The 575,304-nt window shown below is 38.9% G+C and overlaps 13 protein-coding genes and 1 pseudogene across 35 annotated transcripts; 7 read left to right on the top strand and 7 right to left on the bottom strand.

The window, feature by feature from the left end:
- The first annotated feature begins 14,839 nt into the window (after positions 1 to 14,839).
- LOC121902029 (mucin-2) lies at positions 14,840 to 31,982 on the top strand. Its single transcript, XM_042419196.1, has 4 exons — positions 14,840 to 14,904; positions 18,635 to 19,894; positions 24,222 to 26,305; positions 28,264 to 31,982. Exons 2-4 carry the CDS (start codon positions 19,726 to 19,728, stop codon positions 29,575 to 29,577), a joined length of 3,567 nt encoding a protein of 1,188 aa, XP_042275130.1. The 5' UTR covers positions 14,840 to 14,904; positions 18,635 to 19,725; the 3' UTR covers positions 29,578 to 31,982.
- Positions 31,983 to 33,683: 1,701 nt separating this feature from the next.
- On the top strand, positions 33,684 to 52,624 carry tspan17 (tetraspanin 17). Its single transcript, XM_042418975.1, has 8 exons — positions 33,684 to 34,307; positions 42,193 to 42,243; positions 43,916 to 44,062; positions 44,784 to 44,954; positions 45,490 to 45,615; positions 45,895 to 45,942; positions 47,622 to 47,738; positions 47,994 to 52,624. The coding sequence occupies exons 1-8, from the start codon at positions 34,221 to 34,223 to the stop codon at positions 48,057 to 48,059; spliced, it is 813 nt and encodes a 270-aa protein (XP_042274909.1). The 5' UTR covers positions 33,684 to 34,220; the 3' UTR covers positions 48,060 to 52,624.
- Positions 52,625 to 78,329: 25,705 nt separating this feature from the next.
- On the bottom strand, positions 78,330 to 82,987 carry LOC121902345 (melanin-concentrating hormone receptor 2). The gene is made up of 2 exons (XM_042419606.1): positions 82,366 to 82,987; positions 78,330 to 78,979 (listed from the first exon to the last, which is right to left on the bottom strand). The coding sequence occupies exons 1-2, from the start codon at positions 82,767 to 82,769 to the stop codon at positions 78,340 to 78,342; spliced, it is 1,044 nt and encodes a 347-aa protein (XP_042275540.1). The 5' UTR covers positions 82,770 to 82,987; the 3' UTR covers positions 78,330 to 78,339.
- A 30,086-nt stretch (positions 82,988 to 113,073) lies between these two features.
- On the top strand, positions 113,074 to 199,850 carry ctnna1 (catenin (cadherin-associated protein), alpha 1). 2 transcript variants are annotated; one of them, XM_042418313.1, is made up of 18 exons: positions 113,074 to 113,172; positions 115,615 to 115,732; positions 116,152 to 116,347; positions 124,817 to 124,983; positions 125,582 to 125,701; positions 127,036 to 127,305; positions 132,559 to 132,762; positions 157,551 to 157,631; positions 157,940 to 158,092; positions 165,556 to 165,648; positions 167,389 to 167,545; positions 168,767 to 168,967; positions 171,190 to 171,341; positions 175,742 to 175,852; positions 177,962 to 178,143; positions 184,612 to 184,717; positions 196,621 to 196,755; positions 197,840 to 199,850. In XM_042418313.1, the coding sequence occupies exons 2-18, from the start codon at positions 115,628 to 115,630 to the stop codon at positions 198,128 to 198,130; spliced, it is 2,724 nt and encodes a 907-aa protein (XP_042274247.1). In that variant the 5' UTR covers positions 113,074 to 113,172; positions 115,615 to 115,627; the 3' UTR covers positions 198,131 to 199,850. The 2 variants fall into 2 exon arrangements, with proteins under 2 accessions (XP_042274247.1, XP_042274246.1); XM_042418312.1 differs by having other exon boundaries at positions 113,127 to 113,390.
- On the bottom strand, positions 151,940 to 154,251 carry lrrtm2 (leucine rich repeat transmembrane neuronal 2). The gene is made up of 2 exons (XM_042418531.1): positions 154,248 to 154,251; positions 151,940 to 153,582 (listed from the first exon to the last, which is right to left on the bottom strand). Exons 1-2 carry the CDS (start codon positions 154,249 to 154,251, stop codon positions 151,940 to 151,942), a joined length of 1,647 nt encoding a protein of 548 aa, XP_042274465.1.
- Positions 199,851 to 202,162: 2,312 nt separating the features above from the next.
- Positions 202,163 to 451,239, top strand: sncb (synuclein, beta). 10 transcript variants are annotated; one of them, XM_042418163.1, is made up of 10 exons: positions 253,383 to 253,533; positions 286,190 to 286,287; positions 378,237 to 378,368; positions 426,032 to 426,114; positions 426,346 to 426,472; positions 439,349 to 439,482; positions 444,906 to 444,935; positions 445,211 to 445,296; positions 448,997 to 449,083; positions 450,628 to 451,239. In XM_042418163.1, exons 6-10 carry the CDS (start codon positions 439,362 to 439,364, stop codon positions 450,655 to 450,657), a joined length of 354 nt encoding a protein of 117 aa, XP_042274097.1. In that variant the 5' UTR covers positions 253,383 to 253,533; positions 286,190 to 286,287; positions 378,237 to 378,368; positions 426,032 to 426,114; positions 426,346 to 426,472; positions 439,349 to 439,361; the 3' UTR covers positions 450,658 to 451,239. The 10 variants fall into 10 exon arrangements, with proteins under 10 accessions (XP_042274102.1, XP_042274103.1, XP_042274097.1 ...); XM_042418162.1 differs by having other exon boundaries at positions 378,234 to 378,368; XM_042418164.1 differs by lacking the exon at positions 286,190 to 286,287.
- A 7,232-nt stretch (positions 451,240 to 458,471) lies between these two features.
- On the bottom strand, positions 458,472 to 472,228 carry cdhr2 (cadherin related family member 2). Of its 2 annotated transcripts, XM_042418899.1 has the most exons (32): positions 472,150 to 472,228; positions 471,849 to 472,041; positions 469,573 to 469,629; positions 469,428 to 469,487; positions 469,181 to 469,320; positions 469,037 to 469,087; positions 468,859 to 468,948; positions 468,489 to 468,578; positions 468,273 to 468,395; positions 466,757 to 466,903; positions 466,484 to 466,559; positions 466,279 to 466,388; positions 465,854 to 466,075; positions 465,597 to 465,746; positions 465,329 to 465,490; positions 465,180 to 465,241; positions 464,854 to 465,097; positions 464,325 to 464,564; positions 464,176 to 464,245; positions 463,507 to 464,094; positions 463,292 to 463,363; positions 462,597 to 462,646; positions 462,337 to 462,488; positions 462,115 to 462,211; positions 461,937 to 462,025; positions 461,715 to 461,786; positions 461,297 to 461,429; positions 460,451 to 460,572; positions 460,181 to 460,294; positions 460,011 to 460,094; positions 459,661 to 459,718; positions 458,472 to 459,574 (listed from the first exon to the last, which is right to left on the bottom strand). In XM_042418899.1, exons 3-32 carry the CDS (start codon positions 469,625 to 469,627, stop codon positions 459,425 to 459,427), a joined length of 3,873 nt encoding a protein of 1,290 aa, XP_042274833.1. In that variant the 5' UTR covers positions 469,628 to 469,629; positions 471,849 to 472,041; positions 472,150 to 472,228; the 3' UTR covers positions 458,472 to 459,424. The 2 variants fall into 2 exon arrangements, with proteins under 2 accessions (XP_042274833.1, XP_042274832.1); XM_042418898.1 differs by having other exon boundaries at positions 471,849 to 472,220.
- Positions 472,229 to 475,708: 3,480 nt separating this feature from the next.
- Positions 475,709 to 489,759, top strand: rnf44 (ring finger protein 44). Of its 6 annotated transcripts, XR_006097341.1 has the most exons (12): positions 478,123 to 478,549; positions 480,085 to 480,277; positions 481,031 to 481,253; positions 481,466 to 481,633; positions 482,102 to 482,275; positions 482,403 to 482,564; positions 483,498 to 483,613; positions 484,034 to 484,121; positions 485,311 to 485,432; positions 485,518 to 485,617; positions 485,710 to 486,640; positions 486,932 to 489,759. XR_006097341.1 is itself a non-coding variant. In XM_042418526.1 (11 exons), exons 2-11 carry the CDS (start codon positions 480,171 to 480,173, stop codon positions 485,770 to 485,772), a joined length of 1,323 nt encoding a protein of 440 aa, XP_042274460.1. In that variant the 5' UTR covers positions 475,709 to 475,812; positions 480,085 to 480,170; the 3' UTR covers positions 485,773 to 489,759. The 6 variants fall into 6 exon arrangements, 5 of the variants coding, with proteins under 5 accessions (XP_042274460.1, XP_042274458.1, XP_042274457.1 ...); XM_042418526.1 differs by lacking the exon at positions 478,123 to 478,549 and adding an exon at positions 475,709 to 475,812 and having other exon boundaries at positions 485,710 to 489,759; XM_042418524.1 differs by having other exon boundaries at positions 478,123 to 478,418; positions 485,710 to 489,759.
- Positions 489,760 to 489,924: 165 nt separating this feature from the next.
- On the bottom strand, positions 489,925 to 500,569 carry faf2 (Fas associated factor family member 2). Its single transcript, XM_042418522.1, has 11 exons — positions 500,463 to 500,569; positions 499,499 to 499,567; positions 499,167 to 499,301; positions 498,808 to 498,884; positions 498,589 to 498,727; positions 493,966 to 494,051; positions 493,682 to 493,773; positions 492,774 to 492,951; positions 491,761 to 491,932; positions 491,509 to 491,652; positions 489,925 to 491,244 (listed from the first exon to the last, which is right to left on the bottom strand). Exons 1-11 carry the CDS (start codon positions 500,523 to 500,525, stop codon positions 491,062 to 491,064), a joined length of 1,338 nt encoding a protein of 445 aa, XP_042274456.1. The 5' UTR covers positions 500,526 to 500,569; the 3' UTR covers positions 489,925 to 491,061.
- Positions 500,570 to 502,539: 1,970 nt separating this feature from the next.
- Positions 502,540 to 506,496, bottom strand: pin4 (protein (peptidylprolyl cis/trans isomerase) NIMA-interacting, 4 (parvulin)). The gene is made up of 4 exons (XM_042419105.1): positions 506,335 to 506,496; positions 506,043 to 506,110; positions 503,499 to 503,618; positions 502,540 to 502,718 (listed from the first exon to the last, which is right to left on the bottom strand). Exons 1-4 carry the CDS (start codon positions 506,369 to 506,371, stop codon positions 502,560 to 502,562), a joined length of 384 nt encoding a protein of 127 aa, XP_042275039.1. The 5' UTR covers positions 506,372 to 506,496; the 3' UTR covers positions 502,540 to 502,559.
- Positions 506,497 to 509,230: 2,734 nt separating this feature from the next.
- Positions 509,231 to 512,303, top strand: LOC121902290 (annotated as a pseudogene).
- An 11,268-nt stretch (positions 512,304 to 523,571) lies between these two features.
- drd1a (dopamine receptor D1a) lies at positions 523,572 to 527,166 on the top strand. Its single transcript, XM_042419624.1, has 2 exons — positions 523,572 to 524,294; positions 524,626 to 527,166. The coding sequence occupies exon 2, from the start codon at positions 524,973 to 524,975 to the stop codon at positions 526,092 to 526,094; it is 1,122 nt and encodes a 373-aa protein (XP_042275558.1). The 5' UTR covers positions 523,572 to 524,294; positions 524,626 to 524,972; the 3' UTR covers positions 526,095 to 527,166.
- Positions 527,167 to 544,410: 17,244 nt separating this feature from the next.
- On the bottom strand, positions 544,411 to 552,947 carry LOC121902338 (homeobox protein MSX-2-like). Of its 2 annotated transcripts, none has more exons than XM_042419601.1 (4): positions 552,423 to 552,947; positions 547,479 to 547,571; positions 546,235 to 546,827; positions 544,411 to 545,498 (listed from the first exon to the last, which is right to left on the bottom strand). In XM_042419601.1, the coding sequence occupies exons 3-4, from the start codon at positions 546,533 to 546,535 to the stop codon at positions 545,053 to 545,055; spliced, it is 747 nt and encodes a 248-aa protein (XP_042275535.1). In that variant the 5' UTR covers positions 546,536 to 546,827; positions 547,479 to 547,571; positions 552,423 to 552,947; the 3' UTR covers positions 544,411 to 545,052. The 2 variants fall into 2 exon arrangements, with proteins under 2 accessions (XP_042275535.1, XP_042275534.1); XM_042419600.1 differs by lacking the exon at positions 552,423 to 552,947 and adding an exon at positions 547,724 to 552,414 and having other exon boundaries at positions 547,479 to 547,579.
- Positions 552,948 to 561,945: 8,998 nt separating this feature from the next.
- LOC121901890 (cytoplasmic polyadenylation element-binding protein 4-like) lies at positions 561,946 to 573,198 on the bottom strand. Of its 6 annotated transcripts, XM_042418966.1 has the most exons (13): positions 573,067 to 573,198; positions 571,015 to 572,134; positions 570,788 to 570,886; positions 569,834 to 569,927; positions 567,882 to 567,932; positions 567,039 to 567,062; positions 566,523 to 566,699; positions 566,178 to 566,267; positions 565,939 to 566,057; positions 565,371 to 565,485; positions 565,096 to 565,277; positions 564,710 to 564,938; positions 561,946 to 564,275 (listed from the first exon to the last, which is right to left on the bottom strand). In XM_042418966.1, exons 2-12 carry the CDS (start codon positions 572,077 to 572,079, stop codon positions 564,711 to 564,713), a joined length of 2,244 nt encoding a protein of 747 aa, XP_042274900.1. In that variant the 5' UTR covers positions 572,080 to 572,134; positions 573,067 to 573,198; the 3' UTR covers positions 561,946 to 564,275; position 564,710. The 6 variants fall into 6 exon arrangements, with proteins under 6 accessions (XP_042274900.1, XP_042274901.1, XP_042274899.1 ...); XM_042418967.1 differs by having other exon boundaries at positions 561,946 to 564,938; positions 569,834 to 569,924; XM_042418965.1 differs by lacking the exon at positions 573,067 to 573,198 and adding an exon at positions 572,617 to 573,031 and having other exon boundaries at positions 561,946 to 564,938.
- Positions 573,199 to 575,304: the final 2,106 nt, after the last annotated feature.

The raw sequence follows: 575,304 nt of genomic DNA, 5'->3' as shown, positions 1-575,304 counted from the left end.
CTTTTAGTAAAATAATTATTTGCTACTTCAGTTCATGGATCTCTGATCGGCATGATTGTACAGTAGTACAGTCTAGGAGCCTTCAGCTTCTAATATGTTCATGATGTGCAGTGTCTCTCGAAGTTTGCATTTGGCCTTGATCAGACCAAAAGAAAAGTGATTCAAAGGGGGGGTGTGGGGGGGAGCTGGATGTGGATTACACCATGACGTCCCCCTAACTCATTTTCTTGACTGGAAAAGGAAACAAAGGGGCATTCACATGGCAACACATACTGCTGACATCTGTTTCTGCATCATGTTGAATCCATCTTTTTGTATTCTTCTTCCATGACATAATCTAGATGTACTGCCCGTCATCAAAGTCAACTTCGCCTGTCTGCTTTGATGTCTTCGATATCATTTTTGGCATAATGGTTGCTATGACTTGTCTGATCGCAGAGATGTTACATTCTTCCAGATTTTTCAGTGGTTTGCTTGATGGCAAAAGCATGACAATCGCTCATGAGTGATCTTGGGGGAAAGTCGAGTCAAAAGAAATTACATTCTTCATCTGACACTCCTTTGCTTCTGGAGAGCATCGGGACAGAAACCAAGAAAGACAACATCGCAGCTGATAAGACACTTGGCTGCCTGCCTTGTATACAACAAACAAATGTAAGACTCAGATATCCTCACATCTAAATTTTGCCATATCAGTCTTGGAAATACCCACCGGGCAGGCACTGTCTGAATTTATTGTGTGTGTATGTTGGTTAGCTGTGAGCTTGCTCTGCGGAGAGACAGGAAGCAGATGCAAAGGATTCATCAGGCTTTTGTTGAAAGGCAGATTTAGCGCCCTGCATCCAGTTAGTCAGCCATCCCAGCCTGGGCCTGCTCCATGCCCACTTTCTCCACACATCTGTAAAAGCTTAAAACTCAGTGGGCTGGATCAAAGAGACAGAGCTGGGCTTTGTCAGACCTCAGATTCACTGCCAGGACTCGACCTAAATGGATAAGAGACTCTGTCAGAGAGCACTAGGGGAGGACTGAATTCACTGCCCCCAACCAGCAGCCCCAGTTCCCTCAGTTCATCAGAGCACTGGTCTGCACAGTACCAGCAACTGGGGACTGCTCTCCATCACACTTAAGGGGTTTTCTTTGAGAGCACTGGAGAGTAGAGGCGGTGCAGTCAGCGAAGTCATGGGTATGAGAACATTACAAAAGACTAAACAAATGCTGAGAGGGTGGTCGAAATAGACTACACAAATGCCTCTCTTCATTTGGTGACTTTTGCTTTTCAGCAGTAACAGCCTACCCTGGTATTTTCTTTCGTTATGCCTCCTCCTCTGTTTTTCTTTCTGTCACCTTCCCTCTCCTTTCTCCTTTTTTTTTTCGTCTCCAAGCCTCTCACTCGGCTGCCATATAATGGCATGTGTTTTGATTGGAGCAGCAAGGGGAAGTGGGCTATTGTCTGGACAGGATCTAGGCTGAGATCAGCAGATAGATCTGGTGGTGGTTTAGGGCAGTGCTCGAGCTACCAACGTCATCTCTGTTTGACTTGGACCTTGCAAACACTTAGCTAATCCTAGAAAAGTGCCAGACATTCAGGAAATAGGAATTTATGAAAACAAGCAACCAAGCCGGTATTATTATGATGTCGAACTCATTCATTAGAAACTATTGATTATGTGTCCAGATGTTATCAGACATCTTGTTTTCATTGCGAGTACACTGACATGAAATCTAATCAATAAAAGGGTGGATAGCGATATATGAAATCAGCAGAAATTATATTTGTTTTCACTGCCTTATATTTTCACATTATTTCCCATCCATTTTATTTAACTTGCTCTGAATGGTGTGAAGGTTTTGAACTTCACCTTTACCTCCCTGGTATCTGTTGTCTGATTATCCTGAACGGCTGATTTCACGGTTGATAGCCTACCCCAGTGTTTAAAATGGATAATTGTCAAGAGTGCAAAGGCCTCTCACTGTGCAAAAGGGGACCGACTCTGAAAGGATGTAGACAACTGATTTATGTTTTATGGCAAAAAAGCAGACAATTAATTCCTGGCGAGGGGCTCAAATTACAACATGCTTGGGTTGTTGTGGCAGGGGTGCTTGACCTGAAATAGCTGGTCTGTCAGTGCTGTGAATCTGCTATGATATAGTGGGGTTGGTAGCCAATATGAAACAGGGCGTGAATGGTAATACATCCCATATGGTGTTCCACACTTTGATCAATCCAGAGGGAAGTCAAAATGTTTCAATCTGTTCAGATTTGTTAAACGTACTGCTTGTGTCAAGAAGAAACATAGATTAATCTCAGGCTCGTGTGATGCATACACATCATCACACATATACACATTTAGAGGCTAGGGCAGTAGCCACAATTTAAAAAATACGTCCATGTCCCCCAAAAAGAAAGTCTCTAAGATGACCTAACTTTCCCCTCAGCAGGTCAAAGTTTTCACTTATCCAGTCAAATATCTCAGCATCTTTTGGATGAAGTGGCAAAAACCTTAATGCAGACATTCATGATTTCCAGGCGATGACTCTCACTGACTTTAATCATTTAACCTCTAGTGTCACCATGAGGTTGACATTTTGGCTTTTTAGTAAAATATCTTGACAACTATTGTATTAATTGTTATTGAATTTGTTACAGCTATTCATGGTGAGGATGAATCCTCCTGAATAACTTGATCTTCTGACATTTCATCTAGTGACACCATGAGGTTCACATTAATAGTTTTAGTTTAATGTCTTGACGACTATTGGATGGATTCCTATGATATTTGGCACATGAATGTTCCCCTCAGGATTAATTGTAGTAACTTTGACCGTAGTCAAAGCGGCGCCTTTAGCTGAATGCTAACATCATCATATTAACATGTTCACAACACAATGCTGACATGCTAATCCCAACCAGGTACCATCTTAGTTTAGCATGTTACCATGCTAACATTTTCGAATTAGCACTAAATACAAAGTACATCTGAAGCTGATGGAAATGTATTTAGTCATAAACCAAAGTACTGGACAAACTTTGATATGATGATGGCGCCAGATGAAAAGTAAAGGAATCCCAGAAGTGATTACGGTTCATCCTGAGAGGAACATGAATGTGTTTATTCCATGGCAATCAATCCAATAGTTGTGGAGACATTTCACTTAAAACCACAAATGTTAACCTCATGGCGGTGCTATAATCATTAAAGTCATTATATTAATAGTCATTAATAAAATTTCATGGAAATCCATCCAATAGCTGTTCAAATATTTCAGTGTGGACCAAAGTGGTGGACTGACAGACACAACCAACCGGCACTGCCACCCTTAGATCCATGATCAAGGCTCATACTGTATTGGTTCAGAGTACAGACACAGAGGAGGAAGGTGCAGACTCAACATGTTGATTGTTGTCTCGTCTTAGTCCATCAGAATTCAGCTTGTGTACTTCTCGCTGTACTGCTGTCAGAATGACAAGCTGGCCAGAAGGGATACAGGTATCAGAATATGTGCCGACTGTGAAATAATTTCCTTTCCTTCAGGGTGGATTCACATCGCCTGATGTTCTGTGGGATTCAAAGTGCCTCTGAGGCTTTCCATAGTGTGTCATTTCCTCCCTGGAATCCATGGATTAGTCATATCACTTCCTATTGTCCTTGCCAAGCAGTGGCCCACTTGGCCGCAGAGCCTCTCTGTCCATGGCTGCTTTTATGGACTGACGGTTATGCCACGGTCAGCACATGTCAAGTACAGTCAAAAACACATTTTCTTTGCTTTTCTTTTTCTTTCCCTATATAACTGTTGGAAAAATTAGATTGTGAAACTTGAGTGCAATGGAACTGTCATCCATTTTAACATAATTCCCAGGCTTTGAACAGCATTTGGCGGAGGACTTTATTGTGTGGCCAAAGGCAGACAGCTCTTATCCAACAATCTTTCAAAACCATACTCATGTATGGTGTTGGTTAAATCATTAAAGAAACATTTGCTCAATTGACGGTAAGTTCAATTTTGGTTGATAAAAGCCTGGAGTGTGTCATTAAAATTGGAATGTGTTAATGAGAAAACAGTTGCTCCGACACTTAATTCCAGCACCCTAAACCTTCGCTGTCAGGCAGATACAGCTCTCTTTGCTGAGAGCTAAAGCTGGCTTCGGTTGGTTGAAAAAAAGAAAAGGATCAGGGGGAAGATGAAAAAAAACAAAAAACTTTTCCATCCAGCTCTGAAGGAACCCCTGGACCTGCATGTGGAAGTTTTAATGGGAGTCAGATGTGCTCCTAATCAAAGGAATATGGCGGGAAATGTTACTGAGCCCAAGCAAAGAGAAATGGGACCACAGGAACTGTGATAAGACTTCAATGACAGTAACAAATTACACTTCTTGTCTTCAGAGCCAACTAACAAATTCACTGTAGGCGAAGAGTTGATTTTACCTCCACTGGGAACATGGTCATGGAGTGGTGTTAAATGCCATTTATGAGGTGCTGCACATTATGGGAGTAAAGACAAAACAGCTCATAAACCAGGGACAGGTTGTGGATTTTTTTGTAGTAGTTGCTATATAAGTGTTCATAAATGTTAATAGTGCAAATTAATTTTCTTGATGCAACTTTGCATGTAAAATGATTATAATCAATATTTTTTATAACAATAGATTAAATGACTATGTGTAATGTGAAGAAGGTTACTCACAGTGATGAATCCACAGATAATTATCACCTGACTCTGCAGTTCTTCTCAGCTCTATGTCTTTCAGACTATTATTTTGATTTTCCGGCCGGCAACTTTACTGTTCTGGTTCATTCTCAACGGTCTCATTGTGGCATTTTGGCTGCAGCAAGAAGCTGTTTGTCACAAATTAAACCTTTTCGCCTCATCTATTAGAAAAGAACATCTAGCAAACTAATTATTACCACGGCAAATTACTTTCTGTACTCTGGAAAGCAATAACACAAGACTGCAGTGGTGGCCATTTTAAATTTTGGCTGAAATTAATCAGTCAGCTGCATTTTCATAAATTGCTTCTGTCCAAATGTGTGTTATGATTTCAATATAATGATTTTCTCTCCACAAAAGGCACTGTTAACTGCTGCTCAGCATATTTTTGCGCTGATGTTGCACATGTAGTTAACACTCTGGTAATGCCACAAAGTAGCTTGCTCTATCCAGTGACAATGGCATACCGCCTATCTAATCACCCACTGCGCCCGACCTCGCTCTGTCTCTGTTTTCCAATCATGCATCCTTCTTATTATATATCGGAGTGCCTGAGCATGCCCAGAGCGCATTGACCACCAGCCAGCTAACAGCATGAAAATGGAAGTGATGATGACATGTGCTGATACACGTTCACAGAGAGGAACAAACTCGGCTATCCGTCTTTGTCAAACCACTAGCTCCTTTCCAATGCCTGTAGACTAAACACACTCGCACACAGACAGGCACGCATTGTATGCATGAGTGCTTGTGAGTGCACACAATCAAATCCCACCACACACACAGAGAGACATAAAAAACACACTGTACACATATGTACCGGCAGACACGCAGACTGACGGACGTGCACAAACTATGCAGCATGCCAAACATCCACTAGACAGCACTGTATAACTAATTTGTCACTCATCTGCCAGTCCGTGGGGTCCCTCTCTTGTGAGGTGACGTTAACAGTTTCTGAAGCTTTGTTTGCAGCCCTCTGACTCTCACAGACAGACAAACCGCAGATCTCTGACAGCTGTGACTTTAACTCCCATTAATGTAAAAATCACCATGGGTCATGCACAGAAAGCTCTGGGAAAGTAGCGCAGAGTCTTCTAACCCCTCTAACTGCTCAACCCTTGGCTCGATTATAAAAGGACATTTTCATTGCACTCCATTTTCTGAACCAAACTGGCTTGGTTCACAGAGAATATCTGTGGTCTTAAAAGTACTAATAAAGCGGGTGGAGTTGGAAAAAACCAAGAAAGGAGTCAAAATAGAGTGAAACGGAGAGAGAAGTAAAAGAAAGAAGCTGTCGCAAAAATAGAAGACCATGTAGAAAGCCTGTAGAAGCATGTTTCGTCTATTTACAACACACTCATTGCTGCTGTCTGGAATGCCTACATTTGACTGGAAGAGCAGTAATCAAGAGAGCTGCAGGCTATGGCATCCACACAAGCTCACTCTACTCACATGAACTATACTCTTCCTTCAGTCCTGCCAGTGCATCGCGCAAAAGCTTAAAAACAAGCTTGTGGGATGCCTAAAAAAAGAGCCTCTGGTGTCTGTTTTTATTTAGCACGCTGCATTTCTAAGCACGGAAGGGCCACAGTGCTATCATCCAGGTGGGTGGCTGATAGTGGATGAGGGGTTTTCTTGAGGCGTAGATAGGTTTTCCATTACAAATTGTATCAGGTGAAAAAACATGTTTTCTTAATTGGTCATTGTAAAGAGTGTAGAGCTTTTTCTTCTCAGGCCCATATGCTGAGCAGATGGGATTAAACCCAACCGGCGTTCACAGGCAGTTACAGATAAACAACTTGGATGGCCTAAGGTGTAACCTCTTCTTTACAATAACAAACAACCTCACTTTAAATTGGATAGGACACTTCCTCTGCATGCTGTGTGAATAATTTGCGTATTGATTCCATATTGCCCTGCCTTGTTAAGTGGCTATCAGGGGTCAAGTGCAGGAGCGGACAAGATGGGGAATCTGGTATTTATGAGAACAGACAATGATGTCAAAGCGTTTTCTCCGGACATCCGGCTGAGGTTGTGTCTGCTGTGAGTAAAGTGCAGCAGACTGAATACACCTGAGGCGGATTTAACAGTTCTGGTAAATGTGTGTGTGTGTGTGTGTGTGCATGTACAAGCAAGTAGACCTATATTCACACCCACATACGGAGTGCAGAGTGAAGCTGCAGTTATCTGAATCACCTGGCCAGAATCTAGCGTGGCTCACAAGGGTATAGTGAAGAAGTCTGAACTAAGTTCAAAGAGTTAATGTTCCTCCACATTGTGTTTTCACAGACTGAATCATCCACCTGCGGTATTAATGACTGTTTTTAGTCCTGTCTGGTATTTTTTCCCCTAGTGAGCAATTTTAAGAGTTATGTGTCATTAACAGACACAGCTGATGGATGAGAACAGGGGGAGAACTTCAGTGGCTTCTTTACTTTTACTATATTTGAACAGAAAATTTGAAATAAAGATGAAAAGATTTATAAATAGAGGCCAATTTTTAAAAGAACTGAATGTTCCTATAATACAAGAACTGATAATGTACTTATTATTAATAGTGTGATATCACAATAGTAAAGCAGACTTGTCTTTTGGTTCAGTCCAATCAAATTCCCCAAAAGTCTATAGTTTAGATTATATAACCATATCTTCAAGAATATACTTAATCAATAATATATAGTCAAATAAATGACTGTATCTTTAAGAAATAAGTACAATGCCATCGGTGCTTACATGACCACTGAGCAGTGACTTGCACTGACAGAAGTTCAGAGAGGACACTGATCACCACAGAAGCTGAGACCTCTCAGCGTGAGCCGCCAGTAATATCACCTCCCAAAACACTGAGGCATAAAGCTGATTAGCTGGCTAATAAATCTGATTAACCAGATAGAGATTCTGGGATGAAATAATAGACCACGAGCCAACAGATACAAACAGAGATAATCACCAACATTTCCATGTATCCCCCCACTGCTGAGGATCTGAAAGTCTTTCCAGATTTTTAGGTTTTAGATTTTAACTAAATCCGAGTTGAATCAGTACGTTCATATTCATGTAGCAGTAGCTTGCACTATCAATGCTTTCCTGTCATAGCCTTTAATGTAATCAGCTTTCACTAATGTTTGGTTTGAATGTATTTAGACTGCATTTAATTAAATTACTGTGTAACTTCAGTAAGTTTATTACAACTGTTCCTGTCCAATCAGACGAGTTCTGTTTTTGAGCTGGAAAACAACCATGAAGAACGTTATTCACATTCTAAGTCATTGGAATCAAAGAAATGAAGAAAAGTAATAAGTGACCACCCATCTTCAATTCATCCAAACACTCATACTACCCTCACACAAACTCTAAACCCCAACGTGATGGCCAATACTTTGACAATGTGGCTGCCGACCACTTCCACAGTGGGATCCAGTATTCCTTTATTTTGTGTGAGTCTCATAAAACCTGGAAATCTCGCTCTCTTTTTAAAGTTGATGTTCACACAGATTCACTTTGCATGTGAACTCGTGTGAATCAGCCAAAACTTTCCCTCACGTACAAATGTGATCAAGTTGCCTGTAACTTTTACAGAGGAAATTCTTTCCTAAGACTTTCTTGGGGTTTGACTTGGGGATTTTTGAACCTTTTACTGGCACAAACCACTATTGAATAAGTCATTGTGGTGGAATGGACCAATCACTGTGAGCCATAAAAAGAGTTACGAAGCTCCCACTGCTTGTGGGTGAGTTCCATGTCACTTACAAGATGGTTCATCCATCCAATACATGTCTGCATGTACCACTTCTCATGCAAGAAAAGCATCATATTAAATCTTATTACATTGGCTCATCACATGAATAGGCTCCTGCATCTCCTGTTGTCAATACTTGTACAGTTCACTCGCTCACAAACTTTTTTTCATCGTTGTTCATAAAGGAGGTGACAAACTGGTGAGAGTGAGATGAGAAATGTTACTGCTCATTATCAGCTCATGAGGATGTCTTTTCCAGGACTCAGAGGAGGCCATCTCGGTTGCTGTTAGTCCCATCTGTCAGGCGGCTGGTGGACAACTCACAGGGGTCTTCTTCAGAAACTGCCTGTCTCTCGTGGTCTCCCGAGCCTGGCCAAAGAGGATAAATAACCACCTCCAATCTCTGGTGAAGCTGCTTCACCATGACCCATCCATCGGCCTCTATGGACTCTTTTAGCACTCTCTCCTTAATGGAAAAGCCATGTCCTTGCCAGCATCTTCACTCAGCTCCAAGTAATGGGATCCACTGTAGGCCAGTGAAAGATTATTAAACCAATGATGAGCAGAGCATACTGTGGAGAATCTTCTTAAATGTGAACAGCAGGAACACCTATTACAGCCGGTCTGGCAAACCATCATGTATTACCTGGTAAATTAAATGAAACAGAGCTTCAGTTTTTACTCTTTGATCATGTGTCTCTCCGAATAAACCCTGTAAACTGACTGACTTTTGTATTATGAATGAAATCATTCCAGACTATGGCTCACTATTAACCGTCTACAACATCATTGGACATGAATGTTTTTGCAGCTGCGTTATTTGTACATTAACTCAGCAAATCTTGTTACAGTAATTTATTTCCAGGTGAGAGACTGAAACCTTCTCCAGTGGCTTATTTTCACTGAGAAATGTAGAATGAGGCAAAGTAAAAATAAATGAACCAACAAAGCTACTAGTGTCCTGAGAATGAATATGAGACCACTAAATGGAATTTTTTTTTTTAAATAGTCTCTTAATTCAAAGAGTAAAAAAGTGAGGAGGCCAGAGCCCAGATGGCAGAAGGTATGAAGGTATGAATTTAATTGCTTCCAGATGCGATGCAAGCAGAGGGGGTTAAAACATACTTTAGCTGCACAAATACACCCTGAGAGACTTCTGATGACTTCTGAATATTATTGCAAGTCTGGATGTCTGGACTGACTGGAATAACTTGTGGAAAAGGCAGAAGTCGCTCCATCACACTGACCCCATAGTCTGTGTGGAAAGTGTTAATTGTTCAGCAGGTCAGTTTAAAATAGAAGACTGGAGAAAAACTTACAAGGAAAGTCCCTGAATGATTTATGGTTAGATCTGCAGCAGCATGAAACACTGGGACAGCATGATATCATCGTAAATTATGACATCACAGTCCCCAATGATGTCACCATAATTGACAGCTCCAGGACTGGGTTGCAGCAACTATTCATAAATCTGTCACTGAGTCCATGCATGAAGTCGTTCTTAAGGTTTTAGTGATCACTGGCTAGTTTCTAATGAGTGATTTATTAAATCAGGCTGCACTATTGAAACATAAGAAATATTTTAGCTAGTTAATACTATAGTAATATGTAAATCAGTTGCTAGGAAACATCTGTAATGTCATCCAATCAAAACAACTATATAACTAACTAAATAACAGAGAGTCAATGTAGTATGACAAACTGTAGCTTTGCTTCCAAAAATAACAGTTTTAGGAGGACAAACAACTGAATGTGTCTTTTCTGTTTTACTTATATATGCATACACAGAGAAATATGTGTTTTATAGTTAGTAGGAGTCATACAGAGTGAAATATCTTATTATGCTAACCTAAACAATTTTTCTTAAGTTTAGCCTGACATTACTATTAGGACATTTTTTAATTTGAGATATTTTATGTTATGTTGTTTTTTTAAAATGCACTCTAAAATCTCCTCAGTTTACATCCTGATTAGACAGCATTTTGATCAAATGTCTGCAGATCATATTGTATCTTTAACTCTTCTGTATAAACAAGTCATATATTATCAAGCTAACATTGTCATTGGTTCAGTTTACTAAGCAACAGTTACACCTGGTAATATTTAATAGCAACTAATCAAAAAAAAAAACAAACTAAAAAAAAAACTTTGAGTGTTGCAACCCATTTCAATTTCATGATCTGTAAACTTAGTTAACACTCACACTTTGTTAAGTAGGCCACGTTTGAATTAACGAAGAGCTTGCTGCAATTTGCTCCTGGAGCCAGAAATAAGATCATGAAAAAACTGTGAATTTCGCTCACTTTCTCTTTTTCTTTCTATGACTCTTTCTCTTTCTCTCTTTCTCACACACACACATACATGCGCTCAAGGCTCTGATTTTCTGGTATTTCACTACGTTACACATTAACAATAACTGCAGATATTTTGGGCTCATGCACTAATGTCATTTGCAAGAGAGAAGATGGATAAATATTTTGTCAAGACCTTGCATTGTGTGCTACAGATTAAGTCCTCAGCTTGCATGGCAGTGAACCAGATCAGTGTTTGGCATTTTGTTGTTTGTCTCCCGGTAAATTTTGAATTCTGCAGAGCGTTGATCCAAACAAAGAGTGAGCCTCTTGTTGGGAGAATAATTCCTGCCTTGTTCCTATCCATCAGCAGAGAGGCTCAGCTACTAAGCAGAAAGGCATTTAGATGGAAATGGGCCGAACCAAACAGAATCAGAAGGGAATGTCACATCAATTGATCCATACGCTTGTGCATAATATGTATAGTGGCATTGTGATGGATAAATTATGCTATGAACTGCAACGTTTTAATTACTTTGTTTTCTAAACCTGATTGGCTGGAAAGATGCAGCATAGAAAAGAGAGTGTGGCTGCAGCAGAGAGACGAGTTACAGTGCGTGTATGTGTGTGTGTGTGTGTGTGTGTGTGTGTGTGTGTGTGTGTGTGTGTGTGTGTGTGTGTGTGTGAGCCTTTCTGAAACACTAAAGCTCCCACCCATTTCCCCTAATTCTTTAACACTTAACATAGCAATGGAGTGAATACGGAGTAAAAGTACTGCATGACATTCCATTGAATTAAGTAATGTCCTGTACAGATTACAACCTGGACTGAATGTGGAGACCTGAATCTCTTGTTGGACAAAAACTCTGACCTTTCTGCCTCTGGTAGCAATTCAGCCTCATTTAGCACATATTCATTTAGCTTTTAAAAAGGGACATGTGTAGTCTATTTACTGGTACATTGGCCTTACATGGAAACAAGGAATCAAAAGTTCTGTTTGTTCCTCCACTAATGAATCTAGACTAAATCAAACTGACCAGAATTCTTTTTTTTTTTTGTTGCAACATCCGGTGTTTGTTTGCTTTGGCTGTTGTGGCCATGTGAACACTGATGAGTGTGATTTTAAACTGGATAACACCATAAATTTATTGCATTAAAACATTACAAATCAACACCAGATGAGCTGGCAGGGAAGGAAACAGTGATTTTGTCCAGGGTAAGCCCCTGAGATTCGTTTGCAATTATTTCTATTCCCTCATGTCTGAGTGACATTGTTGCCAGGACCTATTAAGAAGGAGGAGGCAATGTTGCCATGTAGGTGATTTGACTTTTTTGGTATGTGTAAGCGCCACTGGCTCTGTGTGCTTTCAACATGACCCAGACAGACTGACAGACAGTCAGACTGAGCCAGCTGATTGTGGTTTGGGCTTGGTCTCAGTCTGTGTATTAGTGCACCAGGGCTCCCACCATATGCTTATGATGCTGTGGGACCAAGTCTGGCACACACACACACACACACACACACACACACACACATAGATGCACACAAACAAAAAAAAGGACTCCAGGGTGCACTAGCAGCAGATGCCCTGCCCAGTCTGTGGAAGCAATTTGGACCACAGAACTATGTCGTAGTGGGACTTGTGCCATGGAGTATATTTAGTGTATATATTGGATTTGGATAGACTGTGTGAGTTTTAATGTATTAGCAGGCGCCAGACTGGCATCCAATCTTGCTAGCAAATGTGAAATCAGTGTAGTCTGCAGTACTACTGAGTGATATTGAAAAGGGTTTAGACTATTTGACTCTCTGTGTCAAATGTGGCCTTACAGTAGGCCTAGTATACATCATCAAACCATGAATGGACACACCCTGATTCTACCATGCTTTATTCATCTCCGCTTCAGACCACAACAGCCTCTGAGGTAGTTTATAAGAAATACAGATGTCTGGTTGAATGAAAATAAACAGGAAGTGCTGAAACATGAGTGTGCCTTAACTGAATTAGTCCTATACCGTATCCCAGAAGATTGGTAATCAACCCAATCGGTCTGGAGTCGCCCTCTCAAACCCGCCGTGAGTGTAATAAGAATTGCACCTCATAATCATTGAGGAACATCTACCCATCAAAACATCCACAAGCATGGTGAATAATCTCTCTTTCTCTTTCTGCCTCTTTCTCTCTGTTTATACTAAAGCGTTGCCTTTGAACAGCCCTGTGGCTGTATCCCATTACATCCAGAGGGATGTGCTGAGGGTTGGTGAGCAAGAAAGCAAAGAGGGGCCTGTGTGTGATTCTAATCAATTCAGGCCTCAGCCGGAGCAAACGCTCTCTAATAACTTCTGCCGGAGCTGTGTGGATGGATCTGACTTGAGAGGGAATGCAAACCAGATCACTTAGGAAATTCCATGGCGTTCTCTTTGCAGCAAAAGCCCCTCTTCTGAAGGAATGTGCGTTAACATTTCCCCTCAGCTCCCTGGTCTCCCACACACACAGCTGCCCTTCAGAGAGTCACGCCAGCAGAGCAGTGCCGAGCGGGCCGCTGGAGAAAAAAAAAAAGAAAGATAGACACAGCGGCTAATGGCTGCTCTCCAAGCTGTATGGGGTCCCACACATATAAACATGTCAGGAGAGGTTGGGTCAAAGGAGGGAGCGTACAGGGATGGTGATGAAGAGAGAGAGATTGAAGGGGGAAAATAGGAATAAGTAGCCTCAAGTGGGACTATAAAGAGAAAAAACACAGAGATAAGGAAAAGGAAAATCGATCTGGAGTGACAGATGTGAGGAGAGAGAGGAGGAAAATGGCAGAAGAACACAGAGAGGGAGAGTGGGAGAAGGAGGAAAGGGGTGTTGAAGGAGGAGAAGAGGCAGGGCTGAGACTTTACTTAAAGTAGACTCAAGGTGATGGATTGTCTGAGCAACTTGGCAGGACCATCCATCAGGTGAGGAAAGGTGGCAAAAAGAAAAGTTCAGACAAACACATTACACCTTTATCACCAACAATAACACTCTCACAATTACAAAAGAGGCTAAAATGATTTTATATTCTTTTGAGAAATGCTTATGATCCAGTAGTAGAAGTAGATTTTAGCCTTTTCAGTAAACTTTGTGTGACCTGTGAAGCAGAAGAAATGCACCATTAAGTAAAGTTAGCTTATCCTATGCCTGAAGGGTGATTAAGATGTTACCCTTAAAGCCTGGCAGCCATTCAAGATACATTTTTTCTATCATATGACTCAGCCACACAGTCTCCACTGTGAATGCAAACACCCAGTGCCCTCAGCCAGTCTTCATCTCAATGAGGGCCTTCAGGTTTCACTGCAAAGGATTTTAAAGATTAGTGAAATGATACAGTATCCAAGCGTTGCTCTGCAGATCTATAAATCTAAAACCAAAAACAAAAAAAAAAAAATCTAATATTTCTTAAGCCACACACTATACAAAGAACCAGATGTTACTGACATTTTATGACTCCTATGGGATCTTTGGGTAAATCATCTTTGGAGATAGTGAGTATCATAATTTTGGGATTAACATCCCTGAAGAGGGGCCAAAAGTTGTGTACATCAAATATGGATGTGACATATAACATGCATGAGTTACTGTCCTGATCAACCCCCCACACATGGGGTCAAAACCTCTGTAGGGTCTTGATATATTTTGTTCTTTCTCTTATGTCTCGAGAGGAAATCATTTTCTGTGTTTGAGTTTTATTATTCAAAAACAGCCAGGGACAGCATAAAGAAATTCTGTGGGTTTCACAGGAACTTGGTCCACATTGTTCTTGCATACTTTCCCCTTTATTTGGATTTCTCCAGCCCGGTGTGCATGGCGGGAAAACAGGTCAAGAAAGGAAAAGAGGGGGAGAACAGAACAGAGTGGGGCCCACTGGTCGCTCAACATCCCTGTGTTGAATATGAAAATATATTATAGCATAATGTGTTCAGTATGCAAGCTTGAAGGAAACCATATGAAAAGATCCCAGACAAAGAGCCTTCTGTGTTCCAACTGACCCCCCTCCCACCCCCCATCCTTCGTCTGCTTCAACTGAGAGAAAGAGAGAGGGAGAGAGAGAGGGAGGTGTGTGTGCAGAGTCGTAGGAACTGAAAAGGGGCAGTACACACTCTTACTGCCTCACACAGCCAGACCCACTGGAGCACAGGTGAGCAGCATGACTAAACCAGCACACACCAAACAGGAAGGAACATTGCTTGGAATTTTATCTGTCGTTGTGAAACTCTGATTTCTGCAGACTTGTCACTTGCAGCCTATTATATTTATCTCTACAGGGTAAGACACTATCTTTGTTTAGAGAGGTAGAGGGAGTCGGGGGGAGAATGCAGTGAACTGAAGCAGCAGAGGAGGGAAACTTTGAAAGTCTTTGTTTGAGTAGATGACAAACATCTGTGGCTGCTGTTTTTCCCTGAGTGCTGGCTGCAGACTTGCAGAGGGGGTTGGCTGGCTGTATTAGTACTGCGGTGACTGATATCTGAGCCTATTGTCCTGACTGTGTGGAGAATGCTGTGAAGCCAGGTTATAGACTTGAACTGCATGGAGTAACGTTAGAAGGTGTATCCAATTAAAGACCTGGCTGGAGACTGTATTGACTTACATATATAAGTAATTGCTTCCTGCTAACACAACAGGTGAGGCCCATTAACTGCTTTACAGGGGGGGCAACTGTAGGTTTTCTTTTGCCATATGTTACAATATATATTAGCAAATGATAGCCTTTAAGTTTTGCTGCAACTGAGGATGCACTGAAACTGTAGAATGATGTTTTGTCAAATGGCTTAATGTCTCCGCCAAAAGTCAATACAACTCTACAAATAATTCCTGCAGTACTGAATGACTTGCAGACATTTTACATTTTACAAGTGCTTGTACTTTCTTCCTTTGATCTCTAACAGTTTTCAGATTGACTACGATTGTTTTAGGCAGTACCTCCCTCTTGGCACCGGATCATACACACCTAGTTCGAGTATTTATCTTTGCCTCTTGAAGTTCTCCACCTGTGACTATGAGGGGAGGATGAGCTGCACAAGAAGCAGGCAGTTCATTACAAGGTTTTCCTCTGCATGATTCATGATTGCACTTGCAGCATTCATAAAAGCAGAAAGAGAAATAGAGAGAAAGACATTTGCGAGTTTCATGGGAGTCTGTACCTCGCAATGTTTCAGATGTCAGTCGCCAGCCAGCCAGCACAAGCTGAGGCATGTTGACTATCACAGCCTCCTGAGGAATTATGAAACAGGAATGCCAATTTTGGAGCACTACCCAAAATTATTTTGTAGTGCTCCAAGAGGCCTTGAATGGTTCTTTGTCTGAGAAAGAGAGAGAGAGAGCGAGAGAGAGAGAGAGCAAAGGTCCCTGCAGAAGCCTTCAGCATTTATGGCTGAAAGATTTTTGCCAAACTGTAAAGGATCTGGCCAAAAGCAAGAGATAGCAGATACATAGCAGCTCTGCCCCCGAGGGATTCAATCATAAAGGCTCGCCATGTCAATGTCGTGACCAGATGCCTCATTATGAGCTCTGTAACTGATACCCCCTTAAGTCTTACAGTAGGTGGAATGCACGCTCACCTGACATCTACACATCTCACATACCTCATCACATGTGCGCCCAGAGCAACTGATGATGTACATATGCCATACCTAAAGTGAAAATGCATGCAGTATATGAGTTATTAGGTGGCTGACATGCTTTCTACATGTTGGCTATTGATGCAGATGTGTAATCAATGTGCAAGACAACAGCCATAAGGGACAAATGACTGATTACAGTTTGTACTGCTGCCAAAACCATTTCTTTTGTTTGTCATCACTTTGCGAGACATGCTGCAGAGAACTGTGGGATAGATTTGCTGTCTGAGTATGAATCCATCATATGTTGATGATGTACAGGAACTCTGTGATTACACACTAAAGTGGCCTACGGGCCAGACTGTAAATGATATCCTTGGCTCTAATCATGGAGGTCAATGGGTGGCACAGGAAAACCAGGGGGGTGAGGTGAGTGGGACAGGTGGGCACTGTAAAATACCTTTTGAACTTCAAGGTAATTGGAGGGTAGAGGGGGGAAAGGAGGAGAGATGACATCAGATCTCAGGTATGGCATGTAGAAAGGATCAGTTGGAGTAGATATCACAAGTTAGTTTGGGAGAAATACAACACCCAAGCAGAGTATTAGAAAGCTGGGACAAATGAAAGAGAGAAAAAAATTGTGGCAGAAGATTTCAATGTCAATTTTGAGTGTCCTACATCTGTTCTTTGTCTGGCAGTTGGAGACTGGATCAAAACATATTTTAATCAACTCGTACAGCAGTGTTAGGACACACCCTCAACATGTGTTCACCTCTGTCCTCACTGATTACAGTAAGGAAATATTGAAACAACAAAGACACCTGTAAAAAAAAGAAAATATTGTAAAAACCATTGTATCAAAATTGCTTACACAGTAAAAACTAATCTAAAAAGACAATGTCTTTTGTCTACAAATGAGATCCAGACTGATCACACATCTGGGGGAATCAAAAAGCTGTTGTCAGTGTTTAAACAATACTAGCCTTCATCTCTTCCCTCTCGACACGATCACGCCAGAAAGCAACACTGTGGAGGATTTTTGTTTCTTTTCAGGGAGGTGGGGCATTGTTTTGTTAGGGTAGATTGTGTTCAGGGGCCAATGAGCAATCCCCCTATGGATTGTCATGACTCAGCTGTCATGTTGGCGAGTGTCTCAACAAAACACAACAAAATCTTTAAGGGCTGCAAACAAGTTTACGGTGCTTGCACACCTCAAGAAAAGATAACGATTGCTATGCCTCTAAGGAATCTCTGAAAAGGCTTTTAAAAACAAAGATTATGTGTTTGGGTCTCTGTACAGCCCTCCCACTCTTGAGTGTTAAAGTGGTGACTCACGAGACAAAACAAACGCAACTGTGATCATCTTCAAGGAGAGGCAAGTCCGATCAAGGACAAGGACGTGTGAACGCTGGTTTATCGTTACAAACTATGCCAGTTGCTCTTATTAGCTTTGAGGGTGGAACATGACACTGCTGTTCTAATGAAATGCTTTATCAGATAAGAGGGAGGGATGTGATAGATGTCATTGAAAGACATTCAATTCTTTGTTTCTCTCTTTACCTCACGCTGTATGAAATTCTTCAATCTACATTTACTTTCTCATTCGGCTGTATCACATCACACACCCTAAGGTGGAGATATAGCAAATTTTTTTGGCAGGTTTACTACAGATTTCCGACATTCAAGCCTTAATGAATTGTGACCTTCCTTCCCTCTTTGCAGACAGCTCTGGGTTTATCACGTTCAGGCTTTTATAAAGGCGTCTCCTCATTTCCTTTTCCACCCTTTTACCCTGACTGCAGTTCAAAGTGGGAGGGCTGATCTTCCATCAGAACACAGGGCTGTTACTGTCTCAAAATTGGACATGAGTTAAGATTTATGCTTTTTGTAAGTAATCCAGTGCAAATTAAAAGTACTAGATGAGCCAAGCAGACAATATTAAAATGTTCTGCAGACCACTTTATCAAAAACAGGCACCCCTTACAATTTTGTTACAAAACTGTAGACTTTCTGTGGGCACAAGGGTCAGGTCTTTTGGACTGCTTTCTTGAAGCCATCATGGATAATACTTTAAACCTTGTATAAAGCAGTGGGTTGAAACCAATGCCCTCACACAAAGGACAATGAGGGAAAAATTGAATAGGATTCTTGTACCAGCAGTTTGCCAAAGGTGTGGTTTGCCAAAATTGTGGGTAGATGTAACATCCAGCTTTTGTCATGGTAAATGTCACATTCAAATAACATAATTGAAGAAAAGTTTATTTAAATGGTTTTGACATTTGCATAACTTTAGATTTCTCTTTTTTGCAGGTGGCTCTGGACAGAACGTGGACACATGTAGCAGGATTAGATGAAGTGAAGCAGCCTTTGGTACTATAGTGTCAGATTTTCCCCTGATCAGACCTGATACCTGCATTTGTGTTACAGACTGGCTGAACAACCAGAACACACACATCAAATCTTTTCTACTATCAGTATTAATCAAAAGTACCACCAAAAAAATAAGTACTTTCCTCTTAATTGCGGTTTTGTGAACAAAGAAAAGAAAGAAATTGATTATCCTGTCCTCAGAAGCTGCATCTGGCTTTCATGTATAAGAAATAACACAGGATACTCGAATAAAACAGCTCTAATTGAACGCTTTGGAGCCCTGAATACAAACCAGTCTTTGGAATGACCTTTCCAAAGAGAAATGTTATTCCTTGCATGCACCTAACAGCAGGAAACCACCATATACACAGTTCCCCTTTCACGTCACTGTAGAGTTATGATCTCAAAGATAAAGGGCAGATCTTTTTCTTTGGAAGAAAAATAATCTGTGTGCTGGAGATTGGGACGCAGACGAAAAGCATGTTTTGGTGACCAAAATAGAAGTGAAAGAAGAGCAACGTCTGGGAAAGAAAAAAGGAGTATTAGAGAGATGCAAATAGAGAAGACTGGACTGTTTCTCAACCTTTTTTGCCAGATTTTAACAGAGCACAACAAACTTGTGCAGTTTTCATGGCATTTTTCCATGGGAACTCATCCAGGGCGCTGTGGAGCTAGCCCTCCTGGGAGGTCCTGTTAGATAGAGAATAATACTTCATGAAGACCAAAATAAGACCACACTTCTTCCGTCAAATTTCAGCTGACTACAGAAGGACATTTGGAGGGATTATTGCTGAAAACAGAGCCATGGCTGTAAGCAGTCAACTGGAAAGTTGAGTTTCTCCTTTCTTCGTCACTTTTTTGTGTTTTTTTCTTGTTCAGTTCACACCACTAAGGCTTCCATTTTCCAACTGGACCAACAGACAGCTTCAATTTATCAGGAGAGAAGACTAACTGGAACGAAACACGCACATTTCCCCCCTGCTGAGGGCTTTTGTTTCTGCTGCAGCAGAAGCATTTTACGTGGGGTAGCAATGGAGATGGAGAAGGGACATATGTCTATCAGGAGAGGGGTGAGCTGGAGTCCAGGAGGATTGAGAAAACCTCTTCAGGCAACACAAGAGGTGCACACCCCTGGGACAGAGTGCAATGCATCATGGGAAAAGACAGGATTCAACAACGAACAGATGAGCCGGAAAACAAGTAAGTGTTTGTTTATCTGGCATTTTCCGTCCTTATTCTGGGAGCCAAAGCAGCAAGGAGGTGTGTTGCTACTCTGTTACTGCATAACACAGAAATGTTGCTGTAAATACATTTCCAGTAGTGCTGCCTCAGTGTTACAGTATGGCCTTAACTGTAATATATCATCACAGCAGAAAACTTATACCTCGAATATGTGGAGAGAGGAGTAGAAAGCAAATAGAGAAAACAGATAGCCTCGCCTTCGTCAGTGCAACTTGACACAGTGAAATGCTCTATGAAACATCTGTTTCCATGCCGTAAAAAAACAGACTGCCCCAACAGAAATGGAAATGCAATCATGCATCACTGCTAAAGGGCAGTCTTAATGTACAACACAGACACTGACAATAATGTCCTACCAAACAAAACATTATGTTGTTAAATCATAATATAGAAAAACACTTAAACAATACTCAAGTGGAAATATAATTACCTCTGGGTTGTGACAGATAGATGGAGTATTCAAAGAAAGTAAAAAGCTATTGTACTGTGAGGAAGAAAAACAGAAAGGTCATGGCCATCAAATAATTGTTATGTACTGCAGTTAAGATTGTGATATACAGTAGATCTATAGCTGATGTACTTCCCATCATTCAGCGCTCACTAATTAGAGTAGTTTCCTCAAAACACAACACAAAAGCAGTACTAATAGTCGGCCTACACCTCCGCAGACCCCTTTCTTAACACACAAAAGTAACAGTCTTTTATTTCCCCCATGGGATCCACCGAGAGTTTAGGTCACATTCAGTCTGGTAAGATCCCAGGACCTCTGTTAATCCTTGTCTTTCCATACCGCTTCACACATCACCCACGGGGGCCAGCGCTGTCATCCCGCTCACCCCACAGCCATCGCCTGCAGAAAGATAACATCCGACAGGGTAATCTGACCTTTGATACACAAATGCAGAGTTAGCCCCCTGACTTAAATCCTCTCGCATGTGGGGGAGTTTTCCTGTCTACTCTCACCCACGCAGGGATGAGGGGACGGGACAGGGCGCAGAGGGATGAGGCAGAGAAAGTTAGAGGTTAACGGGGAGGAGAAAAGGTGGTTTGGGGAGGGGGGGGGGTTGACGATGTGATGTGGAGGCTCTTGCATCACTACTGAGGGCTAAATTTTGTCTCTGCTGGAGGACAGGAAATTCCTATCCTGCCCTTGCAGGTTGGAGCTTAGGGCCCAGAGGGTTCAAAGAGGGCAGACACTCTTGGGGAAAGTGCACCATAAACACACACACACTTACATGGTGATATCCAGACAGACACGGAGGGCAGCAGAGGTCAGGTACTGGAGCTCTGGAGTCTCAGTTGTCTAATCCATACACACATAAACTGGTTCCCTTTCCACTTCAATGGCTGCAACAAGGGCCAGACTTCCCTGCCACCACAGGACATTAGACAGAGATAAGCCGCTCAATACTCGCCATTGATTGGACTCCTCTCCAGGAGTGTCAAAACAAAGTGTAGTCTGTGTGCAACTTCTGAAACATCAATACTTTCTCAACAGAAGCCCTGAGCTCTTGTGTCAGAGGCATGCTGTCGTTTTTATAATCAGCAAAAAAAAAAGAGTCCATACTGGAAAAAGTGGAGTTGGAGACTGAATGACAGACGGCACAGCCTCCCTCCCTCCTCCCCCTCCCTCTCTGTGTGCCGGACTGCGGAGAAAAAGAAATCCGATCCTGTGTCTCGCTACAGAAAGGGGGTGTGAAGCGATCAGACGCAGTTAAATTGAAAACTCTTGTGGAACTACTGCAAAACTGCGGAGCTCTGAATTTGACATAAAAAGGTAAGAGATAAGGCAGGAAAACTCTCTCAGGAAACTTTGGGAAGACTTTAGGGTATTTTATAGTCTCGGATTAAAACTGAGTTTCAACTTGTGTTTGACTTTTTTTAATGAAGAAATGTGACTTATTAGTAGCTTTGTGTTATTTTTTTCTGATAGAAGACGTCGGATATAGTCCATAAACTTAAGATAATTTTTTCCTCACAACTAAAAAAGTTGTAACTGACGTCCATTGAGCTTATAACACTCTAACTAAAAAAAAAAAAGAAAAATGAAAATAAAAAGAATGAATCTCTTCAAAATAGCTCTATTTCCACTCATTCGTTGTTAATTAACATCTTAATTAGCGTACATATCACTGTGAATGCTGTCATTTAGATTATAACCAAAGATTTCCATAAATGACTGTAAAATTCACCGGAAAACTTTGACTAAATGACTAACACAGAAGTCCACACATGTCATTTGTTTTCGGGTAGATGCTCACTATTTGAGTCATGGTATTAATCACTGATGGGATTTGCACCTGCGTGTTACTTGAGAACCAGTCTGGCTCCCACTAGAGGTAGATGTTAGCATGAGGACTTTTCATTTCAAGCCTTACTGCTCTGCTGTATTCAGGTAGCTGAAATTATAAAAAAGTAAATAGCTAATAAAACTCGTTATTTGGGAGCTGTGGAGGTGTTCCCATCCATATTGAAAACCTTGATAAAAGGCACTGAATATACAGTAAGTACCTGTGTGATAGGTTGGCTCATTTCTCTGCAGCAGTCTATAAAAGAAAGTGATTTATGCTCATGCCAATACCGCTGAGAGGACTGCTTGTTTAAAAGGCTGTGTGATAATGCTTTTTTCCTTGTTATATTGTTATCACAAATATGTAATGTGGTTGATGTATCTCCCTCTTATAGTGTCTCATTCTGTCTTTACTCTAATGAATACATCAAATGTGTCAGGCTGATTGATTTAACACAGTGGATTCTCCTGACATTGATGTATTTCCTTGCAAACACACCCACCTTCATCACCAAAGGGTATAATTTCATGCTTGTAAATGCACTACGGATGTTTATACCCTAAATGCACCTAATAGTCCTTCTTTATAGATTTAAAAACAAACATATGCTTGAACTTTAGGTGGGTTTAAGTAAAAGGAACTCAAGGGTATCCTACAATGATTTAATTCAATTGCTGTGAGGGCAGACTTTAAGTCTGTAAAATCAACGACAGATGCATATTATGCCTTTTTGCTGGGGGACTGATCATGCTAGCTTTAGTTTCTATGCCAGGAAAAAATTGCATGGAGAATGAGCTCTATACGACAGCTTTACGAGTGATTGATTTATGCATAATTATTTTGATTGGCACATGATTACTTTAAATAGTGTAGCTGTCTGGATCCATCACATTATTAAATGAAGAAAGAGTCATGGCTGTGCCAGCTGCCGTAGAAAACTCCTGGAGGGACATTAAATATCTTCCACCAGTCAGAATTACATGAATTAGATGAATAACCTACCAGATGTGTCACCACAATGTGTTATTCTCCTTTAAAACTGAAATGTTCTTCAGAGAATCCAGGACTTTGGGTTCTTATTCATTAAAAAAAAGCAAAGATGTAGCTTTAATTTTCCTTTCATGAACTTTGAAGCATGATGTAATCACTATATTTAAGATGGGAACACTTGATTGTACATTATGTTTATAGACAGCAGTCGAAAGATGTCATTTTTGGAAGCTGTAGATTGTTAAAATGGTCTATTAAGGGTTTGAGCTTCAGTATTGCACACATTAACTACAGAGAGAAACCAAAGGCATGTTGGAAGCTCGAGCAGGGAGTTTTCTCAGCAGTGGAGGAATGCTCAGGGAGGGACTACTGCAGATGGCAGAGGAAATAGCTCTGCTGCCTGGAATGGAGCTCTTAAGCTCAGAAAACAAACTGTCAATTTTAACATAGACATGTTTCATCACATAATTTCAGAGTAATCAGCGAAACTGCAAAATCAGTGTATGACATGATTGACAAGAATTTATTTTGGTGCTGTAGCAGGCACTGACCTAGTTCTTTTTTATTAACTTAAATCAACAAGCTTTTATATCTTTCTTATTAAAATGTTTATTTGAAAATGTTTCTCCGCCTAAGCCTGTTACTTCTTTGTCTGCAGCTCCGGTCTGCTGAGTAAAGTGTCCACAAAGCCCGTATTTTTCCTCGCTAGATTGGTTGGAATCAAAAGTACAGCAAAGAACAATCAAAACCATATGGTGCAGAAACAATTATGTGGGTTTTAAAGAGAATATTGAATCCTAGACTTGTTAAAAATGAGTCCCCGCTGGTTCTCTCTTTTTGTTAAAGCAGTCTGGTGAGCTTTAATTAGATGTTGAGGGAGTTGTCTTTGTTTAAATAGTAGATGTAGTCTCCCAAAGTGATCTCTTTTATTATTAAACATCTCTGAAGAAGACAACATTTCACTGACCAGACTGTTCCCTTTCTTTCTGTCTGTTTCCCTCCAGACCTGACCAGGAGTGCCAGTTTATCAGAGAAGGAGCTGAAGGAGGCTCGTGTCAGGAGTCAGATCATCGCTGCTCAACTCACCATCCCTTCCAACTCCAGCTCCAGAGGCGTGCAGCTCTTCAACCGACGCAAACAGAGAGTCAATGCGTTTACGCTAGAGAGCTGTGGAGAGGGGTCAACGGAGGACAGAGCAGAGAATGTGAAAACCGACCCCTTGTCTAACAAACTGACATGGGCAGAGAGGAGTAGTGAGGAAAGGGATAGAGACCTGAACTATAAGAACAGCACTACCAAGCCACTCTTGGCGCCACCTGGGAGGGTACATACAGTAGGTGATATCATGGATGAACCAGGTAAGCATTTCCACAAGGAAGACGACATCGAGGACAGCGTTATCCAAGAGAGACATTTCCTCCCTGTAAAGGAAGTAGAAGAGCAGGATGAAGAGGAAAGAGATGAAATCCACCAGGAGCTTGAGGGCAAAATCAAGGATGAGATTGCCCCTGGAAGTAATAATACTGATCCAGTTCTGATGCGACTTGCTGAAGGGGAAGCAGAGATAAATGGGGGCCACACAGGGCCGGTTCCCCCCGGAAAGTTTCTTAATGGCTGCCATAGTACCTCTGGACCTGAGAGGGTGTCTGTTTCTACATCCAAGCAGGCAACTGGCATCGTCAATCGAACTGCCAGGCCTTTCTTTTCGCCGCCGACAGTCCAGTCTCCAGAGACAGTCAGCCCTGTCAATGACATCCCCCCTCCTCCTTCTTATGCTACTCCTCCTCTCCCTACTTTCACTGCTCCCCAGCCTGTGGCATTCTCACCCCCAAATCCACCTCCGTCATACCCCACACCTCCTCTACCAGCCTTCACAAACCAACCCCAGCAGACCTACTACTCCAATCCACCTCCAATGTCTCCTGTGATGTCTCCTTCCTCCCCTCCACCATCCCAGTTCCCTGTTTCTTCTGGATCTCAGTATGTTGCTTCAAACTCACCCATGCCTCATTATGGCCCTCCCACAGCCCCAAAGCCCTCCACCTTTGTCCCTCAGCCCACCGGAGAGAGGAAGCCAACTAAAACTGGAATACTTGAGGAGAGCGCTGCCAAAAGGTCAAATAGAAAGTCAATGTTCACATTCAAAGAGAAGCCAGTAGTAGCTCCGAACCCTGAGCTGCTCTCTCTGGTGCAGGGGTTGGATGAAAGGAAGAAACATGGACATAAATCTGTGCCTGAGCCAGCATCAGAGGAGGAGTTACTAGCTCTGGGTGCAGAGGCCTCCAACTTCCTCGCCAAGGAAGAAGACAGAGCTGAGGAAGCAAAAGCTCCAGAGTGGACCTCCTGCCTCAAGAGCTCCAGGACCCGACCCAGGGCAGAACATAGGCCAGAGCAGACCCTTAACAATGCATCAGGAAAGGGGGCTGAGCTGTTTGCCAAGCGTCAGTCCAGAATGGAGAAATATGTTGTTGAGCATCAGAACACAGAGCAAATTAGGTCTCCTTCTCCAACAATGTCTCTGCCACCATCTTGGGTGTACCCATCAAACATGCCCGGTAGGGTCAAAGCCATCGCTAGAAACTCTGATGTGAGCGCTCAGGTTTCACAAAACCTAAAGGCCCAACAAACAGTCAAGCCAAAACCGAGGCCAAATGCACCAGCACCAGAGCCAGTTCCAGAGCAGCCTCCTTTGGAGAATGGTTGCTCCAAGATGGAGATGGACCTCTCAAGGCACCGGCCTTACCAGCTTAACTCTTCCCTCTTCATCCTTAATCCAGTCAAGGACCCCATTAGTACCCTACCCAGAGGAGCACCACAGGCCAAGAACCTGATGTCCCCCCAGTCTTTGTCCAGACATAATTCCTTACCTAACAACCCTCCCTCTCACTTTGGTACCCGGTGCATGTCTCCCCAGCTGCCTCTTAGCCCCACAAGAGGAGCAGAATATCCATCAAATTCAGCCTCTGGGCATCCAAGGATCAGTTCTCCCATGTCTGCCTTTTCTCCAGGGCGTGTGTCCTCTCCTCGGTCGGGGGTCCAGTCACCAAGGCCCACATTTTCTGCCAAGAAGGCAGGGATTGAACCACAGGTGTGGAGACCCTCTCTGTATTATTTTTAGGAAGTTTGTTCACAGCAGAGAGATTAGATCTTTTGTATAGTTTACACACACGGTTGTTGAAACTAACTTTAGAGGGCTTAAAATTTACAATTTACTGTGCTTTCTTCTTAAACTTGTGCCTTCTTCTTCTTCTTGTGCCTTCTTCTTCTTCTTGTGCCTCTGCTTTCATTATACTACTATACTATTAGAGAGGAATCATTTTATGTGTGAAATGTTTTAATCCTCACTTGTATCATAAAACAATTGTTCTACATTACCAGGTACATACTTGCACCAGAATACACCAGAAATGGTCTATTTAATGTTAATTAAACATACATTATAATCAATATCTTCACATATTATGTACATTTAAATGTAAATGTTGTTTATTTTCCATGGTTACAAACACCCAAAAACTATTAAGTACCCTCAGTGAAAATACAAATGTGCCTTGATGTAATCAGATGAGTTGCCATACTCAAAGCCACTAGGACCATCAGCACTTAAATACTTCCATATCCAATATGTTTTAAGATATGATGAAAAACAACCTCACCGTTTTTCCACTTTGTCTCTCAATTCTGTGGCCACCAGGGTGATGCTGCTTCACAAAGCACTTTAACAGATGGTCTGGCATCTGCTTTATGATTTATGATTTGCAATTTAATGCTGCTCACTGACATGAAAGTTGCAGCGAGAGAACCCTTTTTATGTCTTTAAGTCTTCAGGGTAATTTACTCTGCTTTCCAGCATTTTCTAGCTAAATATATGCTGTGTACCTGGAATCTTTGATGTTTCAAATTTGCAGACTGCTTACCAATTCACATCTTGAACCTGCATATATATTGTTTTCGTGACTTAAAGCAGTCATTTCAGAAGTATTTTTCACACATCATCAATCACTGTTGTTTCAGACTACAGGGTTTGTGTCTGTTTCATTTCATAAACCTTGATTCACTGTGTGTTATGATTTTTTTTGTTTTAATTGAATCTTTCCTCCTCTGATTAAAGCTTTACGCTAACACTCTGCTGTGACCTCTTTCTCCTTTTTCTCATTTCCTGACTTCTTTCAGTCATTAATTTCACTGCTTAGTGTTTGTTATTCACTTTTCTACCTCTCTTGCAAGCACTACAAACACTTGATCACGCTAATAAATTTTATGCCTCTGTTAAGTATGCAGACAATTTCACAACAGGAGGCAGATCTATTTAGTAACACAGTATATGACATTTAAAGTTAAAAAATAATTATTTCAGCTGGCCATTGCAATATATTTTACTCTTCTACAAGTATCTGAGTTATGTCTGTGCATGTTAAGACCCGACCTTTGGCACTGTTTATCGTCAAGGGCTCAGACGTTCAGACAAACGCAATGACCTTTGACCTCAACGTTGTTTCTTTCAAAGACATCCTAATATATGACCAGTAACATACTTTTTAGAGCTAAAAGACTGATCTTAGAAGTTCAGTCTGTAACACTAAAGACTTGTCTTCATATAATTATCACGTTCAGAGATAGTTTGTTCTTAATTAGTGTGTGTGTAAGATGGAATGCTGACCTTCCTTCAGTCAAGTAACTTCATATCCTTGTGAAGGTTAATCACCTCAGGAAATCCAGATGACAGTAACCTGAGAGAGACACTAAAGACTAGGGCTATATGTGCTGGTGGCCAGGGTTATTGCAGATACACACACAAAGAAGGGAAGACACAGAGATGACCTGGATGCCTCTTGGGCTCATATAAATATTTTTTTTATCAAAATACATTCACTTAGTAAGGAATAAGTCTCTAATAGGTTACAATTTGTCTTTTGTGATTTTATACAGAAACACCTTGTAATGGTTAAGTTAGAATTGTTGAAGCATATTTGAATTCTGTTATTTGCGTTGTTTGTATGTTTCTCTCCAAGACTCTAAAAAACAATATTTGTCATGGTCCAACAGACACCAAAGGAGTCCACCCCAGCTGAAGCCCCCAGTGAGACTCCCACACCAACTAGGACACCCAACCTCACCAGGCGCTTCAGCAGCCCAGAGGGTCCCGCCACTGCAACCTGGACTTCCAGCCTCCAAACCAACCGCCCCTCTGCCAACATCTCCAGCCGCTCAGTCACCTCCCCTGTTTCCACTCCCAGAGGTATAAGATGCCAATCCCCTATGAGTCAGAATATTCAGCTTTCCACTGTTAACTCAATTTCCACATCCAGACCATCCCAGACATTTACAGCCACCTCTCAACGCTCTCCATCTTGGGGTTCAAGATGTCAGTCCCCAATGGTTAGCCAGAACACCCAGTCCTCCACCATCTCCTCTGTTCCTGGTTTCAGGCCTCCCCAAACGTCTACTTCTCATTCTCCTGCATGGGGTTCAAGATGCCAGTCCCCAGTTGTAAGCCAGCATGCCCAATCTTCCACTGTCTCCCACATTCCCACATCCAGATCCGCTCAAACATCTACAGCCGTCTCCCCACCTTGGGGTTCAAGATGTCAGTCCCCAATGGTGAGCCAGAGTACCCAGTCTGTCACCATGTCCTCAGTTTCTACTTCCAGACCTTTCCAAACTTCTACAAATACCTCTCCTCTTTCTCCTCCTTGGGGTTCAAGATGCCAATCGCCAAAGGTAAACCAGAATACCCAGTCCTCCACTGTTTCCATTTCCACACCCAGATCCTCCCAAACACCTACAGCCACCTCTCCTGCCCATCTTCCTTGGAGCTCACGTTCCCAGTCTCCTGCACCTTTACAGACCAGTTTATCCTTCAACACTGCTAAACCTCTGTACACACCCTCTGCCAGCTCTCCTGTTCCCACACCCAAAGACAGTCGCTGCATGTCCCCAGTTGTTAATAATCTAGACTCTAAGGCCAACCATCGCATCCTGGCGAAAAACATCATCAATGCAGCCAAACGTAAAAACAGCCCTTCCCCTGGTGCACTGAGCAGTCACAGCCTTCCCATCTCACCTCTGGGAAATTCCCACCATGGCTATGACTGTCACAAACCACCCATCAGCCCTTACCAGTCACGGCCATTGGGGGCCCAGTCCCCTACCTTCACCAGTCCTCCACCCACCCCAACACAGAGGATCTGCTCTCCCGTGAGGCTCTACAACACACGCTCCCTCACCGACTCTGATGCCTCAGTTGAGTCAGAGGACTCGGGCCTCCGGTCACCCGGCCTGCACTCCTACAACACCTGTCCCCGTGGCTGGGGTGGCAGCCTTAGGGTGAAGAGAAGCACTGTTTCCACTGACCTGTGAGGGTGCTACTCAATGGCAATACGCGCATGATTATGGTTTTCATAGACTTACTCCCCTGTGGCATTTGATCAACCAATAAACAACATCCTGATGGAATTAATCAGACTTATATGAGATAATTTACCTTTCTGTCACTTTGAATACAAATCCTGGACAATGGTAAATGTTGTATCAAGTAGTATTAGTAGTTTATAGGACTCACATTCATTTATGGACTGACAAGAACAAGCTTTTTGCATAACACAGTTGCTGTGGCTTGTACGCTTCTTGCATACCAAAAATGCAAAGTCTCAAAATAACCAAAGATATTTGAAATCATTTAAGATGAATGTTATACTCTTTACACCTTCACAACAAACATACTTTCACTATTCCTGTTCAATAGTGTTTTTTAAAATGTTATTCATGATATATCACTGTGTTTGCTGGTCTTACATGAGTCAAAATGGGAAGAGACTTTTAAATTTTAAGGCTTAGGAGGGACCCATGAAATGAGAAATGTGTAAATATATAGTTCATTGGAATGTTCAGTACTTTGATTAAGGCATTCTCACTGTGCTGTATTAGTAAAGGATCAAATTAAACTATACAATAGATTCATAGTGAATATAGATTTAGAACATACTGGGGAAAATCATTTTTCCGTTAAATTTTTGCAACACAGTGGTAGGTGAGGCACATGTTATTCACATTATCACACATGGTCAAAGTATTCACCACAGTTTATTACCCATTTTATTCAATGGAAAATAAATCATATGCAGAATTATCGCAGTGCAATAATCAATTTAACATAGTGTATATATGCTGCTTTATGTACCACATTTGCTAAAATGAATGTAAGGTTTACAGACAGATTGACAGAGAATGACAGAAAAAAGGGAGTGTTGAGTATGAAGAGTTATGTAGGGGCTTGATGGGGCATTGGCACACCTATTTAACCAAACACTGTTTCCATGTTTAAGAATAAAAAAAAGATTTGATAGTTTTTGCTCATTTTTAAAACATTGCTGGAGGGTGAGATGTTGGTGCAGTGGTTATCATGTCACCTCACAGCCAGAGGGTTCTGGATTTGAACCCACCAGCCGGCTGGGGCCTTTCTGTATGAAGTTTTGCATCTTCTCCCTGTGCCTGTGTGGGTTCTCTCTGGGTACCCCAGCTTCCTCCCACAGACATGCAGGTTAGGTTAATTGGAGACTCTAAATTGCCCGTAGGTGTGAATGTGAGTGTGAACGGTTGTCTGTCTCTATACTATATGTTAGCCCTGTGATTGACTGTCCAGGGTGTACCCCGCCTCTCGCCCAATATTGCTGAGATTTGCTCCAGCTCCCAGCGACCCTCTGGAGAATAAGCGGTAAAGAAAATGGATGGATGGATGTTGGTGAACAATTTAATGAATGTAAGGTTAATGAACAAACAATAATTTAATGAACAAATGTCAGCTGTTAACATGTGATTGTAATATTCATATTGGACATTGATGTATGCCTACATTTGTTTTGCTGATCACAAACTGTCATTCTTTTTTATATCAGTAATGTCTTTATAAGAAACAGAATTGCATATAAGTGCCTGTTTGGATGTGGTTTAGAAGCAAGTTTGTATGTCACACAAGTAGAGAAGGTAAAACAAGACATTGTTGTTAAACTTTCGTGGAAAAAAGGTTAGAAGAATGTGGAGCGATTTGAAATATTCTAGTAAGTGTTTGTGAAAAAGGATCAGAGGAATGGATTGTATTTAAAATACGTGCATAACTCTAATGTACATTCTCTTAAACTTCTGAAGTTTCATTTTATACTTGATTTGCACTTCTGTTCATTCCATTTCAATGGCTAAGTTGGCGTTCTTTAAAACTTGATTTTCTCAAGTGTCATTCACAATACAACCAGCAAATAAACATCCATACCATAAAAATCAGACCATTCCTGCACAACGCAACATGTTGACAAGATGGACCCACATTGGCTGTATATCTGATAGCTGCCTTAGAACCACAACTGGTTTTCTGTTTCAAAGCCATTTTTACACCATTCTCATCTTGCCTAGTCCTGTGCAGTACACACAACAGATCATCCCTTCGTTCCCTGACATGCAGGCCAGCATCAGCACATTTCTAAATATTTACTTCTGTGTGTGTTATGAGTGACAGGGACACCTGCTACACGGTGACCTGGCTCCTTAAGCAGGATTAAGACTATCACTGTCATGGATTGGTTTCAACCTGGTTCACCTCCAGGCAGGTCAAACATTGCTGACACCCTCAAACACAGAGAAGAATCATTTCATTTTTTAATTTTTGCAAGCAGTTTTGTTTTTGGGTCTGTGGCTATTTTTAATACAATTTCATAACTGCATGACATTTGAAAACGAATGCAAAATAAAAAGTGATGACACACCAATTTAAATGAGTTATAATTTGTGAATTATTTCATTATTTTCCTCCATAAAACTTTTTTTTCTGAAAATAGTGGTATAACTGAAAATAATCACATCTTTAGTTGTATATTCCCCTTTTGTAAATAAACCTAATTAAATCTCCAGTGGGTAAGTCATGGCATCCACAAATATTCACATAGCACACCCATTTATATAGTGTTTGTTAAATTAGTCTTTTATTATTTTATTGATTTATTCTTATTGCAGACTTGGAGTATTACCATACGACAAATATAAGACAAAAGGAATGTTGTTTGTACTACTTAAACAAGGATTCATATTTCATCTAGTCCTTACATAACCCCTTTAGGCCCTTAAACAGATCCTCCATAAGAATTATATGATCATCTAGCTGGTATATTTTAATGCAATTTTAAAGCAAATTCATAATCTGATAATCTAATACAACTATTTTAAATCTCTGTAATAGCAAAATAATAACTAGAGAACTAAAATAATTAGCATTGATATATAATTTACATGTATCCCCCTACGAATGTATCTCTACCCCTAGCTTTTATACTGCTTACCATTTAAATATGCTCACAAGTTTTTTTTTTATTGGCGATGGCCCATGTACATGTGCTGAGCTTTACTGCCAGTGCAACATACACATATTTGCGGTGGTGGTTAATGGGGGTGAAATGTCCCGAACAGCAACACCTCGGGGTGAAAAGAAAACCAGAGCCACATTTATCACAGGTTCGTACACTGCCATCTGTAGGACTTCAGACAGAAGTTCAAATAAAACAACACTGAACATCATTTGTGGGTTCATGTTTGCACTAACTCTGTGTATTTAACCCTTTCTCAAAATACTGTAGTGAAAATAAACATTTTATATTTTCTGTCATGGTCTCTGTTTCTTTTTCAATGAGTTATCATATTCATAAAATAAATGAATCGCAACAACCTTGCAACAACTTCACTAGACATGAAAGATAAAATTTCACTTTAGTACTCCTTGTTAAAGTTACTCACTGACACAAAATGCCAGTGTTAAGGTTATTATTACTTACACCTCTGCATTTCCTGCTATGACTAGTCAAAATGTCAGCCATAAAAAAGGCCTGTAGTCTCCCTGTGTTAGTGTCTATATCCATTATACTTACTGTAATCTTCAGCGCAGAGACTGCTATTAACCCGGATGCTCACGTATTACATCCCATGATTACAACCTTTGTGATTCTAGTATAGCTGTTTTGTTGGGAAGGGGAAAAAATGATATCAATGTGTAAGATATCACACATATCTTATCACAACTCAAAATGTGAAAGGCTTGCAAGAGAACTGCAAATAAAGTGACACACATTCTGCAGCTGCACACTGTGGTTTAGGGAGTCAGTATTCACAAGCTAAGCAGTTCTCTTCCACAACTATTTTCTAATATTATTTGTAAGATTAATATAAGATAAACAATAGGCTATATGACATTGTTAGATAAAACTCACTTGGAGTGGGGAGATTAACAACAATGTGGTCTGTGAACCATGTAATCAAAATACTATCTTTTATATCCCTTTCCCCTCAGTTTTGCATGAATGAAATGATAAACCTGTGCAATATCTGCACAGAAACCTGAAATATTGCACTTACACTCCCTGTGCTCAATTTTGGATTAAGGATAATTTTGCCATTCCTTATTTTGCTGTGGAACAAGTGAAGTGAATCCCTGCAGTGAGACACAAGAGGCCGCTCTTGAGGTGAAAAGGGGAGAAAGCCAGCGCTGTGGTTTCCTTGGTTTGACAGCAGGGGCTTGTTGTACAGCACAAAACAACAAGGATGAAGATTTCAAGCGACGATGCAGCAGCTACAGAGATAATCGAGGAGACGTTCAGCTGAAAGGCCATCAGCTTTATCTCGATCTCCCGGTGTGTCCAAACTAATTTAGCGTCCAGCAACGTTGATATCGACTGAACTGCAGATGAATGTCTGTGCCTTAAGTGTCCCTGGATTTGTTGTTGTTAGCTGCTAATGCTAACCATAGAAGTTGCGAGCTAGCTGGCCTAGCAAGCTAATGGTTAAAGCGAGGAAAAGACTTATAATGTTTGTTTTACTTGTCCGGGGAGTGAACTCGGCGTTGTTTAGCTAATGGAGCCAGCTAACATTAGCTTCAGTAGTTCAAGAAGTGCAGCTTTGGCAAAGCTTTTCAAGTACCAACCGTAGTAGTTAACTTAGCTTGCCAGTTAGCCACTATCCTTGGAAGAATGAGTAGAAAACATCATCATTTTAAAGGAGCCGAAGTCAGCTGCTGCGTGAAATACTTCTTATTTGGATTCAACATTATATTCTGGGTAAGTAAACACACTCTGTGACCTGTTTGCCTCACGATATCATAATGAAAACAGCGCTTATGTTGCTAACTTAAAGTAACATTAAGTTAGCTCAAATAATCAGGTAAAGTTAGCTTAAGGTTAGTACCGTTGGTGTTAGTGAGTTATGAAGTGAAATGATTGTGTAAGTTAGTTGACTTAATTAGAAAACTATTAAATATGCTTTTTTAAATTTTGGTTTGATTGTTCTTTATGTGTGTAAAGTTGCATCACAGATTAGCTTGTTAACTTGATTGACCTAGAGGAAGTTTAATTTTTTCCATGTAGGACAGTAGTAAAGTCTTAAGGATTAGCAGAAAAGTTCTTGCCGTGACTCAGAAATATAAAATTTCACTTTCACATTTAGCAAACCTACTTATTTTTAAGCAGGACACAAAATTAGCACCAGCTACCAGCCAAATGCTGGTAAAATTAGCAAGTGGCTGGTAGATTTGCTTCACTCACCAGCTAAAAAAAACCCCAATGGTAATCTAGTGAGTGGCTAGTGAAATCTGAACATTCACTAGTAATTTGGCTGGTGGACAAAAAAAGTGGATTTTGCACCTTGTTTTTAAGTCTGTTTCTGTATTGACCTATGAGCAGCTGAAACTTTCCATTTTCTGAATGGTGGTGGATAAGTTAAACCACGAATATTACCAGCTACTTTGATACTTTTTTGTCTAACATTTCTTCAAGTGTAAAAGAGTTTGTGATGATGATTTGAATATCGGATAGAGTATCTGATGGAGGAGGCAAACTAAGCAACCACAGACAAAAGCGGGTCTGGTGTTAGTTTCTCTCCGGGCCTTGACCTGGCAGTAAGCATTGGCACCATTGTGTTTGAGGTTGAGAAATGGCATGAGTTTCATCTGTATTGTTAGGCCAGTGGCAAGTGAGCCCACATCTCCTTTACAATGCCTCCTCCCCTCCATCTTTATCCCTCCTCAGTCTGAAAAGTTCCTCTGTTCAGTCTCCGTCACCCCTCCCTCCTCACCCGTCTGCATTGCCTCTGACCGGCTGGTGTAGTATAATGTCTGTGAGTGACTGAAGGAATGGCGTGTCTGTGTGCCCCAGAGGGTCTTCCCACACACTGTTGGGAGGAAAAGGCCACACGGTCCTGAATACCACCCAGCCCTCCTTTTTTCAAGCACCCTTTTCACTCCCTCCACCACTATAGTGCTCGGGCTCTGCGGGACAGCATTGTTTCTCTCGCTAACACACCCACAAACGCACAAAGGGCGACGGTGGGAACAAAGACTGGGTGGGGGCGCCGGGTGTGATTCTGTGTTTTCTCCCCTCATACAGTGTGCTTGTTCTGTTGGACTCATCAGGCACATGGGATCCACATGCAACGGGCTCTCTTCTTATTCCTCATCCTTTCGTCACCACCTCCTCATTCCTCAACAGTCCCCTTCAAAATGTAGGAGTATTACATTACACCATACCTCTGTGGTGGTGTTCTGTTTTTGTTTTGTGTGTGTGAAACGGCAGTAATATGAACTTCCAAACATGCCACAAGCCAGAGTTTCCTAAAGAAATAAGAATAAATACATTTTACAGTTCAGGTCACAAATGAAAAATACTCTGTAATTCAATTTGACTGAGCAATCAACCAGGAAATATTGAGTCATAGGGCTTCGGTGTTGTGTCTGACTCACATTGTGTTCTTTCAGACGGTTTGACACTCAGGCCAAGCTAACACAGTCCTGTGTCTGAGCTCCCTCTGAAACTGTGTGAAACAAGTTCCAGCTCGCTGGCTGTTTCCGTTAATAATCACTAGAAGATGTTCTCCTCTTGTCTGTGCGCTGCGAAACTGGATTTGACAGACAAGCCAGCGCATTGCCGAAATAGAGAGAGATGGGGTTTATTCTCAACAAATCAACCCATTTGTCTCTCCTGTAGTGATCTTGTCAGGCTTGAAAATGCTGCCCAAATTGAGACAGAATGCTTGTAAGACCCTAAATATTGTGAACAAAATAGAGCAATAAAACCTTCTTCTCTGTGTGAATTCCTCCAGCGCCCAAGCTTGCTGTTGACAGCCAGGCATTCTCACCCAAGAACAACACACCTTCTCTCGTCCTTAGAATAGACACATTCCTCACATCCACTTAATTAATCACATTTTCTGCCTGAGCTGCTGAAATGTTTGGAAGCTCTGCATGCTGTAATTAAGAGCTTGTTAAGCTGTAACCAAGTTGCTTAGTTGGTTGGAGGCAGGCTGTGTGTTATTAGCCAGCTACAGCTCTGTAGCTGGCTGCTCACATTTGGCACTAAAAGGCACGTTGGGTGATCCCATCACAGGTGGACAGATGTGTGAATGCAGCTATGTGAGGTCTCATTTAGATACTATGTATGAATTCTTGACTAGTGCTGCATCTATCAACTACTTTTACTGTCGATTAACCTGACGATTATCTTTTTGATCAATCCTTTAGTCAATAAACTGTCAGAAAATAGTAAAAAAATCGTAATTTTCCAGAGCCTAAGCTCATGTCCTCAAATGCTTCTTCTGACTAGAAGTCCAAAACCCAAAGATATTCCTGTTAACAATGATATGAAACAGAAAAACAGCAAATCCTTTGGTAGCTAGTTTTAGTAGCTGGAACCTGCAAATGTTCTGCATTTTTGCAGAATAAATTACTTGAACGGTTAATTGATTATCAAAATTGTTGGCGATTAATTTTCTGTTGATTAATCATTGCAAATGTGTGTCTAATTGCAAAGGAGCACTACCTAGTCAACTTTTTTCTGTATGTTTGACATGATAAACATTCTGAACACATTCGATATCCAAGACAAAATACTGGCTGTTTGCTATTTTCTAGGGCAAATGTGTATGCTTTTATGTTTTGTTGTGTTTGCCATTGCCCACAGATAAAATCAAATGTGAACAGGGAAGCAAAGTCCACTCACAGGAGGATTTCTCTTTTTTTTATTTGTTCTGATTTCTGTTCTGATACTCTGTGTTGACTGCAGTCTATCTCAGTTCGGAGGCTGTTTGCACACAATATCTGGTTATATCTAGATACAAGATAATAGCTCTGAACAGGACCTTAACTTCTCTCGATTATAACCCAGGACTCGACTGTGTAGTCTATTCCACTCGGATATGTTTTGACCCTTAACTGCAATTCAAACTCTTGTTGTAGTTACTGTAATAATTAATCAGCCAAATCGATACGTTGGTATTGCAATGTCAAGTGCGGAGGAGTGCCAATGCAAAAAACATTCTGTGAAGTCACATTTTGTTCGCCCTGTTGGCAGTGCTGTTCACATCATATCATCAAGAATGACTCCGTTCACGCAGCAGGCCGCATTAGAAATGCAGTATTTGGAAGTCAGCAAAAGGGCAGTCACACTTAACTAAGTCTATACCCTGTGCATTCGTGTGTGTGTGTGTCCAGAAAGCGTGGAGTTTGGTTTGTCTGCTAGTTAGTTGAGGTTAATGGGATCAGCTGGCTTAGGGAGGCATCTTCCTAAGTGTTGATAATCTCTACCTCCACATGGGGAGGAAGCCCTCACATCGGGACTCACACTTCTCACAGCAGCACTTGACTGAAAAATAACCTGAACAGCCTGATTTGAATAAAGAGGCGGATACAAGGACATTGAGTTCCAGACTTTATTTGCCCAGCGATAACACATAGAATCACAGTGATGAAAGCACAGGGATTAGATATTAGGATACATAAGAAAAAAATTAAACAGAAGGAAGGGAGATAAATTACTTACTAGAGCAGTTGAAATTTAGATTGGCCTTTAAAACATCTTATCCTCAAACAGAAGCAATGAAATGTAAACTAAGCGAGAACAAACAACGACACAACACTGTGCTTTTCTTGATTTTATTGCTCAATTGTTCAGAGATATAAGGAGATGAATGTGGATTTCATGTCAGATTAGCATCTAATGTCACATTTTCACATTGTTGCTCATCTACTACTATTCAGTAAAGGGCGGGATCGACAGAGTTTAGCACAGGTTGTATGTTTCACTGCCACCGACCGACCTGCGTTTGACTCTGGCTGTCAACATTACACTGTGGGAAAAGTTAGATAAAAAGGAAATAGTGTGACTACTGTACAAAGGCAGGTCCAGTTCAGTTTGAATGTACTCATTCAGTCAAATTCACTTCAATCGAGACCTTATTGTCCCGCGAGGGAAGTTTGGTTTTCTGATAGGGCTTCAAAAAGCGCAGAGTAAAAACAAATACTGTGGGTTATCGGAATATGCTTCTAGGCTTACACGTGAAGAAGAATGATAGGCTTGTACAGAAAGAGACGCTTTATAATACAACTCAGTGATACGGTGAGGTAATGTTTGGACAAGTCTCTTCAACAGTTTGATCAAAAAGAGAGGAAATATTGACAGTTACCCAGTTTGAAATTCAGCTGAACTTGGATGTCAGACGTTTCAATTTTGGTTAAACAATTTTGATCAGCAGCTGTCCTTTCTAAAAATGGGGTTGAGCTACTGCTTTAAGCATTAATTTTTATTTTCTAAATCAAAGTGGATGGGATAATCACTGACTGAGAACCAGATCCAGAAATAGTAAGCCCAAATGACAGGCTACCAAGCACGGATCTCTCCATAGCTGTCTCACTTAATGCTGCCTCCAAGGTTGCCTCGAGCTATGGCAGGGGGGAAATACAACTTGATGTGCATTGAAGTACTTTTGACCGGAAATAATAACAAAATTGGCCATATAACAGAAGTACTCTTCTGGTAGCTGCCTGATGTTTTATTTTAGAACTACTTCATACTGCAGAACCAGAGTGAGGAAGCTTTATTGGATAAGTTCACAGTAGAGAAAAACAGGATAGATGGGAGGAGAGGGGGATGTGTCTCAAGTCCATACTGAAACACCAGGGCGTCTTGAGCAATCAGCCAGAGGCAGCAGCTATAATTTACATAAAATACTGCATGACATATGACACATATCAGTCATGTCATGTTTGTATGACTTCTGTGCTCTCTCTCCCCTAAATGTTGCATTTCTCTGGTAAAATAAAAAATCCAAGTCACAATATGTGGATACTTCTTAAAGCATTTGAAGGCAGCAATAGATTCAGGTAATGTTTCTGTTCAGATCCAAAATTAATCTCTCCTTGATCATCTTTGGCTAATTATGACCATTTTTGATTAAATTGGTGAAGCTATAATTCACTGTATCAGTGTAATCTGCACGAAACTGAAAGATAATACAAGCTTTCATGTGTGTCTATTATAATCCACCAAGGTTTCATCAAGTAGTTAATTTCCTGTTCAGGACTGAGCAATGGTAGTTAGACAGGAAACCACCAACCAAGTGTTTGTGTGCAGGCATTCACAAGAAAAAGTTCTTTAACAGCTTCAGAAAATATAAAACAATGTAAAACACAAGTTTTGTCCCCCTGGGCAGGCTGCAGTAAGAAATGTGAGTTTAATGTCCTTAGTGGGACTGCTACAGATTGGCCATCAAATCCTCACAGACAGAGGCAGCAGATTCCTCTCATTTTAGCGCTTAATGTCTGATGTTGGGAATGGTAATAGTTCTGCATTTCCTGACATCATGTTGAATGATTTTTTTGGCCTTGAGTGATTAAAAAAAACAAAAACATTATTGGCCAATTGTGGGTAACATCCCAGTGACTGAATAAATTCGTGGGACCACCTGACTCTACCATTATTATTGGTCTCCATGAAGCTAATTTGCAAAGAAGGCGCAGGTGCAGTTTAGCCTTCAGGTTTTCTCAAGGACACTCATTCACAGGCTGCGTTCTCTGAAAGATCCACGCTCTGAATTGGAAAGCAGTGAGAGTCACAAACTGCAGCCAAGAAGTTGCACCCTGTTCTAAAACACGTACAGGTGTTGTTTTGTCCCACAAGGATTGACAGCGCCTGATGCAAGAAAAGATTCATTTTTCTTTTGAAAATAAAGTTTGACTGCTGTGCTCGCTGCTTATGACACAGCCAACTGAAAGACAACTTTATCTGAGACTGAGATTTATATGGCAGTAGACCAGATTGAACTGTCATATTAGTTAATTCGCAGATTATCATCATGGAAATTTGTGTAGTGACATTTTTTGCAAGAATAGATGGGTAAAATGTCTCATCTTGATTGACTGAACTTAGTTTTACTGAGCTGTGGCAAAAACATCAACAACACAGTATCTCACAGATGAACATACAAAAATTTATTTTTAACCTTTTTAAGATTTTTTTTTATATTCTTAATGTTGGCTTATCCAGAGAGCCATAATACAACACTGTCAGCTGAGTCCTCTGTCATTGCTCATTAAGTAGATGTTTTTATTTACAGTTTGATACAATGGTAAATGAATTAACTGTTGTCCTGAATGTACTCAAATTCCCACAATAACACTGCGTCTATCTGAAGATAATCTTGTTAGAGCTGTTCACAAACTCTTGCATTATTTAATCTCCCAAAAATGTGTAATTAATTAAGAATAATAACTAATTACAGTTGGTAATTATCAATGATGTCCAAAGACCTGTTCTGTAAGATTATACCCTAGAAGGAGTCGTGTAAATGTGGTTTTCATGCTGTAAAATGAGTTGTTTTCTCCATCATTTCTCTTTTAATCTATGCAAATTATTTAGAGTCAAAGGCTAAATGCTTTAATACTCCCTCTCCGTCAGTCTAATCTCTTCTACCTGATCTCTGCCTTCTTACCTTCACTCTTCTGCATGTCACTTTGCAGCAAAAGCCACCAAACCCTTCACTACAACTGCTTATGTAACCACCAGGCCAACCCAGCAGCACCCCCCTCCACTTTGCTGCTGGTGTTGTTTCAGCATACTGCCAACATTGTTGGTCTTGTTATGTGTGTGTTGGTTGCTATCAGTTTACCCGCTTTCCCCGATTTAATCAGCTTCCCAACAGTATGATTTAACCTGGTTTCAATGGAACTATTATATTTCAGCCCCTGCCATTAGATTGTGCTTGAGTTTTGTCCATCATGAATGACATTTTGTGGCAGCTAAGCAGTTGATAACATTACATGAGTAAAACCACACGCCCAGAAATGGATGATTTTCACTGGCATGTAGTCTGACTGCTATAATCCTGAAGGCTTAGTGCTGTTTTTGTCTGAGTTTGGATCTTTGCATATGGTGGCCCAGTACTATGGCTGTCTCAGCAGTTACCCAAAGTTCTCCTTTTTTCATGTTGTAAACTGTGAGCCCTGCATTCATCCCTCCCCGGGACAGGAGGCTAATACTGGAGGGATTATCTTTAACTCTCAGGATATCAGATCCTCCAACCTCGTAAGCGGCCCAGTGCAATGACTATAACCTGCAGATGTAGTGATTCACTCTGTCCACAACAAGATATTTTCTCAGTATTCAGTTTTGTTTAAAGACTCCAAAAAAAACAATGTAAGTGATGAGGTTGTACCTGAAAACTATGACGTTATTGAGCGATTTCTGTATTTGTGTTTTGTTTGGGCTCTTCCCATGGTTTTCTTAAGTGGGTTAGGCTATGTTGGAAAAACGTGATATCATGTACATACTGTAGCAATAATAAAAATCAGAATCAGAGGACAGTTGTTGAGTTGTTTGCTTATGTTGCTAGGGAGATACCGCCGTAAAACAAAGATTATCATATCACACCCACATGATTCTGATAAAGCAAATTAACTTAAATTTTGGCTGTTAAATTCATTGAGTTATACGAAACTATGGATGTTTTTTTATATCTTTTAACTTTGTATGTTGCATATGTAGTCATAATTTTTTTCTATTGAGAAATACATGTTTTCATGAAGCCTACTTTTAACTCAGGGGAATTAAATGGGTCTGACTGATGGGTACTGCCTCTTTCTGTCTGACAGTTGCTTCTTCTGTGTGTTTTGTTTTACAGTTACTAGGAGCAGCATTCTTGGGCATAGGCCTGTGGGCATGGGCGGAGAAGGTAAGTCTAAACACATGCATGCAAACACACAGTGGTGAAGTACAGCATGATTACCTCAGTAGAATAGCTCAAATTCTTCCCCATATTTCTACTGGAATTAGCTCGAAGTACGATTTGCAAGAGAGCTGAAATGAAAACAGGGCTGTTGAGAGTATGGGTGAGAAAAAAATAGAAGCACCGTTGGTGTAGCACTTAAACGCATATTACCTGATAATGGTCCTGGTAAACGCATATTAGTCGACTCACGATGCTAATTATGCTGCGGCAGCTCAAGTGTGATGTGTGACTGTTGAAAGCTCTTTGAGCCATTAAGTAGCAAATGGTCAAATTGTTTTTCCAATACTTGCACAGTTTTAACAGAAGCTACAAATAAGGAGCCTTAAGGACAAAATTACAAACTCATTTGACTCATCGCCATCAGGAATCCAGTGTCTTCGTCTGTCACAAAACCAATTAGGCCTTCATTTTGCAAGGAAACTGGTTACCGTTTGTTTTCCACAGTATACTAGCCACAAAGGTCAGGTTCTGCTATCGACCTCACGTGCGCAGTAGATCATGGCAACACTCAAAACTTCCCCCAGTCGAGTTAACAGTTAGTTCATTAATTAGTTTTGAAATTGTACCAGGCGGTTCAGTAAATGCTGCACCAGCGTAGAAGCATGTACTGATTAGTAACGTCTGGTCATGAACTCTGTGCAAATAGCCCTGCATCGGAGTACCTTTGTGGAACAGCGTGAATAATTTAAAGGGATTAGGCCGAATGATGAATAGCGGCTACTGGAAAGGCATAATGGTTTGAGTTTGGGTCTCAGTGACTAAGATGATTACTTTCATGCCTGCTGTTTTCAGCCAGACTACATTATAGTTTTAGGGCCCCATGCTTAAATTCAAATGAAGGCATTTTAATCTGCATCAATGGCATAAAACCACAAGAACGCAGTGTTACCTCTGGCCCATATTTGTCCCCTAGCTCAGTGTCAAAAATACAGGAAGAGATGAATAATGATCATACATACATACAAGTTTGTGTACTCAAAAATAAACTTCACCTCAAAACACACTATCCCATTACATTTATTAACCTTCCAGTGACCCCGCACTTCAGCATTAATGTGTACACTATTGTACATGCGCATTTACGAAATCCCTTTGTCAGGGCAGCATGATGCAGACCAGAGACTGACAGGAAAACATGTTTGATACACGGTGACCTTGAGGCTGTGAAGGCAGGATGTGCAGAGAGGAAGGACAGATGTTTGTTTGTGGACGTTGGCAGAAAACGGTGAACTGTGCCTTTCCTGATAAAAGTTTCTTACTGGACAGAGATTTTCCAGAGAATGAAATTGTATTGTAGATAAATTGATAAATGAAACCCTTTGGGGGATTTGTTATTTTATTTAGAAAGCAACATACTTGATAGATACCATTCTAATCAAATAACATTATTGCCTTTTAATACATTTCTGCTGCAGCTGGCCTCCTGGCTGTGTCAAAAGTTGAATTCTCACTATTTCACTTTGACATGAGAAGCTCTTTTCAAGGTTAACCATGTGTTTTTGTAGAGTGAGAATTTTTTTTTGTATTAGAGAACTGATAGTAAGGTTTGATTTTGGAAGCTTTATAGTCAGACTTTTAACCACTGTCTTTTGTCTTTCTTCTTCCCCCCCCTCAGGGTGTGCTGTCCAATCTGTCATCCATCACGGACCTAGGGGGCTTCGACCCCGTGTGGCTCTTCATTGTCGTAGGAGGGGTCATGTTCATCCTGGGCTTTGCCGGCTGTATTGGAGCACTCAGAGAGAACACTCTACTGCTCAAATTCGTAAGCCAGCACCAGACTTTCCAAGCACAGACACCATTTCAACCAATTCACACCCCCTTAGATCTGCAGATCACACCAGTGCCGAGGCCGCCAGTGTAGCAGGTGTCATTTTGACTCACCCAAGCCAAATGGTGTGAGTGGTTGCATGGCACCAATGTGTGTTATCTCATTGCTGAATCAAGCTGCTGCGCCTTTTTGATCTCTAAAAAGCTGATAATTATTCTGAAGCCCAAAGCCATGACAACACCATTTTGGGAGTTTTGTTTGGGCTCAGCTGTATTGATAATAACATATGACTAACGGGAGACAAACTTGCGTTGTTGCTGGCTGCAAATCTGAGTAGCTATTAAGTCCAGCCAATGTCCATTAGCAGCAGTAAGTCAGGCGTCAGAGTGAGGAGCTAATGTGACTGTTGTGCATTTATCATTAGCCTGTCTCCTCCTACATTTACTGTAAAGGGATGATATAACGGTACCTCTGGGACTGCGGTTTCACTCAGCAAACCAGACCTGCACAAAGATGTTGTCCTTTTAATTTTTTTTTTTTTTCTTACAAGAAATGGTAGGAAAAAAATGTTATTAGTGGTGTTCAATTGTGATCCTTTACAAAAAAGGGTTTTCCTAGGCGCACCCAAATTCCCTGATTGAAGTGACAGATTTATTGTTTTCTGTTTGTGTGTGTTGACTCCTGTGTTGACTCTTTTGCGTCATGCGCTTTTCAGTTCTCTGTGTTCCTGGGTTTGATCTTCTTCTTGGAGCTAACTGCGGGGATCCTTGCCTTCGTCTTTAAAGACTGGATCAAAGACCAGCTCAACTTCTTCATAAACAATAATGTCAAGGCCTACCGGGATGACATTGACTTGCAGAATCTCATCGACTTTGCCCAGGAATATGTGAGTCCACACCTACTGACTGAAACTAGTGTGTCACCCACAGTTAGAAAAATATATAATTTCCAAGTAATAGCTTGTTTTTCTTGGCTGGAGGAAGTCACTCCCTTCTCAAGACTTTTTTTTTTGTGTTTATATGTGTTTTTAAACTGATGTGGAAGACTTTCTCAGTCCAGGCTAGAGAGCAGAATGAGTCAGTCATTCTGGAGGATTCTTCAATTGTGGAGGAAATCTCATGATAAATGTGATTGTGTGTCCCTCAAATGATTATCCAATGAAATGAATGAAACAGTTTAGATAATTGTCACCCGTGTGTAAAGGCTGGGTTCTGTCATGACGCAAAGGCGATTAGATCCGCTGCTGTCTCACCGGTTGTGTCTCACAATCAGTAGTCGCTACCTGCCACAGTCAGCTGGCTACACACCCCAGCAGACCTGAGCCAGGCTCTCAGGGCGGTTTCAAGACCAGATCAGAGAACGTAAATCTGTATTCTAGTCCTAGTTGGCAGTTTAATCTCTGCCTTTTATTACTGTCTCAGTGGTCGTGCTGTGGTGCCCACGGGCCCGATGACTGGAACCTGAATATCTACTTCAACTGCACTGAGCTGAACCCCAGCAGGGAGCGCTGTGGAGTCCCCTTCTCCTGCTGTGTCAAAGACCCTGCGGTGAGTCACCTAACAAAAATAATACATGATGAACTGAATATAATAATATATCCTGATTTGAATTAATAACCTGGCAACTGCAGTATTTCTGTCAAGATTTTAATATACAGTATTTAGCATGCTCAGAGAATTTGTTCAGGATGTAGTTTAAAAGAGACAAGATATTGATTAAATGATGTAAAAAGTCATGTTAAGAGTCATTGAACACGTCAAACACTGACCAGTAGAGGAAATAGTGATGGTTTAATCTGATTTAACATCTTTATGTTGTTTTTACAGGAGGATGTCATCAACACGCAGTGTGGTTATGATGTTCGGCTTCAAGGGGTTGGTATCTCTAAACATGTTTTTATCACTATCACAGGTCTCTATATACGTAACCCTATAATTGTTTTGCTTCACTCTTCAGTTATTAACTTCTCAGGACCTAACTCTAAAAAATAATATTGTGCTTTATGATATTTTTTAAATAAATGTAGATAATCTAATAAAACAATAGCGGGTAGAGAGAACCAGTTCTCCTGCAGTAGTCAGTGGCAGTAGTGGAGCATGATTGGCACACAATCCCTGCCTGTCAAGTTCAAATGACGCAGAGCTGCCAAGTGGAATTACTCCTGAGGGCAATTTGATTGACAAGCTGCAAACCTGTTTGATTTAAATTATCTGAGCTGTTGAGGGCGCAGTGTCAGTCACGTTCATTTTGTACTGGGCTTGATTGCTTTTCTCAAACCCCTAATGAAAATGAAATGGATGAAATAAAATAACTATGAATAGAACAAATCGAGTTAAGATTAAACAGCATTTTTACTTAACACTAACATTCTCTGTAACAAGATGTGGAAGATGTTTTGTAAAACAGTCATCCTGAGAAGCAGTTGGCCAAACAGCAGACACAGAGAATGTATAGGGTTAAGTAGCACACAGGCTCCTCTGCGTGCTTCTTGCCTTAATAACAGATTGTTCTTCTAACAGGGATAATTAGGCTCCAGTTATAGCCTAGAGAGCAGCCTTACTACACTCTGTAATTGGCAACTCGGTGGGTTATGCCAGTCCGTTCCCTTTTCCTCTGTGTGTGGGTGTGGTGGTTACAACTCGCTGCACTGCAGTCAGAAAGATTGCTGTTGCTAGGCGCACTGCAATACAGTGAACCACCTGCCACTGAGTTGGTATGAATTAATTTTCTCTGTGTGCTCTCCTTGCTAACGCCCTGGCCATTGATATTTTGCTGAAACTATCGATGATGTGCAGCAAGTTCCTGTGCAGCTTGTTTATGGAGTGCAGGCCGGGAAAGAGGAAGAGCAGGAGACATGGGGAGGACAGCAGCACAACAAAGGCAGCAGGCTGAAATAGCTTCTGAGGAAGTTCACAGCCAGAACAACATAGTGTTTCCTGCTTTTTTATTGGCTGCCAAGGGGCTTCCTTTATCTCTCATTGGTTAAAAGCTAGCTTTCAGATTTTGCAAGAGAACAAAGGGTTTGCCTGGTTGACTTGGTCTTGAACAGTAACAAAGAGAGCATTGTACAAAGGCCTGTTCACACCCATTCATACCCCGCCTTTGAGCGTCTTTGCAGCATCTACATTACACCTTTTTTATATCCATCTCTGAATGACTTATGTACATTGTCGACAAAATCATACAACCCAAACAGTCATCTGTCTGCTAACAGGAAATAGCCTCTGCCTGTTTGTTCAGTCCTCACAGGGTCCTCAGAGAAACTGAGTACACAGACTTGATGTTCTCCATGATGTCCAGACACTGACACGTTGTAATCTAAGAGTGACTCAGCTAACACTCACTCCTCAAGCCTTTTCCTGCAGTGAAGGAGTCAGTGGGCCAAATGCTACCTCCAGTGTTTGTTTTGTCTTACATTAGTCATAGATCAGAGTTCAGATGGTTGTTTAAATCATGCAGAAAGCCAATGTCCTGTCTGAGAGGTGATCATTGCCACTGTTTATTTTCTCTTAATGTCATTTACTCTGGTTTTTTTTGTTTGTTTTTTTTAAAGGAGCTGGATCGGCAGAAATATATCTACACCAAGGGCTGTGTGGGGCAGTTTGAGAAGTGGCTTCAGGACAACCTGATTATTGTTGCTGGGATCTTCGTTGGTATTGCACTTTTACAGGTAAGGTGACCTTTTTCATAGAATATTTTACTGTCTGGCTTTTACATGAGGCAACCTAGTGCATTTGAAATTAGTTTTTTTTTTTTTTTTTTAACCTTAAACTAACATTATGGGGTTTGATCTTGTGTTGTCACTGCCATCTAGTGGTGAGAACAGGCAACATCGAGCAAACCTCTGCAATACAGCAGTCTTCTCTTTTTCAATAGTAACATCCATATTCTATTGACATCACGTCCTGTGTGGTTTCCTCTCCAGATTTTTGGCATCTGCCTCGCTCAAAACCTGGTCAGCGATGTCAAAGCTGTCAAAGCCAACTGGTGACAGGAGGGGTGAAGTGCGGGAGCCGCACCCCTCAGGCCCCGCCAGGTCAACACAGCACACAAAGCATCCCGTCCAGCTGTGGACGCAGAGCCAAGAACTCTGTCTACTTTGCTACCAAGCTAAGTAGCACATACATACTCACACTTGCATATGTGCAGACACAAAGAGTTTACCTCCCTGTTTATCACTTGAAGGGGGAGAAGAAAATATCCCACACAAACCAAGCAGTCAAACACTTTGTTTACCACTCAGCTGGGATTTTCCTTAAATATACAGAGGACGACAGTCCTGCCTACTTCAGAGTTAGTCTTTTTATCTGTTTCCTCAGATTTTTTTTTTCTTTGGACAAGTGTATTTATGGGGCGCAGTTGCACAAGGACTCCTGTCAGCTGGGAGATTGGAAGCCATGGATGAGATGACAAAAAAAACAAAAGAAAACAGACAAGTCCTCTTTTTAGGCCAAGCGTTACATTGTCACAGAGCCACTGTCTGCCCAGCAAGGGATTGAACATTTCCGCCTAAAAACAGCCTGTTTTTAACGAGTTTGTCCCCAATTCCTGCTGTAGAGAATCGTGGGTGGCTGGCCGCCCGGCCAATAAACGCATGGATTCCTCTGCGTGTCACTTTCTCCATCGTGACCTTTTATGACCACTGATAGACTCTGAACACTGGCTGGTTAAGTCTGTGACTCCAAGTCATTTCAAACTCAAAATGTAAAAAGTGCCATTAATTTCCAGTGAGTCTCCTTACTGTTCTTTACATATAATTTCTGCACCCTGCCCCAGAATACCTCAGGGCCTGGCCTAAAATATATGCTTTCTGCTACCGGTTCAAAGCATATCTATTTTTTTCCATCCATGTCTGTTGAATTTAGATAGACTAACTTAATGCAGAAAAACACTGACAGTTCCTCGAAAGTCGCCCTGTTTGCCCTGCAGTGATTGTATTATCTGTTGATTTACTGAAGGATATTATATTGTATTATATGGAAAGGCCTGGTTAGGATCGTAGGTCTACGTTACACAGGGAAAAGGGTTACATAGTAGATATTGTTGTTTATCTCTGAGCATCCCTCAGGCACATGGGATTGCTGGTTTGGGGCCTTTTTACTTGACCTATGTTACCACATTTGTCTTACTCTTATATTTTGTCATCTGCATATTGAAATAAGAAAATATGTTTGATGTTTCATCATTTCCCGTTATTTTATAGACAGAGATTTTTATCCTGGGTTCATTGTTTGACTTTAACTGAGAAATCGCTTCTTATTGTTGATGTTGTTCACAGTCTTAATGGAGACCAAATAATATCAGCTGGCTACAAGCTAACTGCCAAGGTTTTGTCTGGCTACAATTCTGACTTTATTAGGAATGCTAACGATAGCAGATAGCATTTCTAGGTAGCCAAAATGTGAATTTATTGTCCCTTTATGTGGGAAGTGCCAGTTTAAATGAGAAATCAAACAAAATGATAAATGTTAAAATATTGCTTTTATCTTTTAATTCAGTGTTGTGTCTTTTGTTTGGACGGTTTTTAAATAGAATAGTCAATACAGCTGTTATCTTTGATATTAGAAATGGTCCCAATATAACATGAATGCTGCTTTAACGTTGACTAGTTTATTGATGTGTAGTACAGTAACCAAGCTAACAACATGTCTCACATGATGGCATTTTAACAATTTGTAATGTTGTTATTGTTTCCAGGCTGAGGAATAATTCTGATTTCTCAAGTTTACACTTTTTACTCAGCTTATGTTGCCCTTTATTATAAAAAAAAGTCTTGTCTCACCTTATAAGTTGTTCATTTACTTTGAAGAAGTGCATCTTTTCATCCTCACAAAATGGTTCTGATACAACAGAGTTCACTTGATGATTTCATACATTATTGTCTGTATTTAACCACTACAGCTGTTTAGATACACAGCACCGGCAGAATTTGGGTGGGATTTACTCGACCACACACTTCCTGTAGGAGCAGATCCATACACACATACACACACTCATTCAGCCAAATAAAAAAACAAAACATGTTTTGAATCGCAACACACACAAGTTGAAAGATGAGTAGCATTATTATTCTGTGAGCAGTATACCAAAACTACTTCTTGCGTCACTGAATCTGTCTGTAGAACATATATATAGGAACGCAACATGTAACGGCACCTTATGATCGCATGTCACATGTTGCTCTCGCCCACACGCTCCCTTTTCAGAACAGTACCTGTTCTGACTGCACCTGTTTCGAAGGCTGTCATTTTGATGTATTTTTAAACTCGGGTGTCGGTTTGAAAAAAAAGACACACGCAGTCAGTCATTTGAAATTTAGGCGTTGAATGTGCGAGTAGAATAAATCCATTGCTTGCAACGTAGCAGCAACAGCACAATGCGTCTGCAGCAGAGTGACTGAGCACTAATGACTTCTCTCACTTTAGATGGATTGGTTTCTATAAGAGAAGCTTCATTCATTTCAGCGCTTTAGGTGTAATCATTCGGCGAGAGCCTCGAGCAATCGGAATAGACGGCCTTTCCTTCAGATCAAACATAGAAACATTTACAGGATAAAATGCAACTTAAAGGTCTTGTAAATTCCCACCCAAAGTCGCCACGTTTGCCTGATGTGACAGATTTTATTACTCTTTTTTTTTTTTTTTTTTTTTTCCACCATCCTGTTATTCGAAATGTGCGTGGGCTTCTTTGATATCACAAAATGTTGTAAATCAATCACTCCCGCTCAAGTTTAGAAGATCAGGATGAAACCAGTGTGTGTTTTTTTTTTTTTCTTCCCATCCCTCCACACCTTTGGAGTTTAGTTCTTTTTTAAAAATGTGGGTTGAAACAGATAATGTGTGATTAATTAGTTCAGCAAAAGCTTTGAAGTGTGTTCATCTTTTTTAGAAATCACCCTTAATTGGAAGTGTTTGCTCAGGGTCTTTAACATCCCTTACCCTTCATTTAAAAAAACAAAAAACCCCTCTGCTTATGCATGCGAGAAGATTCTGTCTTGTTCGTGATAAAATGGAGGGCTGCTGCCTTTTTGAGGGATGCTGAAGATCTGGCTGAAGGCAGACGGAGGCCACGGGTGTCAGTTCTGCTGCAGCATTGAGCTGCCGCTCTTAAACAAAAAGCTCTCCCGCTCTCTGCAGCCACAGCCTTATCTGGATGGATATGCCAATAATCAGACAGTCACCTTGGTAATAAGGACAATAATGCCATAATAATCTGTAGCAGCGTGGCAGGACTTTAATATGCAGACTCTACAAAGGTGACTCACAGGTTTATTTTAACAGCTTTTGGTTGTTCTGGTTTTGTATTCCTTTTATTGTAGGGGAAATGGGAGGGAAGAGAACAATGCTAATTAGCTTTGTCCTTTATCATAATGGCCTTGCATCATGAAACACCCTCTTAATTTCTCCGCTTTCCCCTGTAGGCAGTTAAATCATTCCCGAGGAGGAGCCTTATGCATACCATGAATGTATAAGTCAGTATCAGCATGGACCTACCGCTCTACGCTTAGTTAGAAATTCTCTTTACCCTTATGCAGCGCAATGCACAACAGAGATGAAGTCAGGAATGTGAATGAAGAGTCGTCTTTAGCGACGTTTTAGATGTTATTCTGGTTTTTACATTTTTAAAATGTTCTATTAGTGAGCATGAAAGCAGATGAGCATTCCATTTCTTCTGTTTCCAGGCGTGTGTGCAGACGTACGTGGACATTTTATATGCAAAAGCATTTTTAATCACCAGAAACAACCAGTTACAGTCTTTTAATGTCTCTTCAATAGCTGCAAACATGATGGATGATTCTAAATATCATTAAAAATCATCACTTCTGTTCAGATTTTATTGATATAAAACTTCTTTTTTTTGCAACATGTGCATTTATAAATGATTTGACTGAACTTCTTTAAATTTACTTTACACATATAATAGAAAGCGAGTGTCATTGTGACTGATAATATGACCTGTGATTTTTTTTTTTTCAAGCTTTTGAAGTCAGCTAATATCTTAAGGCAGTTCTGTTGATATTTCTCACAAACGTGGGCGACACTTCAGACGTTCACAAGTCTTACCTCATCGTGTGCGGACGCTGGCCGCATCAGAGCACAGCAGAAGCAGAGTAATTGACTTGTTTGTGACCGTATTAACAGCAATATCACAGTTGTTAGCACTGACATTTCCATGCCAGGTCATGACATTTGATCAAGACACAAGTGTGATCTGACTGGAATGACAAGTTGATGATGGGTGTTACAGATTTGCTCACAGTTAAGGAGTATGGATACAGTAATACATGATCTTTTAGCCACACAGAAACCACTATAAATGTCTTTGTTGAACTGGGACACAAACGGTTTTCCTCAGTTTTACTTGCAGTATGTCAGTCTTCAACAGAAACAAGCTGATATCTATCTATTCTCTCAGTTTAGACCTGCCTATTCTGATGGGTAGCCTTGTAAAGAAATGTTGTAAATAAGTATGAAAACTGTGGGACATGGTCTGTTACACTGTATATTGTGTTAAAATATGCCTCTTTCATATATTAAAGGATTTATGATAACAAGAGTCGTGTTCTCCTTTTTTAACTTCAAAATGTTTGACTGTAATAACATTTATTTATGTATTTCATGTTTATTTGTATGGGGACAAGTATATAACATGAACTAATGCCACATACCACATCATGTGTAGCCTAAGCTCAACATGAAAATACATGGAACAGCACAAAACAAACAATTTACCAACAGTGATGCATTAAAAGTCGACAAGACAAGCACCAGATCACTCATGATTACATGACTGATCCCTCTTTAAAAACTGTTTCGATTTGAGTTCCCAGCCATAATCCATTTTGAGTTCTGTGAGTAAAATGTTCAACATGTCGATTCCCCCGAATAGAAAAGGTCGTCTGTCCAAGTAAGGATCTACAAGAGGGCACCTTACAGTTCTCAGTAAACCCTTAAAAGTACCACCAGATCACTGAGCACCTCAGGAGCCTCGTTATTCAGGCATTAATTTTATTTATTTACTCAACACAATTTTAAGGTAGCTGTATTTTATGTGAATATTTCCATTTTATGCTGCTTTATACTTCAACTCCTCAACATTTCAGAGGTAAATAGTGGTTACTAAGATTATGCATGCAAAACATCATCATGAAATATGATTTGTGTTCAATCAAACTACTAACTGGTATATAATTACGTTACAATAAGCTGCTAATGCATCAGTAATAGGAACCTAAGAATATAATGTATCTATAATAGAGCATTCTGAAAAGGACCCCTTTGCACAATAAGTGCAAGGACTTTTGTAGTATTTTTTCACTGTGGTATTACTACTTCTACATAAATAAATGATCTTAAAGCCTGATCCCCCACTGAACTCGTGAAAGGGCTCAAGCATCCATGTTCTGGTAGAAAGTGACTATAATTGGAGGTTGATTGCTGCACTAATTGTCCCTATTTACCCAGGAATGTTGGTTTTTTAAGATTTTGTGTGATTAGAAAGTGCTTTAATTTATCATTTGATGGAGGAATCAGCCAATAGAGGGAGACAAATAGTGACTGTGGGCTCAGACGCTGACACAGTTTTGCTGTGACTTCATTGTTTAATCCTGTAAACCAGCAAAAAGAATGCAATGCAAAAACTGCTTAAAAAATTATTTTAAAACTAGTGAACAAAGCGGTCGAGCAGCAGGAGTTTGTGTTTTATTCTTGCCATTAGTGGCTTTTTGAAGAGCAGCTAGAAGCTACTGATCCATCAGTCACCTGCTTTAACAGCCCTGTCTTTTAAGATGTCGAGATCAAAGAGAATAACTCTTCAACAAAATTAATCCATCAACTTCAGACTATTGACGTCCTCCTTTACCGTGCATCTCAAAGATAAAACACTCCACTTCAGCAGGACACAAATTGGCTCAATTTCCTTGACAATGAAAGAATGACTTAATGGACACAAGCCTCAATGCTCTTATAGCCTTTATGTTGCAGTTTCTGGACACAGGGAACAGCAGAGAATGACCATTTGTAAACCAGCACTCCCTGAAAAATTCATAAATGTAGTGGTGTAGCTGTTTACATAAAGCACGCAGTTTCGTGGCTGCAAGGACAGCAACTGCAACCAAGATTCCTCCTTTTTGATTTGATTTAAAGCAGCTGCTACCATGAACATTATCCATCCAAAAAGTATGACTGGCCTTGTGTTTTTATCTGCAGTGGGCACTGACAAGGATCTTCCATACATCCATAAGGAAGTACATCATTCTTAACTAGATCATTTAATATTATTTTAAAGGATACAGTTCAGTGATATCACTGCTACATACATACTCCATTTCCTTTATAAGGGAAGTTTAAAAATGTAATCAGCAGATTGTAATCATATACCTTCAAGGCCTTTTCCCTTTGAACTGGTGCTACGATTGCAGTTTTCTTACTGCATTCTGCTTCTTCACTCACGTGGCAGAGCACAGACCTCATGACCTTCAGGTACATACAGTAGATAACTGCTGTCATTTCTATTTAGTTCACTCACAAGCTGGTTGGAGCTCCAGCAAGTCTTATTTAAAGGCTTAAGTTGTGTGCTGGCTATTTGTAGATTGGTGTGATTGTGGGGAAGTCTGAGACAGATTTATGTGTGATGAGAAAAGTGGTGTGCAAATTTTTACCTCAATTGTCAAATTTGCTCTTCCTTTTTTTTTAAATTACATTTTTTTCTTCAAGAGAATTCAGCAGAAATAGTAAAAAGGATCAAAAACACATAAAATACACAGTCTGCCTCTTATCCACCACTGCCAGATGTCCACAAGCACCACATGTACCTCTGACCTCAATCCCACTGGTCAGCTAAATGTTATATAAGAGGACAAATAATAAATGCCTGTACTGCAGTAAATTAAAAAAAAACAAAGAGCCAATTTTTCAAAGAGTTAATAATGGTAAGTGCCACAATGCGATGCCTATGGACTGAGCAGTGTTCAATATAATTAATCAATATGTCTATATTAAAATGTACATTATATGGCCACATACTCCTAAAAATGAAATAAAACATATAAGCAAAAACACATTCACTCTCTCTATATATATACTATAATTGTGGTACAAAAATGTACAGTACAGTAAAAAAGTCATGTCATGCAGTGTAATGCCACTCACTATTCATACACTGCAAGACATATAAACTCAAATATGTATATTCTCCTGAATACATTAAGTTTTCTTATTCCAACATCTTTCTTCACCATCAACTCGAAGGCACTTACCTTCTTCAAGTCTGATTAGCCAGAACTAAATAAATACTAGTAAGATATTTTCCTCTTATCTCCAGCTTTGGATAAATGTTTGAATTAGATGCTATTTGACCAGGACTTGTGTCTACTGGGAGAATTTTGAATGAAAAATTTAAATTTGAATAAAGTGAATGAAACATAAAAAGGAAGGAGAAAAACAGTCATATATATATAGGTCATGTATTATTGCCACACAGCCTCCAGAGCACGTGACACTGGCTGGCTGATCTCCTCAGGCAACGATCAAGACTTCCACATTCAGTGGAAGAAATGTAAATGAGTCCCTTGTTTCATGTGAGTGGATGTCATCTGTTTGATAAATAAAGCCAAAACTGTAATCTGAAACTGTCAAGAAGTGATCTCCTTAACTGCTAAATGTTGCCAATGTTGGTCTGCCTGTCACTCACTCCACCACTTTGGTCCACACTGAAATATTGTGAAAACAACTGAATGGATTCCCATGAAGTTTTATACAGATGTTCCCAGAGGATGAACCTGGCTGACTTTTGTGAGCCTCTGACTTTTTCTCTAGTGCCACCAGCAAAAGTTTTATTTATCCAGAGAAATATTTACCTGATGGATTGGCACACAATTTGGAAGAGACAGTCACGGTTCCCAGATGATGAATCCAAGTGAATTTTGTGACTTTACCTGTAGGGTCACCTTGAAGTTCACATTTGAAAATGTGAAATGTCTCAACAACTGATTGATGAAATTTGACACAAACACTCATGGCCCTTAGGATAAACTGTCGTAAAATAGATCATCCCCTGACTCTTAATGTAGCGCCATCATCAGGTCAAAATCTTAACTTGTCTGATACTTTGGTTTATAACCAAATATCTGCAACATTCCCATCAGTCTCAGCTGCACTTTGAGTTTAGTGCTAATTAGCAAATGTTAGCATGCTAACACACCAAATCAAGATGGTGAACTTGATACACTTTATATCTTCTTAACATATTCATTCTTTTAAAATGAAGACACACTGTGTCATTGATTCAAACAATCAGTCCCAACCAATATCATTCCTTTTCAGAGCTTCAGGACCAGGACTTTCGCTCTTGCAGCTCCAAATCTCTACAGTTCTAGTATAAAACTGTGCCACCTATAGACAAAAAAAGTGTCACCAGCAGCAGTAGTTGCTTCCTCCTGGTTAACCTGAAGTGGGAATGAGCTTCAGTTTTATTTGTCCAAACAAAAAGGAAGGTGGAATGCAAACACCACAAAAAAGCACTAAAACAGCAACAGCATTTACTTTCTTTGCATCTAGATGGGACATTAACCCGACTACTTCTGCAGGTATGAAATGCTGCTGTTACTTTCTTTCCCTATAGGTGGTGCACGTTAGCATGGTGATGGTTTTAATTCTAACTAAACTTTTTCTGCATCCATCTATACCCACTATTGTGACTGTAGAGATTCTGAAATGTAAACTAACTTTAGGAATACTCTACATTAAGTTAGATATTCAAATCTGATTGTATTACAAACATTAATTGATCTACCAGCGTGTGATAAACGGCAAATAGAAACTGTTAGATTAATGACTGTACTTTGGTGTCCAGTAAAATTAGGACACGATCTCCGGTTGTTTTGTTAATGTGTGATTCTGGGGTTTTACTGACCTGCAGATTTTGTGTTTCTCTGCCAAAGGGGGCTTAGGCCTTGTCACCTTTCAACATTCATAGTTCTCTCCTCTGCAGAATTTGTTAGTGGGATTTCCCACACTTCATTGCACTATAGATATGATCATTTGAAGGATAACGGCAGATATAAGCCCCAGTTGTGTATCCTCGCAGCTCGGCAGTGTCTTACTGACTCTCTGTAGAGCCCATATATTTGGGTTCAGGATCTCACCGAGTTGTCTTAATGCTGGGCCGAGTAGCCGAGTTAGAGCCACACAGTTTTTAATTAGCCAATTAAAGAGCATGTTGGAGTGATCGTAAAGGAGCCAACTGGCCTCCATTTGACACTCAAGGAAGAAAACCCCTCTGTTGGTGAAGGTGTCTCATCCGAACTCAACTGGATTTACTGAATTTGAAGCGGAACAAGCCAAGGTAAATGAAACAATTATCACTTTTAGTTGCAAGACACTCCATTTTATTGCAGATTGTGTTCACAAATTGGATTTTTGAATTTGTCATTGTTCACTATGAGCATGATAAATTAAAATTCATGCAATGGAAATGCAGTCTCTGCTGATAAATGTCATGCCAAACAGCTAAGGCCCTACCAACAAAACGGAAATTCATCAGATAAGCCATAACTCAAATATGGTTACAGTGTCTCAACAAGCATAGCATTTCTTTCCTTGGGTTCGCATCAGAATGAAACCCACAACTTTGCTGTAACAAGCCGAAAGCTTTAAACCCACTGCAGATACACTGATCTATACAAGCATCAGTCATCAAGGAACACTTACTTATTAAGTGGGAAAAGTCCCTGTGGTTCTCCACGAGGGGAAGGACCATGTCAGCCTCCAGATAGGGTTGTTAGTCCCGTTGGCATGGACAGTAATTGATTTTATTGATGCGTTCCGCGGAGCAAACTCTCCCCGTCAAACCGTCAAAGGCTCCCATTCAGTAGCGGGTGACGTCATATCTGCGTCAACTAACTTTGAGAAACAGACATCACATGACAGTACTCAGCTCCTCGCCTTTTCATGTGGTGTGTTAAAGGCATTCTTTCAGAACAGCCAGGGCAGAGATGAAGGGGGCACGAGGGAGTTATTGACACATACTGCAGTTGCTAGAAAAATAAATCTTTGAAGTATTTGAGAAGAACATGGATCTTTGAAGTGCTGTACTCCTTCCTGGATCTTATCTGTTTCCTTATCTTGTTTGTATGAAGAACAACATTATCTTATATTTTATCCTTGAGGTTTGACCACACATGATCCACGACTCTATATTGACAGGTGACGGCCTCCTTGTAGAAAACACCTAATGATGTCATGATATCTGAGCTCGGTTGGAGCTTTGAGCTTTCTTTCACTTGTTGTGGTCTAACATGCCTGATTGGTTGATGGTGTAATTGAATGAGTTTCTACAGTTATCTGGAAAACAGTGATTGAATCAGAACCCAATTTAATTAATGGCAAGAAGGATTATGGCTGAAGCACAAAACTCACAGCACTGCTCTTAATCTGCTGGCAACTCAGTCACAGGAGCGTGCCACAGGGTTAAGTTAAGGGAGAGAACTTCTCAGGCCAACCATAATTCACTGGAGTGGCTCTGCTTTAAAGACAGAATCACACAAGAGCTAATTGCATGTCAGCCATTTTTAGCTGGAATATTTATCTGTGCTATATATATTTATAGTGCTTTCAAGGTGAGAGGAGCAATGTGTGTGTGTGTGTGTGTGTGTGTTTCTGAGCAAGGCCAGCTATGGGGACAGATTTTTAGATTTAAACCATTTAAAAGGGGGATGTTGTGTCTAACTTTGGGGGACAAATTGGTGTTCCCAAATTGGTTTCACTACAATTGCATTTATTACTGTGTAAATGGTTTCTGTTTTCATTAGAGCTAAAGTTAAGGCTAGGGGGATGGATCAAGTTGGACATGTATTAGTTATGGTTCGACTTAGCCGCCAGAGAATGAGTGCACAATAAGTCAGTGTGGAGCACTTAAAGGAACAGTTCAACGTTTTGGGAAATATGCTCATTTGCTTTCTTGCTGAGAGTCGGCTCGGTGCCCGTGCCTGGCAACCTCATCGTGGCGACAACACAGCAGGAAGTCACTGCACCCAGCCAAGAAGTTGTTCCAGTGCCAAACTTCCCTTAAAACTACAACTTGTCATTTTATACATTTCAGTTTTTGTACAGTAATTAATTTGTTTTATTTTGTGATTAATGACCCTGTTTACAGTCTTTATGCTAAGCTAACCGTCTGCTAGCTCTAGCTTCATATTTAGCATTCAGACATGAGTGTGGATTGATCCTCTTATCTAACTCTCAGCAAAAAAGCTGATAAGATTATTTTCTGAACTACTCCTTTAAAGGTAACTAAAGACACTAACCTTTGGTAAAAGGGTTAGGTGTCTGCCAGATGTGACCAGTCTGCATTAAATACAATTTCTTCATCAATGTCTGTAGAAAATTCAGTATTTCTGCTATTCATTTAGTCACAGCCACAGACTCAATTGTTTAGTGCCCCAGCAATTGCTGGTACATAATATTGCCTGTTTACCGCTACATGCCTCGTACTGGAATTAGTATTGGAAGAGAAAAAGACGGTGCATCCCTGAAAGTAATATAATCCAAAGTGTGTTTTTGTGTTAAGTGCATGTAGATGTTTTGCAAGTGATCTCAGAGCTTAACGAAGTTCTCATACTGCCTACACCTACTGTATCTGAGTACTGAGCTCTTACTATAGGTCTCTGCAAGGCCTAAAGAGTCCATTATTCTCCTTAACACACAAATTAAGATGTTCCCTTAGAGTGCCTAAAAAAATCTTATTTCTCTTTAGAAATACTGACAAATTAAACTGTAACAGTAAAGCTTTTTAAAGGTCCTGAGTTGTGTTAATTAACAAGCTAATGGCCGTGTTTCCAGGATATTAATCATGTCAAACTCCACAATGAGGGGATAAGCTAATGGCACCCTAAAAGCTGCTGAAAGTGAGGTGCAATAAAAGTTCCCTACACAATTCATGTACAGAAGAGTTTAAGCTTTATTTGGCATGGAATCCTATCTACACGGCCGTATGCTCATCGCATCATTCTTCTATATATAATCAAGGCAAGCTTACATAACATATGTAGCTGCCAACAAGTCCCACTTAATCATATTAGTGAGAAACAGGTTGTTCAATACCACTGACTTCTTCCTCACACTCTTTAGTGCCGCAGATTTGTTTATCACCTAACTTGATATATAGTTCAAGGCAATTTTATCACATTCCTTTTGAGTTTGGCTTTTAGTGAAGTCACGGACTAATACCGACTGTAGCTAAGAGCTAAATGAGTCACTCTTTTTTTGTGTGTGGGACAGATGCCCAAACACTGGCAACCTTGTTGAAAGGGACCTTTGTAGTCGTCAGGAATGGTAGAGGGGGGATGAAGAGGCACATGTAGCACTGCACAAAGACACTCACATGAACGTGAACAGACACATATCTACTCATCCAGACATCCAACTGTCCTGATCCTGACCTTGTGCTTTATTGAAGAGTCAGGATTAGTCTGTAATTAGTGTATGAGGTAAAGTTTGTTTATGTTGCAATTTTCTAGAGCAGATGTCCCAAAATGCCGCACCAGTGGTGGAAGAATTATTCAGATCATCGACTTAGCTAAAAGTAGCAACCAAACTGTAAAAATACCAAAATAATTTAACTTAAAGCTGCTATAATCAGTTATCATAAATTAATAATGAATCACACTTGTATGTGAAAGGGGCTGGTAGTGATGATTCTTATGTTGCTCTGTCATTTTCTAGACAACTATTTTCCAAACAAGTTTGCATTATCAACTTAAAGGGTGATAATTTATCAGTGTTGTGTCCACAGCTGTGTTTCTACTGCTTCCAAGTGGACAAAAACACAATTATTGCAGGTTTAAGTAAAAATATTAGCAACAAAATGTGCTCAGAGTATGAGTTTATTTGCTTAGTTTCGCTCAATTCTTGGATGCCTATGGGATCATATTATGTTATTTGATCCCATAGACATTCAACAATTGAATTAACATCGCCTGATATTGCTGTATGACATATGTCAGACTACACTAAATACATAAAAAGGTCTGTCTGAAGGCATTTATTTGTTTCTTACTCTGGGTAAGTAGAAAAAAAACATGAAATTCCCCAAAACAACTGTACTATCTGAACTATCTCTTAAACCAAATCACACACAATAAGGTTATTCTATGTGATCTCCTTTTGATAACTAATGTAGGGAGGCCCACCTCCCACTTTAAAAACCTCTGATCTATATAAATAGATCATATTTAAAGAGAAGATAATATGTTTAGTATGTAAAATTTGGCTATAAGAAGTAATTAATAACTTTGGCTGTTAAATAAATGTAGTGGAGAAAACTGTGCAAATTTTCCCTCTGAAATGTAGTAGAGTAGAAGATAAAAGTAGCATAAAATGAAAACACACAAGTAAAGTACAATTCTCTCAAAATTGTACCAATGTGCAGCAGTTGTGTAAAAGTACTTTAAGTTATTTTTCACCACTGTACTGAACAGTGAAGGACAAAAGCAAAACATACATACAGACACAAATACTGTAGTGACAAACAGTGTTCTCCTATATCCCTTATTACATATCTCTGCTGTTATGTGTAAACCTTGTGACATCTCATAACTTTTGAAATTTTTTGCATTACATACTCCCTTGTGGCTTGAAGAACCTCACTGACCTGTCGAACATGTAACAATCCATTGCATACCATCATGCGCAACTGCCGTGCTAAATACAAATAATTCTCTGAAAAGTCGACATTTCAGAAATATAAAGGTTTATATTATATAGGTTTTCTGGCAACTGTGCATTCCTCTTAGTCACAAAAACATCATAAGAGTAATGCAGCTACAGACACCTACATCAGCTGCAGCATACATTCAACACAACTGAACCAACATACCATCCGCTTGCCAAGCCCGTTTGAATGATGCGTGATTAATAATCTGTATCCTAACTGATGTACTGTACTGCACATGAGCGCATCAACCTTGGTCATGTCATTACCGTTGGCTGTATTTACTCACTTCAGAGCAGATTTGTGCGTCGAGCGTCTGCACCTATTAAACTGGTCTAATGGTTTTTGCTGCCAAAACTCTCGTCTTCTGGCCTTTTATTGCCTCCTCTGGTCCGAGCCAACTGCTGAACCCATATTCTCTCCTTTAGGCATCACAACTCGAACAGTATGTTCTCTGGCAAGTACAAGACTGCTCGGGAATTCTTTATGCCAATTAATTTACGGTCTAAAATGAACGTTATTAAAATTAGAAATGAAAAATGCAAATCCTCGCAGTTGCTATTGGCGACAACCAGAAGTCGACCTTTTCATTGTTGTGCACTGAAAAGCCTGTTTCTTTAAATGTATTTACGACTTTGTTTGGTGGTCAGAGTTTAATAGAAAATAGTGTACAAACAATAGCAAGAAACTTTGAGAGACATGTACTTCTCTGCAGTAGGTCTCAGCTTCCAGCGTGCACTGTGTAAGGCCTCAGCAGGAGTCCCTCTCAGCAAGACAAACACCCCTGCGTCTGGCTGTGCGTATGAAAGCGGAAAAGTGTTTTTCAGCGCTGAAATTGAATGTCGAAATCGATGTTCAGATTTAGTTTTGATATGGCTGAGGGTTGTCATATCACATTAGGATGGATGCCCTGTGGGAGGTGTTGCCAGGAAGTGTGATGAGGAGGATCTTTTCCTCCAGGAGCGCCTAATCAATATGCCCCTCAGACACACTCTTTTTCAGCCTGAGCACCACTTTTTTTAACACTGCTGACACAGTTCAATTAAACTTGTGATGCAAGAAAAAAAAAAAGGCTGGATTCAGTGAATGGAACAGAGTCTAACTCATTTCAATTTCAGTACACTCAAGCATTTCCTCGCCGTTTAATCTACATCTCACACCTTCCTTAATATAGACAATCAAAACAATTAAGTTATGATGCATCTGGATCAGCGCTTGAATATAACCTAATCTCACTCTCATAACTGCTTTTGTGCGAGTGTGTGCATGTGCATGTGCATGTGCGTTGCATTATGAAAAATCACACCTCTGGTGGTTGCATCCTCTGTCATCCCTCCATCAGGCGCACTCAGAGGGAGACAGAATAAGTGTGGAAGTGATTATATGGCGGTGCCTCAGGGCTGTACACAGGAACCTGATCAATATTCAATCTCAGTTATTTCACCCCACATTACCATCCCACACAGGGCTGCTCGATGACTAGAGAGCAAGCCGCTGCTCACTGAGGCTAAGAATCGCTTAATCACAGAAAGTAACCAGATTCAAAGGCGTCAATAACTGCATGTTAGCTAATGTGTTTAAAGCAGGTGCAGATGATCCGGTGAGCCTTTGATGCAGTGTGACAGATTGAGGAGGGTTCTTCCAACACCTTCAGGATATGAGACAAATAATTTTCAGTAGTTGTCCCAGTGTGTGTTCATGAGGGTAGACGTGTGATATTTTAGTAAGCCATTAGCTATTTTTAACCAGTTTTGTGGAAACATTTGTTGTCTCTGGAGAACCTTTGTGGCTAGGACAATACCTTAGGGGTAAAAGGGTTTCAAAAGAAATTGCTGTTCTTTTTTTCTTAAATATTCATACACAAAGACTTTTGAGCTTCTTGTCCACTTCCTAGATTTCTTGTGGATGCTAAAAAGACAGATTTTGGGTGAAGAATCACTTTAAAATGCTAATACAGATCACTTGTAATGAAGACAAATCAAACTCCTTGTTCAGCAAAAAAACTCTCAACTCAATGTCCACTTACTAAATGTTGTCCAGAGATTTCAGTCACATCTCGTGGCCTTCACCAGCAGATTGAGTTTGCTTCAGTGACTTCACACATGATGACACCTGAACCATCTCCATGACAACTGAGCAAACTCCATTCACTGATTGAAGGTTATGCAACGTTCCTGAAAGCCACGGACAAAATCTAGTAAATGATCCTTGAATTTTATTTGATTTAAATGTGAAATTGAAGTGACCCTTCATCCAAAATCTACCAGTGTTTCAAGTGTCAAACACACCACATGTAGGTTTGTAAAGTGCCCCTTCAAGGAAATCATCAGCCCAAGTATCACAGCTGTCTCTTTCACAAACCGTCACTGATCTGCCCATTCAATTTGTTTCAGGAAAAACTGTGGAAATTGCATTTTATACCACCACACCATAACTGAAAAAAGTTCTTGTTTTAAAAAGATCCTTTTCACATTCACTTCCTTTTCTATAACATTTATAACCTTTTTTGGACATTTTTCTTGTTTTAGCCACATATGAAAGCTTCTTTTGATATCAGCGTACCAACTTGTTTTAATGATCAATTTAGATTTTCTTTTATAATTATAACATCTTTATAACATGAAAAATATGTTGTCATAATGTGAAAAGAATCTAATTTATGAAAAGCGTCATTATTATTATTTATTTTTTTGTCATGCCATGATGCCAAACACTATATATGATTTCTACAGTATTGACTATAATGGAGAAGATCTTTCTCTGTTGGAATAAATCATATTTTTTGTTATTTTACACCTGTCTGATGCCAATTTTCCTAGCTTATAAGTTGTTAAGAAGATTTCCTACCATCTGGTGAGTTAATGTTTTCAACATGGATTGTGATAGTAGTGTCCTTAAAAACCTCTTGAAGCACTCCTAGAACATAAACCACTTCCCTGCTGTTCCTCCTTGCATGTGTTTAATATGTTCCTGTCTAATTCCTGCGGAGAATTGGACTACATCCATTGCTTTTGTCTCTGTTTTTCTGAATTCCTGAAAGTGCAGCACCAGGCGAGTACTAAATATTTATAAAATAAATACTTAATCAGAAGATAAAAGATATCTTTAGATATATTGCACTAAATCACAGAGCACAGGAAACCGTTCTGCACTCAGGGTCACGTAGAAAATTCCTGAAACTTTAAAAAGTGATGAATGTATCATGTTACATTTACTCTTTGTTTATATTGTTGGGCAATGATGTATCCTTGTTTACTCGACCTTGCCTTACCACAGTGCTGAGCAGCTTGCTGTTGACTTTGGTTGACTCCTCACTGTGCAGCCTGTAAGAAGAAGCAGGGAGTGATGACTTACACCAGTGAGCATGCTTTAAAAGTCCTCATGAGACCACAGTACACTTTATCAACCCTTAAGTCATGCAGGCATTACACAAAACATTCTTTCAATGCAGATTTCTATATTTTTTTTATTTCAGAATGCATGAAGACAGAATATACAGGCTTTGCTTTGTAACTGTGAATTCATTTTGGGCAAGGCCCGGAGGAAGGTGTTTATCAGTACAATGTTGGTCATTATATCTAAATGAACGGAGGGCATGACTTATGCTTTCAAGTTTATGAGCTTAGTTCAATGCACAAATGGCTTCCAGTGTGGATCATTGATTCACACAATTAACCACATACCAGCAGCTTCCTATTCTAATCCCAGAATAATGTTTTCTAGTAACTACAAAGAGATGATCACACATTTTCTCTGAGGGCCTCTTTCATTTAGGACACCATGAAAGAGCTTTTTATCACTTTAATGGTCACACTTTGACTTTGAGCCTGTTGTCATACAGTAAAGAGGTTTATATCATGTTTCAGTGCAAAGAATAGAAAAGAGGTAATTGACGTGCATACCAAGCCTATTACTCTTCTGCTTTACTAACACAGCTTTCACCAGTCCTACTGTCTCCAAGTGGCTGATTCAATTTCAAGTTCAAGTTTATTTCTCATTTCAACTTGAAAAATAAAGCTCAAATGAAATATTGTGGTTGACTATTGACTATATATATATATATATATATATATATATATATATATATATATATATATATATATATATATATGATAAATTAATTATTTTTAATGATTATTATTTTATTACCTATTTATACAATTTACATTTTTTAAAATGTAAATTGTATAATTGGTTTTACTTCCTACTCATTGGGAAACATTTTCCCAATGAAAATGTTCCCAAAAATTGAGATTTCAAACTCTACTTCAGTTTGAAGGTCACATCTTGTTTGGTGTGTTTCATGGTCTCATGTGTTCAGTGAGCAGTTATGAGTTCCCAGATGCACTCCAGCATTTTGTTTTCTGAGATATTAGTTGTATTTTTGGCATTTTGTAAGGTCGTGTTTTGTATTCTTGTTACAATTGTCTTTTGTTTTTTTGTTACTGTGAAACATTGTTTTGGTTTTATTATTGGTTAATACCAAAATTGAATCAGAGTTCTTATTGCAGCTGATAGTGATTCAGTTTGATGAAGTATATTGCAAATATACTGTTGCTGTTGTTTGTAACTTTCTCAAGACAGTTTATTAAAGCAAACTGGGGCTAAGTTGTTCTCCTGTGTGCTAAAAAAATCCTCCCAGTGCCAAATTCTAAATTAAAGGCTGTATATGGCACTCTGGAGTGATTTTTAATAAACCAAGCCCTTTTCACCCAAAGCAAGACAAAACAGAGCTAATTTTCAGTTTTTTCAGTTGTAGGATTATATTGAGGTGACGTCTTTATGAACTGGAGCAGCATCCAAGATACAGAGAGATACGAAGGCAGCAAAACAAAGAACACCCTGCCCCTTTTGGTGCACTCAAAAGATTATGAGCAAACTGCGGTTTCAATGGAACATGTGACAAATGTGACAAAGCATAGAAAACAAAACCAAACAGGCCTAATGGACCAAATAATGCCAAAATTTAACTGTTGCAAACAAAAGTTTGAAGCTAAATGGATGCAATCAGTGTGTGTGTAAGGAAACAGCCATGCAGCAGGTTAGTGCAACTATACTTATGACCCACAGTCAAATGGAAATACTGTGTGTGGGGATGTGTCACCTGTGGCTCATCTCCACATTGACCAGAAAGAAGTTTCAGTCTCTCCTGCAGAAGCATGCTGTCCCTGCTGACTTAAAATAGTGTGGCAGAGCAAGACAATACGCCTGAACATGCATTGGAGCTCTGTCAGACCTATTTTAAGTCCAAGGAATAGCAACAAGTGTTCACTTGCATGGTTTTCCATCAGCAGTCACAAGACCTCGACCCCAATGAATATCTTTGGGAACATTTGAGAAGGAAAAAATTCAAACAACATCACAAGACAGTCTCTGGGATGCTCTACAAGAGAGCTGGAATGTGGGTTTTCAGATTCTGAAGAATCGAGAGAGTTAATGTCTCAACACACGCTGTGATAAAGACAAACTGTGGACAGACTTCTGAAAGCTTTTTAAAGACCTTCGACAGTATCCCAGTGACAGAGGCGCAGAGGACAAATCTGATTAGTAACCCACTGCATGTAATCTGGGATTTTAGGCCATGTCCAGACTGATAAACCTGAAAATAAATTTCTGTCTCTGTCTTTTTATCCACACTAAGCTGCTGTTTTACACACTTGAAAACTGACCTTTGGAAGTTGGAGAGTTTGAAAATGCAGTCCCTCATTATGGTATAGCAAAGGAAAACTGAACTTTTTGAATACATATGCAGTATTGCTGTTAACCTTCACAGAAATGGTTGGGTGCTTTTGTGTGGCAGCACTGTCAAGAAGCCAACTTATTGTCGCCTTTAGTTCTGCTTATCCACATAAGGCTGATCACACAGTTGAGGTGCTGTCATACTGTATGCTTAAGCACACAAGTATAAAAAAGGGATTTGGTTGATAATCTCAAAGCAGCAGCTCAGGTATTACTGTTAGCCTTGGTGAGGTAGCATTTATAAAACCAGATTTTTTTTAATCCTGCTGTCATCTAACAACAAAAAACTGAAAGATTTACCAAAGAGAAACACCTGTATTGTTTGTTTTGGTTCTACTGAAGCAAACATAAGTGATCACAGAGCTTCAGAGGTGACAGAATGAATGTTGAACCCCCTGAGACCAAGCAAAGTGTGCAGACACGTTTGTCAAAATTGTCTATCGATTTGACCACACTCCTTACAAGATGATGGCTGTAATACACAATTTTGTTGTTTATCAACTGGAGGTGGAGGAAGCAATTTAGATTTTGTTTATTTATTTGCGCAAATGACAAGAAAGAAAAAAGATTATGCTGGTGATATTTAAAAAGCCCGAACGAGCCTGTAAAGACATTTAATCATTTTCCTGTTAAACATGAAGGGAAAACGTTTAAATAAGAATGTGAAAACAAAAGGGCTATTACATTTGAGATGGAAGGAGCATTTTCATCCACATCAGTTTGGACATGACTGTAGAGTAATCATGTAAACACTTTATCGAAATCATAAACCTCATTTCCTACTGTTATTTGGTTTCCTGTGTGCATGTTAATAAACATAGTCACCAACCAGTAGCATCTGCTTTTCATGTTAAAGTATGACAAGATCTACTAGGTCTGAATTCATGTATTGGAGCGACACCAGCAGTGATTTTTTTAAGAGCTCATCAGTAAAAGCTGGCTTCCATTTATTGTTAGTTTGTTGGTTCATTAAATTTTTGCAGTATGTGCTGCTTCAGGGAATTAAGTCCATGCTGTCTGCACCTCAGAGTGCCCTCATGTTTAATTTGTACTTGAGTGGTAACAGTTTTTGTAGATCTGCGGCAAGTCACAGAGCATCATGTGTCGCCTCTCGCACTTCATGAAAAATTTAATTTGTAGCCGCATACACTGCAAGTTAATCAGTGGTCAAAGACATTCATTCATTCTTCTATTGGGCAAAGGCGTCCTCTGTATATTTCTTTGTGGTGCGATTCTGTCACTCTTGTGATCAATCGGGAGGGAGGAGTTGGTAGGAGCTCACTCTCTGCTATTTCAGACAAGGTAGACAGTAGGGATTTGCAGGGGGCCCAGTATTTGTATTTGTATCTGTATATTTGTATTTGTACGCTTTTAATTTTAGAACATTAAAGTGTTACAATAAGTGTTCATGAATAAACTACCTTACAAAGGAGGTCCCCACACCAGGTCTTGAACTGGAATCTCCCAGATCATAGATGACTGCGCTGACTACTGAGCTAAAACTTTACTCATCGCCTCCTTGCAGACAGACCTCTACCTATTTATACACCCATAAGACAAAGACAGCACACTGTGTAATGTGTAGGGAAGAACTTCAAAGGTGTTTCTTGCTTTGCACTTTTCATTTATTGCCTATTTTTTACGACCTAATTTTGTGGAAAGGAGAAGTGGAGCAACAGGTTAAGGAGAGTCCCTAGGGAGCACTTTGTGTGTGTAAGTAGTTCAGCTTTATCTCTGGGGACCACCCCCAACTCCGGGAGTGATGTCCAAATTAGGAAATGTGCATCATGTAGCAGGTGGATGTGACTCCCCTCACTGAGACCTGCTGATAGATGTAAGAGCGGAGCAGAGGACAGAGACTGAGATAGCGATGTAACTGACTTGCGTGCCAGTATTTGACATATTTGGGTTTTTTTCCCCCGAATACAAATATTTTTCAAAATATTTGTATGAAACAAATATTCGTAAAAAAAAACTCACTATGTGTGCTTTGCTGAATAACATATTTGTATTCGGGCACACCCCTAGCAGACAGTAACTGATGAGGTGAATGGTGTGAGTTTGCTCAAAGGCTTTGTATATTTTTCAACAGTGTCAACAGACCAAAACCAACTGTGTGCGTTGTTCATCTCTCGGTACTTTCTGACTTCCCTATAGTGTCTGTGGCAATCAGCCATAAGCCTATTGGTTCCTTCTGAAGAAAGATATCTTTTTTTTTTAAAGGGGGGGTCAAATCAGACAGGATTTATACACATGCGACAAGACAATATAAGATGCACTTATATTATGGATCATATACAACAACATAAGGAAAAAGTGATAATACTAAGTTTAGGTGCAGAAAAAGCTTTTGATTCTGTCAATTGGCAATATCTTTACAAAGCTCTAAATAAATTTGATTTTAATGAATTGATGATAATATTAATAATTAATTAATTAATTAATTATATTATATTAAGGCTATTTGACAACCCCACAGCAAGAATCAAAATTGTTGGTCACTAGAAAGAGGAGTGAGACAAAGCTGCACTTGATCTCCACTTCCTTTTGCACGGTTTCTAGAGCCACTGGCCCAACATATTAGACAGAATGACAAAATTAAGGGTATTGAAATTAATGAAGTAGAACATTAAATAACATGTTATGCGGATGATGTTCTCTTATATCTAAAAACCCCCTGAAATATCTCTACCAGAGGTGATGAATTTCTTAAAAAAGCTTGGTCCACTCTCGGGATAAAAACTGAATATAGATAAAACTGAAACTTACATGAAAAACTCAAGAATGCATATACACTGAAATGGAAAACAGAAATACTTGGGTGTAATTTTGCCTAAAGACCTATCAACAATGTTTGAGAAAAAAAAAGATCCTCTGTACCATAAAATCAAATAAGATCTTGTGATGTGGAATCTCATACGCTCTTTAAGTTTAAATTCAAGAACTGAAACAGTTAAAATCAATGTTCCACCAAGATTTTCTTTTCCAAACCCTCCTAATTGCATTTACTCAAGACTAATTCACAGAATGGGACACAATAATATTGAGATTTATATGGCAGGAAACAGACCTCAAGTACAATATAAAACATTACAGCTACCAAAAGAAAGAGGAGGCTTGGGTTTGCCATCCTTGAAAAATTACTACATCTCAGCACAGGTCAGAGCATTACTGTGTTGGTGTAACCCATCTTACGAAGCACAATGGAAAGACATTGAATGTAGAATGATATCCACTGTTCATATTACAGGTTGTACTATCGGATAAAAACCTGCAAAGATACATAGACTGGAAAATCCAATGGTAAAATCAGGTTTGAGTATGGAGAGCAGTAATAAATGAACATAAATTTGACACAGATATTAAAATTCTGAGTTGGTGTGCATATGATTCGGATTTTACACCAAATAAGTTAGATAGTAGATTTAAATTATTGATTTAAAAAAAAGTATAACATCCTTATGTGGCATCATACATAAAAATGAAATTATATTTTCAAACTTCAAGAGAGACTTTTTTGCCAGAAAAACAAGATTTTTATAGATATCTCCAATTAAGAAATTACTACAATCAAAAAAATCAAAGAGAAAAATACGAACAAAGCCAGTAAATCCTTTATCCAATTTAAATGCTATAAATCAGACATTAAAAGAGGGATCATCTCTTGACTGTTTAAGAGTCTCCACAATCTGAAAGCTTAACCAACACTCCCTTTATGAAGGCACACTATGATAATGATAATCCTCAGTGTTGAAGACATTGCCGCAAACCACTACCATGTTTTTTGGGATGCCAAAAAATACACACACACACAGAATTACTGGAAAGAAATACATAAGGCAATACAGACCATCTTTAATACGCATATACCATTAGATTTCAAAGCCATATATTTATGTTGTATCTCCCCAGAAGCAAACTGTATTGACAAGTATTTAATGAGTATATTGCTGGCAACAGGGAAAAAGGCTCTGACCAAAAGATGGATTATGCATGTTGGACCTACTATAAATAACTGGATAGATTTACATGATGGAAAAGGTTACTTATTCCTAAACTTAAAGATGGACATCTTCATAAAACACTGGGAAAAATGGGTGCAATATGTCAACAGCAACATCCACAATTTTTTGTTTATTTATTTTTTCTTTTATCTTCTCTTTGGTGTCCACATATCTCACTGTAATATGTGTGCAACTGTGTGAAGCCAAACCACTACAAGCATTTTTATTTATTTATTTATTTTCCCCTTCACCTCTCCCTTTCGTGATACTGTAGTTATATTATGTCTCTTTCTTCGTAGCTGTCCCTTAAGAATGAAAAGAAATAGACTCTGAGTCAATCTAAATGAAAATAAGGCTGAGAGACTATATTGTTGGTATAAGATACTTTCTTACCCTTTTCATTTTATTCATGGATTTGAAAATGTATCATATTTTTTTCTCATTGCTTGTATATCCATTCATACTTTCATACTGCCTGTGGATGTCATAACAATGTTTTTCTTTTCTTTTTTAAAGATAAATCATTTCCTTAAACTTCTGGTCACTGTAGTTTTTAGCAAACATTACAAACAGGAGTAAAAAATGCATTTGTTGGAGACCATTTTCAGCCATGGTTGTAAACACATTCAGTGCTTTTACAGCAGGCTCAAAATAAACTACAGTGCCCATGTTCATAGTATAATCCTAATCCTAGAAAACTAGACAGTCCTTGTAGTCTATTCATTGCTGGTTTTGATCTTTTCATGGGATTTATTGTCAATAAGAAAAATACAGAAGATCACCAGCTTTATCCTTTCATTACGATTACTAAAAAAAACTCATTCCATAATTGTTATTAATGCTTGTGAGTCATCTTTGGCAGTACAGTTTGCCGTGGCACGGGGGACAGAGTGTTTTGCTATTCATTAAATTTAGTGGTGGCCACCCTACTTCCACTTCTGCAGGGCAATATTTTCAAGTGTAATAGTAAGGTTATTGTGACAGTGCTGTGCGACCGCAGCATTTTACTGTTAACAAGTGACGTTTTTATAGTCAGCATAGATAGTTATGTAGATTCACCAGCCATAAGTCTCCACCTGAGCACCTGAAAAGCACTGTGAAACTATCCCACTTAGTCTGCATGAAGTGATCTTTAATGTTTCAGCAGCAGAGCAAAACATTTGTCAGATGTGCATTTTTTATGATCTCGTGATGATAGCTCTTCCTATATTGCAGAAAAAAAAAGAGTTTGGCCTCTTTTCTCGGGCCCTGAGACATGAGTGTAAAGAATCCATAATTTGATTTATGTTGACCTCCAGTGGGACTCGGAGGGATCTGCTTCACTGAGATAGGAAAGAGAAGTCCGTGAAGAGAAGAGGTGAGGAGAAAATCATGTGATTTATGTGTTTGCCCAGATCATAAAGGACTGCTGTCCGACCGTTTATTGAATCAGGACTGGAATGTGTTTTTGGTAGCTACAGAACAGGTGCTCTTTGTACCAGTGAATGTGAAGATGACATGTTTAAGCCTTTAACTTTAACAATGAACTGTCACCACACAAGCTGTTCTATGAATAGTGAGTTGAAAATCACATTTAAAAAGGTTGACAGAGGCAAATTCCCATGGACAAGAAAAGACCAAAGAAGAGCAGGACTCCTTGTTTCATTTTTATTTTGGAACAATCGTAGTTTCCATTCAAAGTGAATCTTCCTCAGGAACGTACAGATTTAACTGTGTGTAGAGACAGGACTTGCTGGCCGTATTTCGGCCATCAGCTCCATAGGTAAGGCAGAGACATAAGAGTGGTATCAATCTTCTCATCTCACTCTCAGCATAAAAGTGAATGAGCATATTTCCCAAAATGTCAAACTATTCCTTTACGTCACTCCTCCTTCCCAAATATACAAACACTTTCTCTATTGAATGTTTTAACTTCATGTGAGCAAAAGAAGAAAAGACACTCACTGTGGAAACTCTCACACTACAAGGCCATTATAACACAAAACACTCCCTTTCTGTACTTCAAGAATGTTATATATTTATGTTTTCCTCAAGGGGAAGATTGCACACTACAGCCACAGTCACATTAGCTGTGTCAGTCCCGTCCAGTCTGCAAATTAAGGATAGTCGCTTTACTCAAGGCAATCTTCTCAAGTAGAAAAAAACATGTAGAGCTACAGTACAGTTTGGGCCGTGATAATTTTGTTCAAATGTGTCCAAAACCTTTAAATCAAATTACACTGAGGATTCATAATTCCTAAAGCATTTTGGCCTCATAACAGCAAAAAAATAATCAAATCTAGGATTCATAAAATTGCTTTGATGACACATTGATTGTTCAGAAGAAATTCCATTCAGTTTATGAAATCCTCTGCAGACTGCTTCGACACGAGCAACAAACCAGAGCCAAGGCTGAAGTTCAGCTCTCATCCAGAGTCACTTGGGTGGATGTTTTTGAGACACTGAAACAATTTCTGTCAACTCTCTGGCTTTTGCTGCCATAGGGTCACATAGACCCACAGTACGTTCCACGATATCTGACAAACCTGAGGCAAATAGATTTCCTAAACTGACAGTACGTCTGTTTTTTCATGCAATCTTTTCTGCTGCTTGACTTGGCATCACTTCAAAGTCTGCCACAATCATAAATAACTTAAGAGTTTATGAGAAAATAGCAAAGTCAAGTGTTTTTGTTTGATGTGGGTGAGGGCAATGAAAGATACTGTAAATCTCTCACCCAGGTGTTCTTTATGGTTGTTAAAATAAGAAATAAGACCATTGATGAATTTAATAAAAATGAAAGTATACTCTTTAATACAGGCTGTGGTTTCTCTATTGACAATGAAAGGGAAACATTTGAAAGAATACACTGTAATGTACAATATCCATCTGAAGTTTTACAAACAATGTTTACATTCAGTTATAACTAATATATTTGGTAATTATAAGTGACTGCATGTTAGCTCTACCACAGACTACAACAACCACATGATCAATGACCACCAGATTTCATTGGTCAGTGGACACAGTTAGCATCACTGCAACATCAGACAAAAAGGGTGACAACTACTCAACAATAGCAAACACTGAGGAAAGATTATATCAAAGACTGGGCTGGATTTTAACCCACTGTGAGGTCCTGGGGCAAAATGAGCCATAGGGCCTCTATTCAACGTCTCCAACCCGCTGTCACCAAGTTAGTTTGTGATAATTTGATTACACTCAACTTTGTTCGATATATGGAGGGTATCAACTTGATATCAATCCAGTGTATCAATTATCTTTGCCCCTTTATTTATTTATTTACTTATTCCTTTTCCTTCTCCTATGTATTATTTTGCTTTCATTGAATGTAAAAAAAAATCTTGCACAATCCCTTTACCTAATGTTTTTGGGGTTTTTTTTAATTTATTTTTCTGGAGGAGCTTTATCAAGTATGAGAAAACCAACCTGATGATGTCACAGTGATGACATCATGATTTTTTTGGCATGGGCTTGTAATTCATCACAGAAAGCCCGCATTGTAAACTGGACGTGGAGTTTGAAAGACATGAGCATTTACCAAGCAGAAAGGATGTAACAAAAAGATACTATTTTTTCTTTGTTATTTTTGATTGGTTGTATTATAGGAAATGTATGATCCAGTGTTTTTTAGCCTAAAAGTCATGATATGTCGGCCTCTGCTGCTTTTTGACCATTCTTTTATCTCTTGTGAGTCTTTATGGAAGTGCAATACTGAATCACTGGAGTAACCCTTTAGAATTAGATTTTAACAAAGAGCCCATTTGAGAAGATGGAGCCTCAATATCAGGCAAAAATGCACCTTAAAGTTGTAATTATTAAGATTTCAGTCCTGTTTGATTTGGCAACATTCAGGCTACTGATCGCAATCAATACTAACTTTGATGACAAATACCTTGTGATTCCTGTGACTGCTTAACAATAAATGCTATCCATGTTTCACCAGCTGAATGCATATTATATGAGGTAGGAAATGTTTGGTTTTTATTAGCAGTAATCTAATACAACTCTCACAGGGTGTAAAGAGAGTTAACAGTCAAGAGTGAGGCTTTTATCAAAGAGATCAAATTAATAACAGTAAAGCCAGATTACATGTATTGTTTCTGCAAACCCATCATGCATGTAAAGGCAGTTTGAATCCAGTGGGGGAATGGCGGACTCCGCCACTAACAATGAAAACTACTGTAGAGAAGGTCGTTACAGAATGTAAACAATTGAATTGAATTAAAATGCAGACCAAAAATAGCAATAGTTGGGGATTGATTTCATGACAATCAAATGGATTATAATTTTAAGGCACTTACCACTTCAGTTTTAATTGTGCGTTAGTGGTTGCAAATGGTCAAATTACCACAAACTAATTTCCACTAAGTGAACTTGTGCATCTTGGGGCCCTAGAGCAGTTGTTTGCCTTCCCCGGTTGTTAATCCAGCCTCAATCAAAGTAAAACAATGCCTATAATCATTATACACAGCACAGATGAACCATATATGACAGTGTGATGCGCCTCAGCATGAGTATTGAGAAGTGATTTGTGTATAGGACATACAATATATCACATCATTTAGTGCTCTAGTGCTCCATTGTATACTGAGTTTATAATTCTGGTGAGAAACAATAATACAATTATAATTTTCCTGAACATTGCCTTTCAGTTTTCATTATGTGAATGTACAATCTGGCAAATTATACATGATATCAGTGCAAGAGTATTACCTGTCCTTCACGCTGCGCTTGTTGTCTCTGCAATATCAATGTATTTCTCTTCTGAGTCCATTATGATAAAAAAAAACAAACTCCTTGTCACAAAAAATACTTCAAAGCCTGAATTTATAAGCCGCTCCTGAGTGGATACAGATTGATCTTCCAGTGAAAATAAGTGAGAATAATAACATCAACAGTCACAATCTGAAGGAGAGTTAACATTAAATACAACGACTGTAGACTGTCACCACAAAACCGATGAATCAATCCAATCAATATATGTTATATCATGTCCATTACTCTGTGTATTGCTGCCTAACAGAAGCCTCCTTTTAGTCAACCCAACCTGATAACATGATGGTGGTTGTGGAGTTTGTAGCTCACAAAAAACACACTGAATTGTCCATAAATATTGTGAAACATCCACAGAGATCAGCTGCACCACTGAAGGCTTCTCTTGACAATCTGAGAGATTCTTGTTTGTCTTTTGGCGAGACGCTGGGCGTAAAGCAGCCAGTGGTGTTTTATGCCACATTTTCCAGTGATTAGAGACTAAAACAATCAGAAATGGGTTGTTCTTCTGAGTCTAGAAATAGCAAAATAACAGACTGTGTTTCTGATGAGCAACCGGTATTCCTCAGTAAATACTGTATTTATAACAAGCTCCATTATGAGACAGAACATATGTCACCCATTCTGTGGCTCTTAGTAAACAGATACAGCACTTACACTGGCAACACTCAGCAATTTGTAGTTATGTTGGTAACGACACATTCAACATGACGACTGAGCTGTCATGAGAAAACCAGATGTTTGGATCAGCTGTGAAATGTTTATCTAATGTTTGACTAACATAAAATACCCACAGGTTTATTTCATATAGGTGATTTATTTCTTTAAATTTTCATATATTAGATAATTGGGTACCACATTTTAACAAGGCACCATTTATAAAGTTGTACTGTTACTAATGACCTTATTAATGGTTCATAAATCATTTGCTAATCCTTTATAGATCAGTTATCAGACATTAATAATGACAAATTTTAGGTTGCCAGGATGTGAAAACTACCTCTGACAGGTTTGGCCGTTTGCCTTATTTCTTAAGATAAGGGCTACAGGTGATCATTTATTAGGGTTAGGGTTGGGGTTACAACTGCAGACTCATTATTGGATTATTACAACCCTTAATTTATGACTTATTAGTAACTGCAGACTCGATGGCTTATTAGAAAGGGAGAAACACATGAGCATTTATTATTGGTTTGTAATGTTTGTAACTGTGATAAACTTGGTAACCCAAAATGTATTATTATTGATTGCCTATCACTGATCCATAAAGCATTAGAAAATGATTTTTTTACCATTAATAAATCCATTAGCTATATGGTGCCTTACCAGACAGTGGTATGAGTAATTGTCTTGCTGCAGTTCTCATCTGTTCAGATCAAAGATGTCATAATGTGTGGAGCTAAAAGCATGATCAAACAATGCATATGGCTGTGAAATGGAATTAAATGTCATCATGAGCCTGCGGGAATTTGGCTAATAATAACAGAGCGAGTGTAAGACTACAGAGTATCTAAAGATTTCTCACTCTTTCTCACTGTCACATGTTCATGTTACTCAGGGAAAGATCTCATAAGCTGCACTTCAGTCACTGACCAGCATGACATGTAGCGTGGGTGTAGCCCGTTCAATTCCTGTGAAATCTCCCCAGTCCAAAAGGAGCCACACCTGAGTTGCTCCTCAGCGTCCCTTCTCATCTTTGCATCAGTCAGTGCTCATATTCCCTCTAGTTTCGGCTCACAGACTGTTGCTTTCCTTTTTAGAATGTTTGCCATCCTCTGAGAAGCAGCTCTATTTCTTTTTCCTTTAAATATCTGTTGAAAACCTTTGACATGACCTGCACACTACTTCTTTTCAGTCATAGTTGATATTGCTGCTCATTCCTAAAACCAAGTCTTTTGTATGGTATCAATTTCTGACTTATTTATATGAAAAAGCTGAGGAATATGACTTTACAGGCAACACCATTCATCCAAGCTACTTCCATTTGGGGCGAGCAGCAAAACATTTACATGTGTATATACAAAGGGCAGACATCTTTCTAGTTTAGATGACAGTACAGCGGTAGTTGGGGTCATTGGTCATACTGGAACCATCTGTTTTGACCACTGTGATCTTTGAAGAGTGCTGGGAGCTGTGTAGTATGTTTCTGCGACAAAGACGCTCGCGGTAATTCTGTGCAAAGATGAGCAACATGAGCGGGTTGATGCAGCTGTGAGAGTAGCTGAGGCAGATACTGATGTTGTAGGCGTACACAAAGGCAATAGTCGGGGTGTTGTTGCTCAGGTTGATCACCTGAATGACGTGGTAGGGCGACCAGCAGATCAGGAACAGGGCGATCACCATTAGGACCATCTTAGTGGCCCTCTTGGCCCACACAGACTGCTTACGCTTGACCCGACGGATGGAGCTGAAGACGCGGTAAAGCGTGAGTGAGTAGAAGGTGCTGATGATGATGAGGGGGATGATGAAGCCCAGGATAGACTGGTAGAGAGTGTACCAGTACATGTCCTCAGGCCCGTCCAGGTACATCATGCAGATTTCCAAATGCTGCCTGCGCACCACCTTGGCGTACATCATGACAGGTACAGTGAGGAGGAAGCTGCCCAGCCACACGAGAATGTTGATGATGATGGTCCACTGGATGGTCCGCTTCTCTGAGGTGGGATGGACAATAGCTATGTACCTAGGAGGAAGAATTCACTTCTTTTAGAGCTGGGCTGCAGTTTGACACTCAGATGATAAAAGCAACTTTGCTGAAGTGCATGTAAAGAACATTCGTTTTGCTTTAAGAGGTCATTTTCATCCTTGACAAGCTCAGAGAATCAAATCAGGCAAGGAGGAATGATGAAACCAAGTACCATGTCAGAGATACACTCTCAATATATTATGTGTTCAGTAGAGTGATGAAGGCGATGACAAATTAGTATAATTTGGACAGGGTGACTTAGCAGTAGAATATGAAACACATTTCCATTTAGATTTTGTATTTGATGGTGTTTCAATTTGAGGAGCTGCTCAGCCAGTTTAGTCGAAATTGACCTCACTTCTCAAGCCATTTGCAGGAAATGAATGACCACTTTGTCATTACTTACACCAAGTGACACTGAAGTGGAAGCAATGACATATTTCCAGTTTCAGTCGACATATTATTCTGTGTGTGCTCAATCTGTCTAGTGAGATTAAACAGGCATGTAAACTATTAAGATGTTGATATTCTTGCAACTTTTTTCCAGGACTTCCTGTTTAAATCATAAATCAATAGTATAGTGTTAAAGTTAAATACATATACTATTAGTCTGATGGTTGAATCAATAAGTGCATATCTACATCCAGTCCCTGGTTTACTGAGATGTTGCCTCATGTCAGCGAAGTTAGATTTTGATATGATCAAAAATGTCAGACTGTCAAAACTGCAGCGAGCCTTACAGTACACTAAATATTTTATGCAGTGTAGCTGCATGTGTGGCTACATGCTTTTAGTTTGAGGAAGAATCTGTGGCAATAAAAAAAACACAAACTGTACAAACCCTGTATGTCAAGATTATTGATCTTTCTGCAGTGCAGTGGTGAAGAAAAAACAGCATTGGAGTAAATGGATTCAGGTCAGAAAAGATTTCTTTGGATAGAATTCACACTAAAAGTATTTTGTTTCTAGTCTTTAAATATTTCTTGTGAACACCTTTACTTGCTTTGACCCTATATGAACTCTATATAGACCCTATATTAGCACATTTAATGTGTAAGATTGCTCTTCAGCAAATATTTTTATTTGACTCTGCTGTGATTTGATTTGGAAACAGGATTGGGCTGACATCCATAAAACCAGTGGTGGAAAGTAACAAAGCACATTTACTGTACTGCTGTACTTCAGTACGGTTTTGAGGTACTTGTACTTAATTTGAGTATTTCCATTTGATGTTGCTTTATACTTCCACTTTACTACATTTCAGAGGGAAATATTGTACTTTCCACTCCACTACATTTATTTGACAGATTTAGTTACTTTTCAGATGAAGATCTGACACAATGAATAATATAACAAGCTTTTAAAATACAACATATTGTTAAAGATGAAACCAGTGGTTTCCAACCTTTTTGGCTTTTGACGTCTTACAAAAAGCAGTGTGTAGTCGGGGTCACATGTCAGATGTCTATGAGTTGTTAACAGCTCCACCAAATAGTGATTTTTCTCTCTAAACTTCTCACATGGTCTCATTTCAATAAAATTCAAATGATCCAGTATTTCAGCAAAATTCAAAGATTAGAGAAAAAGTCCAAGAACTGAAAACAGATTTGTTGATCAGGACTTTGTTTTTTCTTCTTTCCTCTCCCGCTAATCATCTCACGACCCTTCAGTAACATGCTGCGTACACACTCAGTATCAATAATGTAATGATGTCATATATAATAATATATCAGTCACAGAGACCCGTGACTACTACTTTTACTGCAATACTTTAACTACATCATGCTGATAATACTAATGTACTTTTACTTAAGTAGGATTTTCCGTGCAGGACTTTTACTTGTCATGGAGTATTTTTACATTGCTGTATTGGTATTTTTACTGACATAAAGGATCTGAGTACTTCTTCCATCACTGCATAAAACTGCCATGAAATGAAATGATACAGCACTCGCAGACTAATCCTGCATGGATTAAAACAACCCTGTCTTTATTGGCTCCACCAAGGGAGTGCAGAAAAGCCATGACAGTTTAGGATGTGTCTAATAGCTGATTAGAGGTAAACATGTGGGGATTTGGTTTGAGTTGTCAACAGGAGCGTGGATATGAATGTTTTTTTTTAAGAGATGGAACTTTGTAACACTGATAATCTAAGTTAACATATTGACTGTGATTAGACTCTACAGTGCTCCTGAGCTCAGATAAGCACCCACAAAGATATGTGTTTTGGATTAAAGAGGGCCGAGGGCTGAGGTGTATCATTGGAGCTGTCAAATGGGAAACTCTCATCACAATAGCTCTATTGAACGAGGCTGACAAGTAACACATTTAATCTGCCGTGTGAAGTGTGTGAAGGTGTTAAACACTAAGATTGATTTTTGGTTCTTGTATTTTTTTGACACAAAAGATAGCTTTTTGTGTGTTTGTTTAGGTTATTATTAGTTTTAAACCCATTACAGCCTATAATACTTGTTTTCAGAGGAGTTTGGTTTTTCAAAGAACTGTTTGATCTTTTGAAATAAAAGTAATTTGAGAGGATAGAGCTGATTTGTGGTTATATCAAGGCTAGATGCTACAAAAAAGTATTGGTTAAATACTAATGATAAAAATAAACACTTATGCACGTATATGCAGGGGAGTCAGTAAAGGTCATTCTTCAGTACAGATAGTGCCCATCAGAACACAATTAGCTGGTCCTACACACAAATGCATTATGTACATTATTCTAAAGATATGTGACATTATAGCTCTGAGAACAACTCCTACACTGGTAATTACCTTCAAATGGAGGTGATTACCAGTTGAACACTTGACATAAAGAGTCATTTAAATGTCCTGAATGTATTCTGATCATAAACATGTCACATACATCATTTATGCAGGGAACATTGTGTTTTCATGGTCCGTTGCGCACATGATTACCTCACTCACCATTAGTATATTTTTAGATTGATTAGACTGTTTAGGGTTTACCTCTTTTTCGATTATGGCACCTTTAAAGACACTGAGTAACAGGGAAATTAAAATACTTTTACCGTAGTTATCAGAGAGGATATGGTTGTTGTTGTTGTTGTTGTTGTTGTTGTTGTTGTTGTTGTTGTTGTTGTTGAAATTCAGATGAATGTAATTGTTTGTCATAGTGAAGGCACTGCTGTGCTGCTATTAAAGCACAAACTCAAACTTTTTCACGTCAAGGACCCCTAAACTGACACAAATTAGACCACAGACCCTCATTTGATAAGATTTTTGCCTTTAGATGTTTTACTACAGAAAGCATATGAAACCCCTGACCAAACTAGTCAAACATTCTGTAAAAAAAAATAACAATAACAAAATATTGAAAAAGACTGGCATGAAATCTGTGATATGGATTCAACACTTACCGATCAATACACAACACAGTAACAATCCCCACTGTGGTAAACTGGTTGCTGACATCCACCACCACAACCGCTTTACACATAAAGTTTCCGAAGACCCACTGCCTGTCTCTCACCAGCTGGTGAATGTTGAAGGGCATCACAAGCAAGAAGAGCATGTCTGCTATTGCCAAATTCAACACGTAGATGTCTGAAACCATCTTCTTCTTGCATGCTACCACCGCGTAGATGACCAGTCCATTGGCGATAACTCCGACTGAACACAGAATGCCATAAATGGATGGAAAGATGTGCATGAAAGTGGTGATATCGATGTGGCTGAAAGGTGAAGGAGTTCCGTATTGACATGAAGAGTTGGTCAAGTTGCCTGTTTGGTTGTTTTTGCAAAATACGCCCGTTTCATTCATCTTCAGATCCTCTTCATAAGTACCTCGGTGTGGTTGTAGTCAAAGCGCGCACCGGGCGCTCTCCAGCCGGCGTCTGGTTTCCAAACTTGGGCAGCAAACTCGAGCACTCTCCAAGAGCGCGTATCCTCTCCTTGAGTTGGTCCCGGTGTGGATTTTGTTTAAATAACAAAAGTAGGCTATATGATTGAAAACAGGACGGGGCAGAATCTAATCAAGAACGAGTACAAAGTTGTCTCTGGAACATGTTTATCTCTGGAAGCAAACTATGATGTGACTATTTACCATGCGCGTCCGATGTGCGCTTTACCAAAACCATCTGCGCCTCAGCGGACACTAGTTCCCTCCCTTCCAAGATCATTTGCTGTTTTATGTAATAGGACAAGCAAATGAAAATAAGTTCCACTGAGCCTAAAGAACAGAAATATTGGTCCGTTTTACCACTTGGTCACAACTTGAAATCAAGGAGGAGGAGAGTAAACAAAGTATTTCAGTGATGCACTGTGATGTAGTGCAGTTTAAATTACCCCCTTAAGTTTACATTCTTCTTCATTATATACTGACTGTATGTTACTGTCATGCTATATACTTTCTTGTTCAAAGTTTAATCTAACTGGAAGAATCAATCAGACCAAAGATAATTACCTATTCAGTCTTACTTTGAAGGTTTTGAGGCACTGGGAAGACAACAAAATACCCTAACATTGAGCCACATGGTAAAATTACTTTTACACAAAAAGGGATTTGTGTTCCCCTTTTTCACATTTCAATTAAACATAGATTTCTCCAGGGCTTTTAAACACCCTCCTTTATGTTTTCTCAAAATTACAATGAGTGTCAGTTTTAAAAAAGTGAACTGATCCAGACTATCACCAGCAATTAAGATTTTTTAATGGTGAATATGCCTCAAAGGCTTCCGTGTAACCCTTACACCAAAGATGTGATTTTCTCTGCAGCTTTGTTCTGACATCACTGGGAATCAGCTTTAAAGGAGAGTAGCTGATCCAGCAGAGATGGCTCTGCTGGGATCTGACCACAAGTCAGCAGGAATATATGTGAGCTTCCCTCATGCTGGCCTCAGGTACCATTTGTTCATTTCCTGTGATGCTTCTCTTCTGTTCTTACATCTCTTCAAAGTGCATCATAATACAATTATTTTAAGAGGCCTTCAAATAAAGTACACTTTTTGAGTTTCAGCCATGCTCACCAGTCCCTGGTTCTTGTAGACCTGCTTCAATGGCCTCTTTAAACTCAGCTCTGTCAGCCACTGGCAGCAAAAGAAAAATCCACCCTGAATGATTTCCGCATTATTAATTTATATTTTATCATCTTGATCTTCTCTTTAGATATGCAAGTATAAATTCCTCTTTCCCAGAGATAGAAACAAGAGTCCAATTGGTGTCATCAAGTGTGTCTGTGATGATTTTATCTACAAGTCAAAGGCCTGTTGAGAGACAAAATGTCTGCATGACTGAATCAGCGAGTCCGGCTGGTCTGGCTTTAGATACGGTGTGATCAAGGACAAGAGAGGAGTAAAGTCACCAGCTTTCAAAGGGACAATCTATTATACTTATTAATACTTATTTTTAGAGGTGGCAGTGTTGGTCTCCACCACCTCAACAATGAAATATCTCAACAACTATTAGATGGGCCCTCAGGATGAACTGTAATAACACTGTCACATAACAACTTTAGTCACATTTATGACTAAATACCTGCCAAACTTCCATCAGCCTCTGCTGTATGTTGTGTTTAGTGCTAATTAGCAAATGTAAGCATGCTAACACACCAAGCTAAGATGGTGAACATGGTGAAGATTATACCCTCTAATCTTAACATCAGCATGTTAACATTGTGAGCATGTCAGCATGCTGATGTCAGTATTTAGTTCAAAGCAGCACTGTACAGCAAAAAATGTCAACTGTTGTTTGAAGCTGGTACCTTGATTGAAGGTGTAGGTGACGCTGCGGTAAAATCATAAACTGATTTTGATGGACAAATTGAGGAGGAATTTGAATATTTGTCCACGTCTTTTCTGTCTGAAAGTCAGAACCACTGAGAGCTCAGCAGGTGGTGTGTTCACCCAGTCGTGTCTCGGAAGGTTTCATGCTGATTTATCAGTGAAAGAGAGTAAAGATCTTGAAGGAATAATAATTCCAAACTCCACCATGAAGGGGCTCAGAGGGTTGCCAAAGTCAAAGTCATGAAATGTTAAATTCTACTGACAGCAGCTTAAACTTTCTCTGGTGCTCATTAGGTTGAGACTGTCTGATTCACACGTATTAAAAGCCTTCATCCTCACAGTCAGTTGTCTGGAAAATGTGGCATAATTGCAGCAGGCTGCGTAAGTCAAGATGTAGCTCATAATGAGTTACATTTTACATTTACATTTTATGTTTTGTCATTTGGCAGACACTTTTATCCAAAGTGACTTACAAGTGAGACAAGACAATCAAGCATCAAGTTCTGAAACAATTTCTACACAGCAGAAAAGTCTTTCTATCTGCTTTTAATAATTAGTTTTAAAGGTTTCTTCTGACCCCATTTTGCCCCCATGTACTATATATGTCTCATGTTTTCTCTATTATATCGTTTGTTCTTCTTCAGAGAAACATAGTGCTCAAGATCCGTCCATGCTTGTCCATGTGATTAGCTATTTCTTAGGATACGCTCATATATCTGTTACCAAAAGCTGCAGCGCGAATACAAAGCAAGCTGATGAGCTTGTTTGAGAAATTAACAACCATAAATGACATTGTTTGGTTTTGTGAGGCCTGCAGCTGCTATTTTTAAGACAGTACTGTTGCCACTAAAAGAAGAACTGGGCTGGTGGCTGCTACAGAACTGAAACCTGAGCAGTACATCTTTCCCTTTCTTCAACAACTGTCACTGCAAGTACTGGTGCAAGACGAGGTTAGTAGGGTCGTACCTCCCATCTGTTCAGTGGCTGACAGCGGAGGACGGTGCTTACCCCGGTCAGCTCCAGGGTGTGAAGGTGTGCACCTGTGTGAATGTGAAGCAGGACACTGCTGAAAAAGAGCATGAGCGCTCAATAAAACTCTTATCTGGATCAAGTGAGGAATAAGGATGAATAAATCACAGCTCAACTACTCAAAAAAAAGACCCAATCAGGGTGTAAATCAAATCCAAAGTAATCAAGAATACCTCATCCTGGCTTTATAAGTGGCTTTCTGAAAGACATCTTTTAAAAAATTGATTAGTTACTTTCCGGGAATGGGGTCCTGGGTTGCCTAATTGCAACCACCTACAATATGTAAGTCTTCATTAATGAGATAATGTACACACAGCACCGGCCCAAGGCTGCTCATAAAAGCTGGAACAGATGACATAAAGCCACATGGTCGAACAAGAGGAGTAAAAACAGATGCAACAACAGAAGCAAAAAAAACAACAAAAAAAATACAGTCACAAACACAAAACCCTTAAAGCGCTCAGCACATGGAGGGGGAATATTGGTGTTATTCTTTGTGATAACAAAGCATTTTCAAGCAGTGAATTGATGTCCGCTGCTGTTTTTTTATGTGCATGTAAAAATAGCCCTGGAATAAAATCAAAATGACTGCATGGATCACTCCAGTCAATAACAGCTCATCTCCTTAAGTAATCCATGTGCCATCTATGTGACAAAGAGCATTACTCTGAAGTTAAACCTGCTTCTTTTGGAGGAATCGGTTTATTTTGTTCAAATAGAAGGTTATTTCAAACAATTTTTGAGACCACTTTGAGGCAGTCTTGTTTAAAAGGCCAGTTCAGTCTAGCTAGGTTTCTAGGCCAGCTTTCAGAGTCCATTCACTGCCACTAATGCACTTAATGGTGTGTAAGACACATCACGTATCGGTGGTCCTCTGTCCTCTAGTTTCAGGAGTCTTACATTTTAAATAAAAAGTGTGATTTTTTTTCCCCCCTCTCTTTTTTAAGATAATGGAAGAACATTAACTTGGTATAGTTATAGATCTCCTGACTAATAATTGAAAGAAATCATTGTCTCTTTTGAATGAAGCAGATGTTGTGTAATAGTGGCACTCTTGGTTTGAGACTGCCCCTTAACTTGTATTGTATCACTTCCACTGAGTTTAAATAGTGCATATTCCCAAATACATATGCATGAATTCAAATTACCACAATGTCATTTACATATTTTGAGCCAGCACAAAGGGACCTTCAAGGCTCCTGGTCGATTCAGGCCCTGGGCAGCTGCCTGCTTTAGTAATCCACTCATTCAATGAAGCATAAATGTGTAAAATTGTTGAAATATATAATTGCTTTGCAGACACTGACTCTTCAGGTCAAAAATTCTCTGCTTACTCTAGTATTACAGTGGCAGCTAAACAGAAAAAGAGGAGTCTCTTCCTGCATTTTTCCCATCAGTACTGATGAGCATTCATTACAGTGAAGAGTATAATTGCCTGTGACATTAAGTTATTTGACAGGCATTGTCGAGTGTGCACTAATTTCTAGTGGGAACATCTTTCCCTCCTTTGTGCAAGAGTTATCATGCTGTTGCTCAGCTCAGGTAAAGAGGCTAGTTTAGAACTTGATGTGTTTTAAGATGTGTACTGTTTTATCTGCAGGATAAGCTTCAAGTTTTTTGGTGCTCTGTCACTGGGTATCAAAGGTGCTTGTTAACAAGATAACCTGAATAACACCAGAGTGTGTTTTTCATTGACTTGTGTTTTTTTTGTGTCACTTCATGGGTGATGCGATAAAACATGATGATTATGATTGATTGAACCTGTTAGAATCACATTCAGTGTGCTGTAACTGCATGACCAATTCATTCTTTCCTCATACACTCCATACAGAAAGAAAATGGACAAATTAACAACCTCAACATCCAATCATCTTTCTCTTATAAAAACACACAGTAATACTGATCACTGACTTACCACAGCAAATCATTCTCTATCACATCAAGGAACACTAACCTGGGAACAGCCTGTGCTTTGTATCCACAAATATACTCCATAGACATGAAATTTAAAACAGTGAGTGATAAGTACTGCCTGCAAATGAGGGCATAACAGAGCGCTTAACCAACTTTTCTAAGAACATCTTTAATTGAATAGATGCTGGTATGCCTGAGGTCTGTAATTAAATTATGAAAATGTGATCTAAAATGCCACTGTTGCCACAGTGTCTATATGCATGACAAAATAGGCCCTGGAAATGAGTATATATAATGATTATTTGTCTGATTTCTCACAGATGTCAGACCTGACAAATTGTTATTTATTGTGCATGATAATCTGTGAGTCGCAGATGTACATTTGACTGTGCTGCACATTCAAACTGAACCGGTCTAAAAGCCTCTGTTGTTGTCACAACTGAGCACAAATGCTGAGAGAAAACATAAACCAACACAAAAAGAAACAGTAGCCTGTCCTGTCTGGTTCATAGTTAATAGTATCACATGCCTCAGATGTCATATGATTTTTTTGTCAAGAAAAGATGAACATCTCAATAAATGCTTCGGGACTTTGCTAATGTTAATTGCATGCTCTGTCAGTGTTTAGTTTATATTTAATGCTGGGAAAGACAATAGGAAAGATTGTATTCAGAGGGTTAAGACATGTGATGAACACAATCGGAAAAGTCAAGATGAACTGAGTTGGGTTTAATGTCATGATACATTCCTGCAGTGTTTTTATGTGTTTTAGGAAATTCCCATTGGTGTGCGGTCTCATTTACATATCCCCCCTGGCTATGAATGTCAGTATGGAGTTATGTGTCTTTCTTTTGTTTCATTTGTAAATAAACAGCGAGTCTTTGGCTTTTCACATGTTCCTGCGCTGTATAAGCTATGTAACACTACTGGCTATGAGAAAGCTTTGTGTTCACCCAGAGATTCCTCTCAAATTAAGCCTGATGAAATATTCATGAACATTTCCCACACAAAAGAGGCGAATGAAAATAAAATGCAACCCTGCAAATATAACAAAACATTTGTCCTGAGCAACACTGAGGCTGTTGAGGATGTTTTCTTCTGTCATAACATATAGAAGTAACACACCCTTGTATGTGCCTTCCCACACGAGTTGTCATTATGATGTACAATTTATTCTGATTAAATGGTCAATCGGATTATGACTCACTCACAGTGGGACAGTTCTGTCAATAGGTCAACACATGTCAGAAAAAATCTACGTCCAATCATGCATATTATCAGTTTGTAGTCGCCCAATTCATGCTCAGCTCAACTTAGATTACTTTACATGTGTTTGTTTGAGCAAGAAACTAAATGAGCTTTGACAGGCGCTTCTCTGAAATGAGTTTGACCATAGCATTTGTCCTGCCAGGCTTGTTATGTTCTCCGCTGGCTGCTGGATGACACAGATCTTGTGGAGGATCTTTGGAGAATCATATGATCTCCTTCTGCAGCTCCTCTGGGGAGACAAATTCACATAATGTGGTGAATGCATTCCTTCATAAAGTAACCACACACTACTACACTACTAACTGATGTTACAAATCTCACTTAACTAGAGACTCATTTTAAGAATTTAATGATCTAAACAACAGTATATTTTCTGACAGTCTGTTAAAAAAGTTAGGATTTGCTGACATTTTATCTACCACTAAATAGCCTGTTAATTCAGAAAGAAAGTTTTAAAAAACTACTTTCAACTTTCTTTCACCTACTTTCGGGTTCATTACATGCAGGGAAATGTAGAGAAGGGATGACAAGCAGCAAAAGTGAACAACCACAAGATTGCAGCTCACTGGTGTCCTGCTTAGACCTTCTTTATACTGCTTAGACTTAAGGAGACCCAGAGGGAAAAAATATATTTTGAAGTTGAAACCTTGTTCTCATAGTTAAGAATATAGATATTAAGTGCGTCTCTGCTTTCCCTCATCGTGCATGGATTTGACAGCCGACTGATGCCAATCTCGTTTGATGTTTAATGCTTTTAAAACATTGGTTTAGGAAGATGGAAGCAGTTTTGTCTGCGAGGCTTATCTAATCATAGATTTGATACAAAACAAGAATCAATTATATTTGCCAAATTACTATTTGTGAAAAATGATGCATTTATCAAAATGCCCATTTCCAACTCTTCATGGAAAACATGAAGATATTTTAGATGTATTGCCGATGGTTTCTTACAAGCAGTAGGGAGGGTGGTACTTTTACTGTGGTATAGAATGAAGATATTGCAAAAAAAAAACCTTTCAGTCTCATGTCCTCTATGACATTGGCCTGAAAAACTGTTTTGTGCCAATGGCAACATGAATAGTATGTTTTCATTGCCACAAGGACACTTTGAATTCAGGAGAAAGTGATGCATCTCATTCTATACAATATGGAAAGAAAAAAGAAAAAACATGCAAATTATAGGACTTTATGCCTGTATGAAGTTTTTGCTGCAGGAATATTTTTGCAGGATTTAACATATGTGAGGTTTTTAAATAAAGTTACATTTTTAAACATTCACATGTCACCATGATTGAGCTGCATTAAATAACAGCAATGATATATACTCTATTTGAACAAATAAGTCTGTAATGAAATTGGCAACAAACCTCCCCTTCTTGAGCTGTTTTTGACTCTTATCAGAGATGTATCCGATGATTTATAGGTTTCCTCAATGTGTTTTAAGAATCTCATTAGACTGGTTTTGTTTTGCTTGACCAAGGTCGTAAGTTCTGATAGTGACACAATGTTCTCCGACCTCATGTCCCGGCTATTTCTGTACCATCCCTGAATCTCACTCTGAAAGCTAGAAAAATATAAGTGCTGTGTATAGTATTTTCAGTGTGCCTTGGTTGAATCATTTGTGATGATTATAGTACAATCACTGTAAACAAAGTATTTTATTGTTAGGATGACTGATAAAAAATATAGATTCAAAAAATAATGTAAATACTTTTGACTACAGAGACACTCTATTAAGGTTTCTAGCTGGGTTTTTGTTTGTTTTTATGTTTGTTATTATATATTCTGTATATATATATGTGTGTGTGTGTGTGTGTGTGTGTGTGTGTGTGTGTGTGTGTCTGTGTGTGTGTTTTTGAAACATGACACTTCCAGGAAGCCACATTATTCAAATTGCAGATGCAATTTGTCCATCCTTGTATCTTGTACCAGTGAAATACTGTACGTATATCCATAAACCCCATTGCTGAATGATGTTCACCCTCTTCCTCCTCACTGTTGTCACTCTGCCTTTGTTTCTTTTGAAGATCAAAAAGAAGAGTGAGAATTGATCATTAATAGTGATTTTTCCATTGATCTCTCATTTCTTTCATTATTTCCAATGGCCATGTTGAAAGCTCTCCATTCCTGCTAGAAGAACAGCACTCTCTACCTGTTTTGTGCCATCAAGTAATCTGTAAGATTTCCCATCTATTGACTCTAATGTGGAAAAAATACTTTAAAGTGATGTAGAAATAATCAATTACTAATTGCATGTGCTGATGAGAGCTTAGATCTGGGTTATACAAGATAAGAATGGTTCGTATGACATGTTGTGCAACCATATCAAAAATGAAAAGTGTTTATAGTTGTTCCAAATGGCCCTCATAGAGGAGGGGAGGGGAATGGGTTGTCTGGCCACACATTTTCAGACAGTCTCTCCTGGAAGGCATTCATAGTGTTGCACTCAGTTGTTCACATGTTAGTGACAGAAAGTTGGTGTGAAAAAAACTCTAAAAAAGATTGATAGCAGGTACCAAGGAAACAAAAAAGTGTAGTAAATAGCGACTGAAAGCTGCACTCAATACTGTGACTAATTGCTGACAAGAACCAGCAGGGTCAGACAACATGAGGTTACAGCTATAGTGGGCAGGTGTGGAATGGCAGCAAGTCTGTAGCCACAAGGGACATGTTGTTTCCCTCCCACAATAAACCTTAATAACAGAAGACATTTTGACATGTCACAGTAGGAAGAGTAAATAATAAAATTAATGATGGCTTGCATTTAGGTGCTTCAGTTGTCCTGGCATTGTGCATTACCCATTTGCAAATTTCCAATCCTGTCCAAAATTCAAGAGATATCTGTGTCTGTGCAGTTTCTAGATACACTGCTCTTCTTTGTGTCATAAATGTCTGATGTGAGACTGCTCCTGTTTGATATCAGTGCAGCTTTCCACACAAACCTATTGCCAGACAAAAACATCAATATTGAACAATTCTGCAAAATTCTATTATTTTCATGTCCACTGCACTCTAATTTCATTATCTGTGTATGATAACAGTATAATTAAGGTTGGAGAAAGACTGTGTTAATGACAGATAAAACATGGTACAAAACACTTGGTTAAAGGTTCGGGAAAGATTGTAGTAATGGTTCATTTTAGGCAAACTCCGGTCTCCTGCATGAAAGTCAGATATTTTACAAGCCCATCCACCAGCATGACCTCCACATCCTTACCTTCTTCCTCGCTATATATTGGGCAGACTTCCTACATTGGCACTGAAAACTGGCATTGGACGTAGATTGTGAAGTGTTTATTCATCCAGCATGTAATTCTTAGAGAAACTGCACTGATTTTACACTACTCATCACAGTGTCTTACTGGATATGCTCAGGTGGGATGGGTGGGAATATCAGGAATCTCATATGAAGGATTTAAATCTTATCTGTCCAACCAAATATTCAGTGTCTCCATAAATTATAACGTTTTGTCATCAGCCCCTTTAATATGTAGTGTGCCACATGAGTCAATTCTTGGTCCAGTCCTGTTCTCTGTGTGCATGCTGCCCCTTGGCCATAGGGTTTGTCACTTTGATATCTCTTGTTATGTTGATGACACACAGCTGTACTTCTCTTTCAGTTGTAATATGTATGAAGCTAGAAACAATCAGAAATTGCTTTAGTGCAATAAAAGAATGGACATCTCAGGGTTTTTTACAACTTAACTGTGACAAAACTTGTGATGAAAACACTTTTTATGCACAATTTCTCAAATTTAATTGGCTCCTTCAAGGGATTTCTGGATGTTCCAGGGTCACGGCCAAAAACTAAGAAACTAAGAGTCATTGTGCTTTGACTGTTTACTAGGATAAAACCTATTTGTTTGCTCTTGCTTTTTGAACCGCCTCAGGATCCCCATGAGGAGCTGATGTGTCTAGTCTGGTCTAGTGTTTTGCATGTTGTTTTTACTTGTTTACCTGAACTGATTATTAAGAATGCACTTATTATGTTATGTTATATTTCATTGTGCCTAAATGCAACAATAATGGTCCCAAGGACAAAAATGGGGGGGAAAAAAACAGACGTCTGATTATGCCTTTACACTTTGGCATGAACTGGCAATTCTCCACAATGGTGGTATTTATTACCTACAAAACTGTGATTTCTTTTTATGCAGCTACCCACTGCATAAACTAGAAAACCATGTATAATACGGAGTAATAACCAACCAGTTTGATGTGCAGATAAGCATAAAATTGTGTGTGGTCTGATGGTGGGTGCTCAAAATTTAATCATGGTGCCAGAGTGGGTCTAGTATGCACAATCATGCTTTGATAATGTGCATCACTCAAATCAGGGACTGCAGAGGGAACACATACCCTCCATCTTCATATAGCTGCATAGAGATCTAGTCAACTGAGAGGGAAGGCTTTTCGTACAGCATGTCAGCAGTTGTGGGTGAGGGATGCTGAAATAGACATAAATACATACTATACGTTGCTAGAATTATTGCCATAATCCGAATAAAACAGTATTTTTGCTGTATACTGGAAAAATTTAAAACAAACAAATGAAATATTTATAATTACATAATGGTTTGAGGGTTAGGGTTAGGGTTAGTTAGTTATATACACTTGATGCATCTCTGCTAACTGAAGTGATGAGAATAGCACATAATAAAAGCCATCTGAGAATGATTTTCTCATTGATAAGTTACACTCCAAAATCTGAATAAATATTTTCCAAATACAAATACATAAACAAGATTGAGATAAAGGTTTATAACATACAAATTATTTTGCTATAATTCTTGCCTCATACATGGTACCACCAACATTGCAGTGCACTACTGCATTGCCAGTGACACTCCCCCTGCAGCACTTCCTCTCCCATTTCAGCACATGGCAAAACATCCAAATACCACACAGGAAGAGGGGAAAAAACCCTTCACAAACTTAGAAATATTTATCTTATTGAGCACAATATGACGATTTATGACCAGTCAAAGCACAGTAAATGCCACAGTAAACATTGTTATCCATAATTTGATTTAAATATACACAGAGTCACTAAGATGTGTTGTTGTATGTGGGACAACAATATGTCAGCATGTGCCATAGCTGCTTCTGCCGGTGGAGTAATTCTAGTGAAAGAAAAGAGTAACAATTTTAAAAGCACAGCTAGTGGTAATCAGTGGTCCTCCGAGCCAGACTTGTATTAAAGATAATTAAGATAATTGCCGTAACAAATAGGCTCTGCCATCATTTAACTCTTGCCTGACTCCTTTTTTTGACAATGATTTGTGTCAATAACCTTTATTTCTTCTTCTTTAATCAAAGTCTCTAAAGAGGCCCCTTTCATTTCCTCATGTCTGTTCCTCCTGTCTCTCTACAAAATGTGCTGGCTCCTGAAAACCCATTAGTGCACAGAGCAGTGACTGATTTCCACCTGATATTCTCAGAAACATATATCCATTAGTATGTTTGCCAGTTTTGTCTTGGTTAAAAGGGAATACAGAAGGCGAGAAATCTATCAGTTTGATTTAATACAATCAAAGTACAAAATCACAGTTGGTCTTCCTGTCACACCATGCTCATTGCTTTTTCACCCTGTGGCCTGCAAACTCTGCACTGTCAAATTTCTTGTGCTATTTTTATGTCATTTTGAGTTTTTAATGGCATAATTACTCTATTCTTCAGGCTTCAGGGAGGGCACAAATGTTTTTTGTTTTTTTTTTCCTGACAGTCATCAAATTGTTTTTATTAGAAAGTATAAAATGCCTCCATGCAGTTTATCCTTAGCAGGCCATTTGATGGTTGTGTAATGAGGAAGTGCACATCAGTCAGTTTTCCAGAAATAAACAAAAGTCAAGTCAACAGCTTATTTTTACCTCCAAGATGTAAAAAAAAATTGTATGCCATATTGATCTTGCTGGGCCCAGTGGGGGTTATGAATTAGTCCTCACCATCTCCACAGCAAGAGCTCTCACCTCTCTGTAGCATCTGAGGATTCATACAGTGTCTGTGGGGTTTCAGCATTATCGGTATGCAGCACACATGCCTGCAGGTCTGCAAATAACTCTGTGGCATGCCCCCCACCCCTTTATTGATCTATACTTTATTGCTATATTTATGCTTAATACACAGGCTCCAACACAGTCATTCCAATCAACCGGGGCTTGTGCAAATTTTTTTTCCCCACTAGTCATAAAATTTAATGAATAATTTGAATAGGTGCTGATGCAGATGGAGCTTGTGGTCAAGTGGGTTTATCTGATTAGTTTTTAAATGTGCTGTGCTAACATTACATGGTAACAGATACCACACTCCTGTCTCACAGGATAAAATCTTGTTCATTTTAATTTACCCGTCAGCTCCTGAAATCAAAAATGAACATTTCAAACCAAATGTGATACAAGATAACATCCCCTCCCGCCTTTCTTTAAAGAAGTAGAAACTGCATCAGTGCAAATGGTCACAAGCATATCGACCTGCAGCCAACTTTAAACATAATCCTCAGTGGATTTCAGTGATTTCACCACAGAGATATGGTCAAGCACTAAGCCTGTAGAGCAAGGGGAATCAATAATAGATTTTTTACAACACAGAGAGAGAGGAACAGTTTATACTGTACCTGACAAGTGATAGTGGTAATACCCTCTTTGTTCTTTTATACATTCATCCACTTCTAAATGTGACTGAGGTCAGATTTTAGACATTTAGATGCATAGCAGATATAGGAGCAGACGGGCATAAAGGAATATCACGTCCACCGGACATGACATGATTACAACACATTCCTGAAGATGAAATCCATCAGATGTAGTTGTGTTTTATCATTCTGAGTGAAGGATTCCTGTTCACGGTTGCTATTCGAGTATTCCTGTGTTGTTCTGTGTGTTGAAATGAGAATGAAACAAATTGCAGCGTTATCCGTCTTCAAGTTTTCCACTTATATTTATTTATTTATTCATATTTATCAGACAAACATATTCACACACAAACACAAAATCAAATTACAGGTGAGAGCTACACCACTAAATAAACCATTATGAATAATAAAAAAAAAACATTGTTTGATGCAGCCGAAAGCTCCAGAAGACGAGAGCTTGAGTTAAAATCGTTGAGGTCAAGCTCAACTTTTTGGTTAACATGGATAAAAAATGAAAAATGCTAGAGGTGCACAGATTCATGTAAAGTTTCAACATCTCCATTTCCATGGCAACTGAGCAAACTCAACCTGCTCATGAGGACTATGTGGGATGGTGATTGGAAAGCTCCAGAGCAAGCAAGTATGAGGACCTTGAGATTGTTTTCAGTAATTAAGATTTTTTAAAAAGTATCTATTTGCTTTTCTAAAGAAGAAGAAAGGTTCTTCTTCCTGCCCCTGGTGCTGCAGTAAAAGCTGTTTGGCCCTGACTCAGCCACTTAATATGCAGGTATTTCCACCTACTGGTCAAGTCATAATACTGCACATCATCCTCTCCCTTTTATTTTTCAGCTTGTGATACAAATCTAAATTACTGCTGCAAAATAAAGATTTGGGCAGATATTAGACATGCATGTAAAATTTTAGCATATTTATATAATAGATTGCAGTCAATAGAGCACATCACTGGCAGCCTCCTGAGTTTATAGCTGTTATAAAAACAGGCTGGTTCAGGCCTGTGCTGATTTGTGTCTCTGTTCTCAGCTGTTGCTGCATGTAATTTGTCCAGCGCATCCTATATGTTCCATGCTGCAAATTCTCTCTCAAAACAGGATGACACAGCATGCACGCCATTCTTGTGGTGCATTTTACATTATGCCTGTCATCTTAACCTGCTCTGATGTTCAGCTATTGGGATTAAAATAGGTGGTGCCTCCCCCTCTTGTGGTTTGATGCAATATTACATTGGTCGTAGCTCTTAGCTCTGCCCGGTCATTAGAGCTTTTGATAACAATATTGAGGCTGAACGTGAGCTTGAGGTTGTGCATCAGAATTTGCAATTCATGAGAGAAACACGTGTGTGTGGACAGCACAGATGTTTCATCTGAGCAAAATATCATAGACACTCATTTCCTTGAGTATAATATGGAGTTATGTGACTGTCTCTGCTCATGAGGACAGTGTTTGAGGGGAAGGAGAAAAGAAATCAATGTCAGGATTGAAGTGGTTGCCTTATTTCCTTTGGAGTGCAGTGTATTGCTGATTGAGCGTTCAGACCCATTCAGAACCAAGATTGCCTCTCCTCTTTATAGGCAGCTCCAGCTTGGATTGACTCTTGTCTCATGATGCTGGTAAAAATAGCTGTATTCTCAACAGGCTAGATTTAATTCAGCAGGCCCGTGTTTCCACAGTGATAGCTGATGGGAAGAAGCGTATTCATAAGAGTCGAGTGGAATGAACATAGTTTTATGGAGAAGCGCAGGTTTTTAAGTCTTTTCACACAAAAGTATAGTTTGAAGCAGTGATCACAACAGCAGAAAACAACACAATAGGTACTGTGAGTTTGCCTTGTTAGCATTTTTGTGCATGTGAACAATTGTCTCTGCCCTGTAGTGCGATTGTTTTCCTTTTGACAGTGAAGACAAGTGTTCAGAGTTGCAAATGTTTCCCCATGCGTTCAAAATTTTCTTCTTTAATCTCCTCCAAGGAAGCTCCTGGGCTTGGCTGCAAAGCATGGGTGACTGTGTGAGTTATGGCATGCCAGCTCTTCAGGAGGGTTTAAAGCAATGGGTGAAAGAGAGGCTATCACCCAAGAACACGCTAATAGTGAAAACGTATCACATCACTGTGCAGAGCAACAGAAGCCCTTCTAGATACTTACCAGATATGTTCTAATATAGGACAGACGGTATGCTGCACAGGGGGGCACTGGTCCCTGGTGGTGACAGTGAAAAAGCCACAGGAAAGAGTGTTTTCACTGGCAATGAAATGGTGAGCAAGGAAGCTTGTGTTCATTCTTTTTCACCTTCCTGAAGGCTCTGAATTCATGCCTCTCTCTCTTTCTTTCCTTCTCTCTCCCTGCTCTTGTGTGTTTACGTGAGTGTGCATGCTATACTGCTGTGCGTGCGTGTTTGTGTTGTGTGTGTATATGGTGAGCGTGCGGGGGCCATCACTGGGTTGAACCTATGTGGAATGAAATTTATCAAAGTCAGTGGGGCATTGTGATGAAAGCTTTGTGAGGGAATTTCAACCATGACTATAGCCAGGGTCCATGCAAAGTCGTTAGTTTTCTCTCGCTTTTTAATGAAAATTCTCCCCAGCTATTTTGGTTCACAGGGTCTCAATATAGCTATAACCTTTGCTGTTTATACTGTCAGCTGAATTGGCAAGCGCCTTCCACTGGGCGGGTTGTGAGAATTAGAATCATCCAAAAGTTGTTTAGCATGCTGAGAATCTGTCCAAGCGTCTATCTATCCGCTGTGTCCCTGGAGACAGATTCCTTATTCAATTTGTATTTGTTCCATCCAGTTTCCATTTGGAAACTGATTGATTCAGTGCTTCCCCATCTTACCAAATGTTTTACCTTGCTGTTATCAAGAGGCAGATAATGGAAAAGAAAATAAATCCCAATCTCAACTTTGTTAGGCCGGAACATTACAATCAAATGTTCAAATTGTTTGTTAGGGAACAAGAGAGGTAAAAAAGGCAGAAGATATTTTCTATATAATACTTATTTGTGTGGTTGCTTTTGTGATTTCTTACCTGCGCTGTGACTTTGTGTCCAAATGGTTTCATATACCTAAGGCTGGTCATTTATTTACAATAACCCAGCACATTACTGTAAATGGCATGGCTGAGACCAGCTATGATGTCCTCTGCCACTCGCAGAATGAACACAGCCCATTGCCTGTGCATTTACGACCCCCAGGTAGAGCACATGATATACAATTGACATTAACTCACTACCACTGTAAATGGACCACAGTAAACACATTCATGATTGCATCACAATAGCCTCGTGTCAGAGCATGATGAATGATTTCTCATCAACATTTTTTCTTGATGACAGATTTGCTCTAACAGTTTTTATGCTGCAGGTTTTGGGAGGTAGAAAGAAGTTAGAATAGGAACAGAGTACGCATCAATCCTGCACTATGAGCGGTCATGTCTCAGTTAACAGAATTTAGATTCATTTTTTTAGGCAATGTTCAATCTGCCACTGACACTCTCCTGCTTATAGGCAGTATCTTGTATACGCTGATGTGAAATTTCATTTTCAGCTGTGAAAAGTCTCAACAGTCTATAATTATTTTCCCATTGGATAATGAAATTCACGCCATCACTGTAAATATAATGCGATTTGGTCTATTATATTTGCAGTGCACAGGTGAGCATGTGGAGACAGAAAAACTGTTTTAAATTATGTGTTCTCTGAGACTTTCTTCACAACACACACACACACAAACCAGAAACAGCAGCACATTCTTGCCACATTCTCAGGTTTAATATAGCACTCTCATAGCAGGCTCCGGAGAGATTTCACAACACATCATTGACTGCTGACTGAAAACCCAGTAATGTATTTTCACATTTATATAAGACTCGCACAACATGATGGATGTAAAAAAAAACATTAATCATTAATTTTTCCTGCAATAGTATCAATCACTTACCTATGACCTCTTAATATAGTTAATCTTTTTTTTTACTTCTACACACTTAAGTGTAACAAATTATTTCAATTCACCAACAGAGACAGCATTAACTAACAAGTACTGACAATAGTTTTGCTTTCTCCCACTCCCACCTCTGGCTATCGTATCTGCATTTGAACTCTAGTCCTCTGCTGCTCAACATTCCTGGCCATTCAGCATGAACAACTTTGCATTTCAGTGCAGTGTAGAGAGGAAGGTCAGAGGAAGAACATACTGTAAGCCTATAAATGCACACACCAGCATCAAAGTTATTTCTTTTCAGCTCCTCATGCTCATCTATCTGTTATATAGCTCTGATGGATTTGGCCTAGTTTTCACAGTCGAAGCACAAAGTACAAAACAGTAAACACTAACTAAACACTCAGACTGCAGCACTTGAATACAGTGCAAAGTTCACAGCTCTAAATAGCAAAACTTCATTTATTTTATTAGGGTTTAACAATGTTAGAGCACATATATATATATAAATGTTCCAAGTCTTGTTACAAGGCTGAAGGCTTAGTACCTTAGTTTACTCAATCATTACAACATGTATATTTAATTACTCTTTGTTTCCTACAACACTGGCCAAGTTAATAGAACTGCAACCTAATTAATACGTGATGAGTTGTGAGACAGCCATGCACACGGCCTTTTGCGTCACTCTCACTCACACTAACAGACATGTCTAAACTTTAATCAACAGAAACACACAGAATGGGAAAACAGAAAAGGCAGAATCAATTTCAATCAGCAGGAACCTGACCTGATGCTAATGATGAGGCACTGAGTTACTTGCGGTAACTGTGTAAAGTTGAGTCTAGACACAAAACAAACATTTTCAGACTGCCTTTTAAGCGATTTATAGAGTATCCCTCCCCATGCTAAACATACAGACAACTCTAATGCAAGGGATTATCATAAAGTTAACTTCTGCTTCATGTGGCATTGACTGATGACTGAGCTGCAATGCGGTGTACATGGTTCAACAAGATCTGATAGATAGGATGCTGTTAAATCAAGTAATATGACATATGCAAGCAGTTGTACCTTGAAGTCACCTCTCAGCAAGTCACTAGTGTCTTATCAACCTCAATTGCATGTGTTTGGACTATGAGAGGAAATACAAGTGACCTTCTAGCTCTGAGATGCTGCAGTTGAGGGCTACCGTGCAGGCTATGGGACATTTGTAATTTGGGACATTGTAAAATTTTGGTCCATTAAGCAAAATGTCTGTTTTATTATGACTTATGGGAGCAGCACATTTACACACATATGTAGTTTAAATTTGGTACATCTCTAAGATTAGGAATTGAAATGGGTTATCAGTTTGATAATTAAATAAAGTTCAATGTCATCCACATAAAAGTGTAAAAAAATAAAAGTCAAATGTATGAATGATTTCTGAAAAAGGCAGATAGAGAATAAAAAAGCCCAGAGAAGAGGTTTATGGTGCTCTAAAGTTTTTATTACAGAGCGCTGAGGTCATACCTTTATAAAACTCAAAGAAATAGTTCATTATTTTGGGAAATATGCTTATTCACTTTCTTGCAGAGAGTTAGAGGTGAAGCTCATGTCTATACAGTATGTAGCTGGAGCCAGCAGCTGCTTAGCTTAGCTTAGCATATAGATTGCATACAGTGGAAAAGAGCTGGCCTGGCTCGGTCCAAAAGTTTTAAAAATCCATCTACCAGTACCTACAAAGCTCCAATTAACATGTTAGAGAAAAACATTCCTCTACTGACTCTGTTCAACTCTGTGTGCAAATTCTCATGCTCTTAATCCCATTAAAAAAAATCAGTCATACACTGACAACAGCACCTATAGATGGGTAGTAGTCAATATGTGGATACTGTGAAATAGAATTGACCCTACAGTTCAGTCACTCCTGGTTTTGGTAACCAAAGATGAAAAATAACTGCAAAGAGAGAGAGAGAGTGAGAGAAAGTACTGAAAATATTTCCACTGCTTTATAGTAGATGTTTACTTTTTGAGTCACTGTAGAGCAATTCATCTTAAAACCTTAAAGTCTCTACACCTTGTTTCTGTTAGAATTCCCCTTGCTGTACACTCAAAGCAATAATTCTGTAAAATATGGTACATTGTTAAAAGGGCTCAGATTTAGTGCTGCACTCGTATAACATTGACAGACTCACAATGGACTTTATTTTTTTTCAAATGATCCAAATCGATCCAGCAGAACCAGCGAGATTGTCTTTTTTTTATTCCACACATTCTTCTCCTTTGTCAAAACCTGGAGCCTATATTACCCACAATGCAAATCGACTGCTATCAGTTGAGTCAGAGATTCAGTTGTGGAATGCTAGTAGCAACTAATGTAGCCTTGAGTTGCTAGTCTCAAACAGAGATGAGGTTCAGGCTAAAGAGGTCTAGTAACCTCTCTCAAACTCCACACCTGTTCAAACTTGTCTTCTGTACCAACCGACGTGGACTCAACTGACATCACTTGAGGCAATTTATCAGACTTCATGCAGCTCCCCCAGGAGCCACAAAAGGCTTTGTACAACTTTTTCCACATATACTCTCTAAGACCTATAAACAGACTTTGACATGTAAAATTTAGATTCCCTTTAATAATGAAACCTGAATTCTCAGTAGTCAAGGCTCACTTTGGATCAGTATCCACTAACAAGCTCTGACTCTGACTCTGATTAAACATCATACTAGCAGTTTTTGGTACAATTCCAATATTTTATGTTTTATTTAAAAGTTTAGACAGCACCGAAGGACAAAAATCCTAAAATAATTAAATAACACTGGAATCTGTCAAGAGTATTAACTGTCCTTCTATTTTTTTCATTAAGAGATTAAGAAGTGGCTCATCTTTCTATATAAAATGGCATCTGCTGAAGAGTGAAGGACACTTATTATGAATAATGTGTTGACTCAATCTACCAGCTCATAAAACACCCACACTCTCTCTCTCTCTCTCTATCACACACACACACACACACACACACACACATATACTTCATGGAGTCGTCAGTGAAGCTGTTAATCTTTTTTAAACAGTAAATGAGAATTTTTTTACATGTACTCCATGTAAGAAATATGATAATATGCAAACTCTATATTACAGAGGCAAAACAAATGAAGCTATTCATCCCACAATGTTATACATTAAACGATGGGTCCAGAATTTTTCAAATCTGTCGTAAAACAACAGTCAGGTGACCATATGAATATTGAAACAGGTTTTTCTTGCTGTATTATTCCTCCTGTTTATATTAGCCATTAAAAGATCTTTTCCTAAGGCACATCCCATGTATGTGATGGGGGACAAAATCAACAGTCCTGAAAAAATACATTCAGAAGTTCAACTGAAGCTTCAGCAGTCTGTGTTAGGCAGACACAGTTGGTGTCCTCCAAAGTTACAGTCTTTTTAGTATAAAATTCCCTCCTTGTGTTTCCCTGGACAGTGTTTCCTTGCTGAGCTACTGTGGAGGGATAATAACAAAAGGAGGGAATTTTATGCAACAAGACTTTAACCAGGAAAGATATCTACTTGATTTGTCTAACTAAGACCGCTGAAGCCTTGTATTAGCTCAAAATGAACTTACTTGATTTTGTCCCCCATCAGTTACATGGGAAGTGCATTAGGAGGGGATCTTTTAATGTCTGGTATGATCAGGGAGAAGGATTATGACAAGCAAAAACCGTTTCAGTGTTCCCAACTACTGTTGTAAGACAGACTTGAAGAATTGTGATCCTGTCCTTTATTTAAACAATAGAGGGCAGGAAACAAGTTGACAGACACAGCTACACCATATATTATTATATTAAAAAGTTGTTATGGCTAACTCATTAGCAAACTTTTTTTTTACTTACACATCAAGAGGACACAACATTATTAGTCATTTGGAATATTTTATGCATGTACAGCCCATACATTCACTCTCTCTTTTGGCTCTAAGGTCTTTACCAAATATCAGGTGCTTTAAAATAAATGTTCAGTTTTCTTCAGCAGGCATTCACTCTATTTCTCTTTTGATCTGGCCAGCATACCGTGGATTTCTTTGGCTGGAAATGTCTGCCTACAGGGTTTGATAATGACAGCTCATACTCAGACATACAGCAAATGTGTGAGCCGTAGCTGTTAAACTAAAACGATCACCTAAAAGAGGGTAAAAAGCTCTATGGAGATGAAGAGTGCGCTGTACATTCTCCATGATCTTGACACTATGAGCACATAGTACACATTTAATTGAATGTGAATAGCAGAAACATTGATTTTTTCAAGGTTAGCAAATTTAAAATATAGAGTAAATATATAGTATAATATAAAGTATTCCATAATTTTTGATATGGCACATATGTATTACTCCAGTCCAATTTTCTATTTCGCAACTTAGGGACTCATTATTATGCTAGCAATCATTTTGCAAGAGTCAGTGTCATATTCTTCAAATGCAACCCGCTGCAAGGCAGCATTTGAAGAATATGTCTTCACAGTCAGTATAGATAGCTTTCTAATCAATTCTCTGTTGGCTTAGATGAGCGTTACGTGGCAGGGGAGGCAGACCTAGACATCTGTCAGGATAAATTTTTCATAAGGAAGCCATCCTTGTGGGCATACCCCCACCAATAGTGTATGAAACATTTACTACAATCAGTGAAATGAAGCTTAGCAATCAGCAAGAACAGAGTTGAAGGTGCAGACTCCGGCCCTGCTTGTGAGAAAAGGGCCAACCAAAGCTCTTTGACATACATGCAATGGGGGAGCTGGTGCTGTAACACCGAGGCTGGCTGCAGACTTCTTGCATATTCCTTAGCTTTGATCACTGCCTCTTCTTAGCGAGGTCCATTCCTCACTTTGTATTTGATTTTTACTCTCCCCCTCCAAATTCATTTCCACCCTCAGATTCATTAAAAACACAGCTGGGTCATTCTTCTCATTATACTTGTTATTCTCAACTTTTCATGCTTCATGCTTAATGGTTTCATTGTATTTAAGAGAATAAATATTTTTGGATAGGCTGCATTGTATTTGTTACAGGCTGGTTGTATTTTTTCAGGCTTGTCTCCTGTCACTACATAACCTTGGTATGTTAAATGGAGCAACAAAAGCTCTTTCAGATGAAATTGCAATGTGACAGTGTCTTTTATTATCACTTTGTCTTGTCTTTGTCCGTCTTCAAAGACATGTCAGCGCTGCAGTCATCTGTAGTTTAACCCTGGGATTTGGTTTTTGCTGCTATGTACTTTAGTCCTGCTGTGGATGTGCAGTTACAGAGAGGATGTCAGCTCTGTCACAGCAAATATAAACTGACAGGGTGTGATCATTTTCTTCTGAATATAAATCCTTGTCTTTCAAGTTTAGGTAATTTGTGTGGTGTAATTAAAGGACTAGTGTAATTAGAAGACTTTTCAATAAAAGGTCACCGAACAAAATGTTCGCAATTTGTCCTGGACAAATTATTATACAGTTTATCAGTGTTGGGACATTGGCATTTAACCTATGCCAGTCATCTCAGTCTTGTTTAAATTTGCACAATATTACTACAAAAGGTACTTATCTTTTTTCTTTTTTTTTTAAACAAATTGACTTTTGTGCCTTGTATATTATAACCATTATGATCTTATAAAATGGATGGTAAATGGACTGTGCTTGTATAGTGCCTTTCCAGTCTTTCTGACCACTCAAAGCGCTTTTATATATATATTTATATACATATATATTATCATACATTTGAACCATTGAGAACATATACAGCACTTCATCTTAGGCTACAATGTGTAAAAATGAATTATGATGAAAGTGTAACTCTTCTTTGTGGTTGTTTTTAGGTTACTGAGCAGTTTAACATTTCCCCATTTGTTTATTCCTGCCTTGTGAATGAGTCAGTAAATTACTGATCCTATCTGACTGTGAACTGGTGACAGTTTGCATTATGCAGTGTATGAAAAGAGCTATAAAAAGTAACAAACTCACATTTACTAATGTGGTTGGATAAGGCAATCTGGTGTTCAATTCACTGAATTAAAAATACCCATCTTAAGAAATCTGTCCATTGATTTTATCCTACAACAGAATTTATCTCCTCTTATGAAATATCATGAAATTGTGATAATAGACGCTTGGGATTCCCTGTTATTGGCAACACTGACGTGTCAAAATAGAGATCCATAAACTTCTCTTGACAGTGCATTAAAGTGGACACATCCCCATGATTGATTAGACATCCAGCTGACAGATACCCTGCGATTGTTTACTGTGGTGGACCCTGGCAACGACTGGGCGTTTATTGCTGTCTGGTCCAGCAGTATTTCAACATTGTATCTCACTCCTTAGAGCTAGCAGCGAGCTGCTTCACAGCAGCCACACACTTGCAAGTAAGCACTGCTGGTTTGTTACTCCACTGCAGCACAAGACTGCTGTGTTTGCTTCCACTGTCACATCTTCAAACTAGTGTTTTCACTTGCAGGTACATTGCATTTATAGAGAGAGTAAGGAATGTCACTCTGGATAATTTATGGGTAATTATCCACCGCGCTTTAACGATCAACATTTTTTGCTGAACTCCCGTCAGGTTTCTAAGTACTCTTAGAGGAATAAAAACTGCGTTTACCATGTTGGTATTGGGAAATGGTGGGCACATAAAACTGTCAATGCATAATCACTTCAGTTGTGTTTGTAGTTTGTGTATTTTTTATTTGGTACATGATTTTTGCATATCAGTGGATCAGCTTTTCTTCAATCTCATATTCATTATTCAAAAACACAGCTATTTTTTGCAGGAAATGCTTCTTGAATTTTAAAGACCCAAAGGGAAAAGAAAGATGCCTTTTGCTGCCATCAGGTGCTACTTAAAACTTTTCACTCACTTTTACACCTCATTATCCATTCAAATCACAGCAGCACATCAGGGGAAAGTGACTGACAACAGCTCGAGATAGAAACCACAAATAAACGATGGTACTGGTGACATCCTCCCCACCAGGAGTCCCTACATCGGAAAGAATCAATGTCAGACCAATGGAGCATCGCTTTCCCTCGCTGCATTTTCTGTGATGTGTGAGAATTTTATGCTTTCAATGACCCATGCATGCACTGTATCAAAAACAAGGCACGGCCAACTACACAGAAGGAACAACATTACTTCACCCCTTTTTCCGCTGTTTCATCGCCTAAGGAAGACTCTTGTTGCTCTGTGAAGGCCGTTACATTTGTTGTGTTTGGAGAAAATTTGATCTTACAATATAGTGTGTGAAGTACTTTCTAATCATACTAGTACACAAAAAAATGTTTGGGAGTATCAATTCTGCTTGAGCTGGAGACAATGAAAAAAAAAACTGCATTTCAACAAGACATCATCTGACTTATCATGAGTTGTGTCGAGAGAGGGAGGATGTGCTCATTGAATTTTGCTGCTGCATTCAATAAAAAGTGGCTCAAGCTTAGAGTGTGGTAGTTGATTTGACAAATTTTTATTGAAGTAAATATGGCGTAAATGGGGCTGTGGGTGAGTTAGTATCCACACACAGTCGCATCTATTCATTTCCTATGGATCACATGGACCCAATCAGGTCCTGATGATGTCATGGCTCTCTGCATCATTAATACTGAAAGGTCATTTCCCCTACTTGGAAGTCGTGTCTATCACATGCTGGGTTCAATTTCCAATTTGCCACAAGACTGCCTGGGTCATTCTTACTATTTATCTGGGAAAAGACTACCTAACGGTGTCGTAAAATTCCTCTGGAAATTAGCTGACTACTTCTTTTGTTGTTTCCTATGGAGCCCTTGACTTGGAGGGGCAGCATAATGTACCATCCATGGTCTGCCAACCATAGTGTATTTTAAAACTGACCAAAGGAGATTTTGACTTTGAGAACACTTATAATGTTACAGTTAAAAAATGTTGAAATACATGTTTACTGTACATTTCATAGTGTATTTAAATTGTGCTGTGTGTTTCATCAAAGTTAAATTAAACCAAAGCAGGTTCAAGTTTCAGGTTTAAATAATCCTTGGGTCATTAACTCTGATTTATTGCCTTTCTAAGATCAAGTTTCAAGTGTTTTTTTCTTCATATGTAGGTGCCAATTATTCTGAAAAATGTTCACAAATTCAGGACTAACTCCAAAATTATTGTGTTTTTTTTCTTGAGGCTGCCTTGTAGTGCTGTAATTGGTTTCAGAAACCTCAAAAAAGTCTTACTTTCTATCGACTCAAATTCTTTTGCCTTCTATTTTGTTCTATTTCCATACTGATTTCACTTAAAAATGTGCCCTGCATGAAACTCTGAAGTCTGTAGACATACAAAAACATCTTGTAATCATTTGTTATAATGTATTTGACAAATAAAACCTCACCAAATAAAACAGATATATATTCATATATTATGTAAAGAAATCTAACCCATTTGTCTTTGTGTGAAGAAATGGTCACAGATTTTTTGAAAACAAAAAAACCCACATTGGCACTGAGATGTTCTCATAATTTAAAAAAAATACAGCCATATAATATGTACAGTCTTATGTTATATAAGCTTTTTTCAGCAATTTCAGTGCTGGTAATTTTGTGACCTTGCACATGTTTAGTGCATACACCAACAAAGTATACAGCATATACTGTATTTTTGTAGCAGACAAGCATCTGCATATTTAGTTCAAAAGCTTTGGAAGGTGTCTGAAGGTGTCATTTATGGCTTTGAAATGCATTATGTTTCATTCATGGCTTCCTCCACATTCGTCACCTTCCTTTTAGCCTGAATCCCACTTGGAAAGCAAGAAATTAGGGCATTAGCTCCCAGGAGAATTTTGGAATAAAACAAGGTTTCTGGAATAGTGCGTGTTCTGTGAATGACAAGAGTGTTTTCAGTCGATGGTCTGCTGGTAATTGCGTTTCAGACAGTAATCATTGATTGTTTAAAAATGATATAGTCTACACATCAGTGAAACATATCTGGCAACAGAGGTGATATGAAAAGAATTGCAGAGGAAACAAAAGAAAAGCAAATCATACACCTTTGTTTTAATATTGTCAGCAACACTGTTTTGAGATGTCAACCTCGCCTCCTCAAGAGGATCTCTTGTTCTGCAACAAGCACCTGTTTGACTTTGAAGATTCACTTCAGTCTAAATACAAAGGCTGAGATAGGCTCTTTGAGATATAAGTTTCATGAGGAACACTTGGTAAAAACAGACCATGTAGCACAAATGATATACTAACAAAGGTTACTTAATGGTTATCTCAGTTATTTGCTGCCCCTTCTAAAGCCAATGAGAGGTGATACACAGACCCACTACACAGAAGGAGAACACAACAGTCTGATACCACAGTTGAAACCAGCAGGTGGAGCTCAGAAAACTGCCAGCAGCAGTTGAGTCATAAGAACTGCGACCTTCTCAGTAGTCCAATCAGATGGCAGGGCTGCCTTCTGATACCGTGACATCACTGCCCCAACATCTAAGTACAAACATGTCTGATACGTCCTCCCAAGGGAGTTTTGTGAATTTGGTGCGATAATATATGTTTCTTTACACTTCTGCAGGAAAGTTAAAATGAATGACAGCTATTGAGAACAGTCATTATGTTACTCATCTGACTTTCCTCTCCACCCCCTGGGTGTTTCTGTGGCAGGAGAGACGCCTACATTGCAACACGCTCATTGCTTATCATGGAGGTACAACGTCTTACTCAGGGAGGGAGAGCCTGCAGATGACATCATTCAGCTCCATGGACAGCTGTCAGCATGAGTCAGGTGAATGTGGGCAGACTGAAAGTCACTGTGATCCTTATGTCAGGGAACAAATTCCTCCTGCAGTGAGGGAGCTTCCAATGCAGTCAACGTCAAAGTATGAGTAACTACTGTGACATCAACTTCACAGTACAGTAACTTCCATGTCTGTGAAACAATAGGTTATGATGCATTTTAACTGCTAATTGCGAAAGGAAGCTCACCTGTGGCCGCAACCAGCATGGAGCAGTGCCAGGACTGCCAGTTGGTAAGACGTTGTGTCTCCTGAATAGAAAAGTGAAACTAGTCTGCAGTATCACTGAAGATAAAGTTAAGGGGAAAAAATGTTGTTTCATATTTTGGACAATGAACACCTTTCTCTATCAAAGATATTTTCATTTTCATTCATTCTTGTTCTCACATTCTTTCACATTTGTGTGATACTGTGAAATGTTATAGATGGAAAATATTGTTTGTCTTCTAATTTTAAGCTGCAAGGTATTTAATGAGGGGTTGTCAAATTCTATCAAGTTGACAGAGTTTGTCTAAGTCATTCAGCCACATCTTAATGGTTGAGACATTAGTTTTATTCCAATGTGTTAGGGTTGTTTTTTTTTTTTTTTGCCATAATAAGAGAATAAGAAAGAAAATGTGTCTGAGCTGAAGTCAGATTCATTGTTGATTCAGATGAGCTGAAGATGATAAATAATGGATCTGGTTCTATATTAGCAACCTTAGAGACAATATCAAAAATGCCAGACCAAAAGGGTTGAATTTTAGAACATTTGAAAAAATTATGACTTAAGGTTGTGAACTCACATCTATCACATATGAGAGAAAAATCTGGATAGATTTTGTGTAATTTTGTTCTACAATAGTGGAGTTTGTGGAGTTTTTTGAATTGAATTAAACAGTGTCTAGCTTTGTTTGAGATGTATGTGTTGAAGCCCTTCCTCTCATATATCATGAGGATTACTGGACCAAATTCTTCTTCTCATTTCACTCTAAAGCTATCTGAAGAAGGAGAATCCTCTGTTAGCAGGAGGTCATATACTCTAAATAAGTTTTTCATGAGTAGGTTTTATTTTAAGACCGTCATCTATAACTGAACTCCTTTCAGTCTCAAAAGCTCTTAAATGTTTTCATATACAATCTCTCATTTGGAGATATATGAACACCTTACTTTATGATTATAAAACAATAAAAATCAGATATATTCACCACCTTTTTATTTTTTTTGAGCCACCATAGCGCCACACACTACATATTTGCATGTGCTCAATTATACATTCAGTGTGTGACAAACATGTGCACTTCCTCATTATAAGGAGGAATTATTTATAGCATGCTGTGCTCTTATCATTTGTCGGGCCCAACAGGTACAAAAAGATGAAGTTCAAGGACAGCCAAACTTGTCCTCCCAGCAAGCTGTTACTTGGACAAACATTCATCATTCAAGCACACAATTGCACCACATCTAATCCCTCTCCACCACAGAGTATTAATTGGATAAACAAATCTCTGCTTTACTATGTAAGTGGCGAGTCCTCCTGTTCTTGACTGAAATTAATATTACACACAAGATAGTTCACTGATATATCTCTGTTTGCTGGAATTTAATATGCCTATTTAATGCATGACCCTTCAATTTCGGCATGGTCAAAACTCTATGGAGAAAACAATTACTTTGCAAATTATAATTGCACGAAAAATATTCAGGAGGGTCTTTCCAGAAGATGATTATATTCTGAGGTCTTCATTAAGAGCTTTGTAAGTACATTTGTAAGCTCATTCTCTTCAGTACTGTAATTCATGCTGCACTGGTGGAGCTTCTTAATTAACACCTACTCCAGCCAACAAATAGAAGTGTGTCAGTTGTATTGCCTGCAGAACAAAACACCATTGTTGTTTGAAATGTTCTCCTTTGGCTGCCTCCTTGGATTGCTGATGACTGTGTCCTCTTTTTTTTTTTTTTTAGCAATTGTCTCTCTGTATATAATTGGAATTATGACCTATGCTTGCATGGCTTTGTCATATTAGATTATATTTTTTTGTCTTTTGCAAATAGACTCATCTTTAGCCAATGAGGTTTACTCGACACATACAGCAAAGGTGCAAATAGGATGCCGGCTGTAAAAAATGAATTACTAAATTATCAGCTGTCAGAAACTTTTCAGCTACTTTATATGCCATGAAGTAAAATCTCTTAGCATGGTAACACTGTTTAACAAGATAGTGTATCCATTGTGTGTGTGTGAGTATGTGTGTGTAAAGTGAAAATGTGAGGCCTGGTGGCACCTGGCCTCTTCAGATAATCTATTTATGACTTTCACACTTCATTAAGTCCAAACCAAAATACTTGGCTCTTGAATATGTTTATCAAATGTCTCAATGTTATCAGTCACAGCTGCAACAAACCATAAAACTGTTACTGCAGTATTTCTCTTGACATTGAAATTGTAAAATTTGTGCCATCTGCAAGCCTAAGCTATCTGGATAAAAGTATTATCTGAAATGACTGTGCTGCTGTAGTAGGATGTTTATTATATATTAATAAAACATGAGAGACCCAAACTTCAACCTGCTTCTTGTTTGTGCACCTGATTCTGCATCAGCTAACTTTTAAGCATTTTCTTTGTCTGAGGTTTTCTGTTACCTGAGTTTGCCTATCCAACTTTTGAACCCATTAACCTTTTAAAAACACTTATTTATAATTTAGGACAGGCACATAGGATGAATGCAACAGTAACCTATATACATTCTGGGAAGTTTTGAAGCCAAGCTGCTCTAAATTTTACAAAGACTAAAAATAACGAAACAGAGGGCACAGAATGACTAGTATGACAAAATTATGTAGCACATGAACTACTAAATAAAGGTTCTTAAATCTGGGAGACAACATGTGACACTTTGACACTGTCAGACAGCTAGTTACAATTTGAAACAGCCCCATCCTGCATGATATAAGCACAGGCTTTATTTATTCAAGAGCTTTTATTGTCACGTGTACAGCAACACAGCAGGTGGCAACATTGGAGGCAGTGAAGTTTGGCTTCTTGAAGCTCTAGTTCCAAAAGTTAAAAAAGCAGAGAGAGAAGAGAAAGATAAGAGAGAGATATAATAACATTTTTTAAAAAAAACTATATATTTATTTAGACCAACAAGAAAATATGGTAACTTCCAAAATAATGATATATTACTAAATGTGAAGATTACAGTCACATGTGATTTAAATTATTTAACAATAGACAAAAGGTCACACTGTTTGAGAATGGGATCCTTGAACTAAATCCGTTTTTTAATGTGATAAAAGTACATTTAAATATCTAAAGAAATAACTTTCAAGGTGACAATATGCTGTTCGGTTTTGTTAACATTGCCAAAGGTGAACACTGGATCAAACACCAATTTTGTCAGTTTCCTTTCAACAACTAGAGATCAAGTGAATTTTTTTTTTTCTGTTTTCAGGATTAAATGAACTATTCACTTTTATCTGCACCAAGAGACAAAAAAAGTATGCAGAGAAAAAGCTTTAAAGTTAAATTTGGCTTGAATATTTTCTCTGATCATGTTTTAATTGTCACCACTTTAACACACATAAACTACTTCACTCCAAAGTTTGTTTTCTCTGACAACTATACGCCTCTTCAGACTAAATATCAAGAAAGCTAAACTGGAACTGGTATGCCACAGTCCGGCCTGGTCCTAGTTTCATGGAAGCAGTAATTAATCCATATATGGACACTCACAGCGCCTGCCACGCCCAGTACACCTCCTCATTCTGCGGGCTTACTGTGTACTGTGGTCGGCCTGCCCGCTGCCAGGAAGTTCAGTAACTCGGTCACCGCCCCAGCCCCCCCTCCGCCTCATCCATTGTTGGGAAACAGTCTGCGACATCGACACAATCTTAACCGAAACTTTTCAGGTAACTAAAGGTCGCTTAAAGCCGTTCTTGTATTGCCTTTTGGATATATTTTTCGAACGGAAATATCTGTACTAAAGGCGTCAATTGAGTGAGCAACTTAACTGTGTCAGTGAGAGGAGGAAAAAGGGAGGAAAACTTTACAGGCGAGGAATTCCGTAATTCTCATTCCTCCATTTTGAACTTTTAAACTCCCAAGTTTTTCAAGCGGGCTGTTGTCGGTAAGTTTGCTGCGTTTCTTTACGACTTGGTTTAAGCGATGTACTATAACTGTTGTATCGTGTAGTTGTTAATTGGCCAGCCAATTAACATAGTTTAAGCTTTGCGCGGTGTTAAAGCAGGCTAATGTTTGTTGTGTCGGCTAGCATTAGCTTTAGCAAGGTGCCGTGTTTGGCAAACTGGACGTTAGCAGCAGGTAGCGTTAACAATTAGCGCTGGAAAAATGCCTGTTGAAAATTGTCTAACGTTAACTTTGTTAACAAGGGTTTTAAAGTCCGCATGACCACATCCTTTATTACTTGTTACAGGCTCAGTAAAGTAATTGAAACCAACGTTAAATTACGTGGCCGCATCAGGTGTAACTTTAGCCACTTAGTGTTAGCACCTAGCTGGCAAGGTGTTTGACCCACCCTGTTGCTCCTCTGCTAGGTATTAGTGTTAAATCTCTGAACTCTGGGGTGTTTGTTGTTTGGATTCTGTCTTAAATAGTTATCAAGAAAAAGAAGTCTTGCTTGTCTCGCTTTGGCCTAATGGCTGAGCTAGTTTGTGAAGAGTTTAAAGGGTTATTTCACCCAAAACCAAATCCACGTACCCCCTGTGGTATCTAGCCCTGCAGGTTTTGTTTTCGTTTGCTCAGATCTGGAGATATCTGCCTGTGAAACCTCTGCCACACCCATATAGTGTAGGTGAATTTATTGGGAATTTTTCGCCTCCTCTGTCTCAGTTATTTAGCATAATCCACACACTAGTTTGAACTATTTCTCACCTTTTAAGTAGTTTTAGTGGAAATGGTCCACAGTAAGGTGTGTTATCACAGGTAACTAGGACATTATTTCTAAATTGTAATTATTGTAATTGTAATTATACTAAATTGTACTCTAAATCTAAAATGTAATTTTTCAATGCTTTGTGCACCACAAACATCAGTTCCATTCATACACTATGACACCACACGTCTCAGCAAATAAAAGCAAATCTGGATGCATGGTTTTGTACTAGAACAGAAAATATTTTTTGGCGATTTGTGTGAAGTGACCTTTTAATATTATTATTGGTGAGAAACCTAGTATAGTGGTTGATGAATAATTGTAGATTAAAGCTGCAGTGAGTATCAAGGAAGTGCCTTAAGATTTTGGTCCATGATAAAAGGACTTACAGCTGTGTCAGACAATCAGGATCCATCCATACTGGCTGGCATTTAAAAAAAATGAAAGGTTAAAAGGGGCTCCCTGTTGCCACAATTTAAAGCATACCCTCCAGATAAACAACAGTCCAGTATAACATGGAGTAACCATCATTCACATGTTATAATATGTTGTCCTCTTTGTTTACAATGTAGGCTAAAAGCTAGCAATGACATTGTTCTCATAATACAGCTGACCAACTTTTCAGTTGAAGCTGCTCAGCCCTTAGGGCTTGCTGATTATCCCCACCCCTCCACGTTTGATAGCAAATCAATGGAGTTGCAGTCACTGCCTGAAAAGAGAAGAGGATTGAAAATGGGCCGCAGCATTACTGTGCTCTGCCTGTGGTCACAGTCGCTCTGTGAGGGATGGAGTTAGGGCTGGGTGATATGGACAAAATCAAATATCACAATATTTTTGACCAAATACGTCTATCGATAATGCTACAGTATTGTAGGGATGACTATTGGTGCTTTCACAAAATACTTACAAAATGAGATTTTTGATAAATAATTATCAGTAATGTGGATATAATAACTAAGTGGATGAAGGCAAATAATAGAACAGCTAGAACAATCTGTAAGTTCAGTAAATTACATCACTTCACAATAATGCAGCCTTTAAAACCAGGAAAAGACAACGCTTATGTCATATCACAATATCCAAAATCTAAGACCATATCTAGTCTCATGTCATGATATCGATATAATACCAATATATTGCTCAGCCCTAGATGAAGTATTGCTGGCTCTTAAAAAGGATCATAGTATTTTGACAATTGTACAAACTTTTAGTAACTAGTCTGAAAATCATAGCGGAAGCTTTAGGAAATCAGACTTCTAGTTTTCTTACTCAGTCCACCTTAAAAAATCCACAGGCACGCACAGGCCCAGTCACTTCATATAACAGACGTTTGGTGTTTTGAAAGACAAAGATGTTTGCATTTTGTGCAGTCGAAATTGTTTCATCACCGCATTTTAAGAATAGACTTGGCTTAGCTCTAGTCATCTAACTTTTTTTTCTTATACTTTTTTACTCCCAGAATTCCAGACACCATGACGAGCATCAACACAGCTAACATCAACTTTAAATGGGACCCAAAGAGCCTAGAGATCCGTACTCTGGCAGTGGAGAGGCTGCTGGAGCCCCTGGTCACCCAGGTAATGTACATACAGTGTGTTTTTTTGCTTACAAAAAACAGGACAGGGTCAGATGACTCACAGGTGAAATGGGTGAAGGGTCTTGGTTACAAAATTACATAAAATACAGTAATTCTAACGCAAGTAAGTCTAAAGCAGAATTCACCCGAAAAGTAGAAAACAGGAGCTCCTGTTTGCCTGTGTGCCAAATTTACATTTTAAGTGACATCAGAATACACAGGCTACATTTAAACTTTATAGGTTAACACTAATCTTTTTAAAAGAAGAAATTACTGATGTTTTCCTGGAAAGCTAATACAGTAATGTTACAAGTTTTATGTGTGAAAAGAGCTGTAGGTATAGCCGTAGTCTGCCAATACATTTAAGACCCAGAAGCTGTTTCTGACATTAACCATCCTGTTTTTGTAACCCTGCCATAGGTCACCACTTTGGTAAACTCCAGCAACAAAGGCCCATCTAACAAGAAGAAGGGACGCTCCAAGAAGGCTCATGTTTTGGCTGCATCAGTGGAGACAGCTACCCAGAACTTTCTGGAGAAAGGAGAAAAGATTGCAAAGGAAAGTCAGTTCCTGAAGGATGAACTGACTGCTGCTGTGGAAGATGTCCGCAAGCAAGGTATATTGAAAATACATATTGAAACAGTGTGTGGTCTCTAGCTCGTACAGAGTGCTTCTTAAGATAGGAGGTATGATAAATAAATCATAAGCTATGTACATATCATCTACCCCAGTAGAAGACCTTGAAATAAGAATATGCTTTGAGCCTGATAGATGTTCTTGTGCTGTGGGATTTTCAGGGAGCCCGTTAATAGAGACTTTTCATTTAAGCATGCAGGCTCTTCACATACATTTCAAGCTATATACTGTCAGTGCCTTGCCAGGATCCAATTCAGCCATGTTCCCCTCTGAAGTGCATGTCTTCTTGTGGCCCAGTATAAGGTTGCCCAAGAAGTATTTGGACTCAAGCATCACCAGCCTCACTCTTTGCAGTCATAACTTTTGTGTGGTGTTACGCTTCTTTGTTTCTGGTCTGTTGTGTTCTCCCATAACAAAAAGGTAGAGGTGTCTTTGAGGACTGATCCCTATTTAGAAAGTAATGAGACTATCATAGTGAATATTGATTTCTCATAGAAGTTGCTGCCTGTGGTCTCCTATTTGTTGAGGTACTGTATAGGACAAAGTCACAATTTAATTACAACTGCAGTCTTGGTCATATAAATCACAATTGGAAGTTTCCCACAAATTAGGGGTTGGGCGATAATTCAATATCATAAAAACTGGAAAAATTTGTTATTCAGGTTCTTGGTTTACATGTGTTCAGAGTTTTTTCTTTTTTGATGTAATTTATAATACTATAATAGTAATTTATCAGTAATATAAATTGTGGTTTTCTATAGTCAGAAAATGTTCATATTAATATTGTGGCAGTAATTTCAGTCATAACCTACCTTACATCATTCAGCCCTGCAATATAATTCAACTGTAGTCATCCTGTTACTATAGAAACCTTTTTTTGGAGCAGTGTCTTAGGAACAGGATAACAATATCTGTGTTTACCTGTGTTGTCATGTTCACACCAGTGGCAGAAATTAGTTCTTGCTGAATCTCTGTGTCAGACTGGAGGTACTATTCATTTGTAACTTCTGTAGCTAAAGTTGTCTATTGATGATGACAAAATCAAATGTGAGTCATCACACACCAGGAGGCTTGTCTTGTCAGTTAGGCTTGCAGCGGTAGTCGGTATAACCGGTGTTACACGGTGTTGGGGCATACCCCAATTACATTACTCGCCCACCGCCCACAATGTTGTTTTGCTTTTTTTCTAGAAATAAAACCCATTTAGTTTCACATATCAGTGCCCACTTCATCAGATAAAAAAACTCTAACTACTAAGCACGTTATCAATACTTAATCAGTCAATGGACGTTACTATAATAAACTAAAAGTGTCTGCTCCGTGACAGCCTGCAGCAGAGTCACAGCACAGAGTAGCAGAGTGAGACGTCTGTCCTCTCTCCTGCTCCCTGCTGTAAACACACGTAGCTGTTAGCGAGCAGCTACTCTCATGTCTCCCCTGGTCTCGGCAGAAACTCTCCCGCTCTCTGCCTGCTCTTCCTTCTCAGCCTACTCTCGGTGTGTCTCTCTGTGGATGGCAGATGGGTTGCTCTGGTTCTGGTTCTAAGCGACGGTTGTCCTTGCGTCTGTTTGTGCTGTAGCCTGGCTGCACACAGAAGACGACCTGCTGGCAGCAGCTTGAAGCCCGCTGTCACTAACTCTTAAGTAAGGGGAAGATCTTAACTAAAAATCTAACGTTAAAGATGAAAATAAGCGCTCTACAGATGAACGTCATTGATGTATATCTTTTCTTATAAAATGTCCCGTGTAACCGGTAACACTGGTGTTGTCAGGAGTTTATTAACCAGTGGGAAAATTACCTCACCATGGCATCCGTAATGTCATTGTGGATGATTGATGAAGCATGTTGGTATGTGGTGGTGATATCTGTCTGGCATTCTGTATAAAAGGTTATCAGTTGGATTGCCCAGTGTGTGCCAGCTCATTGTGACAGACGTGACACAAACACTATACAACAACTTGTTTACACTTTATAATTTAAATAAAATAAAAAGTGTGCAGATGTTATTGATGATGTCAGATTTATATGAATGTCTATATCCACCTGCCTGGTGGGACTCAACCCACACACAGACCATTTCCAATTCAATTTCATGCCTCCCACAAGTTTTGAGACAGGGATCCACCATCAAATCACTACCCAATGAAAATACCATTTGTCTTGTGATAGCAGGTTCCATCATCTAACCACCACACTTGCAAGTCTCATTTATTCCTCTGCTCCGGATATCTGACTGTCTTTTGACACACTCACCGACCATCGAGACCAGGGGGCTATGACCTGAAGGTGGCTGTTATTATCACCTTGTGATGCGACGTCTGTCTAACTGTGTTTTTTCTCCCCGGATCCCAGCGAGTTAGATGTCCCCTGTTAGAGCTCTGCTGAGTATTCGGGAGGTAGATGACATGTTGGTAGATAGCCTGTGCTGTGCTCAGTGCCCAGGAATGTTACTGTAGATGTGGTAAGCTGTCACTGGGCTGGAATTCAGTGACTGTTGTTAGCTGGTGCCTAGGCCTGGCTGTCAGCTATGCCATGCTGCTCAGTGGAGCGTGCCTAGACTGATAATACAGCCATTGAGTAGGGTAACACCACCCCACCCCCTGGATTCAGAAAGCATTTTCTACCCAGCTGTGGCATACCAGCTGTTTAAAAATGGGAGAAAACATTTCTGACATGATCATTAAGGATGACTATGCAGACAATTCATGTTGAAGTGGTTATTTGCCTGCGGTTTTTTTCCCCTCAAATGATTTGAAATTTAGTGGGTGTTTTGCCCCTGTTAACATATCTTCTGAATATTTAAAATCACATTTAATTCAAAATAAGCACCCTCATAATCAGTAGATATTTCTTAATTTAAGGACTTTTTTTTTCTCAGCCATTTCTGTCTGCTCGTGTCCTTGTTCTTTCTGTCTTGCCCTTCCCTCCCTGTCTGTGTCTTTGTTGTCCTGCTGTTTGGGAGGCTTATTGTGTGATATACATTTTAATCATTTCATCATGCACTTGGTGGGCTGCAGGTGAGCCTTAGATGGATGGAAGTTTATTAAAGGAACACTGATCACTATCTGCCCCCTGAAAATGGCCTTATTGATTTTGTTCACAGAGGGGAATAACAGCCTGAAGGTGCGGACTGTGTTTGAGGTCTGTGTTGTCGATCATTTGCACAAACTACTTTAGCTCTCTGTCGGGGTAAAATGGTCAGAATCTGTGGGAGATCTCAGTTCTACAGATTCAATAGTGCAAGTTTTGCTTATCTTTTTTTTTTTTTTGATATACGAACATGATTTAACTGAATTTGAAGATAATCTCTAAATGCACATAGGAAATACAGTTTCTTTACTGGAATGGTGATGAAACAAATTTTTCTTTTTTGATCAACAAAAGCGTAATTGACAATTTTAACTGAATTGACATTTAGTATCCAATACTTGATGATATGACCGTTGTTGCTGATGCAGCGCTGTTAAAGCTACAATCACCTGTGCTTCACACACAGTCTGCAACTGTGTTTTTCAGTTCGTCTGACTGACAAGATGCAATTCAATTTGAATCAATGAAGCTGTCCAAACCAGCCACATACTGTAACTAAGCATCTCTTTAAGCTTCAAATCAATTTTCTGAGCTTATACATGTAACTAGATTGAGTTTGTATTGGGCTGTGAACAATATCAACACTTTTCTGAGCTGGCCACACAGCAATATTGTGTCAGAATGGATCTAGCGTAAACGCTGACAGAGGAATGAAACAGCTACTGCCGTGCTGTTGATGTTCTGCTTTTGCTACATGGTCAATATAGGCAAAGTGTCAGACTGCATGACTATAACAACAGGTGACATTGGCTATGAGGGACACATTTAATGAAAATATATTCACCTTGTCACCATGTCTTTTGTGTTTTTGTTTCTAAGCATTTCAATTCAAGGACTTTTGATGCTGGAAAGTCAAGCATCAAAAGCTTGTCATCTTTTGATGATCTTGGAAGTGCAAGGCTGTAACTTGTTGTGTTAAAAGTGTTTTTTTTTTTTTTTCTTTCCCCCACCCTTAAATCTGTGTGTGTCCGAAACCTCTGATTGTTGAGTAAGTGACTATACAGTTTCAGTAAGTAATTGTTGAAGTGCACATATATTAACAGTAAGTGCTGGTCGGCATGCATGATGCTGGCATTAGAAAAGGTTGGTGTATACTAGCACAGCAAGCAACATTTATCAGAGATTCTCACAAGTTGTCAGTTAATTTACCCCACAGAGGGGCGTCTATTGACAGCATGTCATTGATGTTTCATTTACTAAGACCAGATGCCTATATTTTTTCAGACAGTGAAGTTTCTCAGTGCAGTCAAGCCTATAGCACTGCAAAATTAGCTTACGTTTATACTGACTAGTGATTGCATTTCAAACTGTCTCCAGCTTTTTGCCACAGATACACTTAAATAGGCAGAGATTTGTTTGAAGGCTTCAAACTGCAACATAAAAATGCTTTTAAAACTATGATTGCAATTACTTCACTCCTGAAAATTGTATTAATTTGATATGTCCACTAATGGGTATACAGAATATGTTATGACAGACTTCAGTATGTCCCCTAGCTTGACTGCTTTGGGTGGTGGGTGCACTGAGCAAAATTCAGCAGCCAGACATTTCTCCATTCCCTGTTTAAGAGCAGTGGAGATTGACACTAAAATGAAAAAAGCTGGTCCACCTTAAAGGTCAGTCCACGTCAAGTGAGCCTGGTCTGTTAGGCTAACCCATTGTTGCTACTTCACTATTCCAGGTGTTGGGGAAGCAACAGACAAGACTTTTCTTGGTCTTGAGAAGCTGCAGCATTTATTAACTGACACACTGTAGCCTGTACTGTACATTTATTGCCAGACTGACAACTTAACCTTTTCCTATGCTCCGCTCGCATTTACCATCACTTTTCTGCCACTCACCCAACCACACACTCGCTAAGCACACACAGTACGCACTGCTCTATTCTCCACTACTCTTATAACAGTACCTTTCACGTAGATGTCCTTTGGAGAATGAGGAGAGGAAGGATTCAGGGATTTGATGCACCAGTCAATCACTCAAAACAATTCCACGATAACGTAGGGTGTTATCGTGCTCACACAGTGTGCGAGTGAAAATCATTATTAGCACATTGATATTAATGATCATGTGAAATTTTAGCAGCAGCACTCATAATTCTGCAGTGATGGTGCACTACTGCAGAATGAATATAGAGGAAACACTGGACTTCTAAGTCTTGTTATAACCATACCTAATATTCCCACTTGATGTGAAGTTATTGAAATAATAAAATGAAAACTGATCCATATTACTGCTTTGTAAAATTTAGGGATGGTTGCAAGTAGTAGTTTATGAGATAACTAATCAGACATGTCCTCGATCAGTCTTTTTTTCCACTATTCTAGCTTTTTTTCTTTTAGAGTCTAAGGATTGCGAGCATGCACACATGTATAGAAAACATGCTGTGCAGCAAAGCCAAGAAGACATATTAAAAATACAGATGAATTTCCTCTACGTGATCTGGAATATATTATGACTGCTGGATGTGTGGAAAACGTGAGACTCAACGTCCCTAATCATCAATAGCACGTTTTTTTGTGTGTGTGTGCATTTAAAAGTCCCCTTCCACTCAAATATATGTTTTTCTTCTTGTTCCTACAGTTGAATGTTTGAGTGTAACTGTGTAGGATGATGTATACACAGAGTTTGACACTAGAAGGATGTTTTCACATTCATCTGCTAAAAGTGGAAATTCCAATTTTAAGGGGCGGGCCTACAAGCAGGATTTGTGACGACAAAAATAGCTTGAAGGCAAATTCTGGTCCAATATACAACTTACACAAGTGTGATGTGGAAACTTGAAGCCTGCAGTGCACAAACACTGAGAATGGACTTAACAGTGAAGTAGGAGACATCATTGCTGAATGTGCGCTGCACGAAATGCAACAATTGTTGATTTGGCCATGATATGCGGAAAAGTTGCAGTAATTAAGCAAAATTAAAAGCTTTCGCAAATATTGCAGAGTTTTCTTGAATTTATGCTAATTACTGCGATCACAAAATCACAATTTCCTGGAGGGACTGTTAAGTGGATCTCATTGTGTTTCAAAACAATGAGGTATACAGAGTTTAAATTTGGGATAAAGAGAGCACTGGTGTTGGATTGTTAGTTGGCGTCTGCCGATACCCTGAGTTGAGCTGTCAGAATCACTGTTGGGTGCAGTGATGTACAGATGCACCACCGTACCCTGTGACATCTTTGTTGGGTGTGGTAAAAGGTGCAACAAAGCACACAACTGTTTTGACGAGAGGTTTGGTGTGGTCAGAGGTGGAACAGACTTTTAAGTTTCAACCAGAAAATTAGACACAAACCTTGTCCACCAAAACAAACTTATCCAAAACTTATCAGTCCCTGATAAGTCTGAAAATCCTTCTGTCTTAGCCTCTTGTTCTCACAGAAAACGTGAGTCATCCATCGACTGCTTGTGGCACACAAGACGACACAGACTAGAAAAACATTCCAGAGGTTGAAGCAAGCCAAGAAGTCACTTCACTTTGTATCTAAATACAGCTTGCTCGTTATCTTGGAGCGAGAGAGCACTCTGATGCTTTGACTTTGAAAAAAAAAAAAAACCCCACTCTGCACTGCTCACATAGCCATTTTATAAGATTCAGTTGGCATTGCTATCCATTTTTCAGTGTTGCCTTTCTGTTTCATGAAATATCATGTCACATCATTTTTGGCATCCCTTCTCATAACCTATTGTTTTTTAAAGCATCCATGATTATCTCCACTGCTTACTCTGTTTATGGTTATTGTGATTGGAATCAATAACGGCACACATTGGGTGAAAGATTGAGTGAACTGTCTATCACAGTAAGACTTTGTAAGCAGTGATGCCAAAGGAATAGAGATTCTCTGTATGTACAGTACATGATTGTTGTCAAATGTATTTAGCAAGATGGTAACAACTGACAAGCATGAACTACTGCTAAGCTGGTTTTCAGTTTTTTTTTTTTTTTTACCAGTGCATGCTTGATTGGTGTAAGATAATTATTCATGTTGCTGCTTGTCATCTTTGCTTAGTTTTTGCTTCAGTACACCAGTAGAACTTGTCTTTTAGCCAGCTTTAGATTTCAAATGCAGACATAGCAGTTATAAGGCATGTTTTAGAGTTTGAATTTGGCCGTGCCTCCATTGACGTAACCTATTCACAGATCTACTGTCTTGTTCATAATGTGAGCCTACAAAATCTATTGTGTGCCCAGTCAACTGTGTAGCCCCATCCAATGTAGGACAAAGCACGGTGCTGGACAAACTAGACAGTGTGCCTGTTGTTGTGGCTTTGACCTCTTTTTATTTTTTTTAGAGGGCTGCATGTTCATGTCTGTGTGCAAACTGAAATTATTACTGGACATAGAAGAGGTGCGTGTGTCCGTGTGTGTCTTTGTCACTCTGTGTGACACATGCTGACCCTAGCCAGGCAGGGAAAATACATCAAAGTGTGGCCTCTCTCCCTCACCCTCCTCATTCTCTCAACTGAAGACTTCCAGTAGCCTACAATTGACTCGTAGCCTTGAGTGGACTGTGGCTGCTCTTAGACATCAGCTGTCAGCTACTGTACACTACTACTACTACTACTACTACTACTACTACTACTACTACTACTACTACTTTCACTACTGTCACTACTACTATAACGCATGAATAGTTTTGACTGATCAAACAGCGGATTAAATCAGGCAAACAGTTTGATAAGTGGAAAATAGTTCATTACATTGAAAAACAATTATTTTATGTGATTTTATGATACCATGCTATGTAGATTTTGACACATATTTCAGGTAATTAAAATGTTTAGACCTGTAATAATTGACAATTGATTAATTGATTAGTTGATCGATAAAAATTTAATTGGCAACTAATTTGATTATCAAATAATTGTTTTAGTCCATTTTTAAGCAAAAATGCCAAACATGCTGGTTGCAGCTTCTCAAATTTGAGGATTTGAGGCTTTTCTTTATTATACATGATAGTAAACTTTTTGACTGTTGATCAGACGAAACAAGACATTTGAAGATGTAACCATGAGCTCTACGAAACTATAATGGGCGTTTTTATAGACAAAGAAATTCATAGATTCATTTGAGAAAATAATCTGCAGATTGATCAATAATGACTACAATCATTAGTTGCACCCCTAAAAATGTTAACAGCTCGATAGCAGGATATTTTCTCTTTTGTGAGTACAAAAGCTTAGAAAACTGCATCCTGTTCACAAACAACCAGGAATTAAGTATAAATTTTGGCACTATTAGTCCTAAAATTTGTACTTAATCCCTGGTTGTTTGTGACAGCAAAAGTCTGTTTTTCAACCAGTTTTCAGTTGCAGACATATCTGTTTACAGCAGATGTTTTGTTTTCTCTAATTCTCAGGTGAGTCAATGAGGCAGGCTTCTGGAGAATTTGCAGAAGACCCCTGCTCATCTGTGAAGAGGGGCAATATGGTTCGTGCTGCCAGAGCCCTCCTGTCGGCAGTCACACATCTGTTGGTGCTGGCAGACATGTCTGATGTCTACAAACTTCTACTGCAGCTTAAACTGGTGAGGCAGACGCATTTTTCTGCATATTATACATTACAAACAGGCCTAATTATAATGTTGGATAATGTGATTATTCCACTCAGTAAAAAGCCATACTTTTATCTACTTTGTCAACAACAGAGTTACTGACTGACTACTTATTTTGAGCATTGGAATTGCATCACAGTCTATTTGCATGTATACAGCAACCTGATGCTGTTGATAGCCACATAAAGCTAGTAATTTGATTAAAGCAGAGGTTGGAATAATCAGATTTACCCAGTAGTGCAAGTTTAAATGATTGGTTAATGATGTCCAGGAAGCTCTGTGGTTTCAATTGCATTTAGCTCATAAGCTCCATGTAAATGTATCAAAACAAACTAAATAGGCTACAGATAATGAAAATCACAGCTTGATTGATTTGCTTAATTTAATTCGAAGACGATGTGTGCAGCCCTAGTTAACATCTTGACATTACAAAACAATGGAAACACTATCCTAAATGTTGTGAGTGATATGTTGAGTTACAGGTTTGCAATCATTCAATTTGTTTAATTTGCTAACTTGCAGTAAACTCTTTCTCAAGTATTGTCTAACCTTTTCCATCTTCCTTGCTCAGGTTGAGGACAATCTGGTGAAAGTGCGTAATGCAGGAACAGAGCAGGAACTGGGGATCCAATATAAGGCCTTGAAACCAGAGGTGGACAAGCTGAACATCATGGCTGCCAAGAGACAGCAGGTAATGTACAGTTGGCAAAAAAGAGACATGAGGTCAGATTGTAGGAGCAGTGGAATGTGGTGGATTTAATTGGGCTGAGAGGATATCAAGAACCTGAATGGGTGTTAGTGGTGTTGTCACACATGAGAAAACATGCTCTAACCCACATAGCAAATGGTAAGAAAAACAACGGGATGGAGTAAACAAGAAGAGAAATGCTTAATGCTTTAGCTAGACGATTAGATGCAGTAAGCATGAACAATCTTCTTATTACCAATTGCAGTGAAGTGGGCTGGGAATACAAGAAAAGCACATTAAGGCTCGACTCTAAATGTGACCAAACCCATTTCCTTGTGATTAGAAATGGCACATAGTTTTTCTTCACTGTTATGTAAGTGGTAGTCAACAGTGATGTGCATTTCATGACGCATTTTCAAGGTGAAACAACCTCATAATAGGTTCTTGGTTCAGATGCAGGAGATGCACACACGTGGTATTTTTATTTTGAGATGATATACATTTTCATTTTATTATAATTTGTCAAGATTATCATCAAACTAACATATGATGGAAGTAATCACATGCACAGACATAAAAGTGTCATGTGTAAGTGTTTTTATAAAAAAAAAAAAGCAAAGAACTCTAATCTATACAAACTATAATACATTCTGCTGGTTACAGTTGGAATATTTTATTTTTTGCCAATATTTCTTAGCTAAGTAGCAACAATTGCACACCCCTTAAATAGAGGGACAGATTGGTATGAGTACTGTAGGTGTATAAAGCACACAAGTTTGTTTCCCAGATCTCCTGCAGGCCGTTGGAGTTCATTCAATATTCGTGATGCACTTTGCTTGTATATTTTTATGATTAGCAAAATGTGTTTAACCAAAGTGAATGCAGGAAGTAATGGGGCTTTAAGACGGTGTTTTTCTTGCAGCATGTCTCAAGTAGTAGTAGTAGAAAAAAGCCCTGGGAGCGTTCCATTTGGATGAGAGGCATTTGCTTTGTGTATGCAAGTTTTTTTTTTATGCCATAAATCTATGCCAGCGATCACTATCTCCTCTCCTCCCTCCTATGAAGATGTAATTGCAATATAATGCTGAGGTCTGAATAGTAACGCATTAAATTGCAAAGGCATATTATAATGGCCTGATTATGACTGTGTTGTGTTACCGCAGGGGACAGAAATAAATCTGGGTCATCCAGAACAAACTCTGTCACACTTAGTGTCTCCATAAGGGCATGACAGGCCCCTTTTGAATCCAAAGTACATTACCACCCCGCCCCCTTCCAGTTTAACCCTTTATGTTTTTGTACCCTTTTCTACTTTCCTTTTGATCTCATCCTTTTAGGAGCTTAAGGACGTCCACCACAAGGACCAAATGGCTGCTGCTCGCGGGGTACTACAGAGGAACATCCCCATGCTGTACACAGCGTCTCGTGCCTGCCTGCAGCACCCTGACGTGGCAGCCTACAAGGCTAACCGTGACCTGATCTACAAGCAGCTGCAGCATGCAGTTTCAGGCATCTCCAATGCAGCCCAGGCCACTGCCACTGAAGACTCAGCACTCAGTCAGCCAGGAGGGGGTGGAGAGCTCGCTTACGCCCTCAACAATTTTGATGTAAGTCAGTTGAGTATTTCACAAGTCACACCCCATTTGTCTTTTTTCATGTGTCCCGCCATACATCCAGGTATCTACCAGATCAATATTAAAACATAAACTTTAAAGCTGGAGTCCAGAATTGTTTTTACTTCCCCCTCTGGTAGTGAGATTAATTACAAAAACACTGTCGACATATGCTTACATCATAGGCTCTGCGGTAGCTTATTCTGTTGCTACTGTTGTATGTAAAACAGTGGCTAAATTGTTCTGAGTGTCACACAACTCCCACGAAATGACTTACTTCACTATCAAAATTTGATCCATTCAGTCTGATAACATTTGGAAAGTCTAGAAGAGCCATACAATTAAATTATTTTATCATTCAAATCAGCAGAGAGCTAACTGGAAGTTAGCTGGCTCGTCTGGCCAGTGCAGGAATGTCAAATCTGACACTGGATTTAAAAACTCTGTAATATAGAGAGATTTAACTGGCAGTGATATGCTTAACCTGTATTGTGTGAACTCGTTTGGCAAGGGCTTGAATGTAACAAACGTTTAGTTATATATAAAAGTTCTGCACTGCAGGTTTAAGACCATATTTTTCCTGACTTAGTGGAAGGCTATATTCAGAGAGTATGATGAAAACTGTTTGTTTGTGCAACAGAGATGATGAGCGCTTGTTCAGAAAGGTTATGGTTAGGTCAGGATTTTATTTTACAAGAAATGAATCATAAAATGACCAAAACTTGAAGGGCTTGGGGTCGAGTTGGAAATTAGGATGAGCCATGTGGACAAATTGGGACATGGCTTTGGGGTATATTGAATATGTTCTTGAGTCACTACTTCTTCATTCCTTGATTTTTCTTCTGTGTCTATGTCAAATGAAAGAGATTTTCACAACTCTAGCTGGAGTCATAACTAGCAATAAGCTGAGTTTACATTTAGCACCTTTCTTTGCTGGTAGCTACTGCTTTTCTCTACCATTGGTTGGTAGATCCAAAGAAGACTGCAGAAGTACATTTCATAGTTAACCTCATTTGAAAAAAATGCCAAACTTGGATAATACTTTAATATCTTCATTTGAGGAACAGGCAAGAAAAGAGAGCAGGCAGTGTCCTTATGTTGCAAACAAAACTAATTAACTAATTAAAATTAAAGTTAAAACTAATTTTGTCATTTAGCACAGGGAGGAAACCTACTAAAAACACTTCTGGTCCTTTCTATATTCATTCTCAAAACCTCTAATTCTGCAAGTCACTGTTATCCAGTGTTCACTCAAACTACATCCAGTGTGTCCCTAAAATCCACGTCTGACTCAGGTTAACTATGTTTTTAAATCAAATCGACTTTACTCATTATTGAATTTATGAATTGATCTATGAATTATTATTATTACTATTATTATTATTAGAAACCTGGATTTCTGATTTTTCATGTAGCTGTTTAAGAGTTGAACTTAATTCATCTTCAACCTCAGACTGAAGTTTGAAGAGCTTATTCAATAAAAATATTACTGAATATGAATTAAATATATTAAACTAGAAGATATATGAAACATTTGACATGTCTGTCATCAAAATATTGACATGAAACAACATCAAGATAACAGCTGGATAAAACATTGAGTTAATCACTTAATGCTGCCTGGGGTGATAAATGCAAATATAATTAAACTGTTTTTTGTTTTTTTTTGTTTTTTCACTGCCAATAACTTCCGTCAATAGCACCTTTTTGTTTACAGTAAATTTCTTCATATTCCGACAGCCTCCAAAGTATAGAGCAGATCCACACTGAGAAACTAAATGTTGTTCAATGAGTTCTGTAGAAACACCGGTTCCTGCTGTGTGTTGATCATATATTTAGTCATTCAGCAAGTAGCAGTGTGTAACTTGATGTGTTGCTCCTGGCTCCTGCAGTGACATTGTTTACTTGCGTGATTGATGCAATCTGCATGCTCATGGTTTAAATGCCCATAGCCATATGACGCACTATTTAATTACTCATGGCATCTCTGCAGGCATCTCAGTAGTGGTTTTTGCAAAGCAATATTGCCATACCTTAAGAAGCAGTGGATGAACTGCTAATTTTGTATGCAGGTTTTTTAGTTGGTGGAGCATAGGATGCAAGTTTGTATTTATGTTATAGCTTATTTTTATGCTTTCTCTAACTACTATTTTTATTTAGAGTTTTTTAATTGCCTGAGTGCATTTTCTGAAACACTGTTGCAGTTCTTAAGACACTAAGAGAAATCACAACATCATTTTATACGGGGTAGCACAACACTTAATTCATGCCCCCGGACCTCACTGGCTGGCTACTTTTTCCCACTGGCTGGTTACTCCATATCCTTGTTGAAAGCCCTGAAGAACTGCACACAGTGTTTTGCAATGCAGAACAATGACTGTCTGAAGTCTGTGACCCATTGACATCAGCTGACGCTTGGTATGCTCCCCGATGATAGTCTGCCAGGCCTGTGCTACAAATTCAACTTGTTTCAAGGCTTTTTGTAAAACACATGCTCACTTGGATTGAAGTCGTGTGACTGACTTGGCAAGTTAAGCTGAGCTGTTTGGCCCCAAAAAGTGCTGCTCTGGTTGCTTCGTCTGACTACACCGAGGAAGTTCGTAAGGGTTATTGATCAGGAGTCATGACTCAAATGTTACTGCCCCGGGTGCTGAGATTTCTGGCCTGCAGAAGTTAACTTTCAAGTCCAGGAGGCTCTTTCAGGTGACTTGACTCTTCTCATGTGTTTGAATGAATGGGGGGAAATATAGATAAAGTACAGAAGATACACTAGATTTGATCTACTGTTAGTTGACAGATGCCATTTGGCACTGATCAACAGTGGTGCCTTGCAGTGAATGAATGTTGGCACAAGCTCCATATCAACCAGAATCTGCCCTTCTCAAATTGGAACAGCTTCCTTACAAGGATTAATTAATTAATATTGGATTTTCAAATTGTATTCTTGCCTCTGATATTTAAGTGTTGTAGCCTAAATGATTGGAAAAGTTAATATTTTAAATGCTTTGCCTTGTTTCCATTAGTAAAAATGCTTTGGCCTACCTTTAGATTCTCTATCTGAGTCAGTAGCTCCTAGCAAGGCTAATGAAAAATTTACTTAAGCTAAGCGTTTTAAGTAGCAAATGTTGTACTTTAGGTATTACTCCTAAAGCACCAGAAGTCAGCATTGCTTTCCAAAGTGGTCCAAGTACTGAGTATATAAAACCATGCCAGCTCTGCTTTCAACAAATTTGTATTGTTAGAGCAATGGTTGTCTGATGCGTAGAGGAAAAGAACCTTTTGTGTACTTGATATCAGTTAGATTCACTCACTAGATTTTCCTTTTTCTAGGGTTTTAAGAATTTCCCAATTTGGGATCAATAAAGTACATCCATTTATCTATCAATCTATCTATCTATCTATGAATGGACTGATGGCTGGTCACTCCGGCCAAACGGATTCCAGATGTGGATTTTTCTGTTCAACTGTTGTAAGCTATTTGAGTAGGTGGTTTGCCAAATGGTAAATGTACATAAAGTAAGGTGGCTAAGATGCAGTCTCTTATATCTGTAGCTTCAGTGATTATTTTACTGATGGTTATGCAGAAAGTCAAAAAACTTACTGGCCTTCTCCAGACAAGCCCTTTTGGATGCCCAATTTCAAATGCAAGGCAAAATTAGCAAATGAGTCAACCCCCCCCCCCTAAATCTCTGTGTCTCTCCCTCGCTCTCTGTTTCCTCCTCCGTGTCTCTCTTGTGTGCCTGTTGCCATGGTGATATGACACGCAAGCAGAGGAGGTCAGATGAGACGGAATGGAGGGGGCTGGAGGTGGCTGTGATAGAGACTGGGCTGCCTAATAAACCACAACTCTTAACAGCTGAATTGTTGAATTTTTTTGTGGCAATAAGGCATCTGCAGAAGCACAGAGTTCGTCTTGTCTTAGGGGAAGTTGGCTTTCTTTCTTTAGCTGCCACAAGCGTCATGGTGATACCTTAACCCTCTGCAGTGCCTCTCCAGCATGTCAACTAGTGCCTCTCTCAGCAGGCTTGCCCCTGTGAAATCAGACATTTAAGTGTTCTCTCTCATCCTGCAGATATAAAAGAGAGGGGAGTGGGTTACTATAGCACTTCTGTGACTCAAATGAAAGCTAGCAAAAACTATAAAATCAAATCCTTTCACCAATGGATTATATACACACATACATACATATAGTATTCATGGTTTCATCTGTCTGATATTGATCTACATTACAGTATTAATGTTACTGCTTGCTTTTTGACTTATTGTTGATTCCCTCGTCAAGTCCTTTGATAGAACTTCTCTGTCTTTTCTGCCTGTTGCGGTTATATTTATGTTGAAAAAACAGTATAAGCAGAGCAGAGGAGCAGAAAAAAGTATGGAGAGGAAATTTTTTAAAAAGGTTACTTTTTGTTCTTTGTAAAATCAACTGTTCCTGACTTCAGCTTTTGAATAGGCCGTTTTCTTTTCCTGTTCGTGAAACAGGAATTGCATCGCTGGCTGACTGAAGAACACAAACATCGTCTTCTTCTCATCTGAGTCCAATTTAGAAAAGCTAGTTATGGTTTTAGCAGCAACCAAAGAAATTGTTTTTTTTTCACTGAGTATGTAAATGACTACTTCCAAAACAACTAGAGAAATCTTGGAAGGGTAAAGTTTCTGACTGCAGAATTTTGATTCAGAAACATTTTTTGTTTTTATGCTTTTGTTCATCTAAGTTAGAACCTTTTGGCTCTGTGTGTGTGGGTTTTTTTTTTTTTTGTACTGCTTTGAAATGAAAAGCTCCAGTTTTAACATTTTTCCAACTTCATGCTTTGTTACAGAAAAGACTGTAAACATACATTGATATTGTTATTAAGACATGTTTAAATGAAGAATTTGGCAGATCTCCATTACCTAATGTCTTTGGTTTTCTTTGTGTTAGCCACTTTATGTGCTTCATGAAAAATATACTCATACCATTGAAATCCTTCATATGTCTTTATCACCCACACTGGACCTGTGACTTTACATTTTCAACTTCTGAAACAACAACAAGTTATTGTCTTTTGGCTTATGGACACAAAAAGACAGCTTAGCACCTTCCTCTCTTTAGGTTTCCATCTGACTTGTCAGCCTTTCAAATCAGCCCTCCCCTTTCCTGTCAGATTTCTATCTTTTGGATCTGAGAGGGAGAGATCAGTGTACCATGATGACTTTTTGCATTTTTTACCTCCCTGTATAATTTCCCCTCTGACTCTTTCCTTACAGAAACAAATCATTGTCGACCCCCTGGCGTTTAGTGAGGAGCGCTTCCGTCCCTCCCTGGAGGAACGCCTTGAGAGCATCATCAGTGGCGCTGCCCTCATGGCTGACTCTTCCTGCACACGTGATGACCGCAGGGAGCGCATTGTGGCCGAATGCAATTCTGTGCGCCAGGCTCTTCAGGACCTGTTGTCTGAGTATATGGGCAATGTAAGTGTCTTTATCTATTTATTTCTGTTCTCTTGCCACACCAGCACTCTGTGTCTACAACAATGTTCTTTTTTGGATTTGCATTTTGCCTTTATTGGACAGTTTGACATCAGGATAGTCGCAGGTTGTAAAAAGTATTACATCAGACATGCAAAAGTTTTTAAAAAATTGAATTTACAGGGTCTTTTATTTAACGTCAAATCAACTTCATTACCTCTATGGTGAACCTATATTCTAAAAAAATCATCCTCACTAAATATTGGCACACACATACGCTTACTTTCCTTACCTTTACATATTCCCCTCCAAAACTTGTTTTAAGGGGATTAATGTTGTCTTTGAGGACAAATGAAAGTCAACAATCAACACTGTCACTGAACAACAAATAAATTGAATATATAGGGATGTAGTAAAGTGTCTCTTACTTGTTAATCAAGTGTATGTAGTTGACCTTTTAAATTGACAAAGTGAAACTGGGTTTCGGTCATCGGATAGTTGTACTATGCTCAAAAAGCAATGAGCCAAAAAAAAAAGGAAGTGTCACTGATTTATAAAGCAGAGTGTAGACGACAAGTATGTATTTACTGTATGTCAAGCTGTAAATTTGCCCAATCTACAAGTGGTGACATCTGTTGGACACCTTGTTTTTAAAACGATCCTGGAATCAACCCCACTTGTGCCACCTGGCTTGTTTTTTGGATTGTGTTTGGGATACATGTCTGAATTTGACTGAAATATAAGCATAACTTTTAAACATTAAATGTTACTTTTTAAGTTATACTTTAACATAAGTGCACACTGATCATTTTCTAATACTCTTGCTTTAGCTAATGGACCAAAATTGCTGTGCAGTAGAATTATGTGGTGTGTGTGCTTCTCTCTACCCATCAAATGCTTTAGGCTATAGATTGTTAGGTTAGAGCCATAGCTGGGGTTAGGCTCTGCAAATTCCAGACAAGGAGATGGGGGTTGTTACACTGAAGAAAGCAGGAGAAGGTCTGCTAAGGAGGCTCAAACAAGAGCCCAAAATTCCCTTGGGAAACCTTTAAGGGAAACAGAGGCACACTATTTAATTGCCTGTACAACTGGTCGGCTATGTGACAGCTGTGCTAAGTGATTTTGTGTTGTTTTTTTACTGAAGTGGGAGTTTGGTGGGTTTGTTGAGGACTTACTGGTTGAATTTTAAGCTACTATATGGTGGTACTTCTTAAATAGGATGGTTGCCTCTGCTGTTGTATAGAGAAGTCAGTGAATACTTCTCTAAATTTATATACTTTATACAGCCTTTTCATTAGCAAGTCAGTGTGATTCTAGGAAGTATTGATAATCTGTTCTCTGACTTTTCTAATCTGTTTAACAAAGGATGAGCTGTTATGTCAATTAAATCTACATCACATTTCAAGGGTGAGAGTAGTAATTGAGCAACTGTCCAATAACATAAAATGCTTTCCTTTTTACCACAAAAAATATGAACTTGAGACCAGTCCTACTAATCAGGGTTCTCATTTTTTAACCAGTAAGCCAAATAAATCAAAAGATTAGTGTTTCCAACTGACTGTAGGTATCATAGGTCTTATAGTTTCCATAGTACATTTGTTATTAAAAACTTTGTATGCTTTCTGCAGCACAAAATAAACAAACAAAATATTTAGAAACTCAAAATGAAAGTAAATGATTTAACATACTATATATATATATATATTAACAAAAAAGGAAATTATATCTGTTTTTAGGATGTTATAAAAAGTAAGTGGATGGAAAATAGGTGGCACTTGAATATTCAAGGTCTGTGAAAGGCAGTGCATCATTTTTTTGCACTTTAGAATATTTCAAGAGATCATTTCAGTAGAACACTTGTTGTCTGTGTCCCTGTTTGGAAACAATTCTGTTAAAACAACCCTCAAATATCCTCCCAGTAAAAGCAGAATTCCAGTGTGAGCCAGAAGGCCAGAGAAATATCATTGTTATGGTAATGTCTTATTTATTATCTATGTGCTTCAACTTTAGCTGTTTTCTGCTGTTCTTGCTGGCTTTTAGAGGTAAAATCATGAACTGCACATTTTTCCCATTTCATTTGTGAAGTATTGCAGTGGACCTGCAGCTGTAAAGGATGTCTGGTCATGGAGATGGGCCGGTATACCGTTCCTACTACAAACTACGGTTAAAAATCTGATGGTATCAATACCACAAGAGCTGCATTTTACCTGACTGACAAACTCCCGCATAAAGATCACACACATCCCATTATTCCTCTCTGGTCAGCTTCAGCTCTGCTGGTGTTTGTTAGTAGTGATGTGTGTGTGTGAAATGTGTAGAGTGGCAGTCGGCATTTGTGGCCTGTAAGAGCCCAGTGTAACTGTCATGTTCTATGTGCGTTTACAAATTTCTCTGCTTTTAAAAATGAATTTAACTGTTAAAACCCAGCAAATAACACTTACAACAAAGCTCTTGCACTTCAGAAATCAATCGATTAATTTCATCAGGAAAAATTCATGAATTCTCAAAGTATAAATGGGAATGTAGAATTGAAGAGACACTGAGCTACATTTAAAGTAATTTCCAGTCAACTGTCTTAAACAGCTTTTGTTTACAGTGTTTAAACTGTGTAGGTGTTATTTCTGATGCAGAGTCCAACAAAGCTGCAGTATACAGATAACAGTAGTACTAATAGTAGATATTGACCATCATTGTGATGATATTATTTACTGTGATGTTTTTGCCCACGATAATTGTAGCGTGAAAATTTGAAACTAGCACATCCGTATCTGGACAAGCAGGGTGTGATTGTGGCTGCTAATTTTAGCATGCATGGCTAACTATCTGCCTACCTACAGTCTTAACCTTCCTGAGCTGCCAAGATGTAGCCTAATATCAGCTAAATACAGTATTTTATGGGCCTATAGGTCACAATAGAAATAGTTCTTGTCTGACTTGAACATTTACTGCATTTCTGCAAGTCCAGGACCTATACTATAGCATTAAATAAGGCAGTGGCTGAAGCCTACCTGCTTTCTGAGTAGACAAAAAGATGCTCTATCTATATTGAAGATTAATCTTTGTCTTCTTGGCCCTTTGCCTAACTCTCCATACAATGTCCCTGAAATCCGTTATGTAGGTTTTGAGGGAAAGTGACTGTTAACAAAAACATTTAATTTGATAATGTCTCGGTCACAATTTTTTGAAGAGATGTGTTTTCACTGGGCAGTGAAAGACAAAATAATAAGTCAAATGTCAACTAAGTTTATATGACATTCTCTCTTAATACTGTCCTGTCCATGCTCTGGCATTACAGCCATGGCTTGCTCTCATTGCTCATCCAGAACACTGCCAGTTTATTTTAAGGTCCAGGCCATTCATGCAGCATCTCTGGTTTGCTTCAAAACAAGTTTTCTACTTCACTGGACTCCCCTATGCCACTCATGTAGCCCTGCGTGATTTGAGAACTTCACAGATGAAGACATCTGATCACCACAGTGATGATGAGTGGACATGACAGGGATTTGGCTACTCATTTGGTTAGATAAAAGAAACTGATGAGAAGTGTAATCTGTCATTGTCCACCTTGTGCATTTAATAGTCTAATATAGCCTCTGAGAGCTGTGGCTGACATAGTGAGATAGCTGGTGTAAGCTGGTGGCTTAAATCAGTGGCAGACAGTGTGACAGGTAACCTGACTGTGTCTGTGATTAAGCTTGACTAAACACATCTCACAGTGGCTTGATGAGGATATGTGTGCTGTTACTTTAAGACAAAGCTGTAGACGTGATGAAATATGTTATTCTCACAGGAAAATAAAAACCTATGAGCTTTTATGTGGAAAGATTATACACTACAGGCACATACTTACCACTGATTTTGCCAGGAAATACACTGTGTTTTGCTCGATGGGCATGGTTTTGTCAGCATATTATTCTGATTGTAGATGGGGCAGTGCAAGACATTAAACAGTATGCTGCCATTACAGCATATGGGTTTACACTCGCAGCTGAGGCTGTTGGATGAACTCCTAACTCATTCTCTTTCTCTCTCTCATCCCTTCTGCTTCTTCATTCCCTCTAGCTACAAGTTGTGTTTACCCCCCTTCTCCATTTTCCTTCCTCTCTTTCAGACTCTGACAAAAAGTATGTTGGCAAACCTTGCCTTGCCATCTTTTTAGTTAATAATGTCAAGGTTTGAAAGATTTAGATTTGTCCAAAATAAGTCACATATTACTATATAGTTTGCTATATAGCATTATAATATTATACCCTATAAAGTGGAGGTATCCTACAATGCTATGTAAAAGCTTGGTCTCTAGCCAAGTGCCATCTACTGTCATGTGTTATGCATGACCTAAATGGTGCCCAGTATAGTTTTAAAAGACTGAACACACAACATAGTCTTCTGCATAGGGTTTTCTATATTGTGAATGGTGACAGACAATGATTATGGGAGAAGCCTTTGTTTGTGATTTTGACTTTCTTTGATATGTAGTCTAATTCATGCTGTATGACATTCCACTATGGAAACATAAAGCCCCTTTCACACATGCAGTCTATCCCTGAAATGTTCAGGAACATTTCCAGCAGGGATGGATATTCAGGGAATTCTGTACCGCCAATTTCCCACCTCAAGACCTAGTAACATTTCAGTGAAAATGCCGGTAAAGCTGTGTTGTGAATGAAAGCAGTAACATTGCAGGGACAAGCACGTAAAGTGTTATGTCCGTCTGACGAAAGACGCATTCACGTGGAGCGAGCAAACTAATCACAAGACTTGACAAACTTTCTCATATTATGGATAAAAAGTACACTAAAATATGTTTCTTAAAACATTTGAGGCAAGAAATAGTGAACGCAGTTAACAGAATCTTGATTCAGATTTGATCAGGACTGCCTAGTTTGAAAGTTTGAGTTGAGTTATGTGAGTTTCGCCTTCTTCTTCTGTTGAGTTTTATGGAGTTTGGCATCCTTAAGTGTTGCATTACTGCCATCTATTGGACTGTCCCTTGCTCCATCTATTCCGGTGTTGCCATGGCATGTACGAAAAGACGCAAGATGGAAATGTTCCTGAATGTAGCTGCATGTGTGAATAGTGAAAATTAAAGGTTATTCCAGTAATTTACCGGGAACTATGTGTTAAAGAAGCTTGTGTTTACCATGATTTGAGTTCACAGTACACCCCATTAGAATATTTCTTAGTATTACGTGTTTAAGAAGAATGTAACTGTGAAGCAGGTTGACCAGATGTCACAATTTTTAAGTATTTGTTCTGGCATCCCAACATCTTTGTGTGGATAATTAAACTGAATGTAAGTTTTATTTTTTTGAAAAGATAAAATTAAATTTGTTACCATGGCAGAATTCAGTCTATATCAAGATATTGTGATCACATAATACCACTGCACTGAACAGAAAAGAAACACATTCATACAGTTTCTTGCCCACACAGCTACAGCGTCTTAGTGAATAGGACAAATCAAAGGAGAGAAAATGTATTAGAGCTATACATCTACTGGCTGAATGGTAGAGATCAGGTTCTTGCACACATATTATTGACATGAAAAGACAACGTTCAAGCGCTTTTGGCCTGATAAAATGTTACTACTCCTCTGTCCGTTGGTTAGATAACTATGTTATGTTATTAATAAATTACTTTTGAATCTGCTTTTGATTTGCTTGTTTTGCAGAGCTAGGATGTCATGTATTTGTTGAGCTCTAATTTGAACTCTCCAAGTTGTGTGTAAGTGCATTTCCCAACAGCTAATTTACTGCACTGTCAACCAAAAGCTGCTGTTAAAGCAGGAATTTGGAAACTAAAAAACTAAAGTCTTCATTTCACTTTGCAAAGTGAAGTTGTCAAGGGCTTCTAGTTAATTTCCACATAAGTTAAAGTTAACAACATCACTGGGTGAGAATTTTACTCTACATTGTTGAATCATTTTCATGATGAGAACCACTAAAACTTTCATACACCACATCGATTGTTTTAACCCTTGGGTTAAACAGCACTGTGAAGTGTGGTACAAATGTATTATTATATATTAACTGTTACAAGGGAAAGGAAGGCTGACTTTGAGACAGACACACGGCACATATTTAAATATACAGAATACAGTATGTAGTTGGGTTACTGGAATAAGTCCAAGTGTTTTTTCCTCTGTTCATCACGAGGAGATTGTGTACAGTGTAATGATGATCATTTAACAAGACTAGAGCTTGTCTACTCAGCCAGTGATGGGGAAAGGCGGGTGAGGGTAATGTTGCCCCAGCACTGCCACATAGTGTGACCTCAATTATTCCATATTGTCATGACAGTTTGGCATTGCACGTGTCGAGTGTAACTGTTTCTGCCACTTTTTATTAATAATGCATCTCTAGTTCCCAGCAACTGTCAGGGTTTTGTTACACAGAGAGAGAGTGATGCTAGGTTGCTTTGACATATTAAGCTACTGACATTTAAATTCCTTCAACTTGAAGTGATACATTATCATTTGGACCTGGATGAAAAGGACATGTTTGGCCACTGGAGAGGGACCTTTGCCACGTCCCCATAGTTAATTTTTTCTGTGTATCTCGGTATAGTTTCCCAGTCTGTGCTCTAAAGCGTTTCTCTTACACTTTGCTTTCTCCTTGCTGAATACTCTTTCCCGTTTTTTTTCCACCTTTGCAGTCTATTGTTCCCGTTTGTGTCCTGTTTTCTCTTGACTGCTCACTCTCTCCTACTCTCACTGTCATTTTGCCTTGGGCATCTACAGTGAGTGGCAGAGTTTTCCTTTATCCCTTTTCCTCTGTGCCTACATAGATGCCTCTCATTTTAAACACATTTTAGGTTGAGTGGACCATCTACCCTGCCTCCCTATTACTATTATTAGTCATATGAAAATGATTATTGGTTTCAAGTTCACTCTCTAATGGGGATACCAGTGGAGATTTTACATGACCTCTAATTTATGCTGGGACAGATGTATAAAACATTGGAAATTATATTATACCCAGAGGGTGAGAATATAATGTAGGTCCGGGGGTGGGGACGTAACAGACAATGTAATGGAATGGCCAAAAGTAGGGCTTTTTGTCTATACTTTTGAAAAAAAAATGGAAGTGGATTGAAAGTGGCTAGACCTAATGTGAGACCAGTGTGAAAATGGTTCAATTTATCTAGTTGTAATCTCATCTAAATGCATAATTAAAACAAATTACACTCCACACAATGTAACAGGGATAAGATTTAGTGTCCCCAAGGCTTTTCGTATATTTACAGCCTCCATAAAACACTGGTCTGTCAGTAACAGCCCGTCAGGCAACGGCTCCCAGACTTGGCCCTTGATCTTTAGCTGGTGAATTCTAGTCTTTTTGATTGGCTTCGCTGGCAGGTAGATGAGATGCATCCCTTTTTTTGCAACAGTTAAGCAGGATAAGGAATGCTATGGTCTCATAAATGGACATTTTGTGATACTACGACTGAAGTCTAACTTGCCCCTTTTTCACAGTGAATGAATTAAACCCATGAAAAACATGCTTGCTGTTCTTCTGAGCTTGTGTGCACTTTTTATTATTAGATGATTTCATTGGCAAGTATGACAGCCTTTTTCTCTACATGTTAATACATATGTATTCCTTCAGATGAATATTTGATTATTGACTGGACTAATCCGTCCCCTTTTGTTGTACAGTCTGAGGCACAATGTGTTGTCAGTACGATGCGGTAATAATTTAAGTGCAATTTTCCCTCCATCCTAAAAAGCTCTCTGTTTTGACCCTTGAGATTACTTAATTCCTCCAAATATCCCTTTTGTGCACACATGGCAGATGTGGTGCTGCATAAAAATCTGATTCATCTTGCATTCTTGTTTTGAACTTGAGTATTTAAGAAAAGGTTAAAAAGGACATTTTTGAGAAAATCTTTTGATGGATTTCTATTAATCTTTTCTAGTTTTATTACAACAGAGTTCAATTATGCAGAGTTCTCCATAAGTGCCGGCTGCTGGCCAAACAGCTGAGTACTCATTTAAGTACAGCCGGCTACTTTATTATATTCATTTTTGATTCTAATAAAATAGTTTTGATTAACAAGTTGCAATTAGCTAGGCTTGTACATTTACAACCACTAGCCTCCACTTCAAAATAATGAAAGCACAATGATTGAGAAATGTGCCTGTATCAGTCCCGCCCTCACATGCTCTATATGAGTGTGTGTGCACTCAGCTGAGAGGCTGTATCCTGCTGAGTAGAGAGCGGAGAGTCGTCTTCAGTGTTTGACAAATATTAGCGAAATAATTGACAAAACACATTAAGAATTGCATTGATTGCACAGACAGGGGACATCCTCATTAGACGAGCTACTTCAGAAAATATCAGAAAACACTGGTGGCAGCAACTTGATGATTACACAGTAACTATTAAAAAGTCCATTGAAAGCGCTGCATTTTCCATATACGCCACACAGACAATAATGGGTTTAATAAATGAATGAACAAATCAGTTATCTTTATTTACATTGCGCTTTTTACAGCAGAGCCATCTCTAATACGCATTGCAAACACACACTAAAACAGGCAATGTTGTCAAAGTGACAGGCCGATGTCCTGAGGAAAATGTAGACTATGCCTCAGCCTCACACTCAGGATGATGGAGAAGATGAAGATGACTAGAAGTTGAGTTGATTGAGTAGATTTACATGATCTGAGTCAAGTGATTCATGTGTTTTGTTTTAATTAGTTTTGGCATAGGTTTATTTTATAAATAATTTAGAACCAATACATAGGCTAGATAAGACAAGGGATTAAAAACATTTTCCCCCTTAAAATAGCCTTGTTTATTTTTGTTGAATAAGAATGCATTTATGTTTTACTTATGTTTTCTACATAAACCATCATTGTGGCATGTCTTAATAAACCTTACAGTGAAGGTGTTAATAAATAAATAAATAAATAATAACAAATAAGGACTAATGATTCTTAATTAAAAAGAATTCTGATCAGTCAGGAATAGATGTGGTTTTAAATATTAATAGCTATTTATAGCTATTTACCATTACAATAATTCACTATATGTTTACAATTGGGTAGGCAAACTCATTAAAATATACAATAATTAAGATCAGAGTATATGATGGAATAGTGGCATTAGAATGTGCCAGAGGCCACCAAATTTGGCTTTTATAGATTTATAGAGGACTTTTTTTTTTAGGTACAATAACTAATAAAAGTATTAAACAACAATTGAATTTTGTCCATATAATGGCAATGGATTAAAAGTCAGAAGAACAAAGCTATTACAATTCATCTTCTCGGTACTATGAATCTGTACACTAAATTTCACCACAAACCATCTAATAGTTGTCAAGACATATCAATAAAAAACTAAAAAGTCAACCTCATGGTGTCTCTAAATGAAAAGTCTGAGGTTCGCCAAAGCTGTTGGAATGGATCATATAGGAACCTTGAATATCTGTTGTAAATTTCATGGCAATCCATCAAATATTTGTAGAGATATTTCACTCTGAGCCACAAATGTCGACCTCATGGTGGCACTTGAGGAAAATTCAGAGGTTCACCTAAGTCAGTTCAACCTCTGGGGATCATGAATGTCTGTACAAAATTCCCTAGCAATCCATCCAGTAGTTGTCGAGTAATTTCAGTCTGGACCAAACTGGTGGACTGACCCAGCAAACCAACATCCCTGGAGCCATGCCACTAACACGGCAAAAAACATGAACACATTTACATGAAAAGAGAGATATTAAATATGTATTGTGTTCCTACAATGCATGCATTGCAATGCATGTATTTATCATCATCACCATATGCACAAATCAAATAAAACCAATGACAGCTTTTTTATGCTGAATATTAATACTGACCTGCCAACCTGTACACATTTTGTGTAGCGGGAATGCATTTTGACATCAAAGTAAGCTGGTACAAGTTGTTACGTTAAGGTATGCCAGTTGTCTTTTTTTTTTTTTTTGCACCTAAGTAATGAATAAATATAGCCGAGCCAATCGAAACATGAAACTGGCATAATTGATTCTTCTCCTACCAATAAACTCTACTAATAGAAAACGACTAATAATGGTTTTATCTCGTTCAGTAGTTTTTAATATCAGTCCTGCTACACTGTGTGGACCTGGAAGTTGCTGCAGGAAGCTTCCCAAATCAGTAAAGCCCATGTATTTCCCTTTCATCTGTCAAGCTCTCAGATATGTTTGCTTGCTTGTGAGATTATATTGACTGGAAAGTCCTTATTTTTCTGAACGGAATGAGCAATAGCACTCACCAGTTTGATAGCGATTTGACTGACAAAACAGGTGTTATAACAACAAATGCTTGCGAATCAATAGCGCTAATGTTAGCTAAAGGTGTAGCTAACAGGTTCTTCCTAACTTTGGGGCTACATAACGTGTTGCTGTCTTTTCAACCACTGAACGCTGACAAAGATGTTTTCATTATTATAACTTTATCAGTTTGCAGTGTAGGGTGCACAGTAGCTAGCAGTAAACTAAGGGAAGGCTCAGCCTTCTTTCTGCTGTCTCTTGTTATATGTACACATGAGAACTAACCTTGCCAGCTTCTCACTGAGGATGCTTTGAAGTGAGGAGAGGAAGAAAGGAAAAGTCGCCATGAGATACTGAAAGAACTGAGGGAGAGAGCTCTGTTTGTGTGTGTGTGTGTGTGTGTGTGTGTGTGTGTGTGTGTGTGTGTGTGTGTGTGTGTGTGTGTGTGTGTGTGTGTGTGTGTGTGTGTGTGTGTGTGTGTGTGTGTGTGTGTGTGTGTGTGTGTGTGTGTGTGTGTGTGTGTGTCTAGGAAAATTTCAAGGAAAGGAAACACCCCTCATCGCAACTTAAGTACACAATATGTAATATATCTGATTATGTACAGTAAAGCATTGCTTGAACAGCAGTGATTCACATCTGATGAATCTAAGTCGCTGAAGTTGGACTCAAAAAATTGGCAGGTCTGTTAATACACTTTTGAGGCTGTTTGTTGTCTGATAAACATTGTTAAAAATGAAAAGAAAACCAGGATTACAATCTGTTGTTTGCAGGTGTATTCAGCCAGGGAATTACATTGACTTGAAGGTGAGAGAAACTGAATTGAAATGAATAGAGCTGTGATGAATGTCTCTCACTGGGAGGCAAACCACATCCATGCATGTTTTAACACATGCACTGACATGCAGATACTCAGCTGTAACAAGTCCCTCTTGTTTTCATCAGACATGCCACTGACCTTGGTAAGATTAAATAACTGTGTTCACAACTCTGATAATAAATGACAAAGGAGAATGGAAATTGTATTACTTCTATATTATTAATGAAATACAGCCAATTAAAAAAATAATACATGTAGAAAAGCTCTTGAACTCCTTTTGAATTGTATGCATATTCTGTTTTTACTCTATCATTTTTCTAACTTGAGTGTGTTCAACACATGCTCAAGATTTTTATATATTTATGTGAAAACTTCCCATTATCTACGCCGTATATCTTGTTGAGGGTCCAGGGGACTGGAGCCTATCTAAGCACACATTGGGCCAGGTTGCCACTCTATAACAGGACCAACAATGTACAAACACATTCAAACTCAAGTTCATGATTACTGCCTGTAGGTGTAGAGTGTTTCCAATTCACCTCATCTGCATGCCTGAAGCACAAGGATGAAAACTAAGTAGACATGGTGAAAACTTGATATAGAAAAGTCCCAGTCTGTACTCAAAGAAACAGTTTCTAGCTGTCAGGTATACATGCTAACCTCTGGATGAAATCATGCAGTTTTGGGAGCTTTTCAGAATAGGGCTGTGAAACATTGACATGTGTATTGTTTGTCATCAATTTATTGGCTGGGCTGGCCACAAACCAGCCCTATAACCCTGAATGTCTGTCACTGATTGACCGACTGACTCATTGAGTGATGAAGTTACACTATTGATTGGCCGGCACAGAGTTGGAGTTTCCCCATTGGCCATTGCTCGTTCAAAATGAATCGGCCTCAGGGGGGCGTTTACAGCGGAGCCCTGAGGGCAGCTCACTCTCAGTGCAATCCCGAAATAAGTCTTAAAAACACACATTTAGCGACCAAAGCATCTCACACTGAGGCTCCAACACTGCAAGAGCACCAACCCATGGATACAAAGAGATGTGATGGATCCGTTTTACCAGCCTGCACGGTGACAAGCAGCTAGTTAGAATGGCTAGCATCATTAGCATAGCTGTGTGTAGCCCATAGACTGTATAAAAAAATAAGGTGTAGCCGTGGTATTTGGGGTTTATCGGCTGGGCAAGTGACAGGTGTGCTTACGGTGTTTTTGTGCTCTGAAAGACATCACGGCACAGATGTTAAAGTCACACAGCTGACAGACTGTTAGCCTAACACGCTAATCCTACATAAACACATAGATGAGACCATATGTTTACAGACATCTGCAGATAGAAACAGATGAAAGCAGGGGGAGTTAACAGATTATTAAAATAGTTATAATTAAAAATAAATGTCTTTCAAATCAACCATCCCAAGATATGAGTGGAAAGTATTGTTCTTGCAACTGCATTAGAAGCCTTTTTTTGACTCAAACGTTGCTTAACCATGTCATGTGATATGCTACTTCAGTACACTTTGACAACAAATAGGCAGAGACCACTACAGAAAATTGCAGATGAACATTTAATATCCAGGAATTCACATTATACCCTACCACTGACTATCCTTGTAACCAACTGGCCACAATTTCACACATTGACCATACACAGTCCAGCCCTACACTAGGTTTTCACCTAGTCTTGTTGTGTATTACTTTTGAATTGCGATTCACAGTTTTGGCCCTGGGTTGGAGGCAGCAATGACGGACTGCCCATCTGGAGTGCAGGGATTGTTCCCAGTTGGCTGCTTTACAACTGGGCTAATGCATCACAAAGAGGAAAACTAAAACAAAGTTAAATAAATGGGGTCTGTGGCTCTGACAACTGACCCCAGTGAGTGAGCCATTCTAGCAATTCGTAGCATTAATCTTCAAAGCTGTGTTGTGCTGTTGCTGGAAAGACTGTGGATTTTCAATGTCACTTCTGTTGGTCCTGGGCTTACCAGTATTTGCATCAACACCTTTTGCATTGCTTGTTAAAATAGTCACAGCTGTATTTGCTGTATAGGCGGCTTTAATCATGTCTGTTTGCTTTAAATTTCGGATTGTGGAGTTCAAGATTTATAGAGTTATTTGAGTTATTTGAGTCTACCGCAGACTTTTCTCATGTTCTTGATATGAGAAAAGGTGCATTTATTTAGAATCCAAAGAATGGAGTGAAGATGTTGATGACGATGTGCTCTTTCTTCATGTGTGAAGTGAAGTTGCAGTCTTCTACAAAAAGAGTAACAGGGAACTTAAGCATTTTTCATTTCTTTTATGGTTTGCCTTTCTCTCTATTGTTTGCACTTGGACCCTTCAATGATATGGTTGAGGAATGGCTTCAAATGTGCTAAGCAATAAATATACTAGGGAGGTATTTGCTGAAGAGAGTCCTTCCTAGTAAGCATTTTCTAGATTTATTGGATAGCCATATCAGCCTATAAAGTTTGCATCTTTCGACACTCCAAACTGCTTGACGTAAGCTGAATACACATGAATGATACATCTATGTAAACTGGTATACCTGAAAGTTGCTGTCTGACTGTTATTCTCTTTCTTTGGTGCCCATTAGGCTTGTTAAGTGATCTTTTTGACAAACTGGAAAGGCTTGGACTAGAGGTGTCCTGATAGAGTTGTTGTGCTTTGGTCCCCAGTCTGATCAGAATAATAAAATATTAAATATCTGCCATTACCAAGTGCCAATTTGATACTTATCCCTATACAATACAGCTACACAGTGTACAATACCAAAATTAGTAAAGCCAATCCAATTAAGACACAATCAACAGCAGAATGGCTCTACTTTAAGAGGATATTGCCTGAATCACAACTTCCTTTTTAAAGGTTTCTCACTCCACTTTTACTGTACTATCCCTATTCCATAGGGTGAGGAGGAGGGTGGTGGTGGGGATCAGCACTGCAGCATCCCCCTTTATCACCCAAACTCCCACTTCGACAAGTTGTTGACTAGATTCTACATGCATAACTTGTAACTGCTGCATGTGGAGTAGAGACTCCGATCTGTCTCTGCGGTGCATGTTTATTAAAAACAAAGCATCACAAATGATGTAGACTCAACTCAAACTTTAAACAGTTTTGCAAAGTTCGTTGCTTAGTACCTCTAATAGTTTGATTTCACCAATGTTGAGAAAGATTGTCCAATAAGCACATGGAAGGTACACAAGCTGCTGCTGGTCTCCACTGGATGTTATGTCTGTGAGTGGGTCACTCTAAAAATATATATCCTGGCAAAAATATCTGCTTAAAGAGTTTGACTTACCGGATGATAAATAGGTGTTGTCTCCCTTCCTGCAATATATTTACCATGTAAATGTAATAGGTGGAAATTGTAATTCTTCACACAAATGGGTAATTCAGTTTTGACTTAGCCTGCTTCAGTGACATATGGAGAGATGACTTTGATCTTAACATTGTTACAGACAATTCACAGTGGATGTGGGTAAAATCAAATTTATCCTGTGGTCATTAATATATCCATGAATATAATGCAAAATGCTGGGCTACTGTGACTTCCCTGGTGGATATAACCCAGGAAATATCACCTGCTTCAGTGTCTCAAACTGCTACATGGTAGAATTTGTAGACTTGTCTTTATTAACATGCTTACAATCTGCTGAATTTGAAAACATAAAGCTGCATCTGTGCAGGTAGTTTCTGCCATGTTCACACTGCTAAACCTCTGGGGTATAAAGCTAGCATTTTATAAAAGCCCATTTATTATTATTTGTTGTTCACCCTTTTGATTATTTGTTAATCTGCAGCTGTTAGCCCACTAACACTTACCTTACCATACATGATCTAGTTAATCAAAGTTGTTTTTTTGTTTTTTTAATTTTTGGTCAGTTCAGTTCTCATTTAACCTCTGGCAATGTCAACCGGTCAATTTGCCTGAGATGCTACAGTTACTCTTAAGCATTTATTGCAGATCTTATACAACAGAGGACATACTGGTTTCTTTATCATTGTTAACCTTGCATTGATTGTTTTAGTATAAATTTGGATCAATGAGTTGCCACAATACCAATCCCCAGAAGAAAAATGTACTCCAGTAGAACATTAACTTACAAGTGTCTGCAAACACCCCAGTCACTAATAGGCACCAAATCCATAATCTTAAATTGTAAAAGTTTGTGTCTGTGGCATATTGTTTTTTTTTGTATCTTTGTATGACAAAATAGTGCTGAAATACTAAGTTGATCAATCAGTTTTTCAATATAGTCATTTTATCAAGCCAGAAACATTTGCTTAACCCTTTTCTCTGTTTTACATAAATATTAAAGTGATACCTTGTCTGTGGACAGAACTAGCAATTTGAAGACATAACCCTATGCTCTGGGAACTTATGATATATTTTTCTAACATTGAAAATAAATTAAAAATTAATTGATAATTAAAATAATCCATGGTTGCAGCCTTCTATTGAAGCGTGTAAGACCCCTGCCTGTCATGGACTGCAAAATACATCACAGTAGACCCAAACAGCAAAGACTTTCTGCTGCATTACCTGTTCTATGTAAATGTGGACATTCAGAACTGTAAAAACACTGCATCATTGAGGTTTTCAACCTTTTTTACATTGTGGACCCTCACTGGGTATAAGGATAACACTTTGAAACCCACATTGTTTATTTAAATGGGTCCATGTTGACATGTTTCAATTTTTTCAGTCAAAAAATGAGTCCTGCTTAACCATGTAATTATAATTTTTTCTCTCTCAAAGACTTCTAAACTGGATGATATAGTAATTATTATGCATTGGTGGAAGGGAAATGGGTTAGAATTGAAAATTTAAATTATAAGTGACACATACTTTCAGAGTTATTCACAATATGCTGTTGCCTTTCAATTTCATTAAGGATTGGGTTTGATTTGGATTGTTTAAAGATATTTTTAAAATGTCTAATGACTTATACATTGAACCACCATGTAATGAAACACAAAACCAAGTTGTGAGCATCCATCAGTTAGCAAACACTGTAAATTATAACCATTTTATTTAAAAAATATATGTTTTGAGGGGAAAATGTTTTTTTTTTTCAGTTTGGCACATCTTATCCACTATACAGATATGAAATTGTACATATTACAATACAAAAGGAAAATGGTAAGAGAAAAGCATTCATTTTGCACAAAGAGATTGGGTAAGAGAGAGGGGATTGGTTCACTTGTTTTTCTTTTTTTTTTTTTATTTTTTAGGCAGGATGGGGACGAGGGCTAGAGGATGACAAGAGGAAACAAAACAGTTTACAAAGAGCCAAAGTGCAAAGGGATGCATATTTCTACAAATTTTGTGAATTTTTAGTCACTTAATACAACCGTAGTCTTAAACAGTGAAATGTCAAATGATTGACAGAACTTTATAGGAATGCCACATACCCCCTCATTTTTGCTGTTATCAAAAATGAGATCTCTCCATAATGTTTGCTGAATGACATTAAGAAATATTCAACTCAATTTAGACTTTTGAACATGCAAGACAGATTAGAAGGGCAATAGTAAAAGCAGTGCGAAGCTGGAATAAAACAAAAGTAGAAACAAAGTGAACTTGCTTGGCTTTAGTATGATCAGTGTAAGCAGTGTTTTTTTTTTTTTCATTTAATTCAAACGTGAAGTGTAACAGTTTTTTGTTTACACAAACACTTTCAGAAGTTGATGTAGGCATCGTATGAGCATGTGTTGACACAAATTGACACAAGCATTCATTTGGAAGTTTAAAGCCAATTTTCGACAGGCTCAACGGAGACAAAGCCACAAATCGTACCTCCTGGCTACCTCTAGATGGCACTAGCTTATGCGCTACATCCTAATTGCTCAAAACCAGATAACTCAAGGTGCTGTGCTATCAGGAGCATCTTGCCATCTTAATGGTGGACTTTCTCAAACACAGATAAAAGTTTGGAAAATATGATGACCTGATTGACAGTTTTAAGAATTTTTCACTGTTCAAACATTGTACAGCTCATCAGTTGACTAGTAGTGAAATTGTTTCTGCTGTGTGGTCAGTGTGCATTTCAATCAAAAGATGCTGTCAGTCAGTATTCATCATTCCATTCTCTACTACCTTTTACATGGCCAGAAAGATGCTTACTGGTTTTGATAAACTAAGACATTACCCCATAGTTGCCCCTCTCCACCGTCCCATCAATTCCTCTCAATCCCTCTCTCTTTCACCCTGCCCCCACCACCAAACTGAACACAAAGAAGTGCGGAGCTGCGGCAGCAGCTTTAGTCTGATGCTAATGCACATCCTCTCCCTGCTGCATACAAATGTGTCCTGACCCAGGCTTGCTGTTGGCTTATCACTGGATCTCCATTTGCTTTCAGGGTATTGACCACAGTTTAACTTGACACTCGTGACTGCCAACCGTGTCATAATATTATTTATCGTAACCCCATTTTTAAGATTGTAAATGGGTTCTAGTATCTTCAACAGGAAACGTGTCTTGAAATAAAAGGACCAGTGATGTTGGTGTGGAGGATGATTCCATGAGAACTATTTTTGAGTGGCTGAACAAGCTAAATGTTGCTGGATCACTGGTGTGGGTGACAGAATATTAGATTCTTTTTGCCTTGCCTTAATTGGTTCAATCTTGAGCCTGTCAGTCCTGATTAGTGTGTAAGCAGTAAAGAGCCTTGGCTACTGGGAAAGGTTTTATTTTCAGAATGAAATTGTCTCCTATCTGGCATTTGCGCTGTTCATTACCCTTTCACTCGCTACCCTCACACCTCACAATAGCTTGTCTGTATATTGATCCTGGTATATAATGGCAAATCAGCAAACTGTACTTACTAGGTTAAGCTGTTGGAAATGTTATGGTCACAGTGTGTATGGTATTTAGGAGCCAGAGAAACCATATACATTTTTCTATTCAGTTAAAGGGCTATAAATTCTGTTCTTGATGTCCAATGTGAGGAAGAAATCCATGTGTTTTTTCTAAGCAGTGTAGAATATTGGAAATTAACCATAGAGGAACAACGCTTAGTGTTTCCCACAGGATGAGAATTTATTTGTGGTGGTTGGCCCTCGTGTATGTGAGCTTCATCAAACAACTTGAGTCAGCTGCAAAACAGCATTACATTTAGGAGCTAACGTCTGATTAAAGAGGTCATTTTTCCAATTTATATAATTGAACATAAATTCACCAATCTGGCAGTCTTTTCAATCAGTACACACTTTTAGTTGCATTTCCTCATAGAAGAAATTTTGGAAAGCATCCAATATTCCAAAAACAAAAAAAACAATCCTTTTTGGCTAAGGGTTAAGGTTTTTTGGGGTGGGCTGCCCAAATAAATTCTATAAACTGGAAACACTGACAGCCTTTTGTTCTGATGGAAGGTTAGACTTCCCTAATTGACTCATGTCTGATTTGGTAAAAGTAATATCATTAGTGTATACTGGATAGAATTTCAGGGCTCCTGTTTCCTCTAGAAAGAAGTTGTTTGTTTTGTAATATAACAAGAAAGACATGTATTTTTCCGTCATAATTCAGAATTTGAAAGTGGCCTTTAATGTATCATAGTTCTCCCAAAACAATGAAACTACAAAACAAAAACATTCTGATAAATTGATCCAATTTGTTTACCGCAGTGATTGAGTGTGGCTGGCTTACAGTGCCTGTGGTGCAGTTAAAAGGATGATTTCAAATATTTATTTATTTTTTTTTAAAGAAAAACGACGTAAATCACATTTCTCCACTTAATGTATTCCGTTAGCAGAGGGCCATTTGGCTAAGTATTTTCTCTGTGCTGCAGAATATAGAGACAATGTGGAGACAAATCTCACAGTTTACAATTTTCTTGTTTAAAATGATTGCCCCTGCCTGATATGAACAACCTTGCATTCATAGAAAAATAAATTTGTGACTATCTCTACATCATCCCTAAACTGTCATGTCCAACATCTGTCATTGTAGCATTCAACACTTCTCACATATTCTCAAATCTCACTTGTAGAAATTATGCTTTTTACATAAACTGGAAAAAAATCAAAAAAGCAAACCCTGTATCATCTGAAATGGTCAAATGGCAAACCATATGCTCTAGGAATAAATAAGAGTTCATACTTCACACTCTTTGTAAGGCAGTTGCTGACACTTGCACTGCCCATAGCCGTTGATGATCACGAGTGCCCCTTCTTCATGGCTGGGCTCATACTCATTATAGGGTACCTGTGTAGCTAGATCTGCCATAGGCTGCCGCTGCTGGGTCCTCATCTGTCTGCGGTTCTGGATAGCCGAACAGTGGCGTATCCGGCGCAGGGTGGGAGGGCAGCACTTCCGTGAGATATACACAACGAAAATGATGAAAAAGAATGAAAATAGAAGGGCCATAGTTCCAATGATAACCCTATGAGTCATAACAGTGTTGTCCATTGCCGAGAAGTCATCCGTTACAGCTGCCTCTTTCAATGTAGTGGTAGTTGCTTCAGCAGTGCGTGGTGTTTGTGTTGTGGTTGTTGTGGTAGTGACTGTGGTAAAGCTCCCAATATCCTCTGCATAGTCCTGCGTGGGGGTCGGCTGTATAATTCCAAACAAGGGGCTTGTGAACTCTGCAGCTGTAGTAGCGTCTGTGGTTGTACTGATGGTCTGAATAACCGGCGCTGAAAAATTCTGGCAAAGCTGGAATCCATAAACGGCATCAAGTATCTCCTCACCTTGGGCATACTCAGGACTATGGCAGAGGATGGAATGTTCCCACCTACCCTTAAAGGTGCTTAGCCAAGTGGCCAGAGAGCAAATCCTTTTGGTACATTCCCAAAGGTTGCTAGACAGCCCAATGGTACCCAGAGACTGCCACATATCCATGACTTTGGGATCCAGACTGCTTAGTTTGTTGTTATCCAGCAGCAAAATCTTTAAATTTGGCAGCGTTTGAAACACATCAGGTGTCAGGACACGAATCTCATTTCCTGTGAGGTCCAGCTTCTCCAAAGTGGACCAGGTCCACTCCATGCCACATGTTAGGTTGTTGATCTTATTCCATTGCAGATATAGAAACTGGAGGGCAACAAGGCGAGGGAAATGGGCCAAGTTGATCTTTGTCAGCTGATTGTGCTCCAAGTGGAGCTCTTTAAGCTTAATGAGCCCAGCAAATCCATTTCGGGCCAGACTCCGCAGACGGTTGCTACTCAGGCCCAGATATTCCAGGCTGCGACAGTCCCAGAATGCCCGAACAGGTGTGGTGCGAAGCAAATTTGAGCGGAGGTGAAGTATTTGGAGCTTCCTTAGTCCATGAAACAGTTCTGGTTCCAATGCGGTCATCTGATTGAAGGACAGATCCAGAATCTGGAGATTGATGAGGTGGATGAAGGTTGTGTTGGGCAACTTGGTGATACGATTGGAGCTCAGATTGAGGTCCTTAAGCTTGTAGAGCCCTTGAAAGGCATCCTCTTGTACTGTGGTAATCTGGTTGTGGTCTAGATGTAACCAGGTGAGCTGGCTGAAGCCATAGAATTGATCAGGGCTGAGCTCAGTGATGCTGTTGTGGCGTAGCGACAGCCCCAGGGCCCCCTTGTCCACACCATCTGGGGGTGCCTGTAGCCCCTGGGTGTCGCAGTAGAACTGCAGGTCCTCACAGCGGCATTTTTGAGGGCAGGTTGTGCATGATGCAGGAGGCAGCAGGCACACTAGGAGCATGCTGATCACACACAGACACAGAGCCGCTGGTGCAGGTCCCACCATTGGCCACCTTGAATGGAAACCTGGGTGGGTTCAAAGATAAGAAAATGAACTGTGGGGCGGGAAAGCTAATCTCTGCAGAGCACTTATTACTAATTCATAATGGTGATTGTGGTTTTTGTGTGTGTGTGCTTGTTCTCTCCCATACATACACCGGTTAAGGTATTTTACATGACAACTTTCACAGTGTATGTAAACATGATTTCTTTGAGCTTAGGTTTAATGGAGATTAATTTACATAGGCATCTAAGATGATCATTTACATCCATTAGCTTGACTTTGTTTCCACTCTGTTGCCTTTTATATTTAGCTCGTTTTCTTCATATTTTGTGCTCTGTAGTTTGGGTTAAATACATATTTTCAGCTGATCACTGTCATTCATGAATTTGTCAATTTGCTATGTTTTATACATTTTTGAGCAGCTCAAATATGTCCTTTTTGAATTTTTAGTCTTTTTTAATTGAGTTTTTTTTTCTTTATTCTTTTTCATCAGTGCAGAGGTCTGTCTCAGGATTCAAATGCTAATTAAAATGTATATATTACGAACTCGCGTCAGTGAAGAAGGAAAAAATGAAGGACAGTTGCAGTAAATAGTCAAGGCTAAAGAGCTTTTAGTCCTCATCCTCCCTCGCTCTGACTCGTATTCCCTATTCATGTCCAGACCTGCCATATAAAGGGGCTAACTTACCCATTCTTTTGTGCACATCGGAGGCTGCATTCAACTGTCCTTTTCCGCAGACTCTTGGAGCAACCAGATGGAAGAAAAATCCAAAGGGAAAAAACCCTTTTGAGTGAGCACAAAAGGAATCAGCCTCTTTGGAAATAAAGCAATTCTGAGCCCACCCAAATGAAACAAAATATGAAATTCCATGTCCCAAGATGATGATTATTCCTGTTATTTTGCTTTGAGTCCTTTAAAATCCAAGCTCAAAGAAAGGGTTGAATCTTTTCCTTAATCCCACGAATCCTTGGAATATATATTTATATATATTTTTTTTTAAGTTGATCAGTTGCATCCAGAGCGACTCCGGTGAACAGACCCCCCCCTCCTCTCCTTTTTTTTTCTTTTTCTTTTTTTACCCTTTTGTTTCCCTTCCACCGCAATGATGTCAGCTCAGATGGTTAATTGAAGATCAAGTGTTCCTCTTTCATGGCTGTGGTCTTCCAACCCTAACTTGTTGATGGCAGCCAGAGATCCTGCTTCCGACGCCGGCTCAGTCTCAGCATAGCCTCTGCAGAGTTGTGAGCGGAGCCCTCGTCTGCTAGCTGAGACGCAGGGAAAGAGAAAAAAGCAGAGCAGGGAGTCAGGGATGTTATTCTGTGCTTTTTGTTGCAGCCACTCACTGCTACAGAGTGGTGGCAGCCTGGCGTCGATCATCACTACTGTTTCTCTCTCTCTTTTTCTCTCCCACACACACAAACACCCTCTCACTCTCTTGCTCAGTCACTTGCTCTCCGCCTCATACACACTGTGTGTGCACCTCAGTCTTCCTCCACCTCCCTCTTGCACCCCACCCCCCCCCCCCCCCCCCCCCCTTTCCCTCCCACTGGCTCGTCACCATCAGAATATTGATATCTTGAACGTGTTGCGGCAGCTTTCTGTTGAAATTAACCACAGCTGTAAATCTCAGTCTTGCCTCACTGTTGTTCTGCATGCGCTATATATGAATGTATACTACAAACATAAACAGAATAACACAACAAAGCAAAAATATAGTTTGTAACATGTTGCTCTAGACAACAAACATGAGGAACGTTGAGAAAAGGTGTTCTGCATTCCCATATCTCTGAACAGGAGCCAATATGCTATAGCAATGGTAATATAGGGTGTCTGGCTTCTATTTATAATTTACATATTCTGAGTGCAGTGCTTTAATTTTTGAGCACTGGCATGTGATGTATGACCAGCTGCTCAGAAGAAAAATTAGGCTAGCTTTGAACGTGTAATAGACAAGGCCAAATACTTGCTTGAGGGTGTGAACCACAAGGTAAGATCAAAGTAACTCAAATCCTGTTAATTTTTTTTGGCATTGAGCAACTGGATTTGATTTGTGGTTTCTAAAGACTGCTGTATTTCAGCAGCATTTAGAGTGCTAAACAGAATATGATGTCTGTAATTCAGTGCATGACAAATTCAGACTTTTCCTTAATTATTTAATGGGGGTTGAGATGGGTGTGACAGTAATCGCAATGAACTAGATTTTAAGCAGCCCAGAACTAGATACAAGAGTCTTTAGTGCTCCTACCCTCTGTTATTCTTTTATTTTACTCCAGCATCTTTCACTTAAACATGACCTCAGATTTCTGGAGACCACCACACTCTACCTTGCTGTAAATTATATATTAAATTGATTAACCTTCTGTTTTATAAGGATTTTGTTGTACCTGTTACAATGGTTCTACCTACAAAGAATTCTTTCTTGTGTGCTTTGGCAGAAGACGATAGCAAAATTTTATGTTTTTCATAATTCGCATTAGAATACTGAAAAGCTAAATTGCATCACAAACTCACTGAGAACTTAATAGATATTACTACAATTTTACTCCCTTATTTTATTACATAATTCTCAGGTATTAAGACAAAACATGCATCTGGCTGTGACTTTCCGGGTCACTTTACCAACATGCGGCTGTCATTCTCCACATTTATTGTGGTAGACTACATTTCCCACTGGGACTCTCCCGCAGAATGTGAGAGTTGAAAACATGGGGGAAAAAAACACTTAAATCTCAGGGGGGCTTGATGGATTTTCCCTGGATTTGATGTGCGCTAGCTTTCAATATGGAAGTCAAGATGTTTAAAAAGCATTTTCAGAAAAGTGAGAAATGTGTGAAATTATGTATGCACGTCAAATTAAGTGAACTTGCTGAACTATGAAAAAGCAGCATCATAGAACTCTGTGATCATTTAAGACTTGGGCTATACTTTCTATACCACAAGTCTGCTCTCTGTGCTATATTTGCATAGAATGTTTCCATAATCCAGTGGACTAGTGGTTTTGTAGAAAAGGGATGTTCCTAAATCTGTCCCAAAGGAGATGGATAGAAACTCACTTGAGTATCATAAAAAATGCCGCAGAGAAACTGCCTCCATAATAAGCACCTGAAGAAGTGCTTTAGAACCCTCTGGTGTGGAAATGAAATATAGGCTAGGCATGAATGAAATAGGATTGAGAGAGTAGGGGCAGAGCAGACTAAAGCCCTACCACAGCACTGCATCCAACTGGAAAAAAATCACAGGGGATTAGTGCCGTTGGAGCTCCCTGGCCCCTAACTATGTACACAACCCCCCCCCCCCTCCCCATGGGCAAAGGGCAGTGGGGGATGGGGCAGGTCAATGCTACCACCACCCATGGTGTTATGTCGGAGTTGATTTGAGCATTATAAGGGGGGTGAAAAGCCCAGTGCCCAACTGGTTCTTTGCCTTTTCTCTGTTGCCCTTTCCTGCTCATCTAATTTTCCTCTAATTTTATTATTCTCTCGCTCTCTCCCCCTCTCTCTCTCTTTCTCGCTCTCTCTCTCTCTCTGTCTCTCTCCTTCCTGAAAGTTTTAGATTCTCAACTTCAGCTTGAGCAGTTTGCAGAATGTGACTGAACATCTCTCTGCTCTCAGTGGGGAGCTGTGGTTAGGGCTTTGGCTACTGCTTAGCGCTTAGCTGTGTGACTACTGCCAATAGTGTTGAAATGTTTCTGACGGTACATAATTTACACTGTTAGCCATGTTACTTTACATTATCAGTGCTACAGTCACACTGAGGATGAAGCATTTTACAGCTGTTTTTTATTATGAACATACCCCAGACCATGTTCATACTGATGTGGAGACATTTACAACAGTATGAGTGTTGAATTGTTCCTTTTTGCCTTTAATTTAACTTGTGACCCAAGTTTAGTAAATTCACTGTGATCTAGCAATATTTTTTCTGTGAACATAACAGTGCACTGTATGGCGCAGTGCAATGACTAATTCCTCTTTCATGTCTATGTTTCAGGCTGGAAGGAAGGACAGGAGTGATGCTCTGAACACAGCCATCGACAGGATGACGAAGAAGACCAGAGACCTTCGCAGACAGGTTTGTGTCTTTCTGTATTGTTTCCCTTGTGTCTTCATCTGGGTGTGTTTTGCTCACTGAGCCATTAATGTAAATATATATACCACCAAAATATATCACCAAAACAAATACTTTTATCTCTAATACAGCTAATATAGTTGAATACCTATCCTCTGTGTCTGTGTTTCTGTCTTCTGTATGGAGTGAAGGTGTACTATGTACTCAGGTCAACAAGCTGAACTATAAGATGTCTCTGCATATGTGCAGGGGGATATACTATTTTAACAGTGTCTTTTCTTTCTTTTTTTTTCCAACTTCTTACTTCACAGCTGCGTAAAGCTGTAATGGACCATGTCTCTGACTCCTTCTTGGAGACCAATGTTCCCCTCCTGGTCCTGATTGAAGCTGCCAAGAACGGCAACGAGAAAGAAGTCAAGGAATATGCACAGGTGTTCCGTGAGCATGCCAACAAGCTGATAGAGGTAATGTAGAGTTTTGACAGCTTTTACAGTCAAAACCTGATGCAACCCAAATGCAGAACATTCATATTTTTCCTCTCCGGTCCATCTGTTATGGACAGTTTAGCTTAGCATACAGTAAACATCAGTCTTCATCCAGCTTTCCTGTTCTATCTATGTGGCTTGTGTTCTCAGAGATTCCTGATACAACTTTAGGATTACAGTGCCTCAGAAAACAGCAATCTGGGATCTTTTTTCTTCCTAATGAAAACAAAGCTGTAAACATTGAAATTATTTTCTGTGTCTGTCTCTCACTCTCTCTCATACACACACTCCATAGTAGCATTTTGTCAATTGAAGGCAAGGCTGACTCTTAATCTGATGCTGCGATGCCATTGTGAGCAGACAAACGGAACGTTGCCATGTATGGTTATAGCAACAAATACAATTTTTGAGTGAAACAACCACAATTCAAGAGTAAGTGCTACCTCTGGAAAATGTCATCTTCGCCGCAAAAGTTTGATGTACAAATTTTTACAGACCAACTTCAGGTGTGTACAATAGTGATACTTACAAAGACAAATATCTTAAAAGATTCTCACTGTGGCATGTGTTTTGAATGACGGGGATTTTTACTCTCCAATGTTGTACACATGGCAACAAAAATGCAGAAGCAAGCGTTGAGGCAAAGTGATGACCCCAGATGGGAAACAAGCTAACAGGAACATTAGCTGTCCTCATTAGTGGTATTTCCTTCAATTTTTTGAATGTCTGTGTCAGAGCATCATATGCTGACATTTGAAAGGGACTTCTCCCCACGGGCAGATAACCATGAGTGTAGCTGGATCGGTTGGTCTAGTGAGTGCAGGGCAACATAAGCATTCACTGGGGGAACCACTGAAGCATCAGAGGGAAAAGGGGACCACGTTGGGGAGTAGACCTTTAAGTCGCTCATGAAGGCCTGAGTGTCAGAAGTGGCATTAGAGCATGACATTGTTGGACTCCCCTAATGCTCCGCTACTACTTCTACTTCTGATACCACTGGGCTACAGGAAGAACACAATGCACAGCTCTGGTCAAAAATCACTCATGTTACTGGTGAGTGGCATTAAATGACAGAAACTATTTTTCCAGTTTTAAACACTGTTGGATTTGATGGATTTCCTTTCACAATGAACTTGGAAGATATTAGCATAGAAATAGGCAGTGCTGTGTAGCGTCCATCTAAGCAGAGGAGATAAATGCCTTAATAAAGATGCACAAATGACAGAAACACTAAATTAAATGTTAACTATGAAACCAGAAAAAAAGTGAGAAGAAAAATGACCATACAGTTATACTCAGTTAATGTAGCTGCTTTTCACTATCATGTCTTTTAGCCAGAATATTTTGACTTGACCAATCTCCATGTATGTGAAGTGGACCTGGCTGCTAGGTATGTAATTCTTACTAAAATATTCATCAGAAAAAAGTATCTTTCATGACACATTAACTAGGAATGGTAGTCACATGTTCGAAGAGCACCTCTGAAGAGCATGAGTGCTGTGTAATAAGAATTTGCCAAATTTGAATCTTGATATCTCAATATGATAAAGCAAAACTGTTTCGCTAGCCCAGCCTTAATGGAAAAATAAGACAGAAAAAATATTTTGTCACAGTCTGATTAAGAAAATCACACTTAATAGCAGACTTTCATGGAGTAAACATGAGTTAAATCAAGATAAGAACAGCAGGATGGACACAAGTTTACAGAGATTATAAAAATCCTTCACATAAGGCTGATAGTAACTGTGACTTGGTTAAGCACAAACCTGCTTGGTAGTTCAGTGTAGTTGTATCACAGAGCTGTAACTAATGAACGTCTACTTATCGTTTATTAGACATAGCAAGTACCGTAACCCACATTATAGTGGAAACTTTGCACTGCAAATAGTTTTTAAAATCCTGCAGAAATCTGAAATTATTTTTTATTAAATTGATAAGAAACAGGAGATGTAACCCTGTCATACAAATCACATATTTCAGTGTCACATTAAGGCACCTCTGAAACATGAAATAAATAAACACATTCTAATAACATTTCGAGATAATGACGATGCCCACAAGAAAGGACATGAATGTGAACAACAAAATTAATCTCAAGACTTGTTTAAAATGACAGCATAGTGAATTCTAGAGGCGTAATTGCATACAAAGATGGTGCAGAGATACAAAAAGGCGCCGGTTCATTCGTGCTGCTGTAAATTGAGTTAAAGATGCGTTTGCATGACTTGAGTGTAGTGAGGATGTTATCAGTAAAACATTTTTGTCCAAGTGGTAGCGACACAAAATGCATTGTCTTTTTTATCAAATCCTGTTTCATGTTTCAGATGTAGATTTTAAAGCATACAATTTGTTCTGTAACTGACACAGTAGTACTTATCACTTGGAAACTATATTTTACTGTCTGTAATGAAATAGGCAGAGGTTGCATGTTTTAATACCTCCATTGTTGCTGAGAGCTTTTGGGAGCAGCCAATGTTGCTGACATTTTATCATTTGAGATCAGCTCTTAGCTTACCATAGTTTAGCATTAGCTTTTATCATTATCACAAGTGCACAGTCTGACATTGCTTCATTTTTCAGTATAATAAAATTGCTGTAGAACCAGCCAACATTAATGCACAGTTTGGCTGGGCAGTAGGTAAGTCACAGTAGGACTCTTGTCTTTCATATCTGACTGAAAATAGTTGACATTTCCTTGCATATACATTGTGTGATGTTAATATTGAATAGTAAGTTGCTTTGGAAAAGAGTCTGATGTAAATGAATAGAGCTGCTATATATGTGTGCAAATTCAGTAACAAGTAACATTTTGTTACTTCTCACAGGATGCAGTGAATATGCTCTAAATGCACTGTGTCCTGTATTCAGAGGTAGGAACAGCAAAGTGCCACCACTGGCTCTGCTTGTATGACATCATGAGTTGTGCAAGTGTAGGCTGCCCTAAGGCAAATGGTCCATTAGTTCACACACGATTGTTTGAAAGCGACATTATGACTGACCCATATTCATTTGTTGGCCCCTTTAAACAGCTCCTCTACCCTTGTTTTTGAAAACATCATTCTTTTGAAACGCTGTATTTATATCATTACATCAAGCTAAGTTAGAGCTTTTACTTTATGGGTTTTTTTTGTTTTACTTAGTGTCAAATCTTGCCGATGGACTTGATACAAGATATCAAACAAAATTATGTAATTTTATGTTGACACAATTCACTTAATTTCAAAATGAATTAAAGATTGTTGAGCCCTTTGCTCTTGAGAGTAGGGCCAGTTCTCCACATTGCATTCATTATCTATTCCCTTTACTAATGTTATTAGGCTGTGTTAAAATGTAATAAAATCTAAAAGGAAAATATAACAACAAATATTCATATTTATAAATTTGCTGCCAAATCCATTGGTTTAGTGTTTTTCCTCACCTTAGTAGCCCTTTTCTAAGCTGAAACTCATCATCTTAAGAGCAGGGGGAAGGATGGACTGAGCTCAGTGTTGTTGCCTCAAGGCAATGTCCTCAAAAGTTCTAGGGTGCTGAGGACGATGTGGAGATTTTAGCGCTGAGTGAGCAGAGGAATAATGCAGCCTAGAAAAACAGCATCAGTAATGCTCTCCTCAGATGCTGTGAAATTATTTGGATTCTCTTATAACAAAAAGCAAGTGTCTGTTTATCCTAATGAGAAGATGAAAGAATGGATGGAATGGAGAAATGGGAATCAGTTCAAGTTTTGAGGCTCTCAACCTGGCAAGGAGATGGAAGTGACATTAGGGGTTAGTTTATATTATCAGGACGAGTTGATATTTGGATGCATTTTCTGTTTTTGCTTTTGGGCTTTAGATTGAAAAGCCACCGTAATGCATAGAGACTTTCAGCATGACAAGTCGAGATGCAGAGATGCCTCCATTGAGGTTTGACCTGTGATCCTATGTACCCTCGGGAAATAGTGGGATCAGCTGTGGAAATTGCTGGAATTTACTGGGGGAACCCTACTCTGGATTTTTGTGCTTTTGTTGAAATTACACTGTGATGAAATCTTGTTTGTCATACATTTTAACACAGAATTTTACCCAAGTGTAATATGTTTTTAGATATTGATCACTAACTAAATGTTTTATTAAAGAAATTAGGTCAAGCTAAATGCCTGCCAGTAGAGATGCAACGATTGCAATTTTCTTGGCTGATTCCGATTTTTTTTTTTTTTTTTTTTTTTTTTAAAAGTCTGACCTGCTGATTCTGATTTTCTTCCTTTATAAGAATTGAATAAGAAAGAAAGATTTTGTTTTTCTTTATACATTTTCTTTCTTTCCAGAACTATAATTGACAGCATACACAAAGGCTTTTGTAAATTTTCTTTAATGGAAAATTAACTAAACTAAATTGTAGGTTCATATAAAACATTAACTATTTAAAAAGCTTAAGCTGCTTTGCCTTTGCTAGCTTCTTGAAATTGGGGCATGTTCACCCGGTGATGTTTTTTTTAAAGTGTCGGATTAAGTTAGTTGTTCCAAATGTTTTCAAGGTTGTTCGTCTACGACTTATTTTTTACGATTTTACGAAAGATTACGATTTAGAGGTACTACAAATTATGAGCTTTGTGTCTTCTTCACTCACGCTGAAGAACTTCCACACCAACGACATGTTGTGTGGGTGTGACGTTACCGTCTGTTCTGTTGTGTGCGTGACGTGAACCATCGTGCGGCAAGTGTGTAAATTTAACTGGTAAAAAATCGGATATATGAGACTGATCAGGTGGTCACTGGTCATGGCCAATCAGCTGAAAACCGTCCGGTTTCGATCAGTGGTCAATTGATCGATGCGTCTCTGTCTGCCAGTTTATTAGTATGACTTGCCTTTTTATCAGGTCTCTAATCCTTTTATTAAGAGAATTACGGCTACACATTTTTAGCTGAGATTTTATTTAGTACAACGATGACATTGCATATTTAGCTTCCAAAAGACTTTCTCCTCCTCCCTGCTCTCCTCCTGTACTCTCTCCTGTCCTGACAACCAAGGGGAAATATTTACAATCTGGTGTCTGCCCCTGTTTGGCAATACTGTCTTCAGCCTTCTGCCTGCATTTTATTACGCATTTAAAAGTTGGTTCCTTAAGACGGATACAAATTATTTAGCAAGAGATTTGAGGCACAGTGTGATTCACTGAACCTGCTGTTGGTGCATAATGCTGGAATAATGACACAGTGGTGGCACACATTTCTGATCACAACAAGCTGTTTGTCATCTCATCTCTTAAAATCAACACAAAATTCATCAAGTTATACATAGACTGACACAAATAATGTTTCTTATCTGCCAGTGTGCAGTAAAAGGTAGTTAAAGAGATGGGACTGTAAACCCTGTGCACCATGATAAAGCCATAAGGATAAAGGTTGGAAAGGATTGTTCCTCCTTTGTGCATCTGCCAGGTAGCATAATTAAATTACTGGTTCTGACTCGTTTCAAATGATTTAACATGTTCATTGTCGTCGTCTTAAATACAGATTCTTGATTACAAAGATTGTGTTTCATGTTTATAAGGTTGTCCTTTTGCAGGATGTTTAAGATTGAAGTGCACCCTAACATGAAATGTTTTTTCAAAGATTATTAATATTATAGAGGCGAAAATAGTTTTGTATAACACTGTAGCCTGATGAAGCAGTGTTTTTTTTTCTTTTTTCTGTGGAAAGAGAGACTTTAAAACAAGTGTATTTTGGCAAGCATCTGCATGAATTTGACTCTTCTGACACTTTTAATGGTACTATGGTACCACATGGCAAGTGGAATCAAGGCTTCCTCCAGTACCTTTACACTGGAATGACTACTTTCCCAGTGATATAACAGTGAGAGTAAGAGAAAGCTTGTGTTAAAGATCATGAAAGTAAAAACACAGGTTTCTCCATAAAATGCCTTTTTTTTCTCTTTACGTAACCACTCTCTCACCCCTCTTCCCAGGTTACTGAATGTTCTCCCTGTGGTCCCCGCATGTGTTTGCATAGTGATGTAGGATGTGTTTATATCAATGTTTCATTGCATCACCGGTGCAGTGGAATAAGTGCTTCTCATCAGCAGAATTGCTCAGGAGTTTTGAGATGGGGTTGCATATCTTCTTGTAGGATTGAGACGAAGAGGATCTTTCAGACATTTTCATTCACGGATGCATTCCACCACCAGTGCATTTAATGGAAAATTAATCTTTTTTTTTACAGCCTGTGTGTTATTTTTATACATTTCTTCCCACATTCCCACACATTTATAATATCATTGTATCTTCCAGCTTAATTACTGAGCTCTGGTGATGTTGATATAACCCTGTAGAGTCCAGCAAGGCAAGAAACTGGAGCAATCAAAGATCACACATGTTGTAAACATCTGTTTTCCCTTTCTTACTTGGAAAGAGAAAAAAGAAAATTAATGCAAATGTTAAAATTATTTTCCAAGCTGTTGTTTATAGACGTTTATTTGGTTTTGAAAAGCTCCTGCTATTTGGTTTTGAAAAGTATCTGCATGACCCAGATCTCTGCAATTAAATTGGTGAGTAAAATTAACTGATTGGTGGCTGAAACTACAAAAATAGAGACCAAGGTTGTGAAAAAAAAAAACCTTCAGTCCCTGTTTCTGCTCCAGTGCAATCAAGAGTTGGTTTAGCCTTTGTAAATTGATTACGTTTCAGCACATTTTCTGTCCATTGGATAATCCCACTTTGGCACAGTTCCTCACATCCCAGGCATTCTGTTTCAGCATTGTTGCCAGCACATACCAAACAACAAATGGGAATCTTCAAAGTCTCTGACCTAAATTTTTGTGAATATGAGTAGATGCATAATGTTACTCTGGAAGATGCAGAAAATATTTAGAAATAATTGCGGGGAGCTTGATTTGTTGGTCAATACAAGTAAATATACTCACAAACCATAAATGTTGGCAGCAGCAAGCAAGACTTGCTTAGCTCAGCACTCCAGTTCTCGCTCGGCTGCTCGGTTTTTGAAAGTGTCAGGAATATTTGCCTCTCTGATTCCAGGAGCGTAATGGCAGCCTCGTGATTTAGTCTTTGAGAATAACCACGTCCTTGAACTAAAAGCTACAACTTTCATTTGCATTTTAAGATTTTTTTTGTATTTTTTTTGGGAAATCAATACAAAACTTAGCTTTTGTTTTCCCTCCTACTTCTCATATTTCCCATCTGTGCCATTGTATTGTATCATTTTTTCAGCTTTATAAATTAATCCTCAGCAGTCGGTTTGTATTCCACAGAGATTTGTAGTATTGCAGATCTGCTCTATTTCTGAGAGAGAAGAACCTCTAAACCAGGCTACCATAATGAACTTTATCTAATTTAAGTTTAATTATGTATATATGTATGTATCGCTCTTTCTCTTTTCTCTAAAAATAAATCTTTGTGTCTGAATCGCTGTCTGTGTCTAAAAGTAGTTTTGTGTGCATTTTCCCTTTAGGTGGCCAACCTGGCATGCTCCATCTCCAACAACGAGGAGGGAGTGAAGCTGGTCCGGATGGCAGCATCTCAACTGGAAACTCTTTGCCCCCAGGTACCTGTCTCTTTTGCCCCCGATTTCCAGCCAGCTCATTGAATGTGCACCTCTTTGAGAGTCTGCCACATTGTCTTTTAATACTACTGCTAAGAGTGGCCAAAAAAGGCTAGGCCATTATTATAAGCTTTAATTAAAATAGGAGCTATTCTGTGTTTTTTTTTTTTTTTTTTTTTTCCCTCCATATGACAATTTTGATATACAGCTTTTGTCAATCTTTCAGCCCGACTGACCTGGAATTAAATATTTTATAACCAGATTAGGACAATATTTAATTTTTTGCAGCTTTCATTTACAAATCTTAATTGGGTTACCAAATCAAGGTCGAGGTCAGAATGTGAGCGTAAAGCAACTAATAGACCTGGATTACACTGATTTACATACTCTGCAATTTATTTCCACATCTGTGCCAACTGGACAAAGAAATGTGTGTGGTAGTTGTCTTTCTTCCCACAATGTATTAATTAAAATAATAATATATGGAAAATAGTCACAAACATGCCACACAAAAAGTGGCTTAGCTAGTGGTGTTAAGAGGAAAAACAAACAATCAGTTGAAGTTGCCAGTGCAGGCACATGAACAAACACAGAATTTTGTGTTTGTTGGAACATAAACCTTACTGAAGGGTAACACTACCTGGAATTCAATTCCAGGTCTCTGTGGTGCTAAGTTAGAAATTCACCCCCGTGAAACCTGTGGACCCCCTCCTGTGTCAAGTTCTGAACACAAGAGGAATCAGAAACTCTCTGAAAAACTTGACAGAGAATATCTTCCTATCTCTATCTTTATTTTTATACATATATAAATATACGTAAGAAATGGTGCATGTCACAGAGTCACAGGGCTCTGTTTGCCCTGCATGTTTTATTAAACTGTGAAATACCTTTGATTAAAACAAATGAAAAAGAATAACTTTTAATCCAGAAGTTTGTGGGTATGTTGAATCCAGCCAATAACTACCTTAAGACACAGTTAGATGAACAACCTTTTATTAACACTGTCTCCAACAAAGCTCTGACTGGAAAAATATTCAAGTAGAAAGACTGCAGTTATTTTCTTAATCAGATAATTTGCCATGATTATTTTGTAGTGTGCATGTGAGTGTATTGACTGACTGTGCGCCCCCCTACCTCACCCCTCCAACCTGTGCTGGACTCTCTGAAATCTACTGGGTCTGTAATTGCCAGTCCCCCTCCCCCGCTTCCAAAACTATCAGCCATCTGTGTACAAAAACCCGCAGTTCCTAATTTAACTGTTTAGATACAAAATTTGTTAGTTCATATCAAAACAGCAAATTGTTTGGTCCAACTGTGTGATTTTAATTTCACACATGATATAGTGGAAAGAGCAGACAATTCAGGTAGAGTCGAGGGGGGAAAAAAAACCTTTACCATGCTAACTACTAGTCCCTCATCTGCACCTCTGAGCCTTGTCAGCTCTCTCCACTGTGCTGCCATTGCTCTTTTTAATCTCATCTAATGACTCCCATTCATCCTGAGCTTTGATATCCACAGATGTTTCTTCCCCCAAAACAGGCAGCTATTAGTTTTATTTCATTCAATCCTTCAAAACACTCTGTGTCTATAATCACTCCCAGGAATGAATTGGCTTCATGCTGCAGTCCCAACATTGGGGTGGGAGAGCGGGGGGCTTCGTGCAATCAACCCACAGTATGCTAATGTTGTGGCTGAGGGCTATGCCGTAATGGAGCTTTAATGGCTGTAATTGGGTGATTACAGGTGATTAATGCAGCGTTAGCCCTTGCTGCCAAGCCCAACAGTAAGGTGGCCCAGGACAATATGGATTTGTTCAAGGAGCAGTGGGAGAAGCAGGTCCGCGTCCTCACTGATGCCGTTGATGACATAACATCCATTGATGACTTCCTCTGTGTGTCTGGTGAGTGGTAATTATTTGCATGAATAGATATGTTATTCATCTGTATTTGTTCAGGCTTTGATGGCTGATTAAATGTAAAAGAAAAGGGTAAGAAAGAAAGAAAAGAAGTGAAAACAGACACTTCACTGTGTATAGACCGAATCACTGTGACGTCATGCTAACAACAACAGTCACTTCCAGGTAGACAACTGGCAGTTTAACTGAATTGCAGACATATGTGAAATTGGCAAACTTGTTTATTTCTGTTGTCATTTTCAGCCGTAACTGTAACGTTTAAAGATATATAGTTAAACACAGTGATCCGACCTATCTGAAGTTTCTGCTGTGCTGTCTTTGTTAAACCAAATCTACTCAACAGTGACATCTCACCACCGGTTGGACTAACTGGTGGCTGCATTACCACTGCTTTACTCATTCATACTTACTTATGCTTACTTTTAATTACTTTTACAACTTACTGTTTATACTTATACTTATATACATTTGCTTCTTTGTTTACTTCTTTATTTGATTAAACTGTCATTTATTTTTGATCAGCACCATTTAAATTATATGTACGTGATGCAGGGTTGTTGTAAACAAACATTGAGATTGGTTCTATCATTAGCCAGCTCATTTAGTCTCCTTTTAGATGGATTCTTAAGAGGAGGTAAAATAGCTGTAAAGGAGCTGAGGTATTAGTCTTCTCTGATGAGAGCCATGCGTACCAAGAGTGATTGAACTGAACAGAGGAAAGCACTGAAGCATCAGCAGAACTACAGCTGAAATTGACATCCTGTCACGTGTGTTAAAGCGCACAAATGGTTTGTCAGGCATACCCTTAAAGAGTTCTCATTAAGCATTAAGCAGAGTGACTTCTCTCACCTCCAGCCAAGGGCAGACTGTAATTTACACAGTGGACATTTGCATTTTACAGGCTCTCCATTAATAAGCAGTCTGAGAATTTGTCTTCAGCCCTCCCCATCCTATCTTTGTGCCTCCCAGTAGCCCTCTTAATTTCAAGGCTATGCAAACAGCGTGAAGGCTGGGGATTTCCTCATTTATACTGGTACAAACATGTGCCATCTTTGGTTAAAGTATGTCTCAGGTTTAAAAAATGAACATATTTCCACACTAACTTCTAACCTTTGTATCCAGGCAGGCTCATGGCATGTTTGCAACAAGGTGGTTGACTAACAAAACATATAAACAACTAACTGCATCATTGTTTTATGTCCCCAGAGAACCACATCCTAGAAGATGTGAACAAGTGTGTCATCGCTCTGCAGGAGAAAGATGTGGATGGTTTGGATCGCACTGCTGGGGCTATTCGAGGCCGTGCTGCCCGAGTTGTCCACGTGGTCACTTCTGAAATGGACAATTATGAACCTGGAGTCTATACCGAGAAAGTCTTGGAGGCCACCAAGCTCCTCACTAACACAGGTATGACACAAACATTATGTAATGAAACTTGCACTTATGTGCAAGTGATTTGAATTTATAAAGTATTCAGTGTTCACTTAAACAAGATTATGGATACATTCAAAGTGGAGAGGCCATATCCAGATGTGTTCACTCATGTTCTTACTCAGGCGTCTACTCTTAAAGGGTTGTTTGAACATCTTAACTTAGCACATCGTTTCAAGTTTGAATGGTAGTGACATTTAAAAAAGCAAACATGTTTAAAGATACACCGAAATATGATGGAAAATGCAATTTTTTGAAAATCAGAGACTGTTTTCAGCCACTTCCTCAACACCCAGTATACATTGTGAATGCAAGATTGTGAGATCCAACCACTTCTGACACAACTGATGCTACTAATCTGCACAGAAGGCACTGTTCACTTGTTGGATACCCCTGAATATCTTAACCCAAGTTATGTCATAGAAGTTGTTTTTGTTCATATACTGTCATATATCATTATCAGCCAGTATGCGTAAGCTGTGTTAGCCTCTATCTCAAGCAAGCTAACAAGATGGCAGACTGCTTTGTCGGTTGTCAGACCTGGAAATGGCTTGGCCCTCTTAAAGCTGGGCCCATCAGAAATAAGGAATCGCTGGCTGTAGTTCAAGCAGGAATCTCTCCTGTGGTTTAGAGAGGTGGTGAGCTCTGGAGACATAAACTGTCGAGAGAATTTTTGTCAGACTTTCCCTCGTCCCCTCCACAGTAAAGTGAAGGGATTCAGGTGTAAACTCAGACTCGACCTTTAATTGTAGACTTATGCTCTGACATGCACTGTCATCTGTCTGACCAGTGTAAGTGCATTAAATCAGGTAAGGTGGTGAAATTGGAGCATAGTTTCAGAGACTTGCAGGTCATTTAAATAATGTGGATTTTATCAGTCAGTCTTATCTCACTGGTTTTAATGCTTTCTGACTCAAAGACAAAACATGTTTTTTTTTCCTTTTACCTGCCATGAATAACAAAAAATAGACATTGTATGCAAATGTCTGTGTATATATTGGGCATTTATTAAACATCCTAGTAGCAAAAATCAAATTACACCAACAAATCCAAAGCATGACTATATTTCACAACACAGTATCAAAATAAAAACAGCAATTGTGGTCTTAAGTGGCTGACAAAAAATAAAATATTGAACAGTGAAAAAAAATCTCTAGCCTCTAGATCAGTGCCAGTTTACAAAACCTTATGCATATGTAATCTCATCATGTTCTTTTAATATCGTGATGCATCTGGTAGTAGGATTCTGTCACATTCTGTCACTGAGAAAAAAAGATAAGACTAATGTTTGCAGCACTACAGTTGATTAGTTGTACATTTGAGATGGATAAAATGGATGTTGTCTTTTTAATATAAAGGTTCACAGTGTCACAGGGTTTTTATATTTCCTTTTAACATAATTTTCATACAGAAGCCTGCAGGTTTTAAACTGTCTCTAAGCACAAACCAAATCCTCTTTTTTTTGCTTCTCTGTGCCTTCACATCTGCATCCTGACTTCCATGTCTCTCCCATGAAGGCCCAGCTGAATTCTAAATACTGAATTTCAAATACTATTAATGCAGATGTGCTTGAGAGCCCTCTGGAGCTGTTATTATATTGTCAATGGGGCAAAATACATGCCCGCTGGGGCAGCTTTGCAAAACCTTCTATTGGAAAACTCTGTCATGCTAAATCTGGGATCTATTCCCTCAAGCGTTTTGTTCCCTATTTCTCAAAGACGACAGCGAGTAAGTAAACCAACAGCACAGAATTTAATCTGTCAAAGGTTAATTTAATCACCACACTTTTTAATAAATTATTCAGAGGCTACTGTTTTCACAGGCATAGAAAGAAGTACCCTTTGATAACTTGTAATCTCTGGTAATGTCATAGATGTGGAATAGAAACGAAGCTGGGCTGAGGCACACTGCTGTGGTAAAATCTGCTTTCACAAACCCATGGACTCTTGTGTGTCGGAGGTGGTGGGTGGGCAGTGTGTTTATGCAATTAGTCATTCTGTCAATGTCGAGATTTTTTTTTTTTTTTAATTATTCATGTGGTATAACATTTCATGCCTTACTCAAGGTATATAAACGAGCTTTTGCTGTCTGTTCTTTTACACTGTGGTTACTCTGGAAATGTTCCTACCTTCACTGTGTTTTTTGGAGTGAATCTTCTTTGATATTGTTTTTCCCACCTTCATCTCACCCTCCTTCAGTCATGCCACGGTTCACAGAACAAGTAGAGTCTGCAGTGGAGGCCTTGAGCGCAAACCCCTCGCAACCTGTGGATGAAAACGAGTTCATCGATGCTTCCCGTCTGGTATATGATGGCATTCGCGACATTCGCAAGGCTGTCCTCATGATCAGAGTAAGTCATACTGTTTTTTTTTTTTTCCCCTCCACTAATACAACAGAAGACTTGATTTTCTGCCATGAGCTTAAAATCCATATTTTTTTATTTTAAATGACAGTATAATCCCTTCCTTATTCTGTGTTAAACCTGAACTGTGGGAGTTACATTTTCTCTCTAGAGCTTGGACACAGTCCTAACTGTCAGGAGTAATGCTCCTTCACTTCAGGATTTGTTTTCATGTGTATAGAAAGGTTTACCTTCAGCATGACTTGCCTTTGATCACATTAAGAAGCTGTAACTCCATGAAAGCCACACAAACCCAGTGTAAAGGTTAAAATGAATTATCCGAGGATGGCATTAATTTGATGCAGTTTCTTTTAAAAAATGTCAACAGAAGTCATCTAATCCCCCAACATTGTGTCGTTGGTTATTGTAGTGTGTGTGTGTGTGTGTGTGTGTGTGTGTGTGTGTGTGTGTGTGTGTGTGTGTGCATAAATAAATAAAATATGGCCATTGGTCTCTGCACCAGATGTTATTTTTAATGGTACGTGAGAAACAGTATATGCGTGTGGTCTTAGAAGCCAATGATTAGCTTGTCTCAGGCAAGAGCCGACCTAATTGACCAGACTTGCTATCTAGCCTTAGTTGTCTGTGGGTTAATGGCCTTTGCTTGAGTACAACAACTATAACTGAGACAGATGGTAGTTGGGTACCATTGAAGCGTTACCTAATTGACTGACAATGAGCTGACAACAAAACCCACTGCAGCTGTAAAGAGAAATGAATCGTTCTTAAGGCTTTATAATATAACTAGTTTAACCGCTTAAAAATGCCAAATTTGATTTCTCATATATTAAGAATTAAGTTGATTTGTTTAAACTGGTCCTCATGTGTAACAGCTTAATTATGTATTTACTATGTGGAGTTACAATGTGCTGGTTGGTTGTATTATGCCATCTCCCATTATTTTCAACACTTTAATCTTTTGAATTGTAATTATTAGTCCTGACAGCACATTTTGTGTTGACAGTGGTGCTCCAAACCCTGCTTGGGCTCCTATTAAAAATGCCGCTTAGACATAGACAAAAACCAAATGAGAGAGCAACCATTATGCAGTATTTGCATTATAATAAGCAACTGATTTAAGATGGAAGTTTTAATTAGCATTCTTTAGTTGGACTGCGAGCCAGAGAGCTACATTCGGTCTCCCTCTGCCCCAGCTCCACTCTTGTTATCTAGATTGATTAAGCTGTTAACACCGGGCCTGTGGGGCAGGCTGAACGCTACCAGGTGGGTGGTTGTGTGTTGGTGTGCATGCATGTTAAAAATATCAGAGGATTTATTAAAAAAATGTTGCTTACTTATAATTAATCCATCAGATACATTCTGCCATTGGCTGAAAGCAGGAGATAGTGATGTGACTCAACTTCATCCATTATCTGAAAAAACATTATGTAGCTCCCCATGAGCTTGCCAGGATTTTTTGATCAGGTGTGAGAAGTAATCACCGCTGGTTTTATAGTAATTATTCAGCAGGAAATGGCTCAGCTGCTTAGTCGGGTGGAATTTTCAGTAGCATCTACACAGCCGTCTCCTTAAACTCACTCTAATTGGTGTTGTTTGTAATGGGATTAGACAAGTGTATCAAAAACATTCATTTCTATCTCAAAGAACCCTTTGCTTGGCTAAACTGTCCTTCAATGGTACAGTTTACACATGAAACCATGTATGTTTAGCTCTGAGTCTATAGAAATACGAAACATTCCGAATCCACTTTGTTGAGAGCACTATGATGCAACTTCTCAAGGGCATTTCCACTCACACACTGTCTCTAGCCATCTTTCTGTCAACCCTCACATGCATGTGCCGCACAGTGACCTACTCGTAAATCAGAACAGACAAGTGTGTGGTTGGGGCTACTCAAGATAGACAAGTCTTTAACCTCTGTAAGTGGTGCACAGGCAGCCTATGTTGGACGTCCCTTGGATATTTGACAGGTGGACAGGACCCTCTCCTCACCTACAGCGACATCAGACAATACACCTCGCAGACATCAAACTGTCTCAAACTCGCGGAGCTGCTGACAGCGAGATACAGGGGGGCAGCTGTTGCTACCTTATGATTTGTGCTGTGCATCACGGCCCAAGGTGATTTTGCCCGCTCTTAAAAAAAAAAAAATTATGCGCTACTTACAGAGGCTGTGAGCAGAATGTCACAAAAAGAATATCAATAGGGGATTTCACTGTTTGACTGCACTGTATATATCTATAGCAACAGACAACAATACCAGGTAGAACTCCTTTCTAGCGTCGCCACGATAGAGACGGAGTACAACATATCACACTCTGAAAAGTATGCCCACCGGAGAGGGAAACATTCAGCGCCATAATATACAAGCAAGGGTTCAAACGCTAACAAAATGCCTGTAGCTAGCTAAAAACATTAGATTTCAGCATGTCAAAGGATTATTGTAACACCTTGTGTCTACCAGAGAGGAAAAGGCACTTTATAGCATATGCTGAAACATGTTACATTAAGATGTAATACATGAATGCAAGGGCTGATATCACGTCTACAGTAGAGACAGTACAACTATATAGAAAACCCCACTATATAACAGACTGGCATGACATTTTTCACAGCTCATATGGTGAGTACAGTTTCTAAACATAGGCGGGGAAATTACATGCACAGATATGCAGTCATTTCCCATTCAGACTCTTTTTACAGTTAACATTTCAGCTGAATGCAGGTTAGCTATTCTGCTATTTTAAGGTCTATTACAAACACTGCATACCTTTCAATTAAACAGCTGTTCTGTTTTTACTTTCAACCAGCATGTTCTCTGTGACTAGCAGCGTGTCCAGGTATATGTGTCAATTTTACGGAGGTTTTTGAGCTGCGGGCTGTCCGTGCAGCTCAGGTCGGATCTGTCTCTTCCACCACACAGCACACAGCTCTGTAACGTTATCCACTTTTATCTTCTTAAAGGCTCAGTTTTGTGGTTCGGCAGCTTATAAAAACTTGTATCTGGGTACTTTACCCTGCTGGTAGTGCATCCCACTGCACAGCAGCTTATAGGCATTTTTCTGTTGTTTGCTAGCAGACAGAAGTGACAAGGAGGCACCTTCACTTAATACAAAGTCAATGGAGAGCGATGAATTGTTTTCCCCTCCGTGGTGAGCGGGACTTAATTGCGCTCTGTCTCTGTACTGTAATTTCAGCTCTCCCCTGTCGTCTCCTAACTGGCACTTCAGATACCATCTGGTCATGTATGCCTCATAGAGGTGAAACTGAATGTTTCAGCCACTCACAGTGGAGATACTGGACATTACAAAATTAAATATTGATTCATTTGTTTTGCCACTGTCTGAAAAAATGGAATAAAGATCTCACTTACTCTGATAAAAGCCCTTTATTATCAAACTACAGGCTACTCTTGTCACTTTTCTACGGTAGTTTCCCATTGGGTGCCCACCATGAGCTATCGTTTCTGAGCCTCCCACATTCACAGGTTATCTGTTGCACAGGCCACAGCAGGTGATATCTCTGCCCCACTGAACAGCATTGTCTGGGTTGAAAGAGATGCCTATGAGTCACTACAGCTTTGTATCTGAAACCATACCCCTTATTCCCTGGAGAACAAGAGCATCTCTACATTCCATAAAGCAGAGTAAGGTTGTTCAGAGACCTTCAGCTATTTTTAGATGTGAAGGCTCCAAATCCATTACAGAAGGGAGGTATTGAGACAGCTGGATAAGCATGAGTAGCGGCACAGGCGTGATAATGCACCTTTATCTGTCCACATCATCTTCCTTGTGTCCGTATCACCACCAGATACATTTTCCTGTCAGGCAGTATTGTATTTTGCCGTAAGCATGACCTGTTGAGATAGAAATTCTTTTGAATATTAATATTTATGGAAAAACATTTGCTCATGGCTTGTTTTGCATTCAAAGCTAGGGAAGAGGTGAAGGATCACAGATGAAGTAGCAACACTCTAGAAGAGTACAACTCATGTCTCACCCTCCTTTCTACAGATAGCGGCGACAGATGGGACTCAGAAGCGTTTTGCTCCCAATATGTTTCATACCAGCTCGTACCTTCATTTTCCCTCTCAAAATGCGCAGGCAGCATATTACACTTGATTTACAAATTCATTTAGCGTTTACAGTTTCTTTTACCAAGCTACAGGGAAGAAGACATTTATCTGAGGCTGTCCTGGCTGGCAGCACCAAGGCATTTCTCATAGATAGTAAGCAGGTTGGTTATTTAATAGGGCTCAAAAGGCTGTAGTATGCCAATATTATTTTATATTCTCCGCTCACAACAGATTGTTCTTACCTTATTTTTCTTTTATACTCAAAGAATACTCTTGTTTCTTCTCCTCACCTTGTACATTTGTCCCATTACAGACTCCGGAAGAGTTGGACGACTCTGACTTTGAGACCGAGGACTTCGATGTTCGCAGCAGGACCAGCGTGCAAACAGAGGATGACCAGCTTATTGCCGGCCAGAGTGCTCGGGTGAGTGTTACTTTTCTACTTGTAGTATTAACAGACATTCCCTAGTCTGCTCCCTAAACAGCACATACCCTGTTAATGGTCTGAAATCTTCAGTTATCACATGGCATCAATTATACCTTGTGAGAAATGAGGAACAGTATGAGGAAAAAAACACATACACGCATTAAAAATACGCACATTTATGTTTTTGGTATTTCCATTTAGCAGAAAGTGTTCAGTAGAGCCCCACAGAACAGAGACGTACTTGAAGAAGGTTAAATATTGACTTGCATGCTTTAGTTATATGCTTAAGTTATTAAGTTGAATATTGCTGTCCAACTTGTGTCAATTATGTGTTAATTCTCATGTGGCATGTTTGACAAAGCATTAGAGAAAAAACTATACCCACTTTCCTGGTACAATGAAATACTTTTGTTTTTTTTCTTTTTAGAATTTTTCAAATTATCCGTTATCAGTGCCAGCTAGTTTTCAAATGCCATGTGTGAACCCTTGAATTTGTGCTGGTGGTTGATTCATTGAATGTGCAGGTCAGACTTTTCAAGCACTCTGCTGGCTACCAGAAAAGACTCTCATCAGATAATAAGTCTGCTTTTGTTTGCACTCCTCATGGCAGGGGTGAAATGAAGTGTGAATCCAAGCTGTTTTGAGCCTGGATTGCTGCTCTTTCTGTTGTTTTGTCTTGTGCAGTGATGCTACAGTGAAGTGGATAGGCCAGTATTGTCATTGTGTGTATGTTAGTGTTTGCCTTCTTACAAAATAGCTTTTTTTTTCCATTTTAAGATCACACTTTAACTTTAGAGGCTAACTGCTTTAATGTCTTAAAGAAGAGAGAGTGATAAATTAATCTCAAAAATCCCTAATGGCGCATCAGTACATTTCCATGCTGTTTGTTTTGATCACTGAAGATTATCTGACTGTTTTGTCTGATAGGCGCTTTCCATCTTTGCACTGCCCTGAAGAGCCTTACTGAAGCTTAGGTGACTCTGGAGAGAGAGTCCTATTTACCAGTAATGGAATGAACGCTCTTGCGATGATATTCGATTTCCTGCTCTTAAGTGTCTATCCACTTCGGCCTCACAAGCTCATTCATTAAATGTTTGATTGCCTGTTTGGAAGTTGCCCTTTAACATCCACCCCAAGAGGATGTATAGGAATGATGCTAAACACATTTGCACATGGTAAATAGTAAATGGACTGCATTTATATAGCACTTTCCTAGTCTTCCATCCACTCAAAGCGCTTTCCAATACATGCCAACTTTCACCCATTCACACACACATTCATACACTGATGGATGAGGCTGCCATGCAAGGCGCCAACCTGCTCATCAGGAGGAGTTCCTAATGCTCATTCACACACACTCACACCGATGGCACAGCCTTCGGGAGCAATGTGGGGTTCAGTATCTTGCCCAAGGACACTTCAACTGGAGGAGCCAGGGATCGAACCGCCGATCTTCCGATTAGTGGACGACCTGCTGTAGAGCAGGTCATGATATGATATTAAGTACTGCTAAACAAATGCCCTTATATTGATCTTCTTCAGTGGCCAGAGGCACTGAGTTGAGTAAATATATATTACATACACATAATATTACTTCATGGCTGGCAGCCCTGTTTTGAACCCAGTTTTTGTGGTAAAAAAATAACTAAAACTAAACTATTTTTACAGTCCCCACTTACCCAGAGCCAATCAGAGAAATGTATCTTACAATCTTAAAGCACTGACAATTCATGCAGCAATTTTTCAATCTTCAGACTTCATTCCAACATGCCTTTTAAGCATCTAGATGATTAAAATTCAGCACTAAGAGTTAAAAAAAACAATTGACTGTCCTAATAAAAAATGGAAGTGCATGTAAAAAATGTTAGAATGCACAGAAGAAGTTACAGGAGGAACAGTGTAGTCTGCAGTACTCCCTCAGTGGTTCTCTGCTGTAATCTCGCACAACACCATGCTCTTGCCTGGCAAGAAAACTTGTGTGCATCCATGGAAACCATAGGGGATGATGTAAAACAAAATGCCCCGGAGACACAGAAATGGCCTCAGCAACAGTGTGTTGAGGTCTAGTGTGCTAACCCTGTATGCTTTCCATAATTCCTCCTTTAGGCTATCATGGCCCAGTTGCCCCAGGAGCAGAAGGCGAAGATTGCAGAACAGGTGGCCAGCTTCCAGGAGGAGAAGAGCAAGCTGGATGCTGAGGTGTCCAAGTGGGATGACAGCGGCAATGACATCATTGTGTTGGCTAAGCAGATGTGTATGATCATGATGGAGATGACAGACTTCACCAGGTGAGTTTGGACAAACAGCTTGGCCCTGAGCCATTTTCTCCACTAGCAAATGGTCTGTTTTTTAATTGTAGATAGGAGAGAATGGCTGAGTAAATGATTTGTGGCACAATCTAAATAATTCCTTTGATCGATGATCAGTCTATCTACTAAAGGAAGGAATCTCTGTCTGTGTATTTGTATGTCTTTATATCCTTTGTGTATCTCTTGAACCAATCATCCGATTGACTCCACACTTGGCAGGTGCATTTCTGGGGAACAAAGTGAGTCAAATTTGCTGCAATTTGAACGCGACACGTTCAATATTAATAAACTTAAAATAAACCAGCAATGAATGAGTCATTTCGCTCTGTGCAGGGGCAGGGCGGAGCTTCAGGGCTCTGCCAACTCGAGCGTGTCAGATAGACCAGAGTTGAGGCGTGAAACGATTCATAGAAAAGTATTCTAAAAGGAGAAAACTAGACAGTGAAAACAGAGCTTTTAATCAAGAATGGACACTCCTACCCCATGTCTAGACAGAAAGTATAGTGTAAGCAGCTTGTTTAGCAGATCAGCAACAGCGTGTGACTACACAGAAGGCGTTCAGGTACATTGTTGAGTGTAGGTCACCCGCGTTTTAGAAGCACTCAGAGCCCAGTACACAATGACTGTAGTTAATGTGCATAAAACAGAGCAAATACTTCCATGGGCAGTTCAATTTTGTGAAGCACCACTACAGACAAAGCAAACGTCTTTTGGGCAAACATAGCATGAGCAGCATGTTTAGCACATCAGCAGCAGCAGCAGTGCATGAACTGTTGTGTTTACACAGGAGGCGTTCAAGTACATGGTTGAGCATAGGTCACCTGCATTTTGAAAGTGCTCACAGCTCAATACACAATTATGGACACACGTAAAATGAAGGGAAGACTTCCCGCGGGCAGTTCAAAACCAGTTTGTCTCAAGTGAAGTGGCACTACAGACAAAGCACAAATCTTTGAAGCAAACATATTCACTCAAATCCAAACTGAAGGCACAGAAAATAAACAATCTAAGAGCCAAATATGATTGATCCACTTTATTTCAGGATGCACAGTATTTTATTTCTAAATGCAGCCCTTATTTTACTTCAAATGAGAAAAGAACATTTATTTACTATTATAACACTTCTAATTTATAACATCTGTGTATAATAGATTGTTAGTTTCTTTTATGTTGTTAATGTATATGCTCATTCACACCTCAAATCAACTGTATTCATTTTTCTCTGCATTGAAGCAGCGACCGGAGGCCAAGCAATCGACCCGCTCCGAACAGGCACATTTTGAACGGGCACTGCACTAGTGTCAGTTAATGTTTGTAGTCTGGTGTGAGTTTTCGTAGTGCTTTCTTCATTCACAGGACCAATATGCATATGCCGCCCTACCCTCTCCTCACATTAATATTCTAAGAGTTGTGCAATTTAAGCAAAATGCCTTCAAGACAGAAAGCATGTTTAAGTTAAGCCTGTGTCAAATACAATCACCCAATAATCCCACATTTGTTTCCCAACATTTGCCATATCTGCACAATACTATGCTCCAGTTTAACACTACTGTTCATGCATCAATGCTCTTCATTTTCCTTGAGCAGCACTGTAGGTAGGATTTTATTCTTGATTATTTTTCCACCCTCCCCTAATCTTAATATGCACAACCATAAGCAGTGCATCAAATCTCTCTCTAAAGCTGGGTGTGCACAGTAAATCTAAAACGGACAGCCTCTCTCAGCAGAGCTGCAACAGGATGGCCGTATTCACACTTGTCAGTGGTTTGTAGAGGCGATAAAGCTGACAGAGAAATCGTTGAACCAAAAAACAATCTCAAGAATTCTGAATGAGCCAGGTCTAGGTTAGTGCTCTGTATGTTCAAATACCACACAACACTGAAGTAGTCATTGTTTTAATTACCCTAGGTATGCATCCTACTCCCCCATGCCTCCAGCTAAACAGCTATAACATTTTAGTGATTTTCCCTCTGGCAGCCCATTGCGAAGGATGTGACATTGATAAACAATACCTAAAGGGACTTTTAAAGAACTTAATACAGAAATAAAATTACAGCAATGAAGACTGGTTTAGGCAAAGGAATTGAGAAACTATATTTTTAAAACCTCATTGGTAGATGAGGTTACAGTGGCTGCATTATCTTGTGTATAAGATGGTGTACATGATATTTGAGTATGAGGCTAAGTGTGGTAATATTAATACTTTTAAATTGGGGCAGGACAAAATTTCCATCTCTGCATGCTCGTGTAGCTCACACTGTGTGTGGAGGATGTGAGGGGACATTTTAGCTGGCTGACTGTATTTGCACCTGACTATATTTGTAGGACTGTGCCTTTTTAAATTTTCAAGTGAATTACTCAGAGGACATCTTGTGCTAACTGAGTCACATCCATCATGACGATCAAAAGCTGCCTCTCTATCTTCATCTTCTGAGAGGGTCAAAAATCCCGTTTCCTTAGCCTAAGCAGTACAATACTGGCAAAGTGTAGCAGAAATCAAAATACTAAGACAGCCAGTGATCTGACTGAGGTTGCACAGAGCCCTGCATATTTTTTATGTGGTCCCTTTTCAGCTGAAGGACCTCGAAAAAAATAATTGCTGCCACTGTAGACACACATGTTAATGCAATGCAAATGACTCTGCCTTCCATCTCAACATGCCTTCCATGTTTCTTTATTAGATGGTGTCAGCTGTGTATATATATTTTAAGAGGTTATTGATTGCAGTGACATCTTTATATCAACATAAAGGCTGCTTCTCTCACGGTTTAGCGATGTAAAGCAGACCCAAGGAATACAAATGAAAAAAATCTCTTAAGGAAAACAACCCACTGAAGCTTTTTCAATACTGCATTTAATATAAATGGAGATCATTACATGCTGAGTATTATTCTTAAATGCAATCATTTTGTATAATTTAAGCTTATGCATTTTGTAGCTTAAAATTAAAATCGTTAAAGTAAAAACAACAAAGCAGGCATAAAAAAGCAAACAAAGCAAAAACAGAATGACCTCATTTTGAATGAAAATGTGGGGACTCTGACTAGGAATAAATGCTTGTAACTTTTGAGCACTAAATCAAGTATTGAACGTTGGTAGAGAATGTAGGAACAGATTTTGGTTGTTTATAATATGTTGTCAGAAAAGTATTGTTTTAGTACTGAGAATCAGGGGTTAGCTGATATCATTTAGCTGCTCGCAATCATGAGCACTAAATAATTAAGTTTATTCATTGGCCAGTTTGACTCAAGAGAATGGCAACTTGCAAACTACATTAACGTAGCGTAGCTTACATTTGAGTGATGCAAGAAGAGCAATATTGTGTTCTGCTGGATGCCTGACATGAGGCATTTTATAGACAGTGGTTGGATTTTAAACTATGAAAAATCCCAAGCCTCTTATCCCCTGCACATTTCATCTAGGATTTAATAACAAACTGCCGCCGTAAATCATGTTTTTAGATTGGGACGCAGCTCCACTGGTAGCATTTTGTGGATCCCACCAACCACCAAGGTCTTTCAAATTAAATGTGTATTGGAAGCTGGATTGGATTTTTTCCCCTGCAAAACTAACTAGGTGACTGCAACAACACATTCAGGTCGTACGGTTAAAGTTGTAGCTTGGTACATACTGGTGATGTTACACAGCTTTTTGGCATCTCTGAAATGCTTCATTCGTCTCTCTTCTTCCAACACGTACTGTAAGCTGACATGCTGTGATATGTTATGATGATCATTAGGCCTAATAGGTTCTGGTGTTCAATCAATTCAGGACATATGTTGTAAAGCTGGTGCTCATGTCCAGTTTCTCTATTAAATATTTTATTACTTGTTGAGTTGTTCACTCTAGATTATTGTTTGGCTTTATTTAAGACTGCTCAAATGTTAAGTTCCTTTGGATTTGGCTGTGAGATTTCTCTGTTACCTGCCTGGTGAAGAACCAAGGCTAATCTGTGCTACTGTCACCTAGCAACTGTAACCATATGACGTATTGAGCTATACATATTAACATGGTTGTTCTGACTTCATGTGCACATAAAAGCCAATCTAGCATCTGGATCTCCCATTTGATAAACCAAACTAAGCAAACAGTTACTTTATTTGTTCTAAACTTTAACTTATTATATGTATAATCATAGAAAATTTTGATTGAATGTGCTCAGTGTTTTAATACCTTAAAACCAATTTTCTCATCTGGTGTTGCAAAGTTACACAGTTGCTTGTGGGAGGTGTTGATTTTAAAGTGTTTTGGGTCAAGCTTTAATTATGTTAGTGATGGCCAATTTTTTTATGTTTGCTGATAATTACATTATATTCCTTATGTTAGAATATTGCCGTTTGTCATTGTGGGAATGGCTTTCATGCCTGTGTTAATAGTGCAGTTATTCTGAGAGTTAGTTCATTTAAGGTGCTGGAACACAACTTAGTGTCGTGACTTTTCTTATTTGGCACACTAAAACTTTGGATCGCTCCCTGTAGGCCCGTGTGTGTGTGTGTGTGTGTGTGTGTGTGTGTGTGTGTATGAGGGAGCACACATGAATGTTTTCCTGGCTGAATATATATCTTCACATTATGCCTTCACTCTCACATGCGGCAGTAGCACATGGAAGGTCAGTAGCTGGCTAATTCAGCCCGCGCCCAAATTATTGCCCCCTCAACCTTGAGCTGGCACAAAGCCTTGCCAAGGTTAATGCTGTATGAGGTAATTGATCCGGACCCTCTCTCCTGACAAATCTGCAGAGAGTGAGAGAGATTCTTTCTGACTCCTGCATTGCTTATGGCTGTACGGTGGCTCTCATGAATAAAGCATGTGTGGCTTAGGATCATGCAACGTATTTGGGAGCCACCTGTCTTAGAGCATTCTGTGCTGTGGAGTACTTGGTCCGATGTGGCTTGCACCCATCTGGAGGCCTGCAGCTGTCACCAGACCTGAAGTCCCCAGACCCCTCGCCATGTATAAACCCACTATTAAAATCTCACAAGGGTGTCCTCCTGTCAAGAGTACTAGTGTTTGTCTCCGTGGCCGCCTGTGTGCTTTTCCCTATCACAACACAGTCACTTGGACACCTAGGCAGAGCTGGAAATATGAAGAAATTTATCAGTTGGTCCTTTCAGTTGTTAAATATTTTAGGAAAACATCAGTTGTTAGGGAGAAATCAGTGGCTGCTGTATTTATGCGATGTGAAACTACAGCATTTTACTAAGATCGCTCTTAAACACTCCATGTAGGCTTTTTACCCAGAACCCATCACAGTGCCTCCAGCTCTGTCTCCAGGGGTTGACTTGTCCCTGGAGAGCTTCCAGTCTGTGCTGTGACGCGTGGCCTCTTCCACTAGGACCCTGACTTGCTTTACAGCAGAGCAGCAGAGGGAGAGCAAGAGAAGGGAAGGGTTGGAGACGGGAGGGGAGAGAAGAGGAAGCGAGAGAACAGAACACAAAATTCCATCTGTTCTGGGTTGGATGGCTCATTTTTTAGCCTGGAGAGAGCAGCTTTGAATCCAATTTGTGCCTCTTGCCAACTGTGCCCCAGAGTCCCTTGTGGGGGCAGAAAAACTGCAAATGGCTGACAAGCTTTACAGTAGGTCGGGTCAGGGCTGGACTGACCTGTGTCGGGACTGGCTTTGTTTGACTCAAGAAGGGTCAAAAATGGATGTATAGCATTAGGACAATCACCAAAGTTTTTAAGTTGAGTCAGACTCTCATGTGTCTTCTTTGAATACATTTTTGTTCATATTTCCTTTGTTCCATAACTGGAAGAAAATGACTTTAAAAAAGAAGAGCTGGTGATGTGTGTTAGGTTCTTGAGGCCATCCTATATACATCAGCCAACGGATATGAAACCGGCGCAGTGTGTTTTTTTTCTTTGCCTTCTAATAAACCCTTCAAAGCTGCTTGAAGGACAGGGGCCAAATAGGTTGAACAAAAGAATTTCTGTTGGAATAGAAAGCACATGGCAGTGCTGACAGCTATAATATGATGGCCTCTTTGAGTCAGGGTTTCCCTACAATTCCTTAGTGTGATAGTGCCATTAGGTTCTGCATATAATCCATATATTTTGTGTATCAAATGCTAAAACTACAGGAAAATAGCATTTTAACACCTAACTTTAAAGGTGGGATAGTATATTGTCGTGATCCCATTCTTTAAAAACTGTGCCTCTGCATTTAATGGGTTATAAAACGGTCACAGCTCAAACTGAAAAATATGGTGTCAGAGTGTGTTTTGTGTGCGTGGAATCATCTTTGCACCAACACACACACATATATTTCTGCAGTGGTTCCCTGAACTACTCCCATAAGTCATGCCTCTCTATCCATACGCGCCTCTGACCAAAAAACAACCTTCTAAAACAAACAGCCGCTCCATGACGGAGATGCTGCTCCTGCATATTGAATGAGGCTGCAGCAGATCAGAAACAGTGACTGATCTTTCTACTTCTTCTCCCCAGGGGGAAAGGGCCACTGAAGAATACATCTGATGTCATCAGCGCTGCCAAGAAAATTGCAGAGGCAGGATCAAGAATGGACAAGCTGGGCCGCACCATCGCTGACAATGTAAGTTGTTAATGAACCTCCATCCCAAAGGTTTTGATGGAGGCCTACACCTTTGTGCTAGCGACCCCAATATGTAATTAGAATTGTAGCGATGTGCCTCATCGACCCTGTTGGGGCCAGATAAATTAGCAACAACTGCAGCGACATAAAGGACAAACATTCTTGTGCAGAAAAATGGTAGCTGACACTTTATAACGCAACACTAATGTCATGTCTGAGGCAGAGTTGCATGGTTCAGGTTGGCGGAGTACATGGAGAATGTTGTTAAAAGAGAAGCTACACATGTAATTTCCTTTTTTATAAAGCCTGTAACAGCATCCTGTTAACTTTACTTCCTTGTTGTGAATTTGTGGTGTATAATCAAAATGAGAGGATGCTGACCTATGAGTGATTGCTTTGTTCGAGGACAGGGGCGCGTACGTCACTAATGCTACTCCTGCCAACAAAAGCTTCAGTTGTGTATCAGAAAGGTGCTTTTCATCATCATGGAGATGCCTACTTAACCTCAGTAATGCAACATGTTACATTTTCTTTGAACTTAGTTACTGCAGTATTGATAAATTGACACCATGGTGTTGGAGTCTTCTATGTAGACCGCTCATTCTCTGCACTTGTGTTACTGAAGGAACTGGCATTGCTGCGTGCGGTAGTGCTCAAAAGCTTTCATACAGATGCAACTTGACACTCCTTCCTTTTGTTTTTAAATTAACAGGCCTGTTTATAAGCCAGATTTAAAGACTCACTGTAGGAGGTGGTGATATTAATATTCAGTGCTCTCTTTACTCTTAAGCCACGTCTACAAAATGTGATAAACAAAACAACATTCAGTACATGTAATTTTATTTTTTGTACAAAGGCTTTTTATTTAAATTTTTCTCATTTTCATGTTTATGAGCTAATCCAAGTAAAAGGCTTACGCTGTAGAGTCCTACTGATGTTAACATCTGCCATCATTTGTGTGACACCCCCAGTCTTTACCAGTTTCTCTCAGGATCAAACACCCCCCCCCCCCCCCCCCCCCCCTCCCTTCTCTGGTCCTTCCATCTCCCACTCCCCAACTCCCGATTCCATCATCTCTGCACATCTATTCCTTACCCCAGAGACTGTGGTCCTTGACACAGGGAAACACGCATTCAATTATCCATGGCCTCATATTTCACTTAAATACTTGCACTGTACTACTCCTCAGGGACACTGTACTTGATTTATCCCCCAACTTATTCATGTGCCATCTCATAGGCACAGAGTTATTTCCTCTGTGTCTGCTATATGTATACATTTTGTTGTTAAATCATGAAAGAGTTTAGTCGTGATGTTTGCAACACGACATGGCTGTCAGATCGAGGTCTTCCCCGGTAAAGACGTCGCTTGTTTCTGTGGTTGAGATGCACCATCTGTGGGTTTCTTCCACTTCAATCCAAGAACACACAGTCGCTTTAGAAGGCACACACTGGCTTTAGATGTTTGCTGTAAGATTTCAATTTCGATAACATCGGATGTGTTGTCAGTCTCTCTTTTACTCTGGTTTTGTTGACATCTCTACTGATATCATGCTGGCAAAAGGTTGAAACAGCATAAAGCCTCATCGTTAAGTCATGATTTCATTCAAACTGAATGATTCATGGCTCACTACAGCACATGGATTTTAATGCTTTGTATTGGTCATTAAGAAATCTGTTTGACTCTATTTTGCGCTATTAAACATTTGTCTCTAAACAGTCAAAGTTTGCCTACACAAAGCAGTGGTCAATAATTGATTTAAGGATTATGTAGTTTTACGTCATAGCTGTTTTTCTCTTGGTGGTTTGTATAATGAGAAGAGATCTGTTGGAGCTGTTCATGCACTTGTGAAGTATGTTCCACATGTAATGATGCCGGCAAAACAAAAAACAAAGAGCCCCTGCTCATAAAACATTCTCCCTAAATTTTGCTCAAATTCAAAGAGGGTGTAAGATGTATATCAAATAGTTTTGTCTCATTGCTGCGCAGCCAGGGGTTTCTTCAATTATGCCAACATATACTGGAAACATCTGCATCTAGCTTTCAGCAGATATCTCTCCCTCACGCACTAATATAATGAGCTGCTGGCCTCCAAGAGCCCTGCACATCTGATATTTTATTTAAGGTGCCCTCAGATCCTTAATATTACAGGCCCATGTCTATCATAAAGTAAAAGTCTTACCTGCACTGACCTAATTGCATCCGAATCATCTGAATAGGGAATAAGCCGTTCTGGAAAGTAACTTTTTTATGCCTCACTGCCGCTTTTGAAGATGCTTATTCACTTTAATGAAAACAGTGTTATCCCCCAAAGAAAACAGATGGGCAACTGTGCAGGTGTGTTAGCGTGCATATATGTGTGAGTGTGTATGCCTACGTACAAACACGTCTGTTGACTGGCCTTCCTCTCAGCAAACACATGTGTATTGATGTGTTAGATTTGAGCGGCTGTTTTATTCTCTCATCCTCAGCTATTTGTAGGTACTCATCTCTTTATCTTTTTTCTATGTATGTTTGTGTGTGTACACTATTAGGGGATTTTGGGGTTTGAAGCACTCAAAGTATGAATAAATGAAGAGCTTTGGCTGTTGGAACAGAAGTCTTTGCCAAGAGTGAGGACCCCTCCAGCCTGTGAACCCATCCAGCTGTCCCTCTTAGCCTTTCTCTCTCAGCAGAGACCAAAACACTAGCAGACCAGGCGACACTCACCCGAAACACATCAGCCAGGGCTCCCAGGGATGAACATGGGGTAGTGGGGAAGAGAATGACGGAGAGATGGGAGAGAGGTAGAAAAGAAGGGGCAGTGAATTTGTGTGGAGAGAGGAACATCCCTCCTGAGAGATGAATCCATTAAGAGTGCTTTGCCTTTTAATTAGCAGTATAATTGCCAGGTGGCAGTTTTTTAAATTTATTTATTTACACAGGCGGTTTATATTTAGGGCCATATCTCGAACAGAGCAGGAGGTGCCACAGGCCCACTTACAGCAAAGGCATGGCACGTTGTGATGGTCTGCATACTCCAGCAGCAATAGTTAAGTGAATCAGCATCAAGATGCACACATACTGACAGAGTCAGAGGAGCAAAGGCAATGCTGGGACTGCTCATTAACCTAGGCATATTAATCACTTGTGCTCTGTGCCTCTGGCATGGAGGGCCTATGAGGGTTTACTCCTCATAAAACACATCGGCAGATGGTCCCAGACTGATAGCACAGCATCTCACCCCACATTTTCCTTCACAAGACTGTCATGGCATGTTTTTGTATTTGCGTATCATGTTCAACAGAGACGTGCAGGTGGACATGGTCTAGTTTGGGGTTTCTGAAAAGCCTGTTAAATATGTGTAATAGAGCCTTATTAAAGTTTAAAGAAATGAGTGTAGTGCAGAGATGAGCTGCAGGATTTAGGTCAGTGCCGTACAAAGGTCTGCACTGCAGTTTATTAAGAATTTATGACCCTCTTCTGCAGGGCATCTTATGAGAATTCCATCTGAGCAGGCTGGTAAACAAATAATGCTATGTAATTGAGATTTATAATGCAAATGTGTTAGCCACTATGTAGTCTATAAATTTCTGCTGCTTGCCTGCTCACCACATAAACACTTGCATGCACACATACAAACACATGCACATAAAACAGGCTTGCATATTTAGAGAATGTGCATGTGCTTGCTGTGTGTGTGCAAGCTTTATTCCCATGATGTATACTGACATACATAGTGTACTTTTCCAATTTGCATTCAATCAGTGGAGATTTATGGTGATCCATGGGCTCTGTTGCTGGTCACAGTCTAATCCCGGCTCTGGCCCTAGTCGCTTAACAGCAGACAGGGTTGTAAATTACCTACTGCAGTGGAGAAGCAAAATCACCCAGAGAGTCCACAAATTCTCAGCTCAGCAGTTCAAGGGTCAGCCCTCAGCCAATTGCAGTTCAGCCCAACCAAGAGCAGCTCACCTTATTTTATGCTTGAGAAAATGTATCAACTCCCAATTGATTGTTTTGAAAGGCATTTAACCATGGTAATTCAATATTTATTTTTTTCTGTCAATCCTGAAGGCCAGTAAAAAGAGTTGGGTGACCAAAGAGCTCAGAGAGGTGGAGAATCCAGTGGAAGGAACATGAAAAGAACAGCCAAAGTATTGAGATGATTGTATGAAGTCGTTAGTTCCTTTCCTGTGGACAGAATCTTTATAATTCAGGAGAGGAATGGATGACTATGATTTGGATTAAATAGTATATAGCTATTTAATAGATTTTTGAGAACTTTGTAGGCTTTGTCTTTCAAACTGAAATTGCAAAATAGCTGTCAGGTTTTCAGTTTCAAAAAGGAGTAAAGGGTCAGCCCAAATAAAAGTCAAAATCGGAAGAGTATAATGTATAAATGTTTGAACATGTCCGTTTGTAGTTATATATCCTGTAGCCGCCATGTTAAGTTATCAGTTTTGCTTACAAGCACTACAGTGAAATGCCTGACTGACAGCTGCAGGTGCATGAACCTTAAAAATTGATGACGGCCATTTAATTGGTCCCTGTGGTTGCCTCTAAAGTCAATCTTTTTGGCTTGCCCCCAGCTTGATTTTCTCCTGTCACACCCAGACTCTCTGTCTGCTTCAATGTCACATTAACATTCCCAGTTGCCGGTGTGATCGAATTGGCCCTATGCAAATATGGAGCATCGTTTTAGCAGATGCAGTGAGGAGAAGAGATCTGACTATCATCATTCAGTTTGAAATTGATCTTGATTGATATTGGTAGACCATGGCAGTTTTATATTTAGTCATCAACAGTAACAGGATCAACACCAGACAGAAGAAGTCTAATGTACAGCACATAAACTATGAAGCAGATTAACAAGGTTGTGCACAGAAAACACCAACGCACTCAACCTCATTAGAGGTCTTGTGTGTGCTCTGTTGAAGAGTTTATCCAGCAATAAAACTATTTTCATTTTCTTACTTTTAAATCCTCTATATTCATACATACGTTTGAGCCATTTTGTGTTCACAGCCACTGTTTTCACAAGTTTTAAATTTAATATATTAAACATGTTTTATTTTACAGTGTGTTATATTTAAGTGCCTGCATACTACAGATTGGAAACGATAATTTTCTGTCACTATCTCCTACTTCAGTTTCTGCCTAAAGTAACAGAATGGTCTTTCCAGTGCGTTGTTTCCTGAATCTCCTTTAACTTTGTCATGGATCCCAGTTGAAGTGTTTTTCCCAATGGCACTCGGCACACTGTAACATATATCTCTGGATCCTTGCAACCCCTGTGGCACTTTTGAGGTTTAGTAGCAGATAAAGGTGCCCTGTAGCTTGTTGTTCTGAAGGTCCTTTCTCAGGTTAGGCACAGTTAATTATCCACAACCCTCTACCACACACACAGCCACACAAATGTCTGATTTTTTTTTTTTTTTTTTTTTTTTTTCCCCTGGTAGATGTTTTATATGTCAGAGTAGTAAAGCCGCATTGTGGAACGTGCTGGCTGGTCTAAGGTTTTGGATTTGTTTTCCTCTCTATGCTATGAAAATCCAGCCACAACACTACACAGTCAGGCTCGGCTGAATGAAAATATTTGTGTTTGTTTGAGCTTGTCTTTTAACAGTGGCAGGAGAACAAATTGGGTTGTCAGTACGTTGTGATATGGGATGATTTATAGAGTTGAGGCATAGTTATCAGTATACATGAAGAAATGAAACCCTTTCTGTTTACCTTTGTCACTGTTCTTAATTAAAATAACCCTTATAGAATAGATGAAATAATGGGTACAAAATTTAAGTTGTTGCCATTTTAGTATGGTTTGGCTGTACTTTGGTTTGATAAGCAGGTAAAGTCCCTCCAGTGAATACACTAAGGTCTAAAAACAGTGGGAGTATCAGTCTTCTCATGACAAGAAGTTACTCAAAAACCAAACGTATTAGAAAATACCTCCATGTTTGTTGCTGTGTGGCACTCCCCAACAGGTTGCTGCCAGCGGCACATTAGAATGCTGCCGTGTCAGTAAATATTGGAAATTGGCATTTCTTCTGGGTGATGCATCCTGAAAGGTCAGTGCTGGGCGGCAGCAGCACAGTGGCTCTGGCTCTGTCTCTGCTCCGTATAATGGAATTCAGAGAAACTGCATGACATTTCCAATGATGGGACCTGACCTTCCTGATCATCATTTATATCATGGACATTACCCAACACGTAGCACAGTGAATCCTTTTGTTCAACATCCTGCTCTGTCATCCTTATTGCCTCATTTACTGCGTCCTCTCTTATTTTGTGGGCTGTGCGTTGTTAAGGGGAAAATGTATTTTTGCTTTTATTTGCACTGTGCTCTGAACCGTCTCTAAAGCAACAGCTTATATGCAAAGCAATGCAAAAAGGAGTGCTGCCCACACACTTGCAAAGTTAGACCCTCATGAATATGGAAACAGTAAACTAAGTCATGTAAGGCATTTTTACCAAAGAGATTCAATTAGGAAATTAAAATCATGATTCACTATCCTTTGACCCAACGTTGATGATTCACTTTAATTTTTCCAGAAAAGGCACTTAAAGTTAGCAGTGAAGAGAAGGGATGAAACTAATGATTGTTTTTGTAATCAGTTTAGAAATTGCAGCTTAGTTTCTCAATTAAACATTCATTGTTAAGCCAAATAACATCAGAAAATCAAAATTTCTTAGAGTCCAATGTGGTGTCATCAAATGTCTTTCTTGTTGTGTCCCAACCAACAGTCCAAAACACCGAAATATTCATTTTACTACAATGTTAAGACAAGGAAAAACGCTTCACATAGCACAAGAGAATGTTTGAATTCCCACTTTAAAATGATTTAACCACTTAATGTCGCGACGGCCCGTCCATGGGCCATCACACTGTTAAATACACAACTATGCCGTGTACACAACTCCTGTCTTTAAGTGGGTACTCATGCACCACATCTTTGGAAAACTAACATTCTCGTGATTTGATTGATGCAAACCATTTCAAGATACAATTACAACAGAAGGTACAATTAACACCTCTGTCAGACCACCAACAAACAAACTATTACGAGGTGCCTGCCCCTCTTCTTTCTTTTAAAGACTGAGTCTGGTGCTTCAAATAGCCGATGAAATTCTGACCATATGCAGCTTTAGTGGTTTCTAAAAAGCCACCACATGGAAATTATGTAAATATAAATAGTTTGCTGTGACTTACTTTTCATATGAACAACTTTTCCACAATAGAACTTGTTTTGAGTCTTTTATATGCACAGAGTTTAGTTTCAACAGGGGAACAAAGCACTATAGGCTAATGTGTTTATGCTTCAGTTACTCTGAAGCAGGGGTTATTTGGTGTCTCTAAAAGGCCTCTTTTATGAAGACGCCTAGACAGACCCTTAGAAAAACAAAATAGTAATTTTCTGTGGTATTGTTATTAAATTTGAACTTGGACTGCTGTGGTCCCATTGTGTTTTCCAGCTAATAAGTCACAGGTACAGGTCATCTGCAGGCATCTGTTTGCAAAAAAAAATTCAGGTGGAAATAAAAACCTCACACTTCAGTGTGTTCAAACTTCTATAACTCATTGCCAGTGGCTCTTAGTGATTCTGACTGTTGGGGAAAAAACTTAAGTGTTACCTTTCAAAAAAGACCAAAACCATACATGTACTCCTAATGGTTCAAGAACAGCTTTCAATTTACTTTATGTATGCCTTGGATAGGTGTTTTATGCTAATTTTACAGTAATTTAAAGAAATGTTTAGGGGTTAAACAATTAATTATCAAAACAGTAGCTGATTAATTTTCTAGATCAATTATTCAATTAATTTTTTGCAGCTGTACTGAACAGACATGAAGCACTCCACAAGAAGTATTGATGGTTCCTGTACTGCTGGCTCCTTCTGAAAGATGGGGACTCACCATTTCTATTAGTTTGCCTTGAATAGATATCCCGAGCTATGTGATGAAGTCCCCAGTGCCTCTCTTCCTGCTTTGCCATCTCTCAATAGTAGCTGACCAAGCAAGGTTATCTGTCCCAGCCCATAACTGGCCACACAGCATGTGGGAATAGCAAGAGGCTATATCATCAGGCTTGGGGGACATTTTACAGCAGCACTCAGACAAGATGGGAAAAAATTACAATGATGGCCTCTAATGGTTGAAGTCACAATTAGAGGAGCACATGAGAGAAGAGTGATGATCCTTTTCTTTTTCACACAAGAGTAAATGCTCTGTGGAATGGGTATAGATTGTTTAAAGTAGTGAGGCTAGATGTGGTTTTCAACATGACTGCCCAGTTATGGTGTTTGAGAAATGTATACTGTACAGTATATTGAACAAATACACCTACATTATATGCCCCATTTATTATTTATTTATTTATTAATTATGCATACCATCAAGTGTAAAAACAGAGACCTAAAAGGTGTCCTGATGAAATGTAAGTAAATGAATACAGTGAATAAATGAAGTACAGTGAATGTAGTCCGTCAGGTACTGTAGTGTTTGAATCGTCATCAGCTTGTGAATACCAGCTGAGTTAATCACACACACACAGGGCTTCTATTTGCATGACCAGAACAATCCAAGGTGTTCTTGTCTCTTCTCTGCGCAACTTATGTATTCACATGTCAGAGTCAGAGCAGCCTTGCAGAGTTTCCTGAGTGCTGAGTGAAGCCAGCAGCTGAGCTGAGTACGAGCACAAGTGATGCTTTCACAGTGCCCTGCTCTCAGCCGTCTGAATACTTCCCCAAGCCCTCATTAGCATGGCTGCTGCATTCAGCCTCATCGCAGGTCTTTGCTATTGTATGTGTGCGTCTGTGCACACACACACTTACACACACTCTCACTCGCGTATCTCCCCCTCAACTACAGTTGAATCCTCCTGTCTACGTCTTTTCTCCCCAGTTGGATTTCTCCCCCTTATTTACTTCTCCATACTGTTTTCCCTCCGGCTCACTCTTCATCCTCATCTTTTCTCCAACTACTTATTTTTCTCTGGTTCTTTCCTCTCTTTTTCTTAACCCCCACCCCCTCCAATTTTCTCCAGTCTCTCAGCCATGTATTAGTCCTCTGCTATATGATGATCATCCCCTCCAGCTCTTTCCCCTCATCTCCTCTTGCATACCTTTCTTTAATAGAATGTCAACTCTTACATTTCCTTCCTCTCTACTTAGACCATACTTTTATTAATCAAGAGAGGATGGTAGTGATTTTATTAATATTGTCACAGGACATCTATATAGCTCTATATAGGACTTATTTGAATAGGATGAAATTATGTGTTTCTTATATATATTTTGGTGTCATTATTGGGCAATAGTATTCCATCACTCTGATGTATGCTGTATATGAATGAGCACAGTTAGGCTGGCTGAGATTGTATGTAAATGCATGCTTATATGTCTGGGAGTGAGTGCACCATATTCAGCGGAGCGCTCCACACTCTCACCAGGGACACTAATGTGCTCAGCAGGATTAGACGCATCATAAGTCCTAGTGTGTTTGAAGTGTCCAAAAATCATGATCCCAAAATTGTTTCCTCCTCCTCCCATTGCATATTGAAGAAAAGGTTTTCTTCACTTTCTGTAAATTAGTGTAATTTCTGTGTTAGTGTAAACTAGTGCTAATGATCATAGCTGATAAATGGAAAAAAAACCTGTAATGTCCACTCTGTGTCATTTGCTCACTTATAGTCAGAATGCCTCTTAATTTCGTCTGGACCCATGCAAACACTCTTGATCACTTCAGTTCTGCAGCACTGACCTCGCCAGCTCCTTCCTACCGAGATTTCATCAATTAAAAGATTGGCTGCTATTACCTCCCTTTCACCTTTTCCCTGCACTCAGAATTAACAGCTGCCAAAGGACTCCTCCTTCTGACAGCCAAGCACCTGCAAATACTGGTGTTTTAGCCAGTATTTTCTCTTGGCTCGCACATTCACTTGGTCACCCCCCGGTGCTTTTCAGAGGTAAAGTTAGTTAAGTAGTTGATGTGAAAAGCTGTTAAAACTCTGATTACCTATAATAGTCAGTCTGGCTATGTCAAGATCATTGCTGCCATACTGTTTGTGCGTCAGGTCACTCTGAGATTTAGCATCTCATGTAAAGTGTCAAAGCCCAATCAGGGTGTTTACGTCATTCACTTGATGAGCAGAAAAGCAGCGTACTGTGGCCTAATTACTATGCTGGCAGAGGGCTTGTTTAGCAAACTAGGAAAGGGATTGGAAATGGTGTTCCAAGGTAGCGCCCAAGTCTAATTATGATGAGATGAAATAATTCAAAAAGATTGCCAATGCTAAATGAGATGCATTTGCAGGGCTCTTCGCGTTCTGCCACTTTCAAGTGGGTTTTATGATAATTTATTGGCTTTCTTGATGTTGAGGGATTTTTTTTTTATTTTTTTTTATGGCTCCCATGTATTTTGTTTTGTGTTCTTAGCTTACTTTTGACAACATTGCTATGCCTGGTTGGTAACAAGAATAAGAGGTACTGTATTTTCAACTTGGAACTGACCTTATGGTCTCAAAATTGTCTTTACCACAGAGTTTTAGCTTCCTCTCATCCATTGCATGTTCCCCTGAGGACTAATTGTATTTATGGAAGCCTGTTCAAGTGCCTTTCCAACTTTAACAGTTTATTCTCACCTTCACACCTGAAAGGATGGCTGGGGGGTTTCTGTGTTTTTCTTGTTGTCAACAAATCTTACCTGCACAGCCAAACCAACAATGAACTGCTTACAAGTATTGTGTGTGTATCCTAAGCCTGATATATCCTACTCTTCTGTGCCGTAAACCCGCATTGTTGCCCAAAAGCTATCAAAAAAACACATCAGTGAGCTACACCACTGCATTGGGTGACATGTTACTTCATCCCTGTGGTTACAGTAGCTTGCTTAGAAACGTCTCCGAAGAGTAAAAAAGCAATAAGATAGTAACCTGCCATGGCGCCATGCACGGAAACACTGTTGCATTTACAGAACTTTGCTAGCTTGTTGTGCTACATAACACAACCTCAATAACACAACCAACCAACACATAAAGTAACCACATTTCTGCATATGTACAGTGGCATCTGTTGTACTAGGAACCTCACTCCTGAGGGTTACTATCTTATCACTGTTTTTACTCTTTGGAGCTGTTTCTAAACAAGCTACAGTAACGACTGTCTTCAGGGATGAAGGAACATGTCACCCAGTGCAGCGGTGTGGCTCACTGATGTGTTGTTTTTAATAGTTTTTGGGCAACAACGGAGGTCTACAGCACAGAGGAATAAGCTATATCAGGCTTTGGATACACATGAGATTTGTTGACAATAAGAAAAATGTAGAAAATCGCCAGTCATCCCTGAAGTCGTTGCTTAAGTTGTTGGGATGGAGAGTTTTCTACCTTTTTTTTTTTCTCCCAAGGACCCAGATTTCTGACAGCTGGGATGATGGCTTTAATTCTGAAAACATTTCTTATCTATGAACAGGACTGCTGTTTACACTCTAGATCAAGTATTTTTGTTTCCAAATAAACTTCACACAAGATTATTAGCACCACCTAAAAGTAACAGATTGACATCAGCGTTTGCTTTCTAATAGAATTAGCATTCTGTGTGAATTGATCGTGCTTAACGCTGTGAAGATGAGTTATCAATCTACCAGATTGTGGGCGTGCGGTTGTCATTTTGGCTCCAAGCACATCCCTAATGTGGGTGTCTACCTTACCTGTCACACTGCTGCTAACTCATCTTGATAAAGTGTGAGATCATTGTGTCTGTTGAATCACATAAATATTCAGATTGAGTAGTGCCAGCAAATGACTAAAGTGACAAAAATTGATTCATTGTATCATCTGCAAGCAGGTAAAATACAAGTACAAACCTGTTTGTTTGTGCTTATATATTAATTGATTGTCTCTCTCTCTCTCTCTCTCTCTCTCACAGTGCCCCGACTCTACCTGTAAGCAGGACCTGCTTGCCTACCTGCAGCGTATTGCCTTGTATTGCCACCAGCTCAACATCTGCAGCAAAGTCAAGGCTGAGGTTCAGAACTTGGGAGGAGAGCTGGTTGTCTCGGGGGTAAGTTCAACATCATTTTAACCATGGACACCAGGGACACATCTATAATTTACAGTCTAAGGCCCCACAGTAACTAAAAGGAGTGGAGCAGTTGAAATGGGAAGTTAAATTCAGAACTATTCAGAAAACACAAGCTTTTGAGTTGGTGACAGTATTGCAGGTTCAAACTGTGCAGGTATCAAAACATTCATTGAAAGGGATAGCAAATGTAAAGGGAGGCCAGAAATGCAGTGTTTTTCTCATACCTGAAGGATACGCCTGATATATTGTGGGTAGAAACAATAAATGTAAACAAAACTGTTTGTTCACACTGAAATCTCCACAGGGTACCTTTAATTCCTAGCTGGAAAGATCATTAAATCAATAGAAAACATTGGCTACTTTTGTAAAGTTTTATTATCAGGTGTTCTAAAATAATAAATATTAATTAAAAATACTAAGATTTAATGGCATGGGCTGCTGGTAGTGATTACTTAATGATTCATTCTCTCACACTGTAATTTGCAGCTTATATTTTTATATCAAATAAACAGATAACAGAAATAATAGCTTTCTCTGTGAGAAAGGACAAATGTTTTTTTCTACTTAAGATAACACTGTACAAAGCCAATGTTTACAGACCCTTTTAAGCATTAATTAACCACTTACTTGCCAGTCAAATTAATTTAAATATGTTGCCTGTGTGTGTGCAGGAAATAATGAATCCCTCCCTCCTTCCTTTAGGGCTGAAATGAGACTGTGCTTCTAACACTTCCAGTCAAGTGTCACCAGTGTCTCTGAGGCTATTAAATTGCGGAGATTAAATTAGTGTGACCTTTTTCTGTATTCTCAAATTCCTCACATCTGTTTGTATGCCATACAGTCTTGGAAAGGTCGTTGATTCTTGGGTACAAACATTTAAGCCTTGCTTTTCCTCTGGAAATCTTGCCATGCAAAACTGTTGTTCTGCAGCCACATGAGAAGGGCGAGAACAGTTTACTTTCTCCAGACGTGAATTCGAAAAGGATGTAAATTAAAAGTATCAAGCTTTGCTTTCACCATTTTACAAGGCTTACCATTTCTTTTCACATTTCTCTTCCATCAGTTGGACAGCGCCATGTCCCTCATTCAGGCCGCAAAGAACCTGATGAACACAGTGGTGTCTACAGTGAAGGCCTCTTACGTTGCGTCTACTAAGTACCAGAAGAACAAAGGCATGGAGGCCCTTAATATGCCAGCTATTTCCTGGAGGATGAAGGCCCCTGAGAAGAAACCTCTGGTGAAGAGAGAGAAGCAGGATGATGGCCAAACCAACAGAGTCAAGAGGTCATCTCACAAGAAGCATGTCAACCCTGTGCAGGCTCTGAGCGAGTTTAAAGCCATGGATAGCATCTAGACTTCCATATTCTTTATTAGAGAGAACACAAAACATTGACCAAGGAGTTTATATATAGATTGAGCTTGTCATTCTATCAAAAAGAAAAGGTTTTGACATATTTGAAACTCTTATTCCATCTTTGCATTGATGGCTTGTCTATTTGACCCATTATATTCCTACTCTGCCTCATTCCTATCCCGTAAGATCTGGTTTTCTCTAGTCTATAGCGTTAACTGTTTCTTCTGTGGGAAATACAGTTAGAGGGAAATCAACTGGACAAAGGCATTTTTTTTTTTATATTTCCCATTTTTTTCCTCATGTTTATGAGAGAAAAGTAAGCGGATTTCATAGATATTGTAAGAACTAATTCCAAGAGACTTGATTATTTTGTATTCTAACCAGCTTTATAGTAATACTGTGGGGTCTCTGGTATTTTCCACTATAACGTTTGATTATGACACAATAACTTGTGTAACCGACACTTCTGTACTGCAAATATCAACTATGCAAAATCTCATCTGCCTTATTTTAATTCAAGCAATAATCGTAGTTCATTTTGGATGTGCAGAGCTAACTGGTGAGATTTTAAGTATGTTTTAGTCCAGCCAAAGTCGATATATTTCCATGTGTGCCTGCATCTTTCTAACTTTATTCATACTTGGTTATGCCACTAAATACAGCTCAAATGAGTTTAAATTGTCTTTGTGGACTATTTTCGGTGCTGTATGACTCATGATTTGTGCCCCTTTTTTCACATTGAGACCGGTGTTCGTCATCTCTTTATATAAATACGCATCTCAAGTTTCACAATGTTTGTTTTTTTCATGTTGACATGATGCAGCAAACCAAAGGTGAATATTCTTCCCAGCCTTCTGTTTTGCTACATATCTGATGCACGTGTTTAATCTCACACTAAAGGCACACAGATCCACCCAGTCAGTCAAACTTAGAAAATACACCTCAACAACTCCAAGCCTGGGAGAACCCAGTGCGCTAAACAATGAGTAGACATTTGTCAGTACTCTCCAAAGCTGACAAGCCTCATTGACTGTCAATGAGACTAAACACCTCCACAATCTGAGAATGTGTCCAAATTGAGGGATCAATAATGTTTTCACTCCACAGCCTAGAGGTGGGCGAGGAAAGGAGGGGATTCACTGACTTTAAACTCTGCTTATTATTTGTATTCCTTGTCCTAAAGCTTGAACACTAATCAAGATTTTATGTCATGCACAATCTTTATAAAAACCTAGAAACATTTTGAGATTTTGCCAGGTGTCAGAGCTTTAAAATGGTTGATAAGAGAAAGTTTTTTTTATTACTTCAGGTAACAACTTTGGGATGGAGTTGCTCTGTGCAGCTAGTTTTCCAGTCATACATAGTATTCTGCTGCATAGTGGTGCATTGGTGTTCAGTGGGGCTTTGAAGTCCTGCTGCTCTGGTCTCGGGGCTGAATCTTTGTTTTGCTCGTTTGACATTTGTGAACGGTAGCAGGATGAGCATGTTTGACAGATGGATATTTTTTACTGTAGAACCAATCATTTCGAGGATGTTTTTCACCACGTTTTTTTTTCCTCACAGTTTGTCTTTTGCTGTATTTGAGTTTGGATTTGAAACTGGAGTGATATCAAACTACTTTGCTGTGGAATTTTTGTTATTGAGAGCTGACTTATTAGTGCACACGTTTCTTATATTCATGTGCCTGCTTTATATCTTAATAAACAATGAATGAAATGAATCCACTTTGTCTTTATTTCTTTATCTGTACCCAGACTAAAGTAGTGTTTTCCTCCCCTCACCTGACCCCATGTCGTCCTCATGCTTTGTTTTACTGTTGTGTTGTTGTAACAAGTTCTACTACTTAGAAGGTTTAAGCCCTAAACAATCATTTTTGCTCTCAAAGGTAAAATGAGTTTTAGTCTGTCAAATGTTTTTTTTATTTGAGCATGTTGACATATACATGAGCACATATATACATATCTATATCCCACTATATATATATATATCTGTAGTGGGAGCTTCTCTGTTTTACCAATGCATGAAAAGCAAACTTCTCTGCAGTGATGAGACTATAGTCTAGGAGGCGTTTCTGGGCAGTGCTTAACTTTATAGTGTCATCAGAAGTTCCTGGAATAATAGTGAGTCGATCCGGTTCTAACTGGATTTGAAGTATTTCAGATATTGATCCCATAAGTCCTAACTTTGGGGCACAGTGAAGCTGTGGAGCAGTGTGTCATCTGCTGAAAGGCATATGTCACATGTAGAGGAGATTTCAGGGTATATTCTGTGTAACCTCTCCTTGAAATAATGAAGACAGTGTAGAATTGGATTAAACAGTGCCTTGCATTAGAACATCGATGGATGTGCTCAAAGCTTCCCTCCCACAGAGTGTCTAAGATCCCATTTCTTCCTCCCATTTTATTTTTTCAAAATAAGTTTTAGTGCACTTCCAAATTTGCTGCTGTGCACATTAAGGTATAATATCATGTATACATACCTCACACCTTACTGACTAGAGGGCTATATACAGTTATGCTCTGGTAACTTCTATAATTGGGTTGCCCTACTGTTGTGGGGCTTTTTCTCTTAAAACAATAAGTGCAGCTTTTAACATCAAACACATTCCTCCGTCTCCCGGTGGTGTTTCTCTAACAGCCTGTGAAGAAAATACAGTAGGGTACCAAAGAAAGTTACTAAGTGAAGATAAATATATGTGAAGCAAGTCCATGTCATACCACTACACAGTTCATACTTAAACACAAGTATCCTTATATTTTAGACTTTGTTATTAAATATAATTTATTGAGTTAGTGAGACATCTTACCATAACTCATCTACATCCATCTGAGTTGGTTATTTGTTAATTTTAATTCCCCAGAATAACTGGACAATACATGGTGATAGGTGAGGAGAACAACAGTGGCAGCATATTGAGATTTTCATGTCTGTGATCACTTAAACATCCATGAACACCATGAACATTCTTGATACCTCCTCGCTTTCACATCATATGTAAATACACTGACACTAATAAATAAGGATAAGGTATTACAAAGCCAGATGTAAAAGTAACAAAACTGACCCAAATAATATGCTTAAGTGCAGTTTGATGGTTGGAGGCCATGTGGCAACAATACTGATTACTTGAAAATTAAAACTGGAATCATACTGGGGAGGTATAGCGTTTGCTAAATGGACTATACAGTATGTCACTCCTGGCAAACTGTGCAAAGGGGGAATGTTGACTTGATTTTTGTCGGCACCTTTTTCCACATGGTTTGGGATTGCGCAATAATAAATGTCCTCTGGGAAAATGTTACAAACTGGATTAGATTATAGGTCATAACGTCCCTTGTGACCCAGTGTTGTGTTTAAACTACAGGCTCAGTATTTTATCTAACCTCAACAAACAAATGAGTGTATGACAGCAGAAAAACAAAGATGAGCATTGAATTGGAAGGATGCTTGATGATCCTGATTTCATACAGTACATACAACAGTTGCTACTGAGAAAACAGTCATTTAAAAAAAAAGATGTTTGTGTTTTTATTTGTAACTATTTCATATGAGACTGTATTTAGATATAAAGATAAGAATTCTGGTACTGACAAGTATAATAAGAGTACTGTATAGAAATACTTTGTATACAAATTCAAGTTTAAAAAGGTGAATCCATGTTTTAAATCCTTTTATAACTTAATTGACTCTGACATGAAGATCACAGAACAAAAAACTGCAGACATAGAGACTGTGTTAGCAATATTGCATATATATTATATTACATAATTTATTGTGTAATTATGTATTCATTATTCATATTATTGTTATTATTATTCTATTGTATGTATTATTCTATTTAGTATTTATTAGTATTTATTTGTTTTATCTTATTTTACCACAATAAATTTTCATTCTATCCCTGGCTGTGAACATCCAGGTGGGCGGGTCAGAACACTGGAGCTCAAAGTCTGATTGGGCAATTTTCTGCACAGGTGTGACAATTAAGGTAATTAGAAAGGAACTAGGTCGAGGAAGATGCGAGTGAAGAAATACAGCCGAGCTTACATCTGTTCAGACACCTTTTAATGGCTTCAGATATTCAGAGTTCGTCTTCCTCGTATTCACTGAATATCAACAACCACGTTGAACACATGCAAGACCCAGCTACTGGCACTATCTTGGACCCACCTGACCTTTCAGAGAAACATCTGCAGGTAATTATCAGTGGTGCAACCAGTGCTGCTGCACTGGGGCCCAGAGGCTGTCAGGGGCCCATTGATTGTTTCACACAGTCTTCAAAGAAACCATTTAACAATGACTGAAATTACTTGTAACTGTGATAGCTACAGTTGTATTGGGCACCCCATCAACAAATAACATACATACATATATACATACATACACAACACCATTGGTGATTTTTTAAGTTGAAAAGATGTGTAAACACGGTCTCTCTAGGATATGGAAAAAACAATATTTTTGGCAAACATTAATACATAGTTTCTTTTTATGTCATAAATTGAAAAAAAAAAACAAAACAAAAACATCAATGTGGTAGGTTTGGGCACCCGAAGAGTTCTGAAGTCTTTTTTACAAGGTCTCAGACCTTAATCAGCTCGTTAGGCCTGAGGCATGTCAGCAACTGTCATTAGGAAATGTCAGCTGGTGCCAATTTCAAAGCTTTACGAATACCCTGACTCTTCAAACTTTGTGCAAACACAACCACAAACATTAGTTCCTCTAAGCAGCTGTGAAAGACTCAGAAAATGAAAGTTATTGATGTCCACAATGCAGGGGAAGGCTACAAGACGATATCAAAGTGTTGTCAGCTTGCAGTTACAGTGTGAAATGTAATTAAGAGATGGCAGTTTAGGGGAACTGTGGAGGTCAAGATGAGATCTGGAGGATCAAGAAAACTCTTGGAGAGAACTGCTCATATTCTGGTCAGAAAGGCAAATCAAACCCCACATTTGACTGTAAAAAACCTGCAGGAAGATTTAACAGACTCAGGAGTGGTGGTGCACTGTTCCACTGTGCAGCGATGTTCACACGGACAAGACCTCCATGTAAGAGTCAGTAGAGGAAAACCTTCGCTGCATCCTCATCATAAAATCCAACTTCAGAAGAATGCAATGGAACATCTACAGAAGTCTGATGCGTTTTGGAAACAAATGCTTTGGACTGATGAAGTTGAAATAAAGCTCTTTGGCCACAATCAGCAAATGTATGTTTAGAGAAAAAAAAGGAGCAGCATTTCATGAGAAGAACACCTTGCCAACTGTTTGGGGTTGTGTTGCAGCCAGAGGCACAAGTGGGGGGAAAAATGGATTCCACTAAATACCAGCAAACTATGAAAGCAAACTGTAAAGCTGAAGCTGAAAAGAGGATGACTTCTACAACACGATAATGATCCTAAACATACCTCGAAGTCCACCACAGACTACTTCAAGAGACACAAGCTGAAAGTTTTGGAATGGCCCTCACAGTCCTCTGACTTAAACATAATTCAAATTCTGTGGGTAGATCTTAAAAGAGCTGTGCATGCAAGACGGCCCAATAATATTGCAGAACTAGAAGCCTTTTGCAAGGAAGAATGTGAGAAAATCCCAAATACAAGCACTGAGAGACTTCTAACTGGCTACAAAAAGCATTTGCAAGCTGTGATATCTGCCAGAGGGGGTGTTATTAAGTACTGACTATGTAGGGTGCAATAATGTTTTTATTTTTGTTCAATTTATGACATAAAAAGTAACTATGCATAATGTTTGCTGAAAATAGTATTTTTTCCATATCATAGAGAGACTGTGTTTACATCTTTTCAATTAAAAAAATCACCAAGATAGATTATTTGTGAAGGGATGCCCAAACTTATGGATACAACTGTATATATACCACCTTCCCACCTTGTGCATAACACTTATGGTTTTGAGTCAAAGCCTATTTTTATGTATTTTATTTGTCCTTATTGAAATGTTCTAAAACTGCATGTTTTATTAAAAATGAATATAATTTCTACCCACCACTAATTTAATTGGTTGTTTTCTTCTCAAAAGTAACAAAGGAAGAAGGCTTGCTGGAAAATGCTATTTAGTCCAATGACCTTGCGCCCTGTCATTTTTGATAACTTGTATGGACGTCAGTTTTTTTTTCTCAACCTTTTAGCAAGAAAGTTTTTCAGCAAAATGACAATAAATTAGCAGCATAATGTTTAGCAAGCCGAAAGAAAAAAGTGGAAGAGGAAGGATAAAAGAGAACAAGATGAGTGTGCTGCTAAAGTGATAGAATTAGATTAGATTAGACTCATACCCATGCTTCTTCAAATGCTAGCAATGTTGAGTTCACGTCAGCTCACCATTGCCATCTATTGTAGCTCCACAACAAAGCTGAGCATAGTGCTCATTCTCCAAGCTCAAGTTAAGACTCAGTGGATTGGCTATTCTCCCAAAGAGAAGAGCAGAACCAGGATTTGGACTTGATCAGTGTTGTTAATGACTTTGCTGAGCGCAAGGCTCGTAGGATGTACTTCTAATGGGTGAGTAAGTTACAGGTTTCTCTTCGTTATGGAGTAAGGTCAGGGATTTAAATCCATAGCATTGTAATTTTTACCTCTAATATGTTGGAAAATGTGCACTGTAATCTGTGTCTGTGATTTGGCTGCTGTGCTATTAATGATTAATGATGAATTATGTTGAGCAAGCTGCGGTCTGAGGTAGGCCCACAGTTAGACTCATATCAATTTGCATACAGACACCACAGAGGCACTGATGATGCAAGCAATAGTATAGTGCACATGGTCATTAAACATCTGGAGAATCTCAAGGCCTATGCCAGACTATTGTTTGTTGATTTCAGTTCTGCATTTAACACCTTGCAGCCCCACATATTGCTTAACACAGTGAATCAGCTCAATGTCAACCCATTCATCATTTAGCGGTACCATTCATTCCTTCCCAACCGCATCCAGCATGTCAGAGTGAACAGAACTGTGTCTGAGCCCATGGCCATCAGTAATGGAGCGCCCCAGGGGTGCGTTAGCTCACCTGTGCTGTTCACTCTCTACACAAATGAATGCACCAACCGTACGGAAAACCAATATATCGCTAAATTTGATGACACTACCATCCTGGGGCTTGTGCTAAACAACTCTGATGTCCAGGTGTATAAGTCTACCATCCAGAACTTTGTACAGTGATGTGACAAACATCATCATCCTCAACACACACACACACACCCAAAAACAGAGGAGATGGTGTTTGACCCCAAGTCCCTTGATGATCACTCACCAGTGGTCATCCATGACCATACCATAACACAGGTGGACTCCTACAGGTACCTGAGCATCCACACAGATAACAAACTGAGATGTCTGCTCCAGGGTGCAGCAGAGGCGGCTCAGGACCGTTGGTGTGAACCGGGAAGAGCAGCTTCTATTCTATCATGCAGTGGCAGAGAGCCTCCTGCACTACAGTATCTCTTCGTGGTTTGGTAACCTGATAGTACAGTCAAAGGTCTAGATCCTGACTTACACAGACAGCCATGAAAATCATGAGAGTCCATCAACATCCTAGTCCTAAGCAAGGTTATTATACTTAATCAAAACTAAACTAAAAACTAGGTATGAAAAAACATTTTAGTTAAAAGGTATAATATGTAATTATTCCACATTAAAATGTCTAAAAACAGCTAGACCTGTGTTATATATTTTGTTGAGTTGTGTGCTTACATTATCCCAAATGTTTCCAACAATTTTCAAACCCAGAGAAATCTGTAATTTAATCAAAGTAACGGACCGTTTCATTTGGTCGCATGTCAAAGGCGTTATACCTCCTCTACCAAAGAGTAGACACACACAAGATGCAAACGGCGGCGCTGTATTTGTCTGCTACAATGGCGTCTACCAAAGAGTAACTCACACACATACAAGATATACATCAGCGTTGTGGTTGTTCCACGGAAACTGTTATAAATTTTATTCAGTTTCAAGCCACATTTTCATGATAAATTTAGATCGCTCTCAATTATATCATTTAGCCAGAAGAAGGATTTTAGTCATTGGACGTCTGGATCTTAAGTTATCAGAGAAATAAACTGGGCAAACGTTAGCAGCAGCTCGGCTAACAGCCCCTCCAGGAAGTCCGGTGGTCACAAAACATCGTTGGAGAAATATTGATTTTTTTTTTTTAAAGGTGAAACAGCTTTAATTAGTATTTTTAACGATTTCAATCTGCGTGTACGTTTGTTTTTGGAGAGGAGGAGACCTCTGTGGATAATTCGGCTCCCGGGAGAAACCGGCCGAACGTCTGGATCTAAAGTTATAAAAGAAATAAACCGAACAAGTGTTAGCAGCAGCTCGGCTAACAGCCCGTACCGGACATCCGGTGGTCGCCGTACATCGTCGGAGAAACACTGAATTTTTTTTTTAGGTGAAACAGCTTTATTCAGTGTTTTTACATGTAATTTCCGGGTCCGTTTGTTCTGGAGAGGAGGAGACCTCTGCGGGTAATTCGGCTCCCGGTAAAAACATCCTGAATGATTCACACTGGGGTAATCCTGTCCCTGTGAGGCTGGTTATTTAACAACAAAGACAACAACTCCCATGATCCCTTGCTACTTCATACCGTCATCACACTCCGTCTTTTGTTATTGTTTTGAAAGAGAGACCCCTAGCGGCTGAAATTACATATTGTGCGTTTAACTGAAATAAAAATAAAAACTAGACTTTAGAAAAAAACGAAAACTAACTGAGATGATATTGTGTACTTACAAAACTAACTAAAATAAAATAAAAATATGCAGAAAATGTCTTCAGTTTTAATGTTTGTCAATTTGGTCAAATTTGTCAACACAGCTAGTATGAGGAGGCATTGGTTACCTTCACAAAGTGTTGTGGTTGTATTGTAAAAACTATTCTGACTTCTTAAAACTCGCCCTTGACAAATACCCCCCATATTATAATAAAATAAAAATAAAACTAATACTGCAATTAATAAAAACTGAACTGAAACAAACAAACCCACTCTGGAAACTAAGTGAAACTAAACTGAATTGAAAACAAAAATTAAAGACGAAATAAAAATAAAAACTAATGAGAAATACAAAACTATATAACTCTAGGCTATTTTTCAACAAACCATAATCAGACAGGCCCAAAAAATCATCTCAGACCCAACTCATATTCTCCACCCTGAGTATCAGCTCCTCCCCTCTGTTTTAAACATCCTTTTGTGCCCCATCCATTAAAACCATGGATGTAAAACCAAGCGGCAACCTCCGGGGCTGAAAAATGAAGCCAATGCGGAGGTGCCAAAAACCTGCATTCTCTCTAATGGCCATCAGGGGGAGACTCCACTGGCTGCAAAAAGAAGTCCGATTGTATGGAAGTCTATGAGAAAATGACTCTACTTCTCACTTGATTTATTACCTCAGTAAACTGTTTCCTGGTTAGCTTATGGTCTCAATTGCTAGTTTCAAGTCTTTTTCAATACAGCATGATATTCATTTTGTAAATTATGGCCCCATTTAGAGTAAAATAGACAATAAAACAGCGTATGCTTTAGGGCGTGGCTACGTGTGATTGACAAGTCGTCACCACGGCGACAACGTTGCTTACGTAACGTAACCATTGCGAATGGGCGTAGCTGCTGCTATTTCACAGTGTGTTTTCAGTTCACTAAAGTTAATTGTAACATCGTGGTCGCCTAAAAAAGTCTTGTTCAGCGTTTGGTTGTAATAAAAGACCCTCCAATGAGTCGGATGATCAGTTTCTCCGGTGAGTACATTTTCTTTTGACGGTTTTAGGCCTGTTTTTCGCTAGCGAAAATTAGCATTAGCATTATCATTATCACTGTTAACCATGGATTGTAAATACACCGTGCTAATTAAGCTAGCAGCTAGCGCTATGGTCAGCTCCACCCTCTCGTTCAAATTCTTCTCGGTCATTTCTGGCTCCAAAAATCAAACATGGCGACGGCCAAATCCAAGATGGCGATGGTCAAATCGCTACACTGGAGCATGGATGTATACATCCATGCACTGGAGGCTTCAAAACGGCAGCTCGCAAACCAATGGATGACGTCACGGTGACTACGTCCATATTTTTTACAGTCTATGATTAAAGCCCTTAACACAACCTAAGCTGAAATATGTGTATGCCTTAGCTGTCCTTGTCGTTGAACACTGTTATATATTGAACTATGTGTGCACTTTTTCTGATGTAGATGGGCATGTGCAATTGATGGATGAATTTGTTTTTTGTTTTTTTTAATCTTATCTTATTTTATCTGTCTAATTCTATTAATGCAAATGATTGTGTGATCAGGTGCTGTCCATGCTTATGCATTTATTCATGCTGTGTAGGCCTGTAATGAGTTGCTGTGCTTTTCTTGATTGCTATTTATTGTGTAAGCTACTTTTGTGTTGATTTGTTAGTGTAGGCTGGCTAAAGCTATTTCAGATTCTTGATAGTCGGAGAAACAGTCTGTGGAGGTTTGAGTCCAGGGCAGGCTGTTAGATTAGCGTTGATAAATTAGATGCTTTGGCTGCTGTCCGTGGTGCTGATCAAAGACTGGTTTGCAGAATGGGAGTTGCATGGTGAGCCTCTCCGTGGTGACATAGCAATTGTCTGCTTTGCAATTGTCTGGAATGGTTGTGTGTGTCCATGCGTGTGTGTGTGCACGAGCTTGTGTTTGGTGTGAGGGGGCCAAGAAAAAATATTTGCACCGGGGCCAATCACAATTATGTTACGCTGCTGGCAGGTGTTCTAATAACTGGAAAGATATTATCCTGAGACTGTTCAACACTCAACACTCGCCAGCTTCAGCTACTTTTAATGGTGAATAAATGTTTTTTGGTTTGTTTTTTAAACCACTGCCAGCTTCTGTTGTGATGTAGATTGTTTTGTACATGGTGCACCTGTTGCTGTCTGTATTGTTGATGGATGTAAGACAGCCATGCACTGGTTACACATGACCTATATTTGGTACATGATGTGGTTGTGCTTACAGTACCAGCTTTAAAGTTTGGACACTCAAGGGAATCGGAAGGTGTGTCCAAACTGTTGACTGCTGCTGTATGCAGTTCTGGTTTGATGTCAGTTGATGTCTGGTTGCTCCTCCTTGTTCAGAAAGCCTTGAAGCTTGTCTATAAATCTCTTGGTTAGTATGCAGTTTTTTAGCTGGTGTTATCTGAATGAGGGCAGTGTCTGTGTGAGGTAAGTCTGCTTTTTAGTAGTCAAGAATTGTGCAAATGCAGTTTCTGGTACTATTTTGAATGCAGAATAGAAATTGTTTGTTGTGTTGCCACATTTTACTCAAGTAAAGAATATGAACACTACTTGCACCACCACCACAAAGTTGAAATTTTCCTCACTCCAGAAATGTCACTGACACCAGGCCTTGACACTTTCAGGGAACTTGTGGTTTTATTAAGTGGATCAGTATGTGTTACCATGCACACACGGCTGACTGAAAAAAAGAAAAAGGAAAAAAATGCCTTGGCAGATCTAGTCAGCATGGGCTGTACATTTCTCAGTGCTATTTAGCGCTGTACAATACATTCATTGAAACACAGTTCCAAAATGAGCCATTACTTGTATTTATTAGCATGAATATAATTTGAAAATATAAATCTCCCACTTCATCTCTGTGTAAAATGGGCCCTCACTGGCTATAACGAGTAGCTATGTAAGGAGTAAATCTGTTCCCTACAGTGCTAATATATCCAGGGTGGTTTGAATTAGTCTGCCTGTAGAAAGAAGCAGTTAAGTTTGAAACTGTAAAGGCTTCACACACCATCTCCCATGTATTTCAATGAGTCCTGTTGATGTAGCTTTTGACATGGGTTGACAGAGTGTAGGAATGCATGAAGAAAACAAAATGACACAAAAAACAAGTGAGTCTCCTGTTCTGTTAAAAGCTGAAATGACTTTCATTCAACTATGCACAGGTAAATCCTACATAACAAACTTCATAGGATAATTAAAAATGTACAGAAAGACAACAATTCAGGTTGTAAAAGCAAACCTATGCATAAATGTGATCGATGCCAGCTGTCACAAACAAACACAACTTTCACAACACATTTCTCACAATGTATCTCTCTACAAAGTATATATATATGGTCATATCAGATTACATAATGAAGGTCATTTCACACTTAAATGTGTTAGCATAGTTCAAAATTTAATGCAAGATTAATATAAGCCTGTGCTACCTTCACATATTTGACACTGTTTATATTTGAACATGTAGCTGTAGGCTGATAGTAACCATCGGTTGGTCTGAGGTGGAGCTGTCCAGTCTGCTGTGGTGCTGATTACTGTTTGGGTGCAGTAGCTTGTTTTCCTTTTCTCAGAGTCATATTTTAAGCAAGTTTCAAAAATATCTGACATCTCAAATGTAAATATTTGGTGGTTTTCTTAGTCCTCTCTGAAAGGATCTTTGAGTTTTCAACTCAAAACAAGCAAATTGAAAACATTAAGTTGGCTCGATTTTCACTGTCTTTTAACATTTTATAGACCAAGTGATTAATAGATTAATGCAGAAAATAACTGGGAGATTAATTGATAATGAAAATAACAGTTACACCTACGTCATTTTTAATTTGTGAATGTGCATTTGTATAGTTTATTTATTATTTTAGATGATGCGAAACTCTTGACTTTATTTTTTGGTTGAAACCAATGGGGCAGTGTTACCATCATAATAGTTAACATCAGTGCTTTGTTAGTTAACGTATGGCTCATGTACTCTCTTGTTAAAGGTTGTTTTCTTGGAAGCGTTATGTGCATCCCTGCAAATCAATTTTTAATTTTAGTTTTTTGAAATCTGCATTGTTTACATCATTGTTTAATTTTCAGTCCTCTTCTTTCCCGCCTTTACTGGCAATATGACCATATAAACTAGTCTACCATCAGAGATTTTGCCATACTGTTTATACTTGATTGTATTAAGCCATTGTGGGCAATATTACAAATCAATTAGCAGGACTGGTATGAGACAGTATTGACTTTTTATGTGATTTTTGTCGGGTATTTAATTCACTGGATTAGCCAAAAACAGACATTCCTATCTGGTATTTTATCCATAACCAGTTTCTCAATTGATTTTCCATAAAATTTGCAATATTGCGGTTGATATTGTTATTTAAAATTACATATACTGTGCTGGAGGATTGTACCCGTATGGCCCACCCATAGCTGGACTTGTGTGGAGTCATCCTGAATACTTTCGTACCATGTCAACTGTAGCGAAGGCTTAGAAACAATGACACAAAACCCATCTCACTTTACCAATGCCATCAAGCGAGTACAAAAGCCCATCCTGTAGGACTGGGAACACATAATGCCCACACCTGCTGCTACAGTCCATTTGAATCAGGATTTGTTTCAGTTCTGCTAAATTCATGCTCTATTAGTCAAGACTTCTGGTGATGTTAACAAAATGGTACTCCCATAAATGATTGCTCTCACCAACCTCACGTTTAAGCCAGAACCCACCACAGCAGTCCCCAGATGAGTACAGCTCTGTAAATATGGCTGGTCCCGAGGGACTACTTGAGTCTTGGCAGATAATAAGAGGATGGGTTCTCCCCTGATGTGAAACAGCAGACCTAAATCTACCAAGGCCTTGCAGAATGAAACAATACAGTGCGACTGTATGAGGCATTTGAATGCAGATATGATGCAAAGGTGAAAGCACAGAGCCAGCCCTCATGTCAAAACCCTCCCTTGCTGCTGGTTTCCTCCCATTTGTGTTTTGCTGTGTCACTCAAACTCATGTCGTCGCATGACATGTTTGAATGAAGTTTTATCAATCACAGTGGTCAAGTGTGACAGTTTAATCAATAGGGTACGTTTTCTCAGAGATTCCTATTATTTTAAAATTAGAGGACCTGGGCTGGGGGAGGGAGGAAGTGGTGTTTAGGAGAAGCAGGGGGGGTGGGGGTTGTTGTTGGGCTTAAAGCTGTCGCGCCATACATAAACACAGGAATAGAGAGGCTTCTGAAGTATTAGCCCTGAACCAAGCGGGAGAGAATTGGCAAACACAGGCTGCTGGACTGACAATCTGTCAGTGCAGAGCTGGATGTCTCAGATAGATAGACTTTGCTCTGTTGGAGTATAAATGTTAAATATGACTGGTTGAAAGAAGCAGTGAACCAGACCATACAGATGCCAGAGTGCAATCATGCCAAATAAGGAAGTCCTTTTCTAAAATGTCAATAGCTTTACACAGGATCCAAGAATCCAATGAGTCCAGCATTACGACCAGGGAGACTCGTCATGTAGTTTTAATACTCTCCACTGCTTACAAACACACCAGCATGGCTCTTTTATCTTTTTTTGGCTGAGCCACTTTGTAGAGAAATCATTTGACAGTTGAAGGTTTCAGATGTACAATATCAAACCAAACGAGATATTGGTTCAGTCTGTTTTATTCAGATGAGTTACTTAACAGTCAGAGCAGACAATAAAATGTCTCTACCAGTATTAATTTAACAAATACAAGCAGTAACTGGGCAAGAAGTAAGTGAGATCTACTTCATCCATTTTGAAGGCTTTCCATCAGTTGCCCTGACCTTATGAGTTTAACCTTTCCAGGGCATCATTAATAATGACATCTTCACATTAATAATAATTTTTTGCCAGGAGCTGTCTGAAGGGAAAAGGTTCCAGAAGTCCCCTAAAGCCACAGCCAGAGGCTGAGAGCTGGGAATATGGGGGAACATTAATTACCTGAGGGCCAGCAGGAGCAATGGTAACTGTTATAAGGAACTGCATTGTATATTGGCCTGTCTGTGTCAGGTTTATTGTAGCACAGTAACCCACTTATCATGTTTAATGGAAGTATTGTCCTTTGGGGGATTTTCTTTCAGCTTTTTTTTTTTTTTTTGTGGAAGTGTAATTAGTGATGTGGTATCTTCTCAATGTTGGTCTTATAAAGCTGAAAATTTTCCCTCTGTTGGCAGGTCAGAGACTTTCATTGTGACTGACTTACAGCCAATCTTTTTATAGGAATAAGTCTGCCAGTGGTGAGCCATGTTAGCCAGAGACAGGAAGTTCAGCATTACATGCAGCACTGCCACTCAGCTTGTCAGGACCGGTTATGGTGGCAAACCTTTGACTGAACTCTAGAATATGTTATTAAAATAGGACTTTAAGTGGTGTGTTTGAGAAAGTGATATTTGTGATGAGATCTAAAAATGAAACTCCCAGTTGAAAATCATAATCCTTAATGAAAGGTGTTAAATACCGATGGAAATGCCTCATTTAGCCATAAAATCCATTACCTTCAGCCATACAAGCTCCACACACATGATTGTCTCACTGAACACAATTTCATAACCTCACCTTTTCATGACGTGGCTTCCGAGACCAGTTACATAAAATCCATATCGCCTTCTTTTCTAATGTGAGACTTGGACGCTATGTAATCCAGTGAAATGGTGCCAGCATTAAAAAGGGCACTATCTTTTCATTTAAAGTCACTTTTATAATCAGCTCCCAAGGAATCACAAGAAAGGGCAGTAAAAAAGTAATAGAATCAGCAGTGGCACAGACATAGGTAATTATGTTAAACTCCTTTCACAACAGAAGCTTGGAAGAAAAAAAAAGAAGCTTAATACTGTAAGCCTTGCAGTGAGGGCCGCTGTCATTGTATTGCAAATAAATGGCTGTGGTGAACATGTGTGTGCTGTCCTGGACGATTTGCGTGATGTAATTAGATGTAAAATGCTTTTTAGCTGGCTCTTTAATTGACTTTTGGCTAGAGTGATTTGTGGTTATCAGGTTTTCCCTCGTGGCACGGTGTGGTCTTCAGTCAAGGCCGGTGGATTATTTGCAAACACCTAAATCCAGTTTCTTGAGCTGGACTTGTTCGATCTGCTCTTCAGTTCTCTCTTGTGTGGAAAGGACTTCTATAACCTTAAGGAAGAATTGCTTTAAATATATTTTCCTTACTTTGGGTGTTAAGAGTCCCTCAATGATACTCTCAAGTGTCGTACTTGAAATACACCCTGACAGCTATTTAAACAGACCCAGATATTAAACATTCAGTTGAACACCTTTGCATAAGGTAATCCAGTAGTGTCATACAGCATTGCTGACTACCAATCATCTCATATGTATTCCGGGTACCCACTTTAGCCAGCACTGTATTTTAATGGCTGACATCTCAGGGCTGCAATTCAAGTGTGATTTATATCTTCTCAAGTCATCAGTTACAATCAGACCCAAGGATCTGACTTTGTGCTCACTGGACAAGCATAGCTAATACAGAAAAGGGGAAAAAAGAAAAAAAGAGCCATGCCACATTCCCAATTTTTAGTGAAAATTTGAATCAAAGGTGCTGCAGTAGAGGTGGAGAAGGTTAGATATAGAGAGCAAGAGAGGGGTGACAGGGCTCCACATTGATACGCAAGCCTGTGTCTCATCCTTAAACCAATTTCCTTCCTCAATACTCTGGGGAGTGGTCTGATTTGCACCGTTTCCTTTCTCAGAGTAAGTGTTTATCCTGCTTTTACAATTAGATCTCGCTCCCAGCTGCAGCATTAATCAAATAGCCAGACATATTCTCTACATTTAGAGATTGAGGGAATGTGTCCTACATGTCTTCCTCTGTGGTAACAGGCTGTGTAGCAGCACGGTTATTTGTTTAGTAAGCGTCTCACACATATTGTACGCAGATTTGACCGGTCAAGAGGATTTCAGAGAGCTCTGAAAGGAAGCCAGAGTGAAGGTTATTTAGATATAAACATGTGTGACCTATTCATTATATAAATACTGCTTGTATTTATCTTGGTTTGGTATTTTGCGGTGTGTTTAGGGAGTACTGAAAAGCATAAAAATGATGTCTTGACATCTTCAATAAATGGATTATAGAAAAATTTTGTAGAGCACAGTCAGAGTTCTGGTGATATCTGGTACTTAGAAGTAGAAGTGTTGCTCTAGACCTTGAAAAGTAAAAAGTGAGGCAGGGGAATACTTGGATAGAGTATTGTTTTTGAGAGGCAAAGTGTCTAGCACTACATAATAGAGTAATTTAGCAGAGAAACCATGGACCTCATAGTTCATGGTTGCAGTATTGTGTGAGTGTGGGTGCATTCCTCTCTGCTCATAGCACAATGTCAATAGAAATCCACTACAATCACTTAATGTACTCTACTGCTCCACTCTACATATGGGCTTTAAATGCTTTAATCGAAGACCTGCTCATTTTTATTGGTGTTCTTTATAGGTAAGGTTAGTGATGATTTTCAAATGCACTCAGTGATTTGTGGCTAATTAGGGCGAGAGTTAGTCAGACCACAAAAATGTATGTTTGCTCGGGGGCAGTGCGCTGCAGTGGTGAAACAAAGGCCACAATACACACTGGGACCGGATCCCGTTTGTAGACACGGAGCGAAGGCTATCTAATATACTACAGAGTGCGGATAAAAAGACCAGAATGTAGTGTAGTTATTACTATACCAGAGGGGAGAGCAGCATTGTGTCATCTCGCAGAAAAGGATGATTTCCCAATCGGGCAGTTGCCTCTGTCACCATGGTTACCTATGAAAGTTGTGACATTCAGCCAGGGACATGCATGACAACTAATTTATTAGTCCAGAGTTATTTCTGATAAAGCCAGTATTAGAAGTGATGGAGTGGGATTGTGTAGATTTGAATCACCAATTGGTCTGTTTCTTTCCCTGTGATGCTGTGTGCTGCTGGTGTCACTAATGCTAAACTGCTAATTATCATAAGACAGACCTGCAACAACTCCAGCAGCAAAGCACACTGCTTATTATTCACTTATTAACCCCTCCCCAGTTCTCAGCTTTATCTGCCGTGAAACCTGTCCCTCTACGCTGGTGGAATTGTTTATTCTGTATTTTTCCGACTCACAGCCGTTCCTCTGCCAACTTTATAAGCAGCTATTTTGCTGCGTTGGCTTAAATGATCTGCATCCAAATGCAAGTGGCTAATGCAGCCCTCAGGTGGGGAGTTAACGCGTTATGTGTATTTCAATATTTAATGAGCTAAATGCCAATGCTTCCAAAAGAGTCTCATAAAATTCTGTGAAATGAGCACAAAATTGTTGATGCAAATTAGTTGTTGCGGACAGGAATTATGTGAAGATAATGTTCCTCCACCGCAAATTGGGTTGTGGCAACATCACAAATTGGACAAGTTATTTCCATTTGTGCGTCATGTGGAAGGGAGTGTTGGCTAACGGTCAAGTGTAGGCAACCAGAAGAACTGTGGGTATAGTTATGTTGAAGTTTATGCCACTAAACTCTGATCAAAATATAATTACATTTATTTTAAACATGATTTCTTATTCCTTTTTCACTATATTTTATTAAAAGGATGATGCATGACAACAAATCCACTGAAAAGACCAAAAGCAACAACGTGTTAATCCGTCTCTCAGTATTTTCTGACCTATTCTTTAGGGTACTGTAGTTTTTTTAACTTTTTTACTCAAACAGCAGTGAAGAGTGCATTTGTTGGGGGCCATTATCATCTGATTTGGTTCACTAGCCAATATTTATGGCACCAGGACGATGTATGTGGGATTGAAAATAAACTACAGTGTGTGTGTGTGTGTGTGTGTGTGTGTGTGTTGATGATAATGGATGAACATGTCACAGGGTATAATGTTGTGGTTCACTGATGTGTTTTGAATAGTTTTTGGACAACAATGGCGCTGTATTCCACAGAGGAATAAGCTATACCAGGCTTTGGCTGCACAGGCAATATTTGTTAGTAGGATCAAATCATTGTTGGTTTAGTCTTTTCATGGGATTTGTTAAGGAAAAGAAAAATATATAATATCACCAGCCTTATCCTTTCAACATCTACATTATTACAGTAAAGACAATAGCAAAATGAAGAAAATTATGCTCAGGTTAACAACAACAAAAAGAACAATTCTTTGAGGTTTATCCTTAACAACAGTTTGACCAAGTTTAAGGTCACTGTAAAAGAATTAAATCCGGCATAACCTCAGGCATAAAAAATACTTAGGGCACAAGCTGGGAGTTGAACCCCGGTCGTGAAGATGAAGACCTAAGATGATTCTCTGACCTTAACACCCTTATTTTGCAGTTATCTTCAAATGTCAAACTACAGTACTAATCCTTTGATGTTGGGAAAAGTTTCTTACTTGTGCATCATCCTTATTCAACAACATTTTGGAGGACCTGGCTAATTAATTCCATGAAGGGCAGGTTTAACCTTCAGAAAAACGATTCACGCCTCTGCTGCCTTTTACTATGGAGCTCATTTAGACTAATGCACCACAAAGACCAGCACTATTCCTATTCTGCTGTCAGTTCCCATATTACCGCTGTCATGTATGTTGTAATGCTCGTAGGCCGGCAGAGACACCAGTGAGCGTGGGTTGAGCCTGAATGGACACAGACACAAGGCGTTAGAGCTGCTGAACTGAACTGAGCTTGAAATACACTGAGTGAATCAACCTTCCATTGTAATGAGCTGCCGCGTAGGCTGACTTAATTAAAAGTGATGTTAAATAATTTCTCTGTGGTGATGGTGCCATGATCAGCTCAGCCTCACAGTGTGACCTGCTACTCTTTTCCACGCCTGATTTCAGCCACCATGCACAGTTGAGAAGCTGTGTTTTTTTTTAGAAAGGAAATGTTTATCTTAGGGTTGGGTGATATGGCAAATATATCATATCAATATTTTTTCAGGCAGGATCATGATCCACGATCTTATCACAATTCTTTTTCATGTTGATTTTTAAGACTATTTTGCAAGTTACTGAACAGTACAACCAAACTAACAGACCATTTAGGCTAAAGCTTGCACAAGTCATATGCTGACACATAATGTTACACCGTTGTTGCTGGGACAGTCTGAGAGGTCTGAAAATTAGCACCGAACTGTAACAACATACCATAAACACCAGCGGGACACAAATGGTTCTAGGTCCAGTTAAACATAGGTAAGAGTAGAGGGAGACCAAAACAAGGCTAATGTGTGACTGTAATAAATGGAAATGCTCATTCATGGCATGTTAACACTAGCTAACTAGCTGCTACCAGCTTGTAAGCCGTCTTGTTTGCTAACATTGACTCAGCTTGTGTTGGCAAATACAGCTCATATACCTAGCATGCCTCCCTGCCAGCTAACGTAAGACATCAGATAAATTATATATCCAGGAGCTAGCTAACTGTCTGGCTCGCTGGCGTTTTCCTTTCCACCAGTTGCTAAAAATACCCTGTTTCCTCCAAATGTCAATGCCTCCTCCAGGCTCGCATATATACAGCTCTGGAGCCCTGGAGCAGCAACCCTACATAGGCCTGCCCAACATAGTAACAACTTACACTACCTTAAACTTGTTCAAATGTCAGACTAAACTACCACTTTTTGTTTTCACACGTTTCCATTCATTGTTCCGTAAGAGGGTTTCATAAAAATAATAAAAACTTACCTCTGACCAACGCCAAGGCCGGATGTGCGTATGAGCCACAGAACTACAACTGATAGAATGTGAATTGTAGCTAAGCTACTAACAATCTCTCTATAAAGGCAGATTGTGGAGACGTTCACCATTTAATATCGTCATATCGCACAACTCTAGTTTTTTCTGGCCTAAGAACATCCCTAACATTGAATTTGGATTTATGCATCTGTCCGCCAACCTCCTCAGTGATACCTTTCTGCAGGGTGAGTGAATGAGGGTGATAGTCTGTTTGTATATCTGATGAAGCAGGACGCAGAACAACACAAAAATGAGGCTCTGCTATGACACAGTGCCTCAGGAGTGTCTGCTTTCTTGCCTTGATTGCTCCGTGTTCCTCGAAGGCTCTGTAATATGGACGACAGTTCAATAGGAAAGTAGAGGGAGGGAGTACTATTAAATTCGACTGAGGGTTCAGTGAACTTGTCATGGCATCTCACTTACACACACACACACATACACACACATACACAGAGTCCTATCCTGTTTTTCCTGGAGGTTGATTCCATCTCATAGGCTTTGGATGAAGTCATATATTACATGATTACATTACATGATTCAGCTTCATTAACTACTTCACACTGGTTCGTGCATAGTGCTGCAGACATATACTCAATTTAGAAGCAACTAATAGGATTTTTTTTTTAGCTTAATTGACATGGTGATATCATGTCTATCTGTCATGCAAGCGGATCAGAAAATACATGCAGGAGTTCCCTAGTAGTAAATTAGCCTTGTTGATAACACTGATTAGATTTTTTACTTTGGACATCAACCGAAACATTGCAAAGAAATTTTTTTTAAAGAAATGTTGTACTTACATTGTCAAATAAGAGGCAAAAAAAAAGAAGTTTAAGTTGTCTCAAGAGAATGATTCAAAATTAACCAATATCCCTCAATGTATAGATACTTAATTTAAAATATAATTATTGTTGGAAGTGTATAATTTAATATTCTTTATCTTGTCATATCATCAGTCAGCCGGTTCTCAAGCAGGCCCCATCAGCCAATGGAACAGCAGAGTGCTGACAATGCAGCCGCCGTCACACTGCTTTTATAATAGCATACATCAAGCCTTAAACGCTTCGGAGAAACACTCAAACATCTGCGTGCGGGTTATTTTTGTAGCCCTATAGATTCTGTCCAGACAGACGGAGCGCAGAGTAATAGGTGTGCACGGAAAATGAAGAGCACACACTGGTTTTAGCGGCAGCAGTGATTTTTTTTTTTTTTTTTTTTTTTTTTGGACTTTGGTAATCAGTGAGTCGGTGGCATCTGCAGAAGCCTCCTGCTTCTGCTCTTGCCCCCAGGCGGTGCAACTAACTTGGAGTGCTCCAGTATGTAGAATGCTCTACAAAGGGCCGTAGTGTAAATACTTCATAGCATGCTGAGTGGTCCTATGAATATGTAAGGATACAGGCACCAATTCAAATTAAACGATACACGGAGCAACCATTTGCATAAATGTGTGCTTTACTTCAGACATAAAGTTGCACCCTTGTGACAGTATGTGAATAACAGCAAATGGTTGACTTCATCTTTGAATGCATTTACTTTTATGCCATCTGGTTTTATCTATTTTAAATTACCTTTTAGTGAGGTGTGATAGTTTGTTTGTAAAATGTTTTGTAGCAGTCAGACATGGCCAGCTTTTGGCCACCTGAATTACACTGGTGTTCAGGGTGACAGCTGCACTGGCAGCCGTCACTGCACATCATAACTGATGTTGTGCTGAACTCAGTACCCATGACTGCAAAAATCACTAGTTAATTGACTTGCAATGACTCTGGTCAGCGGCCCATCTCTCCCTCCCTGCTCTAACAAGTCCAAATATATTCTGAAAGACAGCAGTTGTATCCATTTATAAATAAACACACATGCATTGTCCTGTTGTTTTTTCTTTTAGTTCTGCCCCTGGAAGACACAGTAATGCAGTACATCCCAAAAGCTTATTAGTTTGTCCCACAATAAGTGTCAGCATGTGTTGGTTAAGTGTGTTGGTTGACATGACAACCATGCCCTGAAACACAACATCTGTTCAGTCAATAATTGGACTTGAGCTCCCTGTTAAAACATCTCACTATACTGAAGGTTGGTTGTTCCATCTCTGCAAACCAAACCTGTACATTACATCAGCTAATTCAGATTTCACCGCAGACCGGTCATTCACAATTTAATCAGAGTTCGTGTTTTTCTGGTTTCAAGTAACAGACTCCTTTTTAAAAATGTACCAACACCTAGCATGAAGTGTTTGCTCAAACTAGGACAGCGCATCCGTTTGTGTCCTGCTGCAGCACACGGTGCACTTACTCAGTGAGCATTTCACAAATGAGGTCCATTGTGGATAAGTACATCATTTCCATAGACACTTTAATTTTAGTTTTTTTGTGACCGTGGAGGATACATACAAGCAAACCCCAATTAATGAAGGAGTTAAATCATGAGCAGACTAGACTTAAAACACACTACTGGCCAATTAGATTCTGCAGCAGGGTGTAATCCGAGGCTTTGCACCACACTGCCTCTGGCAGTTCTCTCTCATCCTGCTCAGAGTTTTGTGAAGTCCAGCGCATCACCCCACGTGACCTGGAACTGGCTGAGTCTTACTCTTTTGTAGCCTTCCAGTTGCAGACTGACAGTGACGCATTGGTTGCTGCGAGCAGAATTAGATAGATAAATACAAAGAAATCCGTAACACCCAAACCTAGAGTCCGTGTCTCATTTATTGATCTGGTCACGCACCAGTAGATTTCCATTTGCCTCTACTGAAGTACATGGAGCTTTTCTTGAGGATGACCCTGAGAGTTTTCAGATATGAACAAAACTACCTCAAACTTACTGCATGTAGCTGACATGACAGGTACACAGAGGGAAGACACAACAAAAACTTTTAAATATCATCTCCTGCTAGTTTTGTCATGAAATGTTTATATATTTACAGTGCTTATTCAGATTTATCCCTGTAGTGCTGAGCTCTCACAGAGAGACTATTGTAGGCACGGAATCATGTGACAATGTACAATGTCAAGTTGCTTTTATTGCAGCTTTGCTGCCAAAGCCCAGTAGTGTTTAAACTGGATCACAGAAGTGCAGAGAATGATGGATGTTTGGAGCTGCATTTCACTGTGTGGTTATTACACAGTCGTAGTGTTAAAACCATTAAGTGAAATGTAATGTTATACAGGATATTCATACTAAAATGAAAAGGGCAAATTACAATAGATGTAGCTTAGGAAATAAAGATCTGGTTTTATATACACGACATCTGTTACTGTAATTCTCATCTTCAAGTGTAAAGTAGAGAAGCAATGGAAAAGGGTAAGGAGGAACCTTGTCGGAGAGAAGTGCTGAATGTATCATTAAATGTTACCTGCCGCTGTGTTGAATCGATTTGTCTTCTTTTAAATGAATTACAGACTGAACCTTACAAAATCACAAAACAGAAAGTGCATCTTTCAACCATTTGTGTGCTGTTGCATCACATGGTTCTTTAATCTCTGCTAAATATACCATCGCTGTGAACAGATCACTGCATTCTCACAGCTCAAAGCACAAACCCCTGCATCTTTATCTGGAGAGTGTACTCACTTTTTCACAGATTTAAGGACTCTGGACTCCTCATCTGCATTTATTTAAGCAACCATAAAAGCTGGTTTCTTGTCTTTTTGCTTCCCTCTTCCTTGGACAGTCTTGCAGAACAGGAATAGAATTGAGATGCTGGCATAGGCTACTTACTCGACGGAGGCAGCAGCTGCATAAACAATGCTTTATTTCACATCCTCTTAATGTTTATTCACTGGCTCCCATTTGTACACTGATAGTGCTGAGTCACACCCTCATGTGCACACTCTCTAATTATTCTGTACCATAGCAACCGTAACTTAGCAATTGCTAAACCTCTTCCATTTGAGAGGTTTAGAAAAATGTCATTATATTTCTCTATTTATCCTTTCAGACTCAGGGAAGTATGAAGTAAAACCAGCAATGGCTACATTATTATGAATTTCTATCTATCCATCTCTCCATGAACACTAACCCACAAAGTCCCTTTTGTGAAATGCTGATATAAGGTCTTTAGAGATGAAGTCATTAAAATCGACGTGACTAACTTGTAAATAAGTTGTAACTTTATGTAAAATACAGAAAGTACAATTGTTTCATTAAGGTATAGCCTAGTAAAATGTAGGAAGTGACTTATATCTGGTCCTTTCTGCACAACCATGCAGCGCTGTCTGGAGAAGAGCCACTATAATTCTGGGCTCTCTGACAACTTGTAACACTCTCTCAGCTGATGTGTCTTATACTTGACACACAAAACGCAGTTTTGTATGTCAAGTATAAGACAAGTTTGTGTGTCAAAATGACTAGACGCTCATTTATTTAGTGTGAATGTTCATAACAAAATTATGGTAAAAGGACAATTCTGGGTTGTTTTTTTTTTTTTTTTTTTTTTTTTTTGCAATTCATGCAGGATCCTGGTCTTTAACTGTAGTTAATAAACAGCAACTGTAGTTGATAAATTGCTAATCTGGATGAGTTAAGTATGTTAAGTCGCATGATGCTGCTGAAGTAATTTGGCAGTTGAAAGCTCCCATCTGTAGTTTATATAAGAACATTGGTCACTATTGCAACCTGAATTCACCCTCTAACAGCTGAGAGGTGTCTGTCAGACCAGGTGTGGGTTTTATGTAGATCAGATAACCTACATTGACGGTTCACAATGTGAGGGTAAGTACATCTACAGTTCTTTTTTTGAGTAAAAACCATTGTGGATACCATGGAAGCTGCAGTATATTTTTAACATAATATGTGATGTAGCCTAGGTTTTTAGATTATATGCCCAGTTCGTTTTGGACCAACTTTTGGTGAAGTGTCACAAGATCTTAGATTTTTGTGATGCGATAAATTGCTGTTAATATCTAATTAATTAAATATATATTAACCAGTAATGAAGACGAGAGACAAATTGTTCATGCTTAATTGACTGTTGATTGTTAATGTGGCCAACTATTGATTAAGGACATTGCTTAAAATTTGCATCTCCAATCCTTAGTTATTATTCATTAAATGTTCAGTATTCAAAAACTTAGACATTCTTCCTCATCAGGACTGTGTGGGTGTGGTTTGATCAGATTTGATTGACTCGATCAACTGTTGACACATTCTGATTCAAAAGTTGCTAAATTGTGATTGGTGCACATAAACTTTCTTTCTTCACTTGTGGTAGCAGGCTGGCTGATAAAATAGGTTTTCAGGGCCTTTGAGAAACAACAGAAATTGGTGAACATCAGTCTTAAGTGTGTTCATTTCGGGAAGTTTGCCTTTCCAAGAATGTGAAGACACCATGGAAGAAGTTTGTGGTTGTTTCACGCAGTTGGTTCAGACTACATTGTGACTGGTAATGAAATGCACCGCAGGAGAAACTTAGTGCAGTTATATGGCGCATACTAAATAATGCCATTGTCAACACCTGCTCGAACAGCCAATTAAAAGGAATAAACTTTCCAGAATTCAAGTAAGAAGCTAGAAAGTGCTCAGTGTGAACACACCCTTATGCCTAATGGCTTAGAGAATCACCTTGTCTGTCCCGAGCTTCCCTTTCTTCAAGATCCCCTGAAAATTTCCCCTCTTTTCCTTCGTTGACTGTCTTATCTTGTTTGTTACTGGCCAGTCTCAGAGCTTGACTGTGCCGGATACATTCAATTCATGCGCACACACACACACACATACACACACATATATAGACACAAACTCAGAGCCAATCACGTAACCCCACGTGCACACACTTTTCCTTTCCTGCCCTCGCCTAAGGGTTTGGTTTGATTCATGCCCTTTGTCAGAGTTTGAGTGGGTCTCAAAGAAATAATGGTGTGACTTCTCTGGGAGTGTGGTGCCTTCCATAATTGGTGTCTTTCCACGCATGTACATCACATTCGCCCTTGTTCACTAGAAATCACACATCAAAGGATCTAAAAACTCCTCTCCTGCAGTGTCAACTTGAAGTTCATACCACCGAGGTCCTGATAGGAGCTGCACATCACAAATTTGGAGGGAAGTGAAGGAAAAAAAACAATAAATCGGAGCCGACCAGCATTATATCTACAGTACACATCTAGTGTGCATAGCATTAATTCAATACTTAACTGACATTATCCCTCAAACGTGACTTAAACACTGTATTTTTATTGGTTAAACATCCAAATAACTTCAATTTCTGCATAGTTACATGAAAACAAATAGTCTGTGTTGAAAGTAGTTGAAATTGCAAGTTTAAAAAAAGCTTTGATGTGTCTATGACCGGTTCAGAGCTTCTCTACAGTATGAACACACAATGTTGTTGTCACTTATTATTCCAATGTGACTTGACACATGCCCTTTAATCTTGGGGAAATGCGATTTCCCTGTACCACTTAGGGCAAATGTTGTATGGCATAGCAGTGTGTTTAAGTAGTCCAGTATTGCCAGGCCAACAAAAAACACCTTTCTACATAATTTATAGCCATTTTTTAAATGTTTAACACTTTTTATCTGATTCCATCAACATGCAAAGGATACATAAAGCATACTGCACTAATGTATATGTTTTGTTTACAATTGTTTGTTGACTACAATCATGAATGAATGATCTCTCTGGCTGAGTCTCAGTGGGATGGTGAAAAACAAAACAGCTTTCGAATGGAGTTAGTTGTACTGAAAATTATGTCAATCACCCTAAACTGTGAAACGACATCTGAACACAGAACACGTTTGTAAGAAGACAAGTAATTTGAGAAAATAATTGAATGGATCATTTTAATGAAATAAATGTTATGTCTTTCCCAGCTGCTGCAAACCCTGTCTTGAATGATGGGGAACATACAATATGCCTCGTACATGATGGTTGGATTTAAGCCGCGAGGTTTTCCCTGTCACCAGCAAAAATGAATGGTCATGTTTTTATCCACTCAGGTGTGAAATTGCTGCTGTATTTGGCAGATCGGTGTGAGTTAATGTACTCTCTGAGGTCCTACTTCCTATCCCTTTGCACCGCTCCGGCTAGCGCGAGCAGTCCGTATCACACATGGTGTAGTGGTTTCATGGCGGCCACTTCGGTAATAACAAAAGATTTGTGAGGGTGCTTGTGTGCAGGAATGTGTCCAAACGTGGAAACATGGCTGCAAACTGTTCTGATGGATCTGCCTAAATGGCCGTAACTCTCCGATGGTCATGTTGGCTCATTTACTGGTTCTTCCAAATAAGGACAAGACTGAAGTTTTTTCACCCACAGTCAGAATGATAAAAGTGGCTGTTTGATAGCAGATTGTTTTAGGGGAAGGGGGCAGGGAGCCATTAAAATAGCCCTGCACCTGCCTGCTCTGCAGTGCTCACATCTCATTCTGTTGTGCACTCAAACGCCTCAGTTGGAGTCATTTGGTAACTGGTCTCATCTGTGCATTGATTGTTCTGTTTTGGATCCTCTTTTATCTATAAATAATGCAGTCATCTGCAGAGTGTACTCCCACTGAAACCCCCCTGTTACCTGCACAGGGGAGGCAATCAGCCCTACAAGGCATGTCACGCCTGTCTATGGTAATTGTTTTATGGATGGCATTTCTCTCTTCTCTCTCTTCTCTCTGTGTGTGTCTCTCAGTCTCTCTCTGTGACAGATGATTGCATGTTTAATGTAGACCTACAGTTCAGGGCTCTTTGTCCCAGTCCTCCTGCAACTGAAATCCTCTCACACCTACCCCATGAAGATCACTAACACTGCATCAATGGGCTGGAGCACAGAACCCACTGCTAATAGCCAACTCCACTAGAGGGGTAAATAAAAACAAGAGTTGACTCTCTTGCCTTGTATTTGCCTGCAAATATTGCCCAAGTAACAATTTCTCTTTTTCTCACTCTCTCTCCCTCATTATCAATGCTTGGTTGCGTGTCTTACCCAGTGTACTGTAAATGCTTTCAATAGCAATCTGGGAGGGCTGAGAGTGTTGAGATTTCCATTCTGTTGCACATTTCTCTCTGCTGGTCTCCAGAGAGAGACGGGGGAATGCCGGGGCTCCCCCGAGGTTGGACACCAAGCCGCAGGCAGTGTGAACAGATTAAGTCCAAGATGGAAATTCAGATTTCTTCACTTATTTTTTCTACAACTAGATAAAATCCATACTGTTGTTTGTCTGCCATGGGCAGGATTGGCGTTTGGTAGTTCATCTTGCTGCACATTGTAAATAACTAAACAGAAATGTTGTCATTCATGATATATGTTCGCATGCGATGTGCTGTTGTCAAGTTTTCTTGAGAAATGAGATGTTATATAATGATGCACTGCAGTTGAGTTTTTTCTTCTTACATTTGCACCACTTCACATTAAAGTATGCAAATAATGCAGAAGTTGCAGAGCTGCTCAGAGATGTTGAAGCTCTTCTCTGTCATATAACCTATGGTGTGCCTTTCAGCAGCACCTGGAAAATGTGGAATACCTCAGTTTGTTTTATTCCTTCAGAAGGCTGATGCTTGATTCCCAGTTTAATCTGGTTCTCAGACTATTCATCGCCAAAGAACTGTGTGAATATCACATCAAAAAGTAGGACTTATCCTTTAATCTTTCTGTTCACTGCAGCACCACTTGACATAGGCCATTTCCCATTATGCGACTTTGTTGTTAGGATTAGGGGCAGGGTCCCCTTCTATAATGAAATGTGATATCTTAAGTAAGACTGAAAAAAGAGAAATAATGAATGAAGCAACAGAGAAAAGCTTGGAGTCACGTGTTTGTTTCAGTTGCTATTTAATTCGCTGCCAGCTTACACGTGTTGCCAGAAAAGAAATTAGAATATTTTCCCACAAGAACTGCATGGGGCTGAATTCCCAGTGTTGCACACAGTATGACCAGACTAGATATCTGTAATCTCCTGACATTTATCCTGCCAGTCTTATAGTTTCTTTGCTCTCGAGCGTATCTCTGTGAGAATACTGCTGCATACTACAAACTGATAAATTATTCTGTCGAGGTTTTGAAGACACGCTTGGCTAAATGGCTGCCCATAAACAAGACTCTGTGGAACCAAATCACCCTCGCAATCATCCTGCTGCTGTCACAGCTCTTGAAGACAGGTACGAATCAGTGTTGCATTTGCTTCCCTGCAGAGCTGAATAGGAAAACTAATGAGAAGAAACAACTGTGAATGCCAGGGCTTCCTATAACAACCAAATCTGTTGATGAAATGTGGCGCCCGATGTTGAAACATTTTAGGCTTTATTCTAGTTTTCTTTTTTTTCTCTGAGATACATGAGACATGAAAACTGAAAGCATTGCATGTGATAAATAATATATATCCTATTTTGACATGCCTATTAGGGTTTTTCCACTAGCCCAGGTTAGTCCGCTTTAGTCCTGCCAAGCCAACCTGTGATGAAACACAGCTCCACTGCAGCCTCACAGCAGGGGAGAACTGTGTCGAGCTGCGTTGCCACAGTCCTGCTTGACTGCGGCCAACCAGTGGCGACCTCCCTTCTTTCCCTCAAACAAGCAGTGTGTTGCAGACTCAACATGTGCTGGAGACCAGAGAGAAAACTTTCTTTTTGTAAAATATCTTTTAGGGCATCTTTGTGCCTTTATTATAGTGACAGTGGAGAGAATTGGCAGGAAACGAAGGGGGTGACATACAACAAAGGTCCGCCGTCGTAATGAAACCGCGAATGATGCTTTTATGTGGTATGCGTCTTAACCAGTAGGCTACCGGAGCGCACTGAGAAAGCTGTTTTTTAAAGTCTTTGTTCAGCTCTCAGTACTTTTGTAGCTTCTAACTGAATCTCTGTGGTTTGAAGTTTAGTTTCTCTGCTGTTTCCCTGTTTGTACTTTCAGATATCTGTCGTTTCCTGATTGCTTTCAGCTGTACAGGAGTCATGTTAAGTTGCTGCTGATGAAAACCCAACATTTCCTGCTGCTTCATATTAAAAACTTTTAAATGATAAAACAACAGGACCCTCTTTCACATTTGGTTCTACTTTTAGGGTTGTAATATTTGACTTTATAGACGCCACTAATGGTTGTTGACACACTCACCGAAACCTTCAGATAGGCTCATTGGCAGTATTTGGTCTCTGAAATGGTTTAATTAAAGGGTCAGTTCATCCCTAGTGGCATCAAGCCCTGCAGATGGTTTTAGTTTTATGTGCTGAGGTTTTGAGATATTTGCCTCTGAAAGTTCAGTTCAAAATACTTAATTCATTTTGGCAATTTGATGAAAGTGGGATTGGAAACACAAAAGCACTAAAACAATCTAACAATACAATGTTTGAAAATGGAAAGAACAAAAGTTGAATACACCATGGTTAATGGTAGTGATCAATCCATAGCTGACCAACGATATCCAACATCATGAAGGCACATTATGTCAAAAACTACAGTGCACTTATCAATCTGTATGTAAAAGAAATTGATCATCCAACTGACTACAATTAGCAAGATTTAAAAATGCAGTGCAGAACTTTTGTAAATAAATGAATGTCCATTACATTCAAGCCCTTGAAGCGCCTTTACTTGAAGTTTACCAACTTTTATGTAAACAGTGTCACAGCTCTTGTCAATCAGATGTATTTGTCTTTTAATTTTCCTGTGTGTTTCTCACACAAACAATCTCATCATCCCTAATTATTCCTGATGGCATTAGCTTAAAATTGTCATAAAGGACATTTATGGGGTCATTGGGGTATTTGGTGAGGACCTGTTCAGTATTACGCTGTGCAAGGGAACTCTGTGTTTCATCAGTAATTTTAGAGCTTAGGTTAACAACGTGTTGCAATAGTTTTTTGTCCTTTTGACAAAGGGATGAAACCAGAACAATATATTAAAAAGTTAAAGTATTTTCAGAAAAGCATAATGAAATCTGTATTTTCATTAAATATCCATTTTTCAACAAAGAATGCTGTAAGAGTTGGAAGATATTGCATTATATCATACCTGTGTGGTGATTTTTACATTTACTACAATTATCTGTACATGAAATGAAAAGTAAAAAAGGGAGAACACAACTCTGTGGTGAGCCAGTAGAAGTACAAAGGGATTAAGGTGCTAGAGCATCAGTGCTGTTGAGAAAAAATAAAATCTATCTGATTAGTTGATGATGTCAATGGAAACAAGAGGAAAAACTTTTCCACAAGTACGTGAGGTTGCATTGTATTAAATGCTGATGACGTGCTTACACACGTTTGCCTGACAAAGACCGTACAGGTTAAAATGTTGAAGTAATAGCCTAACTACTTTGGTGCTTGAAAATTTCAGTGTAACATTTCTCTTTTTCCTTTGTTACTGCTTTTTGTCCACTATCCACCTTTTTTTCTTCCATCACTTTGGCTTCCCCCTCTTTAGAATGTATCTATAAAATTGCATTTGTTAGAGTGGACCATTTGTATTAACCACAATTTATTGTGGTTGAAAAGAGTTAAAAGCACAATTTAAACATAGCAATAAGATAAAATAACTTTTTGTTTTATGTATATGTCAAAATATTTACACCCATAAACACCCAGACAAGTTGTTCTGTTTTATCAGTGAAATATGTTTATAATTACAAATTATGATTGTCATGATGATGAGGATCTGTAGTGTTAACAGCAGCAGTGGTCATGCTTCCAGCCACAACATAAAAATTACATGAAAATCTTGCTTTGCTCTGCTGCTGCACATGGACTGGGCCGACAGTCTGACACTCTCAACCAGCATATTAATACACAAGATTAAAATACAGGAATTTTGCAAGTGCAACAAAAATATCAAAGAGAAACAAGAAAGAAAGAGGGAAGGATGTAATAGCCCCTGGATAAGTTGTGCTTAATAGTGTAAAAACCTTTAAAATTAATTGAGCAGCCAAATGTTACTTCATCCTTCTCATGCATGCTTGCAGCTATGGAGATTCCTACTGCAAAGGGAAATGGCTTTGTCCTTTTGTCTCAGAGCCCAACGGAATGTGTGGACATTGTATTCATCACATTATTCTTTTTTATTAGGGTCCCTGATATAAATGTTGCAAATACTTGCCCCTGTGTGTGATTGTACAGACGTGGTAGTCTATGGAAGACAATAAATGGCTTGCTGCAATATTTTTACTGTGATCATATTAAACACCAACAATCAGTAATAGCACAGCAATCAGCAGCTATTAACTGGATGTGGATTTGCATAAAGAGCAGATAATTTACATGATCAGACTATACCACATTTCATCACTGCAGGCAGACAGTTCTCGCCGTCTTACACCATGACACAAGACATGCATGGCACAACCTATTTAAATGGCAGTGTAGCTTCCTTTTTTTTTTTTTTTTTTTTAAATTGAAATAGGAAATTTGACCTTAAAGTACACTGAGAGCCTGCGAGTAGACGATGTGGGGTCAGGAGCAGTTTTGAGACACAAAAAGCTTCAGTCCAGTGTTTTCAATTATATGTCATCTCAGTTTGCTGGGCAGTAGGGTGTGGGCCAATATGAAACTCAGGCCACTGTATCTGTGTGGTCTGAGATTGTTAGCTGACCCAGTATTCAGCCAGGGCTTCATGCTTCACAGAGCCTTGCTGCAATCTACTCCACTGTAGCACCCAAGAAATTAGGAAAGGGAGGGAGCTACAGTAGTGTTGATACATTTCATCTTTGCTCAGAGGGCTGTCTCTCTCATGCAATCAAAAAGCTGGGGCCAGCAGCTAGAGCGTCCTGCAAAAAAGGGCTATGAATCCTTACTAAGCCATAGGGGTTTTATAGGCTATTCCCTGGGAAGCAACAATTATTCCATTGTAATGAATGCATGCGCAACTGTGGTGTGGCGTACTACATGACCATCTTCCAGACTATGAACACATCTGATGCCTATGGCAAACATTTCAGTCTCTTTAAAAATGATTGTACGCACTGCTGTCAGAATGGCTCGGCTGCAGTCATTGCTTTACCTTTATAATATCGTAGAAAAAAAAGGAAAATGTACCTGAAAGCCACAAATGGCCTGATATAGCATAAAAATACCAGCTCAGAGGAAACATCTTACAGCCACAGAATTGTAAAGATGATGTGCACTTGTCAAAGACAAGACAGAAATTGCAGTGTTATGCAGTGACAATGACCACGGCAACTCTACATGTTCTGTCCCCAGAGGCTCCATGGTTCATGCTCTTCCATCTCAACTCAACGAGTGGGTAACATGGATCAAGCCTAAGATCAATCATATTGGTTTAAATTGAGCAATGATCAAATTTTTGAAGGGACAAGAGAAGAGGGGAAAACACTGATCCTACAAAATGCAATTTTATGACTCCTCCTGTCACATCTAGTTGCTTTGTCAATTTAGCGCGAACACTGCTGCCTTGGGGCCTCAGCATGGAGACGTGGTGTGTAGATGTACCAGCCCCGGTTGCTTCAACCGCTGGAGCATGCAAGAGTCCACTTCACATTTCTTATAGTTGGTTCAGAAGGTCAGACATGGGAGGAAAACAACTCAGTGCATTTCTAAGCTGAACAAGCTTTTAAACAATTAGTAAAAATAATTTCCAACATGAAGTCTTTAAAAAAACTCAAATCTGCAGCTAGGAAGGCATCCTCTCTTTGCCATGATGTGGAATGAATGCCACCATGACCAAACATTTGACAATTGTGGTCACTTAGGGACACGTAGCTGAGAGTGTGTGAGACTGTGTTTAGCAGCTGCCAGGCTGCGCTGTGCTAAATCACTTGAGGGCAGAGAGGGAATTTTACAGTATATTTGGTATCAAACCAATACCAGTGCTCTTTTTTTTCCCTAAATTTAATATCTGTATACTTCACTGTGTTTAACTCATTGGAGTCATTTTATTGCAAGGCAACATGAAGTCAGGGATTGCAGAGGTACTAAAAATGGAGTTAGAGCCCCACTGTGACTGAATATAACTGATAGTGGAAACAGAATTTTATGACAACATGGATCAAGAAATTGTATTTAATGCGGATCGGTCACGTCTGGCCAATCCACTTAGTAAGGTCAGTACTGGTCCCAATACCATTCTGGGGAATATAATCGGTGCATCACTAGTTGTGTCTGGGCAGTATAGAGTTATACTCACCAAGCTAACGCATGTAAAAACACAATATATGTCTGCATATTTATCATTTCAGCTGAAAGCCGGTGAGAAATCTTAACTTGTTTTTGACATAGAGGAGACTTTTCTCTTTTGATGCAGCTTTGTACTCTTTTCCCAATGTTTTTATTTTGGTTGACTGTGGTTAGCTACAATTCATTTATTTTGATAGACTGTAATGGTCTGTAATGGGGTATGCAATGTATTCATACAAGAAAAGTGACTATACGCATTATTCTTAAAGATGTCAGCATGCATACTAAATTTGTTTTGAGTGTTCAGATGATGGACACTATTTTACCACAATGTAATGAAGCGGATGGAGGAGAAGCTCTCAGCTAGAAAAAATTATAATAAATTGAGGGCAGTGGTAAGACGTCTCAGAAAGTGAAAATTTAAGTATTCAACCTTTGGAAAAGCATTTTTATTTCACCTTAATCAGTTAAATTGCCAATGTTCCGAAGTGGTGACACAGATGATTTTGCATGCAATATGCAAAAATGTATATATGTGAGCAACATGTGTAAATGTGTTGTGAACCTATTGCAAAACGTTTCAGTTTTTAACGTTACAGTGAGATATCTTTGTGATGCAATAAGTCACACAGCATTGTCTCAATTGTCAGTGTCTCTCCTCCTGCTTTTTCTGCATGTCTTAAGTTGCTGCTATTTAATATGTGAAGTGAGTAAGAGGTGCTGCTCCTCATGGCCATAGCCGATTAACATAGTCTAAACCTGTGGCGGTGTGATATCCAGTAATGCTCGGGTCTGTCCAAGCTCCAGGCTTGATGTCACAAAATGCCTCCACAGGATTTAGTAGCGGGCAATGAATAGGTTTCCATTAAATATTGACTGTGACATTATAACCTTTGTGATGAATTTTCCAGATTAACTATATTTGCTATCTGTGTTTGTGTATTGGTGGGGGCTCAACAAGCGCACAGGGCGAGTTCAATACAGAAGAGAAATAATCTGCTTAGAAATGGCGGGAGAGGAGCGTCAGCCTTCATCTTCTCTGTGCTCTGTGGAGGTGTCTGTGGCCTTGACAACAACATTACATGCTCACCAGGCGAGGTGTATGACCCCCCCCCCCCCCCCACAACACTACCTCCTCTCCCAAGCGCACACACACACACACACACACACATACACACGCCGTACATATCCCGCCATGCAAAGGCTTATCCTCACAAGTGTTATCTTTGCTGAAGCCGTTAGAGAATCTAATCATGAGCTCTGGGTGGAAACCTGAGTGCAGTTTATTCTGCTGAGCTGTACTCTTAGATAGCACTCCACAACACTCCTCTACACACAGACCACATGCCACACATGCCGACATTAAGTCCTCACTTCAAACAGATGATGCACGTCAAATGGAGAACACAACACGCTGGGCAGACACACACAGATAACATCGTATTGTCAAACTTTTTGTAATAGAATCACTGCTCTTGTGGCTCTGACTGTACAGTAAATGGGCTACGGGCTGATTGCTGCCGCACAGAGCAGAGATTCTCCAGTGGAGGAGTATTTGTACAGCAGCAGGAGGGGCCTCCTATCCTCGGAGGACAGGCAGAGCCTAGCCATGCCTACGGACTGGAGCCCTCTGGGAGGCATAGAGGCTGGGGAACCTCTCAGGGGAGGAATATACAGTGGGTCACAAACATTGTTTTTGTCCATTATATTTTCTATCTACTTTACCAATGCTACTCAAGGTTCTACTGTCCTCAATAGAATGAGGCTGAGACATGATGTCTGCATGCTAAATTGGTTGCTCCTTGGTGACGGTGACATTTGAGCTGCTAATTATTATGTTCTCTCATGCACTATTCCTCCACTGGCTCTAAATCTCTCTTTGAACATCTCAGGTCAGGAGAGGACCTTTTGTCAGAGTAAGAAGAAATTGGAGTCTATTATGAATCAGAATGCAGTCTAGTAATCCTGAACATGTTATTAACTGCCCATTGTATCACCAGACAAGTAATTTGGAAACTTGGATCTTTAATTTTCACTTTAGACTTTTTTATTTGAGTCTAAAAGTGTTACCTTTTAATTTAGATATGACAATTTTTGTGGCGGAAATTAAGTTTTCTTTATCTTTTAACCTGACAGTGCTAAACCCTACAGCAGAATAGGACTCGAAAGGGAAATTCAGATATCGCCGGTAGTAATGTACCAACAGAAACTCTCAGTTCACTCTCACTTTGAGCCCTCTCATCTTGCCTTCTATGCAGGTAAAGAAAACATGATTAGACAAGTGTATACATAAAATGACCTCTGTCCTCTAGAGAGCGTTTTACCTTCAGAAGCATCTGTGTTCAGAGGAGCAGAAAACAGGTCTATGCTATCAGCTGTAAAAAAAAAAAAAAAAAAAAAAAAAAAAAATCCATCATAGCTTTAATCTTGTTTTCATTTGGAGGCTACTGCATCTGAAACTGGCTCTATTAGACAAGGACACAATCAGATGGAGAAGTCTTCAGCCTCCCTGTCAGAGGATAACTCGTCCTGCCTCTGAAGCGACATTTCAATCACCAACATACATTTGTTCAATTGGCCCGCATCGTTACACGTTCTCCTTCAACCCTGTAATCATTATCCACTTTCAGAGAAAATTCTGTGTATACCTGTTTGACCCAGCGTTGCTGTCTGACCACAGGAAATCACTGTACCGCACCCCGACACACAGTTCCCACTGGGACATATCCACTTCTTTCAAATGTAAGAGGATTTTTTTTTTTTTTCATCTTCAAAGGATGCTAATTTGAAATTCAGATTTTGCAGACATGTTTCACTGCACGCAATAAAGAGCTTGCTTCAGAATATTCCACTCGAAATAACTAACTACAGAAACAATGTTTATTTAATATCTTCAGACACCTCATTTAGTCGTGAGAGGTGTGCAGGACAAATTCAGTACATGCAGTCTTCCCTATCACCTATACAAGAGCTTTCTTTTTTTTGTTTATTATGTAAAGCATTAGTAGAAATTCTTTCAGATCTGCATGTTTAGCACAATGTGAGAGTGAGAGATATTAATGGGCTAATGTATCTTCCCTCCTTTTTTTTTAATGGCATTGTTTTTAAAAATTAAGTTTATTCCAGATTTGAAAGTGTAATGCAAGACTCCTTATGAAGATATATTTTTAATTTAACTTTATTATATTCCTTTTTTGAATAATAGGGTATTATAGGGTAAAAAAAATCATTTTATCTCACACTAATTACTTTTTAACCATAAATAATTGTAGTAGTTGTACATGCAGGTATACAATAACAATGATTAAACATTTTAGAATGAGGGAGATAGAAACACTGAGCTATCCTCTAATTTAAATTACAGTGTGTTTAAACATAACTGGATGTTAAAGATGATTGACTCCATCCTTTTCATGGACACCTGCTGCCTGCAGGAGTTATACCAGAAGTGTTTTAACCTTCTGATGTATGTCAGGGCCGTAGGTGTAAGCCTCTTGGCCAATGCTTAGAAATATGGGAAGATTTTTCCTTGAAAGTCTGTCTCCATCTGGGTCCCCGCTTCTGGGGTTGGCCAGTGAATTCCCAGCTTCGTTGCCACACATACATTTATGTCTTTGGGGTTAGAGTGGGTTCCTCCCCGGTGGTGGGATCATAATGTCATCATTGTCCCTGAAATTTTCCCTTTTTTGTCACAGATTGTAAGGACTGTGGCTCTGGCTGTAGGGATCATGATGAGGGCTTTAAACTTCCATGTTTTTTTTTTTATTTAAATCTATCAACCCTGTAACCAGAGCTGGGGGTTGGGGAGCAACTGCTTTCTTGCCGTAATTTCTCTGTTTGATCTACACTTCACATTACCCATGGGCCAATTTTGATTGTACAGTCTGCATAATATCAACTTCCCATAAAATGTAAAATAATACAGAAATACATTAGCTACATTACTCATACACTTTTAAAAACAACAATTTAAAAACTATCAGTTAACTTGACTGTTCACTTGATACCAAATGGTCCTTCACAGTTTACAGCCTCTCATTTTAATGAAAACGATTTTACTCTGATTGTGCACTTTAATTCAAATCCAACAAGTCCAGGGACTCAATTACTGCCATGAAATAATAACTTAGATAGAACATCAAAGGGTTTTATTATGTTTTATTGCTTTATACTGAATAAGATGTTTGTTAGTGGGATTTAAAGCTCACTGGAGTCCAGTAAACCATAATGTGTCTTTAAATAACGTATCTAATGACGCACACTTTGCACTGAACATTGATTTAGGTGGGTCATACGTCACAGAGGATTGATATACGACTGAATAACTCTTAAACATGTTCCCATCTACTTAAGTATCTTTGTAGGTGTTGACCAGAAATCAGACTCTGGTCACTGGTCTGAAATATTAATCAACAAACTAATGGTCCACCAAGGAATTTCCTTGCTGTCCCTCCACGTGTTTCAGTGGTCTTCCTCATTACATTCAGAACATATGTTAACATGTCTGCAATTTCTCATTTGCCTTTAATTTATTCTAGTGTGTCATAGAAATCTAAATATGATTTGCATGGTCAGCTCATGCTTAAATAATTACATACAGAAACATAATGTATGTGGGAGGTGGGATATGAAACATGGTCAAAATTTCCATACTAACCAGAACTCCCAGATGAACCATAAATGAATCATTGCAATTTACTGCTTTTTTTTTTTTTTTTTAAAAGATGACATTTCTCCAAACTGAGGCCGGTGCCCTTAAAAACATTTATGACCTGATGTAGCAAAACTTGTTTTTATTGGACTGAACACATTACATTGTGATATATTGTCTTCCCACACAGCCCTTTACAGTAGACCTTTTTCACACATAGCAAAAGCACAGGTGTAAATAATAAAATTAATGATGGCTGCCTTGGTTTGAAGGTTTCCTGTGGTACTATCACGGCTTATTGGAAACAGAGCCATCGTTAATGTTAATAGGAACACCTGTGCTTTACTATGACAAGGCAAAATGTCTACTGTGAACAAGAAATTAAAATAATTAACAGTAAGATTTTTTTTTTTTTTTTTTGAAATGCATTTTAATTAGCAGTTCCACAAGGAAAATGTACAGTTATCATCTAAGTGACAACAGCTGGATCACTAAACACAAAACAGAAAAGAAACATGCTAAATTGTTCAAGATGCAACCAGAAATCTTCAGTATTCTTAAAAATCTGATCCATGTTTTGTGATGGTCTTCTTTTCCACTGTATTCTATATTTCCAATCCCAGTTCCTCAAAATGGGAGGCTTATAACTGCATCTTGGTGACAACATTTCTCCAGGGCATAGAGGAGCACTGCAGAGACATAGAGGCAAATATAGAGTCTATATGCTCAAACAGACGAAGCCAGATGCTCACACTCCCTGTCGTGACACCAACATGACACAAAGCCACGACCTTGGGCCCCTTTGCTGCGCAGCACCCTTTCACATTAGAGGTACTAGGAGAAGGCCATCCCAGCTGAGCCTGATTGACCTTACGCTGTACCATACACAAGCCAACAGACAACCCCCACCACTGAATGAAGCCCATCATTAGAGTTCCTGATGTGCAGTGGACTGTTCTGGTCAGCTACTAACCAGAATTTCAGTACTTTTGCAAAGACACTCCATTGACTCACTCAGTGAAGCTAGAGCTAGATTAGAAAACTCTCATGTGATTTTACAGAACATCACATTATGTAAGTATCTGGTATCCTTGCTTGACTCAGTCAGTAACTACACAGCCAAGACCCAAACTGATAAAGTTAGCACTTTGAAATATAAGATCACTCTTTGGTAAGAGTTTTTCACTAATGATTTTTTCTCCTTCCATGGCCTTAATTTGTATTTCAAACTCAATATTGGCTTATTCAGTCACATTGTTGGATTCCTCTCCAAATTATAGCTTTTTATACTCCAGTAGACAGGATAAAAAGAGGCGGTTGAATTGACACTGTTTTCTCTCATAATTTCACCACTATTTTCTCATAATTTCACCTGCTCCAACTGTTCTTTTTCTGACTTCTTACCCTTTGAATACTTAGCTATGGTCATTTGAGCCCAACAGTTCCTATTCAGTGTGACTGTATTTCTAAATGTGACTCTTGACCTTGACCTTGACTAGAAAGCTAAACAAATTTTGTGAATACCTCTATCTAACTCTGGGTAAACTGATGACCTTGTAGATCTTGATAATAAACAAAGGGTCTCATCAGATACTGTTTCTCCTGCACAAATACAAAAGTCAATTAAACTGTAAATCACCAGAGAAAATGCTGTTTGCCATCTGAATTACCAAACTCAGATAGCAGAGTCCCTCTAAACCTTTAAGAAAAGACTAAAGACTCAGCTCTTTCAAAGACACCTCTGCACCTGGTGGACTGAAAAAAAAAATCTGTTTCTATGCACTCTATGCATTGCCTTCTGTGCCTGTTGGCATCTACCTACCTCTCCTGACTAGATCCTTGCTTGTGTTGTATCAACTCTCAGATATATGTCACTTTGGATAAAAGCATCTGCTAAATGAAATTGTAACATTGTAACTTGTAACATTGTAACAAGGTTAAGACATTTCTGTCTAAAGCTATTTTTTTTTCCACAATCAATACTCTGCTAAATCAATTACTTGCTTTTAGTCTACATAATGAAGCTTCAATTGTTAAATATGAAAGAAAAATGGTCACCATAAACCAGTAATGCTAATGTGGATGTACAGTAACAACTCTGGGATCTCCCTGTCCTCAGACCTCCACTTAGAATGTCATCCTGTAATATGACGACAGAAGATGTAATCAGTGTTGCAATTAGCACGATGAAGTCATCTACTTGTGGTCTTGACCCTATTCCAACCAAGCTGTTTAAAGCCAGCTTCCAGTGCCTCTCCCAGGAAACAACCATTATAATAAGGTGTTCTGGCCTCTTTCTCAAAGCCTTGAAAACAGCTATGGTAAAACCTCTGCTTAAAAAATCCAACCAATTTAGACAGGATTGATCATAGGAAATAAAGACCCATCTCTAATCTTACTATAAGAAGGGCCCAATTACACTCAACATTATAAACTTCCACAGATTTATCTCTTTATTTATTTTTTTGGACTAATAGATTTTGGAAAATTAACTGCAGTAGTACTTGTACTCTTAACTGCAGCATATCATGCCACTGGCCATTGGTTCACGTGGTATTTTAAAATTAAATGAAGGAGCTATTTTTAATCTGGTATTAAATTAGGAGTAATGTCATATCCATGGTTTTTACATTTTTTTGTCTCCTTTTATCACTTTTTATGCCACAAGTGTTTTACTTATACAGTACCAGTCAAAAGTTTGTGATGAGATGGTGAAAGACACACTTTCTCATCATGGGAAAGTGTGTTCCAACTTTTGACTGATACTGTATATATGTTATTTTATTTTAATGCAACATTAATCATTTTTTGGGGCTGCTTGGGGGCAGCAGAACAACCTGTAAACATCATATTGACATATTATCTTTGTATAAAGTTATTCCACGACAACAGAGCAACATTAGCATTCATTTGGAGTTGTTTCTGGCCTGGCCTGTCTGAAGACAGCAAGTCCAATATTTAATCTCCTGTTTACCTTGTTGTGGTCTCCAATAACTCTTGAGGGATGTTGTTCACTAGTTTAATAGCCAACTTTGTGTGTCGTTTGGTGCTGGGCAGGCAGCGTACAGGGGGGTTTAAGAGGTTTTTTTACTGAAAACAGCTGTGTGGTGCATCTGGACACAAGGTGGTAAAGGTGTGGGTCACAGAATCAAATAAATATGCTAAAATACTTGGTACAGCTAAGGGGGGCTGCAGAATGGGTTGATAATTCTGTGGATTTGCCACTAATTGACCCCTTTCACATTATACATAATAATAATTTGATTCACTGTTGATATAAAAATGCTGGTTAGCAGCAAGCAGCTTTAACATGTTATATGAAGATGAATACAAAAATGCAGACAATATGTGATGGATAGTTTGGTTGCACTTAAAGACACTTTTGTAAAATAAAAGGTAAATGGTGAAATGGTAATAGCACTAATGAAGCCAGTTTCAAATGCAAGTGTTTGTGTCTTTGTGTATGTGTGTCAATATGTGTGTGCAAACACAAGTTTAGTGTGATACAGAATGTGAGTGTGGGCACAGTAGTGTTTGAGGAATAGTCCTCTACATGAAATACAAGATCCATCATGCTATATCAGTTCAGTTTGTCTTGTAAGAGGGAAAGTGCTATGCTTTTCAATATGTCACCATAACTATAGCATCCAATTCCCCTCTGGGACTTCAGTCTTTAGGTCTCTGATTATAGGTTGGCATAAATACAGCACTCTGTGGTTCGTAAGAATGAAATATTTTTGGCTTGCGCTGAATTTAATCTTTTTATTGAAGTAAAGTCCCTACAAAAATATTTCTCTCCCCCACTGTCTTGGTTTTGCACTCATGCCAGTGTCTCTAATAGTCATCATAAATTCTAGGCAGGCACAACCCATTCCCTATTCCCAATTTGATAGATGTAGTGTGTAAATAGCTGAGAGACAAATTGATCATGCTTTGGCCTAGACCTTGACTGTGCAAACATTTCCAAGTGTATAAGATGAGTTAGCAAGATGTGAATAATACGCTACCTTTTGTTACTTAAATTGTGAGATTTTTGGTCGTCCAGGGGAGAAGAATGATTAGATAAGCTGCTGTATGATGTGCTGATATTCACAATACAACCTACTGCATGCACATGGACAACCAAAGCATGTTCACTATACCCGGTCAGAGTTAAAAAAAAAAAAAAAAAAAAAAATTCAATGCATAATTTAATTTCATTCACCAATTAATGTGAAATTCTTGGCATTGGCTTGTCTGTTCCACATTTCCCAAAGCTACATTTTGTTGTGATACTCAATCAAATTAGCTTTGAATTCCAGTGATCATCAGGCTCATTAAAATGTGTTTATACTGCAATCAATTTTTCCATGGCTCAGTAAAAAGACTGCTACACAGTCTTAGTTATGTGCAGCCAATATCCCATCCCTCTGAAGTTTGAACAGCCTTCTTATTAGGAAACTGTTCTACACAAGCTCTGCCACATAATTTACTTTTACTTGTTACTTGTGGAGTACTTAATAGTACTGTATTTTATGTAGCCCATGTTAGTTTTCTATTGTGATTTAATAGGCAGCCTATTCAAAGTCCTCTGAGCTTTCAGATACTATATATATATATATATAAACACTTAATAGATTTATATGCTTAGTGCAAATAATACATCTAAAGCAGATATGTAATTCAATAAATCTGGATTACATTAAGAGAAATGCATTTCAGAGATTCAATTTAGGACTTATGAGGCTTGAATTATGAAAGACGATTACCGTCTGCCTTCTGCCATGACTGCATGAGAACTGAAACTGAAAGAAGCGTTTTATCAAAACACTCTGACGGTTAATATAAGTCACTTTTATAAATAAACTGCGGTTAAGATAACTATTTGGAGAGATGATGGTTTGCTTTAAAGACTTAAAAGCCAATTGAGGTCAGCTTCATGGGGTATATATTTTCATCAACTATGCAATTGCAGAACAGTTGCAGCTGTTCTGTAGCGATTAGCTTGGCACATCATGTGGTTTGTACAGAGTGCTATCGGTCTAACAGCTGAGTCAAAAGAAGAGGGCCAGAACCTCCTAATGGAATTTTCAGAGGAAGGCTTTTTCCCCTTTTTTGATTTCCAGCTCCTGTCTCGGTGGGTGTAAGTGAAAAGTAAAGTATCCTCCCTTAAAAGTCTCAACGGAAAGTGATTTGCATTGTATTATTCAAATTGCAGTTAAGTGCATAATACGCTCTAATTACACGGTACAGTACTGAGTGCGTTTTGAATTCATGCATTTCATTTTTCAGGCTGACTAACACAATGAATCACACAAAATGAATAATGGAAGGTGGCTATTGTACAGATGTAAAATTGTTCTCTGTACTCATGCAGTTTACAGGCAGAAAAGCGGAGAAATGCACATTTGTGTGTGCAAGTCAATATTTGAGCATACGTGTGCGCATATACACCTCTTTGTGCTTGTCAGTCTGTGTGTGTGCAGTGTATACACAAGGGAAAACCTGTTTGTGTGTGAGAGCCTGGTCAAGTAGCATTTGGAAATTAATTTTCAACACTTGTTTAAAGGCAAATGCAAACCTGATGGACATTGTTTGTCTATAGGACACTGAGGAAGGCACTTGATTTTCAATGATCTATCTTTCAGTGAACTATGTTCTTTATTGTCTTGATATGGTAATCTCTATTGATTTGGTATGCTAAGCAGACTAAAATAAACACTAAGTGTTGTATTTTAGGCATCTTTTGTCTGTGTGTATGTGCGACAGGGGCTGCATCTCTATGAGGCTGAAATAGCTGCAGTTAAAGATGCAGTGAGTACATTTTTTACTGTCACATTGCACAGAATGATCATAATATATCTGTAAGTGATGTGAGTTTGACTGGGATGTTGCTCAAAATCAATGACTCAGTTATTATTAACTGGGTGTTTAGACCGGAAATAGCCCTGGGTAAGAAAAACGCAATGGACTGAAATCTAATCCAGGACGATGTTTGAGAATTAGATTCATGAGTTTGAAGGTCTATCAGATGCCACAACACTACATAGCAGTTTATAATACTATTAGACAGGAACTCTGGAAAGTTATCACAGTGTCAAATAATTTACCCTCTGTTGAAACAATTGCTAGATAAACAGGACAAATACTGTATTCACATTTCTCAGTAATCTACAAGGAATATGTGCTTGCATACATTTAATTGGCCAATGCAGCATTTTGCCAGATCATACTGCTTTTGTTGGTAAAAGTTAGTTAAAGTTGAGCCAGATTCAACTTTTTTTCACAGACAACACTGCTGTCTGTGAAAAATGCTGCACATGATTGGTGTCTGTATATTTTCATGCAGTGTTAATGTCTCTCTTAGTGTGGCCTTGGCCAGGTGGGGAGTCTTGTCAAAACTCATTCATTCCTCCACATTCCAGACCATTAGCTTTGTCCGTCAGCTTTCATTTACTACCTTACTTATCCAATTTTGACTATTAAATCTTAAACTGCACACAAGAGTGGATAGCTACTTAGTCTGTGGTGTATTATTCAACAGATTATTATTGATGCACCATGTTTTAAATACAGATCTGTCTGCTCCAGAGAACCGGTGGGGGCTTTCTGCTGCACAGTGTTTGTTTTTATCTCTGTGTAGCTGGAGTGGGAGTTGGGTTATGGCTGCTCTGTACTCACAAGAGGACACCACGATTCAGATGAGACAAAACAAGCAGACGCAGGATTTACAATTTATAGTTCAAACCATGCTTGCTACTGTTAACGTGACGGCATTAGACAGTGATATTAGGATGCTTCCTGTACATGTTTATCCATCAAATTTTTCATTCTTTTTATCCGTAAACAACAAGAAAATAATGAAGCAAGTTATTTTAGACAAATAGGCCTTTTCACTGCAGACATTTGGACTTGCCATACTATAAAAGGCACATGTTGCTAATAACAGTAACAATGGCTCCATGCTATTCAATGCATTTACACCTGTGGTCAAAACACCCTCTGAGAAAAAGGCATATTATTATAAATCATTTTCATTAGACACACTGTATTTAAAAATTTAAATGTTATTTTCATTGTGTTCAACTCTTGAGCGTCAACCTCCTTCCCACACCTATGAATGTATTAGTATTTTTTAAGTTAGAGGTTACTATAGGTTGTGCCAGAGTCCTTTTGCTGTAGAAATGTGTTGGTCACTAATTATTTAAATAGTATTTTGAATTCATTTGAAGTCGTTAACTTTGGCCTAAAAAGCATGATTGACAAAGTTCATTAATAAGACTTAAGAGAATGGTTATGAATATAATTGTTTTTTTTTAGATGCCAAAGACTCATTACTGTAAGCAGCAGCTGGAGTTTTTAACTAAACCAATTCCAAACCTCTTGTGAAAGCAAAATTATATTTACTGAATATGCACAATTAGGTAAACAACTGTACCATTAGGTGACATGTTGCGCTGAGGTGTTAAGCTCATTTGGTTTAAATGTAAACCTGCAGTGTACGGCTGCGCACCAGCACTAATCAGCCACTGCCATCTTGCAGCAACAACAATATGTGTTTGTGTGATGACTTTAGCTCATTTGCATTACTTACATGGTCTTCTTTATTTAATTTGCATATAAAAAGAGTTCTACCGTCTTTGCTGTAAACTTCTTGCTGCTGCAGACAATGACAACATTCAAAAAGTTATAGATCCCAGCTTAAACCCAGAAAGGCATGCCTCAACTGCACTAGAATATTGCAGGGAAAATGAGTCAGGATAATGGCTTCCTAGAACTCACCACATCAGCATGAGTGTAAAGGAAGATGAGTGGCAAGCCACTAGGATGTTACAGTGCTGTTTTCACAGCTCAACAGGAATCACCACCTATTCAATGGGAGTGAAACCACACGCAAACATAGACTCCAAAACAAAGATATCACTACACACATTCACAGGGCTTTAAAGTGCACACGCACACCTACCCACGCGCTCACTTAACTCTTAATTATCATGGATGCTCTAGTCATCAATTATTAAGCACACTCTAGGCGTTGCTAATGGTATTTTTGGAGAGGAAGCTTTATCTACTGTAAGAAGGTAGATGTCTAGTTTGGGAGTCTGTGAAATAATTTATTGTGGCCCCACAGGCAGTTTAAATGCTGTCTGTATTTAAATCAACTGCAATGTCTAAGCAAGTTTAGGTGGTTTTGTCTGACCCTAATTTTGTATCCATTCAGACTGCAATTACATTCTAGCTGGCAAGCAAGACCTTTTTGATCCTATGAGATAAACATTTCAGACAGATGTTACCAGAACACAGGCATTAATTCTGCACCATTTACGGGAATGCATTACACATTGATTTCGTCAGTACTTTTGTCATATTTTTTCCAAAAGGGAAATTGGGATATTTAGAATCATGAGTTATGTAATGACTTAACGTGCAGACAGGACATCTTGGCACTTGTATTCATACTGTATGACTAGATAGAAAGATGGCAGTTTCATTGACAGAAAATCATATCATAGCAGATGGGAGCAGAGTCAGGGGCCAATGTGGGACATTTCAGGGAAAGAGGATATCTATCATGATTTACTGTACTGTAAGGCACTGTATCTATTGGCTTAAAACAAAATACACCTCAATATCACAGCACTGTGACAGGGCTTGGAATTCACCTCTCAGCTTTAAAACAAATGCTTTCAATCTGGTACAATCCAAGCATTGCCAAAGTGAGACATTGCAATGGGTGAAGTAGGGATACTGTATTTCAGAGGGAGAAAGAGAGACAGTGAAAGGCTTTGGTGGTAAAATCAGCAGTGTTGCTTGTCAGCTCCTCTGTAATGGAAAATGTATTTAAAATGGGGTCTACTCGATCTCATTTTACGAATCATTAATAATAAATTGGTGCCATCAATCCTAATGATGACGGGTCCCCTATTATCAGGCCAGCGTTTGGGAAACTTCTGTTGGCTTGGATCAATTAATTCCCCTTTTCCTTATAAAACATCTGTTTGGTTTTTTGAAAAACAGTCTTGCATAACATAAAGGACCTTGGGGTCTGTAGCCTCGCTGGTCAGATGGGTGACCTATTTAACCTCTGTTTGCTGTTGTCGTTGACTGCTGACACCAAGAGACAGTAAAGGCAGTGAGCAGAGTATGCTAAGCCTAAGGCAACGGCCACATACTGTATAGGAGGGGGGGAAAAGCAAAACCTACAATAGCTTAGAGTTAAAGATCCATGACTGTACATGCTCCAGCCATATGACCACACTAATAGAAGAGATTATTTGGAGTACTGAGGGCATTATGGTTAGATGATCATGGATATGTCCTTGAACAACATCCATCACTCATATTTTCTCCTTCGCTTCATGCCATGTTTATGAGCACGCCTTGATATGCAGTCATTATGAAGATTTACTTTCACATACACATCATGAAGGTAGGTCGCTGAACATACCATAGGCACAGGTTATCACATAGACCTATAAAAGCAGGGTGCCATTCATTAAATGCAAAGCATTTTCACAACATCATCGACATCAACACTCATCAATTTATCAATTAGGATCAGTGAATTCTCAAATAACTGGAAAAAGGCAGTCATTACACCAGTCTTCAAAGCATCGGATCATGATCTGATATGCAATTATCGCCCCATTTCTATTCTTCCTGTCCTGTTAAAGGTACTTGAGAAGGTTGTGGCTGCACAGCTAGTTGACCACCTAGAGACCAATCAACTCATTCATCTGCAACAATTTGGTTTTAGGCCAAAATATTCAACAGAAACTGCAAATTATTATTTCATTGAAAATGTAAGGCATTCCTTGGATGGGGGTAATGTCATGTAGGCAGTGTTTCTTGACCTGAAAAAGGCATTTGACACTGTCAACCATGGCATTCTCCTGTCTAAATTGTCCACATTCAGTTTTTCTAAACAAGCAGTTGAGTGGTTTGAGTCATATCTTCAAACTAGAGAGCAGTGTGTAAAAGTTGACCAAAAAAAGTCATCCCTTTTAAACAACAGAATGGGTATTCCCCAAGGTTCGATCCTGGGTCCGCTGCTTTTCAGTCTGTCTATAAATGAACTGCCTACAAGTTGCCCAGCTAAGTCACCTAGCAAGGCAGCAGAGATCCTGACTGCATATCAGTGGCTGCAACATAATCATCTTCTATTGAATTTGAAAAAAAACAAACAAACAAAAAAAATAGTTCTATGTGTTCCTCCATTAGAAAACAGGGCTCATTTGAAAATTTTTAAATCAAGATACAGAATGCAGAAATAGAGAGAGTCAATGATTTCAAGGTCTTAGGAATAATCTTAAATCCACAACTCAAATGTGATGACCATGAAAAGAAGATTTCATGTTATTTTTGTTTTCTCTAACTACTTTTCAAATGTTTTCAAACAATTTAGCCTCAGAGCCTCTTTCCAGATATATCTAAACACAAGACAGTAGCAGAGTAATCAGGAGCATGGTGAATGGCAACAGTAAAATACCACATGATAGATTTCTGTTTGGACAATCAGCTTTCTCCATTAAGGGCTGTCAACTCTAGAGCACATGACCAACTCATGTGCTCTAGATTAATCAAATTAATTCCAGATATAAAATCTTTTACAACAAAGGTTAAGTGATGGCTAAAAGAAAACCAGAGCTGTTCCCATTTTTTAGCTAACTGTACCCTAATTTACTAAAGTTTTTTTGTGTATGTGTATTTTATACTTCTATATCTGTAGTGTATTGTGGTTTTATGATAATGAAATCTGTTTATTTTAATTACACTGTACATGTAAACTAGGGACAATAGTTGAATATTAGCAATAGCTATAAACTCTCTGTGCAGCACATTAGTTTCATGCTCTGTATTGGAACTATGTTAAATTGCATCGTTCCTGTCAAATAAAATTCATCGTTATATTCACTTCTCATGACAAACTTGGGCTGGCATCCAAAGTTTTGAATTTTGAAAATGGCGCACGTCAGGACATTTATCCAGCAGGATAGTTCATAGGAATGTTTATGGGCCTCTGTGGGGCTAATGATGTATTACCAAGCTCTAACTGTGAAAAGAAACCAACTGAAAGAGTGTTGATTTAATTACATTAAAGCTGCGATTAAATAACAACCATGTCTACAGCCAAAACATTTTGGGTGTGTTGAATGCTTGTTTTACATAAGCATTAGTCAGAAGAATACAAATGATGTTAACAGGAATCATTACATCTATTTGTTCATTTAATCAACAGTAGAGTTATGCTTTTTATTTCCCTATTACTCCTGTGGAATGTCAAAAGTCCCAGTGCAGAGTTTGTTTGAATTCAACCAGGAGAACTATACATCTTAGACTTGTGCTGCAATAGTTGAGGCAAAATGCTTTATAAAATAATAAAATTAATACTTAAAAAAAGATATTTAACCTTTATTTAACCAAGTAAGTCCCATTGAGGTTGAAAACCTCTTTAGCAAAAGAGAGGTGGCCAGGATGGCAGAGAGCGTTTTACTTTAGTCATGTTTGCATTAGTGACTAGAAACATTCAGTCTTATTAATACAAGTTTTAGGGGTGTAAAGACTTAACAATACATATCTGAAATCTGTATGAGCAAGCCCACAGCCTTAGATCCTCAGGTGGGGCCCTTCTGGCTGTTCCAAAGTCGAGGCTTAAATCTAAAAGTGACTGTGCTTTTGCCATCAGGGCCCCTCGGCTTTGGAACGACCTGCCTGAGGAGATAAGGCTCCGAGAATCAGTAACTTCTTTTAAATAACTTCTTAAAACTCATTTCTACAGACTTGCTTTTATGTGATGTCATCTTTTTATCGGCCTTTTATCATATTTTTTTATCATCTTTTAATATTTTTATCACCTCTTTATTGTTCTTCATCGTCTTCTACTGTCGTCTTCTTAATGTCAGCCTTGTTATTGCCTTCTTCTACTGCACTTTGTAGACTCTGTTTTTAAAGGTGCTATATAAATAAAGTTACTATTATTATCATTATTATTATTATTATTATTAAATCTGTGTATTCCTGTTCATGTGTTTGCATGTCGGGATGTGCCTCTCTGGCTAGCCAGCTACATTTCATCAATCACACACCTACTATGAGCAATACTCTTCCTGGGGGAAAAATATCACACAACGAAAGAAATAAATGACTCTACAGAGTACAACATTCATTGCAGTTGAAGTCTGCAAATCACACAGCAGTATAATGAAATATACAGATGACACCACAAACCTTGCTTGTCTTTACAAGGACGAATGTGTGCTGTTGGTAAAGTTATCAACAGCAGCAGTCAACTGCAGGTAATTACTGAAGCCATGAGCTTTTTGATTCACAAGCACATGAATGCACATCAAATTTAGATGGTTCACAGTGATCCTGAAACAGAGGTAAAAAAATATTCAGTCAGCAGCTTTTTAGTAAAAAATGACTCCCTGGTTGGGACTTGCTAACCCGTTAAGCGGGGCTCAGACTACAGGAGTTTTAAAATCCTAACCGATTTTGAAATTGGGTTGCACCACTAACATAAGGAGACACTTCACAGATGTTCTTTTCTCTAATCTCAAACATGCACACACTACAAGATTTGAAAATAACGGCGCATCACAAATTGCAGGGTATTATTAAGATTACTGTGCCAGACGGAGTAAAGCACCACCTCACGTGATCTCATGGGGAAGCAGATGTACATCAAAATGGAGACTGACATGGTGTAACAACTTGCTGTAAAGGTCTTCTCTTTGTCTGTATGGTTATGATGTCTTGGAAGACATGTTACATAGGCAGTTGTGTTCTTGCCACATATCAACAAACCTTTCTGACATCTCAGCTGTCCAATGCACCCGTACAACAGCTTGTTGTTGCTTCTTCACGGTTGGTTTCATTCACCTCTGTCTCCTTGTAGACCTGTCTCTCTCATTGGCTATTGTGATCCCGCTTGGGAAGTAGTGACATAATCATCCAGATTTTAAATGCCAAATATCAAACATGTTTGAAATCATCGGGGTGGCCCTGATGAGTCTGTGAGCAGTTCTAGAGGTTTAAGATTGGATCTGTAAACCCCTCACATAATCAGATAATCTGGGCTGAACATTGGTACCAACAAAGGTCCCAGACTAGATTTCTCCTTCGATTGTCAGGAGGGGTGAATCGGGGATAAATACCCTGTGTATCACTGTCCATGTTTACTGTGGTAAATACAATGGACTTAATTTTCTGAGGTATTTGTGATTCATAAATAAAAATGAAAATGAAGTTACTCAAAACTAATAAACTTTAATTCATGAACAAGTAAAAATATCAAACCCTATTAAATCTGAGCTGAGTCAATATGAAATTGCAGCTGAATTGAATTGTAGGCTTTAAATCTCAGTGTATTATATCGTTACATTTATCTATTTTTATATCTGATGCTGGGTCATGTACTGTATTTAGATGTGAATCAAATCATCTGAGAGTGTATACAGGTGACAGGTAACAGGTGCACAAGACGGCTTTTATAAACTGACAATTCTCACTCGTACTCTGATGATTTCCTTATACCAACACTACCTGCTGCTGCGGCTCCATCCCAACCTCCTTTCGAATGTTGACTTTGCAAAGATGTTCTTGTATGTTTACAGCTATCTCTAAATCATGTATGTATATTGTAGTTCATGTGTTTGTAATGCCCAAGGAAGAATTCGTCTAGGACAATTCTTGTTGCTGCTATTTGAAATCTCCCTTAAAGAACGTGGCCTTTGCTGCCAAATCTTCCTGTATAAACATTTCCAATGAATGGTAAATTCCTTGATGTTTGTGTCTCAGACTGAAATGTTGTCCTGGTTTTAAAATTGATCTGATGATGTTTTCGCAACATGTGCTGCACATTGACTTTAGCAAGCGTTATTGTTGAAAGACATAAAACAACATGCTCCTTGTCTCATTTATTAACAAGCTTTCCTCATGGGCAAAGTGAGACAGGAAACTTTAAAATTCCTATTATTCTCAGCATTAAGCTTGACGAATGATTATTCTTTGTTGCTGCACAGGCAAGTTATCTACACTCAAAAAGGTGCCGAAAGGGTCAGCCAAGATACTGTATGTCATACCAGACACCAAACTCTGCAGCACAAGACATGCCTTACATTATTCATATTGTCACAGTTTACAAATGTAGAACGCTGCAGGCCTTTTGCAACTTGGTCAAACTAGCAACTTTTCAATCCCTGACATGTTATTGGATTATATGGTTTCTTGGAAGCAAGATTGAACCAGATTGACCTCCCATGTAGGAATAGTGCACACTGATTGGTGTATTTGCATATGAACATGTATGTTTTGTGACTCCTGGCCTCTATAAACTGGTGAATATAGGTGAGGTAAAAATGCATGCATGTATTTTATGAAGGCCACTGTACAAACCATAAATAACTGTCATAGCTTCCAGTTGATCTGTAAACAAGGAAAGTCAAAACAATTCAAGGAATTAAAGGTGTTCGTTTGTCTGTCTGTCACCTTGTTAGTGAGCAAGATATCTCAAAACATTAAGGAACAATGAAATAGTTTCTGGTGTGGATCGGTCCAGGTGCAGATCCAACATTTTTTAAAATTCATTGTAAGGGCAGGGCCTTTTTTAAATACTGATACTATTTGCTTTGTAACTTCTATGCTGTTGAACAAGAGCAGAAGCTTTAGTAGAAGTGTTTGTATTTGAAACCAAATTACATGAATGTGTGAGTGTCTCACGTCATCTTGCTCTCAATTACACAATGACTAGTTTCATGACACTTTTGTTTTTAACAGGGAACCACTCTACAAACTGTAGCTTCCCGGTTGATCAGTGATATTATTGCCTGCCAATTAAACACACTGGTAATATGTGTCATGGGACAATTAAAATGAGCCACATAATTTTCATATTTATTCCTTTTTTAAAGACACTTTCAGCTCCCGCTAGACCAGGCCCCATAAAACCTGAGGTACTTTTGAAATGTCTCTCAGAAAAAAAGGTAATTACTTCTATTCATCTGTAACCCATGGTAAATTAATGTTTTCTGGCATTCAATAAGTTCTTGAGTTAGTACTGTGGCAGTGTTCGCTAAGCCAGCAAAGGATGTGATGCTTACCTGACTGTTGTGATGCATACTGAGTAGTCGTATTGTAGCAGGAAATATATGCTCAAATTTTAGTTAACCCATGTGGAAATAACATTTCTAAGAGTCTTTCATTCTCAGGAACATTCACAGCCTGACACTGTCGATTGTTAGGGCGCAAACTGGGTGCAGCTTCTCCTCATGCTTTCCTTGTCATGCCACTGTTCAACTCATATGGCAGATATATATATACCGCCTGAAGACACAAATGAGTCACGTCTACACGCATGCAACCAGGTCTCACAACCAGGTCTCACTGAAACAGCGCTAGCCCTGTAGCCTGCAGGCAATCTGTGACCATTCTCGTGAAATTGATTTATCAGTACTGACAACAGATACACCATACACATTATGATCAATGTTGCAAAAAGTGTTTTGGTTGCCTCAGGTTGGTTTGAGCTTTGATTCTGTTACTGTCCTGCACCTTTGTTACACTGTACAGCCTAATGCAGGGGGTCTGAAGAACTGAATGAAAACAATGACCTTTGGCCTCCAGATGCATAGTCACATTAATATTTGACAAGGATTTATTCATTGTTTTTAGGAAAGTGTAGTCAAGCAAGCAGTGCACTGCATAAGCGACTGTATGTACTTATCACAGTACACTAAGCGAACAATAAATGTCACAGCATATTGAAAACCAGTGTTGAATCAATTTTTTCCCTTCGTAACATCCACTTGTCATCATAGTCGACAACATGCGGCATGAGTGCAATGTCAATATAATGTAGTTGAAAATGCCTTTTGTCATGCTATCTATATCTTCAACAAAAATTGAATATTAGCCGAGTATCCCATTCTAGGGTTACATTAAACTGTCAACATATGGTATCGTTCATGAGGAATGCCTCATAAAAAAGTAGAGCTGTGATTTACAAACATTAGCCTGTTGGGAAGAACCTTCTTATCTGAATTATGTCAAGTCTTGCCAATGATGTGGAAGCAGTCCGTTTGGAGAAGCTGTGCTGTTATCTCAGGAAGCATTTGAAAATAGGTCTTTATTGTCTGTTGCAGCTGTTTTCACGCCACGTCTTACCCCTGACAAACAAACAAACCGGAGACAGCAGCGCAGATTGCACTTAGCGAGCAGCCATTCAGGCTAAGCAGACAGAAGTCCTACTCAAATGAAGGGAACCTCAGGTAAGAGGCGATGTCCAAGGCATTTCATCAACTAGATTGGCTTAGATTAAGACAAACAAGGTGGTTTCCCTCCCAACTACGAGCCCAGTTGTGACATTTGCATCCATTTAGATCATTCTAAGTGGCAGCTACCATGTCTCGGCCTTTATTTAGCAGGATGCTGTGGCTTTCTTCAATGTTAATTATTAAAGTCTTTGTTGGACAGAGGATTGTACCTCTCTCCCAGGCTTTTCAACAACATCAGATTTGTTACAAGCCGCTGTCCTCAAGGTAGAATCTCCTACTTATCACTTGAGTGGTTAGATTTTGAAGTTCAGAATGATCTGGAGCTCATGGGGCTTTTAGACTACACTCATTCTCTGGTGCACAATGGATTGAACTTGATACTATTCATATCCTGGAAACACATGCTGTGTCTAATAGTGATTCAAAAGCATATTCCAGATAGGGTGACATTAATAACATTACCATATAATCTGTTAGAGTGCTGGCCACTGCAGCGTCTTGATAACCGGGCTGTGCTGACACCTTTTCCTACTCAGTTTATCCAAAAATGTGGATGGTGCTCTAAACACCTATGAGGGCATCATCCTTTTTCTGAAAAAAAGATCCTCCTCCTCTACTGTGTGAGGGTAATGAAAGACCAACGGATTGGCTTATCATTTTAATGTGCAGAGTTGTGCAGGGATCATCATTTGCTCTGTTAATGTGTGCATGTCCTTGAGAGAAGGAAGGTGTTTAAGGAGGCCCACTCCTCTCCTTCCGTTCTGGTTTTGGCTCAGATAAGGTAACATCCTGGGTCTTGGAGTAAACAGGACATGTTAAGGGGGGGGTCAAAGGCCACATATAGGTTAGGGCTCTTGCCTTTCCGTGTCCTTGGGAGATGTGGCTCTTATCTAGCATACATGGGCATGTAAATGTATACCTCGTGGCTGTTTGCCATTGATTGTTATCCATAAGTTCGTATGATTTGACCAATCACAGATCATTTCTCTGTTCCTTCTCTCACTTTAATAGAATAGGATTGCTCTTTGTTCGGTGAGACGAACTGATGCAAATCTTTGTGTGTCTTGTCTCCTTATTGTACAATAATATTTTTTAATCTTCAACCCAGCAGTGTTTTGTGTATTATTTCATATGTGTGTTTAGTGTTTTCAGACTTAAACTGCAACATCAGTATGGTTGAAATAACATACACATATCTAATATCTTTAGTAAATATATGTAGAAGGGGCTATCATTATGCCCAATGGTTTAAGATGCATATCAAGTAACTGCATGGGACCTTTGTTGCATATCGTCCTCTCTGCCCCCATATTCCCTGGATAATAAAGAAGTAATATAAGAAGCATTCAAAATTTAGTGCTTTTTCTTTTCAGTTTTATTATGGTGCATTATGTTGGTCCACGCCCACATTGCATTAAAATATTCAATCTCAGTGTGACACGATGGAAAATAATTGATAGGCCTATGTTTTGTCTCATAAAATTTAACACAAAATGTTCACTGCCTGCTATATTTTTACACACCAGACTAGTAAGCTGTTCTCATTACATGTTGCAACAGTGAAAATATCTTGAGTATAGCGGGCCAGGTGCTCCTATAAAGACATTGGGTTATTTTTACTTAAAACAAATCTCCAAACATCATTTCCACTTCATAATTAAGGTGTTATTTCCTGTCTTGTCTATGGGATTATTTTTGGGGATATCTGCCTTTTTTTTTTTTTTTTTTTGCTACAAATTAAGTCTCCTTTGGGCAAAGCTTTCTACGTCTAAAGTTTTTTCACAGAAACAGACCGTACTAGTGTTTGCCATGTTCTAGCTCATTAACTCCAAACTACATATAAATTTTATGATCTGTTTTTAAGGAGCACTACATGTGAAACAGGGTTTTTTTTTTTTTTAATGGCTATTTCCATCAGTTTCCATGTGGAATGAAAATCCACTCGCTAGAGATGTGTGATCCATCACAGTGAACATCATGTCTGCTTTTATTATTGTCAGTGTTACAGTTGTATGGTACTGCAGTGCAGACTTTTCAATCCAATCTGTATTTTCAATTGCATTAGCATGGATAGATGCCAAAAATGGCACTTTATTCTCAATGATGTTGTGTACAATTCATACACACACACTTGAAGCATGAAGTGGACAATTTAGCAACATCACTGGCAACACAATCTTTTTTTTTTTTTTTTTGGATGGACAAACGGTCTTCAAAATGGACAAAGCTGATGGGGATAAAGTTAGAACAAAAGAACTAATTTGCAAGTTAATAGTGCTTAATCAGTTTGTCGCATTAGTGCCTGTTATAACAAAGGGATATGTGCACAGAGATTTGGACAAAGAGGGTTTAAAGCCGGTGAAGAGGGCAGAGTCCAGATGTGATAACATTACAGTGAATTTAACATTGTGCTGGTTGAAGGTGAGTATGGACTCTTAAGCCAATAATGTGCATAATAACACCTAAATATACAGTAATCAAACAACTGAATACATGCAAATCTACACACATACACATACACACACGCTCAAACAGTTCACCTGATCAGCCATCCAGTAAATAGTCCCTGCTTGTGTTCAGACTAAAATGTATTATAATGCTTATATAGCCATTTATGGGGGGATTATTTAAATAAAGCCCTTTCCACCTCACAGGCTGACTAAGCGTTTCCAAAATCAGGAATCTGGAGAGAGATTTACAACCTGTAGCTAATAGGCGAATGAATCCCCGACTTTTGTGGGATACAGACTCGACTCTTGACTCATTAAGGTGATGAATATTCATTTTTTAAAGATATGATCTTATTCTGCAAAAGAGCAATATTAATAGGACCGGGATACATGCTCTTATCCAAACACATATAAATTAATCATGACTCCCTGGTGTAGACACAGTGTTCTGCAGCAAACATCTGTAGCATAAATTACTCTATTGCAATCACATCATGTCTACCCACAGACAAACAGGAGATTTAATGATTTTCTGTTTACATGTTTAGCAGGGGAAACGTAGCTGCTGTCCCTGAACCTGGGTAAACGAAAAACTTAACTGCAGCTTTTAAAAATTGCAGGGGCCTCTATAACATTTTATTAGAGTTGTTAATTTGTAATAGGATTGTTATTCCCCAGTTGTAATGTGATATAGATTGGGTTTTCATTTATCTAAAGAGTAAATTGCCTCAAGTCAGCCTATATGGGAAATCAGCGTTAATAGCGCATGTTAATAGGATATCAGTTTCACGCCAATAAAGCCAGGTCATTCAGTGTTGTAGTGTGTTATACAAATTGCATTATTTCAAAAGACTCATAAAAGGTCAGTTTTTGGATGCTGTCACCCTTTAACTCAGGTAATTCGCTCACAATCTGGTCAGGCTGTCATATATTTTATAAGACTTGTATGATATATCACTTTCATCACAGTGAGCAGCTCCAGTGGCAAAATAGGCAAAAATACAGAGTTGGTTCAAAATAAAAGCATCAAACAGATGGCATTTTAAAGAACCTGCAATAATTTCCTTCATGACATTGAGAAACCAATGCAACTAAGATCACAAGTGGTGCCATTCATGGCGAGTGCAGATGGTGTTTTTGACTGTTATTTGATAATAGTCTAGAAACCAGGTGCAACTACTTTGGCAGGATGGTTTCCTGGACGTTTACTTATAAAATAATTGCCAAATAAAAAAGAGTTACAGATAAATGTAGTATTTCTTTCTAAAGTCACTCATGTCACATTATTTACTAATTAATTAGTTTTTTGGCAGCATGCTTCATAATTTTAAGGTTTGGATAATATTTTCCTTTTTGACATCCTTTCAGACACTATAAATATGATAGCAGGTCACTTCCCCAAACTACAGCACATCCGGCTGTCAAAATGAGATTTGACCTTTGGTGCCTGTGAATTATCCTGCAAGCACACACTGCAGCTGCAGGTTTCTACCAAGGTCATTAGGAATCTGGAGCAATACACCTCATGCTTTATCAAAGCCATAAAGACGAATCTCATGTGATAAATCATGTCAAGTCAAGTCAAACGATATTATAGTCCAATATCACAAAGCATGCCTCAAAGGGCTGTACATATAATAAAACACTAATGAGCAACATTAGCAAAATATACAGCGTCCACAAGTCTGAGATTCTGGGAAAGGAGTCTCAGACTTTTGGACCCCACTGTATAAAAATGTGTAAAAGTGAGATAAACTACAGAAAAAGCATTATAAATGCAATATTAGAAATATTTAAAAAAATATAAAAGAAAAAGGTGAAGTAAAAAGAAAAATATAAAAAGAAGAATGCACAATATGCATAGAAGACTCCTACACATTCATACCTGGATACCCAGGCATCAAGGAGACTCAAGGAGACCTGTATGTACTGCTTACAGTTACAGCCCAGCATTTCATAATCTACAGTAGCAGGGAGTGATGTATGTTATCAGAACTGAGCATAGAAATTCATTTTCTGAAATAATTATCCATCAGTTTCTCACAGCACCTGTCAAAACAGGATCAGAATATATTTAGAAATGTGACATCACAGAAGAGGCTGGGCATGTACATTCATTTATTTATATACATGTACATGTAGGTTACAAATAACCTCTTTGAATAATATGAAGCGTTTTCTCGAGGCTTATCAGTAGACAGGGCTAACTGAGCTGCACCGCAGCTTGCTTGTTGTTCGGTTTTCATTGCATTGGTAATGCGACTATAATGAAGACTTTCATAAAGATGAAAAGAAATGTTCACATCTACTAAATTTAATTTTGAACCTCTTTGAAGCAAAATGTTATCATGTTACACCGTGTTTTTGTATGAATTCAGTGCAGAAATGCACTGCTAAAAAGAATAAGTGATAACTGATTAAATAGTCTGGTTAAAACAATTTGGTTAAAGTAGTATTTTGTCCAGATTTTGTTTGTGGTCTTGCTTTTTTTCTCTCTCACACACTTTCTCTGTGCATCTGTAGCAGTTGTTGTTCAATGTCTATCTGCTGAACTATCATATTGTAAATTGGTCCTAGACCTCCCAAAAAACAGGCATATCAAGAGATTTTTACACAACAGTCTGACTCACTGTCCGTAGCCTGCCATTCCAGGCACACCATCACTTCAGATGTTTGAGTCTTCATTTGCCATGACAACAGTGCAGAGGATAGAGCATGACACATCTTTGACAGACTGGGGAGTAAAATAGGCTTGTATGTGTTGTTTTCCTGTCACTCTCTGCTTTATGTAACACACATCTATAAAAGCAGTGCTTCTTCTTGCACAATCCAAATTGCTTTGTCGAACTGATAATGGTATTTTATCATGCGTCTGCAGACATCCTGAGACCATTAATGGATGCTCCCTGGCTGGGTGTAACAGGATGCAGCGAGCCAACTGGTCAAATCACAGGCTGGAAATTAAACATTTGCAAAAGGACGTGATGGGGATAAATGCATTTCCCTTGTTTTGTTCCAAAATAGTTACTGTGCCGTACGAGTTGCTGTGCCTAACACACTGGGCTGGCCTAATTATGGGAGATCAACCCGAGTTGTATGTTCTAAGACATGGAATTATTCATGAAAGTCTAGTCTTTAAATCGTTTGACTCAATTCAGATCACAGCCTAAAACAATAAAAAAAAAAAAAGGAAGAGGCATTTCAGCTGCCTACTGTTCTGCCATAATCACCATGATATATTAAACATAACCAGTTATGATAACGGGGTCATTAATTAAGCTAATTAATGCATGAATTAGAAAAAAAAAATGTCATCATCCCTGTTTTTACATAACCCAAGTGGTTTTAACATATCTGTATTGTAAAGCATCAAGTGGTTACATAGAGATTTAAAGACAATCCCTCTCTGTGTAATTGATATGTAAATGTATGCAGGAAGGTGCTTCAAAATCAAATAATGAATCCTGTGGAGTAACTATGAAGTTCTTGAATGACTGTGTTCACCTGAATGGGACAACACAGACATCTGCCACCACAACAATATAATGCCCAAGATGCTATGTACCGAGGTGGCTGAAAGACAAATTTATGGAGGCATGAGGTTAGAAAATAGAGCCGCTGGTCAAACAACCTGATGCCAGAGCATGCAGCAACAGTGATGGCTGATGGCCATGCCTCAGCTTGGCCTGGCTCAGTATTTACACAGCTGTGTCTGGTCTGGAGCACATCAATGCAGGTCGGCCACCTAGCTGACCACAGTGGGTCACCACAACAGGCAGACACCAAAAACAAACTAGCGCAATCTGCTTTGACTCAGGAACTTGTGGGTGGGCTCTAATGAACACGGCGAAGCACTTAACACTGCACTTGTTTCCATGTGCTATATATAGACCCTTCGTAGCTGTGAAGTTTATTTACAGGAGGATGGTTTTTATGTCCATTTATTGCAATCAATGTCTCTGAGTTTTTATTTTTACGAGCCCGTAATTTACCTTTAGTGCAATATGATTAGATTATTTATAATTAAGTAATTAAATCTAATGAAGATGTAGGAAACTGTTGTTAGGGAGAAAGGTGCACTCAGGTTAGTGCAGGTTTAGTATTAGAGATGGATACAGAGGACCCGTCTTCCTGACTGGATAAGCTCCTGCAGCAGTAGGTACTGCTATCTGTATTTGAATGTCATTCATTCATTCATTCATTGAATAGTTGCCATTTTAAGCTTCCCTATTGTCAAAAGTCCAAATCAGTTCAAATCAAATCAGTTTTTTTGTCTGCTACAGCACTTACATATCGGCTCTGTCTTGTTTTCTCCTTTGAGAAAAACATCAGAAACCAAATGGGAGAAATTCATATTCGTTTAATTTTTTGGCTTCATGATGGCGCCCCTATCATCGCATGATGTCAGTCAGTAAAACTAAGTTTTAGTCATTTAGAAGCAGTGTCTCCATTACATAGTTTATCCATTAGAGAGCACTGACAAGTTGATTTTTCAAGTGCAAAATGTCCCACTTAGTATGTATCTTGGTCACATTTCTTTAAAGGATAAGTTCACAATCTTTCAAGTCTGTCCTAAAACGATGGGGGATGATGGGGGACAAAATCCACAGTTATCCCTCTGTGCAAAAATATATTTAAGTTTATTCAAAGTTAATATGAAGCTTTTTTCGTTGCTATACCTCCACTGCAGCTGAACAGGAAAATACTGTCCACTGTCCAGACACAAAGAAGGAATTTCTTACTAAAAAGACTGTGGAAGAAATCCACTTTATTTGACTAACTCAGACTGCTGAAGGCTTCATTTTATCTTCAGATAAACTTTTAAATTCATTTTTCTCAAACTAGGACTTTATCCCCCATTGTAAGCACATTTGAAGAGGATCTTCTAATGGTCAATATGAACAGGAGAATTTACAGCAAGCAAAACTTGTTTCAGTGTTCATTTGGGCATCTGACTATTGTTTTAAGACAGACTTTAACAGATAGAAATTGTGAGCCTATCCTTTAAAAAAACAAACACAAACACATGCCTATCAATATTGTTTATGTCATGTGTTTCCTTGTAAAAAAAAAAAAAGACTATTAGCTGTAGTTATTGGATTTTTTTAAACTCTCAAATATCAATATCTGCCTCAAAAATCCTGTATTGGTCAGGCTACAGTGTGTAATGGGGGTAACACCAGCAACCTAATGGGGCATTATGTCATATATTTATGGTGTTTGATATTTACTCAGCAAAAAGGCTGCTGCACCACAATAAGTGTAGCCAGTCCACTGCCCCGGCTTGAGTTGCACAAATCACTCCGATACCCAGAATAACTCAAAAATGACTTCAAGTTAATGAGGTAACACTTGTAATCAGATAAAACAACTCCACAGTTATTTTCAGAAAGTAACACTGAAAAACTTTAAACATTAACCTTAACTAGCATGATCAAAATCAATCAACTCCAAACCCAAACTCTTAGATTTACAGTACACAACGCTTTTTCAAACGCTACCTTACATCTGAGGTGTTACCTGTTACTGAAGCGACTAACTACCTGTGTACATATTGTCACTAGTGAGTCACTACTCTAAACATATAAGCATCTGTCTGGAGGAGAAGGCTTGTTTTTCCAGTACCAAACACATGTAAGCTGCACAGCTAGCCACCGGTCTAGTAACACACTAATCTCACACACAAATTCTCTCTCTCCCTGTGAACAGCAGTTAACAGTACGCCATGATCACTATGCAGGGAAAAAAGAAAACAGGTGTACTAGTGTGCCTAGTTATACATTTTAATTTAATTTAGGAGTATTGATGGGTAATACTAATAAACATCAATAAGCAGTACTGACAGGATTGGTAAAGAAGGAACTTGAAGGTTTGGACAGTGTTATGGTTTTTGAGAATAAGAGCTGTGCTCAGGGAGCGCGTCAAAAGAACAGCTTGAAGTTCATTAAGCTTTGTTTAAATTTTGACAGTCTGTCTTTAAATCAGGTAGCACAGTTCAGAATTATTCTTGACTTTTAGGTGGAAAATTTTCTTATTATATTAGTAAGATGGACATCGCTAACTGCTGTCAAACTGTACTGCCAACATCACTCAAGATAAAGTTTGACGTTTTTCATAAAATAAAAAAAAATCTATCCTTGTACTAAATAAGTTGGCATTAACAGAAAGTGAAGTAAGAGTACAGAGAGAGAAAGAGATTTCTTACCCCCACAGTTAATGCTTTGTGAGAAATGTTTAATTTAATGTCAGTGGAAATATTCTACATGGTATGAAGTCGTGCATTTACAGAGGAGTGAGCGAGTGCTTAATATTTAAAGAGCGTTAAGTAATTATATCTTTCCTTGATGGATCCAGGGCTTCATTTGAGTAACACAGTAATGTATGGGGCACTCTGGGGCTGAGAACCAAGCTGATGCTGTGATCATTTACTCTCTTACTCCATAGCATCTGTCATGCCTGCACAACTAACCTCACATAGTAGTTTTATAGCATTAGATTCAGCATGCTGGAAAGTGAGCTAATTGAGCAGCAGCCTCTGCAAATAACCCACAACCTTCTTTCAATCTTGTGAAAGTTGGCTGTGCTGTTGGTTTTCTTTGAATTGTTATGAAAGTATTTGCGTCATATATTTGACTGTTTCAGGCTTTGTGAAGCCGATATTTGAGTCTTTGGATAAAAGCTCTGCTGTGTTACCATGGTGTTAAGGAGTGGCGTGCAATGATTTGCAGATTGGTTTTTGGACTCTACAGAAGTTCACACAATAACTGCACTGGATAGTCTCTGGAAAGTCTTTCTCAGACTCTTGATATGTTCTATTGTGTGCTTTGAGCTGAGACACACACTGTGCTGCCCAAAGAAGACCTCTCCAGTCTAAACAATGGAGCCCATAAATTTCTACATCATTATGAGCTATTCAGATGTTCCACGCTTGATGTGCATATTTTAGAAGCCAGAGGGCCATCAAAGTCAAACATAAAATACAAATGAGATCTTTATGAACCCATACTCATTTACAGTCTGCTGCTGCATTCTGTTTTATTTTCTTTATCGAATGCTTTATCTCAATCATGCTCCTCCAATCTGTTGAAAGCTCAACATTATACAAAACACAACAAACACAATGCCTCTTATCAGGTCATTAATCTGTGATTATGTTCAGTGTGCAATATATATACATATCTCTAAATGATTCCAGGATTAAATGGCAGCGTCTTTAACTCAGCTGTGATTGTTCATTTATTTAGAGGAAATTCTGAACTGAAAAAACACTCCAGCCATAACAACACCCCATGGGAGTGGCCACTAAAGTAGGAGCCTCAGGCACCATCAGAAGTATTTGGCCAGTCAACGTCATTATTATTTCCCAGGCCATCTGATATAGTCTCACCAACAGTCATAACTCACACACCTCAATTCTCCTGCCAAGGGCAAGTGCCCAAGGTCACATTTAGCCTCAGGTTAACACAGTGCAGTCCACTACCACGATGAGGTACCACTGTTAGACATAAAGCCCTCTGCTGCGCAGTTGTTGAAGTTAACTTTCACGACACTGACCTGAAAATACAATACAAATATGTATGAATATTTAGATTTAATAGTTTTTGACTGATAAGGACTTATTTTGCTCAGTATTTGTTTCACAGTTGAGCAAGTTTCGAAATGCCTTGTCCGTGTCAGATAGTGAGTGTCATATTTAATTTTTGTGCATTTAGATAACCTTTTCTGAAAGGTTAAATCTACACTTGAAGAAACACTTAGCAGTGCTCACTGCTAAATGAAAAACTGGCCAAATATTTATTATTGATATTATTTTTTTTATTCACTCTTCCAGTCACTGCCTATGACCACAGACACAAAATATTGTTGAGAAAACAATGTAACAGCAAGGTCACTTTAGTAGCTGTTCTAGTGCTTTTGAACACATGACATGATCTTCATCAGCAGATTGAGTTGTAATTGAGTTGTTTTTGTTTGCTTAGTTCCTGCCCCCCATAGTTACTGTTGCTATACCTGTCACGCTTTCCATTCTTGCATGGAACATAATTGAGTTCATAATGATGAAAATAGCAGTTTCGCCATTCAAATTTCTTAGTTTTTGAAGCAGGCTGCTCAATTCTAGCCATGGACAGTCAATTTTGCTGGCTAAAATGACAACTGTCCCTAGCAGATGTTATCAGCTGTAACTAGCTAGCTAATTAAGCTAATGTTAGCCTCGTGACTTGGTTGAAAACACTCTGATTTCCAGTGGACTTGTTTTAAATTGAGAACTCTGTCTAAAATTCTGATAGCTCTCTGCCTCCCAGCATATTTAAAACATGCTACAGAGGACTTGAGGGCAATGACTGGGGATTGCTGGCTGACCACTGCTCAGTGTAACAGGAATAGTGATGTAGAGCTGATTGGTAGTTAGAGCCCAGCTAATCAGCCGTGTGCAGCTTCTTGCAGACTCTGTGTCCTCGCTGGAAAAACTCAGTCTGCTGGAGCTTTGACGGTCACATTCATGGCCCTTTGTAAAAGTTTCTGTATGGTACCTGTGCTGTAGGTGAGCTAGCGGCTCTACTACAAGAGGTTCTCCATTGAGTGTGTGTGTGTGTGTTGCTGTAGCCCTGCTGCTGGCTAACGTTACTGTAATCAGCCCTCAATATTTTTTAAAGCTCTGAATATAGCATAGTTAGTTAACTGTGGGACCATTTGTTGTTTTTACTGGCACAGAAAAGGGATAAATCTTTGGGTTATTCACATAACCTTTGAGTTCTCTGAGTAGCATGACGTCGCCTCTCAGCCATCCAGGGCTGGACTGGGACAAAAAATGTGCACTGGTGCTCACATGCCTACCACATGAACGTGCATGCTTACTGGACAGCAGCATCAAACAGTTGGAACATATATTGTAGGTGGAGAAAGGTCTGGAGTAGGCTACATGTAGGCCTGCATTACTACACCAATAGTAATAACAATAATCCATACCATATATATCATAATAGTTACCACATATCTGAAAATAAACAGAACTTTGATGCCTGTTGTGAGTAAGTAACTTTATTTATATAGCATCTTGAGAGCAGAGATGTCACAAAGTGCTTCACAGAAGAAATAAAGCATAAACATACATACAGACATAAATCACAATAAAAACAGAAATAGGAAATAGAAAAGTTACACAAAGTCAGGCAAGTCTAAAGAAAAAGGTCTTGAGCTGCATTTCAAAGGTGTCCACAGTGTCCACAGATCTTAAGTCCAAAGGGAGAGATTTCCAAAGGTTAGGAGCCACAACCTCAAAAGCACAGTCTCCTTTAGTTTTAAACCTAGATTGAGAAACAACAAGCAAACCCTCATCAGAATACCTTAGAGACCTGCTGGTGACGTGGGGCTGCAGTAGATCTCTAACGTAGGCAGGTACCTGACCATGCTTTAAAAGTGATCACAAGAACTTTGAATTGGATTCTGAATTTGATGGGGAGCCAGTGAAGAGCAATCAGAATCTGTGTCACATGAGACCTTTTGGAGGACCTGGTCAAGAGTTTAGCAGCAGCATTTTGGACCACTTGTAAACCATCCAGGGATGATTTGCTGAGGCAGGTGAAGAGGGAGTTACAATAGTCAAGATGGGACGATATAAAAGTGTGAATTAACATTTCCATCTCTGCTTGACACACAATGAGCCTGAGCTTTACAATATTCTCAGCTGGAAAAAACGAGCGAATCAGACACTTGAGATGTTGATCCAGAGTCAGAGATTAGTCCATAATGACACCAAGATTTCTTAAGGAGAATTTAACTGACAAGATAAGAGATCCAAGACCATCCCTTAATCTTACGGACAGGATAAGGAGGATAAGAATTTCGTGTTGAAAATGAAAACTATTTTTTTTTACCTGTACTAGGCTAATACATAAGCAGGCATACATTTTAGCACAGTAGAGCTTAGGCAACACTAACATTAACTAGTTAAGGTCAGAATAGTCAGCTTAAGTTGTGACAAAATTAGGGAACTATGCTACGCAACAAATAGCTTACAGTCGAAATACACCAGGCACAGATGCGGTGCGACACATCTGCTGCAACATTATAATCAACTGAAGCTGCTACACTGAAGCCATGTGTTCAGGCAGAGTGCTGCTTATCTCTCTTTTTATGTGGCTGGTCAATTTTTATTCTATGCGTTGCTACGCAGCCCTTCAACAGATAAAAATTACATAGAACTGTGTAAAAAACAGTACAATCTGTTTAAAAATGATTAAAATAAATTCCTCACTGTACCAGATGCAATGCGACGCAGCAGTGCAACCTTGTGGGGTTTTTTACATTGCACATTAAAATAAATCAGTCAAATCAATGTGTATCCATGATCCTGTAGAGAAAACGATGTAGTTAATTAATTCAGTACCAGTTAATATAGCCAACACTTCCAAACCCTGCATAAATGACTGCATTATCACTTGGCAAAACTCAATGGCTGGCACACAACCACACACTACAAAGACAGCATCTGTGTAGCAGGTATAAAACCCCTCTCCACCTACTTGACGTGTCGCATTCATGCCTGGTGTATTTCGGCCGTTATTCTATGCTATTTGGCATTAACCGATTGAGTGAGCACCAGCGGTAGCTGATGGTCTCACTTTATGATAGTGTTACAATTATGTTATTTTATCTTATTATCATTGTCACTAATTGAATTAATCATCATTCATTATCATCATCATGGCATGGCACATATACTACCTTCCTGCGCCCTCTTGGAGAGTCCTTGTTTCCCTGGCTGCTACTTCCTGCTTAACGTTACTGCTTTAACTACACCTCTCCTCCTGTTCACTCTGTTCCTTGGCTTCCCTGTCACACACCAGCTCCACTGCCTGGCAGTGGCCATGGCCAGCCACTTCTCCTTCCACCTGTTGCTGCATAATAGCAGGTACTGCCATTATGCAGCAACAACAACAGGGTACTGCCCCCCCTCATTGACATCAGGTCATGTCCCTGCTTATTTCAAACAAGCCAATGTTCACTTCTCAAAAAAAACCAAATGGTATTTCTAAATTACCCTATAGCTAAGGTCTTATAAAAGGTGGTTGCTAAGCAGCTTACAGCTGTTTTAGATGAGCACATTTTTGACAAGTTTCAGTGTAGTTCCTGTTGGTTGCACTCAACAGAAACAGCTCTTCTCAGAGTCTCAAATGATCTGTTAATGCAGGCTGATGCAGGGGATGTTCTGTATTGGTACTGTTAGATCTCAATACTGCTTTTGATATTGTGGTCCACCGTATATTGATTGATAGGCTCAGGCAGTGGGTGGGTATCTCTGGATCAGCTTTGGATTGGTCATCCTCATAGACAAGGGCAAGTCAGACATGACTTTCTCAGTTATAGTTCATAATTTTGACTCACCAATGGAATCTTTGTTTTGTGGTGTTCCCCAAGGTTCTCTCCTGGGCCCGTTGCTGTTCGAGAAACAGTTGAGAAACTAATTAAGAAACATTGCTAAACTCAATTGCCAATTGTGTCCATAGCTGAGATGGAAATGATTATACATGCGTTTTTCTCCCATCTTGATTATTGCAATTCTCTTTTCACCTGTCTTAGCAAGACATCCCTGAACCTCTTACAAGTGGTCCAAAATTATGCTGCCAAGCTCCTGACCAAGTCCCCCAAAAGATATCATGATACCAATCCTTTGTCTTTACACTGGCTTCCCCTCAAATTCAGAATACAGTTTAAGATCCTTGTAATCACCTGCTTATACTAAAGAGCGACTGCAGTCACATCACACCAGTAGGAATCTGAGGTCCTTGGATCAGGGTTTGTTGGTTGTCCCTCGCTATAGGCTCAAGACAAAAGGAGGCTGTGCTTTTGAGGTTGTAGCTCCTAAACTTTGGAACTCTCTCCCTTTTGGCTTAAGATCTGTGAACACTGTGGACACCTTTAAAAAGCAGCTCAAGACCCATTTGTTTAGACTTGCTTTTATTTAATTCACTTTATAATAATTGAATAAATAATTGTCATTAAACATTTCATTTTATTATGATACAGTAAATGCCTACATAAAAAGGAAATACAAATAACAATGTGTACACACCACTTTAAAATGCAGAGATTCCAAAACTTGACAAGCTTGTCGTGCCTATTATGGTTGCTAATTTATGATTGCACAATTGCTGTTCTTGGGAGGCGTCAGTGAACGGTCAATGGGTACTTTTCATGGCAGACATTTTGACATCTTTCAAAGCAGGAAAAGCAACAGGTGTAAATAATAACATTAACAATGGCTCTATTCCATTAATTGTCCCTTTTAAGCCATGTCAACGATTGGCTGGCACATTACCAGAGTACTGGGACTGGCTCAACTAAAAGGAATGTAGCAATAATTAATGTTATTAATTCCAGCTGTGCTTTTCCTGCTTTGACAAGTTAAAACGTCTGCTGTGAAAAGTGTCTATTTTAGAGGGTAAAATTCATTTTTTTTCTCAGCCCTTCAGTCCTTTAAAGTGTTCAGAAAAATATGGAAATTTGAACATCTACAATTCCATGACATCTGTTGATGAAGGTCATGTGGTATAATCAAAAGCTTGAGTTTTCTTAGCTGCTGTCTCCAAGTTCAAGAATATTTTGGAAGAAAAATCTAGTTAAGCTATTCATGTACATAGTAGAAAAAAATATGTTAATATTCCTGTTTCACTGTCACATTGCCATAATGGACACATGGCTATGCTGATTAAAAGAAGCTGGGAGCAAAATGCATAAAAATAGATGCAGGTTTCAGTGTGATAAACCCCAAGATGATGGTGGGTACTCATTTTTTTAGCATCTAATAATTGCCATTGCAGCTCCAGAGCAAGAAAATGGTTAGTAATGTCAGAAGTGATGAATATACAATTGCTTGTCAAATATAAAGCAAGGAGTTGACAAAGAACAGAAAAACTTGGTAAAAACATGTAAAGATCTACAAATTTATTCAAATACACAGTATAATGTATTTAGCCTTAAATACTGCAATATATATCTTAGCATTGCTTTTAAAAATGTGAAAGATTTCTAGATGTACTTTACAGTAAATCTATTCGAATTTCTCCTTGCGAACAGTCACACTACTACTTGTGGGATTACAATGGAAATGTCCACAGTTATATCACACATTACTGAGTCACATTGTATTACACTGCATTCACTACATAAAGACAAGGATGAATAGATGGATGGATGAATTCACTTGTATCAATCCATCAGCTCCATAAAAATGTATCTCGATGCATCACATTGTTGACGGTGAATCAAAACTTTCTCAGTGGGTGAGATACACACTGCTAGCAGACAAATATTCCATGCAAGCTGGTTACACAACCATAATTTTCTATCCAAACAAATCTACTGTCAATATCTGTTCTATGTTTTTGTTGTCCATGTCAGCTTTAGTCTGTTTGGTTGCTGCCAACACACTGCAAAAATGTGAAGAATGTTAGTCTTTGCAATGTAAACAGGTATTAGAGAGACTTGTAGCATTGCTCTCAGACATGCTGCAGAGAAGAGCTGTTTCCCTCGTGTCTAAAAGACATGCTGATTCTCACAGATCCAGACTGACCTTGTTCAATGTCACAGGATGTGCACTGGCAGTCCTAAATCTGCTCTAGTTTAGTGGGTGTGCAGCAACCACAATTTTGCACAATAACTATTTGCAATGGCAGGAGGATGCTACGAGGCATGAGGGAGAGTGGAAACGTTTCTGCAACAGAGTGGGGATGAAAATAAAAGAGCGAGTTCTGGGTTAAGAATTAGGCTGAATCTGTCATTGATTCTCTGAGGTACTGTACAGTACACAACATCTCACAGAGTAAGGACAGCAGAGGCATGATCACAGGAAAAGCTGTTTATCTTTGATTTCCCTCTATCAGTAATCAGGGGCCCGGTTTTGTCAATTATTTGTAATTTGTCCCTGTTTGACAGCTCGTAAGCCCATAAGATTCAACACAATACTGAGCCTCATAAAGAAAGGCAAATCCAGACTTTATAGGATTACTGACTCCCTCATAAAGTAGGAACTCAACACCCTCCTGAGCGAATGTTCCATTTATAGGATTTATTTTGTAGATCCCAAAACAGAGAATTCACCTCTTTGCTGAACCAAAGGAGATCAAATGGTAGAGCCCTGATGTCAACAGCGTGCTAAGCTTTTCAATATGCTTCACCCCAGCTGACATTGTGAGAGGTAAATGTGGTTGGCTATCAATACTGTGCGAGATTAATTAAACATGATACAAAATGCATCCGATGATAGATCTGTGAAGGTTAAATGGGATAAGACTGCTTGCTGCATGGATACATAACAGATGCAAATAATAGCTATGGCAATTTAAATGCACAATATATAATTTATGCTGCTAGGGGTCTCTCAATCAAAACAGTAATGAAAGATGGAGTTTGATGATGTTGTGAAGTAGCGTGGGATCATGGGAGTTCTTGTCTTCATTGTTAAACAACTAGCTTCTCCCGGTAAGGATTCCTTTAGTATTCATCGTTCAGGAGGTTTTCACCAGGAGCCGAATTATCCGCAGAGGTCTCCTCCTCTCCAGAACAAATGTACCCAGGGATTAAAACGGTAAAAACACTGAATAAAGCAGTTTCATGTAAAAAAAATCAGTGTTTTTCCGACACTGTTCAACAGACACAGGATGTAAGGAGGGGCTGTGAGCCGAGCTGCTGCTAATGTTTGCTCAGCTTGTTTCTCTGATAACTTAAGATCCAGACGCCTGATGACTAAAATCCTTCATCTGGTTAAAAGACATACTTAAAAATGACCAAGATCTAAAAAGTTTATCATAAAAATGTGGCTTAAAACAGAATAAAAGTCAATTTATGACAGTTTCTGGCAGACAACCACAACACCGACGGATTATCTTTTATGCATATACTCATTGGTAGACGCCATTGTGGCGGACAACCACAACGCTGACGCGTGCGCACAAAATTATAATCATCTTGTGCACGTATACTCTTTGGTAGAGGGGTATGACGCCATTGACAGGAAACCAAATGAAACCCACCGCTACCTTGTTTAAAATTACAGATTTCTCGGGGTTTGAAAATCGTTGGAATCATTTGGGATAATGTAAGTACACAACTTGTCAAAATATATAACATAGGTCTAGGTTTTAGACATTTCAATGTGGAACAGCTTTAAGCTTCGGATTAAAAGGAAAGATCAGTGATTCCTAACCTCTGGTACTTACCAGAGGATACCCCAGAGGATACCAGAGGTTGCCATGGGGTACATTGAAAATTTGTGGAGTAGCTCAGTTAACTTGAAAAAATTAAAAATTATATTTAGATTAAAAATATACGCCCACATATGGTATGTTTAGGAGGAAATAACCTTCCGAATAGGATTACAAATCGGTGAAATTCTGATCTTCGATAAATTTATTGTCAGAGTAGCACATAAGCAGCTAGCTGAACAGGATACACTTCCCATTAACCTGGGTCACTTGGAACACCTTATGGCCAGTTCAGAATTTTTAAAAAAAAGCCAGTTCGGCTCTATGATTAGCAACAAGACTGGATGCAACTTGAAAAAGAATCCCAAGACGTCTGATCATAATGTATGGGTCCTCTCAGTATAACTGGGGCTTAACCAGTTCACACCGCTGCAATTTTCTCTGCAACATTCTAAAGCCGTCTCATCTCTTTTCGAATCATTGAACAAGGCTTAAAGCCATATGTTGCCATTGAGAGTGCATGAAAACTAGTTAGAAACTTGCAGTGTGTCCAAATAGTTAGCTAAAAGTAATGGCTAAATGGATTTAATTGTTCACAAGGAGAGGATTTGTTAGCTAGAAGTAATGGATAAACAGTGAATACAGTTACCTAAATTTAATGGATAAACAGGTTGAATAATTAGCTAAAAGTAATAAACAGCTTAAAAAGTTTGCCAAAACTAGCGTCTGTCACTCCAAATGGTAGTAGTATGAATGCAAACTTGACTAAACTGACCTAGTCATTGACAAATCACTTGTAAGAAAAAAATATTGCAACAATATCCAGATTTTTTATTTTTACTTAACATCTACTTTAAAATTGAAATGCATACGTTTGGACGTGACGAGTGGTGTCAATGTAGTACTTGAGCTAATCTGACAGGGATGTGGAGATTTGTTGCTCAAAGGTTGAAACTGCTGAATTGGTCCAATGTAAAGCATACATCACATTTTCAACTTTCAACTTTTTTCTGTTTCAACCGCCATCACAATATTCTTTATAAAATTATTTTGGTTTACATTCTGTGGCAGTAAAAGCACTTTATAGTACTAGCATGAAAAGCAGTTCACATTTGCTCATTACATCAGATTAAGCCCATTCATTTCACAACTGGAGGATTTGTGAAATGAGTAATATGCAAAATCAATATAAACGTTTATGTGCAGCAACAAAGCAATGCTGCTAAACAGAAAAAATTGACAGCTACAAAAAAGGCATTCAACTTCATTCACGTATAACGCAAACATGTAGCAATTTAAAGAATTCATTCGTCTCATTTGGAATAAATACAAGACATACAGTACTGACATGGACATCATTGAAGCATCAACTTCAAAATCATATTCAGAGATGAGCCACACAAGAAAAAAATCCCTTTTAACTCTGTTCCATTTTTCTCTATATATTTGAAAGTTGAAATGAGCCCATATAACAGACTCGCACTGTTTCTTTCCTCTCTACAAATTCATCTTTTCATCTTAAATCAAATCATACGAGATGTCCCATAGCAACATGAAGACAGACTGACTGATTTATGTTTTCCATGCTTCTTTTCATCTAAGTGCATGCTGTTTACGTTCTATAGTGTATTAATTTATAAGCGAGAGACATTTCACGCTACACATGGCATTGTTTATGTATAAGGTTGTGGAGCCACATGTAAGAACTGTTTGTGTTTCCCAGGAGTGGAGGTAATCAGTGGAGCTGGGAGTTATGGGAGCTTTCTTCTCCTCTACTTCCATATTTAATATGCCCCCATGTATGTTTTTCACCGCACAAGAAAATATGTACAATGTGTTGGAATGACACACATTAGGCTTATGGCTTTGTGCCTCAGAATGACATGTGTGGGCTGTGCAGAAGCAGGATATTTCCAAGTGTATGAATAATTTTAAGCTCAGAATGATAACATCTAATTAAATGAGTCAGTGGGAAGCTCTGCCTTACTCATTTGTCTGGCTGCTTTTAATGCCAGAGCCTATTATTCCACACTAACAGGGCATTTTCCTTTTCTTTGATAATATCACTAATGATAAGGTGCGTAGCCTATATGTGTCCACTATATATTCTCTTTTGCTTGTCATAACACTTTGTTGTGCTGTCATATAACAGTATATCGTCCACAGTGCAGCCTGTTTGTTATGAGATGACAGAGTACCAGAGGGTATTACATGAACTATCTCAAATGTCGGAATATGCACCAACATCCTTGCCATGAATTCCTCTGTCTTTCTTTCCAAGTCAATAACATTTCTTACTGCAGAAAAATCAATGTGTGCAAGGCATGATGGTATTGTGAATTCTAGACACACCGATCTCCACTGCAGAAATGTCTCCTGATGACTCAGGATGGTTGCTGTTTGTGAAAATTGCACATCATCGAGCAGCCAGACAGTGAAGGATGCAAAAAAATAAGTCAAGGTGAAATCAAGCTTTTTCAACACCATCATGTGTGAAAGAGATGCGCCTCCTCTTCCCCCATTTCCCCACTTCAGACATAGACACGCGCCAAACATGAAAAAACCAAGAGATGAAAAAAGAAAAACATACCAAGTGTTCTCTGTGCTTTCTCTACAGTCATGTCAATATGAGGGTAAGTGACTGCTCAATATTCTCCACCAACCTCCAAAATGATGAGAGGGGGGTGATGTAAGAGTTACAACTGCTGCAGTTTATTAGAGAGAGAGTTGGCGCAGAGACGAGGGAAGGGAGGAGCGAAGGAGGAAAGAAGGGAAAGACAAACTGACAGACAGATTCAGAGACAAAGAGCAGAAAAAATATTTACTGGAAGCCTGAGAGAAGAATTTTTACATGACTGTTGCGCTTTAATTTGCTTCTAATGCACTCCCATCTACAGCCTGATCAATTATTTACGCAATATTTTCCTTTTATACTTTAGTCATGCTATTTAGTGGGATGAAAAAAATCTGAACGTTAAAACGCCTTTGGTTTAATTCAAGCTCTTCAATTGGCTTCATGATGTATTCAGGCTTATCAGACATGCTCTGCCCACACTGGTTGTATTGAGTATCAGATCACAATTCACAGTCAATGGCTTTTCTCTGTACTGTATAGCTGCACGTTCACTGGGGAAAACTCCTACACACAGTTGATCGTATTCAGTTTCACAGTGGTGTGAAGATGTGTGTTGTGTGAGATGGGCTGAGGTGACCATTTGATAAAGTGCTGCTCTTGTAAAAAACTTGTTAACAGAACATGATGTTGTTGTGTAGGAGGACATATGGAGTGTGTTGTAAATGGTGGGCTTTGCAGGAGACAGTAACGGGATGGTGTGAGCTCTAATGCAGTCAATATAAAAGAGTGAAAATAAAAAAAAAACAACATTTTCAATTTCGTTTTGTTCAAGTGTGTCAATTAGGACCTGGGTTACAGTTGGAGTCGTTTGAACAGTAAAAGTTTCAAGGCATTCAGACAGTAACTACTGTTTCAAGTAACAACTTTCATTTGAATTTAATAATAAAAAAACCAACTTTGACACCAGTGGGGATCATCACTCTCTACGCTACATTTTGAGTTTGCTTCCTCATTTGTGCAATGGCTCAGCAGTTGTTTAAGGTACTTCTGAAACAACGTCTCAGGAGCTGTTTTTCCAAGTGAAAAAGTGAGATTGAATTGCAATGAAACTGAACTCCAGACAGAAACAAGTCTGTGGGGAAAAGGGACACAAAAAGAGAATAAATCAAAATGTCACAATAAATGTTGAATGTTTGCTCAATGCCCAGAGAAGTGTAGCTTAGTGGCTACCTCAGGTCAGAGTGATACCTCTTCAGGGACCCATAAAGAGATTTGTCAAGTCCCTGTGTCTCGATGTCAAGTGGGCGTTTAAACGGATCAAGCTTGCTCCCTGACCTGGCATACTAGTCTTGTCAACCTAACTCAATAAAGCCACAACCATCGGATTGAGTCAAGTGAGTTTGACTGGTTTGTGGTGAGGGTTTGAAACTATTCAGTTTTAGTGATTTTGGACTCACTAAGGATAAATTGTCATCTATGGAGATTCATTGACCCTTTACTCATCTCCGCAGGCTTACTTTGCATGTTGACTTATCACGATCCTAATCAGGATTAGTGTATAGATTAATTAAAGGATAATTCTGCTTTACATGATATTCAGATATATCTGTGGTCTGGGATTTGTCAGGGTACTGTATCTTGTATTTATCAAGCATCTCAGAATTACTCCAAGGTATTATGCAGAAAGTTTGTCTAGGACTTAAATAGTACCAGCTTAGATAAACATGACAGCTAATTGTAAAGCCTCCTACAGGCATATTTGTAGAGGAGTAGAATTAATATGAAACAATTTTATAACACTGAATATAGAATTTTTAGTAGTTGCAAAGCATTGGCTGTATTGAAATTATATTTTAGTAATCAGAACAGATATCTGTCTCGCAATGAAAACAAGTTGAAAGATTTACTTTACTACCTTGTTCCGGCAAATTGGTCTGCTACTATTGTGCTTATCAGACTTTAGCAGTTGTGACGCAGATCTGGGTGAAGACACATTTGACTAATGCAGGACAGAATGCTGCTGCAGTTGTGAGCAGATGTGTTTGTATATTGGTTTGGGGATACTGGAGTGCAGACCACCTGCTCTTCAATTGGTCATAACTGCTCTCTTCTAGCTTATAAATTAGCTTTTTGATGGGCTATTGCACCATGAAAATAGGACTTAACATTGGAGTGGGGAGCAGTGGTACCTTTTTGACAATTCCAAATAAGCATGGACTTGTGCAATAAAATGGGACAAGCTCAGCATCACTAATAAAGCTCCTTTCCACCTCAGATATCTTTATCTTCAGAAAGCAGCCAAATTTGAGCCAGCTCTTTTCCATCATGTGTACCCGTTTCAGATGCTATCCATTTCGGATGTTATCACTTGATTGAGTGGATGTTATCCGTGGTTATCAGCCTCATGGATACTAGTTAGAAGGGGCCTGCTACACCTGCTAGGACCGTGGCACCTACCAGTGGGTAATATGCTGCTACGTTATGTTACGCTACAAAATAATTATGTTTTACACTGTGGTTAAGGTCTGGTTAGGTTTAGGCACAAAAACCACTTGGTTAGGGTTAGGAAAAGATCATAGTTTGTGTTAAAATAATCACCTGAAACAGCAACCGTTGTAAAATGCGGTAAAAATTTCAGGTGGTCTTGAACTGTCTCTTGCTTGCAACTTCATATGTTGCCAGTCAGCTAACTATCTAGCCATCCACCCAACCCGCCTCCTCCTAACAAGTAAAAACGTTATCTGATGTTGACATCATCTGAACAACCTCACTTCGCCAGGTTATAATAAAGGTGACTTAAACCTTACCAATGGATGATAACACCCTTCTGAACCTACTAGTAGGTGCGGCGGGCTCCTTCTAACTCATATCTATGAGGCTGATAACCACTGATAATGCCCATTCAATCGAGTGATAACGTTCAAAGTGGGCGTCATATGAGAATGTTTTCTCAAATCTGCCACAACCTCTTTACTGACTTCCTGTTTCCATACTAAATTCCAAAGTACACTTCTGAATAAAACCTGATTGACACATCGGCTGATATTAACTCATTTAGATATATTTTATTGGCGTTTATGTCAACTGATAAGTAACAAGCAATAGTAGTACAGAAATTAAAAAATATAGTAATTTAGAAATTGCAACTGTAAAATATCTTCATCAGCTTGATATGCGTCTTGGTCTTATATTTTTTTGATCTTATATTTTTATGTACAAATGAATATCCGCTGATACATAGTTGTCTGATTTAACTCTGTGCTTTTCTGCCATAAGTGTTACATGTTTTGCTAAGTAATAGTTAGACAGAGAATGAAGCTTTGCATTGCACTTTGACTTGGTTCCAATATGCTTCCCGTTGGCCAACAAACATCATGTATAAAAAGGGAATTAGGAGTTTTTAACCTACATTGTACAATCTGCTTAAATTTCTTATCAGTTGTAATGGGGTTACAGATTTTTGCAATTATCATATCAGATTATCCACTGTACTCTATTATGGGCTGTCGCACAATACACAAAGAAAATTTATATGTACAGACGGTGCCAATGTATTTGCAGAATACAGCTGATTATATGCTGGTTGAAAATGACATATTTTCTACCAAAAAAAAAAAGAGATCAACTAGCTGCCAATCCCAAAGAAATAATATGACTCATCCCCAATATTTGAACCACCTTAATCCTGATAAGACCCCGAATCAAGTTAATCTCATGGCTAGACTGGAGGCACAAGGGACTTTCTCTAACCCTGAGGAAAAACAAAGAAGGCCATCAAGATCTATCTAACCTAAATAAACACCATGCGGGCAAATAAACAGAGCAGCTTCCTATTAAAGGTCAAGTGCTTAAATCTGAAACGGAAACATGACCAGGCTGTAATCCAACATCTCAAGCTTTGCCAAGGCATCAACAGCCATGTTCTAAGCAAATAGAAATGTCAGAGCTGGACACAAAGCCATCTCCACGGGAGACTCTTTTCATCACTGCAACATGCAAGAGAAATTGTTTACATGCCAGCCAGCAGGGACAAGAGCAAAGACGACAGGTACAGTAAAAGAGAAAGGAGCGAGAGATACAGATAGCAAGGGAGGCACAGATAGAAACAGAGGGAGTCAGGGAGGGAGGGGGGGTTTGTCAGTATGTGCGTATAATCCTGGACGTATTAAACTCTAGGGTGTGCTGCTGGATTTTTATGTTAATAATGTGCACCAGCACATGGCAGGCAAACGGGTTGTGGATGCTCCCCTCATTAAACGAGGTCATTTACTACAGCAGCAGGACTTAACACAACCTGAGATGAGACCAATCCTATCTGCAGCATGCTGCTATGATGCACCTTTCACACAGCACGCATTTGATTGTGCATGTTCTTCTGAAAGTATAGTGATTTTTTCTGGACTCTCACCGTACACGGAACAGATACAGTACGTGTATTCCATTCTAATATGCAACTTCCACATCAAAAGTAATGTGTTTTGAGTCTATTTATGACTCCATAATTTATCAGTAGGAGTAACTCTGCTTCTCAGTAAAAATGTATTTGCTGAGCATATTTTCTTCATCGTGTCCCTCTAACTGTCCATAAGGACGGATGCCCTCAGCCACTGAGTACGCCCTGGTTCACTGAGTCTTTCACTTCATCATAATCTTTGTCTCATCAAATCACATCATAGTTATTTCCCTCATGATGTAGCAATGTGTCATTGTAGTTTCAGTTGACTGCATTGTAAATGCCCTAAATCCACCTTATGTTTACTTTCTTATTGTAACGTGATCAATTTACAGCCTGAAGAGTCTTCATAAAATGCTGCTCTGGATTACATGTTCAACATAATGATCACTAATGTTGTAATTAAAATAATTTATTAATTGCCTCTTATGTATTAACAAACTTAGGGAGCTTTAAACAATTATGAATGTTATATTGTTTGTCTGTTATCTGTGCGTTCTGCTGCCTTTGAACCTGAATGAGCAGTAAAAGATGAAGAATAACGCTGCACCTTAAACTGTGAGCTTGCCGGAGTCGTTAAGCGTCTTATGCATAAAGCAGTGTGTTGTTTATGAGTTTACTTTGATCTCCAGCAGTGTCACAGACACACTGACTCACACACATATACGCAAAAATGGAAAAATAACAAACTGCAAAATACTCCATGAACCCTAACGCTTTGAAGTAGGTGTAAAAAAACAATGCAATCCCACATCAACGCAGTCTTTCAGGGTCTTAAAAATATAAAAGACTGTGTACTCTTATAAGTAACTCTCAGAAATTGTACTATTTATCACTAAGCTTAACATGATGCAAAACTTTATGAAAGGAGTACTAAAATGATCCTAATAAGATTGTCTGAGCAAATATACCAACCTAAAACACTGATGCAGTGCTTCACTCCATCACTCTTCAGGCTTGGCTTTATTTTTGAATAATTTTCGAAAATGCCCACTTTTAAATCAGAGGAAAAAGGAATTGTTTTAGTCATAAATTGCAGGCAGTGTAACAGAAATACTTTAACACAAGGCCTTATTTACAGATCTTTCAATGATTTACATGCGTATTTTCTAAACAAATAATGCTGGGTGAAAATGGATAGGCCGTGGATTGCTTTTAAAATGAAAAACAATCTTATACTTGAAATGTGCATTGTGCTTTGGCCCTGGATTTTGTTTTATTTCAGTTTATTGTCCCATTAGTCAGCTGTACATTTCACTCCTAAAATTGAACTCAGTTACAACCAGTTTCAGAGACCTTGGCATCCTATTGCATCCAGTAAAGTGTGGGTCTTAACACCCAGAATTCAACAGGGTGCAGGTGCAGCCTTTGCAGTTCTACTAAGTCACTCTGCAGTATATTGCTTATCCTTGCGTCACCAGGTGTAACCTTATGTCAGCTGAGATTGAAGATTTGTATGCTCTGTATACGCTTTCAGCAGTGACTGGTGGAAAATATCTCAGAATAAACTCTCAGAGATCATAGAGGCATCATTACAGTTGTCTCTCTGTAGCATGGGTTTCACAAGACAAAGCCATACATCACCACATGATGCGCATTGCTTGGTGATTTCATACAAATACACTTTGGATGAATCAAACGGCCTGTGGTGTGATTTCACTCACATACACACACAGAGACTGATAGAAGTGAGCTGAACGGGTGAACAGATGGACAGATGCATGCATAGACAAAAGTGAATTGTATATACGGACACCAGACGAACAGATAGATAGCCATTGGGATGAATGTTAGGGACTTTATCTTCTCTTAATTTGACTTTCCAGGCAGCTCTCAGGATGTGTATGGCTTCATTCAGCCCCCCCCTTAAAAAAATTAACCATGTGGCAAGTTATCTGCCGGCTATCTACTATCTATTACTTAAATGCTCACAATTGTCTCATGACACCAAAACTGAATTTTAAGCACTAACAAGTTGAGACAATTTTACAGAAAATAATTAGATGGTTGGCTGTGGTCAGAAGTGTGCTCTGTTGCACCTGTATCCACACTAAACAGTGATGTTAAGTTGCTGTTTAATGTCACTCATTATTCTTTCCTTAATTTCATAATCAACTATATGTTCAGTAGCTTAGAGGTAAACAATGGTAATAATTATATACCATTAAAAACAATTTGTTTGCACTGATGTGCAATTAATTTGCAAGAACAATTTATTTTCTCTGACAACATTTGATATTAATGCAACAAATAGTGTGATGTTAATGCAACACACTGTAAATTAGGGGTTTGGAGTAGAGCTGTGCCCGAGTACAATACGTTATTTTGCAAAGCACAAATAGTGTTTTTTTTTATGAATATTTGTTTCATACAAATATTTTAAAAATTATTTGTTTTCAGGAAGAAAAGAAAAAACTTGTCAAATACCGGCACGCAGGTCAGTTACATCGCTATCTCAGTCTCTCTCCTCTGCTCGAGAGGAGTCACATCCACCTTCTACATGATGCATATTTCCTTATTTGGACATCACTCCCGGAGTTGGGGGTGTTCCCCAGAGATAAAGCTGAGCCTCTGACACACGCAAAGTGCTCCCAAGGGACTCTCCATAATCTGTTTTCCTTCTCCTTTCCACAAAGTTAGGTTGTTAAAAATGAGGCAATAAATGAAAAGTGCAAAGCAAGAATCGCCTTTGAAGTTCCTCCCTACACCTTACATGCTGTGTTGTCTCTGTATTATGGGTGTATTAGGTAGAGGTCTGTCTGCAATGAGGTGATGAGTAAAGTTTTAGCTGAGTGTCAGCGCAGTCGTCTGTGATCTGGGAGACTCCAGTTTGACACCCGGTGTGAGGACCTCCTTTGTAAGGTAGTTTATTCATGAAAACTTATTGTAACACTTTTTCTAAAATTAAAAGCGTAATAAAAACAAAAACAGGATTTTTAAGCCTCTTTCCACTTTTATTCAAATACAAATACAAATACAAATAATTTTGCTGCCTCAACAAATACAAATACAAATGCTGGGGTGTGGGACTTTTACGTATAAATGAACATCCGTTACATTAAAGCCCTTGCCAAACAAGTTCACATAATGCTGATTAATCACCAACAAGTAAATCTCTGTATTTTGCAATATACAGAGTTTTTTAAATCTGGTGTCTGGCAATTTTCCTGTGCTGGCACAAAAGTAGTAATGTGTTTCACATCAATCAGCAATGACCAACCAGCCTTGCGGTCTGATGAAGATACCTGAGGTCTGAGCACCTGTCGGGACGGGTAGGGGTGCCGAACATGACATAATTTCCCCTGCAACTCTATGTGACAGACTAAAGGCTGTTGTAATTTTTAGTGTAGGACTGTTAATATGTCACTTAGTTAGTTAGTTAGTTAGTTTTTAATATTTTTCAGGCGAGAAAAGTGACCATTTAGATTCACAGTATGTGGTCAGTTAATTCAAATAACGCCTATTTGGAAATTTCCTCTGGTTTAGCCCTCTGCTAACTTGAAAAGGGAGTAAATAATTTAATAATGGCTCTTCTAGACTTTCCAAATGTTATCAGACCAAATGGATCAAATTCTGATAGTGAAATGAGTCATCCACCATTTTACAGCCACAACAACAGCGACAGAGTTGGCCACAGTGGCACCTATGATGTAAGCAAGCATCGACAGTGTTTGTGTAATGACTCTTACTGTTGGTGTAATGACTCTCACTGTTTGTGTAATGACTCTCACTGCCAGAAGGGGCAGGACAAAAGGACAAAAGTTCTGCACTGCAGCTTTAACTAACATGTTGTCAAAGCTGCACAAACACCGCACGGAATTTATTCAAGCAAAAACAGCAAACTATAAAAGCTGAGAACATTTTGTCCATAAGTGTATGTGAAACCTGCAGTGAGGGCCATTCATGCAGAATGGCAACTCCAGAATAGAAGCAAGGAGGTTTTAACCTTCAGAAATGCTTATTTTATCAGCAAAGAGGACTTGCTCTTGATTATGCAAAGTACAGAAAAACACAATTTCTCTCAAAATAAAACAGTACTTGGCTGAGTGAAACCTATGGTGGTACACTGTGGCTGAGAATCATGGTTTATAAATGCATGACTTTGAAAGCATATCTGACAGGCAAAAAGGCCTCAGACTGGGGACCCATGGGGACAGCTAGGAAAATAGTATCATATTGTGCAGAATAAAATCCCACCAAAAATCCTTCTAAAACACTTATACATGCACAGATATTTAGGCAAACACACTCAGACAGGTAACAGTTCAGTAAATCTATGCAGCAATGGATATTAACAAATTCCTAGAGACAGTTTTTCAAATAATTTTTGATTTAGCTTTTTTTAGCACTTAACTATAAATTTCCAAACATCCATGATAAAATTGCTGTGTGCCATTTGTTTGGAGCGTTATTTTTTCTTTGTTCTGCCTTTATGATTTATTTGGGAATCTGGGTCTGTTTGTTACCTAAAGCAAAAATGACTGAAAAGATAAAAGCTGCTCTTCATAGTCAGTTCATATGAGTTCAGCTCTCTTCGTTTTCTGTATCTGGCACAACCTCTCACTGTACCAACATTCACTTAATATGAGAAACAATATAAGACATTGTTCACATCAGCTTTCAATTAGATATTGTTTGACGTCTGGGTAGTTAACCTTGACTTAACGTGTCCATTATGCGGTTGTGAAAACAGATTTTTATATGTATAAGCAAGCATACATTCAAATTTCAAAAGCTTGTGGTGATGATGACAATGTTGATGGTGTGTTAATCTGAGGGATTTTTTCCACTGCATGTTTGTTCATCTATCAAATTCAGGGATTTTGGAAGCATTTAAGGATGACAACGTTTCTATCTTTACAACCACAGGGGCCAGTGATTGTGAATATTTTTTCCTCCTCCAGTAATCACAGTGTGTTCAGTATATTTAGTCATTTCCTTACTTGCTAAACAAGTAACTGTTGCATACGCACACAAAGTATTCAAAGGCAGACCTGCATTTATGTGTAATGGTCTCTCCAGTCAGCTTAGGGTTGGGCGGTTTACTGGTATTGTGTCACGTGAAGGTATGCATTTTTGTGATACTTTCGTCAAATGGCATTTTGTCATTACACAATTCATTTTGCTAAAAATTTTTTTAAAAGCAACTGTATGACAGAATTAGCGATCTTAACTGAATATATTTTTATACAAAGTAGCACAATTTGATTAAAAAGTAGAAATAAAAAGGCAACGTAATTTAGCAAATCATGAGTTGACACCACTATTTTATGCTTAATACCTGGTCATGTTGGGGAGACATGCAATGAGCGACAGCCAATGAGAGTGCAAGACACGGGGTCATGACAGCGGAGCATGCATCTATTTCTACTTCTTGCGTGTGTTTTCATGACAAAACATAGTTTGGAGACCAGACAGACTTGTTGGGGATTTCTCCTGATGAAAGATCTTGAAATGTGTAACACCCTATTGCTGATCGGTCATGTAGTGTGCAAACCACAATGTCTTCAAGACTCCCGATTACAAGACAGAAAGTTGTGTAGTGTGTCCATGGCTACAGGTAGCTACCTTAAACTACCAACGCTGAAACCTACGAGGAGTTAATGAGGATTCCTAAAATGGGTGCCTCGTCAGATGGTTCAGACACTTCACAGAAGAATATAAAACAAACAATGCTTAAGGACAAAGGGTGGCAATACAAGCAACCTGTTTGCACACTAGTCATGTGAGTGAATATGGTGAATACATGAAAATGCGAGCTTCACCAACTCTGGCTCCAGGTGCATTACCAAAAGCTACATCCGGCGTGACAAAACAATATACTCAGTACCTCATATCCTGTTTCTTAGTCTAGCTGACAGAGAATTTATATTTGTATTCGTTAGTGTTAATGACATTTGCAATTATCGTGAGGTAAAGTGACAATAAGATACACTTATGAAATACAACAGAATTAAGAACGTTATTCTACCTTCTGTAACAAGCAGCTAATGAGGTGCATTTAATGTTAATGTTGTTAGCTAAATTAATGAGTTTCTAGCATCATGTCTGCATTAACAATAGTCAGCAGTGATGTTATTGTGTTTGTGTTATTAATGTCAGACATTAAAGTGACGCCTAATGTAAGATGATATGTACAGTAAGCATATATATTTCCTTTCTTTGTATTTGATCTTACGTGTGCTCAACAGGTGAATATCTGTATAAGGAAAGTAAATGCAATGACATTTATGTGAATGTTGAGTGTTAGCCTAACTGTTTACTAAATGTCATCATATATTTAGGCAAATAGTTAAGCCAAGAATTTGTGAATGCTAAGACAAAAAACTGAGATGGGAGCGATGCGCCCATTGTACAGTAGATTCCTAATAAAAATTGTGAAATTCAATACAGCATTTTAAATGGATCCTTATATTTTAGCTGTATTTATTTAAGCAATTACAAATAGTTAACAATTTTAATAGAAAACCTAGCTTGCTGCTTCATTTCTCATGGTATTAGTATTAAGGAAAAAGCAAAACAAATACCATCAATATCGTCATACCGTCAATATTGTGAAAAACATTGTGATATATTTTTGCCATATTGTCCCAGCCCTCAATCAGATCGTTGGACAAGGACAGAAGAGTCGTATAAGACTAACAGAAGTTTGGCCTACTAAAGCACCTGGGGACACAAACTAACAGACAAATGGATGCAATCACATAAACTTTGGCTCTTGTTTGAAATCATATCACAATAAAGCAAACTACAAAAAAGAACTAAATGGTTTAGATGTTAGGGCTGTTAGGGTGATTTCTTGGTTTTGTAAAACATTTTAGGGCAAACAGTCTTACTGTGAAGTAAGTGTGAATTCAAAAAGATTTGCACTACCTCACCTATGTAAAGTACAGGACTTTGAGAGCAAATTGGGTTTGCTCCTTAAGCACCAGTGGGATCTAGTAATCCCGTTCGCCAAGTGATTCAGTAAATGGAAAGAGGAAAGCTCTGCCAAGTGCAGTGGAACAGAGAGAGCTAATTTTAAAGTGTCTACTATAATCAAGATTTACATGTTGGCATTCGCACATCAAAATATGACAATCAGACACATTTTATTTGTACTATTTCTGATGTTATTCATTATTCTCCATCCAATTTCCCTATTTAAATATTGGAAGTTGAAAGTCTGAGCAGCGCTGCCAACTTAAACACCTAAGCATCACAGAGATCTTGAATGGTCGACTATAAATAATGAATGCTACTCTTGTGTTGTCTGTATATCATACATGAGAAAGCTTTTATGCAGTCAAGAAATAAAGTCTGAAAAATCAGTGTACCATAGCCTGAGGTCACTCACTTTTTATTGTACCGATGTAATACACAAGCCTTTGAACAAATAGCAGACAGGAGCTGTGCTTTTAAAGTCAACTGAGGAGAAAGAGCCAGAAAGGTGTAAGAAAGGCCAAGTCGACCCAAGTTCAGTTACATGGAAGGAATAGAGAACCGAAGTGTTTGTTGTACCTTTTCTGTATTGTTATGTCCATATGAAATACTTTACAAAGCATCACAGGTTGTTTTCAGACAGTTTGTTGTTTTTTACACAAACTCACACCACTCTTTACCTCATTAGAATGAAAACATAAGGGAAGTTACCACAATAAGGGTTCTAGTTGATCGTTTGTATAGCATCAGAAAGGGGAAGTATTTTTTAACACTTAATGTATTTTGGACTATTTGCAAGAATGCCTCAGTGGATGATTATGTCAAAACACAACACTGAACAAAGCTACTTAAGAGACACTTCCTGATTATGAAAGAAGTACTCTTTTTTTTGTCAATACTGTCAATAAAACAGTACCTAATCTTTTTCATCCCTTTTCAAATCCTAACTTTCAATCTCTGTTTCAATTGCGGTAATTTTTTCTCATGGCTGAGGTTTGTTATTGCTCACTTCAGTCACTTTCTCCATTTTTCGATTTTCTCATTCCAGACTTGCTGTCGTGGTTCTCTTCTCTCCAGCCACTCTGCCTCCACAAAAGCTAATTGTGTGAAATTATGCTGTCTGCCTCAAGTCATTGGTAGTCCATTGTAAGTAGCTTCTTTTTCAATGAAAATGACAACTTTTTATACTATATGTTGTAAGAATTGAAATTTGTCTGACAATTGCGTCTTACTAGTCACTAGTGTTCTTTTAACAGTTAACCAGGCTTAACTTTTGATAATCTGAGCTGTCTTGGCCTTGTAATAACAATTAACCATTAGGTACTGTTGTTGTCATTTAGTGTAGATTCAATTATAATGTATGTGTTTTTTTAATAATTAATTTGATATTCTGAAATGTAACACAAGTAGATGCCAGTTACATAAGCCTTGTGTCTTCCAGGCCTAACATCATTACCCATATTTAAGTCTAACTTTTCTTTTGTTGTATTTTATGTTATGGGATTGGTTGGGAGGGTATATATATGAGGCTGACTTTTCCTATAGCACCAAAATCAGGGCAACATTTCTATTTGTCCATTACTTTGGTTTCTGACCAAATACCTGCAAAACTGACATTCTCATCTGCCTCAACTGTACTGTACTGCTAGTGCTACAACTCATCCAATATTTAACAGTACCTGCAAAACGGACCTTTCCAACAGCCTCAGCTGTACATTGTGTTTTGTGTTACTAAACAAATGTTAGTATTCTAACATGCTAAACTCTGATCGTGAACATGGTAAAGACTGTACATGCTAAACATTAGCATTGTCATTGTGAGCTTGGCAGCATACTGAAGTTAGTTGCCTCAGTCTTGTTTAAACTCTCAAATATCAATAGCGATATATACGCTATTCTCCAGAACAAAGTCAGGGGGAAAAAAGCAAAAAGAAACATCTCATGAATTGGTATTTTAGATTAATTTATTCACAATCAGTAGACTGACATCAATAGTGACATCTGTCTCAAAAATCCATTGTCAGTCTTCAAAATCCAATATCAGGCGGGCTCCAGTATCTATGAAACATTTCACCATGTACTAATTGTCCTTGATTTGTATTTGTTTGTTTTGATTTTAATTTGATATCATCTATGATTTTACAACACGATGACTCTCTTGCTTTAATAATTCGTATAATAGGAAAATTCACTTGTTTTAAACATTTCATTTCGGGACGCTCATTTCGGAATAATTCATTTGTAAATTCAATCAAATGCCTCATTAATAGAAAATAAACAAAGAAGTGACCCACATCAAAGAATAAAAATAATAGAGAAATATATTAAGCCTTTGATTCATGATCAGAACAACATCTGATCATTTAAAGCACCAAAAACTCTCATCACTCTGAAAGAAGATGACATATGATGTAGCAGACTGAAAACGTCATGTGACTAGGAAACTAAATAACATGCAAATTGAAAGGCAGCAGTGAATTGCACTCTGAGGAGTTATTTGCCCTGTGGAGAGTGCCACTGGCAGCCAGTGTGCTTGCATGCCCGGCCACTGAGTGAGTATAAAACCATTTAGCCTGCTGCCTCCAATTCCAAACATTCAGACCCTCTGTTGGACTACTCTTCTGTAAGAGTGCTTAGCGCCCACTTTGAATTAATGAACTAGAATTTTCTTTGTACAATGTGACTTCATGAATGCTCCAGTTTGGCAACAATGTGTGCCCCCAATTTTTTAAAAATACAAAATTTAATTCTAATTCATCCGTCTTCTCAACCTTAGAAATCTCATTTGAGGATTAACAGGATATTATTGTCTGACCATAACACTTCATTTAGAGATTTCTAGGTTTTCTTCATCTATACAGTACTTTTTATGGTTTTGTCTTGTATTCAGGATTATTCTTAGGGTATCACTAGCCATATTACTCCAGGTGAGTACAAAAATTAAATTTACACAGCACAAAGATATATCATTCCAGTTATCTGCCATGCTTTAGCAGAGAGATGCATTTACTTAACAGTAGGAAGCCACTCTGCATAATAACAACTTCATCTTGAACACCGTATATGATTTATCCTTGTTAACCCTTTTTAAACAGTCAAAGGTGAACTGAGGTTAATAGAGAGCACCCACGCAGGGACAAAAACATGATAAGCAATTACTGGAGTATTTAGTGGCTTTCATCTTTGTGTGTGTGTGTTTTTTTTAATCTTAATCATCCTTTTCTCCTTTTATAATCTACTAGACATCTGAATTACTATAGTGACATATCACTGACTTGGTGTATCAAAGATGCAAGTAAGTGCGAATCAAAACTGTTCACCAACTAAGCCAAAGAAAGATAAAGGGATATACGGACAGAAAAGGGTATGTGTTTTTCTGGCTTACCTATTTGAAGATTACTATAATACTTATTAAATGTTTTGATAGTTTTATTAACTCAGTAGAAATCATGTTTTATTTGCCGTTTTTCCAAAGGGTGTTAATTAAAAAAACATATTCTTTCTCCAACATAATTATGTAGGAGCTGTTCAAGTGAAGTCCCTGAAAATAGCACAATTTCATGGTTAAAAACAAGAGTATGATACAATGACCAAGGTGTGAGGGGGCTTGTTTGTACTCGTTTGTTCAGTAAAATGGAAGCTAATAATAAATTGCAGGGAACACGCATTTCTTTTCAATAGAATGAGCAACTCATTGGGGCATGAAATCATTATGAAACTGTGGCATATGGGAGGATGGCAGGCAACCGCAGAGAGACTGTACTCACTCAATGTTCATCTGAATAAAAATCTCTAAAGTCAAATCACGCCTATCAGAGTGTAATCAATAGACAATCATAATGTTTTGTTTGGTGGTAATCATGAATGGTAGTTAGAGGGGTGTCTGTTCCCTGATTTCCCTGAGTGAGAATTGGAGAGCACATTGGTTTGAAGTCAATCAGATATCAGCTCTCCTAATGTGTGCCGTGGTTTTGCTAATAGCTGGTGAGAAATTTAGGAGAGACAGATGAGTCTACGTGAGCTGGAGAGCTCAAGCTTTACATGTGACTCACTTAGTGTAGTTCCAGTGTGTCACACCCATGTACCTCTTTCACATCCAATATTAGTATCAAGACTCAGTTGATTTACAGAGTATCAAATATTTACACCAAGCCTTTAATGTTATAAGAGTAAGCACTGTGCGGTATATAATTCACAAAATTGTATGTATACAACCAAATAAAACTTATAAATCAGAGCTGAATTTCCACTTAACCCTTACATACGGTTCATATTCTGACACTTCATATTGTGGAGCGGGTCATTTTTGACCCGGCTCAAATATCACTTTACAATTAGTCCCTATAACAAATTTTGGACCACAAATGTATTTTGCATCCATAAATATCTTATCAGTCATTAATAAATGGGTGATTAATCCTTCATTGATGTTTCAGAGAGCAGATAATGTTTTCTTTAGATTTGACAAAATGAGTTTATAAATAAAATACATTCACACTATATCACACATTATGATCTCATGTTATCTAAAACAAGAGAACATAACAGCCATGATTATTTCTATGAATTTTATCAAAAGCGAAGGATGCAACAACTTTTTTGAATGGTAGGTTTCATTATAGCCATTAAAACCATCAATCAACATTGCCCACAAACCACATGTCCTACTTTTATGTCAATTGTACACAATCAACTCTGCATTGAGTATAGTAGTCATAAAACAAAACCACAAACTGGTTCGCAAATTTCGAACTAACAAAACTGCAAAAATATTACTTTTGCAGTCCTTTTTTGTTGTGCAGAAGTTGCATCTCCCTCTCTTTTATCCCCCTGTGACAATTGACTGCAGGACTGCAGACTGAAGATTTGGACTACTGTGCTGCTGTGGCTGGCGTGTGGGGAAGGTAACGTCAAGGTCCCCGTTGAGCGCTGTCCCCACTGTCCCAATGACAGAAATACACATACATGCCAATTTATAGTTTCACTGTTTTAAGATTCCACATAATCAGCCTTTACCTTGATTTGACCCCCTCTAGTGACTTTAAAATGACCCAGAACTGCATAAAAAATAAATAATTTTGAAATATTTCCATTTTTGTGTATTCTGTGAAAAGTCATAAAATTTCAGGCTTAATGGATGTCATTTAGGGTGTTTTCACTGCTTTCAAATCCACAGCTTAGAAAGTAAAATGATTCTCCACTGGGAAGGTCAAAAAGAAACAAAACATGACTTGAGATCTAAATGCATGTTCAAATGTGCAAAGGTCAAGTTGCCATAAAAACATGTTTTTTTTTCTCAGATACTGCAGCATATCAGCCTGTCAAATCATGTTTTACTAAAAAACTCAGTTTTTCATCCTTGGAAAGTTATCTTGGAACTCATTCAAAGCCTTCCTGTGACTGTGGTGATACATTGGCTTCTACTTTGCTGAAACTGGGCACCAGTACAGTGGCTAGCACAAACTCAAATACAGTGCACATCGGTCTGGCCAAACCATTTTTGTCAGTTTTGATGACCACAAGCAATCATGGCACAGTGTAGAATAATGTGAGAAAGAGGCTGGAGCAGGATGAATACATTATTAGTAGGAAGAATACATTATCAGCAGGTAGAGTCAGAGCAGACAATCACAGTCACCTCAGTTCTTTTCATCCCCTTTTAAAAGATGATGCTGATTTTATTTGATCTTTCCTTATTACCAACAGTTTCCTTGAAGTGCTCAAAACCAACAATTGAGTGTATTTTATTGTCAGGTTCAGGTGAACAATTAAAATGGCAACGTCATTTTCAAACAGCTACCTAGTTACCTTCTAGAAAAATACTGACAGATAGATTGTGAGTGATGTGGATGGGATTGATGCAACTATTCAAGTGGTTGTAAGTTCACTTCAAGAAATAACAACTTTCTCTTTGATCAATATGGAAAAACTACTAAGTTAACAGTTAACTTAGCTTCCACTGCTTCAGTGTTGACTGAAAATGATGTCAATGAGACTGATGTGTCAGTCACTACTACCCAACAAGAAATCCGCTAATAGGAACATGATGTTAGACTGTATGAACGAAGTGACACAAAATGACAAACGGTCAGTTTCAGACAAAAAAAAAAGCCCAAAAAACCAAAACATTTTTCCCTCTTATTCAACCATTGGAAAGGGCCTTTCTGACACTATTCACTGTTCCAAACAGCACTTTGAGTGAATCATAGAGCAGCGCCTTTAGACTTCAGAGCGCTTAAATGTAGAGTGCAGTGTTTAAGCTGAGAAGTGCATTAGGCCCATCTTCTTGTAACCCCAAATGCTTTTAGCTAAAAGATTCATCTTGAATAGAAAAGTGCTGCACTACAGCGGGTTCACGGAGAATTATCCACAAAACTTTCTTGGCTCATTTACCATTGAAGAGGTAACCCCCAGATGATACTCTGAAAAACAGGCTGAAAAGCACTAGTTTATGTCTTTATTGGTGGGTTGAGGTTTAGTTTATGCAGTCAATTTGTTGTCTATCAGTTTTGCCAGGGGAGAAGAGTAATAGTGTCATCATGGGGGATAATCAGTGGAGCGGAGCACATTAGAGAGGATGTGTTATTGAGCTATGTGTTACCCTTTCCTGTTACTTCCTGGGAGAACAATTACTGTGTTTGAGTAACCAATGATTGAGACAAGATGCGCTCACAGTGTGTGTAATTGATGAGCGATGTTGCATGCAAAACAAGGTGAATTTGCTTTTTAAGAGCGCGTAGGGTTTTGTTTTTGTTTTTCAAGTTGCTGTAAGTTTTCAACAATACTCTCCTGCTCCAGAGTTTGCCTCAACTGGTGAGAAACCTGAGCTGCAAAATACATTTTTTGAAAGCAAATAGCAGAGCAATGTCGCTATCAGTGCTGCTGAGCAGTACCGAAACACAAATCCATCCATCCATGCAGAGCCTCCCTGCAGCTTGCCTCAAGTAGCTCTCCTTTCAGCCAGACACACACAAACACACATATACACACACAGGCATATATACCACTCAGTATAATACTGTGTGTTCTCCCTTTAAATATGGTAAATATAGTTGATTAGAATATTTTATATAATTCATAAGGGGTCTGAGGCCTTTTGTGTTATGTTACATCACTGAATGACAGGGCCCTGTGGGAGTGTGTGGGGGTATACTTTACAGTCTGGCTCATAAGTTTTTGACACAATGGTGATTACTCATTTCATTTCAACCACAATGAGGATTACTTTTTCACTAGTTAAATGAATTCTCAACTCAAACAAAAAACCCTCCTACTGCAGCTTCAAGTGTTTTCTTGTTATAAACTGTGGTGTTCTATTTCAAATCATATATTTTGGTGACCACATTATTGCATTTTACAGTTCAGACATCCATTCAGGTTCAATCTTCCATGAAAGGTAAGATCTTCAACCAAAAAGTTCAATTAGTTACAAATTCTCAAAATCACACAACATGTCTCCTCCTTCACTGAAAATTCCCTTCTCAGTGTACGTGGGCTGGAAGTTTTAAGTTTCCATGTCACATTTGTGGGATGGTGTGTGTGTGTGTGTGTGTTAGATGAATACTGGCCCACAATTGGCTTCCAAACTTGTTGTGATGTCACAAATCATCTTGTGCATGCACGTCTTAAACTCAGATTTAAGGTGAGCACCGAAAAACGTTCCCCCTCTTAGCAGATGAATGTGAAAAAACTCTTTATAATGTCAAACTCTGCAAATACATCATTCTGCACAGTGAAGGTCAAAAGTGGGCGACTAGAGCGACTTAAAACACAACTTTAAAGAATCTTTTTGAGTATTTTATTTATTTACCCACTGCAGTAAACTAATCTCAGTATTCAACAATGTTTTTTAAACCTCTAATTGACGAATCATTAAAGTTTTATGGCAGAGATTTTTTTTTACCTCTTTTGAGAAAGCTCAACTGTCTTTGAATAATAACTAGAAATTAATGAACATTTATTTATTAAATTGCTGAAACTAGACTGAATAAGTGTTCCAGTTTCTGACATCTTGTTAATTATAGATAATAGTTGTGAGGTTGCTAGGATTATCATGACTTTAACAAGTCGCATTTGGTGGAAAGAAGCTTAAGATTTTAAGCTTGAACATAAACTTCAATCATTAGTTTTCACAGGTAGAAATAGCTGTTTCATCAGCAAAGAAATGCTAAACAAATGATCTGACCAAGTTGATGCGCAGACACTGAGAATGAAATACAACCTTGGAAGGATTTCAAGTATTATGCAGCAAAAATCTTATGAAAAAGATATAGCAATGAACAAGGTGACAGAGGACTCTTTTTTTAAGAGATTATGTAAACCACTCAAGAGCAGTTTCTCTTATTACCACCACATGCTCATTATCAGCAATGAATAGATCTGGCATCAAGGTGAAACAGAACTCCAGGCAGTCTCCATTCTGTATTTACAAAAGATAACAGATTAAACACTTAAAAAAACAGTTTCTTCACTCTTCTAAATCTAGTGTTTATAAAAAAAAAATCTTAATATGTAAATGTTCTGAATGTCCTAAAATATATTTGCAATTACTATGAGGAGAATGTTCAGACTACATTTTTTAAGGACGATTCTGGCTATTGAAATTCTGCAGTCGATGTCACAGGGGACAGATACTCGGTAGCTGGAAACCATTGTTATTTATGAACCCGGCTTCAATATGTCACTCGGCGCTAAATGGATTACTGAATTTGCTATTGTGTGCGTCAGTTGCTGTTGACAGTTGGGGGATTTGAAAATATGTGATTTGTAAATCTCTTTGGTCTCATCATTCTCAATTTTGTATTTTCTACTTTTGAAATTCAGACATCGAATAGCCAATTATTGCATTAGGAGATTATTTCTAGAAAAAAAAATCCATATGGAAAATCCAGCAAATAGTTTATGTTCTGGTTATTTGATTATGTCCAAAAGGTAACACTACATGCAATTTCTTCCCACATCCATATATTTTTTATTTGCCATTTTCTGATCATTATTTACAAGAGAATACAAGATAAATACATGAATAAAGAAACACCAGTGCAAGAGGCTGTATTTAAAGATGCATCAATACTTTGAGTCATATTTTAAGAATCATGGGTTTGAGCTCTATCATGATCACCCCAAAGATTGAGTTCCATCATACTGGAATTGACTATTACCCTTTTAATGTCATACGGTGGCATTTTCAACTTGAGATTTTTTATTGTGTTTGCTTTGACTTTACCAGATGACTCAGACTCAGGTTTATAAGCAAGTGTCCTTTTTCTTTCCTCACGTGTTGGCCACTTTAGTGAGGTGAGATGTTTGTGTGAAGGTTCTTTTTTAATGATGCTAATGTCATCCCATTTGAAATGAAAAACATGTTTCAGATGTACACCAAGGTGAAAAACAGTTCAGCATTAAGATGAGACATTAAAGTGTACATGTTAATGGTTTTGAGGTCAGTGAAGCTGGTTTGTGACCAGAAGGTCAAGGGCTTGAAACCCAGAGGAGAGATTAAACAAACCTGTTTGCCTATTAACAAAAAGAAAGAAGAAAAGAAGTCCTGTTTGCACAACACTCAACTGTAATTGCTTTAGTGAAACCGAACTATAAGACTGTACCGGTAGCAGGTAAAAAAATGCTGTGCATCAGGGTTGTTTGCTTCATTAATCCCCAGATAACTGACTATTATAGAAGTGGTGGTGGTGGAGGGGGGGCTTAAGTAATTTAATGTAATTGTACATTGGTCTTCATTGGCATTTTCATGAAATAACTTTAACTACACACTGGTAAATTTTAAATAAATCTTTTCAAAGGGCAGTTTCAACTTCTCCCCATGGTCCCTTTTATAGTAAGCAATAAAAAATGACAAAAGGGTCTAGGGTGAAGTATTTAAATTGGCTTATTCATCACCCATTCAATAAAAGTAAAAGTGGTAAATTAGCCCTATACATGTTCTTGAATATTACAAGAACAAGAATACATGTATGCTTATTAAAACTAGTCAGAATGTGATTCCCTACTGTAGGTCACAGATAAAATTATCTCATGTCCTCATCTTGAAAAAGATGCCCAGGTGCTCAAAAATACAATAAGAGGCAGGTTAACTGTCAACATGCATAATGTTCTCAAGTGAAAGTGTACAACGACCCTAACGGATAGCTAGAATCTTACAGTCGGCGCCAGAATTAGAGTTTGTTTTAAGAGTTTGAAAAGAGGAAAAAAGATAAGAAAATGAAAGAGATTGCATAAGAGTAGCCAAAGGGCCCAGATGCCCCATTTTTTCTGTAGCCATCATCAATCAAACATAGAAAATGAAGTTAATGTCTGTTCAATGCTCTTGATCTCCCAAAGTGTGTTGACAATAAATTTCATTATTTCCACTGCAGCCAAGCTGATATATATTTTTGAAGGCAAAGGGACAATGAACACTGACCATTTGCTGTTTTTGTAAGAACTGTTTCTTTTCTGAGGTAATGTTGGAAATCCAGGACCTGTGATTGTATACCCCTGATCATTTAAGTTAATTTAGTTTGTTGTGAACCATTGATTTACTCTGATTCATTATTTCTTAGATGCCACAAAGTGGAACACAAGTAATGTTCAGATTTCTTGGTCATGTTACCAAAACAAACAAACAAACAAAAAGAACTCCAATGCAATTGGAAGTCGAAGGGTGAATTTATGGTGAGAATAAGAAGCAGTCTACAAGTTTGAGATCATTAGAATAGACTCACATTTGTTTAATGATGTACTTTAATCTAATTCAGTCTGAATGTATTATAAAACAAAATCCAGGTTATGGATAGGAGATTCTCATAAATGGCTGTTGGGTAGTTAGGAAGCTTATTAAGCATTATACAGAATTATAAACCATGGAACCAAAAGAAATCTCAATACAAACAAATTTTACAGTACTTGTTTTATGAGGAGTTTGTACATTAGTTTCATCACAGGTCTCTTTTTGTCCAGGCCATCCTTGTGCCTCAGGATGGCAGAAAATATCAGGATAAATATTTAAATTTGTGAAGCAAAAGAATATAGTTGGCTGTGAAATTGATCTTGGCCTCACACATACTGTTTCATCTTGCAAAGCAACACCGTAATGTTTACCAATATATCCTTTGCTTGTCCATTTGAATAGTGCATGAAATAGCATTTAGAATATGCCCTTTACTCTGCTCTACTCATTATACGTAAGGCAAGCAGTGGGAAATGGCTTTGGATTATGTAAAATAGAGCTGTACTGTATGGCAGGAGTTGAGCTGAAAAGTCCAAACCTTTGGCATCACTCGTCTACAGAAAGTCCAAATGAAGTGTGAATGAAAATACATTTACAATATTTTTCTGTTCACAGGTTAGCTGGGTAGCACCTTTTAAACATAAAATGCAGCTCAAAGTGCTTTACAGTAAGGCATTAAAAACAAAACACAATGGTAAGCGAGTACAACAATATAAAACAATGAGAGCAGGTTAAAGTAAAATCAGATCTAAGCAGGAGGGTACAATAAATAAAAATGGATAGTAAAAATAAATTAATTAATTAATTAACTAATATATAAAGAATAAAAAATGCATCAGCTACATCTGCTCTTATGCCAAGAAATGATTAATGAAAAGTGGACTCATGAGACAGAGTGCTTCGAATTCAGTGTCAACTTGGCAAAGCAGTGCTGAGTGCACAAACTGTGTACTGCACTGCAATGTTGCATGACAACTTTTCATTTTTAAAGACTAATCAGTCTAAAGTAAAACAATATCCCATTGCCAGCTCTTCACACAAAAAGCATCTTACCTGTTGATAATTGCTGACATGAAAGATCCAAATTTTCAGTAATTTTTAACTTGTGTGTCAAAGCCTCCCTGCCCTTCGTCTTTTTCTCCCAGTATCTCTGTCCAGCAAACACTGTTACCTGTCTCTGAGCAGAGTAAGGGCACTGCTCACAGAGATTGTTTTGCTCACAGATGTCATTGCCAAAACTACAGATATAGCCCAAGGCTGTTAAGCCTAATTAAAGCCAATAACCCGTACAGTTTGATCACAAACTTCAATTCCAACTGTGAGTCTGCAGCCTGTGTGCTTCTTTTTTTTTTTGGTTATGTTAATTTGTACTGATGGGCGAGACAGTCTGCTTTTTCACTTTCCTTTTAGCCCCCAAGTGAACCTCATCATCATCTACTATATGTACCTTTCATGTGTAAATGAGTAATATACGAGAAGCATGCATGCCACAGCCAATTCTGATATACTCAGTGATTGGTGAATAGAACAATTGCATTTTTAACTGGATTGTCATTAGTCTGGTGATTCTAAACTGACTAGGTTTTTATAATTTCCTCCCATTAGGAATAATTCTGAACTAATCTGGTCAGTATGATTACTTGATGACATGTAATCTGGTCAAAGCACAGTGATAAAGTTGGTTCACAGTAGGAGGTGTCATGGATTATGTTCCTCTTTGCTCATTGGGTGGTGCCACACCTGAGGAGAGCAGATGTTTGAGTTTACCTGCCAATCAGTTGCACCGTTTGAATTGTGCAGCAACATGTAAAAATGGTGATCATCACAAACACCCTGTTGTCGAATTATTCCTGTTGTCCCAACACTCACCCTAATGCAGTGTCTACAAAGAGAGCATTTCAGCTGTATTTTTCAATCGTCTGTTCCAAGCACATCTCACAGGAACAGATATGTATTTCTATACTTAAAGTTTATGCTTAAACATTTTTTCTCAGTTTTATGCGTCTAACTACAGCAATTATGTAGTGAGTTCTGAGAACTGTCAAAATGCGGGTGACCTTTTGAGTGACCACTCAACACTGTGCCTGAACGCATCCTGTGTATACATACAAACTGAGCACCAGCTGCTGCTGCTGCTCTGCTTACGTGCTGCCCACAGTATGCCTCCTGTGTAGACACAGTGTAATACTGAGCAAGATATTTGTGTGTAATCAAGTGTGTAACATATAATCACAAATTTATCTTGTTTCTACATGAATACAATCAGATTAACTCAGTTACTTATCAAAGTTGCTTTTTCAAACAATTTAGTCAAAGAAGTCAACTTGTAAGTACTTTCTGTAGGAAAAAAATGGTTCAGTAGACATCTATTAATATTACATTCTTAGTATACTTAACATCAATCATTGTTATTCAGATGTATCCATGACATACAGAAGTGAATTTATATTTATATTTATATTAATTAACACTTACACAGTTGACCAGTTATGGTCATAATGACAAACTGTCAAGTATGATGATGATACAAATGTATTCATTAGGATAAACCCCTTGAGATGAACCATCTTGTTTTCAAGGGGGTCCTAAAATACAATACAAACAAAAATGAAAAACAAAAAGCAAAACCAAGACATCACAGTCATAGGAAAGACAAAAACAAAACAATCAATAATTCAATAGACACACTACAACTAAGACAATCAACACAAGATCAGAAAGATGAGTACATTGGTGAACATAACCACTAGATTGCCAGAGAGAATAAAAAAATATAGAATATAGTGTTTTGTATATTGTATATAGGTATAGCATCATCTGAAACATGTATGATTTATCTCAAAATAAGGAGACAAACCATTTTTAAACATGTGAAATGATGCCAGGGATTGAATGTTTGAAGGTAAGTTATTCCAGTCTGAAGGAGCCTTAAACATAATTGCTCTCTTTTCAATTGCTTTTCTGACTATAGGGATGGAGAGGGAGTATTGTGCAGAATGCCTCAGTTGATATATTCTTATATTGAATGGAGGCCATTTAAGTGAGTTATACATTATACAGTGACAGTACTAAAGGAACATCCAAGAGCAAATCTACCGAAATTATTGTATGCTGTATCAAGGGGTTGAAGGTTAGTTTTGGATGTATTTTGATAAACAACATTGGAATAGTTGGTAAGAAATGGTAAGATAAGTTGTAAGGCAAATTTCTTTTGGAAACTCAGTGTAAAACGGTTTCTAGATTGAAATAAAACACTGGTTCCATAATTAATTTTGTGGAGAATGTGATCAATGTGAGGTTTGAATCTAAGTTCAGAGTCAAGCCATAAACCCAAGTATTAAGTTTGATCACTCTATGCAGAGAAGTACCATCATTACACGTTATTATTAGATTATTAGATTTTGTTTTAAGGCTCTGTCTTGTATCAAAGACCATAATATAAGATTTTGTTTTATTGAGCAGTAGTTTCTTAGATAAGAGCCAGTTTTGTAAGGTATTGAGATCCAACTGAAGGGCAGTTTGGATTTGCAGTAAATGAGGTTTAGAAGTATAAATGACAGTATCATCTGCATATAGTTGAATAGATGAATTAGAACAGATTAAAGGAAGGTCATTACTAAAAATAGAGGAAAGAAGTATAACAATAGAGCTGTGTCCAAAATCACTGTGTCCAAAATCACTCCCTATTTACTGTGTTTAACATGTGCTATTATGGAATATATGAGCATGTATAGTGCTCACAAAAAATTCCTCAGGCCAGTCGATGGCATGCACACATGGCTACTTTTTGCTAAAAATCCAACAGTGCAACATATTGCATTTTATATATGGGAAAATTAGGTCATGTGACACTCAGTGACACAAAATCATGATGATTCATATGTGTCCAAAATCTAATTTTACTGCTCACTATAGAGTAATCTAAGTGTGCAGTATATAGGATGCAGTGAATGAGTGAATGAGGGAGTGATTTCGGACACAGCTTAGGTCTTTTACACAGAAGACACTTTGACATGTCTCAGTAGGAAAAGTACAGGTGTAAAAAATAAAATGAATGATTGCTGAATTCCATTTAGCTGCTTCAGTTTTCAGGGTCCTGGTATTGTGCAAGCTGGCTGTCACACTGTCATGACTTACTGGGACACCTGAAAAGAAAAGAGCCATTGTTAATATTATTAGTAACACCTGTACTTTTCCTACCATGACAAGACAAAATGTCTGCTGTGAAAAAGGTTTATACATTTTTTGATATTTGACTGATGACCTAACCCTTGAGCTAGCATTAGCATTACAGACTTGCAGGATGAGCTACTTCACAAGAGAATTCAATTCAGAACTTTTAAGGTTGTACTTACATGATGTGCTTATAAGTTTAATTGGTGAATTAAAAGAACTCTATTTACCAGCTGTTGGTCATTTACATTCAACAACTAACAAGCTAACTGCTAACTGCCTGTTTGAAGCTAACATGACAATCACCTTGATTATTTATCTAGGAAAAGACTTTTGGCTCTTTTGGGCTTTTTGAACAGCAAAAAGCCTACTCCTTATTATATTTAAATATCAAAATTAAATAGTGGTGTTTTTTCCTCAGCTAAATCATATTATAGATAGATACTGACTGGAAGCATTTTAACCAAAGAACAATCAGTTTCTTTTTCGTTGTTTGTCTAACACACAGCATTGCAGAAATCTGCCAGAAGCAGTTGTCACTAGAGCCTGTAAAATCAATAGTTAACAACCAAAACTTACCCTCTTACAAATTGTTAAGATGGAATTAATTATGTATGAAGTAAAAAATCTAAAATAACAAATTAATTTCAGTTTTATTTATTTATTTATTTATTTTTATCTGGGTCTGGTCCAGTACAAATGAACCTTGTTGTTGTTCTCCAAAATTAAACTTCACTGAAAAATAAGCCACAGACAGTTTCCAGGAGATGGCTAGAAAACCTTGGGCCTGTTAAGTGCAGGGAGTTGAAATATTTTTGTGGAAAACCCAGACTGTGTGCGAACTATACCATGGCTTTCGGGGGAGCTCACCTTTTTTTGACGGGCGGGGGGCTTGAGGACTGACTGTGACTCTTTGTTGCAGAGACACATTCATATCTACAATTATGTAGGCCTACCTGCTTTATGTCAGCACATCTGATATATAATAAGTTAATGACCACATCAAACCTCCACATAGGTATCAAAACCAAATAACACAGTATGATACAATACGGCCAACTAAAGCAAGGCACAGTATACTCTGCAGTGATGTATTATATTCTATATATCGGCACAAATAAGGCATGGATAGGTCAAATAGCAAAACAGCCTATAAACACAAATCAAAAACAGAGCCTACAAGGGATCAAGTCCTCATCAACAACAGTTAAAGTTACCCATCACATACAGATGAGCACAATAATTTCTCGGTACAATTAAGACATGCAAGAGTCATGTATCAAGAAACCAGCCTGTAACAACACACAAATGCATGAGCATTGAAAATACCAACAAAAACAGCCAGGATGCCTACAAGGGATCCAGTCCTCATCAAAACCCATCACATACAGTGCCAACAGTGAATAATACAATTAATTGGGAATAGTCCTTACCTTAAAACAGGAGTGAGTATGGAGGCCTGACTTCAGAGTTGATTGGCTTAGATTTGTTGGTAAGCCCAAAATTTGTGAGTAAGCTTCCTTGTTTTCTCTTTGACATATCTGTATGCTGACGACAAAACAGAGAAATGAATAAATGAATAATGGTGATTCAGCATGCAGACTGAGTGGGACTAAGAAAGTTTCTTTTTTCTGATCTTTAAGTTAAGTGAAGTTTATGATATTTCGAAGCTACACTTCAATGGTGATGGCAAGGATGGAATGCATGCTGGTATCTTTATTAAAGTGAATTAGTGATGAATCACCCTCATGCATTAGTCATACATCAATAATAGCCAAATTTTACGTATGATCCATGATGATGAAGGTACATCGAAATGCATGGCAAAAGTAACATATTTTCAATATTTTAGAGACCCCATGAATTTCACAAATCATGTTTTCAGGGGAGCTCATGTCTTATTAAGAGGAGTTGAGCTCCCCCTGGCTCCTCTGTAGTTTGCACCCTGAACCCAGAGTGTGAGCTTTGGTCACAGGAGCAGCATGTGTCTATATTAACATATTAAGACCGGATGCAACATTTGTGTGTATATCACCTCACATGTGACATTCTTTACCATGTTTTAGATGTTTTCTTGCTGTGCCGTCCACAAGGCGTGACTGAACACAAGTACAGTATGATTTCCTTGCCTCTTGATCTCTCTTCTGTTCCCTGTCTTCTTTTCCCTCCCCACTGTGTGAAGTTCTTTCACCTCATATACACCCAGTCGGTGGTAGGGATGTAGAGCAGCAGTCTGCAGTAGGATTGACTGTGTACCCTGGTTTGAAGTGGAGATGAGCAGCAGATCTGCCGCTGCATGAGGCCTGCTGATATTTCTTAAACTCTGACAGGAAATTCTCCATTGACGTCTTCTTTTTCCTTTTTTCTTTCTTCAGATGTCACTGTGAGAGTTTATCATATGTTGTTGATATAAAGCTTTGTCTCTACCAAGCAGCAACCTGAAAAGTGAAGCCAACGCGGAAGTGCGAAAAACTGCAGTTCCTTGAATGGCCACTTGAGGCTGGCTCCAAAAGTGCGTCAATCCCCATAGACCCCCATGTTAAAATGCCCAACTTTACAGCAGAAATAAACATGTTTACAGCCTGGTTCAAAAAACGGTTTTGGTCTCTATAACAGTGACAATGTTGGTTAGGTAATGTAACCATGGCGTAACCCCAGACTACCTCTATTATGTTTTACAGTCTACGGTCTTTACACAGTAAGTTATAATGAAAAAATTGAAATCGTAGGAAGGTAATTTTAGTATCACTTTTTTCCTTTCTGTGTAAAATTAAAGGTGTGATTTTAGATTGTGGCTATTCTCTGGATATCGACATGGGACATTCTTTTAATGAGACAACACAGGCAGGAGTTTTGAAAAATACTTTCTCTCACAGTTGGTTAACACAGTGTAAATGAAAGATGGTCTAGTCAGCATCAACCTGTATCTCATCCCAACCACGCAAATATCAGTAGTTTATATCTGCAATATGTCCTCAGAACATTAATCCTTTTCTAAAACTTAAAGCAACAAATCAAATATTAAGGGTTATAATGGAATTGTTGACCTAATGCATGGCAGGTGACATACATTGTGTCAAAAATGATGCCTGCATAAAACTAAATTGTGTTTTGGCTCACATATTTGGCATCATGAAACTGTGACAAGTTATAAAAATACAACAAAATAGATAAAAAGCTTGCTATCAGTTGTAGCTTCAAGTTGCTATAGTACATTGCATTTTTTACAGGTTTAAGATGATACAGATGATTTTACTTCATTTCCACAAATGAAATGCCCCATAGACGGTGCAGGTCTATATTGGCAGTAGGCCCCATGTAGTTGATATTTTATTCTCTTCCAAGTCTTCCTTAAAGGACCAGTGTGTAGGATTTAGTGGCATCTAGCAGTGAGGTTGCAGATTTCAACCAACCGAATACCCCTCACCCTCCCTTTCCAAGCATGTAGGAGAACCTATGGTAACCGTGAAACTCGCAAAAACTGCAAAAGGCCCTCTCTAGAGCCAGTGTTTGGTTTGTCCATTCTGGGCTACTGTAGAAACATGGCTGTGCAACATGACAGGCTCCGTGGAAGAGGACCTGCTCCCTATGTAGATATAAAGGGCTCATTCTAAGGTAACGAGAACACAATTCTTATTTTCATGTGATTATACACTTAAATTCATTTAAATAGAATATTATTTCTGCCAAGTTCACTCCACTAGATGCCACTAAATTCTACACACTGCTCCTTTAAATATCTTTTCAGAACTGTTACTATTATGCTTTTGTCAGCAGGCTTTACTTTTGAAAATTATGACCAGCTGTGTCCGTTTTTGTGTGCCTGACTTGACAGTGGTCATGTTGTGGTGAACACTGGTCTCAGCCCTTTTCCAGCTTTATTCCATTCATCCGTAACAATTGGTAGAAACTACTAAAACCCCCACTTGTTTAACTGATTTTTACAGTGTTATAACGCTATCATACATATATTTTTGTTTTCATTAAATCAGACTGACCTTATTTCTGTGATAATAATCAATCACAATAATCTAGCTCAAACATACTTATTGCTCAAACCATGGAGGGTTGAAGTCTAAATTCACAACATTTACTAGTCAGCAAGCCCAGAAAAAGGGTTTGAGCCGCTGGTCATGCTATATTGTGACTTGCTTTATATTTTAGACTGAAACTGAATATAAAATTATTTGTGTGCCAAGTCTTTTTTTTAATTGCCAGGGTGAATGTAAGGCTACCACTGGACCCAAGGCACTGTGTGTGCAGCTGAGCCAATGAAATATTTTACTTCACTTTTGAGTGAACGTGTTTTACACACATGCAGGGAGGGAGCCACTTTGTGTGTGTGTGTGTGTGTGTGCACGTGTTGACCGTTCCCCATGCTTCTCTGTAGCAGAGAATAAAGTGCAGACCCTGTACTCTGATGTGGCTGGTGCTCTTCTGCCTTTTAGCAGCAGGACCATGTTACAGCTGCTGCACTTTCAGTGGACACTTAACCACTTATGAAAATTGTTTTCCCAGTTGCAATGATAGTTAAGCAATTTGCAGAAAATGTTAAAGAATGAAAATGTCAGTGCTGTTTTTTGCATTTTTGAACCACTGTCATGCATTAACCTCAACAGTTCAGTTCTGTAGTAGTTTTAGAACATAATCTTCTCTCGCAAAGCAAAAAAGAAAACTGATGCTGCCTGAGACTCTCTACTTGTCTCATCTTTACTAGTGTGGTTTATCAGTCACAGAGAAGCATCTTGTCACACTAGAATCAGGGATACATTTTATGTGTTAAGCCAAAGAAGGTTGAAAATTATTTTGCAGTCTATATACTGTTAAGAGGTCATGGCTGCAGGGTGTGTTGAAGTGATGTTTGGTTTGCTTACTGTTGACTGTTGCCAGGTTACCACTTTATTAAACCACAGAGAACCATGCAACGATATCAAAGAGCATCTGCAATTTTTGAAGTTTGTCAAGAGCCGAAGAAGTGCTGAATGACTGGTGAAAATGATCCTCAGCACTGAAGTTGCGATTGAAAAAATTGTTAAAAAAAAAAAAAAAAAGCCTTCACACTTACCTTCATGCATTACTTAAAGGGTTTGTTGTAATTAAATATTATTCACATGATCAACATACCCCCAAAAAGACTGAAACCAGCAATTAATGATCCCTATTAACAAGTATCGCCTGTGTAACAGAAGCCTGGTATTGATCATTTCTCTACCTCATAGACTTCCATTATTGTCTAGAAACTATTAAAAACGCACCAGTGAGCCACACTGTTGCTCTGGTTGACATGTTTCTTAATGAACATAGGAACTGTATTTTCTATTCAATCATTTACACCACCTGCTGCCAAATACTCATTAGAACACCACATGTGTATTAATCCACCGCTGAGAATAGTCCCTAACAACAGAAATTGAAGTACAGAAATGCCAAAGGTATAGAAACTGTCATCTTTCTATAGTTTTTCCACCAGAGAATAGTGGCAAGTTTATTTTTCAGCTGTAAACATCCTGCCCAGTAAATGTCTTGGTCACAACTATTACAAAAACAAATTTAAGGGAGCCTTATCAAAAATGAGCATTTATTTAAGGGGTTGTGAAAAGAAAATTAATACTGGCAGATATATCATTATCAGATTTTTTAAGCCCTCAAATATCAATATTGGTATCAGCCTCAAAAATCTTGGGGCTTGAATTGTGATGATGACTTATGATTATTTCTTTGGCCCTAAAATACTGCACAAATAGTTTGAGCAAAAGCTAAAACAAAGGTCAAAAGACTCCAAAAAGATTTGTGACAAACCAACAGTCTTCCCCAACTAGTTTTATAATTTCTTCTTATCTTATGTCTTCACTAACAAGGTAAAAAAGTGTATTTTAATATCACCTATTTCACCTATTTATCACTATATCTATTCTCCCAATGTTTCTATACCCAAGATAATGTAATTAATGATATCTAGCCTAATGATACAACTAATAAGGTAGGTGTAGCTAATTCATGCTGTTTATTATGACATCTTGTGCCTTGGCCTCCAGTAATATTGACATCAGACAGCTGCCTGGATCATACAACACACACCAACTCTGTGGAGCCTCACTTCAACAGCATGCAGATAGCCTCTAGTCATGACCCTATTTGGATTGTAGTAGGTGCAGTGCAGCATGGCAGAAGCTGCTCCACAGGATGGGCTTGAATGCCTTCAGCCATCCAAAAAAAATGAATTAGCTCTTTGGAAAGTCTCCAAGAAAAAAAAATGAAAGTGATAAGCAGCGTCTATCAGTCATTATGAGCAATGTGAACACAGCTGGAGCTGTAGTTGTGCGAGTGTAGTTGCAAAGTGCTGGGAACTCATAAAAGTTATTGGTCCAGTGCTGTATCTGACTGCTCCTTGAAAGCTGTGCTAACTTGAGCTAGAAACAATAAATATTATTCTAGTTTTACCCACATTTATTTGAGAGAATAAAAAAAATCAGCCTTTCCAACTTTGTTGACATTGATGCACTTGTGCTTGAACTTAACACAAGTATAGCTACAGTCCAGACAACTGATGACAACCTAAGTTTTTTTCAATGACCTGTGAATTACTTATGTTTATAATATAACACCAGGCTTTTATGTCAAATTACAATGTCCTTGGTGAGTTGCTGTACAGCCAGAGTAGAGCCAATCCTCTGAAGGATATCCAAGACTAAAAGTCAGTGTGCTGGCTGTGCATTATACAAGTACTGCACACTATACAGTTCATGAAAGCTTTTGCATTTGTCATTCTTGACACCTATCTACAGGCACCGCTTTGTGGAAAAAAAAAAACTCCAGCAATTAGGAAGTGATGATATACATTAATGAAAGCAGCATTAGTATATTGTTTTGTATAAAACAGAGAAACTAGTAGTTTGCACTAGCAGTAATCCCCACCTTGGTTAAGCAGAGAAACACAAGACTGCTACAGACTATCTGCTCAAATGATGGGAAATGAAAAAGTCATGTTTCAAATAGCGAATATCGCTGGAGGTCTAATGAGGCTTTTTCTTTTGCAAACAACAACCGTGACTCATTTGAATGGGGACATTCAGATAAGCTCTCAGTTTGCTTTCAGATTGCCAGGTTCAGATCTCAGGTCCCAACTCCCATTGCAATATGCAAAATTAGCATACGAGTTACGCAAAAGCTGGTCACGTGATCTGGCCCATCTGGGCTGAGCACTTACAGCTTGGCAACAGAGGTAAATATTTTGCCGATGATCCCAGAGAAACACACTTTAAATTTGACGGTGGTTGTCCACCAATCCTTTCCACCCCTGCACTTAGAAATATATGGTTAATGTTTGCTGGAAATTCAAATTTAGTCACCTCCGTACTTTTTAGTATGCTTTTTGCAAAATGGCCAATAAACATTAAAATGTGGTAATATGCTTAAATATGGCAAATGTTTGAGTAAAAGCTCAGCCATAATGATCGTGATTCATTTATTGTAATGTTGTCAACAGTAGCACTCTCTTCATTTCAGTAAATTTATTTTGTCACCCTTAAGTCTAATCATTTGGAAGCAAATTAATTTTTACACCTTTCTATAAAGCAAAACATAACAGGCATAGTCGCTGCACATAAAACAAAGGAAAAGCGTATCTTAATGGCTAAATTCAGATCTCTTTGCAGGAAACACATTTGGGAAGGCTACCTTTCAGTTCTCCAGACAGGTGCACATTATTATACAATTGGTCTTTAATGAGCATGCCGTGTTTGTGCAGATCTGTCTGAGCTGGAGGCCCATCTTCATTCATTTTAGATGAAGTGCCTGGAGAGATACCACATCAATATTCATGCACTGGTGATTACAGGAAGCAAGCAAAGATATTACAGCACTGTTAAGTGCAAAGAAATGTCAAATGTAAACATGTACAATATGATTTATGATATTTAAATGACACACAATTAGATTAATGGCTTGAACCAACCTTACTGACCTCCATTAAAGGCACTTTTAATAATTACCCTCCAAGACATTCGACAATACTTAAGGAAATTCATTTATAATGTGGGAATTGACAGATTTTAAATGTTTGATAATCAATCAATCATGCGGAAATAACTCCACTAATAACCAACTTGTGCAATGATGAGGATGAGTTACCTTGTTACGGTTTCCTCAGTATATTCTAAAAGTTCAAATACCGCGGAGATACACCTGAAGATGCTAACGCAAGCAAAGATTTCCAGCAAGGATTTCTGCTTTGTGCTTCTGAAGCATCGCTTCTTAGTTGATGTGTGTGGATGGCTGATTCCCAAAGTAGCTGAGGTAGGTATTGATTTGCTGAGGATAAGAAGGATAAGGGTATATCTGAGTGGGACTGTGGGGAGGGAATGAATACTCCTGGAGAGGCTGGAGAGAATGTTAACACAACTCAACAAGCACCAGTTTTGCCAAGCGGTAAAATACCAGTTTATATTTAAAGATGCTTTACTTCAGTATTTAGGGAAAAAACAAAGAATTTTCTCATAGCACTAGTAAAGACCTCCCTCTGCATTTAGTATATTTAGGAACTCACCCATCTCTTAAAGTTTTATTATAATGAGATAGAAATGAAAGGTGTATCAAACTATAAGAATACCACATTTACAAAAATGGAGCGTTGTTGTACCTATGTTTATTTTTTGCCTGTCATGACTTGTGGGGGCAGCCATGCATGTGAATGGTATGATCATCTGTGTGGCTTGTTGTAGTGTAATATGATGACATCAAGTTGATCAGATACCTGCCAAAACGTCTTGCTAACTGGAGAAATCAGATCTCTTGTCCGGGTGTAATTCCCACCTTGGTGTTAAACAGTCTGATAGATACAGAAAAACACTGATGAATAGCTTTTGTTTGGCAAATTAATAGAAAACACAATCTTGGCAGTGTCATTATGGTAAGCCATCTCCACTGACAAAAGAAAGCGGGTAAACATACTTAATATTCATCAGTAGCCTTCAACAGAGTAAATGAAGTGTAAAAAGAACAAAAACGTAGACTTTGACATTATTTACATATATTCGAATTAACTGGAACATATTTATTTCACCTTCTTTTACACTCTTCAGTGGTTCTTTTTAATCATCATTTAGGCATGGTGTTTGAGGTAGTGCCAACTAAGGACACAGTTAATCAATGGTGGCCAAATTTGAACACTCGCAATAAATCATGAGGTGTGTTTTTTTTCTTCTCCTTTCTATGTACTGTGCCAAAGATTTGCTCTATTTTGAGAAATTGCTTTTTAATTCGATTTGTTCACCATGATATTTTCCACACCCTGCTCAATAAAACAGGAAGTTGAAAAACTCCTGAAAAAATGTCATACTTTTTAGATTCGCCACGACCATCTGTTAGTTGATGCATTTCCATCCAGAAAGAATGAGTGTACCTTAAAATATGAGTGTATGTCAAACCAATTTAAATAGTCTGAAAAATGAGGAGCAAGATCTCTTTAATATTTACTGTCCTGTGCATAATGTTTCTTGTAAATAGCTGTTGTACTTGGAGGGAAAACTAATTGGGTTCTGGAAATTAGATGGAGAAAACCATATGATTACATGTAGTGTAACTGCAGGTGACTCAGAATTTATTACCAAGACCACTGGAAGCTGTTAGCCTGCTGTTTCCCACAATTGCAATGACTGACCCTTATTTGCATGAATCTATTAAGGAGGAATGATAAAGCCTTCGGTCTTTTAATATTTAATTATGCAACTTACCTCATGGAACGGGCTTGTAAAACTCCCAAACTCATTCACTTTTAAGATGCTGCAAGTTGGCCACCAGGGCGAGCTGTTCAGTCACTGTCAGAACCGTTTGACACAGGCCAGTAATGATGCATGGATCGGCTCTGACATCATCCACATCCATATGTACGCATAAATCCATAAATCCATCCACCACCCACCCGAACAAATTATTTTCTTCGATTTAGAGACCCGCACCCAATCACACATTACCATTACTTCTCAGCAGGATATACAGTATGTAAGTGTGATGATATGGTAACATATTACACTGAAGTAGTCTGGTTTTAAATAAATAAACATTTATTTAAAGTAATTGTAATAAAGTAAAGTAATCTGTATTTATCAGAATGTTAATCTTTATGACCCGGCCTGCCCGATCCGCGGATTAACTGCATTGCCCGCGGATATAACTGCGATCTTCGCATCACTACAGCACAGTTTGTGCCACCTAGAGGAAAGTAACAGCAGCAGTAGTTTAGATGTGCAGTTGATGATGTTGCCACCTACATGGAAAGAAAGAAAGTTCAGCTTCTATCTAAACTCAGCATTCACCAGAAACTCAGTTTTTGGGGTTTTCTTTTTTCCTTTTCCTCTTTTCCCTATAATTTCTCTCTGTCTAGACTGCTGAGGCCGGGCAGACACCTCTGCAGTCACATGGCCAAAACCGAAAGACTGAAGAGGAGTTTCTATCCTCAGGCCATCCGGATCCTCAACACACATACTTCACTTTAACAAAAACTTCCAAACACGCACAGACACTCTTGCAATACTGCACACACTGTTTGTTACTGCCACTGTCACTTTTACTTTTACTTGCAAACCAGATCACTTTAACTGTAAATACTGTTAGATTCTGGAAACTGGTCAAGATTAGGTAAGATTAGTACTTTATATATATTTATATAGTTTCATCTTGCACTATTTTACCTTATTCTATTCTATTCTATCTATTCTATTTACTTATTTTATTGTTGATCTCTTGGATATTCTTCCACAGTAACTGAGCATCCCTTCATTTCACTGCATGTTTTACATTGTATCTCTGTGCATGTGACAAATAAAGTTCCTTGAATCCTTGAAACCTTTTACATCTTATGTCTGTATGTTTATGAAGCAGATTTATTGAATCTCTTGCTCAAGTTGAAACACTTTCAACTCACGTCAATTTGTGCCACCCCAGGCAAATTCATGACTTTTTATGTAATCACACTGCATCTAAAATTTGCTTCTCGTCCTGTCTGAAGACACGGTAACACCTGTGATGCAACTGTGACTGTGTGATTCTTGTCTGTGTTGTGTGCTGTTACATGCCGTACCAATTCCACCAGCTTAGCTGCATGGTCAGTAAAGTGAATTGTCTGTAAGTGTTCAGCCACAGTACTGCTGTGAGCTCATGTTTTGGCAGTGCTCATAGTTTAATACAAAGTAAATGCATTTACATGCTTACCACAGAGGGAAATGGACTTGAAGCTTAAATATCACCCTTCACAATGACACAGCATGTCTAGTGAGGCCTAGTCATTATGCCCCACTAATGTCAAAAAAAACTATGGAAATAATTATCAAGAGAGATAGCTTGATGTGACTCATCAATTAAAGCAATCATTCATAACTAAAAACTCATCAACCAAGAAAAGTCCACAGCCAAAAGTCTAAATGATAAAAACCTCACTTTCCCAAAAACTAAGCCAATAATAACTATCTGGAAATGTTTACAGGAACAATTATCAGTGACAGTCACTGATTTATTGGACTCTGCAATGTCAAAAGTCATTTTAATTATCTATTGTTTTGTAAATGAAAAAAAAAAGTGTTTTATATGCTGATTTTACACTGTACAGTAAAGAAAATACAGAGTAAAAGCCACAATTAAACATAATTACCATGTTAAACTTACCTTCACAAGAGTTTTATGATTTACAGTATTATATTTCTTCATATGCTGCTGCTTCTCATTTTTACCCTTTGGCCCTCAGCTGAAATGATAAATGTTGCCAGCAGATTTTATCAGCTGCAGCCAATAAACATTCATTTTGTGAGCTGGCCAAACTAATACTACTACAAAATGAAACTTGTTGCTGTTGTCTGGTGATGCACTGCTTGTTGGTGGTTGGTGTTTGTAACATTATGATCAATCAAAGACAAAAACAAAACAAAACAAACCAGTCTAGCAACTAGCTAGGTAGTCCTAGCTCCATGTAGCTCCACTGCAGTGAGGGGTACTTTGTCTACGGTATATCTGCAGCTATAAACTACTGGAACAGATCCAGAACTGCCAACTTGAAGCTGCTGGTGCCTTTCTTCCAGAAATGACTTCTGACTATATATGCTACATACCAACATTCATAGTTGGCAAACACAAATCTTTCACTAATGCAACATGAGAAATTTATATGGTAGTTTCAGCGCACGCCTACTCATGTGTTATTCTCTATTATTCAATTTTTTCATGTATTGTCTTTTATGGAAATGTTCAAGCACCAGACCAGTATTTTTGCACGCTTATCCCATCTGGTTTAGCAAGCTGCTCGTCTGCTCCAAGCTGCTCTGAGTGCATAACTGACACTTGTTGTGCTATGATGCGTTCATGTGCCATGCACAAAATCCATCTATTGACGAAACAGGCTTTTAATGGAAGAAGATGTCAAACCTATATTCTCACTGATCCAAACACCATTTCACTATCACATTTTGGTGTTATGTATTTCTTGAATTTTAGTTTATGACAGTTTGGCCTATGTTGGTTACCAGCCAGCAGCTTTTGTTTTTAATGTCCAGAGCTTCACAGTAGCAGACGAATGCGTCACACACAAACAGCAGCCTGTATTCATTTTTTTCCCTCCATCCCACACGAGTAAAAGCTATATACTATTACACAGAACTCTCCCAAGATTGTGTTACCTCTGTGACCTTGGCCACAAAATAGTGGATCAGGTGGATAAAGATTGCAGCTTCCTTGAAGGTGTTTATTTCTCCCATAGTGCTGTGCACACACAGCATTTCTGAATTGGCAAGAGTAATGTTGAGACCTGGAAGAATTGTACAAGCCTGGAAAAATCATCCTCCATGGCCCCAAGGTTAAACTAGAGGAATTTATCTATAACTTGATTGGAGCCGCGGTGTGACTAATTGTTGGGTATTTTTAATTCAGACTGTGGTTGTTGGTATCCACTCTGCTTAAGTGACACAGTCAGGATGTACAGTGTGAATACAGTGACTTGAGGTTTGTTTACAGTTGATAAGGCAGATAGCAATCATTCAGTTTGTCTTCAAGGCATTGATTCAGTTTTGTTTTTGTTTTTTTTCTTCATTTCATACCAGGAAACTTGGTCTTACACAGTTTTGGCTTTTTGCATTGTGTCATTTCAGTGAACACGTCCTTTGACACCCATTTCTACAATCAGGGAAACACGGGCATTACTTCAACCCTTTTCCCCCGTATGGCAATAAAGAGTACGCAGTAGAAATGCACTTCAGAGAGCTGGAGCTCAGCCCAGCTCTACTGATGCATGCAGGTCCATGGGCATGAATGCAGGTCTGAAGGTTAATTGCTACCAGATGTTCATCCCCACTAGTTTGTTAATCAAGTGAAATTATCAGTCTCCCATAGCGAATGGTCCAAGCTATAGTAAGCCCATATTTACAGACAGTAAGTACAGTGCATGATAAATGCATTCGAGCTGTAATGCTTCAGTTTGATCTTGGGCTTTGAGTGTTCCAGTCATCAGTGTGGACGCATTTAAACCTAGACTTAGTGGGACTAATGAATGTCATCCTACATTGAGAAAGATCCTCAAGGAGGTCATCTAGAAAAACATTATACCCAATTGCCTATCCAGCCTAACATTAACCATCTGGTTTTGATCCTGATGGTTTTGGTTCTGATTTTTTTTCTTATATTGTTTACTATTTATTATGTATTTATTTTATTTATTCTTACTTTAATCCCCCATTTGCACCACAGGTCTCCATTATAAAAAGATCTGGAACTTGAATTTAACTTTATGTACTTTTTTCAGCATTGAGGTAACTGATCTTTATAAAAATGATCATTGTAAATTTCCTCTTTGCACTCTTTTGAAAAACCTCAACAACGAGATTATCCAACACTTTGTGTAACAGTGTATTGAAGATTTACATGAAATGGGACACAGGGAGATGGGGGATAAGGACACTCCCTGACCCTAAAACAAAAAGAACCAACATGAAGCTTCAGAATAAAACAGGACTGCTTGGGGGGAAAGGACATGGGAAGTCAAATTATCTACTACTTGCCAGCCTATTTCCTCTCTTTGGAGAGAGTGCCACCACTGGCGTGATTTCTTGATTGCAATACTGATTGATTGCTTTAAGTTAATTCTTATTAAAGCTTATAAATATAACAAATCAGCCTCAACCATTTGAGGCTGTGGGAAACCTACTGCACATAAAAGGTTGAAAGCACTCCATGCTTTGCTACAAGCTGAGTCACATCTTTTATAAAAAAAAATATATCTATTTGAAAAGCAAAGGTTTCATCCTGTGAATGTGTCATCACTTGGACAACCAAGGACTTTATCTAATGTACAAATAAGTAGGAGTAGCATTTCATCTTTTTTTTTTAAATGTCTTACACCAGTTAATTTTAATCTAGCACTGTAATTTGAACCGTGTAATCACATCAGCTATTTACTCTTTCATTACTGTATTAATAGTTATGTTAAATGTCAGTGTCCTTGGATACAATAATAATTTAGGCAGTGTTTTTCACTGCCGTTGATTCACTCTCATGGTGTAGGTGCATTGTGGCCACAATATCAATGATCAAGCAAGCTTAATCAATATGTAGAGGTGGGAAATTATGAAATATGCATTGCTTTGGAGTTTTGACATACAATTATTACAATCAGTGATTACCTGAATGACGTTTGAATCTAATCAAGAAGCTTTGAGGGGGTTTGTTATTTTAAAGCAATCACTGTACATTTTATACTTCCACAGCTACAGCAATGTGTGTGTATGTTTGTCTTATCTTTGTCGTCCTGCTGGGAACTCCTTTGACAGCTCTGCAGCTCCATTAAATCCTGGAGGACAGGATGGCTTTCCCTGCTTAAGAACATTGATAAAATGCTTTTTCTGCTGTTCCTGTCCAAAAAGTGGGACCACAAATTCACCTCTGAGAGCTTAGGACAAGTAAGGACTAATATCCTACCCTTGGATGCTCAATAAATGCAGATTTAGAGCCCACATGATCCCGTTTGATGGAAAGAAGTGGAAGAGTTGCATCATTATCCCAAAAACAGATAACTATATATGCAGGATTAACTAGACCTCAGTGAATCTCAGTTGATTCACAGCAGCCTGAATAAATTCTGTTTATTTTATTGCAGGCCATTTTAAAAACCTCACACATTTGAATTGAAATACAACCGATACCATTAAGTATCATGCCTAACCTTGCCGACTTGCAATCATCAAATGACAAAACTAGCCAATGGCACTTCATCAAGTGAGCAGGAGAAATGACTGCGTGCTGTAAACAGGGATTTGGGGATTAACTCTTCTTTATGTGGGAAGATAAAAGACAGGCTGGATTAGAAGAGAAACGATTAATGTTGAGTTGTGCATGGACAAAGACCAATAAATATTCAATTATAATCCTGCAGTCTATAATCAAGATGACAAATACAAAAACTGAACTTGGAGGTGGAGGTAGAAGAGGAATGAAAATACAAATATGAATCAAGCTGAGACATAGGACAACCGTGGCTTTGTGTGTTTGTTCTTGCATGATTTCTGTTTTTGTATGATATAATTTGCATGTTAGACCTTCAGACTGTGTATATTTTTTGGGGGAAAAAAAGAGCCATCTAAGCCTTTTCCTTAGGAAATTGCTTGGAATAGGTGGTAAGCCTCCCAGATCTTACTACATTTCATCTTACGATTAGTTTAGTTTAGTGGATGACCTAAACAATAGGCGCATTTATTTAAGCTGCAATACATGACATTCAGCCACTAGATGTCGCACTATAGCACCAACATCTCAGACCAAAAGTGTTGTTTACTCAATAAAGTTGAAAAAAAAAGCGACAACTCACAAAACTCAGATCAAACTGTCAAACTAGGCAGTGCTGATCAAATATGGATCAAGATTCTGTTAGTGCATTGTCTATTTCTCGCCTCAAATGTTTTCAAAAACATACTTTACTGAAAGTTGAGAAAGTTTGTGACAAGGCCGCCATCTTGGAAACGGATGCGTAGGACATGGAGGGACTCACATGCACTAACATACACACGTGGCCGGTGCGGTTACCAAAACTAAGAACAGAGAAGCTCAGATAACAGCACACACAGAGGGAGTGTGACTTCATTCACTGCTCAGGTTGCCATTACTCCACTATGTCTTTACATAGCAAATAGTTGTCTGCTGACATCCAGTTATTCTCAGTGTCATTTATTGGACCTTTAAATATATGCCATTTGCTATGTGAAATGGCTGCTCATTTTCTCTAATGTTTGAACTGATAAAAGTGTATTTCATTATGTTAGCAGAAGCTGTCTTTGTTTCAGGCAGGGTGGCCCAGTAATGCTCTAAAACACTGCAGGAAACAGTGCATTTAAGGGACACAATGTGGTTTAAGAGTTCAGTTCAGGGCTTCAGGATAATCATGGCTAATGGTGGCTTATCAGTTATACTCATTACTAAATTACACTGTTCATTAATGTATTCATTATCTAATTAAAGAAATATCAGATTGTAGTCTGTGTTTATTTATTTATTACTTGTGATTTTGATTACATACCTCAATGGTTATGCCAGAGGCTAAGCTTACATAAATGTACACATTTTGTAGAAAAATTACGAATATGCATATGCATAAACCATGCACGGGTGAGTCCTGAGTCCTTGTCACAGGATTTAAAGAAGCATCTGAAATGAACAGGGGGTGCAAGTGAAAGCAGAAAAAAAAAATAAATCAGAGGGACATTAAATGAGCATAATTTTAAAACACTCATGAAGTGTAGTTATTATGAGATGAGTCACACATTCACATGTAGTCGGACTAATGAGAAGGGAAAGCAGAGCTGAGATAAAAAAAAAGGGGAATTTTCTACAAACCAACCAAGCTAAGCTGGTATGTTGATAAATTAAGCTGTAAACTCTTGTGATATAGTCATTACAGGGACACTGGTGGCATTGTACTAGGCAGCAAATTGAAACTGGCTTTAATGAATAAATGGCCTGGTCTGTTTATAAATGATAGCGCGGGTGATTTGAGAAGTTAATAAAGACGGCAGAGGGACAAAACCAGGATATTATTTCATCCTTAAATAGTGCCCTACACTTTCCCAGAGGTGAAGTACTGTACTCCTATCATGAGAGTGTGGCATTGATGAGGAGATATTTTGTTCTTATCGTCCAAGATTTATCCTGAGCTATTTGGCCAAGACAAAGTAAGAAGAGCTCATCCTCTGAATACAAAGGAGAAGGGTAAAATGAGGATGGATAACCAATTAGTGAGATGGAGAGAGAGAGAGTCAGAGTCTCCAAAGACAGTTTACTGGGGCATCTTGGGTTCCTCCTGCCTCCAAATTGCGAGTAATGTGGAGGAGATGGTCCAAGACATGTTCATAGATGTTGCTGCTGTGGACCCCTGCTGGCACAAAACAATCCCTTGTTGAGGAAAATTAGGTTTCATTGGAGAATTGAATATCAGACTTGCTTCTTGTTTGCTTTCCTGTTTATCCTCCTCCCTCCCTCTCTGTCTTTGTGATTCACAAGTTGACCCACATGACATAATAATAGTATCTGGGGGGGAAAAATCCTTTTGGTTGCTCTCAAATTGGAAGTACATCTGCAACATCAAGCTGGAATCCACATTGAGCGGTTCTAATGAGGCTGAATCATGCTGCAATATATTCCTTCATCTTTTACTCTGTTTCTGTGTAACTAAACCAATCTTCAGGAAAATTGAGGTAGAAGTGCATGTGTGTGTGTGTGTGTGTTTGCTCTCTTGCGAATGCTTGCACATGTGTACTGTGAAATTAACAGCTGTGGGCTATGATCATCCACAGTCCAAAGAGACAAAAAAGAAAATCAAGCACATGAAAGAGGGAAAAAAAGTGAAAAAGAGGATTCAGTTGTGCCCTGACTTTTTTGCCTCAAAGCCAGTGACCCCAATCCCAGTCGCCAAAAGATGGGAAGCGTATCAGTCATACTGACTCTCATTTGTAAGTCCTCATTATGCCTAATTCACTTTAAAATTTCCCCTCACCCTGGACACCACCGCCACCAGTGCCATTTCAGGCTGTATTGATAATGCCAGATTGCAGCCAGTCACAGTAATATTAAAACACACTCCCTAAACTGCTCTTTAGTGACCTTTTTATGTTGTCAAAAGAGTTTGACATTTGGTTGCAATGAACCAGAAGTGGCTGTAGGATGGCAGCATTGACACGACAAATGCAAATGGCACGTGATGACAGTGATGTAAGTGACATGTACGGATATGATTCCTTTTCTAAAGGACAGGAATGCCCTAAAGGAGCACATGAGGGGAAAATGGGAGGAACATGCAGAGGAGGGAGGGAAGGAATTATAGCCATCATTGATATTGCTAGCACTGGGCGTGAGAGTGATGGTATTTGAGAATCGCTCAGGCGTCAGGCCGTTCACCTCGAATGTTGAAGATGATTACACACTAATTGAAATAATCTAGTGCTTCTGCTAATCACGGTTAAAGAGCCCGCCCTTTTATCACCTTGTGACTGGATGTCATGTGAGTTGATGACCCTGGCATATTTAAATCAAGCTGAACAAGTGAAAAAAATTGGATATGACATGATACAATGGGTCAATCCACCACTGCCGAGGGCATTTGGCTCTGAGTCACGTTAAGCCTTTCATACAGACTATAGTGGGTCATTAAGTTGATATATATAATGTTAGAATACAATACAAATGGTTTATATTTAGCGGTTCCCTGTACATGTAGGCAGAATTATTAATTGTGAAACCTAAACCACAGCAGGAATCGAGTGTGTTGTGTAAATTAGCAGAGTTGGACAATGATGTCTGAAGATTCCCAGTCATCCAGGTCTTGGTATATCCAGGAGGGCTAAGTCAAGGGCAACTGGACTTGTTTTATATCCTTGAACATGTTTCACCAGCAAGCTAATAATTTATGAAGAAGCTTTTTCTTCAAAAACAATACTTACTATTCTAGCAAGTTAAACTACATGAACTTTCCATGTACAGGGCCAAGCAATTACAGCTTCCAAACCAAAATGAGTTTTAGTTAAAAGCAGTACAAACAGATTTTCATTGCCAACTCGGGGGCAACAAAACAAGCTGTAAACACCACATGACATATTATCACCGTATAAAGTTGATATGGCGAACGTGTTAGCGAACAGTTGGCTTTTTTATGCAGCAGACACTGGATAGCAACATTAGCATTTATTTGGAGTTGTGTTTCTTGCTGCCTGGTGAATGTAGGTCCAATACTCACTCTCCTTTTTAGCTCTGTTATTCAGTCTTCATCAACTCCTGGGGAGAAATAAGTGGCTCTTTAGCCATTAAATGCTCCAATATGGTCACCAGAAAGTCGTTTGCAGTTTGGTGCTGTGCAGGTAGCATACAGTGGTTTTTATCAGAGCTCTAAAAATAACACCTGCCTGTCTGAAACAAGGTTGATGAGAGCAGTGAGAGTCTACTAAAACAGTAAAGGTGCTAAAATGCTCTGTAGAGCTGAGGGGAGTTACAGATTCGGGTGATGATTCTTTGTGGCTACGCATGACCTTGTTCACATTACATCGTCATTTGACCCTTCATTATTATAGAAAAATTATTAGTGCAGCTTTAGGACTGTATCAGCTGTTACTATTGTCTAGATGAACATCTTTAGCAGACTATATTGGGATTAAAGTGTTTGTTGTTGTATTTCTGTATATTGTACACAAACCATAAAATGTGGTAGCATTTTCTGTTACGTTATTCCCTTCGCTCTGATGTGATGTTAGTATCCTGAGAATATTTTGACTGTTATTTTCCGGTTACAATAAAGTACCATTTTTTCTCATGGAGCTAATTGGGTGGGGGGAACTCGACTTGAATGCTGGGCCTTAGTTCACATCAGATAAGTGGGGCACTGCTAGATGGGGATTGAGAAATTGTGTGTCTTTTCCACTGTGATGAGGTGCTGTGAGAGCAGGAAATAGGGGTTGCTGGTCAACCTGACTTCTTCACTCACAGTAACCCCAATTCACAATATTATTACAGTTAAGGTCAGACTAGGCAGAAACACAGAATGAAGGAAGAAAGGGGCTGAGGACCAGACAATGAGCATGTGAAAGAGCGAGGTGACGGAAATAAAGAGAGACAAAAGTGAGACCGTATATCAGTGCGTGCCATTCAAGTCATTCAATAACTTTATGGTGACGAAAATTGAATGAAGAGTGTAATGATTCAGACCCTGCTCTTTTAACTGGTTTTGATGTTGTTCTGTGGACCAGAAACCTCCAAGAACAAGACGCTGTCTCTTCTTGTCACAGTGAATATACACCACCTACTTCCAGCCTGCCTGCCATGCTTGTTGCTTCTTACCCCATGTCCTCATGCAGTTTCCAATAGCAACCAGCTGAACTAAAAGAGATTTTTCAGTTGACAGATTATTATGAAAGATATCTTTTCTTCCTTCTACTGCATCTACCTCTGTAGATCATTGTGGAAGATGCTGCACATTCGTACTCTCGAGCTCAGAGTTTCTTAGTGAGAAAAAGAGCTCTGGGGGTGGAGGGGATGGGAGAGGGGAGGGCAGGCTGTTGCACATGTCTGTTGCCATGGGGATTCTGGCGCAGTGACTATGCAGTAATGCGGCTGCGGGAATGGAGGATTTGTTTTCGCAAGGGAGGCTCCAGCAAAGAAATGGAGTGTGCATGAGCTGGAGCCTCAGTCACCAATTATATGGAGAGGGCATTTATTTTAGAAGGAGAGTTAGCGAGGCTTTACTTAGACCGGGAGCAAGGTGCTGCCTCAGAGACCTTTGATGTTTTCATACTACCTCACCGTCCAGATTAAATTAAGGATTGGCCACCACACGAATGGTTAGGAGAAAAATCCATTTCAATAAGGGGAAGACAATGGAGAGCTAATGGAGGCTTCATAATTGCATGTTCCCAAGATAAACGTGTTAATCAAATACAAAGCCTGCATAGAAAACAGTAATTTACTGTTAGAGAAGAGGAGTCTGCTTGGAATATTGCAGATATAATCACCAGCACAGATGAATTAATTTTAATTAATAATAAATAAACTCTGTCCTTAATTTGCATATTATAAAAGTCAACATTCTGGCCGTTGTATGATTGGAAATGGCCTTAACCCGTCTGTATGTGGTACTTCGCACTACACTATTTTAGGAAGAGGCAAGATTTGATAGTAACAACCACTAATATAATTAATGATTTAAGATTTGTTAGGAATATGCAGTTAAATTAAAGCAATTATAATCATTCAGTCTACACTAATGTATATCACGCTGATGCAGCCACAACTTCATTATTGTTGAGCTCACAGTGGTCTGGAGAAATTCACGCACATGAAACACTTGATTTGTAATCTTGAATATCTTCTGGCCTTTTGACATTTTCTCTGACCGAGTAATTTTCACTTCTGTGTTAGTCATTTGAAAACTCTTTAATTAGCAGAGAAACTTCGGCTTAAACTTTATGGCGACAGTACACAGTGTTAACACTGAAAATGATAAGTTACAGTTCAGTACTTTTAAAACAATGATGATAGTATGCTTGGTTGTGTTATGTGCAGTGTATCATTTTCTAGTGATTAGTAAACAGTACTGGAAATTAGTAGTCAAGTCTTAAATAATAATTAAGTAAATAGGGACGCATTTACAATTCATGGATATTAAATACTTCCCAGGTTTGTCTTGTTTTATATTATCTCCCCTTTTGGCTACATTTTAAAATGAGCAAATGTAAAGCTGTAGCTGTGTATGAGCCTGCAGGCAAGGCAGGAGCAGGATAATGAATATAATGTAAATATATAAGGGACGGCAGTGGTGTTATTAAATGAGTTTGTCATTATGTTTTGTATGTGGTATAAGTAATGGGAAAGTGATTGTGGTTGTGGTTGTTGTGAGTACGGTGTAGATGCAGTGGTTTCTTTCTCATAATTCATTTGAACATAAGAGCACATGTAAGCATAATACATAATACATTGATATGTCACGGTGGAGAAAAGACTTTCAAACAGAATGCCTCAAGACAAATTCCATAAATCTTAACTTTAATGTACCTTCTTATCTCATCCTGTTGTAAACTGTCTGATGTTACGTTAAGGCAGTCACTTTCTAATGTAAATATAGTCTGATTAGCATGAACAATCATTGGGACACTTTTTTTCTTAAGAAATACTGTAAGGGAATGCTGCAGTTCAAATGCTTTACTTCCTCTGCAGACTAAACACTTAAATCATAATGTTCACTCAAAGGCATCGTTACAAAGATGCGGTTAGACTGCAGTCATCTGAATTTTCAGAACTAATCATGAATACCTGACGAGCTCAAAAGTGCTGTGCATCCACATGTGGCCTGTAAACACGAAGCCTCTCCTATGGCTGCATTTAATTTGAGTCTCTGCACACTTTCTTCTTCTTCTCCTTTTCCACCCACCACTCCCACATGCCTCGTATATTCATTGTGTCTGGTTTTAATCCAGACGAGGTAAAATTCATATCCAAAAGCAAACCCTGCAGAATCTCATAAAAAAAAGAAGAAAAAAAAAACATAACCTTTGCATTTGAATGACACTTTTATCTGAAGCGTATTATTGTACACCGCGACTGCAAAATCCAATTTTTGTACACGAACACCTGACTTCTGACACACCTGGCATCTCTCACCATAATGAGAAGATAAAAGCCTCATGTAATTGTCAAGAGCAGCTGAGGTTTAGATTCACTGTGTCTACAGCAGACACACAGCAACAGATTTCCTGCATGCAACATTATAACCTAAAAAAACTGAGAGAAAAGAAACCAAATAATACAGGATGGTCAAATATACGACATTCAAACCTGTATGAATTCTCTTGTGATGGCACAAGCTATTAGGTTCACCATTTTTGATATGACAGCTGTCACTGAAGAGGGATTTAGTCTGCACATTACCTTCTGAGCAGCCTTGCAGACGCTGAGGGTAAAGAATGGATCTGTAAACACAGAAGCGGTTGCCTACCAGGTCTGCAGTGCAGTGTTATTGCTGTAAACCACTAAGCGCATTTACACATCAAGGAGGCCAAACAGTTAAATAACTAAACGGCTAAATCGCTACCAAAGGAATCAGAAAGGAAACAAGTAGAATCAATATGTGGGCATTTATCCATTTTACAAGTTTAGCTTTTTGATTTGAGAAACAACTCAGGAGACACTGAATGTGTCTGTAATGAAGGCAATTAAAACTTTTCATCAAAGTCTCAAAAGAGGCTTTGATACAGAGACAGCTGAGTTAAACACTGTGTTAGATATTGTGAGAATAAATTACAGTGCTTGTGTTTTTGACCTAAAAAGAGCATGCAATTTATTTTTGCTGTCAATCGAACATTATGGACTTAAACAATAAACATATGTCATCCCTATGGAGGTGATCCTTTGGGAGGCCAGGGCTAATTGCCTTCAGAGTTTTACCTCGCTGGGACAGATGTAATAGACTTGGGAATATGAGTTTTGTCCCTGAGACAAAGAGAATCTGTCTGTGAAAGCCAGAGTTTGTAATTGGCTATAGAAATGTACCCTCTGTTTTCTACTGGGAATGACCTAACTCATCATCTTCAATCAAAAAATAATAATGAGCCAGGTCATCACGAGGTATGTCTTGCTTTCCAGCCTCAAGTCATTTCCCGTGCCTTTTGTGGCTTTCATTAACATTCATTAAAATCTTTGGATAATCCATAATGAGAGATATGTAACCTTTCCATCCCTCTGCAACCCTCAGAAATGAAATGTCTCCCAAAACTGCTTAAATACTGGTCTTTAGATCACGTTCAAGATGAAATATGATGAATATGTACTCAAAGCCACTACATCTGTGCCTGACACATCAAATTTGGCCACAATGGATAATTATTAGTAATTGACACAGCTAGAGTTTTACAATAGCAGAAATACTTCATTTCTATAGTCCTCTCACAAACAAAACACAGTTTAATTTGGAAGAATAGGGTTTGTACTATTCAATAACAGAAAGAAAACCATGGCTTTATTATGCAAATGCTTAGTTTCAAATGTGCTTGGAATAGTTAACACGCATTGTAAACTGTGACTCTGTAATGTCACATTTACAGATGAATATTCACATTTGTCGACTCGCAATCTGCAAAAAAACGACTGTTATCAGTATTTACGAGTTAACATTTGTGAGTGCAGGGGAAGAGCCATAACTGTATATAAATATCTTCGGTTTTGGACCTGTTATGCTCACGGTGTGTAGAACAATTTCACAGTTACCTTAAACATACAGTTTCCAATTGACACTGTTGTACTTGACATGTTTCTCGCTCTTCCGGTGCACTATAATCTGCACATTTGTGCCAATTAATGGTGAAGGATGAAACAGTGAACACACTGCCAACATTGTTTATATTGGTACTTTTTTATGAAGTAACATTATGCCTACAGTTTCTGCGGTGGAATATTTTCTTAATGTAGTTTTTGCCAGTGTAACTGAATGTTTAGCATCATCATCATCACTATAAACAAATGATTTAACTTTTAGAGTACTTTACATGGACCAAGTATATCAGTTAGATCTGGAGCGTCATCTTGTCCTGGACAGCCCTTTCAATAAAAGAAAGGGCAGAAGACATGAATAAATCCTCAAACCCCATGAAATCGATATTTACACAGCTAAAATGTGAGGGTTAAGGTCATTTTCCCTTTGTTTGTTTATTTGTTTCTCATCTTTTAGTTGTTACTTCTGAATATCATACTGTAATCTTTCTGCTCTCAATTACATGCTCCTCTATTGTTTTTCTTGTTTTTCTTCCTCCTCTTGTCTGTGTCCCATCTCACTCTGTGACTCAGCCTCTGGTTGCTACCTCGTAACCAGCACACCCACTGATAAAATGAAACCCACATTGCATGATAAACACTAGACGTACAGTATGTATTTAAGACTTATGCATATTCATTCAACACAGCTTAATTGTAACATTTGAGTCTGACAGCCTGACAGTATTGTTGTAGATTAATTAACGGATGTTATAATTACATGTTTGACCTGGATCTGGTATTATATACAGTTTAAGACAATCAGTACTTCAACTCAACACAACAGTTTTGTATATCAGTATTTCTCTGTGTAAATACTGAGTGGTATGACAGGAAATCATAAACAGGTGTGGTGAAGTGTTGCAATCCCTAAGGGGCCCTTAGGAATTGCCCTGAGGAGCACTAACAGTGTCTGTATTTACTGCTCCACTGGACATCTCATACGGTCATAACTATGGTAGCCTTATGAAATAAAAGAAAACACTCTGACTCCAGCCATTTAGAGGAATAACATAGGAGTGTTTTACACAGCTTGACATAAGCGCAGTGAACCAGTGCTCTTAGATAATCTCATTTTGAAATCTGGCAACACTTATTAATATCATGCAACATGACCAGCATAATATAAAGTTTATCACACAAAACCTTTTTTATTGTGAGTGTGTTAAAATCTTTTCTTTACACCCTGAATCAATAAAGTATCCCACATAAGGTACGTTATACTAAAAAGTCTTCAGGCTTTTGGGAAATAAAATTACATTTTCCATGCACTTCTGCTGTATAAATAGCAGAAATATAATCTCTAATAAATGCCAAGTTTAATGGTTATTTCTCATGCACAAGGAAATAGAATTTATTACATAAATCACTTTACACAGAATACTGTAAATAAGCCAATTATAAAGTGGAGAAAAGACTTTTTTTTTCTCAAGATAATAGTTGGAAAGAGTGTTTATCTTTGAATCACCATACAGGAGCTGTATGCTCTGATAAATGTGATGGTTTTTTTTCCCTGTGAGGGCTCCTGGCTTTTAGTGGTGAACTGAAACTTTGCTGATCTGAAAATACAATTTGATTATCTCTGATGAAAGTTGATGGTATCAGTAGCTTCCCGTATGTGACTGGTGCACAGAACTTGTGCAGCTCATTATTTTTAATTAGCTCCTCATTTTTAGTCTGTTACCACCAGATTTAGCTCTACTATTGCCGTGTATTCACAACTGCCAATAACTTTTTAATGCTGCGCCCTCAAACTAGAGACCTGAGTCGTTTGTGTCGCACCAGGTTACACATATCAGGACAAAATTGTTTTCAGACTGTTACAACAGGAAGTATCCCAGTTGTGCTGGTGAGGTTCATGCAGAGCTCACAGCTCAAAGACAACTATTCAACTGTAATGAGGCATTGTTATTAAATACTTGCCAATAATCAGCCTCCGAAAAACATCTGCAGACAAAAGCTTTGTTTCGGTGGCGCCGGCAGATAATAGAAGACAGTGAGCCAAAAACATGACTTTAAATAAACGACTGAAAACCAGCTCGTTTCAAGGTTGCTACTTGTGTTCTGTGAAGCCCATCACTATAACGACTCATAAAACAAAAACATATCAATTGCTTGTTCAGTTTTCTTCCTCCAAAAACTAATGACATCACACAAATGACAAAGGCATAGATGATTAGTTATGTATCCTATTAATGAGAATGTGAGGTTGAACTTAACATGGATATATTACTTTTACCATCAGTTCTTTAAAAGACTACCATGCTGAAAAAGAGATAAGCTTTGCTTGTGCTGGTAAGTCCATCAGGAATATCAATGTAGTTTAAAAAAAAATGTTTGTGGTAGTAACTGCACACTCAGCCCATAAAAGTATTTATGATCAAGGATCTTTAATTAATACAGGCATGAGTGATGTATTTTACTCAGCACTTCATCAGGCTCATGAAAACATACAACAGCCAAGGGCCTCAAGCCCCTGTGTGTAATATTAGCAATGCACGTCAGTACACACACCCTAATTTTCACAGGGATGATCTAATTTTTCTACACACACAAACTCATGTCATTAGAATAACTTAAAAGATTCCAACACACCAGCTCACACACTAATCAGCGGTTGTATCCATGTGTGTATGAGCAGACATAATTATATCCGACATACAATAAACGTATTGAAATACAGAAATTACCGACTGTCCCATGTCATTTACCTCCTCATTTATATCATTCATACATGCTTAACTTACAATTCTGGTACTTCTGACAGCACCCTGAAGGCAGCATGAGGCTCATTTGTTAGTTCAAATTTATTCAAAACCCAGTCAGTCTATAATCATTTCAGTTCAGCACATAAAAATACTAGTTAATGAAGGTAAATTGGCTCAGGGAGAATGATGGACGTAAGATGTGGTAAACTTATGCCTGCCAGTCCAGCAGGAATACTCCCACTACTCCAGATGGTCAATCCTCCACTGGCTCTCTGTTCGGATTCTCCCCTCGTTATGACTGAGGCGACGCAACAATTAGCCTCTCCACATAGCTGCTGGTTACATTCACTGGCTGGAAGTAAGTTGGCTGGAAGTACTGGAGCTTCTTGAAATTAAATCCAGCATTCAGAAGCCAAATCCTGTTGAGAGTAACCAGTTGCATGACTGACAAATGTGTCCCTAAGAAGTGAGAACACACGGTAAAACCCAACTTATAAGCAGCACGATTGCAGAAGTATTTGTGTATCTTATCGTTTTTCTACCAAACTGGATTGTTCAAGATGATAAAAAATTCTGATTATTGATTGAAGTCACTTATCACTTGTGTATAGCACTAGTGTAGGAGATTAAGATGGCGGCACGTAGGGCTGCCTCAGTGTGTCTCATCTATGATTTTTTTTTATCTAACATGGCATGTTACATTAATGCAACTTGTATTATTATTATTATTATTATTGTTATTATTATTATTGTTATTAATTACACACTGCATGTTTACAGTATGAACATATGCACATTCCTGGTCAATATTCACAAATTTAAACCTGTAGCAGCCCTTCTCACTGAGAATATAGTTTACATATTTTGTATTGTTAATTTCTTTCTTTCTTTTTTATATTATTTAGGATTACTTAATTCTGTGTATATTTTGACTCTTGTACGGTGGCCCTAAAGTGCAAATCACAACGACAAATAGAAAAACACAACGACAAATGAAAAAACACAACAACAAATAACAAAACACAACCGCAAAAGCAGAAAACACAACAACATTAACTTCTACCGGAAAAGGTAGGTACCTGCTATCGACAAGGCTTGTTGCTGATTGGACGCTCTCCTATTGACAATGATCATCGCTGATTGGACGGACGCACTGTCTGTCTTTTTAACAGGAAGGAGGCTCTTGTCTGCCTTTGCGGTTGTGTTTTGTTATTTGTTGTTGTGTTTTGTTATTTGTTGTTGTGTTTTTTTATTTTTTGTTGTGTTTTGTCATTTGTTGTTGTGATTTGCACTTCAGGGCCACCGTACTCTTATGCACTACAACACCAAGGCAAATTCCTTGTACTTGCAAACCTACATGACAATAAACCTGATTCTGATCAAGCAAAAATTCCAAACATTCTTTGCTTCTAGCTTCTCAAATGTTAATATTTCCTCCTTTTCTCCGTTTTATATCATTGTCAGAATTTCTAAAGGGCATTTATTTATTACTGTTTTCTGACATTTTACAGACTAAACAATCAACCAACTAATCAAAAAAAATGTACACATTATCTAGTAATGAAAATAAACAGCTCCAGCTGCATCACTATAAAATGTGTACAGATCCACAAGATCCACTTAAAAGGCATCTCATAGGTTCAGTCAAGATGTGTCTTACAAGCACTCACTGTGATTGCCTTAAACTGGACATTTAGAGGAATTTCCCTATAAAATGGCAAAAAGTCGTGCACGTGCATTTCTGTTCTAGAGGACATCCCCCAAAACAACTATCTTAATATTAGGAAAGATCAGTAATGCAAAGTAACTGAGGACATGTATTTAAATACCGGTTTTCAATTCTTAATTTAAATTTTTCTGCTACCTTATACTTCTTCTCCACTACATTTCAGAAGAAAATATTGTATTCCACTACATTTATCAGACAGCTAGAGTTGCTACTTATTTTACATACAAACATGCACTCAGCTGATAATATAAGATGTTGCTTACACATTAATGCGTCAGTAATAATACAAATAATAATAATTTCCTAATTTCATGGTGGGGTTAGGCAGAATAATAGGTACTCTACACCTCATTAAAAGGGTAAATGAAAAAGTAAGTACATTACGATTGCAAGAACAACCTACTTGAACACACCATATTGTTTAATGCCAATGTACAACTTTTTCTACACAGCATGTGGGCAGTTTGATGTACTTTGATGAAGTTTGAAAGCCACGTGAGACAACTAATAGAACTCCAAAGAGGCTGAATTATATGTATTAGTGCACTGGTTAAGAAAATGTTCAATGTGACGAGATTAATACTCTTATGCCAACAATAAACAGTATGCCAAATAAAGAAAGCATAGCGTTCACACACATTATACACCTCCATAGAGTGCATATGGGTTAGATAAATGCTGTTAATTGGCATGCAACCTTTTCACCTATCTTTGAAGTAGTCATTTAAATACTTCAAAGCCTTTTTTATCATAAAGTGTTAACATTATTTTGTCCATCCTCTGTATACTGGAAGACAATTTCCAAGAATTCATCAACTCATTTACAGTGCAGAATATCAAGGGCACTATAGAGGGCCTCCACTTGGGTATGTTATTGATCTATGTGCAAGCAGAGACAACATTAAATTAATCTAGTGAGGTAGTAATCTGTGTGGCAATGACTATGTCCTGAGCAGCAGAAGTAATTTGTATTCCAATATTACAAATTTCATACCCATAGAAGGTTTACAGGTCTTCAAATTTTATACTGGCAGTAAAAAGCCTCTGGTTAAGACTTGGCACCAGAAACAGCATGCGGTACATGCTTTATTGAACATGGTACCCTGGGCCACAGCAAGAAACTCTCATGTAGACTAAACGTTGCCATTTTATCATTAATTCATCCGCAGGCACCCATTTTCTGTAATGCACCCTTTTAGCTGCTGGAGTGAAGCCGTGTCGTTACCATTGTTACCTAAGTGTAATACCAACCTCTCATACAAGCTCTTCACATCCCAGTCATCACGTGTCTAAACTCTAGCTGAACTTCAAGTGTTTCCAGCTTACATACTCTTATCTTTTCAGGCAACTTCAAAACAATGAAACAAGCCCTTTGTCTGGAGAACCACTTCAGTTGATCACTAATATGTATGTCATTACATACAAAACTTCAAATTACAATGTTATCTTAGATTTATATTTTCCATTACACCCAAAAACACACTTTAAATTACAGTATTTGGTTATAAGTATAACATTTTTATCTGGTCTTCCTGTTGTACAACTGGAATAACTTTATATGCCATCTTGTATGTTAATCATTTACACAAACTATGTGAGAAATTATACAGTAAAGCTAAAGTGTTTAACTTGTTGAAAAGTTATCTTGGAACATTTTGTGAGATCTTACTTTTTTGTGGCTTTTATGAATATATGTGTGTGAATGTGAAGAAAGTTCTGAACAACGTACTGCACACAACTTGTAGGCAGGTGGACGGGGTGAACAGTGAGTGTACAGAGACAACAGAGACGAGGATTTGCACTTTGCACCCCTGCAAGTTTTTTGTAAAGGCTAGAGAAAGATAATTGAAAAAATGTTAGTACAGTAAACATATTGTGTCTCATGCTTTAAGTCACTTTTCAATATTAAATCAACACCACCATTCAGTGGTCACAACGTCAGAACATTTTACTGATATATCAAACCTTTGCTTGCCTGTTACGTTAATTAATCATCAAATTAATTAAATCATTATGTTAATTGCTGCTGCAAATCATATCATTTCTAGAAGACACGGTTGGCTGGTGACCTTCTCTCTGAATAACCTGAAACAAATATTTTAGCATATCAACACTGCTATTGTTACTTTTCAGTCGAGATATATGCCAATACTGATAGAGAATACTGTATCTGTAATAATATATAATAATTACATCAACCTGGTCAATCTGATAATTATATGTACTGATTTTCTACAGGCTACCACTGTTGTGTTTTGGTACTCAGAGGAAAAAACATATTTTTGAGCAATACTGTTGATGTTATTGAAATTGTCAACCTTTTAGAGTCTGTTGAAGGAAATGTTCTCTTCCTTGATCCTTTTTCCAATCCTGCTTATTCTTGATCAGACTGACATTGATGCTGCAGCCTGTCCTCGCATGCACTGAGCAGAAGGCAAAGAAACAGTCTGGAGCACGTCTGGCTGTGACAAAGCAGTGCTTACCAATGAGCAATGATGCTGTCCTAAGAAAATCTTTCCATTTCCCCTTCATGATAATGTCTATCAAAGAGCACCTCCCCGCTTGAGTGGTCACATAAATGCACAAATCCTCTCCTAATTTCAGTAAGTCTTGCCACAAACTGCTCACCAAGACTTTCCCAAAGGAAACATATAAGGAAAGGTGAAAATCTCATGTAACGTTGTTGACACGTTATGGGTGTCATGTGAATGAAGCAGTGATAAAAATGAGTTATGTTGACCACTAAGGCCTTGCACACTGCCTTCAGCCATCCTTCATAGCCTTATTGATTGTTTTGAAATCTGCATTGTTACTTTCTGTGTTTGCATGAGATTCAAACAGTTTTTCAAACACTGTTATCATTTGAAAATATTGGAAAATTTGTACGTAGATATGATATATGCAGGAAGACATATACACAAATAACCTGAATGACTTTTTGTGCTAGGAGCAAGTAAATCAGACTATTTCTCCATTCAATGCTCTTGTGCGTCCTTGTGTGTGCACTTAAAGAGCATAATAGACTAAATATAATTATCTACTACATGATTCTTGATTCATTTATATGCTCCATCCAAAGAGCACAGTAAGCCTAGTTTCAAAGCACTAATGAAAGAGATGAATCCAAGTAGTGTCTCAGACTTCTAGTAAAGTACTTTGGCCCATATACCTGTTCTAAAGTGCTTATTCCCACATAGAAAGACTAAAAGCATGGAGAGGCTAGAAAGTGTCCAGCCGCCCTTATTCAGAGAAAGGCTCAGTGATGCATGAGGGCAGCAGCGTAGTTTCCTGGATTACAGACTACAAGGACAAGCCGCACTTTGTTTGTGTCGAGAGCAGTGTGTCGGACAGGCAGCAGAGTAGTGCAGCGCTGCCTCAGGACAGTGTTACCTACAGTACCAGTCAAAAGTCTGAGTGTGTAGACCATGACACCGCCTGCTCCATACTTGAGAGAGAGAGAGAGATAAGTCAAAATGCACTCATCCTCTGTGCGTCGCTTGACTCAGACATTTGAAATTTTGGCAGATTAGGCCTTGAGCCCATTGTTTAAATGTCCTGTTTCTGTTGTTTATTTGCTTAATAGAGCGTTGTTTGCCTTTTTTTTTGTACCCTTAAGGCCGATCCACATAGAAAGCGTTTTTTTGACGTTCATCACTGGCCCAACTAATAAAACAAAAATGCTTCAATTTATCAAATATATCAATCCACACTGAGAGGCACGTCCCCCCTGGAGCTCAATTTTTTTTTTACTCTGAGTCTATTTTTTTCTTCTTGGACATTTAGTGAAGCAAAATCACACAAATATCCTGCTATTTTTAATGTATGTTGTGGACTTATTAACAGTATCTATAATGATTAATCAAGGCTCACAGTGTGACTATAGGTAGATTCTTTCCACCCACAGGGGAATTAAAATCAATGAATTGAGAAAAGAAATGTATTTTTGTTCAGTAGGTTTCTGTTGTTTGTCTGTCAAAGAAAGCTGCTTCTGAGGTGAGCGACAGCCAAACAGAGGTCAGAGTCAGTATGGATTGAATGGACAGAACGCTTGAATATAGCACTTATGCGCTGCTCATGTCTTGTTTTTAATGTGGTTTCCCATTTACATTCAGCAAAGACAATCTTGAACCTACCTGTATTTATAGGAACGGTTGATATCTAACAAAGACACTTCTACACTTTGGCAGGTGTTCAAAACTACACATTTCAGAGCTTTAGCTGACTCCTTTTTCAGAATGACAATCCTTTGCTTTGGGGGACCATTTCATTGAATTTAACAATACTTCCATTTTAATTTCCAGATCAAAAATGTGAGTGTAATTCACCTGTGGTTACAGCATAAAAAAGCTGGCTTCAAGCAACTCCAGGCTTTCAGTCTTTGTTTGACTGGTAATTCTACTGTTACTTTTAACTTCACTCTCTACACCTGAAGCTTCAGATTCACCTCTGGCTTATGTTTGGAGATTAAACTACCGAGGGATGGATATGTTGTTTCATAGCGGAGGGTTATCAGAGTCTTGTAGCAAGCTTTGCTGGGGATGTGACAAGAACCAGCTGCCTCTTAATGACAGTAAGACCAAGCAAGCAGCTGACACCTGTCATCATCCAGGGGCGAGGAGTTACAGACTGAGCTGTCCTGCAGGTAGCAGGGGTTGAACATTATCTGAACTGGTGTGACGAGGCAAGAAGCAAATGAGAGGGCAGAGTAAAGTGTTGCTCTTGAGGAAACTGAGGTCTTTCAGTGAAAGCAACAGACTCAACATGGTCTATAAATCAGTTGTACCAGTGAACTTTGTGCTGGTGTGAACAGTGAACTTACACCAACTGAACAAACAGAAGGGTAATATCAGAGGAAAATGTAAGAACAAATATTCACACCTTCCATCATTCCATTTACCAAGTCTAGAGATAGCTTATGTAGTCATGGAGCCTCTTCAGCATCTGCATCTGCTCTGACTGTATGAATTATATTGGACTTTGTTCACATTTCTGCGCTTTGATCTATGCAGAATCTGCTTGCAGAGTTTACGTATGTAAAGTTTAATATTTAAGAAACATGTTATGAACAAAGTAATTAAGAACATGATCGTTCCCTAACCTTAAGCCTAACCAGTTCCATGACCTTAACCACATAGTTATGTTAACCCAAACCACTTACTAACCCTACCAAAGTCATTTTTCTGCCTAAATTTAGTTAAACCTTAACTGTAGCTTTGTCAGATCACAAAACATTTTTATTTGAACTAATTTTTGCAAGGCACTGACAAATGTTCGCATCAGATCAGAAAATGCTTGCATTGTTCAGGTGGTGCAGTTACAATTCATAAATAATATTGTCATTTAATTTGGAGGACGTGTTTGTTATTTTTTACATCAAAATGTGAAATGCAGGGAATCCTGATGGCCTTAGGTTTTAAAGGCCCAGTGAAATCACAGTTAGAGTATCTTTAGCTTTGATAATGTGATGTTATTCCCATATTTCTTTATTCTTTCACCTGTTGAGTTCGGTTAAAATATGATTGGAACAAAGCAAACATTTAAACGATGAGAAACTAACACTCGTAGCAGCCAACCTCCCTCCAAAATGAGACATATTCATCATGAATTCATGCAAACATGAGGTCAATTTTATCAGATTTTGAAAACCACATTTAAGGTTAACTTCAGTATTACTTTCCAAACTTCAACATCAAATCAACATCAGCAGACCCATGTAAGTGTGGTCTTTAAGCTAACATATCAGCTAATACTGTACATCCATGATCGTCTCGCAAAGTGTTCAGTCGGTAGTAAACAAGCTAGTGGAGCTTGCTAACAGAAGTGCTAGCTCAGCTACCCGTGTCGGTCATGGTCACATGATCCTCTTCTTCCAGGTCGTGGTTGTCTGTCAAGAGTCTCCTCAATACAGAGTTGCAGAAGGAACAAAAATAATACAAATTTCAAACATACACGTAGCTGCTATATTTGGGTAGAAATTATCCATGAGAAAAATCAAATGTCATCTCCAAAGGAAAGTTTTCATACTTATTGAACCATCTCAGTGCGTTAATACTGTATCTTGTTTTGCTCTTTTCACTAAGGACCTTTTTATGAGTTTTTTTGAAGAAAACATTTCACTTCTTGTTTCTAATATAAAGTCAATCATAAAGTGTAAAGACAAGACTCACATTGAAAACAACTTCATTGTCAAACTGAGATGTAACAGCAGAGGTGTTGCAAATGGAGTTGGAAATCTATTTCCAGACAATGACTCACTACTGTATAGCACTTGGAAAGTTCAGGGCTTTGCATATCAAATCATTTACATACATGAGAGAGTTATAACTATGTATCTAATGTAAATGCACATATAATATGCACAATTTAACAGCATACATATAGAAACTAAAGATATAGTTTATCAAAATGGAGAGATGAGAGAATAACCAGTGAATTAATCGGCGTAGGATGCAAAACTGAGTACTGACACAATTCTCACAGATAGATGTGTGGGTTTGGTGAGTCAAGACACAGTTTGAAGTGTTAATGTAGTCACAGGAAAGAAGAAAAAAAAAAAAACTCGCCGACAGAGCCTGCTGCAGGTGCGTAGGTTTAAGGCTGACCAGATTTTTTAGCTGAGGTGCTATTGACACAGTACGAGCTTATGAAAGGTTGTGGGAATCATTTTATTTTCCCTTGTCTGTCGTGGATTGTCTGAGCTCCTGTTTCTCTCCTTTCAGAGGAGCTGGGTGGCCAAACCAGTTATCCTGTGCTGGAAGGGACGCCCTCCAGCAAGAAGGTTTACTAAGGATAAACCTTTTTTATTAGATGATCTAATTTGTAAACTTGGACATATCTTTTATTCATCTGACAAAACATTAATGTAAGAGGAGGTTCACCTCAACTATTTATATTACAATGAACGCAGAGCTGAAATTATTTTTTAGTCGTTGTTGTTAGTCAATCAACAGAAACTTAATCGGCAACAATTTTGATTTGAGTTAGATAAATTGGCCAGACTGATGTATTAAACAATATTATCATTATTATTATTATTATTATTAGTAGTAGTAGTAGTAGTAGTAATATATATGGGTATCACAGTACAGAAATATCAAAGATACTGTATGTTTTGGGTAATTTAGAAACAGTGTCTTCATTACATAGTTTGTGCATCTTGGTCACAATTCTTAAAAAATAACAAACAAGTGGCTCAAGATTGTTTATGTTGTTTCTGTAAAGAAAAAAATTATCGGCCGATTTAAATTTCCAAATATCAATGTCAGTATCAGCCTCAAAAACACAATATTTTTTAAGCAAAATGCTGAACAGTCACTGGTTCCATCTCCTCAAATGTGAGGATTTTCTGCTTTTCTCTGTTTTATCATTGTAAAGTAATTATCTTTGGCTTTTGGACTGTTGGTTGGACAAAAAAAAGACGACTGAAGATGTAACCTTGAGCTTTTATAAATTGTCATAGGTATTTATTCTGCAATTTTTTTTAGGTATTTCATGAACTAAATGATTAATCGATCAATTGAGAAAATCAAATGGCAAAATTAACTAACACATTAACTGATATTGAAAATAATCATCAGTTGCAGCCATAACTGAATGAGCCAAGAGGTTCTACAGTAGTGATATGAGCATATAAAACTCTTCATATCAAACTGGACTTTACATCTCACATCCCTCATTTAATCCCTGCACTTGTCACTTTCATATATTTCATCAAACTTGACTTCACATTGTACATTGCATTCAACCTCCACTGTTTCATAATTGGATTATTTATTGCACATGTCACATTTAATTTTTGCGCTTGTCACCTTCATATATTTCATGCACTTTATTTCCTTGTGTGTAGCGCAGTCCATTTATTTCTTTGTACAGCCAATATTTCATTTCAGGTTTTATGTCCCATTTTAAAACTACTATTATTCCATACTGTAAAGAGATTTGAAATTTGAAAATTTTCATTTAATTTTAGTATTTTTTTATGCTTATTTCATTATCATTTATTCATTATTACCTTACTCTTGTTCTATTTTTATTCTGCTATGTTGCGTTTGTGGGAGCAAATGCTAAGACACGTTCTTCATATTCTTGCATACTTGGCTAATAAATAGATTCTGATAATCTTATGCAATTCATATCACAAACAAGTTTTGTGAAACTTCATGGAGAATTTGAATAGGTGTATTTCAACCTGACTGTCTTGAATTTACAACCGGAGTTGGCAGGAGGAAGATTGAAGAAATGCTTTTGATGGATCTCCTCAATAAAAAGGTGGCGTTCACTTAGCTTTCAGAAAGAGTGTGGGTTAATCCTACATGTGTCCTTATCAGGGTTTTTCATTTTTGTTACCCTTTTTTGCTCCATTCTTTATCACACTCTCATCCTGTGTCTGCTCCCTTTTATTTCATGAAGGAGGGATTGAAGGAGAGCGAGGGGTTAAAGGGTCAGGTGCTGGCTGCAGAAGCACAGAAAGACTCGGCCTCATGCACCACAGAGGTAATAAGTGGAATGATGCTGACTTAGCCTGGAGCATCTGTATTCTTATCATCTCATATGGTTATAGCACATGGCTTAGGTGTGCCTGCACACTACCCACCATTAATTAAAATTGTGCTTCTGAAAAATGAGCTGAACATTTTCCATTTGTTCTGATTGTACAATCACATTGAAGTGTTCATCATATTGCATGTCAATAATTGTAACAGGGCTGACTGATTAGATTACACAAAGTATTTCATTCAGCACTGCATGGCTTGAACCTTTAGTTCTCCATGTGACTGATCAAGGATGTCTTAAATCCCCTTCAAACAGTTTTGAAATCATTTTAACTGTTCGTGTCTTTAATAGAAAAGCCGACATGATTAAACTGTAACAAGATGTGACAAGATATTTGGTACAAGTCGTCTCCTGAGCAATGTGTTCACATCAAGTTTCAAAGCTGTTAAACACACAGTCGTGTCAAAGTTGCATAGTTTATGGACCGGTTTCTCCTTGACAACAATTCGTCTCAACATGACATTAGATGTGTCAGCAAAAACAAGAGCTGGACTTAATTCAGAGGCGAGAGATTAAGGAATGGCCTTTGACTGAGTACGGCTTTCACCCCAATGATTAAACACACAAACTGACACCCAGTGTTCGATGAACAATCTATTATTTTTTAAATAAATCTTTCAATACAATAATGATAATGCAGGGGTTCTCAAAGTGGGGACCCCTGGGGTCAGATTCCATTCATAAGTAACCCAATGACAGAATGTATAACCATTTTGGTCATACATTGTTTGTTTCATACACTTTCTTTAATAAAACATCTAAAAGCAAAAACTTATTAGATGGGGGACTCTGGGACAAAATCTTATCAAATGGGGTTCTGTGGTCTAAATTTTGTCAGATTAGGGGTCCTTGATATGAAAAAGTTTGATAACCTACACTATGCTCTATTATCACGACCTAACACTACAACAACTTAAACTTGTGATATTATATTGATTGTAGCTGCTTCATCAATAACAATAATAATATACACTGTGTGAAGAATTAATACTTTAATAAACTAGGTAGTTGGGTAAGTCGGTAGGTAGGTGGATGGATGGATGGATATTTTTTCTTTCCTCTAATGGTGATCCGTTGACAACATACTAAAAATCTCCAATGACCCAGGGGTAGGTCATGACCCAGACTTTGAAAAACACTGGTCCACCCTCTTGCCAGTTCACAACAAAGAAACAAACAAAAGGTCATCTTTCTCGGGGCAAGAGCAACACCTTTGGATCCATGCCACTGCCCACTGCCTAACAATAATTATCTCATCTCCTAATGTTCAAACTTATCCTTAACCACACTGAGATGGCTTACTTTGAAAAAAAGGAAATTAACTTAATCACAGTCGTGTGGTGTTTTCACATTTCAACAGAATTCAGATCTCCATGGAGTCTGACAGTTACCTTAGATACTGTTAACTTTGCTTATATAACCATTTTGTCATCAAACTATACAAGGTTGACTGCAAAGAGAAAGTTTTTGAGTATCAGACAACACCTGTAGGCTTGACAGGAGGCTATTGAAAGTTTTCTGTTGGTTGTTTCATGAAGAACTGCATCTGTGTCAACTTCAGTTTTGTCAGGCACAGTTTTCCAATAGTGACAAGTTTTCACAGCGGGGAAAAAAGGAATAGAAACTTAGAAAAACTTCTCAAACCACTCCTGCATCTTAATTCAAATTGACCACACCTGCAGGTTTTTTCTGAAGTTGGAAACCTTTTATAGCCAATTTTCAAACCTATAGGGGTTTAGTGTTTGGTACTTGATGATAGCTTTTGGGATGAGTGTCACTTTAAATTGTGGTTCAGTGATGCATAAATTAACTTCATCCTTCACAATTTAACCCATACTGTCAAAAGCACTACTAAGGCTGCCTAGTTTTAAGCTAGCAGCAAGGTGGAGGGCAACGTTAAGAGAATTACTAATATGTACCTAACATGCATTTCTGTACACTCCAGTCAGCCTTACAGGAATTCAAACTCAGGACATTTTTGTTATGAGTCAGCAGTGCTAACCACCCAGGCACTGTGCCACCAGAGCAGGGAAAGTTTGACCTCGAGGTGGCAGTTGAGAAAAGTCAGGTCACAAAAACCGATAGGTTTCTCCCCGTTGGGAGCATGAATGTGTGAAGTACATTTCATGCCAAACTAGCCATTAGTTTTTTATGATGCACAAACAAGAAAACCCACAAATAGTCAGATGAAGGTAATCACATAACATATCACATTGCAGAGGCAAATATGCTAACAGCATGGCTTTCAGTATAGTGCTTTGTGTCACAAAACAATTAATTATCATATCAAATATGTATAGACTTCAGGGATTTTCTACCTTTTCGCTGCAGCTTTTCTTGATGCGAATATGTCAGCTTTGCAGAGTTAAGCTCAAAGGTACCACTTGAGCTGGAGGTTAAGCTTTTAGCTTAGTGGTGTACGTTCTCTCCTTTTGTGGGTTTGGAAGAATGGACTTCTGGTTTAGATTCCTGGTCACTTGAGTGAGGATAAAAGTGGCTTAGAGCCACTGATCAGTGGTGGGCAGATTGACTCTGGAGTTTTTATCTCAAGAAGGCCAGGATAGAAAAGTGAAAAAGATTTCAGCCTGCCCATAGTCACAGCTTCGCTCAAGGTAAAAATGAGATTTTATTTTTCTTACAAACATGATTTTCTTGTCCCATTCAGCATCTTGGGTTGTGACATTTGGCTATGATCTTAAAGGTTCTCTTGAGACTTACATTCAGATCTGATTTCCATATATTTTGCATGCTATGTATGGTTCAGTGAATCAGAAACACATGCTGCTTAGCATACTTATACTGTTTGGCACATGGAAGTGAAAGGCTTTTCACCAATCAGACACAAAAAAACATGGTGTTTTTGCTGGCTCTGGTAGCTTTTTGCCCTGAATGCAAGGGGGAAAGAGCAGGATAAATGGCTGGTTAAGATTTGCTCCCCTACACTATTCCTACCTCAACATCAAAGCAAATCTTAAGGAACCAGGCCATTCTGGGATGTTTTTGATCCACGTATATGTTCTTTAATGCAGGGTAGAGCTATCTAACAATTCCCAGAGCTGAAGGTGATTGGGACATCTGTCTACTTTACTGTAGTTTTTCTTTTATCATCCCACAAGGCTCCCCTTGGGACTTTTCAGATGGAAGCAGATTCAGAGGAGGGCAGTGTCCCAGGGGCATCAGTGAATCTACAATCAGCAGAGGAAGGTATTCACTGCCATCTTTGTAGCGCAATATCAAAGTTCAGAAGTGAAGTATCTTCCATTTACAGTCAAGGGATGTCTTACCCCAACCTTCAAAGGTTTAAGGTATCTTGTCTGATTTTATTGTAAGTGATTGTTTTTGTTACAACATTTCTCTTTTCATTTTCCATGTTTGAAAGGTGTATTGTGAATTTGTATTGATTTGGGTCGGGTATAGATACTAGTTTTCATAGTACATAGACATAGTTTTCATCACACAAAAAGATAGACTCAGAGTATAATTTGATGGTAATCATGAAAACAAATTTCCAGTGATAACGTTAGCATTGTGTAATCGGGGTCAATGTTAGTTTGGATGAGAAGGTGTGAATGGAATTTTTGACCATTTCTCTGAGTGTATTTGGAGTCAAAATTATCACATTTATTATTTTTGTTAAAAGTTAAAGCAAAATTAACTAAAACAATTATGGGCAGTGGAACAAGCAATAAACACATCATTAACATTATCAACTAATAAAGTTGTTGTGGCAAACATTCTAGCAAACGGTTGTTAATTCAGATAATGAGCAACATTTGCATTCATTTTGAATAGTTTCCGACCACATAGCAAATATAAGTCCAATATTCACATCCCTTTTAGCTCTGTTTTTGGTCCCCACCAACTATAGAAAAAAAACCTGGCTCTAAATGTACCCCTAAATGCTCCACTGTGTGCAAGTAGTTTCTAACATTGTCTCTCTGCTGTTGTTGGTGCTGGTCACCTAGCGTGCTGTAGGTTCATCAGAGCTTCAAAATGATGCTTAGAGCGGTGAGACTGACCCAAAACAGTAAAGTTGCGGGCCATAAAGCCAAAACAATAGGCTGAAAGATGCTTAAATGCTCCATTGAGCTGTGAGGAACCACGCAGGTCGGGGATATTTCTGTAGCTTTGTCACTTCGGGGTTAATCTTTCACATTACAGTCATTTGATCCATTGTTAGCAAAAAATATTGTTTAATGCAGCATTAAGAAATTACAATTTGTAATTGGATCACCAAAGGAGGTGAGTCATTGGGTTACTGAAGAGACATGCAATATGAGTAGCAAGCATCTGAAGCAGCAAGCTGTTGTGTATGTTGATTTTTTTTTTCCTTTGAAAATATCAACAATAACAGTTACAACTCTTAAAATGATCATTCTTTTTCTTGAAAGCATTGATGTGAGACGCTCAGGTGAAATGCCCTGTGGATGTTGAAACCAGACAAAACAATTGAAAAACAAAAAGTTACCACTTCATGGATCAGCGCAGTTACCCTTGATGTTTACCCATGGCAGGTCACACTCGCTTATAGGGCAGGAAAAGCTCCTTGGGAGATGAGAGCAGCTGTAGGAATCAAAGATGCTGTAGCCCCCTGTGTAACTAATGTATCACTGCATATGCCCAGCGTAATGTGATCTGACAACGCAACACAGTGCTTTTGCAATAGGATAAGTATAAGTTGTACACCAGAGTCCATGCACAGCAGGGGTATGAGTTTGAAGTCATGCAGCTTGATGTAACTTGACAACATAGGATTGTGTAGGGAAAAATATTGGATGCAAGGGGCAGCATCCAGCAGGTATGTGCCTTAAGATGTCACCCCTTCATATGAATCAACAGTAGAGCAGGAGGGGATGGTGGGGTGCATGGTGCCAGGGGGCTCCAGAGACCTTATCATCAAAACAGCTAGTGGAGCAATCATGTACCACAAAGTACAGAACAGCCTGTATTATCCATTGCTTGCTCCTGTGTCCTTTGAATTTAACAAGCGATGGAATCACAAGTGATGCTATGTAATTATTTTCAACCAGGCAAATTAAACAACACAACGTCAACAGCTGTAACTTTAATCATTGATACAAGGACACACACACAGATTTAATTTTTGCAGGGGGTAACAGCGTAATATATGACACCTTGTCTCAAGGTCAAAAGGGAAATGTATTCAGCAAAAAGTCTGCACTAAGTACCTACATGATATTATGTTTGCTGGATGGTAAAGGACGCTGTCATAAAGGGTGTGTGTAAAACAAATTGCAATCTGTCTGTCAGCTCATGTTAAATGGAGTGCACCATTGATGAGACATGCAATCTGGTGTCTCCTTTTGTTAGAGCCAAGCAGTCGCTTATGAGTCATGGCATTTAATATAGATTTTATACATTGCATACATTTTGGGGATGATGGAAGCAAGGTGAAACATATTGTTCCTGTCATTATTTGATGACATCATGTTTTGTTGACCAGCAAATGTCAGAAATGACCTTCAAGAAGAATAAATATCGTGAAATATTTAATCCCATTTACGCTGATAGATTCATACAGCATATTCAATAAATTACTAAACCTGGAAATATTCCTGAACACAGGCACAAACCACTGAATATAAAAATAGGATTCAAACCATGCAAATCGGTTGAAATGTGTTCCCAGGGAAAAAATTCAGTATTCCAGTTTAACTTTTACCTCTGCTGATTCTGAGGCATTAACCGTCAATCCAGTAGTAGCCTTTCTTCATGCTTTTTACATTACATCTACGTGAACGTTTTATGGATTTGCTTTCTAATCCTCACAGTTATGAAATTCCTCAATTTTTATACCAACAAGAGCATTTATTATTCTGCCAGCACTACATTCAAAAGGGCTGGTGTGGCAGAGAGGTCAAACATGAATCAGAGCGGCTTTCTAATATAAAAATATCGCTTTAAAGAAGCCAGCAGCAGAGGCAGTTAAAGATATGGGCAAACGCCAAGAGCGGTGTTTGCAGTATTGCTGCTGGCTGTCGGTGGCTGCGATTGTATGCGCAGTAAAATAGTAATAATATGATCTTAATAAACATTGTCCTTTCAACACAATCAGCATCATTACAAGCTAAAAATCCAGTTCTGTGATTAAAGCCACAGGTGTCTAGCTTCTGGTAAGAATTTCATTATTGCTTCCAGCTATGTAGCCATGTATTACTCCTGTTCTCCCTGATCCTCTGCGTTGTCACCATGAATGAGAATATGTTCTTAGTGAACTCAGCCAGTAAATTAAGGATTAAAAAAAGACTATCCATCATGTTCATTTCGTCAGAGGTTGTTGTCCCACACAACAGATGCATGTGCTCCTTTTAACATCTCACTCGAGAATCACCACCACTTCCCACTGCCACCGCTATGACAAGAAAATCAGGGGGGAAAAAAAAGAATAAAGAGCGAGTGGCATATTGTTTGGATGACAGACTGAGTGTTAAAGCATCAAAGGAAACCTGCCTTTTTGTTAGCATACTTCCCACCTGTGCTTTTTCAGGATAGACGCCATGCCCCACCATGACTCAAGACGGTTGATGCATACTAATCCTGCTTTATACATACACCTCTGCAGCCCACAAACCAGTCAGAAGTGGCAGTCTGCCTCCTTGTGTTGCTACATGGCACCGGTACCACTTACCTCTGCTGCTGTCTGTGCCGCTGTGGCCCCCAGTGGCCTGTGCGCTATGGGGGTGAGAGGTCTTACTGTGCATTTACTTTATAGCTGTGGCTTTATGTCTGAGTCTCAAAGGACTGGACGGAGAGCGCATGAGAGGAATACGTAATTCATTACCAGCAGGGCCTTGTGAGTACATCTTTGTGACACATATAGGAACTGTTAAAAATGAGGCTGCTGGTTTATGTAGCGTTTCCAGGCATCCATGGAGTACTCTGACATCAACACGTGTCATTATTATGCCTTCAGGGAAAAAAAGTTCACATCCATCAGGGTGAAATGTGCTCCTCTCTAAAGTAGCCTTGATGGCTGGTATTCGGTGTCCCTTAACACTTTGCTAATAAATATTTACGCCCTGTAAATATTTGAGGGCTGAGCTACATGCAGTGCAGTTTATTTTAATCATATTGCACCTTTCATTATTTTTCTGAGGCTTACAAAATCAATCTCTGCAGAGTGTGCAAAGATGCATTTAATTTTCCTTCGCTATTAATCTCTAGCCCAATGAGATGATTAATTACAGTTTAATAAAGGCTTGTGGCAGTTTGAACTGTGTCTTTATTCACGAAGGCCTCCACACGGAGCTACATTTACATTTAAATGTGTTCATGGGCGGGATGTTCTTATCTGCTGGGCTTAGGTTGGAGGGCAGGATGGGTTCAAGAGCGGAGACAACAAATGTGGTGGTTTGTCTGACTACTCTGCGGAGGCTGACGAACCAAACCGGGAATCCTCCATGAATGACTGGTCGGTTGTTTACAAATGGCAGCTCAAATCTCCTGCAACCAGAGGTTTTCAATGTTTGGTGAGAGGAAAGACAAATTTGTCCCATGGCAGTGCAGATAAATGGTTTATTGAAATAAGAGTTGAAAGGGCCAGTAAAAGCATCTTGTCACCTCTTTTATAGTAAATGTGCTGTGTGATTACAGGAGGGGGTGCTGTGGGGTTTGCAATTGTCTGCTAATTGAATTGTGTTTTTAATATGTTTGGAGCATAAAAGATGTGCCTCGTTAGCTGACATTCTTGTTTTGAAAGGTCTAAAGACACCTCACATGTTGAATAAAATGAATGTTGGAAAAAAAAAAAAAAAGTGTTTTGTTCCAGAGGAAATAAATAACTTAACTACTGTTCTTACTTATTCATTTGCATTTATGCAATCCATTCATCTCCACTCAGGGCAATTAAGATGTCATTTGAAATAAGCAGATCTATCCTTGAGAAATGACATCGAAGCAAGGGAATATTTAGGGAGGAGAACTTGAGATTTCTTATACCCTTGGAGTATAGCAATTCATTTGACCTTCAGATGGTTTTAAAGGGAATCTCATTCAGCCATGTAAAGAGAAATGGCTTGTGTTAATGCAGAGGTATGCTGCTTGAATACAGAAGAGACTCAAAATATGTTCGCCTAACGGCTTCCCTACTAATAATGAAGCCCTGCCCATCGGTACTCGAAGAGAGATAAATGGATGCTGTCTGTTCGTATGTCCAGCACTCCAATCCTACATACAGTTCCTCTCTTGCTCTCTTTCTCTCTTTCCCTCTCTCTCTTTATCTCTCCTCCTCTGTCTCTCTCACTCTCTCTCTCTCTCTCTCGAGCATATTTTCTTGCTTGCTCCTTCACTATCACACAAACACGCTTGCACATACCCTTGGAAAAATAAGGGATGGGGGGAAAAAATGAAATGCATGAGTAAAGTTTTAATAAGGGAGAGAGGTAATTTGAAAAGTCTTTGGAGGTGTTTGGAAATTTATCAATAACAACCAGCTGGGATTTAATGCATGGGAGCATTTGGTGTAATTGCCTGCACATCCCTGATAGAGGTTCCTCTTCAATAACAAAAATATGCTCTTTAATGCAAAAAAGACTGACACTACTTACCGACTTTTCCTTTTAGCTCTGTCTAAACAGTTCATGAGATGTGATGGTTGTTGTTGTTTTTGACCACTTAACAGCCTTCTGATTTATTTCATCTAGGTACGCTTTGTGCCAATTCTTGTTGCTTGCAGTTTCATTCATGCAGAAGAAGAAAAAATGATATCCTTAATTTTCTAAGATCGCTGTACTTCAAAGGCATTCATTTGCATTCAGCGGCACAAATTTAAAGCCTCTTTTTGAAACAATAACTTTCCGCCGTGTATCTCATTCCCTCTTCAAGTCTGAGGCAGTTACAGAGGAACACCACTTTTTGTAAAAGTATCACAGGTTATTGGTAATTGCATTGGCTGACAATGTAAGATGTGCTCATGTAAATTATAACCTGTCCTTTGTCCCATTAGTGTGACATGGATTCATTCTCTTATCTACACAGTATCTCAGAAGGGATTCAGCTTGTTTTGAATATCTTAGTGTAGCTGATGATAGTTTAAATAACACATCAGCTAGATCTATTTGAGCAATATAAACATAAGTCAAGCACGAAAAACGTCAATACTACCCTCACCACATGCTTCAAACGTAGCATAGATGGATGCTGAAGGCTTTTAATAAAGAAAAAGCAAAGCTGCTCTCACTGGCAGCTCATATTTCACTAAAAGGTTCCCATTGTTATCAGCCTGGTCAATGAAATAACTCCTGATCCATACAACAAAACATCGACAAGCCCAAATGTTGGGCGAAATTTCAACCGAGAGGCACATTTTGGTTTAAAGAGTAAGCTAAGAGCTTTCTTCAGTAACATCAGACCATGATTTGAAGGGGTTCCAGGTTTTATTCAGCAAAGTTATGTGGATAATTTTGTAAACCTGTTTCTTGGAACCAGCCCCAGATCCACATTGATCTGTTTTTTTTCTTTCATATAGTTTTTGTAAAGCAAAATGATCACCGCCAGCCGTTGAAGGTTTTTGTCCCGTTGTTGTTGACACTAAAAAGAAGCTGGGCCTGACTCTTACCGTCATAAAATGCTGTGTGAATTTCCTCACACAAATTACACATGAATGATAAGGTCATGGTCACTAGCAACGTAATCATCCAAACCGGAGATTGGATGTCTTTTTGTCTGACTGTCAAGAGAGAGTCATGCAGAGGGAAGTGAGTGCTCTCTACTGTGCAGGGAACAAGCTTAGGGCCTCATAGTGTATTACAGAGGGAATAACCCACACTGCCACCCCTGCTATCAAAATTGCTTGGGAGGAGATTGCTGCGGGAGGTTGTGTCTGTCTCCGCATCCCGGTTCTATATTTTGTTCTGTGCCCAAGGTGCTTCACTGATCTCAGGCCAAAAGCTGTGTGAAAAATTCTGCCAACTCATAGAGGATGATAGCTAGAGGAGGGGAAATTCAACAATCCACCAAAGAGCGCTAGTGAAAAGGAGAGTGGAGAAGGGAGAGAGAGAGAGAGAGAGAGAGAGAGAGTGTGGGGAATGAAAAATGAACTGGAAAATGAGGACAGAACTCTAGTCTCTTATCTCCTTTTGCTGTGATGTTCTCTGAGATAAGTACCTCGTAAGTATGTTGTCAGGTCCACTGAAACACATTACTGACAGCGCCACAAGTTCCGGGGAGGTCTTCTGGTGCTACTGCTTGGCTAACCTTTTGATCTTGCACACTTTTGGTTGCTTGTTCACTGAGCTAGAAATTCCTTGACCAAGGTTTATGGATGTTGTGGTAGTGGAGAGTCCAAGTGGTAAGAGAGAGACCATCTTTTAACTGAAAGGTCATACAGTCAGTCCTTGCAACAGCCATTATGCATCCATCAGTAGGCATGTGTGCTGTCAAAGCGTGCTGGAGATGCCTGAATGCCTACCTGCTCACTCAGCGTAAGTCACCCTATATAACACTGTCAGCTGCCAAAAATGTAAATAATATATATGGTGTTTGTTAATTAATTAGATGGTGAATTCTTATCCGGTGCTTTTTCCAACAATCATGAGTCAAAAAAAAAAGCTGCTGCATGATCTGATGAACCCATAGCTGCCACTTCTTGTGGTTTCATAGCCATTTTTTATTTACTTTCTGGTGACCTTGTTTTTCTGTACAGTGCCCTTTATATGACTGATGTGGATTCACAGTAAATCAGCTGCACAGTAAAAAGCCATGAACTCAAAGCTTCTCATGGAGATCCTATGAGACTGGACAACTATTATTATACATGGAGTATCTTTCCTCTAAGTGCACGTGCACTTAAAATCTGAAATATACAGGACAACATAAAATTATTGAAGGTGAATGTTATCTTAGACAGCCACAGATGTAAGTACAATGTTTCCTTTCTCATGAGCTATTTTGTCTGGAGTCAGGAATGATTGAAAACCATTTACGTCTATGCAATGCCCTGCTCAAAAAGCTTGCCTTTGCAATATGTCTACATGGCAAAGCTGCCATCACACTACAAGACATCAATGTTTTCCCTGCTATACAAGTGTAGCTTTCTTGTTTCTGGTTGTTTGTTTTCTAAAGTGGAGCCAAGCTTACCTAAGCAAAACTCAATATGGATTATGGGTTCAGTTGTTTCTACACAGAGGTGTGTATGGCATATGTACACTGTATTTCCTCACTACACAGTAATAAAAGAGGTGCCATGTATTGGAAATATTATTGGAAATGTGGGTGAATAAAAATATTGTTCTCATTAAGGAACAAAACCTAAATTAAGAACATGAATGCTACTGTTTGTGAACGCAGTCTTTATCCTTAATATCTGTGTTGAGTTTTTATCATTACAAAAGCATTGAATACCATGCTTAGAATATTAACTGTTAAGAAATAGAGAAAATGAATATGAAAAACAAAAGGCAAACTAAAAGGAACAACATAAAAAACGAATGGAGGTAACTTTAGCCCACAATGCACAACGATATACACCACAATCACTGGAGTAAGATATACATCAGTTGCAGATTATACCATCAGTCCGGCCCAGTCAGTCTTTAATCAACTGATCTGGATTTTCAACAAATGTAATACTGTCTTCCTGTGGAGCTATTGAGGTCATGTTTTCGACATGGGGGGTCGAGTACACACTAAACTTAGCGCTCAAGTGGTTTAACCCCTGAGAACCACGTTGCCAGGCAACTGACAACAGAAATGTTCGTCACCTTGTTCCCTTTTTTTAAAAAAAAAAAAAAAAAGGTGAATGATTCTGTGTTTTCTGAATTTTAACATCATGCTCATGAACGAGAAAACAGAAGTAGATGACAAAAGGTGAGCGATGACCATGGGCTTTAAAAATGTGAAGATTCTCTCTTACAATGCAGGGAAGTAGGTCATTAATGACTTTTCTTGTTAACACAACCTCATTCAAAGGGAAAAAAAATACAAGGGCAATCAAATATTTGAGAATTTCTGAGTATTTGGTAAAGCTCTTAAGGCAGAAAAGATGAGGCTTGAGTCATCCATGTTTAACAGATGATCATTCAAGTTAATGGTCATTTGAAAACAACATATGAGTCACAGTGCAATGATATAAAGCAAGAATTGTCTGATATGAAAATCGACCTTTTTTCTTGTAATGCTTGAATCTGTTCATATTGCTGGTAATAGTTGTGTAACAGACCCTGTAAAAATGAACATTGAACAAAGTGCTTGCAGCCTTTTTAAGTTTTACTTCTATTATTTTAGTTCCAATAAAGTGGCAATGCAAAGGTTTATGCTTTGCTGACCTTGATCAGCCTGCCATTAAAAGAGGAAGTGGCTTTGAAATTGTATTGATCAACAAAAAGTAGAAGTTCTATGTCTTGCTTCAAAGCACCTTTTAAGATCCATCATCTTTTTTTCATTAAGAAGTTTATATAAGAGGCCTTATTTATTTTGGAGGACTAACTGAAGAGAGGCCAAGCCTGTGTAACTATGAGGTTTTATCAATGCTGCGATTTTTCCATTAGCAGGAAAAGGATCAGATGAAACACTAAATGGCTCTGCCTTCTATTTTAATTAGCTTTAACGGAAGTATTTTGTTCTCATTACTTATTCTATGTGGGCAAAAGTGTGTCACCACATCTTATTAAGTAGAATTCCCTTTCATACACACACTGTATATTCACCCTACAAATTGGCGACAGCTTGTTAGAGCTCACATGACGTATAAATCAGGTTTAGGCAGCCATATGTAATGAGCAATAGTTCAGATAGTAGTGTTTCTTACAAACACACAGCATAATTGGCCATTCTGTACCTGTTTCTGGTATAAATCAACCAGCTTATCTTTGAAGCAAATTGCCTGGGAACAAGCAGTGTGTTATTAATGGTGACCAACTTCTCAGGTCCACTTTACATACAGTTGTTTGCCCTATTCAAATTTATGGAGACAAGGAGACTAAACTAAAAATGTAAACATTGTTCAGAAGCACAGAGCCCATAGTTCAGCTCAGTCATTACATCTCAGTGAGTGGATAATTTCAACTGTCTCATATCTTACATGTTGACTGCAATCACATTTGTACAAATTTATCAACAATGCTTGACGCAACTGCATCAACTGCAGGATTCCCATCTCATTTTGAACCCTAGCCAGGACAAGCAAATTGCTGCCTGCAATATCAAGCTGCATTGATAAATGGGTCCCTCCTACCAGTGGGCTGTGTATTTGCATTTGCACAATTACCTTTCATTGGCAAGTGCTTGCACGCAGGTTTTCATCAGATTAGAAATTTGACATGCCTCAACATGTGTCGGAGAATAAAGAAGGCCTTTAGTAGGGATCCCAAAGGACCATTTCACACTCTCATGTTCTTCCCCAAAACAAGTGGCGGAGGCATTTGAATTACAGGAAAGACAGGGTGATACATCAGGCCCTGATCAAAGCATTCTATTGGAGTCAGCACTATCGGGCTGTATTTCTCAGAGATGATAGAGAAGGAGAGTGAAACCTTTTGAAAACAAATTTGTCACAGGGGATTATTTTTATCTTTATGATGACCTTGCAGTAAAAGAAACAAGCAGCAAAACATCATATTAGCGAACCTTTCAACTGCTTCCCACTGCTTGGGTTCCTGCTACAGAGTAGATGATACATTCTGATTCACTGGACCCCCCTGGCTCATGAATCTGGACGGATATGAAAAATGTATCAAAAAGATTGAAATTATAGCAGAACTGTATATTTTTATTTAGTGAAAGTTTTCCAATGAAAGTATTCAATACACAGCTCATGTTTACTTGCAGAAATTTTGACCTATTTAAGCCCCAGCTACAAATCAACAAATTATGTTTTTCCCAATAAAGACAAATCCAAAAAGACAGCGTGTAATTCACAAAGCACCCGCAAAGAGTGAAATGCACGCAAACTGTGCTGCCAAGCAAATAGCGTCATGGTGCACCTGTGGCATTTGCATGTATGTAAATTAGGTAATATTCATACATTCGGTGCAAAATTGGCCCCTTTCTATGCAAATAAGCCTTGTTGCAAAAACAGGCTAATTCACAAAGACAAATGCTAATTGCCACATGCAATTAGGGTGGAGTTATTAGCGTAGCTGATGTGAACTGCGCACGCACTCACTCCTCACTCACCCTCTCTCTCTCTCTCTCTCTCTCTCTCTTCAAATCTTCAAGCTTGTGAGACTTGAATTGATATTGAATGATATCAAAGCTTCAGCCATACATTGGGGGGATCAAGTGGGTATGGGATGGTAGGCTTATTTCAGACTTTCAGACACTTAGAAATAAAAATGTCTTGACAATGCTAATGGAGCTCAGGATTCATCCATAAGGGCTGCTTTATTACAAACAATTCTGCCATATAAACCTGGAATCTGTGCTGAATTGTGTAGAACATTAATTACTGTATTACTGTACCGGATTGATCTGGTGTTAATGAAGTTACTGCTGCTGTGCTGCTGTACTGCGTGCGTAAATGCGCATAGCCTCTTTCTCAGTTAGGAGATGCACTTATCATTTCAGATGCTGTGTGATGCTGCAGCCAGCTGTGACACACAGCTGGCTACAAAATCCCAGATACATTCAGTGACACTTGAACAACATTAGTGTAAGATTCAGACATTAATCTAACAAGTTTCAGACCTGCCAGAATCACATTAATAGCTGTATTTTGACATTTGACATTTCAGTAGATTATGTTATAGATGTGAAAGTAAGAGAAGCAGAATACATGAAAGTTGGTTTGTGATTGTGGAGAGCTCTGTGTGTGCACACCTTTGCTAATTAAAGACACACAAATTGAGGTTTTTGGGCTCTCTGCAGAAATGTGTTGAAAAGCCTGAAACACTACAAGCCGCTCCGCTCACTCAAACAGATGCAAAACAAGGGCAAACACTCAGCTGCAAAACTTTATGGGCATGTTTGTCCCAGCATATTAGTGCAAAATCTTTTGTGAATAAAAAAGATGGGGCAGATTGCGGGTGCACATGCTGTGCAATTCACTGTGCTATTAGCAGGTGCAATCCATTCTTTGTGGATTTAGCCCAAAGTATCCATGGAAGTTATGTTTGTTAAACATTCTGTTGTATTCTGAGAGAGTTTAGAAGACAAACCATTAAGCAAAATGGGATTTATTTGCACTTCTCCAGCCCAGTGCTCTCTCTTGCACTGCAGTCTGATGGATTTGACTTTGGCCAAGAGTCTGAGTGTGATTTATGATCAAACAAACAGCACCTGAACCTGGGATTTATTATCCATTACTGCTGTCCATCAGGCAACATTACATTACACTCCACTGTTCATCAATCAATCAATCAAGTTTATTTGTCACATGTAATCATATCAGGTACAATCACAGTGAAATGTAATCCCACCCGTTCCTTCAATTTTTGCATTAAAAAGAGACGACCAAGATGGCTGCCTAGGAGAGGACAGGCCCCACGTTTCCTCAAGTCCCCTTAAAGATTCGGTTTTTTGTCATTACTTTAGTGAAATGTTGATGTAAGAAGCTTTTGCAACTCAGGATGAGTCAGAAAAGTCATTGTTTTACTTGCAACCCACCTCATAATTACAAGGCAAACCATCACCTGACTCCCAGGAAACACCCAAGATGGCGGGGACATCTGCTACATCAGAGAGTCCTCCTAATGAGAATGTGGTGGCTGAGTTAACATCTGAACCATTCTCAATAATCTGGCCAAAGATACGAATAGTGTGAAAAATGGTATCGAGTCTCTGAACGAAACTGTGAATAATCTTGGCGGTAGAATCACTGAAGCAGAAACATGAATCTCCAGGTTGGAAGATGAGGAGGTAGAGGCAAGTCCAATTATGGAGAACCTGGTGAAACAGAATCAGCGACTACTGGAAAAACTGACAGCACAGGAAGGATTCTCCCAGCGCCAGACCGTCAGAATCTCTGAGGGCTGAGATCTGGAAGGATTTCTGAAAACTGTTGAGTGAGGCACTGGATGTAAAAGCTGATGACTGGTATGAGATAGACTCCATCGTGTAGGCTCTGCACCTGCAAGCGACTCAAGACCAAGACGTATCATCGTCCACTTTCTGCATGACAAAGCCAAGTCGGCTGTTCAACCTGCAGCAAAAAAAAAGAAACAGATCACCTGGAAGGACATAAGGATCTGCTTCTTCCAAGATTTATTCCAAAGATGTACAGAAAAAAATGCAAGAAATTTGATGATGTGAGGCACATGCTAAAACAATGCAAAATTGAGTATACTTAGCTTTATCCTGCTGTTATGACCTTCATGCTTGATAACCAGTGACACCAGTTCTCCAGCCCTGCAGAGGTGAAGCAGTTTCTTTGTGGCCGAGGAATTGCTGACGAGGGAGGACAGATGCTCTTAAACCCGGGTGAAGATGGATAAATCTGCCTGTCACGGATCAGTCTAATTAAACAAAGGTACAGTCTGATCTCCTGCTTATAGTGTAAAAGGATCAGTGGACAAGATCAATAGATGAACAGTGACTGTTTGAATTTCAATCGAGTGCATTTTTTTTCTACTCATAGCCCACTGGTGCACTTATCAATGAACAAATAAAACAGACTGGAAATATTGACGATGTATTTGACACTATACTCCTTTTTGTTTGCTTTCCATTGAACGGGTAAGATCTGATTTACTTTTCATATCTGTTAAAGTCCAGCCCAGTTTTGGTTATTTTGTGTTTGAGAAGGAACCGACCGGGGTTGTCATAGTGGTGCCCTTGACACAATCTTGCTATATATATTCCATCAGAATAAAATACTACCAATTTGATTTACACATAGACCAGCATTAGTTCTTCCACAACTTGTTTTCTTTACGAGTAATCTTAAATTATGTAACTATACATTGGAAGTTGTAAGTTGTAACTATATGACTCTATGTTTTCTAAGTGTAAAGCGAGGGGTGGGGAAGGGCAAGTCAGTAAGTGAGCCATAAGTGGGATCATCAAGTGCAGCTGACCCGTGGAAGTTGAGTTTTTCTGGGGGCTGTTATGCCCAACTGTTCACTGTGTTTTTCTGTTTTACTTGTTTTATGTTTGTCTAATCCAATATGCCTTCAGTTTTACACAGTTCAGACTAGACTGGTCACTGTATTTAACCCAGAAACCAATCAGAATTTAAAATGGACAGAACAGGCATGACTTAGGTGGGGTGGTTGCATATTTACATATAATAAGTTAACACTATCTTATGACTGTATTCAGGGATGGAGCCCAAGGCCATTTGCCCAACCCTAAACACTAAACACCACTTCATTTTTTTTATCATTACATTCTGGCAACCACACTCTTTTAATAATTCACTTTCCAAAAAATGTAGTAAGTTTAATGTTTAAACATTAAACTTAAACACACAACTTAAACAATTAACCCTGTATGGTACAGTGTTGTCTCTAAGTAACATACCCATTTTTGGGCCCTAAGGAAACCAATAGCAGTGTTTTAATTTGTCTCATGACTCTCTGGAGGCCATTTTGAATCCCTTTTTTGTAGCCTTCGTCACATAGTTCAGCTCCATCATGTCTCTCCACAAAATTGGCCTGAAAAGGTATTTTTCTGTCATTTTACAATCTGGAAAAAATGGATTCACAACAATAAATGAGTAAAGTTTAATATTTAATTGTTTAAGGGAACTTTATTTGATAATGTTAAAATCCAAATGTTGCACTGAAGCAACGCCATACCACTATGAATTCCCACCATGAAATTCTTTGGTATTGTGTATTTAGGTTTATAGACTGTTCAAAAGCATAGCAGTCATCGTTATTTTCTTTTTATCTCTACAAATTAACCTAGATAAATTTGATAAAGTTAGATGTAATAAAGTTCAGGCTATTACACTGTATAGTCTACTATAACAGTGCACTTTGTGAGTCCTCTCTGCAGAGCATATGTTTATATTTTACACACATTTTTCTTCTATTTAGAGAATGAACACAACAACAATTTACAGCTCTTCAAAGATGAAGAAGGTAAAATTAGCACTCTCAGTTAATGTTAGTGAGGATGAAATAGAGTTTAGTAGTGAGGAAGACAACGAGCTGCAAGGAGAAAGTGAGGGTGAGAATGAGCCTGAGAGCGAGGATGAGGATGAGGACAGTGAGGGTGAAAGTGCAGCGACAGGTATTACCAGTGTAAGATAGAGTGTAAAATGCATTGCTAACTATTTTTCCTGTTTTTAATGTAATGCATTTTATTGATATTTTTTAATAGCATGCTTAGGATGGCAGCAGCCAAAGATGGTGGCAACATGTGTCAGGAAAGACACACACAAGGAAACTGAAAATAAGTATTTAAATATAACACAAATGATCAAACACTGAAATGTGATTCACTATCTTGTTTTGAAGGGGGTTGATGTAAAGTTTTCTGAAATATATTTACACTCTTTAACTCATTCATTCCTATAGGCTGTTCCACAATGGTTCAATGTTGTCTAAGGGTAACGTTAAGACAAACAAGCTTATGAATGAGTTTATTTTTAATGTTTCTCAGTTTCAAGTGGAATTCATTAAACTGGTGAGGAAGTTTGTTTTTTGTTTTTTTTCCATGAGTATTGTAATAAATTTTATTCAATTTTTTAACAATAACTCTCTTTTTTCCATTCCTTACCATTATGGTACTGTGTTTTAATGTAACGCACCCTAAAGTGTACCTCAAAAATATTTTTTCTTGAAAATTTATTTAAATTATGTCTACTTTGTCTATTTTATGACAAAAAAGCATTACAAACATTTTTTTTTACCAACTGGCATCATAATGTGTACCATAGAGGGTTAAACATTATACTCACAAGAAGGTAGATGGGTAATCTTGGATGCTGTCATGGAGGGTCAGAGATATGTATGCACCTAACCCATCACAACCAGAATATTTCCATGAAGTTTGTAATGTAATAAGAAATATAGGAAATGATAACATCATCATTGGAGGAGACTTTAACCATGTTAACCAAGGATTTATACTTGGATAAATCTTCTTGACCTAGGCAAATCAATGATCTGTCTTACGTTGGAGTAGATGTAATGTCAGAGAAATTGGGATTAGTTGATATGTGGAGGTTATTTCATCCTCAAGAAAATTATTATACTTTCTTCTCTCACCCACATTCTTCTTACTCCAGAATTTCTCGTTCTGGTCAACCAGATTCTTAGTGCTACAATTGGTAACATAGTTTTAAGTGACCACACCCCAGTAGACATAACTAACTCATGTTCACTGAAGCGGTACTCAAATCATTCATTACTAAATAATGAAGGCTACTGTGAATATATCAGAACAGTAAAAAAGGAATTTAGGGAATTTAATGAGGGTTCTATTGATGATGTCGTAATAATAATAATAAGCTTTTTTTATAAGGGGGTGTCTTATTCAATATAGCTCTCTGATTAAATTATTGAAGTTAGAGCAAGATATCAAAGAACTTGAGAAACAACACTGATGTCATCCTGAACGAGATTTATGGAATAGGCTAAAGAAATTAAGATATGAGATGAACAACATTTTACAAAAAAAAAGTTGAACTTGCATTATTCTGTACTATGTAAACATTATGATAAGGGTGAGAGCGCAGGTAAAGTTTTAGCATGTAGGGTGAAACAGATGTGAACTTGTAATATCACTCCCTGATAGAAATAACAAACTGATTACAAATAAAAGAGATATTAATGAAGTATTAATGAAGACATTTTATCAGGAACTATGCACATCTCAAGGAAAGTTGGAGGAAGAAGGAATTTTTTTTATTTCTTCTATTAAAATTCATACTCGGAGGAACAAAGAAACTCATTAGAAGGAGAGATTACATTAGCAGAAGTTAAACAGGCAATTTATAGGTAATGTAAGGCAACGATGGATTTCCACCAGATTTCTATAAAACATTTGTGGAAGATCTTGATCCAAGACTAATAGCTGTTTACCAGGACACCTTAGAGAAAAGTATGAGATCAGCTGTTATTACCATACTCCATAAAAAAAGAAGAGACTAACAATATTGTGGAAACTACAGGCCAATTTTGTTGATTAATGTGGATGAAAAAATCATTTCCAAGGTACTTGCAGCTAGATTAGAGAGGGTACTTCCTAGTCTGGTACATGCAGGCCAGGTTGGATTTGTCGAGAATATTCAGGTGAATATTCAGAATGCTCAGCTGACAATCTACCCAGGTTATTACATATTATGTGGAAGAGTAGGAATAATGTTGATCCCATCCCAGTTGCTTTGTCCTGCAGAGAAGGCATTTGATAAAGTTGAGTTCCCTTTCCTTTTTTATACATTGAAGAAATTTGAATTTGGCCCCTCCTTTATGCATTGGATACAGCTAGTTTATACAGAACTGATGGCAACAGTTTTTACCAATGGAGTTATGTCATCCCCATTTAACCTTAGTCATGGCACTAGGCAGTGTTCACCATTGTCACCACAGATATCTGCCCTGTTTTTAGAACTTTTGGCAATTGCATTGAGTGAAAGATATCAAAGGGGTTCAAATGGGCCAGGAGGAACACAAGCTCTTTTTGAATGCCAACCATATTCTTTTGGCTTCAAGTAATCCACGCACAGCGGCATCTCAGATCTCTTCAATTATTAATTCATTTTCTGAAAACTATTATGTGGGAGAAATGAGCCAGATCTGGAATCCATCTTCTTGGTGACTTGTATGGGAAAATGGAATGAGGTGATTTGATGAAATTAAGAGTGAATATAATCTCAGTCAAGAGGATTTTTGGAAATTTTTACAGATCAGGGACTTTGTTCTAACCAGAAGAAAAAATAATTTTGACCCTCCAACTGGGATTCAGGAATTGTTCCACATAACTTAGCATAAAAAGTTGGTTCTAAATTCTACGGGCTTATTCAAGATGTAAATTTACCCTGATTGGAAGGTTTGAGAATAAGTTGAGAAAAAGATGTGGGTGAAAAAATTGCATGAGACAGATGGAAAAAGTTTTTTCCCTCTTGGCAAACGTGTTCACATGACGCACAATCTCAACTTATTCAGTATAAACTGTTAAATAGAAGCTACTGGACACCTCCTGGGGGGAGGGGAGGATCTGTCATAGTTCGTAGACCTTGCCACATCCCTCTGGGACTGCCCTCCTGGAATTGTAGTTCCACTTTCTTCCTGTACTCCCTTTTTGCCTCCTTTACTGCTCTTCTTACATTGTAGGCTGCTGCTTTATAATTGTCCATGTTTCCAGACTGCAGCCCTAGTGCATGTGTTTATGGCATCCTGTTTCACAAATTCAATCCACCACAGACTCTGTGAATCCATTGATGTCATCAGTGGCGTCATGTAGTGCAAACTTTAGGGTGGCCTCTGATTGGCCTGACCATTTCCTGACCTCTCACTTCACTGGGGCCATGCATTGTAATTTGTTTACATATTTTGACCTCAGCAAGATGGCCGCATGGTCGCTTTTCAAAACACGAGTAGCGATTCTGCTTTGTAGCAGAATGGCGTGTAGCAGTGATCCAGAGTGTTTATTCCCCTTGTGGCACAGTCAATACGTTGATGGAAGTCAGGCATAATATTCTTACATTTAGCCTGATTGAAGTCTCCTGCTACAATGAGCGCAGCATCAGGATTACTGGTCTGTCAGCAGTTCAAGTCTTTGCAAACATCCGACAGGGCAGCCTTTGTACTCGCCTGTGGTGGGACTTAGACCGCTGTGATAATGACCGATGTAAACTCCGTCTGTAGAAAGTGCAGTCTGCATTTGATTGACACTAACTCCGGATTAGGTGAGCAGGAACGGGATAGCATTTTAATATTCCCACGGTCACACCAAGCCTTATTCACCATTAAGCATACGTATCCTCCTTTTTTCTTGCCAGAGTCCTCTGTACTGTCCGCAGCTCCTTTATGTTTTCCTTGGTATTTCCTCCGATGTTGAAATGGATGCAGAGATGGACGCAGAGATGGTCTTACTTGTCTATGTGGTTGGGATAGTAGCTGGTGTTTATCCCCTCCACCTTTTCCTCATAAGTGGGGAGCAAATAGAGAGGTGACTGGATAGGTCCGTGCCTTCTACTGGTACTAGTTTCATCTCAGTTTGCTGAGCAGCAATGCACCACCAGAAAGAACTATGACCTAGTTTAACACATGCAAAACATCAAGTGACATTGCAGTGTCTAAGGAGGTGTTTCCCCACCTCTCCCAGCCTCCACAGCCTTTTCTTCTCTTTTTAGAGTGTCTTGTTTACCACTGGTTTGCACTTACAGTACTGTATTGCCTTGTCGTTACTCTCTCCTTTCTTTTTGATGTATTTTATATCTTATGTTTGAATTCATTGATTGTACTATTTTAAGCTTTTAACAGCAAATGTAAAGTCCACAGTCGAAAACCTGCAAATGATTTTTGATCCACACCTAAATTTCAATCAGCACATTAAAAGCCTTGTACAATCCTGCTTTTTCTGTAACCAAGAAACACTGCTAAATTTAGAACAATGCTGCCTAGAAATATAGTCAAGAAATTATCCATGCTTTTGTTTCCCTCTGCTGCAACTATTTATATGTCTGAATGGTTCAGCAACTGCGCATTACCTACTGGTTCAGAATGCGGCAAGGCTTCTGAGCAACACTAGAAGCAGTGAAAGTGCTGCGTCTGTCCTGCTGCATTGCATTGACTTCCAATTTTAGAATTTAATTTAAATATTTCACCAAAAACAGTCACCACCTGTAGGTTAAAAGGTGGCTCTGAAAAGTTTGCAGTCAGCTTGGATTCACAACAGTTTCAAGATTTCTAATGGTGACCTAATTTCATGGGAAAAATACGGCATCAAAATGTCCATACTGTAGAAACATCTCAAATGACTCCTGCAGCATAACCTACTTCTCCACTGGCATCCATATGTTCAGTACTTTCCAAATACTTTTATTTTTGCTTGCTGGCAGAAGCATCTTGCTCTATTTCATCTGTTGGCACAATTTGTCCGAATCAAGCAGGTCCTGGTGTAATGACACTGAGAGTTTTGATTTTAGAGAAGAAAAGATAAAAGTTATAGAAGCAGCAAAGAGAATAAAGACAATATTTTCTTTAGTTATACTTAGACATGACATGATGAAATCATTTTCATCCAGTTTCCATTTAAGACTGGTTCACCAGATAGAACATTTTATATAATGTAACACTGTTTGGGCCTTCTTGAAAATCCCAGTCCTAATTGTTCCAGGACTTTTGATAAGATAATTTAAAATCATGGTGCAGGGTGTGTTAACTATAAACACAGGTTTTGCTACATAATTTTTTTGTCAGCTCGGAAGTCAAAGTTTTGATATGCAATCTTTCAGAGCTGCGCCTCGCTAATTCCAAGCTCACAATGTGCCAAATGAAAATAGTCTTCCTTAGAGCACACCTTCCTTCTCTGATCCTCATAATCTTTCCCAGTATTAAAATGGGTTATTCTGCTCACACTGATTCTGGCATTGTATTTCATTTGGCTGAAATCACACATAGCAGATAGTTAATAAGGTATGACCAGACGGTCTGCATATCCAATTATTTGTTACGGATATTGAGTTCTCTGGATATGGCTACTGTATAACTACTAGATTGGGCTGATTATAAACTGATAAATTTGAAAATGATGGTCAAAAAAGTCATATAGGTGGACTAAACATTTCTCGTTGAATGGAGTCACCGCTTAAATGTTACAGAGTAAGCCTTTTAAGAGAGTATCGAATTAGGATTATTTCTAGCTTTAATTTTGCTATCTGTTTATCAACAGTGTGTCTATTAGAGTTTAAGTTATTTCGTTATCTGATCATTCATGTTACATGTTTTGCTGCCAAAGAATTTAATTATCCAAAGGAAAATGGCAGTTCAATAAATGGAATATGATGTTACAGAATACCACATCAGAAAATAATGAGCCAAAAAGACAGTCGGAAATATGCTAACAGCCAAACTGAAGTCTTTGCAAGTGCCTCCAAGAGCTTGACAGGAGAGTGTGTACTGTACCTGTGGTTTTGTATATTTATCCCCCTCTACTGTATTTGGTTTGAAAAGTTTGTCAGTGTGGTGCCTTCTTGTGCTGGTGGACAGCTCTGACATCCGAGACATGAGCGTTGGCTGCACAAGAGCCAATTTATCTTACGATAAGTTTTTATCTCAAGAAGCTACCAAGCTCACAGTCTCCTGTTCACAACATCAGTGTTTGTTTTTATTTTCAGTCAGCATTGCTCATTAATTGAATGTCATTCAGGAGCAGACTCCATGACAGCTGGGGATCGGCTTCTGGACAGATCTGAACCCTGTCTGCAACGTACGTTTGTTGGCTCCGACGTAGAGGATACCAAAGTGTTTGTGTGTGTCACTTCAAAATTTCTCCACACTTGTTACCAGGACAACCTGCTCCTTCAGTGTGCCCTTTAAGTAAATACTGGGGAGGATGGGCGGAAAGGAAAGAAGGGATCTAGTCTTTGAGATCTCCTGGGAACCCTCGGAGAGACGGCAGGAGCAGATGTTGAGGAGGAGCCCTTCTATTCTTGGCCCGTTTCTGGAGGTGTGTTTGGTCATTAGCAAATATTCCATGCGAGTGGAGAAATGGCAAAGGATCAACATTTTCATAAGGCAGAATGTAATTCACTGCTCTAGAAAATGCATGGCTCTTGTCTGCCAAGATTGTGGGACTTCTGAGTGTCTGTTTTTTTCCTCTGATCAAACATGCATGACAGCTCGCCTTCAAAGCCAAGACAATATGTGAGCAAGCCATGCTGGCAGAGACATGCGAACACTGCGTCCAGAGGACACACACACCCTCACAGATTACGGTTGACAGTCCTGCTTCTTTCATCCAGCTACAAAGATGTCCCATCACTCTATAAGTAGTTAATAGAGGTTAGGATAATACCAAGGTTGTTATATACTTATTTATCAGTAATGAAATGCCAAGTCAGTCCTGCGACAGCCTCACTGACCTGTGTGTCATCTGCTGGTGTTCATAATATCACTGAAGCCTTTTGAGTTTCCCATCAGTCTAAAACGATTCATCTCCATCTGTACATCTGTTCAAGTCTCCTCTAGAAAGGAGAGGAACAAACAATTGACACTTTAATTGCTTAAAGGCAAACAACACAAAACGCTCATTTCCCTGCAACCATCTAGTGTTGGCATCTGATTACTCAAATGTTGCCGGTTTAGATGAACACAAATATTCAGACCCTATTCGCCAATATTTTCAGAAGAACAACAGTGCGGCAGCTGTATTCTTGACAGTGCTGTAAACAAGCTACAGCAGCTTTAAATCTCACATAATGGAGACAGACAGAAATAACAACTGTGTGCACTTCCCCCTGAGGCAATTTTCCCTGAGGCAACTTTCCATGAGGTGAACAGATTTGCCAGCGCACACTTGAATGTGGACGTAGTGACCGACATTGAGATTACTCTTCATGGGAATAGGATATGCACCACGCTGCAGGTCGCCAGGGATCTGCAGTGAAGACATAAAAATCCTTTGAGCCTGCAATCATTGTACCAGAACATTGTTTCATTTAGCTGAAAAACACCTCAGGTAATGCACAGAGGCATCTTGAACTACATACAGTCAAAGATCAATTTTTAATAAAAATTCTAGGGCCAGATATTTTTCACACATCAAAGGCACATCTAAAGACAGCAACAAAACTGGACACAGCTCCCTGTTGCCATAATTCAACAAATTATACACTGTAGGAGACAATATTTTATCTCGTAAAAAAAAAACATCCATATTTGAGACTTTCTTGGCACTGTGTATGCATTTGCATCCCCTCTAATTTGATACAGGCAGCAATTATGTATGACTAATTGTGGATAGGAAGCTTCGGTATTCACTGTTGATATTTCACAACAGTGCTAATTGAAACTGTTGATCTATGTATTGGAACAACTGTGATTAAAACATGTTATTAACATAAATGCATTATTTGGATTCTAAAACACTATTTGTATGTGGATGGCATGCAAAGTGTCTTCTTTTGTTTTGTTCTGTGTGTGTGTGTGTGTGTGTGTGTGTTCATTTAGTACTGAGCCACTATCACACTATCACACTATCACACTCCTCAAGCACAAAATGGAAAACAAATCCTGGTCTATCGTTTGGATAGACTCCATACAGAGGACAGGAGAGTCAATGACTCGGGTGTTGTTAGGCGGGTTAAACTTTGTGTCTATCCAGTTTCACTTTGATCATGAAAAGAGTATTAATTAGAGGAACCTTTTAAGGCTTAAGTTGGAGGATCTGAGGTCCAACTGTTTTCCACAGCTTTCTATTGCAATTGTACTCAAAGTACCCCAGAGAAAGGGGCGGTTGCTATGGTAAAATGAATTGATAAAGCAGTACTTTGATCCTGTGCATACTGAGACTCGACCTTTTATAAGCAGTGTTTATTAGATTATTTTATTATTACTGATTATTTAGACTGGTAAATGCATATAAGAAATGACATGAAAAGATCTCAGTGTCTTCTTCAACTGAAGATGGCTCCCCATTCAGGGACATTTTACTTTATGTAATTATGCTCTAATGTATATTCCTTTTCAATGATGGTCAGACAATGACATTGATTTGTCATACTGAAAGTGCTTATTCATACTGTCTGTACTGTGCCATGCAGACTTTTACATTCAGGCATGTTGCATTAATTTATTAATTTCAGTAATAAGATATTAACACTCACTATAACCGCATTAAAACAACAAGGATAAAATATGAAAATATTTTTACAGTGAAGCGGCACATCAGTGAGAAAGGCAGAAATTATACACATTTAGATCCTCTAATGGATTCTATTCATCAAGTGTAGGTAATGTTTATGTTGCTGTACAAATGATAGACATTAATACAAACCTGATTCCCTGAACCTTGAGCCTTTGATTAGAAGTTCACCTTCTCTCTGACTGGCTCAGATTTTCAAGATTTATCTGATAAAGAACTTTATAATCATTAAAGGCCAGACATTTGTGCTTCACTTGAATAACCCTGCAGGACATTGTGATCTTGTGTCTGAGCTTGAAAGGTACCTCTTACTGTCTGTGACCTTTTACATGATGTATTTTTCCGTGTGCGAGTGTTGATAGTTGGCACAAAATATTTAGTCTTCAACCTTTTCTAATAAGTGCTGTAAATTCTGTACATTCTGTTCATGACAAGTTATAATATTGAACCATTTATTAACATATTGACAGTGTGTAATTTGCTTGACCATTTGAGCTCAAGTGTTTTTTGGCGTTTCTTTAGGATGTGCTCATATAATCTTAATTAAAATGCATGACCAATTTTTATTAATGCCCAACCTAATTGCAAGGGCAGGGATTAATTACTCACCATATGCAGATTGTAATCTGCTCATACGAGCATTTACAGTTGCATTTATTTCTAGCCCAGAAAACATGAATAAATGTATTAATGTCAAAGTTAAGTGTTAGTTCGACAGAAGTTCGTGCATTAACTCACATTTATTATACTGATACCCAAACAAGGTTTAGTTCAAGTCTTTATCAGCAGATGTTTTATCACTGGGCTGAGAAAATGTAATGACTGGGGTTAATGTAGGGATTGTAATCATGATGACAAAAACTTTAGATAATCTCGATTTTACAGTAACTTCATAAAGCCCCAGACGTCTGAAACCAAAATATACTTTTAGGCACATCAAAAATGACAAATGATATTGAAGTTGCCTTTCTAAAAAAATGCACTCTTAGATTGATCTAACACCACTTCATAATTTCATTAAAATGTTTCCTGCTTTAAAAGATAAGCCCTTACTTTTCATATTGCAGATTACAAAGTGCCATTATTATCAGTTTAATTATTCTCTGACTGTGATTAGAGGCTTTAATGAATAAAATGTCTACATACTGTAATAGTAGTGATTTAATTCTCATTTAATGACGACTAAATCTCCTCACTGAGAAACACTTCCCATGTCTTGGTGCAGACGTATAAAATCCACAAGAAAATGGGTTTGAACTTCAAAAAAATAGCTGTCTTGCATTTAATCATGGGCTTTTACTTTAGATAAAGAAAGTGGTTTTAAAAAGTACAGAACTTATCAACTGTATGTATTCCCACAGTGTATTCTTGTAGAATAAACATCAGTGTAATCTTGTGGAAAATATACAACACAAAAACACTACAAATCAGTGTAGTGAAGTGGTCAGTAGCATAGAAGAGAGAGCTACTCCAGTTGCTGCTCATCTCTACAAACAATTACATTTTTGTTCATTTATTTATTTATTTGTATGTAGAATGTAGATGTCATTTTTGGCTTTAGTCGAGCTGAACAAGACCACTCAATCAAATATAACAAAAAATGACTGAGTTCCTTAAGGCTACAATGTGCAACTTTTCACCTTGAGGCAACAAAGTGCATTGTGAGTCCTTTATTTGTTCCCTCAGGTGTGCAGGTTAGGCCAGCAATTGTCACTCAATTTGATGGGTTGTTGAGAGGACATTCAGCCTGCGGCTGTGGTAGCATAAAGCTACCACAGGCACTGAAGACATGGACAGAAGCTAATCTGAACATGAAGCACATACAAACCACACCAGTGTGATAAATACCCACAGAAAATGTCTGCGGCCCAAAATTTCCTTAAAGGACAGGTTCACAATTTTCAAGTCCATCTTAAAACAATAGTCAGGTGCCTTAACATTGAAACAGGTTTTTCTTACCATAATCTTTCCTCCTGTTCATACTGACCATTAGAAGATCCCTTCATGATGCACTTACAATGTAAGTGATGGAGGGCAAAATTCACAAGCTTCCTTCTGTGCAAAAATGTATTTAAAAGTTTATCTGAAGCTAATATAAAGCTTCAAAGTTCCTCTTTTTGTTACTATACTTCCACCACAGTTCAACAGGGAAACACTGTCCGAGGAAACACAAAGAGGGAATTTGATACTAAAAAGACTGTAAATGTGTCAGATATCCACTTGATATAACTAACTCAGACTGCTGAAGCCTCATATGAACTTCAGATAAACTCTTAAATACATTTTTGTACAAATGACTGTGAACAATGAATGATTACGGCAGAGAACCCTCTTCCTGTGTTCATCCTTTTAGGCTCTAACATAGCCAACTTCAGACAAAAAGCGCACAAGGTCACAGGCAAACAGTATGATTGTTTTCTTTGTTTTTTGAACTGTGAAAAGATTCATAATTCAAATCCAATATAGAGAAATGCTGCAAGTCAACACAACAAAACAAACATTTCTTGGGACACTAAAAACTGATTAATATGTTGTTCGCCCTTCAATTAGTTTTCCGAATGCTGACAATGTTTACTTTTAGTTATTGGCGAGTGGCTGGATCAGCTTTTAGTGCTCCTCTGAAACTTTGCTTGTGTTCTAACTTAGGAACTTATTTTCTGTGCATCTTGCAGCATGTTTTCTGTATTTGCAGCACCTGCTGCTTATGTTTACTCAAGCACCATAGAAAACATATTTTTCAAAGATATAATGCCTTAAAACAAGTGACAAATAGTGTAGTACTAATTTCATTGATGTGTCTATGCAGCTGACCAATACAACTGCTTTAATTACCAAACCCAAGTACATCAGCTTTGCATACAAACCTCCAAGTAATGCCCGTCATTCAGGCATAAATAAAAACAAACAAGCAAACAAAAACCTCTGTCAGTGTATCTTCCTCTCATTCCCTTTTCAATACACTAACACTCAACTCTCGCACACATGCACACGCATGCACACACACCCACACACACACACAGAGCTTTTCATGAATGCCATTCTGCAATTATTTCAAATAGCTTGCTTAAAGACATTTGAAATGACTTAGATAAAAAGATGCATTCAATACCACAAAGCTGTAAGGCAGATACAGGCTGTCACAGCAAGATGCACGATTCTGGTTTGACACTGTGCTGATTACAGTATAATTTATAGAAAGCAACTGATTTCTCACTGCAATACACATACAATCAGCTGAAAATAACTACTCAGTTGTGTCTGACTGAGCTCTGGTCAATATTATCAATAGCTAAGTAGCTGGAACTACCATAGTGAGATGGTTTTTGGCCTGGTCTGCAACTTCTCTCTCCCTAATTGCTTTACTTAAGCTAATTTATTGTGTTCGACTATGTATTTGTGTTTCAGTGACTCTCTGTGGTTTGTACATACAAACATTAACATCTTTCTCTTGCAAATATGCACACTGCAGAAATGTCTGTGCAGATGTTGGTGGATTTGCTGTTTTAGTCTTGAAAAGATTCACCTGCACTCATCCAAGAGTCTTGTCAGCTCAACTGACAGCTGGCGAGTTCTCAGGTAGAGAAATCTTTTGAGTCATTCACACAATTATGTCACATGAAGGTCTCCCAATGTTAAACGCGAGATGTTAAAGGGAAATTCTGCCATGTTTTATGTGGATGTCCAATCAGTGTTCATGGTAAATGTAGTCAATTGAAGCAATAAATTCCTCAGTGCGTGTTATATTGACCGAGAAAGATGAGTTTTCCTGCTCACGGAGCTGTGCCCGCAGTGCCTACATGTACCAGGATGCATTGCACCGCTGCATTTCTTCAGCTGTATACTCTGGCTCGAATAAATACGGCTAAATATCTGAGTCAGCCAAAGGACTTCAAAATGTATCCTCGTCCAAAACACCCTCTGCACTCATATTTTGGGATGCCATTTCCCTGTTGGAAGCATAGCTAGTTTGCAATACAAGCGAGGAGAACAAGGAACTTTTGTTTCTGAGCGGCATCTAGAGAATGCCCCCTGGCTACCTACAGGCTGAGACTGGAAATCCAAGCTGAAATACGTAGCTTGTAGTTCTTTCTTGCCCCCAACTACGTTACTGTACATGTTAAATGGTGGTGCCGGAAGAACAACAGATTTTGCAGCTGTGCCCCAGAGACACAGAGAACATCGGCAACTACTGCAGGCGTATTCCACACTATATCCATGATTTGGATAGCTAGAGATAAGGTAGAAAATCGGCAAAATGGTCCTTTAAGGTCACATGAATTAGAGTGCAGAGAATTAGTGTAAAAGTGCCTTGGAAGGGTTGTCAGTATGACATTGTAACTATATGGCCAGTGGTCACAGTGCCCTGGTTGTTCCAGTTTGACATAGATGGTTGTTAAAGTTTGGTACACTCACAAAAAAACATCAGAAATCAGTTTTTAGCCAATTCCACACCATCAGAGGTTTACTGTTCATTTTTCTTTATCCCTTAACCTTACGAGGGGAACCAGGTTTCAGGGAAATCATCAGATTGCTTGAGTGCATGTTAACACAGTGGAGAGCATTGATTGTGTGTGATTCAATGTTAATGTACCCTTTAAGACATTGTAATAATTAGAAAAATCAGACGACTCAAACAAGGTGCAACCTTATCAAACCTTCACCTTGAATGCCATCATTAAAATACTTTTTTTATGGCAATTCACTAAAACATTTAGTTAAGCACATATTATTATTGCATACACACATAATTTCTAATAAATGAGACTGAATTTTCTGAGTCTTTTCAGTTTCATTTCACTGTACTTAACATCCACTAAACACAGTGTGTGTGTAGTGTTTTTTTCCACTAAAGGTTTATCGGTTTCACCAAAAGTCATTTAGTCTCTAATGTCTACACCCACCTCTAATGAAGCATTCTGTCTGAAGATTAAGAAAACAATAGTATTATTTATGAGCAATTGCCTCACATTATCATCATTTCTTGAATAACATCTCTGATGGAAAAAATCATCCCGAGACAATATTTGTTTTCCATAATGCTGCCCCTTTTAACCTATTTACATCACATTTCAATTGCAGTATAATAAATCAGTGTTTAGTGTTCTCTATGCCCGACCTTTTCATCCAATATTGTAGATAAATAAGCATTCTGCTCTAAACCTTTTGTCTTGTCTACACGTTGAGATTCAAGACTTTTACATCCATGATTGTAAAACATATTGAAAACAAAAAATGAACACTTGTTACATGATGTGTCAAGACCTCAATGCAGATAAGTATTGACAAATACTCAAGTAGTTGTCACTTTATTAGTAGACTAATACTCATACTCTGTGTTTTAAGTCTTATCATCAGCGCAGGTTATGGCAGCTGTAAGCATTTAGTTTTAAAAAGATTAAACCCTTTTTGTATGAACAGATATGCTTACACACACAAGCACATGTATACATGCATGTACCCTGGCATAGCCAATCTCAGAACATCAAAGAGCGATTCATTAGTTTTTCATTCAGATGTGGATTTCATAGTATAATTGCAGCAAAATGTTCTAACGTTGGGGGGCATTTGCAATTCAGTCACATAGAGTATGTAGTCATGAAGACACCGGCATGTGAATATTTAATCGTACAGACAGATAAATACGTCTTAGATCTATTTCTGTGTCTGTTGAACTGTTAATCTCAGACGTCTTCAACAAATAAATGCCAGATTCACAAATGAAATGAGAAAAAAATAACGCAAACGCAGATGTGGTTTGGATGTTAGACACTGAGTTTGAAGGTTATGATGCTGCTTTCTGATGATAAGACCAAAAACCTGTCCGGTGTTAATATAGTTACTTAAATTACAAACAGCGGCCGTTAAATTTAAAGTTCAAACAAAGCATATGAAACGGACATCTTGGAAAGGAACCAACCACGGCAAGTAAATGTCAATTTATGTATGTTTAAATGTAAGAATCCAAGTGAAAGGATAGGTTCAGAGTTTTTTCAAGTCTGTAATAATACAGTGCCCACACATCCATATGTACATTGACAGAGTTATTTTTACGTGAGATCCCTTCCTAGTGTGATATCAATGAGACACTTAGGGGACAAAATCTAAATCTACATTAATATGAGGCTTCAGCAAGCTAAATCTTACCAATTGAGCTGGTATTTTCCACACTTGGTCTTTTTAGCATGAAATTCACTCTTCATGTTTCCTTGCTGAGCTGCAGTGGAGGGATAATAAAAGACATTTCACAAAGCCTCTATCAAATACCTCAAAAAAATGTAAAATCTTAATTCATACCTAGTATTCTCACACATAGAAAGGATCTCTTTAGGGCCAGTAATGACAAGAGAAATGATAATAGTGAGCATGAGCATGAAAGTATTATATTATAGTAAGACTCACTTGAGAAATTCTGAGCCTTTCCTTTAAAAATGTGACTTATATTTGTGTTACTACAATACACATAAATATACAGTTTGGATCAGTAAAGGTAATTTAACACACAGTCTTTATAGTTTGTCATTGTGGAGTCATTAATAGATGGAATTGTCCTGGTCCTAATTAAAGTAAGTATTTTATTAGTGTTCTCCATTCAGAAAAAACAAAACACGGAGATATCATTATGTGGTTTAATAAACCGAGCTATCAGTCAGCCAGATGCAAAACGACACTTGTAGAAGGTCTAGGACAGATGGGGGGCATGGTGTTAGATCTGGGAGCGTGACCGTGAAGCACAGACTCGGTGTATAACCCTTGAACCCTACATGATGGATTGCTTCCATCAACAAGCTGCTGGTGATGTTGTGTTGAGTCCAAGATGTGCAAGTGCACGCTGCAGGTGAAATGGAAGATATTCTTCAAAACATACAGAGACGGAGGAGTTGACAGAGGCCATGAAAGACATTAACGACTAGGGGTAAATAAATAAAAATTACAGCATTTTCCTTTTTACAGCATTAAATTTACACTTTACTGTTTTTCTTTTGTCACTTAAGACTCGGACAGTAAAGAGGAGTATGGCAGATGCCTTTGAATTCCACTATGCCCTAGTTCAAAGATGTACAGACCCTGAGCTAAATTCTATACTAGATTCAGACCCATACAAAAACTTCAGTACAGTTTGCTCAATCACCCATTCAGTGACTCACTGACTCTTATGGGCATATGTAGAGCGTTCCCACCCAGCGGCTAATCTCTAGTTCCCTGTGCTAGATTTCCTGCTTGAATGCACTGTAATGACATTTATATCATTTTTAGAGTAGCCTACTCATATTCCTTATAATTCCACCCACTCACAAATGTGCATTACATTATGTTGTATATGGAAGAAACATTGTGATGATTACAGAATAAATTGTAAATTGGAGAGAATCTCTCATGAATTGCCCATCACTGCTCTTCTGCACTGTGTTCTGCTACTTGGCTGGTTATCATTAATTTTCATGTGGCGTATGCTTTAAATATGAATTCTCCCATAAAGCGTTTAATCAACAGTGCATGTGCTTGGGGTGATTCTAGAGGCCCAGAAGGTGTTAAATGAATCATGGATTGCAGCTAGTCCTCTGGTACGGGAGCTTGCAAGGTCATATCTGACTGAAAGGGCAGAGGGCTAATAAACTGCTTTCCCAAATTACTTTCTCTAACTGTAAGAGTAATGTCCACATATTATCAAAGGATGTCATTTTTATAGCCCCTGGACCTGGTGTTTCATTCCTCTTTTAATTAGGATTTGCTGTGATTCTGGTCAAACTGGTGACACACACGGTTCACAGCTGTCTGCCAGTTTTGTGCCCAGGAAAAAGCTCATGATTTTGGTGGGCTGACAAAGCAGAAAGACACCAAAACATAGTTCTGAAATATTTTAGTCAACTTGTCAAGTTGTTGGGTATTTGTCCACATGTACGTTACATGTAGATCTAACAGATACTGAGCGACATTACTATCTCATAGGAGTCGTGTTTGTGGCCACCAAATTTAAGTCCAATATTCACTGGCCTTGTAGTTCTTATTTTATTTTCTGAGAAAAATCTCTGGGTGTTTACTTGACTTTCTTCACCAGTTACTATTAGCTTCGTTTCTCTGACGTCTTGTACTGAACATGTAGTTTACTCTTGGCTTTACCTGTTTGGTAGAAACAGCTGCCTGCTGTTTTACGTCAGATGTTAGATGAGACTCTTTCATATTTATGTGCAGCTCAGAGAATCAAAAAAAGAAACTAAATACTCAGTGGGGGTCATCATGAATGGATTTATAGTAGAAAAGTTTGGATATAACCTGCGTTGCAGTGAGATATATTGATGTGATTTTGTATTCTAAAGCTGCACTTCTAAGAATTCAAAAAACTACAATATAAAAAGTTGATCACAAAACAAAATAACTCTTAATGCAGCTTTAAAGTTTGCCTTGTTTGTTTGCACTAATAGCCATCAATAGGGTGCTCCTTAATTTCCATATCAGACTCTACAGTATTAATTAACATCAGCCGAAGTGCACACTTCATGGTGACAGAGACACAGCATCACTGCCTCTGTTATTTCAATCCAAGCCTGATTTTTTTTTTTTTTCTCATACCAGACACTCCAGGGAAGATAAGGGAAAAACAACGCCTTTTTGGTTTCAGCTTCTGAATTAAACACTACCATTTCAGTATTGATAAAACATGTTTTTTAAAATTCCTTTTACTTTTACAGCAATATTTTTTTTTTCTTTTCTCGCAAGACTTGGTAAGACGATGACCATGTATGTATAGTACATCAGTATAGTATAGTACACATTTTTGCACATAGTGTACAATATTGTACCAGAAAAAATCAGTTTATTGTGTTCTAATACTCTTAAATGTCTCTGATGTGGTAATGTGGTAAATGTCTCTTCACAAATGCGGTCAACTGCCACTGGGAGCCTGCTGCAGTAATAAATGTTACGATACACTAATTTTTATCCACCTGAGTTAAGTGATCTGACAACTTATAAAGACTCACTGTAGACCATGGCTTTATATAGTGTAACTTCTCCTTTAACTCACAGGAAAAAAAGCAGATGTATTGCTTATCCTGTCGACACTAATATCCTTTGGAGATTAATTTTCCAAACTTGTTCATGTGGAGACTGCTGGCTGCTCATCTAATAATCTATTCACCATCTGTTTGACTTTGGAGACACAGTAACCGGGTTATTGCTCTCTTTAGTCTTGGGTGTTTGTACTGTTTTGAACTTTTACTACTACAGGTTTTTGACAAGAGAGCTTGTTTAGTTTGCTGGTTTGTACAGCGCGATGCCACAGTCAGTTTTGGTGAGTGAAGAGATGCATTTAGTGTTGCACTCATGGCAAGCTGTGGCTTGTTCACAGAGATTAGTGTCAACACACACACATACACACTCTCATGAATACACACACACACATTGTGTAGTAGCAGATGATGCTATCCTGCTCACTGCATAAGCGCTCAAGTGGCACCTTGCATTAAAAACATGCCTGGCTCTGCCAGTAAGTGTTGTCAAATGCTCCATAAACTGGAAAAGTTAAAATTCCCCAAGGGCACATCAGAAAAGCTTCACAAGCCTACAGTAAGTCGTTTCCTGGGATCTTAACATTCTCAATACAGACACAGTGTTTCTGCAGTAAGTTCTGAAGTACGGAGAAAACTTTCATCTCACATCCATCCAATAGCAGCGGTGTTATTAGGTGAAATGATGAGCATACTGAAACAAAATTGTCTGTCACAGTGCATACACTCTGCGCTCTCTGTTCACTTCAAAAGGCCCATTGAACCTTAACAACCATGGACAGTGAATGTTGGCTTTAAACCCCCACCCCCCCACAAAATCCCTGGAGCAAATACTGTTTGCAGAGTGCGTCTGTATGTACAATGGTGTCAGATGTTGGAATAAAAGTACACACACATTTTCCACCGACCCCAAACAAATCCTAGAGCTAAACAACACTACAGCTACTGTATCTGCTATTCTCTGTTTTAAAACAGCGGATTCAAATATCTTTACTTGCATACTGTAGACATTTACCGCTGTCAGTAACTATTCAACTAAAAGAAGCACATGTTCCAGTATAATCACCTCATCAGCAGGAATTTCACAAACATTGCGATAGAAAATAACAGAAGCTGGAGGCAGTGTACTGTTTCCAGATCCATGTCTCCCCCCCTTTTAGCTCGGCTCCACAGGGAGTGGAAGTGTGACAACATTCTGTTTGCTGTTCCTCCCCACCGTACTGCCTACATGAGCTTCCTATGTTACTCTTGGGAGGTTTAGCAGGCTGTTTTAACTTTAGCAGACTTTATTTTACTTTAATTGTCCTGTCCCTGAGCACAGAAAATGTATCCTTTCTTCTCCCAGATGCACTCTCAGTTGGTTTTATAGTTGTTTTGCTATGTGTAGGCTACAGTAGTTCCCTCTGCAGTAGATGATTAAAGAAAACACTGTCTTGGAAAAGCAGTTTGACACTCTGTCTGACAGCGCATCGTCTTTTTGATAGAGCAGCTGAATATCATTAATTTAAGCGGTTTTACCTAATTGACGCTGTATGTTACGGAAGTATGGAAAACTATGAAATGTACCCAGAGGGATCAGAATATCTTCTACGGGAAGTCTGATGGGATGCGACCTGCTAGCCTGCAACAATTTTAACATGCAAATAAGTATGAACAACATGTACTTGGCTCAAACCAGAAAGCCTCTCGTGGGATTTTACAATCTTTGCATAAATATACACTTTGGTGCCTCTAGTAAGTGTTGAAATAAAACTGCCTCATTCAGCTGTTTACTGTATGTCTCCCATATATCCTTAGCGGGTGAATGGTGCATGTAAAAGGCCAATTGTCTCTTTCATCCTCCAGACTCAGCACACAGTCAAAGTTTAGCCATCTGTTTCCACACGTGACCTTTCTTTTTAATTGCCTAAATTAGAGGAGAATGAGGAAGACTGGCTGGATGCTCACTCCTGTCCAATTTTAATATTGAAGAAACAATTGTTATTTATACTGACAAATAGCGCGGGGGAGCTATGTCTGTGTCAGCTGCTTTCCACCTGGCCATGTTGAACACCTGCCCAGAGCCAGTTTGGTTCACTGCAGATGGCTAAAGTGAGCTTCCTATCCTCAACAACCTTTCCTGCAGGCGGCACCTTGTGCACAGAGAGAGCTGCACAATCCAGCCAGTGCAATATCATGTTAATTCATGCTCTCTGATATTAACTTCTTGCAACATTGAATATGAAAAGCTGCAGAGACGAAGGAGAAAACAGAATGTGTTGATGAATGGAGGATGATAGATAATCAACAGCACAATCACGTACATGTATGCTCGTAACACAGGGTTTGATCTCCTTCAATGTTGCTTACAGAATAATGTAAAGGAACACACGGTCTTATAGAAACATGTTTGGAAACCTACTTTTATATAAATCAGGCATTTGTGTGTGTTTCCATAGAGATTGCTTGCACTCTCTATGCGGTTAATCATGTGGTTTTGTGTTAGAAACTAGATTATGCTCCAGTTCTCAGTGTGACTTCTGTGCTTGAATAGGTATTAAGGATAATGCTATCATAGAGAAAATCATTTGGCATCTTTCAGTCCCCTAATTAAGACTTGTCAGGGTGGCAATAATACACAAAACAGATAGGCAGCTATTTATTATAAACTATTCATCTGATAAGCTTGTTACTGTACACAAGATATTTCATCACGGTGATCATTCTTTTTAACCAGAAATTTGTTTTTCAGTGGAACTTAGCAACACCAAACACACTTACAAAGTACAGTAATTACATATCCTGGGAACAGTTTCCATTATTGACCTTTTCTCTAGATGCAACATATTGTAGAATTACTAATTAAAAGTTGCTCCCAGTAGTTGATCTACAGCACTGATTAATCCATTAGTATTTAATTAATCTGTTACTAAAATGAATCGATGAAAATGAAGATTTATCATCTTTTCAAAGTTTAAATGAGTTGATGGATGTGCAGGTCAGCCATCCTCAAAGCTAACTAGGTTGGAATGAAGGTGAGCACATGAAATACTATTATTTATATATGTAGGCTTCACTTTGTAATTCCTGTATCCATTTTCGGTTCAATGTATTTCCATAGTGTTTGAAGAAAGAGGAATCAAGCACAAAGCTAAAACCGACTCAGTAACAAAGCAGAACATCTCGTGTGTGTCTTCTTGTTGTTCTCTTTTCAATGAAAACAAGCTGAAGGAGACTTATGACAGGCTGCCATGGTGATCTATAAAAAATTAAGACTTGTAAAATAACACAGGCACTTTCTACTAAGCTTTGTAAAAAATTTAAAGTCAAGAGGAAAAAGAGCTGCAACCAAAATTCCAACCTCATTATTTATTGCCAACAAAATGTATTGGCCTCAGTGGAGGTCAGACCATTGTTGTGACTGTGGTAGGGGACTTAGCTAGCGGACGTATGTGTGGCTAGTGGGCAGAGGTTTCAGGGTCACGCACTGACATGCCTCAAGGAAGCTGTGTAATGAAGCATTAGACACAGCTGGTGCTTGCCAGGGCTGGCCCCAAGTTACAACAATGAATGAAAGGTCATTTTGTGACCAAAACTGTATTAGATTAAATGAGTGTATTTGTGGTGCTGCAGAGGAGGTGTGGGCACTGTAGGTATACTGTGGGTTAACCTTGGTTTGGGGTGGCACACAGGATAACCTAAAGACTAAGAAAAGATGACAAATGACATTGAAAGCGTGCACCAAACCCCTTTGACCACAAAACCCCTTTGTCAATGTATCCATGCACAGCTCCAAAGAGTAATGCAGGGGAAAGCGCGGCAAAGCAGATCTCATCAAGTAATGTATAGCGGCAATACAATGAACGACGAAGGGTAGCCCAGGGGTAATCGATAATTTGAGCCACCAATCTGTTCCAGGTGCTTTATGATGTGACTGAGGTAATTATCACCAGATCAATAAAAGAGTTTGTTGTGCAGAGGAATGGGTGAGGGGAGGGGGGTAATTGGTTTCTGCTGCTGAACTGATTTTATGTATGTATTTTTCCAACCCGGGGATAGGGGTTAAAAATGATTCTCTCCAGAAGTAGTAAAAGTCTGTTTGTCCAGCGCTGTTCATTCCCTCTGGGTTCAGGACCAATATTCTGAGATGTCCATGGGTTTATTTGCATTTGCATGCATCATTAAACTCTCACAAAGGAAGATTTGGTGAGTCTTGGAGCAAAGAAGAATGTACCGAGGTCGGGACTAAAATGAGAATGAAAAAGAAAAAAGGGTGGCCAACTTCAGAAGAGAGTTCATTTGGGAGAGTAAAGAATAAAACTATTTCTTTTTACTTGCAAGAAAAAAATGTTCATAAAACTGATGATCAAAACACACCAACACCATTGTTGTGGAATTGCTGCAAAAACAATGGACACAAACACAGAAATAAAAGCACAGACACTGGTTGATCTGAAGATTAATGAAATTATTATTGATCAATAAGGAGACAGAACTCACACAAAGCGACTCATTCCTCTGTCTCTCTATACAAAGCAAAACTGACCTTTTTATAGTCTTTAGAGACAAAGAAATGATCATCGATTGGTCAAATCATACAAACTTATGGATTACAGCCAATGGCAAACAGCCACGAGATACGTTTATATGCACATGTATGTTAACTAGGAGCCACATCACCTAAAGACGCAATTAAGCAAGAGCCTCGAACCACATGTGGCCTTCTACTCCTCAACATGTCCTGTTTACTGCAAGACACAGAATGGCACCTTATTTGGGCCTAAGGCAGGATAGAAAGTGAGGAGTGTGGGCCTCCTAAAGCACATTCCTTCTCTCAGGAACATGCACACATTAGCAAAGGAGAGAAGTAATGATCATCCTTACACATCTCTGCACATTAAAATGATGAGACAATCCTTTGATCTTTGATTACCTTTACACCATCCTTAAACTCTGCCATGTGGGTTGTTTAGTGAGACAGAGACAAGCTACAGAAAACAAGAAGAAACCATTTCTGGATTACATTTTATAAGATGAGTTCAGGTGAAAACGAATATGCAGCCACCCAGCTTGGGAGCCCACTTCAGTTCTTAATCCTTCCACTTTTTGCCTCTTTAGCCCTATTTGCACGGGAGTAGTATTATCTGGGGACCTGGTGTGATTTAGAAATGCCCCCCCCCAATATTGTTTGTGCTCAGCAGGTTCATCTGGGAGCCCTGAAGCTCTGTCAAACACCTCAAGGGAAAATGATGCAGAGGATGATCCATCCAGTCAAGGCTTGGGCTCCAAAGCACCACCTCCACCTGCTGCTGCTGCTGAACCAAAGCCAAAAGGTGGGCTCTCATATTTAGTAATGTTCTTATCAATTCAGTAAGAATCACTTTATAAAAAAGATGATATGGTCACCTATAGGTTCTTCATTGTCAAAGTTTCTGTGTACTCGGAACACTAAATCCTCATTCCTGTGTAAACAACAGTACATGTTGTAAAAAATCATCATTAATTATTTTGTTTTGATTGATCTCTTTGGATGTGGAAATTCAATTGCATCATTCCATTAAATTGGAATCAAATTTATTGGAAATAACATGTATGTAATGAGTTTATAAACTAATGAAAATAGTTAACTAAAAAGTTGATTTAAGGATTTAATTGCATACATTCAGTTATTGCTAAATGAATTTGCTGATTGAATCAGTTCAGTCATATTCATACCATACCTGAAATAAACAGAACTGATCATAAAATATGTAAGCTTTGATGCATCAAATTGTTGCTGAAGGAATGAAAATTGAATTCAATCACTGTTGCATTGAATTTTCCCATTATTTTTTACCAATAGAATTTGCTCAACAACAAAAAAAAGTTATGTTTTTGTAGCGCATCGCCAAAGAAAGGGGTGAAAAACCCACATAATGGAGGCACTGGACTTGGGGGCACTTGACTTGGAGGCACTTGACTGTCTCATACAAAATGACAACACTCATGACTACAAGAAGGAGCAGCTTGAATGGGAGAAAGAGGTGGGGAGAAATAGAGCTGGAGAAGAAACGTCTTGATTTTGAATTGAAGAGGATGGAAACCGAGGATAGAAGAGCAAAAGAGAACAAGTAGTTAATGCTCCAGAAATTTCAGTGCTTTAGGCCCCCGCCCCACCTTCCACCTTTTATGGCCCCTCATCACTACCCTTTGCAGGAAAGCATTATTTGTTCTTGTTATGCATTTTAGATATTAGATATTCCGTTGACTGTTTAAATGCAAGAGTCATAAGTTGTGGCAGGTCATAACTTGATGTTATTTGTTTTTCAGTTGGAAAGTAGTGATGCAACTATGCCACTTTTTCACTGTAAATTACAAGTCCTAAACTTTCAGAATCAGCCAATACATACAGAGTACTGAACTGATCCATTGATTTCATTGAATATTATAGATTTAGACCATCAGTTTTGGGTCATTGGATAAAAGTGATTGATCAAAGTTTCTCCATTACAGAGGTCTAACAGGCTTTTGTGCATCAAAATTGGAGCAAATCAAGTCACTTTGGTTTTAGAACAAAGTATTTCATTTTATGTAAAGCGGGAAAAGGTGAAACAACCAAGTTATTGTATAACAGAGTTGAAACTGAATGTCAATTGCAAAATTCAGAAATGTGCCTTTTTATTTTAAACCTGCAGTGCAGAACTTTTACATATAAATAAATGTCTGTTACATTCAAGCCCTTACCAAAGAAGTTCACACAATGCTAATTAAGCCAATCTCTCTGTATTTCATAGTATACCAGAGTTTTTAATCTAGTGTCGGGTTTGACATTCCTGCACTGGCCAGTTAAAGGCATACTGCGCATGCTCTATGAGCAGAGCATGCACCCTACAGACTTCCACTGGCCGAGCTGGCTAACTTCCAGTTAGCTCTCTGCTAACTTGAACAAGTTGCCAACTCTCACACTTCAGGCATGTGACACACGCTTGCACCTTCAGTTTCATGTTCTCACGCTTTCCAGACAATTCTCACGCTAAACCACTGATACAGCAACTTTTATTTTTACAGTTATACACAGGACTGTATTTGAGACTAAACGCACCTAAACACCGTTTACCCTATTAACATGATAGTTTCTTAAGCTGTTAAAAGGAGCAATTACCTCAGTAATTGGACTTAAGCATTGGTCATGATGGGAAAAATTATGTTAACCATGCTTGTAAGACCAAGTTACTACCAAAAGTAGTTTTTACTTTTTACTGCCAAAAAGAAAAACCACTGGCAAGTGAGCAGGTGAAAGTTTTGTGAGCAGGAGAGTAATGATAGTAGTTGACAGTCATGCGCTTCTTCGGATTCTGTGCGCGCTCAAAGCATGGTTTTGTACTTGCACTTGCAGGCAACAATATTGCTCACGTGAGCAGAGATATTCTGTGTGCAAGTGCAAAAATAATATGCATGTGTGGCTGTTTGAGTTGCGCGCGTGTATATCTGTGTGTGTGGATCTCATGCACTATTTTGGGGAAATATTGACTGTAAAGTGTCTGGTCTCCAGTTATAGGCCTAACATTACTGGTCCACCTGAGCCTGGTCAGTTTAGGCTAACGTGTTGTCGCTTACTTCAGGGCTTGGTCTTGAGAAGCTGCAGCATTTATTAACTGACACACTGTAGTCTGTACTGTACATTTACTGCCATATTGACAGCATCACCTCGCATTCACCGTCACTTTTCTACCACTCGCTTAATTGAAGAATGAGGAGAGGGAGGATGACTCAAAACAATTCCACGGTAATGTAGGGTGTTATGGTGCTCGCACAGTGTGTGAGTGAAAATCATTAGTAGTCCATTGATATTAATGAACGTGTGAAATTTTAACAGCAGTGCTCATAATTTTGATTAGATTATTTGAGTGCCACTGCTAAAATTGATTATAGGGGAAATACTGCTTTTATAATTTCCACCGCACCCTCCACAATTCTCGACTGGAAAAGAGGCAGAAAAAAAACACGGAGAAAACAAAAAACCTTTGGCGAAATATGGTAGGTGATTTGTGGTGGAATCTTTACTTTACAAATTACAGACATGGCAGATTCACATGGGATCCAACCCAGTATCACAGCAGTTCATGAAATAGTCACGAAATTTAATCTATAGATTCGTGTACATGGACACAATTTTTTCTTTTTTTCCGAAACAAAAACATGATTCTTATTTTCAGGTGATTATACACTAATTAAAACATGCTTCTGAATATTCCAGGGTCAGACTGGGACAAAAAAACAGCCCTTTTTTAGATGCCACTAAATTCTACACACTGCACCTTTAAGCTTTGAGCAGCACACAACAAAATTTCTGCAGTCTTTTTTTTATTAACTTAGAAATATTTCCGAAATACAATCTCTTTTATCTTGTTCTAAGACACAGAAACCATTTAACACACCTTCATCTCCTCCCGCCTCAACTATTGCAACAGCCTCTTCACCTGCCTCAACCAAAAATCTATTAATCGGCTCCAGATTATATGGAACTCAGCTGCCAGGCTTTTAACAAGATCCAAGAGGAGTGACTATATTACACCTGTTTTAGCCTCCTTGCACTGGCTCCCAGTATGTTTTAGAATTGATTTTAAGATCCAACTGTTGACTTTTAAGGCTCTTCATGGCCTCTCTCTGTACTATATATCTGACCTCTTAGTGACATATGAGCCAGTACGTAGCCTGAGATCCTGGGGCAGAGGTCTTTTATCTGTTCCTGAGACGCAGCTGAAAACTAGAAGTGACAGAGCATTTGCAGTCAGAGCCCCAAAGCCATGAAACGAGCTGCCTGAGGAAATCAGGTCAGCAGAATCAGTGACCTCTTTTAAATCTCTTCTTAATACATACTTTTATTGGAGAGCTTTTCCTGATTTTACTTGATTTTTATTGACTGCCCCTTTGCATGGCGACACTGCAATTGGTTTTATTTATTTGCTTATTTTGCTTTTGTGATCTGCTTTCTGTTTTTATTATCTATTTCTGTTTTTATGATTTGCTTATTTTGTTTTTATGATCTGCTTATTTTGTTTTTATGATCTGCTTATTTTGTTTTTATGATCTGCTTATTTTGTTTTTATGATCTGCTTGTTTTGAAATTGTTGCCTCGTGTGAAGCACTTTGTAACGTGGGTTTAGAAAAGTGCTCTATAAATAAAGATTATTATTATTATTATTTACACATATAATATAATTTGATATGGCATACAAGTATTGTACTATATGGCAGCACAGTTAAGGTCCACGCTCACACATCTTATTCAACAGAATTCGTGGTGTTGACTTCAGGTCGACGGTTCAGATGCGACATTGCAGACTGAACCGGTTCAAGAACTCATTCATTCCATCCTCCATCAAGATATTAAATATCAACAAGTAGTTGTACTATATGATTTTGTTTAGGGACTAAGATATAATGATTTGATTATTTATTATCTGGTTTGATTATAACTGGATTTATTATTCGAAACTATTATCTTTTTCTTCAACATTCAGCAGGAGTGAATGTATGTGTGATCTATGTACTATGCGTATATGTGCATTGTGACATTTTTGGCAAGTCTGTTGTATGATGCAGCGGCTTGGAGCCCAAGACAAATTTCCCTGCAGGACAATAATTTATATCTTATCTCATTAGTGTTCATTTGGAGTTTCTGGGCACACAACTATACGTCACATATTTGTTCTCCTTCCAGCCTTGTTTTGGTCTCCACCAAGTCCTGAGAAAAATATCTGGCTCTCAAATGGCTACTGAATTCTCCACTATATCCACCAACTAATCGCAAACTTTGTCTGCTATTAGAACATTTTCCCTAGAAAAAGCTGCCTGCTGCTTCTGGAGACATTCTGAAGGAGACTGGGAGGGAGACTGAACCAAAAAAGTGTAGTTCCCGGCCGTAAAACCAAAACAATGAGCCGAAAAATGATATAGAACTCAATAGAGCTGAGAGAAACTGCAGCATCAGATGATAATAGTCTCTGGGTTCATCAGAATGAGTGACCCCTTTCACATTAAACACAGTCATTTGATCCTTGTTAACATAAAAATATTGATTAGTGCAGCTTTAAAGTTTTTAGTGAAGAGGGATTGAAATCTGGTTCCTACAAAACATGTTTCATTACAAAATATCTAAAGCTTAGTGCTGTGTGTTGAACAAAAGATTTAAGCTCAGATGCAATTCTCAAGCAATCATACTATCAGCTTAAAATATTTTTTATACCGTAAAGCTGTAACGTTTTACAACTGTGGAATTGGTGAAATCCGGACTGCAGGTGAGGAGGACAGGGTGGGAAGAAAGTTGGAAGGGAGCCATGATGAGTGTGAATTCAAGGTGGGGGATGTTGGTAATAGAGGTCCCACTAGGTGACCAGGGGTGGGGGAGGATTTTATGTCAACCCCTCTGCAGAACAGGTTTTCAAACGGGTAAAAACTCATTCAAACTGTTCATGTGCATTTCCACCTCTGGCTGGCCCTTTGTGCCTTGAGCTAATAATCTTTCTGATGCCACTCCACACCTGCCTCACTCCTCTTTCTTGCAGACGATTCTCCTCACACTCTTTATTTTACTGTTCAGCTCCCTGTGGGTAGATTTAACCTCCTGTCTGTCCTTAGCCCTTCTTACCCTCCAACTTATTTGAGGGATTTAATGTCTTTAGTTATCTGCGGTTTGCTTTTGTTTTATAAATTGTTGAGTCTGCCCATTGTAGTAACAGTAACAGCAGCAAACTCAATTTGGCATAAGCCTAACTATGCAGCAGGAGACATCCAAAGTATCCACCATGTGCTCTACAGAGCAGATTTCACTCCACACTAAACTGTCTAGTTCAGCACACATGAGACAACGATTTCACAGCTGTGGGGGCAACGGACTCCTGATAGACAATGGACACACCTGAATACTCTGAGACAGATTGTGGAGTGTAGAGAAGAAAAATGCCAGTCTAGCATTTGTATTTGCACACAGCAAATTCTGTCTTAAGCCAGGATTACATTGTTGTTTTTGGTGCAGATTTTGTGTTTGGATGCAGCTAGTCTCATGATACCAGACAAGTCTGGGGATTTCTAAATGCACGGTGGTTGTTTGAACAGTGACAAGAACAGCCACTAACAAACCCTTACATTTTGTCAAAGACACACCTTACCGGAAAGGATGCTCTCCCCCCATTCTCCTCTGTATTGAACTGCATGTCACTGCCTAAAGACTTTGGATTGATTCTGCAAATTCTCCAATTGTTTCCACTGAGTTTTAACAACAAAACCTGGGAGATTTGTCCTCAGTCTCTATGAACAAAGTGTTTAGAGGCTGACCTGTGAGTCAAGGATGCAGCAGATACAAACAAAAAGCTGAATACATTCACATGTTGATGACACTTTATTTGAACTCTCTCTCAATCTGTGATTTGTTGTGGCTTTTCTGCTCAGTATTATAGTGTTAGGATAATCCCTCATTTCATTTTTTTTTTCATATGTAGAGCAAGGGTGCACAGCAGACATGTACTGTTGCTTGTGTTGTGTGTAGTGTCTTCTTGTTCCTGTGGAGAGAGGTTTTTTTTGTAGTGTTTCTTAAAAAATAAACCAACAAATAGTCCAGCATATAACACCCTGTAAAACGGCAAATTGTTGTTTCTATATATAGAGAAACAAATTAGATATGATGTGTTAATTAATGAGCTTTAGATAATTTTGTTACCTTTGAACAGAGCCACGCTAGCTGTTTCCCCCTGTTTCCAGTCTTTATGCTAAACTAACTTAATTGCCTGCTGGCTCCAGCTACATATTTACTGTACAGATGCTAGTGTTAACGGTCTCTTCATCTAATTCTCGGCAAGAAAGCAAATAAGCATATTTCCCAAAAAGAATCATGAGATTAGAGTATAATCTTATGAAAAGTCTCTCTGAAATATACAGTATGTTGTCATGTTTGTCCCAATTTTAACCATGCTAGTGACACAGCTCTAGTGATGGTCTGTCAGTTGGTCCACCACTTTGGTCCAGACTGAAATAGCTTAACAACTATCTGATGGATCGCAATGAAATTTTGTACAGACATTCATGATTCACAGAGGATGAATCCTAAAAGTGTTGGCGATCTCCTGAATTTTCCTCGAGCGCCACCATGAAGTTGACATTTGTGGTTCAGAGTGAAATATCTCTACAGATATTAGATGGACTGACATGAAATTTACAACAGATATTCAAGGTTCCCAGAGGATCTATTCCAATGACTTTGCTGATCCTCTGACCTTTCCTCCAGCACCACCAGCAGGTCAAATTTTCACTTATACTGTGATATACAATAGCTCAACATCAGCTTGATGGATTGGCACAAAATTTGGTCTAATTCAATGAAAAAAGGTAACGCCTGCACACTTATTCCAAACTTTTAAACAAAAGTTTAATGAGAACTTTTCGATCCTACTGAGATCTTTGTCGTTTTATTCAAATTTGTGTGTCAAGGCCTAAAAATATACAAAATGCATATGTATATATGCATATGCATATATATATATATATATATATATATATATATATATATATATATATATATGTATAGAGAGAGAGGGGGGGGGGGGACCCATCATAACACTACCACTATTTTTTACTTATAATTTAGAGAAAATCTTTGATCTCGTACTCTTAATTCAGAGATCTCTAGGTGTGAGAGTCTGAAGAGTGAAAATATAAAAACTTTCTCTTTGGAGTAAGAGGGTGTTTAAATCGACTCCTCTTTTCTGAGATCTAACGTACTCAATGCCAATATATCTGAGAGGGGCCACGGGGTGATTTGCCTCTCTGAAATGCACTGCCACTGGGTTACGCTGGTTCTGGGTTGGATGTAGCTTCTGTGCTCTGCTATCCTGTTTTTAGTGCTCTTTGTGTTTTTCCTACATATGCTAAACCACATGGGCATTTGAGAAGATAGATCACATTTCTTGTAGAACAAGATATAGTGCCTCTTACTTTCATTGTTTTTCCTGTTATCGGGTGGGTGTAGGTGGTACTTATATGTAAAATTGCACTGGGTGCATGAACCACACTGATAATTAGCTGGTGGAGGATTAAGGAAAGTTGTGTTTTTAGCAGGGATGAGATCAGATTTCACCAGCATTCATCTCAAGTTAGGGGGACATTTTTACACTTCTTTTGGTTGATCTTTGAATTAATTTGTAAGTAGTGGATCCGAGCTCAAAATGTGCCGGTGTTTTTGAATAATTTTTTCAAAATCTTTGCCCAGAGCTGAATATTTTAAAAAGCACTTAGGACCATTATTTGGTGGAGGTTTTTCTTTTTTGATAAGGCACTCTTCCTGTTTTACAGTGCTGAACCTGTCTCAGGCAGCTTTTATCCAATTTTCATTATACCCTCTTTCCTTGAATCTGTATTCTAATTCATCTGCTTGTTTGTTATAGGCAATTTGTTTTGTGCAGATTCTCCTGATACGGCTGAACTGGCTAATGGGGAGGCTTTTTCAGATGGGCTGGATGAAAAGACTGTTCATGTAAAAAAGAACAAAAAGAACAACTTTTCTATAAAGGTCTGTTACCAATATCCTGCCCTCACATTATACTAAAATATCCGAAAAACTGATTTGTTGTACATCATGATTAATGGTAAAAAATGGCAATGATTGACATACTCAAAAAAAATGCAATAAGCTATCAAAAGGACCATCGCAGATCATGACAATGTCATCCACATAATGCTTCTATAGTTTGATGTAGTTGTGGAAGAGATTTTCAGAGGAGATGACATAATCATTATCAAAACAGGCTATATATAGGGAACTGAAGTTAGGAGACATTTTGCTGCCCATGGCAGTCCCTTTGCATTGTCTGTATAAAGAAGACATTTTTAGAACAAGAACAATCTCAGTCAGGTCCCTCATACAATGAGTACTTGGTAAAGTCCCAGGTGGTCTTTCATCCAAAAATTGGGTCAGAACATTTCAGCCAACCTGGTGGTCGACATTGGTAAATAAATTCTTTATGTCCATTGTCACTAAGTGCATCAATGCTTCAATCTTCAACTTTCAGATGTTAATCATGTCCATTGAATCAGGCACATAGGATGAAAAGGAAATGACAAAGGGCTTCATAAAAAGTCAGCATAGCTGGAAATGTTTTCAGTTAATGGCAGAAACAATTGGTCTACCAGGTGGATTTTCAAGACTTTTGTGAATTTTTGGTATGGTATAACTAACTAAGTGATAGGATGTGACACCTACATGAATTCACACTCTTTTTTTGTAATTTCTCCTGCTTCCAAAAAGACCCTAAGTTTCTTGTCAAGTTCTTTTTCATGATTGAGAGTTGGATCTTTTTCTAATTTTTCATAATAGATGGGATCTGACAAGTATTGTTCAACTTCTTTGATGTAATCTGCACGTTTGAGTATGCAAATTGCACCACCTTTATCAGCAGGTTTCATAACAATGCTGGTGTCATTCTTCAGTTCTGCCAAAGCCTCACGTTCCTTTTTGGATAAATTGTTATACACTTTATACTCTCTTTTCTTATTCAAAATACTCAATATATCTTTTTCCACATGTCTTCTGTAGATATCAGTGGAAGTGTCTCTAAATTTTAGGGGGCAAAAGGTGGACTTAGCCCGAAATGGAGTGGAAACCTTGTTAGGGATAATGTCTTGTTCAGAGTGGGGCAAGAATAGAAGAATTTTTGTTAATAACACTAGATTCAGTATGCGTGTCACATGCATTTATTGAGCTTTCATTACAAACCTTTTTGCATGAAAAAAACTCTCAGACTTTGAAAGGGCCACAGTGCATAGTAGGGACAAAATTAAGGTCCTTACAAAGGGCAGTTTCACATTCTGGGGATATTTGTCTCTTATTTGGATATTTGTCACTTAAGAAATCTTGCTGTGGGTGTTTTATTATGTTTTGTCTTTGGTCTTCTCTTACCCCGCTGGCACTTTTTCTAGGCTGGGGGCCATTCTCCACCTGACTGCCCATCCTCCCCTTCGACCTTTGCCTAAAAAAGCAGGGGAGCTTTCTCGTGAGCTTCGGCTGCCATCTCATTTGCCATCCAGTGATGATGCGCTGGAGGTGGCAGGCTGTCTGGAAGGATCTCCTCTGACATTGGATCAGGGATCCCCTTTGTTCTCTGCATGACTTTTCCCACTGCGCCAGGGGTAGACTTTCTGTAGTTTGTTGTCATCCGAATCCCTTTTGAACTTAATTTTGTTAGATTTTATCTATTTTTATCTTTTCTATCTGAGCAGATTGTTTTCAGTAGCTGAGAGTCTTTCCTTATGTGAGGTTTCAGCTTCCAGCTCAGTTTTTACAGTTTGTATGTCTTCACGTATCTTAGACAGTTGATCAGTAGCTTCCTAGATTATTAGTGCCATTAGGTCTAGTGAACATTTGTTTGAGACTTCGCACCATTTGTTACAAAACGTCTCATTTTCCTGTTCAATAGTAGGTAAAAGTTTTGCAATTCAATTATTTTGTACTTAATTGAATTGTTAATAGTTTTGGTTTTATCACCTTGGGTGGTTTGGATGGTTAACCACACCTGCCATCATAGAGCTTGTCAGCCTATTGGTGTGCATGATGTATAAATATGGGCATGTCAGGTCAAACATTTTGACCTGACAAAGATCCAAGTAGGATCCAAATGTTGTCATTAAACTTTTGTGGCTTGGAGTAAGTGTGCAGGTGTTATCTTTTTTCATTGATGTGGTTTTCCTGATAGCCTCACACCTAGGCTACGTGATATGTGTATAATTACTCTCCTTCAACAAAACATTTGGTCCAGACATTCATGGTTCCCAGACGATGTGACGTTGATGATCCTCTGATTTTTCCTCTAACACCACCATGAGGTTGACTTCTGGTCAAATTTTCCAATACTTTGGTTTATGATCAAATATCTGCAAAACAACTTATGAGATTTCCATCAGCCACAGCTGTACTGTGTTTAGTGCTAATTAGCAAATGTTAACATGCTATCTTGTTAAAGCACCACGGTGGAGATGGTAAACATTATACCTTCAGTGTGCTAGTATTGTCATTGTGAGCATTTTGCTCTAGTGCAGCCTCACAGAGCTGCTAGCATGGCTGAAGGCTCTCTGTCTTGTTTATCAGCGCTTGAAGACTCATGTATAAAAAGTCATAGCAGACTCAAGTTGACAAGTAAAATTGAAAATGTCCTTTTTTCATTGTTGGTCAAGTGCTAATATATTGTAAATAAGTCTGTGATCTAATTTGTGGACAATCTGTCTAATCAAGTGAAATGACTGATTTTCATTTTATTAATCATTTAATTGTGTTCTTTTTAATTTGAATCTGCACTCAATTACATGTTTTTGTATCTTTCCCAGCACCACACACAACAGTATAATTTGTTTGTTGTGGTGGGTCCATCTTGGTTTGCTCTGCATCATAAGCATTTGCAGCAGTCCTTGTAATTCACTGTAAATGTGATTGATGCTTGCAAAAACACTCCAAGACAGAACTGTAATCGATTATGTTTGATTTATTGTCTTTGCAGTATCAGTATGCATTGTGTAGCCATTGTAACAACAGAAACTTTCTGTGCAGCCTCACTCACAGAACCATAATCATTCTTATCCCAACCCTCTATTTGATGTAGAATCAACGCTCCCAAGCTGTGCTCATCATATTTCATTACTGTAATTCACAGTGAAGGTCATTTTTATGAATTGACTGAGGAAAGACCAGTTTTTGTCCAAACTTAATTAAAACTCAAGCATAGCTTTCTGGCCAAGGCTTTTTTTCTTCCTTCATGATTCAATAATCAACAGAAGTAAATCATCTACAGTCTATTGAATCAGTTGCCAGCAGGCTGGAACAAATGCAAAAAATAAATAGACCTACTCTGGCATGCCCTGAGTTACTGGCAGGAGCTGCAAGGTTACTCTGTGAAGCACTCAGAGGCACCTTTAGACCACATGGCTGCAATTATCATAGTCAGACACTGTTCAAAGCACTGTGCCATGATTTATGGAGTGCTGATCAGCTGTGATATCAACTATATATGTTATTTTATCCTGTGATCTACTGCAATCACAATATATCCTCAGTGCTGCTGGTGCCACTATAGCTTCACTAATTACTAATGGTGATTTAATGTAACACCGTGACCATTTCCCCTCCTGTGCAGGCCCCATCCCTGCACTGTTGTCCTTGTAAATTAGGTGTGCACCACTGATTAATGGTTAACAGCCACTATTCCAAGAGAAGCATCATCAGCAAAGCATTTAATTAAATGGTTGTCTCAATTACTTAGCAAACTAATGTAGCTTAAACAGAAGCTAACTTTATTAAACCATATGAAATGTCACCCTCTCAGCTGAGGTTTTACACAAACATTCAAATACTAATCTAAATGTTATACAGGTCTTATTTTAAAATTAGAGATTACAAAGGCAATAGAGGACATCAGAGACTTATTTTTTAGTTATATAGATTATTTATCTCCCCTAAAACAATTTAAGAAAAAAGACTAGAAGGCCATGTACTTTTAGATGACACAGCAATGGTACAATTTGCAGGATATTTTTAGAACCTGTGTATTTCCTAAATCAAAAACATTTCCCCCTCAAATTAATTGCTTCTATCAACTGGTTCAATTCCTGAGCTGCCCTGCAAAAGACAAAGTGCCGAGCCAAACATGGTGCCCCGTGCCATCAATCATTGCTCTGTATTAACTACCCCACCTCCCATTGCAAAGAAAAGAATTAAAGTTAAACTAGTTGATTTGTTATGGTAGACCATAAATCACACTGGTATGTGAAACCTACCATCTCCTGGGGCCCCTTTTCATGTTCCTCGATCAGTAGGCTGAGGTTAGAAAGTACTGCTTTGAACTAGTCCGATGGTACTCATTTATTTATTTGCGTGTTTATTTTGCGTTTTTAATGAAATGATAGTTGCCTCAGTCACAGTAAAATATGCTTAATTAAAGCTCTTTATGTGAGCCTATAAGCACTGCACATGTACATATAGATAAAGCACTTGCATTATTTGGAAAGAAAAGGGGAAACACTTTTCAGAGGGGGAGAGATACAGAAGTCTTGAAGATTATGCTGTCTGTATGGCTTTATGTTTCTTCTGACTTCAATACAGCGACAGGAGAGAAGTGTTGTCTTTTTGTCTCAGCTGGATGTCATTTTGAAACGTACAGTGACATATTGTTTTGAACAGCCCCAACAGCTAATGAGCTGTTCTCTTCTCATAATGTTCCATCTTTTCAGGACTGGCTATTGTTATTTTTTGCCCCTACATTTAGTCAATTTTTGTTTTTGTTTTGACAATACAAAAATAACAAATGAAGTTGTCAGCACTCACAAATAAGTGCATATCATTAAAACAGACACGTTTTAGCCCTAGGCTTTAATGCTGAGGAAAGGAAAACACGTCAGTTTTTTGCTACTGTGCATCATTAAAAAAGTGATTTACACGTAGTTGTGAGTGGTGATGACTTCATTTGTTATTTTTGTGATTTTGGGGTTGGCACCAATTACAATCTAAAGACTGTGAGTTGAGCATGCCAGTTCTTTTGTTTGACAATACAAACATACTATGTGACAAGGGATGTCCCACGAAACCCGGTTCTGAATTGGAACCAGTTCTAAATTGTTAAGAACCCGGGGTATTTTTAAGGTTGGGTTCTTTTATCCATATTTTTATACGTTTTGATGTAACTCATGGTACTGCAGGCACCTTCTCTTCTTGGTCCTCTCCTCTTATCTGTGTTGGTTTGACTGAGGACAGGGCTCAGCAAAGCAGGGAAGCTGCAGCGGAGACAGTTGCTGCCTTCAGATGGAATTTGTGAGCTCATGGTTACAACATGAAAAGTCATGTACACGATATGCTTGGTGTTCAAATGGTTAAGTCATGAGAACACCACTGCCAGGCAACACGGGTGCCAAAAGAATCTTATTAGCGTTACCGTCAGCTTCTAGAAGCCGAGACTAACAATTCAGCTAACTAGCGAGCAGGTAATGTAATGCAGGAAATGCAAAGGCATAATGAGGCTGTTGGGAATATCAACATTTTCCTCAACATATTTTAAAATTGCTAAGAAAAACTCTATATGACTAAAATTAAAATAACATTAATTTATATTATATGAACTTCCATGGCCTCCACAATTTCTGAAAATGTTAACAACACATCACAACTCGTGAACTCAGAGCCTTCAGAAAATTTCCACTTCCAAGTGTTCCATGAATACCACAAGAGGGGGGCATTTATATGGACTCTTCTCGTGACACGGTAAACACGACCCCATTTGAAGGCAGCAAGTGAATCAGAAGATAACGTAGGCCTACTTGAGTTAAAGACAACTATGCTCATTACTGTGACTGCAATAAAACCTTTGCAGGTAAAAAGCCAGCAAGACTAATTCATCAAAACACCTGTTCAACAAGCATAGATGTGGAAAAGTGTTGCTTTGCCCACATTCTCCCATCCACCGCTGGCATGTTTTACACAACCACAGTGCACTGGTTAGGCTAACAGCTAATTGTTTTAGCTAAAACAAGCTGAAATGAAAGCTGTCTGTATGTAGCCTAACTGTTTAGCTTAATTTGTAACATATATTAAAAGGTGGTATATTCTTGTAAACTCAGCTGCTAGCTGAGACGGCAGCCTTCCCTCCAAACCAGCCCTTCCTCTCTAGCAGCGGTACCTGCAGGCAGGTCTTCTTTCCACTCAGTATTTTGATGTCAGGGATATTAGTTATTTTATATTTTCTACATTTTAGATTTGTTTCCAGTGAGATATTACTGGGTTTATCTAGACTTCCTGAGGTAAACATATTTTTTAAGAAGAACAATTCTTTAGTTATGAAAAAGAACCAATAAGAGTACTAATAAAGAAGTGGACCTAAAAGCACTATGAGTAAGAGTAACAGTATCAATAAAATCCTAACAAAACCCATCCCTACATGTGACTGAGACTTTTCCATCAGTCTTGGCCACTTCTCAGAAAGCTATTCTGGTACTGGCGGTGCCTTCGTCTGCCAGCATAAAAGAGGTGGGCATTGTGATAATGTCTGGACTTTGAACAGCTGACTAGGAGTGAGTCACGATTTCCAAGGCTTTGTCTTGAAACATCCACAACACTAAATGTTTACTCCTTGGCAGCTTCCAGTCATTGTAAGCATTTGGCCACTGCTACTCGGTGTATACTCCATTTTTTAACAGAGGAAATGAGAGGGACCCCTTACCATGCAGCGTAACTGGCAGGCTCATATCCCATATCCAGTGACATTCAGGGATCATGCAGAGAGCACTGAAATCCTCAGCATGCTACGTTATAGGACAGAGGAGTAAGAAGGGCCAATTTGATAATGAGATACAGCACAAGGGCTGTCTGTGGCCACTCGGCTTCAGCAGCACAGGAGACCTTGTTATTGTCCAGGGCAGGCCACGGGTCAGACAGTCCCTGTCTAAAAATTTTATGGATGGAAATCTGTCTGAAGAATATCAAGTACATTGTGTCTGCACAAGTAATGAGACCTCAACACATCATCAACTGAAGACACATCAAAATCTGCAGACAGAAGCCTCACCTTGTTAAATTGCACGACAAATTAAGTTAAGACAGCAAATTACAGGACTCCACAGTTTCTGGACGAATTACCATATCTTGTTAAAATCAAGCCACAACACTATTGTCTTAACTTTGATGTCAACAGTTTATGTAGTCTCTTATGGAATTTCCTTTTATCCAGTAATTGAATAAAAATAATATGCTTATCACCGTTTTTTGTACGCAAAGCTAATCTATTACTGGCATGGTTAGCTCTCGGTGGCTGGAAAAGCAAATTAAGTTGTTGACACAGGATATTCATGACAGCCAACCGTTTAAAAAACGTCACTTGTGTGGATTATAATTGTTTTGCTGGTGTCTATTAATCGTAAGGTTCACATTTGAAATAAATTAGATTCTGTGTAACAAATCTATTTGTGCTGAGAGGAAAACAAGATAGGAAAGTCAAATCCATTAAACAGCCATTCATACTGCTGTTCCACCTAATTGAGAAAGCAGTACTGTTTTCTGTTTACATAACTTTACAGTGGGCACAATATCTACAGAATGACTTCCATGGGTACTGGCAAAATCTCATCTCTCAACAATGCATTATTCACGCTTTACCAAAGGAGCAGTGTTGTACAGAGTAGTGGAGTTCACAATGTCGAGAATACTCAAGCGACCCAGAGGTCACAGAGACGGTGAGAAATTCTCCCTATCATCACTCAGAGAGAGACATGTAGGGTACATTTACAAAGCTATGTAAAGCTGGAAAATATACTTAAAGGATATCAGTATGGATTACATTCTCCCATACATACTCTACATCTACAGTGAATCTTGCCAGTTTAGCTGGAAGCTCTTACAATTAGGCGTTGAGCAGAGACACATTATTCATATCTAAGCCAACTACCATGGTGTGAACACACATACTGTATAGCCTGTTGCCAGTAAAGTCACATTGGCTGGTCCTGACTTTGATTTTTGGCACGTTTTCAGAGCTCCGGCTCTGTCTGGCTGAGGCAGCTTAGTTAATGAGCTAACCATGAGAAGTGTAAAAGCCTACCTGCTGGCTTTCAACTAAAAGGCAGGACAGCTAAGAGCCCTGCCAAAATGCATTTCTTTCAATTAGACTTTGAAGAAGCCCCGACTTGCTTCCACTCAGGCTCGCTTAGTTCACATGGCTTGGCTCAAAAGGATTCCTGGTTAATATTATAAATAACCACAGGTTTGATGTTTTGTAGATGACAAAACAAAACTGAGTAGGTTTTTGTTTGAGGACTTTGATTTGTTCAGCACTTACTCTGTGCTCTGAATCATTAGCAGCTAGCAGTATTTGTGTGCCAGCATCACTGCAGCTTCATCAGTTGTACATCAAATTAAGTGCTTTGTTTGCTTCAGATTTTACAGAAAGTAAAATCCTAATGACCAACTTCTTGAAGTTTTAGAGCTCTACAACCAATTTAGATCAGAAAATGTGTTGATATAAAGCCATAAAGCTTTGATTTGTGGTGAGACATTGGCACAATCTTTATGTACTTTTGGCTCATTGATTCACTATGCTGCAGGGGTCTGCAGAGAATGTCGACTATTTGGAGCTGCTCAGCACTACACAATAATAAGGACTGACTGAGAGAGATTTGTGCGAACAGTTCTGTTGGTTCTGGGAGTCTGTTTGAGCTGGGCACATTCAAACAGTGTTACCCAGAAGGCTTTTTTTTGTCTCAGTGCAAGCTACAAATCACAGCATAGTATATCTGCTGCAATTTTAGTAAAGAGAAGAGGAGGAGGATGGTGGGGGGAGGGGAGGAGGGGAAGCAGGGAATGTAGCCTCTTCTGTCAGACATGGGGTGAACTCAAAGAGGGTCATTTCACAGTGAGGGTAGAGAAACCGCAAAGTAAGTATGATGAACTTGAAACTTTGATTTTTCTCGCATCTCTTCTCTGACATAGCTGACAGATACGTCTAAATCACCTCCTGCTTTAGGGCTCCCTTTACGGAGTGAATGTTGTACAATGTTGTGGCATAACTTTTTTTTGTTTGTTTGTTTGTTTTTTGAGGAATATAATTCAAATGCATTTCATTGCAGGAGCCTCTAATTGTAAATCTGTTACTTGTTTCCCTTTGGCACTTTTATGAAGGATTGAAATCAGCTGTTGAAAGTTAAATCAAAATGTATAGATGTGATTGAACTGTGGTTTAAAATTAAACAAGCTCTCAAAGATTTAGGAATTAAATTCACACAGTGTTTAAAAAATTGCTAATGTGGTCATTAAAATTGCTTGAAAAAGCCCCAAGATGATTATTTAACAAATAGCCTCCCAGGAATCCCCCAGGAATTTATTCCCGGGGGGGGGGGGTTCTGTTGACCACAGTCTCCTCAGTAATATCTAATTCAACTTAAATTGCATATAATTGCAGCAAATGCTACGGACAAGGAAAGCTGCATTTTTGGTAAATGTGGTAAATTATGTTTGCTTTGTGGCATATTGTTGTACAAGAGCCTCCTACTCATAAGGCTGGACTCTGGATAAGCTGCAGGGAGCAGAGCAGCTCTGCTACAGATTTATACAAGAGATTATACTTGTCTGCTGGAGAGTACCTATACTACCTCTTAACCATCCCCTCTAAATATGTGTGTGTGTGTGTGTGTGTGTGTGTGTGTGCGTGCGTGCGTGCGTGCGTGCGTGCGTGCGTGCGTGCATGCGTGTGTGTGCGCGCGCGTGTGTGTGTGTGTGTGTGTGTGTGGTCTATTCATAGATACACTTGTAGATGCATAATTCTATATGTGTGAGTGAGGAACAGACTAAATGTATGTTTACACTGTAGGAATAGCTAATCACTTGCTAGCAAGAGTAAAAAAAGCAACAAAAATTATACATAATGTACAATGGGGTAGTTAAGTTATATCAAGTTCTAAAGCAGATGTGATGCTGATTGATTGATTACATTTGCTAACATCAAGGTTGTTTAAACGTCTATTTTCTTCACAGCATCCACTGCACAGTAGGTGATGTCAGATTCCCATTGTATTTGAAGCAAAAGTCTGTTAATTTATTTTTCATGATGAAGAGGTGTATAAAATCAATCAGAACACATACTGGAGCCATACAGAAAGAAATCTCTCCTATCCAACATCTCAATATGGAGGCTGTTTCAAATGCACTTTGTGATTCATTAATTTGAGCTGACGCTTTCTTCTTCCATCCCAGAAGGAAGCACAGTGATAACCTGAAAATAATGTGTCAATGCTCTTGTCTAAGCCCCACACCATTTGGGTATAGGCCTGTGTATTGGCAGGAAACCATGCTTTGACAAAATAATCCGTCTCTGCATAGCGGACATTATCCACCTCTGATGCTTTCACCCGTTGAGCCGTATTCTGGGACTCTTCCATGTTAACCACCGTGCAGGATTGCCCCTCTCACAATTTTCTGGGATTCCTTTCTTTGCAAATTGAGCATTGCATGTGGTTAATGATCATTTATATATCATGAATGACTAATATTCCTTTTCTGTTTTATTGTGGAAATAGATTGATGATTGATCACTGTGTATCAAATCGCCAGTTACAGATTAGTGAAAGTATCCCATTAATTAAGTGACAAGCCCATAGTGAGTTTGTCTAAATTAGCGGAGGAGTTAAGTCTGCAAATGACTTATCCTGTCTTGTTCTTAATTACATGAACTATTGTATACATTATAAATTATCCTGATAACTAGACCCCAAACTGCTGATACCACAGATCTGTCTCCAGAGTGGTGAAACAGCATAAGATATGTGGATGAAATTATCACCCACTCCTGTTAGAAATCTAATCCCTGAAAGATATTTGAGAAATCTAGATATTCGCAATGGATCATGGTGGAATGAAGCGTGTGGTTTAAAATTAATTATCTGTGTGTTCTTGGGGCATGAAGCCATAAGCTATGAAAGTGATATGATATAACTCAGTCATTAAGAAATAACTGCTTCATGCAACCTATCTCCTTGGTCTGCCCCCTTGGTGGTAATTTCTCCAGTCAAGGTCGTGGCCATCAGCAATCAAGCAGCCATCAGTCATTTCCTGACAAAGTAATACATATAAGGGCTAATCATTCATTACCATCTCTTGACATGGCCTGCTTTTTTGTTATAATTTGTGACAAAGGAGAAATCAATAATGTTTCAATGAAATAAATTGGGGGCTGTAGGTATAGCTGACAGTTGGTTTGCACAAAGGAAAGTCACATCAAACTTTAAAGTGGCTCTATTTATCCACAGGCTAGGTGATTGAATATGATTTGCCCACTCCATCCCAGCATTTTGCTGTTCTTTCACTTAATCCCTGGAGTGCAGATGTTGTCAACTCGATTACAACTCCTGGCATGAATGAATACACATGGCACGGTGACATTTTTTAGATAAATATCTGTGTACTTGAGAAGACACTTTTAAGCCTGGGGCTCCAACAAGATTAAATGGCCAGGCAATCGCTTGTGAATCTGCAAATGATTTGAAATAAAAGCAAAAAATGATGAAATATTTCTGTCCTCATCTTGTCCTTCCGAAGAGAGAGGTGGATTCATTCGGGGGAAAAGATTGGATCACGGAGCTCTTCTTTAATGTCTCTCAAAATATACAGCACATTTCATATTTCTGACAACTTAACATAAATGTATTCCCTTAATTTGATGGCCAGTTATCTTTTCAGAGCTACCCAAGGATTAAACACACTGAGCGAACAAGAATCTGTGGAATGACTGATGAGCTGACGTCAAACTCGCTATCGCTCGCTGGAAAATCGCAGGAAGAAAAAAAAAAAAAAGAATGTCCTGTGTCATCAGACTCCCATTATTTTTTTTTTCCCCATCTAACAGCAACCTGATAATTCTCTTGTGTGGATAGCCCTACTAATTATACCCTGCTGCAATATGAAAATGCAATGGATGAGAAATAGGTGCAACAGAAAGAAGGTCAGAAGCTCCCCGTGCCTTGTTGCTAATGTGTGTACATTTTATTTCATGTGGTTTTGAGTGAAAAAAGGAGGGAGTGGAGGGTTCAGTATCGATTAAAATTCCAGAACAAATAGTGGCAGACGGACGACAGAAATGAGCATGAGGGACGACGAAGAAAGAGGGAGTGAAGGAGAGAAAATGGGTGTCCACCAAAAGTGAAATGGTGGAGCAAGAGGAGGAAGAACTTGAGAGAGGGTGTGTGAGAGAGATGAGAGAGAGCAAAGAGGAGAAGCGGTGATGAGAGAGCGTATTAGTACGAGAAAGAGAGGGAGGAAGAGTGAGGAGTGATAGAGTCACAGAACAAAAGGAAGACAGAAAATGGGGAGGGAAAGCTGAGGGAAAAGTAGAGATGGAGGGAAGAGAGGGACAGACGACGGGGAAAGTGCTGGAGTGCCCCCCACAGGCTTGCTGACGTACCGCCATGGCAACACACACTGATCCATGTATCATTGCAATGCATTGCCTGTGTAAATTGAAACATTACACAGTGATCACCTGAATGGTTGCAGTCATTTCCTAATAAGTGCAGTGAATGAAATGAATGCAATTGCTTTCTTTCTGACAGACTTGTTTTCTCATTACATAAACTACTTCAAATTTATATCCAGCCAGAGAAAATGAGGAAACGCAAACACCGACAGTCGACGGTTTTCTATCACAGACAGTGAAAACTGTTGCTGTGCAGACATCCAGAGACTTACCTTGCTGCTAAATTCATGTGGGAAAGGAAACTCCACATACCCAAGGTCAATCAGCACATCACATCCTACTTGTGTTACCATGAGAACAAGAGGCCTAGCAGTCTTATTTATATTCACAGTCACACAGATGGACATTTGCAATAGCAATTAAATGCCATTTTGCCTTTGTAGGCAGAAACAAAAACATAGACGGGGTGATTACAAAACCTTTGTGATGCATCTGCAGCAAATTGTGATTTTATTTTAAGTAACTTGGTTTTTCATAGATTTTTCATGTAACCCTTAGAATACACATTTTAAGTTGTTGTGATAATATGCAAGTTTCATAACTGCCATTCATTTCCACCAAAAAGTGCAGTCAAATTGAAATTGAAAGTGGGTGTTTAAATGCCAAGAGCACATTTTAAATAATTTTATGAGTGAACACAGTTTGAATCAAGCTAAAAGCTAAGGAAACTATTTTTTGAGCGTGCAAGCAATAAGTCCCCTCCATCTCTGCTCCTTGTGTGTGTGAAGTTTGCTCAGCACAGTGGGGTCACTGCAAAAACCTGAATATATGGATGGTAAGGTCCAACCCTGAGGGTTCAATCAGAGGCAGAAACACAAACATAACCCTCTGTTTGTGCTGCAGTCTCAACTGCGAAGGAACGGTGCCAGGAGCTGGAGGACCTTCAGGGGAAAAAAAAGGTGTATTTGAAAGAGGGACAGGAGAAGAATGTGATGAAACGCTGATGAGAGATAAAGGTGAAGGTTACAAGGACACATTTTAGAATCCACATTTTTTCCTCACCTCATTTAAAAATTTCACTCCCCTCATTCTACTGCTGCTGCTGTTGAGGTCAAAAAATATGATAGAAGCATGTTTGCAATGCTCAATTCAGTAGGCTCTGATTTAAAGGGTCAGGAGTTTCATGACTAAACATGCTAAGGCGCTCTATAAATAGTGCCGAGCAAATGCTTATAATGGCCTTGGAGAGCTGGGGAAGCATGACTGACATTTAGCATGTCCATATATAACATAAAACTCCCAGACCTGCCCGTAAGTTGTGCTCATCCTGTGGGTAGCATGGCAGAGTACTTATTGATCTGCAATCGCCTCATAAAGGCATTTCTCAGCAAATAAGGGACAAGGCGCAAATGGCCATGCATTTATTCATCCTCCTCATGACCCCACTCACCCAGAGAGGAGTGAAAAGAGAGCATTTGACCAAGCAATCAGAAAGAAAGTAGACAGAAATTTGTTATGCGTACTTGGTACAACCTGAATGTTGATCTTTTCTACTTAAATATTCTTCATAACCCTGAGTTGAGGTTTTCCATCATGCAGCTTTTTATTGAAGAGTAAAATGTAATGCACCAAAGCAACAATGTTAGTGTTTTCCACAATGCCTATGAGTTCGGCAGCTTAACATGATTGATAAGTATGTGCAAGCATCGTTTAACATAAAGCATCAATGCATTAAAATGTCCAATCAATCATTAGTAATAATGAGTAGAAAAATAAATCGAGTTTCAAAGTAGCTACTGCTTCACAACCCGATGATTAACTCTGCAAAAAATAGCACCACCGTGCCTGTGCAGCCACTGCCCTGGCAAGGACTTGGACAACAAAAGCCCACCTGGACTCTGCCATTCCAACTCAATGTAATCAAACGCTGTGTGCTCAGAAAATGCAGACATGTTAAAATCTGAAAGGATGACATTAAGGATGAGAGATGAACAGGATGACAGAGGGCTGTGTGAGACAATAAAATCAAGGCCATCCAAGAACCAAGATGGATTGATGAGTCCATTGAGTGGAGATGGCAGGCAGCCAGCTAGCACAGAGGTCAGTGCAGAAGGATATCTCTTGGAAGAAATGATGCATTTAAGAGGGCCAAGGCTGCTAGGGTGGGCTCACTGGCGGGGAGAGAAAGCGAGAGATATGAAGTGAGCGATGGATGAGGAGGCGGAGAGAGGAGGCTGGTATGTAGATGAAGTGGGGACGTGAGAAATATTTAAAATGAGAACAAGAAATGATGGAGAGTGAGAGAGCGATCGATTTAACAGGATACAGGTAAGTGGACAATGGGAGGGGAAATATGGAAGCGGGAGTGAAGAAGAGTGATGAAGGGTTACGACTCGATGACAAAAGGCGACAGGTGGAGAAAACATGATGTGACGAGCCAAGTTAATTTGAATTAAAGCTGTGAGAATTACTGATAAATTTGTCACATTAGCCGTAACAATGTCAGAGGATAAAGAACAATAAGAATTCATCCAACACATGAACACATACTGTACTAGAGAGACCCGCTTTTTCCATTGAGACACAAGGTTTCATACCACAGCGGGTGCCAGAAACATTATACCCAGGGAGACTGGTTTTATTAATCAAACTGATTATTCAGTGAGTCAGCCACTCACACAAACAAGGAAAAATAATGGGTTTGAGCCTTAGCCACCAAAAATGAAAAATATCACCCATCTGCCCATTGTGATTTGCTGCGATGGATCCGGCTAAGTGTCTGCTAACACCCCGGCTGGCTAATTGTGTTAGGGTTTATAACGGTGAGGTCCACAATGAAATTCATGCAACCCATCTGCCACATAAATAAACAATGCAGATGGAGATGAAGTGAATCAGTCGGAAGTGAACTGTATGACTTTTCAAAAGGTCTCCGCTCTATTCACTGTTTGGCATGCTATCTCAAGACCTTGACTTTATTCCCCCCACTCTCCCCTTCTTTCAAATTCCACCCTTGACATTCCCCCCTTAGACAAATAGCTGTAGAAATCCATCCTGTAATGTGGACAGCCGTGGAGGTTGTCTCCCTTCATATTTTCTCTCTCCTCACTTCTCTGACAAGGAGCTAAATGCTGCACGAGGTATTAGTTGACTATGGCCTGATTGATATCCCATATGGAGGTACTAAAATGCAACCCTTTGCTTCCTGTTACAATTCAAGGTCACCAGACTAATAAATAGAAGTATTTCCACGGGGAAGTAAAGCAGAAAGCTTTCATAGATTTGTGATAATGCTGATTTAATATCCTTGTTAAAGTGAAACATGAGATCTTAAGAAGAAAGAAAGACAATGATCATTTGATGGAGGACAGTCACATCAAAAGGTACCATGAATGAATTCACTGGAAGGGTTTCAACAAAACTTCAAATCAGAGAGGTAGACATAAAGAGCTTAACTCTGCTTTTAACTTACCACGATAATGTTTGATGTGTCAGCTCATTGCATTTCCTTCTATTTAGAAATGCAGTCAAAGAATGAAATGAATCCCCTTAAGATGTCCCCAAGGGAAGTTCTTCAGATTTTTTTTTCCCTCCTCCATCTGTCAAAATCATACTTTCACTCCAATACACAGCCCGCGGAATATATAAAACGAGAAGGTTGTCGTAAATGTATATTAAGCATTTTAGAAGCACAGTTGACAACTACCGAGGGCTAAATCGCTCAGTTGAAGCAGAACCTGTTCTCAGGCAAAACATAGCATCCTCATAATCCAGGTCATATATATAGAGAGCTCTCCAAGCCACGGGAGTATCATACATACATGCATGTGCACATATTAGGAAAAGATAAAAAAGGAATTTCCTCTCAGGCGAAACTGGGTAGGTTAAACTACAAATGATACTTTAGCAGATACAAGTAACTTTTTACATTAAGGGAGTTCTATTCCCTTACCAAGAAAATACATACTGTTGCAGATGAAAAGAATTTGATTTAGCCAAAATGTAAAAACATGTGACACATTGATCAGTTTTTTTTTCTAGCATTGTACAGCTCTGTGATGAAGTTTCTACACTGCAGGAATATTACTAGATTGAGTTTGGTTTCTGTTGCTGACCTTTGTTACTGCAGGTGCTCTGCTGTGCTTGGATGCTAGCTGCAAGCCAGCAATGTCATTTTGTATGACTCGCCAGGCAGGCAGCACTAGTAAGTTTAGGCAGCTTGTGTTCAGGTTGTTACTTCAACCTCTCCTCATTGGGCACACTCTCCATCTGCCTGCTCTGTGTCAGCTTGGCAAATGTCCAACAAGCTGTGGGTAACCCCTCCTTTCACTGCCACTGCATCCACATGGGAAAGAAATACCTACAGCAGTGCTTTGATATTTTTTTCTAAAGCACCGAACAGCGCAGCTGGCATTCTCTGGATGAGCGGTATGAGTGTGGTGATGCACAAAGAGCTAGCTCCCCTTGTAGTGAATTGTTGGACAAGTTAGACTCACCTCTTTTGACCACAGTAGCCTCTGTGCAGCCCTCAGCCTGTTTTCACTGTGACAGCTAAGTCCCATCCCATTTCAGCTGACAGGACCTGCTTGTACCAGGTTGTGATCCCTTTGACAAAAGAGCTTTAACCTACCTCAAGAAATATCAGAGTCCAGATAAGTTGCAGCTCAGCCCCCATCTTATAATTGTGCTGCAAAGGTGTGATTTCCCTCGAGGTAGCTCGGCTTGTTGCACCGTCGTGCGCAGCAGCAAACATGACTTGCGCTCACTCATTCGTCTCGTAGCTTCACTCTTTGTTGAACTCTGCAAAATTCCAACTTCCTGCTATATTTCATGCCCTAGTGTTGTCATTTTAGAAACCTGTCAACTTTTACCAGCACAGCTAAAGAAAACTTACCATGTTAAAGTACTCATTGCCTCAGTCCTGAAAGGCATACCAGGCTTCTTGACATATAGAGACAGTCTGGGAACAGACTCCTGCTCAGCACACTATTAAATCAAGATGTAGAAATAAACATTATAGTTCAGATAATACAACAAATTTTACATGCTATTCGTGACTTAATATTAGGAAATAATATAAAAATAATAAATAATATAAAAAATCTTTTTATTCAGCAGCTATCTGTGTTTACATCATTGGTATTGATTGATTGTCACCGAGGGCACATCCTGGATGAAAGGTGCACATTGGTTAACACTAGTCTTGGGCGGTATCTACATTTTCATACCTTCATACCTTCCTACATTTCACCGGGGTATACAGTATATTTATATTTTTAAAAAAAAACCTGTTAAAGCTGAGCTGCTGGTGAAAGAAGTCACTATAGTGTATTATTTCACATGTGTGTTTAGTGTTTTCAGACAATTTCCACAACAGTAGCATGTATGACATTGTCTACTGGATGCGCGGGTCAGAGGTTTTTTAATTCTTGCACCCACCTGACCCGTTATGAGAGCCAATCCGCACTGCCCGACCTGCAAAAATCAACCACTCAAATCTGACCTGACCCAGCGCCACTCTGCTGTTGCAATCCACATTGTGGTCAGAGGGGGGATTACATGCTGCCTTCAAGTGCTCCTCGTAAACTCCAGGTGTACTCGGAGTTTGAATTTTTGAGGGTATTGAAAATCATACCTTCAGGATTTCTAAATACCCTGACATACTATAATACTGTGATACTGCCAAAGGCTACTTGACACCAGTTCAGTGTTATAGTTCTCTGCTGGGATCTGCCCTTATTGGTAGATGCACGATATGAGCCCCCTTGTGAACTACAGGATTCAGCAGGTCTTCTTGTGGTATCTTAAACTGCCCTGTTCTTCGCTCTCTGCTTGCCAAGATAATATTTGACTTTCATGCACTGTCGGTTCATTCCCTCTGTACTAACTCAACAGTAAATGTTATCATATATACTAATTTTTTATGTACTCACAAAGCTTTTGGCCTGTCTAACAAAGTTGTTGCTATTAATACAGATGTCTTCTTCACTCTTGTGCTTCTAAGGAGCAGAGGAGACTGACTGCCCTCTGCATACATTGCACTCACATACCCGGCTCTCGACTCATGCAATCAGCTGTTTGGTTGCTGTTTAAATCCAGCTCAGGGCGAGCACTGTCGAAACAGTCTTTGTGCATACTATTACCAGATCCTTCACTGCTAGGAGGGTTGATTGCTTGGCAACACTCAAATTCGCTCTCTCCCAGGAGTAAAAATGCATCTTGGAATTATTTAAATGACTTTCATTGAGAGATGTCATTGATGATAACTGTGTTTCACCCTAACACATCTATTAGACACTAGCATATTATGAGGGGTCCATATTATGCGTGGAGACTGCAACTTGTTTTTTTTTTCCTTTTAGCTGAACTGCAAGGGTTTGTCAGGGAATTACTTATATCCTCCACCCAGCTGGTGTTACACTGGATGAACCGACCAAAGTGGAACGCAAGCTTATCTGCATAACCCCACTTTCCTGAGAGAAAAGAAGTAAGATTGGCCTTACAGCATCCCTTAGGACTTGGTGAAGTGCAGAATTAAACTCTGGTAGTAAGCATGTTACATGAAATAATTATGCACTCCAAAAGGACACACATATATTTATCCCTCCTAAGGATGTTCTCCCACTCACACTGGACTTAAATCCTCTGGGACACAGAAATCCCAGATGATTTAACTTGTACCTTGTACCTGACAAGTACAATATCAGTGATATTATGCTATAAATAACCTCATGTACCATTTTTGGTATTTATGTAGTAAAAGAAAAATACCTTGAACAAGCAATAATTGAAGAAGATAAATGTTTTGTGTAGAAGTAACACTATGAAATGGAATAAATAAAACCATGAGGTAGTTTCCGGCCCATTCTAAAGCATTTATTTGGCGTCATAGCGTAGTAGTCAGGTTGTCTCAGATTTCAAGGATTATTAGGTGATTATTTGTGCTGTCAGGGACGTGCTGTACTCAGGCTGTTATAAATGGTGTGTTTCACTCAGGGACCAAGTATCCTATCAATCTAACACTTTAGAGTATCATCAGTAGACCTTGGTGTGCTCTGCAGCTCAAGAGAATTGACTATCTTTTCAACAGGCTAAGTCATATTAATGCGTCTTTTAATTTTTTATTAGTTCACCAGCAGTTAGTTATAATTATGTACATGGAATCTGTTGCTTTGCCATATGTTTTCCCAGTATAGCCATTGTGGAATAACTCGTGTAATTTAACAGTAATGCCATGCATTGCTTAATGTCTTAATTTATTATACGAAATTTCCACGCTGGCATTCACAGATGCTTTACACTTGTGTTTGTTGCTGTTGAATCTGTTTACTGTTGGATCTCAAAATAAATATTTCCTTTGAAATGCAAATCATGGCATGCACAAAAGATAAAGAAATGTGTATAGCCGTGTTTTCTGCTTCTCTCCTCTTGCTGAGGAGCATGTAGTGTGTATCCTGAGCTTAAACATAGGGTTGTGAAGATGCTGTCATCATTTGCTATGATGTCAAGCTGTTTGCTCCTGGGAAATAGACAGAACGCTATGTGAAAGAGTATCTCATGATTTTCTAGCATCTTCTGACCACTTCCTTCATCTTCTGCCACTTAAAAAAACAGCATTTGCATCATTATTGCAAGTCTGAATAATAAATAAATTATGCTCAGCATTTCAGGATGAAATAGATAAATGCTAAAATCTGACTGTTTTTACTTGTATAAAAATGAATCCACTGTCCAGAAGGAAGGATCCCTGCATAGCTTTATCAGCTTATTGAGACTTTTGATCTTCCAGCTGAGCTTTGAGCTGGTATCTCTTTGTACAATGACACTTGAGAACCTATTCATCTTTGGTGCTCGACGTTTCAGATGCCTTTTTGAGTGTTAAAAAGATGTCCTCTGAGTGTTCATCAGAAGAGCGCCTGATCAATTGTGAGAGAAATGTAATAAAACATGTATAAATGTGGTAAGGGGATCCTCACATTGGCTACCGCACTTCGTATCTCCCTGCAGATTGATTTCTGTCCTGCGCAGCAGCAGAGTCAACTAAATATGTAATAGGCTGGCTATCTGCTCAAGCTCAGGAAATTACGAATGGATATTTAATGAACTGGGTGGACTTCAATATATCACTTCAACATGTGCACATACTGTATGTGGGAGGAAGAAAAGGATGTGGAAGGCAAATTCTGTTGGTCAAGAAATGAATGTGCTTTATCTCATCATCGCAGTCTTAAATTAGACCATCGAGTCTATGATGTCAACTCCTGCGAGGAATTTCGTGCAAAAGTACTATACATCTTACATTTTATCAGACATTACCATGGAGGGTGAGATTAATGTCATGCTGCTACAGTCTGCAGAGATGCAAAGATAAGATTGTTCATTTGTTGTGGAATACTAAATGCATGGACACGTTCTAAATTACATTATTCTAAAAGTGTAAAATAAACAACCCATTTCAACCAAGATTCACATAATTTTATACACTGTAGGCTAAATTTAGACATCTCTATTCCTAGCCAGAGGCAAAAGAGTCGAGATTCTCTTGAAAATGTCAGCGAGATGACTCTGAGGACTGGTAGCAACAGTGACAGCTGACAATGAATGGATGGCTGACATTGTGCACAAAATACCAGTATCTCATATTGTGATGATGGAAAATGAAAATAAAGATCTCGGGGAAAAAAAAAAACTATGATTCATCACCGTGAATCTACATTTCACTTGTTTCACCAGTTTTGTCTCTTGGTGATGTGACAGAATTGTGCCGCAAGATTTTGTTCTATAGCTTTTGGACTAAATTGCTCATAAACATTGATTATGTGTCTGAGATCACAATTGCAACCCATTTTTTGCTTTAGAGAGCTTTAGCTAAAGCTGAGCTGCATTACTGTCGTTGAATGGATGGCAGCATTAGGAGTGTTGAAAGCAAGACTATGTTAAGGAATGGCATCAAACAAACAAGGCTATGCCAAGAGAGAAGATTAATGCCTCTGCAGCTTCATGTACACATAATGTACATTTCACTCAGTGCAGTACATGAAACAAACTGTTCCTGCTTTAAGTAACACTAAGCCTGATTGATGAATCATAAACTTAGTTGCCACTAGATGCTGTAACTCCCTAAAGATTCAGTTCTTTGTTATATTCACAACAGTCTATGGACTGTGCTCCGTCACTGGCAAAGGTCCGACAGAAAACAAAAAATATCAAAGGCAGACCAGAGTGTTTTATGAATTCCTCCTCCACACTCAAGTGCTTTCCCTTGTTGCTGAATAGAAATGCTTTTGATCTAAAACTTGAGGCCACTGTGTTCTCAGATGACAATGAATATTACATGGAAACAGCCTTGAGATGCAATTCTGCTTCCTGTCCTCGACAATGATGTAGCGTTTGTCAACAGGAGCTAGACCACAAGCAGGACTGCAGAAAAAAGAAAAAAAAAAACAGCCCGAGACTCTCCGCAGACTTTCACAGGATTAGTAGCGCAAATAGTTTAACTAGCCTCGGTGACAGCTGCTGTCACCTAATTGAATTCTGTAATTCATCATTCATTCTTGTTTACTGTCAACACAACAGGTGACAGACTGATGAGACATCTCCGAAGAATTTAATGATGAATGAAACCTACTGCTACTATCAGCGTGTGTTGCGGGCTCGCTGCCTACCAAATGACAGGACGTCTGTTTATTCCGTTACATCAAAGTCAGCGTGGTAGTTTTCAGCTGAAATCGTGCTATTCTTTTGAAACTGGTAAACACCTTATCATGTCCTTTTTATGCAGTGCTCTATTATCTCCCACATTGCAAGAGAAAGGGTAAGGAGTAAGACATAACCATTATAAAATGCAATTATAAGTTGCTCAGGGGTCCGAACACCCACGTTGTGCATTACATCAGGCCAAAATTTCTTTTTGCCACGGCGAGTGGTTGCTCATACATATTGCACCAAGGAGAGATTATGATTATTTCCGCCAGGCTTTGACATCATTCCGCTGTAACACTCAAAAATTGATGTACCTGGATTCCAGCCGAATCCAACCCACAAAAAAAAGAAGAATTCAGAAGATAATTTCATTGTGTCTCTGTAAAATTAGGATTTCCTTTGAGTTCTAGTTAACAATTAGGCAATAATACATGAGAGGGAGTGCCATTCACCATGTTTTCACACAACAGAACAAAACAGTGACGCTGGTTAGTTTGCGCTGCCTTGTTGTCAGATGTGTTGCTGGGTTACATATATGAAATGGTAAATAAGGTGGAGTGACACTGGATTGATGCATATTGGCACTTGTGTTTGTGGCACATGATCTAACTGTGGTGTAATTCAATTTTTAAAGTGATGATGACAGTAAGAGTAGAATTCATTCTTTAAATTAAGCATCATTATTAATATTCTCTCTGTTCAGGTTTTATGTTTATTTCTTCTAAAGCTATGAAGATGCAGCTCCAGCATCTTGAAAGCATCTGCAGATGCAGTGGCACCTGATTACTTTGATCAACTCTTCATTAGTTATGCCTTAATCACAGATCATAGCAGCTGATGCACCTGGGAGTGAAATGGTCTTAATATGGCTGCTGGCAGAGATGAGCTCTCCAGCTGTTTGCTGCCCTCCAAAAGCTGTCAGCCCTCATTTGAGCCAATTGCCCTGTGGAACTCAATAATCAAACCTGTAATAACCTCACACAACCTCAAATGCACCGGGCCAGCCGCTGCACATCCCATTTCCCTCTCTCTCGCCCTTTCTCTCTCTCTCTCTTCCTCTCTCCGTGTCTTCTTTTGGCTCAAATCGAAGTGTTGTGCAGATCTGTGTGTAAATGGCCAACCGAGTACGATTCATTTCACACTCGCTTATCTGACTTCAGAATATGCCAACCTGAAACTATATTTTTCAGGGTAGAGCACATGGCTTGGCATAGTGGTAAAGTGTGCCTCTCCGTTTCTTGGAATTAAGCAAACACATAAAAAGGAGATCAGACATTAATCATTGAGTTGTATTATTTTCCTTCTACACATACTGTATCTTGAATTGTTACCCTTTAGGTTGCTTCCTTTGCTGGACAGTAAATAAATTACATTATTTTATACAAAATGTAACTTGCATCCTCTAGACCAAGATTGTTCACAACAGCAGTAAAGAGTAACAGAGATGAGGAGCTCTTTTATATGCAGATTTATATGTCTCTACTGAAAATATTTTTTTTTGTAAATCAAGCATTAAAAACATTTGATTATCCTCAGAGATGTTTTCCAGTAAAACTTTACCCATCAGCTTCAAACAGACACTAAAATGTGTTTTTTTTTTTCAAGCAATAAATTTGACTGGTTCCTCTGACAGTGGAGTGAGAGAGTCTTTTTTCCTAACAAAGTGTTTTCATGTACTCGGATGAAAATGAGAGTTTACTGTATAGAAGAGTAAAATGTCATGTCCTGCAGGGAATGTTTTGCAAAGGATTTGCTTAATTATGATTTACGTGCAACAGTGCTATAGGGAAGTCTCACATTGGAGATCCCACGTCTCATTACATTTAAAGGATGCTCTCATTAACACACTTGATCTTTGTGTCACTTTGTTGTCTATTTCAGTCATAAACGTTTCACAATAAGGATTCTTGTAGATGATATTAAACAAGTGAGTGCATAACATAATGCAGTCTGTTGCTCTCAAAGAACTGCAGTCTTTTCTGTCACATGACAATAACTTGGAGGCACCGCCTGCCTTGTCCTGTAACGTTGTTAATGAAAAGTTTAAGGCTTAAACTTTTCTGGACGGCTTCCCTTTTCTACTTTGCCTAACAAGGTAGATATTCCATTTCACTTGGGAGCTTTCAGATACGTTTTAGTCTCCATGGTGTGATGAGGTGCCAAAACTACCAGGGGAAGGCAACTCTGTGGAGAGTCTGTCAGTGTGCTAAGGATCAAAGGCATTTGCAAAGAGCACACACACATCAAACACTGCCGTGCAATGTGTTACCTAGCAACCCCAGACCAGGTGTTGCAGAGAGTAGGAAATATTAAAGCCCACATTCTTCCTGTTTTCTGCAAATACAATTTTAAAGGAAATCGATAAAGCGGCGAATGTGTGCTGCATGCGAGAGGAGAAGTTCTTTTTTTTTTTAATGCACTACGGCAGACAACAGGGGCGCAAAGATAAGAGTGTAATATCAAAACCTGAGACCAGAGGAAAGAAAATATGAAGGAGTGACGCATATCCTCTGATGAATCATCCTAATAATGCCCATATCCTGTCTGTATAACAGAATTCACACTGACGTGAGCACCAGAAAGTTGTGGAAGAAACTCACACACATACATACATACATAAGCTTGAAAGGCCCAATTCCACTGAGTGGCCATGTCAGAATGGAGTTAGGCAATTATGTGTGATGCAGCAGAGTACTGAAAGGGAGCAACGCTTTGAGCACTAAGGTGAGGCCACTGGGTCCTCATGCATCACAGGCAGCCCTTTATCATGATTACAACACAGCTGTCATATTAGTAGGAAATTAAGCAGTGCTGTAGTCCTACGGTTTAACAAGGCTGAGCAGCAGGTATCCATGCCTGCTGTTACTGGCAACAACAGTATCAAACCGCTGGCAACATGTGAGGTCAGATCCCCCCACAGTGAAGTCAAACATAAGTCAACCGTAAGAGATGACGACGCTGTTTGAATGTTGTTCGAAATGCATCAAGATACAGGTGAATTTGTGATTTACGGTCATTAATAACAACCGTGTCCTCATTTGCTCGCTCCTTGTCACGCTGGGGCAGGTTAGCTTTATTTACCTATAAATGGTGATGGTCATTACGGGGAGCTAATGCGAAAAGCATCTGCAACAATATGTGCGCGTAGCCCCCTCAGGAACACTTGAGAGAGTACGGAGAGTGATGTGGCACTGCTTGTCTGTCTTAGCCAGCAGAAACAGGTGTAAGCTGTGAAAGTGCTTGATGAATGTTCTCTTTAGTGCCGGTGACTGACTGCCCTTATTCACACAGCAGACAGCTCCTCTGGCTAAGTACTCTGGGAGCAGATACTGTACATGGCTGAAACAGGCATATAGAGCAAACCAGGCAGACACACACATACACATAAATGAACATGAGTAAAAATGTAAACAAATAAGAACATTTTTTTTTATCACACACAGCCCAGATTGCTCCACTCGGATGAGAGGACACTCACCGGAAACATGACCACTGATTGATTTTGTTTGTTGATGATAAGAGACATGAGGACCCCACCTGTAGCCTCCCTCGGAGTGGCATATGTGGGCGTGTGTGTGTGTGTGTGCATTAGATGCATCCATTCTGATAATTATTACAAGGATGGATAGGCTGCGAGAGGATACAGCCCCACACATGACAACTTAATCAAGCCGCACAAGGACAAAAATAGGATTAAAGAGGGTGAGAGAAACGTGAAAGACAGCACTCTTTTCATGATCTATGAATAGGGTCTGAAACAAAAGGACAGCAGTGGATGGAAGGCTTGCGTGATGAAGACAGACTGTTCCCCTCTGGGTTAAAGGGATGACTGACAGAATAACAGGGTCGCGATCTGACTTCCCCCTGACAAAGGAAATAAAGCATCACATTTAAACAAAGAGCTTGCCAACGAAACATAGCTTTCATCTCATCCAGTCTGACTATGAGAAGCATGATAGGAGAGGCACAGAAAAAAAACATGCACACACACAGACCAATAGCACAAGCAAACAAATCAGCAGACACGTACTTTTAGAGCCATGCATCCTTTATTACTTTTGGGTTATTGCTTTTTCTTTTCTTGGCTGGCCTCTGACCCTTCCTCTGCACTGAACTGTTATTCTGTTTCCTTTTGGGGTTTTTTTAATGCTACATACAATTATATGAAATATAAAAGCTAAAAGTGAAAGAACTCTGCAGTTACTGTAGGAAGAAGATGTTTTCACATGTACAACATCTAAAGAGGTTACTTTCTCCAAGCGACCTGTAAGGATATTGATGAAATGATGAACATGATGTGAATGGTTGATGATGAGGGATTCTTAAAAATTGTCATTGGTGTCGTGGTTTTGGGAGCTGCATGTCTGATGGTCTCCTGTAACCTTTCATTTGACACCCCGCCAGATGTCCCACAGAAACCAATTACTCCACTGTCTGAAGCTTTTCCACAGCTCGATATGCCAACTTTTATCCAGGCATGCTTTGGTCCATGGCAGTAGTTATTCACTATTTATTTCACGTTTTTTTTTTTTCTTTAATGTAACTCATTTGTATGGAAGCAAATCTGTCTCACTAGATTTTGAAATTTAAAAGCTATTATATTTCTAACACTGAATTGTTTTTGCATTGAAATTACAGTATGTATCTGATTTTTTGCCTCTGAATGCAACTCTTCAAATTTTCAATAACTCATAATCACTCATTCCTAACAGCAAGCATCCAACTATCGCGTTGCATCGAACACTCTCTGTCCACACTGAATCCGTTAAATATGCACTTCTGTTACATCATGTAAACAAACCACATACCTATCAACCAGGCCAGTTTTTCTATCGCCGAAATTTAGCCCAACTTTAGAGTGTTATTTAGTCCCTTCCCGACAAGAATGACATGGTCAGTCCCAATGGATTCCTTAGGTTGCCTAGTTTCATATGATACAGGTATCTTCACTAGCTTTAAAACTGACTAATCTTCTGTTGAGTGTAAGCTGTTGTGCCATAGTCAGTCATTTATCCTGATGACTAGTAAAGTCAAATTAGATTTTTTTTTGTTGATGATTTGATTTCTTGTAGCTATTTTTTCAATCCATTTTAAACTACCACACAGCAAAACCAACCAAATTGACCAATCTGGTCAAATTCTGGACTGGATGGGAGATTCTACCAACAAGTCTCTCCGTAGAGGTAGTCAAGGGCAGATACCCCACAGCCTCCACCTGCTTTGAGACCTTGAACTTTCCAGGGCATTATAAGGATTACACATGTGATATCCTGGCCTGTATTTGCACTTGCCAGACAAGATTTGATCTTGTACTAAAAGATGTTGCTGTAACCTTTTAAGCTTGTTAGCTGTTAAAACTGTTCTGTTAAAAATGTGAATGTTTAAAGAGTCATTGACTGAGTTGTTATACTTGTAAAACTGAACGGAGGTGTCACTTGAGAGGGAGTGCTTCACACGCCGTCCTTACTCTACCAAATTAACACACCTGATTAGTTAAGTGATTTTGCTTAAGTATGCATATTTTTGGCATAAGCTTGAAACATCTGAAGTTTCTTATAAACAATCTCTGCACTCAAAGAAACCATTCAAGCAGGAGTTGAAGGTGAACTTCACTGTACTGGTTTTATTTTCTCAGACTATTACAGCTGAAGGGGATGAAAGTGTTTGCAGTATTACTAAACATCTGTCAACTTCAGCTTTCACATAAAAAAAAACTGGTGTGGATGTAGAAGTTATTTCTTTTAGGTGATGTAAAACAAATCAGAATAACAGAAAAATTCTGGACAGATGTGGCAATCAGAATAACTTTTGAAGGTGCAAAATTGCTGCAATGTCTTCTTGAGGCAAATATTTTAAATCCCTTAAGGAATACAATGTTACTTCAATTTTTCCATTGACACAGGTTTACTTATTGAACAATCTAAATATGTGATTATAACATAAATGTGACATACACAGTAGGCACATTGTCAAATACTATGTGCTCTTTGCTGCTATTTGAATTGCTTAAACATGTGAACCACACTATTCATTAAAATCACATTATATTTGCATGTATCTCTGTGTTATCTGGTCCAGGAGTTGTACGACCCTGCACCCTCAGCTGATTAGGGGTCATGACTGTATCTTTGGTTCTACTATTTGAGATGCGTGCATGTGTCTACCCACAATTAATTAATATGAGTGTTTTTCATGAACTTCACAACATATCAGAATACAACATACACTCACTACACGCCACTTCATTAGGTACACCTGTGCTATCATATGCAATCCAACAGCTCTGTCAGTTTTGTTGACATTGTCAGAAAGGTGATAATGCGACTTTGTGTGATTATTGAGGTCATAGTGGGTGGTGGTGGTGTAGTGAAGTGCATTATACTGAAAAATGTTCCTGATATTTTCCCTTCCTCATGTATGTAAATGGAGTGGACAAAATCTTAGAAACACCATTCAAAATAATGCACTGAAAACAGAAAATGTACAAGCTTTGTAAATGTAGAATTTACAGCAGAGCTGTTCTATTGGATTGCATTAGATTGCACAGGTGCACCTAATGAACTGGCCAGTGAGTGTACAATATATGGATTCTCGTTTTTTGTACAGCTAGCCTAAATAACTAATTGCATGTTATTACCTCCTCATGTGTAGTGCTCTCATCTCAATGAGCAGTCCTACGGCCCAACCCTGCCTGCATATTGACTATTTGCTCCTGTTCTTTTAAAGTATTTTCACACTGCTATGGCAGCAAATAGAGAGCCACTTCAAGTGGTTTAAGTCTCTTGGCAGGAACAAGATTTGCTGCAGGAAAGCACCTCTTTCCTCTGCCCTTGGTAAAAATACCTGGAAAAGACCTATACAAAATAAGAGTGTTAAAACATGAACTATCACTACTATCACATTATCTGTTTTTTTCTAATTATATTAAAAGATGACAATGTTAAGCGAGCATATTTGAACATTGTCTTGCATGACATAGATGAATATAGAAAAACTTGGCACTTTACTCCATACTCTCACCAGGTTCCAATAAAGTACAATAGGCAATCATTTAGGCCTTCAAAATCCATGACTTTTTTTTTCTTTTCATAGACAAATTTCACATTAGCTTAAAGTGAAACAAGTCTTTATTCAATGGTCACAAAACATCAAATGATTTCTTCCAACGTTTACTTAGATTTTAATGTCTGCAATATTGGTAAGAAGTCGAGCGTGCAACAAAATGCTATGACTATCATTACTTACTGTAAGTAACCATAGACTGTAAAAAAATATGGACGTAGTCACCGTGACGTCACCCATTGGTTTGCGAACTGCCTTTTTGAAGCCTTGAGTGTAGCAATTTGACCATTGCCATCTTGGATTTGGCCATCGCCATGTTTGATTTTTGGAGCCTGAAGTGACCATATTTGGACGAGAGGGTGGAGCTGACTATGGCGCTAGCTGCTAGCTTGGTTAGCGCGGTGTATTTACAATCTATGGTTAACAGTGATCATGCCAATGCTAATGCTTTTGCTAGCGAAAAACAGGCCTAGAACCATTAAAACAAAATGCACTCACCGGAAGAAGTGATCATCCATCTCATTGATGGGTGTTTTATTACAACCGAACAAGACTGAACACACTGTGAAATAGCAGCAGCTACGCCTATATGCAATGGTTACATTACGTAAGCAACGCTGTCACTGTGGTAGCGCCTTGTCAATCATAATGTAGCCACGCCCTAAAGTATACGCTGCCTTATCATCTATTTTACTCTAAATGGGACTATAATTTACAAAATGAATATCATGCTGTATTGAAGAAGACTTGAAACTAGCAATTGAGACCATAAAGTCCTTAGGAAACAGTTTACAGAGGTAATAAATCAAGAGAGAAGTAGGGTTATTTTCTCATAGACGTCCATACAATCAAGCTTCTTTTTGCAGCCATTAGAGTCGCCCCCGGATGGCCATTAGATAGAATGCAGGTTTTTGGCACTTCCTCATTGGCTTCATTTTTTAGCCCTGGAGGTTGCCGCTTGTAAGTGGTGGAATTTTGTCTGTACAAAAAATCTAAATATTTGATTTGAAGTTTGCATTTAAAATAGCAAACTTATCCTTTAAGTTTTTACCTGATCATCTCCATTTGAAGTGATGGTCTTTCTAGTTTTCTTTCATTTCACTTATTCTTAATTTTTGCAGGGACAGTGCCCTGGGCAGGTAGTTGAAGGGCTGAACTGTCATTGTGACCTCCCTGCCTCTGTCCTCTGCAGGATTGTACAAGGATATTTATTAACCATCAATAAATCTAGAATCGGTAAGTAAAAATAATTATATATATATTGCATATATATATTTATATATAATTATTTTTACATGAATTGAAGTTTAACACTAAACCCCATGTCTTGATTTGTGATATCACCACTGGCTGCGCCCCGTTGTCTTTCAGATGATAGTAAGTGCAGTAAGCACCTGGCTGACTGTACAATATCAGCCTGACTAACCTGTCATCACAAATACAGCACATTACAAATCAGTAGCACAAAGATGAAGTTTTAAATGGCCAATAGTTACTAAACTTTGGTGAGGATGATATGAAGAGGTTGGGTACAGCTACATTATTGCATTATTACATTTGTGCTTTTTTAAATAGTTTTGAGTAAAGTGAAACAGCCAGTCACATAACTACCCAGCTGTTAAACATCTTTTTTATTGCTTTTTTTGTCAGTCAGATCATAAACACTGCATCAGAACTGTAAGTAATGTTAGTGACAATGAACCATGCTCGCATAACTCTGTGCTAACAAAATTTGAATGAACGCCACCTCATTAAAAGTTCTGCATATATATTGTCCAGTAAATTCTGTTAATGTGCAACATGTCAGGTATTACCTGTTACTGACTTTTACAAAAACAAACAACACAAAAGGCAAATAAAAGAGTTAATACACTCACTGAAGTTTGGGTCGTGGATGTCTGGGTTTGTTGTCGTTATAGCTGGTAAATGCTAGATTGGATGAGCCTGAGGGACAAACTCTCACAAGTGCAGTTAGGGTTAGGTTAAGGTTGAGGTTAGGGTTAAGGTTAGCATACAAATCTCGCAATAGTTTCGCAAATCGTCCCTTTGGCCCATCCAATCAGTTGGTGCTAGATTGGATGGGCCAGAAAGATGATTTGCGAAACTCTCATGAGATTTGTACACTAACCTCAAGTTCAAGTTCATTTTTATTGTCATGTGTATTAAAAATACAGTGAAATACTTGTGCTCTCGCTCTCTCTGTCTTAACACAAAGGACAGACCATCCCAAAACAGCAAAAAAAAGACACTACAGACCTATATAGACTCTGTACACAGTGCATTCATATGTATACATTATAAACACAATATACAGTGCACAAAGTGACATGTAACACGAAAACAAACAAAAAGATGAGAGCAGTTCGTAGCGAGTCGGCATAGTGTGGCACCATTTTGGCCATGATCTTCCATAAATCACCACCTGAACCTTAACACAAGCATAACCTTAAAGGTGCAGTGTGTAGAATTTAGTGGCATCTAGCAGAACGGACTTGGCAGAAATGGAATATAATATTCACAAGTACGTTTTAATTAGTGTATAATCATCCGATAATGACAATTGTTGCATTTTCGTTACCTTAGAATGAGCCCTTTATATCTACATATACACTGGTTCTTTAAGCCTACCCCTAACAGCACTGGTGAGAGTTCGTCCTTCCTGCCCATCCAATCTAGCACCAACCATTATAGCTGGCCTTCCTGTAATTTCAAACATCGGTGTCACGTGACCAATGGAGCATAACTTGCTTGGCTAGATGTCGGTTCGATTTGAGACAGAATCGAGTGCTTATCCTTGGTATCCTGTATGTTTAATCTGAATTTTTTTCACTCAAATTTTGGGATCTGAATTTTGCCTATTGAATTTGGGCAACTTGAATATATATTGTTTGATTTTTTTTTAAATGTGAAATTTTGATTCTGAATTTGTTAACATTGAAAAATAAAAGTGAAAATAAGTTATTGAAAATTTTAATTTAAGTTGAATTCAGAGGCAAAAAAAAAAAATCAGATACATACTGTAATTTCAATGCAAAAAAATCCAGTGCTAGAAATTCAGTGGCTTTTAAATTTCAAAATCTGGTGAGACACACACATATGTTGCTTCCATACATTTGGTAACACATGCATAACATTTCTTGCTTTTGTATTTAACTTTTGCACTGACAAATATACAATAATTTCAAGCACAATTGGATTCATGAACATAATGGGCAATTAGGCAACATTGAGAAGGTTTGTCATGTGCATTAATGTAAAAGTAATTTGTGTGTGGGGCAGTGAAGCAAAGCCAAACAACTAACAGTAACATAACTGGTTCACTTGATCCAGCAGGACATCCACATACAACACATACAACAGTCAGGAGACTGCCTCTAGTACATGATCCTGCATACAGTAAATACATTCAGCATTGTCACGCTATGTGTATTCATGCAGCGTGTTGTCTGACAGGATGGTGAGTGTTCAGCAGTATGGCTGTACTTCATTGATCACAGTTGTATCAAATTCATTCTTGATACAAAGAAAAAGAGTTTGGCCTGCAGGTTGGAATGAAAATACAATAGTAGTAGTATGAATGTAGAATGAACGCTATACACACACCACCTTTTGTTTTGTTCAAAAGCTTCTCATGGTCTCTAGCCTTAAACCCTTTGAGGAAAAGAATCTTCTTGATCTGTCTTGATGCAGCCAAGCTTTTCGCTCAGTATGCTTTGGTTATGACAAAATTCACACTTTAGAACTAGCTAGCAGCATGGTGCCTGGCAGGACCGTCTCAGTGTGTGTGTGTGTATGTGTGTGTGTGTGTGTGTGTGTGTGGATGATAATGTTTCTCAGTATTGTAAGTTTGTAGCTAAATAACTGTTTTTTTAAATAGGTATTTGTAAGACCTTGAAAAGAATACATGTATTCTCTACAGTATATTTTCATATTTAAGCTGAAATGTAATGGGTATATTCAACCCATAAATAGTACATTCAGCTTCATCTCACAAGTAAATTATAAAAATGACCACTGATGCCACAAACACAAATCAAATCTTACATAAAGCAATCTAACTAGGACTGTATATTAATGCTGTGTTAATGAATGTACCTTAAATTATGATAAATAAGAGAAAACATACTACATTCACAGGCTATCTTAGTAATATGGTTCCATCAACTTGAGTCCTCTTTTTCCTGGTTCATTTGCTCTCTGTCATTCCTCTTTTTCTGAAGTATTCTTCACCTGAAGTACAACATGATTGAAAGCAGTTGAGCTAATTCTCAGACCAACTCCTTATTCAAGTACTTTCTGCCTCTTTTCCCTGCAGGTCATTGTATGATATTAGATCACTTGAAAAATGAATATAGGGATTAGCAGTGTTTCTGCTCCATATATCTCACTTTAATACATCTTTTTTTCTTCTTTGTGAAAGAAAAACACTAGAAACTAGAAACATGTTTTGTGTCACTTGGGTAGAGTAACCAGTACAACAACTCAGAAAAAAACATTTGAAAACATCTGTGAGCAGACACATGCTTCATCAAACTTGAATCACTCCCAAGTGGTTTCCTCCTTTAATCAAACACACTCATTCCTCTGCCCAGTTTGTCACTGAGAGGGTGGTTAAAGTAGAAAGGTGATGGTTGGCTCTCACAGATGTATTTTTATTGTAAAAATTTTAAATGATTTGACATAATCTGTAATGTACCTTATGACTCCTTTGTCATAACGACATACTTTATGCTTTCCTGTCATAAGCTTTCATCAACTAATGGCAACATTACAATTCATGGTATAAAACCACCTGGGAAATTTGTTCTGAGAGACTGTGTATCTTAGTGTATGAGATTTGAAGACAACGAATAACAATAATACTAGCTAAGCTCATCAGCTGAATGAGAAAAGAAAATGCAAAAATATTTATTTTTATTTTGATATTCTGGTATTTTAGTATTTTCTAGTTTAATTTTTGTACATTTAGATTTGAAGTGCTTATTGTAGCATTTGGTTGCATGTATTTTTGCTGATCCCTGACTGAAAAAATTACATTTAACCTCCTAATTGGAGCATCCAGTGGCCTACAGGTTAAGACATATAGCATTTAACTGTGGCTGGGGACCTTTGTTGCATGTCTTTGTCTACACTGTCTGCTTTTAAATAAAAGGCCAAATGCCAATAAAAAAGTTCTACTGCGACTGTAAGACTGTAAAAGTGCATCGAGGCAAAAATGTTTAGAACAACTTATTTTGCCTGTGTCTGTTGTTGCATTAGCACAGTGTTTAGCTTTGTCTCCTCACAGTAAGAACCCAAACCCAGCCAGCTGGGTCCTGTTTGTTCTCCTCAAGTATGCGTGGGTTTCCTCCGGGTGCTCCTGTTTCCTCCTACACTCCCAAAACATGCAGGTCTTGTGAATTGGAGAGTCTTAATAGCCTGTAGCGGGTGTGAATGTGAGTGTGAATGTGTTTGTCTATACGTGTTAGCTCTGTGATAGACTGGTGACCTGTGCAGGGCATATAACACCTACAGTATATGCTGCCGTCCCCTGAGACGCATGTGGATATAGAAGATAGATGGATGTTACATGTCAATGTGCATTGATTTGATACATCAATGAGATCCTAGTGAAGGAGGAGCTCTATCATGTTTATAAGAGTCACATAACTCAGACACATCAGATAAAAGCATAGTGTCAGTTGTAAGAGAAATAGACAGAGAATGAAAGTCAGAATAGATATTTTGTGTTTATCACCTTTAAGCTTGCACATGAAATATCACTCAAATTATCAGGTATGAATAAATCTGAAACTGACAAAACATGAGACCTAAAAGCAAATTATTCTTCCTTTCAGCACCTGTTGAATGCCTTTTAGCAGTGTTTATAATACTGAATCCAGAGGCTTTGACACATAGTAACAAAGACAGTGTTCATGGAAACTATAGTATACAGAAGGCAGTGATGGAAGGATACATGATTATTTACTCAAGCAAATATAATGTAAATATAATATATTACAAGTTTATATTGAGCATTCAAAATGTAACTTAAATGAAAGTACAAAGCATTAGCAACAAAATAAGTATGAAACTAACAGTACTTATAATTTTAGGTACTTCCTTTTTAAGTGTTAGATTGATGCACTGACCTTTTATAGTGTTTACTGTATAAAGTATTTTGAATTTCATAATAATCATCATAATGTGGCATAATCAGCATAATGTTTTTAAGTGTTTTACATATAAAACCTTTACCTGCAAAGTAACTATACAACCATCACATAAATTTAGTGGAGTTAGAGCCTCGAAATCTGAAATACTCAAATAAAGTTGCAGAAAAAATTACCTTCTACTTCTGGTAAAATGTCATTTGCTTATTCTATTTTGTATGATTGGCCAAACCTGTGTACTGTATTTGCAGGAAATTTTAATTTTGGCTAGCCTCTAAAACTCATTTTCAGGATAATTTGGGTGAAATGTAATTTTCAGGGAAATGTTTAGTCACAAAATGTATTACTGGCACAAGCTGAACTTACATTATCCAGCTGCATTCAAAGGAATTTTGTTATTTCTTTATAATACAAAACATTTTCTGAAAAATACTGAGAAGTGTTTCCAAATTTATGAGTGAATTGTCATTTAACAGCAGAAAACTGGCTAATTTGCATTAGAGATGTGCGACTGCAGTGCGGTCAGTGGGTTTCCTGTGGCTTCTTGATCTAGAATGGCAATTAACAGCCATCTAAAGAGATGGCTGTTAATTGTGTAGCGGTTTTAATTGCAAACGGTTGAGTGCTTTGGACACAAAGAGACACAATTGACACACATGTGCCTCCCCACACCAAGAAAGCCCTGCTTCCTGCCACTCAGGCTACACCAGGAAAATAAACCAAATGGCCACTTGTGACCATGTAGCGGTATCATACAATGTCAACAATCACGTCTGCATTATGCAAAAAGTGAGTAAACAACAGACTGAGGGACACAAATTGGCTCAACACCAGCTGTCTAATTAGCTTTGTGCTGATCTTGAAAAGCAAACAAACACTGAAAGCGGGACGTCTGAAAGCCGGCCAGGCATCGGTTCTAAGAGTTCTGTTCCCCCCAAATCAGACGGGGCGCTCCAGTTCCGCTTGCATGGAGAGAGAGGGAGATTTTAAATAAGACACATGGATAAGATCATACGTTAAGTTCCCAGAAGATCTTCGCTCGGTTATTTTGGAAACATTGTAAAGACTCACAAGAGGCTCGGGTAGAATTTACATTTTAATGAAGCCTTAGCTGATTGCTATTATGCTGAGTTCCTCGCAACTGCCTAGTTTAAGGTTATGTGAAGCACAAAAGAAAGCATATACTCTCTCACACACACACACACACACACACATACAGAAAAACAGCCTGATGCACATGTGCCCACACAGGCCTGCAGATACACACACGCCCCACTAATTTAACACACTCCTGCTGAGAGGTTGTTGCAGAAACAAACTGTCCTGTAAACATAGGGAGGGGGCAGAGAGGACACCCAGGGGTGCATTACATTCTCTCCCAGCACAATGTGGCTGGAAAAAAACATTTGCAACAATTTTCCTGCATTAGAAAAGGTACAAAATAGAGGCTTTTTATATTATACAGGACACAGGGAGAGCCAGTCAGAAAAATATAGGGGAAGAGGGAAAGTGGTCTTCTTTTTTGTTGTAACATGAGAGTGACAGGCACAGCGATGAGTAGCAGGAGCACCGTGACAAGTGGCACGGTGACGAGTGTTACTGACGAATTTTGCTCGGCGAAAGACAGCATGTATCATGTCAGATCAGAATCGTCAGGACTCGTCACTTCGCTGTCATTCAGCAACAGCCTGTGTGGGAGTGTAGACAAATCCGCATTCCTGCGTCGTTATCAGGCACACTGCAGTCGGAGGCGTGAGTAATGATTAGTCACATACAGTGGTGGCTGCTATTCACCAGTCATCACTTAAAAAGATGGCAGTAATGGCAACTTGAAATTCCTGCCGTTAATGACATTTTTGGGGAGTAACATCAGGCACATTACAAAGACTGTTTCATACTGTGAAAACCAAATCCAGCTTATGCTCTGGGACTCCTGGCAGTCCTGACGCTGCTTTAAAAAACGATTCCCTCCCTTGTTAAATGTCCTGGCACACCCAGAGTAGGAGACATCTTATCTGCAGCACCCTTCTTATCGCTCAGCCCCAGTGGAAACTATTGCCAGGTAGCAGGTTGTCATATGACACACAGCGCTGTGACAAGCCACAGCTCAGCATAGTTTGCCACACCGCTGGCAGCTCCTATGTGATAATACATAACACAACAGTACTGCAGGGTCTCAGATAGCGCCAAGGGGAAATATGAACCCAGTGGTGATTTGTATCTGCCTTATTAAAGAGCTGACCTTGACCATGGGGAAAACTGGATTAGTCTGATTTTTAACAAAGAGGCGGGATGATGTTATGCTGTTGAAATGAAGAGCTTCTTCCTTTTCATGCTCTCCTCTTCTGTTCCCCCCCCTCTCTTCCACCTCCCCCCTGCTGTCTGTCTTACTAACATCCAGTGTTCATTGTCCTGTTAAACAAAAGGAAGGGCTGATGCAACAGTCTGTGTCCAGGCGTCTTCCTGGCACAACATAAACACAGAAGACACCAGCTCGCTGTGGGGTAACACTGCTCAAGCAAACACACACAAAAACGCGCGCCAGCCATGCTACTTCCATCACAGACAAAGCCTGATGAGAGGATCCTTGAGGTGATTGAAGGGATAAGTACATCCTGCAAACTGCAGCTCATGGCAGGTATAAATCCATTTTTCTCCAATAGAAATACACGAGCATGTAATTTCAGACTTTTAGAAGACTTGCGTGAGACAGCTTTCTGTCCAAGACTGTAATCATTTTGGATAGGCCTACATTTAACTACTTTTATGGACATTTCATAAACATAATTAAGCTTGGGTGAAAGTACCCCTTGGCTCTTTTTATCCAAGCAATTTGTGACACCTTCAGAATACGAAGAGCTCTGAAGCGAACGGAGAGACAAATCCTGACTAGCAATAACCTTGGTGATGGTGACCTGGGGTTCGGTTAAAATCCATTTTGAACACTGGTAATTGTAGAATGAGAACTGATAGTCCCAGAGGATGAAGGCCAGTTCTTGAATAAATGAATTGAGAGGTATTTACATCATTGAAGTGACTGTGGGGACATTGAATTGACCCTACATTATAGGGTCACTTCTCTCCTTTCTCTTCTCCCACATGGAACATTAGTGCTCCTTTTTTTCCCCCCTCTTCATCTCCTCCTCTCCTCCCCTTTCCTTTCTCATTTTCTCCCCTGCTCCGGTTCCTCTACACGGCACGCTCCTTTCCCTCACCGTTAGACATTATCTCAAAGACCAGATCACCATGGCAACATTTAGTCACATCGTCATCGCCCACACTTGTATTTGATGGCTGTTTTTATTTTGGAGGGTTTGTCGATGCACCCATACCTCACTGGCAGATCGCCAAGTAACCTGTTCTGGTGAAGAAGGAACAATGTTGCCATCTGTTGGTTTGACGTGTTTGTACATAGCGAGCGACAATGAAAAACATCCAGCCTTCCTGTGATGACTCATGACAGGCAATCACATGCCAATTAAGACCTTCGGCTCCAACCGAGATCTGTATGACTTGATAGTATTCCATAAGATTGAAACACATCTAAACCATAGATGTCCCTCTCTGAAAAGGTCAACATGCACCATAGAATTTCTTTCCCTTGAAAATAATAGAAATGGAAAACAGGTTTTGAAAACAAAGATGCTGCCTTCCTTTAGTTTCCGGTATAACAAGCAGCTGTACACACATAATGGTGGTTTGATTCAATCACAACTCAGGTCAAACTTGATGGCAGCTTGGTTAATTAAACATGGAAAATATTTGGGCTTACAACCAGGACTTACATTTATTCAGTGCCTGCCATATTGTATATCTCTAATGAAAAGAGTGCTCTGTTGCAGCAGGGTACCAACTAATATGAGAGATAATATATTGGCTGAGATTTTGGCTGAGTGTTACCCTTGAAATCTTGGATCTGTTTCTGTTCTCTGGAGGCGCTAATTGAGTTTTTTTTCCCCCCCCTAAGTCTTACCGTTAAGTGATGTAATACTTCATAGTCACAAATAATTTTCCATGTGGGACAGATCATTGCTCATATTATTTATTCTGCTCGCTCAAGTCCGTGCCAAGGAAAGGATGTTAAAATGTTTACCTACATTATCAGGATTTCTCCCACAGATAGTGCGAAGAAAGATATTCCTCAGTGCTGAGATGCTGGAACAAAGCTGCTTCTTCAGGGATCAGATAATGCAGTATTGGAGGTAAATAAACTCAGGTCTGCTGGAGGCGTTTCTGCACTGGCACCATAGGAGGGGACCCCTGTGAAGACACAAGCCCAGGGCTACGTCTTAATTATTATTCTGCAGAGCTGTTTAGTGAGAAATCTAATTCAACATCTTTATAGACAGATTTTACAATATGGATTGTGCTCTAAAGACAAATGAGCATGTCGCACTGACCAGTCACTGGCACACAATTGTGTTTGCTTTCAGGTCCCCACCAAGGAAAGACAGCAGCCTTCCAGTTCTTGGACTGTAAAACTCTGCTATTGCTTGCCAGACAGTTGGAAATAAAAGAGCCAGTTGGCCTGCAGATGCTCAGTGGTCTTCTGTAAATTGAGTGAGTATTGTCTTCATCAGCCCTGCAGCAGTGAAGTGCCATATAGTGAATTCAAGCAAAGCTGTCGTGTACAAATACAATGTTTTTACAGTTATAAATGTGTATCTGATTTAAGGAAAACATATATTTAATATAGGTAGATTCAGGAAAAGGTAAGATGTATAGATAAAGAATTAACTGCACGAATTTCTTCAATATGTTTCTTACATTTGGATTCAGGACCAAGCCTTTACTAAATAAAAAGGTTGTGCAGTGTTTTCCATTTCATTTACTGTCACTGCATTTTTAAAGTTTCCTCACCAAAGCATCGCTATATTTGGCTTCATATTGTAACACCCTGCCGTGAGGTAAATGATCCCCCCCAAAAGCTTGGCTTAAAACTCAGAGAAATTTTCTGCATTTTATGATTTGCAAATTAATGCAAGCACCTCGTTTCCTTTCATTATTTATTCATTGAGAGCAAATGTTTTTCTCTGTATCCGTGCAGGAGTGTCTTTTCCCTTCAGAGGACAAAGATACAGTAACCCAGGTATTATTTTATAAAATAAAAAAAAGACCATAAGAAATACGGTTTTCATATACCCTCCCTACAAACACCAGATTGAAAACATTATCTTAAAACAAAGGGATAAAAATAGTTTCTGAATTGTTTCTCCATTATTGCTGTGTTTTCCATGTGAGGCTAAAAGCTTTTCCCTTTTTTTCAGGCAGATTTGCATAAAGTTTTATGGAGATTACAAAAAGGCTTCAACTGTTGATCCTTTGCCAGTCAGTGTTACTCAGGAATCGGACTCAGATATCCTCAAATATCCTGAGTATCACTATAACATTATGTAACTGTAATGAAAACCAAATGAAGACTGCTTTGAGTTTATTGTGATTTAGGACCCCTTAGGTTGCAAACATTCATTATACTGCCTGTTTTTCAGAATGTATTGAACTGACACTGATCTTTAGGAATATGTTATGAAAAATCTGTAAAAAATATTGTTTATGTGCTCTTAATGAGCTCTTGGTTAAATTTGCATTCCTCAGAACAGTTGCTTTTGCCAATAATTATCTACAGTAACTCATCACACCAGTCACCAGACCTTACACAACCCCATTTAATTAAGCTGGATTGAGATCCTAACATAGACAGACTGCACTCATTGTTAAAGCCTTTCCTGAAGCTTTAAATGTCTGTTGTTCTAGGCGTCCTCAAGACTGCATTGATCCTCTCGGGTACATTAACCTATCAATGCAGTAGGCTCTGTGCATTATGATTAAGCACATGGAAAACATCCACGTTCCTCACTCAGAGGTCAGAGAGAGGCAGATACAGTAAACCACAAAGCACAGCATGGAGCAAATCCCGACATTAATATTGATGAGATGGAGTTCATGCTATGCTATATCTATCATGGAGCAAAGATATCCTGATTAAGTGCGGCCGACAGTAACGTGAGAGCTATTAAGCCTATGGCACATCTGGACTATATAAGTGGGTCCGAGGTATTGATAGGGACACATGGTTATATAAGGGATGTGAGGGGACGAGGAAATAGCCAGCCGTTGAGGTGCAGTGTAATTAAAGTGCAGAGGGCTCTTTTGACGCTGGCGGGCTCCTTGCCACGTTTCCCATTGACTTTCAACTGGACGAGGAAGGTCACCAGCAAGGTGTTTAGAGCAATCTCCACAAATTGTTGGACTGAGGCTTGATAATCTCCAAGGCTTTAATGGATCTCAGATCTGTTTACCAAGTGAGTGCACCTTACAAAGTCATTTGGCAATTGTTTTACCCTCTAACACAATAATAGAACTGGAATTGGCTTTTTGATCAATGACATCAGTGGTTAAGTTGATATATTCAATAAGCACGACAACCTTGAGCCTCATAGAATTACTGTGTGCGTTTATGTGTGTGTGTGTGTGTGTGTGTGTGTGTGTGTGTGTGTGTGTGTGAATTACAGCGACAGTTGGGTGGTCTGTGTGAACTGTACTCCTGAACTGTACAAAACATTACCAGAGGAAATTATACTTCTATACTGAAGACATTGGTTTTAAATTTCTCTTCAATATCTCATTAAATTGTTTTGAGGGTGTTTCTCTTCAGTAGTTTGACCTATAGAATATTTGTGTGTAAACAGCTATTTACATGCATAAAGTGTATAATGAGTCTGTTCAGTGCTGGATGTTTATCCCAAACTCCCCAGACATTATTACGTTGAAGTAGCTATAATTAAAAAATTAAACTGCTGAGCATACAGTAGTTTAAAATAGTGAGGAGGAAGATATGGAGAGTGTGCTGTACTGTCTTGTCATGTGTAAGAATTATTGAGTTTGGCTGGGCAAAGGGAGCAGTGAGTTCGAGGAGGAAAGGGACCCTGGTCTCTCTGCCTCAGAGTTGATCTGAGGGCTGTAATGTTTCCTCTGGTCTACTCTCAGGCATTAATGGTTGAATGGATAGGATTGGACATGCCTGAAGACTCAACCAGCCTCTAGATTCGCTCCCAGCAAATCTCAACAGCCTGCATCTTAAGCTCAAATAAGCACTGTGGTCACTGCCCTCCCAATAATTTGAACAACTCCCAAGTGTAAAACCCTTCTCTCATTTGTAGCTCATTTATCAGATAGTTATGCGGTTTTGTTAAGACAGAGGCAAACTGAAAGAGAGAGGGAGACAGGGAGAGTGCGAGATGACTACCACACAACCAAACAAATAATTTCACTTCTACGGCAACAACTCTAATATGCACATTATTATTTGAGGAGCCAACAGCTAATAGTTACAGATGGTTATTGCCCATAAGATTGCAGGAGTTCAGCCTCTCAGACTGACACAAGGAGAGGAGGGAAGGAGGAATGAGCAATATGGTTTCATAAGTCTTTAACAAGAACTACTTATGACTTGTTACGCCGCATTGCAGCTCAGATGCAGTTGTGAAATATCCACCCTTTGGAGCCTTTTAAGACAGGATTCTTTTTTTTTTCCTGCCATTTCTTTGTCATCTTAATTTCACTGCAGCAATATCCATAATTCACAGTGATTTTCCCGGCCTCCTTGTCTTTCCCATGTGAAAAAGTTGGGAGATGGATTCCCCCAAGTTTCATGAAAAAGTGTCAGATTCTCAGGCGAACAATGAGAACACTATTACAAGACTTGGCACAGAAAAGCCTCAAAGGCCTTGACACAAAAGCCTGTACAAATTGAGAAGATAGAAGTGCAAACTCATTAGCTTACCAGGTTTCCAATCACAGCATTTTTTTATATGCTGGATGTCTCTGTCTGCAGAGCTCTCATCTTATGAGAGCCATTTTGCACGACTTCAAAGGATTCAGTTCTGCCTCAGAACTCGTGGATGATGTTTCCAGCACTGATATATTTTGTCAGAACACATATATGGCAAGATATGTTTCACCTTTAAAAACTCCTCTGTTCTTGTTAATGAATTTGGCCCAAAACCTCCATCACCAGAGCATGACATCCTGCCTTCTACTTCCATTTTAGTGAGCACATAAAATGCAGCATTTTTATCTACGGCCATCCGCTGTTCCCAGCCTATTTTGTGCTTTTGCTACAGTGTGACAAACTTCCTTCACCACACTTTCTTCAAGCACTTTTGAGAGTGTGAATCTATCTGCTCCCATCCAATATAGAGCTAAAAGACAGCCAAGATATTTCCCAAATGGCATGCAATACGACACAGAAACAATACTTGACTTTGTGTTTAGGGGCAGAGGCAATTGGAAACTTGGATGAAACAGCCAGTTTGATCTCACTTCAACATGCACTTACTGCATGGCAAATTTGAAAAAGGCCAAATCTGAAATAGCAAAGTGATTCAGTGTTGTAACAGGTAGAGAGTGCTTTGTATTTGACATCAGAATACCTATGAAATCATATGCCAGCACTATGCACAACAAAGCAGCGTTTGATGACACAAAAAGTCACAAATCCCTCTGTAAAATATGCTCTTTGTGATGCAAATAAGCCACATTTTTGACTTATCACATGTAAGCACATTTGACATTTGCTCTCCTCCTTGTCTGCTTTCTGTAAACCCAACTGGATGTCTCTGCCCCTGCCGTATCAAGTATTTAGTCTGCAGTTTGAATATTATGATTGCACTAAATCCTGGATTCATTTACGTAAATGACTGGATTCAAAACTGCAGCCATACGCACATACATTCATTGCACCCCAGCTATCAGTGTGCTCCACTTTTAATCGTCCCCCTGGGTACACCATATGGGAGATGCTGAAAGATATACTGCTGTCATTCCTGATTCTGTCTTTTTTTAATGTGCTGCCTTGCACAATAATGGTGTAGGTAAGATATTACCCTATTATCCCATTAAGGTTCGTACCTCGGAATCTGCAGCGTTCATTTTCAGACAGCTCGTCTCCTGCACCATTTTCATCCTGCTCTGAGAGATGCTCCTCTGCGATGCTGCACTACCATCTGGTGGGAACCAACAGGCAGTCAGTCGCAGCAAATGTTCGACTCTCCTTCGCCCTCTCCCTCATTGTAACAGAGATTGATTTCTCTGTCTGTCACTGATGACATTGTACGACTACTGTGTTTAAATTAGCAGTAGTCTGATAAAAGAATATAAATGAATCAAATCTCTGTGGACTAAAAATCTTACAATTCATTAACAAAATATACTGAAGTGCTGTAGCAGTCACAAAAACCCCATTGATAGGGCTTAAAATTGACAATGACCTGCGATAGCTCCCATTTATGATTAAGCTGTTGTCTGGCAGTGTACTGGAGGAGAGTGCTTGACTCTGTGCACAGCAGAGACAGCCAATAGCCACAGCTGTTTGACTCCTCTAAAAGACAGCACAACACATTATGTAATGCAATTATGCATCAACATTAATAGCAGGCAATTGTGCAGGCAAACCAGCCAGCTGGGATGGGTTTATATAACTGCCAAAAATTGACAAATAAAAGAAAAATGGGCAGCGTTTCCTGTAAGGAGCAAATTCACAGAGAAACATGCACACATGCAGGCAACCCATAAGTTATCCTTATGTTCATGCGGTCAGCCTTGAGACAGTTTAACAAATTGCTATGACATAATTGTAATATTGCTTCCAGTATGTCACATTGTTAATCTGTATAGCTTGGCTTACGTTCAAGTTCTGTATATCGAGTTCAATCATTGGTGAAAGTGCTCTCACACAGATTCATTGAATTAAGCCTGCATGCATAAAGAAGATGGAGAATAGCTTTAAGCACTTTGTATGTACAATTTGCATAATGTCTTTAATTTTAGTACATCCTTTATTATACCCGAAGGATAGTTCGATCAGCAGACTATAGACATGCACACAGTATGTATAATGGATACAGTGGATAATGGATTACTAAAACAAATATGTTAACAGCAAATGCTACATAAATTAACACACATTATCAAAAATGTGGGTGTATTCTTAAGAGATAATGGAAAGGTCACAGCTACATTTTTTATGACAGATAGATACAAGGGTGTGTAGCAGACAAACAAACAGAGTGCAAATCCTCTCCAGAGATGTTAACAGGGCAGATTATGAAAGTCATGGTGAGATAAGGTTACAGTATTTGTGATGAAAGCAGCCCGACAAATATGTGTTCTTTTTCATTTTCTTCCTCTATCAGTGTCTTGATTGTGAGATGAGAGTTCATCTTGAGCCATTTTGGATGTCGGTGCTAAACTTGCTGGTCGTACACACATGCAAAGACACACAAAGAGCGCAGACTGTTCAAGGTGATGACAGCAGCATCCTGTTCTGTAATAACAGCTACACTCAAGCTCCGCGGAAGTGTCATATACAAGTAAATATTTCATTCTCTGCAAACCGCGGGTATACATTAACCTGAATCGATCCATGTATGTCCTGGGTTGATATGTACCCTGGTTAGTGCTGTGAATAGTAATCACGCTCCTCCAGAAGATAGACAGTCTCTGCTGCCACCTACAGGTGTTGAGGGCTACTCTGCTGGATTGCTCATTCTTAAAAATGTCATGAATGTTTTCTACTAGAAAACCTGCAGCAAGCAGCCCCCTCCCTTTTTTTTCTTACAGTTGATGGCAGACTAAAGAATATTCATGCAATCTGATGCGGTAAATGTACCCAATCATTTCTGTTTGCTTCAAAGAGGGAGTAAAACTCAGATTTGAAATCTCTCACAGGCAGGGTTTTATTTCCACTCAGCTGCAGAAAGCAGATGCAGTGTGTATGCAGATGCCACGGGGAAATGACTTGCAATCTAAACAGCTGTAAATTTCAGCTGTAGCGCGGCGTCGCCCTATGTCAAGATTTTATAACTCAGATTGATTGGAATTATCTGCTGTGACTGACTGAATCCACAATGGATCTGTAAAAGGAAAAGCATCATGCAGGAGCTCAGCTCATAAAGAGGCCATGATAAATAAAGGTGGATTCACTGGGGGCTGAAAGGACCACTGCTCAGGCTGAGAAATCAGACTGTGCTAGCCATTTTGGAACTGCACATAGGGAGCATTTTATTTCACTGAATATAACGCTTGAATCACTTTTATTTTTGGCCTGCTGAGTCTGTGGAACCTGAATTCACTACTACTACTACTACTACTACTACTACTACTACTACTACTACTACTACTACTTCAGATATGCTCTGCTTCTCAAACAAAATGTGCAACCATCGTCTTCTGCCGTGGGCCACTGGGCATATGTTCTGCAAAAATTGAAAGTTAAGAAGCAGATATTATTCAATTTTCATGATTTTGATTTCAAATAAACTACAGCTCAGGATGAGAGTGATTTGCTTCAAAGTGTTGTGCAAGTTAATGTAGTGTAGTAAAAGGGTGTTTTGTTAAATTGATTGGAAAACAGTCCTCAAAGGCTGAACACTGGACCCTTATTAGCAGCAAACAGCAAGCTCCTCTAATTGAAATAAGGTAAACCTGCCTTACAGGGTGGTATTCATTAAGATGCTGTTAACTGAAAGGATTTTAGGATCTTTTCACTGCAGGGAGCCAATCAGGACCATATCCAACCGTGATGTGTTTACTAGGATAAGTGATTCCCATAAATCTGAACTTTATTCAAGTTGCAGAAACTTTAACCATTAAATCTTACATTTTAATTGCTTAGGGTTATGTCTTGCAAACATATCTATAATAATTACCTCTAAGAGACTTGTATAAGAATACTTTGGGGGGCATTTTACCTTATTGGACAGTAGAGACCTCACAGGAAATGTGGGAAGAGAAAGACAGAGGATGACATGCACAAAGGTCTCTGTGGACCGGGGATAGATTATGTGGCTAGTGAGCTAAAGCCTGAGGCACCCAGGATGCCCCAAGGCAACTTCAGTGATGTTGTCTGTGAAGGTGTGTGAGAAAACCATTACAAATGGGCTAATATGGACAATCCCAAGTAGGTATTGGGGTATTGATGTAATTTGATACGTTTATCAGCTTTAGAACCATTTCATAATGCATATGTGCATATATTTAAATTAGAATAATAAAGACTTTAACTCATTATTAGTTTGGAAATTGTTATAAATGTGAAAACTACAAATCATAAGCTTGACTGACAAACTTATCAATTTACATGTTGGTTTTGTTAAATTGATCATGTGATTTAGTGAATGATCAAATGAGCCTTCTTTCAACTAATTTGAATCACAAGATTAGGACTCAAGATAATATTTGCATATTTTAAAATGTTACCTTATTTGCATGCAGTACCTCTTAGCATGCACTGCAGCTTTCTTTCAATTTTAATAAAATTACATGATGTAGACTTATTAGATGTCTTTCCGTGTAGGGATCTCAGCTGAGTCATGGGTCTAAGATCTTAATATCCGTTTCAACACCAACTCCCACATTTATTAGTCACCCCAGCCGCAGATGTGACATCCACCTTTCATCACGAATATTGATCTGAATGTGGCTGCTGACGTTACAGCAAAAGATGCACTGATTTGAATGTCAGGCACACGATAAACTAAACCTGAAAATTCTTCTTGGAAGAATTAAGGTAACTGGAATCCAAGTCAGTCGATATGACAAAATGATTCTTGTGTGGCAGTGGTTGAAATTAAAGGTGCACTCCACTGCTTTTACATATGAATTCATTTTGCTTGTCATAGGGAATACTACTCAGCCTGTGAAGCGGGTTGTATTTTGTGTTGTATAATGTCTTTTGTGAGCCAACAAGAAAGAACAACACAAGATAGAGACCAAGTGCGGCACATTTGAACCTCCCCCACCAACCTATTTTGGCCAATTTAGCAACTGTATCACTAGATTTGTCAACTTTTAAGTTATTTTAACAATGGAGCCTGTTGAAAAAACTGCCAGTTTTATGGCCATACAATAGCTCCTTTCCTTTTCAGAGAGTTGCACACACTTGATGAATGTTGATTAATCTGCAATCTCCTGCTTGCTGTGTCTGTGGCTCAGCTGCATCCGGTAGTTGTTATAGAGTTGCACGTAAAGTCAACCACACAGCAGCCAGACTGAAACAGGTAACTGACTGCAGAGTATCAGAGGCAAAACTGCACAGTCACCCAATGTATCTCAGCAAAGGGCTGGGCTGGATTTGTGTTTTAATAACAATTTTAAGCTCAAATAACTCCATATTTTTTTTACAGAGAATATTTACTTAACCATCATGGTATCACAATTGTAAGCATCTTATTTTCGCAAGACCTTTGTTGAAATTAAAATTAAAAAGAAGACAGTAAAGTGATGGTCTAGTTATAATCTATGAGTAACATTATCTGCAATTTTAATGACATTATTTTAAAAGTTATAACCAGCTGAAATTCACTGCTTCCCAGCTTTACAAAGATGATGGTTTAAATTGAAAAACTATATTTAGTACACAGTTGGACTGACTGAGACCAATGAAATGATAGAAGACTTCCAGGATTTTTAAAAAAACATTCAGTATTCCTAAAGTGTAATGCACAGAGTAGTATGAGTTAGACAGCTCCTCAAGTCTGAGCTGAGCAAGTTAATTTTGACAAAGAGCTCTCCCTGATGAGGTTAAACTGAACATAATTGTGTTGTTATAATTAATGGCATGTATTTGGTGCATTAGTAATATTCTTACAAATGCTCAGGTGGAAGAACTCTATGTTTGCTGACAGCTAACTGAGGAGTGTCTCTGTTGTTATTATAAGAACACAATTGTGCGCTCTCACAAACAGCTCTTGCATTTAATTTCCTTTACAGCAGCTACAATTTCAGTAAATGCTGCTGTAAATACAAAATGGTCGCCATTATTACAAATGACCACAAGAGGGCAGGTGCGGTTTACAAGTACAGCAGTCAGTGATGAAACAAGATCATCTGTTGTACATTTAAGCTGAAGGTACTTCCTTAAAAGACGACTGGATTACCTGTATGTGGAGTTTTCTTCCACTGTGTTGATGGAAGACATCACCTCCCCTTTTACTTGCACCCCACCCTGCAAGGCTGTCTAACGTTGGCTCAACAGATCAGCACCATGGACAGAGACACACGTTCAGCACCCTGGACAGCGCCTTATTCACTGCTGAAGGCTGAGATAAGATGATTCAGTGGTAAGGCACGAATCACACATAGTATGTAACTGTTGGAGGGATAAAAAAAAAACAAGCTCAGTAGGCTGTTTTACACGATGCTGCCCCACAACAGCAAAAACATGTTTCCTCTTCTGATTAAACTAATACATGGGAGGTGAATGTTATAGTTTGCGCTGTTACAGCACATAAAAGCTGTATTAATTTTTTTGTTAGGACAATATGGTGGTCATATTTTTTGTCACAGTAATGAGCAGAGCAACAGCCTGCCTACTCGTGCTCGCAGAGACCAGATGAGACGAGACAGGACGATTCAAGGAGTGGTAGCTATCTGGGATTTCCTCAAACTGGAGGGGGGAGTTGGGGGAAGAAGGAGGATTTCGCAATCACTCGCCCACTACAACCATTGATGGCGTCACTACACATACGTCAGACAGTGGGGGGAAAGGAGGAGGAGGAGGCGGTGGTGGTGGTATTTAACCCTTAGCTGAGGCTGTAAATCGGCTCAGTGAAAGGTGGGGAAATGTGTAGTATCCAGTCACAGCACAAATAACGCAAATCGGTATGTGATGGTCTTCTCAGGTTCTAGTTTAGTCCTTATCAAAGCTACATAACCTGCAGGGATGTTCGATCTTCTACCAGATGGAAATCGGGACTCGATCTGTGGTCATCCTCTACTCTGATTGGCTGAGACATCTACGTTCGCTGCAATCGTAAAATACACGATTGCAGCAGTTTCAATTAACTACACAACTCAGAAATCATCTGGTGTTTCAATAAATGGTCTGGAAGAATATGTTAATATTTATTTGCTCATCTAGTATTATAATTAAGGTTATCAATAATTATATCGATCAACAAAATGCGTGCTTTTCTTTTCAAACCATCAATTTACTCTTCTAGCTTGTAAAAAAAAAAATCAATATACAGCAAGCTTCATGTGGCTTCATGCTAAATCAACACACCCCCATCTCCTCCACAAAATGGTATCACCCTTGGATCACAGTCATGTTTGGTTAAAGCAGATCGTAGTATGTCAGTATTGGCACACCACATAGGACTCAGATGTCTTTAATGTTCACTTCCTCATGAGAATAAAGTCTATAAGAGGGCAGAATTAATGAGCTACTGGCTCATTGTAGCAGTTAAGAATAAAGGCCCAATAAACTATGGGACATTACAGTTATTACATCTACTCATATCTTATGAGATTCATAACAGTGATAGCAGTTTTCAGTACAATGCGGGATGACAGTGGTAGTTAAATTCAAAATGGGGTCCAACAAGAATTCATCTGGTCATAGTCAAGTGGATCAAGTACTGAAAGACATATTTAAAAAACAAAAAACAACCCTCATAGCATTATTTTGATTATTGAAATTTCACAATCAGTAGAACCTATAGACACAGTAATAGAATGTAGTGTTCATGAGTCCATATCATTGTAATCAATGATATGAATAAATCAAGTATTTATTATCATGTCATGCATACATGCCCAGCGTGCAGTGGCTCACAAGACACAGCAAACTCATGTAAGCCAGATCCATAGTGCTGCATATTAATTTTCTAACAACAGCCTATAGTGCAAAAAAGTCAAAATATTAAAGGAAATCTACTTGAGCAGCTTTCACAATCAAATCATCAGGACATTGTCTACACCAAAATCCATAGGTCACTGATTTAAACATTTAACACTGCAGAAGTCATCAGACTGAATACTAATTAAATAGCTAATGTTCCCTTATTTTCTAGCCTTTTGAGACCAAGTTACAATAACAATAACAATTCCACAAATTGATCGTCTGTACACCAGAATATTTTCGGATTTTATCGAGCAATTTCATGCAAAATTTGATTCTTTGATCATCCTTGTGTGTTTAGTACAAAAGAAAATGGCAGTCACTTCCCATATGTGTATAACATATAGTCCAATTACATTTTTCGTTATGGACACTGGGTCTAAACTGCAGCAATAGAGAAGGAACGAGATGTCTGCTGTGGCTCTGTTGAACTCATTCTGCTCGATGTACCAGTTGACATGTGGGGTGATCAATAGTGGAGGGAGCCAGTGATGGTGGAGGGAGTGGAGGTGGGGCGGAGGGGAGGTGAGGGAGGGAGAGAGAGAGGGGGGGGGGGGGGGGGGGGGACGTGATAGTCTCAGCCGAGCTGTGAAGGGGGCCGTCCCTGTTGGTGGAGATCATCCCGAGAAAGGCCCACCTAGTGATCATTTGAAGATATCTCCCCATTTAGACGATACTTTGACTCGACTGTGCGACAGAATCATAAGGGGACAAGTCGAAGGCGATTTGTAAATAGGTAAGGACTCTATTTTCCCCCTTTGCATTCACTTATATTGTTATTTTTTTAAGCATATGGAGGTTACTACCATTTGAGGACCATGCAATCCATGTAAGCGTCGTCATTGGAAGACACTGGTTTGCACCGTGCGTAAAATAAGTTAAAGCTTTTAACTCACATTCATAGAAAAAGCATCTCAGTTTATCACCAATTCGGACTGTGTCGCAAAAACTAAGAAATTCAGTCAGAGACGGATGCAAACGTGAGAATCGTTCAATTGGTGTGTATAGTAATTAAAGGTTTGACCTGAAACATCCAGGATGGGACTCTGATGGTTTGGTGTCTAATGCAAGAATACCAGCCGAGCTGCTGGGCTGCATCTGGGGCTGATTTACGAAAATGTTCCCTGTGTGTGTGTGTGTGATCGGACAACCTCAGATTACATCCACATAGTTCTACGTAAAAACCGTGATGCGTGCAGATATGATAGTGTAGATCGTGCCTCCCTTCCCCCAGCAACATTGTGTAGCTCTTGCAATAAATGCCACCTTCTAGTATATACTGTGTAGTCCCTTAAAAAGGCCTGTGCTTTTTTTCTCAGGCGCAGTCCTGTCAGCTCGCTGCCACTGAGAGTAGCATTACAGGCGAGCAATAATTAATGAGCGCCTCCACAATTAACCATTTCATTGAAATCTTTTCGCTTTTGAATATTTAATGCATTGAGGAGGTTGTGAAAAGGGGGTTGAATGCATGAGTGAACAGCGCGTTTTTACTACAGCCTGATGGCTGGACTGCAGCTGTCAGGATCTACCACAGGAGGCGTTGCTGCCTTCTTTTACCAAGACGTATGGTCCTATGATAGACTGAAATATACAGATGTTTGTAGAAATATATTGAAACAATATACTTGAAGCTGGCTATTAATTACATGAGCTATTTAATGACATCATCCCCTATAAATAAGCTAAAATCCACATGTGGACACAGTGACAGCAGTGATGGTGACTGACAGCATGTATGGTCCATGTCTCCACAGTAGCTCGGCCAAGATGGATGTGTTTATGAAGGGTTTGTCTAAAGCAAAAGAGGGGATGGCTGTGGCTGCAGAGAAGACCAAGGAAGGAGTCGCAGTTGCAGCAGAAAAGACTAAAGAAGGCGTTATGTTTGTAGGTAAGATGATCACAATTCTCTGTTGGCACGTTATGTACTGTAAATGCATATCACAGGCCCAGTGAGATTGCCTGCTTCATGCAGGAGCAGAGAGAATATTTTATGACTTGGGCTCATGCAGCATTCCCATATGTCCTGAAACAAATGGTTAAATTATACAGTAACTTCCTTTAATGGCTGAATAAATAGCAGAATCCTGCTTGTCTTATACATCAAAGAAACCAGCAGGCTGTAGCTTTAACCTCTTTGTTCGCTGTTGTAATACAGTTCAGTGACAATATTATAGCTGCATGGCTTCCTCTGTATGACTACATTTATTTTATTGGACTATACTGTGCGGCACAAGTTAAAATTACCAATATTTCACCATATAGACTGTGATATAGTGAAGTCAGTGTAGGTTATTACAGCAGCAGTAAATCCATTAATCACTCAGCCCCTCAGTTGATCAATATCTTTGTTTTACTTATGCATGCTGATGCAGTATGTCATTAATTATATCAGCAGTTTTACCCATTATATCAAAATTATAAGCATTTCTGTACTATTAATATGAATAGTTTAGATAATAATGCACTTAGGTAGGGAGTTATCTTTGGTGTAGATGATGTGATTCGAGGCTGTGAATGTCCTTCTGCCCTGTCGCCTGACTTGACTGGGTTACAGGCAAGAGATGGGAGCAGGGTTGGGGGTGGGGCAGCAGGATGGTGAGAGCAGCTCTTGCCACATGTCTGTGCATTGGACGGCAGCAGATTGTAAAACAGCCTCATCCCCGCGGTCACCTCCTGGAGACAAACAGACTAAAGGCCTCTGCTTTTGTCCTTTTCAGTGCAGCTTAATTTGTAACAGACACCATTACAGATATCTGCACAGATTAGTGACTCTATCTCATGGTTTGGAGTGCAGTTGCGAAGTAGACAGTCCCATCAATTGCTCTTGATTTACTTCGTTGTTTGAATAACCACACGTGACAGACTTCTGTTAATATTGAGGGGAAATGATGGTAGATGGACACCTGAAAAAAATAGAAACTGGCAAAACATAGTCTCAGCCTCTTTGATCATCTTGTGTTCATAACATTAAAAGAAGCTAACTTCCACAGTTGTCATATTCCAGTTGAATATCTATAATGCTTTTAAAGGCAGTGCTATAAATAATTTAATTATCTGTAGTAGGGCTGGGCAGTAATTCAGGATTGTTCGTTAATGGTGTCAAATCATTATGGAATAATGAAAATTTAATGTCATGATAACCAGTGATAACCAGTTCTATTGTCTAAATAATTAATACCAAGCTCAATAAATTCAAATGTTGAACAAAATTACATCGACTGTGTTTTAGAGAACCTGAATGTGTTTTAATTAGGGCCCAATAGACACTGGATTTTTGGGGTGCTGATGCTGATACCAAAATTAGGGAGTAAAAAAATTCATATTGGCCGATAATATTACACATACAGAATATATACATAAATGTACATTTTTGAAGTGATCCCTCAAATGTTGTTATCAAACACTTGTGACAAAGATATGTAATGGAGGCATGATATTTTACAGTTTAACAATAAACTTTATTGTATAAAATGACATCAGTGCGCTGTAATAATAAACTGGGAATTTAATAATAATATTTAATATAAAATAATATTTAATTATTTATTATTTCATAATAAATAAAAAAACAAAAAAGGATCAAATATACATGCCTATATAACTTTTATATATATATAGGTACATATCAGACAACATATACGTCAATATCGATATATCTGTGATAGGCCAATATCACCCGATAACATCAGCTGACCGATATATCAGGTCAGGCTCTAGTTTTATTTTTAGGGCTGCAACTAACAATTAATGTCATTATCTATTAATCTAAATATTATCATCTTGATTTTTCAATTCATCATCTGGTCTGTAAACAATCGTCCAAAAACCAAAGATTTACAGTTTACTGTTACATAAGATAAAGAAAAGCAGCAAATCCTCACGATCAAGAGGCTAAAACTAAGTAATGTTTGGCAAAATTAATCAAATAATAAATGAATTATCAAAATAGTTAGTCAATTAATGGTCTGTTGATTAATTAATCCATTAATCAACTAATTGTTTCAGCTCTAAATATGCACCATGTCATGCACCATGCGCTCAAGTGTAATGAACATCTTTTATTTTATTTCATGTGATTTCATATATTTCACCAACTCTATATCTACATTACAAACATCCCCATGATGTTTGTGGTAAACACTTTCATACAGCCAGCTCTGCTCGTTAGCCTACAGTTGGTCTGTCAGGGGTGAGTGAGGGGGAGGGCTCGGTGACTCAGGCGACCCAGAGCTGGGCTGAGGCCCTGGAGCCTGCCAAGCATTACAGAGGGCCCAAATTTCCAGTGACACCCCTGCTGGTTTTACAGTCACCAGCTTGTACCATTGATTCATTGACGGTGTGTGTTGGATTAATTCATGAGATGTTGGGTGTTATCAGGAGAAGTTATCAGATGTGTCTGCAATAAGATGAAATCTAATTACCCTACATACTGTATTTAGCACTGTGTCCCTGTCACTCATCAGCAGAACTAAACATGTCAGGCTGCAGTCAAAACATGTGCAGGCTCATTTAATCTTCTCTATCATATGTCTCGGCTTGTTTTATGCCTGTGGTACGCAGAAAGAGAAAGGAGCATAACTGTGGCATCTCTGAGCTTCTGCGTCCTGCTTGTTGAGCGTGGTTGGTGCCCTAGAAAGCTGCGTATGATTTGCTTGAAGGCCCCTCTTGGAGGAGGGGTAAGAGTGATCTGATAGGTCTGTGACCCACCTTTTGACAGCTGCTGCTGCTGCAGCCCGCCCACCCAGCTGAGCTAAGCAGTCAGCCTGACTAAGGCAGGAAGGAGAAAACCCTGTTGTACAAGATGCCATTTAATGTCACAATTAACAGTCTCATTCATAGAGTATCTAATCTACCCCGTTATGACACGGTGAAGTGTTACAGTGTTTACAGTATACAATGCTGCTTTAAAAACAACATTATTACTTTTGTGAAACCTTGCACTCAAACCATATCAGTCTCAGTTTAATTTACACAATTATAGATTTTACTAATATTTGTCAAACAATAGCTACAGCCTAACATTGCATTATAAATAACAATCTGCACATAATCTGTTTCAATCACATCATTATCACTGATGCTAATCAATGTTTAGTTCACAATTATTTATATATATATTTAACAGAGGAAGTTACTTTTGAAATTAACTTACATTCATGTGTTGTGCAGCACGCTTTTTTGTGTTAATTTAAAAGTCGATACCACTGAAGTGATAAATAGCAGCTCTGCTATTCTCCTAGCAGGCGCCAGCTAGGAAAAAAGTAATTAACTTTGAAAATGGAACATTTGTTCTAATATTTTTTAGGTACTTTAATAGCCACCTAAATGACTTAAATCTTTTTTTTCTCTTACACAGGTTTACACTTTCACTTAACACTTACATGAGCCTGAAACAATTCTCAAAAATTATCATAAAAGCTTGTGTTAAAGGAAAATGTTACAGACAATCATTCGTCAGTGGGAGTTATGATTCTTTTTCTGGAGAACACAAAGCCTAAAAATAGGGACTGTTATTTGTAATTAATATAATATTAATACTTATAATTTCCTTTCACAAAGAGAACCATATAGTACTATAGTTGTAGTTCAGTTGCTGCACTTCACCAAAGCAAGGCTTTCAAATGGATGCATCTCTTAGATGTATGTTTTTTCCTTTGAGGCTCGCCTTTTGTAGAGACAGTTCTGCACTTCATCATCATTTCATCTCTCCTCAGTCTGCTTTTAAAGGCCCTCAGGGACCAATAAAGCATATGACTGCTGCACAGTAAAGAGGATGACAAGGCTTGAGTGACCAGGACCAGTGGGCACACAGTAGATTGCCCAAATAGCTCGATGGAGTAAAGTGTAGATGGATGAGGTCTGCCAAAGGTCAGAGAATTGAACAATACCGTGGTTGTAGTTTAAAGCAGCTACAAAGTTTAATAACCTTTGTCTAGAAAAGTACTACGAAACTCAAATGCAGCAGACATGATTGTTCTCTTGTGCCTCTACAGCTGTGGCAAACTGTGAGTAATAAACAAAATCTTTGAGAATTATCACAAAAGGAAATAATAAGATCCTTATAAAGACATCATCTTACAGATATTACACAACCACAGTGGTCAAGAGTTCACTTATACATGTGACACTTATTCAGCTGATTTTCTTGGACGTTACCGCTTCACTACCTATATATAAAACTAATTGGTTGGTAGTGACAGTTCAAAGTTAATCATGTTAGTTATATCTGACAGTTTATTGTGTGAGCTGTTATGAACAGGAGGCTGTAGTCAGGATCATGCAGTTGTACTTTAATGATATTAATATTTTTATAATATTTTATTTTATATTCAGCTGTATCCAGTTGTTAACTCAGTTTCCGGTCTATTTCATGTCATCGTGTTATATTCTGTCAGTTTGTAACTTCACATGAACACTAGTCCCTGTTATGTCTTAACCTGGTTTTAATCATGTTAGGGATAATGCCACTTTAGGCCTGTGTGAATATTTTGTTTTTCTATCATATTTTATAGTTTCTTCTTATAGTATTTTCTACAATATCCACACAGAGATGATGTCATTGTGGATCTGTTGTGGCAGAAAGGTTTGGACATGGTTAAGACAATTAAATCTCAGCATCCTCATAATATTGAGGCTTTCAACCAACACCATCACTTTAGAAGTTTGGTTCACAAACTGTAAGATGACTGCTCTGCATGTAGTTGACTGCTTGTCCTGTAATTAATGTTATGACAGCAAGTTTCAGCTCCTCATAGAAACATAATCTGCCTGTAGTCTCCTCTCAGCATCAGGTGCTTAGTGCAGTGTGAGCAGCAGATTTGTTTTAAGCAATGAAATGTGTGTGTTGCACATCAGTCTGACAGACTTTTAAAAAAGTAGGCATCTGAAATTAATTATAAAACATTCTTTCTCCTTTTTGGCGCCTCTCCAGCTGGTGGTGCCTTAGTCGACTGCCTAGCTCACTTATGCCTAAAAATAGCTCTGTTTGTATTGCGTTGTCTTTGAATTAATTCTGTTTTTCTTCATGTTGGCATACATAGATGACGTGTGATGTGTCAGGTTAGAGAAAAAAAAGCAAGTCGCTCAGAAATTGTGCATTTTAAGTACAAGGCTGCCTGAAAATCTGACTGCATGGACTTTTTGTTTGTTCCATTCAGAGTGAATGATAGTAGTGCTTCAGCAGTTATGTAGTACGTTTCTGTATCTGTATCACATATGAAAGAAGAGTAATCTTAAAATGCAAAATGTTAAATGGTTTATTATTTTCACAACCTGCACCTTTTCTAATTAATTTCTTTTTTGTTAACTCAGGTAACAAGGCCAAAGACAGCGTGGGCACAGGTGAGTTTTTTTCCATGTTTTTCAAAGCTAAACATCATTAATTGTTGCAAGAAGCTCAGTTTCATTACAGAGACAAGATATTTACTGCTGACTGGAAAATGGTAAATTCATTATAGGGATGGGGGTGGGTGGGTGTAAGTGGTCATTATGCACAATAATCAGTTGGGAAACAAAAGAGGGCGAACATCATGTGCATGCTTTTAATCTGTCTGCAGAATCTGCAGAGATAATGTTACGTGTGTGTGTGTACATGATGTTTGTGTGTGTCTCTGCAGTGGCTGAGAAGACCACAGGAGCGATGGGGAACATCGTTGCTGCCACTGGCCTGGTGAAGAAAGACGAGTTCCCTGCTGACATGAATGTATGTACAACATTACATTCACCATCAGCTCCTGATAGTTTTCACTGTTTCTTTTTCTTCAGTCTGCTCCTGTTACCAGACCATAACGTATTGAAGCGTGTTCACACACAGCTGCAGGAAGTCAGTAGTCCCTTAACCGTGAAATCATATAAGAGGTGTTTCATGTTACATCAAGGATTGCAACTACTAATAGTTTTTTTATTATCATGAATCTATCAATTGTTATTTTATGATTGTTAAGTCAATAATACGTTAAAAAATAGAGAAAAATGCCCATCACAAAGTCCCATAGCCTAAAGTTAAAGTCTGTGTAAAGTAATAATAAATATGTGTTCTGACTTTTTTTCAAAATTTAATGATTAAAAAAAATCGCCAAGTATATAAAATTGGGTTTCAAAATTGTGTAAAAATAAGCAGTATTCTCTGCTCTGAAATACTGGAGGTGTGTCTGCTGAAGGCGCTGAAAGCACGGCCCATACCTAACTCCTGTATAAAAATACACAATTTAAAATAGGCCTTGTTTGTAGGTGTAAGGCAAGCAACATGGATGATGTATTTAAAATGAAGTAACACCAGGAGCCACCGTATAATTCGGCACCTTTTTATAGGTAAATGTTGACTTATTTCAGTAAAAATGTAACTTAAATGACTCATCATTATGTTAAATGATCATTTTTTTCAACGTAATTTGCCGCACTTCCGTTATACTAACATTACTCACTTCTCTGCTGAAACGTCCTTGGCAGCTTCATTGTGGCTGTCACCCTTGGAGCAAAAGCCTCTCAGGCTGTGCTTTTTGGTGAAGTGCTGCCCTGCAAAGGCTCTTCCTCTGGCCAGAGACCCCATTCACCAGTAACAGCAGATCATCCGAACTGAATTTAACATGTATAATGTATTTAAAAAGAAATCTCTGATTTTCCTTTACACAGACTTCTTCAAATTGTTTGTTTTGTCAGACAAACATTATAAAACTATCCTGACTTTAGACCCTAATACTGTATGGGTCACCTACATTTCCCATAATGCAATTCAATAGTGTCTTTCTTCAAGCCCTCCCTGCTTGGTAAACCCCACACCTCCACTTTGTAATGCAGGCTTTCTGTAAAAAAAAGCCCAATCTGAGAAAACCCTGATGACATTATCAATATTTTATTATTTCATCTATTTTCTTATTCTGCTGCCAAGACAAATATTCACTGTACTGAGGGAACCTGATCATGCTTTTTTTTTGAGAAAAGCTGAATAAATGTGTTCTCTTTCAAGAATATAACAGAACAGAGAGGTTAAATGCCTTGAACTTACTTATTTACTTATCCTCTTCGTCCAGGCTGGGACATAAGGCCGCTGACCCTAATGCCTTTAACGCTCCACTGTAAATCAGTGAACTTCTAATTGGCATCTTTTAAAATGAAAATAAATCTTTGTTAAGTGAAACTACACTGAGGCCTCGGCTTGGCACACAGAGCTGCGTTCACTCTTTCAGATCTATAATAAGGCTGTTTCAATCTTCAGGTGTCTCTAAATGACTATCAGCTCCCGTCAACACACAACTTTTCCACCCTCCCCCCCTCTGATGACCTGAGTCAGATTTGACTTCCCACTAAGATAGAAGATGGGCAAATCTACATATAACCAAACTCAAAAATTTGAGTGGGGAATGTTGGGTCTCTGTAAATTAAAGAGTCTATACCTGCTCTATGTGAATAGTGCCCTGAGATAACTTCTATTGTGATTTGGCCCCATATAAATAAAACTGACTTGACTTAAATGACCTGACCGTGCGCTGTCAGCATGCTGTCATTTTGTCTATCTCTGTCAGACTGTCAGTGAAGCAGGGGGAACCTCATCCTGTCCAAAGCCTTCATCCCTAAGAGTTGGACCCTCTCCACTGACTCACTAATAGTAAATTTGACAGCCTGCTCTAACAGGCTTCTTGAAGGCACTATCTGAGTGATAAGGCTACTCATTTCAACACTCTGACAACAGACTGTTAAACTGCTGGCATTGTTACCAAGTGTGCAGAGCCATTTTTTTTATTCATTTCTAGCTTGCTGAATATCCACTCTTTGTAACTGTATCCTGAAGATGTTTTAAAAAAGAAGAAAATGCATTGTTTGTCTTTAAAGCCAGTATGTGGAAATTTAAAACAGCGCTCATATGTTTTCTCTTGTGTTTGAGTCTCAACTGAATTCAAATGTGTGACCAATCAGACACAGAACTTATCCTTCTCGTCTGTTAAAGCCACATAAACAGTCTTTCTCATGTTCAGTCTTTCTTAGGCAATGATCCGTCTGATTACATGTGTCTTTATGGCGGTGTCCCACTGCGCAGAGTTTAAGGCCATGCTAATCGTGTTGGTGGGCTTACAGCAATAACAGCAGCTCAATACAGCGCGCAGGATTATGGTCTGTTCTTCTCCGACCTAATTGACTTGATTAGTGCTGGGTTTAAAAATAAATGTGTGGTGACCCACTGGCTTTGTTTTCAGGGCTCGTACTAGCAGGTGCAGCGATGATGAGCACTGTCTGCTTTATCAGCCTCTCAGAAAGACGTAGAGTATGTTTACACCGACTGTGTCGAGATATCAAGTTATTAGATCTTCAGTGTGGCCTCAAATATTGAAGGATAAGAGGGTGATATTATATGTTTTTCTTACTGTCAATAAATGCCATGAAAAGGCCAAAACCAACACTGAGCTGAAGAACTAACAAGTATTGTCCTTTTGGCCAAAGCTTGATAGAGATTATAGGCCTTTGTCACTGTAGACATTGTGACTTGTCATTGTCGGGAAAGTACAGGTGTTTCTAATAACATTAACAATGGCTCTGTTCTTTTTAAGTGTCCCAGTAAGTCATGACAGTGTGACAGTGAGCCAGCATGCACAATATCCAGGACTCTGAATCTGAAGCAGCTAATTGGAATAAAGCCACCGTTAATTTTATTATTTACATCTGTACTTTTCCACATTGACACGTCAAACGGTCTTCTGTGTAAAAGGCCTACTCATCTGTGTGATAGACCTCCCCACACACACCCCCCTGTTGTCCAAAAACTATTAAATATACATCAGTAAGCCAAACTATTGTACTCACTTTCATTCTCCTTCACTGTGGTTAACATCAGTACTGCAGTTTATTTTGAGTCAATCTTATATAGTATTTACATCCTGTTGTCATAAATACTAGACCACTAATAGAACTATATATTTGTGACCTGTTTTTAAACATTTATATCTACAGTAGGAACCAGTTGGCTTGGGCTGAGTGCCACAGGCAGGGTAGGGAGGTCAGAAAATATGAAGAGAAAGAACAGATTATTGGTTTTGGTCTTTTTGTGGGATTTGTGTGATTTATTCTGCAATGTAGAATATAACCATTCTTATCTGCCTGGTTTTAAATCCCATCTTAAAACACATCTTTATTCCTTGGCTTTTAATTCAGTATGAGAGTTGCCTTTCTTTGTCTTTTTGTCTGTTAAACTGGTCTTTGTGTTTCTATTGTGTTGTTTTATGGCTTTTGCTTTTTTGATTCTACAGCACTTTGGTCAACTGTTGTTTTTTTAAAAAAAAATGTGATTATAAATAAATTTGACTTGACTTATCCTTTAAGTTCAGGTCACTCCAAATGTGTATCTGTGCTTCTGTTACTGTGCGTATGATCTTTCTTCATCTCTCTGTGTTTCTCCCTGTGTCTCCATGCAGCCTGAGGAGTACGGGCAGGAGGCCATGGAGGGCCAGGGAGAGGGAATGCTGGAGCCAGAAGGGGAGACATATGATGAGACCCAGCAGGTAATCAGCCTACACGACACAAAGTGCATATATGTCTCTGCTCTACATCGGTGTATGTCTCACTGTGTGAATTTAACAATATGTTTTATTGTAAATATCTTTTTGCATGTTTATTTTAAAGCCTGTAAAAACTGTAAAGGCTTGGAGTGCAGTCATGCATCAGTCCATTCATGTACAGTAGCTGTAGCCCCGTCAGTATTCAGCGGCTCATACACATTTTAACTGTATTGCATTTCAATAGCACTCTACACTTGCCCTCCACTTCTGTCCCACACAAACACTACAGCTCATGCTGAAGCAATTCTTCTTTTCTCTGGAAATGAAAACAGAGGGGCTAACAAGCCAATTGCCACATAGCGAGTAGAGTGAATATAGCACCACCTACCTACATTGAGCTTTGGGTGTGTGTCAGTGTGTGTGCGTCGAAGAAGGATGCAAGTCTGACACAGATGGGTATTTTTGGAATTTGGCTGTTAGGGGCGAGACAAACTGTGCAGAACCTATTGCTTTGAAAACAGATTTGAAATAGCTAATGGAAAATAAAGATATTATACATTAATGTTGGTTTAATTACTAGTATATATAATTATTTAAAGCATTGCAACAGTTATGTTTTTATCCAGAAGCCTATTATGTTCTCTTAAATTTTGCTCTTTGGTGAGTATTAAAATATCCAGCATCATCTTCAGTTAGAGGAAAATTTAAGACAAGATTTTGCATGATCACTTACAATGTTCAATTTATTTAAGTCCATTTGGTCAGATTTTCTTTTCATTCCTGTTTCTCAGATTATTCCATTAATCAGTTAAAGGAATATAACAGGGACTTTCCCTGAGATGCAAATTAAAAGTGAATTTCTCAGAGGCAGTAGCTTGTTCCATCCATCCTCCATCTCTCTCTCTCCTACTCCTCCGCATCTCTTTCCCCTCCCCCATCCTTTGCTACACCAGCGATGCACAAGCTCTCTCTGTCTGAATGGGTGTGGTGATGACGCTCACTGCTGCCATGCATTGTGGGTAATGTCAGGGTCTCCCTGCATTGCTGTAAATATGGAGTCTCAGTGCTGTGGAGTGAACAAGCCTTCTCAGGGAGGATTTGGAGATAAAAATCCTTCCAGGTCCATTGTCAGGCCAGGTTTTGTGAATACACCAGATGACCTGAGTGTACTGCACATTCCTGGAGGCTGTGATATTTCTTCATGATCATGTGTGTGGAGGAGGCGTGTGCAGGGTTACAAGGATGCTGGGAATGTGCTCACGACATGTCCTTGAAGCTGACATAGGCTTGTGCTGCCCTCTGCAGGCTGGAGAGAGACACTGAACCGGCACACAGCTGCGATGGAGTGACATCATTACCTTCAGCAGAAAGATATCCTGTGTTACTATAAGCCCTCTGACATATATGTTCTTAAACCGATTTAAGTCTAATTTAATGCGATTAAGTTTTAATTAAAGTCTTACTGTTGAATTTAACCTGAGGTGTCCTCTGGGCTGCAGATGTGACTTGCCTGTCTCTTAAAATCTGTTCTTTTTTCTCTCCCCCAGGAGAGCCAGGACTACGAGCCAGAAGCATAAAAGCATCAGTCCAAGCCACCATCCAACCAGCAGCACAATAATATTTCTAACAATAAAAAGGACAAATGCTGAAACTATTACAATTATACCCCTGTTGCAAAAAACAACAAAAAATCAAGCATTCCCACTGAAAAATGTTCTTCCTTCAAGACAAATCTTTTATTATTATATATTGTAAATGTCATGTTATTAATGTAATGTGTTGGGTGTAGGTATTTATTGAGATGTAGGATCGTCCGCACAGTCTCATTTCCTTGATTCCCTCCCAATGAAATGAGACCAGAGCCAGGGCTTGTGACTTTGTACTTGTGTGTATCTGTATTTAGAAAATGTGCAATAGATGTTCATCATCTTCCAATGAGACGTTGGGAGTGGAAAAAATAAATATGTCCGGTTGCAAGCAGATATTAATACAATAATATCCTCTTAAGTGTCGACAATGCCTGTTTGTGGGTTTTTTTTTTTCCTTTTTGCATTTCTTTGGAAAATCCATTTTTGAAGTAAGAGTTTTTTACATTGTATCTTTATAGTTGCTTGTGAAATCATTCCAGTAAACTATCTGTTAGAAATGGACAGAGTATACATGTTTGTGTGTGCGTGTGTTTGTGTGTACTGAGATTTTAACAAGTTAAAGTCAATATATTACGTCTTGAAATCATAATGGTTGTCATATCAAAATGTGCTTTAAATTGCAGGACTTGTCAGTATAAAGGTTTATGTGTTAAGCCAGACATACAAATCCTCTGTAAATAAAAAGTAAAAAAAGAAACCATTCCTTAGTGTTGTTTGATAATGTTGAAAATCACTTTTAGCATTGATCACTTGTTAGATTTTCAACCACTTGTAACCAAGTTTTTTTCCGCCTGTTGATCTAAATGAGTATCCATTATGCATCGTCCTTGCATGTTTCCCTTTTTGCTCGCTCTTGTCTGGGGGGTTTGATTGCAGGATGTGTAGAATCTGCTGAGCGGGCTCTGGCACTTGGCAGGACGCTGCCATAGTTGGGATGCCAGTCTGATCGGGCCTCTTTGGGCGGGTTTTGTTTGGATTAATCCGGCTGGAACGTGCAGGCTCGGTGCTGTCAGGCTCAAACAGAGGGTATTAAACAGCCGCTCCAGACGCTGTCTGCTCAGATTGATGTGTGGACGCTGCAGGGACAAAGACAGGAGCCATGGCCTCATTCAAGAAGTCCTTTGAGAGCCTGAAAAGCACGAGCCAATCAGCAGCAAAAGGAGTCACAGACACCGCAGGTACGGAATTAAAGCTAGAAGATGACACAGGGCCCAATGTGTAGTCTGGTAGATAGAGAAAGAGACAGATTGATCTTCCCCAAATGATTACAATTCTTAAATGCGTAGCACTTTAAGATCTTAGAAGTTTAAAGCATTTAGAAAAAAGAATTTATATTACAAGTTAAAGTCTTCCAAAGCAAAATGTGAAGTGCAAGAGCTTTTTCCTCCTGAGGTCAGTCACTGTAAGCTCCTGTGGTGTGTTTTCAGTGCAGGCAGCTCAAGATGCTGTGCAGCAGGTGGCAGACTCCTCCAAAGAAACCGCCAACACAGGTACAGTGCACACTCTGCTGCTTTGTGAAGCTTCATGAGTACTTCTTTTCCGCAGATAAGTGTTGACACAAGCAGACAGAGGACATAAATGACTTTGTTACCAAATTAAATGTTTGACGGTTGATGAAAGATAAGCTCCTAAAATCTCATATCTATAATATGAAGAGGTGATAGTAGATTTATTAGACCGAACTTGTTATAAACCTGTTATTTGACTTACGCAACATTGTGTGTGATACTGGATGACAGAAATAAACTTGACTGAAATAGAGCTTGGTTGAATCTGGTTTTAGAGACTGAATCCTCAAAATGTTACAGGAGTAGAATAATAACCTGAAACAGCTTCTTCTTCGAAATAGACATTTTTCTGGTAGTAAAAAGACGCAGCTTTTTACAGATATGTACTGTAGATGCATACTTGCACTAATAAGTGCATATGTGAGTTGATAACAAAAGGTTGAAAGTTTTGATGTTTGACTTCCTGAATATGTCTTCTCTGTTTCACTCTGACTCTTTGAAGCTGCTCAAGAAGCCAGCAAACAGACTCAAGCAGTCTTAGGAAAAGCTGCGGACAAGGCCACAGACACCATCAAGGAGTTTGGACATAAACTGGAGAGCAAATGATCCCTAAAATATGAACTATTCCACCTGAAACTGGAGCCAACTTGTCTGATTTTAGACAAGTAAATTTGTTTGAATGGAAGCATGTTGGCATCCAATCACCTGAAAACGAAGATATATCCAGTATATATCTCCACACATTCCAAAGAAAACCTCTATAAATTGTCCTTTTTTTCTTATTTTCCTCTCACCTTTTTTCACTTGTGTTTCTTGATTTATTATAGATTTCATTATATGTGACTATTTTGGGAAATAAAAACAGATACCAACTTGTTTCTCAGGCTTTAAATATGTCATACCCTGCAACATACAGTAGAGATAACACTGCTAGTAGCTGCAGAAGCCCTCTGTCTGTGATGCATCCTGTTTTGTTCTGTGGAGAGCGCTCATCAATGAATCACCACGGTCATTATTATCAACACATTGCTGAGAAGATGGCCTTTGGCAGCCTGATAGCTCCTGATGAGAATGTGATCAGAGCTGTCAACCTTGGTCCTCAGCAGCACACCTCCCTCCATCACACTACGTGGTTGCTAGGCAACAGAACTCTGTGGCAGCCAGGGATTGGTGGAGGTCTTTGAATTAATGGTGAGAATACTCAGTACAGTCAGTACACAGTGTTCTGGCCAAGCTGCAGCCCACCGTTACAGTACTGTATCAAGAAAGGCAAGATTCTCAAAATAAGAGAAATATAAACATCCTCAAGCCCACACAATTACTCGAGGCAAGCAGAATTACTGAGGCTCTAGAGAAATATGTGTCGCAAAAGCGGAAAGGTTGGAGGGAAGAACGAGTATGAAAGACGTGGTGGTTTACAAGTGTGTGTTTGTGTGGGAGGCATAGATCTGCCTCCTCCAGGCTCCTTCAGCTGATATCCCCCGTTGTCTTTCATGCACTTTTACAGTTGCAGCAAAGCACTGTTGTACTAATATTTCACAAATTTCCTCTACAAGACCTCACTTTGCATTTTACATACTTTTCTGGTATCCTTGAGGAGGTCCCCAGCAAAAAGGGGAATCATTTATTTTCACTATAATGCTATCCATAAGTAACACAATGAAAGAATGTACAACTATTTTGGTCATGGGTTTCATACACTTTCTGTAATAAAACATCTAAAAGCAAAATATCTTATCAGATGGGGGACCCTGGGACAAAATCTCATCAAATGGGGGTTTGTGTCAGTTTAGGGGTCCTTGACATGAAAAAGTTGGACAATCACTGCTGTAATGAGCCTGTAATGTCCTGCCTCCACAAAACAAATTTTGGTGTAGAGGAAGTGCCTTTTAAAATCTTTTCAACCTGCTTTACATTTGGTCCTCTGCATTTTTACACTGAGCGTGGTCAAACAAATGTGACCCTAACAGATTGTATGTATTACTTAAAAGCGGTGATCCATTATTAAAGTGAGAAATCCCACCTCTGCATATTTCACCCTCCCTCCAGAAGCCCTCATCCCGATTACCTGTACTGACATGAAAGCTTTTATCACCAACTAATGCCTTTTCAAAAATTTCTTTAGCAAAGCCAGTGTATCAATTCACATGTTTATCTCTCTGCACACAGTTGCCATTGTGTTGCTATGAGAACCTGGAGTTAATTACTATGATTTACTGATGATTAGAGGGCTGAACATAGATTTTGTCATTACATTACCACTCACTGCCAGAGCCTGACCGTGGTTTCCAGGGAAACTAGAAATCTGAAGCTTTTCAATAGACACAGCCACAGCTTAAAGAGCGAGGATTGCCTGAGATAGATTCTTCTAGAGACAAACCTGTAGCCACTGCAATCAGTACCAATCAACAGGGGGGATATACGGACAGATGAGGGTCTCAATCAGCAGTGAGATTTATGATGTTTGACCTAAATCTGAGAGAGAGTTATGGAGAGACTTCAGACTGACTTGGACTGCTGAGGTATGTCTGTGGCTCGTGATCTCCCACAATTTGATTTATCGTGTTTGTTTTCATAGTTCAAATTTGAGAGGTATACTGAATTCTTGTGCATGAGCTTGGTTTCTTGTGATTATGCTCTAAAACAGAGGTTAAATATAAACTATGTGGATGTATTTTAGGGTAAAGTGCAAAGAGAGAGATCATTACAATATGAGACATAATCACACAGTAAAATGTTGGAAGGAATCTAAAAATTTGACATTTAAAATGCAGTTTAATCATGTGTTTGATTATAGTAAATACCCCAGTTAACAGTGATCTAATATACTAAATTAAGCATGTGATTAATTTCACTCAAGTAGTAGCAGTGACGTAACTTGGTTACATATCAGTGTTTGGATACTTGACATCCATATCGTGTGAGAGGATATTTTTATCACAAAAACAAACCATCGTTCTGTCTTCCACTCATGCTGGGGCTGTTTTTGTAGTTACCGATTACAAACAGTATGTCACTGCTGTGTTATTCCCTGCAGGTACGTCTACCAATTTTATGCAGAGACAGAATGGGAAGCCTTAAGGATGAGATGAGAGGTCTCAAAGAGGACCACCAGTCTTGTGAGAAGACAGATAATGGAGAGCATCCAGGCAGCTCAGATGGCAGCACTGTGCCTCAGGCACCTCAGATAAACACCAGTCAAGACTCTACAACTCAAGGGGATTATCAGCCAGAAATACACATGAATACCAGCTATGTTGAGGAGAGTGATGGAGAGCCGATATCCAAAGATCAAGTGCTTTCAGGAGGGGTTTGTGACAGCAATGACCAATCAGACTCTATACAAATTAAAGACTGTACGCAGACTGATGACATCCCTCTGACGCAACAACCTGAGGCTGATAAAACAACAGCAGACAATGAGACGACAATCTCTAATAAGTTCCTGAGAGATGGAGAAGCTGAAATTCAGAGGGGAAGGTCTGAGGAAAAAAACATGGATCAGGAGAGTGAAAAGGTGGCAGAAAATGAGAATATCTTGGAGCCTGTGCTATCAACTCCAGACCCCTCTGACACATATTCCCCTGCACCTTTCGGGCAGCACCACATGCGCACACAGGTCAGCCTGGAGGTGGTCCAGTGTCGCTCTGCAGCCACTAGCCCCATGACTCCTCCTGAGGGCGAACATTCCTTCTTCTTCCCCAGCTCTTTTGGGAGATCCGAAGCTAAAGATGCTGAGCTGCAGGTGGGTCAGCAGGTTGAGTTCTGCTCTGTCGCCACGTCCCCCATGACCCCAAAGATGCCTTCGACCACAGCTTTCCCAGAGCTTATCGGCAGAGAGACAGTGCAGAAGGAGGAGAAAGTGAAAAAGATTGAGGGGCAGGGCGGGAGCGGCCGACAAGAGAGTTTCCCCGCGACAAAAAGTCCAACAGAGGCTGAGTCAGAGATAACTGGAGCTTTGAAATTTACCACATCAAAGGAGCTGACTGAAGTCTTCAGCTGCCCTGCTGCTGGGTTAAGAGATTCACAAGTAACTCTGGAGGATAGTAATCACCAGTGTAAGCAGCAGAGGATGGGAAGCATGGACCAAGACATTACTATCCTGGTGACCCACTATGGCAACATTGAGGAGGAAGAGGGAGAAAAGGCTGAGTCATCTTTTTATTCCATTGAGCCAGAGATGGTCAAGATAGATGAGTTTGAGGAACTCGGAGAAAATAGCAGTGATTTAAAGAAGGAGGATGGGAAGGAAAAGATCTCCTCAGAAATTGTTGACCCTGATCAGATCCAGGACACCTCAAACAAGATCAAAACCGAAGAAACCTCTGTTTCTGCAAATGACCAACCAAAAACAGATGTCAAATCCGAAAATTCAGAGGTCAAAGAAGAGAAAGAAGCATGTGAAGAGTTGAAAGACATTTCAGTGACGAAGCCTCCTGTGCCTGAATCTCCAGCTCCCTTTGGCTGCCACAACATCCGCACGCAGGTGAGCCTGGAAGTGGTGCAGTGTCAGTCTGCGGCCACCAGTCCCATGACCCCTCCTGAGGGGGACCAAGCCTTCTACTTCCCTAGCTCTTTCGGGAAACGTGGGGGTGTGAGTACAGAAACTAAAGATGCTGAGCTGCAGGTGGGTCAGCAGGTGGAGTTTCGCTCCGTTGCCACAGCACCAATGACCCCAAGAACACCCACGACTACGACTTTTCCTGAGATCAGAAAGGAAGCTAGCATAGAGGAGAAGATAGTGGAGGTGGAGGAGGATGAGAAGGAGCACGTGGGTACAGAGAGAGCCGAGGAAAAAGAGGAAGCAGTTAAAGAGGAGGAGAAAGTAACTGAAGAGAAAAAGTTGGAAGCAGCTGAGGAGGAAAACAGTGAGGAAAGAAATTGCAAGGAGAAAGGTGAGGAGAAAAGTGAGGAGCCGGTGCAGGAGGTGACCTGGGACGAGAAAGGGATGACGTGGGAGGTGTACGGGGCAGTGGTGGAAGTGGCCGTGCTGGGCTCAGCCATCCAGAAACACCTGGAGAAACAGGTGAAGAAGCAGAAGAAGCAGCCTTCCTTGCCTCCCCCGCCTCCACTCAACCCCACTGCCATACCTCTAATCCCAGAGCCCACCCAAGGATGCTCGGGTTCAGGTAAAGGACGGGCGGGGAAGAGGGGGGAGCAGGATGGCAAGGTGAGTCGACGCAGAAGAAACCCCTTCCGCCTGCTGATGGAGAACGTGCAGCAGCCACACTGTTGCTCCAGAGCTCATACCACCGAGTGAGTCGTGTCAGAAGGCAACAATTAGCTGCCTTGGAGAGAAAAATCTGTGCTGGAAAATCATATGACAACTACATCTGATCTACAGCAACCTGTGATACAGCGCTTTCACTGGTTTACTGGTGTTGAAAGTGTGAGACACAAATCCTCACTCAAGACAGAAAAAAAAGGACAAAAGTTGAAAATCAGCCATACAAGATGTTTATGTGTTTCTTTTTTCTTGGCTCAATCTTTTTTCATAAATTTCCTGTGACTTCTCGCCACACAGACTGGCAGTTTAACATGTCCACATATGGAAAAATGAGGGTGATATATCAATTTCATCGTTGGCTCTTCCCCTTTAATGTTTTTCACTCAGACCATTCAGATGTCCACTGAGTCATTTTTGCTGTTGATGCTTTTTTTGATGCACCTCAGACAATATGAAGCCATGGCAACAAGCTTATCCTCCTCTTGGTTGCTAAAAAGCTTAACGCAGCTCGGACAGAGAAAGATGATAGTAGAGTTACAGTTTTTGATTGTGATTCATGACCTCATGGTTAGTCGTTACAATATGGAGGTCGTTTTTTTTAGGATGTGTGGGAATTAAAATGGATCTAAATGTTGCCTTGATGTGTGTGTGGAAGGAGTCCCTACCATTAGTGCAGGTGTTTGTATGTCTCATCTTCTGCTTTTAGATTTGGCACAATGCTTTGACTTGTTTGTATTGTGAAAAGTATGAAAATGTACTTATGACAAGAGCACAATCATGATCATTCTACTCCCGATAGGAGGGTAGTTTTAGTCATTCCTAGTTAGTGTAATTTAATGCCATGATTAGTGATTCAGTTGTAAATTACATGATGCAAATAATTTCTAATGTGTTTTATCTCAGAGGTTGTTACAGTTTCAGTGATGTTGGTGTTCACACATTAATTCCATAAAATTGGGATCAAATCCACATTTTAAATTTTGTTTATTCACAGATTGCACTTGTGATACATTCATTTAGATGTCAGTATATTTTCAATCTGCTGCTTGTACAAGCTCACAAGCTCAAACTGCATGAAGTTTTATTTCAGCAAACAAGAATCTCAAACCCAAAGCAAACACTGACAACAACATGCTTCATGTTAAACCTTTTGGTTGTGATTAGAAATAAGGATGTTCATTCACAATATTGTTTTCTCCTTGATTTTCTTTTGAAGAGTAGAACAGGCTGCATTTGTAATTAGCATTGTATGTTGACTTAGCTTATTTATAATTTATTTCAAAGCAAACCAAACAGTTTTTAAACCATTGCTTCATATATTAACAAAAATAAAGTGATTCATGTGTGCAACAAAATAATGTTTTGCTTGTTTTCCCATAGATGTTGTCCAATTTTTATAATCTTGATTTTGATTTGATTGAAGTTTAAGTGTGAAGACAGTTTTAAAGTTAGAGTTTGACACTTTGGGAAACATGCTTATTCGCCTTCTTGCAGAGGATTAAATGAGAAGATCAATACCTCTCTCGTGTCTCTGCACTGAATATGAAACAACATCCAGCAGGCAAGTGGTTTCAATTTTTGTCATCTAAGTCTCTGCAAGTGGATAAACATATTTCCCAAAAGTATTCCTTCAATTGTTCAACAAACAAAACAGTTCTCGATCAATAAATCATTATATTGTTATTATCACAGAGTAACACCTTCCATTTTGGTTTTCCTTTTTGCTTTACTTGAACTGAATTTTTAGACAACTCATCATTTTAGATGCCATGAATATTGTGCATAAGCCATACTAGAAGCTTAATAATACATTGGTACAGAACAGAAGGCTTTTTAAAGACGTATGGTCTTCATCCAACACCATCAATGCTTGATTGGCAATTTGGTTAACCTGACTACAGAGAAGCAACATATGTCCATCTGAGGCCTCTGGTCAGTGTCTTTATCATGATTATTTCCATTACAGGTCTGTAGTGCTGAATGCAGGGTTAGTAAAACCCATATGCACATTGTTGGAGCCTTTCTTCTGGCCCTGCTGAGCCAGCGCAGCACCCAGAGGCTCAATGTAATCTGGTAGCTCATTGTCCTCTTCCTCCTCCAGGATCATATTCTAATGAGCAGCAGACAAGTTTTAAAATTAGACCACATTCTAATATTCATAAGTACAAATGAAGATGAGTTGTAATTCAGACTCACCATGGTGGGTTGTGAATTCTTTTCAGACATGTCATCACTGTAGTCCAGGGAGTTGAGGCTTCAGTGGGAAAGGGAGCAAAGTACATACAGTATGTACAGTTAATCATTTGAGAAGAAGAGTGTTCAGGTTTTTCATTTGGATAAAGGTCACATGGCATTGCTCAGAGCCTAAAGACAGCTCTCCATCACAACACTATGATAAAACGTTCACCTGGAAACAATCCAAGTTTATTAACCAATACTGCTACAGCAGAGAGGAGCGTGAGCCACCACCTTCTCAATCTGTGGCCAGCGTGAAAACAATCGCCATCAACAGATGGTGAAGATAGTCAAGGGAAGGTTTTCTTTACCTGACTTTGTCAACATCTGAGCACTCCTCATCTAAGTCCAGGACCATGGCTGTGTCGAAGTTGAGGTTGAGTACAGGGTTAGCCCTAAAGAATAACATGGAGTCAAAAATAAGTCCTATTGTTCATTCATTCATATTCCTTTGTTAATGGAGAGGCTATCGTCTTCTCACCCCTCCATGGTGTACTTGTTGGTTCCAGGCACCACAGCACCGCCTTTCTGGTTGTCAGAAGTCACCATGGATGCAGAGTTCATGGCTTTAGCTGCCTTTAGCTTCCTCCTGTAGCTGTAGAGTGAAGTGAGAGTGAAGTGAGTTGATTAATAAAACCTTTCATAAATGTTTTTATATTGACAATACTTTGGAAACAGGAACGTGAAGCCACTGGGATTAACAATGCGTCCTGTCCCGTCCTTTCCTGTTTATTCCAAATGCGTTTCTTACTTTCTGCGAGTGCACACCAGTGAAGTGGTGAGGACAGCCATCACGATGACGAGGCCTCCCACTATCCCCAGCAGGATGTACTGCAGAGGGTCTACTTCTGGATTCTGCACAGAAGACTGCCCCTGAAACACAAGAAAGAAATCTTTCTTTAGTAAAACAAAACCACCTACTATGATAATCATTTATTTTATCTTTATTTGTGTATGAACAATTTGATTATATTTCAAACATGAAGACAATTAACTGACACCTTGCCATTCTGTAAGTCCACCTGCCCTCAACTGTTAATAAAGTCTGATTATTGCTGAAGGACAGTATGATTACTTTGTGCAAATAAACATAAAAATGTTTTGACAGACTAACAGCTTTGTGGATGTTGTTGAATCAGAGGCTAATTATATCATCAATATGTTGCACATTTGCAGCAATCTCTCAATCTAATTACTGTTTTTTCCACAACTCACTTGAGTGATTGATCACTGCATGGAAGTTTGTATACTCTATTTTAAATCAGATACAGTGACAATATCATGAATCTAGGCTGTAAAAGGGACTGCTGGCTAGAAGAAACTACTGCAGTTAACGGCAGTCTTACTCACTTTGATTTAGTTTAACTTGGAGTTCATTTTCAGAGATTCACTGTCTCGGATAAAACATAATCTCTTCTGGTAAAATGCAAAACTAGGCAGCAGCGGCAGTGGGAGAAGAAATGATAGATATCTACTCCAAAAAGTCACAAGGGTCATGTACATACTGTTTTAATTAAGTTATTGAATGAAGTGCAGCTAGGATTCACTACAGAGAAAAGACCAAAGCTTTCAGAAAATGAAACTGCTCATGACTTACAATGTACGTGAGGCCCAACTGTCCCAGTACAGGAAAATGTTCAGGATCAGAGAGCATCTTTTCCACTTCATTGGAGGCGAGAGCACTTCCGTTGGAATAGACAAAATATGCCTCCATGATGGAGCCACCCGCTCTGATAGAGGAGAACAACTTACTTACACACTTAAAAAAATGAAGCTAAATGAACAATTTCAGCTTTTTAAAAATCTAAATATTACACTGCTATAATTATCATCTACTATTATCAGTAAATATTTCACCCTCAACAATATGATTGTCTAAAGGAACACTGGCACCACCTAGTGGACAAAAACAGTCCATGTATGCTAGTGAAAACACCAGCCAATAATTTATTATCTGTATTGGTATTTACAGACTGTGTAATTAAAATTTAGAGGTAATCTTAAAAGTTACTTGCCTGGTTTCTTCAGAAGAGTCAGGCCCAATTGAAACAACTTCAACAGCAGCCTTGGTGGCAGCAGTAAGTGCCCTGGGAATGTAGAGATGAGAGAAAATACCAAGTCAGGTTAGATTTAACTAAACACGTTAGAAAAACTTCTTTCAATTCCCTGTCATCAGATGCAAACTCTCAAAAATAAAACCAGGTTACTAATTTACAGTATAGCATGAAGATATGTACCTGATGATGGTACCCAGGTTTTTTTCAACTTCAGCTTGGGTTGATACAAATCGAAGTACAACTTTATACGATTTGTCAACTGTGAAAATCTGCAATATAGAAAGAACAGAAATATTGACAAAAGGTGCAGTCTTACTGTCCGCCTGCTGTTTTCAGCTGCATGATTTCAGTCACTCACCTCCAGTACAGTGTTGGTGGAGAGGTCACCAGTATCAGTTGCACTAACTGTTACCAAATACTTCCCTTTTAGCTCCAGGTCAAGCACTTCAGTAGTTCTGTGTGAATGTGGAGAAACCATGAGTGCAGCAGTAAACAGCAAAGCTCGTGAGAAAACATAAACATGTGTTTAGACCAGAATGAGTTATGGCAGCATGATGCTGATGGATGACTTTGTACTCACTGAATAATCCCGACATAAACATCCCTCTGCTGTGTGGTGACGGCCTCAAACAGCATCCTCTGGGTAGTTGTTTGATTCATGGTATTTTCAAAGAGCACTGATGTTACTTTAAACTCAATCTGCTTATTTACTCCAGAGTCACGGTCTGTAGCCTGAGAGCAGCAAGAGACACGAGCAGAATGTCCAGACATCATGTCACGTACAGTATATCAATGACAAGCTGAAATCATGTCAGGCATTTGCATTTCACTCATACTCACAGTGACTCCTGCAACCGATGTCCCCTTACTTGCACTTTCTGACACCACAACTTAATTCCAAAAGAAGGAAAAACATTATTAAACTTTAAATTTAGTGGAATAAATCTTAGATTATTATGTTCTCAAAACAGTCAAAGTGACAAAAATGATGAAATTCAGCCCCAAAGTTGTATGATTTTTACACCTGTTCAAAAAGAAAAAGTTTATTTATTTAAATGACTTGCTCAGAAGAGAATTTCTTGTAAATTTGACTAGTGTCACTTTAGATCAGCGGTTTGGGACCCTCCCAAGATTAGTGTGAGGGGTCACCAGACAATTTATAGGACAGGGGGAAAAAACATATAAACAGAACTATCTTTTGTGTGTGTGTGTTTTTAATAATTATTATTATATAACATTATAGCACATCAACAGATCTTTCTCTATGACAACTGAGCAAACTCCATCCAATGATGAAGGTCATGTGATACGATTAAAAGTTTGTAAGTGGACCATGAGCTAAGATTGCTTTGGCATAATCCTCTAATTAGTTTTTTGTTTGTTTGTTTGTTTGTTTTTTCTTGAGAATTCCTGGATTTTTTCACAGGACAAAACATTATTAAAATAAAATGTGTAAAAAGAGAGATATGCAAGTGCAAGGTGTCACAAGGTTGGAAACTGAAAAATGTTACTTACAATTTCAGATATACACTCACCATACACAGAATCTGAGTAGATAAATTCTGGAGTGTTGTCATTGATGTCTTCGATGATGATCTCCATTCGTTCTGAAATGATCCGAAGAAAAACAGTGAAACAGCTTGTGTGTGGGATGTGTGTTTGTAGGTCTGTATTTGAGTATTTTCATGCTTTCACTGATTATACTTGATGCTCTAATGTTTTTGTTATCTGTAAATAACCCAGTGCTGACCTGGTTTGACACTGTTGTTCTCTCCTTTCTCTGTGTGCTTGTCTACCACCTGAGCCTCCACCCACACCTGGTCACATAGCTCATAATCCAACACGTGCTCCGGGTTGAGTCTCACTTCCCCTGTCGGTTCCAGGATAACATAGTCGCAAGGTGCCAGAGAGCCGTTGCATCTACAATTGATGGATTCCAGCTCGTAGATCAGTGAGTGGTTCCCGTCTTTGTCCTGCGCTGTGAAATTCCCAATAGCCTCGCTGATGGTGGTGTTCTCTTTCACTTTCACAACAGGCGAAGGCGGCTTGAACTCGGGCCTCTCATCATTCACGTCCAACACTTCCACCTCCACGTCCTTTACAGCTGTTTTCTGCTCCAGATCTGTGGCCTCCACCCGCAGCTTGAAGTGCTTGCGATTGCTCTCATAGTCCAGCTCAATGTCTGGGTCCACGGTGATGTTCCCCCTGTAACCCCTCTCCTCTGCAAAGGTGCGAATGATAAAACTGCCAAAGCTTCCCTCAATGATCCTGAAAGAGATGCGGTTAAAGTCTGTCGTTTGGTCCAAATCCTCAGCATAGACAGAACCCACAAATGCACCTGATTGGATGGAAAAATAAAATGAATACCTTAACAACAGTTATGAAGACTTGAAAGCTCTTTGCAAAGTGAAATACTGACCTTTTACTCCTTCTTTAACAGAGAATTTGTAAGAGGAGGCTTCAAATTCTGGCTTGTTGTCATTGACGTCCTGGGATGCATTAAATGGAAACATCAGTAGAGGCAGCATCAGTAGCATCAAAGCACCAATAATTGGTTACAAGACTTACCTCTACATTGATGATAACTTTGACCATGGTGGATAAGGGGGGAGTACCCTTGTCAGTAGCTGTAATGTTAAGCTCAATCCTTCCATCCATATCTGGGTCCAGAGCTTCACGGTCCAGTTCACCGCTGTTTGTCAACACACCTGTGTCAGGGTCTATGGTGAAGTTATCGCTGTACTTGCTCGGCACAATTGCAAACACAATTTTGCTGTTTTCCGTATCGGGGTCATCGGCATCAGTAGCCTATCCGAACAAGACAAGGTGGAAGAAACAGTAAAGACAGGAGTATATAATTCAGTCAAGTTCTTCCACACCAAACAACTGTTGCCACAATGTTGGAAGAACATTACTGTCCACGTCTTCCATCTCCAAAATCATGAAAATTAGTCCACAGTTTTGCCTTTCAAATAGCTTTTTTTTTTCCCATCTACCAAAGTTAAGACACGCAATCACATATTTTTCATTAAAAATTTGTGTGATTTAGGTTTTTATCAATGTATTGATACAAAGAATCAAGGAAATTAGAAGTTACCTCTATCTTAAGTTTAAGCTCTCCACCCTCTTTAACAAACTCAAGGTAAGAGTCTCTGTTGATGACTGGATGCTGGTCGTTGATGTCAGTCACGGTGATCTCCAGCACTGTGGTGCCGGGTTTGTCATCAGTGTCTATGGCCTGCAGAGTCGCTGAATACAGAGATCTGACCTCACGATCCAACAGAGTTCTGTTTTTCACATAAACTGCACCCGTTTGTGGCTCCACATCAAAATACAGAAGTCTGGAAAGCAGATATGGCCTGTTTAGTGTCTTGACATTCAAGTAACCAGAATAACTGCAGTTTGGTTTAAGTGTAGACATACATGCTTTCTGGAAGAAGTCTGTAGGTGATGTTGCCTTGATCCATCGTGTCAGGATCCTCTGCCTATGAAAGAGTTTTAAGAGTATTTAAGAGTTTCTTACATACAAGTTCAAATTGTCTGATTAAAACTCAAGGCTGTAAAGGACTTACAGTAATGTTGGCCACTATTGTCCCAACAGGAGAGTGTTCAGCCACCTGCAACTTGTATGTATTTTGTGGGAACTTGGGGCTGTTGTCATTGGTGTCCTTGATCTCAATAGTAACCGTGGCAGTGGAGGAGGAGCTTTGATTTTCTTGATCTACAGCAATCACCTGCACCACAATACAGAAAACACCTCAGACTAGTAAAGCACTTTAAAAATCACAAATGTGACAACGAAAAAGATAAAAGATGTCACTAATATTATTATCACAGCACCTGCAAAACCATTTGCTGTTTTTCTTCAAAATCCAGCTTTTGGGGCTGCTTGACCAGAAGCTGAACAATGCTATCTGACGAGGTAAATTGAGGTTCCACAGAAAACACATCCTTGTCAGGCCCTTCCAGGGTTAGTTTAGTATGTGCAACCTGTGAAAAAGCCAAGAAAGATTCTGGATACTTATTATACATACATTACAAGGAAAATGCACCTTTTAATTGAAGAATGTTCTCCATTTGTGGAGTTTCTTTTGTACCTTATCCAGATCTCTGACAGTCATGTTGATGGGAATAGCCCCCAGCGAGTGCTCAAAGACCTCTCCTGCGAAGTTATTCGCCCTCACACAGGAGAGATCATCGTCTGAGTCTCGGCACTTGTAAAACTCTGGCTTTTCGTCGTTGACATCGATGATGTTAATCTGTACATGTGCAGTGGTCTTGGCTTCGACCCCGTGGATGTTTGGTTTAGACTCAGTGGCCTAGAATAGAAGAGTTTCACCATAACCAGAGGTTTTGTTCATTTCCCATATTCCTTTTCTTCCTCCTCATGGTTGTTTTCTTTTTCAGTAAATATTTTGTCATAAATGCTTTGAAATAAACAATGTCTACATGTTTTGATATCCTCAATGAGGGCAGTAATTCCAGGTGATCAATTTAAATCTACAAGAGGGATTTTGCTTACCTTTACAATCAGGGTAACAGTATCACCAGTGGATTCTCTGTCAATTGGTGACAGTACAGATATAATGCCATTATTTGGTGAGATTTTAAACAGGCCATTTACTGTGGAATCTGTCAAACAATGGGAAGAAAACAAAAACCTTTCTTACTCCCTCACTGCAAACAACTTATTGTTTATCATTATTGTTATAATTGTTGAAGCTCACTTTCAATGCTATAGATTATATTATCATTGACTCCTATGTCCTGGTCCATGGCGGTCACTTTAAGCACTTCAGTGCCCTGCCAAAGAAAAAGGAGATTTTCTGATCAGATGAATGAGATGAAAGTCTCCTTATTTACACATAAACATTATAACAACTCTAAGCAGCCTTACTGCCTGCAGATTGTAGTAAAACTTTCATTTCCTTTTGATTCACACTTTGAATATTTATATGAATCCATCTTTTCCACTCTGATTAAAATCCATCAGCACTCACTAGAGCAGAATTCTCTTCAACTTTCTCAATGTAGGGAAGACCGAGGAACTGTGGGTCGAGGTCTGGGACATCCACAACGGTAACAAAGGAAAAAACCGAGCTTGACTGGAAATTAGTTACGTTGTAATAACACTGGCCTCCACCATCCTGTTGTGGGACACACAATGTTGTTGAAATTCAAAAATGTTGTCCTTCTTGTAAAAGAGGATTTTGTTTGCCACAATAATAACTATAGATTGGTGAAGTGATTATTATTGATTAATCATAATATCAGTTAAAATATAATGGATGATATTACTAATAAACAGGACACTTATTTCTAATTAACTTAAATGTATAAAACCAGTAAGTGAAATGCAATTAAACTGAAAAATCAGTGTGATTATTTTTAAAATTTGATTCTGTGTGCATGACAGTGTTGTTTAGTAAATACAAAAAGTAGTGTTTAAATTTAGCTCCGCATTTGGTGGTATAATCACTGAGTAAAGACAGAATGAACTTTGACATAAAATATTGATTGACTTGTTCAAATACTATTTTTTCACTGTATCAATTGAATAATTAATATCAAATAAATTACTCGTGATTTTCATATTAAGATCATGGTAAATGTAAAAACAGCTGAATTCAATACTCAACAGACCAAAATGTTGGCTGTAAATGTTATAGCATGCTCCTCAGTCTACCTTGAAATTTAATTATTAGTTAACTTAAGTGAACTGTCCCATATGGAGTAGTCTGCAATTAAAATACACTAGTTAAATTTCTTGTTGAGAGTCAGACAAGAAGATTGATACCACTTTCACAGGAGTTGGTTAGCTTAGCTTAGCAGAGAGGGCAAAACAGTTGACTAGACCTTGGAAAGTTCCAGGCTAGCTGTTTTCCCCTGTTCTCAGTCTTTATGCTAGGCTAAGCATAAGGTTTGCTGGCTGTAGTTTCATATTTGACGACAGATTTGAGAGTAGTAATAATCTTTGCAAGAAAGCAAATAGCAAAATATTCAACTTATTCATTTGGCAGACGCTTTTGTTCAAAGCGACATACAAATGAGGTAGAACTATTGCTCTAACAACTGGTATTTCTTTACAACTATTGCTTTCAAGATTCAAGGAACCCTGACATTATGTTTATGTGTTAGTATTGATTATCAAGGCATCTTTAAGGGATTCTTTCCCAGTAGTTCCACTTTTCTTGCTCGTGCAATGATTTTTAAAAGTTGATTAATTTTTTTTTTTAATTATTTAAAGATGCTGCACTTGTGGCAGGTTTTGCACGTTATTAGCAATCCATACTAAATATGAGAACAAGCTGTTATTGAAAGCTTCAGAGGGTTTAAGTGGCAAGAAAACTGTATATTCACTTTCAAATCAGCTCATGTTTCACTGCACATGCTGCATTGTCATTCAAACTGTGTTTAGTCAACAGCTGCCTGGCAAAGCACTGTCAGGTCGGTATCAATGTTATTATTAAGAACAAAATTATAAAACCCAAAGTCATCTATAAACATAATACTTACAGTTGCGTTAATCTTCAATCGATAGAAAGTGCTCAGTTCAGTGTAATTTAGACTTCCTCTTAATATGACTTCCCCAGTAAAGGGTACAATTCTGAATAGACTGAATCCTTCACTTGGAGTAACCTAGAAAACACGTGTAAAAGATAATGTTAATAACATTCATGGAACATCAGAATGTAATATTAATGAGTTACATGATTTAAGAAAGAAACTTACTTCATCAATGCTGTATCTAATCACAAAGGCGCTTCCAGTGTCTGCCTCAGTTGCCTCCGCCTTAAATAGAGTTGTACCTATTGGGGCATTCTGATAAATTGGATGGAAAAAAAGAAGAGAACCAAGAAATCAAACACAATAATCCTGCTCAGTATTAACAATTGTTTTGTTGTAATTTTGACATCACAATTAATGCTTTTCTCTCACAGAGACTTGGAGTATATGGTTTAACTAAAGGAATTTATACAGGGGATTTAACAAGACACACACACACACACACACACACACACACACACACATACATACACACATGTCTATATAAAAGTTAAAAGAATTAAGTAATGAAGGAATTTAAAGATGTTTGACTCACTTCTGCGATCTCAGTATCATACTCAGCCTTCACAAATATAGGTTTGTTGTCATTGGCGTCATCTATTACTATAAGTAACGTTCCAGGTGTCTGAAAGACAATTCATGATGCACTCTGTGAACATAATGAACAAATTGATGGGGAATGGATGATTAAAGCTGTCTTAAATGTGACTTACATTAGTGGAACCATCAGAGACAATAACTCCAAGATCTATTGATGGAGTACTCTAGAATAAAAAAATGAATTGATAAAACACACATGCAGAACCAAAATGAAGTCAGTGACAATTGACGGGTTTCTCCACCACATCACACCATACCTCTCTATCCAGCTGCCTCTTGACTGATACCTCCCCAGTATTTTCGTTCACACTGAAGAGTACGGCATTGGGCCCAGTGAGTTTATAGGTTAGTCTGTCATTTTCTGGGTCTGATGCATTTATAGTAAACGCATAGGCACCTATGAAAATAACATCAGTGGAACATATAAAAATGTTTGCTGTAAACTGAGGCATAATATCACCAAAGTGAAATAAAAACAGTTTTCTGTATTTTACACATAGATACCTATGGGGGTGTCTTCGCACACGTGATAAATTTCTGTATCGATTGAAGGACTTTTATTTGCTGTAGAAACACACAATATTTAAATGTTAAGTAGTGATACAAAGATATAATGACAAAATTACAATAAAAATAACTAAATACTCACCGCTAGTTAAGCTGATAAGACACAACAGTAGTATGCTTCCTGTGATCCCCTCCATGCCTGCAAAGAAAAATACAGAGAATTCTTATAGCCAATAATCAATTCATTTATGAGGTCAATCGACAGAAATTAGTTGGCAACTATTTTAATAATCAGTTAATCATTCAAGAGTCTACAGCAGTGCTAGTGACTCTGTGAGGCTGACACAGAATGCTAACATGCTCACAGTGACTTAGGCTTTGCTGCTTTTCTGTTACTGTAAGTTTAATATTTTGGGGTTTTAGGACTTTTGTTTGGACAAAATAAGCAACTTATAGAAGTCACTATGACTTGAATGGACATTTTTTACTACATTTTACAGACTAAACGATTAGTTGAAACAATAATTGACAGTTTGATTAATAATGAAAATCATTAGTTGTAGCTCTACGTAAAAGGTAAAAAAAAACCTATTTTAGTTATGAAATTTTAAAAGAGAATCCAGGAATTTTCATCTTTTGGCTTATTTAGAAAATTTGGTGAAATAAATCAACACTGTTATTAGTTCCAAAACATTTTATGGAAACGTTTTAGATCACAACCAGCATATAACAGTGTGAATATTGTTTATATACGAGGTAGTAATTAAGTTCTTACTGGATACCTACTGGTAGGTACAAGGTAAGAAGCGCAGGGATATTGATATTATGGGATAACAGATGTTGTGTTCAGGAGGGACATAGAAATAAATTTCAGCATAAGTACTTTTTAATTACCTGGTTCATATGAAATAATTACAGGGTACAACATTCTTAGCCTATATGTACTTTCACAATAGCATAGAAAAGGAAACAATCTACATGTGGCACTTTTACTTGGTATAAAAAACTTTATTTTAAACCTTCATATAAAATGTGATATATTGACTTCTGATGTCATGTTCACAAATGAAAAGGTGCGTTATTGCTGCATTATTCTTTATACTGTATGTTGTCCAATAAACCACAACGGGCTTGTTTGTGACTTAAATTATATTTTTTCTGCCTCACTATTGTTTGTGATCTGACAGGTCTAGATTCTGCTCTAACCTGAGGAATCCTATATTGGATCCCAAAACTACAGTACTTGTCTACAGCATTATATAATTTTAAAAACATACACAGTGTACTTTTTAGCTACAGTTGCAAAGGTACATACCTCCCAGACTTTCAGCAATAAAAATGACTCCATATTTTAAAATGTTTAACAATATAATTTCCCAAAGAAAACCTTTTGTAAGTCTATCATAATGTAACAATATTTATGTGCTCTATAATCAATGAATGGACATTTTTTCTAAAGCATTAAACATTTTTATTCCTTTTGGTAGAATTTAACCACATTGAAGTTACTTGAAGGGAATCACAAAGGGAGAAAACTGCATTTTGCCCTGATTTCTATGGGTTGAAACTGAACAGCACGTTGCACTTTGTCTACACCCAAATTATAGCAGGTGTTCTGCCTCATGTGAAAACACCTGCTGTGACATCACTGGGTGGAGTGGCGCCAGAGGTGCCATAACATGCTTGGCAGTCTCAGTACAGAGAGAAGAGCAGTGTCAGTTTTCTGCCCTGCATGGTTTAGTGTTGATTTCAACTTTGATACTCATAAAGCTAGAGGTTTGCTGTAAGAGAAGCAGACGTAGACCTACACTGTGTAAAATGATGTTAAATTGGATAATCTGTCGTGTTTTCCAATGTGAGCACAATGAAACCAGCAATTGCTCAGGAGCAACATGTAGTATAACATGAGTAATTCTGAGTCTGAGGACGTCTTTGAAATTTTGCCTTACTTTCACTACAGCAACAAAGCAGAACCCTTTTATTTCACACAAATCTATTTAAGAGGTAAAAACAACTGAAGTTAATCTTCAAGTTCAGTCTTCAACAGTCCAAAATCAAGTCACAAAAGCTGCGACACAAGTCTGATTTTACATTCATGATTCAGTTCCCCTTTAAGGATTTAAGGAACCCTGAATCTATATGAATGAGGGTTTTGTCACTAGTCCATTGTTTCTACTTAAAGACATAAAGTTAGAATCTGGCTTTTGGTTGGTTTTATCTTATGCAGATATTTTACTACGTCGGATCAAAGAGAGCAGCACATGTATTTCCTATTTCTAGTTTTTATTTGCAGATTTAAGCACACATATTTTAAGGAGAACTGCATTTGTTCTTTTTGAGATTGTCACTACACAATCAAACACCACACTAACACTTTAAAAAGGTAAATAGAATTAAAAATGCAGCAGTCAGACTTACCTGACGACGTTGACAAAGGGCTTCTCACTGACTGATGTCTAGATGAGACCTTTGACTCTTGGTCCTCCTAGTGATTATCGTCTCACGGTTGTAAATATAAATGATTAACACATGCAAGAAACGCACATCCAGTACAACGTGACAAAACCTTCTCCCTGTGTTTGTTCCTCATAGAAACCCAACAGCAGTAAAACTGTAAAAAGTGAAATAGATCAGCTTTGCAAAGTTCAAAATATCCAACCGTTTGCTCTCACACATGGCTACATTATGGCTGTGTAGTAGTGAGAGAAAAACTCCTCACTCTGTCATTGGCTGGCCGGCTCTGTCACCAGGACTGCATAACCCCATGCCATAGTGGGTCACCAGCGTCCATACCAGAACCCCAGAAGCATCTGAATTGCTCTTTTGTTTGAATGGGCGCTTCTGTTGTCATGGCAATAACAGTAGTCTCTTTGCATGAGCAGAGGCCTTTCTAAAACGTGTCTCATCAGAACCAATCAGTGGACCGATGCCTTTTTTCAGAAAGCACAGATCCATGCACCTCCCTAATGAGCTCTTCCCAATAAAGCCCTCCTCCCTTTTTGGCCTGCTGTCCTAATTAAAGGGTTCCACACAAAGGATGATCTTCTCTGGTGCTCACAGGCTTCATTCACAAACGATCACTTTTGCCTCAAAACAAAAGCACAGCAATCCACTTCAGACAGAAACATTTGTTAGTATATTTTATTAATTTTCCACAATTTCAAATGAAGTCTTACACATGAAAATACACTAGGAAATCATTAAAAGTAAGCTACAAGCAAAGTGGTTGTTCTATAAAGTAGGGTCCAAAAGTCTGAGATCACTTTCCCATTCACTTGAAAGTGGTCTCAGACTTTTGGACCCTACTGAGGGTCTTTGGATTTTGAAAAGAATAACTTTTGATGCCATAAAATTGATTCTTTCTGTTATAAAACAAATAGAAAATCTAACTAAAAAGTATTTTTATTCATTGAAAGACACTCAGCTGACTTTTCAAAAGGGACGAAGAGTCTACCATGATAGTTAAACGTCAGCTTGCTAACGATGACATTGTGAACATGCTGATGGTATGTTTACCATCTTGGTTTAGTTTAGTGTGTCAGCATGATAATTTTACAATTAGCACTTTACACAAAGTACAGCTGAGGCGGATGGGAATGTGGTTTTGCAGATATTTGCCCAAAAACAAAAGTATTGGAGAAATTTAAGTTTTGAACTGATAATGGTGAAAAGTAAGGGGATCACTGAAGTTATTACAATTTTTCCTGAAGGGAAAGAATGTGTCGGTACCAAAATGTCATGGCAATCCATCCAATGGTCGTTAAGATATTTCAGTCTGGGCCAAGGTTTGATATCCCTAGAGCTGTGTTGGTTAAAAATGGTTTAGGCTCATTAGATTGAATTAGCAACAGAAGCAAAAAAAGAGGATATGACTTGCTACAGTTTGGACCAGGACTTGTGACATCTTGAGTTGCTCTCCTGTGGGTATGGTAGAGCTTGGTCTGCTTAATGTGGTCCTTGACAGCTCATTTGACATTTATTTTAAAAATATCAAATAACTACTCAGAAGCCCATGTAGTTCTTTATAATCTGTAACATTTAAAACTTGAGCAGTCTAATCAAATTACATTACTGAAGGAGAATAAAACTATGAGTTAGTTTGAGTCTTTTTTGTGCATGAAAGCAGGATCATGATGCCAATTTGTTGACTTGGTCTTTTAATGTGTCACATGTCAGAAAAAAAGTAGAGCGGTGAACAGAAGGCTCAGGATTAATAGAGAAATAATTCAGTTAGTTGAAGAGAATATTTGACTTTTTATGAGACAACCAAAGGTTAGTCCACAGTAATATTATCATTTACTTATGATAACAATCAGTGTAGATATATCACAGCCGTACCAGGCAACTATTCCCAAAATCTTATCCAATTAGACTTTGGTTTATTATGCACAGTACTGAACACACCACTGCACTCTTGATCTAGCAATACAGCTATATCAGTGGGTGGGGATGTAATAAAACAGTGAAATTAATTCCAGTAAACAGAAACTTATATATGAAATAGATCTAGGGTCAGTCAGGGTGTTGTCTTTCCATAAACAAAATGATGTAATAAATCCTGATAAAGTGATGATGCACACTGACTCATCAATTAAAAAACATAATTTTGTAATGAGGATGACAGAAGACTGTAATTATATTGCACACACACTTGTGCCAACACAGCAACATGTTGGAAAGTTTTGGAAGGCCCTTTTACTACCTTACTTTTTAGGGTTAGGAGTTCCTATATTTCATACATTTTTGTCTATATTTCCCCCCTTTTTTGTTCACTTCTTTATTATTTATGCATTTGTTTTTGTCTTTCAGTACTCATGAACGTTATCATTTTGTTTTGGGGAGAATTGCGTTTGTACTGATGTGTGTTTTGTCACTTCCTCAGGATTGAAGACGTCTGTCTTTCTGGCTTTTTTTGGGAGGGAATTAGTGTGTCTTAGGGTACATGATGTTTTCACTCATTTCATTTTAATACCAAAATGCAATAAATAACTGGCCGCACAAAATATAGGTAAATTAAAATCTTTTATATGGGTTAAATCCATACCCAACTGATTGCTAGCAAATACTTACTTATGATTAAATGAGGTCACCACACAGTCAAATGAAGAGAGAATGACAGAAATCACAAGACTTGCTGTAAAACAATCCCTTAACATTTAACCTCAGACTGAATACTGCAAACTAACAGTTCCAGCTGTTGAACAGGAGTGAAAAATAAAGGAAGTGTGTAAAAAAAAAAGTCACTGTAAGGTTCCTCTTTATTATTATTAGTGTGGAATCACAAATAGGATCATAAAGTGAGTTAGTATTTAAGTAGGTTTCTGTTCCCATAGAATAAGAAGTTAGAGAAGTTGAAATAGATGTTATTTCAACTCTTCATATTAATCCTTCATGGTGTTTACTGTAAAGTCAACATATTCTACTACACAGACATTACTGAGGAGAAGATGTGGGGTATAGTGTAATTACTCAAGCCTGTACCAAGGAACAATTTGGGGGTATTTGTACTCATAATTACTTTCATTTCCAGCTACTTCGTATTTCTACTCCACATAATTTATGAGGGAATTATTGTACTTTTGACAGCACGACATTGATCTGACAGCTTTGCAGATGAAGATTTTATTTAAAATAAAAACAAAATATGAAGCATTATGGATTAAACTTCCCAACAGTAGTATATAAAGTAGTTAAAGTTAGGTCCACCTCGACCAGCTACAACGTTGCATTGCTTATTTATATGTGACAACTTGTTGAGTAGTCCATTCTGTACAATGAGTACTATTACTTTTGATAAGTGAATATTGTCGGTAATACGTTCCGTACTCTTGTAATATTTTGAATGCAGGACTTTTACTTGTATCACAGTATTTTTACACAGTTAAACATTCTGAGTACTTCATCCACCAGTGCTGAAGGTTTTTTCTCCTCTTTTCACCAAATTCCCAGAATACAAATGAACGCTTTTCATAGGCGACGCTGAACTTTCGAGACAGACTGACACTTTTTCTGTCCATTACGGTAAAAATGGCAGCATGGAGTGTGCTCTCTGCTCTGGAAATACGCAGAAATGGGGGTGTAACAGGGAACCGCAGAAACCCAAAACAACCGTGGGGCTGGATTGCCATTTCCAAAACGAGAAAGTGGCGAGTACGGAAATAATCTGGAGGGGTTTCAAAGCCATAAACCCCCTCAGCACACAGACAGAGTGCGCTCATACTGTACGGATCTGATGTTTAGCACCTTTTTTACAGCAGTGGTGAAATCCACGGAATGTTCCACACGGGAACAGCTGACCAGAGGATGCCGCACTTAGCCTAACGAGATGTGAACATTACAAGGAAAATAATCAGTGATCAGATGTTTGCATATTAACAATCAGGTAACTCCACTGCTCCTCTTGTTGTTGCTTTGTCTCGGTTGATTTTCGGGAGATTTGCGGCGCATGTTTACGGGAGATGCTTAGACGGGTTATTAGGGCTGTCATCTAGCTCAGCCTCCAGCCCCTCCTTGTTTTGCTGCTACCGAGTGCGATGTTGTAATGTTTACATTTAGTCTATGTTGCATACCACTGCTCCTCTCCTTAGTCAGCTTTTCATTAGATGCACAGCTTCGGATGCATTCAGTATGTTCTAATGCTTTGCAGTGAAGCATCTCACACCCGGCGAATACATAATTTATTAACTCTTACTGGACAAATTGGGCCTGAGAGGGATATATTCTGTATATATATACATGTATACAAGGCCTAATAATGATTGATAATCAGCCTAGTGTAACATCGCATGGCAGCTTTTACAGCTGCATTATAAAAACATTGTTTAAACATTTCAAATATCAGCTGATGAGGGATGTTTCCTCACTTGATCATGCAAGTGCAATATTACATAACCGGCTGGGTAGTCTACAGTAGGACACTGTGGCCTCCAGTGTGAAAAAAACAGACTGTGGCTCAGTGGAGTTAACCAACTAAACAGTGTGTACTACAAAATAAACACTTACTGTATGTTTTCAGTGGACGGGGTCTTATTTGTTTTAAATGCAGTTAGCTAAAATTGAACAGATGATAATGTTTGTGTTTTTGTAAGGAGCCAGTTTGCCACAAGAGAGATGCATTAGTTGGGAGATTGACAAAGTGTTCAGGTCGGTGATGGCTGCTTAAATGGTTAAGTATTATACCACAGTCCTCGTTTGGAAATCTCTTTTGACAAGATTATTTAAAGTGACTGTCTGTGTTGGAAGAAGTATTTAGATTGTTTACACTACTTAACTAAAAGTAGCAACACCGTGTTATGAAAGTCCTCCTTAATTTATTCAATTAAATGTATCAGCAACAAAATGTTCTTCAAGTATCACAACCGAATGTAATCATGTCATATTACTGAGTATTATTGGATCATTACTATTGATGCTTTCACATGTATGCAGTATTTTAATGTTTTATTTACTTGAGGTGGAGCTAAATTTACTGTTTTATATCAATCTATAACAATGCATTATATTTTATAAACTGATCATCATGTTTAGTATGTAAAATCTTAGTAACTATGGCTTTTACTGTAGTATGTATAGTTTCAAGATTCAAGATGTTTATTGTCACTCCAGTTATAGAAGTACAATCATGGGAAATACTTTGGCTGGGAGGTTCCATCACAGAAGAAGCAGTAAATAAATATGTATAAAAAGTATATATATAAATATATATATATATTTTGAAAAATATATATAAAATACTGAATCAGTGAATTTAAACCCTATAGAAAGTATGTAAAAAGTACATTTCCCTCCTAAATGGAGTAGAATAACAGTATAACATAAAATAGAAAAAAAAGAACCTAAAAATTGAACTAAAGTACATTACTCAATTAAATGTACATGGTTATTTTCCATTATTGGTGACTAACTATTATCACAGCAAGTACTGTTTAGCTGTCTACAGAAAGAGTAGGCCTACTTTTTCCTTTTCTCATTGGGTTGACAATTCATGTCATAAATGTTTAGTTAAAGTCCTCCACTAAAAAAGATGGGTTTTTTCTTGTTCTTACAACTGAATGTTGGAGCTTCACTGTGCAGAATGATGCGTGTGCAGAGTTTGACACTAGAAGGCTGTTTTTAAGTCAATCTGCTGAAAGTTGAAAGTCTCTCTGTGCTCATTGAAAATCTGAGTTGAAGGGGTGGTCTACAGTCATGATTTGTGACATCACAAATAGTTTGGAAGCCAATCATGGTCCAGTATTCAACTTGCATACACAAGTGTGATGTGGAAACTTGAAGCCTCTAGTGCACAAACACTGAGAGTGAACTTTACAGTGAAGTAGGAGACATCTTGTGTCCAGCAGTTAAATGTCTGAAATGAAAAATATTTGTGTATGCACAGATTTTACAATGAGGGAGAGGGAGGAGATGTTATTTTAAGATTTTTTAACGAGGTAACTGAACTTTTTTTGTGGGAAAAAAAACCCCGTATCAGACACACATTATTGTTCCAAGCAGAGTATTTTATATGTCTTAATACATGTCTGGAGGGGATCTTTAAACAATGTCTTTCACTAGTGTTTGGTGACCCTGCGACCTCTCGGGAAGCTTTTTGTTTATAAACTACAAGTAACAAGCTGCTTGTTTTGATACATTGTAGCCATTGTCTGGACGTCTGCTGTCTGTGTTTGCTGCGCGCTGATTGGTCACTCAGAGACGGGGGGCGTGGCTTCGTCATAACAATGCATTTCAAGGAACATACACGCGCCAAGGAATGTTTTCTATCGCTGGTTGCTAACGTTACCTTTCAACCCTTTTAACGGTATAACCTGCTCCGGTAAACGCCGCCGTTAACGGCCAGGTCCACTGAACAGCTTCTGGAAGAGATCGGACTATCCTATGCAGCATCTGGAAACGTGTGTTAGCTGGCTAGCGTTAGCAAGCTAATAGCAGCTCCGTCGGGGACATTGTCAGAAATCTGTCGGGAGGAAACGGCAGTCGATTGATAGTCAGGTAACGTTAGCTTGTGTCGGGCGACAGTAGTCCGTTACATGCGAGGATAACTTGATGGGACACGACATTTCGGAAGCTCAGACACCTGCCATCCTCCCCCTTCTCACCGAGCAAGCAAACTAGCTAAGAAAGTAAGCTGTGGGGCTATGTTGTTGTTGGCCAACTCACACTTGCGAGCTAAACCTATCCACACAACGCGGGTCTCTCTCTAGCATGTGAGCTATATGGGTTGAATATTCTGTGATTATTCAGCAAATGTCTTGACTGTGTATCAACACGACGGCTCGCTAACAACGGCTGTCTGAAGCTGTTGAGTCCTGCTCTGTTGGGACAAAGCGTTAGCCTAGCGTGGCTAAAGTTAGCTGCTCTCCTTCAACAGGGGACGTCGATTTTGACCCAACAGTAAGGAACCAGCGGCTACCACCACGATAATGTTTCTCATGTGAGCAGTGATGTGAGCAGAGGTTTGCTTAATGCTAATAAGAAATAGCGTAATGGTGCAGTGGCCTCTTGAGTTGTATGGTAGCGAGCGGTCCCGCTTGCCTACCACATCTTTTGTTGTTGCTTTGTCTTTTGAGCACATGGCTTTCCATGTTTTTGTTCAGGCAGGCTACAGCGACCCCTATTTATGCTGTCTCTGACCATACACTAATTACACTGCCACTCAAACACTTGTGAATACACTGTATTTGAACATTTTGGTTAAACTGCACACACGTGTTTAATATTTAATAACTATAACTAGGGAATATACATGAGTTTAACTAGGATACGTTTGTGACTTTTCACTTGATTGGAAGCAACATGATGTTAATTAGTCACCTGTAGCAGACACCTTACGGCTGTGTTGTAATATGGTAATGTTACAGTTGGTAATGTGTATTTTAAACATGTACAGAGACTTTTCTAGTGTATTTTCCATTTATAAAGAACTAATGAAAGTACATTTGAGTACTTGTATAGTTTTCACCATCAAAAGGCATCTAGAAAGTGGAGCGAATTGGTCTTGCAGACCTACAGTATGTTAAAAACATGTAGACCATGTCATTTATTATTTACAATAAAATATAGGCGGCCAGAGGAAGGTCAGTGAAACAGAAATAATGTGCTTTGAAATAAATTATTCTGCGAACAAACAATACCTGATATCTGTCTGCTTCATTAAAATAGAAAGTCAGAAACATTTCTCAAATCACTTAGACATCCATTTTTCTTGTATTTCTAATTTTAGGGGTTATACAGCACATTATCTTTAAAATTGATTGCTTGAGATTTAATCTAAACTAAAGGAGTTGTTACCAAAGTTTGGTCTACAAACCTAGAGTGGCTATCAGAAATGACTAATAATTTAATGTTACTATTGCTTCAACCCCTATTTTATTAGTTTATAATTACATAATTCTGTCTTATATCTAATTTCACTTGGATGTGTGGTATAACACATCTAATGGGGGAATTATATGAAAATGTTTGTGAATTTTTTTGATATACAGTGTTAAAATGTGACACATTTAACTTGATATCGGGTAGTTTACTTTTGGAAAGTGAGTAAAACTAGTCACCTTAACTTTCTATAATGTCTAGATTGTGTACTCAGTTTGATTGTCAAAAGGGTACAATGTAAAAATCAGAGTTCTTAATTTGTCAATTGGTGTGTTTTTTGCAGGGTTAAGACAATCAGAGGCAACATACAAGTGCCTCCACTGTACGGTTTCCTTTCCCAGAGTGTGACTCGTCTGCACGACGTCACCAATGCGACCATGGGAAATAGCAGTAAATAGGCTGCCACCAACAGCCCCCTTAAACCCGAGGAGGTTCCTTGGAGAGCCCTGCAACGCTCCAGTGCATCTCAGGAGAAGGTAAAAACTCTTCTTCTGTCTTTCCTCAAATCATTTATCTTAAGAGACAGCTTTGGATAATTTTACAGCGTATATAATTAAAAACAATTCAAATTAGGCTTTGGATGCTTTCAACGTGAAACAAATGTCATCTTTGTGTGTGACTCATGTCGTCTTACCTGCAGGCATAAAAAAAACCTCATGCACCTTCTTTTTTTTTCTTTCTTTTTTCTGAAAGGAAATTAAAAATGAAAACACTTGTTAGAGCTGACAATCTGTGTGTTAGTAATCATTACAATACAGATTTTTTTGCTTGCAAATGTATCATTATCATAATGTATCATTATAATATTTTGACAGGATCATAGACACACATTGTAAACAAACATTTAGAATAGATTAAGAGTGCAGCACTTAGCTGAGCATCCAGGGAGTGATAGGGGTAAGGGATCATTTTGAATGTTGTAGATTTATTAGACTGATTTATTCATACTGTTAACAGGGTACAAATTAAACCATTACAATGTGCACCTAAAACAGTTGTTGTGATTGTAGTTGGTTTGTAGTTGCACTTTTAGTTGTACTTGAGTAAACTGACTGCAAGAATGTTCATATAAATACATTGAAATGAGCTAATGTGGAAAGGCAGTTGTACACCTCCACCTTCCATTGAATAATTCATGTTAAATATCATATCTGATAAAGGTCTGTTAGTGTAGGATAGTGTATCAAAATATATGTGGCAAAAAATATATATATTTTATGATCTTACAGCCCACCAGTGAGACGCCAGTGGGGGAGACGAGACAGACCTGTACTGCACACTTCTCTGGTCCAGGATGAGAACTTCCATCATCTGCTTTTCTCCCAACATCACCAACAGGTTCCTTTAGATGAGTCCAGACAATACAGCCACACCAGCACACCACCACGCATGCTTCACCCTGCTGCTCACCTGCCTCAGCAGAGCCCCATCATGGTGGATCTACACGACCAGGTAACAGTACAAGAACAACTCGACTGGTTCAAGTGAAGCTAGAACATTTATTAAATCTGGTTTGTCTGTTTTTCCCAAATGTAAACAACGCACAACTTTAATATGATACATGCAGAGGGTGGTGTATGATGAGTTGTATTTGGCAGACAGGCTTCTGTTGTAGGCAGATTGTGGAATCACCTCATCTCCCCCTCCACTTCTCTTCTCAAAAGATGCACCAGGGATCGGTTCCAATATCATACACTGTTACGACGGTGACGACCCATGGATTTCCTATCCACACCGGGCAGCCCCTGCCAGGGTGCAACACTCAGCAGCTCCCAGCATGCTCGGTAATGTTCAGCGGACAGCTCTCTCTGCTCTGCTGCCTTCCTCCTCCTGTGAGTTTGAAAAGGAAGAGCCCAAATGTCAGTGGCATCCATGTAGCACACCATACCAGCCATGCAATCTGTCACTGTTCATGACTAACAAATAAGCTGCTGCTGTTACTGTGCAGGATTTGTGGTTCAGTCTTTGATGGTAGCACACTTCATACGATTCTGTTGTACATTTAGTTTGTTATTTGTGGAGACAAACAGACTTCAGATTGATGTGTGATGTTGCTGGAACATATCTGACAATTGTTTTTTTATTAAGTCTGGTGTTGTGGCAGTATTGTCAGTGCTGTTTTATGTAATGCATCGCTTCTGTTCACATGCTTACAACATGCTTTAATTATAACTGGCTTACTGTGAACATGAGGAGCAAATGTGCTTTGGTTAGGCAGAGGCTGCTTCAAAGAGAATTTAAAAAGAAAATTGTCTTACTTAAAATTTGTGTCCCTTTCTGTGCTTCTTCTCTGTTCTCAGCTTATACAGGCATGTACCATGCAGCATATGCCAGTGTCTTATCAAGCCTTTCCACCCCTGATCTCCAGCGAACATTTTGTATTGCACCCGACCCCATCTGTACCCCCCCACCAGCCGCCGCACCTTACTCCTTTGAGCCAGTTTGTCCCTTTACAGCCTCAGCACCCACGCATGGTTAGTAGTCTACAGTTTCTATATGTTTACCAATGAAAACACACTACTGTTAACGCAAAATGTAATCACTAGTTTGTCATACATATGTGTCTAGTCGAATAGCAACTTTTTTTTTTCCTCCTCTCAGCCTCTACAGAGGGTAGAGAATGAAGTCGACCTAAGAGGGGACCAGCACCCATTAGGGACCTTCTCCTACCCTCCCTCTCATCACCCACCAGCGCTGCCTCCTTCTCTGCCCCTACAGTATCTTCCTCAAGAGCCTCTGCATCAGGAGCTTCCCTTCGGAGTGGTAAGACAGCCTCTGGGACATTTTTAAGACCGTTATTTCTCAGAGAAAATGACAGAGCATATGTGACTTTTTCATCATGACATGTAGGGCTGGGCGATACAGACAAAATCCAATATCACAATATTTTTGACCAAATACCTCAAAATCAATAATGTGACAATATTGTAGGGATGACTGTTGGTGCTTTCACAAAATATTTACACGAGATTTTTGATAATTAATCATCAGTAATGTGGATGTAATGACTAAGTGGGTGAAGGCAAAAAACAGCTCGAACAGTCTGGAAGTTCAGTAAATTACATCATTTTACTATAATGCAGCCTTTAAAACCAGGACACTTATGCCATATCATGATATTACAATATCCAAAATGTAATGGATGGCAATATCTAGTCTCATATCACGATATCAATATATTGCCCAGCTCTAATGACATGCTACAGTGGTTTAGAAATTTGAGGGTGTAGAGCCACTGTCAGAAGGTAAAATATTGAGAAAACATTAAAAAGAAGTTAAATAGACTTTTTTTTTTTTTTTTTTTACAGTAGAAATGCGCACCTGTCAAACACCAATAACATTAATTGCTACATTGCTATATTTTCTTGAATGGATCATTAATGTTGTAATTAGTTCCATCTGCGACAAGTGGAAATGTCTTTTTATTTAAAGGTATATAAGTCTAATTCATTTTGGAACACTAAAGAAACGAGAGTTCTGATTTATTGCACAATAGTGTCAAATTACTGTAAAACACTTCTCGCGTGTGCTTTGCATGTCATTTCTCTATCCCAGAATTTTTAGCTTGTCTTTATTTTCTTAACAGTGTCCTTCTAAAGTCGTCACACATCTCAACAAACGAAAATAGTACACTTGAATCACAGACTTTGATTTTACATGATTCCATACATTTCCTTTCTTTTCTTTCCTCCTCAGCCATATCCCCACATGCTGCCCCGGCGAGTGAGTGGACAAAGATACCGGTTACAGCAGCCTCTCCCCCCTCCTCCACCCCCCCCATCTTATTACCCAGGCTTCCTCCCTTACTTCCTGTGAGTACATGCAGCCTGTCTCTGAACATTTTTTATTGTGCAGTTATTTACTAGAATATAACATTATAATAATATAAGCTGGTGGCCCTGTGATTGACTGTTCTACTATGTGTGTCAGAACACTGCAGCTGGTTTAGGGGTTAATAGTGCACTGTAACAAACGATTATTTTCATTATTTATTCATCTGTCAATTATTTTCTTGATTAATTGAAGTTGTCTGGTCTATAAAACGTCAGAAAATGGTGAAACATGTTGAATACCAGAAAATATTCACATCTGAGAAGCTGGAATTGGATAATTTGGACATTTTCGTTGCCAGTCAGTTGATATTTGCAGAGACTATGCTGCCAATGAGCATAGTGAAGTTGCAGTGATTGTATTTAAGTTTGCTCAGCAGGTTCTGTGTCTCTCCGCTTTAGGTCGATGCTTCCTGTGCCTCCAACAGCAGTGGGCCCAGCCATCAGTCTAGACCTGGATGTGGATGATGTGGAGATGGAGAACTATGAGGTTAGTGGAAAAAACTAATTGGGCCACACGCCCTGAACTTAATTTGAAACATATTGAAGTATTTGGAACAGTAAACAGTACAAGAAGCACTACATTGCTCACGTTGTGTCCTAATTGAATGCGAGCGAGCGTCAAAGAGCTGATTGACTGATTGCTTTGTTTTCTGTTGGAATGTTCCAACTGGCCAGGAGCATCACAGCGCTCAGCATCTGTTTTTATTTACTTCCTGTTGCTCGTGTTGAGAGCGCTGTAGGACACGGTGTCATAGACAGGGAACGATTTATTTCTGCTACCTCCTCATTTCACTACAAAACCCTAAATAAGGTGGCAGCTGGCTGGAGGGAGATTTATATTGTATGTCATTTCCAATAAAGAAACATCTAAATATCACAATATAAAACGTTTTCTGTATAAAAAAAGTACAAATGTAGTAAGATAGCAAGTACTCACCCATCTTTTACTTGAGTGGTTACATCTCCAGTCTGATCTCGAGTGTACAGCTGATAGGTACGTGGTTTGTTTACATGACGTAACAGAAGTGCATATTAAACAGATTGAGTTTGGACAGAGAGCGTCCAATGTTACGTGATAGTCAGATGCTGAAGGCAAATTTATTTATATAGCACCTTATCCTGCACAAGGCAACCCAAAGTGCTCCATGGAAATACAGAAAAAACAAGACAAGTAAGAACAAGCAGATCAAAACGCACATAGAACAGCTAGAAATCATAAAAACATAAAAACAATGGAAACATAGTTTATATGTTGACACAGTATGTAAGAAACAGATAAGAAATGAATTAGTTAAAAGCAACTGTAAAAAAAATAGGTCTTGAGTTTAGATTTATAAATGCTCAGTCCTGTTTCTAGTCTCGCTTGCTGTTCGGACACATTGTCATTGTACATGAATTCTGATCTTGCGGAGTTTATGTAAAAGTGTAGCGACTCACATGTACAATGAAGCTCTCATTTTTTAAATAAGTGGTCAGAAATTCTAAAAGCTATAAATGGCACCAGACATCCTTTAAGTAAAGGTTACCTCTTTCCTTTTTTCACCATATTATATCTCCAAAGTTAAAAGTGTGACTAAATAATTTGGTTGCTGTGTGGAGCACATGTCCCAAGTAATAAATGTCCCGGTGGAGCTAAAACATCATCAGCTGTGTCCTCTGTCTCTCTCTCTCTGTAGGCATTACTGAATCTGGCAGAGAGGTTGGGTGAAGCAAAACCACGCGGACTCACTAAAGCTGATATAGAGCAACTTCCGTCCTACAGATTCAACTCAGAGAATCATCTATCTGAACAAACGCTGTAAGCCTTTCCCTTCACTTTACCACACATATTCATTCCATTACAGATGGATCTACATCCTCGTAACTCCTTTTCTTCTCCACAGGTGTGTTGTGTGCTTTAGTGACTTTGAGTGTAGGCAGCTACTTCGGGTATTACCTTGTAACCACGAATTCCACGCTAAGTGTGTGGATAAATGGTTAAAGGTAAGTCGATACCAGTTTAAACCAACCCAGAGTAATTTAATATGCAGCGTTTAACGTCTTTATACTTAATGTTGTTTCCGCTTGACTTCCAGACCAATCGCACTTGTCCTATCTGCCGAGCCGATGCCTCGGATGTACACCGGGAGGTGGAGTGAGAACTATCTCTTAAGTGCTGAACTGGAAAGCTGCACACACACCAGAGTTTGTCCCAAAGCTGGGGACACCTGCCACCTAACCTGCGTCCTCCAGTAAATATAGCTTACCAACCCACTACTCCTGCCCCTCCCTAAATAATAAGCAATCCAGGATTGTTTCTGGAGCCTGTTGTACCTCTGCTGTGCTTCATAGTCCGAGTCACATGAAACCCACTGCCTACTGCAGCCTATAGCCAGAGTTCTGGGATCGCCAGCCAGTTCTTTCTCTGCCCCCTCGTCGCAGATTCCAAAGATTTTCCCTACAATGCATTATTTGCTGCTTTTGTTTACAGGGTTTCATTTTTATTTAGTGGATTTGGTTGTGGTGTTCATGAATAGTGGGAGTCCTGCATTGGAAGAGGTGAGTCAGAAGCCTGGAGGATGATAGGCTGGACACCTTGTGCAATTAGCAGAAAAATAATAGGAGTACTTCAACATGGGTATCTGTGTTTGGAGGCGACGCCTGACCATCATAGATGCATGTTTGTGTAGGTGTTGGGCAAACTGACTTGTTAATAATGTATGTTCTGCAATAATGTATTGATCATTTCAACAGTTTTATCCCTTATTTGTTTTAGATTTGCCAATGCTATTGTGAAAGTGTGACTTGCTGTGGTTAAATGCAGATTCTGTTAAGCCTGAGGTTATGGACTGCAAGTGATGGGACATGCAACTGCGGGGTATCGTCTACCCCAGATAATCCACTCTGGAACACACATCTGTTTAAAAAAAAAAAAAAAAAAAAAAAAAAAAGCAGTCTTGGATTAATGGACTGCGCCCTTTTGAGGTCATCCGGCATAACTGCACAAGTGCTACATCCATCCTCCACGTGAGCATTGTTCCTCTGGCAAGTGTGTGCGCGTGTGTATGTGTGTGTGTGTGTGCGCATATTGTGTGTATGTGTGTGTGTGCGCGCGCGTGTGCGTGTGTGTGTTTGTCCTGTTCACAGAGCCAATGCATTGTGTAACCACTGGATACAGGGCAGCATGCTAGGATTTGCATGAACTGTTGATTCAGTTGATTCAGCAATATTTTAATCAAGCATTGCCACCAAAATTTATCACATTTAAGAAAAAGAAGAGACAAAGAAGCATACTAAAAGAACTGCTTGCTTATTCAGAAAGCGCCATGAGGGAAGACTAGCATGCGATTCCACCCCGACTGCGTTAAAGGATGGGAGTCCTCGTCTGAAATCTATGCTGACGTCATAGAGCTCTGGAGGCCTGTGCAGAAAGCAATATGTGCATTGAGTGGCGAGTTTTAAATGAACATTTTCTTCCCCTTTTAGGAAGACTGGGCTTTTTATTTCTTTGTTTGTGAGCCAAATCCAATATACAGATATAGCCTACTGTTCAAGATTTCAGATCTGCCTTCTTATGACCTTGACAAGCACAAACCTATTACTAATCCTGAAAATACTTTGTCATTTTCACTTGTTTTAAAAGTATACCATTTTTAAAAAAAAAAAAAGGTTTATTTATTGGTTTTATCTTCTAGAGAAAATACATTGAAGGAAACAGTCGGAGCACTAACAATGTTTGTGTATGGTATGTGTTATATTCTGGTAACTTGGTCAGGTCACCGTCTTAGGCCATGGTAATGGTGTTGTAAAAGAGCAACTGTATGTATAGCTTCAGCGTGAATGCTTTTAGAACGTTTTGAAGACAGAAGAATGTTGAAAACCCTTGTAGAAGTCACTGGTGACACTCCACGTTACGCCAGCTGTCCGTATCCCAAAGTGATCAGGACGGGGTCCAAATGACACAGGAGCTGGAGTGTTCAGTAGTGTAGAAACACTGTTAGACTTCTAGTTCCCTGCCTGTGTTCACATACACACACAAAAAAAACAAAAAACAAACAGGATACATTTGGGGTGGGAGGGAAAAGAGCAACTAATGAAGTTTTGCTTTGGATTCACTCTTGTCACTTAACTGCCCCAGTAAGCACTAACTGGCAGTTGTAACCTTTGCTTTTATGTGTAAAGGGATCTTGCCTTTTTCTTTACTTTCGTGTCTTAAGTAAATGTGAGTCTTTGACGTGTGTGCCACCTTCAAGAGAGAAAAAAAGAAGCCATTTAATGAGTTAAACCCACAGCTTTGAGAATTAACCTATGTGTACATATCTATTCGCTGGCATATATTGTAAGTTTAAAAAAAAATCACTCAGGGCCTCTCAGTATATAAAAATAAAGGACAACAGTCCATTTCAAATGGAAAGGATGCCATGAAAAGGGTATATCTGAATTTAGTTCGGTCGTTTTCCTCAGACCATAAATGATTTAATGTAATCAATTATAATATTGTTTTGTCTGAAATAGTAGATATTACATCATTTAAAGACAGGCATGCAAGAAAAAAGATCACTAAATATGTTATTCACTGAAAAAGAGGCAATGTACACTGCAACTCATTACAAAGTGTATTATTCAAACCTGTTTGACTTTTGTTCTTGTACTCAAAACCATATGTTGAGACATAGCGGTTCATTTCTAAACGTGCCACGGTGCACTCTATCCCACCTAATTCACTCCCAAATCTACTTCAAAGATGTTTGCATGACTTTAAAAAAAGAAAAAAAAAGTAAAACCAGTGTGTTATAGTGGAGGATATCTCAAAAATCTGGTGGGGACCTATTTAATGGTGCACAATATGCATGCTTGTCAACCAGATCCCAACTGATTTTTAGCTCTAGTTGGCTTTGGGGTTCTGGGGGTTTGGATCTTAACGCTCAGCTGATAACTGCCATGCATTGTACTGCACACATTTGTAATAGAACTGAATGACTACAAGATTTTATTGCGCTAACTTCATTTTATAGAAGAAAAAAAAAACTGGTCTTGAATCCAGAAATTCTTACATACATTGTGTTACTGTTATTGCCCTAACGACTGAAAATTACATGCTCCGAGACTACTGTAGTTTATCAAAAGCCATAGTGAAAAGGTGCTAGATGTTCTGCTTTTAGGTATGAAAACTCACTTGCGTGAATGCAATAGTTTGTCATGGATCCCATGTATTCTTAAAGCATGTTATACTAATACCCCTAAACAATGTCAGTGAAAATCAATATAGTTTAAGGGATTTAAAAAATGAAAGTGTTGTCATACTTATTTCAGTGTAGTACTGTACCTGCCTATCAGGCTCTTGCTCTGTGTATCAATTTCTTAAAATGTATTGTTCACATATAGATACCTTAATTCATGTTAATGTTAGCACTATTCTTTTTGAGTAAATATTTAATTGACAATATCCAGCTACCCTATTAAATAAAAAGAGAACCTCCCATTAAGGCATAGGTAATGAGGTCATTTTTTAAAGACAACTGAGAATAGAGTCTTGTAGTCTTTCTGTTAAGAGTTATTAAATAATCTCACAGCTTGTGTGGTGCAAAAATGTGTTCCAATAAGCAGCTAAAATTTATTTAGGATTTGTGATTGATTGCTCCGTAGATGCCATTTATTGTTTACCAATGATTTTTGCTGTGGTGGGATAGTGGTTTACTGTTCTTACTCTCCCTGGCCTCTAGGGGTCTTTGCCTGAACACCAGACTACCCACCCGCCAACAGAGCCAGGGGCATGTGTTCTGTGTTAGGCAGATATTTTGCTTTGGTACTTGCACATTTACAGTTACCTCATTTTTTCCATGTTTGTATTGAGGGGGGTGGGGTGGGGGGAGAAAACAACTAATATATATTATATATAGGAAATGGTTCTTATTAATGTTATAATTTTTCATTCCATTGGAATCATATTGTTTGTAGCATTTAACATAACTAGTTAGTGTATTATATATACATCTGTATACTGTTTGAAATTTTTAAGATTTGTACTTTTTTTAAATGAAAGTTGCTAGTTATGCTTTACCAAGTAGTGCAATCATATTTTTTTTTAATTGTTGTGGCTGATTTGAGAGGGTTGTTCACTAATAAATGTATGATGTATACCAATATCACACTTGTCTTATATCTTAAGCTACTGAATGGTTAGAAAATGCTTCAAATATTGTCATCCCATTGAAAACAGTTTAGTCATTCTCTAACATACTGTCAGCTCACTCATCACATAGCAGATATACCTCGTTTCCACAGGAAAGTGTTGTACATTCTCAATAAACTCACGTTTTTAAAATGTTTTTAATTTATAATTGGAAAATTACATCTTTACATGAGCCCATTTAGATGTTACAGGCAGAACAGTCATCTATGAGTAACCACAGGCACACTATGAGCAGACTTGTACTATACTAGATTAAGCCACATGTAAAAGCTGTGGCCAATGTTAAATATTGTATTTTTTTTTAAACTTCATGAGCTTGAGGCAGTCTGCTTTACATAGTAACCAACCTGCATTTGGTCATTTTATGACAGATGAGTCAAAAAACAGAACAAAAAAAAAAAAAAAAAAGCACGGTAAATTTGGGTTTGTTTTTTTTTTTTTAAATATCTAACTTATGTACAGGTCATGGCTCATTTAAAACAGGGTTCCCATATTTCCTTTATGTCCAAATCCACCAACCCGCTCCCTGAAGTAGTACATTTGCTCTCCTCGCAACATGGATCAACAATCACAGCAGTACCAAACCAAACTTAGACCAGGTCTGTGCTTGTCAGTCAGTGTGGAGAAAGCATGTGTAAACTTAAGGCAAAAGAGTGTTGAATTAGGACAAACGGATCAAACATGGAGTCTTTGACATTACAATAATAAAAAAAAAATGGCCAAGGCATTCACACAACATAGAAATCCATACTTATCCATGCTGCATCCTGTGTGTATCAACAGGAATTAATACAACCTGCCTTCCTCAGTTGCCCAGACATTAATTTGGGATATGGTTCTGGTTTAGCACGAAGCTATGCTACCGTTTCAGTATATTTCAGTAGATGATTAAATCGATGCTGCGACAGTTACTGGTGATGAAGGACAAGAGTTGACTGGTAAATAGTACAGAGATAATGGAAAAAACAAACTTCTTTTGTCCGCGTAGATACAAATATGAGTTCAAGGAAGGACTTTAAGAAATATTTGATAAAATTCAAGACTTTCCAGGTTATTGGGAACCCTGTAAACACAACCAAACAAGGACTGGATGCAGGGTGGTTTAAACTTTTCCAGGTTAGGATTTTATTTCAATGATCCCTTGTGCATAATGGCCATTTAACAAAAGAAGAAAAAGGGAGGGGGCGGGGGGGGGGGGGCTGTGTGGGTGGGCATCGAAGGAAAATGTTTCCACATAGAGGAGGTATGTCATCTATTAATCGTCCGTAAGATCCTGAACAAAAAGGACCTCAGAGCGGCTGAGTCCCGCCTCTTTCAGTGTGGGAGGGTTGGGCTGCTCTTCAGTCGGAAGGCAGGGCAAGACTCGGCGAGGGAAGTTTGTAACTATCTCAAACTTCTCTGGGGTTTCTTTCAACGAGAAAAGGAAGTCGTATATTACCTGTGAGAGAAGAATTAGATGTGTGAATTAGCAAATAACCACGAGTGAAATTCTAAAAAAAGGTACAGAAAAGACACTGTCATGATTCGACAGTGCAGAGTTTCGTTCCAAATCAAGACAATCATATGATGTAAATGGTTTGACACCCATAGATTGAGATTAATCTTAACAGATATCATTGTCAAATCTACTGTAAACCACTGGGTAAGAATATCTAACCAGTCAACCGGTTACACAGGATAACTTGATAATTGTGGTACTCACCGTCAGAGACTGCCCAAAGAGGAATCGTCTCTCTACTCGTGTATCATTAGGCAGCTTAAACACTATTTTGACACTTTCTGGATCATCTGAAGGCGGTTCTGGAGGAAGACATTCTGACTTCCTCTCCTTCTCCTCTTCGAGTGTCTGGAGTCACACAACGAAAATTTGCAACATGAAAAGAATTGATTAGTTAAGGTCTCCGTGTGTGGACTAGTCGTGTATGACATGAATTAAATGGAAAATAAGACTCACTCGTCGTCTCCGCTCCTCAGCAAGAGCGCTCTGTCGGACCTTCTCCTCCTCTTGCCTCCGCTGTTCCTGCTCCTCTCTTTTCTTTCGGTCCTTCTCCTGGTCGGCGCGGAGGGAGGCCAGGTAAGCCTCGTCCTGCTGCTGTCTTAGCACTTGGGTCTGGCTCCTCTCCTCCCTGAAACAAAAGCATTCATCTTTACTTGTACAATATGAAACTAATCTGGTATTAGAGTGGCATTAAACTTAACATGAATTGGTTTTGTTTTTTTTTCCTTTAGTACATTTACGGACACACGAGTATCCTGGTTATTTCTGGGTTTTACAAGTGTCCTTTTTATGTCTGTTTCATGTAAACATCATCTCCTCAAAATGATCAAAGTCAGGATAAGACCCATAACTTGGATACTAGTCTGATTACAGATGTGCTGTTTCAACACCAATTAACTAGATTTTGATCTAAAACACTCTTGACCTATCACTATAGATTGAGTGACCTCTTTAGCAAAGCCAGACTTAATTCAGAGCTGCAGTGCTTTATATATTAAAGTAAAATAACAAAAACAAGTCAACCTCTTTAACACCAACACACTAATCAGGAAAGCAAAATTACTAGGTACACCAAATTAATGATACTTGAGAGACATCTGTATGTCTCTTTTAAAAATCTTTCCAGGCAAATCAACATCATTCCAAAAAAAAAAAAAAAGAGAGAGAGCTAATTAACATGGTGAAGCACCAGCGCTGTCCCAAATTCATGGGATGATGCAGAGGTTAACAGTTCAAGTAGAATTTCAGTCACATCAAAATTTGTGTAAAATTTAATCTAATAAGCACTTTCCACAATAAGGCCTTTGGTCTGCCTCAGACTGACATGGGAGACTGAAAATTGACTGAATTGCCTCATAAACAAACTCCAGGCTGTCACGCTTTGAGCTTCAATACCAACCGCCTTCCCAAAACCCCCCCCACAACACATAATTAACAATTTTCACCAATGAAATAGTCATTTCCCATACCGTTCAAGGCGCTCTGACATCAGATATGTTTGGTTGGCATCCATGATGAAGGTGAGCTGGTTGATGAAGTCCTCTGGCTGAATGAGACCCTCGAGCCTGCCCACCACTGTCATCTTGCGGTCCTTCAGCATTATCATGGCCAGGAATGGGTAGGTGTTCTCCCGCAATGCTTGGGACACTAAAACAATATTATACAGACAAAAGTCACTGTGTCAACAATGCTGCTATTATTCATTTTGTAAACTTAGTTAGATGGTCAGTTCACTCAAAAAGCACACAAAACAAACCACTTAGCATCTGCGGTAGCTCCCATGCTAATAGTTTTTGTTCTCCATTGAGACTTCTGCCAACTCAACAAACAATAGAGGTGAATATCATGTTGTTTGTGCCACTCAAAAGCATCAAAAGATTACATTCAAAAAACTCAACTTGTATGGCTTTCCAGAAAAACAATGTTGTGGTTACTGAGGATAGACCGCAGAACTTGCTGTCAGTTTAAATTTTTCTATGCTTTTCACGACACAAACAAATTCCTTTCAATTCCTTTGCTTTAGGATGGCGACAGAAGTCTCAATAGACTCAAACCCTGGGAATAGAAAACCAAAACTACCTGCATGGCCAGATACCACAACAGGTATGTTAATTTATTATTTAGGATGTATTGCTATACGTGACTATAAACCAGTCGTGTGCAATAAAAGATGAACAATGAATTAAGTTCCTGTTCAGTGTCTTTTTTTTCTCCCTATAACCAAACCATTTCCACACAATAAAGGAAACACTTTTCTTTGTCTTGTTCCTCTTCCGCACACAGATATTTTTCATGATCACTGCAGCCTATTTCACATTTACAATAAACAGCCCACTGACAACAAAACAGTGGGTTAAATAGGAAAACACTTGCATACCTCTGTAGCCCTCAGGCTTGCTGGTCGAGCATGCCCAAAAGAGCATTCGCGTGTTGAGGAAGGCTATGACCTCTTCTGTACATAACGTGGAGCTATAAAGTAACAAAACAAACTACTTAACAGGAATCACCTTTTTCATGTAGAGATGATGTTCATTTATAACATGTGGCAAAGACCAAGCAGACAAAACAATCTCAAGTAACTGCATGACACACTGCAACAACAAGCACTACATAACTAATTCTGATGGCAGACAGATGTAGGTATGAAATCATGGAACATACCGGCAAAACTCGTCAGTGTCTTGATGATCCTCCCCGTGAAGGTACACTAATAGGTAGCGGAGCTCCCGTTTGGCATCATTCAGTGCCTACATGTTTAAGGGTAAACAAAAGAAATGCAACAAATTGCAGGTTTAACTTATTAAAGCAAAAGTTCTACATATTGAAAAACATGGTTATTGGCTTTCTGGCACAGAGATAGATAAGATGATATCACTCTCAGATTTTCTGTCAAATACGAAGCCACAGCAGAGCCTGATTAGCTTAGCTTAGCACAAAGACTGGAAACAGCTAGCCTGGCTTGCTGTTTTATGAGAAGTTACGAGCCAGATCATGAGTAAACCCCAATTCCCTTAGATTGCATCCAAATTTCCTTCACTTGCATCGTAGTCCCTCCCACTCAAGATGCAAGGAGAGATGAAACGAGGAAATATGTTTTTAGAGAAATGAGACGTCCTTTCCTCTGAAGCACATGTGAAGCAACGTCAGATTCTGATGAAAGCAGCAGCTGATCAGTTGTCAGTCGGTTTAAACAGCTGTAGTGACTTTTGATGAAGTTTGTGTTTGCACACGCATGTATTCTGTATTTCTACTGTGTCCCGCTCAGAGGTACATGAACAATTTCCACTGGCAGAATGCCTTTATATTAATTTATTAATTACTCGTGTTTGTATTTATTGATATTCTGATTGTGAATTAATTATTTAATAACCAAGAATATGATCAGAGTGTATTTTGAACACTGGAAATAACTTATCTGGCTAAATGATTCAGGGAAAACAGAAATTATGTAACTCGTATCAAACCTACCAATCAGAAATTTTCAGCCTCACATGTGACTGAATGGAAATGACTATAAATAATGCAAAATATAAATGTGTTTAAAATGTGTTTCTTGCTGACAGACAGATTCTCTCTGACTTTAATTTTATCCATGATAAAAGCTAATGGGGGAAATAACAGATCATGAAAAGAACAAACTTTCTAATCAATGAAGAAAGTAGTTTATGGTTCTCTTGTTGATCAGACCTAAAATTAACACAGACGCACTATTTTTAACCAGATGGTGACTCAGAAAACAAAATAAATATAAAACTTGGGAGTGACACACTTGAGTATAATCTGTAATCTGTCTGTCCACTCAGTGATGTTGTGATGTATCACATTAGTCTGATCAGCTGCAGCGTCCAATCAATAACTGCTTTCCACTAAGGGGGTCGTGTTGGCCGACTTCTGCAAAGGCTGATCTCATATATCCTTGCTCATGGTACCTCAGAGATTCCTCCTCGCTCATCAGAGCAGAAAAAGCACTTTGGACAGCCTTCAAGAAGGCGGACCAGAATGGCTTCCGGGTCTTAGGAGGATTGAGGAGTGAGGGACAATCAAATAAGTGAATTGGGAGGTACCCCGTTTCTTGGCTCTGAGGAGTAACTTCCTGGTATATCTGCTGGTTACCAGGCAACAGCTCCCAGTCAAGAAATAGTCTGGCACATAACCTACCATAAAACAACATTATCATTTTTATATTTCAGATAATGTGTGAATTAGTGAGCTTTAAAGGCCTTTACACACTGGATGCGATTATTTCGTGCGATTGATTCGCACGTCAATATATTTTTTCGAACTGTTGTTTGTGTAATGAGTACTTTCACACAGAAGGCGAATATTACAAGGCGAAAAAGCGACGTGATTTTTTTCCGGCGTTTTCACACAGCAAATAAAAGCATCAACCAATCACAAAGTGTAATCTGCACAGACAGCTGTGCCTTGCGACGGCCCACGTGGGGTGTTGAGTATCCTGCTGTATGTGTTTTGAACTTATTTACCGTATCTATATTGATTGATCAGCTCCAGGTCTGTCTGTGAGCACTGCAGGCAGACAGGTAGGTTCACTCGCTACAGTGGGCGGAGATATAAAGCCAATGAATCAATACATTGATGTATCATGTATCATATGAATCATCACCATGTATTTATAAATACAAACACTGTGAATTTCTTCCCGTGGAGCCGACATGCAAACTGTTTTGGTTCAGTAACTCCCTGCTGTCAGTCAGCCTGGTGAAGGCAGTTTGTCCTCTCAGCTTCCCAGGAGCTGCAGCTGACAGGTGGCTGCTTCTGTGGACATGAGACGCTGAACGCAGGTCAGAGATCATCATCATCATCATCACTGGAGGATGTTGACATCATCCTCCAGTGATGATGATCTTGTCCTTCTTCTCCTCACTCGACAAAAGAAGAGGAGAGCGTTATATCCGCTCAATCCACAACGGCTCCAACCTGCGTTCAGTGTCTCTGTCCACAGAAGCAGCTGCTGGACAAACTGCTTTCACCAGGCGGACTGACAGCAGAATGAGCTGTTGCAAATTCCTTCGCAAATTCCTTTTTCTGTGTTTCTGTCGTAAATTCATATCGCTTCCGAGGTGAATAGTTTTGATGCAAACTATTCGCAGGCGATTATTTCGCAATTTCGTGTTGTTTATTCGCATCGCCCCCAGTGTGTAAAGGCCTTTAGAAGTGCTACTAGGTACATTTTGCCAGGCTTATTGGCTGCAGCTTTAAATTTTATGGTCATATTATGCAAAATGCACTTTTTCATGTCTTGTCAACATAATTGTGTGTCCCTGTTGTGTCTAGAGACACCCAAACTATGAGAAAAGACCATCCTCTCTCATTTTCTCCTGCTCCATCTTTGAGTAAATGTGGGTGCAAAAACACCATTTAAATTTTGCTTCCTTTATGACGTCATAAAGGGATCTGTTGAACATAGACCTCCCCCTCCAGCAGGCTAATGGTCCCCGCCCACTGAAAACCTACTTAATCAGCTTTTGAACTGAATCACAGTTCTGTTGTTGACTGAAGGAACCAACACAACAGTCTTTATGTCCTTCCATCATCTGAGGAAGAGAAGACCCATTGGATTCACGTTATTTTTGATGGAAATGTCCCCCCAATGACCGGAAAACTGTTTTATGTGTGTGTGATGGATCAATACCGGCTGTCCTTGTCCCAACTTCAATCTTGGAAGCTGTAAATTTTGCCATGCTTTATGCTGTTTTACTGTTTGTTTAGCAGGTTAGCCTGTTGAACTTGATGTTAGCATGTTGGACTTATGTCATATTGAGGGACAGTCAAGAGAAACTGTGTGAACATTAAGCCTCATTTGAAGCCAACTAAATGACAACAGGAGTAGGTTGAATGGTGGGAACTGTTTTTTCGTGTGGCTTTTTGTGGAACTTTTAGACTGCAGCGCTAGCTCAGCTAGTTTTGTTGTTACATGTTAGATTGTTCTGCTCCATGATCCTCGCCGGTAGTGTGTGTAGCTGCTGTTACGTTATGTAAATGTGATTGATAGACATGCCATGAAGGACACGATACATGTGTGAAAAAGCAATGGTCAAACTGCAGGAATTCCTTTGCTAGGCAACGTTGTGTAACTCTGATTAGCACCCAGCAGCTAATTTACTCAGACCATAGAGCTGTAGTGATTCACTGTGACAGTGTGTGTAAAGTCAAGCTGAGGTTAATACGTCCATTCTGGTCCACAGATACACTTTGCGTTACTGTAATATTAGTATTAGTGACGCTACTGCAGCTCTGTTGCAGTTCCTGTATGAATATGAATACTGTCAACAGCCCTCGTTCTCTTCTGTTGCGGTCATGTAATCTCAAAATGAATCACGGCCAGAAAGCCACAGCCAGATCTGGATTGAAGTGTGGGGAGCAGCAGCTCATTTGCATAGACACAGAAAACAGCCCATCCAGAACAGCAACAAAGGCGAGTAGAGGCATTCTAGAATGCAAAATCTGTGGTATTTTCAGCAAAAAACTTCAAAGACATGTTTGGGGACCTAAGAGACCGATATTAACTTGAACAGGAGTATAATATGTCACCTTTAACAGATTTGAGAGTGGTATCAATCTTCTCATCTAACTCCCATCCAGAAGGAAAATAAATGTATATCCCAAAGCGAAAGCCTGGTACTTTAAAGTCGAGATGAAATGAAAAATGCCTTTTTAACCCTTTTAGATCACATCCCTAAATTGTGCACCTACTTTACAATATATGCCAAAAAAGACAAAAAAAATCAATTTGTTTGTATTCTTGTATCAAAATCCAACAGGGTGCAAAATGAACTTTTTTGTCCACCGGTCAAATGGTTAGTGAATGTTCAAATTTTACCAGCCACCCAGTAGATTACCATTGTTTTTTGGGTGGTGAGTGAAGTAAATCTACCAGCCACTTGCCTATTTTACCAGCATTTGGCTGGTGCTAATTCTATGCCCTGAAATCCAATCATGTTTTCCTTCTGAAAAACAAAATATGACATCTGCTTACGTAGGTTTGAACCAACCAATTTCACCCAATAATATCATGACATCCACCCATCAATCAATCTTTTAACAGCACAGAGCTAAGAGTCATTATGACACGCCCACTTTTCAATGTTTAATCAAATTCCTCCCGACATTATGTCCCGCCTGTCTATCCTGTTTCACTCAGAAATATGTCATGATACAGAAGTTAGATACTCTCAAAATGATGTTTCATCTGGACTTTAAATGACTGAACTTCAGTGCAGAAAAAAAAAAACATGTTTTCAAACTTAATATCTCTGAACTCACCTGGCTGTATGTTCCCTGGTAAAATACAGGGTGTGACCGACCATACTTCTCCTCAAAACTATGAATGAAGGACACAACATCTCCAACAGGGTCTGTCACACGACCACGAGGATCTGGCCTGATGAACCGCAGGGCGAACCTTGAATAAAAAGACATTGTGGAGATTAGTTACCGTCCTCCAGGTCCAGCAGCAGGTATCAATAAATGTGTTTGAGTTACCTGAATATGTCCAGAAGTGTGTAATATGTAAATCTGAAAGGTAGCATTATCAAGTAGTAACTCCATCCTAGTAATCCCTGAAAAACAAAGCAGACAGTCAATCCTGATGAATAAACATGAACAGAACACAAATTTAAGATATAAGAGTTAAAAAGATTAAAAAGTGAGGCAAAATCAAGTAACAAATGTATTATGTCACAACAATAACTGAGCGACACCATTACACACTGTGTTTAGCATAAACAATAGTATTGCAGATTATAACAGGAACCCCATATCCTCTGCTGAGCAGCGTCAATATTCAACAACTATGCAGAGATATCATCCTAAAGCACATTCATGAAAGCCTGCAGACCTACCCTGGGTTGTGGCCTTGAGACGATGTAACTATATACTCTATGGTCTGCCGTATTGACCTGTAATGGTCTGGATGGTGGAGGGTTAAACACACTGGGCACTCCTTCCTGCTCATTAAGTCTGTCTTGTACTGCAGCCTGAAACACATACATTTAATCCCATCACTCAGGTCTTTTTTTTTTTTTTAATAAACCAAAAGAAAACATAACAGATGAATCAAAGCAAGGCAATCAAGTTCACAGGATCTGCATAGGAAAAAACTGAACATTGCCATGAAAAGCCAATTGCAAAGCCTCTGTGATTCCTGTAATGTCCATTTGTGCAGTAACTTTACCTCTATGTTCCAATTATGCTGCTCTAATGTTCGACGACATTGGTCCATTGACTCCAAACCAGTCAGGTCCTGTGAGACATGAAGAAGAAATCACACTGAAGGCCTCAAAACCATCGTTACATTTTTTTAATCTTATATACTCAGGTTTATCTTCGGGTATCTTACGGGCTACTGGTTTGCCCTGTCAAGTCCTTCATTAGCAAGTAGCAAAATTCATACAAAAACTACATAAGCTCGGTTGTCAAATAGTCAGAATGAAATCATTAGATGAACTGATAAGCTACCAGTTAGTTGTGCAGCTATCAAACTTCAAAATCAACGTCAACATACACACAAAAATCCGTCAACATCAAGCAGGATGACGTTAACGGTTAGCTAGCTAGCTCTCGAAAATATCAAGGGATTCTGACGGTTAGCTTAACATTACTAACTGTCGACTAAGACAACTTCAGCAGACTAAAGATTAAAAAGGGGGGGGAAACTGGATCCCTCTTATTGTCATAAAACCAACAATTAACTAGATACAGTGGTGTCGAAACTTCAGTGACAGCTCGATCATGACTGCTGAGCTAACGTTAACTCACTCACGTTAACTGTTAATCTGACGTTAGCTAAATTTAAAGTCAATAATCACATGAAAAATCCAGCACGAGCAATGTCGATTAACAAAGGTGGATAATGTGTATGTCTTCGAATAACATACAACTAACTGTAAAATATATATCAATCCGCCCATGGCCCTTAGAAGTCTGCTAACTTGTTAGCTAGCTGAGCTAACGTTAGCTACCTCTGCTAACGTTAGCTCTGACTCAAGTTGACGGGAAACGTTATCGAAGTTGACTGTGCAGAAAGCGTTTGAACACGCACTGTTCCGCCTGTTAGCAGTAATTCAGCACCAACGATAGCGTATTAACACATGAGGTTTCAGATGGACTCGTGTTAGTGTTAAAGTTAGGTTGTCTACCTGAAACTGGAGGAGTTTTTCAGTCTGCGCCTGAGATAATTCTGGTTCCTCTGGCGCCGCCATCTTACCTCGCCAATCATCTAGCAAGGCGTAGCAACGTCAACTGTCTTTTCCTGATGCCGGCTGCTGTCGCTGCTCTGCGGCTGCTCTGCGGGCTGCTGCCGCCTAGTGGTCTGGATGTCATCAGGGACTGGAGCTCATTTGCCTGGGTTGTTATTATAACCATGGTCCGCATGCATTACTTGCATGGATTTCCATTGATTAGTTATTGTAACCAGGGATTTACAGCTAACATGGATATAGATTAATGAAGTCTGTATTAGGGAATATTTGTACATTATGTCTTTTATTTGATTTCAAAGTTCTTAAACATCCCTTCCAGACATGTTTTAAGACATAAAAAAAATCTACTTTGGATAATGTGTCTGACATGGCTTTTCCACAAAAAAAGGTAAATTCCCTTGTTAGAAATTACTAAAATTACTTCTACTCCTTGTCCCTCAGTAATTATTATTATCATTATGAATTAATTAATGTATGAAAATATAAATATTGTTCATTTCAAAAGTTTTAACTGCTGGACACAAGATGTCGCCTACTTCACTGTAAAGTCCATTCTCAGTGTACGTGCACCTAAGGCTTCAAGTTTCCACATCACACTTGTGTAAGTTGCATACTGGAGCAGGATTGGCTTGTTGTGATATCACAAATCATGCTCGTATGGCCCGCCCCTTTAACTCTGATTTTCAGGGGGGCACAGAGAAACTTTCCTCCACCGCAAGATTAATGTGAAAACAAACTCTGCACGTACATCATTCTGCACAGTGAAGCTCAAACATCCAACTGAAGTAACAATAAGAAAAACACATTTTGTGGAGGGGGACAGGTCTTAAGACTGTCTTAACACAATAGTCAGGTGCCCAATGAACATTGAAACAGGGTTTTCTTCATTACTCCTGTTCACACTGGCCATTAGCAGATCCCTTCATAATGCACTTATAATGTAAGTGACCATACAATGAAAGGACCAAAATGATTGAATGATTACTGTGAGGAAAACCTCCTTCTGTTTTCATTTAGGCAACTGACTTTTGTTTTAAAACACACTTGAAAAATTGTGAACATGTCCTTTAACTTAAGTGTTAAAATCCGAAGAATATTGCTACATGAGCTACCTAAATTATGCATATTATTGAGTGCTGAAACAATTAGTTTGATAGTTAGACTATTCAACAGAAATTCATCTACTATTTTTATAATCTATTCATCATTTCAGTTATTCTTTAGGCAAAAATGCCAGACATTGCCTGATTTCAGTCTCTTAATTGTAAAGCTTTTCTGCTTGTGTTTTTCTTATATGATGACATCATCTTGGACTTTAGGATATTGTGAAGGTAAATTTTCACTGTTTTTTGACATTTTATATCACAATTATTTGAGAAAATAGCCAGCAGATTAATCGATAAAATTAGCTTGCAGCAGTCCTTCTCAGTAACCACACTTTATTTGTAACAGTATTGATATTATATCTCATATTTTCCAACTATAACTGATAATCAGTCCACTTTTTTGTTACTACTAACAACTAACTGTAACTAGTCCCCAGAATACTGAATAACAGCAACTTAACAAGTAATTAATTTATATTTATAGCTTTGGAGTGTTGGTTTTGCAGTCATTAGAAATATGGGTTATATTTAATTTCACTGTAATTAATGACACCACCTTCATTTCTGAAAGACTTTAAAGTAGTAGTTTTTAGGAGAAAGGGCTTCTTATTAGGCCAACTCTTCTACTTCTATCACGTCTTTTTTTGTCTAAAGGTCATGTCTGACACACACAGACCTGATGAGTGAAAATATATTTAATTGAAAAGGAAAATCCAGTGAATTATGTGAATGCAAAAGTTAAATATTCCCTCAGGTTGACTTGTCAGTGTGGTAGTGTACATTTAACAGAGACAAAGCTGACAGTATTCTATACCAGGATCATTTAATTTTCTTTAGCATTCAGAAAAATATAAAGCAAACATTGCATCGAGGACGTAAAATCAGGAAGTCATCAGTTTCAGAGTTTCAAGTGTTGAGCCCACCCTCATCACTTTTTCCCCTCCACCATAATGATATGGTACCCAAATTTGGTCTTGACGGGAGGGTCTGTGTAGACAGGTTTATCCATGGAACTGACAGGCAAGGCAAATGCTGCATCTTGAAAAGGTCCAACCATCGACCCTCGGGTCATCCACCCCAGATCACCCTGTCATGAACAAAACAGTCATGAACAAAACATGGTATGCACCTAATATGAGTCAGAAACAAGGCAAAAAGCTAAGATGTGTTCACTGCACTGAACATAAAAAAATATTTTCACAACTGTGAGCAATGCAGGAATTTGAAACTACCGCCTTTTACAGCTTCAGTTACCAAGCGGTAGGCCACAGATAAGGAAATGAGATAGAAGCTTTGTTGCACATGAAAAATATCAACAACTCAAAAATTAGGTGGTGCCCCTGAGTAACAACACATTGGCCAAAGAAGTTTCCCAGTAGCTGAGAATATATCAGTGTAGGTGTTCTAGTGGGTGAAAAATAGCCAAGTTTAGTAAAAGAGCTGTAAAGAAATTATCAGGTAGAAAGACTTATTAGTCATCAGTCTGGATTTCATCACCCATGAAGAGTCATTATGAGGTTTAGGCCCGTAGATCATATGTGTATTCATCATTACTCATATTTGTCCCATATTTATCACCACCTGTTCAGATGTATTCCATCTTGAAGAGCCCACTGCTTTCCTTGTTATGTGATAGTTAAGTGAATATCTTTGGGATGTGGACTGAAAAAACAAGCAATTTGAAGATATTATCTAGCGTTTGGCCATTTAGCCATTTTCTGATATTTTACAGATGATTAATCAAGAAAATAATAAGCACAATAGCAATGAAAGTAATAGTTGCAGTGCTCCTAGAGCGTACAGTTAATACTGTGGGATCATTTGAATCAGTAATGAGGTTGAAAATGACTAGAATGAATGTTCTTACTCCTTGTCTAGCTTTGTCTTCACTGTATTGTGAGGCTACTTCGCTGAAACGGACTCCAGCCTTCAGTTTCTCCATTGCCTCCATGCATTTTCCATGTTTCTCACAGAGGATATGTCGAACCTGGGGCCACACAGATCACAAAAGCACAGTTAATACTACCAGGAATAAACAATGGTTGGGCAGCAAACTAAACATAGCACAAAAAGTAAGGAAATTTGTGTTTGGTAGATTATTTCTTTGTTGTAACAATGTTTCTTGGCAATAAATCTTATACCGTTGGAAAGCCTGTTTATTTCCCTTTTAAATGGTGCCACATTTGTAAGGAACATGCATTTGTGGGATGAGCAGCAGAGCTGAGTATGTGGGTTGCACCCATAAAAAATATGCCAAATCTTCTCTGCCAATGCCTAACAGCTTAGTCTGCCATTGACTCTTGTTTGGTGTTTGGTGGATTGGATAATTGAGGTATGAAGAAACAAGACATATTGGCAATTTAACAATTTCTTCAACCAGCATTTGTCACAAGTCAGCTAACGTGGTTGTGTTGGTCAGTATGGCACGAACAGCACACCCAAGCTGATCCCACAAGTGTTCAATGGGGTTGAGGTCAGGACTGCTGGCAGGCCATTCCATCCTCTCCACTCCCAAATTCTGGAGGTAGTCTCTGATAAACCCCGCTGGTTGAAGAATGGGATGCCATCCCACAGCAGTGGGATGTGCGTATTAGATGCATTACCGCCACCTGGTGACCAGCATGAGGAGAAGGTGCCAGGCTGTTGTGTCTGTGTATGGTTCTTCCACACGCTTCATACTTCAATCATCCAATCCACCAAACACCAAACAAGAGTCAATGGCAGAATAAGTCATTTGGCATTGGCAGAGAAGATTTGACATATTTTTCATGGGGGCGCAAGCCGCATACTCAGCTCTGCTGCTCATCCCACAAATGCATGTTCCTTACAAATGTGGCACCATTTAAAAGGGAAATAAACAGGTTTCCAACGGAATAAGATTTATTGCCAAGAAGCATTGTTACAACAAAGAAATAATCTACCAAACACCTTTCCTTACTTTTTGTGCTATGTTTATAACTACTTAAATTCACTGTAGTCATTATGCTTAGCAAGCACTGATAAAGCATCCCAATAGTGGATCAAAAACCCCTAACTCATTCATGCTGTCCAGCACTGCCAGCACTTTTATGTAGGGATGCACGATATTATTGGCACGTCATCGGTATCAGCGTATTCTGCCAATAATGAAAGGCCGATATGTCGCCTTCTCCTCCGCCGCCTAACTGTGCTTCCCTTGATGGACTGTATCACCCTGACGGTCCCGGTGCTTCCTCCTCAGGCTCCAATTCACTCAAGCTGCCTGTCAGTCCCGCTGCTTCTTCCCACTTTAACCCGAATAACAAACTGGGGATTGGTGGAGAAGCACAGCCAGCTAGCCTTCTCTAGCCTCCCAGCTAACGTTATCCCCGGCTCTCCATGTGGATCAAACTGGACCACTGATCCCCAGTTTGTTATTCAGGTTCAAGTGGGAAGAAGCAGCGGGTCTGACGGGCAGCTGAGTGACGTGGAGCCTGCGGAGGAAGCACCGGGACCGTCGGGGTGATACAGTCCATCAAGGTGTTGCGGTGTTCAGCTGCACAGATAGGAAATCCCTCGGCTGACAGGATGTACCACACTGTGAAAAATAAAAAACTTCATCTTCTTCTTTTTGGTTCATAACAGCGGTTGGCAACCAGCGTATTAGATGCATTACCGCCACCTTCCTACACATTAATCCTGTCTGTCTAATAAACTCAAAGAAAACTCTACTGCTCCACCCACTTGGAAGGTTCATTAAAGTTTTAATGCTGAGCTCCTGAATCCAGTCTTCCTAAATTTGTCCTTCATATATTGTCTTTCTTGATCATACTCAGTACAATCTATGCTTGCATGCATAATAGTCTCCTCAGCCAGCTAGAAAAAAATATGTGCATATATTGGTATCGGCCACAATGAGTTGGAAATATTGGCAAAAAATCCAATATCATGCATCCCTACTTTTGTGACCCAAAGCAGATGTTGGTGCAGCAGTGATGGAAATTTTTCCACTAATGGAGAAAAGACAAACTGCTTGAAATACTCCCTAACATGCAGGGCCTACACTCTACGAATTCAACAAAAACATTGCATGGGTTGTATGATTCAAGGAGAAAAGGGCAATATTTGTTAAAAAAAAAAAAAAAATCTCTAAGATTTAATCATTTCAAAGGTCACAACGGGTTGTACATTGCATGTTGTAGTCAAATCAAGTTGAAATCAAGGCTCCTTTTAAAAGGTTCACCTCTCATTGAGAATAATTATATCTATTATTATATTAAGTCTAAATGTGGCTCCCCACACCGACACACTCAGCTCTTTCCGTTTTCCTTCAAGCTCCCTTTGTGGTACAAGGAGGAGAGCAGTAGTCGTTTGGCAAAAAGTCCCCAGTAATGACTAAGTAAGTAAAAATGTGTGTGTATACAAAATGTGGTTTTGTTGCGTGTAATGTTACCTTAACAGCAGTGCCTCCCTTCGGTGCCTTTTCTTTCTTGTCAGCGTCTCCACTTCCTGAAGCGGCTCCTACACACAGCAAAGACGTTCATCACCAGGACAACAGCCGTGAGGACAACAAATACCAGCAGTAACATTGTAACAAACAACACGATGAGCTTAAACCTGGCGAGCAAGCCATCATAAAGCATGTGAAGTGCTCTGGCAGTTGTATGCTACTAGCTAGTAAATGTGGCTTTAAGATAAAAGTACACAACACACAACTGACAGGACGTAACTAATGGACCACTGACCTTTACCACCCTTGCCACCTTTTCCCTTTGGTGGCATTTTAGATTACAGTACACTGAAATTCAAGCAATTATGAAAAAGGAAAGCTGTGACAGCACGCTTTCACAGTGTTGTGAATAACGTGCGCAAAAGTCTGCGCAGAAAGCGGTTCTTCTTCTTCTTCTTCTTCATGTTTAATGGCGTATTACCACCATTCAGAGCACTATCGCCACCAACGGTTGAATTACATAGTTCTTAAATCCTATTATTAAACCAGTGCTTTGAAGATAAGTGAAGACATGATTTAAAATATAGTTTCCAGAATCATTTGGAAAGAGTGTTTCCAAGTCCGTGTGTTCAACCCCTTTATGTTCCAGTTTATTTTTAACAGCTGTCTTTGTCTTGTATATTTGAGACAATGAAACAAGACTTGATTCACACTTTCCATATGATTACAGCTTTCACAAGTTCCAGTTAGATGCTTCCCAATGGGGTGCAGAGATGGATTTAGTTTTGTGTGTCCCAGTCTTATTCTGATGATCAGGCACTCGTGTCTCCTGTTTTTCCCCTGCAACCTCTTGTTGAATCTGATATAAATGCCTTCCTTTAGTATCCCTGTCCCAAAGCTTTTGCCACTGTGTCTTTATCCTGCTCCATATAAAAGCTTTTGCCTCTATTTTTCTTACTGCTATTGCAACTTCTACTTGATTTCTATCTAATCCTTTCTTGGCAAGGTGGCCCACAACCTCATTTCCCTGAATGCCCACATGTGCTGATATCCATACAAACTGTACATCACTTCATAATTTACAAATTCTATATAAAGATTGTATAATGTCACAAAGGATATACTGTCTGCATCTTGAAGAGGTATGCTTGAGATAAACCAGGGCTGCACTTGAGTCTGAGCAAAGCGGTGTACGCAGTGGTTTGACTTCCTCTATCTATCGCATGGTTAACAAGATTGCCATCATTTCAACTGTATAAGCAGATATGTGGTCTGTAGTTCTCTTGTTCAATTTCACTTCTAACTCAGGGACATAAAATGCACTACTTGTTTTCTCATTCTCTGGATTTTTTTGACTCATCTGTAAATATCTGTACATATTGCCCATATCGCTCATGTAATACAGTGTTCACATAAGCCTGCAGATTAAATGCTTTTATACTTGAATGAACATGATCCAAAATTGAGAAATCAATAGATAGTTGAGGCAGTAGCCATGGAGGAACAGCTGGCATTAAAACAGTTTGACTAATAGCCTAATCATTGACATCCAACTCCTTAGTTATAGCTGATATGATTGTGCTAAAACTCTCCTTTTTGATTTTGCTACTTTCCCCAAAACTATCCACAACCTTTTTAGTGGGGTGTAAATCTTTGTGACTTTGTAGATTTGCCCAATAATTGGCCATTAATTGTTTCCTTCTTAACGGCATGTCCCCATCTTCCACCTGGAGTGCTGACAACGGTGTTGATTTGACTGCCCCACAACACAACCGCAGTGCTTTAGCCTGAATTCGGTCTAATTTTCTTTAATGGGGTTTGAGCTGCTGATCCAAATAAAATGCACCCATAGTCTAGAACTGATCTAATCAATTCTATATAGATATTTTTCATAGCTAGCAGCTCCCCAAACAGTGCCTGTCAAGCATCACATAATATTTAAGACTTTCTTACTTTTATTTTCAATTTTGTCTATATGAGTCTTCCATGTGAGCAATGCATCAAACCACAAACCTAAAAACTTGAACACTTTCTTTTTTCCTAATCTTTGATTATAAAGATTCAGGTAAACATCTTCATTGACTCTCTTTCTCGTAAAAAAAAAAAAACAGTTTGAGATTTTTCTACAGATAATTTAAATCCCCACATTTGAGACCAGTTTTCAACTTCATTGATAGCTTCCTGAACTTTTTTAACAACATACTTTACATTTCTTCCTCTTATCCAAATTGCCACATCGTCTGCAAAAATTGATTTTCCAATATCTGGACTGACTTGCTCATATCATTTTTTCATATTATTTTTTTTCATCATATCATTTATTATAATTGACAATAACAGAGGACTTGCGCAGGAAGCTCAAGTCTTTCTTCTTCTTTGGGTAAATATTGGCAGATTGCAGCCTGCTAATATGCACACCTCCACCCAGTGTACAGCCTCCAAAGATATGTAGTACATAAATGTAGTAAATAACCCGTCTGTTAAAGTTAATTAAATCAAATTAAAATATATCCTTACTTTTCTCATATATCCTCTCTATCCAAGGTCCATTTTATACAGGCAAAGTTTCTCTACTTTGTCCAATAACTTATTCAAACTTAAAATGTATTTATTCAACACAGACGTGTACGTACATCAGTAAACATTGTTAAACAAAAGGTAAATTTTCACCTGTAGTCCAGATGTTTTTAACCCCAGAGAATGTGAAATTAAAACGTTATTGAAATAATGCAGAGTGACAGGTAATAAAAAGGAAATAGACCTAAAGTCAGCAAAAATCCAATGCATCATACCAAAGGTATTAACAAAGTCAGGTAGTGAATTAGTTAAGCATGCAACACAGAAACATAATACACTACGGAAGAGGATTAAGGCTATATTTGAGTTCTGAGTTTAAAGTCAGAATTGAAAGTAATGAAAGGGGAAATAGGCCTACTAATTTTGGTAAAACGATTTTAGAGAAAGTCGGTTAAATCTGATAAGCATAATCATTTGAGTTTATTTAGATTTTGTATCTCTTTTTTTCTTTTTATAAAAAATAAAATGCAAACTCTGGGGTTAGCCTATAGCTTAATGTCGTATTCGGTTACATAATTGCAATAAATTAAAAATATTTAACACATTTTGTTGCAACTGATAAAAAAAAAAAAAAACTTTCCGCCCTATCCAATTTCACGGCGTCAATGGTTACCATGGCAACAACACTGTACACATACGGAGGCCAAAATGACGGACAGTGTGTTGACAGCTGGCTTATATTGAAGTGGTCGTTAACCTCCTCGATACCGTCGTCTTTTGCTCATTCTCCGGACCTTTTATTGTGTTATTGTGAAATACCAGGTGTTGTGTTTGGGCCGGAGAGGAGCCGCGGACGTGTTCCTGATGAGGCACGATGAGCGCAGAAGCTTGCACGCAGTCAAGAGGATAAAAGTAAAGGACGCAAGGACAGCAACAACACAAAGAGCTATCCTCCAGGAGGCTGAAATCATAAGGAGGCTGAAGCACCCTCACATAGTGAAGTGAAGCGATGTTTTTGTGAACTCTGACGACGGATTCATTTACATTGTGATGAGCTACTGTGATGGTGGGACATTAGATGACAAGGTTAAACAGAGGAAACGAGTTTTTCTCAGAGAGTACTGTAATGGGGTGGTTTATACAGGTCACCATGGCTGTTTATTACATACACACGGCTAAAATACTTCACAGGGACATCAAAACCTCAAATGTACTGCTAATGAAGAGAGGTGTGGTGAAGTTAGGGGATTTTGGGATATCCAAAGGAATGACAAACACAGCTGACATGGCTTCCACATGTGTTGGCACCCCCATCTACCTCAGCCCTGAGCTTTGCCAGGATGTCCCATACAGCTCCAAGTCTGACATCTGGGATCTGGGCTGTCTGCTGTATGAGATCTGTGCTCTCAGGCCTCCGTTTGCAGCCATGAACCTCCTCAGTCTGTTCTACAAGATCCCCAAAGGAGAGTATGATCCTGTCCTTAGCGTTTACTCGGAAAACATCTCCTCTTTGATCCAGAGAATGCTCTGCCTCAAACCTGAGAACAGGCCAAGTGCTGCCTGCATACTCAGCAGTGCCTGCGTGCAACATCAGCTGGAGTATATCAAACACAGAGAGACTCAGACTGACTGTGTTCCTGTGACTGAACCTGAAGAAGAGATCTGTCCCACGTCACATGTTCTCAGTCAGTCCCACTCATGGGAAGAGAAAAAGCACAATATGGAGGCCAGTTCCAGTGATGAGGAGGAGGAAGATGCTCACATTGACTGCCACTACCCTGAGGACTTTGATGAAGATGAAAGTTTGTCCTTTCTGGAGGAAGACAGTGAACGTTCAGGTTCACTGATGAGGAGCAGTTCTGCTGAGCCTTTGGGTAATGTGGGAGTGGAAATGTAAAGTCAAACATCTTCATATTAGTGGTTGAAGAAATGCTCAGATCCTTTACTCAAGTAAAAGTACTAATGCCACAGTGTAAAAAAATTCAAAATTCTACACAAGTAAAAATCAGCAACATCTACTTAAAGTACTCAGTCTGCAAAAAAATGAACCAAATGTTATTTTATTACATTATTAGATTCTTATTGCTGATGAATTCTGCTACACGCTATTTATTTTCAGGAATCCCCCCCATTTTTTGCTTTTTTTGTGAAATATTGGATCATTTTATTTCTCTGAGTCTCAAATACATATTTAAATGAAACTATCTGTGAAGTTTAAAGGGGAAATGTGTCAAATCCAATGGTTTTTTTTTTAATGTAAAGTCTTAATCTGAAAACGTAACTAGGAACTATAGCTGTCAAATACATGTAATGTAAGACAAAGTACAGTATGTCTGTGAAATGTACCTTGAACTATATAAGTAGCATGAAATGAAACTACTTCTACTAAATGAACTAAGTTCCTCAAAACTGCACTTGAGTAATGTGTTTTCCACTACTGCTGCTTATACAGTGTGAGTGTTTAAAGAGAATTTCATGTCAAAGCTGATAATATGAAACTAGCTGTGATACTGTGATCTTGCAGAATTTAAATATTAGATACCTCAAAATGTCCTAAGTTGGGAGTTTTTGCTTTTTAACCAAATCGTAAGAGAGTTGTTTAATATTGTGCTCACAATTTTAGATTGAAATTTTCCTACAAGCACCAAAACTGATACACATGAATAGCTTTATATTCTAGACATAGTCGGGAAATTGTAAAAAAAAAACAAAAAACAAAAAAAAACCCAAAGGAAAACATAACTATGACAATGTGAAGCATTTATGCCATAAAAACATTAGTGGAGACTAGTGCTGAAACAGTTTGTCAAGGAAATTAACCAAAAGCAACTTTTGTACTAAATCAGCAATTTGAAGAAGTCAATTTAGGTTCTGGGAAACTGACAGGCACTACTTTTTGACATATTATAGAGCAGATTAGAGTATTATAGAGTAGATGAAAAAAAATCCACTATCATCAATGGGAAAATATTCATTCAAAATATTCAGGTGTTAAATATGTGAAGCCATTCCGTTGTGGTTTATATATAGAGAAGTTGTTTTGTGATGTATTTATGCAGAAATGATCCAGATGACTTTGAGGAAGAAGGAAGATTATGAGGATGTAGCAGGCTTAGTTCACACCATTGGTCTTCAGCAGCCACACGATGAGGCACTGGAGGAGTTTCAGCTGTGTGATGCTGGAGGACTGACCATCACGCTGAAGGCACTGAAGGAAAACGGGGTAAAACTTTTGCATCCTTAAAAACCGCGATGTGAAATATGTTGGAACAGTAAAATATCTGTTAAGTGCCTTGTATGTTAAGTGTTTTATATGCATTTGTCACTAAAAATGACATTATATATATTTGAGAAGATTAGAGGATCCTTTGAGAAAGGCCTTGGTTGAAAACATCTGCTGCCACAGTTTGAGCACAACGTAGAAATAGACCGGCTGCAAATCTGCCGTCTTACATTTTCATTGTTTTGGTATGTCATGTTATTATGCAAAATTTCATAATTGTTTATCTTTATCTCAAAATGAGATGAAAGGCTAGATATTGCTTACAACTATGACTTCAAAGAACGTATGTGGTATATATTGCGTCCGCAAAGACGTTTTCCTGCTATGATATCTAATAATGAACAATAATGAAACTAAAGATGAGAGAAAACCACAAGCTAGACACATCCTTGGAAACCAACCCACAGTAAACAGATTTGTCCAGTAAAATAAGCAAAATGAAATAAATATGATTTTTTATTTTTTTTGGCCTTAGATGCTGCATTTTTGTTGTTGTTTTCTATTGTCTCTGATTACTTCAATCAAGGTTTTAAAGGTCATTAAAAAAGTAATTTCTAACTCTTATTGAGCTTTTTAATTTCACTTATCTGTTTTAACTGGAAGAACTGCCACACAGCTGAATTTTTTTCCTTCCTGTTACATCAGTTTCAGTTAGAAGCAGAGTACGTGACAGTGTTCAAAACAAATAAGTATTTACTACTGTATTAGCTAGTAAAACTTGAACTCACTGTCATTGTAACTGAGGGTAAGCAACAACTAGGAAAGGTGTCCCCACAGCTGAACATTTTAAACAATTTGAAAGTCTTAAAATATTGAGCGGGGCCTTTGAATTTGTATGGAGGTAACTAATGAAGTTGAAGCAGTTAAAGGAGGTAAAGTGTCAAGTAATTCTAAGCAGGAAAATTCAAATGTCAATGGAAGTTAAAATGTAGTGCTGATTTTGAACTGAACTGGAAACTGCTGACTGTTGACAGTCTGAAAGTCTGTTGAAGTGTAAGTGCTGAAAGCAGCTGAAGAGTGAGTCAAAATGCAATTGCTGAAAAAAGGTGACGCATCGGTTTAAGAGCAGGACCTTTAATGATTTGAAGCATATATTTGAGATCGATGCATAAAGCAAACATCCCGTAAACATTAAAGCGGCTGTAACCAATGTTTTTTTTATAATAATGTAACAAATGACAATGTGTAAAGTGAGAGACGTCGGTCATAGTGATGAACCTACAGAGAATCATCACCTGATTCTACAGCTCCTCTCGACTTTCTTGGAGTTTTGTAGCGAGTTTCATCTCATTGTTTAGCTGTCCAGCCTGCAACTTCCTAGTTGAGCGTTCAGATTAAAATTTTGCATAAAAAACCTTGTGATCCCTCAGAAAAAAGGCAATGTCTAGTTGCGGCTCCTTGTCAAGTTTCAGACATCTATGAGCTGTCAGCAGTTCTCCCAAAGGGACATTTCCCCTCTAAATTTCTCAGATAGATTAATTTAAATAACAGACTGAGGCTCAGAGAGGCAAAATTGTCCAATATTTCACAAAAGAAGCCAAGTATCGGGAAAAGTCCTAAAAATGAATACAGATCTGTGTAGCAGAAACACAGTTAGTGACTAGCTTTAACAGCTAAAGAGCCAGATATTTCCTTCAGGATGTGTAAATAAGCAGCTGTTTGCTAACATGTTCGCCATATCAACCGAAAAGGTTATGGTGTTTCAGTTCAGAAAATCAGTAAATGCTGTTTTGAATATAGAGCAAAAACAACTGCAGCATATACCATGAGTCTAGCCAGTGGCGTGCTTCAAAGCCTCATGGGAGCTGTAGTAGCAACAGTATCTTTGCTTTATACTTTTCTATCAAGTAGCTCATGCTAACCATAAGCTTGGGCAAAACTGCTGATTTGAACACAGCCTTTGCTTGTGTTAGGAGTCAGTGGTATTAGCACGGTGATAAACTGCAAGGTGTTATGATAGCGGCGGTAATGCTATGTAACTTCCACTTCCCTTTGCCCATGTAAGGACGCCTCGTTCATAGTGCATCATCGCTCATCAAATATACTTAAAGGTTGAACACTCACTAGCTTCTTCCAATCATTATTAAACTGTACGTCATTTAACGCTGTTTACTTGAAATGACCTTGGAGTAACATTATAAAAAACATGAACACACACACACACACATACAAACACACACATGCACAATCACCTTATCAGTGACATCAAATAGTATTCATGCACTTTGTGACATGGTAGATAAGTAAGGTCTGAAGCAGAAGTTATAGGAATCATGTTTTTGCCATTAACACATTTACTACACATCTTAAAGATGCATAAATTATGGGTTTTGAAGTTAAGCTTTGAATATGATAATCTCAAGATGAAATGTTGTCTCAACGGAAATGTAAGATTCACGTTTTATCAACACACGATCTATCATGACTTGACCAAAGTTTTCCGTGCTTCCAAGTCAGCAGTCTCGGGTTCACTCACTTACATTACATTTACAAGCAGTAAAGAAGTTAGAATGTACAGTTTATACTCTGAGGGAACACACACACATTCATTTTTCCATGAGCTAGCTGCCTAGGTAACCATCATTTGTGAATTTCTATCATGCGGGAAATGCATGAACAGTTTCCTGTATGAGCAGAAAGTCTACCTACATCATCATCAGTTTGTAACAGCTGATCAGTCGTTTGTCCGTGTTAACAAACATTGTTTAAGCCTTATAGTTAGTCCACATCCTTCACTATGAATGGATTACTGACCGAGCCCAATTAGATCAAAGGGCACCTAAACCAGTGCCTCTGTGTAATATGACTATTTCCTACTGGAGAGTCAAATGTTTTAATCAAAAGTCTTTCAACATCTTCATTTTGATGTCACAGCAAAGTAGCCATCATGACATCTTCATAAATTGCGCCTACGTAGTCCATCATCTCATAATTTGTCCACAATTAATTTAAAGCTGATATTTTTGAACTACACTTTATAAGGTCTGAGAGTGGAGTTACGACTAGCTAATAAACACTTGTAAACTCAACATAAGCAACACACGCATGCGTATATTTGAGTTAACAATAACTTGTGGCACAGGATTTTTTTCTCCATTTCCTCTCCGTCACCACCTTCCCACTATGCAAAGTTCCACCGCTGTGCGCAGAAGAGGTATGATGTTCCTGTCAGTCCCCACTGCACACTCATCTGAAACTTTATCCACTGATGGTGTCAAGACAACAGTGTCACACTAGCTTTCTTTGATGACAGCTGCTAAATGTTGCAATCCCCACATTAGAGAGTATGAGTCATAAAGAAAGTTACATCTCCACAATCTAAAAAGACACTATAGGTAAAAAAAATAGGAGAAATGCATTAAGTAGATAACTTATCATAAATTTAGAAAGTGAGGCCCTGAAAAAAACTGCAGGCAGCATATCTTATTTTATTTTTTATCTTTTATATCCTGTGTTATCTCTCTCTTCACTACAGCAGCAAGAGAGAATTTATCTGACCTCATTTTCTGTCCAGAGTCAGATTATTCTTTCATAAAGGTTTGTTGATATTTGTCTGGAAGAGGCCAAACTTTGGTCAATCCACAGGGGCTTCAGAGGATTGGAAATTAATTGTAATGACACTGCTAATATTTTTATACATCTACTTTCTGTATGACTCAATGCACATTTTTGGCCTTTTTTTGACTTTTTCTCAGACAAGTGTTTTTAAGTTTCAGTCATCTCATTTCCAGAGAATGAATAGTATTTCATAGAATTTCTTTTGAGAGTGTTGATCCAAATTTCAGAAAACATTGTCGTTTTAGGCAATTAATGTAAACTCTGGGATGTGTCTCTTCATAAGATATGATTGGTCAGCCTGGTTACTAACAATATTCACTAATTAAGATCATATGCAACATTGTGATACCTTCATGGAAACTGTGAAATGGTAGCAACAAATAGAAACAGAGAGAAGAAAATAGGAACTGATATATATGGGAGAGTCTACCAAGTTCAAATCATCCCTGGATGGTTTACAAGTGGTCCAAAATGCTGCTGCTAAACTCTTGACCAGGTCTTCCAAAAGGTCCAAGAATCCAATTCAAAGTTCTTGTCAGACACCTGCCTACATTAAAGATCTGCTTCAGCCTTACTGTATTTCACCAGCAGGTCTCTAAGGTCCTCTGATTAGGATTTACTGGTTGTTCCTCGATCTAGGCTTAAAACTAGGTTGTGGCTCCTAAACTTTGGAACTCTCTCACTTTGGATTTAAGATCTGTGGACACTGCGGACACTGTTAAAAAGCAGCTCAAGACCCATTTGTTTAGACTTGCCTTTGTGCATTTTTTCTATTTATTTCTGTTTTTATTGTGTTTTATGTCTGTCTGTATGTTTATGCTTTATTTCTTCTGTGAAGCACTTTGTGACCTCTCTGCTCTTGAAAGGTGCTATATAAATAAAGTTATTTAATTACTTACTCATGTCACTAGTGATGACCATATCCTTTTAGCTATTCTGGCCAAGTTTCAGCGTGCCAGTGCCAGTGTTCAGCTGGGGCCTGGTGTGGCAGCCATATGACTCTGAAGTCAAGCACATATCAGGCAGGAATAATGTGAAGGCTGATGCCCTCCAGAAGCTGAAAGAATTACATGTCAAGGGGAATATCACGGTCACATGGTTGTCATTTTCCCTAACACTGGTTGCCAAATGTCAGGTTCCGGTCTTATCTAATATAAGCTTAGGAAAAGGATGGACAAACAAACACAATAAAGCTGGTATGCAGCAGAGTAGCAAAATGATTCTTTTGTTGAGACAATGATAATGGACACTAGGTTTTGTCCTCATCTCTAAAGTAGTTTCTGTTTAGTCTCTGGACTCACCAGGGCTCAGATAAGGCCCATCATCCTTATCTATCAACTGATGGCACTAAGTATATGTCATGCCATGGGATTAGCTGGTATAGAATCAAGGTTTGGCGTTAATTGAATTCCCTCGATATAACAAAAGATCATCTTCAGTACTGTCTGTTCTTTGTATATTTTCAACGCTACACTTATCTTGATGTTGATTTGTGATTATGATAAGATACGGAACATGTCAACAAACAAGTGTCAATGCATGCTGTAGTACATTTCAACTTATTAAATATATTCACTCAAATAATGTTGATCAGACATTGAGCACATTATTTCCCAGAGAAACTCAAAATCAAGTAGACAGTAGGCGCCGTCACTGGTACACGATCTGTGTGAGAGATCTTCCCACGTCTCCCTTCCCCGCCAACTCTGTAGCAACTCTGCAATAAAGGTCAAAAAGAAAGTACCACGAGCCATGCGACAAGTATAGTAACACGGAAACTATGATATCTACCAAAGTTAATGGTAAATTTGGTCTGACCACAGTGAGTGAGGGCATTTAGTAGTAGTGTAGAGGACTTCTTTCATTAGTGATCCTAATGTTATCCATAAAATATGGTACATTTATAATATTTGCATTAAGACCTCACAGCATTACTAAAGGGATCACCTCCAGCTCTAACTAGTGAACAAGAGAGGGTGTATAGAGATGTTTTCAGAGATTTGAACTGCTCATGTGGTCGCTATATATATGTATATGAGCTCACAGACCATTTCTTGGTATGATGTCAGCAGATTGAGCGCCCGCTGTTTTACCACAATCTATGTTTGAAAAATGACAGCAATTAACAGGAAATGTACTATACTATACAATATAACACAATAGGAAACTGCCAAACCTACCCTGAAAATTCAACATTATATGTGTCAAAATGACAAAATGTAGCTATTGTATTCAATTGCATTTTAATTTATGGGTTTAATAATAATAATAGTAATAATAATAATAATAATAATAATAATAATAATAATAATAATAATAATAATAATAATATTAACAAAACATTTCAGCTGTACCGCACTTTTCATTCATAGTGATACTCAAAGTGCTACAGTATTAATAACATAGAACACACAACAAAAAGAAAACAGTAATAAGCACAAGCATAGTGCAACAGAGCAGAGGGCTCAAGTCCCCATGGTGCGGAGCTTAGTACTGGGGGCCCAGAGGACCAAGCTGCTGGCAGACCTGAGGGTGTGGGTGGAGGTTTGTAATATGATCCATTCCTGTAGGTAGGGAGGCACATGTCCACTCATGGATTTGTATGTTAGTAGCAGGACTTTGTATTCATTCTTGAAGGAGTCAGGATTTTGGCAGCGCTGTTCTGAATGTACTGGAGCTTCGGGATTCTCCTGCCAGGGATCCCTGTGAAAAGTGCACTGCAGTAGTCCAGTCTTGAGGAAATAAAGGCATGGAGAAGTTTCTCTGCATCTGACAGGGTGAGAGAGGGGCTGAGTTTAGGGATGTTTTTGAGATCGTAGACAGAGGTTTTGCATAGATGTCTTATATTGTCATTAAAAGTCAGGTGAGGGTCAAACCTAACACCCACATTAGTGACTGAGGAGCAAAGGGGGATGTCCTGGCCGTCAAAGGTGAGATGAGGTATGGGGGATGACTGAATCCAGTGTGGAGTGCGAATACGGAGAACTTCAGTTGTGCTGCTGTTTAACTGGAGGAAATTTGTGCTCATCCAGGCCTTTATCTCCTTAAGACAGGTTCTGTGGTATGACATGGCTGCAGAAGGGCTTGGGACAGTTTTGATATTTTGTGATAGGAGGCCCTTTCTATTTGGCATTCATACTCACAGTTCCAGTTTGGTAGCTCTGTCTTAGTTTTCTTTGAAAGGATTTAAAGTACTCTTCAGGTAATAACAGTAGTTTCAAAATAGGTCACTATTGTCTCAACAAGACTGTTAGCATGTAGTGAAACAAGATTGTTTGCTTTCACTCATCAGAGGTGGAGCAAGGACAACCTTTCTTCTTCTATCAGTTTCTAAATCCCTTACCATAAAGCATTCTTTTTTAAAAATTTTAAATTACTTTTTTTTTTTTTGCTAACTTGTGCATTTAAAATTTTGAGTGATTTCCACGTAGGTGTATAATGACATCATCACTTCCCTTGCCTGCTGACTTGAGTATATAAAAATAATGGGCAGACACCGATCATATCATCATCATTTCTCATACTTAAGACAACAAAGACAAGCTGTTGAGGAAGTGAGAGAGACGACGCTGCAGTATGATGAAGTGTGTGTTTGTCCTCGTTGCTCTGTTGCATTTGTCCTACAGTGCTACCAATGGTAATGACATGAACAGGAACAGGGAGCTTTTGATCGGACTGCAGAATCTCACCAAACTCTACAAAGACAAAGAACTCAATATTGAATCTGTAAGTATGAGACACTGGTATTATCACATATAACTTTGGGGTCAATTAAGGATATTAATCATTTTTCCCCCTGCAAAATGCAGGAAAATGGAAACATAATCATAACTTGCTTTGCATGTGCTGCAGGTGTTTTAATTTTTTTGCTCAAGTGTCAAAAATACAGGTTATCTCATGCAGTTATGGAACACCAATACTAGGTGTTCTGACGAGGTAGGGCAGAGACATCCAGTTTAATAATCAGTTTCAGCACAGATAGAGCAGAAAACTCTACACACAGTCTGCTCCTGCTGTTTGGGTTTCTTGACAAGACATCAGCCTGATATGTGCAGACTGCTGGCTAGCTAGTGTTAGCGACTCGGCAGGTACAGACAGAAAGATTGAAGTAGAATCTCCACATTTTTCAGTCCATAATACTGAATCGAAAGCCCCGATCAGTATTTATTGTCTTTTTTCAGTCTGTCTCTCTCATAGATGAGAAAGGTATACATTTTGTAACTATTCATGCCACAGTTTACAGAACTGTTGTAACTGAAGACAGCTAATGTTGCCAATTATCAGTTACTTTTTGACTAAAAATAACTTTTTTGCATGTTGTAATAACTTGATTTTTATGATGCAGACATTTTTGATTGAGGACACATTGAGGAAAAACAAAAAATTGAATTAATCAAATTAATTTGATATGTCTCCGAGGCCTGCTCTCAGTGACTGTTATTGTCATGATCTGCCACTTAAAATAGTCTTCCTGTGCTTAATACATTATATTAATTACATTCATTTTCTGTCCCTATAGCTAAACACAGTGAAGGTGCCATCTAAACAAATGAAACGACATTTGGTAAGTATTGCATCTTTTCACCATCTACATTCTGAACAGTTCGATTGAGCTCAATTCTTGACAGCAAATGCATTTTGTTTGCCATGGTAGCCTGACCAGACCCTGTCCTCTTTCCATTGCAGTCTTCCTGTGTAAATGTCTTTAAAAAGGGGCTGGAGCACCTTCTACAACATGTGAGGATACATAGAGACAGCAAAGTCCTAGGTGAACTTCGCGACAACCTTGAGAGTCTCACATCTCCTTCTGTACAGGTTAGCTAACAAAAACATGAAAGTGTGATGTCTTCACAGACACTGAGTTCTCGCTGTTAACTTCATGACTGCTGCATCAGTAGCGGGTATCCAGACAGAAAAACTAAACTCACTCTGTTTTGCTTTCAGATGACAGACGCCAGATGCAAAATGGAAAAGCTCAAGAACATTTCGAAGCCTTTCGAGTTGTACAAGGATTTCCTCAGGATACTAAACTCAAAAAGAAGATGAAGAAACTTCAACAAACAAAACTTGTTTTCAGTTTTATGCAGGGCAGCTTCTACCAATATTGATTAGAAAATTACTTTCCGTCAGGATTAAATGTGAACAGTGAATGTATTGCACATATATTCACATAAATATTATTTATCTATTTATTACTGTTATTTAATTAGCTATTTATTTATTTATTTGTTCTTATATGACCATTCATTTTCACAGACATTTCATATAGATGTATTAAACTGAGTAGATGGCGCAAAGTAATAATCAGATTGTGAAAAACATTTTGGCTGAGAAATATTGTGCTGCTGTCTTCAAATAAATCAACAACTTTCATACTTACTGAGTATTTGTCGATCATTTATTGAACTGCTTTAACAGCTGAAGAGTTGATGTCATAGCAATTGAGAATTTATTCACATGGTTTTAATCCCATTGTGCTGTGTATAGAACACAAAAATAAATAAATAAATAAATAAATAAAGCAGTGAGGTTTCTCTTGTGTCTGAAAAAATTCAGTCTTGAAAACTGAAAACAAAAATGCGGAGATGCTAATACCTTAGACTGCAAGGCCTTAGCGGGTGAGAAAGGGGGAGGCGTAAGTGTTGGAGGTGATTAAGACAGAGTTCGAATTGATTCAAACTTCCCCACCTCCTGTTTGACCTAAAAAGTGTGAAGTGCGCCATGAAAGCATGACAGAAGCTATTTTGAAAGCAACAGAAATAAATAAACAGGCTGAGCAGGAGAAGGCTACAGAGTATGACTCTCTCTTTTATCTATTCTACCCATCTGGAGAGCAGAACGAGGTGACGTGTTTGCGTGCTGGCACAAAAAGACCAAACACATGTATTCACATGAACCTGCACAACTATGCGTGACTGATAAATATGCAGGGCCGTGTATTCACACACAAATACACAGCAGACAGAGGGCTGAGGTTTCTTAACATTTTGATTCATAAAACAGCCAGTTTTGCTCTCGGCTGTCTTACTCATAGCACTTGTGAGTTTTGCGGGTGGTTTGGTATCTGTCATCCTGAATCAAACAAAAAACACCCAGGAGTTTTGTCACGAGATCTTAGAAAATTTAAAGCCCCATAAGCCAAAGTCTCCATCAGAGCATGTGGTTGGCAGATTATGTGAAAAGTGTCTGCAGATGAGGATTGTCTTATCTACTCTCACAACCTCACTAACATCTCTTTGATGTCTTTAATAGTGCTTGTCACTTCCCACTGTCTGAAGACAGAAAATGGCTCGGTGACTCAGTACACTGTTAGGAAAATAAGATTCAGAGGGTTTGATAATCAGCATTTTGGGAAACCCTAACCTACAGCGGTTCAGTACATGCAGCAGTGGCCCGTGTGTGGCACGAGAGCCTTTGAACTGCATGGGACATGAGTTAGAGGGGCAGCAGCTGCACCTTTGAACAGAGGAAACTAGCAGAGCAGGAGGCAGGTGGAGAGAGACACTCTGAAGTAGGCCCACACACGCGACCTCCGATCGCCCGTCTACCAACGCTCTCACCTCTGACCTTTGAACTCTTGACCCTGCCCGGCTGCTGTGTCTTTGATTTCCTGGCAGCAAGGCAGCACTCTGAGGTTGAGTCATAGAAAAAGAACGGGGAAAGGGTATGAGCATACACTCTCCCCCCGAAAACACTCCCATGTTTGTGAGTTAAATATGAAGCTACTAACACCAGCTCGTTAGCTTAGCTTAGCATAAAGACTATAAACAGAGGAAACAGCTTGCCTGGCTCTGTGTCAAGGTAACATAATTCACCTTGATAATCCATGTTATATCTTCCTTACAAAAAATGTAACTCCAAAATGTCTAGAGATGATAACATCCCCATCTGTATCCATCCCTGGTAATATGTGATGGGTTCATTGACTGCTTCAGTACTTCACTAAAAATAAGCCTGATATCTTGGTGCTCAATATACCTTTTTGATAAAAATGAATTGTAAAAATTGTATACTTCCCTGATTATACCATTGGCAATGTTTTCCTGTGTACAGCAGCTTTAGTGTGAGATTTGCAATCAGCGATTCTGCAAAAAATGGTAATTTATGACCACAATTGACAATTATCTTCATTATACTTCAATCCTCAGATTATTTTTACAATTAATACATTTTTTTTCTATAGAACGCCAGAAAATTATTATTTTAATTTAAAATGTACGGTATCATTTCCAGGAGACCAAGATGACATCTTGAATTATTTTGTTTCATCCGACAACAATGTAAAACTCAAAGATATTCAGTTTACTGTCAAATATGACCAAAAAAAGCAGAATAGTCTCACATTTGCGAAGCTGAAGCTCTGAAACCGCATTAATCAACTATCCAATAGTTAAATTTACTTTTTTTAAATTTAAAATCAATATAATCTAATTAAATTAATGGACAAATTAATTAAATTAAATTAAATTAATGGAGGTGTGTTCTATTTCTTTGTTACAAAAAACAGGCACCAATACTTGAAAAGCTAAATTTACATCTTAAATACTGAAACCGTAAAAATAAAAAAAAATATTAAGGCTTAATCATAATTTAATAATGAAATATCCCCCATGTGTTTACTGGTTTTTTTTGCTGTATAATTTGGATTAAGGATTAAAGAGCAAAGTGACAGATGGAAAATATGGCATATGGCAAACATATAGTATGTTTTTTCTTATTTTATTCACTTATTTGCATCATTCCTTAGGTCTCATGGCTTTAGCCCATCTATTAATGTACTTCTAATGTGAATGTATGTGAAGGAAAAGGGTAAAAGCTGTTTCTTTTCCTCCTGTCAGAAGTACTTACATCACTGTAAGGTGACAGCTGGCATGTCACGATTGTTTCTGCATCCCATGATGCTCTGCATGCAAGATACCAGCTTGAACTGAAAAAAACAACTGGGCACTAGGGGTATGCTGACAGATATTGCCAGGATTTTTACAAGCACTGCACAATTTATCAGTCAGAGCAGACAGAAATGATGACTGCGGCTGAAGGTGACATTGGTCTGCACATGAAAACTCTGGCATAATCTTCTAATCTTCTGTCTGGGCATAAACCTGTCTTTCATGAAATCTCCATTTCATTCATTAAAACCCTTCACAGAAGTAAAATCCCTCACAGCGAGGATTTATGTTTCTCCACCTTTATTTCCATCTACAGAAGCAATTGTTCTCTTTCTCCATTAGGTGGCCTCAGCGACCCACTACCCTACGTGTTTGCCCTCATGTCCTGATGGAGTTTTGTAACCTGCATCTTAATTTAATTAAACTAAACCACAGTGCAGATTGAATAAAGTCAAATTAAGAGAAATCACTGGGTATTAAAGTGGCGATATGGGACGGTTTAATCGGAACTGTGACACTTTTAACCTCTAATCTCAGCACAAGTGGACACTAAAGATAAATCTAGTGTTACCTGCTGTATCTTACTGTACATTAGGCAGTATAGCAAGGATGGTTACCAAAGGCCACAGTCACGTGCTTTAATTCCTACTTCACTTACTCTTGAATGGGACAACGTCAGAGCGCCGATGTGAAACTGAGCCGCGGGAGCGCAAAGACTCCGGGATTTGCCCGCAGACGCGCGCTGAAGCTGCAGGAGGACGCAGCCAGAGCTGTGATGGTGATGATGATGATGTTGTGTGTATTATTTAATCGTGAACAACAGCCAGCTATGTGGAGCCACCGAGGATATAATCGGACTGTTTGTTTTGTTTTTATCTGACATGGAGACTTGATGCCCTTCAGACGGACTTTGAGCACTGAAGTTTTTTGATGGAAGCGATGGGAATTTTTTTTTCTTTTTCTTTTTAAAAAAAAACCCAGTATCAAGCAACAGCTGACCACGTCTCTGTGAGTAAGACTATGATGGAAAAAGAGCATTTTGTTTATGTACGTGGGAAGGTGTGACTCTTGATAATGAGTCATGCTTTAGTAATTACAATGCACTCATGGGAAGATCCTGGTTTGACAGTAATAGCCTATGCAGCATGCTATTTGAAAATAGGATTATTATAAATATATAATATGCTCTACACGAGTAAGTATCATCAGAGATTACATAATCAAGAAACCACAAAAAAAGATAAAAAATGTAAACAATGTTGCACTTTGATGGTAACAACTATTATCTAAATTAATACAGATATATCCAATGTTTTTAATTCATTTCTTTAATCCACAGGGCTGCTGGTGACTTGAGTGAGCAGACAGAGGATTCCTGAAATTGCAGAGATTTGGGACTTACAAACTGAGCAGACAGACATCTGGCCATTCCACTTAAGAATTAAGTTACCACTACCTCTTCAGCAGTGCTGCTCAAACGATGTCAAATCTAATTTACAAAGTCAGGGGGCTAATGTCTGGCCCCAAGAGGGTTTGCCTCAAAAAACTCATCCTTCATCGTTTATTAGAAAACACAATGATGGAGATTTTTTGCATTTCAGGAGCCTCCTAGATTCTGATCCTGTGGATATAATGTAGGACGTCCCCTCAGCATGACTTAAATGAACACTCCCCACATGTACAGGGATGGATCTCATGAACTTTACGACTGTCATCGACAATGGGTTTTTGGATGAGGCTCCATCAAGCCGCGTCCTAACTGGTTGTTTCCTCTCGCTGCTCATCCTCACGACCTTGCTGGGAAACACGCTAGTTTGCGCTGCTGTCACCAAGTTCCGCCATCTGCGCTCCAAAGTAACCAACTTTTTTGTGATCTCGCTGGCGGTGTCAGACCTCTTGGTTGCCATTTTGGTAATGCCGTGGAAGGCGGTGACAGAGATCGCAGGGTTCTGGCCATTCGGATCCTTCTGTGACACCTGGGTGGCCTTTGATATTATGTGCTCCACGGCATCCATTTTGAACCTTTGTGTGATAAGCCTGGACCGCTACTGGGCCATCTCCAGCCCCTTTCGCTATGAGAGGAAAATGACACCCAGAGTGGCCTATGTGATGATCAGCGTGGCCTGGACGCTGTCTGTCCTCATTTCCTTCATCCCGGTGCAACTAAACTGGCACAAGGCCCAAACAAAGGCTTCTCTCCTCCCTCTCACTGGGTCCTCTGACCCTGTGGGATCAAACGCTACTTCTTACCAAAGCTCAGAGAACTGTGACTCAAGCCTAAACAGGACTTATGCCATTTCCACCTCTCTCATAAGCTTTTACATCCCTGTGGCCATCATGGTGGCCACCTACACCCAGATCTACCGCATAGCCCACAGACAAATCAGGAGGATCTCTGCACTGGAACGAGCCGCCGAAAATGCCAAGAACAGACATGACAGCATGGGTGGGGGCTCCAGCATCGCAGAGTCTGAAAGCTCTTTCAAAATGACATTCAAGAGGGAGACCAAGGTGCTGAAGACACTGTCTGTGATCATGGGGGTGTTTGTGTGCTGCTGGCTCCCATTCTTCATCCTCAACTGCATGGTGCCCTTCTGCGAGCAGTCAAGCGGAGGGGAGGCTTTCCCCTGCATCAGCCCCACCACGTTTGACGTGTTCATATGGTTCGGCTGGGCTAATTCCTCCCTCAACCCCATCATCTATGCCTTCAATGCAGATTTCCGCAAGGCCTTCTCTATCCTGCTGGGCTGCCACAGATTGTATCCAGTAGGCCACAACATAGAGACGGTCAGTCTAAACAAGAAATGACTCATGACTCTCTAACAGTAATGACTCATCCTTAATGCTAAGAGTACAAGCGTTCCTGCTGAGGCCGGTCTGATCAACTTCAAACTAGGACGCTGCTCTCTGTGCTAACTCTTACTGTGACTGAAGGATATGATGACCCTACATGTACCCATGTTTGCATTGGGCGAGTGGCCCGGCTGTGTGCAGACTGTCAGAGTGAGCGTGCCGTGCTCGATGTGGTCGATACAATGTCTTCAGATGGAGGAAGCTCCTAGATGAGGAGAGGGGATTTGGGGATTGAGATTAAGACTCTCCGTTGTTGTGCCAGGGAGCTGGGAGCGCAACGGTGCTGACACGCCCGTGGGTTAGATAATCCCATGACTGGGCAGCACACACCCTAATGCTGTCAGACACCGCTCTCTTCAGTACCATCACACACACGTACACAAACACAAACACTGTCAAAACATGCTCCTGCAAATACAGCGTAACTGCAGCACACAGCATGCACACTACACAACAGAAATATGTTGCATTACGAAATTACGTTAACGTCCTGTGCTCTGCAAGGATTCCAGTGGTAAAGCGTCAAACCAAATCATGTTTCTACACTGATGAACATGTAGGTAAAATACATCCAAAAGTGACTTAATATTGAAGCTAGAATGAAAACAGATTTGATTTTACATCCAGCTTAATCTGTTAATGTGATTTTAAAAGCGGACACTTAAAAATGTGATCTGAATTTCTGTTAAAAGTGCAGGTCGTCAAAGAGCTGATTGTATCTTATTGTTGACATTGGTTCACAAATATTATTTTACATCCCATCCAAATGTCAAATCCTTATGACTTCAAACCAAATGTACTTGGCAGACACATTGTTAATTATTTCTGCCTCAGTGCTTGAAGTGGTTTTATGGATGAGTGTCTCATATTAGTTTATGTGTCCTGTATTCATAAACAAGAGATGATGACTTCTTTTGAAGAACAGGCAAAGACCTGAACAACAGTTATGCTCGACTTGTGATGTCTTTGACTATTATGCGTGTTTAGGGGCTGATAACAGAATTATGATTGATTGTATTATGTTTGAGTAAATTAATTTGCTCTTTAAACTGAATAATTAAAGGATAATTCTGGTTTAACAACTTTGGTCTTATCTTCATTGTTTTAGACATCATTTATAATGGTTGAAATAACATTTTACTTACCAAACTAACTGCTAAGGTCTGGGCACACAGTGACATCACTGAAATTAAGTCCGACGGGTCAAGAAACACAAGCAGCCAGAAGATAAGACAGGTTGTAAATAAACAAACAGTTGATCCAGATTATCAGCACAACTTCATTTGGAGGGAAAACCAATGTGAGCGCAAGAAAATTGTGAGCACACAAGGGCTGTCACAAAAAAAGTGATTAGAGTTTACACGTAACTTATTTGAAATAATTCAAACCTATGTAGTCCAATGCTAAACTAAGTTGCAGAGAACAAATTTTTCCATTCATTCACGGTGCCTCTGCTTCCTTGCTTGAGTTACAAGCTAACATTACTGCAATCCAGTTGCATTTTACAGTCAGGAAACAACCCTACCCCTATCCATGATTTTTTAATCCAAAATGCTTCCTCACATTACTCAGGTGGTGTGGTGACATAATTAACCATTCAACACCGCTTCTTAGTTTTCTCCACTTTGTGTTGGGCAAGAGAACAACATTAGCCTAGTTTACTGATAAGGCAACAGAGCACACAATGAGGTCAGATGGACATGGCATTTTAGGAACACCAACTGCTGGAGTGCAAGGTACGGACCTGTGCTGTTACACACTGAAATTTGAATTCAAACAGATAATTACAGATCAAATATTCCTATATTATTTTCCATGCATATATCAATGGTACTGTAGTACAAATGTCGAATTCCGAGTAGAGAAAGAGAGAGGCTGACTTTAATGGGGAAGTTGGTCTGTCATAAACTGTGATGGATGTTTAAATTAGACAGTTTGGGTGACTTCATTTACTCCTCCATACAAGTTTGGTGAAGCTGTAATCTGATCAGTGGTGTGATTACAGCAGCAGTTGCAGAAATAGTTTGAGACTTTGGAAAGTACACTTTAACTTTCTTGCCTGACTTCCTGCAGTGGCTGGCACCCTCATAGTGATGACAACACTCCAGGTAATCACCGAGCTCGATCTCTCATATAACCCACCATAAAACCACAGCTTGTCATGTTTGCACTTGGATTAAACAAGTAAGTCATAACAAGTTTATTAGTGAGCCTTAGATGCTTAGGTGCTGGTAGGCAGACTGGTTTTGGAAAGAGTCAAGCTAGCTGTTCCCCCCTGCTTCCAGTCTTTATGCTAAGCTAAGCTAACCATTTCCTGGCAGTACCTTCATATTTGCAAGACAGATGAGAGTGGTATTGATCGTTTCCTTTAATTCTTGGCAAGAGAGCAAATAAGCACATTTCCCTCAATATTCCTTTAACCTGGTAAGTACAATATTATATTTATATCTTTATATTATAAATGATAACCAAAACTATGAGACCCAGGTTGCAAAAAACTCAAACAAATGAAAAAACAATGGAATCATCCTTTTAAATGAGCATTGTATGGGGTAATACTCTGAACGGGATGTGTTGCCATCATCATTACTCTAATTTGGTGAGCCGTAGCTCTTATTTATGTGCTAACTTGCTTCATCAGTTAGCTACAGTGATTATTCATTAAGCAAACAAAAGTCATAGATGTGTGTACTTGGTTAAAAACGATCTCTTTAGAATATGCAGATGTTATAGAAGGTTGACATGATGTTATTTCACATTCATAACAGAATAAACCATCAGACCAAACAGTTGTGCAGTGTGTGCTTCAGCTATGTGGAAACATCTCAATGCACAGCTTAATAAAAGTGTATTCATTCACTTTCATGAAATCCACTGTGTGTTATATCTGTGTGTGATTGGCTGCAAAGCTTTGACCTCCACACATCAAACTTCCTGAAGCGCATTTCACACCAGAGTCTGAAGGGCAAAACCTACCGGGACCAGCTGTGTCTCACTTCCAAAATTTCACTCTCACATAACTCTGGTGTTCATGGGTCACTTGTGTCTGGTGATGTATTGCTATCATTAGCAAAGTGAAAGGCCCAATCTGGAGTAGTGAATAGCCTGAAATAATACAGCAGAGCACCCACTGTGGCATCCCTTTATCTCTATTAGCTTTATTTCTTTCATTCATTGCAATAAAGTTGTTTTTCACCGTCAAATGATTGACTGAACTCTTGAAACAATGCCTAAAAGCTAAACATGAGTGTTGGGTCATAAGAGGAGACAGAAGTAATTATAAATGGTAGTTTTCAGTGGCCCAGTAACTTTGTATATTAAGGATACACCTGTCATGAGAACTTACACGCCCTAATATATTCAGATGGAGAGTGAGAGGGGAATCAAGGTAGTTGAAGTGTGAAGGGAGAGTAGAGTGGTGACGAGGACATGCGATGGATTTTTATTTAATAGTCCCAGATCTGCCTCAGCACAGCGGCTACTTTTGAAATGATAAATTAATCAAAAAACTAAGTGGATCTGGTATTACGTTTTTGTTTATTAAAGCTAACGAGTATCTCTGTAGATGTGCCTGGTCTTTCATAACCATAAAAGTCAGAATGAGATGAATCTCAGTATTACGTGCTATGTGCTGTCAGACGAGCATTTTAAAGTGATTATGTGATAAAATCACAAACGACTCTCATTAAACAGCAACTCTCAAAAGATTAAGAGGACAGATCTTTTAATCAAATTAAGTTCATGCTCATTAGAAATATGAAAAACTGTAATTACTGTGATGATAACTCTTTCTCTCTCTTTCTCTCTCTCCTATAAACGCTCACACACATGCACACACACAAAGTTGTCCTTTAAAGCCTGCTTTCTCTGGGCCCAGGACTGTCCTTGCCTCTGTGAAACCTCCTCAAGCGTGCCACAGGAAGGGAACAGCAATTAATTTGACTGACATCATTCAGAGTGATGGCTGAAGTGGCAACAAGACAGGGTGTGTGTTCTTGTGTGTGTGTGTGTGTGAGTGTGATGCAGCGCTACTATCACCTGCTCCAGCGCCCATTCCAGAGACCCTGCAATGTCAACTGCTCTCTGTAAACACAAAGAATGTTTCCTTTTGCTATCTTTTTTTTTTTTTTTCCCAGTGGAACTTGTGAGATTCTCAAAGCGATGCTGTCTTTTTAGATTGGCACATTGGAGAAGTGATGTTAGACATGGCAACCTCAGATGATGCTAATGACTGGCCCTTAGGAAATGATTTACTGAGACAGGGAGAGAGAAAGAAAGGGGCAAGGAGAGAGACAGCGTCTTATGTAAGTATCAAGCAATGGCAATTTAAAAAAAGACTCAAATGATGCTCTGTAAATAACACATAACCCACAAGTATCACCAAAGTCAGACTGCTGTTACATCTATAATAAAGTGTCTCCTGTGGTCACATGCTGGTTGCTTATAGACAGGCACACCTGGCCATGAGAAAGTGGATTTTTAATGTAGTCAATGATTTCCTTGACACCCAACTCTCTTCAGGCCAGATGGGGTCTTAGGGAATTAAAATGCAATTAAACAGTTTGCAATAACCTGTATTACTCTCTATTAAATATGTATTATTCACAACTGGCAGAGCTATCATAATTGGGCTGGAGCCTAATGCATTTTTAATACCTCACACGACACCAAGATAAGCATAATTGAGAATGAGCGTGTTGGTGACTCTGATCAAAGTGCGTCAACGCAGTTACATGCTGACAGACATGAATGCGCTTTGCATGTTGAAAATTGCTGCCACTCTGTTTGATCATGTCTGGTCTCTTTGGTGAGGTGAACAGATGCTATATATCCATTTTCAACTGACAGAGTGGGAGGACATTAACAAAACAAGCACACACACACTACTGCAACACACACACACACACACTCATCTAGTTGAAATTACTTTATTTCACGGTTGAAAGAGGCAATCGTTGTAGACCGTTGAATACATTTCAAAAGTATGTAAACACAGATCAGATTTCAGCAACAGGATATTTCATCGAGCGTTTAAAAAAAACCCGATACATGAGCCTCTGCTGGAAATCACCTGCATATCTTTTGACCTTTAGTGTTTGTAATTTGTGGCAAGCTCCTCCATTCCTCTCCCTTGTTTGGTCTTGCTCTTCATTTCTCTTTCTTATCACACCCCTCTACTCTCCTCCTCCACCCTCACTCTGTTTACTGTTTGTGCTGTGGGCCGCTGGCAGTGCTGTGTTGCCATTCGTCACTCTAACTTGCTCCAGTGGAGAGGACAGGCCCTCTGACCCCACCACTGGGAAAGGAGCAAGGGAACGGGGGGAAATGAGACAATCATAGAGGGCTCCTCAGAGAGAGAGGACAGCATAGAGGAGAATTATTACAGTGGGAGAGGAGGGGATGCACACAACTACTGGGAAGTCCCTGACTTTTAGATCTTTTTCCACATGCAAAAATATGAATGTGACATTAAAAATTATCAGATTAAAGGAAAAACCAAGACAAATTGTCTTAGTAAAGTGTTGGGCCAACTTGAACTGCCATGTAGCTCAAGTTGGCTCAAGGTGTAACATGTCGCTCCAAAATCTCCCATAGGTGTTTTCTTGGGTTGAGGTGACTGTGAAGGCCACAGAATATGATTCACATAATTTTCACACTCATCAAACCATTCAGTGACCCCTCTGTCTTGTATGGATGCATCTGCATTCATTATGCTGTTCCACTTATTAAATCATGCTTTTCCTTTAATATCCCAACCTTCAGTATGTGGCAGAAAGTGAGAGTCCTGTTCAGAGTACCTGTTTTGTTGCCTAAATCAGCTAAACTAAATATCAGAGAATATAATCCTTCATAAACGGATACAGTTTGCAGTGTCATACTATGTCATGGAGTGACCTCTACTGGAGATAGGCCAAAAATGGAGATGAGGTGACCTTGGTCTTTGCTAAATTTGACCCGATCAAATCCACTAGAGAAAAAAAGACAGATTTGATGTATTGACCGTATAATTGCTCATATCCCCCTCATCTCTGGCCCAACACAGATTGTCAGTGAGGCAGAGTAGAAAACGTCACCGAGGCATGTTAAATGAGTACTAAGACAAAGTCAGTGAACGCAGATCAAATTATACAATGAATAATAAGCCGGGTGCAAATGAGGCTGGCTGATGAATAGTGTTTTCAGCAGGGGTGATGTCCACTCCAGCAGCTTAGCTGGAGAGAGGTGCTGTCTGGCAGAGACGGCTCTGAGTGGAGATCATGCTATTAATGATGGCCAATGTTAATGCTCATGCTGGTAGGATGCCCCATGGGTGAATTGTGACGATGCTAATGCTAATCAGCTAGCTTATGGGGGAGAGCAGATGTGTCTTATCTCTTTAAGAGAACAACTTCAGCAGCAGGAACTGACAGAGACAGAGCAACAGAGTGATTACTGACACAGCCAATCCAACTGGGTTGAGGTAGATGAGGGCTGCTGACTGTCTGGCCTGAGTGTGTTACCAAACAGTGCTGACCATGAGAGGAATGAGAGTTGATGGTTGTGTTACTTTATAATTTTTCTTATTGTCCAAGAAGAGCAAAACCAACCAAAATCAAGATGTAAATCTTTAAGAACAGTTCACAAATATGTAGTTTCATTTTTAAAAAGGGCCCAGCAGTTTCCTAAAACAGCTAAAACCTGTAATGTTTAGCAAATGTTCATACAATAGGAAAAAATGTTTGTTGGGGACTATTTTCAGCTGCACCAGTGAGTATATTTCCAGCCCCAGGGGGGTGTATGTGGGATTGATTCAAAATAAACTACAGTGCCAATGTTTGTGATAATGAGGGGACATGACATCCAGTGCAACAGTGTGGCTCATTTATGTGTTTTTAGTCATTTCTGAGATTAAGGGAGCTCTATGGCAGAAAGGAATAAAATATATCAGGTTTTGGCTACATGGACAATAGGCCTGTTTGTTAGTAGGATCATTTCATTGTGGGTCTTTTTATGGGATTTGTTGACATTAGGAAAAATAAAGACTTTCTGCAGCCTCCTCCTTTAAAATGTTAGATACTGTGTAATTATGTCAGCTACTGATTTTCAAAACCATTTGATAAAAAGCCAGTCACTGATATTGAATGAAAAGTACAAAACAAAGCATGTTTGGGACCCTAACGGCATAACTCGCGTGGCACCTAGAAATGGTAATGTGCCGCAGTTTCATTATTCAGTGGAACGACCACATGCGGTGACGATTCATACAGTTTCATAAATGTGTCAACTCTGGCTTCATCCACTTGCTGAAGTTACTGTAATCTCATATAGCTACACCTCCATCTTTCCAAGCTCACAGATGTCTGGAGGAATTCTCATCAAAAAAACAACAAACCCTGGAGCAGCTGAGTTGAAAACATCTGGTTACCAATTCAGTGCAATAGGTTAGCTTTCTGTCTGGGTACAAACAAGATCTCTATCTTACAAAATTGTATTGGTTTGACATTATAATGACAGCTCACTGTGTTTCTGCCCTATTCTAACAAACTTCTCCAAAGCTGTGGCCCATACAACATAATAATTCAACACAGCGTTATGTAGGGTTTTTGCATCTTTTTTTGCATGTTCACACTGGCAAAAAAGACTAATTAAAAGGACACCCTAAGAGTGCCCCTTTAATTTTGTCATTAAGTTCAGTTTAGTCATACACAGTTTGGTACTACATAGCATGTGAAAAAAGTTGGATAATGTTTTAAGAGGCACTGGAGGGAGCCATTTCAAATTTGAAAACATAACCCTGATGATGTCATCAGGGTTATGTATTCAGTCGGGCTCAGATTGAGCTTGAGACTTAAAAGTTTTAACAGAAAGTCTGTGTTACAGTCTCGGGATGTGGAGTTTGAAAGATTTATTTTCACAAAAATAGAAATATTTCAAAATTATTTATTTTTTGTGCAGCTGGTATGAATATTTGTACATAGAGGGTGTTCTTGGTCAAATTTGACCCGTATTTATTCAGAGGGATTTTAAAGTCACTAGAGGGGGTCAAATCAAGGTAAAGGCTGATTATGTGGAATCTTAAAACAGTGAAACTATAAATTAGCATGTATGTGTATTTCAGTCATTGGGACAGTGGGGACAGAGCTCAACAGGGACCTTGACACTGTCACAAGAACTGCCCATGTTGCCAACATATTGCTACACTTACACAGGGTTCCCACCTAGGTGGGCATCTGCACCTGCAAACAAGCCTATACAAAGTGGTTGTCCAACAAAGTCCACCCTGTAGTGGAAGGCAACTTTCATAGGACTATAAAAAGGACCTGAGCCCCTTTTTCACTGATTTGTGAAGTGGAAGGAGTGATTTGGTGGATCTGTTATTCCGAGACAAAAAAGGAGAAACTGAGTTGAAGAGAGAGTATTAGAAAATAGAGGAAAGGTCCTCGTGACTTCTCTCATGTAAAGGCAATGCCACCTTCCCCACATGCCAGCCACAGAAGCACAGTAGTCCAAATCTTGCCCTAATCAGTCTGCAGTCCCACAGTTGCCATAAGGGGACAAAAAAGAGGGAGACGCAACTTCTGCACAACAAAAAAGGACTGCAAAAGTAATGTTTTGGGTTTTTTTTTTGCAGTTTTGTTAGTTTGAAATGTGCAAACCAGTTTGTTGTTCTGTCTTATGACTGTTACACTCAGTTCAGAGTTGAGTAGAACTGACAGAAAAGAAGAGCATGTGGTTAACAGGCAGTGTTGATTGATGGTTTTAATGGCTATAATGAAACTTACCATTCAAAAACGTTGCATCCTTCACCTTTACTAAAAACAAATAGTGTCAAGCCCAAGCAGGTAGCTCCCAGTCTGAAGAGTGAAGCCAATGCGGAAGTGACTTAAACCTGCATTCTTTCTATTGGCCAGCAGGGGGCGACTCCACCCGTTGCAAAAAGAAGTCAGATTGTATAGAAGTCTATGAGAAAATGACCCTACTTCTCAATTGATTTATTACCTCAGTAAACACCTAATGTGTTTATGATCTCAATCGCTAGTTTCAAGTCTTCTTCAATACATCATGCTGTTCATTTCGTAAATTATGGTCCCATTTAAAGTAAAACAGACAATAAAACAGTGTGTGCTTTAGGGTGTGGCTACCTTGTGATTGACAAGTTACTACCATGGCAACAGCGCTGATTGCATAACGTAACCGTGGCATAACCCCAGATTCACAGAGTAAAGGCGTAGCTGCCACTATTTCACCGTGTGTTTTCAGTTAATGAAAGTTAATTGTAACATTTAGGTCGCCTAAAAAAGTCTTGTTTAGCATTTGGTTGTACTAAAAGACTCTCTAAGGAGTCGGCTGTTCAGTTTTTCCAGTAAGTACATTTTGTTTTAATGGTTCTATTTTTCGCTAGCAAAAATTAGCATTTGCATTAACACAGTTAACCATAGACTGTAAATGCACCATGCTAACCAAGCTAGCAGCTAGCACTAAGGTCAGCTCCAACCTCTCCTCCAAATATGGTCACTTCTGGCTCCAAAAATCAAAGATGGTGATGGCAAATCCAAGAGGGTGATGGTTGTTGTGTAGAAATTCTGAGCATTGGTCAACACCTCAGGTAGAAGAAAATGATGACTTGATGTCTTATGCTGAGAATATTTATTGAAACACTTAGCCAAGCGGAGAACAGAAACAGTAAACATCAAGGTGTTCCGCACAAGATGTCGTCTTTTCCCGTTCTGACCTCTGTAGGTCTGACTTTAGTCTTTAACCCCAACAAATCATCTCACGATATGAATAATTAGTCTTATTGGCTCATTCAGTTTCTAAACAAGGAACTGCACTTTACCCGTGTTAGTTCAGGTCACATTGCATGGAGCTTCAGCACATTCTGGTTTGAATGTCTGATTATGCCTTTGAGTGTACGTATTCATGGTTCATGGTTACTGGGACAACGCTGTTCACTCTTTATCCGAGTGGCTCCAGTTTTCCCAAACATCACAGTTACTCTGAGTCTCAGAAAAGGAGGAAATTTCTCCTTCTGCTTAAGAATATTAGTGTGACCTCAAGGCCCATGCTTGACCCAGTATAACCCCTAAAGATGGAAAATTCCACAACAACGGTCAAATCACTTAACTCTAAGCTTCAAAACAGCAGTCCACAAACCAGTGGGTGATGTCACAGTGACTACGTCCATATTTTTTACAGTCTATGGTCAAACCTAAAGAAAACACTCTCTCTGCTCTCTGAAACATTATTGAAAGATGAATCACCCATTTATTATAAGACTGATAAGATATATATTGATGCAAAATACATTTTTGGTTCAAAATTTGGTATAGGTACTAATTATAAAGGGATACTTGAGCCGGGTCAAAATATTTTCGATACTTGAACCGAGTCAAAAATGACCCGCTCTATACTATACAGAATTTGAGCAATATGTAAGGGTTAAGTAAACTCAAACATGTCAGTATGTGCTTTACCTACTTTACCTCCACAATGCATTGCACAAAGGAAACTGAGGAGCTTATTGAAGCTGAGCCTTTCTAGTTCTCATCCCTGTTTACAGTGAATTTATAACTAGGTCAAATGTTAGGCTAAGTTTAGCATGGTTGTAGCATTATATGAATGATCAATCTCCTGTTTTTGTGGATGGTTAAAAAATGTCATTATGCGGTTAATCACAGATTAGAATGTATCTGGGAGGAATAGGAGAACAGACAGGACAGAGTGGTGTGAACACAAACTAGAGCCATAGCTGGGAGAATATAAAAGCCAGGCATATTTTTTAGGTTCTGCTCTGTGCATCTGAAAAGGGGATTAACAGAGCGGATGGATAGTACAGAAGACCACTCAGCAACAGACATCCCATCGAGTGATGGCACAGTGACAAGCTGAACAAACATCCCCAACAGAGAGACGGAAAGAGCAGGAAGGACGAGTGGGAAGGGAGATAAGGACGGCAGAGTAGAAAGACCGTGTTGGAGAGTTTTGGAAGAAAATGAAGGCAGATAGTGACAAAGCGTACGATAAGAAATTTTAAAGTTTAAAGAGTTTAAAGGAGTTGCAGTCCAGTCTCTCTTTGAGGGAATGAACGCTGAAGCTCAGAAAGACACTGAAACATAACCTTGTTTACACCATCCATTTCCTAACAGTAACATTACGGTGCAAGTACGTGAGAAGTGAGAGAGATACACAGACAGAGGTGAGAGTTCATGTTGAAATTCTGCAGTTGTTCTTCAATTTTAACTGGAGGATCATTCAAGCTTAAAATTGAAATTGGAATAACAATAATAACAACTAATTAGGGTTGTGAATCTTTGTTTTAAAAGTGATGTTAATTAATTCATGTTTCAGTTGTCCCAGTTTGATTACACAGAGGTTTTTTTTACACGTCAATTGGAATTTGTAAACATGATTTGATTTGGTAACTTTTGACAAAAGAATACATCAGTGAACAAGACTGTCCTCCCAAGAAAAAAGACAAAGGCCTAACACAGTAAGTCATAATGTCAGTCGCCCAAAAAACAACATATAGTTACGTTTGAATGACAGATGCCACCTAGTGGCCATAGCAATGATGACCCAGAGCAGTGGTGCAGTTCAGATGACACAGTATACAGATGTCCTTTGGAGGAGGAGGCCTGGATGGAGGCATTAAACCTACAGTGGACTACAGGAGACCACTGTTTGCGTCCTGTTTCTAACCACAAATGTCATATTTTCAACCATTAGTCGGAAAAGTTTGGTAAAAAACTTCACTATAGATCGTCCCCTAACCTTAACCATGTGGTTATTATTGTAGCTATGACAACATAGGTCATCTAATTTTAAAGAAGCAGTAACTGTAAACCATACCACATGTTTCTCTGACCTTAACAAAATGAACATTTTAACCCAAACCATTATCTTTCCCTAAACCTAACCAAGTGATTTTTGTGCTTAAACCTGACCAGGCTTAGGCACAAGTAACGGCTTTGGAAAGTGCAGACAAATGATGTGATGTCACATGACGTATTTGGTTCAACTTGCAACCCTTATCTTTTTTTAAAGTAAAAAAATAAAATATTGTGTTGCTTTTAAAAACTGGTTCAATAGATGGTTAGAATAGATATTTTAAAATAATTAAAGTAAAGAATAAGAGTTCTATGAAGAACAAAGTGTGATCTTCCCTTCAGAGGAGAACAAACTCAAAGAACTGTTGGATTAGAGATTACAGAGCTCCATTTCACAAAAAATATGTACGTATGAGGTCCTTTTATTATTTTAAGGTTTCTTTTTTGCCGGATCAATGCTTCTCAAAATGACATTTGAAGCTATGAATGAATCACTACACCAGTAATAAACACGAACAAAGGAAAAGATGTGATGAGAGAGGAGGGTCAGGATCACACCAGAGAGGGAGACAGCTTCACTCAGATGGGCCAGGAATAGAAACACCTCAAACATTAATTATTGCAGCAGGATGGCACTGTGGCTGTGCATTTGTGCTGTTTTTTTCAATTCCATAGGAGGGACGCAGACAGCAAACACAGTTTGGTCTATTTTAGGAAGGGACTTGTCAAACAGGAGCACAGCAGGAGCTTCTTTTACCCTCTGGAAAGTTCAGATGGGACCACACGAGCACAAGTAGATGCACACACACACACACACACACACACACTCACACACACATGGACACAGCTGGGGAACTGAGGAAACAAGGATTTGGGATCTCTCATTTGTCATAGTGAGGGAACTAAAAAAACATTTTACCACTTCTGTTTCTGCAGCCTGTTTAATTGAGCTTCTCACAATCATCTGAAAAAGCAGGCCTGCTCTCTAACCTTCAGTGATATCACTTAGAGAGAAACTCAGACAAGAGAGGGGCTGTTACTTGATTTTATTTTAGTTAAAAGTTGTTGAATTACCACCAACAGAGCAGGAGAAGAGCCTTGCTTATACAGCCATCTGTCTCCTACACTTATACAGCAGCTACATGACAGGAAATAAAGCTGTGACCTAACCCGTGTAACATGCTCTGAGCCACTTCAGGGCTTGCTGTGCATGTAACAATGTAATATGACTCCCATAGGAAAAATCTCTTTTCCTTGCTTCTTCTCCTCACAGAGGTCAAAGGTCGGGGTCGGCTACAGAACAGCCTCCCTGGGGCTGGTAGGGATCCAGCGTGTTGCTCAAGGACACGACAGTTGGGTGGATGCTTGAGGGCTTGAACCCAGGACGCCGTACTCATTATACCACTGTGCTGCCATATAAGCCCTGTGTGACAGCTCTAATGCATGACAAGAAGAAAAAAGTGAAGGCCGTCATGTAGAGTCTGTGGATCAGCATCTGAAGGCGCAAAGACAATATTCATTCTATGAGTAAAATGCTTATCTCAACTAATCTGAAGACGCTTCATCTCTTTTCTTTTTATAGCTCATAGCATGGTAGTGCATGAAGATTATAAAAATTCTTGCATTAGCTGTGATTTAATAGGTTAATATGCTTACATCATCCTTAGATATATCAACAAGTTATCTAAACAAACAACTCTTAAGAGTCTAAAGCCATGTGGCGTGAGAGGAACCATTAGAGGAACATCAGTCACTAGGATTCATTGTTTGGGCAACAAAGTTTATGGGAAATCATCCAATAGTTGTTGGGATATTTCATTCTGGACTGAAGTGACTGACTGACCCACTGACCTGACAAAAAACATCATCAGCAGAGCCACACTGCTAGCGTGGCTGACAAGAGTGTAAAACCAAATACACATTCAACTGTATCCCCCTATTTAAACAAAGGATTTGTATTCAGGGGGTTTACATCAACATCAGGGGAGATGTGGAAGTGGAGATGAATGTTTTTTCTGAGGACTATGTTAATCTTCTTTAATTGTCCTGTCTGGAAGTCTGCTCCCCTGCTTAGCCCACCTTCTGTTTATCAATAATTCAATATGTGGCTTGCTTTGCTCAATTATATGCTTCACAAGACCTGCTACAAGTGCATATTTACCTGTATTAAATCTGGTAATGTGTACACGGTTAATGTGGATGGAAAATGGGGAAAAAGGTGAAACACAAATCTCTCAGAGTACGTTGATGGATGGAAACATGCTGACAAGTAAACAGAGACCTTTGCAGAGAGTTACAACACAGTTGCTCTTTCCCACATTTACAGTAACTCAGATTTCAGTGCTCAGAACATCTGTGGAATTTAACCTCCATTGCATGTGCCTGTGTGAATCAGTCTTTGTTTTTCTGTGTATCTGAGTGCATATCTCATGTCAGCGAGTGTGTTATTAAGTTACAAGAAAGTGTTGGAGGGCTAGGTCTCCTTCAGTACAATAGAGGCCATGGGGGAGATTGATGACTCACAGGATCCCAGGAGACAGAGCGGACGCACAGATCTGTGATGAGACACGGACAATGGTGAAGGCTACAGATGGCACTGCTCTGAAAAGGCTCGGACGGGGGGTATAAGCCTCCCATGGGGCAATGTATGGATGTCACTGTGAGACGCTAATTCAGTTGACATTGGTGTGTCCCATCTGTAAGAGTCACTTCAGAACATAATAAATATATATAATCTTAAAGGTTCAGTACTTTGCGGGTTTACGCTGAGACTAATCTGGAGGAAAGAGGACAGTATGTACCGTATGTACAGTATCATACACGGCAGTCCTGACATGTAAGTTCCTGCTGCTCTTTAGTCTGAAAGATCAATAGCGATGTTGAGCCCAGATTTGTTCGTCTCAGGCCTTCAAAAGAGCATTGTGGCTCCACAGGAGTAGACACACATACCATCCTGTCGACGCACGCAACACTAGGCTGCTGCTTTGCAGGGGGCAAGAACAGTTTTCCTTACAATAATACCCTGGGAAATAAAAAAAAGTCCACAGGGGTTGAGAGTTTATGAAAGAGACAGAAAAACACACAGGGTGAGAGAGAGAGAAAATGTTATGTATGTTTCAAGCCACTGAACATTAGCACAAATAAAAAAAATAACATCCTGGAGTGTGTTGTCCTCATTTCTGCGATGACTTCTTCCCCTTGTTGCCATCAGTGCTCCAGATCTTCAAAAAAACACCCATAACCCCAGAGGAGGCTTTCTGTCTTACAACCTCAAAGCCAAAGCTTTTAGGTGTTTCTTTTATGTTTAAATAGGTCATGCTGTTTGGCTGACCTGATTGAGAGAAACGTCTCTTGAAAACCAGTTCAAAGAACTAAACAAAAGACAGAAACTGCTCTAAGCATAGAGGACGAGGTCCGCCAGTGTGTGTTTGAGCATGCGTGTTTCAGTTCAGATCAAGTTTCCCAACAAACTGTAGCATGGCACCAATTTGCCATCATGATCATTGATTTAACAGCAAGGTGATGAAGATTCACTGTGTGCCTCTTTATATTATGATCGTTAATAGGTCCATCTAACCTTTCATGTAACAGGAAATACAAGGACTCAGAATGGAAATGTGCAGAGAAAGAAAAATAGGCGTCTAGAGATGAAGAAACCTAAAAATCTACAGCAAAGATGAAGGATAGAGAAGGGATTGTTTGAGAGAAACACACCTGTTCCACAGCTTTGAAGACGAGATGAAAGCATGCACTTGGAACATCACAAATGTCAACGCTTTTACTCCTCTGGTGTTTGAGGTGTGTGGAGTAAAAATCTACTTTCACTCTCCATGGCTTTTCTTTTCTTTAAACACAATGGCACTGACTGCTTTGTTTTGCCTTAAACACATTTCTAACAGATTAAACTGGTTCATAAATTGTGTGCATTCATGTTAAATGAGATGCCAGTCTCATATAAGTAATTAGACGGCTGCTTACCAGTGAATATCTGTATTTATCACATTAAACGAGAGGAGAGCTACTTATTCTCAATCAGTTTCAATCTTATTCTAAATCATAATTGATGCAATGCTGCTTTGCAATGATGCATGTATAAGGACCTAAATGCTTCCGGCCTGCAACGCTGAACTCTAAATTCCCAATCCCCAAACTCGTGCCATTTACCACTGGCACACAATGCAACAACGCAGAACAGTCTCATCTTTTATTCACTCAGGCACTCATGATGAATTAAACAGACATTATCTAAGAGCCTGTAAGTCGCAAGTTAGATAACATGTAAATTTCTATCTAAGATGATATGTTGTTACCTAAAGTGTTCTGAAATGTCTTTTAAACGCCAAGAATAAGTCCATTAATATGCGAGTAGTCAGGACTATTATAAGGCCTTGCTGAAATCAGTGAGCTGCAACAGATGGGAAGCTGCTACACCCAGTGGATATATGACTGAATTGCAAGACCTTTGTGTGAGGACCAAGGCTTGCTGTTCGTGTCTTGCTTTACATCCAGATGATCCACTTCCTAGTAGTTAATAAATATAAAATATAGGATTACTTCACGGTATATAACGATGAACATAAATGCAAAACGCAGACTTTTAAGCCTCTGTGAGCTCTTCTGGAGCTTCTGCTCTCGTTACTTGAGGATATGAAGATTGCATGACTTGGATCCTCATTGAATATGCTGCCTGAGAAACTCAGATCGGTTTTGTCAGTATTTAAATAAGTTTTTAAGTGTATTTCCATAAATATAACATTGTCCTTTGTCAAATTTGCATGTCTATTTTGTTTGGATTTTAATGCCTTTATATTAATTTTATATGTATGCACCAATTAATCATTATAGATACCCAACCTTTATTAATTAGAGGTCATCTGCTTCACTTTAGGCTGTGATCATTTTCTCCACTAAGGTTTCACATCGAAAACATGTGAAACTGGAGGCTGGGGTTATTGGGCAATCAGAGCCATTAAAGACCTCACTATCAGCTTAATGCTGGGTTTAATTTTAAAATGGAAGGGAGCAAATGGACTGTGAAATATGTGCTAATGGTAACAAGCTTTCTCCAAGTTTACAGAAGGAGAGGGAAAGAGAGAGAGACCATTTAATGCCCTGTTCTGTTATCACTGAGTCTGCACATATAATTTCACAGAGTTTTGGAGTTAGAATTCAGGGACAAGGACAATTAAACCAGGGACTGCAAAGGGACAGGCTGGTAAAATGTTGGGTTACGAAGTTCACAGAAAGAGTTCATTTGAAGTGTACGGTTTAAAAATACAGCTCACATCAAACGAATGAATCTCAACCTCTGTGATATCCAAGAGCAATATGAAAACACATGTTTGCAATTAAACCAACGTGAGATATGCTATTTGTAGAAAATATTCCTTTTTGAAAACATAATTCTACATCTTTAGGGTGAATTTGGCTAGATAAATATTTATTAAAGAGTACAACACCTCTTCACTTGGGCCACCCAGTTGAACATCCACCAACACAGCAGTGAGGCGTAGACGGTCATATGGTATAGCAGATTAGTAAGCTAAATACCTCAGTGGTTTGACTAATATGTTTTACTTCGTCACAAATCACTTCCTTACTTCAAAGGTTAATAAATGCAGAAACTCAACATAAAGTCTCAAAAGGATACCTTGGTATTTTGATTTCAACACCCAGTTGAAACTTTGTTTTTTGAGCAGCAGTGTTTTGGTCAAATGTTGTATTATCTACAAGGGAAAGTTGCTTGGGTACATGTTTGTTTAAACTCATTCTACATCTAATACATATTAAGCAATTAGGACTGCTACACTGTACATTGAACCCATACGATTTACTGTTATAGAATAGACTACTACTTAGCTTACAGAGGCATAAAAAGTGACTTGTCTGCAGAGGAGAACAACAGAGAAGCCACATTTGTCAAAGGAGGAGCTTGAAATCAAGTATGTTGTATTGCAAACAGAAATATCATGGGAAACAAGTGTTGATGTTGGGAGGAAGTTGCATTTCGAAGGTAATGCATAGCACTAAATAAACAAAAAAATCAATTTGGTGGGGCTTTCAGGAAAAAACTCAAAATATCAACACCTACGCCAGGACTGCAGAGACAGCAAATCCTAAGCATGTCTGTCATCCATAGAGGCTTCCTGGCACCGCCGGCATGGCAATTTCTACCTGCTCTGAGCTTTTGAGGAAAAAACATGGCCCACAGAAAGGGACGGGTAGCCTACTAGAGGGAGCCGCTTGCTGAATATGGAGTACACAAGAGGAGGCGGTTGGAGGTCAGAAGCAGATGGGCCACCAAACTCAGCTGGAGCGCTGAAATACCACCGAGTGTTGCAACACTCATTAAAGGCTGTGTATTACTGGATGACACCTGTACGTGAGCAGGGCTACAGTTAGCTTGCCATGAGGAGATCAACCATTCTGTATGAATACCACAAACAAGCAAAGAGAACAAAATAGAGGGTTACTTAAAGCTTTAATTTAATGACAAAATGTATATATGCATCATGAAATATATGAATCTAAGGGCTATCATAAATAAATATGTGTCATTTGGGAATAATTTGGCTTTTAACCAAGCATGCATTTCACCTGGATAAAATGTAATTCTCCAATTGTAGTAGTAATTGTAGTTACTGGTCTCAGAAAAGTATAATATAAAATATCCCTGAATATTCAAGGTTAACAAGTAAAAAATTATATTACAGGTGCTGGAATCATCCAGGAAATACAAGAAGAGTAGAAAATACTAATAAAAAGACAATACACAATAAATGCAATCTGGTATTCAGGACAACAATCAGATAAACGTGGCCCGATCAATATTCCATTCTTTATCAGTGACCCTCTGCTGAATCAGCATTGGCAAACAGCAAAGAAGGATCTTTGAGATGCTGTATCCTTGTCCATCCATGCAAAAAGTAAATGGACATTTTTATAACTTCTCCTTTCAAGACCAGTGAAGATCATGAAGCTTGAGCACCACTTCACGCTCTTCATCAAGTCTCTCATAAAGTGCACGTCTTCATGATATAGTCTTGTCCATCCTTTTTATACACATCCATGTCCCCACAGTTCTGTCTGTGTAATGCTGCTTCCTCTCAGGAGAGGTTGAACACGCTGTAGCCAACTGGAGAGGTGTACATGGCCAGTTGCGCAGCGCGGAGAATGGGGCTGCGGCTGTATGAGCCCAGTCCATAGAGCGCTGCTGATCCAGCCTGCAGGTTAACACCGAAGGGGAAACCTAAGGATGAGAAGCCAGGGTGAAATAGAGCTTTGGGCCCCACGCCAGCTGCTATTTTGAGTTTTTCCACCTCAGCCTCCTGAAGCCTCTTGGCTTTAGCTCGTCGGTTTTGGAACCAGATCTTGACCTGGGTCTCTGACAGCGATAGGGAGGAGGAGAACTCGGCCCGCTCGGCGATGGACAGGTACTGCTTCTGTCGAAACTTCCTCTCCAGGGCCAGGAGCTGCGTGGTGGTGAAGGGAGTGCGGGGCTTACGGTTGGTTTTGTGCTTCCTTAAGGAGCAGACTGCTGGACTGAGCTGCCCTAGAAGACATACGAAAAGTATAATATACTGTTTCACTGGTTTAAGATCCAAATAACTCAATTAAGGCTTAAACAATTAAATTAGATTAGAAGGAAAATTAATCATAATACATTTGCCAACTTTATACCTTTTAGGACTGTTGGTCAGACAAATCAAGTTATTTGTTATTAAGACGTCATCTTGGGCTCTGGGGACAGTGACATTTATTAGACTAAATGATAAATATTACACAGATTATTCAATAATAAAGAGAATCTAATTTAAAACAATAGCCCTAATCTAAATTCTCTAATTCAATAGCATAATTTAACTGACAAAAAACACAAAAAAGGAAATGTGTATATATATATATATATATATATATATATATATATATACACTCACACACATCTACATAAATATTAGAGTACTTAAATATTTTACAAAATAGTCCTGTTATTATATTTCTTTACACCACTTGAGATGACAGGGGCTGATATTGATTTATAGGCCTATTGTATATTTATTATAATTATTCCAATCTCTTCCATCCTTTATCACATTTACAAAACCTAAAGCCAGCTGTGAACAGCGATTTTACCCTTCAATTTCTCATGTCTAAAACATGTAACTTAAAACTGAATTGATTGGGCAATTTAAATCAGTCAAATACTGAAAATATTATATATACCATTATTTAACAGTAATTCCGTATTGATAAATATTTGACATATGACATTATCCCTGATCACTTACTGGGTGGGGTGGAGAGCTTAATGGGACTGGATATCCAAGACGCACAGTCTCCTTGTTCCGATGGCTCTGTTTTGATAGACACTAACTGTTGGGAAATCTCATCCGGCCTCTGCACCTGATCATCATTCAAAGACTTATTTCCGTTTTGTCTGTCGGTCGCAGCCAGCGGCCTCGTGTCCGACATGAGCGCCTCTACGCTGAAGGGCAGGCAGGACACCTGAGCCGTACGCCTCTTCAGCCGCGGTGCTTGCACATCCTCGTCTGTTGAACACTCATCTCTCCAGTCTCCAGGGGAAAACATGCTTCGCTTTGGGGGTAGAGATCGATATCTAATTCCAGTCCAGAAAACTCATAACTTTTTTGTCATTAAGTGCAAACACCCAGCGTCCAACACGGAGAGAACTTCAGAGTAACAAGTAGTCACAAAGTTGTCAACTTTGTGGCTGGTAAAACTTTGGGAGGTACTCGGACTTCCAGCCAATGATCCCGGGCTCGGAGGAAGACGATTGGACGGTGTAGTTGGATCGGATCTCTGTAGGTGCCACACCCCCGATTCCACAGCCGCACATCAGCCTCATTTACAGTTAATTACGCTGGGAAAAAGGTTGTTTGTTGAAAATAACTCGCACGTTTTCATCATAATTACTGACAGCAATAGACCATTTTTTATTCACTCTGCAAACTGAGCAAACCTTTGTTTGACAGTGAGAGCAAAGAAAAACAGTCCTGCTTGATGAGCTGATTTAATGCACAGGAAATTTAGATGAGACTAAGGCTTGGAAAGAGCCTTTGTGGGAGAGAAAAAAAAGAACTTTTACATGTTAATCAATACCCTGTTTACTAAACTCTACTCTATCTTGCAATTAGCCGGGTGGATTGGCCTGAGTGTCTCAGAGCATCAGCAGCACAGGATGAAAAGCATCCAGTGTCACATCTGAAGAGCAGTATTTCGACTTAACAAAAGCTGACAGAGCTCCTAATTCAAGCCCTAACATGCACGAACTGACACACCAATTGTGGGAGTAATCACAATGGTAATCAATAAGAATCATAGTGCTTTTAAATTTCAGACATCACTGTGCAGTAACCACACACTTGAATGTGAGAGTCAGTGGGGAGATGGATTATGGTTTTGGGCAGGCTTTAAAATGACTGTCATTACATTGTTATAACACCTTGTAATTAGGTCTGTGGAATCCGGTTCTTTTAAGCAGGATTTAATAGTAATGATGGAAAATTGCTACCTTCCTGAGGTGTGTGGCGCCCGCTGCGATTAGTCCCAGTCTCTGCTCTGTCGGTGGAGACAGAGGCGTCTCGTGCCTGTTTGAAGCTCATACCTGTAGGGCTTGAGAGTATTAGGAAACATCATGAGAAGTACAACAGCAGTTCTAGTCTTCCTAAACACTGCCTCTAACCACTCGCTGATGGGACAAGGCCATGAACTTATCTTGAAAACTAGCCAAAAAGTGCATGGATGCTAGAAACTCACATGCTGGGCTCTATAGTCTGTTCCCAGTTTTTTCTTATACTCTCACATCTCTCTCCGTGTCTGTGTGTGTCTCTCATATACAGATGTCCACACGTACAAAGGCCACCTGTGAAGTGACTGTAGTATGCTGGCCAGAGCTCTGTGATCAGCCCTCAGAGAGACTGTGTGCTCTCTGTAATCAGCAGGATTACAGTAGCATCAGGGGCTCGACTCCCCAGCGCCTCAATATCATTATGCTGCATTCACACCAAATCCGGCACTGCAACGTAGGGGGCTACGATGGTGGGGGCGTGTTGTTTGAGGTACCGGTAAGACAATGAAATACGATCCAGGAAGTCGAGTTGGAGTTACAGATTAATGCATTCGAGGATTTATCAGAAGCCAAAACACAGCGCAGCGGTTTGTAAAACTCACAGACATGATTTTGCAAGTCTTGAAAGTTTTCACGGCGGAAACTGTCTTGTTTTTCACGAGGTAAACAGCCGAATACGTTGACGTTACAAAGTAATCCACCAGGAATGTCTGCTTGCGTGTATGTGATTGGCCACCGCAGTGTGACGTCGGGTTGCGTTTCGGCAAAAATTGATTCCAGTTCAATTTATTGCCAGACGGCCTATGCGGTTCCCAGTCCTGCAGCATATACATAGTGCCCCCGATCAAATGAATGGTAAGACTGCTGTTTTTCACGCATTGCCGGATTTGGTGTGAATGCAGCCATCTCTGTATGAAGCAAAGTGCTCACACAGCATGAGCTCACTCTGTGTTGAACACATGCAAATCAATTAAGAGGCCCCTCTGTCATTTCAGTGTGCTCCCTACAGATAGGTTTATGGACTGCATGGACACGTGCGTGTGTGTGCGTGTGTGCAAAAACGAAGACTCTAGGGGAACAAAACTTACTGGAAACATTTACCCGCAGGCTAATAACAACTAGACTTCTCTATCAAAGAATCCAATTAGTCAAAAATCCAATTGAATGCAAACCTCATTTGGGAACATTTAGGAATTATTTTGCATGGCCTATGGCAGTAATTTTTGTTGGCAGGTAAGATTTGTCCATCTTTCACCTGAATGTGCGCCTGAATCCCTGCTCAATGTACGGTGTGCGCTTGCAATGACCTAAGTTACCACGATACGAAATGCAACAATTGGTCGAAATCACAGGCAGTCTGTTGATTTGGCCATTTCATGTGGAAAATTTGTGATAATTTAGCAAAATTACAAGCTCTGGCAAATATTGCGTGGATTTCTTGAATTTGTGTTAATTAGGCTATTGCGATTGCAAAATCGCTATTTCCTGGAGGGACTGAAAATGTGTAAGTATTGCTCTTTTAATTCGGCTTTTAGGACCATATCATTATGTTTAAGATGTGAAAACTTAATTACTAACTTTATGAAAACGTTTAATATTAGCAAAAATGTATGACTTCTTATTCCAAAATAGAACATATTGTTGCATTTTATCATTCAATACTGGGTCAAGAAAAATACTACAGAAAACTAAAAATATGAAAACTAAAAATAATATTCTCATGAGGTTAGTGGTTATGCTTCTGTGAAGATACACGTAAATGTCTACTGTATGTGGACCACAGAGAGCATGAGTAAGCAGCAGAAGCTAACAAAGCATCCGACGTGCACCCATCCCAAATCTCAACATTTCTGTGATCTTGTGCGTCAAACACGCTACTTGTTTGATCCAACTTCCTTTAAAGATGCGTGCTAAAACGGACACATTAATGTTACACACAAAAACCATCTCTGAACAACATTCGTGCAAATTTACTTGCGTGCAGGTGGACAAGTATGATCAAGCCATAAGCAGTGGCTGAGGGAGGCTGAAGCAGTAAAAGTATTTTAAATAGTAATACTAGCAGTAGTAGATGAAGTGGTAACAGCTGTTGTAGTACTAGTTGTACCTCTAGAGGTTTGAAGCAGCAGTAGTTGTAGTGTTTGACAGTCTTATTAGAGGGTATCATCCATAGAATAGCATTGACATGTTTGAGCATAATTAGCTCATGTAGCTTGTCTAGTACATATATGCAGATAACCAGAAGTAGCCTGATTTTAAAATAATTCTATCCAGTAGTGCATAACCCCCCAATAATCTGCCACCAGTGTAATCTGTCTCTGTATTCTTTCCTCCAGTAACCAGGCCCAATTAGCTCGCTGCTGTCCACTGGTTTCAGCGCTGGGAGAGTTCCTGCGGGGTCTCCCTCCCATTGTGGATGAAGACACAGAGGAAGTTAGTTACTGACAGTGCTGGTGCAACCTGATCATCCAAGCAAAGGTTACAGAGTCAGAGTCTCCGAATGGGGCAGAGCCGCGACGGACCAAAGAGCTAAAATCCTCAGCTCACATTGATTGCCCCAAACACCAATTAGCACTGCTCTCTCTTCCGCCTCGCTTCACCTGCGTTAGTTCTGCTGGCAGCAGTGTGGGGTAGGCACACATATATCTGTGCACACTCGGCTCAATGTCTACAGTTTGCGTCTGTATAATCGTTGTCAAAATCCATAGAAGAGCAGCTTTACAAACACCCAAAACATTTTGGTCTAAATCAGGGAGGAAGTTTGCTTTAGTCACTTTATCTATTCCCCATGATCTTCAAAGGACACAGAAAATCAAAAAATAAAAGCCATGTGCTGATTATTCCTGATATGATATATATTCCTGATTATAAAATCTTAGTCTCAGGAGCTTAGAATCCAGCCATATATTCTTACACACAACTTTAGAAAGTGAGGTTTGGGTCCAACCTACCCATGGCGTTGTTTCCATGATACGCAGCATCATGTTCAAAGCTGAATTAAACACTAACTACAGCTGCACACAACAACCCACAGATTTCTTTTTTTTTCACTGTGGCCATCTTGAGCCAATCAAGACTGAATCAATATTTCATCTGGAGACAGTCAAAATAAACTACCCGGAAAAAAAAAAGAAAGGCACAACCGCAGACAACTTCAAGATAACTGATGTTTAATGTTGTTATAAGTATAGGGTAGGGTGGATTACAGCTAAAAGTAAAATGAGCTCTTAAGATGTTTATCCCAAATCTAAGGAAAGTATTTATTTGGGGAGCATTTTGGCCTGCAAGCCTTCAGATTAGTCCTGTGTTATAAAGCTGACACCCACCACTCCCATAACTGTTTATTTACTGAAACACAGTGGTTAAGAGCGTACTTTCTTAAACTACAGTCCTGTTATACATATAATGTATTCTGTACTCTACTTTGCCTGAACACATCTCAAGCATCATAACAGTCAAAAGAGAGTCTCACAGAGAAAAGGATCATCTCCCCTCGTTCCCAATGAGGATCATTTGAATAATCAATGTCACAGTTTCTATATCAAGGGTTCATGTTGGGAACTGATTAGATTTTGGCATAAAAATGGAAATGAGAACCGATTAAGAGGTTGGAACTATCAATTTAACTGAGGGCTTGAAAATATGAACATTCATAACAAACAAACAAGTACCCTAGTTATGCTCTATTGTTTGAGTTTCAAAGCAATTCTGTGCAAGACAGCTATGTCATGCAAATATAATCAATGCAGTTGACAACTTGCAAGGACAAGAGGCAAACCAAATTTTAATCTGAGTGGGTAATTATCTCCTGGGACGCTGGAGGTGGTTTCTAATTATTGCTTCTTTGGGCTATTCAGTCAGTGCGTTCATTACCTCATGGTTAGTTGATGGATCTTTCAGCAGCTACATTGTGTGTCCACACACTGTTGTGTGTAGCAAGTAAGTTCATAATATAAAACCTGAAGCAAATTAAACAAATCCCCTGACTGATGAAAGCATTGCAGCGACAGTAAATCCCCATTTCACCACAACAAATTACAGTTTTGCAAATGTGCAACGTGCATGTGATACAGCATCTCTGAGTCCGGAACTGCGTCAAACTTTTAAACTTTGCCCCACATTTGCTACATAGAGCACCCTCAGAACACATTAACAATGTGTATGCTTTGTGCTTATTTAGCCTCGGCACTGCATATTATAAGCTACAGGGAATTAACAGCAATTTCATGTCACAGAACTCATTATCATGCAAGGAATGCAGGTGTTGAAACATGTGAATAGAAAGTAAAGAACATGAGGTAAACCATATCCTTAGTTTGGTTTCTTCTGATTCTGTCTTTCAGCCCTTGTACACACAAACACCATCTGCAGAGAGTGAGAGTGGCGCCTTCCGCCTGGCTGTGACAGCTCCTTCAGGCAGGGTGATTACACTGTAGTGTAGCTACAACCAGGTGATCCACAGGTAAAACACTACTTTTCATTTGTCATGGCCTCTGGAGATGAATTCACAAGTGACTATGAGTATATAGGTAACCTTCTTCTGTGGTTATAAAATGTTAAATGTGTCTATGTATTAAGAGAAAAACTTTAAACTGTTCATTTTTGCAGCAAAGAGAAACTGACAGATTAACAAGACAAAGAATATTGGACTAGAGGAAGTCAGAGTTCATCCAGAGGGAAACATGTACCAAATTTCATGGGAAGGCATCCAACAGTGGCTGGGGTATTTCACAAAAAACTAATAGCGACAACATGGATCACCAGAGTCATTAGGATTCATCCTCTGAGAACCATCAATGTCAAAAAATAAAAATAAATGTACAACATTTTGTTCCAAACCATCAAGTAAATGTTGAGACATTTTACTAAATAAATGAATACACTGACCTGCTAGTGGCACTAGATGAGAGCACCAAGTCATCAGGACTCATTCTTTGTGAACAGAGGATATCAGTACAAAATTTCATGGCAATTTTCATGTCAAAAACTGTCTTTTTTTATTTTGACTAAACTCAAGTTACTGATACATTCATAGGAGATAAATGTTTTTTTCAGGTCTGGAGAACAGCTTAGTTGGTTAATGTGTCTTCTATTTCTCTACAGATGCTACCAGCCACCATGCCGTGCTAAAAGACACATTAGACTTAACACTCCACAGCAGTGTGCTCTTGGCTTGAAAAGGGTTGCTGCCTATTGACTTAATTAAGGCTGATGAAACTGCAAATTTCAACACCCTGAACTCCATCTGGCAGTGAAAATAATTAAATGCTTTTAAGGAGTTGGCATCAATATGAAACACATGAGGCACCATAATCACACTGTGGTTCAGGAGGTGTCATGGTGATAATTCTTCGTATTTCTTTTGTTCTTACAGGAATGCAAAGAAAGGGAAGAGTGCTAATATGCTGTCAAACTTACCTTGTGAGGCAGCTGGATTTGCGAGATCACGCAAGAATCCGTTTTGTCAGGCTTCAAGTTATGCCCTTGTGTTCGAACCACCAGTGGTTCAGACCAATCAGTGTCACGAATCCAGCTGCCTAGCAAGGTAAGACGGTGATAGATGGTTCATCCAATCACCTGCAAAGTATTTTTTTGAAAGTGCCTGCCTTTTTCCAAACAGTTTCTGAGGACGAATTTTCAGATAGTTCTGTGTAACAAATCATCTGGAGCGTCAGGTTACTGTCAAACCACATACTCAAAAATTATGTGCACTTGAATGGAGGTGGACAAGCTAAACAAAGGTGAGACTTACAGACGTCGCCAAAATATTGGTACCTTCCCATCTTTTAAAAAAAAAACAAAAACTACATTTTCTCTGTATTAAGATGAAACTGACAGAATATATGGTATCCATCATTCTTTATTTCACATTGAATATAACTAAAACTTTGCTTTTGATTTACAACTTAACATATTTAATACAATAAAACAACTGAAAATGGCATGGCCAAAAACATTGGTACCCTTAATATTTTGTAGCACAACGTTTTCTATAACTCTGAATAAGGTTTCTACACTTCTACACTGGTAGTTCAGCCCACTCTACTTGAGCAAACTGCTCCAGTTCTCTCAGGTTTGATGGCTGCTGTCTCCCAACTGCAAGTTTCAGCTCTTTCAACATCAATCAGATCAGGACTCATAGCAGGCCACTTTAGAACCGTCCAACGTTTTCTTCTCATCCACTCTTGGGTGCTTTTGGATGTAGGTTTGGGGTCATTATCCTGCTGGAAAACCCATGACCTGCGAATAAGACACAGCTTTCTGACACTGGACTGTATGTTTCGCTCCAAAATGCCTTGATAGACTTCTGATTTCATTGTGCCCCATACAAATTAAAGACACCCAGTGCCTGAGGCAGCAAAGCAACCCTAAACCATCACTGAGCCTCCTCCATGTTTCATGGTAAGCATGGTGTTCTTTCCCTTGAAGGCTTCATTTTTTCTTCTGTAAACACAGGGTTGGTGTGATTTACCAAAAAGCTCTAATTTTGTTTCATCTGTCCACAGCACATTCTCCCAGAAGAACTGTGGCTTGTCAACATGTATTTTGGCAAAGTCCAGTCCGGCTTTTTTGTGTCTCCCTCTTAGAAGTGGGGTCTTCCTGGGTCTTCTACCATGGAGCCCATTTTCATTCAGACAGCAACGGATGGTGCGACTTGAAACTATTATATCTTGAACTTGAACATCAGCTTGGATCTGTATTGAAGTTTTTCTTGGTTCTTTCTCGACCATTCAAGCAATCCCTCTGTTCAATCTCAGGCCAATTTTCCTCTTGCAACTACATCCAGAGATGTTGGCTACAGTTTCATGGGCCTTAAACTTCTTAATAATATTGGCAACAGTTGTCACAGGAACAGCTCTTTGGAAATGGTCTTGTAACCTTTACGTTGACCATGCTCGGCTATTACCTTTTTTCTGATGTCTTCAAACCACTCTCTTGTTTTCCTTCTGTTTCCCATGTTCAATGTGATGCACACAGACAACAGCAGAGTGAGTAATTTTCTCCTTTTAAACTGGCTGCATGAGTGATTATAAGATTGAAAACACCTGTGATACTAATTAAAACACAATAGTCTGCTGAAAGTATCACTACAAATCAACTATTTCTTACCACTTCTAAAGGGTATCAAACCAAAACATAGACATGCATTGATAATGAAATATCTTATAATTTCGACACTGTTTAGGGCGAATGGTGCATTATTTTAATCAAATGCAAAGGTACCAATAATTTCGGCCACATCTGTGTGTTTTATTGGGAATATTTTCAAATGTTTCGGTTTTGTAGGAGGAGAGGCTTCAAAGATTAGGATTTAGTGGTTGTTTTGGAAAACGCACATCTTGTTGATGTCTTCCCTGCCTCTGATAACAGGCAGGGCTGCCGGGCACAGCCACTTCTCTAAACTTTGTCTGATGCAGACAGAGCTGTCTGTCAGATGGAGCATGTCACTGTGTCGGCCTGAATGGAATATTAGTATACCAGCAGAGTGCAGAAATGTAATTCACAGCATACTATATGACAGGTCCATATGCACATACACTAACGCAATCAAAGATAGTGTCAGTGTGTGATGTATTTTGTTCTTTGATCAAAGTTGGCTTGAGATTACAGTTATTAGAGATGGAAGAAAAACAGCCTAAATGCAGGTGGAGATCTTCTGTTCATGTTGTAGACAGTTGAACTTATCAGTTTCTATGGCGATGTCAATAGTCACAAGTGAAAAAGTTCAACCAAAATGAGACAGCACTTTTTGATTTGATAAAGTCACTGAGGAAAAAGGTGATCAAGTATAGCATGTGCTCACATGCTCTAAGACGACAGGTGGCTGGCGCTCGATTTTAAAATGAGTTTGTCCGGCCAGAGTCTGCGGCATAACGACACAGTTCTCAGATCTGCTGACATTACCAGACAGTTTCTCACACTTAGCTATTTCAGTCAGGATGTGGTTCAGTAGGTGTTATAATGAGACATTAGTCACCTTTAGAAACAGCAGCACCACCGTGCTGCGATCTTTATCTAGGGGGACAACATTCACACAAACCCAACACTCACTTCAACCCAAGAAAGTTGGTTGGAGTCCAAACAGAGGCTTTCCCTTTTAGAGCTGCAACAACACAAGACAACTTTATGTAAAACATGAATTCACAGCTGGGCCCAAACAATACTTAATACAAAACATTTTTATTACTTTACATTAAACCAAAGTTCTTATTGCTTTACGTTACATTTTACGGCTCAGTGGCTTTTATTTGCCTCCTCTCCAGCATATCACCAGTTTTACTGAAGACATTATAATCTGAATAGGTCCTGCACAACCAGCTTGTTACAAAACTGCACAACATCCCAGGGCCTCTGTCCATGTAAACAATGCAGCAAACCGCTGGTCAACAGGCTTGACAGTGTGGTCAAGAGGTACATCTGCTACAGTCTGCCAGTCTCCTTGCAGACCACAGCTCTGATTAAAAGGCTTGTTTAACTGCTAATCACCACACCAAAAGCCATTTATCCTCAATGCTGTAAAAACACTGTCAATAAACCGCCTGTTTACTGGCTCAAAACCACCAGCTCTATTTGCAGCAGAACTCAAACTATCAAGTTGGCAAGTCGTTTCTGAAACAGAGTTGAAGCATCTTCAATTTTCTGTGTTCACACATGCTGAATCTAACATGGTATTATTAAATTACCAAGTACATCCAGGCTGCTTGAAGCTGTTTTACATAAAGGGAACAGATAATGCCCAAATCGTGTTGTTCAAACACGCTGTGCAGTTTTTACTATAGGAACATTTAGAAAGTTATTTGTTTGAGAGTATACCTTGTCAGCAAACTTTTTTAAATGAAAGGCTGCAGGTGCAGGTGAAACATGTCTGATTGTAGGTACTCTACGGTGAGGTGGTTTACACATAATGAGAAAAAAAAAAAAAAATCACACTAGTGACCTCAGGTATGCCAGGACAACACATCGCTGACCTTAATGCAGTACAAGTGCCAGTCATCTCTCTGTTTAGTCTTAAAAACTTTCAAAAGCTACAGCAACTGTTATTTTGATAAGTTTGTTGAAAATACTCACAGCAGCAGTAAAAATGGGTCCTACTCTATCCAACTTCATTAAAGACTACACGTGCTTTATATTACAGCACATACTGTACTTGCAATCACTACACTTCTCTGAACTTTAGTGAGAACTCAGATAAGGCAGCCATGTTGTGTTCAGGGCAGAAAAGGGTAAAACAACTGGCCTCTAAACACAGAGGCAATGAGGCTCATCAATCAAAACACTAAGAAACAGAACAATTTAAAGTAAATTGTCCATGCTTTAACAGCAATTATTTTACAGTTAGAATAATCATAGCCATATGCTGCTCTCAAGTTGATTTACTAATATAAATAAAAGGAATAAACATAAAACCTCCGGTGACAAATTTATCACTGAAACCTTTGGTGAACAAGTTCAGGTCACTAACAAATCTAATATTTTTCAACAAACCTCTTTTTTATCAATGAAAAATGCTATAACTGATAGAACAATGTCAATGCAGTGAGCTGTTTTATACTATGCTATAAAAATGTCATATTATTTACTTCTGTAATTCAAAATCCGACCAAATAACAGCTTCTGCTTGTCAGTTTTCAAAATCACCAGCACTGTTTCCTTTTAAAACCTAAACAGTAACTGCAGTCGACATGTAGTATTTTGCATTCACGCAAACTGGCAAATTCAGTTAGTGTTAAAGAACAAGGAAATTTCCCTCTAAGAAGCACAATACAAGCCACTATTTGAAGTCTAATAAGGACAAGTTATTAAAAAACATAAGTGCAACATTTATACAATAGTGAAGATCAAAATGTTAAATTATTAGATTGGCTTTATTAAATTTCTAAGAGACTTGACTTTACTGAACCATCATAGATGGTTCAGTAAAGCGCTGGTGTGTGATCAGGAACTGAAATTTGCCATAGCGGACATTCATTTTAGAGGGGGTGGCGACCTCTGGTGGACAATTAAGAACATTTTCTCTAAGAAATGGTCATTCCTGCAACATGCTGCACTATGGGTGCTGCACAATTTCACTTTATGGTCATTTCAATGGTAGCTGTTTGTTGTGTTATTATACAATTCAGATGTACATAATATTTTGTCCACCAATTGTAATTTATGGGGACAAAATATTGTAGCATGAGCTGCAGGCTCACTGTGTTGGATTGCATTAAGCTCTACTATTTAACATTGTATAGCAGCTGAAAAGCTTGATTTGACTATATCATGTAAGTATAAACCGTGGTTCATTTGCATGAAAATGTTAAGCAAAGATTTGAATATGGACCCCTCTAATGAAATAACAGTGTCCAATGAACACTGTAACAAATACATGCTTTTAAGCAGATTGCTAAATGGTCTGACATTGAATTACCAGTTAGGACACATAAAAATGAACCACAATTGTGCCATGTTGTAAAACTGGGCTCAACAATCCACGCTTAAAGAATTAAATGTATTCATTAATTAGAACATTGATGTGGAAAAAACACTGATAATGTGTTTCAGATACAGAAAGAGACCTGCTTCATCAGTCAGTGCAGCCTGAGTTGACCTGGTTGAGGGAGGCCAGTCTCTGTCTGATGTACTGGTTCTCCTCCAGCATCTTGGAGATGGTCCTAAGAACAGCAAGCCTGGCCTGTCCAGGACAGGAAACACATTCCCAGGAAAAGAAAGAAGCAGTATTAAGAGCTTTGTGGTCTGGTTCATGGGTACAGACGGTACAGTGCATGTGTGTCAGTATGATGGATGAGGAGAAGGTGATTCAACAAACATTTTGACTTGTCATACTAGGAAAAGCACAGGTGTTACTAATTACATCAATGATGGTGAGCCAACATGCACAATACCAGCAATCGTTAACTTGATTATTTACACCTGTGTTTTTCCACGACATGTTAAAATATCTTCTGTTAAAAACATCTATGTTTGCCAAACTTTTCACTGGATTTAACAGAACACACACTCACTTTGTACTGGAGAGTATTCAAGTAACAGTTTTGATGTCAAAGTTAATGGAATTAGTAATTATGATGTTATCAAAACAAATATTTTTAAATAAATATATATCTAAATAAGTATATATGACATACATACTATATATAAAACATGTTCAGGTCATTCATGAGTAGGCTCTAGATAGTTTTTGAATTTAGTGGTTAAACTTGAATTGATCGTTCATGTATAACTTGTGGCATGCACGGTAAATGCAATATACAGTACAGCTGAAGATATAATGTGAGCGCCTCTAATAATTGGCCTTTTTCGCAGTAGGAGAAGTAAATAATAACATTAATGATGGCTGGATTCCTTTCAGTTTCAGGTTCCTGGAATTGTGCGTGGTGGCTTCACTGCCATGGCTGGTAGACTTGAATAGAATAGAGACATTGTTAATGTTATTAGTTAACACCAGTGTCTTTTTATCATTATGACACGTCAAAATATCTGCTGTGAAAAAGGCCTATGTCTCTGGCTGTTACAGTGATGACACAACTTGCACTGGAATTTAGACGGCCCAGTAAGAACTGTAATTGTTGTTTTTAATTCTGAAATTGTCTTTTATAGCCTTTATGCCTCAGGGGACCTTTTAATTCCAGGCAACACAACTTCACCTTGTAGTTCTAACCTCTGTCACAAAGGCCTCTACATTACGCAGTTTGTGTGAACCTACAAACCACAAACACCTCATTTAGATAAACAAAACCTTTTAATTATAGAAGGATGAAATACCAATATTAGTCAGCTTGTTTACCCTGTCAGTTTGTTCCACCATGTGTGCTGTCCACTGTAGGTGTCATATTACTCATATCTGACTTCATGAGCGTAAGACACAGCCCACCCTTTCTGCTTTTCATCATCTAGATGCACGCATTATCTCCACTGACAAAGCGAAAGCTAAAGCAGAAACTAGCCATCTTAAAACCAAGGGCATATAATATGCATACAGTGCTGACTTATTGATTTTTGACGCACATGGCATTTTGCAATTGACATGTTGCCAGGTTTCATTTTTTGTTTGTCACAAAATTGAACCCAAAGTGATGTTGAATTCAACTGAATTAAATTATAAAATGTTTGAGTGCATCTTTCCCCTGTTCAATGTCTTCTCCCATGACTCTTTGTCACTAATCAATACATACTGTAAACTTTGCATAGGGCCTACCTTTTTCTTCTCAGTTGTTGCTATGCTGTTGGGTCTTTGGGAGAAAAAGAGAACATCTCCACCAACAGAGTCAGAATCAGTTCCAGCACCTGACAACACAAATACTGCATGTGAATATGAGGCTTCTCCTGCTAGCTAAACCTGTTTAGTACCAACAATGTATTTGTTCAATGTTCTTCGGAAAAAAGCAAGATCATGTTGATTTTGTTGTCTCGCTGGCTACATTCTTTATCATGATAGTTTAAACCATGGTCACCCATTGTAAAGACTTTGACCTTTGGAAATCCATCTGAAAAGATTGTTGTGATAATAAATTAGCAGATCTGCATCTGTGTGAAGGACACAATAACAATTTAAAAGGCAATCCAGTGCAACACCACCACAAACAACAGCTCAGAAAATTACCATTCATTTGAAAAAAAATATCTCTAATACAATCTAAACAACACCTGAATATTTCAGGTTTCACCAAAGTAGTTTGGGATACAGTATTGGGTTTCCTTAGATCAGTTACTTTCAGCCTTTCCGGCTTGTGACCCCAAACACGAGGAATATTTACTTCTGACCTCATGAGTTATGAGCCGTTTAACCAAAGAGTAATTTTTCCTTTCCATTGTTTCGTCTGAGGGATTGTTTGAGGCCAACGGAGCTGAAAATACAGTCTTTCAAGACAAAACAAAAAGCAAAACTTTGATGGAAAAAAGGAACATGGTTTTGTTCATTTTTACAAAAACAATGCACATTTATCAACATTACTGTAAATGTTCTAACTTAGTGTTGTGCCAAAAGGTTCATTTTCAACAGTTGTCTCCTGGCCATTAAAATAACTGATTCTATAAGGGTTTTTTTAATCTCTTTATCATCTTGTTACCCCTAAGCTTTTACTGCACTGTTGATGTTTTTTCTTATTGTGTAGCTACACTCAAGATAAACTAGCGCTCATTTGTCTGTTTGTGTACATTTAAAAATGTCTGCTACCTAGCAACAGCTAACCTCACTAACAGTTAGGTATGTTAGCTAACTGATAAGCTAATATTAAGGCCAACATTACACTGTGTTTCTTCTTCTCGACTGACGGTTGTCTTGGATTCATTTACAGTAGGTTCTGACATCCATCTCCTCGGCGTCTTGTCCCCATTTTTCACTTTCTTGGTGTGGCTGCTGAGACCGGGTAACTTGACTTTTAAAACGGACCGAGCTTTCTCACATCTGGCCCGTTTGTTCCCGCGCTTGGCCCTCTGAGCCTGAGCTCCATTACAAGTGGAAAGGTCGGTCTGCTCCATTTGTGGTTCACCTCTTTGACTGGAGTCGAGCTGTGAGCCAGACCGGGGCACATACACAGTCTTAGCCGACATAATTCCCCCTTCCAGACTCTACAAACATGAACTTTTTTGGAGGAAGACGCCAACTGCCTTTTCCCTTGGTCCAACTCTGTCTGCAGGCTTTAGTGGTTGTGGTGTTGTCAGCCAGCAGGTGGCAGTAAAACACACAGTGTGGATAGTATGGTCTACAAAGTGTGGTTTGCTCGTTTGCTATGGGCTCAAAAGGCCAAATATTCATCATTACCTGTGTAAATTTCACCCATAAAGTTAACTGAGGCAAGGCAAGTTTATTTATATGGCACATTTTCAGCAACAAGGACGTTCAAGGTGCTTTACATAAAACATTAAAAGAAACTGAAGTTAAATGTAAGTCTGAAAAATCAGCAAATGTCCCAAGAACTTCAACTATTCGCTGAAAAATATCCATATTTATTATTCTGTAAGAGGATTGAGGACAAAAAATACTATATTATTTATATGTCTTTGGCATGAAACATTTCCTTCAGTCCCCATTGAAATAAGTGCAATTACTCTGAAAACTTCTGAATTTCTACATACTAGAGTGGTACAATCTCTAAATGATCAATGGTATTACTGCATGTTGCCTGTGTGTATTATATTCCCTTTTTAGAAAAACACAAGCTTTTATTAGACTACAAAAAGGCTGAGACAAAAGACATGAGGTTTGCATGAGCTAAATAGCTCTCAGTAAGGCCTGAAATAAGCCTTGGCCTATAAATACCTCTGACCTGATTCAACCTAACTCACCAGATGTGCCACAAAAGTGCTGTCACACAACAGCAGCAGTTATGAGATTCCCATTTGCTAGAAAGAGAAGCGATTTATTACAGTCTTCTTAGAAAAAAAAAAAAAAAAAATTAGGCAGATATTTCTTCCTCACAGCTGTTTTATTCGTTCAACATCTCACATTACAAATACTTCAAATGTATGCATACAGTTACAAACAGTTGGCAGCAAATGAATATATGACATTAGATCTTTGTTTTACTTCAATACTACAAACCAACTATAAAAACTGACGTCTGTATTGTAGCGTAAATTAATCAGGAAGAAAATATAAAAATTTGAACTTACGTATAAATGTGAAATGACTTAATAAAAATCAAAATGATATCAGGTAAAAAAAAAAAAAAAGTTAATAAATATAACCTTCCCAGCATACAATTAAAAACTATTGAAATCTTGCAATCAAGTAATACTAACAGACATAATCAATATTCTTTTCATCTGAAAATGTGGAGCACAATACAGCAATTAGAAAAACTAGACACATCAACGAGTTTAACACATCACCCCAAAAATATAACAAAAATCTGATCAAAATGATAGGTATACATTTCAATTGAAAATATAGCAAATGCTAAATACATTATCGACCTAGTATATACAATGTTTTCAATCACAGTAGCATGGTAGTAGCAAAATAAGTAAATAAGCACAAAACTAATGTTTAAAAATAAATTCAGGTATAAATTAGTTTTTTTTTCTTGCAGACATCAGCATGAACAATAGGAAACAAATAATGTGTAAATGACTGCATGGTTTATATGGATTAAATGACTTACACTGCGGAGACTTGTTTCTGGAAAGAATAAGTATTGCACATAATGGCTCAAAGTTAACTTGCAACATTAAATCACATTCAGGTTATGTCCCAAAGCATGCCACATCACAAAGGGGGTCAAGTGATCAAGTCTTCTCACCTATGTCCTACCTCTACATTACAAAACGCATCCAAAGTGTTGTCACTGTGTAGATTGCATAAACATCATGTCTGTGTAAGGAAGGCAGACTCCATCATGTAAAGAGAGGCTACAAGAGAGGTGATCTCAAAGAGATAAGGAAAAGAAAGTTAAAAAGCAAAAAGGAGATCTAGTGCATTACATTAGGTCCTGCATTAACACTAGCCATGTTATTTTTGTATTACATTATGCATGCCAAGAATAAGTAGAACTTACAGGCAGTCCCATAAAGAGGATCTAAATATTCAAACAGCTGATATCCACTCCGGTGATAGAAGGGAAGATTTCACGTTGACCAAAGCCAAAACATTTACCCTATTGATAATCTTATTGACTACACCTAGGAGCGAAATATCAGAATATATTTTCAAGACTATCAAAATCATTTTAGAAAGGTCTTGTCATGCCTTAGGATCCTGTAATTATGTTAATTAGGACAGAGGAGAATCCATATATGACTGGCTAATGATAGCCTTATTTTTTTTTTTTTATCTACAGAATCACACCAATGCACCAGACAATTTTCAGATTTACCAGCACTTAAATATATAAAAGCTAATTGAAAATTATATTAATATCATTCATTTTCTTTTTTAAATTAAGTTTACCATAAATGCAGATCTCTTAGTAACAAAGGTACAAAATTATTTTTCACCAAGTGAAAAAAATGAGGTATTGCAAAAGGAGTTCTCCCATCTGTGAAAAATGTGCCTAAAATGACTATTGAAAAAAATATTTAGAAAAGTAGTGCATAATAAATGTATATATGTTCATGACAAAATAATCAGCTATAAAACACTGTACAAAAATCAGCAGGCCATGTATAAAATAATATCTTTATCTCTGTGACAGCAAATTCTAGCTACTACCATATCCAACCACAACACTTGTGATAGAAGCTCCAGTCATGGTAGAGCGTGCAGTGGTACACCATGAGGACAGCTCAGGGAGACTGGACTGTGCATTCCCATTAGTTTGTACTACATTAGCATGTTAGCTTCCAGTGCTAATATCCCTGACAATATAAAGTGAGCAAATACTACTGCCAATACCTGAGCCCTGAGGGCTGTGTCTTTATTAGCTGAAACCCACTGACCGAAACTCCAGACAACTCCAGCCTTCCTCCGCCATATGACAAGAGGACACACCATTCTCCTTGACAACCCTCAGATCAACATCTGCTTTTGATGATGCGTTTTAGGCCAATCTTTGGTTTGCCCTTTCTGGTTACAAAGTGTCGACTTTTAAACCAAGACCTAAAAACTCATGCCAGCAATCTAAACACATGTGCCAGACTGAGGGGAGATTTTGTTTTGTGACGTGGCCAGATTCTGTACACTGAGCTGCTTGAAAAAAAACTCAATCATCATCCGACCATCTGAAACGGTGTTCCTCCTCTGTTCAACCCAACCATTTGCACTCAACCTTTGGTAAATGGTACAGTTGTTCTCTAATCCTGCAAGCAAAAAGTAAGAAAATGCACCCTTCTTAAAACGCAACTTCCATAGTTAGTATACTGATTTAGGTATGATGAACCTCACTTAAATTTTATGTTACTCTTGACAACAAATGTAAGCAGCTTTGCCAGCTAACACCAACAGAAAGTACAGTCAAGTCAGAAAACATCTAAATCCAAATCTAATGCATCCATATGCTCATGCACACTTAAAGTCAAAACATAAATGGGATTTCACTCTCTTCTTAGCATTTACTTCTTTTAGAGGGCCCAATTAAAAAAAAATAAAAAATAAATTAAGTATTTTTTTTTTTTTTAACTTAAAAGAAAAGTGCATTTATTTTTCATATCGTAGCCCGTACCCCTTCCCTAACTACCCCTTTTCTCTCAATCCCTCCCCGATCCTGCGTTCTCTCCCTCCCTTGCCCTCTCGCCTTAGTTCCAGCGGAAGGAGATGTGTCGTGGTCGGTCCCCGCCCTCCTTCACCAGCGGCTTGTGGAACTCGCGGCCAGCCCGGGAGTGGATGGCTGCCCAGCAGTACTCACAGTAGTACTGCAGACAGGTCACGTTGGCGCAGAAGAAAGGAGCGAACTTCCCCCCACAGCGGGTGCCCTGGCACTCATCACACAGCTGGTCGTCCAGAACATATGGCTTCACTTCCACCTGAGAGGAGGGATGAAATGAAGGACAGAAAATGTGTCAAAATGGAGGCTGGGATAAATTTGAACGCATGTTGGATAGGTGCAAATTGATATTTTATGCACATCAACTCTTCATTTTAAGACCTGGACAAGAAGCTGCTAACATTAGACTGACTCACCCGTTTATCAATCTCCCCGTGCTGCAGTTGAACAAATCGGGCACTAATGGCTGCAATGTAGCTTTGCTGATTGGAGAAGGCCACTCGCCCCGCCCCTTTTGGATACTTGAGTTCAGGGTCTGTGTCAATCCCAGCGTAACACACTCCCCCATACAGACGATCCATGATCATGGCAAGCTCCACTGGAATGACAATATATAATTCAGGTTAATGGGATCAAAACAGCTTCAGTTATGGGAATGCAATGCTTGTGGGCGTCACAACATGACATGTACCTGCGCGAAGGGGACGAGGGACACCTCCTACAAAGATGGTCTTCCTTGGGTCCAACGGCTGAGAGCCGTCCATTACAAAGTCACTGTCATTTAGGTTCCAGGGTCGGATCTGGACCTACAAAAAGAGATTTAAAAAAAAAAAAAAAAAAAAAAAAAAATAATGAATTCTCTGTGTGTGAAAATGAAAGCGGCTTGCTGCTTATGTAACACGGATTAACACATTTATTCAGTTCAATTTGGCTGCCATTACAGGACGTCATCAGTTGAGGGTGTTTTTTTTTTTTTTTTTTTTTACAATAAGCCCTCAAATAATGGTGAAATACTGTAGGTGTAACAGTGATGTCAGCATTTACATTTGTCACCTTTTGTGCTGTGGGTAAATATAAAGTAACAGCCACCTAAGAGTAGATAAATATAACCAGATGAAAACACTAACCAAACCTATTGTTTGATCAAGTTTTCAACTGAAAATCTAAAGACCTGATGGATTATCACAATAAAACCCTCATTTGCGCAAAAAAAACCCAAACTACTGCTTGTTTGCTGCCACAGAGACTAATACACTCACAGGCTTGTCTTTGATGGTGGGGCTGGAGACACACAGGTAAAGCTTCCCATCCTCTTGAATGCAGGCATCAATCAGAGCCTGAACAGAGCTCTCGTCTTGAAACAGCAGGAACGCATATCCTAGAAAGGTTGGACATACAGAACGATGAGTACACACACACAACAAGCAAATACTCATCATCCCAACACTGTTGAGTCCACCTGCTTTCACAAATATAATGTCATACTGGTTCAACTCACCTTTTGGTGGAAAATAGGACTTGCTCTCTGCCTTGTGAGGCCAGTCTACAAACAAGTGACCAAAGCGACGGAAACTGGCAGTGATTTCATCTGAAACAGGAGACTCGGTTAGCAAATTCATCAGTTATTTAGCCAATACTGTCATTTAGTGTGACCATGAAAACCAAATTATTTTACATGAATTGGTAGAATTGAAAAATGTTCTCTGATAATAAACAGTGTAATTGAGGCAACAGAGTTGTAAACATAAAATCTATGATACTACTTACATTTAAATGTCTAAAACAAGGTAAATGAAAAACTGGGGCTGGTGTAGAATCCTCTGGATTGCAATAATCTCTTTACCTTCATCTATATCTGGGGGCAGCCCGCCAACGAACACTTTGCGAGAGTAACGCTCCACACGTTCACCGTTGAGGTGGGGGAAACAGTGGGCTGAACCAAGGCCAGCAAGCCCCTGGTCACCTGACTCGTCCTCTCCAAAAGAGCGCTCATCCTCCATGGGGAACAGAGAGGAATGACCTAGAGGGGAAAATGATCTTGATTACACATAGTGGCTCGCCACTACTGAGGTTAAACCAGAATTCTTACTATTTTGAAAGTATATTAATATTGCAATGAGCTGGGAATTTTGATTAGATGTACATAAATAATGTCAAGGAATACAAACAAAAGCAGCCATGATTGCTATTTCACGCACTGCAGAAAAGGGGCATAAACTCAACATTCAAGGCAAAACAGTCACTGACACTGAAGGATCAAGCAGACAAACACAGGCAAAACCACAAAGTCATCATTTCAGGGGTCATTGCTGCTTTCTAAATAACATTAAACAAATCAAGACACATTCACAAGCTTTACCTCGTCTTCTGCCATAACTTCTCGCTGCATGTAAAACAACACAAAAAACTCTTGAAATGGCTTTTTTTACAAAAAGGCACATGATAAAAACAATATGTAAAAACACTGACAGGGCTTGAAATTAATTTTTCAGGTCACCAACCATAATGGCTGCTTACCTTTCAAAGTAACAGCACTCTGAATTTCCACCAGCTAAAAATGTTTTTTCCCCATCAAAATGCCAACATGCATCAATTTAAACTTTTAGCATAATAAATCTACTGCATCTAATTTCACCCGTATATATAGACTGCACCTGACATCACACTGGTATAAATAAATCTACAGAACTGTAAACTAGAGAGAGAAAGATGAAATCATTCATCAAATAATATGGCATGTAATCATAACCCAATGATTATGACGCTCATTGCTGTGCATGGAAAAAACTGAGATATTGAAAATCGAGTCAGCAAACATTAAGTCAAAAACAAAAGGCACATTATTTGCCATTTGCAGCATCTACTTCCTGCTTGGAAAAGCTGGTCTGGTTTCTCATTTCCATTTGGTGAGCCATTTTGGACACGCATGAAATTGACTTGCACAGCAGTTTAGAAAGGTGTAAAACAAGTCATATGTCTGTGTCTGTTTTTGCTACTTGCTTTATGTTTCAGTGCGGTTATGTAATGTCCTAAGATTCCTGTTTTGTTTGCTTTATACGAGTAAATTTCTAGTGTAGCGCTTAATCTTGACGTACATTCTTAAAATGGCCAGAATCCATTTGCATTTGACCAGCATTAATTTCAAGTCCTGACCACAGCTACAGCGCTGCATTTTTGTATGTATGTACAGTAATTTACATACCATTCATAGGTAGAGGCCCGTCTCCACCCTGGTGAGAGAAGCTGTAGCGACCTACATGACAAAAACAGGAAAAAGACTCAAAACACAACGCCATGAAATGATTCCTAACTGGAGTAATAATTACATTAAATTATTTCCATTAAGTATAAATAGCTTACCCATTAACATTATGTTGGCATGGTTTTAGGTAATGTGTACTATGATTGCACATTGGAAGTATACAAATCAAACAGTACCTCAACTCAACTAATTATTCTTAAATGTTAACAGAAGTGCATGTTAGTGTAATATCATATGCAAGAAATTTACTGGGATAAGTCCAAGACTTTGCGTTAGACTTGACAACTATGCAAATTATTAGTACATTTCTGATAACTGAGACGGCCAACTTGTAAATTAAGAGATGGAAAACACTCTTATGAGAAATGGCAGAAAGGTTGTACAGTATAAATGATCAAGGACAAGTTTTTAAAAAGAAAGTACGTGCATCAGCGTGGCCTAAATCAGCATAATGGAAAAGTCTTCAAGTAGAGCTGACTGCTTCACACGGATGGAAAAATGTCCTTTTAAGATAGATTATAACAAAACTGAGCTGAAATGTTTTATTAATGAGAGCTTTAGTTGAGATCAAAGAGGATCCACAGCAAAAAGGATGCAGGTGATTGTTACATTGAGTTTAAGATGGAGTTACAAACACAGACAGAAATATGCTGTAATGTGAGAAATGTAACCAACCTCAGTGGATTTCATTCATGAAATGTTCATACACCTAATTTGATCTTAACATGTGTGTGTACAGGTCAGGGTACACTTGGAAAATTTTCAAAACCAGAGGTGATACAGTTCCCAAGTTTGATACCAAAACTATATTTGATACTTACAAACATATTTTTCTGATTGACAAAAGAAGTCAGTTAAACTTCTCAAATGTGAAATTTTGTCTAAATACATGCAGCTGTTGAACATGAACTCAACTTTAATAAGAGTTTAAGTAATAAAATTACAATTTAGGATCAGGAATGGTTTGATCACGGAATTAGTAAACAAGATTAGACATCTGACCAGACATGTGTTACTGGCTTTCAGTTCTTGACAGTTTTCAATAATCTGTGCTACGGACACAATTTGGGTCAGTAGGAATGTAGGATTCAAGGATTTGATACTCCCTTACTTATACTGCTTTACTTATACTGCTTTAATTATACTGCATCTGAATCACACTTTTGTTTATAGGGGAAAATTGTATATGAGAATATATATTGCTACTGGCTACTATGTTGCCGTTTGTCATACAGCTCAGCCGAATATGAAAGACCGATTTTGCACAGTATCCTAAAAGGGATAGACAAAATAAAAGAAACAACTTATACTTGGGGCTGGTTATTGATATTGGCAACCATACTTATGAATTTTGAATGTGCACTAAATATAACTTTGGTAAAGCTTGTTAATATTTGTTTTTTGTTGGTGCATTTGCTATCAAATTATGTTGTGGGGAAAGATGACAAGTCTCAAACAGTCTCAAAATCCTGACTTTATATGAAACCACATTAACAAACAACATATGTCATCATAAGCGGACCCTCAGCAACACTGACTGAAAGAAAAAACAATATATTTGTCTGATAAAACTCCAGACTACAGCCTCGGAAATTGCCATCAAGCTGATCAAGTCCTGTGAAAGTCTTGACAAAAAAAAAAACATTATGAGAAAGACCAAATTGGTACTTACAACATTTCTGTTTTTGTCCACCTGCTGTAGATACACAGCCATCTCATTTTTGGCCCCCAATTTGCAGCATGCATGCTTAAACTGAATTAATTATCAACAATGTGAAAAGACACCCAATTTCTACTTACTGCCAAATACATGCAACAAACGGTTGTATTTATCTACAGCCAGCGGTGAGAGAAACTATCCCTTCCTCACTATTGCTTGTGTGGGAACCAACCTTTCAAGGAATCCTGCTCAGCCCTCATAATGTCAATCAGAGAGTTCTCCAGAGAGTGCATACTGAAACCATCAAAGGACCGTGTTCTCTCCTGCTGAAAGAGAGGAAGACAACAATTAGCCTCCTCACTTCTCACATCATCATCTGAGGGGGAACAGGCTGCAAGAGCCCTGACATAGTTTGCTATGATGCTAATAGCTAATAAAAAAAAAAAAAATTTAAAAAAAGCTGCAGAGTATCTCCGTAGAGACCTTCAGCGGAAAGCACTGTAAACAGAAAATGGAGCCCGGAGTGTGTTACACACAGTCACTTGCATATCTCTGCAATCAAATCAAAAATTTTCCACTGTTCCTGATATCATCATATAAGACAATATGCCATTTAAAGAGCAAGAAATGCCAATTTCCAATCAATGCACATTATAATTGAATAGCCTATGTTGAAACAACATATTAGCATTTGAAAAAAAATCCAAAAACAAAGAGAAGCTGTGATGAGTAATAAACAACACAAGCGAGTTTGCTTCACTTGTGTATCTAAATGGGTTGAGAGCATGCCAAGCTGCAGTGAAGCACAAGACTTCTCGAATCAGGACAAGAGGAAGGCCATGTGATCAGAGCAGATGATAAGACCGCTCTTCTCCAACCAAATGATCTAGATAAGACCTTAGACATAAGCACACACAATAAGTTTCAATTCATCCGTTTAGTTGGCCTAAACTGTCACGTATCCTGTTTTGCTCAATGGCTTATTTGTTACATTTGATACAGATGAGCGTGTTAAACAGGATTAACATCAATTTGCCCCCAGAGCACACACAAGACGTTTACAATTTGCGGTCTATAGGACCTCAGTCCAAGTCTAACAGTTTTGTTTTGTTGGGTTTTTTGTTTTGGGAATAAAACCCAATAGTTCCATAAACATCAGTGAGTGTAACCAATGTGATAGGCTCACCTGGAAAGGGTAGACACTATCACAGCGGCTCATGCTGTCCTCCACCCAGCCCTTATGATTGAAGCCAGAGCTATTTCTGGGAAACTTCTGGGAGGGAACCTGCGGGAGAGTCGGATGAGTTTCATACAAGTCTCCTGGTCAAAAATATTTTGGACTATTATATCAAATAATGCAAGGATATTCTAGGATGTATTAGCATTTAGATGAGTTGTGGCACTTTTATCTACCTGGTTGTTTGGGAAGGATTTCTTTAGCGGGGAGATTGAGTTCAGGCCTGTCATGCCTCCACCTACCCCCCGCCGGTACTCTCGGACCCCCTGCGTGCCTCCCCAGCCACCATAACCTCCAGGGCTCCAGGAGGTGGATGTGGGTGTGGAGGGACTCTGGTAGCTTCCCCAAGGCGAAGGGGGTTTGCTCTGAGCGGGAGCGAGGTGGGGCAGCTGGGGGAAGGCTCCGGTGCGATGAGCGTGCGGAGGGAAGGAGGGCTGAGGCGGGTGAGGGCTAGCTGGGGAGCGCCGGTGCTGCTGTGGGACCCCCTGGCCGTGAGGATGGTAGTGCTGGGGGTGAGGTGTGGGAGGGTGGTGCTGGGAGACTGGTCCAATCTGCGGGGAGAAGCTACCTCCCGCTCCAAAGCCAGGTCCGGCGTGGTGGGAGAAGTTTTGGAACAGCAGGGGAGGTCCGTTGGCGTTGGAGCCAGCGGGGCCGAAGAATCCTCCAACGTCGTCTCCAACCACTGGAGACTGAGTGGATGGGACAGCAGGGGACCAGTTGTTGAAGCTAGTCAGCGAGGAGGAGGAAGAGGTGGACTGTGCACAGCTTGTACCCATTCCCAGGCTATCCTGGTAGTCAAACCCGCTTAGCACCGGGGACTCCATCCTAAGCTTCTCTTTCCCACCGCTGCTCTCCAAAGAACCCTTCTCCAATGAACCGTCTTCTGGCAGAGCTCCCTCCAGCTCCCCTAAGCCTCCGCCGGCCTCCTGCTGGCCTGGAGAGAGGGCCTGAGGTTGGGCCTGGACCTGAGACTTCTCCTGCATGTCCTGCAGGTCCAAGGCCTTGGACTTGTCTGACTCCAGAATCTCATCTTGCATGTTACTGTGTTGGGCTACGGCAGGAAACAGCCAAGCACTGCCCCCATTGGTGGAGCAGGTGTTGTTTACGAAGGAGGGGGGGCTGGGGGGGTTGGAGGGGTGGTGTGGGTGCTGGGGTTGGAGGTGAGGAGGGATCCTTACAGGGAAAGCAGATTTGTTACCACTGCTGTTCTTCACCAGAACTCCAAACCCGTAGTCCCCCATTTAGGACACCCAGTAAATCTTCAGTTGACTTTTGGCTTTCACCTTCTTCTTTATCCTAAAATGTAGATTGAGCAGGGGCAGGAAATGGGGGGAGGAAGGGGTGACAAAAAAACATAAAGCTGTTACACCTAAAGTGGATCTGGCCTATAAAAAAAAAAGCCTCGCCAAACGCAGTGAATGTGCTTGGGCTGCACCCTGCCTGGTCTTGTGATGCAATCAATGAGATTAAATCATTGACTCGCCAAGACATGGGAGGCCTAGATGAAATATAACACGGATAGCAAGGCAGGCAACCACCAGGAAAAAACACCCAACCTAACCTTACCAGCGGCAGGGGCAGCTCACAGCTTGGCTTGGTGGAGCTGACGTCTCCAAAAAGGTCGTTACGCAGCTAGCAGCAAGCTAACAGCTGCTCCGCCACCTTCCATGTGCCCCTGTTAATCATGCAGACCCCGGCAGGTCTGTTTTAAAAGTAGCCTTTCTGCATTACAGTGTTATCTGTGAACGCTTAAGCGCTGTTACAGCATGGACACCTACCGAATAATATCCCCTTTTTTTCAGCAATGACCTCCTCATACGCAACCATTTAAATACAGGAAAATGCTGATGACGTCTCCGGTCTGTTCTGAATGTGGGGTAGTTCCCTGCACCGAGCCGCTACAGACGTTGCAACGTTAACATAATCTGCAAATAAACGGGCACTCAGCTGCTACAATGTCCCTCGACTTCCCAGTAACGTTCACTGCTCCGTTATCACCGACAACCCGGTGGAAAAATTTTCCAGGACATGACAAACTTGGAAATGGTGTATGGCTCTTTAAACGACCTCGTCTGTTTCGTGTCCTGTATGTTCAATGTCACACAGCCCCACCAATCCTTGTCATCATTTTTTACATCTCCAAATTACGCAGCGCAACCCCCGCTCGTCCCCTGTCCTAACACGTCGACAAAACGAGTGTGTGTCGGTGATATGTCGGGCATAGCTACCTTCAGTTCGGCGTCATGACCTTATCGTTTTGATGTTGCCATATTTTAGCGTTTTTCCCTTTTCTGCATTTCCTAGGCAGCCGGTGTAAATGGTCTCCTTCTCTCTCATCTAGATGACAGCTGGGCCAGTCGGGAGACACTTCCGTCTGTAAGCACCGCCCCCGCGAGCAGCCACCAGCCACTGTGCGTGTCAGGATTTCCTTCTAAGCCCCGCCCATCTCCACTGAAATCTAGCGTATGATTGGATGATTGTTGTAGCGTCACGCCTACAGCACTTCTCAATGAATGGCACATGCACTCAAGACGTTCTCCTCCCAAATAAGGACGCCTTGAAATCAATGGGAGGAGTTGTTTTGGGGAAAATACAAGGCAATCCAAGTTAATATCTATCCAATCCCTCAACAAGATTAATAATTAAAAAAAGAATAAGAGTATTGTAAGCCCTTGTAAGTGGAATGCAAAGGGTTAAAAAGCAGCTCCTAGTATTTGCAACCATTTAATCCAAATGCAGATGAGATGATTTGACTAAACAAATGTTTTTCCTCCCTCTCAGCCTATAGCAGCTGTTCAGGATTGGTGTTTGGTGTATCATAGGACAGAAAAAGTATTTTGCCAGCAAAGAATACAGATAGATAGATAGATAGATAGATAGATAGATAGATAGATAGATAGATAGATAGATGGAGCCTTTTGTTGGATTGCTATAACCCAAGCCCACAGCAAAGCCTGGCATAGCAATCTCATTAAAATAAGCTGCTGCTGCTATTTTCAGCACATAATCGAGATTGAGAGCTTGATTAATTTTACTTTGGTCTGATCTGTATTGTGCTCTGATCATGCCAACCTATTATAACACCTTTGAGTCAGATAATATCTTTATATGGCAATGGTGTCTCCTTCTTTTGATGTCTACCTGCAAGTGAGAACCTCCACATAGGTGTGTATTTCCCTTTGCTCAAGCTGGTTAATGAAAACCTTAATGATAATTCACCAGGAGAAGAAAGAAGGTCTGAAGTACTCATGCTGGACCTACAGTATACTTTAATCAAGTGGGAGTATTTAAGTAATGTATAGCCTACTGTGTTAAACCTATTCAAGCAAAAGAGGCTCTTTTGAAACAGTTCCAGTAAAAGTCACATACATAAATGTGGTCACTATGAAAGGGTAAATGTGGTATCATAACCAAATCTGCAACAAGTTCCTGTGCAGCTCAGTAACAGTGTTATTAGTGGTGACCATTTTGTCTCATCAGAGTGACTTAGCAAAGGTTACCTTCTTAGGGGAAATAGGTTCGAAGCAAACTTAACTAGAATATCTTCATGATTGTGCCATAACAGCAGCAGTTTCTAAAAGTGACATGTATACAGTTCTTCAGCAAAAATTCACATGAGTAAAGGTAGACTTACAGGTTTCAAATGTACTTGAAAATGCTACACAGTTTTAGTTACTTTCTACCCCGGTCTCTCAGTAGGATTTACTGCTTGCTTGTTGAGTTAGTCTTGTTAAACAGTGCAATCCCCCAAGGCAGACCCACCCTTCATTTGTATCCTGTAGTAGGAGCACATATCACCCCACCCCGCTCCCATGTGTAGTAGGGCCTGTTGGGGTGGTTTAACAACAGTCTGTCTTCAGCTCCTGTTTTTTTTGTTGTTTAGAAATAACAGGCCTTATTGGTGTGATATTCTTAATACATACTAACAATGCACCCAATTGGTTGGCAGCTATGGCACTTTGTTGCCTTATATGTGAATCTGTACTCTAACAGTGAGTGCAGGCTTTGGCTGGTGGTTGAATGTCTGTTGGGTTCCACCATCTTACACATACTGCTGTCTGCTATAGGCCTTTAGAGGCTGACAGTAACTCGAGCACAGTGAGCTGTGTAAGCGTTTTCTTCCCTGAGAGCAACACATTCTGTATTCCCCAGTGAAACTGAGCTGTGCTGCAGAGGTTCCTTTCAAGCAGGTAGACATTATTATTCAATACATAGTACGTTAAATTTTTGTTGTGTCAACTTTAGGTGAATGTAGGACATTCATCTTCTCAAACCCAACACGAGACAAGATGCGGGGTGCATCCATTCGCTCCAGGCGGTTCTTAAATAACTCATCCATGGAACTTAGGAACCCAGTCATTAATTCATTAGTTCACATAGGAGCACAGGGCAGACATCCACAAAGCACCCGAGGCTGACTATCTCAGGTTTCTCTGCTCACAGGCACAGACTCTTTCTGCTGCCTA

This window comes from Thunnus maccoyii, chromosome 8 (genome assembly GCF_910596095.1).
Source record: "Thunnus maccoyii chromosome 8, fThuMac1.1, whole genome shotgun sequence".
In the NCBI taxonomy this organism is placed as follows: domain Eukaryota; kingdom Metazoa; phylum Chordata; class Actinopteri; order Scombriformes; family Scombridae; genus Thunnus; species Thunnus maccoyii.
The sequence above is the reverse complement of the archived record's forward strand: the minus strand, read 5'-3'. Positions and strand labels throughout refer to the sequence as shown.

Bases quoted from the DNA above. Each gene is read 5' to 3' on its own strand.
- LOC121902029 (XM_042419196.1), top strand. From the start codon at position 19,726: ATGGAGATGGAGAAGGGACATATGTCTATCAGGAGAGGGGTGAGCTGG. The intron at 19,895-24,221 runs GTAAGTGTTTGT...GTTTCCCTCCAG, and splicing joins ACAGATGAGCCGGAAAACAA to ACCTGACCAGGAGTGCCAGT. The intron at 26,306-28,263 runs GTGTGGAGACCC...ATGGTCCAACAG, and splicing joins AGGCAGGGATTGAACCACAG to ACACCAAAGGAGTCCACCCC.
- tspan17 (XM_042418975.1), top strand. From the start codon at position 34,221: ATGAGTAGAAAACATCATCATTTTAAAGGAGCCGAAGTCAGCTGCTGC. The intron at 34,308-42,192 runs GTAAGTAAACAC...TTTGTTTTACAG, and splicing joins GATTCAACATTATATTCTGG to TTACTAGGAGCAGCATTCTT. The intron at 44,955-45,489 runs GTGAGTCCACAC...TTACTGTCTCAG, and splicing joins TCGACTTTGCCCAGGAATAT to TGGTCGTGCTGTGGTGCCCA.
- LOC121902345 (XM_042419606.1), bottom strand. From the start codon at position 82,769: ATGAATGAAACGGGCGTATTTTGCAAAAACAACCAAACAGGCAACTTG. The intron at 78,980-82,365 runs GTAAGTGTTGAA...TCTTCCTCCTAG, and splicing joins ACTGTGTTGTGTATTGATCG to GTACATAGCTATTGTCCATC.
- ctnna1 (XM_042418313.1), top strand. From the start codon at position 115,628: ATGACGAGCATCAACACAGCTAACATCAACTTTAAATGGGACCCAAAG. The intron at 178,144-184,611 runs GTGAGTTTGGAC...TCTTCTCCCCAG, and splicing joins GAGATGACAGACTTCACCAG to GGGGAAAGGGCCACTGAAGA. The intron at 184,718-196,620 runs GTAAGTTGTTAA...TCTCTCTCACAG, and splicing joins GCCGCACCATCGCTGACAAT to TGCCCCGACTCTACCTGTAA.
- sncb (XM_042418160.1), top strand. From the start codon at position 436,110: ATGCTGCCCCACAACAGCAAAAACATGTTTCCTCTTCTGATTAAACTA. The intron at 439,483-444,905 runs GTAAGATGATCA...TTGTTAACTCAG, and splicing joins AGAAGGCGTTATGTTTGTAG to GTAACAAGGCCAAAGACAGC. The intron at 445,297-448,996 runs GTATGTACAACA...GTCTCCATGCAG, and splicing joins AGTTCCCTGCTGACATGAAT to CCTGAGGAGTACGGGCAGGA.
- cdhr2 (XM_042418899.1), bottom strand. From the start codon at position 469,627: ATGGAGGGGATCACAGGAAGCATACTACTGTTGTGTCTTATCAGCTTA. The intron at 462,026-462,114 runs GTGAGTGACTGA...TCTATATTGCAG, and splicing joins CCACCAACACTGTACTGGAG to ATTTTCACAGTTGACAAATC. The intron at 460,295-460,450 runs GTAAGAAACGCA...TTCACTCTACAG, and splicing joins CTGGTGTGCACTCGCAGAAA to CTACAGGAGGAAGCTAAAGG.
- rnf44 (XM_042418526.1), top strand. From the start codon at position 480,171: ATGCGACCATGGGAAATAGCAGTAAATAGGCTGCCACCAACAGCCCCC. The intron at 482,276-482,402 runs GTTAGTAGTCTA...TCCTCCTCTCAG, and splicing joins AGCCTCAGCACCCACGCATG to CCTCTACAGAGGGTAGAGAA. The intron at 485,433-485,517 runs GTAAGCCTTTCC...TCTTCTCCACAG, and splicing joins CATCTATCTGAACAAACGCT to GTGTGTTGTGTGCTTTAGTG.
- faf2 (XM_042418522.1), bottom strand. From the start codon at position 500,525: ATGGCGGCGCCAGAGGAACCAGAATTATCTCAGGCGCAGACTGAAAAA. The intron at 498,728-498,807 runs GTAACTCAAACA...TTTTTATTCAAG, and splicing joins ACACTTCTGGACATATTCAG to GTTCGCCCTGCGGTTCATCA. The intron at 492,952-493,681 runs GTATGCAAGTGT...ATATTGTTTTAG, and splicing joins CAAGCCTGAGGGCTACAGAG to TGTCCCAAGCATTGCGGGAG.
- pin4 (XM_042419105.1), bottom strand. From the start codon at position 506,371: ATGCCACCAAAGGGAAAAGGTGGCAAGGGTGGTAAAG. The intron at 506,111-506,334 runs GTCAGTGGTCCA...TGCTGTGTGTAG, and splicing joins AGGTGGCAAGGGTGGTAAAG to GAGCCGCTTCAGGAAGTGGA. The intron at 502,719-503,498 runs GTAAGAACATTC...TGTTCATGACAG, and splicing joins AAGACAAAGCTAGACAAGGA to GGTGATCTGGGGTGGATGAC.
- drd1a (XM_042419624.1), top strand. From the start codon at position 524,973: ATGGATCTCATGAACTTTACGACTGTCATCGACAATGGGTTTTTGGAT.
- LOC121902338 (XM_042419601.1), bottom strand. From the start codon at position 546,535: ATGTTTTCCCCTGGAGACTGGAGAGATGAGTGTTCAACAGACGAGGAT. The intron at 545,499-546,234 runs GTAAGTGATCAG...TATGTCTTCTAG, and splicing joins TAAGCTCTCCACCCCACCCA to GGCAGCTCAGTCCAGCAGTC.
- LOC121901890 (XM_042418966.1), bottom strand. From the start codon at position 572,079: ATGGGGGACTACGGGTTTGGAGTTCTGGTGAAGAACAGCAGTGGTAAC. The intron at 569,928-570,787 runs GTGAGCCTATCA...CCTCTCTTTCAG, and splicing joins ATAGTGTCTACCCTTTCCAG to CAGGAGAGAACACGGTCCTT. The intron at 565,486-565,938 runs GTGAGTGTATTA...CTCTTTTTGTAG, and splicing joins CCACCATCAAAGACAAGCCT to GTCCAGATCCGACCCTGGAA.